At 40.8% G+C, this 432,291-nt stretch overlaps 1 protein-coding gene, 2 long non-coding RNA genes and 2 pseudogenes across 8 annotated transcripts; 2 read left to right on the forward strand and 3 right to left on the reverse strand.

The window, feature by feature from the left end:
- The first annotated feature begins 59,271 nt into the window (after positions 1-59,271).
- LOC122490456 lies at positions 59,272-59,639 on the forward strand (annotated as a pseudogene).
- A 42,780-nt stretch (positions 59,640-102,419) lies between these two features.
- On the reverse strand, positions 102,420-103,948 carry LOC122489469. Of its 2 annotated transcripts, none has more exons than XR_006298920.1 (2): positions 103,834-103,948; positions 102,420-103,311 (listed from the first exon to the last, which is right to left on the reverse strand). It is a non-coding gene; the product is annotated as an uncharacterized LOC122489469 (long non-coding RNA). The 2 variants fall into 2 exon arrangements; XR_006298919.1 differs by lacking the exon at positions 103,834-103,948 and adding an exon at positions 103,724-103,803.
- On the forward strand, positions 103,799-431,505 carry ZFAND3 (zinc finger AN1-type containing 3). 5 transcript variants are annotated; one of them, XM_043591297.1, is made up of 7 exons: positions 103,799-103,908; positions 104,428-104,710; positions 211,262-211,302; positions 351,585-351,767; positions 373,308-373,373; positions 401,052-401,219; positions 429,138-431,505. In XM_043591297.1, the coding sequence occupies exons 2-7, from the start codon at positions 104,640-104,642 to the stop codon at positions 429,290-429,292; spliced, it is 684 nt and encodes a 227-aa protein (XP_043447232.1). In that variant the 5' UTR covers positions 103,799-103,908; positions 104,428-104,639; the 3' UTR covers positions 429,293-431,505. The 5 variants fall into 5 exon arrangements, with proteins under 5 accessions (XP_043447232.1, XP_043447230.1, XP_043447233.1 ...); XM_043591295.1 differs by lacking the exon at positions 103,799-103,908 and adding an exon at positions 212,963-212,986 and having other exon boundaries at positions 104,157-104,710; XM_043591298.1 differs by lacking the exons at positions 103,799-103,908; positions 373,308-373,373 and adding an exon at positions 212,963-212,986 and having other exon boundaries at positions 104,157-104,710.
- On the reverse strand, positions 221,224-221,571 carry LOC122489468 (annotated as a pseudogene).
- LOC122489470 lies at positions 230,966-232,528 on the reverse strand. Its single transcript, XR_006298921.1, has 2 exons — positions 231,607-232,528; positions 230,966-231,540 (listed from the first exon to the last, which is right to left on the reverse strand). It is a non-coding gene; the product is annotated as an uncharacterized LOC122489470 (long non-coding RNA).
- Positions 431,506-432,291: the final 786 nt, after the last annotated feature.

A 432,291-nucleotide genomic window follows, 5' to 3' on the forward strand; every position in this document is an offset into this window, starting at 1 on the left:
TGACCGGGCAGCAGTGGGAGGTATTGGGAGAAATGCCAGGCCGCCACTGGGGGTGTGCCATCAGTTGGCACCTCCTCAGTTCCCTTTCGGTCCATCCTCGGAAGTCCGAAAACATCTGAAGGATCTTATTTTTCAGCCCCCCTCCAACTGATTGTTCCTTCTTCATCTCCCCCCCCCCCCACCCCCTTCTCTCTCCTTCGTTTCCTGTGGATCCAAGGCTGAATAAGAGGATCCAGTTTAGTGCTGAGCACCTGGCAGATGCCAGCTGAAGATTTGCTAAATGAATGGATGAGTGATACCCATCATAAGGCCAGAGACCACAGACTTAGGATACCCTCCGTACAGCCATCCTTTCTACGCTCCACCCCAAACCGATACCCCAAAGAGAAAAATCCATTTCCTGCTCCACGGGAAGTCTGAAAAGGAAGTGGCATCGATGGAGGGTGTGATGATGAATATCTTATTGTCATCTCCTTCCCATTGTTCAAAAATCCCTAGAAACCCTCACCGCCTCCAGGAAGCTCTCAGGGTGATTCCCCGCTCTCCTTGGCTTCGCCCATTCTGAATTAAATGACCTCGTATCCATGTCATAGGAGACTGCCTTCCTATTTTCCAATTAGCTGGTCCAACCCCAGACAGCAGTTGATTGCTCCTCTTTGGCCTTGGGATGTATTACTGAGGGGCAGGGAACCCCACTGACTCAGCTGACATGCATTTGAGTTTGCCCTCCCTGAACACACACTGGCCTGAAGGAGAGAGAAGACTCATGGTCAGGGAGAGACCAGGAGGAGGGGTGGGGGGTGGGGGAGCCAGGCTGGGATTGAACATTTGCTGCAGCTAATTCACTTGTGAATACTCTGCAGCTAATTGTATGCAGTGTAAATACCTTGACATCCTGTTTGCGTGTGCCTGTAGATTCGGCCGTCTCCTCCCCCAAGTGTGCCTGGTCTGCTGTCTCTGACACGGCCCTCTGTCTGGCAACCCCGGAGAAGGGAAAAAGTACTAGACTTGAGAACCATCAGCCCGACGTTCCAGTCCTAACCTCTCTAGGCCTCAGTTTCCCCAGCTGTAAAGTGAGTAGGATCCCTATCTCACAGAGTGGTTGAGAAACAGGAGTGAATAAGAGCTGATACCATGGACCGGGAACTATTCTAAGCCCTACATGTCGGTAACTATTTAATCTTCATAACAACTATGTGAGATGGGGCTGTTATTCTCATAGAATAACATAGAACGATTTAGGGACTCACACAGCTAAGTGGCCAAACCGGGCTTTGACCTAGGTAGCTGGGCTCCACGACACTGCTCTTTCCCACTGCTCTATACTGAAAAGGGCTTAGGTGCCTAGTAAATGTTTTCACAAGAAATGTTTCCTATTCTCCTCACACACGGAGAACAATTCACTGGGCCCCAAATGGGCTGTTGAGGGGTGGGGATATGAGCTCTAGACCACTGGACCTGAGCCTGACTGAGGCTGGGCTGCCTGGAGGCTCCGTGGGTAGCACCTGATGTCAACTCCTAAGTTCCATCCAAGATACTCTAGGAAAACCCTATTCTTCTGCCCCGGAGAAATCCCAGTCCTTGGACTCCAAGAGATTTCAGGAACTAGCTGCTGATTGAGGGGGGGTGTGACAGGCCAGGGAACCAGGAACCCCAGACTTTGGCCAAGCAGGGCAGCTGAGGGTTTTTATTGTGAGAGCTCCTTCCTAGAAAGCTCCCCCATCTCTTCCTGCCTTAGGCAAGTTAGAGCCTGGGAGAAGAGAGAAGGAGGAGGAGAAGGAGGAGAGAGAGAGAGAAAGAGAGAGGGAGAGGAAGTCTTTGTGGAAATGGTGTTGTCGCCTTTGCGAGGGAGATTGTCTCTGAAAATCATACAGTGGCAGGTATCGATTCAATCTCAGGGCAAGACACTTTCTGGTCAGGTGGGGTGAAGGCTGACTGGGAGGGGTAAAGAATGAGCAGAGTTATGACCTCGCAGGAAGACCAGTTTATTAATTCAGGCTCTAACAAATAGCCAATTAGTGGTTCCAGCTGCTAATTCGTAAGCAGTTAACTCCCGTTCTAAAACGTGCTTCTCAAGACTAGTGACAATGCAGTCCTGCAATGACACCCTTGGAGAGGAGGAGACTTCGACACCCAGCTTCTGTAGCCCCTCCCCTCCCTCCTCATTGGCAGATCCTCTGCTCTGGGAGCCTGTCTGCTCACCATTCATTCACTTAACCAGTATCTCCGTCTCTGTGCCAGGCACTGCTCCAGGCACTGCAGATTCAATGTGAATGAACAGACCAGAGCCTGCCCTCAGGGAGGTTATTTTCTGGTGAAGAGACAGGCAAAAGACTATATAAATAAGGAAACGAAATCGTATTTAGATAGTAAGGAAATACTACAGCTAGGAAGAGGAGGAGGCAGTGGGAGGGCCAGAATGTGAGGGAGGGTATCTGGACAAGATTCCGCTGACACTGGAGTCATGATCTTGAAGAAGACGGGGGGGTCAACCTGTGCCAATATCTGGGGGAAGAGCATTGCAGGTGTAAAGGCCCCGCAGTGGTGAAAGAGGATTTGGCTGCAGTTGAATAGGTGACCGGAGAGTAGTAGGAGCTGACATCAGAGAGGTTAAGGGGACAGGTCTTTTGGGCCTTAGGGCCGTTGCAGGAGGTTGGGTGTTATTCCCAGGAGATGGGAGCTCTGGCAGGGTTTTGATCGGAAGAGGGAGAGGATCTGACTTGAATTTAGCAGGCTCACTCTGGCTCTGTGTAAGGGACTGGCTAAAGGGGGCACCACAGTATCCCTCGCAGCTGGCATAGTGCCAGGCACTTAGTGGGTGCTCAATAAATGCTTGTCATATGAATTGGCACATAAAACCTGATGGGGCTGGATTGTGAGACGGGGAAACATGATCACTTTTGAAAGTCCAATTTATATGGGTCCTCTTGTAAATTATTTTACAACCACCAAGGGTACCCTCACATTTGACCTTTCCAAGGAATTCCACACCCACTACCCTATTTGGTCCTTAAAACGTGCCTGTGAGGTAAGACATGTGGCCTCCATTTCACAGATGTGAAGACTGAGCCAAAGAGACATTCGCTGACCGGCTTGACAATTAATTATTGAAAATCCCAGTCCTGGAATGGTGGGGGTGGGGACACAAAAGAGATAGGAGTCCCTTCCCCTGTCTGGCCACCTTTCCACAAGCGTGTCATGCCTCACCGTGCGGCTTTCCATCTCTGGGCTCCAAATTCACATTTTCACAACAAGCAGATGTGCCCCGCCTCCCCTGAGATTGCTCCCAGCCCAAACTCCAAATGCTTGTGAGCTGTGTCAGCGGCCTGTTATCTGGATGCCAGTGCTTCTCAGGTGAGGGTCACCTAAGCTGTCCCAAGCTCCCTTTGTCCACACTAATATTGGAACAGGGGAGTTTTGTTTAATTTTTTTGAGCTGATGTTCCAATGGATCAAAAGTAGTTTGGTTTTAACACCGGCTTGGAAAACACATGGTCTTCCCACTCTGAGTGCGTGTAAGGAGCACTGATTTACCCGGTTCTACTTCCCCACTGGGTTGGTCTGGAAAGGGGGTGAACAGGCTGAAAAAGTTGGGTTCTCTTGACTGTTTATTAATTCAACAGATATTTCTTGAGCCAGGTGTTGTGCCTTCATCATATTGGGTATTCTGCTGGAGATATCAACAAATAAAGACGCAGCCTTGCCCTCAGAGAGCTCCAGTCTGAGGGGGGAGACACAGCCCTGCCTTCAGGGAGCCCCAGTCTGAGAGGGAGACACAACCCTGCCTTCAGAGACCCCAGTCTGAAGACAGACACAGTCCTGTCTCAGGGAGTCCCAGTCTGAGGGGGAGACACAGTCTGAGGGGAGAGACACAGCCCTGCCCTCAGGGAGTCCCAGTCTGAGGGAGGAGACACAGCCCTGCCTCAGGGAGCCCCAGTCTGAGAGAGGAGACTGCTACTATGGAGTTACAGATCCTGCTATAAAAACGGAGTCAGGGGGCACCTGGGTGGCTCAGACGGTTGAGCATCCGATTTCGGCTCAGGTCACGATCTTGTGGTTTGTGAGTTCGAGCCCCGCATCGGGCTCTGTGCTGACAGTTCAGAGCCTGGAACCTGCTTCAGATTCTGTTTCCCTTTCTCTCTGCCCCTCCCCCACTCGCATTCTGTCTCTCTCTCAAAAATAAATAAACATTAAAAAAAATTTCTTTAATGGAGTCAGGATATAGATCTAGGAGCAGATATGTTGTAACAGTGATAAAAGTAACCGCTAAGGAGATAGGGAACAAGGAAGACATCTTGCTGGTTACACTGACTTCTTGGCTCTTACTGCAAGATTGTTCCCTGCTTTAAGCCTGGTTGCCTGCAGCCTTCCAAGTTTCAACCAAGCCCAGGGGAAGCAGCCTGGTGTTTTATTTGGGTATTTTCTCCTAATGCAAATGTCTCTCTGGGCTCCTGGGAACCAGGCCTGTTTGGAGGCAAGACTGTGAGGCTGGCATGTAGCAGTCAGCCCCCGTAGGGAAGAAAACCCACTCTCTCTAGGGGCCAGGCCCCAGCCCAGCAACAAACGCCATCCCCGCCTCAGTCCACTAGCCTCCCTAGGGACACATCTGGCCGAGGGGATTGCAGAACACCTGGAGATCAACTCCCCCAAGGTTCCACCTGGTCTCATGGATGTCACCTCCGACCCCAGGCTCAAGGTGGCATCTGTGTCATGTCATGTGCTCTGTTTCTACCTGTGCCTTGAGCTCGAGGGCAGGGTGGATGCCCCACTCCTATTAGGTAGCCCAGTGCAGGGCTGAGCACCCAGTAGCCACTTGATGTCCGCTGATTAAAATGAGCTGATCTGGATTACACTAACTCAAACAAAAACAGGCTCTGGTCAAGACCTGAATTACCAGGATAAGGGAAGCCCAAACTATCCAGACGATATGTGGATTAGGGACAAATATAAATAATAAATATATAAGAGGAACTATTTGTGTTATGTACAGGCTGAGGGGAAGCAGATTCTTAGGGAAGTAGGCAAGCGAGGGGCAGAAGGTTTTGGGAAATCCTGCGTAAACAAGGGGCAGGGGAAGTGACTTTCCACTTCTGCCTCATTCTGGGATGCTTTCTAGGAGGGGTGTGGGGTGGGGGTCTGGTGGGCTTCCTGAAGACCCCGGGCTCTGCCAGGCCGAAGGGGGCTCTGTCCTCTGGCAGCTGCTCCCAGGGCCCCAGCAGCCCCAAAGGAAAGCATCGAGTTTCGCTGAGCTGGTCTTTCTCACCTCCTCCAGGGCAGCTCTTCGAAGGAAGCCGGATCAAATGTTCTCAAGCTTGAAAAGTCAGGCTAGGGTGTGTGGGGAAAGGAGGAAAGGGCAGGACAGGGAGGGAAGCTGAAATCAGGGGAGGGAACAGGGCCAGGGCTGGGCCCAGGTACCAGGCAGGTGTTTCTTCTTGCTTCCTTTCTGGTTAACCTCCCCCAGCAAATTCTCGTTCCTTTTGTCATCACCTCTTTTTGACCCACGTAAAGGGGTGAGAGGCAGGAAATCTGGAGTGGAATAATCATAGACACATACACACACACCCACGCACGCACAGGGACAGGACCGCCGCGTGCCATAAACTCCAGGGGGCGCCATTTACACAGAATACAACACGAATGGCGCCCACCTCCCACCCCAGTGTGCAAAGTGGTGGCCCCGCTTCAGCTCCCTCTGCTCGGAGCCAACCCCAGGACGAGCTGGTGTCAACCCATCCTGTGCCTCATTTCCCCCGCCCTTTCACTTCCAACCCACCCTCCGCCCCCTCCCCTCCGGGTCACGCCAGGCCTAATCGCCCCACCCCCGCAGGACGCAGTCAGGGAAAAAGGGGTCCCGACTGCCCCGCAGGCTCGCAGGCTCGCCGTTCCGTACACACTGGGAGCCCCGGAGACTTGCTGCCTTTTTGATGAATTCGGCTCATTATCTGGCTCTCCCTGCTCTCCTCAGGAATCGTCCAAGTCCACTAGCCCGGGCCTTCAGGAGCCACATCTGGCCCCCGTCGTGGGAGTGGGTACCCAAGGGACCCTCCCGCTCAGCCCTGTGAGGCCAGTGTATCCCCACGTCTCTCCATTTCCATTTCGGTCGGCTAACCCAGGACTTACAGCCATCAAAGGAGGCAGGGGGCTTTATCATCTTCGTTTTAGAGATGGGGGAACTGAGGAACAGAGAGGTTCAGTCACTCTCCCAACGTTACACAGCTAATAAGTGGCAAAACCGATTATCAAACCAGATAATCTGGCTCCAGAGGCTATAGGATCCACACTCTTCACCGTCACTTGGTGCTGCCTCTGACATAAAAGAGGGCCTAAGGCCAACACCCTACAGCTGCGCTGGCTGACACATAGCCACTAGCTAATTTAGTCACAGTAGCCACTTTTCAAGTGCTTAATAGTTGCACAGGACCAGTGGCCACCCTATTGGACAATAGGGAGAGAGACTGTTTCTACCATTATAGGGGTTTAATTGACAGCGGTATTCAGGAGTCCTTAATTTTAACCCCAGCTCTACTGCTTACTAGCTGAGCAACTGTGAGCAAGTCACTTAACTTCTCTGGGTCTATTTCCTTGTGGGTAAAAGGGTGGCAAAAACTTCACGGAGCTATTAGGGGGATTAAGTGAGAAAATGCATCCAAAGTGCTCAGTACAGTGCCTGGCACAAAATAAATTGTTCTAAAAATTCTTAGTTTCCTTATTAGGAATCTTAGTCCAGCCCTGCATGTAACTAAGTAGATGGCTAAGACCACAGAAACTAAGGAACTGGCTCAAAGCCACACAGCACATTAAATGGCCAAAGCCAGGAGCTCCTAATTCTTTTACGAGGCCTAATGATACCACTACGGTTGATAAAGAACTTTCACGTCTGACCCTCCCCAAATTGCTGGGAGGCAGTTAAATGGGGTTTCATCAACCCTTCCATTTTACAGATTAAGAAAGTAAGGCACAGAGAAGGTGAAGTGATTTCTTCAGGGTCATGATGCTGGTTAATAACAGGGTAGGGACTTGTGAGTACCATTCAGTGTCCTTTCTCCTGGTCCATTCTCCATTGTCTATGCAAATTAACAGGTGTGTGTTTGTGTGGGAGTATTTGTGTATGTGTGTTCTTCATTTGTTCACTGTGCAGAGTTCAGGGACCTGTTGTCCATGATAGATAGAATATAAATTATATAAATAATATTAATATGGTCTCAATTATGTAAAAAGCTGTATACAGAAGAAAGATGAGCAGGATAGATAATGCCATTTTAATGATTATCGTGGGTGGTGGGATTATGGGTGATTTGCATTTCTGTCTTCCTATGTTTCTATTTTTCCCCAATTTCCTACAAGCAGTATGTATTATTTTTATAATCAGAAATAAACAAACGTGATTTTCAAATACATTTTTTTTTATTAAATTCCTCCAGTGTTTCCCCTGTGGCCTCCTTGGCCCTCCAAACACCCAGGAGGCCTGCCCTGAGGTTTGGCTTTGCCTGGCCAGGCCTGTCAGCAGACAGGAGGCCTGTGTGTGCCCTTCATCCAAAAGCCCTCAGGTCCCTTTGCACTGGAGTGGGTTTGAATTTACTCAGCAACATCCACATGCAATAAATGTCATACTGTTTTATTTTTTCAAGTCAAATAAATTCTGATCCCAAGTCTCCAATTGCCAGAGTTCTGAGAAATCAGCCTTAGTTATGTTTGGGGGGGGGGGGGGTAGTCTCAGGTCATAGAAGAATCTGGGACCCAGGAAAAGAGGCCTGAGGCCTTGTCATTGCCGTGGTAATTGACTCCTGTCACCTTGGCTCCTGAACCCCCAGCCACACCTCAGTTGGGCTCAGCTGCCCCGGACAGGCTCTGGGGTCTCTGTGGCATCCCTCTCAATGACCACGAGTAGGCCGTGGACACCGTCCAGGCCTCTGTGCTTAGTATCCAGCCTTCACAAATATCCCCATCTGGCACCTCTGGCCAGAGGGACACAAGGCCCCAGACAAAGGCCCCAAATCTCTGTCCTCCCCCTGGCTGGGGAAGCCCGTCTCCCTTCTCTCTCCTAGTCAAACCACCTTTCCTCATCCCTCTCCAGTCCTCTCTCTCTCTCTTCACCCCCTCTCAGGAGACCTCCACCTCCCAAACCTAAAGGGGGGAAGAGGGTGGTCCCCTGCTGCTTTGACAACAAAACCCAAAGCTCTTTGAGGCAAAAAAAAAAAAAAAAAAAAAAAAGCCCAGAAAGAAGACACTGCCCTTGGTTCTTTTCTTGGGATGGAGGAGGGGGAGATGTCTGTCATTATTCCAAGTGATGTGGGAAAAACACCCAGTAACATCTCAGTATAGATCCTGGTTATACAACTCATGCCTTGAGTGATGGCTTCTCAGACCTCTCCTCATGAGGTCAGACAGAGGCAGTCGAGCATTTCCTTGCCAGGGATGTGGAATGGAGTCACGAAAATTCCACCTCCCCCTTCCTAGGACCCAGGCTGGGGAAGGGAGTGCCTAAGGGGAAGCCCAGGAATTGGAGTCAGAGCGTCTAAAGTGTTAGACCCAAAATAGGTGCTCAGTAAATTATTCTCTTGTGCATGAATCTAATCTCGGCACAGTCCTTCAGGCCTCTGAGCCTCACCATCTTTATCTGTACAATGGGCCTCCATTCATTCAACAACTATGTCATGATTACCAAACACTGTTCAGGCACAGAGGATGGACCAGGGAACATGACAAAGTCCCTCCAAGACCAACGATAAAACTGTTGTATCATGTTGGGTCTAGTAGGTGCTGTGGGTGCTCATCCCACATCGTCTCACGCTAACTGCAGTGCCCTCTGGCTGACTTCTAACGGCCAGCACCCAATGAGGGGGTGCCGTCGCTCAAGGTCTACTTTGCCTACCCACATAACAGCTAGAAGGGCCAGGGACTCCCAGAGCTGGTGCATCAATACCCCGGTTCCCTCACCCCTCAGGCAGGATGTCTCCAAGGTGTGTGTCCCACATTAGCTCCCAGAGTACCTAGCAGGATTGGGCTCCAGTTCCCACAGTAACTGGATTCAAAAATGCCCCTTATTGGCTTCCTTCCCTTCCCTGTATCACTTCCCCATTCTCCCATGGATGTTTCCTGGAGTCACCAATAACTACTTGTCCTCAACTACCTGTCTTGGGTCTGCTCTGGGGAAATCCAACCCAAGACATCAGATTAGACTTGGTGCTGTGAAAACAAAATTAAAAGGGGATAAGGAGGTGGGGAACAAGGGATGGCATCATTTTAGACAGGGTAGTTGGGGAAGGTCCCTCTAAGAAGGGGATGTGCAGTTCAGTCAAGGACCGGAGCGAAGGGAGGGAGGGAGGGAGACCAGTAGATATCTGGCCGCAAGAGTGAAGGGTGTTCCAGGCAGAGGGAACAGTAAGTGCGAAGGCCCTGAGTTGGAAACACCTGAGCGGCAGCATAGTGATAACACCTGCCCAAGCAGCTTGAGGAGAAGGATTCCTTGAGATAGTCTATGTGAACTGGAAAGCCCTGGACACATATGAGCTATTAGGGCTTTTTAAATCCCCTCTCTAGCACTCGCAAGGTCTCTTCGGGGAATGGCTCTGCTTCCAGCCCTGCTTGAGCTGCTGTGCTCTGCACCTCCCCCCCACTCTGTGCTCACCCAGCCTCTCTGGCCTGGAGCAGGGTTTGGTTTTTCCAATAACTCATTAGTACAGCTTTTGTCATGATTGAAGAAACAAAAGACCCAACAAGAAAACTGAATTCAGCGGCATTACAGTTTATTTATGAGAGAATGCAAAGCAGTCTCAGCTGCAGGGGAAGCCTGGGGGAGGCAGGAAGACCCTCTGGGCGGGGACCGAGATCCCTTGGATCTGCCTGGTGCTGGCCACCAGGCAGGTGCCCCTGCCTGAGACACAGACACACCCTCTTCTCTACTCCTACCTCCCCCTGCCAAAGCCAGCCATGAGTCACCACCGCGGTAGCCACCTGATTTAATTTCACCCACTCAACTGGTCCTTCAGCCATTCATTTATCTCTGTATTCACTGATTTGTCCATTCATTCAAACATGTATTGACGGCCTACTATGTGCCGGGCACTAGCTGATGTCAACATTCATGGAGCATGGACATGAATCAGCAATTGTATACTGAAACCAGCTCATACGAGCTCATAGAGCTGATGGTATACAGCTCTTCCCCAAACACACCTGCAGTGGTGTTACGTTGGTGGCTTTAATGTGGTGGTAGTATTTATACCATGGAAATTGGCAAGTAGACCAAATCAGGGCTTCCCCCCCTCCCAAGATACCTGGTTGTTAAACATTAGCTTTGCCAATATACCACTGTATCAAGCCTTGGTGTCTCGGGCCACACCAAGTACTTATGGTCTGGACCCCAAGTACTTATGGTCTAAACCAGAGAAGGACATTGACCACATTTTTAGTGTAACTTTGGCCCACCTGGATTTGTTGTCCTCAGAGCCACACAAAACCACTATACAGTCGTCTTTGCAACCAAGGAGTAGCAAGGAGAGAGAATTTAATCCTATCCAATGACAAATGAGGTGCATTTGAGCTGAGCCTTTAGGGCTGGGTGAGATGTCAGCCTGAACGGAGGGTATTCTGGGTAATGGGAGCAGTTTGAGCAAAGGTCTAGAGGAAGACCCAGGCAGAGTATGTTCATTCCACCCAGATAAAAATGCCACGGGGTGTCCGGGTGGCTCAGTCGGTTAGGCATCCGACTTAAGGTCAGGTCATGATCTCGCAGTTTGTGAGTTCGAGCCCGGCATCAGGCTCTGTGCTGACGGCTCAGAGCCTGAAGCCTGCTTTGGTTTCTGTGTCTCCCTCTCTCTCTGCCCCTCCCCTGCTTGCAGTCTGTCTCTGTCTCTGTCTCTCTCTCTCAAAAATAAATAAACATTAAAAAAACCTTTTTTTTAATGCCACAGCAGGGGGGCTGCTCCCACCTATTACCTTCCTAATTACATAGCAAAAGTGCACTGCTTTCTAGAGCAAAAAAAATTGATATTGTAAGAGCTGGATTGTCAGGGAGAGACTGCTGGTTGAACACTGGGTGCTAATGCTAAGGATGCGTCGCCTCCCTTCCCCTCCTCCTAACCTCCTCCTCCTCACCATTCCTTCTCAAGAAAAGGCCTAACCTACAAGGAAAATGTCTACAGTGTGTGAAAGGGACAGGCAAGAGGCCAGCATCAGCCTACCCTCAACACCACCGACATTGTTACCACCAGTGTAAGCCACGGCGTATAGCCACCGGGCTGGCCTCACCATCACCACTGGCCCCTCATTTTTCCACCTGTGGCTCATCAGCACCGTTTAGCAGCTCACACAGACATGTGCACACATGTTTGGCTTACGGATATCAGGACAGACACCCAGACAAATCCAAATCCAAATCCAATTATCTCTACTGCATGTGAGAGGTGGCTTCTCAAAGATTTCATATTTGCCACCCCTTCGCTCTGGGAGATACTTGAGGCTTCCCTAAGTGTGCACGCCTTGTGTGCAGATGTGTACACACATGTGTGCAGAGGTAAGCATGCATCTAGTACGCAGCACCACTGAATGCCGGACCGTCAGACGTGAGCTGCGCCAGGCAGAAAGGAGGCCACAGTCCATTAGCCTCAATGATTCCTCCTGAACCTGGTGAGCCAGTGGCGGCCCACGTCTGGCCCACATCCTCCCAGGACCCTGCTGGCCTCACCCCACTTGTTTCACAAGGAACCGAGAGCGTCCCACCGGTTGAAGGCAGCCTCCCACTCAACCTCCCCTGGTCTGTCACCAGCCGCCTCCAGGCAGGGGAGAGAGAGCATGACACTGCATTGCATTTTGTGGAACGCTTCTCAGCCCTCAAAATACAGACCTGCGTGCTCTCATTTAATCCCGGGGAGCCCTGCGAGGTGGGGTCAGTGTCTCCAGGCTGCAGATGAGGAAACCGAGGCTCTGCGTGACTCACCCAAAGGGAAGCTAGAACCAGAACCAAGGTGCTCTGATCCAGACATTTATTCCGCAGTTATGTATTAAGTCCTAGAAGCTGTGCTAAGCCCCAGAGATTCAAGCCTGAGCACCAATAGCAATAATAATAATGGCTGATGATAATAAAGACTAAACTTTATGGAGTACATGTACAACATTATCTCGACCTTCACCACAACCCTCTAAGAGGTACTACTTTTTTCTGCACCGTTCAGCAGAGGGTACTCAGCATCTCTCCTGTGCTGACGGAGTTCACTGTGAGCTCAGGGTCTCTCCAGGCCGGTCCAGGATTTCGACTCTTCCAGAACGACCGAGGCAGAGGTTCTTGCGTGGGGCGCAGGAATATACTAGGAACATACTATTTTAAAACACTCCATGGGGTGCCTGGTGACTCAGTCAGTTAACTGTCCGACTTCGGCTCGTGGTTTGTGGGTTCAAGCCCCGCGTCGGGCTCTGTGCTGACAGCTCAGAGCCTGGAGCCTGCTTCAGATTCTGTGTCTCCCTCTCTCTCTGCCCCTTCCCGGCTTGTGCTCTGTCTCTCTTTGTCTCTCAAAAATAAATAAACTTAAAAAAAATTGTTTTAAATGCTCCAGAGGTGAGCAGTGTGTGCATTAAAGCACAGGCACCAGCGGGGCCCTGAGGGCATGCAATGGGCTGAGGGTCTTTGAGGACAGCTTTATCAGTGTTCCTATGGGCCTCAGCAATCAGCCCACGCTTTTGTCTTTCCATGCCCACCGCCCCCCCCCCCCCCCCAGCCGCTGTGAGCTCATCTGCCCCGGGGCTCTGATCAGCATCCACACTCTGACCTGCAGACTGCAAGGTGTGTGTGTATGGGGGGGGGAGGGGGGGGGATGGCCCTTAGAATCAGATGGCTGCTCCTTGCCTATGTGACCTTGGGCAAGCTACCTCACTTCCCTAAGCCCTCTAAATCAAGGCCACTAATAGTAATAATAACAGCAAATTCTTCCAGGGTGCTTACTTGTGAGAGGCACTATTCTCAACACCTTACACATATTAACTCATTTAATCATGTGTATTAATTCATTTAATCTTTACACATCCCTGTAAAGTTGACTCTTGGCACAGAGCCTAGCGTGCTGTAGGCACCTAGTCATTGTTAGCTGTTATTAGGTGCATCGTCAGCCCTGGGCTCCCCGAGGCTCCCTGAGGCTGCCGACCTTTCTGCTTAAAATTTAAAAACCCATTCTTCCTCCTGTGTTCATCTCAATGAATGGTTCACCATTTCCCCCATTAGCCTGGCAGGCACCTGGGACTGAACCTGAGCTCTAACTTTCCCTTTAGAATCCACATCCAAACTCTGCAGATTCTACCCCATCCATGTCTGTCATATCCATCCCCTCTGTCCATTTCCCCTCCCGACCACTGCGGCTTCTTTCGTGTGACTCTGCTCATTTCTCACCTGGATTATGCTAAGGCCTCCTCAAGCTCCCTGCTTCCAGCCCACACACCCCACAAGCCATCTTGCTGCTCTGCCAGAGATTTCCAAATCACAAATCCACTGCAAATCCCTTCGTTGCCCTCTGTAGCCTCCAGGATCAAGTTCAGACTCTTCAGCTTAGCACGAGGCACTCTGAGGAATCTGGACTCTGCCTTCCTCCCCTCTGTTCCCTGCCACACACTGAAATATGGCTACTGCAGTCATGCCAGTTATTCCTCTGGGCCTTTGCACATGCAGTTCCCAGTCTGGAGTGCCCTGCCCGTCCCCCTTTGTCTAACCTGTTCCCCACATCCCTCAAGACTCAGCTCAGGTTATGTCTTTTCCCAGAAGTCTTCCTGGATCTCCACTAGTTGCTTCTCCTTGCTCCCAGAGTAATACCCTCAACACATTGAGATTATCGTGACATTAATCTGTGTGTTCTCCCACCGAACACAGATGTTGCCTGGAGGCAGATGGTTAAGAGTACAGTCAGTGCAGTCAGACCGTTACCTAACCCTGGCCAAGTTGCCTAACCTCTCTGAGTCTGTTTCCTTGTCTCCAATATGAAGCTATAGTACTTACCATATAAAGTAGTTGTAAGTATTGAGATATAGCAGGAAAAGTTCTTAGCACAGTGGCTGGCACAATCCAAGTGCTCAAAAAATGTTAGTTATTTAGTTAGATGCCTGGTGCAAGGCATCCTGGGAAAGTGAGCTCTACTGCCTTCTACTCAGGGGAAAAGTGGGTAAGGAAGTCCCAGATAAAGGAAGAAAGTTTAAAAGATATAGGCAGACAAGAAGAATGGCAGAGGTCCACCATGATCCCTGTTTTGGCTGCCCAACATCAACATATACCTTTCTTCCATTATTTTTTTTTAACTTAAAAAAAATATTTATTTCAAGAGAGAGAGAGATCTCAAGCAGGGGAGGGGCAGAGAGAGAGGGAGAGAATCCCAAGCAGGGTCCACACTGTCAGTGCAGAGCCTGACACAAGGCTCGATCCCATGACCCCTGAGATCATGACCTGAGTCGAAATCAAGAGTTGGTTGCTTAACCAAATGCCATGCCGGCCCTCCCCTTTCTTCCATTCTTAAACTTACCCACCATGAGCAGTCTCCATCATAACCTGCTTCTGCCTAATGGAATGTAATTAATTCCTCACAAATGAAAACTTAACCCTTCTCCCCAAAGGGGGACAACCCAAATTTACATCAGTCATTCAACCCAGATAACTGGGATGTCCATTCTGTGGAGAATAAGCTTAGGAATTCCCTGAGCCTGCACCAAAGGGTTAACAAGGCATAAAGAATTAGCGACAGGATGAACACACCCAAGATTAGGTAAAGAGGGCAAAGGCCCCCAGTATAGGACAAAGATACAAGAATAGAAAAGCCTCAGGATGAAAGCATCAAAAATGAGGTAAACAAGATTAGGTGTTCAGGGCTGAAACGCCCCCCAACTTAGTGCAATAGCAGAAAGCTGCTTTCACATGAAAGAAGGACCAAAATAGGTAAACAGGACTTTAGGCCACAACAGGGCAAAGTTGCCCAGAGTAGAGCTAATTAGCAAAAGAAAGGTGCCTAATTAGCAAAAGAAAGGTGCCTTGTTGACCTTGAAGTGCATGCTCTGTCTTTCTTGTCCCCTAGGCAGTTTAGGTACACAGAGATGGCCCTCATGTCTGCTGTAAACAACCTTCCACCCAGCACCAGAATTTTGTTTTGTATTAACCTAAACCCCTAAGACCACATATCTTCAAAACCCCCTTTTCCCCACACCCATGAGTTAGTGTTCACAGTTTCATTGTCTCTTTGTGTATGCCCATCACTCTTGTAAGCCTTCTGATCCTAACAAAAACAGAGCAAGGACCCTTACTTGGGGCTCTTGTCTCCTCCTGGACATTAGCCTCTCTAGCATGTTAATCCTGCGTCCCACTCTCTCACTGGACAAGAGAGAACTCCAGACCCAGAGTCTACGACACATTCTTTTTCTAATTCCATCATGATCCAATCTTGATATTCTATAACCTATCCAACAAATTGCAAATAGAACCATCAAAAATGTCACTATATAAAAATAATAGGATATCAGGATTGGAGAAAGAAGGAAATTTTGTCAAAATAAAATAGATCAATATATCCATCTCAAAGCAAGGAGTACAATATGGGTGAATACTATAGGTCTCACTTCTGCATTTAATCACAAGACCATAGCTCATATTTGTCATTTTATCCCATCTCCGATTTGCCTTTCACAAGTATGTCAGCTACTCAGAGTTCTTCATTTGTTGGGGGGGGGGGGGCGGTGGGCAATCTTAACCTTCTGTCTGGAGAAGGCTGAGACTTGGATGGTATTGCCTGTTTGGGTTGCTATGGTCTTCCATTAACGTTTACCACTTGACCTAGAAGTACTAGGAAATGCCCCAAACACCTCCCTGTCCCACTGTTTCCCAGTGATAATTAGAGTTGCCCCAACCAGCGCTATAATCCCTTTTGTGCATGAGAAACAAAAGGGCCTGGTAACAACTCAACTTCCAGTTTAGTGGAACCATTTTTTTCTCCTCGTAGAAGCATTTCTACCTTGGATATTCTGACTTCTAAACCAGCAAAGTCTGGAATCATGTGGTTGGAAGCAAAAAACTTGCAAATGGATCTTTAGGTAGAGAAGTAGGAGGGGTCTGGGCTGGAGATGTGAATTTGGGTTTCATCGTTACAACGAAACCAAGATCAGGAATGGGGTGCCCCAGAGAGTGTGAAGATGAAGACAAGAAAGGAGCTAAAAACAGGTCCCTGGGGCACATTGCCTTGCAAGAGGTCAGCAGGGGAAACAGAGCACTGGGGAGCCCACACGGTTGGGTGGTCTTTCTACTGGAGTCCAGCCCTCTCTTTAATGACCTTTCCAACCTCTAGGCCATAACATCCCATCTAGGAGTAGGCATGTCAAGACTTCACTTTTTTTGGATAGAGCTCACATCCCTTCAGCCATGCTATAGACCCAGCGTTACAACACAGTAGTGTCTTACCAGCATTTCTCAGAAATTCTCTTTCTTGAATTCAAAATCTGAAGAAAAGTCAAGAAAACTGAAAAATGGAAAAAAAAGTGTTATAATTCCCCTGCAGGAACTAAGGCTTCATAATCAGCATAGAGATGTTGCTGGTTTGTAAGGATCAACTGATGTCAAGTTGAAAACAAGAGCTGGAAACAGTCCTTCACCATGGAGTTGAAGGTTAATGTCAACATCTCTGGGAACTGGGACAAGAGCTCATAGGTGAGAAGCAATCAGTCTTGCTCATAGCTATTGCCATTATATCAAGATGTGATTGTGGCCCTGTGTGCTACCAATGGTGAGACATTGTTACAAGTAAAATAAATGTTAAGAAGTTTATATGCATGGTATACTTCATATAAATCCTATTATCAGAACTCTAAGAAATAAATTTTGGAAGCAAAATAAGCCCTTAAACTGTCAATTTTGATATGTGAAGTGCTGTTAACCTTGCTAGGATATGAATGTTACCGTCTTTAAGTACTTACCAGGGATGGTCACTGGCATTTGCCTGTGCTTAGCTACTCACTGTGGAAGAAATGTAGAGAAGGAAATAGGAATGTTGTGGAATTCTCAGACATGAAATTAGAAACTGATCTAAAATCTGAATGAGCAAAAGCAATATCAATTTCAATGACAAAAAAAAAAAATCAGGGCAGGCACACAAAGATTTTCATTGTTTAAAAAAAAAAGAGAGAGCATATATGAAGTACCGTGTGCCCTAACACCCAAGCTGAAAATACTTTGAACATTTGCTTGATGGTTCAAATAATGTCAACAAAAACGATTTTTTTTTTTCTGTATCTGGAATATTTGTTGTAAAACAAAGATCAAGACTGTCAGATCAAATAATGTGTTGTGTGTTTTAAAAATATCATTTTAGGCACCTGGGTGGCTCAGTTGGCTAAGCATCTGACTTCGGCTCAGGTCATGATCTCATGGTTCATGAGTTGGAGCCATGTGTCAGGCTCTGTGCTGACAGCTCAGAGGCTGGAGCCTGCTTCGGATTCTGTCTCCCTCTCTTTCTGTCCCTCCCCCGCACTTTCTCTCTTTCTCTCTCTCTCTCAAAAGTAAATAAACATTAAAATGATATAGGTGATATATATTTATCATCATATATATGATGATATATATATAATTTTAATGATATATATATATATATAATTTTAATGAACTTGGGTGGCTCATTCAGTTAAGCATCTGACTTGATCTCTGCTCAGGTCATGATCTCACAGTTCAAGAGTTCAAGCCCCACATCGGGCTCTGCACTGACAGTGTGGAGTCTGCTTGGGATTTTGTTTCTCCTCCTCTCTACCCCACCCCAACTTGTGCTCACTCTCTCTCTCTCTCTCTCTCTCTCTCGCTTTCAAAATAAATACATAAACTTAAAAAAAATAATAAAAATGTTTTAAGAATGAACATTTAAAAAAATGTTTATTTATTTATTTTGAAAGAGACTGAAAGAGAGGACAGGCTAGGGGCAGAGAGAGAGGGAGAGAGAATCCCAAACAGGTTCCTCACTGTCATTGCAGAGCCAGACTCCGAGCTCTGTCTCACAAACTGTGAGATCATGACCTGAGCCGAAACCAAGAGTCAGACACTTAACCAACTGAGCCACCCAGGCGCCCCAAGAATGAAAATTTTTAAATGTTAAATATTTCTGTTATCTTTCAATTTTTAATGATTTTTATTTATCATTAATTTTGTGTTGATATTTACATCTTCATTTAATGTTTTCTCCTATCAAGTGTCAATTTCAGGTAGGGAGCAATTTTACATGTTATTGAGATATAATCTTGTCAAAATATATTGGTTCATAGCAATAATAAGCCATGCATTTAACATTATATCTTTTTTTTTTTTAGAAACAAAAGACCTCTGAAACGTTTAGCACAACCCTATGGCCGAAAAAGGATTCGCTGTTTGTTATTTATTGTCGCTCATTTAAAACGCGTAAGTATCGTGTTCTGGAAAATACAGAATAATTTGTGCTTTTAGGAATTTCCAAGAGTTCTCAGGATTCCAATTAGTAGCTGTCAGAAATCTGGAAACACGGCAGACCTGTGGCATCGCCCCTGGTTGGAATCCTGAGTTTACCCAGCTGCAGGGGTGCTGGGATGGGATGGGGAGGGCACCCTCGTTTTGCCCCCACACTTGTTCCCGGTAGCCTCCTTTATATTATAGGGTTTCAGTGAGTTAGTTCATACCCTCTTTGTCCCTCCCCTTCATGTTTATTCATGTCACTCCCCACCGTACTCCCAGATGTGACAACACTCGTTTAATAAGAATCTGTTTCTTGTGCTCCCCAAAACTCTGAAGCTCCCTAATACCATCTAATAACTATAACATCCCTGCCCTCCTAGAGAGGAGATGCCTCCATGCTGGAGGCAATAGGATCTAAGGCTTAGGCACTTTGCCACCCTCTCTGATCTCAGGGCCTTCATCTTAAATACTTCCCTCAGGCCGGAAAGGGGTAATATTTGCCAAATGCCTGTCCCGAGCATCTGGTACAATGAAATGATAGCTGTGATCAGTGTTACCGTCCCTGGTGAGCTGCTACTTTGGTGGTCCCCAAAGAAGGACACCTCCATGCAACATGGCCTGTGTACTCCCCTCCCACACTGACTCTGCACCGACCCGAGACCTGCCTTAACCAGTAGAATATGGCAGAAGGGATGTTAGCTCAATTCCTGGCTGAAATTCCTTAAGAAGCCCTGCGTGCACCCCTGGTTTGTATTAGCTTGCAAGAGCTGATCGTTAAATTTTGAGGAATTTTATGAGTTGATCGACATCAAGTTGGTAGCTTGAAATTAGTCTTGGTGGAAGTATGTATACCGCAGAAATTGGCAAATACTATAAACCAAGGACCTTCCCTCCCTCCTTCCCTCTCTCCCTTCCTTCCTTTTTCATTGCCCCCCCCCCCTTTTTTTTTTCCTGTAAAGCCAGTTCGTTACCAGCACACCACTGCCCAATAGCTTCCACTTCTGGATCTATTTTTTTGAGTTTATTTATTTGTTTTGAGTGAGAGAGAATGCCTGCAGGGGAGGCACAGAGAGAGGGGAGGGAGAGAGAGAAAAAATCCCAAGCGGGCTCTGTACTGTCAGCGCAGAGCCCGACACGGGGCTTGAACTCACAAACTATGAGATCGTGACCTGAGCCAAAATCAAGAGTTGGATGCTTAACCAGCTGAGCCACCCAGGCGCCCCATACCGTCCACTTTTGAACTCTTGTGAGCTCTGAACCGCACATAAGAAGTTCAGCCACCTTTCAGGAAAGACCACCAGGTTGGAAAAGCCCCATGGGGAGAAGAGACCCCAGGACTACATGGTTGAGAACCAAGGAAGCCAGATAAACGACCCAGTCAAGACATTCCAACTGGCCTCCAGCCTTCCCACCTGTGGATGAAGAGGCCATAGACATTCTAGCCCAAGGAGACATTACAGGGATCAGAGATGAGCTGCCCCTGGCATAACCTGTCTGCATTTCTGACCCACAGAACTGTGACCAAATAAAACGTTTATTGTTTTAAACTATTAAGTTTTGGGCTACTTTAGGATGCGTCGATAGGCAGAACTACCATCGATCCTGAGGCAAAGGGCCAGATGGACCTGTGTCCCCTGCCACTGTCTCATTACCTTCCACATCTCTTTCCACATTACCTGGTTCCAGGAAGCGCCCCAGCTCTCTGCACCCCAACAGGGGTGGCCTCATTTGCCCCTGAGCCACCCTGATCCTCCAGGGATCCCGGAGGATATCCGCCCTCACACCCCTCCCCCATCCCACAGAAGCAGACAAGGAGATAGGGAGTGAAGTGTTCTGCTAGGGAGGGCCCGTGTGGAGCTGAGAGAGGAATAGAATCCCCTCCCTTCCCTGTTGACATTTGAAAAGGACAAAATTAGGAGGAAGGTAAATGTTACTCTTCTTTTCTCCCAGGGACCAGGGAAGAGGGAGGCCAACCCCGGGCTCTCATTGTTTCAAGTTTGGCGAGGGGGCCATGCTGGGCATGAGGTCACTGTAGGATGAGGGGGTCATTGCTGATGGGCTTAGCATCCTGCTACATTCATAACAGCACAGCAATTGAGCACTTGCCATGGACCAGGAATGCTGATAAGAATTTTACATACCTTGTCTCATTTAATCCTTACAGTCCTACGTGAGGTTCCACGGTTACCCCTGTCTTGCCTGTGAGGAAACAGGCTCAGAGAAGCCACGTGGTATGTTAGTCTGCTCAGGCTGCCGTTGACAGAATTCTGCAGACTGGGTGGTTTAGACAATAGACATTTATTGTCTCATAGTTTTGGAGTCTGGAAGCCCAGGATCAAGGCGCCAGCAGGATTGGTTCCTGGTGGGATCTCTTTTACATCAGCCGCCTTCTTCCTGTGTCCTCACCTGACCTCTCCTCTGCGTGCACGTGGAGGGGACCGGGTAGAGAGAGAGAGAGAGAGAAAGAGAAGGAGAGAGATCTGGTGTCTCTTCCTCTTCTTAGAAGGATGTCAGTCCTATCAGATTAGGACCCCACCCTATGGCCTCCTTCAACCTTAATTACCTCCTTATCTCCAAAGAATCCACGGCACCGAACAGGTAAGACTTGTGTTCCCAAACAAGGAAGAGGCCACGTTCAGCAGGCCTGTGTGACCTACACAAGGTGATACTGGCTGAGAGAAGACACGGGGTCAGCTTCAATGAAATCCTGGGTGACACACGGCGGCCCGGGGACCTATTTCTTACCCTCCAGGCTGGTGCTGCTACCCCAGTGCTTCACATCCATAGCGAGCACCATGAAGCTGACCTGGACCAAGGATTTTGACCCGCCACCCTGGCTGGTGAGTGGGAAGGACCGATTCTAAAGCGAGCCGGTGTATTCGTCATCCCTCTGACTGCAGCCTTGGCCTTCACGCTGGCTCTCCACCCCCCTTCTCTGCCACGTGTGGGCAGGCTGGGCATCGCCGGGAGCCAGGTGGCTGCGGCACCGAGAGGCAATTTATGAACTGTGGGTATTTTGTCTGTTTACTTGAAAGCACAAAAATTTGTCACTTGTGTGGGTAATTTGCTGCTAATTACGAGCTTACAATCTGCAGATAGGAAAATCAGGGCCAACGTGCGCTTCTTGAGGAAGAGGAAAATTACCCCAAGTACTGTGTAATTATACACTTAGCGGGCATAGTGCTCCCAACCCTCACCCTTCCTACGAAGGGCTGACGGTGCAGGGTGAGTTTGCACACACGCCCACTGAGGCTCCCTCCTGGGGAGGGGAGGGGCACCCTGCTGCCGAGGCCCTGAGACGCCGGGCGCTTGGCCTCATGCCTTCCCTCTTCTGCTGAACAAAGAACGAAGGTGAGGAAAAGACTGAGCTACCTCCCTCAGGGAGCGTGCAGTCTGACGGAGAAGACACAGTTCCTGGTTGCAGGGGCCCCGCTCTGACGGGGGGTACAGGATGCCTGCCCTCCGGGAACCCCTGATCTGACATGCCCATGCGGTGGGGGAGCCCTGGGTCTGTCAGAAAGGCACAGTTCCTGCCCTCGAGGGCTCCAAGTCTGATGAGGAGGGCGTGCTGTTGTCCGCAGGGAGCTCTCTGATGAGGAAGGCACAGGCCCTTGGGAACCCCGTTTCATGGGGTGAGACACAGCTCCTGCCTTCAAGAAGGAGAAACAGCCGTTGCCTTCAGGAAGCCCTTGTTTCGATGGGACAGACAAGCTCTTGCCTCAGGGAGTCCCTGGTCTGATGGTGGAGACAAGCGCCTACACTCAGAATACAGTTTGATGGGGAGACAGAGCCCCTGATTTATAGTTGTCTCTGAGCTTCTTTCTGTCCACCTCCATGAAAAAGGATCTAGTGACAGTGAAACTCCGGTTAGCACGTGAATCACCCCACTCTGTTCTGGAAGGTGTGACCCAACCCCCAAAGCCTTATACCCGGTACCCTCTCCCCCAAGACCCTCACACCTTTCAGCTTCCATCCAGCTACCCCTGGAGGATGAGATAGGTGGTCCTAGAAAATCCCTCTCCCTTCCTTTCTTCCTGATCCCTTTTATTTGCTGGCCTAAATCATTCATGATTTTCAGTAAAGGCCTCCATGGCCCCTTCCCAACCCCCTCCCCTTCCAGAAAATACTATTTAACAGAAAGGTGACAGTTATGTAATTTAGTCTCGGTCTCCATTATTGATGAATTTGACCATGAAATATTTAGGCTCCTCTGTGTTCTGCCACTCAGGATCTGGCAGTAACAATGTCACATTCCAGTTTATCCTCATGGAAAAGGTGTCAGTCAGGAATGCCCTGCCTCACCCATCTAAGGCTACCTCTGCCTGCTCAGCACCACCCCCAGCTCTCCCCAGTCAGGGCTCCACCCAAGAGCTCTTATAGACAATAGCGGTTATTTTGTCCCCCAGAGATCCAGTCTCACCACCCCACCAGCAAAGTGGCCAGAAACCCTGGAGGAACGTGTGAATTCCAGACAGTATGAGATAGAAGGGAAAGAGGAAGGCAGGGAGGGAGGGACGGAGGGACGGAGGGAGGGAGGGAGGGAGGGAGGGAGGAAAATATCATGTCTTCGGTACTATAAGTGCTGGCACTGTGTTAACTCATTTAATTCTCCCACCAACCCCATAAGGTAGGTATTATTATGAGCCATTTGCATTTGAGGACACGGAGGTTCAGAGAGGTTAAGACACTTTCCTAAGGTCACCCAGCTAGCCTGTGATAGAGCTGAAATGAAACACTGATCAAGCTTGCAAGCCTCTGTTGTCTCTACCCCATCACGGTGCGAACAGGTTCTGCCAGAAGACACAACTTGGCCAACATAACACACACATCCGGTGACTCCCAGTCCAGTGCTCTTTCTGTTCTGGATCATAGTTTTTAGCTGGGAATTCCAGGCGGAGTGGGAAGGGCTCAGGGGAGGAAAGAGAAGACAGGGTACTTGTCCTCAAAGAGGACAAGGATTTCTAGCCTGATGGCGGAGATTAGTGCTGGCCTAAGTGAGGGTAGAGTTGCAACCAGGGAAACTGAGGCCTGAGCATCATCTTCCTGCCCTGGATGCCGGAGGGAAGGACTTTGGGTCTTTTAACACGGCACAACCCTTCAGGCTTCTCTGTAACCCTCTGGGGGTGCTGTGCCCCTAAAAGTCATTGAGAAGATCTCCTTTCTCCTAGCTTTGCAGATCCCCAGTCTGTCTGTCTGTCCCTGGCTACAGATGATTGATAAGCAGCTCTGGTGTGATGTTAAAATATGCATTAGGCTAATTGCATGCTAATTAAACAGACGATGCCATTACAGCTGCTCAGGGGCCTATCTGTGCTCTGGGCCATCCCAGGGCGGGTGGCAGGGCTGGGGGCCTCAAGATACTAAGGACCAGGCTGGCAGGGCGACGGACAAGGTGACCCCCAGAGGGAGCTGAAATGTCGTCAGGCTGAAGAAGACTGGCAAATGGAGTTTACAGGCATTTGAATACAAGGAGGAGCTTTCTAATCATGAGTCACACTAGCTGTTGAATAAGGGTTGAGCTTCCCGTTGGTGGAGTTAAGCAAGCAGATAAAATGAGGATCCCTGCAGCATTTTGTGGAAAAGGTGAGTGAATGATGCGATCGCTTCCATTTCCAAGATTCTGGGTTCCTATGATACAGGACTGGCGGCTCTCGGCTTTCCCGCGACCCCCGCAGCCATCCCCTGCCCACACAGGGAACAGGGAGGAGTCTGGAGATCTGCTTCTCCCCCACCAAACAAGGGCACATATGGTATATGTCCTGTGGGCCCCAGAGCTCTGGGAGACAAACAGGAACCCATGAAGAGGCCCCCGCTTCTGAGCCCCATTCCTGTCCCTGCAGGAGAGAGGTTTCTATCAGGGTCTGGGGACAGGCTCGTTTCATTTCATCGTCTGGCGCCTCGTGTGTAAATATTTCATGTCCCCATTGAATATTTTGGGATGATTATGAATTCTTGATGTGATAAGAACCTTTGTATGTATGAGATGCAGTCAGCCGCCGGGAGGGGAGGCACAGCGGAGGGCAAATCAGATAAATCATCACATACCCTGAGCCCACAGCGAACCAGCCGGCACCCACGCACCTCCTTGCTTGGACGCCACGTAGGTGCCAACCGACACATCATCCAGTTTCCCACTTACATGCCACAGACACGCCAGCCGTGTGCCCGCACACGTCACCACACTCCAACCAGTTACCACGATTCCAGCATCTGTCCACATGCCACCCAGCCGCGGGTCACCCATTCTCCAACCACACACGCCATCCATTGACCCTCTTAGTCACCACTGTTGTCATCACCATCTGCCATCCACCCGGCATGTGATCATTCCCAGAGGACCTCCTTGGCCTGCATCTTCCAGGTCAGAAGAACGGGGATCAGGGGCACCTGGGGGGCTCTGTCGCTTAAGCGTTCGACTCTTGTTTATGGCTCAGGTCGTGATCTCACGGTTCATGAGTTCAAGCCCCGCATCGGGCTCTGGGCTGGCAGTGCGGAGCCTGCTTGGGATTCTCTCTCTCCCTCTCTCTTTCTGTCCCTCCCCTGCTCGCTCTCTCTCTCTCTCTCTCCCTCTCAAAAATAAATAAACATAAAAAAAAAAAAAAAAAAAGGATGGAGATCATGCCCTGGAAGTAACTATAGCACAGTGACTATAGCACTATAGTAATTATAACCACTATCCCAAGGCCACACAGAGCCAAAACTATTCTTAGGCAGTAAGTTCTCATTTGCCGGTGTAACAAAAGCAAATTTTCGTTTGCTAATGAAAACATCTAGTCCATTAAGGGGAAGGGAAAAGAGCAGGAGTGCAGATGAAACCGGGCTACAGAAGCAGAGCGAGTGGGAATCTAGTAGACTTTTCTCTTTACTTTGGGATATGTTTGAAATTCTCCATGATACAGCTTGCGTGTTTTTTTAAGTCCGGTCCACAGCTTGTCAGAGAGGCACTGTCCCATACATTTCAAGCGCCTCCCTGGCTCTCTGCCCCAAGTGGGGCCTCACTCTGCTGTGGGAAGGGGGGAGACATATTTCACTTGCTTCTCTTCTTTTTCCTTGATAGACCCCTCCCCCCCTTTCCCTTTCCCAATCACCAGGCCACTTCTGTCCTCCCCAGGTTTGGGGCACGAAAGGTTTTGCTTGCCTGGTTCTGTCACATACTGTAGTGTGAGGGTCCAGGGGCTCAGCAGGTGCACAAAGCTGCCTCTTCCTCTGGTGGGAACCCATTGCCGGGCTTTCTCACCTGTGGTTGTTCCCTGACATGGGTGTGGCACTCTCCAGCTGTCATTTCATCTGCCCTCCTCTCTGGGCATCTGCTAGACCATCGCTTTGAAAAGAATCCCAGTTGGTGCCCAGATGCTCCATGGGAAATCCTCAGCATCTTTAACCCCTGCAAATGCTGACCCATCTGCCATCATGAGACTCAGCTCACCAATAGCTCGCCCCTCCTAACCTCCGACTTCTCAGCCTCCCCATCTGTCCGATGGCCTGGAGGTGAGGGCCAGCTCTCGGCCACCTCCTTTACAAAGGAGGTCCCGCTGGAGTGGTCTTGCACCCCAATTTGGATATGGGCCAGTTGGCACCTGGTAACTTGGGGCCTCAACTGAGACAGAAATTGTGCCACTTAACTTGGTATTACCCTACGATTCCTGAGCAGAAAGTGATTCATGTCATTGGAGAGAGACAGGACGCGCTTAGGAGATCAAAGACGGAAAATGGGACTTCTTGCTCGCGGGCTGGGAAAACTTGGTGAAGGCAGTTCTTGAAGAGTTGGTAAGTGCTTCCATGTGTGTGGATGAGGGAGGCAGACTAGGGAGGCCCAGCAGGAGGAAGAGCATAGAAAAGGCTCAGAGGTGAGAAATAGAGGAACGCCTGCCTGATTCAGTATGCAGGTCGATGATATGCCATGTTTAGCACCAGCATAGTACAAGGGACGGGGAAAGAGGGGACTCAAGGTGGGAACATAGGTGCTCTGGGTATAACCATGGAGGGCCTTGAATGCCAAGTAAAAAGGTGTGGATTTTACTAAGAAATGCCATTGCTCTACCTAGGGTCATCTTAGGGGGGCTCCCTGAAAGCAAAGCCCGGGACACATATTCAGTGATGTGATTATGGAGATAAAACTCTCAGGAGAAACTGGGGAACAGGGTAGGGCAGGGGAAGGGGTCAAGGAAGGATATGGTCTCTGCCCAGAGTCTGGCTTCAGCCTGATCCCCCAGGAAGCTCTGGAGAATGAATTATACCACAGATTTAGCCCTGCTTTGAGGCAAGGGGGCTGGCCTTTTGTGCCCCTGAATCAGTCAGTCATTTGCTGCGGGCTGCCCTTGGTACAGAGGACATAGCTCCTGGAAAAGATGGCTCCCATTGGCCCAGGGCAATTCTCCAAAGAAGGAACGGTTGTGAGTTATTGTCAGTCAATGCTCCCAACAGCTGGGGGATAAGAGCACATGCCAAATGAAGGGGATTTGCTGGGCCGTCAGCAGGGTGCCTTACAAAGGAGGTTTGTTTGGATTTTTAGCTAGAGAGCAGTGGGTATCATGGGATAGCTGCATGATGGAATATTAATCATCCAATCTTGTGTGAGATGGATCGGAGGCAGGGGTCGCGAGATCCAGATGAGGGCGTAAACTAAGAAGGTGGGGGGAGAGGAGAGGGACAGAGGGGCAGGGCAGACCACAACAGTTGGCAGTGATTTGCCAAGGAATGGGACGAGACGGAGCTCAGACCTGAAGCGTGGGTGGAGGGCGGCTGCCAGAGGCACAGCCTTGACAAGGAAGGTGATGATCTCTGTTTGGGATGTTTGTTGAGTTTTTAGAACCACAGAAACGTTTTCTCCCGCCGTTATGGAGGCTAGAGGTCCAAAATCAAGGTGCGGCAGGGCCATGCTCCCTCCGTAGGCACTAAGGAAGAAACTCCCCTTGCCCCTTCCTAGATTCTGGTGTTGACCAGCAATCCTGGGTGTTCCTTGGCCTGTAGACACATCACTCCAATCTCTGTCTCTTTTGACACATGGCATGCTCCCTGCATCTGCGTCCAAATTTCTCTCTTCATAAAAACAACATCCCGTCACTGGATTCCGAGCCTATCTCGATCTAATATCGATTGCATCTGCCAAAGGCATGATTTCCAAATAAGATCATATTCACAGGTACCCTCATAAATCTTTTTAGGGGACGCAATTCAACCCATGATGACCATCCAGGAGGAAATGCTTATTGAGCATTTGAGAATGTGAGCTTGGCTCTTGAGAAAACATCTTCAGATTAAACAGCTCCGCGGGTGATGCCAGGCTGGGGCCAAGAGGGAGGGAGGGTCTTAGGCACTGTTCTCTTAATCCCCTGCACGGGGCTCCACAGGATGTTCGGAAGGAGGGAGTGAAGGGGAAGGAGGAGAGACTCTGACCAAGCAGATCTGGCTAAAGATATTCTTAGATGAGAAAACTGGCAGGGGGAGCTGAGGAGAGCTCGAACAGTCTCCCCTGGGGCCCATGGGGTGGCTGTTCAGAGCGAGCATGAGGAGCATAGCACTCCTGAGTTGGGGGGGATCTCAAACGGCTCCCCCAGCCAAAGCCTGGAAATACCCACCATTTGTTACACTTTGTGCCTAGAACATCATCCCCGCAGACTGAGACTGCCGAGTGGGAGCACCACTTGGCAGACGCTGCTCTAGGCGCTGGGGGTACAGTAGGAAAAACAAGCAGGTAACATTCCTGCCTTCATGGGGCTGACATTCTAGTAGGACTGCATATTAAACTTGTGTTTTAATGAAAACTCACTGCTCAGTTCACTTTCTAGAGCAACAAAGAATCCAGACCAGAGTCCTTAGAGAGGAGGACCCAGATCAAGTCAGCTTTGGTCTGAGTGTGATGTGGGAGGCAGCTATGCTTCAGAAAAGACCCGAGCTGGGAGTCAGAGGCTGGCTAGTAATAGAGGAGGAGTCTTGGTCAAGTCACTTTCCCTCTCTAGGCTTCAGTCTCCTCGTTGGAAAGCAACAGGACTGGACTAGATAATATGTCAAGTGCATTCCAGTTCTGACATTCTCCAGGTCTATGAGTCACTTGACAACTTCTGGTCCAGTTCACTCCTCCTCGTCCTGCTCCAATCTTCCTGGGTCTTTGAATCCATCTCCCAAGCTCTATTCCCCTCCCTGGGATCACTGCAGATGCCTCCAGAGTTAGATGATCCTCTCTCCCAGACACCAAGTTCTCTCCACCCTTTAAGAAGTGTAGACTGTTTGGGGCCTCTTGTCCCTCTGGAGAAAGCTCCTGGGCACGGGCAGTACCTCCAGGAAGAAGGCAACTCCCCCAGATCCTGCCAGCGAGGCCGGTGACCTGCCTCTAGCCCCTGCTTCCCTAGATAAATGAGTGGAATCTGGCCCCACCTTCTTGCTTACCCCTTCCCCCATCTACAAACTGCCCCTCTGGAACTTCTTCAAAGTCTGGCTTAGTCATGTGTCGAAGGATCCTAAAGATAGGAAGAATCCAAGAGGTCATCTTGTCCGAGACCTTGTTTTACAGTGAGAAGGCCAGAACTCAGAGTGGTTAAGTGACCTGACAGAAGTCACTCAGCCACTTGGCAACAGGCTTGTCTCCAAAGGTCTATAGTGGGCCTGGTCTCAGTTCTGGATTTGGGAGGAGGGGCCTCCCCGGCGTCCAGGAGAACAGAAGGTGTCCATTTCAGGCCAGTCCTGGACATGCTGACCCTTCTCGGAATGATACCTGCTTGTTCCCACGCCAGGGTAAGGGCCTGGGTGAAGGGACCCTCCTCCCAGCCCAGTCTCTATCCCAGACACAGTTAATTCATTCCACCTCTCTTGAGCAGTTCCTGGGCCCCTTCTGAGGTCTATTGTTTTACTCTTCCCCCACTCTTCTCTCTGACAGGGGCTGACCCCTACAGGTTGTGTTTGTCAGGCTCTACACCACCTGGCGTCTTGCTGGGTTTGGCCAATGGTGAGAGCTTGGAAGGCAATTAGAAGGGAGAGCCCCGCCCCCCACCCCCCACCTCGGTTGGTGTCTTTAGCAGTGTTGTGTCTCCTTCATGGCTCCAGTTCCTGCCTGACAGGCCTGCTGTGGGTAATACCCTCCTTCCTACGTGTCTACAGCCTGAGGGTAGGAGCAGTTTCCAGCTCTCACCAATCTCCGAGTCACCTCACCAGCCCTTGTCCATCTTCTCTGGTCCTCCACCACTTGTATAACCAATCCCCTGTGTTGAGTTCCTCCTCTTTGAAACATCTAGAGTGGTTTCTGCGGTCCTGTTTGGACTCTAACTGATAGCCCTCTAGAGCCACTGTGCTAGGGGAGAAGAACGGGGCCTTTTCACTCAAAGCTCTATTTCCTCTTTGGGCTCCCCCCTCCCACCATGCTTCACCCATTCAGGCAGTCAGTCGCTTTTCAGTTCATGAACTATTTGTTGAGTCCCTTCCACATACAGGTTTATGGTTCGTGCCAGTCAAGGAGCCCTGGGGCATCTCAGTCAATTCACAGGGGAGCTGTGGGACATTTTACATTTTCTTCTTCTTCTTCTTCTTCTTCTTCTTCTTCTTCTTCTTCTTTAATGTTTATTTATTTATTTTGAGAGAGAGCATGTACCTCTGAGCAGAGGAGGGGCAGAGAGAGAGGCAGAGAGACAGAATCGCAAGCAGGCTCCACACCATCAGCGCAGAGCTGGGTGCAGGGCTCGATCTCACGAACTATGAGGTCATGACCTGAGCCGAAATCAAGAGTCAGACGCTTAACCAACTGAACCACCCAGGTGCCCCATTTGACATTTTCAAAGATAACACAGCAACACCTGTTGTACATCATGCAAGCTACTAGCTTGAGCTGGTTCACATTCACATCAACTATTAGTTTGCCTTACATTCCTTTCAATGATGTCACGAAGATAGATTTTCACTCCATGAGTGAAAATCAATGTAGAAAAGGAAACCAGGATGAGGGTGGTGTGGTGGTGTCGACTCTGATTCCAAGGTTGGAGAAGTTGTGCAGTGTCCGACAGGTACACACGTCCTACGAGCAAATAATTGCAGTTAAGAATAGAATAATATAATTTTTCTTTTAATCTGTGTGCATTATTTTTTGCAAATGGCTACTAAGTTGTTAGGACATAAATACTTAAGCTGTTTGGTGTAGCTATCGAATTAACAGAAGTGTTAGTATTTTTGATCTAGAGACACCATGAAAAAAAATTAAGACATTAAGGATACTGTGAACCAAGAAACTTTGAGAACCTCTACATCAGAAGACAGGGATAGCCACAGTGTACAAGGTCCCTGCCCCCAAGGATCTCATGGTTTAGAGGTAGAGGCAGACAAATGTATTAGTTTTGGATTTTTGTTTTTATTTTAGAGAGAGAGAGAGAGAGAGAGTGCAAGTAGAGGAGAGGGACAGAGGGAGAAAAAAAGAGAGGGAGAGAGAGAGAGATTCCCAAGCAGGCTCCATGCTCAGTGCAGAATCCAACATGGGGCTCGTGACCTGAGATCAACCCTGGGATCATGACCTGAGCCAAAATCAAGAGTCGGACACTCAACCAAGGAAACCATCCAGGAACCCCAAGGCAGATGTATTAGTAAAGGCAGTCATCTATTGTGATGTAACAAATTACCACAAACTTAGAAGCTTAAAACAATACACATTTGTTATCTCACAGTTTCTGTGGGCCCAGAGTCCAGGCGTGGCTTGTCTGGGTCCTCTACTCACAGACCCACGAGGCTACATCCAGGCATCAGTTGGGCCGTATTCTCAGCAGAGGCTTAACTGGAGAGAGATCTGCTTCCAAGCTCCATCAACCAAATTAATTTCAACATAGAGGTGGGACTCCAGGTAACTTGCTTCTCTGAATCCAGGAGAAAAGTCTCTGACTTCAAGGAGGTCCCCCGTCCTTTTTATAGGAGCTTTAACATGATTAAGTAAAGTTAACTTAGAATAAATTTTTTATTAACCCCAAATCAATTGATTTGGCACTGTGAAATCCTATAACCCTTGACATAGTCTATTGATGAGAAACAAATCATATGTGACTCAGATATGTGACTCAGTGAGAGGCTATCTTGGGGTGTGTCTGCCATGCAGGAATTAAAGACTTACAATGGTGATGGTTGTTACAAAAGAAAAGGTGCCAGGTGCTGTGGGATGTAGAGCCCAGTCTGAGTAAGGTACGGACAGCCTCATGAGGCAGTGATGCTTGAGCTGAGACTTGAAGATCAAACAGGAATAAGATAGGCCATATGAGCATAGGAAGAATACTCCAGGAAGATAAAATGACATGTGCAAAGGCCCTGGGGCCAGAGAAAGCTGCGTGAGTTAAAGGAACTTAAAGACTAGTATGATTGGCACATAGAGAGATGGGAGAAGACTTGGAGCAGGGACATTAATGCTTCCCTACCCCAGTTCCTACTTTCTACACAGCCACCAAGCAGCCAATTGTTGCTGAAGTTAATATAAGCACCCATAAAACCACAGCCACCAAAAATCCTGGACAGCGGTTACCTCTGCAAGGGCTATTACTAGGGAGGAGCACAAGGGTGCCTTTAGAGGTGCTAGAAATGTTCTATCTCTTGCTCTGAGTGGTGGTTACATGAGTGTGTACACTTGTCAAAAGTCATTGATTTGGACTTAAGATTAGGGCACTTGAAGGTATATAAATTACACCCCAGTAAAGTGCCATTATGTGAAAGCAAACAAACACAGCCACAGGGTAGGTCCACAAGCAGGCTGTGATCCTGACGACAACCAGGCACCTCTGAAACCATGCTGTTGCTCCCCAGGGAGGCAGGACCTGAGGTGCTCGAGGGCTCAGTCTGGTCAACACGCGCTCCCCAAGTGCCCGCTCTGCTGCACTCGTGACTGGCCATGAGGAGGCTCGAGGTTGTAGGAGGCACTTCCCCTGCCTCTAGGGGTTCACGGTCTGGGAGGGGAGACCAACTCCACTGACTGCAATAGACAGTGGAGAGAATTTCTGAGAAGTACTGTAGCAAGGGCCCAGGAAGAAGTGGTTAATTCCATGTGGGGCTCTGAGAAAGCACTTGAAGGAGAGGCATTTAAATGGGTCTCTGTCAGATGGTATCAGAGACTTCTAATAGTTCCCCCAATAGCCTCTTTCCTTTTCTTCTACAGTATGTTACAAGATCAGAGGTTTCGCCAGGTACATGATTCAAAATAAATTTCCCAGCCTCCCTTGCAGCTGGCTAAGAGGATATAAATGGAAAAGCAGCGTAAGTACCTCTGGGAGCCTTCCTTTAACACAGTCACACACACCCTTCATAGAGGCCACTTTTAGGCAACAGGCTTGAGCAATGGAAACCTGGGTAAGACAAAAGGACCCGCAGCGACCACTGACCACTACGTTGAACGCAAACAGGCTCAGGAAGCGACCCACCTCGAAAACCATAGGCCCTAACTGAGCAATGGGCTACTTACAACCAGGCACAGTTACCAAGAAAGGGAAAATTGCGTATGTCCCCATACCCCCTCAATCTGCCATATAGCTGTGGCCCCTCAAAGCAGTCTCTCCTTCTCTGTCCTGCCGGCTGCTCCTTTGGGGTGTATTCGATAAACTTCTCTTTTCTTCTACACCGGGTGAATTCTTCCACCACCCGCACCGCTGCCCCCCACCTGATCAGGTCCCCCCGTACCCTTTGCCCTCTTTGCTACATGGAACACAGAGGTGAAGGCTGGAGCTCTAGCTGTCCTCTTGGATCGTGAGGTTGCCATCCTAGGGATGGCAAACCAGTACACTAGAATGAATCTCGGTCCCTGAGGACTTGATGAAGCAACACTCCATGTGGACTTCTGCGTAAAAGAGAAAGAACATCTAACTTCAGGCATTATTATTTGAAGTCTCTCTTATTTGCAGCTGGACCTGATGCTGAGTAGTAAAATGAGTAGGAACGGGAGAGGTAGAAATCGGAGACGGGGCTGGGAAGGGTGAGGGACAAATGTATGCAAGTGCCTGGTTTGCTCTGTGGACGTTGCCACACCCAGGGTGATGCTTGGGTTTAGGATGAGGGAAGCGAGCACAGGGAGGTGCAGTGGAAGGAACTGGTTAGAACTCATCACAGGGAGCTCACACGTGCCTCCCTGAGTGGTCTGGACTTTATACCCTGATTATGGCTTGAAGGGTGGAGGAGAGACAGAACACAGTGAGAGGCAGAGTCCCTATGAGAGGACCAGGAGGGTGGCGGTGGGGGAGTGGGGGATGGCGAGGAGAAGGGAGGAGGAAGACAGATCCAGGATGGAAGCCCCTGGACCCACATGGTTATGGGGTGGGGGGGGGGGGGCTGGGTGTGACTCCCGAGCTTCTGGATAAAGGCACTGAAAGGGCGGTGGTGCCCGTTGAGGGTTTAGGGATTGCAGAAGGGTAATCTAATTTGCAGAAGAAGATTATGACAAATTGATAAAGACAAATTGAATTTGAAGTCGCAGCAGGAGAGCCTAGTGGAAGTGTCCAGTACACAAGGGGAACGCCGGCCAGCGTCCTTGGAGAAAGATCAGGATAAGGGATGGGGATGTGTTTGGGAGTCTGCTTGGTGGCAATACAGGAGCTGAAAACAAGAGAATCAAAGAGCTCACACCAGGCGGGGACAGGTGGTGCCAGAATGGAACTCTGCCGGGGAGGGAGTCTCAGAGGGGCTGCCTGCACGTAAAGGGAGGGCAGAGGGAGGAGTGAGCGAAGGAGGAGGAGGAGGAGGGCCCGCCAGAGATGTAGGAGGAGAAGTGACTAAGTCCCGTGTCAGCAAAATGGAGGGAGTGAGAGTTGCAAGAAGGAAGGAGATGGATACAAAGTGTCACTGTCAGTCAAAGGGAGGAGGCCAACCCTGCTCCCAGAAAGGGGTGGGGAGAGGGTGACAAGGAGGACAAGGGGAGGGGGCTGCAGCCTCACCTTCAGAAATACAGACACCCCCTCCTATGCCCGATCCCTCAAGCTTGTTTATCGGTGCTCTCTGCAAACTGACCAATGGCAGCTGCCAAGCATGGAAAACAGCTTGATTCTTTAAAAATACAGTGCATTTTAGGGGTATCCGGGTGGCTCGGCTGGTTGGGCATCCGACTCTTGATTTCGGCTCAGGTCATGCTTTCAGGGTTCATGGGGTTGGGTTCGTGTGGGACTTGCTTGGGATTCTCCCTCTCTCTCCCTCTCTCTCTGCCCCTCCCCTGCTCGAATGCATGCGTGTGCGCGTGCTCTCTCTCTCTCTCTCTCTCTCAAAATAAATAAATAAACTTAAAACAAAGTCCATTTTAAAAATCCTTTGTAGGGGCGCCTGGGTGGCGCAGTCGGTTAAGCGTCCGACTTCAGCCAGGTCACGATCTCGCGGTCCGTGAGTTCGAGCCCCGCGTCAGGCTCTGGGCTGATGGCTCAGAGCCTGGAGCCTGTTTCCGATTCTGTCTCCCTCTCTCTCTGCCCCTCCCCCGCTCATGCTCTGTCTCTCTCTGTCCCAAAAATAAATAAACGTTGAAAAAAAAATTTTTTTTAAATCCTTTGTGGAGCCAGGGGTGCCTGGGAGGCTCAGCTGGTTGGGCGTCCGACCTCGGATCAGGTCATGATCTCATGGTTTGTGAGTTCGAGTCCCGCGTTGGTCTCTGTGCTGACAGCTCCGAGCCTGGAGCCTGCTTCTGCTTCTGTGTCTCCTTCTCTCTCTGCCCCTAACCTAAACGCATTCTGTCTCTCTCTCAAAAATAAATAAACATTAAAAAAAATTTTTTTTAATCTTTTGTGGAGCTATTTTTTTTTAATGCAGCTAGTCATACAGTCCCACGTGTCTGACAGAGAAATGTTTCTGTAGTCACCTCTGCTTATTTCTTACCCTGACAAAAGCTTCTCGGTGACAGGTGTCCCCTTGACAACGTGTGCGCAGGACAACGCATTTGCAAGTCAGGAGCGTGAGTCCAAGGTGTGCTCGGACGTCCCCAGCAGGCCGGGCCTGGGAACTGACCTGGACGATCACACCACACCATGTGACAGTTGTGCATCTTGTAGATCATCGTTTAACTCAGTGTGTCCCAACCAGGTTGTGGGCTCCTAATGGCCAGGGACAGCGGCTTCCACCACCGCTTTCCCATATCCCTCGTTACCCAGCAGCGCACTTGGGACCAACAACACAGCACCCCCAGCCCCCCAGCATATAGAGGTACTCTAGGGACTGCCCCGTTTTCTCCTGACTTGATGCCACGATGCCCCCTTCTGAGAGAATTGGAACGAGTCCTCCAGGGCCTCTGACTACCCACCTGCCCCTCTCCTTCAGTTCTTCAGGCTACTAGAGGAGACCTGGGGAGAGAGTCATGCATTTGATGAGCCAAAAAGAACGCCCAGGGGCCATAGCTCAGCTGTAAGGCCACAGCGGCCCCTGTGATCACGAACGCGGTTGCCATTCTCAGCTCCGTAGGTGACTCACGCACACAGGAAACGTTGACAACAATCACGCCAGCCTCTCCTGCCCCAAACCCCAAGACCTGACTCAACAACCCCAGCACCAGCACCTGGAGATTCTCACACCCCAGCCCTGTCTGTTGCTTCTCCTCTAGACCTTACAGATGTAGATGAGATTTTAACACTCCCTGGCTTCTACATAATAATAACCAATATCTATGGCGTGCATATGTGTCCTAAGACCTACGCATGCACGATCTCATTACATCCTTCAACAACCCGGTGAGGATCATGTTCTTACCTGCATCTCATTTTACAGGTGAAATGATAGAACTGGCACTGGTGTTAAAATATTCAAACAGGGACAAGAATGGAGGGTGGAAGAGATGGAACAAGATTAGGAAAGTGTTAATAAATTGCAGAAACTGGGCGTTGAGTACCTAGTTGTTCGCTATTACAATTCTCTCTGTGTTTGCTTGAAATTTTCCATAATTAAAAGTAAATTTATAAAAATGAAGAAGCAGAACTGGCACATAGTTATGTGCTCCTTAAGTGTTTATTATTATCTCATAAGGATTAAATGACATAATGTACGTAAAGAAGGTAGTATGATTCCTGTACTCTGTAAGAGGTTGGGTGGTTGTCTTTCACTCCTGCTATTATTATTATCATTGCTGTTGTTGTTGTTGTTGTTGTTACTGCCACCTAGGCCAGGCCCCTCCTTCTGGGCCATCGCCCTGCCCTGTCCCTTTACCAACAGCCTCCGACTCCTGGACAAGCCTCATGCCTGGTCTCCACCTGCCAGCTCCCTCCCGGAAGGCGCCGCAGTACCCCGCCACCCGCCCTTCAAATGACCGCCTGGCTGCAAGGTGTGAGCGAGTTAAGTGCGCCTTGCCTCCCCGTGTCTCCGGGAGCCCCGTGTAGCAGGCGTGGCAGTGGCAGGAACAGCATCTCTCCTCCATCCATTGGGCAAACATTTTTGGAGCCAGACGCCGTGGGGACCTTGGCGCTCGCCAGCTCCGGAAGCTCCGTGCTGCCCTGGGGTGCAGCTGAGCCCGGGGCTAACCGGAAGCAGCCTGGAGGACCTTGACCGCTCACAGGTCAGTCCGGTGAGACCGAGGGAGACCCCGGAGGCCGAGGGTGTGCCTGCCCCGCCCCCGACCAGAGGGGAGGCCCCTGCACAGGGAGTGGGGTGGGGGCTCCCCTGTGGGCCCCTCCCAATATCCCAGACGCCCACGGCCCAGGGCGGGCTCCTCAGGCTCTAATTTTAACCCCAAGGAAGGTGCCAATCGCTCATTTTCAAAGCTGTTTCAAAGTGACTCTGATAAGCAAATTGCTGGCAGCCCTGGCGGGTGATTATTTCTGCATTAATCAGGAGGAAATTATGCCAGTTACTGATTAACTAATTACAGCAATCAGATCGGCTGGGAGAACAGGGCAGGAGGAGGAGGCCAAGGTAAACACAACCTGGGAAAGGTGAAGGAGGCAATTTGGGGTGGGGGCAGAGGGCAGAGACAGGAGGTCTCTTCCTGCCGCCTCTTCTTGCCCAAACCCCCCACTCCAGCTGAGGGCCGCTGAGGCCAGAGCTGGGTGCCCAGCCTGGTGGTGGGAGGCAGGGTCCATCCTCTGGAATCAGTACCTGCTGTGACAGGAGAAGTCATTCCGTGTCTGCTGGAGGACACAGGTTCTGGCCTTCAGGAGGCCCCTTTCTGGTGATGGAGGCTGAGATTTCTGCACCTACCCCGCTCCCACCTGGCTGAGGGAAAGTCAGGACTTGGCCATTAAACACACAGCCTCAGAACAGGAAAACAAGTGACAAAAGAGGATGAGGTGTGGGAGCCAGGGCTTCAGACCCCAGAACCCAGAAATCACCTGGTCTGCCTGGTAAAAGGTCATCTGCCTCTGCCTACTGGCTCACCTCCCCCACCCAGAAAGGAGAATGAATCCCAGATTTCCCTCCCAGCAATCAGCCACAGAACTCACCATCCACTTTTGGAGGCTCATGGTAGATCCTTCCAGAATCCTCTGTGCTCATTCCCTGACCTTCCCCCTCCCAAATGCTTCTGCTCATGTTTGTTTGTGCATGTGTGACCAAAGTTAGAGCCTGGTTCAACAGTTTTCTGACTTCCACTTGGCTCAGTACAGAGGGTATCATTGGATGAGGTGGTGGTTGTGGATATTAACAGAAGCCAGAGGACGAGGAGGGGCAGACATTTTCTTCTCTGCATGGCCTCTAACTATGGGGCCATAGTTAGACATATGGGGTAGAAGGTTTGATGATTTCTGACCACACAGGACTCTAGGGAGGAGCTGTGGGGTCCCCAGGGAGGCCACTACTAGCCTCTGAGTGTGTGTGTGTGTGTGTGTGTGTATAGTCCAGTTAAGGTCATCTACAGGCTGAATTCACAGGGCTCCCAGGCTTAGGCTAGAAGAATCTTGCTCCTCTGCATGGGAAGCCTGTTTTTGTTCTCTTCCCACAGTTTAGGATGATTTCTCTTCCTGGGGTGGCAGACCCAGGGAATGGGTGCCAAAGGATGGGAGGGAGGGAGGGCTGCCCAGCCAGAAGCTGTACAGGCAGGCTGCCAGGGTGGGTATTGACCGACAATGGGGGTGATGGGGTAAGGGTCTCTTCCCCCATTTGGCACCTGTTCTTTTCAGGGTCCTGGAAAACTACATCTGCCAATGTCCCATCTCAACTCCAGAAGGGTGACTCAGGGTCCCGCAGACAGAGAAAGTCCCTTCTTATTAATGAGGAGGGAGGGGCGCCTGGGTGGCTTGGTCGGTTAAGCGTCCGACTTCAGGTCAGGTCATGATCTCACGGTCCGTGAGTTCAAGCCCTGAGTCGGGCTCTGTGCTGACGGCTCAGAGCCTGGAGCCTGCTTCAGATTCTGTGTCTCCCTCTCTCTCTGCCCCTCCCCTGTTCATGCTCTGTCTCTCTCTGTCTCAAAAATAAATAAACGTTAAAAAAAATTTTTTTTTAAATGAGGAGGGAACCAGAACCAGCTGCAAAGACTCTGCCCAGACTGGTGAGCCAGGTGTGGAAAAGCCATAGGAGAACACACTGGGAAGAAAGTATGATCACTTAAGGGACATCAAGCTTCTGCCCCCTTGTTCCTCCAGCTTCCACATCAGGGCTGGTGAGAGGATAGGCTGGGGTGGACTTGACCTGTCCTGGACCTGGCCACAGGGCTGGGCAAAGGATGTGGGCGGTATGATTCCACCTGAGTGGAGGAGGGCTATAGAGAGGAAGGAAGAGACAAAGATCCTAGCCCCAGCCATCTGATAGTCCATAATTACTGCCATTTATTGAGTGTCTACTGTATACTGACCTATATCATGAGCTCTGATTTTCAGATGGGGAAACACTGGACAGTTAAGTAACTTACCCAGGTATTATTACATGAACTCAGGCCTGCCTGGCTCCTTGTCTATAACCACTCTGCAGTACTGCCACCCACTCCTGTAAAACGGAGAATGATGGTATTGACCTCACGGGTTGACATGAAGATGAAATGAGGTGATGCTTGCAGGGAATCTCTGGCACATTCGTTGAGCACCTCCTATGAAACAAGTACCATTGTAAGTAAGTGCCAGAAGATATGAGCAAATGAGTGACAGTCCCTACCCCTGCCCTTGAGGGGCTCCTGGTCTAATGGGGAAAGTGGATGCAGAGGGGATGAATCACCAGAGGGCACAGTGTGTGCTCACAAGGAGACTGAAGGCAGCAGAGGTGCAAGGAGAGGGGCGACCACCCAGAGCACGATTTCCTTGAGTGGCATCTGTAAAGATGAGACAAAGAGCAGAAAAGTCATTGTAGGAAGAGGAACCAGAATATGCAGAGTCACAGAGGGAGGCAGTTCACAGGGAAAAGGGGGTGGTTCACAGAAAAAAAAAGTGTGGCCATAACAAGGTGCACAGAAGAGGTTGCAAAGTGTGGCCTAGGCAGATTTGAGAGGGCTCTGAATGCCATGCTAAGAGATTGAGTTTATTCTAAAAGAAACAAAGCAATCAGAGAGGGTTTTTTTTAAACTTTTTTTTTTAAAGTTTATTTATTTTGAGAGAGAGAGAGAGAGAGAGAGAGCAAGTGAGAATGAGAAGTGGAAGGGGCAGAGAGAGAGGGAGAGAATCCCAAGCAGGCTGACAGCTGACAGCGTGGAGCCTTACGTGGGACTTGAACTCACAAACTGTGAGATCTTGACCTGAACCAAAACAAGAGTCAGATGCTCACCTGACTGAGCCACCCAATCAGAGAGGTTTTTAAGAAATATGTTATTGGGGGGGCGCCTGGGTGGCTCAGTTGGTTAAGCGTCCGACTTCAGCTCAGGTCACAATCTCACGGTCTGTGAGTTCGAGCCCCGCGTTGGGCTCTGGACTGATGACTCAGAGCCTGGAGCCTGCTTCCGATTCTGTGTCTCTCTCTCTCTGCCCCTCCCCTGTTCATGCTCTGTCTCTCTCGGTCTCAAAAATAAATAAACGTTAAAAAAAAATTAAAAAAAGAAAAAAGAAATATGTTATTGGGATTCTTTGTTACAAAAGCAATAAAGTAATGCATTTTTAATAATAACTCAAATAGGTCAAGCATTAAGTGTAGGATATTTTAAAAACCCTAATATTTGACTACTTTCCATGCCCCAAACCTCTTCCCTAAAGTGATCAATATCAAGTTTCCTTCTCCTGGGCAAAGGCAATCCCCTATATGTATACTCTTCTTCCTAAAAGACTTTTAGGTGGGCAGGTGGCCACTGGGAATGAAGACTACATTTCCCAGCCTTCCTTGCAGCTGTGTGTGGTAATGAGAATAGGTTCTGGTGAATGGGATGTAACCAAAATTAATATATGAGACTTTGAGGAAGTGAACTTTTTTTTTTTTCAAAGTTTATTTATTTATTTATTTTTTGGGACAGAGAGAGACAGAGCATGAATGGGGGAGGGGCAGAGAGAGAGGGAGACACAGAATCGGAAACAGGCTCCAGGCTCTGAGCCATCAGCCCAGAGCCCAACGCGGGGCTTGAACTCACGGACCGTGAGATTGTGACCTGGCTGAAGTTGGACGCTTAACTGACTGCGCCACCCTAGGCGCCCTGAGGAAGTGAACTTTTAAGTGAAGAAGGCATGCTACTCTTGGTGCCTTCCTCCTTTCAGTTGGTTAGGATGTTGAAATGATGGCTGAAGCTAAAGCAGCCATATTGGGCGATAAGATGAAGAAATGGAAATGGAGGCCACTCATGGTGGCTAGAAGAAACTTGGAGGACTTCAAGGAATAGAACTACCACACCAGTCCTAAACCACTTACCTCTAAAACTTTTTTTTTTAATTATTTTTTAAATGTTTATTTATTTTTGAGACAGAGAGAGATAGAGCATGGACGGGGTGGGTCAGAGAGAGAGGGAGACACAGAATCCAAAACAGGCTCCAGGCTCTGAGCTGTCAGCACAGAGCCCGACACGGGGCTCGAACCCATGAACTGCGAGATCGTGACCTGAGCTGAAGTCGGATGCTTAGCCGACTGAGCCACCCAGGCGCCCCACCTACAAAACTCTTAAGTGAGAGAGAAGTAAACTTTATCCTGTTGTTTTGGGGCACCTGGGTGGCTCAGTCGGTTTTGGCACAGGTCATGATCTCATGGTTTATGAGATTGAGCCCCATGTTGGGCTCCATGCTGATAGCACAGAGCCTGCTTGGGATTCTCTCTCTCTCCCTCTCTCTCTGTCCCTCCCCCACTTGTGCTCACTCTCTCTCTCAAAACAAATAAATAAACTTTAAAAAAAACTTTTGGGGCTGCCGGCTGGCTTGGTTGGTTGAGTGTCTGACTCTTGACTTTGGCTCAGGTCATGATCTCACAGTTCATGGGTTCAAACCCCATTGGGCTCTGCACTGACAGCATGGAGCTTGCTTAGGGTTCTCTTTTTCTTCTTTCTGCCCCTCCCCTGCTCACACTCTGCCTCTCTTTCTCTAGAAAGAAAGAGAAAGAAGAAAGAAAGAAAGAAAGAAGAAAGAAAGCTTTAAAAAACCCCCAAAACTAGGGGTTCCTGGTGGCTCAGTTGGTTAAGCATCCAGCTTCTGGTTTCTTCTCAGGTCATGATCTCACGGTTTGTGGGATTGAGCCATGGGTCTGGCTCTGCAGTGACAATGCAGAGCCTGCCTGGGATTCTCTGTCTCCCTGTCTCTCTGCTCCACAGCCATTCATGCTGTCTCTGTTTCTCTCAAAATAAATAAATAAACTTTAAAAAAACCTATTGCTATGTGGTCTTTTTTTCTATTTTTCACAACTGAACCTGATCCTTATCTGAACCCTCCAAATGCTTTTACTTACCTAACCCCCAAAATACAAACGTATGCAAGTTTTTAAAAATGAAATTCAAACACACACTTTATTCTGCAACTTGATTTTTTCCTGTGTGAATTTCCAAGTCAACCTTTAGGTCTGTCTCTCTCTCTCTCTCTCTCTCTCTCTCTCTCTTTTTTTAAGAGAGACAGCATGAGCAGGGGAGGAGCAGAGGGAGAATGGGGGAAGAGAGAGAATCTTAAGCAGGCTCCATGCCCAGTGCAGAGCCCAACAAGGTGCTTGATCCCACAACCCTGGGATCATGACCTGAGTTGAAATCAAGAGTCGGATGTTCAACCTACTGAGCCAGCAGCTGCCCCTCCTCCTTTTTGATAGTTGCATGATATTCCCAAATTGGACCATGATTTAGTCAACCATTCTCCTATTAATGGACATTCATTTTTGTAGTTTTTTTTTTTTCTATCACCAGCACTGTGACAGTAGATATCATGTATGAGATTCTTGTGGGCATTGTTTTTTCTGTTGGATAAATTCTGCAACAACAGGCTTGGGTCAAAGGGAATGTTCACCAAGGCCAGACCTGCTCCTGAGTCCTGAGCCCTGAAGGCAGAACAGGAGGCTTTATTTGGGTGACTTCACAATCTAGGAAGGATCTCTTCTTTTCCTCCTCCTCCTCCTCCTCCAGTTTCTCTTTCTCCTCTCCCCCAGAGGTTCTCCTTTGATCAAGTAGGTGTACCCCACAGGCAGAGAGAAGACTTGACCACATCCGGGGTATGGCCACTTAAACACACTGATAGGGACAAGCTCCTGGAAGCAGGTCACTGCTCCAGAGCAAATCTTGAGAGTGAAAAGGCCCTCGTCCTCTGAAGAGGGAGCAAAGAAGCCTTGAGACGTAGGAAAAAGGAGTTCAGAAAGGGATACGCAGGGGTCCACAGACAAAACCCTATGCAAAACCCCAGAAGACCAATGCTCAAGATTCCCAGCTTCTTCCATCATAACTTGCTGTGCAATCTCGGGCCTCTGTGTCCTCAGCTATAAGTGGGGATAACATTTACTATCTCTTTTGCCCAGGTTGGGCCTGGGACAGGTCTTCCTAACCCAGGGCTCTGTCTCCCATGCCACCCCCAGTGTACCCCCTTCCACCTTGTTCCCCTACTATCCCCTCTGGCACATGGCCCAGAAGAAGTTGAGTGATGCTCCCTGCCTCAGTTTCCCTCCAATTCAGTCTGAGACGGTTGTCCTTGTTCTCTGGGCAGGTAGCAGGGATACAGCTCCGGAAAAATAGCTGTGAGTTCAGTGGAAGGAGCCCCCGGTAGAGCTCTGGCGCACTGTCAGGGGGCGATTTAGGACGATTGCTTTCCGCCGGGCACATTGTTTCACTGCAGCAAATATTTCCTCAGCGTTGCTACAAGACGTCCATTTGGCAAACCACAGCGGGCCTGCAGGCCCCGCTCTCGGCCAGTAAAGAGGCGGGCGGGCACTGCTGATGACTGGAGTAAATCTGAGCTCACAATTAAAATCTCTTTAGAGATTGCAGCCAAGTGACTGATGGATAGGGCCCCAGCTTCCATCCGTCCCCCTCCAGGCTCCTCCGCCAAGACAGATATCGACAGGGCATCATAAATAGCCTCAAATATCCAGAGCCTTGGAGGCTGGCAGGAGGCACGGTGGAGAAATTCAAGGAAAGGGCTGACGTGGGCCCTGTTCTGCAGGGTCCACATTGGGAGGTCTGTGCAAATCATCTTGGATGAGGAGGGAAGGTGTTTCTATATCCCCTTCTATAAATGAGGAAGCTGAGGCCCAGGCCACACGATGCCAGAATCTCTGGACTTGAAATATGGATCCGTGCAGAACTACGTGTGGGCTCCTAGGGTCACCACACCCTTTGTGTGTTCACACTTACCACCTGACTAGCATTCCCTTCCCCTCCCCCAACACCTATTGTATCAGATGATGTTGGTGCCCCACTGCACTACCCTGTCCTCATCGCCTCGGTGAACACCAGCCTGACCCCCAACTCCCAGAACCCACATCCTTTGCGTGACGGCTCTCTCTGACCACCAGCGCCCACTTCGTCAGGAGTGTGGAGGAGTCAATACTTTCCAGGGAGGCCCACACCAATGACTGGTGGGAGTCGACAGGAGTATAAATACTCCAGCTCCTTCACCGCTCAGTTGAGACAACTCGGAGATGTGCTCTGCACAGTCTCCCAGAGCCTCTGGAAGGAGGGCGCCCCCGTTGCCCACAGTGGTAACCTGCTCCTTGGTGTCCCCTGTATCGACTCCCCTGCTAGTGCAGCCTGGGATCCTCCCGAATTAACTACCTCTACTCCTTCTCTGGTCTTCGGGTCTGCTTCTGGGAGAGCCCAAATCAAGACATCGACTCATCTTTGAATTCGTAGCCCAGCTTGCTGCCCACGCAGGAAGCCTTTCCCACTCCCTACCTGTGCCACCTCCAATGCTATCACACACTGACACGGCACCGCTAACATTTTCTGGCACGTGCCGGTGCCCAAACAAGTTTCCCCAGCTAGCTAGGAGCCCCTTGTGGGCAGGAACAGGGCTTGGTAAGTCTCTGCGTGGCACCTGAGTCCTGCGCAGTGCTTGGCACACAGACGGGGCTCAATAGCTGTTTAATGAGTAATTAACTGAATGAAAGAGCCAGTGGGTGAATTAAGTGTTCTTGTCAGTTAAGGAAATAGGGATGAGGAACGTTTTCTTCCTGTGAAAAAAGAAATAGGCAAGAAAGAGTCCTATGAACCAAGAACAACTTAACTTAGTTCTGTTTTGTTTTAAGCAAGGACTATAAAGCATTTTATCGATCTGCCTTTTAAATTAAGAACAGGAAACGTACAGCCATTCAATAAATAAAACATAATAAAAACACTTCGGTTCCAAAGTATGGCTAATTAAGGGAGACAAACAGAGAGAACAAAGGGGGAACGGAGAAGGGGAAATGAAAGACAGGCCAGAGAGGCCAGGACCGGGTCAGAGACAGCGAGACAGAGGCAGTGAGGCAGAACAAGACTGCCATGGTGGTGAGTCACAGAGACATAGTAAGAAACCTGAAGCCGGACGTCACTCCACAGCTGGGGCCACTCCACAGGCCGGGCTGCCGGAGAGAAGCAGGGGTAGAGGAAAGGCCTCTGCGTAAAGCAGAGCCATGAGTATAGGTCTGCTGCAAAAAGATGCCCAGGTCAGATCTCGAAGGACAGTCCTCTTTCATCCGAGCCCTTGAAAGGAGAATTCTTAGGGCCGGTCAACACCAACAGGGATATGAGATTCTTTGTGGTTACAGATGAGGCCAAGCTGGCACTCAAAAAGCGAGTCATGGTGGCTGGACACCTACATTAGTTATTCTAATAACTAAGGCAGATTAAGCACTTTCTGCCTTCCAGGCTACATGGGCTAAGTGCTTTATGTGCATAAGTGTATTTAAACATTATAACAATGTATTGTTATATATATTGCCCTTCCCACACTGCAATATATAACATTATAAACATCTCTTATGGGAGAGATACTATTATTATCCCCATTTCACAGATAAGAAAACTGAGGCTCAGAGATGTTAAGCAACTTGTCCAACACATCATATGGAGAGGAAGTGGTAAAACAGCCAGAATCTAACCCCATGTCATCTGATTCCAGAACCTGTGCCTGAACACCTCCCTGCTGCCACTTTGGAAGGGGAAGGAGGGCAGCAGTTGGAGAAAGCACGTGGAGAGATCTCTTACATACTATAGCCTCTGAGACATCCAGCCCTTACCCCCCACCCCCACTTCTTTCTCTGCTTTCTTCATGCCCATTTGTCTTTTTTTCTAACCTGTAATAAGTGTAAGTTGCCCAGTGGCCATTGAGGGTCTAAAAAGCAAAGTACATGGGGGCACCTGGGTGGCTCAGTCAGTTGAGCGTCCGACTTTGCTCAGGTCATGATCTCACAGTCCGTGAGTTCGAGCCCCGCATCAGGCTCTGTGCTGACAGCTCAGAGCCTGGAGTCTGCTTTGGATTCTGTGTCTCCCTCTCTCTGCTCCTCCCCCGCTCATGCTCCGTCTGTCTGTCTGTCTGTCTCTCTCTCCTTCAAAACTAAATAAAAACATTAAAAAGCGAAGTACGATGGGGGAGGGGAGGTTTACATTTTGGCCTAAGGCTGGACACTGCCAGTTTGAGGTTGATGAGGAATGTGGGCTGGGAATCTAGAAAAAGGAGGGCAGTGTCTTCTATGGGTGCCGTCATTCTGTGTCATTTCGTGTCTGTCCATCTGTGTGACCAGGATACTTATACCTGCCTGGCCCAAAGTCATTGAGAACCCCCCAGAGCCTTGAACTTGCCTGTTATGAGCTTGTGCTCTCCCCCAGCACCACTCACCCCCATTCAATTTTTCTCAACCCTTCAGATCCTGCTCTGGGTCCTTTGGGGCCTACAAGCTGGGGTATCCCCTTTTCCTCTCCTTCTCCATCTTCTGTCCAGCCCAGAATTAGTTGGTCTCGTGCCTAGGAGACCAGAGTTCAGGGCAGAAGGCCAAGAGCTCAAGATACTGCTGTTCTCTTAGAAAAGAAGTCCAGGGAGGGAAAGACCTCCTATACTCAATGACCCCCATGGACCTCATGTATTCCAATCTAAAAAGAATACTTCTGAGTTGTGGAGGGGAATAAAAGAAGTCATGAAGTTTGAAAAGATTTTGTGGTTAAGTGTCTTAATCCCCGACCCCAAACTAACATCAGCCAAAAGTGCAAAACCCCTTACCAGTGCCTGCTTTGGCCCACCCCACACCAAGTGAACTCCGACCTCAGCCTTCACCCAACCGTGGTCCCACCGTTCATTCCTGGTCCAGACCAAGCCAAGCCTCTGTAACCCCCGGGAACCTCACTGACTTCCCCAGTGAATTTTAATTACGTGACAAAAGTAATACCAATATTTATAAGGAAACAAACACAGATACCATAAATAAATACATTACTGACTCATTGAATTAATTAGTGTTTAATTACTTGAAATTACCGTCAGTTACTACCAATTACTTGAACCACAAATGCATTCTTTCTTCATTACAGATGGCAATTCCCAGGGTGAAATCCAGGGATCTCAGGCCCCATTGGATCTCACCTAGCCCTTCCCACGCTGCTCCCCTCTTTTACTCACTCATTCACTTCTTCATCACATATGTATTAACCTTTTATGATTTACTGGGCTCTGTTCTAGGTATTGGGGATACATTAGTGGATGAAAGCAGACAAAATCTCTGTCCTCGTGGAGTTTACAATCCAGTGGGTAAACATAAACAAAAATTGTATGGTGTTTTAGAAGGTGATAAGTGGGATACAGAAGAATAAGCGGGAAGAAGGACAGAGTTCTGGGAGTGATATGTAAGTAGTGCAGTCGTGAGTGATGATCTAACCATCATCCCTTTGCGTCTCCAGACCCACTCTCCACCCTTCTCTACCCTTCACCCAGTGCTGTGCCCCTGGAGGCTGACCCACGTGGACTGCATCACCCAGACCCCCTGCTGTCTGGTGTCTGTTAAGTGTGGCCAATCGGAAGCCCCACAGGAGATCAGAGGGAAGGCGGAAAACCTGTGGGCTGGCTGCCTCCCTCCCTCCAACCTAACTGCCATACCAACCGCAGTATCCCATCATCTCGCCTTGGGATGGTCATAGCTCTTCACTGTGAATAGCCTAGGGCTCCTGCACTATCCGTGTGGTTTCCCACCCCCCTGCCCACGTCTCTGTAAAGCCTCTTCAGAGGATCTGAATTTGAGCGTGCCATCTGTTTTCTGCAGGGACCTGACAGATAGAGATGGCTTCATTGACAAGGTGACATTTGAGCAGAGGTCTGAAGGAGATGAAGGAACAAGCCATGTGCATATCTGGAAGGAAGTTTCCTGGGCACAGGAGACATTTGCAAATGCAAATGCCAGAGACGGGACTGTGCTTGGCATCTTTGTGGCTGGAGCAGAGCAAGTGAGGGGAGAATAATAGAGACAGAGTCAGAGAGAAGGCAGGAGGCCAGGTCAGGTCAGATAGGCACTTAAGACTTTGGCTTTTACTCTGGGTGAAATGGGGACCCACTGCAGCATTCTGAATGGGGAAATGACTTGGTCAACTACATGTTTAGAAGGGCTGCTTTGGTGGCTGTGTTGAGAATAGACTACAGCTGAAGGGGATACCACTTAGGGGACTATTACAGTCAGCCAGGCAAGAGACCATGGTGCCTTGGACCAGGGTTGGGAGTGGGGGAGGCGGTGAGAAACCGCCACGTTCTAGACATATTTTGAGTAGAGCCAACAAGATTTGCTAATGAATTGGACTGAGTTTCTGGCCCAGGCAACTGGTCCGGGCATCCCTTACAAGGATGGAGAAAACATTGGGAGAAGCAGGTTTTGGGGGGCAGATCCAGAGCTCAAGTTGGGACATGTTAAGGAAGGGTGCAGCCGAGATTGTGGGAGCATGGTGTCCCAGGTGCTGGGAAGCAGCTTGCCACCCCCACCCCAAACATAGGCAGCTCCTCTCTCAGTCCCCTAGCGGGCCAAAGACATCCTCCTGTGCCCTTTCTGTTGCCTCCTCCCCCTTCCCTGTTACAGGCTCTCCTTTCCTTCTTACTGAAATTCCAAAGGAATCTGGACTTCCCTTTCTCCCTGGCCCAGCCCCTCCTGCTGTCCATTCAACAGCAGAGTGCCCAGGGACGGTCACATTCTGGAGCACAGACAGAGAAGGAATGAGGAAGCCCAGGAGAAGATTTCTGCCTGGTGCAGTGGAGGAGGAGGAGGGAGGTTGTTTTCCTCTTCCCGCACCTTAGGAAGCTTGTGCCAAAAAATAAATGTGGATTGAGAGTAACCCCAATCTCGGTTGGGTCAGAGCAATCAAAATGTAATTGGGTTTGTGAATAACTAATGTTTACACTGATGTTGTCCTAATAGGACGATGAGACCTGGAGATGTGACTGCTGCCTCTGCTTAGGGAGAAACTTGGGTTTTCACAGAAACTGGGTCAGGCAGCAGGATGGAGAGAGGGAAGCCACTGTCCTGGGCTAGGTGTCCAGGATGGGAGGTCCAGGAGATGCTCTGGACAGACACAAGGAGCCTGCCATTTTGGGAATTGGCCCTTTCTTTCTTTCTTTCTTTCTTTCTTTCTTTCCTTCCTTCCTTCCTTCTTTCCTTCCTTCCTTCCTAGTTTATTTATTATTGGGGGGGGGGCGGTGGGCAGAGAGAGGGAGAGAGAATCCCAAGCAGGCTCCATGGTGTCAGCGCAGAGCCCAACACAGGTCTCAATCTCATGAACCACAAGATCATGACCTGAGCTGAGATCAAGAGTTGGATGCCCAACCGACTGAGCCACCCAGGTGCCCCGGGAAGTGGCAGTTTCTAAGAAAACAGTTTCATCCTGTAATAATGATGCTTATGATAGTTATTTAATGTGCCATGTATTGATCACCTACAGTGGTCCAGACACTTTGTTATCCCTACGGTATCCCTACAATTATTCCCTACAGTGAGGTGAATTTTACTATCCTCTCTTTACAGGTAAGGCTATTGAGGCACAGGAAAGCATCTTACTGTGTCTGGGCCTCTCATCTGTTGACCTTGAACAGACGAGTTCAAGGTCAAGTCTGTCTAGAGCTAAGCTTTTTTCATGACCCCATTCTATCTCCAGATAACCAGGAAAGCCAGACAAGAAGGACTACTTCTTCCAGGAGCCATGAAGGTCAGGAGCAGAGGTAGAAACAGCCATAAAACTCTGATTACCTTGTTTCTCTGAGCCAAGCTAGGGTGGGTAATGAAGCCAGGCTGATAATTATCTTCCTGTTGGTGATAATGGCAGTGATCCTGGTGATAGTGACATCATCTCCATCTGTGGCAGCTCAAGGTGGTGTCACCGGAGATGATGTCAGTCTTACTGGTGGTGGCAGTGCCTGGGGTGGTGGGAGGGACGATACCATGAGTGGGGGTTGGGGTGCTTAGTGGTCTGGTTAGTGCCAGCTTAGCTGTGGCAGCTAATGATGTTCATCACTGTGGTCCTGGAGACGCTGCTGGAGACCTTCTGGGAAGCTGAACTCAGGTTGGCTTTGGTGCCCCACCCCCCACCAGGAGAGCCCCTCAAGCCCCTACCCCCCTCAGTGAAGGGGACAGGGCTCAGGGCCTCCTGTAGAACTGGCTTTATTGCATTCCCTGTTCTGGACAGTGTAAGCAATGTCCCTGCCTCTCCAGAGGGACAAATGTGATAAATAACCAGGGAAGACAAGTGGGAGGAGGCAGCCCAGCCACCAGAAGTCATAAGTCTCTGTCCAGTCGTGTGGCAGGCTCATTACAGAAAGCTCTGACGCTCTCCCTGCTGCCTGGCCTGGGGCTCAGGAGAGCACCCACTGCAGACTCCCAGTCCCGATGGCTCTGCAGCACAGTGCACCTGAACTTCACAGAGCCTCATTCTCCTCTCCCTGCACACCAGGCCTGGCAGGCCCAACCTGCCCCGTGGCTGCATCCAGAGGCTCAGGCCTGTCTTCCCCCAACCCAAAAATCCAGGGAAGCATTTGACGAGGGTTTTCCAAATATCTTTGGAAATAGGACAGACAAATATGAGCTGGATGGCAGTACAGTTAGATGCACTAGATTAACGACATACCCACAGAAGCCTGGGTTCAAATCCCAGCACTGGTACTTACAGGGCACATGACTTTGGCAATTCTCTTACCCTCTCCTCACCTATAAAATGGAAATGATAACGCACACCTTGCTTCTTTAGGATGACTATGTGAGAGGACATACGTAAACTCCTGATTATAACAGGAGTGCTTTCTATGAGCCTGGTACCGGTCTTTACATAAATTATCTCATTTAGTTCACACGTTGACGCTGTGTGGTTAGGTACTAGCCTATCCCTCTTTTATCGATAAGGAAACTGGAGCATAAAGATGCTAATTAACTTGCTTAATGACACATTGCTAAGTGAGTGATGGAACTGGCATTTGAACTTGAGTAATTTGACATCAGAGCCTCTTTACCACCAGACTGCCAGATTAGTATACAGCAGGCACTCAACAATGCATATTTATTGAGCAGCTGCTATATTAAGGCAGACTCATGGAGTCCTCCCAACTCCAAGACATACATGATGTTTGCATGGAATATTACATTTGATAAACTGCTTTCTCACTTAACCTCAGAAAACCCTGTGAAATAGGTATTGTCTGTACTTCCTTGAGGAGAGAATAGATCCCCCAAAAGATTAAGTGGCTTAGCTGAGAGAACACCTTCAGAAGTGGTGGGGCCAGTGCCCATGTTCAGGGTTTCTGACAAGGACCCTCAAAGTCCCCCACGAAGGCTTTGGGGCTGCCCCTTCTGCCCTCTTCCCTTCCACATGTGGCTTCCAGACTCTCTCATCTTCCACACAACCTCGCTTCACCACTTTCCAAGAGCAACATAGCAACCTGATTACGGAACACTGACAACTGGAGCTACCAGCCCCTCGGTGGTGTGGCTGTGACGTCACCCCCCTCAGTGGTGCGGCTGTGACGTCACCCCCTCAGTGGTGTGGCTCTGACATCACCTAAAGGGATAGTCGTTCCCTTCCGGTTGTCTCTGAGCATCAGATACACTCATCTGCAAAAGAATAATTGGCTGGAGTTAAGAGCAGAGTCGGTGCACATCCAGAATATAAAAAAGAAACTACAAGGATGCCTGGGTGACTCAGTCAGTTGAGCAGCTGACCTTTGGTTTCGGCTCAGGTCAAGATCCCAGGGTCATGGAATTAAGCCCCGCTGAGTGTGGAGCCTGCTTGAGATTCTCTCCCTCTCTCCCTCTGCCCCTCTCCCCAGCTTGTTTGCACTCTCTCTCAAAATTAAAAAATTAAAAAGAAACTACTACAAATCAATAAGAAAAAGGCAGACAGCCCAATAGAAAAATGAGCAAAATATTTATACAGACATTTCACAAAGGAGGCCATACAAGTGGCCAATAAGCACAAGAAAAGGTGTTCCACATCGTTAGGCATCAGGGAAATGCAAATTCAATGAGATACCACCACATCCCACCCACAGACGGGATAAAATAAAAAAGATCGACAAACCAAATGTTGGTGAGAATGTTCATATGTTTCTGGTGGGAGTATGAAATCATACAACGACTTTCCCAAACTGTTTGGCAAAAATCTATAAAATGTATACATCATGACCCAGAGATTCCGCTCCTAGGGATAGACTCAAACTACAAGTACATCTGTGCACTAGATGATAAATAACAGAATGTTCATAGCAGCGCTACTCATAACTGCCTCAACTGGAGGCAACTCCAATCATCAGCAGTAGAAAGGATAAATAAATCGTGCTGTATTTGTGTAATGGAATATTACGTATCCATGAGAATGAGCACACACAACTATATACAATACGGGTGAGCCTCACAGACAGTGTGGGGCAAAAGAAACCAGATACAAAAGCATACATCCTCTATGATTCATTTACACGAAATTCAAACTGGGAGGAGCTAATCTATGGTGTGAGAAGTCACAAGGGGGTTACTCTTGGCAGGTAGCAGTGACCAGAAGGAGAACTTAGGGGGCTTGAGGCGGGGTGGGGGCAGGGTTGTTCCATTTCTTTAACCGAGAGCTGTACATTTATGATTTAGCATTGTTTCTGAATGCATGCTTCAGTAAAAAGTTTTTTGTTGTTGTTGTTTTTCTTTCTTTCTTTTTTCTTTTTTACAGTGTGGTGTCTGTGGCTGGAGAACAGAATTCACTCTTCTTTTTTTGACAGGGTTGCCAGACTGATGGCAAGAAAACTGTGTCAGACATAGTGCGTCTGGACTTCACTGAGGAATGTGACAAGGCATCTTATGTCCTTGTGAACAAGATGGACAAATGTGGCTGGGTGACCGTGTAATTAAGTGGATTGAACCACTGTCCCCAAAGGGTGCTGATTAAGGAATAAATGTCCACCTGGAGGGAAACTCCTAATGCCTCTGGGCTCTGTCCTTGTCCTGGGAAGTCAAACACTGTTATCCCAGACTGCAATGAAGACATAACAGACAGGCTTATCACATTCACAGACGACACGAAGCCGGGAGGGAGAGAGGGGACAGGGCATGACAGAAGCAAGATCCAAAATGATTTTGGCAGAATGGCCAAGTGAAGCAAATCTAATAAGATGAAATTGAGTCAAAAAAAAAAAAAAAGATGAAATTGAGTCAAGGATCTGCAGAAGGCCCTGTGACTGGGGCTAAAAGCTAACTTTTTAAGTTGAGGGTGTAAACACCCCTAGAACAGGGGCCCTCCACTGGATCCCGAGGCCCACCCCAGAGCCCGGCACAGACAAAGCACTCAGAAATAGTTGCTAAATTAATCCTGCACTGGAGGATGGAACCGTGCCTGGCCCCCAGGCCTTGTAGGGGAAACAGTGTACGTGCAGACCTAGGTGTCCTACCCTGGCAGGTGATATGAACAGCCTGTCAGTCAGTTCTGGATCCTTTTAAAGAGATGTAGAAAGGGGCGCCTGGGTGGCTCAGTCGGTTAAGCAGTCAACTTTGGCTCAGGTCATGATCTCGCGGTCCGTGGGTTCGAGCCTCGCGTCGGGCTCTGTGCTGACAGTTCAGAGCCTGGAGCCTGTTTCAGATTCTGTGTCTCCCTCTCTCTGACCCTCCCCTGTTCATGCTCTGTCTCTCCCTGTCTCAAAAATAAATAAAACATTAAAAAAAAAAAAGAGATGTAGACAAACTGATACCAGCTCGGATAAGAACCTAGGACCTGTCTTTGAGGAACCATAGAAGACACTGGCCATATTTAACCAGCAAAATAGAAGCCTGGGAAGAGGGGGAAGAGGGGAGAATGGTCAGGGTCCTCAAAAACCTGCCAGGCTGCCCTGCCCTCTGGGAAATCATAACCCATGGACACAGATGGATTCACCATGGAGCTGATATGGCTGCTGCTTCAGGGCCCCTCACTTAAATAGGCCCCTTCCAAGATTCTCAGAGGGGAGTTGACAAAACGTTCACATGATCATATAGCTTTGTAAAATCTGCAAACATAGATATTTTAATCCTAACCTGTTAAGATCCCCTTCTCTTTCCACTTTGACTTCCCCTCCTCACATTTTCCTCCGTGTTATGTGGTATCCTAGTGGCTGTGGGCATTTATGGGATCCAGCTCAGGGGAAACTAGGTTAAGTTTGGGTTGGGTGCAGTGGGCATGTTTATTTGATTCTCAGTCACTTACTTCCACGTCATAGCTGTGCTATTGCTAGCTGTCCTGGTGCAGGGGTGACATTCAGGAGTATTCCTTCCATCCATTCAGCAATGTAACATAAAGGGGCGGAGTCAGAAGGCCAGAGTCCATACGTGTCCATACTGACACCTATCTAATAGGTGTATGCCTGACATTGGAAGTATGTGGCTAACGGAGAAGAAAACAAGTGTGAATATACGGAGTCAAAAACAAAACAGGAAGCAAAATGAAACCCTATAGGGCAGTCCTGTGCAAGATGTCATTCATTCTCTACAGCCCTAAGGTTTGGAATAGAAACCAAAGGGCAGGGGATGGGCTTCATTCAACGAGAGAGTTTCCATCATTATTTAGCATTACTGCTTTGGTCTTGAGTGTGGATGGAGTGAGTGCCTTGAAACCAGAAGGTGTTTAGGCGTGGGCTGGAAACCACCTAGCAAGGATGTTGTAGGAGAGAGTTCAAGCACGAGATGGGAAGGCTTGCCTTCTCTGACCTCAAGCGTCCAAAGTTCTAGCCAGTTCATTCAGGAGGCCAATCGCCGGTCAGCACCTTCAAAGGGCAAGCATTGATCCCACAGTGCCTTTTCAATCCGTGGAACATCTCAAAGCCAAATTTTGAGAGATTAATTTTTTAATCTTCCTTTTGTGATAAGGCAAACGTAATATAAAATTTGCCATCTTAACCTTTTTTAAGTGTGTAGTTTAGTAGTGTTAACTATATTCACATTTATTGTGCAAATGACCTCCAGAACCTCATCTTGCAAAACTGAAACTCAGTGCCCATTAACCATCAACTCCCCCCTCTCCCTGCCAATCACCATTTGCTCTCGGTTGCTAGGAGTTTGACCACTCCTGATACCTCACATAAGTGAAGTCATATAGTATTTTGGGTTTTTTGTGTCTGTTGAGGGCTTTTACTTTTGCATTATTTAAAATGAGGTACAGAGGCGCCTGGATAGCTCAGTCGGTTAAGCACCTGACTCTTGATTTCAGCTCAGGTCATGATCTGAGCCCCGTGGGTTCAAGCCCCGTGGTGGGCACTGCCCTGACAGTATGGAGCCTGCTTGGGATTTTGTCTCTCTCTCTCTGCCCCTCCCTTCCTCACTCTTTCTCAAAATAAATGAACTTTAAATAAGATAAAATGAGGTATGGTTTACAAACAATAAGCTGCATAAATCTTAAATGTAAGGCTCAGGGACTTTTTACCTAGGCATACGTGGATGTCCCAAATCAAGATAAGGCCCTTCAGAGCCACAGAAGACCCCCGAGTACTCTATCCCACCATATCCCCCACCCAAGGCAACCCGTATTCTGACTTCTGCCGAAGTTGTTTACAGCAGAATACACGCCAAGCTCGAAACTGAAAAGTCCAAGTTCTCATTCTCTTATTAACAAGTTATTCTAAACCCTGGTTTTCTCAGCTGTGAAACAGGGATGCTACTATCTACAACACAGGGTGTTATAGAAAGGTATCAAATAAAATAGCTTATGACAGTGAGCCCAGAAAAGACTCAGTACATGCTGGTTGACTATGAACGTTCCTCCCTTATAGTGGTGCCATGGCAGGATGAGGCAGGAAGGGTAATGTTCCTTGGGTGTAATGAGGGGGTGGGGAAATCCTCTGTTATGGAAGACTCTGAAGACAAAGGTCTATGGGGGGGATGGGGGGGAATGAGGGGGAGTAGCACCACTGCCAAGAGACTCTGGTCAAACCTGCTGAGCTGCCAGCCACAGATCTGGGCCCACAAACCCACAAACAGACCCACGTGTGCCCTGCTGGTCTGGCCACACTGGACTCCATAATGGGATGGTGACTGCACTGTTCACTGTGTACCCTGCAGGTCAGTGTTCTCCAAAGTAAGCAGTCACCAGAATTACTAGGAGGCTGATGAAAACAGAGCTCACTGGGCCCATCCCCAGCGTTTCCGATTTACGGTCTCTAGAATCAGGCTTGACAATGTTCGTTTCCCATGATGCTGATACTGTTGGTCCAGTGGTAAGAACGCTGGTGTGGTAGAACCTGCTGATTCCTTGCCCAGGTCCCCTACACCAAAGCAGGCATATCATCTCTCAACTGCTGAGGACGTTGGCTGCAAAGGGCCCCCAGCTGCCCCTTCGCTGGAGTATCACCCACTGCAAATGAGAAGCACCTTGTCCTCGAGGTCACCCACCCACTATAGTCCACAGCTAGTGACTGACTGATGAGGAGGTAAAAAGGGCTGGCCCTCCTCTCAAAGGGGGGGACAACTTTGTGGTGTGGTTTATGCTCCAAAGCCTCCTGAAGATCAGGCTAGGGTTAGGTGTTAGCAGAGACCACATCCATGCTCAACTCCTGCTATAGACTAAATATTTGTGTTTCCCTCCCCGTTCCCCACCCCCACCCCCCACGCCCCCGCATAATTCTTATGTTGAAGCCCTAATCCCCAGTGTGATGGTACTTGGAAGTGGAATTTTGGGGAGGTAATTAGGTTTAGATTAGTTCATGGGGTTGGGACTTTCATTACAGGATTGGTGCCTTTACAAGAAGAGGAAGAGAGACCTTTCTCTCTCTCTTTCTCTCCACGAACATGCACAGAAGAAAGGCCATGTCAATACACAGTGAGAAGGCAGACGTCTGCAAGCCAAGAAGATGGGTCTAATCAGAAACCAAATCTGTCAGCACCTTGATCTTGGACTTCTCAGCCTCCAAAAGTGTGAGAAATAAATGTCTGCTGTTTAAGTCACCCAATCTTGTGGTATTCTGTAATATATTCTGTGCTCTGTTATACCAGCTCAAGCTAAGACAGTTCCCTCCTCCACAAGGAGTTCCTGAAAAGCAAGCATCCCTTAATGAACCATGTATGTCTGAATCCCTGGCTCAGGCTCTGCTTTCAGACCCAAGACACAGAGCGGGTATTTAACAGTGTTTGTTGAATGAGTGAACAAACATGAGACACACAGGGCTTGGGAAGATGACCACCCCCCCCCTCCCAGCCCCTCTCAGACTTCAGGAGCCAAGGTCCATGTGGCCGCCATTGGTAGGACCCCCCCCCCCAGCCCGTAACCCAGCTGGAGTTGCTGCAGTCTCTATCTGCGAGATGCTGCCGATGACTGCCTTGGGCTTCTGGATGGATTAATTAATTACTGCCAGCACCAGCAAGAGAAAGCAGCCAGCCTGACAGCTCAGGGCTGCTGGCAGGGCCTGTAGGGCCCCTCCCAGCCCCTCTTGGCAGGTGAGGTCTTCATTTCCCAATACTTGGCAGAGTCAGGTCAGGGAATGGGTAGGAATGAATGGGGTGGGGACATAGTCAGGAGACAGAGGACGCAAGGGAAACAAAGGCCTGGAGCATCGCATTTCTTAGGCACCATCCTCCCTCCCATCCAGGGTCTCCTGTGGAGAATTAACCCCATTGTCCAAATAGTGAAACTGAGGCCTAGAGAGGCACACCGATTTGCCTGGGGTCACAGGTTTGGGGGGAGGTTTCCAGGCCCTCTGCCTTCCAGTGTGGCTTTGGCCAGCTTTGGAGTGTGGTTGGTAAAGGAGGTGGCAACGGGGACAGGATTTCTGGTAACTTCTCTTCCTTTTCTCCTCCCTGCTGTAAACCTTCCCTATCAGCAGGGGCCTTCCTAGCCTGAGACAGATTAGGAAAAGGAGAGACTCAAGCCGAAAGAAATGTGCTGTGTCTACCCCAGGGAGGGGCCAGGGATAATGAGGCACTTCGTGCCCAGCTCTGCACCTCTACCCCCTATCCCGTCATCCCCTTCCCTGTGGCCAGGACTGAGCTGAGAGTCGTGGGGCTGATAGGAATGACAGCTGCCTCCGTGATTAACCCCTATAACCACACACAGAGGAGAGGTGGATGGGGAGTGGGGGCAGGAAGAAGCGAACTGGGGGGCATCACTCTTTGGTTAAATGGGAGGGCCTGGGAGGACCCTCACAGCCAGCTCTGGGTGTGAGATTTCCAGGGCGGGGCTCCCCACTTCTGGGGCAGTGGGCTCTCCCCTTCTGGGGTTTTCTTTGTTGCCACAGCTCTGCCGTGGTGGCAAGCCTGGCATTGGTGTTTATCAGGCAGCCTCTGTGCTGCCCCCTCCTTGAAGGGGAAATGAGAATGCACCTGTCTGTGCCTCAGTTTTCCCATCTCTAAAGTGGGAATAGCAAGCATTCCTACCTCAGCGACGGATGGGAAGACCTAATGTGCTGACACACGCAGAGCAATTAGGACAGTGCTCGGCATGCAGGAAGTACTGTAAGCATAGCTGTTACCAAATTTCATCAAATCTAAGCTGTCATGGTTTGGATGCACCATGACTTCATGTACCTCTAAGAAAAATAAAACACTGCTGAAAATAACCAAAATTCACTGCTTGAAAGACATATCCTGATTTCAGAAATGCTAAAATTGTGGGGGAAAATGTGTTTCTTAGAAAGATGAAGTACAGCATTATTCTCCTTCATATTGCTTCCTAACTGAAGCACTTAGCCCCCCGCCAGCTGCACGGCAGGTGCTAAATAAACATTTGTTGAGTGAATGAGTGACAGGCCAGCAGCACCAAGTACGAGGGAGGTGAGGGGCGCCCAGAGCCTCTTGGAAAGCCCCACTCCCCATCTTCTTCCCCACTGGCTCCCAACCACCCCCCCCCCCACCGTGGAGACTGCCTGGCCCAAGGTCTTTTCAGTCTCTGCCTGTCCCACTTTGTCCAACTCCAGTGACCAAACCCCTCAGCCTGGCATGGCTCCCAACAGGTTCATTGGGTAGACTGGCTGATGGTCCCTCACCCAACACCCACCCACCCATGGGTACCATATGTGCTCTAGTGCCCTGGACCAAATAAAGCACACCTTCTCTGTGGGACCCTCAAGAGGGACCATTCACAGGAAGGTGCAATTAGATGGACTTCCTGGCTCCTGAGAAATGCTCAGACTACAGAGAAATGCTGGAAAGGGGGGCGGGAAGGGGGGAATGAAAGAAGGGGAACAGCGTGCATGTAACTCTCTGCCCATTTTCTCTTTTAAAAAAGTTTTAAGAGTGGGCTTTCTTCCTTTCTGCCGTAGGGTCGAGTAGCTGGTGTCGAGATGGGCAAATTCATGAAACCCGGGAAGGTGGTGCTGGTCCTGGCCGGACGCTACTCGGGACGCTAGGTGGCCATCGGGAAGAACATCGATGATGGCACCTCAGACTGTCCCTACAGCCATGCTCTGGTGGCTGGAATTGACCTCTATCCCCGCAAAGTGACAGCTGCCATGGGCAAGAAGAAAATCGCCAAGAGGTCAAAGATCAAGTCTTTTGTGAAAGTTTATAACTACAATCACTTCATGCCCACAAGGTACTCTGGGGATATCCCCTTGGACAAAACTGTTGTCAACAAGGATGTCTTCAGAGACCCTGCTCTTAAAAAAATTTTTTTTCAATGTTTGTTTATTTATTTTTGGGACAGAGAGAGACAGAGCATGAACGGGGGAGGGGCAGAGAGAGGGAGACACAGAATCGGAAACAGGCTCCAGGCTCTGAGCCATCAGCCCAGAGCCCGACGCGGGGCTCGAACTCACGGACCACGAGATCGTGACCTGGCTGAAGTGGAACGCTTAACCGACTGCACCACCCAGGCGCCTCCGGAGACCCTGCTCTTAAATGCAGGGTCTGATGAGAGGCCAAGGTCAAGTTCGAGGAGAGGTACAAGACCAGCAAGAACAAATGGTTCTTCCAGAAGCTGCGGTTTTAAATCTGTTTTGTTTCAGTCATTAAAAATACCCCCCCAAAAAAAAACCCGACAACAACAACAAAAAAATTTTTTTTAAAGATGTTTATTTATTTTTGAGAGAGAGACAGAGCAAGCACCAGGGAGGGGCAGAGAGAGGGGGAGACACAGACTCCAAAGCAGGTTCCAGGCTCTGAGCTGGCAGCACAGAACCCAAAGTGGGGCTCAAACTCACAAACCGCGAGATCATGACCTGAGCCGAAGTCGGACGCTTAACCGACTGAGCCATCCAGGTGCCCCTCTCTCCCCCTTTTCTCCTCTGCAACTCTCTAAAAGGAGATTCAAATCCCAGCTGGCATTAGCAGCATGACCTTGGCCACGCTACTTCTCAGAGGCTCATTTTTTTCCTATCTGTGAAATGGGGATAACAATAGTTCCTTCCTACACTTGGTGAGAGGGCTAAATAAAACAACACATAGAGTGTCAGAGTGTCTGGCTGGCTCCTTCCTTTCCTCCGCCCTTCCCCCTACCCCTCCACTCTCTCACCTGCTCCTTTCTCTCTCCTCCTACCCCTTTCTAGCCCTGCCCTAAGACCTACTCAATGCCAAGACTGATTAGTTTTCCTTCAACCCCTGAGACGCACTTTAAATCCTGCAGGGAGGGAGGTGGGGCTCAGGACTGTGGAAGCCTGAGGCTGGGGGCAGCTGTAGCGGGGAGGGGCGGTCCTCACACTGGGAATTTGCACTCTGGTTATTCCCACAAAGATTTAATTTGTGTCTTAATGGGCCACAGCCTCCTCCGTAAAAGCCCTAAAGTGCCTTTTCTTTTTAAAAAAAATGAAAGTTGCTGATTGTGTCTGGTGCTTCCTGGGGCATGGCGAGGGAGAGGCAGGAGACAGGGGAGAGGGGAAAAGGGGAAGAGGAGGTGGCAGGGCTTCGGGCTGTCAGATTCTGCTTTCCCCCTTTTCCCTCTTGGCTCCAGGCTCCCCTTGTCCAGAACCGGTATCATGGTCCTGGTGGGTGGTGACGGTGGCTGCCCCTGGCTGATCTGGAGAGAGCAGTTAATGAATGGCCTGAAATACTGAACGCTGTTTCCCCGGATTCCGTTCTCCTGGAAAGACAGAGATTGTTGAGGTACAGCCATTCAACTCAATCCAAACAACAACCCCCACTGATCAGAACTCCTACACTGTGTGAAGGTATGGCTGGGACCCTGGGGGCTTTAGGGGAGGAGGAGAGGGATGGGAGAAAGAGGAGATGTTAAACACTTCACCACTGCTTGGTCAGCCCTTATTGGAGAACTAGTTCCCTCTCCCTCTCCCCTCCCCACCCCCCAACAACACCTGCTCAGTATCTCCCTCCAAAACTCACCACAGAGCCCTGAGCTCAGACCTTGGCCTCAACCACCATCGCATCTCTAGTCCTCCCAGAATCGCTCTTACTGCTTTTTGTGTCTTCCTAGCCGACACCCTCCAGCATTGACTTGGGGACTGTTGAGGAACCCAGGGTATGGTGTTTGGGTCTCCCAGCTGAGAAGCACCAGTTTGTAGGATTCCCAAACCATTGACTCTTAAAATCAAGATCTCTCCTTCCAACAAACAACATTCCGGGCTAAGGTGGCCCAGGTGGTTAATTCCAATGGGGAAAGCAGATGTATCTGAGTAATCAATTCAATGCCAATCAAGATAACTTCTTACAGATAGATGTGAAAAATAGCAAAGTTCTCAGTTTTCCTTCTGTTGAGGCTTTTTATGTCTTATCTCACCATGCCAACCTCACTCCACTGGGCATAGATGATTGTGCCTATTAGCCAAATGGGGAAACTGAGGCAGGGGGCTAGAAAAACAGGAACCAGTAGGTTATACACACCAGGAATTAGATATTCAACCAAGCCAAGGTGAGCCATCCTTAAGTTCCTCCTCTCCTACCCCGATCTTCTACCTATAATTTTTTCTATGTCTCCAGCTCAGTTTTAGGATCTTTAAAGTGGGGAGAATTAGAAGTTGTCTTGCCAAATACCCATCCCCCTCCTTCACTGTGGTTCTCTGGAGGCACTTGAACCGGTGATAACAAATGTAGATGCCTACAGGGGCAAGCCAGGTGGGAAACACAAATGTGCAAATCAGACCAGATATAGAACTGCAGGGAGTGGAGAGGTCTGTGGCAAAGTAGAGAGTGTGTGGCCTTCCTTATAGCAGTCAAACCCCAATAATTAAAATGAAGAATATGAATCTTCTGGTTAAACAATGTAAATGAATATGCACATTTATCTTTTTAAAGGCAAAAAACAAAATCACAAAAAGAGAATAAAGAGGGGTGCCTGGGTGGTTCAGCTGATTGGCCATTTGACTTCGGCTCAGGCCATGACCTCACAGTTCGTGAGTTTGAGCCCCTTATAAGGGCTCTCTGCTGTCATGGTGGAGCCCACTTCTGATCCTCTGTCTCCCTCTCTCTCTGTCCCTCCCCTGCTCAGGCATACTCTCTCTCTCTTTCAAACATAAATAAACATTAAAAAAAAATAAAAATAAAAAGTCTCTGGTGGGGAGCACCTGGGTGGCTCAGTCGGTGAAGCGTCTGACTTGATGTCAGCTCAGGTCATGATTTCATGGTTGTGGGATGGAGCCTGGATTTGGGCTCCATGCTGAGCGTGGAGCCTGCTTGGGAATCTCTCTCTCTCTCTCTCTCTCTCTCTCTCTCTCTCTCTCTCTCAATAAAAATCTTTAGTAAGAGCAGTTAGACCCTCTGGCCTCCTCTCAGACCTCAGTCAGTTACCCTGTCCCCACCCCAGCAGAAGCCTGGATGTTTATTCCCAGGAGGGGTTGAACCAAAGGACCTCCAGTCTCACGAATAACAGGCCAGCTGGAAGTAAGGTGCTATACAAGTTTCCTAGGGCTGTCATAACACACAATCAAAAATTATTTTCATGGCTGAAAATAATAGAAATGTATTCTTTCACAGATCTAGAGGTCTGAATTATGTCAAGGTGTGAGCAGAGCTGTGCTCCCTGCAAAAGCTCAAGGGAAGAATCCTTCCTTGCCCCTTCTAACTTCCAGTGGCTCTGGGGGTTCCTTAGCTTGTGACCACATAACTCCAAACTCCTCACATGGAAGTCTTCTCTTCTCTGTGTGTCTGTTCTCTGTATGTCACTTATAGGACACCTGTCATTGGATGTAGAGCCCACCTTGACACTCCAGGATGACCTCATCTCAAGATCCTTAGCTTAATTACATCTACAGAGATCCTCTTTCCAAATATGTTCTCATTGGCAGGTTCGAGGAATTGCAACTTGGGCACCTTTTAGGGAGCCAAACAACTCACTGCAGGTATTTTACTGGAAGAGATGATAAGTGACAGTCTGTTCTCCGAACAGCGGGACGCCAGCTCTCTTTCCCTACTCAGTTCTAAGCATGCTGGCAGTCAGGTTTATACTCCCTGGAGGAGATTGGAGAACCTCTCCCTGGAGAAACTGACTGTCTTAAGAGAAAAGTCTATATGTGCTGACATTGGGCATCTGCCAATGAAGCAGCTAAGTCCCCACCTGATCACCTACCCATGAGGCCCACTGGGTGGGAAGGACAGCCTTCCCATAGAGCGGTCAGATGATTTCCTAGTAACCCGCTTTTAAGTATGAACAGATAGCAGGGATCATCACATGTGTGCAGAGTCTTCAGTTTGAAAGATGAAGACCAAACAGAAAGGCAGAAAAGAAAGGAAATCTGACAAAATGGAAACCATGCAGGAAGCTGATGAGAACTTACAAAATAAAAAGCAATATAAAACTTATTTCCAGAGAGATGAGAATATGTTGTATCCATGTAATAAGAATAAAATACTATAAAAGGAATCATTCTGAAAAAAAGTGTTCTTAAAAATGAAAAATAATTTAAAAGGATAGCTACTTGGGGTACCTGGTGTCTCGGTCGGTTGAGCATCTGACCTCAGCTTAGGTCATGATCTTGTGGCTAGTGGGTTCAAGCCTCACATTGGACTCTGTGCTGACAGTTCAGAGCCTGGAGCTTGCTCCAGGTTCTGTGTCTCTGTCTCTCTCTGTCCCCCCCCCCCCCCCCCCCCCGTGCTTGCACTGTCTCTCTCTCAAAAATAAATAAATAAACATTAAAAAAAATTGGGTCAGTCACCAACATTTAAAAAAAAAGTAAAAATAAAAATAAAAGGACAGCTACTTAATTTCAATATAAAATTATAGAAATAGGGCCACCTGGGTGGCTGTTAGTTAAGCGTCCAACTTCAGCTCAGGTCACGATCTCACAGTCTGTGAGTTCAAGCCCTTCATCAGGCTCTGTGCTAACAGCTCAGAGCCTGGAGCCTGCTTCCGATTCTGTGTCTCCCTCTCTCTCTCTCTGCCCTTCTCCTGCTCATGTTCTGTCTCTCTCTGTCTCAAAAAGAAATAAATAAAAATATTTAAATTTTTTTTAAAAAGTGTGGAAATAAATTTATGGACATCTCCCACAAAGTACAATAAAAAGACAAAAAATGGGAAAATGGAAGAGAAAAAATAAGAAAATTCAAAGATCAGTTGAGAAGATCCAACATATGTCTTGTAGGAGTAACAGAAAAGGAAGAAGAAGAAAAAAAAAACAACAAACAGAGAATGTAGAGGGAAGAAATAAGCAAAGAAGTAATATAAGAAAATTTCTTTCCCAATACTAAGAGACATGCTTGAGATCATCCAGAACAATGGACAGGAAAGGACCTCTATAAAGCCACATCATTATAAAATTTCAAAACACTAGTGATAAAAAAAGAAATCCTACAAACTTCTAGAGATCAAAAAAACAAAAGTCACCTGGAAAGGGAAAGGAATCATAATGGACTCAGATTTTTCAACCACAGCAGAAGCTAGAAAATAATGAATCAATGCATTTTAAATGCTAAGGGACATGGCTTCCTGTCTAGAATTGCATACCCAGCAATACTATCAACAAAGGGAGGGTAGAATAAAGACATTTCAGACATTCAAGATCTTAATATGTGTATCTGTATACCCCCTCCAGGAGCCTGGAGACTCCTGACCCTGTTTTTATTTAAAATGTTAATATTTGGCTCATTATTATATTAGGTTCCTATTGCTGCTGTATCAAATCACTGCAAACTTGGTGGCTCAAGACAATACAAATTTATTATTTTACATTTCCTTTGGACAGAGTCTGACATCAATCTCACTGAGCAAAAACCCAGGTGTCAGCAGGACTTTAGTTACTTCTGAAGCCTCAGGGGGAAAATCTATATTCTTGCTTTTTCCAGCTTTTACAGGCTACCTATATTCTGTGGCTCGTAGCCCCATCCCGTCTTCAAAGCCAGTGGGATCTTCATCATATCACAATGCATCACATCATATCACTCTGACTCTGCTCCTGTGATTACATTTTCTTCAGGCTCTTCTGCCTTTTTCTTCCACTTTTAAGGACGCTTGTGATGACAATGGTCGCACCTGGACAACCCAGGCTCATCTCACTGACTTAAGGCCAGCTGATTAACAATAGTAATTCCCCCACAACCCTAATTCCCCTTTCCCATATAACTCAACACATTCACGCATCCTGGATAAGGACACAGACCTTGGTGGGTGGAGCAGGAGTGGAGGGGGGCAGCATTTTTCTTCCTATGACAATCATGGATTTTGTTTTGCATTAGATTTTTTTAGATATTGCATGAAAATATTTCTCTTTACTACTGGGGTTTTTTTACATTTTTAAATTTTTTTTATTTAAAAAAATTTTTTTTTCAACGTTTATTTATTTTGGGGACAGAGAGAGACAGAGTATGAACGGGGGAGGGGCAGAGAGAGAGGGAGACACAGAATCGGAAACAGGCTCCAGGCTCTGAGCCATCAGCCCAGAGCCTGACGCGGGGCTCGAACTCCCGGACCGCGAGATCGTGACCTGGCTGAAGTCGGACGCTTAACCGACTGCGCCACCCAGGCGCCCCTTTACATTTTTTTAAATGTTTATTTAGTTTTGAGAGAGAGACGGAGAGACAGAGCACAAACAGGGGAAGGGCAGAGAGAGACGGAGACACAGAATCCGAACCATCAGCAGAGCCTGACTCGGGGCTCGAACCCAAGAACCATGAGATCATGACCTAAGCCAAAGTCAGACGCTTACCTGATTGAGCCACCCAGGTGCCAACTGCTGAGGTTTTTTTTGGTGCCCCGTAAATTTGATGCTGAGCTGAGTGAGCATCCTAATCCAGGCTCTATCTATTTGTTCTTCTTTTCCACCCCTTCCAGCCTCAGGCCCAGCCCAGCGAAGCATCCTGGGCCTCAGGATTCCCAGAATCCAGACAAGTTCTGCAGGCTCCTTCTCAGCTATACATTCCTCTGCTCCAGTTTGAGAGATGGGGGCTCACGTTGCCGAGTCAGAGAAGGGAAAGGTTGCTCATTCCTCCTCAGCCCCAGGGAGGAGCCGGGCAGCCACTTCTACGCACCTGATCCCCCCTGGGGGCTGCAGAGCTAGCCAGCCTTATAGCCTGGTAGTAAGCAGGGAGGGTGGAGGCTGGAGGTGGGGGGAAGCGGATAGAAGAGATGAAAGAGGGTCCGGGCACTGCCTGAAGGTCAGGGAAGCCAGCGGTGTCTGGGCCACCGCAGTGGGGGTTGCTGGAAAGCTGATGCTGCTCACACCCTGGAGAGGCCTCTGGGAGGTGGGGGTCTGATCTTCAGCCATTCTAGCAATGTCACAAAGGACACTGCTGAGTGGGGGGTTGGATTGGGAGGGAAGGAAACGACTGGGAAATGGGGGTCTCCATCCCAGAGGTTGGGGGGGGAAGGGGAGAGGCCAGCAGGAAGATGGTGTGTCACAGAGTGCTCAGAATGCGAAGCACTCAAGACCTTAGCTTTGCATAGCTGCATAAAGTCCCCAGGGCCCGTAAAAAACATTCTCATCTGGTTATTGCCACCACCTGAGAGAGGCAGGCAGGACAATTCCCATTTTGCAGATGAGAGAACTCCATGCAGGAAGCCCCAGCTGTCCTCAAGGCTCAGAGGCCCAGACCTTCCAGGTGCTTCCTCTTCCCCTCCTGGCCTCCATTTCTAGGATAGGAAGGGAGAGTGATGAAAGAAACTGGGAGCAGATAAGGTCAGATGAGGAACAAACACCGTCACCGCCACCCCCACAACATGTCTGGCTCCCAGAGTTCCCATGCAGGACAACACCAACCTCAGCTCACCCTCCTTGGAGTCTACACCAGAGGGAGCAGGTGTAGGAGCTGCTGGGGGATGCTGCTGGCCTCCACTCACAACTGCCTGCTTTTTGCTATCCACATCCACCACAACAGAGGGTCAGACCCTGGGGCCCGGTCTCATGGGATGAAAGTGGGGCCAGTAGCCTCTCCCTGCCCTGCTTCAGGGCCTCTCACCTTCCCAAAGAAGGAGGATCCCCCCCTACACAGCCCTGCCAGGACTGTAGACCCTCCCTTGCTGGCAGGGCACATTGAGGAGGGAACATTGAGAAGGTGGCCTCTCTGAAGATATCCTGCCTGCTGCCCCTCCCCCACACATACTTCATCTTATGATACCTAGGCACCGCCAGGCATACTGCCCAGACTTGGCAAATATTGACTAATTCTCTTCTCTCCCCATGCCATGGCAAAGACTCCAGGAAGAATTTTCCCCCTCAAATGGGTGTCAGGGTGCAGGCAGGGGTGTTCAGAAAGGTGTGCAACCTTCCTGGGTCCTACCAGCATGGAAAGGCCTGTCTGCACATCCAGCATGGCTTGGTGGGAGGCAGGGAGATGAAAAAGGTGCCCTCTCGCCCCACCCCCACCACCATGCTGCCCTCAGAGGCAGGTGTGACTGGCAGCTGTGGGCTTTCTCGATGAAGTGAGATGACGGAGCAGGTCCTATTCCCTCTCCAACCACCCCCCCCCCCCACCCCGGGCTGGCTGGGCTCTCTGTACCCAGAAGATAAGAACCAGGTGCAAATTAGGTGGCTGAGTCACAAGGGCATTGAAGTTGGTAAATTTTCCACCAAGAGCACTGAGGAAAGGTCACTAGAATAATAGGTGGAGAGGCAGGCAGGAGATGGGGATATCCAGAGACCAGGCACAGGAAAGAGACAGGGACTGAGAGGCTGGAGAGGAAAGGGCAGGGTAAAGCAAGGTGGGGGGGGGGCGGGAATTCCCCAAGGGGAGAGGGGGAGATGGGAATTGGAGCCTGGCCTGGCCTCCTCAGGACTAAGGACTGCCCTGGGCTCTGGAGAGGGTGAGGCATTTTGCAACTTGAACAGGGGTTTCTCTGAGCCTCTGGCTGCCTGAAGTTCTCACTTCCCAGGGCAGGTGGCCTGGAAGGGTGCTAGAAGGGCTGGCCAGCTGAGGGGTCAGAAGTCCTGGTCTGGGCCTACAGAGGCCACATTGCCTGACCCTCCCCTGGGCCTAATCAGAGGCTTAGAGCACAGAGCTGTCAACTTATTACTCAAACGACCCGAGCTGTTGACCCACAGCTAACCACTAATGGTTTGCATATTTTGCATATCATTTGCATTCCCCTAGGGGTCTGTCAAAACCTCTGTGATCACTCCCTAGAGGCCCCGGCCCCTATTTTGCAGGTCTCCATCCCCCATTCCTCTGTCCCCCTGATGTCCCCCAGGCCCAGGCCCATTTCCCTACTCTGCTGCCTCATCTGAGACCAGATAGGGCAGGTCATGGGTGAGGGCATCTCTAAACGTGAAGAGCACAGCAGGGGCAGCAGGTCCAGCTGGGAGCAGCTGGGGGCACCTTGAAAGGGGGTGACCGAGACCTGTCTGGTGATTAATCCTCCGGCTAATGGAGGCTTCACTGCCACCAGGGCTTTTAAGGAAACTCAGGGAAGCCCTTTAGCACCATCAGAGCTGTCTCTGAGGTCCTCAGTGGGCTCATTAGCGGCCCACAGCCTCCCAATCAGTAGCCCCTCCTCCTAATGGCTGCAGGAGGGAAAGAAAGCCTTGTGGGGCCTCTAAGGTCCAAGGCCCTGAGCAGAGCCGTGGCGACCTCCACTACCCCCCCCCCCCCCAATACACACACATACGCTGGCTTACCCAAGTCTCTGGAATGGAGCACAGCTACCCCTACCTCTTTTCCAAAGCACACAACGCAGTGTGTGTATTCATCCAGACCTGTCCTAGACAAGAAAAGCAGGGTCCAGAGAGGCCATCAGAAGCCACTCAGGCCACGGAGAAAGCCACACTGGAGTCAGGTATCCAGCACGGTCCCCACTGCACACCCAGCCTAATGTCTCCTTGGCTTCCTCCCCCAGCATTAGAGAAGGCAGCCCCTTTTTAAAGGGCTTTAGAGGGCAGGCGGGCCATTGACCTGGTTAGGACCTATCCCAGGCCAGAGGCCAAATGTGACAATCCCTGGGAGTTTGCTATCAGCCCAGGATGTTGGATTCTCCCATATTTGAGGCAAGAGCAAATGAGGCGACCCAGTTCACTTTCAGAAGTGGCTGTAAAGCTCCTCATTGCTTGTTGCATGACAGTTTACAGCAAGGGAGGCCTCTCTAGGGGGAAAATCATGTGCAGAGAGTGGCAGTCATAATTCCCTGGTAAAGGTTACCCAGAAGGAAGGCTTGAGCACAGGAGAGTCTTCATTTTCTTTTCTTTTTTTTTTTTTTTCCAACGTTTATTTATTTTTGGGACAGAGAGAGACAGAGCATGAACGGGGGAGGGGCAGAGAGAGAGGGAGACACAGATTCGGAAACAGGCTCCAGGCTCTGAGCCATCAGCCCAGAGCCTGACGCGGGGCTCAAACTCACGGACCGCGAGATCGTGACCTGGCTGAAGTCGGACGCTTAACCGACTGCGCCACCCAGGCGCCCCAAGAGAGAGTCTTCATTTTCTATTTATTCCACGAATAGGAGCTTCCACCCTGAGTCAGATCCTCTGCTGAGTACAAGAAGGTACAGAAGTAAAAGAGACTTCTCTTTACTCTCAGGCCAAATGAATGAATGATTTGCAGCAAATCCTTTCAATTATTCGGTGACTCAGTTTCCCCAGTTGTAAAATGAAAATCATTCCTGATGATGCTCTAGGAAGAATGAAAAGCCACAGACAACTGAGTCTCAGGGAGCAGTTATGGATGATGGCAGAAATGACAGTAAAATCTATAGCACAGCACTGGCCACACGAGTGCTCAGTAAGCAGTCACCAGTGTTGTTAGGATTATTTTGTTGTGGGTGATGGTTGCTATTGAGATAGCTTTCTGACCTCAGAATTCCGGCTAGAAATTATATACTGCAACCTCCTTTCCCAGCTCCCAACAAATTATAGATAGAGGAAATTGGCACTTATTAAGCACCTACTGTGTACCAGATGCTGTGTTGGTCGCTTTGCATGTGTTACCTCATGATCACCTCGTGATCACCTAACAGGACAGTCAACAGTTGACATCTTTCCTCTCTCTCATTTTAGAGATAAGGAAATTGGGGCTCAGAGAAGTTAGGTACCTTGCTAAAAGTTTCTGCACCCACCATTCAATGTATGGGTAAAGTGGTGGCAGCGGGGTTGGGGTGGGGGTTCCCCATACCACCAAGCAGTTCTCCACAACACCAGTTGGGTATTCTACAATTCAGCTCAATTCTGACACTATTTACCTGGAGGCAGCATCAGACCCCACAGGTTAAAGGCTCATTCCCACAAGACCTCCCTACCTCCTAACCCCCCACTTCAGATACCAATCACAAGCCAAGATAGTTACTTGTGTTTTTGGCCAGTTGGCTATAGACTAAAGGTTCCCACAGCCCCCTCCTTTGGGTTTGATTGATTTGCTAGAGTGGCTCACAGAACTCAGGAAACCTGTTTAAATCTCTTGATTACTGGTTTACTACAAGAATATTAAAGAATATGAATTCACAGGCAAATGTAGAGATGCAGAGGAACAAAGGAACTTCTGTCCTTGTGGAGCTTGGGGCCAGGCATGGTGCATGTGGAAGTTCTACGAATCCCTCCTTTTTGGGGTTTTTATGGAGGCTCCATTATATAGGCATGATTGCTTAAATCATTGGCCATTGATGATTGATTCAACTTCCAGCCCTTCTCCCCACCTGGGAAATCAGGGGCCGGGACTGAAAGTTCCGACTTTCTATTCAAGGTTGGCTCCCCTGGCAACCAGCCCCCATCCTTAGAAGATTTCCAAACGTTACTGCATTAACACAAACTCAGGTGTGGTGGAAAGAGGCTTGTTACGAATAACAAGACACTCATGTCACATTTATGGCTCTGAAGCCATTTCGGGAACTGAGGACAAGAGACTAAATATTATGACAATGCTCCCGTTGCTCTCACTACTCAGGAAAGTCCAAGCATTGGCCAAGCATTTTGGGAGCTGTGAGCTAGAAACCATGACAAAGACCAAACATTTCTTACAAATCATAGTATCGCACTTGCCCAAGGTTACACCGCTCTCTTTTTTTTTTTTTTAAACAAATAGACTTTAATGTTTATTTGTTTTTTAGAGGGTGGGAGGGGTAGAGAGAGAGGGAGACACAGAATCCAAAGCAGGCTCCAGGCTCTGACTGTCATCACAGAGCCCAATGCAGGGCTTGAACTCACAAACCATGAGATCATGACCTGAGCCAAAGTCAGAGGCTTAACCACTGAGCCACCCGGGCACACAGATTACACTGCTCTTAATGTGCAGACCATAACAGGTACAAGAATGTTCTGGAGCTTTAGTCACAATGGCCAAAAACTAAAACAACCCAGATAGCTATCAAGAGAATGTTTGAATGAACTGTGGTATCAGCGTACAAGGGAGTACTCTATAGCAATGAAAAATAGTGAGTTATTGCTACAAACAGCAACATGGATGAATCTCACAGACAAAATGTTGAACAAAAGAAGCCAGATACAAAAGTGTATTACTGCATGGTTGTATGTATATGGAGTTCACTAACAAGCAAGCTTAATCTGTGGTGATAGAGATCAGAATAATAGTTACCTTGAGGTGGTAGGGGGTGGGATGGACATAGACCAGGACTATGTCATGAAGGGGGTCTTTCGGGTGCTAGAAACGTTTGCTATCTAGATCTAAGTGATTGATGGTTACAAGGGTATTTGTGTGTGTGTGTGTGTGTGTATGTATTCTCTTTATGTATATATATAGACTCTTCAAGCTATACTCTTAAGATTTTCCTCCACAAAAAAGAAAATGAATAAATAAGGAAATAAATGTGTAATATATTTCATTTAAATTTATTTATTTATTTATTTATTTATTTATTTATTTATTTATTTTGAGAGAGAGAGAGAGAGAGAGAGAGAGAGCAGGAGAGGGACAGAGAGAGAGAGGGAGAGAAAATCCCAAGAAGGCTCCATACCCAGTGTGGAGCCCCAGGCAGGGCTTGAACTCACAGCCTGTGAGATCAGGACCTGAGCTGAAACCAAGAGTCAGAGCACTTAACCAACCAAGCCACCCAGGCGCCCTAGTCATATATATCATTTAAAGAGTCAGGGCCAAGATTGGATAGGCAAGAAAACTCTGGCTTTGCATCCTGGAAGAAGGTAGGGATGGAGACACAGACCCTGACCCACTCTCCCTTACTTTGGAGGGAGAGGTCCTGAGTGTCCGCAGGAGGGAGGGATGTTTGCATTCAGTTCCCCTCCTCTCCCCCCGCCCCCCACCAGGGCCGGGGTGGGGGGGAGAAGGTATTTGCCTGGCCAGTTCTCTCTCTATCCCAGGAAGGATAGGGGAAGTGAGAGGGAGAATGGAAGGGGAAGGAGGTAGGAAGAAAAGGGAAGAGATTTGGGGGCACACAAGGGGTAGATAGGGGTGCATTTTCTTAAAGCCTCCAGTGTTTATGACTTGGGTGGGATAAGCTCAGTGAGACCTTCTTAGTGTCTCAGGGAGGAGGCATGTTGCTGGCAGGGGCCTAGGAGGCTGGGGAAGATGGAGACATTTCTGTGCATTTTGATGGGTCATGAAGAGCATTCGCCCTGAGTACCAGATGATATGCCAGTGCATGTCCCAGATGGGGAGAACAGGGAGGCTGGCTCACTGGCAGAAATCCTGGAGGCGCAGGCTTCTGCTGGCTTGTGTGCCCTGACCCAGCAGTCCCCACAGAAGCAGGGAGCAGAGTGAGCGCCCACACCCCAGCCTCCAGGCTGGCCCTCAAGCCTGGAGCCCACCCCAGCCTGCCTTGCCTCTGGCTTCTTTCTATCCAACCACCAACTGTCTTTTCTTCAGCTTCTTTGTTTCTGATCCCCCCCTCCCTACACCTCTCTTCCAGTTTCCCTGTCCCTGTTTCTCCATCTCCCACCTCTCTTTGCAGCACCCCTCTGCCCCACCCCCATTCCCCAGGCATGTGGCTCCTCTCTAGCCCAATATAAATAATAGAAATTAATTTGTCAGCCAGCACACGCAGTCCAGCCGGCGCAGCAGCGAGCTGAGAAGGAAAGCTGGTTGAAATAATTATTCTTGACTTAAGAAATCGTTCTTTTTATTCCTGAAGGCTAATGGAGTGAAAGCAGCGCCTGGCTGGGCTGTGCTAACGGTGGACAGCATGGGCCCAGCCAAAGAGAGCAGCCTCTCTGGCCCCTGCTGTAATGAGCCGAGCCCACACATACCCCAGCCTGCTCGGCTTCTTGGTAGGCAAAGCTTTTGAGAGGCATTCTCTAAGTTAACCAAGTCACTCTCACGGTTTGGGGACAGGATTTGTCATTAGGAGCACTCCCTCTAGCCCATGATTCTCTCCTGGGCTCAGATGCCCCTCAGAGGGAACACTCCCCCAGCTCAAGGGGGGGAGGCAGGTGTGAAGAGGAAGCCACTGCCCAAAGGGGAAAGAACTCAGCATTCACCAAGATTCTCCAATGCACTCGGCACTCTGCTAGACACATGACTCATGAGCACACATTGACTGCTCACAACCACCCTAGGAATGAGGTCTGATGATTATTGCCATTTGCCCCAAAAACTGAGAGCATAAGCAACTTGTCCAGTATCAAAGGGAAGAATCACCAGTGCCCAAGGGGAGATATGCAAATTGTCTCACCCCGGGTGCTAGCGAGGGTGGAGGGAGAGTGATGGGTGGGGGGATTTGAGGAGTGCATCCATCAGTGCTGGCAGGAAACACAGAGCATACTCAAAGGTTTAATTGAAGGCATAAATGAAGGAACTACTTATAGAGGTGTGGGCAGCTTTAAAGAAATGAATAAGAAATGATGAAGCACCCAGGGCTCCTGGAGGGAAGGGAGGGGGAGCGGGAGGGAGCAGGGGAGGGGCCTAGCAAGAGCTGTAGCTAAGGGAGCTGGCAGACTGGCATTCCCGCCACCACCACCACCACCCCCGCCCCCGCCCCCACCCCAGAAGCTGCAGCCCACAGCTTGGTGGAGGAATGCAGCCTCAGCCCCAAACTGCAGGCTGGCAAAGATGGAGGGGCACTAAATACCCTGGCCTTTCTCTCCTGCAGCTCTCAGATCTACTGCTAGTGCCTCTGGCCTGCCAAGCCCACCTGAAGCCAGAGAGCAGAAACCAAAAGATGCAGAGGTAGAGGTCAGCTTTCTGGGGCACAGAGCAAAGTGCAGGAAGGGCCGAAAGTGGATCTGGAGGGAAGTGAACAACCAGTCTGGGATGGGAAGTTCTCCAGGGGGGCTTTCTGGATCCAATAGAGAAGGGGGAGTCTAGAGGGGAGAGGAAGAGAGCAACCCTAGAGGTGAGGAGGTACCAAGTTTGGGCATCCTTGGGCTTACACATCAGTTGGGGAACCAAAAAGACCCGCACAGAACTGGGACCCCAAGAAATGGCTGAATAACCAACTAGGAGAATGGGAATCTGCCTGCAAATGTGGAGGAGGGAGAGGGAGCAGGAGGGGCTAGTTGAGTGATTACCAGGCTCCAAGTACTGACACGCTTGAAAAGGGGTGAGGGACGGCAGAGTTGGGTGACAGAAGGGGCACCCAGTCTGCATCACAGCATCCATGGAGGAAAAGGTGTGGGTAGGAAAGGTACGGGGGTGTCGTCTAATCCACTGCCCCTCCCTGCATTTTGAGGTGAGGGAATGTGGCCAGAAAAGGCTGTGACTGCCCCCAGGTCCGCATGGTGATGGGCTGGGAGTGGGCTGCTGATGTGGAGCCAGTGAACATTAGACCTCAGGCCTGGTGGATGGAGTACCCAGCTGGCCTCCCTGCTGCTCATGTGGTCCCTCATCCTCTCCATCTTCCCTCCACACAGCAGCTACCAGGATCTTTCAAAACACAGGCCCGATTGTGTCAGTCACGCCTGAATCCCTTCCATGCTCCCCACTGCACGGGTCAAGTCCAAAGCCCTTTGCTCCTCCGTGGCTGAGAGCCCGCTGGGACCTCTCTTACCATACCAGTGTCCTTCCTACCCCACCCCCACATTGAATCATCAAGTGCCCAGAATGTCTTTCCCCGTACACACATTGTCCCCTCAGCTTAAAGTTGTCTTCCCTCCCGGGGCCCCCTCAGGTGGCTCAGTCGGTTAAGCATCCAACTTCGGCCAGGTAACAATCTCACTATTCGTGAGTTTGAGCCCCGCGTCAGGCTCTGTGGTGACAGCTCGGAGCCTAGAGCCTGCTTCAGATTCTGTGTCTCCCTCTCTCTCTGCCCCTCCCCCACTCGTGCTCTCTCTCTCTCTCTCTCTCTCTCTCTCTCTCTCTCTCTCTCTCAAAAAATGAATAAATGTTAAAAAAACTAAAAAAAAATTTTTTTTAAATTGTCTTCCATCCCTACTCATATTCCATCTGGCTAATGCCCACTTGGCCTCACTATAGACATTGCTCCTCTCTGTAGCCTTTTCTGCCATTCCCCTGGCTTTCTAATTTTATTTTATTTTATTTTATTTTATTTTATTTTATTTTATTTTATTTTATTTTATTTTATTTTATTTTTAGAGAGGAGAGAGAGAGCACATGTGATTGGGGAGGGAGGGGCAGAGGGAGAGAGAGAGAGAGAGAGAGAGAGAATCTCAAGCAGTCTCTGCACTCAGCACAGAGTCTGATGTGGGACTCGATCCCATGACCCTGGGATCATGACCTGAGCCGAAATCAAAAGTGAGATGCTCAGGGTTCCTGGGTGGCTTGGTCAGTTAAGCGTCAGACTTCAGCTCAGGTCATGATCTTGTGGTTCATGAGTTTGAGCCCCGCATCAGGCTCTGTGCTGACAGCTCAGAACCTGGAGCCTGCTTGGTACTTGCCTATGTTCTTATCTTCAACTCACCTTGATTATAAAACCCATGAGCGCAGGGACTTTTTGATTGGCTTGTTCACTGTTATGAGTCACTGCCTAGCGTGGTACACAGCACCTAGTAGGTGCTTTGGATATATGTTATAATCCATACAAGGGATACAATGCTGCTGCTTAACAATGAGGACTATGTGATAGGGATTCATGTGGAACCACCCCCAGGATACCCTGTAAAAAGTTCAGAGCAGTGTATGTTTGTGCAAAGTAGGAAACAGAATATATGTGCATCTATGGGTCTGCACGCATCTTCGGAAGGAGACTCAAGAAAGGATGAAGTGGGTTGTCTCTGAGAAGAACTTAGGAGTGGGACGTGTTTGTGGAGAACCTAGTCATTAAAAATAAAATTGAAACTAAATGGGAAATATCTGATAATTAAGTGGATGGCCTGGAAGCCCTGGACTGTGGAATGTGTGGGTTTGGTTGGAGAACCTTACCACTGCCACCCACACCTCCTGGATGTCTGGGCCCTGGGCCCACCACCAGTCACCTACCGGGGCTACCCCGGTTGTGCCCAGCGCCATCTCAGACCCAGAGAGACTGATGCAGAGCAGCAAGCAGGTGGGTCTCCCCTAAGTGAGGAGGGTCTAGGAGAGATTTCTCAGGAGCTCAAAGGGAGGGCAAGGATGTGGGGTTTGGAATGAATGTCTCTTTGCTTTCTGACCTCCTTTGGCCTCTCCATTTCCACTGAAGACAGAAGAAAAGGGTGGAGAATAAACTCTAACAGGAAGGTGGAAGTTAGATGGCAGAGAGAACTTTCTAGATGGAAAGGCTGAGCTGTTTCTACTTCCAAGCTGGCTGGAGGGCAGGCTTTGTGTCTATTCACCCTTTTTCCCACACAACAGAGGAACTATAGGCGTTGCTTCCCGTGAACGCGATCAGCTAGCACACCCCACCCCACCCCATCCTGCCACCCACGGCCCAACACCACTGTGTTCAGCCCCACCCTCTGGGCCCTCTTCTCGGCACAAGACTGCCTCCCATCCTGGTCTCTCCAGCCCTGCCTTCCACTCTCAGCCCTCCCAACCGGCCAACAAACGCAGGGAAATTCTCTGAAAGCCAGAACCATAGCGTGAACTGAACCGAAAGGGTTCAGAACCACCAAGGGTAGCAGGCAGAGGCCTAGGAGGTGGGCAGCTGGGAAGGAGGTGGCATGGAGATAGAAAAGCGGGAAAACTTCCAGCTCTCTTCTCCCTTGGGGTGAGGTGGAAGGAAGGTCAGAGCTGTTAAAGTACCCCCCACACCAGCCCAGTCACCACTTAACAGCCTCCGTCTCATACACAGTTTCCCGTGCTGAAGCGATGCAGCTTCTGCCCAGCCCACCCCTCTCTGAGACGCCTCCTGGAGCAAGTCCCTCCAGACTCCAGATTCCAGCATCTGACTCCAGTACCCTACTCTGGCCATCAGGCACCCTCACTGGGACAGAAGAGGCTGGGCTTCAGGCACACTCCCCAGTAACTCAACAGGAGACCTTCCCCACGCTGCTCAATTCTCAGGGCTTCTTTCCTCAGCAGTAAAATCCAACAAACCCTGAAGGTTTGAACAAGGTAAAACACCTCCAAGGGTTTCGAACACTGTCTCTCCTTTAAAAAAATTCTTTTTAACATTTATTCATTTTTGAGAGACAGAGAGCATGAGGGGGGGAGGGGCAGAGAGAGAGGGAAGCAGAGAATCTGAAGCAGGTTCCAGGCTCTGAGCGGTCAGCACAGAGCTGGATGTGGGGTTTGGACTCATGAACTGCAAGATCATGACCTGAGCTGAAGCTGGATGCTTAACTGACTGAGCCACCCAGAGGCCCCTAAAATTATTAATTTTTAAAGTTTATTTATTTATTTTGAGAGAGAGAGTGCATGTGCCCATGTGCCTGTGAAAGAGTGGGGGAGGGGCAGAGAGAGAGAGAGAGAGAGAGAGAGAGAGAGAGAATCCCAAGCAGAATCCCTACACAGGGCTTAATCTCACAAACTGTGAGATCATGACCTGAGCAGAAATCAAGAATCAGATGCATACTGACTGAGCCACCCAGCCACCCTTAAAATCATTTTTATTAAATTGAGATACAGCATATATGCCATGAAGAACATGAACCTCAAGCATACAGTTCCATGAATCTTTACATATGGATACACTCGTGTAACCACCACCTAGATCGAAATATACATTTCCTCGTTTCCAGCACCTCAAGAGGTATACACCCCTTCCCAGCCAGCACCCCTCCGAAGATAGCTGCTACTGTGATTTCTATTGGTGTAAGTTAATTTTTTAAGCAAAGTTTTTCTCTCTCTTTTTTTAAAATTTTTAACGCATATTTATTTATTTTGAGAGAGATAGAGAGAGCGTGCAAGCCGGGGAGAGGCAGAAAGAAGGAGAGACAGAATCCCAAGCAGGCTCTGCGCCATTAACGCAGAGCCCCATACGGGGCTGGAACCCACAAAGTGCGAGATCAGGACCTGAGCCGAGATCGAGAGTCAACCGCTTAACTGACTGAGCGACCCAGTTAATTTTGCCCCTTACTGAACTTTACATAATTGAATCATACAGTGTGTGATGTTTGTGCACCTGGCTTCTTTCACTCAACATTATATCTGAGATTCATCCATGTTGTTGCATGTGATTATAGGAATTCTTTTTCATTACTGAGTAGTATCTCCCTCCATAAATGTAAAAATATATAAAACATAAATAACCACTATTTATTCAACTTCACACTGGTGGATATTTATGTTGTTTTCAGGTGTTGGCTATTATGAATGGAGCTGCTCTGAACACCCTAGTGCTTCTCTTCTGATGAATCCATTAACATTATTTTGAGACACATACTTGACTTTTAAAATAAGCAACAATATACCACTTTGCACTTCCTCCCACTGAGCTGGGCTGTGCTGGGATGAGATTAGCAGAGCTCTGCACTGTGGATGAATCTGTGGGAGAAGAAGGCGGCCTCGGGACCCCCTGGACAGACCCCATAAGCCTTCCCAATATAGCCTTGAATCTCGTGTTGTCTCCGGCACGGCTGAGCCCCTGGCCAATGTCTGTACCCATTACCTAGGGGCAAGAAAAGCAAAAAAAACCTGTTTGGGTATCTCTAGCATGGGTTTTATGGCACAGATACTGTTTCACAGACGAGAAAGCAAAGATCTGGAGAGGCCGAGTGACCTGGGTTCAAATGTTGGCATGGCCAACAGCTAACTGTGTGGTCTTGGACAAGTGTATTTAAGTTCTCTGAGCCTCCATTTTCTCACGTAGAAAAATAGGAATAATAATATTTACCTCATAGGGTTGTCAGGAGAATTAAATAACAGATGTAAATCACCTAGCATAGTACTTGGCATTTATAATAATGGTTTTTTTTTCTTGTTTACTTTCTGCTCAAGGTCACACAGCTTGTAAGCAGGAAAAAAAAAATCAGAATCAGAGCTCTTAAAGGGAAGGGAGAAGAATGGAACGGAACATTTTTGAATGCCAGACTGGGGGCCTTTGCCATGCTTTTTGTCTGTAATTTCAGTATCCAGCATAATACCTAGCATACTGTTGGCACTCAATAAATGTTTATTGAATGACTGAGTGGAGGAGTAACCAAACAGACCCAGGCATTCACATGAAAATTGCTTTTCAGCCTTGTTTTAGAATGGCTACCAACTGGGATTTATTGGGATGGAGAAACCGTCTGGGTGGGACCACAGGGTTGATGGGTGTCCCTGGCAGGCTCTCAACTCAGCCAGAAAGGGTCCGGTGGCCCAGCAGATAATAAGGTTGGGTTAGAGAGTACATGTCAGGAAGCAGGGAGAAGGGGGCTGTAGAGAAGAGAAAGAGGCATTTGGAGCAGGGGAACCACAGGGGACACATTAAATATGGGGACCCTGGGGGCTCAGCATACAGCTGGCTGGGTCAAGAGGTCAGCCAGGGCACCCAGGAGATAAAGCTGCCAGCTCTGTCCCTCTGTAAGCCCAGAGGCCAGGCAAGCAAGTTTGCAAAGATGTGCAGCAAGGCAGGGAAGCCGTTCAGGGATTCCTGCCCCACCTCAAGGAGGTGGGGTTTGTTCTCTTGCTCATTCATCCTTTGGGATGACTCACGGCTGAGTTGTCACCAGCGGAGAGGGTTCCGGAGCGGAGGGCTGCTGCCTCGCCCATCTGTGCACCGGCAGTCCTAGCAGCCTTGCAACACGAGTGTTCCCAGGCTGGCCACAGGGGGGCGAGGGGGAGCCAGGCCTGGCCTTCAGGCCATGAGAGATTCCAGTGTTTCCATGAGCACTGGACTGGGAGTCAGGGGCCTGGGTGCTAGTCCTTCCTGGGCCTCCTACATACCGGCCACCCTGGGCAAGGGACTTTCTCCCTCTGTGCCTCAGCTAACTTCAAAATGGACACGATGCTACCTCTCCTGCCTAAATCCAGGATGTCTTGTTTGTTCTTTGGGTTGATGCCTCAGGTTGTGTAAATCAGGGAAGTTTTCCTCGTTGATATATGTAATTAATCATACTTCCAGTCTTGTTCCCCAGAAAGACTCAGGGAAACTGCTTTCCTTGAGGTTATGTCTCACAAAGCCACCGGGGTGCAAACAGGGAATGAGAGAACACGATAGTGCCACATAGACTGTGCTAAATACTTTGCTTTCCGCCTCTCTGTGAATTCTCACAACTACCATTTGGGCTAGACTTGAGGATGAGGGGCATCTTCTCTGATTCTTTACTTTTGTGGTGAGATATGACTCATGTGCGATAAAGTACCCTAACCTTAATTGTGCATACAGTTTGAGGAATCTTTACCTAAATGCACTCCTGTGTCACCACCCAGATCAAGATACAGAACATTTTTCTAGTGCCCCGGACAGCTCCCTCATGCTTCATTCCAGTCAATATCCACCATGGGTAATCTTTATTCTGACCTTAAAATACTAAGTTTGCCCATTATGTAGATGATGATACTGAGGCTCAACGATAGGAAGTGACTTGTCCTAGCTCTTTCATGGCTAGAAACAGCACTATTGATGCTTTTGGAGGGAGAGGGCGTTGGGAGAGTCTGAACAAGTTTGCAAGTGCTGGAGTCCAACGGCACATTCAGTGACTGTCCAGCCGGCTCCTACCCTCGACATGGCGGGGAACACCTTTGCTTCCACTGGTGAAGCACCTTTGCTTCCACTGGCTGAGGCTGCAGTCTCCCTCCACCCCTCCTGCTCATCCCCGCTGGCACCAGAGTGCCTCACCTTGACTGGAGGGTCCCCCTGGGAGAACAGAACAAAGTCCAATCCCAGAGGGCTTAAGCCAGTAAGCCTTTACTCGAGAAGTGATTGAGACTTCAAACTAGAGGTGAAATCCAGCAATTTCCTATTAGTAGCTGGTAATCTCTCTCCATGGCCCAGCACTAGGTCACCTTGGGGTGCTTGAGACTGTCGTGAGGAAATCTTGCCTCTCCCATGTCCTCCCTGTTGCCCCGTCTGGGATTAGGCTGTAAGACTCTGGCCCTTGGGGCTGTCACCCAGGAAGTGACCCCAGTCCTTCCTAGAGCCTTCCTTCCCGTCAACCTCCTTCTCTGAGAAGATGCTCCAGTTAGTAGCATCACAGGTATTTGCCAGCCCCTTACGGGGAGGTTGTCATCCTGTGGGAATGACCCAGAACTTGTGTTTTAATGCATATATTTGTGTCATTCTTGATCCAGAACTCTCCTCATCACCAACCCCTAACATGCTTCACTGCCTCATTAAAATTTTGTAAACATCTTGCCCTGTGCTCCTGATTGTAAAAAACAGCATGATCTACCAAAAGGAACACTGGTTTCCATATTTCACAGAGATGAGCTTGAGTTTTAGCTCTAGCAATTTCTCTACTGTGTGACATTGGGTAGGTCTTTTCTGCTGCAAGGACTGCTGGTGTGGCCTTTCTTCTTCTATAGTAATAGAACCTTCAAATTTAGCTCAGCACCTTCAAATTTTAGCTCAGCACATGGCCACCCAGAAGTCATTTCCTAGCCTCTTTTGTACCTGGGTGGCCACGTGACTAAGTTCTGGATATAAGCAGAAATGTCACGCGGCAGGGGTACCCAGGTGGCTCAGTCAGCTGAACGTCTGGACTTTGGCTCAGGTCATGATCTCATGGTTCGTGAGTTTGAGCCCCGTGTTGGGCTCTGTGCTGACAGCTCAGAGCCAGGAGCCTGCTTTGGATTCTGTGTCTCCCTCTCTCTCTACCCCTCCCCTGCTCGCACTGTCTCTCTCTCTCAAAAATAAGTAAACATGAAAAATAAATAAATAAATAAACAGATAAACAAACAAACAAATAAATAAATAGAAACATCATGTGGCAGCCTGGGGAATCTTCCTTCAAAATCAAGCATCTTTTGCCCTCTTCTTTATTCTCCGCTCATCCATCTTCTACCTGGAACAAAGATGTGATGGCTGGAGCTCTAGCCACCGTCTTGGTCCATGATAACAAGGGCTATGTTCTAGGAAGGCTGGAGCAATAAGCCCTGAGGATTTGATACAGTAGAGCTGCCTACCAGCCTGGACAGCTCACCTCTGCACTTTCACATAAGCAAGAAACAAACCATCCTGGGGTCTTTGTGACTTGTAGCAGAACCTATTCCTAACTCATATACCTTCGGAGCCTCAGTTTCCTGATCTATAAAATGGAGACAACAATGTCTGCCATGAAGGCTGCTCTGAGAAAAATCAAGGAGAGCAACATGTACAAAGAACCTAGCACACATAGTAGATACTAATAAAATCTGCCTGCGTACCCCACCCCAACGTCTACATTCGGGTCAGCACTGGGCCTCCCCATCACTTGGCGCTGGAGATTTAGAACCAGAAGATGCGGTCACTACCCTCAGGGACCCCCAGTCCGTGGGAAGTCAGATGGGTAAGCAGACGCAGTTGCCAGCGATGGGTTGGTGGAATTACCGTCAAAGCACGGAGGTGGAGTGCCAGACACAGGAGGAGGAAGACGCAGGCTGGCTGGAAGGGCTAGGACCAGGGGAGGCTTTGTGGAGGACGAGATGCTGGAGCTGAATCTCAAAAGTGGAGGAGGAGTTAGCCAAAAGGGAAGACATCCTGGTAGAGGACACCAAATGTGTAAAGGCATGGAGGCGTGGCCGCATGGGCTGTATTTATGGAACTTCAGGAAGCCATTAGGCCTGGAGCCCAAGTGGGAGGAAGCAGCTGCAAGAGACGAAGGCCTGGCCTGCTGTCAGCTGTCTCATTTTTAGCCACAGGGGCCGAAGTACCTGCTTGACCTTGATTAACGACAGGTGACCGAAGGGGGAAGTTGTGTGTGTACCGGAGTAGGAGCGTATCTACAAATACACACGTGCACAGAGAATGAGATTATACACATATATAAGACTGTGTTTGCAGTACTGGTTGCAAGCAACAAAAACTAATCTAAGAAAGAAAGGGGAAATTTATTATTAGAAAAACAGAGGAAGGGAGCCTGGGAGGCTCAGTCGGTTGAGTGTCTGACTCTTGATTTGGGCTCAGGTCATGATGTCAGGGTCATGGGATCGAGCCCCGCATCAGACTCACCGTGGAAAATGGCACCTGCTTGGGATTTTCTGTCTCCCTCTCTCTCTCTCTGCCCCTCTCCTGCAATCACAGCTGGGCCCCAACATGCAAGCTGTGTCCCAAATGAATTTAGATTACCGGAGCATCCTCAAGTCAGGTCGGACTCAGACTCCTTGGAACTCTCTTTCTCTCTCCCAATTTCAAATGCCTAGGCAGAGCCCTCAACTGTTGAAGCTCAGTGCAGGTGCCATCCCTGATCCAGTCCCAGGGGCCATAGCAAACTAACTTGGCCTTGGGAGACCAGGGCCTTCCTGTGAAAGGAAGGAGGGGCAGTTTGAGGAATGATGGAAGATTGGGTAACTAGCTCCACAGGAGTGTGGGAGAGAAGAAGGAGGAATCTAAGAGTCCAAGATGAGATCAAGATGTCTGCATTCTCAATTCAGAATCTTATAACTAATAATAATGGTGTGATAATATCAAGAATAACCAAATAATAATGGTAATAATATGAACCATGCCATACCGAGGACTTACTCTATTGCTAGGTGCTAGTCTAAGCATTTTAAGTGTATTAACTCATTAATTCTTCCAAACAGCCCCAGGGTAGATATTATCATTACACCCACTTTACAGATGAGGACACTGAGGCTCATCAGAGTGCTTTATTCACTTAGTCAAGTTTACACATCCAGAGGCCAGGAGTTGAATTCAGGCAGTATGGTGCCAGATTATGCTCTTTTTTTTTTTTTTTTAATGTTTATTTCTTTATTTTGAGAGAGAAAAGCAGAGAGAGAGGGAGAGAGAATCAGGCTTCACGCTGTCAGCACAGAGCCTCATGCGAGGCTTGAATCCACGAACCGTAAGATTATGACCTGAGCAGAAATCGAGAGCCAGACCCTTAACCGACTGAGCCACCCAGGCACCCCTCCAGATTATGCTTTTGTAATCATGGCCCTTTACCTCCTCACCCCCCACAACGCTATGGAGATTCTACTCTGTGTCCCAAGACGTGTGTTTGAGCGTTGGCCCCCAACCCACATGTTTATGCACACACACCCACACACAGCATGACTTGGGTGCGTACCATTCTCTATTTGGCTCCCAGCCCAGGTTCCATTACAGAAGAGTGCCTGGGATAAAATGCTTGGCCTGGCTGCTTAGAGTCTATATCAGTTCTCACATCAGGGCCAATTGTCCCTAGGCCAAATTGTCCCAAATCTTTATGCCTTCTCTTCTCTGCTATCAAACCTGTTCCCATGGAAGTATTTGAAACTCATTTTCACAAACATGCAAATGACTAAAAAGAACTTAAAATACTACCCTGTACTTAGTAGCCCTTAAAACCCAATGCCATGCTCTTTCTCTAATATCATCCATGGCTCCCCATTTATTTCAGAACAAAACGCAAACTCAGACTGTCATTCAAGCCCCTCCGGCACTGAATCTAAACCATCTGTTCAGCCTTATCTCATGCTTCATACAACCAAGGTGGTATAAAACAGGCAGTCACCACTGTAAACACTTTAGGTATATTAACTCATTTGATCTTTACAATAACACTATAAGGTAGCTATATGATTATTGTTCCCATTTTATGGATGAGTAAACTCAGGCACAGGGATGTAATAAACAGCTCCTCGGGCAGCTCTGGATCAACTAAGGTCTCTTTTAGAGCCCCATTTTGATTCTCCTCCCCTCCCAACTACCCTCTGCCTTTGTTCCTCAGTCAACTTTTGTATCTGGACTTCTCCTTCTGCCTCCTGTTCTTGTCCTATCTTTCGGTTTCTGTCTGCCTCCCCACCCCTATCTGTTTAGCACACACCCGTGTACACACACATTTGTCATTCCAATTGCTCGTCATCTATCAAAGTCAAAAAGGGGAACTTGGCACTGTGACCAAGTGCTGTGCCATCAGTGAAGTGCTAATGCCTCATTCTGGAGGCAGCTGTTGGAGAGGAGGCTGGGGGACATGGACACCTGGGGTTGGGGGAGACAGAGTGGAGGGTAGTGTCCTTGTGGACAGGATCTCCCTTATCCTCTTTGTTCTGAATGGGCTTTGGAGTGAAAGAGTCATGGATTTAACCTCAGCTCCCCAGGAAGGATCTGGAAAGTGATCTGGATTCCTTGCAGTCCACTTCTAATTTCCAACCACCTCTAGAACTTGATAGTGAGACACAGGGTCCATGAAATTCCCATGTTTGCCAGGCAGGCCCTGCCCCTGGCCCCTGAAGATGAGGCTCCATCCAGAGATGGGAGCCAGGGAGGCTGTAGCCAGAGGGAGCAGGCAGTCAGAGGTCCAGTGAAGCCACGAGTCCATTCCAAAGAGGGACTCTGTAGAGGAACTGGAGGAGCCAGGGCAACCCCAGTCCTTCCCACCCCACTGGAAGCCCACCCCTCTGCACCTGTCCTCAAGAGGGTAGTGCACACTGTCTCCAGTATGGAGTGATCAAGGAAGCTCTTCTGTACGCCTGGAAGGAGCAGAGGCGGAACCTCAAGGTCACTGCCATGCTGATAGACCAATGCAAGGATGTGTGAAGTGCTCACCCTTCCGTCTTGTCAGTAGCTTCTTTATCATCTGCATTAGGGTCTCTTCGCATGGCAGAATTAGCTGCCATCCAATCAGCACAAAGGCTTAGCACAAATACATTTGAGTCCAGATCAGCACATTTTGATAAGTCAGTGAGCCTAGCAGCCATGAGTCAAATAAACATCCTATGAACATAAAGCTGGTTGATGGACATTCTCCAGATTATGAACGGACTTTTTGGACTATGGAAATCAGAAATTCTGCCAGGAACAGACTTTGGCAAGAGATAGAAATATAGCAAACACATTTACACAAATCAGATTATGATGAAATCCAAGGATGGGAGGTGGGATTTTAATTCTTTTTATGGTAATGAATCCAGCAGGGAGGTAGGGAGCCTCCCAGGCTCTCGGGCTTCTGGGCTCAGTCTTTGTCCTGTGATTATAAGTCATTTTCTTTGACTTCTTTTCTACGTAAGCTGGACCGGTCTGGCGAGACCTTCCTCTGGACCACATGAAAGCTTTAAGAGATTTATAAATAGAGTTAAAATCCCGGATTGTTCCCCCATAGTTTGGTTCTGTAAAATGAAATAGCTGAAGTGAGGGATGGAATGCACACTGAAGTGAGGATTTGCCCCCATCCCCTCACTTCTCCCAGGGCAAATTCATTGCTATTGCCTTTGGTATCAGAACCTCTGAATGCTGTAGGATAATGCTTCTCTCCCTTTCCAGCTTTCTCCTGACTCAGACCCCACTGGGCAGCACCCTGGGAAAGACTCCTGCCAGACCCCAACCTACACCACCTACTATAGTAGTAAGGTACTAGGAAGCTTTTGGGGGAATTCTGATAGCCCAGTCTGTAAAAAGTGCTGGGGCCTACTTCTGTTGGAAAATTGCCTCCTACTTGGAATTTCCTTCTCTTGGGAATCTCTTCTTGGCAGGACATTTGTCCCTCCATGGAGAATGCCAATCCATTGAGAACCTCTTCACTTGGGGGCATTTTTATCAATGGAGAAATCCTAAAGGAAAACCTTTGGGTTCTGGTTGGGCTGGGTAAACTGGGGGACTGGGGTGATGGAGGGTAGAGTGAGGCTTCTGGATGGAAGAGGTCAGGGTCCTGGTTTTTAGTGCAAAGTTTGGATGGTCATTCATTATTTATGTTACAACAACGTTAGTATGGGTTTTGTTGTTGTTGTTTTTGTTGCTGTTTTAATTTTTTTTAATGTTTATCTATTTTTGAGAGGGAGAGAGAGAGAGAGTGCAAGTGGGGAAGGGGCAAAGAGAGAGGGGGACACAGCATCTGAAGCAGGCTCCAGGTTCTGAGCTGTCAGCACAGAGCCTGATGTGGGGCTTGAACTCACAAACTACAAGATCGTGACCTGAGCCGAAGCCAGGCACTTAACTGACTGAGCCACCTACACGCCCTATGGTTTTAAGAAACTGTATTGAGAGCAGGGTAGATGAGACTGGCAAGGAGTGAAAGACACATGTGCACCACATAGTCCACCCCTCCCTCAGACTTCCCCCTTTCTCTGGTCCCCCACTCCCCTCCTCTAGGGCAGAGCTTCCCAACTACAGGTGATTGTCCACAACAGGAGCATTTGACAACGTCTGGTGACATTTCTGGTTAACACAACCAGGGGAGTAGATGCTACTGGCATCTGGTGGTAGACACTAGAGATGCTGTTCAACATCCTACAATGCACGGGACAGTCTCCCACAACAAATAATTATCCAGCCCAGAATGTCCATAGTGCTGAGATTGAGAAACCCTGATCTGGGTCAATGAAGCCCTTTCTGTGGAGGGGTGAGTGGTCGCAGTGATCATGCCCTGGTGCGGGAACCATGTGTGGCTCTAGGCTTGGTGGGCAAAGAAGAAGCCATTCTGCCCTGTTCTGCAGCTCCCAAAATTCGAGAGTGATGGGGGCAGTGGAAATGGGGCCACCGGTGGACAGTAATTATGTGGTCCAGGTTGGCTTGGTCTGAGGTGGAAGAAGGAAAAGTGGAGGTGCCATGATGCCCACCCCCCACCTCCCAGCATGGATGAATCTGGATAGTGCAGCCTGTCCCTCCAGAGCAGGGGATGGGGGTGTGTGTGTGGAGGGGTACAACGCTGGCCATGCTGCTGTTGTCTGGGCTTCTCTCTCCACAGCTGATCTCAGGGGCAGCATTACTGCAGCCCATTATAGCCCTAACCAGAGACAAACACAGTAGGATTAATTTAATTTTATTTACATTTCAGAGTCATTTAGAGGGAATAAATTGAACCAAAGTTGATTGAAAGTGTCCTACAGGATAGGCCTTGAGCTTCCTCAGGCTGCTAGGCCTTGATGAATGATGGCAGCAGCCTTTGCCAGGAGCACCAGTCTCCCTGGAAGGCTGGGCAGGAGGCGGGGAAGCCATGAGGGGCAGCCCACTCCCAGAAGCCGGAGGGGCCCAGCCCCTTCTCACTTCACTGCCCTCCACTTCTTAAACAATTTGTCTTTTCTCCTCTCCAGTCTTCCTCACTGGCCTAGGATGCCTTCCTTCTGTACACCCGCCCTTTCGTTCGATCGAACTACAACATGCATTAATTGATTCCTGACACTTTCTAAGTTCTGAGGATACAGAAATGGACCAGCCACCTTCATGGACGTTAGAGTCTGGGCTCAATGTCCAGTTTCCCTGCTTAAGCATTTTTTGATCAGGGCAAGTTATTTAACTTCTCTGGGTCTCAGTTTCTTCATCTTTAAAATGAGACCACAGGAGGAAAAACAAAAGTGCTATTTTAAAAAGCTGAGACATTCTTCTGGTTCTTTCATTTGGGAAGATACCTTGATGAGTCCTGGTAAGTGATTTTGGTGGGAAAGAGGAGGTGCCGTGGGCCTAGCCTGGGTGGGGAGCCCTGAGGCTAATGGGACTGAATTGCTTTGTATAACAAAGTAGGGGAGGTTAGGTAAGAGGCCCAGAAAGAGGGAAGGAGAGAAAGACCAGAGAGGTCTGGAGCTGATAGTGCACACTGGTCAAATGCAGGTCACTTTTATTAAAAACACATTCCTCTTCCTGCCTTATCAACTTTAGGTTGGAGCTGAATGCTGCTGCCCTTCTTTTATGGGGCCTGTAGTCTGGAGTTCATCATAGAACCACTTGACCATGAATGCTAGTTACTTCCCTGTCCCAGGGAGGATTTGGGGTTTGTTGTCTTTACTGGAGGCGGGCAATCACCTGGTGGAGGGGGGACCTGGGAGGGATCTTCCAAGAGCCAGAGATTGGCCCATGTAATTCTGGAGTTTGTGATGCCTAACAAGGAGCTTTAGGTTGTTTTCTGCCCTGTGCTGCAATTACTCCCAAATGACTCCAAATCTTCAGTAAAAATCAACACCGTCATGATATGTTACTGGCACTCCGAGAGGGATGAAGAAAGAGGGGTGGTGTCCAATGTAGGGTGGAGTGTTGAAATAGGAAGACAGTAGCCAAGGAGCCCAGGGCACACATTAAGAGCCATGTGAGAATAGAAAATGGTGGGTGACTCCCACTGAGTGCCTGGTCTGCGCTAAGAGCAGGTGATATTCCTCTATGGTGACAGAAGTCAGAATGGTGGTCACTTTTGTGGGGGGACTGGCTAGGAGGGGCCTTCTGGGGTGCCAGAGATGTTCACTATCTTGATCTGAGTGGTGGGTATGCAGGTGTGTGTGCGTGTGTGTAAATTAAATTGTACACTTAGGGTTTGCATGCTTTATTTGGGATGTACGTTATACCTCAATAAAAACAAACAGAAGTTAAGGAACAACAGCAGTAACTTGATAAAGTTAGAGAGCTGCAGAACCCTTGCCACAATCTCTGTACCCATTTTGCCCTTATTCTCACTCAGCCCCTGGCCGCCATGATGGCCGCCACAAATCTACTTTCTGCCTTTATGGGTCTGCCTTTTCTGGACATGTCACATTAATGGAGTCATATCATGCATGGACTTTTGGATCTTTCACTGAGCACCATGATTTTGAGGTTCATTCCTGTTTTTGAGGTTCATTCCTGTTGCAGCATGTAAATGTGCCTCTCTCCTCTTATTGCCGAATAGAATCCAATGTGTGGATTCAGTATGCCACTCATTAGTTGATGAATATTTGGGATGTTCCCACTTTTGGGCTATTATGAATAATGTTGCTATGAACGTTTGTCTGCAAGTCTTTCTGTAGGCATACATATGTTTTAGTTTCTCTTGGTGGGTACATACCTAGAAGTGGAATTGTGGGGTTGTACGGTTAACTTACGGTCCACCTATTAAGAAACTGCCAAACTACTTTTCAGAGTGTCTGTGCCATTTTACATCCCTTCCAGCAATACACATGGGTCTAGATTTCCCACCTCCTCACCAAGACTTGTTATTGTCTTTCTGGTTGTAATCCTACTGGATGTGAAGTGGTTTTGATTTGCATTTCCCTAACGACTACCAGTGGTCGGCATCTTTCCATGTGCTTATGAGCTACTCAGGTATCTTTGGTGAAATGTGTATTTCAAGTCTTTTGTCCATTTTTAAACTGGATTATTTGTCTTTCTGTTATTGAGTTTCCAGAATTATTTCTAAATTTGGGATACCAATCCTTTGTCAGATGTGTGATTTGTAAATATTGTTTCCCAGTCTGTGACTTTTCATTTTTTTGATGGTACCCTCCGAAGCACACATTTTGATGGACTTCCCTTGAATGGAACTGAAGTAAGCTGCTATTGTGGTTAAGCCACTGCCATTTGGATTTTAGGTCATAATCAGAAAAATAATGGAATGCAAGGCTCTCTCCCTTCTCCAGGCAGAAGGTCCAGTGGGCCATGCAGTGAGAATAGCATGCTGCAGGAGCATGAAAGTGAAAATATGGAATTCTTGGTGGAATGAAGCTTCTTGGGGTAGATGGCAGTCAAGTTAGGAGACAGTCAGGCAGTTCTTCCTTCGGTATCTCATCTGTCAACTGTGTCTTAAGCAGGCGGATGCTCTCTCAGTCTGGCCAAACTTGGTCCCTTCACCAGTTTTTAGAACAAATTCTATCAGTCCCTGTACGTTGTGGAAAAAATTTCAGGGGTAGACTCCACATGTTTTCCTAGAGGAAGAACTCCCACCCACAGTGCACAGTTCCACGAGCTTTCTGTTGCTGGCTGTTTTCCCCAAAAGTTGCTCTCTGGCTCAGCTGCCAACCCAGAAACCTCTCCCTGCTGCTCTAAGCCTGGCTCCTTTTTTAGGGGTCCCTTTCTGGGATCTGTCTCACTAGGACCTTCATCACAGAGCCGACAGTCAGTCCCAGGTGCCTCCACTAACTTTACTCCTTCCTGCCCATTATGTCCAGGTCCCACTGCATGGTTAATAAACCACTTTGTTCTGGCCACAGCTACCCAGAATGAGTGTGAGGCATCTTCTACCTGCCAACCCCTCTGATATTTGAGGGAGATCTCAGATTCCAGAGTATCTTTACTTCTACCTTCCAAATATACCTTTACTGAATGCCAGTCATGTAGCATGCTCTGTGCCAAGTGCTCTGACTCTATCATGCCATTTAATCCTTATAGTAGCCTCTGTTAGCAATGAGCCATTGCACAGGGGAGGTAGCCAAGACTCTGAGAAGATAAATAGCTTTCTCTAGGTCCCACAGGTGGTGGAGGAGGAAGCCGGGTCAACCCAGGTCTGTTGGGCTTCAAAGGTCACAATATTCTCTTGGCCTCTACACATTGACCAAGAAGAAGAAGCTTCTCTCTTGTCGTGGTCTTTAGACTCAGTACCATTGTGAATTCCCCTAGGCCCTATCACTCCTTTTAGCCAGCCCCCATGGAGCATTTATTTTAAAAAATTTTCTTTATTTATTTTGAGAGAGTAAACGAGAGAAAGCAGGGGATGAACACAGAGAGAGAAAGAGATAGAGGAAGAGAGAGAGAGAGAGAGAGAGTCCCAAGCATGCTCTGCACTCTTAGTACAGAGCCCAATGTGGGGCTTGAACTCATAAACTGTGAGATCATGACCTGAGCTGAAACCAAGAGTCAGATGCTTAACTGACTGAGCCACCCAGGCACCCTGCCTCCCTGGAGCATTTAGCTTGAAGTACACTAACCTCAATCCCCCACCCCACTCCATAGCTTGGAAGCTTCCTGAATCTGAGATTGTGTCACCACAATTGTGTCCTGATTAGAACAGGGGTGCCCCCCTCAAAAGGCAGGCTCAGTGATGCTTCCTTTCTCTGAATACCTCACTACACCCTGAAAAATTTTTTTGAACTTCTTTTTGAGGTGAAACATTCATATGGAAAAGTGCTCAAATCATACATTCACAGTTAATAAATCCACACAAACTGAATGCATCCATGTGGCCAGCACAGAAATCAAGAAATAAAATATTACTAGCCCCCCAGGAGTTTCTTCAGGGCCCCCCTTCCAGCCACTCCTTATGCCTTGCAATGGTAACCATTCTTCTCTCAACAGCATTGATTAGTTATGTCTGTTTCTGGACCTGACAGAAATGGATTTATGTAGTAGGTGTTTTGTGTCTGACTTCTTTTGTTCAACATGAGTTTTACGTGAATCATTCCTATTGTCATACGTAGCAGTAGTTTGTTCATTCTTATTCTGAGATTTGGGAGGAGATGGAAATTAAATATATGCACTTTGGGGCACCTGGGTGGCTCAGTTGGTTGAGCGTCTGACTTTGGCTCAGGTCATTGTCTCACAGTTTGTGGGTTCAAGCCCCTCATCAGGCTCTGTGCTGACAGCACAGGGCCTGGAGCCTGCTTCAGATTCTGTGTCTCCCTCTCTCTCTGCCCCCCTCCCCCACTCATGCTGTTTGTCTCTCTCTCTCTCTCTCTCTCAAAAATAAACATTAAAATTCTTTTTTAAATACCATGTACTTTGAAATCACAGACATGGTCTCAAATCCTGGCTCTAAAAAGAAGTCCTTGGGCAGCTCATTTAGCCGTGAGAACTTTGGTTTCTTCATCTGCAGGATGAGGAAGATAAAATTTCTCTTGCATGGCAGCTATAAAGTTTCTGCTAACTACAATAACCAATGGGTGTAGAGCACCCACCACAGTTACTGGCATATGGAGAGTACTCAAAAATGGTAGCATTATTAATCAATGACTTGTTTGCTAAATGATCTCTGAGAAATAGAACCACAATGGTTTTGCACTCCAAGTATCCACATCACACCTGTGCACACACATGTGTGCGCATACACACACAGAAGTTCACACCTGCGTATGCCCACCTGTACCTGTGTGTACACGCATACGCTCCTAACAGCGTGAGTAGTATGCAGATTTTTCCTTCTAGCAGCTCTTTCAAGAAAGACACACCAGATGGGATTGGGTCTGCTCCATGACTGAGCAGCCTCCACATCAGAAACTCATAATCATTGAATCCATCATGTGGTACAGCCCTGGCGAGGGCACGGCTCCTCATCCTGCCCGATGGGCCATGGAGGAATGCATCCTCCTCCGGAGCAGAGAACAGACATAGGCGGGCAGTTGCCAGGCAGTGGAGCCAAGATAACAGATGGCATCTGCACAGCCTCCTCCTAGCCCCACTCCCTGGCTGCTGGGGAAGGAGCCCAGGCGGCAAGGATCCTGTGGATACCTCCCTCTCTTCACCAGGCTATCCTGCACTCTGCTTCTTAATGGGCTTTGGAGTAACACAGCCCAGGCTGCAATCCTGCCCCGGCTCACCACCTATTAGCTGTGTAACTTCAGGAGGGATGAGTAGCCTCTCTGAGTGCCCTTAACAGAACCCTAACCTTCTAATCTCAATTTTAACCTTGTCTCTCCTCCCTAGCTCCTACTAATCAGAAGGCATTCAGCCTTCCTTAATTAATCACGCTAGGAAGAAATCCCTGCATGATTTTATACCAAATATGCACGCACCCCAAACTGTTCCCAGGTATAGCAGACTCTGTGGGTGTCTCATTCATAGTCCCTGGGGCCTTAACACTTCAGAGTGATCCCACTAATTTCGAGCGGCCTGTCCCTGCACCTCTCTGCCTGAGGGCTTTCTCTGAAACCAGGGAAGGCTGCTCTGCCAGAAAAAGATGGGCTGAAGTGCCGAGAGCAGCCATCAACCGCGAACAGAAGCAGATGTATAAATACTCAGTTCCCTCATCCCTCAGCTGGGGTAACTTCAAGGTGTGACTCTGCACGGCACTCACAGGACTAGTCACTGAGCTCTGGTCACCCCCAGGGACAGATGGCTTGATGACACACCCTTTATTGGCCACCTTGCCATCCCTACAAGTATTCTTTCCACCTCCTGATCTCTAAGGGTCAGCTTCTGGTGGAGGATCTAGACGAAGACACCAGCCTTAGCCTTTCAGCCCTATCCTGGACAGCTAAACCTCTTGCCCAGTCACAAACATGTCCCTGAGCCACCAATTCTGCTTCCTCTGACTCCCTAGCCCAATTCTTCCAACTCTGGCTCCCTCCCTAATTTCATCCTAAACATGAATTCTAACCCTTTTTTTCTAACTATTTCCCCCCTTCCTCATGTAGCCTTAGTTCTTCTCATTGGGTCAGTTCTCGAAGCCCAGCCTGGCCACATGTGGTATCATTCACTCCTAGAAATTACCTCTGCAGACCTGAGCAAGTGACTTGATGAGAAATTCAGGCCAGTCCCTGGGGGCTGACAGAACTATAGGGCCACAGCTTCTGGTGGCCTTTCTACTTATACATAGAATATCAGGAAGGCTGAGATATATGTCGTGGGTGATTCACCCCAGGGAGCTCAGGCCTGGCCCAGGGTCTGAGCTGACCTATAGAGGCCTTGGCCATTTGCCTCATAGCTGAGCCTGCCTGAGATGAGGCAGAGTTGGGTAGGCTGAGAGGATGGGGTTCTCTCCCTGCTTGCCCCCCATCTCCTGCAATTTCCTGTGTTTTCCCCTATGCTTCTCTCATCTTCTTTTTTTAACCTTTAAGTAGCAACCTAGAGGCTTTAACAAAAAAGTGCCATGTTGGCAATTCAAACATTAGCGAGAGGTAATTCACATAGTCCCCCTGCATTTTAGACTCTTCAGAGTCAAAAGCCTAGATACAGCTAAGAGATAAAGAAACAATTTGTGGTACATATGACAAAAGGCTAATATTATTAAAAAAATTTTTTTAAATATTTACTTATTTTGAGAGAGAGAGAGAGAGAGAGAGAGAGCAAGCAGAGGAGGGGCAGAGAGAGAAAGGGAGACAGAAAATCCCAAGCAGGCTGTGTGCTGTCAGCATAGAGCCTGACATGGGGCTCAATCTCATGAACTGAGAGATCATGACCTGAGTGAAATCAAGGGTCAGATGCTTAATGAACTGAGCCACCCAGGTGCCCTCAATATATATATATATAAATTACATATATTATATATATATATTATATATATAATATATATATATATATATATTATATATATACACACACATACACTCTGGACCTCATTAATAACCAAAAAATGCAAATTAAAACATCCATTAGGTGCTATTTTTTACCTTTTACTCTGGCAATGATTAAAAAGAGTAATGGTATCCCAAGGCTACTGAGGTGTGGGGAAAACAGCCTTCTCATTCACTGGTGAAGGGATTGTAAATTCGTACAACCTTTCTGGAGGAAAGTTTGGCCATACATAACAAATGGTATTGCAATTCTTTTTCATTTTCTTTTTTTTTTTAATGTTTATTAATTTTGAGAGAGAGATAAGAGTGCATGTCTGAGCGGGAGAGGAGTAGAGAGAGAGAGAGAGAGAGAGAGAGAGAGAGATCCCAAGCAGGCTCTGTGCTGTTAGCACGAAGCCCGATGAGGGACTTCATCCCACAAACAGTGAGATCATGACGTGAGCTGAGGTCAAGAGTCAGATGCTTAATCAACTGAGCCACCCAGGTGCCCCTGATTCTTTTTCTAAAAAAATGTATCCAAGACACTAAAAGGACAAACAAGCAAATGTTCACTGTAAGATTTTTTATAAATGTGGAAATCTGGACATTACTGTCCTTTAAGACATTCATGAAAACTTTTTAATTGTCTGCCTCCACTAGAGGATAAGTACCACTAGAGTAGGGAACCTTATCTGTCTCACTCACCACTGTATCCTTAATGCCTAAAACAGTGCCTAACACATAGTAGGTGCTCCAAAAGTATCTGCTGAATGAATAAATGAATGAATGATAGGATAAATTAATCAAAAGGAGATACATTAAATGGTTTATCCATACAACAGAGTGGTCAGTAGCCATTAAAAATAAATGAACAATAATAGTGAATGTTTATTGAGCTTATACTGTCAGCTACATACTATGCTATGATTTTCTTCATGGATTATATAATTTAACACTCACAATAAACTTATCACATAGGTAAATACTATCATGCATAGTCAGGACTTTTCTTCTCATTGAAGCATACTGAAACCTAACCCAAATTAGCTTAGGAAGAAAAAAAAAGGAATTTATTGGTCCATGTAACTGCAAAGTCCAGATAGCACTCCCTGACTAAAGCTAGTTATCCGTACATCTCTGAGGAGGCCTGGGAGCAGGAGAAGTAGGGCCACCAAAAAGAAAATGGGCAGATGATAAGCACAGACCACTACAGATGCCTCCTGTAACAGATGAGGAAACTGAAGCACAGATAGGCTCTGTAACTTCCCTAAAGTCTCAGAGCTGGAAGGTGGTAAAAGCCAGATTCAAATATAGTCATTTTGACTCTGGAGCCCATGATTTATAGTGTGATGGGTTAATATTATGTGCCAACTTGATTAGGCCATGGAGTACCCAGCTATCTGGTTAAACATTCGGAGTGTGTCTGGGAGGGGGTTTTCTGGATGAAATTAACATTTGAATCAGTGGACTGATTAAAGCAGATTTTCCTCCCCAGTGTAGGCCGGCCCCATCCAACTTGTTAAAGGAGTGAGTAGATCAAAAGGCTGAGCAAGAATTTGCTTTCTGCCTAATGGACTTTAGCTGAACATCAGTCTTCTCCTGTCTTCAGACTCACGCTGGAACTTCTAACCATTGGCTCCTGGTTCTCAGGAGACCAAACGGCAGTTCTTGGGACTTCTCAGCCTCCATAATTGCATGAGCCAATTCCTTATAATAAAACTCATATATATTATAAACACATAGAAATAAACCTCATATACGTGGTTATGCAGGTGACCCTTGAACAACGTGGGGGGGATGGTTAGGAACACTGACCGCCTCCCCACTGAGTCAAAAATTTTGACTCCCCCAAAACTTAACTACTTGTAGCATACTATTGACTTACCAGTAACATAAACAATTGGTTAAAATATATTTTGTATGTTATATGTATTATATACTGTATTCTTACAATAAAGTAAGCTAGAGAAAAGAAAATGCTGTTAAGAAAATCATAAGAAAGAGAGAATTCATTTATAGTTATTTTTAAAAATCCTCATGTAAGTGGACCTGCATAGTTCAAACCTGTGTTGTTCAGGGTCCACTGTATTCTCTCTCTCTCTCTCCTTCTGTCTCTCTCTCTCTCTCTCTCTCTATATATATATAATATATATATACACACACATACATATATATGTATATGTATACATGTATATGGTTTCATATATATCTTAACCATCCGGAGAACCCTAATAATTAGCAAGAAGACAATACTGCCAAGCTACATGCATGAATATGGAAGATGTCCAGGACGTTTTTCTTATTTATTTATGTATTTATGTATGTATGTATGTATGTATGTATGTATGTATTTTTAATGTTTATTTTTGAGAGAAAGACAGAGAGAGAGAGAGAGACAGAGAGCAAGTGGGGAAGGGGCAGAGAGGGGGAGACACAGAATGAACCAGGCTCCAGGCTCTGAGCTGTCAACACAGAGCCCGATGTGGGGCTCAAAGTCATGAACTGGGAGATCATGACCTGAGCCAAAGTTGGACGTTTACCGACTGAGCCACCCAGGTACCCCGTTCACGACATATTTCTAAGTTAAAAATAATCGGCTAGAGTATACTGTGTTACATGACCCCGTTTATATAACAATATATAAATGAAAAGCCTGGAGGGCTACATAACAAACTGTCAACAAAGGGTCTCTCTAGGAAGTGATATTAGGGAGGGCTTTTGCGTTCTTATTATTTGAAAAATTTTCCTCACAAAGGTCAACTATTTCAGGGAAAAACAGTATTTCCATTCTTGAAAAGAAATTTAAAAGTCAGTAAAATCAAATTTCACACCAAGATGGGTGTGAGCAGCAGGGAAATCAGCAATTGCTTCATGAACATGGGAACATGAGACGTGAAATGGCAGCGTTTTCTCCTCCCCTCCCCTCCCCTCTCTTCTCCATTGCACTCTTCATTTTATTTAATTTATTTTTAGTTTCCTGAGAAGGGCTGAAGATGGTATGCTTGGTTGCTCTTCTTTTCCCCTGGCTCTGAGAGTTTATCCTTGCCAAGTGGACCGTAAGTGACTAAAAGAATCAACTGCATATCAGAAAACTCCGGGGCCAGAAGAAACCTTAGAGAGGGTCTAGTTCAGTGACTTTTAAAAAAAAAGTTGTTTTTTTTTCCCCTTTTGGAGAACCAAATCCTAGTGTGGGAGGAACGCAGAAACCAGAATTCTTACTTAGAATGTGTTTTGAAAGACATTCATCTAATCTAACCCTATCATTTTGCAGAAAGGTCTCAGATCTTCTTCTCTTGGCCAGCTATGTCACACATTCCTCAGTCTACACAGGTAACTCGGATTGCATCTTTTCTGGACTTTCAGAGGGCTGGGCAGTCTGAATTAGGCAAACAGGACATGTTGTGACTGGGCATGGTTGCTGCCTCCCGTGCAGGTGAGAAATGCCCCATTTTCTCTTTCTTAGCAGCCCAAGGCCCTTTTCTTTTTTTAGGATTATTAAAACTGGCTCCCATTCTGCCTGGGGGGCCAGAGTGTTATAGGATTCTCTGTTCCCAGGAGTGGGTCAGGGTCAAGGGACATAAGAGAGAGGAACTGAGGAAAATAACTCAGTGGCAAGGCAAGGAGCCTTTGTTAAGCTCACAGAATTAAGGTTGGGATTAGGTCTGAAATCTAGGATTAATTTTTCCAGATCATGTTAGGATTAGGATTAAGACGGAGGCTAGAGTGTAGAATGGACATTGGGGCTAATACCAAGGTAGAATGAATTCTAATGATGGAAGGGTTGGACCTGGGAGTTAGAGTTGTGGGGTAAGAATTAGAATCTGAGTTAGAGGACCATCTGTTTTCTCTCAGGTCTCCACGAGTGTCTCCTTTTTGGCTGTCTCTTGCAGGGTTAAGGTCTTTGGACTCAGTATTACTAAGAAAGCAGCCCTTGTGAGCCCATGCCCTTGAGTCATACCTGGCTCTTTCCCATACAACCTCAGTTGCTACTTCAAGAGCTCTGGCTGCTGAAGCATTAATATTATCCTTTACTAGACCCTACTGAGCACGTAGATGGCTCCTTTTAGGCCAATGGTGATTGCAAACTACTCCCAAGAGTCACATCACAGGCTCATCTGGAACGTAATCTACACTAGAAAATAGTCAAGACAATTATGACAAAAGCACTTCTGACAATTACCCCCACACTTTGGTCCCCTAATTTGATGATGCCCTGAAATTTTATGTTCTCTCTGAGCATTCAGCCAACTAAGTGGGCATGTTATAGGAACTGGTTCAAGGGCTTTTCCGATAGAAACCTTGGGAACGAAGGGTGAAAAGTTAGCCAGCTAGGAACATAAGAGGGAGCAAATGAATACTGGGTCTCATTTTGTGTGATGAAAAAGCTTGCAGTGAGTTTCAGTGTCTTATAGGGAAGGTATGTGGTACACATTTCCCCAGGATAGTCTGAATAGGGTGCCAATTCACATATGGGTTTCATATTATTTTTTGTTGTTGTTGGTCAACAAATATTTATTAATGTCTACCAAATGTGTCCCGGGCATTGTATAAATAATGGTGAACAAGACAGACACGATCTTTGGAGAGAAAACATGAATAAATATTTAATTATAAACTGTGATAGGTTCTACAAAGGAAAAGGGTGCCACAGAAGATAAAAATAGGGTAATATAATTTTAAGTGGGGATAGGGGGTGGTCAATGAAAGCTTCTTTGAGGGAATGCCATTTAATTTTAGGCCTGAAACAGTTTTTTTTTAATAATTTTTTTTTATTTTTTGGTATTTATTTTTATTTTTACTTAAAAATTAAAAACATTAAAAAAATTTTTTTTAACGTTTATTTATTTTTGAGACAGAGAGAGACGGAGCATGAACAGGGGAGGGGCAGAAAGAGAGGGAGACACAGAACCTGAAGCAGGCTCCAGGCTCCGAGCCATCAGCCCAGAGCCCGACGCAGGGCTTGAACTCACAGACGAGATCATGACCTAGTTGAAGTCGGATGCTTAACCGACTGAGCCACCCAGGTTCCCCTAAAAACATTTTTTTAACGTTTATCTATTTTGAGAGAGAGAGAGAGAGAGAGAATGCGAAAGAGCAGGAGAGGGGCAGAGAGAGAGGAGAGAGGATTCAAGCACGCTCCACACTGCCAGTGTACAGCTGGATGCTGGGCTTGAACCCACAAACTTTGAGATTGTGACCTAGGCCAAAATCAGACGTTCAACCGATTGAGCCACCCAGGCGCCCCTAAATTTTTTTTTAAGCAAATGTGGGGCTTGAACTCATGACTCTGAGATTAATGAGTTGCATGCTCTACCAACTAAGCCAGCCAGGTGCCCCAGGCCTGAAATAGTTTAAATAGGAGTCAGTTTCTTGAACATGTCCACTCTTCTTTATGCTTTTTGATTTCAGGCTGTAATTTACTCCTTTTTTGGTCTGTGTTAGATACATTTTGGAATCTTTGCCAAGAACATAACTGACCTTTGAGAACCACAGGCTACAAGGATGAACCTCGGACAGTCATGTTTGCGTTACAAAACAAAAAGCCTTGACTGGCTCAAAGTTATCCTATCAAGAATAGACAACCTGACGTAAGTTTGACCAGTGAGGTTCTTTCCCTTGAGAACTGGGATTCATAGATAATTAATTAATTTCTGTTGGTTCTTGAGGTGAGGCTAGGCGAGCTCGGATAGTCATGTTCCACTGTATTCCCAGAGAAGCAGTGGAAGCAGGTCTGCAGAGAAGAATGAAGCAGTTCTATAGAGTGAAAGAGATGGAAGAATGTGTGACCAGAGAGAAAAAGAGATGAGAAACTAGCTACGTGGCTTCTGTTAGTATTTTAGATCCCTCTTCCAGTCCTTCATGAAATCTATTTGCTCTTTGTGCTCTTGGGTTCTTTAAGATTATTTCCTTCAGGGGCGCCTGGGTGGCGCAGTCGGTTAAGCGTCCGACTTCAGCCAGGTCACGATCTCGCGGTCCGTGAGTTCGAGCCCCGCGTCGGGCTCTGGGCTGATGGCTCAGAGCCTGGAGCCTGTTTCCGATTCTGTGTCTCCCTCTCTCTCTGCCTCTCCCCCGTTCATGCTCTGTCTCTCTCTGTCCCCCCCCCCCCCCAAAAAATAAATAAATAAACGTTGAAAGAAAAAAAAGATTATTTCCTTCAATAAATTATTATTAATTCATTAATTTTTTAAAAAGTTTATTTTATTTTGAGAGAAAGAGAGCATGAGCAAGGGAGGGACAGAGAGAGAGGATCCAGAGTGGGTTCGAACCCACAAACCATGAGATCATGACCTGAGCTAAAATCAAGATTTGGAAGCTCAACCACTGAGCCACCCAGGTGCCCCTATTAATCAATTAATTAATTTTTGCATGAAGTTTCAGTGGGTTTCTGTTCCTTGCAGATACAAGAGGCTTGACTAAGAGTGGCTTCTTATCAAATAAGCTCTTCCATTCAGTAAACATGGATTGAGTTGGCTTCAATCCCATGGTGATTTGTGGATGCTACAAGTATACAGATAATGTACAAACAGAATGGCATTTATAGAAATAAAATAATATTTGCTAATAAAATTAATCTAGGTGATACCTTCTGAGCATCTTGTATCCCCACTGCGTTGAGTACTTAGCAGCTATTTCTATCAGCCAAACCTTTTGGAGTTAGGTTTTGTGGTAGGAGACAAATATGTATATTTCTTGGTCCTATAATGGAGATTATGTGGGCAGAGGAAGGAGGGACTAATTCTGCCTTGTGAGCAAAGGCAAGGCATTGAAGAGATAACATATGCCTGAATGGGCAGGAGTAGTGTCCTGGGCAAGAGAGAGGAAGAGCAGTGGGGCAGAGGGTAACAGGAGGGATAAGGCCTTAGAAAATTTTGTGCACATCTTGGTAGTCAGTCAATGCTTGTTAAAATGAATAACTGGCAAGCAGACAGGTAGGCAAGCAGTTTGTAAGATGACAATCACAGTTTATATTAAATTTTCCTTTTGGTTTTAGGTTTTCTTTTTCCATATACAAAAGACCATCAAAATGCCAATAGAGAGAGAGTCCCACTTAATCTTGGTCTGTTAAACTCAAAAGCTATAAGTCTTTTAAGAATGTGGCAATTTTATGTTAGTTTAAGTGAAGATTTAAGGGCAATGTGAGTCCAATGAAAGCACCTAGCTGTATGGCTGTATGGCTTCATCCACTCAATGGACTTTTGACATAACTACTTATTGAAGGCTTGTGCAAATGCACAAAGTCGAAACTAAATATTACGAAAATCAGCACTCACTTTTGGAAGTGCATTGGCTGTAAAGAACTTGATTTTTGCAATCATTTGTCTTTATCATCCACAGCATCTTTTAGAAGATGCTAAGCTAAATGTGATCCTTGCTCTTTAGAGGCCAAAAGAAGCGACATAAATGTCAACAAGTCCACAGAGCATGCACAGACATAATGGTAGATATAGAAATAATAACATTTGACAATAAAATTAATCTAGGTAATATCCTCTGACGGTCTCGTATTCTTGCCGAATCGGGGGTACACAGCTGCCTTTTCTAAGAGCCAGGAAGCCTTCCGGAAGTAGCAGTGACCTTCGAAGTTCGCCAACAAGGGTCTCAGCTGTGGGGGTCACCTCTCCAGTAGATATGGTGGAAGTTTCCTCCGCGTTGACATTTGCCATCTGCAATCGCCTTCTGCTCACGATTGGCTGGAACGCAGAATGAGTTCAAGATGAAAGACAAGAAGCGCTAAAGGCTTATTTTTTGGTGGCTCGAACTTCTTTGCTTACGTTAATTTTCACCACTGATTCGGCCATAGGTCCCCTCCCCAAACCAAACATGTCCACTCTAGAAAAAAAAGAGGCTCTTTTAGTCTGGGTATCGGGAGTGAACTTGTGTCTCTGAGGCTGGGGGCACCGAAAGGGGAGGAGGAGCTAGGAACTTCACAGAGACACTACCCTCCCGCACCCCGCCCTTCCTGGGGCGGAGGAGGGGAGGGACATTTCCCTTAAGTTCATTACTGCCAAGAAGAGACCAGTTCTCCGGGTGGAACTGGAAGAGTGGGTCGGGTGTGGGGGGACTGGGAAGACAGATTTCTAGGGGATTGGCAGTTAGTGGAGAAATGGCCCCTGGCTTCGCCCATAGCCGGGAGCAGCAGCCGGTTGGTAGACCTCCCAGCAGCTAAAGACCCCCGCAACCCCGGGAAGAGAGAGACCCACTTCCGGATTTGGAAGCACTCCCTTCTGGCCCCTCCCAGTACCCGGTTACGGGGTCTCCGGGCGCATGCGTAGCACTCGTCCGCCGCTCTGGGACTGGCCCGACTTACCCTAAACAACTAATCTACTCCTCCCCCTCCCGCTCGGGGCGTACCATTCGCGTTTGGGGGGGAGGTAACGTGCCCCAGGGTACTCAGAAACCTGCTCCCCTTCTTCAGACAGGGAGAAGGTAAGTTTGCCTCAGATTTTAAAAGTTACAAGAATATGAAAACCTCAGAGGCCCGTCGCCGGGTGATAGCCCGACGCTCTCGGCTTTGCCTACAGCCCCGTACTCTTCCTTTGAGGGGCTGAACAAAGTGGCACGCCCGGATCCCAGCTGATCAGCTGCTGGGCTTTGGCGGCGGCTCCCCCGGGCGAGACCATTGTGACTCCTTAGGAGGGGTGTGTGAGGAGGGGAGGGGGCGGAGCGGCCATTGTCCGGTCAGCGCAGCCTTCGGGGGAGGGGAGCGTGACGGAGCGAGCGAGGCCCGGGGCTTCACAGCCGCCGCTGCTACGCCAGAGCCGGCGGGGGCCTCAGGTCCTTCCCAGCGCCGCCGCGCGGGACATCGCTCTGGCTGCGAGCGGCGGTGGGAGCTGCCGAGGGCGCCGGGTCTTCCCTCCTCCCCCGCGGTCCTCGGTTCACCCGCACGCCCCTCCTCCTCAGCTACCCTCCCTCTCCGCGCCTCCCCCGGCCCCCCCATCTCTGCAGGCCGAGTGGTGCGGCCCGCCTCCAGCTGACCGGCCTGGAATCCCGGCTCGGAGCCTCGGACTCGCGCCCGCCCGCGCGCCCGCTCCCTCCCCCTCCCCCCGCCCCGAGCCCCCCGACGCCGCCGCCGTAGTCGCCGCCGCCTCCTTCAAGCGGGGCCCAGGCCCAGCCGCCACCACCGCTGCCGCCGCCGAGCTCCGCCGCCGCCGAGCACCATGGGAGACGCCGGGAGCGAGCGCAGCAAAGCGCCCAGCCTGCCGCCTCGCTGTCCCTGCGGCTTCTGGGGGTAAGTGCCCGGCCGGGTGGGGGTGGGGGCGGGGGCTGGGGGCGCTGGCGCGGGGGCTGCCCGGGCAGGCCTCGGGGCCGGGGGTGGCCGGAACCCTGGGGGCTGGGCCCTAGCCGGGCCTAACAGGGAGGGGGCAGGGGCCGAGTCTCGGGGAGGGGCGCTGGGTGGGGAGCTGGAGGTGGGCAGAGAAGGCCCTGGCCCGGGTGCACTGCCACCCTCTGGGACTCTCCTGCCAGAGGTTTGGGCCAACAGGGGCCGCCCCGGCCACTGGTGAGGGGGGGCAGGGCAGCGGAGAGGGATGAGGGGGCGGTGTTGGCACCTCCGGGTGAAGCTGGGGTGCCCCTTCCCTTGGCATGTGGAGGCCAGCCCTCCCTCCCTGCCTTGGTATGAGTTGGTGCCCAGGCACCAGGAGGGTATTTCCTCTGACTTTTTCACCTCCCCCTCCCTCCTTGTCCCCCAGAGACTTGCATCATCACTTCCTAAATTATATCCCAGTGCCCTATTTGCTTTTAGGAAGCTGTTCACACGTCACCCATCTTTAAAAATCGAGCCCAGAGCCGAGTCTAGGGTAAAGTTATAAGAATATGGAGGTCTCCCCTTTATTTAAAACACATTTCGGGAGTTCTGTAAAATTTTCTTGTCCAAAAAATAAAAAACAAAAACCCAAAACACCCAACTCAAGTCAACCTGGCTTGGGAACCTGAGAGCCAGTTTGCTCAATTGGCTCAAATTCATCTCTCTCCATTTTTTTTTTTTTTTAATGATAAAAATATTTATATTGGCCAGCCTGCGTTATTACTTGACCATCCTGTTAGGGTGAAAAACTGTGAGGTGGGAAATTAACTTTTTCACCTACAGTTACATTTTAAATTCTCCTTGTTAACACTTGGAGTTTTATGGATTACCATCCCTCTTACCTAACAGGTGCCTCCATCCTACCTTATGACTCTAATTGTAGGGGAATTGGGAGACTTTGAAGGACTTTTGTGATTGATCCCTTTTTCCTCTATTTTCCAAAGACGTAGTATATTTCATAGTGTATAGAGGCAGTAACGAAATGATTATTTCTGGTGAGAACATTTTGGAAAGATGTATTTAAGTATTTTATTTTTGCTATCCCCCAGATGTTAGGAATGGTTGAAGTACAGATTAAGTCTGGGATTTTTGGGAGTGAAGAGAAAGAAAGTGGATCTTAATGTAGATTTCTGTGGAATTTGTCAAATTGAAAGGTCGTGACAGAAATAGGTTCTCATTTTGTCCTCTTTTCTGCCTTTTCTTAAAAAAAATACCTGGTGGAAAGATGTTAGTCAAAAATAAGTTATGGTATTAGCAAAAGTTTTGAAGATGTGAAAATATTTTAGGTTTTATAGTCTTCCTAATAATTGGGTTGTCTGCTAAGTGCTTTCCTGGACAATCTCATTCCCACAGAATCTTAGGAGGTGCAACCATTATCCCACTATAGATGAGGAAATTGAGGCTTTGAGAGGTGGATAACTTGCCCCTTGTATGCAGTGAGTGTAGGGTGGAGCTGGTGAGCTCGTCAGAGTGCTTAGTACCATCACGTTTATGACATCAATCTGCTGCCCTGGAAAAATCTGGTGTCACAAGCCTCTGATTGTAACTCATAAGAAGACATGTGGCTCAAAGAAAGTAGCTGCCAATGGCAACTAATGCCCAGGATGTATCAGAGAGAGGCTTGTTTCCTGGCAACAAGTTTGTCCTTGGGACCATTATCTTGAGCAGAACCCTTATCGAAAGACTTATGTCAAGACATAGAAACTAAGGAAATGGAATAGCCTTTTACTTTTAGGCTGCAGAGTTCTGAATAATGCCAAGAAAGTTTGATAGTTGCAGGGAGGATTAGTGAAACTGGTATCATACTTGACCTATAAGCAGTCCGTCCTGCTTTTTTGATACTTTCAATCTGGCCCTTTTTAATGAACTGCAGTTTGCCTGATAGGAGTTGTGAGCACAAAACTAATATTTTTATGTTGAAAAGTGTTCTCTTTAATGTGTAATGTTTTAACCTTTTCTAAAGGAGTTTGTAGGTACCTGTGTAGTTTGCATTCTATACCAAAGTGTAATGATATTGCTGCAGAGTTTTATCATGACTGACTCCGAACCGAACATGTATTTCTTACTGTATGGGCCACATTCATACTATGTTCATTAAGTAACCTTGAATATATTCAACGAATAATTGAGTGTCTCTGGTATAATGGTGGTGGACAAGGGGGCACTGGCCCCGTCTTCTGGGAGCAGAAGTAAAGTGTCAGAATAAAGTATGTTAGGATTGGTACAGGGTGTAATGGCAGGGGCGCTTACCTAGTTGAGGTGGAGGTAGAGGAAGGTAGCCTGGAGTAAGTGACACCAGCCTGGGCCTGCAGGAAGGGTAGGGGAGAATGGAATTAGAAGAGTTTCTTTCAGGTGGAGAGGATAGCATGGGTGAAGTCCTGGATGTGAGAGAAAGCACCCCACATTTGAGGAACTTAAAAGTTCATTGGAGTTGACTGGTAGGTTGTGAAGGGCAATTTGCTAGAGATGAGGGTGAGATGGTGAGAGCAGTTGGTGATGTAGGGCTCTGTAGGTAATGCCTAGGTCTTTGGACTTTTATCTTGAGTTCACTCAGGAACTATTGAAGAACTTTGAACACGTAGTGGCGTGATTTTCTTTAACGTGAAAGATTGGATGATGTTGAGAGGGGTCTGGGTGTGTTGTGTATATGAATGTGGTGTTTTTATGTTCGTGGGGTATTACTAGAGGTACAGAAGTCTTATCAGGAGGAGTAACCCAGACCAGGGATGATTGGGGCCTGCACCTGTGTGGTAGCTAGACAGAATGGAGAAAAGTAGAAAGCTGTGAGAGCCATGCAGTAGGTATCTTGTGCCTTTTTCTTTCATGAAAATGAAGGTGAGTGTGTTACCTGAAAACTTCAGTCAGCATTGCATTCTGTGGAAGCCATAGGTCTGTAAAGTCAGCTAGCCACAGCCCTTTGCAGAGGAGCCTCTTAGCAGAATATTCTGGCACCAGTAGACTAAAGGCAGTTCCTTTAAGATTGCTCTTTAGTTACTTAGGCTGCCAGACTTGCTGCCTGGCATTGTCCAGTCAGGACACCAGTCAGTGGGGCTTGCTTAAACAAGAGAGCTGTGAGGTCTTTTTTGTGGGAATGCAACAGTTAGAAAGTAGAATGACAAGAGGAGCACACAATGCAAACGTGTGAGTATTTGGAATAAGGAAAGTTTCTACTTCTCTCCCTCTTGGTTTATGTTGTTTAATTGTGGGCATGGAATTAAGTTACTGTTCTACGGAGAGACCATCTCTCCACTGGGAAACTTTGCTACCTTGGAAATTGTTGAAGATTTACCTCTTTACAAAAGTTGAAAATTGTGTGGTGTGTACAATGTTTTTAGAGTTAATGATCATAAACCGTTTTTTTTCCCTGAGGTATGAACTTAAAACTTTTAGTGAAATGTGAGTATTTTCTTGGCTAATTTTTAGGCATTCCGTAGCCCTGCGAAAAACATACTAGTTTGTAATAAACCTGAAATGAAATAGTATTTTAATATAATAAAAATATTATTTTAGAAATAGTATTTTAGAAATATATACATATACAAAAGCACTTTTAAATGATATGGGTATAAGTGTTACTAGTTGAAGTTGCATTTTAAGTTGTTTAGACGTTTAAAATGTACCGAAACGCGTAGATTCTTTACAGGCATTTTCAAACGGTGTTGAAAGAACAGACTTAGAAATATTCTAGGGGCGCCTGGGTGGCGCAGTCGGGTAAGCGTCCGACTTCAGCCAGGTCACGATATCTGGGTCCGTGAGTTCGAGCCCCGCGTCAGGCTCTCGGCTGATGGCTCAGAGCCTGGAGCCTGTTTCCGATTCTGTGTCTCCCTCTCTCTCTGCCCCTCCCCCGTTCATGCTCTGTCTCTCTGTCCCAAAAATAAATAAACGTTGAAAAAAAAAAAAGAAATATTCTAAAAAAGAGAGGAAGAAGAGGGGTGCCTGGGTGGCTCTGTAGTGCCCAACTCTTGGTTTCATCTCAGGTCATGATCTTGCAGTTTGTGGGATTGAGCCCTGAGTCAGGCTTTCTGCTGACAGTGAGGAGCCTGCTTGGGATTCTCCCTCTCTCTCTCCCTCTGCCCCCACCCTGCTGACTCTCTCTCCCTCAAAATAAATAAAATAAACTTTAAAAAAAGAGAGAGGGAGAAGACTTAAGACACTAATGTACTGATTATATTATAGGATAAGAAAAAAAGATAATTAGGTAAGAAAAAATGGACTTTTCAAATTTTACTTACTAAGTATAAAAATCAAGTACTGATATTTTGCTTTTACAATTGGAGACAATCTGTTGTAATATTATGGAAACTTTGGGAACTATTATTTCTTTCATAAATTAGTTTAAAGTATAGTTGACAAACGTTCAGTCTTGTTCTTTGGGAATAATGGAACATTTAAATGTGGGTTTTAGGGGCACCTGGGGGGCTCAGTCGGTTGAGCATCCGACTTCAGCTCAGGTCATGATCTCGTGGTCTGTGAGTTCAAGCCCCGCGTCGGGCTCTGCTGACAGCTCAGAGCCTGGAGTCTGCTTCGGATTCTGTGTCTCTGTCTCTCTCTGCCCCTCCCCCACTCATGCTCTGTCTCTCTGTCTCTCTCTCTCTCTCTCTGTCCAAAATAAATAAACATTAAAAAAAATTAAAAAAAAATGTGAGTTTTATTTGGTAAACTATTCATTGTTTTTGATAAAAAATAAGCTCTTCTTAACGAACCATGTCATAAAATAAATGTTACATGGATGAATTTTCTTTAGGGAAATAGATTTTATTAGGATTTTATTTTTGTGATCTGTTGAAGCATTTTATTTCACCAACTAGATCTGCTAGATAATAATGTATTTTAAATAAAGATGGGGTTAGGCAGAGATGAAGAGTAATCTCACAAACTATATTCCATTTCTGAAGAGGTTACTAGCAGAAAGTTGATAGAACATAAAAGATGATTTGTTCTATTCCATTTCACTTTTGGGAATAACAAGGTGTGACTAGTTAGTTGAATAAAATCTGTCTCTTTCTCTCCCCCCCCCCCCCCACCCCCCCGCCCTGATCCCAGGCTGGGGAATTGATGTAGAACCCTGTTTCTGTCACTTTGTGAGTCATCTGGCTAGGGTGCCTGGTTCTGAACAGTGTGTGGCCCTTGGTTCTTCAGTCTCAGTCTCCCAATTTAGAACATGTTGCCACGCTTCAACCAGCTTAACCTGGGCTTTCAAGTTCATGTGAACACAGCATGAATTACTAGTTAATCAGTAGAATGATTATTTCAGTGATGTCACTAATTATCCCTCGATTATAAAATTCCCTTAAACGTTACCTTAAAAACAAAACAGCTCATTTGTGCAGTTTTACTTTGTGTCTTTCAGTATTATGTGCACCTGAAGATGCAGTGTGATGTAATGAAGTATTCACTGTGCATTTGTCTACTTGCCCCATTTTCCTGATTATATTTGGGTATTCAGAAAACATGAAATTGTCCCTTTGATTTGACGGAACACAGGGAGTTTATTTATTTTTTTGTTAAGGAAAACATGGTCTTTGTTTACTTTGGTTTGAAGCAATAGCTTTTTAAAGTTAGATTCAGTTAACATATAGGACATACTGCTCTTTTGATATCATCCTCTTCTCCCATTCACCCTCCTCCTCCTAAAAAGGAGAATCCAGTAGTTTAAGTTCTACTGAAAAGTTTTGACTAAAATTCTTCTTAATCCTTCATAGTATTAAAGTTAACATTAATTTTCACAGACTAACCTTTTCCTAGGTAGAAAAATCAGAAGGCTAAGGATCTTTTGAAATGAATAAAATCTTTTTTTTTTTTTTTTTTTAATTTTTGTTAATTTATTTTGGGGAAGGGAGAGGCAGAGAGAGAGAGAATCCCAAGCAGACTCTGCGCTATCGGCATAGAGTCTCACAAACTGTGAGATCATGACCTGTGCTGAAATCAAGAGTTGATGCTCAACCGACGGAGCCACCCAGGTGCCCCTGAATAAAGTCCTTAAAAAAAAAACACCCAAGCATATTTAGTATTTACTGAGAGCAGAGTACTAAGACAGTGAGAACTAATAGGATTTGGATTTTTTTTAAAATCTTGTTTTTTTTTAATGTTTATTTTTGAGGGAGAGAGAAACAGAGCATGAGCAGGGGAGGGGCAGACAGAGGGGGAGACACAGAATCTGAAGCAGTCTCTAGGCTCTGAGCTGTCGGCACAGAGCCCTGATGTGGGGCTCGAACTCATGAACCATGAGATCATGACCTGAGCTGAAGTCCAAGTCCTAACCAACTGAGCCACCTGGGCACCCCCTATGATTTAGATTTTTATTAGATCCTAAAAAGGTTGTGTGCAAACTGAAGGGAAGTTTTGGAATCCTACAGTAATCATAGATAAAGATTGACGTTAAAAATTCCTTTTTTTTTTTTTTTTTTTTTTAAGAAAGGTAAAGGTATCTCAACAATGCCACATGTAGGAAGTGACTGGTCACATTCCAACACTTGTATAATTTTAATGAGGCACTTGAAAAATCTTCCAGATTCAGGCTTGTTGGGTAGTGTCAGGCTTGTGGGACTTGTGTGAATGGTTGGTGAAAGAGGGACTTCAGTCCAACTGGGTGGATGACACTAATGTCACTCAGTTCTGCTAGGGGCTTTGAGAAACAGGCTGATCTTGTTCTGGGCTGGGTCTCCACATAACAAGATTATGCTGCTGAATGAAATATTTTAGATATAAAGAAGAAATTTTCTGTATGTGTTAAATGCAGAAGAGAGGTTAAACAGCTTCATTTGAAGTTTTAAAAACCAGAATCTGAGAACAACTTCTAGAATTGTGCTGTGCAATACAGTAGCTACTAGTTACATATAGCAATTTAAATTCATACTAATTAAAATTAAATAAAATTTCGGTTCTTCAGTTGCAGTAGCTACTTTTTAAGTAGCATTTAACTAGCTCAGTAGCTAGTGGCTACCCTGTTGGGGAACACATATATAGAACACTTCAAACTCCCAGAAAGTTCTTTTGGACAGTGCTCATCTAGAACATTGACCTGACAGCCAGCCAGGATTTTCAAGCCTATTTGTTTTTCCTCCTCAGTTTTGTTGAGCTATAATTGACATTCAAGCTTATTTTGTGAGTTCTCCAGACCCCTGTTTTCTTGTCTTCTGAAAATGAGGGACTTGTCTAATTTAGCTCTAAGTTGCTTTCCAGCTCTAACATTTTATTTTCATTGGGGGAAGCAATGCTATTGTTAATTCAGATTACCGGGAAGTGCTCCTTTGCTCAGTTTTGGGAATTAAAATGTCAGTACAAGTTAGTCCATAATGTGAACATTTTTTTTTTCATGTTAGCTTTTGAGTCAATCATCTTTGCTCTTTTCTTAGCACTATTAAACTGGGAACCTCAGAGACCCATACAGGGAAGTGTTGGGCTAATAGAGAATCAATTTTTTTTTCTTTTTAGTGAGAGACTTTTTGAAGGTATTCACCTTGGACTCTGACTTTTGTGGAGGAATATTTATTTTTACAAATGTAAATCTCATATGGCAGTTTTTGAAATGTGATTGGGAATAAGTGCATTGGATTTTCTGGTAAATTCAAGTTCCCACGTATAGAAAAACTTGGAATGTATCGGAATATCCAGCAGCATTGGGCAAAACCAGGCTAAGTGAATGGTACAAGATGAACGAAAATGCCTTGTCATCCTTGAGGCCACGGGACAGAATTGCAAGCAGTGCCGGACATCTGAAGTTGTGGCTGCAGTTGTTAACCAGAGGAAGGAAGAATACAGTAGGAAGAAGGTGCAGTACTGGCTACTAATTACATCAATTCCTTCAACTGTACCAGATGTCCTGTATCATAGGCAGGTGTGATTAAGGCAGAAGAATGTCCTGGGAGAGGTCATTAATGGAGTTTGCTATCACCCTGGCTGTGGGTGATTGGTGGGTGAGGGGGATAGGAGCAGACCACGCCATAGCATTTTGTGTTTCTAATTTGTGGACAGGCTCTAGTTAGCTGCATTGCCGCCTCATTAATGACCTGGCAAAGAGTGAGGTTGGTGATGCACTTGGGACCTTTGGGGGGAGTGCCTTTCCTCATTTCTTTCTGTTCAAGTGGAATGGTGTGGAGTAACAATTGTTGATGTCTTACCTATTTCTTGGACTCTTACACATTGGTAAGTTGAAGTGCCTTTATATAAAATAATCACTCTCAGCCACACTTCTTGGAAGGAGAAGTATTCTGACCATTCAAAAGTATCACAAATATTCTTTCTGCAGTCAGGTTCTTATGCCAGGCATTTGATTTTCTCTCGCATGCTTATGTTGGTAGAATTTCTGAACATAGTGTGAAGTTTCTGTAGCTTATAGTACCTAGCTGGAAGAGTGGGGGCAGGAATTTGGAGAACACAGTGGGGGTGGAGGGCTTTGCTGAGCATATTTGTGCTTTCAAAGTCTGCCTATTTCATTTAGGTCATTGTTTTTTCAATTTTCAGCCATTTCTACGGTGCCGTATATGAATAGATGTGCTGGCAAGTTATAGCCTGAAAGAATTTTTTTTAATGTAATGAGTGAGATACAAAGTGGGTTGAATAATACAGTCATTCTTAAACTGGCCAGAAGTATATTAACTGGCAAAAAATAATAAAAAACAAGCTGGAGGTGGGAGAAGGTGTGGTATATTTCATTTTTAAAAAATTAATGTTTTTTTATTTATTTTTGAGAAAGAAAGATGGAGAGCAAGCAGGGGACAGGGAGGGAGGGAGACAGCATCCCAAGCAGGCTCTGCACTGTCAGTGCAGAGCCCAACGTGGGGCTTGAACCCACAAACGAAGAGATTATGACCCCGAGCAGAAGTCAGATGCTTAACTGACTGAGCCACCCAGGAGCCCCAGGTGTGGTATATTTCAGCGTGAACTGTTTCTAGTTTTGTTATTTCTAGGTTTCTGTCCTTGGGGAGGCATGGATGGTATTTGTTTTCTTCTTTAGATGCCACTGAAATCCAGAAAACCAGGTTTTTCAAGTCTTTGTGTGTTTGCATATGAAACTTTGCACGTGTATATAAAATCCTCATAGTTTATAACTTTACATAGGTTTATGTAGTTTGTCTTTTTTTTTTTAATTTTTTTTTTCAACGTTTATTTATTTTTGGGACAGAGAGAGACAGAGCATGAACGGGGGAGGGGCAGAGAGAGAGGGAGACACAGAATCAGAAACAGGCTCCAGGCTCTGAGCCATCAGCCCAGAGTCTGACGCGGGGCTTGAACTCCCGGACCGCGAGATCGTGACCTGGCTGAAGTCGGACGCTTAACCGACTGCGCCACCCAGGCGCCCCTGTAGTTTGTCTTTTGAAATAATACAAAGCTGTGCTACTCACCTTTAAAAATAAAGGAATGTTCTTGATGTTGATCCACAGAAATGTTTGGTTAGGGGAACTTTTGTTGATTGGGGGGATGTGTTCATGTAATCTTTGAGGCCTATATTCCTTGTTTCTGTGGGTAAGTCACTATTAATTGTCTCTCCCTGTCTCCATGTCACCCCTCTTCTCCACCCCCCACTGCCAGTGAGAGGTACTCAAACCATGTATTTTTTTTTTTTTTTTTATTGGTAAGGCTAATATTTTTCTTCAGTGCATATTGGGTGGGATCTAATCAAGAAACTGTTGCTGTGATTTAAATGATAAAAATACGGTCTCGAATGAAAGTATGGAGATTGGATGGTATATATGTGAGTCTCTTTAGGCGTTTATGATCTCAGTGTCAGTATGGATTAGTTTAGAAAATGATAACCATGTACAGTCTGCTCAGTGGAAGTATATGTCCCTACAGACTGCATTCTCTCACCCTTGGTTTTCAACTATTTAGCGATTTGGTATTCTGATCTTAGTGGAAAGCCCCCTGGGTTTACCTGAATAGTTTTCATTACTTACATGGTATGTTGTTTCGGTTGGAGCTAGGGACTAGGAAGAATGGACTGTGTTTGTTTTGTTTTTAAAAGTCACTGGATAGATATGTATCACAATAGATTTGGGGCTGAGTTGGAGCAGGAAGGACACAGAAGGTGGTTAAGAGGAAGACTGCAATGTGAGGGGGATGATGATGGGGGAATGTGAATGGAAGTGGAGTGGTGGTCATTAGGAATGAAGATGTTCTGTGGTCACTATTTTCTACTCAAAATATGAGAGGTGGTCGCATCTGTAAAGGCTAGAGAAACTAATGTGAACAGGTGGTGGGTAGGATTAAAGAAAATATTCTGTCTTCCCTTGAAGTGCAGGGTGTGAGTCCCCTGGGGTCTTGCAGGGAAGCGTTAAAGATCAGAGGGTAAGAGCTGTGGTGCAAATTCCGGGCTAAAGTTTAGTGGAAACAGCAGCAGCTTTTGGCAAATTGGTGTTCCGTCTGTTAGAACCTCATGGGCTCTTCCTTTTTTTAAGCTTAAAGACACCTTTTCAGCCTGTTAAAGGATAGCGCTTCATGGTATTTCTTTGCAGTAGGCCATGGAGATTCCATCTACCTTCTCCATTCCTTTACTGGTATTGTCACAACCAACTCCATCTCTTGAGACTGATTGTTCTTTTCCCTTCTCAATCCCCAAGCCTGATGGAGAGTTCAGCAAAGTCTCACCCATCTTTACTTGCTGTTCTTGGAAAAACAACTCTCATTGAGCCTTTCTCTTTAAAAAGATTTTGCAGCTAGTACTTATGGGGGAGGTTACATTAAATGTTAAAGAATTTACTAGTAGTGCTGCCTGGGGAATAAGACCTTTCTCATTTGCTGAATGGCTAATGAAATGGACTCTCTTATCCAATCCAGGCTCTTCCAAGGGCATGCTGATCTATTATCTCCAGAAAACCAACTGAGTTCAGCAGGCATGGGCTTTGGAATTAGAATCCTGAGTTTAAAACCTGATTTTGAAACTTTCTGCTTGACTTTGGGTAGTTTACCTCTCTGCCTTTTTAACTTAAAAAAAAAAACCAAAACAAACAAACAGACTACCTTAGAGTTGCTTTGAGGTTTAGTGAGCTCTAATGCCTGTCAAGCCCTTGGCACAGTGCCTGACTGTGGTAATTACATTTATTAAAGGCTAACTTCCCAGCCTTGAATGAAGGAACATTGGTGGTAGATTAGTAGAGGCAGAACTATCTTACTTAACTGAGCATTAATGGCAGGCTGCAGATCAGTGTTACCTAGTTAGTTGATGAGGTTTCTGACCAGCCTTTGGCCAGTTTGGCTATTTTCCAAGGCCAATCTCTTGTTCAGCAAGCATTTGTTGAGTGCTCTTATTGTGGGTCTAGAGGCATGATATACTCTGCTCTGGCTTCTACCCTAAAAAAGCTCATAGTCTAGAAGGGGACGCAGACCGATAAACTGACCAAATACCATGAGGAAAGTGCTTTGGGGGATCATCACAAAGTGATGTGAGCATTGACAGGGCATCCTGTTGAGACTGGGAGTGGAGGATGGCCAGGAGGGCTTCTCTGAGGAGATGGTGCTTAAGCTGGGTATAAAATGCTGGAGGAACAGCTTGTGCAAAGGCAGAGAAAAGTGAGAAAGCATGCAGAATTGAGAGAATTGTAGATACAGCTCGGTATTTTAGCTGCAGTATATGTGAAGCTGAGGAGATAAGCAGGAGCCAGTTATGAACATTCTTGATTGTCATGCAGTTGAGTTTAGATTTTATCCTGGAAGCAGTTGGGACCATTTAAGGATTTTAAGGGTGATGACATGGTATTTATGTTTCAGAAAATAACTGGCAGCAGTGTGGAGAATTGGAGGGCATAAGCATTGAAGCAGAGAGTCCAGTTAAAGCATTGAAACCTTTTTGGGCCATGGATCCTTTTTTATAATTGGATGGAGACCATGGATCTCTTCTCAGAATAATACATAAAATAAAACACCTGTGATTATGAAGGAACCCAATTAGATCTAAATGCACTTCTATCCACAGACTGTGGGGTCTGTGGACCCAAGATAAAGCAACTGAGTGAATGCTGTAGTAGGAGAGCTAAGAATGAATCTAGGCTGAAATCTGAGTATTTTAGTCCATTCAGGGGATTATAACAAAATACCACAGACTGGGTGGCTGATAAACAATAAAAATTTATTTTTCATAGTTCTGGAGGCTGGAAGACCAAGATGGCAGATTCTAAGTCTGGGGAGAGTAAGCTTCCTCATTGATGATGCTGTCTTCTCACTATACTCTTCAGGTAGCAGAAGGGATAAGGGATCTTTTCAACCTTTTTTATAAGGGCACTAATCCCATTCATAAGTGTAGCGCCCTCATAAGTCATAGCTCATTTCTCTCTAGCACTAAATGATTTTCCATTATTTGGATGTGCCACAGTTTATTTATTCACCTACTAAAGGACATCTTGATTGCTTCCAAGTTTTGGCCGTTATGAATAAAGCAGCCCTAAACATTCATGTGCAAGCTTTTTTGTGGACATAGTTGTCAGCTTGGTACATACCAAGGAATGTGATGGCTGGATTATGATAAGAGTGTGTTTAGTTTTATAAGAAACTGCCAAACTATTTTCCAAAGTGATTGTATCATTTTGCATTCCCAGCAAGAGCAGTGAATGAGTGTTTCTGTTGCTCCACATGCTTATCAGCATTTGGTGTTGTCAGTGTTTTGCATTTTGGCTTTTTGTTTTGTTTTGTTTTGTTTTTTTTGAGAGTGAGAGAAGAGAAAGTGAGTGTGTCCAGTGGGGAGCCCGATGTGGGGTATGATCTCACCACTGAGATCATGACCTGAGCCAAAACCAAGAGTCGAATGCTTAACTGATTGAGCCACCTAGGTGCCCCAAATTTTGGCCATTCTAATAGATGTGTAGTGGTATCTTATTTTAATTTGCAATTCCCTTGTAATAAGTGATGTTGAATATTGAGGTGTTTATTTGCCATCTGTACATCTTCTTTGGTGAGGTATCTGTTCAGGTCTTGGTGAGATATCTGTTTAGGTCTTCTGCCTGTTTTTTCATTGGGTTTGTTTTCTCATTGTGTTTTAAGAGTTCTTTGTGCATATTGGATGCAGTCCTCTGATTATCCTCTTTTGGAAAATTTTTCTCCCGGTTGTATTCTCATTTTCTTAAGTTTGGTGATTTTTATGTATAGCTTGATGATTGTTTTCATATGTATACAAGTATATAACCACCACCTACTCAAATTGACAAATAGTACGTTTCCAATATCCCAGCAGGAGTCTCCTTGTTCCCTACCTCAGGTGATTCCCCCAACCTTATCTGACCTTTGTCACTATAGGTTAGTTTTGCCTGTTTTTGAATTTTATGTAATGGGAATATATAGTATTTCTCTTTTATGTATGACTTTTTCCTTCTCGGCGTTATGACTATGAGATTCATCTACATTTGTGTAGAGAGGTAATGATTTTTCATTGGTTTGTGGTATTCCATTATATGATAGCATAATTTACCCATTCCACTTTTTGGAGCTTTTTGGTTTGGGGGTATTATTTTTAAAAAAAAAAAATTTTTTTTTCAACGTTTATTTATTTTTGGGACAGAGAGAGACAGAGCATGAACAGGGGAGGGGCAGAGAGAGAGGGAGACACAGAATCGGAAACAGGCTCCAGGCTCTGAGCCATCAGCCCAGAGCCTGATGCGGGGCTCGAACTCACGGACCGTGAGATCGTGACCTGGCTGAAGTCAGACGCTAACCGACTACGCCACCCAGGCGCCCCATGGGGGTATTATTAATAATGTGGCTGTGAACGTTTTTGCATGTGCCTTTTGGTGGACATAAGTACTCATTTCTCTTTGGGTATATACCCAGCAGAAGAATTTTTGGATTATAAAGTGTATGTATATGTGTTTAGATTTAGTAGATATCGCTAGTTTTCTAAAGTATTTTTATCAATTTACACTCCCACCACCAGTATATAAGAGTTATGGTTATTCCACATGTTCCTTAGTACTTGATACTGACTGTGTCTTTCATTTTAGTTGTGTGTAGGGTTATTACATTATGGTTTTTAATTTGCATTTCCTTGATGACTAATGAAATTGAGCAACTTTCTTTGTTGGCGATTTGGCTAAACGTCAGTGAGAGGCATTTATTCAAACCTTTTGCTTATTTTTCTCTTGGGTTGTCTGGTTCTTTAAATTCATTTTTAGGAATTCTTTATTCTGGATACAAGTCCTTTTTCAGATAGCACGTACATTTTCTTATATAGTTTTGCAGTATCTTTGAATTTCTTTTTTTAAATTACAAAAGGAACGCATTCATATAATAGAAAATTCAAATAACAGAAATGGTATACAGTATATATTCATTTGTATATGGGTATACTCCCTTCTACACCATACCCAGAGTTCCACTTTTTAGTGAGAATCATAGCTAAGTTTCTTGAGTATCCTTCCAGAAGTTTCCTGTGTATATATCACATTATTCTTTTTTCTAACACAAGTAGTAGCACATTACACCTTATTTTGTAACTTGCTTTTTTTTTTTTTAACTGTATTTTAGAATTCTTTTCAAGTTAGCATATACATTTCTACCTTCTTTTAAATGGCAGCACAGTATCCCAATAGGTGCATAAGCTAAAATTTAACCAGATTTTCTAGTCAATACTTGATGGTGGTTGTCATTATTATTACTATGCTACAAAAAATGGTATAGGGTATGTTGAATTGTAGGGCTTATGGACCATCTAAATGTGAAGTAACTTAGGTGTCTGAAGTTTGGGAGGGAAGGTGAACCATGGCTGCACCATTTAGGGTGACATGGGTACATAGGTCATAGCTGAAGCCAGGTAGGGTCACCTAGAAAGTGTTGTTAGACCAGTGGTTCCCTCTGGAGTAGAGATGGGGTTGTCAGAATCACTTTAGTAACCTTTCTAGAACACATTACTGCTGCTTCCCCCAGCTCCAATTTAGTGTGTCCAAGGTGGGATCTGGGCAATTCTTGCCTTTTTTCTTCCGTCCTTTGGTTACTGCTCCTGTGTGTAACTTTCATTTAAGATCCAGTTGTATAGGGTGAGAAGATAGTTGAGGATGGAACCTTGGTAAATACAAGTAGAATAAGAGGAGTTTGAGATGGAGATGGATGGAGAGATCGAAATCAGGTGAGTGTGGGGTTACCAAAACCAAAGGGATAGTTCAGTGCAGAAGTGGCATTCGGGTCATGCTGCAAAGAGTGGCCAAGTAAGATGATGATTGAGACTTCTCTGCTGCTTCAAAGTGCTAAGGATTTAAATAATACTTTTTTAGACATGTGCATCTCAGCAGTGTTCTGGCTGAGCGTGGTACCAAGATACCTTTTGTGAAAAATCGCCATAATTACATCCCACATGTACCAGAAATTAACAACTTCTGTTAATGATCCAAGAATCTGATAATCAGGAATTAAGAAACTTTTCTGGGATCTGTTTACAATTTTCGTTTCTGTTGATTACAGTAACAGATTACTTAAGATTTTATGTTAGATTTAAAAACAAAACTTGAACTACCAATTTAGGTTTGAAGAAATACTTATAACCTCTAAGTTCTGGTGGGAAAGGTTGCACTCACCTCATCTGTCTTGATATTTTACTTAGTTTTATAGATTTAATCTTCTTGTGTAAGCTTCTGTTTTTCTATGAAGAAGTCTCTTTTATTTAGTCCAGACTTTCATCCTTGTAAATATTCAGATATCTTTTCTAAAGTGTTCCAGTTGAATGTGATGTCTTTTTGAAGTACCTGTGTGTCACTGAAAAAACACTTTATTCTTCCTCCTTTCCTCTTCCACTCTTTTCTTCAAGCGGGTATAGGTTAGGGTGAGGTAGAATGAAACCAGTCATAAGGGAAGTGATGAAATCTATTTCTTAAAAATTAAGCTAAATATATATTTAGGAAAAATCAGCTGAGGTATGAAGTAAAATTGAGGGGGCAGGTAAATTTCCTGGCTATACTGATTTATACCATTTCATTCATGATTATGGGTTGTATGTGTCAGTATTGACATAAGAAGGACATATTAGTCCATGCATAGTGTGATTGAGAGGTAAGGTCAGATTGATACTATGAAAATATTATTTTGCTGCCTGTTATTTTCTGCAAAGTCTTTAGTTTATTTAGCTATATGACTACTGTATTAATGACTTTAAGGAATTTTAAGCTTTTGAACATTTAAACTGTGATCAAAGGCAGTTGGATCATTTGAATTTATAGATGAACTCTTATTAAGGTACAGTTGTGTACACCATTGTGTTAATGGTAAATATTTTAATAAGTATACTGGCAGCTTACCATTGATTCATTTTAGACTATCCCAGGTCAGGAGGGTGAGGTTGATGCTGTTTTGACTCCTTGGTGTTTTACAACATGGAGACACATAGGAAGGCCCAGGGCTGCAATATGGGCAGTGGCAGAATCAGCAAATGAGGACAACTTGCTGTGTTTTAACCCAGAAAGATTAGAAAGTTGGTGCTTGGGCTCCTGGCTCAGAATTAGATGCATCTTTGAAGTGCTACTTCTGCTATTTGTTTTAGCTGAAACCTTGGGATTGAAAATTTTTGGACATGGTCTTATGTATTATTGAGTGGAAAAAGTAAGTTTCAATTGCTTTGTTCCTCATCAATTTTTTTTTAATTGAGACACAGTTCACACACTGTAAAATTCATTATTTTAAAGTGTACAATTTAGTGAAATTTAGTATACTCAAAAGTTGTGCAACCATCACTGCTATCTATAGTCTGTTAACATTTTGCTTTATTTGCTTTCTATCCCTCTATCCGTCTATTAATCCATTTGATTTTTTTATTTTCCAAGTAAAGTGTAGACCTTGGTACTTTACCTTCAAACACTATGACATGCATATTATTAACTAGAGTTTAACATTTCCTTTTTATTTTGAAGTACAATATACATTGAAAAACATAAATCTTGAGTATATTAACATGAGTTTTGAGAAATGCATATACCTGTGTAACCCAAATCTCTATCAGGATATATACATATTTTAGCTGGATTATACCATATTACATGTTGCTCAGACTTCAGAAAGCTTCCTCATGTCCCTCTCCAGTCAGTCTGTCCTCCCAACCCCCCTTTCTGTTTCCTTCCTCAGGCAGTCACTGTTTTAATTTTTTTTAATGTTTTTATTTATTTTTGAAAGAGAGAGAGACAGAGCATGAGCGGGGGAGGAGCAGAGAGGGAGGGAGACATAGAATTTGAAGCAGGCTCCAGGCTCTAAGCTGTCAGCACAGAGCCCGATGTGGGGCTCGAACTCACGAACTGTGAGATCATGACCTGAGCTGAAGTCGGACGCTGAACCGACTGAGCCACCCAGGTGCCCCATTAATTTTTTTTTAATCCTCCACTGTGGATTAGCTTTGCCTGTTTTTCAAGTCATGTAAATAGAATCATATGGTATGTACTCTTTCTGCTAAAGGGTCTTTGACTCAGTGTAGTGTTTTTGGTATAGGTCACTGTTGTATGTAGCAGTAGTTTGTTCCTTTTTATTATTGCATAACTTTAAATAGCATTCCACTATGTGACTGTACCACCATTTTGTCTATTCTGTTTATAGAATTTGCTTTTTAAATAATAACAATACAAAAATCAATTACCAGCAAGCATGACATCAGGAAATAGACTAGAATAGATTGTAGTTTTCTTAAGAAAAACCCTTTATATTCCAGCTTTGCTTTTTCTAGTTCCCTTGATTTGATTTTAGGTATCGTTTTGGAGATGCCCTAGCCTCATGAGCACCCCAGTTCCAAACCATCTCATCCATTATGAATTGATTTCTACTAGGGGATGATTTTAAAAATCTTAATGCATTTAGGTCACTGTGCCCTATTAAGGTGATTAATTATTATTGTTTTTGAAGATGAAGTGTGCCTGTCTTGTGATCCAGTTTTGTAAAATCGTACCCTTCTCCCTGAAACCAAAGACAGTACTAAGAACTAATATGAGAGTTTATGTGGCCTAATATGTGGCCTGCTGTATTCCTGTTTAGAGACCAGTGTTAGCTTAATGACTTGATGTTTGAGCCTGTTTTTTTGCAATTAATCAACATTTTCCAATTTAAAAATCTCTATTCCTCACAATCATCGGTAAATCAGATAACTGTCTCATGTTCCCTTAAAATTTCCAGACCTCTGATAATTTTTCTGTCATCAGTGTTTCTTCCATCTCTCCTCTCCCTGAAAGTGATTGGAACATACAATAAAAGTTAAAAGATGTCTAACTAATGTTTAATATAATAAGATTATTTCTTTTTTTTAATGCTTTTATTTTTGAGAGAGAGAGAGAGACAGAGCATGAGTGGGGGAGGGGCAGAGAGCGAGGGAGACACAATCCAAAGCAGGCTCTAGGCCCTGAGCTCGACATGGTCTCGAACCCACGAACTGTGAGGTCATGACCTGAGCTAAAGTTGGACGCTTAACTGACTGAGCCATCCAGGCGCCCCAGTAAGATTATTTCTTAACTTTGCATGTATTATATTGCTTTAAAAATAATTCTCTCTTCTTCGTCTCCTGCCCTTCAAGTTGCTGTCTATTATTAATAGGCACATGACACAAGGGTGATCCTTTGGTCATTTTCACTAATCTGTTTTATGTGTTATTTCTAAATTTACTAACCTGTACTTAATATTTTTCTATATTTACCTAGTTTTATATCAGTTCATTTTGTATCTCTATTTGTTTATCTCTATTTTCTTATGAGGGATGTAAGCGAAATTGGAGTATTAGGGTTTAGTAAAGAGAAAAACCTGAATCTGAGATTATAGGACTCTAATAAATGATGTTTTGTAATAAACTTTGATAGTTAAACTTGCTGAACACTCGTGTTTCTGTCCTTTTAGGAAATCTGATAAGCTGAGGGTTGGGAAGGGCTCCCTGGAAGCACTTATAGATAACAGTGAGTTCTCAACATTTAATGATACATGGCAGAAAAGCCTAACCAAAACCCTGTGATAATTTCAAAACCTTGTAGCTTTCCTTGTGGTGATTTCCTTTCCACTTTGGTACTTTACTTGATGTTAATTACCAGAAGCAGAGCAAAGTATTCTGAATTTTATCTTTTCCTTACCTGTCTCCTGATGGAATTTCTTAGGAGGAAGGAATTGGTTTAAAGAGAAGAGGTTAGAGATACGGATAGTTTATGAAAACTTAAAGATACTCAAGGGAGGAATTATTTTCTTTTCTGCTCTGCATCTTTGTGATTTGATTTGCTTCCACACTCTTTCATATAAATCCGATCATCTTGCCAGTTTTCTTGGGGTTGGGAGTGTGGCAGAGGCCCTGAGAACAAAAACCCTGGGAAACGGTTTGCAAGATGCCTTGACAGAATTGCTGGAGGTGTGGAGGGAAGTTCTAAAATTGTTTTTATCTTACCTAGTACTCTTCAAAGCTTGAAAGAAGGAAGACAAAGCAGTTTCACAGTCCTCCACCGCTTTTTTGGGCACTGTGCTAACTGGGAGTGCCCCATTTTGCAGCATGTGGCTAGAGGGATAAGAAAGAGATACAAGGTGGAGGGAACATAGGCTGAACTCGTTTTCTTCTCCTTCCCCTCCTCTTCCTCCTCCTCCTCCTCCTCCTCCTCCTTTTTTAGAGAGAGTGAATGAGAGAGAGCGTGTGCCCCATGAGCCTATGGGGAGGGGGTGTGGGGGGTGAACAGAGAGTTTTTTTTTTATGCAGCTCCATGTTTATTGCAGCATTATTTACAATAGCAAGATATGGAAACAACCCAAGTGTCCATCAGCAGATGAATGGATAAAGAAAATGCAAAACACACACACACACACACACACACAGAGGAATATTATTCAGTCATAAAAAAGAATGACATTTTGCCATTTCTGATAATATGGGTAGATTTTGATGACATTATGCTAAGTGAAATAGTGACTTCACTTATATGTGGAATCCGAAAAAAAGAAGAAGAAAAGAAAGAATAAAAAAATCAAGTCCATAGATATAGAGTATAGCAGATTGGTGGTGAGTGTGGGGTAGGCAAAAGAGGTAAAGGGAGCCAAAAGATAACAAACTTTTGGTTATAAAATAAATATCATGAGAATGTAATATACAGCATGGCAAGTATAGTTCGTAATACCATCTTGCCTATCTGAAAGTTGCTAAGAAAGTAGATCTTAAAATTTCTTACCAAAAAAAAAAAAAAATTCTTACCACAAGAAAAAAATCAAAGTATGTATGATGATGGGTGTTAACTATACTTATTGGGGCAATCATTTCACACTATATGCAAATATTGAATAATTATGTTTAATAACATAATGTGACAAATATAATGTATGTCAACTATGCATCAATTAAAATATTTAGTTTATAATATCAGCTGGAAATTTTATTTAATTCTTTACAAGGATTTAATGACATGCATGAACCATCTTTCTTTCACATATGCCCACATACATGTGCATGAGACACTAAGATAACAAAATTAAAACCCAGCAAATTATAATTTATAGACAAAAATGCATTTATTGAAATTATAGAAGAAAATGTGCCCAATATGTAAAACTTGAAGAATTGAGTAATTAAAAAATAAAAGGAAGTCTAGTGGTAAAAATAACAAATTGGTAACAATATCTTGTAATAAAAATGATAAATGTTACATGTTGATATTAGAAATATTTCACATTCAACATTAATTGAATCTTCAAAAATTAGTTTTCAAAGAACTGTGCACAATTGGAGATTTAAGGCTTTGTGACTGAGAAAACTTTTATCAGAAGAACTCATGTTTAGAAAAAAGAAAGAAATTTTAGGATATAACAGATAATGTGAGAGGAAAGACATGTAAATAACACTAATCCAAAATTCAGGTAAATATTCCCAGTGCGGTTTCTCTGGAGGATTTTGGAAGTATGGAAACCATCTTTTTTCCCCTCATGATTATTGAGGAATGCTACTGGCCTGTGTTGATTAGGTGATAGGGTCACTACTGTAGAGCACAAAACCATTTTGCTCAATAACTCCTGTTTTTAGTTTTTGGTTATTATTTTTAATGTGGACTGTAGTTTTGTACACAGTTTCAGGTTCTGAGAGAATTTACCATGATACCTAATTTTTAATCTTCTTATTATATGGTAATAAACTTCATGAAACATGAACTTTTTGGCGAAAATTAAAGTATGAATAACTCACTAAGGATGCTATACTTAAGTTTAGGATGACGATATACAATCATGTGAAAACTTCTCTAAGATTACTTATGTTAATCATCGTGTATTAATTTTACATTTATAGTACAGTATTTATTGGCCTTTAGTTCTGTCTAGAAGTCTTTTTTTTTTAATATGAAATTTATTGTCAAATTGGTTTCCATAACAACACCCCGTGCTCATCCCAACAGGTGCCCTTTTCGAGAGAGAGAGAGAGAGAGAGGGAGAGAGAACCTTGGGAGAGAGTGTGGAGAGCGACTCCACACTTGATGCAGAGCTCATCTCAGGGCTCCTCGTGGGGCTTGATCTCACGACCCTGAGATCATAACCTGAGCCAAAATCAAGAGTTGGACGCTTAACGGACTGAGTCACCCAGGTGCCCCTAAACTCATTGTTAAAAATAGGTGCCCATTTAGGGGCTGACACCATCCTTTATTCTCTGAAAGCATAATTAAGAGTGGCATTTGCTATCATTCTTACTTTCTTTAAAACAATTTTTTTTAAGTTTATTTATTTTGAGAGAGAGAGAGAACGCACACTGTGAGTGGGGGAGGGGCAGAGATGGAGGGGGAGAGAGGATCTGATGTGGGCTCTGCGCTGATAGCAGAGAGCCCGATGCAGGGCCTCAGCTTCTGAAATGTGAGATCGTGACCTGAGCCAAAGTCAGACACTTGACTGAGTCTGAGTTAAATGCTTTTAACATTTTTCTTTTTTAATCTTTATTTATTTTTGCGAGAGAGTGGAGGGGATGGGGAGGAGCAGAGAGAGAGGGAGACCGAGGATCTGAAGCAGTCTCTGCGCTGACAGCAGCTAGCCCAGTGGGGGGCTTGAACTCATGAACTGTGAGATCATGAACTGAGCTGTGGTTACACGCTTATCCACCCAGGCGCCCCTGCTATCATTCTTAATGTACCAAAAAGACATTTAAAAGTTGTTAGGGATATAGTGGTTTGCTTTTTTTCAGAGGAAATAACTTAAAACATTTTTTGAAGTATTACATGCTTATTTAAAGTGATTCAGAATTGTATAAAGCATAAAGTTGTTTCTTTCCCTCCTTCACAAATACTACTTTCCAGAGGTGACTGCTATTTGGTATGTAACCGTCCAGACCAAAGAGTTTTCTTTAGTCTAAAGAATATATGCATCACTTTGGTATACTCAAGGAGTTTTATTTTTATAACCTTTCCTGATAGAACCTGACTGACTTTATTTTTTGGCAGTTTGCATCTCTTAGGAGGAATTAGGATACTGTGGTCTTCTTTTTTATGCCCTGAGCTAGTCGACAGCATATTCTATTCCCCCAAATTGTAACTCCCGAGTTTTTATTTCCTTTTACGTTTTGGCTGTTGGTGTGTTTAAAGTCGTGAAAGCTTGAACTGTGTCTGGTGGCTGTGCTAATTACCTGTTGCTTCTTAACAAATCACTCCAAATCTCAGAGTCTTAAAAAACAACTTAGTATCACTTCTCACAGTTAGTTGACAGGCTCAGCTGGAAACTGGCATAGCTTATTCTGCCATATTCTACTGGTCAAAGCTGTTAGAGAACCTGCCCAGATTCAGGGGGAGGGAAATTGGACTCCATCTGTCAAAGAGTGGAGTAGCAGTTTGGGGCCATCTTTAATCTTTCACTGGTGCATTGGCAGTGTTGGGAGGGGTAGGTAACTGAATTACAGAATACCCTTCTTATTCATTATTACTATTTTTTTTTTTAAAGAAATTTTCTTCTGGGTTAAAATTTACCATGCCCAGGCAGAGTTCCAAGGTAAACATATTTTGTTATTGTTATTGGCAAAGGGGTAAACAGGAATAAAATTTGGGTATGGAAGAGGTTTTTAATGATGTAGACAAGAAAATAAACTCTAGAAGAATGACAGAATTCCTAGTCTCCTTCCTCCCAAGGAAGCATAAATAGCTTATTCTTACAAGAACTTGTGACGTTGCTTTTTCTTACAGTGAATTGTGATAATTTGCAGAATTTAAGAAATTGGTTTTGAAGCAGGTTGATGAATTACATGTGTCATCAAAAAAAGCAGAGTATGTCAGTCTCCACTCCCTAAGAGCTTGCTAGGCCAGACTTGTCCCTTCCTCTTAACGCAGTCCCCTCTGAACATATTCTTTAGATAATGTCAGTTAAGTGCTTTGGGAAATGATGAAATGGGTTGAAACTAGCATGGTTCATAATTTTCCTAATTCTTTTGCTTAAAATGGGCCCCTGCTTGTCTTTTAAGGTGTGTACCTTTCAGAGGTTTAAAGACTAATGGTTGAGGTTTTTCTTTTCCTGATTAGATTTTAAAAGTGAAACTCCTCTTTTGGGAATTTGTTTTAGAACTTGAACTGCCCTGCATTCTGGGGTGTGTGGAGTGTTCTCTCACCTTTTGCTGTTCCCTAATTGTTTGTCTCCCATCATATACCCAGACCCTTATTATAAATACCTGTGAATTTTTTTCTGATTCCACAGTACATTCATGTTGGTTGTCAGTTGCTTCTCCTAAAGCACTGACTTATTGTGTACATGTTTGAGATCATTGTTAGCTGTTTGAGTGCCAAGCCCATCTCTGTCATGTTTTTTTTTGTTTGTTTTTGAGAAAGAGAGCACACGTGTGCCAGAGCCTGGGGGGCGGGGGGGGGGGCGGTTCAGAAAGAGAGGGAGAGACACAGAATCTGAAGCAGGCTCCAGGCTCTGAGCTGACAACACAGAGCCCTGATGACGGGGCTGAAACTTGTGAACCTCGAGATCATGACCTGAACTGGAGTCAGGCGCTTAACCAACTGACCCACTCAGGCACCCCCATCTCAGTCATCTTTATTTCCTCCACAGTGCCTCACTTTATGCTTTGCTTAAATTATTTATTTTTTATAGTGTATTTATTTATTTTGAGAGAGAGAGGGCATGTGCACGGGTGGAGAAGGGGTGGGGGGAGAGAATCCCAAGCAGGCTCTGCACTATCAGCCCAACACAGGGCTTAAACTCACAAACCTGTGAGATCATGACCTGAGCCAAACCCACTGAGCCACCCAGGCGCCCCTAGGCTTTGCTTAAATTAAATGTGTTGAGTGGAATATACTCGTGGGTGCACAGTATTCCACTAAAACCAAGGCTTAGCGGAAACTAGTGTTATTCAAAAGTGGAAAATTATATTATGAAGAAGGCATATGAAATACTAATAATGGCAACTGATATTTCTGTAGTACTGTATAGTATACAAACTCTTTCACTTAAGTTTAATTGTACACTTCTGACTACTATTGGAGGGTTGCAGGTATTTCCTCTCCTTAACAGATGAGTAAGAGAGTCTGGAACTTGCTCAAGCTCACTCACCTAGAAAGAGGTAGAGCTGGAACTCAGATCTAGTATATAATGGTCTGAGGCAATTCTGTAATTTATATTTTTGATTTTTATTCAAGGTAGATTCTGTTTTAAGAAGAAACAATGTCTGAATATATACATTGAAAGATGGTAATTGAATTCTTGACTTTACTATAAGAATTTCTTTACTGTTTCTAGTGATACATTAACCAGAGATTTAATTTGAAACATCTTGATTTATATCATCCATTGGCAATATATTGGATATAGAAGTTCCTTTTTATAATTTTTAATATTTTGAAACTTAAAAAAATAGCTTGTGTATTTTCTTGTGCAAGTTAACAAATGTTAATAAAATCTCACCAGTTAGCTTCACACTACATAGTATTCTGTTAGAGTACTGTAGACACACAGAAAATGATTTGAGTGACTATTTTCTCAATTTTCTGTAGTACAATACATAATTAGTACCATTAGTACCATTCTGGATGAATAAGAGAGAGGTCAATCTATTATATGCAAAAGATGCCTTAGGGAATTGCTCTGTAAACTGCTCAGAACCAAATCTATCCAAAGAACTTATGACCCCCCCTTTTTTTTTTTATGAAATAAGAACAGTTTTATGTTTTTAAATTGTTGAAAAAAACATTTCTGTGAAAATTCTATGAAATTCAAATTTCAGTGTCCTCAAATAGTTTCATTGCAACACTAGCTACTCTCATTCATTTACTTAACTGTTGACAGCGGCTTTTGAGCTCCAGTGGCAGAATTGGGTAGTTGTGACAGAGACCACATGGTCTGAAAAGCCTGAAATATTGACAGAAAAGGTTTGCCAACTTCTGCCTTAGGGCACTAGTGCTTAATTCTCTCCTGTGGAACCTTGATTGAGAAAGGCTAAGACTTCTGGAAAGACACCTGTTAGACCGCTGCAGCGTTCTTTGTATTTAAGGGGACTGTGTGTATCACAACAGTTTTGAGAATTTGATCCTTTTTTTTTTTTTTTTTGCTCTGGAATTGATATTCTTTGTCACTTGGCTTTGACAGTTGAAACCTGAATTGGGCACCCAGGTTTTATTTTGTTCTAACGTGCTGAGTTTGACTAATCCATTGTATTTGACACTTTGAAAAGCACTTTTTTTAATGGCTTACATTGAGATTTGCTTCTGAGAAGCTACTAATTGGCAGTTCCAAACTGGACAGATTGAGGCCAGGTAAAGCCTGTAGGTGCCTGTCAGGCAGCAGCGAAGTTAAGAATCACTTGCTGTCAACACTAGGGAATTTTATTATCATTTTCATTTTTGAATAGATGAAGAATCATTAGATTCCTGGAGCTGCAGCTCTGAATAAGGAGACTGTATAGTCTGCCTCTGTGGAATATTCCCTTTGTCTCTGTAGCCTCATCATAAATTACTCTCTGCTAACCTCTTTCTGGCTTCAGTTAAAGATCCTTTCTCTGGTAAGTTTTTAATTAGGAAATGCAGAAATAGAACTGCTTGGGTTGTCATAACTTAAACTAGCCATGGAACTTTTAAACTGGAGAGGGAGCTGTGTAGCTTAGAACGTAACAGTTTATCAATGAAGACTTGAGAAAACGGGAGGGATGTGTTTTCTTCCTTAATGCTGTAGTTTTGTATGAAGCTGAAAGATAAGAAGGAGAAAGCTGTTGGCTTCTTCCTTTAAATTTATATTTTGTATACCTTTGATATAGTTTTGACAAGTGAGGTTCTTCAACATCATGTTTTCCTGTAGAAGTAGATCTTGGGGCATGTGGGTGGCTCAGTCTGTTAAGTGTCCACCTCTTGATCTCTGCTCAGGTCTTGATCTCAGGGTTGTGAGTTCAAGCCCCGTGTTGGGCTCCACTCTGGGTGCATGAAGCCTACCTAAAAAAAAAGTAGGGGCACCTGGGTGGCTTCTGACTTGGGCTCAGGTCTTGATCTCACATTTCATGAGTTTGAGCCCACGTCGAGCTCTGTGCTGATAGCTCAGAGCCTGGAGCCTGCTTGGGATTCTGTGTCTCCCTCTCTTTATTCCCCCCCCCCCCATAAATATACATAAAAAAATAGATCTTAAAAAAAAATCAAAGTTTAACAGAAGTCTTAAGGCATATCGACCAGTAGTGTTGTAATTATTTGCGTAATTAAAATTAACTGCCTTGCAAATTGAGATGAATTGGCTCAGATTTCACATTCCTGCTGCCCTTCAGCAGTAGCAGCAGATGGCCAGAAAGTTGCAGTGAAGATAGAGGATAGAGGAGATGGGGAAAAGGGGTGGTAAGTACAGATCTACCACATCCGAGAGCCAGAACTCACTCTCTCTCTTTTAAAGAGTTTTATTTAAAATTAAAAAAAATAAAAGAGTTTTATTTAAATAGTCTCTACACCCTATGTTGGGATTGAACTCATGACCCCAAGACCAAGAGTCTCAGGTTCTTTCACTCTTCTAACTGAGCCAACCAGGCGCCCCAGCAGAGCTCTCCTTTTAGAGTTGCTTTGTACTATTTCTTTTTCTTCCTTTTTTTTTTTTTTCTTTTTTTTTTTTTTGGTCTTTCTCACCAACCCCTTGTCTGGAGGAGGCGGGTGGTAAGTAATTTATAAAAACCTATTTCCCCCAGATGATTTGTCTCATTTAATGGTTTGTGCTTATGTCATTACTATTTTGATTTTATTTAAAATTTACTCTTTTTGATGAAACAGTTGTAATAATAGTAGGAGAATGTTCTGAAGGATAGCTTATGGACTTATAATTTGATTTCAGTGCCTTGTGGGAGGCATTATGATAGTCCTGAGTAAGCAAATGAGTGAGACTTTGTGAGTTTGGTTGTTCTCTCCCCTCCTTTCCCATAGTCTTATCTAGGTTTCTCTTTCTCTGCCATATCCCTTCCTCTCTGCTGCCTTCTGCTGCCCTTTGCTGCTGCCATTTTTGCCTGCTGAAGGCACCTGTAAAATGGCTATGTTGTATCTATTCAACAAGTTGAGCAGGGGATCATTGGGACATTGCATTCACCCTGGAGATGGCCCCAGTTAGGTTTTACTACTTGAATAGGGGCTTTTTCTAGCCCTTGAGTGGCCTGTCTAAAATGGAAGATAGACAAGAAAAAAGCATAGATGACTGAGACATACAATCAGTGATAGTTGTACATAAGTGTTAACATAAGCAAGATGGTTTTCTTTCAGCTGAAACTCTTTGGAGCCAGTCAGAAGAGGCTTTTTTGAAAGAGGTGAGGTTTTCAATCTGAGAAAGGATAGACTGAGATTAATAAAGGGATTTAAAAAACTGGGACTAGGAGAGCCTGGGTGGCACAGTCAGTTAAGCATCTGACTTCTGCTCAGGTCATGATCTTTGTGAGTTTGAACCCCGCATTGGGCTCTGTGTGCAGTTCAGACCCTGGAGTCTGCTTTGGATTCTGTATCTTCCTTTCTCTCTGTGCTCCCCTGCTCATGCTCTCTTTCTCTCAAAAAGCAAAAACAAGCAAACAAAAAATTAAAAATTTTTTTTAAAAACCGGGACTAGGAATGGGAGTGGCAGTCAATCAATCAACAAATATTCTACTGTTTACTTTGTGCCTGGCATGGTTCTAGGCACTGGGGGTACAAGAACAAGTCCCTGCCCTCATGTAGCCTACGTGAGGGTGACACTTAATGCAGCAGAGGGCATAGGTGGGGGTATAGTGGGAAATAGTCTAAGAAGTGGAATAATGCCCGCCTTAAAAAAAAGGCCATGGTGAGTAGTTTTAAATATGATTTATGAGACCACTGAAGGGGTGCAGTATTGTTATTACATTATTTGAGAAGGAGAATCTTTCTATGAGATACAGGGAATTGGAATTAAGGGATTTGACAATAGAGGCAACACCCCTCCACCCCCGCAAAAAAAGTTTTCATTTGTTTTATTCTTTTGCCTTTTAGGTAGTAAATTTCTTATGTCAATGTTTGGTATCAAGGGACAGGGATCATGGTAGAATTTCTAAGCTCTCTGAATTTAGTCTGCTCTTATTTTTCAAGGTTTTGTCTGCTATAACAGAGTTGAAAGGCATAAATTATTTCCATGGTATGATGGAATCTTAAGGTACAAATTACATGCAAATCGGGCAAATCATTAGGTATGTAGACTTTTAACACTCTTCATTGAGGCAGAGGTCAACGTCTTTATTAACTTCTTAGGCCCTAGAGAAAGCATGATGATTTTCTGCTTTGGCCTCAGAGCCTTGTACAAGGTCAAATCACAGTTTCTTAAACCTGCAATTTCCTTGACCCTGTTGTTAAATTCTCATTTTTGCCCCTTGAAAATCTTTCATTTTTTCTTTTTTGAACAGGGTATGTTTCTTAGCTCTTCCTTCTCCAAACAATGTCCCAGCTCTCTAAGGTCCCATGGACTACCTCAAAATGACTCAGGCTGTCTTCTGTGTTCTCTGCCCACACTTCACATTCTCATTTCCTAATTAAGATTACTTTGGTTATAAGAAATAGTTTCATTACAGCTAGTTTAGTAAGAGGGAGTTTTATTTTATTTATTGAGTCAGGCACTCTGTGTCAGGTGCTATTCTAGGTATTCAAGAATACAGGGAAATCTCAAGTTAATCCAAGAACAAAATCCAAAAACCTGTTTTTAGGGGGACTCTGAGGACCTTAATAATAGCCAAGTTTTTCTCTTGTAGTGGTTCTCCAACTTTAGACTACATCACAATTACCTGGAAGGCTTTTTGAAACACAGATTGCTGGGCCCCATTTCTAGAATGGGAACAAATAATTTGTGTTTCTTTCTTTTTTTAAATTAATTTTTATTAATTTTTATTTGTTTTTAACTTACATCCAAGTTAGTTAGCATATAGTGCAATAATGATTTCAGGAGTACAATCCAGCAATTCATCCCCTACATATAACGCCCAGTGCTCATCCCAACAAGTGTCTTCCTAAATGCCCCCCTTGCCCATTTAGCCCATTCCCCCACCCACAACCCCTCCAACAACTCTCAGTTTGTTCTCTTTGTTTAAGAGTCTCTTATGTTTTGTTCCCATCCCTGTTTGTATATTATTTTTACTTCCCTTCCCTTATGTTCATCTGTTTGGTATCTTAAATTCCCCATATGAGTGAAGTCATGATATTTGTCTTTCTCTAATTTAGCTTAGCATAGCATAATATACTCTAGTTCCATCCATGTTGCTACAAATGGCAAGATTTCATTCTTTTTGATTGCTGAGTAACATTCCATTGTGTGTGTGTGTGTGTGTGTGTGTGTGTGTGTGTGTACACACATCACATCTTTATGCATTCATCAATAACTTGCATTTCTAACAGGTTCCCCAGTGATGTGGTGCTGATGCTGCTTCTGAGACCACACCTTTGTAAATCCCTTGTAGGGATTGTAGGGCCTCACAAGGGAATCTAATTGATACCCTTGTGACAACATGTGGATATTTTCTAACTCCCCTATTCCCCCAGGGATGTCTGATGTCCATCTTTTATTTAAAGGGCAAGTTTTCTACAGGGCAGTTACTTCTGAAGATTATGAAGGTAGATAGAGGCCATGAAACATGCTCAGTAAAACATGTAACCAAGTGTGACACGTTGTGTGTTGTAGTCATCTACTTTTCGATATTTTGGGTTCTCTTCCTTTTTTCCTACTCATCCTTTCTTATTCTTTGTGAAACTCCTCTAATTTTCTTTACAAAGTCTGAGTCTGCTCTGGGAGAGGGGAGGTATTGTGTTCTTTCTACAACCCTTTTCTTTCTTGAGGTTTAACACAATACACATTCACTTCAGTGATTCTCCCCTTAACCCAGACTAGTCAGACCTTCACAGCCAGGAGGGATTTTTTTTTTTTTTTTTTGGTGGGGGGGAGGAGGAGGAGTAGGGTGAATTTTTTATTTTAACTTTGGGGGAAATGTTGGAAACTGTGAGACCATTGAAGTAGTACAGTTTGGAAATGGGACTGGGGTGGTAAGAAATAGACAAGACTGCAGTAGAAAAAAATACGTAAAGATGAAAAATGTGTTTTATTTAAATGTTTATTTACTTAGAGAAGAGTGTACCCCAGCTGGGGAGGGGCAGAGAGAGAGAGAGAGAGAGAAAGAGAGAGAAAATGCCAAGCAGGCTCCTTGCTGTCAGTGCAGAGCCTGATGTAGGGCTCGAACTCAAGACTGAGATCATGACCTGAACTGAAATCAAGAGTCAGACACTTAACTGACTGAGCCACCTAGGGTGCCCCAAGATGAAAAATGTTTTAATGGAAAAGAAACTTTCAGAATTAATGTTCTTAGTGTGATTTTCCTGCAGTAGATGTTGTGTAGAATGTCAGGGCAGAGGTGAAACACATAGTGGTGAAATTAAAAAAAAAAAAGATAGTAGAACAGAAATGGCTGGGAAGAAGCCATTGGTGGCTTTAATGTGAATCATTCAGGGTGATGATTAGAAAGATTTGTGGTAAGGAAATAGAGCTACCCGGTACCCAGTGAAGATTGTACTTAGTAGTAGTTTTGGCAGGAATTAAAAAAAGAAAAGAAAAGAAGTATTTATTCCTTACACTAGACTGGTTTTTTCCAAAGTACCTTTACTTTCTCAATCTTTGCAAACAAATTGGATACATATTCTTTCTCACCATTTTTACTGAGGGTGAAACTTAGTAGACATCTGACTTGTTTAAGTAAAGCCTACGTTACTGACGTCATGGGTCTAGACCTTTAAACCCAAATGTAGCTCAATCTCTTTTTCCTTGGAAATGAGGTTCTATTACTGTTTGCCCAGTCTTATTTTATATCTACCCAGCCAGAAGCCTGTGCCTTCTTTGACTCTTTATACCACTCTGTTTCCCACCCTTCATTCACCAAATTGGTATTCTAGCTGTTTCTTGTATTTTATCTCTCCCTTTTTGCCATCACTGCCACTGTAGTTCAGGCAGCCTCTGCCTTTTGCTCGGCGTTACCTCTAAATGGAGCTTCCTGCTGGAGTCTACCTTTTCTTTCCTCCATTCTATTCATTTGTGATCTTTGGAAAACAGACCTGTTCCTGTCATTTACCCACCCAGAAGAGCCTGAGGAATGCCTACTCTTCTGATATAAAATTCACACTCCTTAGTCTGGCTCCAAACTATACTATTTCATCTGATCTTCCACTTTTTTTCCACATGCACTCTCCTTGAGCCACATAAAGCTAATTGTTACCTACTTACGGTATTCTCTGAAGATCTCCAAGTGTTAGAGTACCATTATGAGTGGATTTCCTAATGACTCTGAATCTTAAAATAGAGTTTAAATTGTCTTTGATGTTCTAGCTTAGGAGGGCAAGGCATTAGTTAAAAGTAAAAATATCTGTCTGAGTTAAAACTGTGGGAGAGGGGTACCTGGGTGGCTTAGTCGGTTAAGCATCTAACTCTTGATTTTGGCTTAGGTTATGAACTCATGGTCATGGTGGATGGAGCCCCATGTTGGATTTGCTGGGCTTGGAGCCTGCTTAAAGATTCTCTCCCTCTTTGCTTTTCCACCACTTGGACTTGTGTACTCTCTCTCTCTCAAAAAACAAAAAACACCCCCCCCCCCCCGCCCAAAGGAAAAAACCAAAAACAACTCGTGGGTGGGGAGAAACTTGGTATCTGTAAGGACAGATTTTAAGCTGTTAGGAAAAACTGGCTTTTTAGAACACCCAGGTGCTCAGGGATCTAACCAGCTAGTTTTAGTGTAGTTGGATATTACTTGCTGTGTTCCTTTGGTAACTGAATACATTTTTTGTTTTGTTTGGATTTTTTTGGTTAATGATTGATTCTGTAAAGCATTACAGAAACAATAGAAAGCTGTTACAACATGTATAGTATACATTGCAGGTAAAATGTCCAGTTTAGGTATTAAAATTAATTTTGTGATGACCTCTAAAGAATCATTAGAAGCCATTCTAAACGTAATTTAGGAAGATCACAAAGCCTAATGTAGCACTTGGCTTGGCTTGGCATGGCTTATATTCTAGCTCTGGCAGCACCAAAACTAGTCTGTCTGACCTTAGCAAGTTATGTGACTCCCTTAGGACTCAGTTTCCTTATCTCATAAAGGACTTGGACTAGGTGAGTGGGTATGGGAAGGTTGAAAATTTGTCCCCTGGAGAATATGTGATGGTGTCTGGAGATAATTTTAGTTGTCACTACTTGGTAGAAAGAGGTGCTAATGGTATCAAGTGGGTAGAGGCCAAGGGTACTGCTAAACATCCTACCATACACAGGACATTGTTCACAGCAAAGAATTACCTGGCAGTGACTTTTTTTTTTTTTTTTTTTTTGGGTCCATTCAAATCTAAATTGTACCTGTTCACTTGAAGACTTTTTTTCTCTGCTTGGTCCTGTATACCTCCCAATTAAAACCATGCTTCTTCCTCTTTTATCCCATTGTGGTGTCTTTATCACCTCTTGTACATACCTTTTTTTCTCCAGTCTCCCTGCCTTCTACTTTTCTCTCTTCCTGGAATAACTTCTGCCTCCTCCTCATGTAATTAGAATGTCTCTTAGGACCTCATTTTTGTGTTCCTTTAGCATTTGGTGTTAATGTAAACTAATGATAGTTCTTTAGTTTCACAAATTCTTAGGTTTATTTCCTTAACTTTTAAGTTTCTCAAAGGATGTCTACTCTGTGCTTCTAAGTTGCTTCTCTGTAAATGTCTGAGAGGGTTTTGTTGTTTTTTGAAACCTGGTGGGCTTAGAAAGAAGAGTTGTGAGAAGTTGATTGTGACAGGTGCCCTTCTAGGTCAGTAATATCTATTTTGACATGGTCTGTATAGTTCTCTTTATTTATATGTGACTTAGATTCACTTTTATTTATATGACCAGAAATACTCCAGGTTAGAATTAAGGTGTTCAATTGATGAGTTGGTTCATTTGTTGACTCTGTAATACTTAAATGTGATCAGTTACAGTGGTGGGATGGATGGGAAAAGAGGACTTTGTAAAATTGTATCATGGGAGACCAGGCTTGGATAGGGTTCCATAATTGACGGGCACAAGACAACAGGAGAGCCCCAGGGCACAAATTAGAGAGCATTCAAAAGATACCAAGATAAGCTGCCTGTTTTAAAATTTTGCCAAGGGCCATTACTGAGCTTCAAAAAAGGAGCTCAGCTTTTCAGACTTCTAATTCTTGCTATTGTGTGTGGCTTGACCCTGGATTTTAGAACCTAGGTCAATAACTCTTACTAGTAGAATTCAGTAATAGTTTGGCTAAATAATCTTCTTTGGTTAATGTAGGAAGTTTAACCATACTTACAACATTAAGGGAAAATGAGGCCTGAGTTCCAAACAAGTTAATTAAAAACAGATTGTACTCTAAAGGGGAACTGCTGGTATTTAAAATTTACTTATATAATATGATTTAGTAAGTTTGTTTCCAAGCCTTAGCTCATGAGCAATGTAATAGCTATAAGAAGTAGGAAGAAAACACTGAAACCTCTAAGAATCTAAACTGTTTTATTAGGCACTTGAAAAAAATAAGTGTATTGCATAAGAATTCCTGACTGCCAAAATAAATTATTGAGAGGAAAAACTAATCTTACAACATCTATTGCATTTTCTGATTACAAAAGTAATATATGTTCAGGACAGAAAACTCAAACACACAAAATAAGGCCTTTGCCCTATTTTTTTTTAGTGGGCTAACCCACCATAAGTCTACCAGGCAGAGAGAAAACAACAGATAAAACATTTTCTTGAATATTCCATCTTTAGGAAGGCATGAATTCAGTTAAGCATATTATTGATTTAATATCAAAATGTAGTGGAGGACATATAGGACATGATTATAAAATCTCAGGTCCCTCTACTTTTTGGAGGTTCTTGAAGGTAGTAATAGAGGTCCCTAGATTATGATAATCGATTTTAAAAAACATTAATGGTGATTAAAACATTTATTGAACATTTTCTGTTTGCCAGGCACAGTTCAAATGGTATTGCATGCCATGTCTCCTTTTAGCCTTAACAGCTCTATGAGATAGGTTTTAGTAGCATCTATATTTTATGAATGAGGAAACAGACTCAGATTTAAGTTCTTTGCCCAAGATCAGACAGTCAGGATTGTACCAGGTGTGTTTGATTCCAGAATATTCTCAATTATATTAATGAGACTACATGGGGTAAACCGTCAAGTTTTTTAAAAATTTTATTTTATTTTTATTCTTCCAGTGTGTGAGGACTAGGTTGGCCTTAAACTATTACTTAATTATGGTTGTTTATGCTGATGAGCTTTGGCATTTATTTCTATTTTAGTCTAAAAAAGCTAAAGGCAATAAAATTTGTTGTAAGTGCAATTCAGAAGGCAAAATATTCTAAGTCTGAAGTTCACAAAGTATAATTGTTCTGTGGTGAGACATTTGGAATCTTGCTGGCTTATGATATGGATGCTTATTCATATCTCTTCTCTTTTCCAATCTCTGGGTGACCCACTCTGATAACAACCATCTGAAGTCCTGCTTTTTGGAAGATTGCACTGAGGGAGTTACTTTAGATTCTGTGACCATTGAAATTTGTGTTCATAATTTAATTTGATTGTTGATTTTCTTTTTTGGTCATACTGATTTTTTGATAGTGACTTGAATCTAATGAAAGAGGAATGGAATTTAGTTTTGACGTTAGGGGATTTTTTTTTTTTTTTTTAAATAGGGGTACCTTCAAGGGTTAAAGTTTGAAGAGAGGAGAGAGCAAGTACACTATTTGATTTTGTTAGTCAAGTGAAAAGCAACACCTTTTCTTTCATTTTTGGGTGGCTGCAATGACTTAGTGAATGTAAAATCTGGGTTGCATTTTGAAATGAGACAGTATATGTGAAACTTTATGTAATGTGAATATACACAGTTAATGTATTTTCTAATTATTGTTGCCTTACTCTTTGAGAAATAACTAAGAAGATTTTTCTTTCTGGATAGAAACTTTGTAAAAATAATGACATTGTTCATATACAGGCATAATACTGCATTATAGTCTTCTGAATTCCTGACATTGCACACAGGCTGATCCATAACCTGCTATCATTTCCTCTCTTCCTCTTTTAGATCTGGTCTTTTCCCACGTAAACCTTGGTCTGGTTCTTTTCTTTTCTTTTCTTTTCTTTTCTTTTCTTTTCTTTTCTTTTCTTTTCTTTTCCTTTCTCTTTTCTTTTCTTTTCTTTTCTTTTCTTTTCCTTTCTCTTTTCTTTTCTTTTCTTTTCTTTTCTTTTCTTTTCTTTTCTTTTCTTTTCTTTTCTTTTCTTTTCTTTTCTTTTCTTTCAGCTCCCTTGCATGGTTCCATGTAGAAGCATTCTTTTGGATCCATGTTACTCTTCTTTCTGTGTACCTGATATTCCATTTCTGGCTGTGCCAGATACCTGCTTCTTTCAATATTCAACATATTTAGTTTTTTTCTCTGCTTCAGGTCATACTCAAAACTCCACCTGTTCAGTGAAGCAAACACTACTTTTTACCTTCCCTTATCTGTTTGTTCTTTTTGTCAGGGACATCCTTCACTCCCGCATGCATACTGTTTGTAGATAGGTTGTCTGTTTTGAATTCCTTAGGGCACAATCTGATTTTGTTCTTTTGATAGTCGTGCACTATGTTCACTGCCTAATACTTTGTGCTTTGTCAATAATGAAATACACATATTTGTAATTTGTTTATATGCAACAATTTTGTGAGGATATATTTAATATATTAACATGGTAAATACTGTATCTAAAATACAGTCCATGGCTATAACTGTCCTTTTTACTTGTTTCTGTAACTGTATTAGAAAATCCAGAATAGTGAAATAATAAAAATATCCCATTTTCAAAAGTCCTTCAGAATAGTATGTTTAGGATGAATATTGTGTTTATTAAGGAAATTGTTCATTTGGTAAGGGTAAAATACTGCTGGGTTTTGTGGAAACGTGTAAAAGAATAGTCATGGTACAGTCTTTAGTTGTTTTTTTTTAAATTTTTTTAAAACATTTATTTATTTTTGAGACAGAGAGAGACAGAGCATGAACGGGAGAGGGTCAGAGAGAGAGGGAGACACAGAATCCGAAACAGGCTCCAGGCTCTGAGCTGTCAGCACAGAGCCTGACGCGGGCCTCGAACTCACAGACTGCGAGATCATGACCTGAGCCGAAGTCGGACATTTAACCGACTGAGCCACTCAGACGCCCCAAGACTTTAGTTTTTACATTGGGGAGACAAATACTGTTTATAAAAGACTCTGAAGAACACCATACTGTAGATACAGTATAAATGAATATACCGGTTAAATCATGGGGGAATAAAGGTCTTTATAAAACAAAAATTGTAACCCAGCAAATTTAAAATAATGTTTAGCATGAGGTTAATTTCTGTGTTACTATAGGTTGGACTGAATCTCAAAAGTTAACTGAAATGTGTGATTTAGAGAACAAACTAAATATATTGAGGGGTCATGGAATAATTTAATGTCACTTGGATCAGTTGGAGAAGTCTTCGTGAAGGAGGTGAGTTGTCAGGCAGCTCAGGATTATTATGGTTGATTGTGATGAGAGAGAATTTTATGTAATGGGAAGGGTCTCTCCTCAACTTTACCTGCCCTTGCTGCCAGAGGAGTATAGTGTTTATGTGAAGGCACGGCTGTCCAGTGACCAGGTCCATGTGTGGGATGTGTGAATGTGTTGCTATGTCTAGAGAAGTACATCAATTGTGTTAGATAGACTTTTTTTTAGGTTTGTGCAGAGGAGATCTCCCTTCAGGCATGGGGCTTAATTGAGAGGAGTGTGCCGTAGTATAGGGTATTATTTTTGCTTGTTAGTTGCACATTCACTCAGGACCCTAGTATTTCCCAGGCTAGAGAATATGGAGTAATTCTCATGGAGAGTTTAGAATAACTTGGGGGTACCGCCTGAACTCTAGTGACCTGCCTTCTCTGTGCCCTAGTGTATATGGAGGGTCTGTTTGGATAGATATGTCACCATCCCATGTGCAGTTAACCCTGGGCCGGGTTTGACCCTACGTGTCCATTCAGTTCACAGCAGCTTTAGGCTGGAACACCAATTCCTGATTTAATCTGACACAACTAAAATAGTAGGGTCATCTTCTCTGATAGACACAGGCAACTTTATGCCGGAAAGACCTCTTGGGGCACTTTTCCTGGGGAGGATGATGGTAAGTTGTAGTGAGGGCTTTCAGGACTTCTGATAGAAATGTCAAGATGTAGGGGGAAGAGTTAAACTTGAAGTGCACAAAGGTTTGAATAATATTTGAAACAAAACAAACCAGCATTTGAATAGATTGTGGAGTGTTAAGACTTTGAAACCTGTCCTTCTGGAGGTTTTAGGTTCATGGAAGAAGAGGGTAGTTTTTTCTTAAAATTTAATTTGCACATATATAACAAAAGCCTACATTTCCCACCTAGATGACTGAAAAGCGGGGTCATTGATTGTAAAACACATCCTATTATATATTTATATTTGTCCATTTGAACTTTAATGTCACATATTGCTCTCCAGCTTTTCTAGCACTGTGTATTTAATATTTGCTGGGTATGAATGAAACCTATTTGTTAAACCAGTTAAAGAAAAAGTATAAAAGGTGAAGCTGTCGTTTTAGAATTGTCTTTTGTGTAGTGCTTTCAAGACCAATGTGTTTGCTCCTTGAAGAGCTATTAATGCATAATTGGCTCTTTTGTGTTCACAGTGTTTGACTACAAATACAATTTTTGAGTGTGCCAGTGTTGGCACTGTCGTTTCTTTGGACTGGAAGAGCAAAAAGAACAGATATGCTTGCTACCAGGGCCAACGTCGGGCATGTTTCATTGACTTGTAGTCATGTATCTATCTGTGATCATGATGATGATGTACCCTTCCCCCCCCCCCGCCCCCCCCCCGGCCCTGACCAAGTCCCTGGCATCCACTCTGTTTCTGTGAGTTTGCTTGTTTTACAGTTTATTTATTTTGAGAAAGCATGAGTGGGGGAGGGACGGGGGGGGGGGGGAGATAAACCCTGGCAGGCCCCACACTGTCAGTGTGGAGCTCGACACGGGGCTCAAACCCACGAACTGCCAGATCATGACCTGAGCCGAAATCAAGAGCTGGACCCTTAAGCAACTGAGCCATCCAGGCACCCCTGTTTGTTTCTTTTAAAGTTTTAAGATTCTACAAAAAGTGGTAACATGCAGTATTTGCCTTTGTTTGGCTTACTTCATTTAGTGTAATGTCCCTGGGGGTTCCATCCATGTTGTCACAAATGACAGAATTTCTTTCTTTCTCAAGGCTGAATAGTAATCCACATCATCTTGTGTATATATTCCACATCTTCTTTATCCATTTGTCCGTTGATGGACATTAAGGTTGTTTCTGTATTTTGGCTCTTGTGAATAATGCTATGTGAACATGGGAGAGCAGGTATCTTTTTGATAATCCTGTTTTCATTTTGTTTGGATGTATATTTAGAAATGGGATTGCTGGATCATAAGGTAGTTCTATTTTTAATTTTTTGAGGAGCCTCCATACTATTTTCTGTAGTGGCTGTACCAATTTATATTCCTATCAGTAGTGCAGAAAGGTTCACCTTTTTCCACATTGTGGCCAGCACTTGTTACATCTTGTCTTTTTGATGATAGCCATTCTAACAGATATGAGGTAATATCTCATTGTGGTTTTGATTTGCAGTTGCAATTTTGTTTTGTAAATATTTCCATTTGTAGGTTGTGTTTCATTTTGTTGATGGTTTTCTTACCTGTGCAGAAGCTTTCTGGTTTGATGTAGTCCCACTTGTTCATTTCCTTCTTCTAAGGTGTCCAGTTTGTTAGAATGTAATTGTTTATATACCTATTGAAAAAAGAGTTTTTGTGCCTTTGTGACCAGGTGAGCCATATTTCCAGTACATGTGTTCTAGTCCTTGTTTTAGGAAGACAATTTGTGATGCAAAGAGCTTTGACTTTGGAGCCAGAAAGCCCAAGTTGACATCTTCTTCCTATCGCTTGTTATCTTGAAGAGCTTTGTTATCTTGAATGAGACAATCTCTTTGCATCTCAGTTCCCTTAACTTTAAAATGGGCATGTTACTAGGGTGCCTGGGTGGCTCAGTTGGTTGAGTGTCTTACTCTTGATTTCAGCTCAGGTCATGATCTTGCGGTTCGTGGGTTTGAGCCCTTGTTAGGATCTGCGGCTGACAGTGGGAAGTCTACTTGGGATTCTCTCCCTCCCTCTCCCTCTGCCCCTCCCTCGTGCACACTCTGTCTCTCAAAATAAATAAACTTAAAAAATACGGGCATGTTACCTGCTTTTCAGAAGGGTTCTTGTAAGGATCAAATATGGTAATGTATATAGAAGTACTTTTGTTTTGTTTTTTAAGTTTGAGAGTGAGGGAGAAGGAGGGGTGGGCAGAGAGAGAGGGAGAGAGACTTCCAAGCAGGTTCCGTGCTGTCAACGCACAGGCCGACTTGGAGCCTTGAACTCACAAACTGAGAGATCGTGACCTGAGCGGATATCAAGAGTCAGATGCTTAACTGACTCAGTCACCCAGGTGCCTCTATAGAAGTACTTTTTAAGCAGAGCAGAGAAAATTTCAGTATTACATTTAGGTTCTATCCATCAGTTTCTCTTATTAAAAACAGACAATCATGACTAACTTTCGCTTAGAGTAATTTTATCTGAGTATTCTGCCTTAGGCAATTAGGATTTCCTATTGTTCCACAAGTTATACCCCCTCCTCCATACCATTTGTAGCCCTGCTTGTCTGTAGTTGTCAACAGAGAATACTCTTCCTAAATTGTATCTCAGAATTTCCAGGGTCTTAACTATTTTCTGGGAAATCTTACAGTCACAGACTAAAAATGAGGTTTGCTTTCTGGGGAGGGGCGTAATAGCAGCCTGGAGACCAGCAAATGAGGCTTTGGGAAGAACAATGGATGAAGACTGCATTGATGAATGGGTGCTGGGCTTAGGAGACTGGACTTGTACTTTAGTTTGGGTAACCTTTTAGAAAGTAGCAGCTTTTCTCCATTGTCATTTGGATTTCTCTTTATGTCTGTAAAAAGGATGTATGTTCAAATTTAATTTTTGGAATGTACCTATATCACAAAAGAACTTGAGGTAAGAAGTGACAGTTTATGGAGTATTTATATGATTTAGAAATAATATTATAAAATATAATTTATAAACACATGGGCTCCATTAAATTTTTATGGTTAATGTTCAGGAGTTTAACTTGAAAAAAAATTCAGAATTTCAGAAATTTGTTAGCCTTACATATTTTGTGATTCTGGTGTACGTGAGCTTGTGCTCCCCCTGCTGGCTGTCTCTTTAGAAATACAATGGATTAGAGAAAAGAATCCTAATTTTGAGCCAAGAATGTCTATCAAATTTTATATTCTCTGTAGAAGTGGTTAATGTTATAGGAGGTGTCAATTTGAGTAAGGAATTGATTGCATTATGCCTTTTCTTGTTTGTAACTTCTGTGAAGTGGTATTTAATGCAAAGAGGATATTTATTTAGTGGGTTTTTTTTGTGTTTTTTTTTTGTTGTTTTTGTTTTAAAAGTAAACTAGATTTCAGTTATAGCATGTGTCATGCATTTACTCTTCTGGATTCTCAAGAGCCTTCTCATGAGCTACCTTTTACACACAGTTTTTATCCAAACAGAACAGCTTGTAATTTCTGTGCCTCCATTTGGTCATTCACTCATACGACATTTATTTACTGAATGTTGTTTTAGTTTCTGTAAAGCACTGATAGGTGTTGAAGTAGACATGGAAGGATGAGATGATACTCCGTGAAGGTTTTGAGCTTCTCCTCTGCTTGAGATCTGTACTATATGCCAGTGAAATATTAGGTAAATTCAGAGTAATGTCTTGTTAAATAGCACGATGAATGTTACAGATGGTAAACAATTGGATATTAAAGCTGAAAAAGGCCATTGTGGTGTTGTAGATAAGGCAGGAGGCATTAAGAGTGACTTGAAAAAGACTGAAGAATGGAAGTGGTTTGGATAGGCAGAAGGGGAGAAGTGAAGGACAGGCATTCTAGGCAGAGGGGACATCATGACAAAATGCGTAAGTAGGGTATTAGTGTCATTTATTTAGGGTACAGTGAAAAACACTGTGTTAGGAGCTTCACATACTTACTTGATTTAATCTTCATGTTAATCTTCTGGTGTGGTGTGGCTCTGTACATTTCAAAGATGAAGTAAGTAAGATTTATAGGGGTTAAATAGGATTTTATGTTGTATATAAAGGGTACAGATGAAGTCTTTGCTTCTCTGGCTGTAACTAAAGATCCCTTATTGAGAGGGCCATGGGGCATAGGTATTATACTGTATTGTTTTTCAGCTTCTAACTTTATTTTAGAAATATTTTTTCCTAGGCATTAGGTATAGGTAACTGGAGCTTTATTCTAATATTTACTGTTTTAGGCCTTGCTGAAAGGTAGTAGGGATAGAAAACATGTATGTGTTCTGTTTCTGTACACCCCCTTTCCCCACCAGTGCTACCGGTGGAAATAGGATAATTGGCCCACAGCACTTTATCTTGTTGAGTCTGGATCTGGCCCCAGAATAATTTTTTAAAAAATGCACTTGAGGGAATGGCATAAGAAAATTTCGTGTGATTTTAATTTATTTCTTAAGTTATACTTTGAATCTTTGATTTCTATTGATGATCTATTTTTGTGTTGTTATTGAAAGTTTTAGCTTTCACAGAATTTTTCCATGAAGTTTAACCAAAATTATTTCTCAGACATATTTTCAAGTGGCTAAGCAGTCACAGCTTTGATTATAACAACTGCCTAGCCAAGGCTAGGACAGCTAGTAGGTTGGTAACATACACTAAACTCACTGAGGGCAGGAGACTCCCTGGATTACTGAGGATTGAGGTAGAGAGTCTTAAACTTTCCCAATTGATTAAGGATAAATGCTTACCAGGTTAATGCAGCGGATGAAGCATACTTTGATCAATTTTAAGATTAGTGACAACTTAAAAGTTCCACTTTTGAATTTAAATAAAAAATTAAATTTAGGCTTTGAGACCTAAATTGGATCTTCATCATGATTTCTTTTTGCATTTACATATATAGGCATTTGCCTTTTATGTTTTTAACAGACAACATTTTCCATAATTGCACAATTTTCTGGGCATCCAAAATAAGCAAAGTGATGATTTCTTTTTTTTTTTTTTTTAATTTTTTTTTTCAACGTTTATTTATTTTTGGGACAGAGAGAGACAGAGCATGAACGGGGGAGGGGCAGAGAGAGAGGGAGACACAGAATCGGAAACAGGCTCCAGGCTCTGAGCCATCAGCCCAGAGCCTGACGCGGGGCTCGAACTCACGGACTGTGAGATCGTGACCTGGCTGAAGTTGGACGCTTAACCGACTGCGCCACCCAGGCGCCCCAGTGATGATTTCTTAAATACGAGAAATGTTGAGTAGTTATCATAATTCTACATGGGAAGGATTATAGGTTTTCCTGCAAGATTCTTCCCTGTGGGACATAATGAGGAATGATTAGGAGATGAGACGTAGTAGATTGTCCAAGTGTATTGTATCTCTTTTGAACAGCTCTTTTAAAAATTTAATTGAGATATAATTGACATATAATATACTCATTTTAGGTGTACAGCATAGTGATTTGATATATGTATACATTGTGAAATGAATACCACAGTATATTTACTGTCTGTCACCATACATAGTTACAAATTTTTTTTCTTATGATGAGAACTTTTAAGATCTACTTTCTTAGCAGTTTTTCTTAAAAAAATTTTTTTTTAAACATTTATTTATTGTTGAGAGACAGAAAGAGACAGAATGTGAGCAGGAAAGGGGAAGAAAGAGAGGGAGACACAGAATCTGAAGCAGGCTCCAGGCTCTGAGCTGTCAGCACAGAGCCCGATGCGGGGCTCGAACCCATGAACCGTGAGATCATGACCTGAGCTGAATTGGACGCTTAACCAACTGAGCCACCCAGGCTTAGCAGCTTTTCAAGTACACAATACACTATTGTTAACTCTAGTCACCATGCGGTACATTACATCCCCACGACGTACTGATCTTAAACTGGAGGTTTGTACCTTTTGTCCCCTGTCATCCGTTTTGCCCATCCTCTCTGTCCCCCACCTGTGGCAACCTCCAGCCTATTTTCTGTATTTATGAGTTGGGTTTTTTCCCTCCTTCTTTAGATTCTACATGTGAGATTATATACAGTGTTTGTCTTTTTCTGTGTGGCTCATTTCACGTAGTATACTGCCCTCAAGGTCCATCTGTGTTGTTTCCAATAGCAGGATTTCCCTCTTGTCATGGCTGAATGATAATAAATGTGTATATATAACACATTTTCTGTATCCATTCATCTGCTGATAGGCACTTAGGTTGTTTCCATGTCTTGGCTATTGTAAGTAATGCTGCAGAGAACTTGGGGGTGCTGATTTCTTTTCAAGATAGTGATTTTGTTTCCTTCAGATGAATACTCAGAAGTGGAATTGCTGATCATATGGTAGTTTTATTTTTAATGTTCTGAGGAATCTCCATACTGTTTTCCATAGTGGCTGCATCAGTTTACATTTCCACCAACAGTGCAGAACAGTTGAATAGCCTTTTTTGTATGAAGACCAATTCAAGAAAATTATACACACACACACACACACACACACACACACACACACACAATAAGGCTTGTTAACATGCACATATTTATCATTTTTTTCTCTGTTGTCATTATGCTTTTTAAGCTCAGATAAAGCAGTATCTCTAATTGCAATTATGCATTTTCTTGGCCTTGTTTTAACTGATGAAGTTTATTTTTTGTTGAAAATTTAGAAATGTATATTTCACATGCATTGTAGTATTTGTAATGCTAGATCTTTGAACAAATTTTATGTGAAATGTGACTATGGGTTGGGAATGTGGTTTGAGCAGTTTGAGTGGAGGAAATAATTTGGCCTCAGAGTTCAGCTGCAGACTGGGGACACAAAGGACAATTTTTTAGAGCATCATAGTGCTGAGGAAGCAGGAGGGAAAGGTGTTGCTCTTGGGAACGGAGAGCTGGATTGAGTAGGAGTGGGTCACACAGAATGTGGTCCATAAGCAGCCTTGGGGGTAGAATAGTGGGTGAAAAAGTTTCTTTCCTCAAATTCTGAAACTGGGAGTGGGGCTTTTACCTTTCAGTATACCTGAATCTCTGCCCAATTTATTTAATTTTTGGTCTGTGTGCCTCAGTGCTACATCTTTTGTGGCAACTTCTGTCTTTTTAAGGTGGCAACTCCTGACTTTAACTTTGAGATAGCAGCAGCTCTGCCAGCCCCAGGCTGATGGTGAGAAGGTTGCTTGGAATTATTCAGCTAGAGGCAAGATTTAAAAAAAAAAAGAAAAGAAAAGAAAAAAGTGTGTCATAAAGTGATTGGTTGAGATTATCATTCTTTGAACATTTTAAATTTCTTCCTGTAATTAGACTTGAAGGTGATATTGTGAAGTTAGGAATTTTGGTCTGTAGTTTGCTTAACATTGTACATGGTGTGGTACTTGAGGCAATTCTAAATTATTTTGATAACTCCCTGTTTTGCCTAGTGATTAATAAGAAAAGAATTAAGTTTAAAAAGGGCTTCTTATTTTTAAAGACATCATCTAACCATTTTTGAGTTTTTGGAATTAAAGAGAAGTTTGAAGTTGTACTATTGGCTTATCCATAAAGTAGTCATGAGAAAGCTATTTATCTGAGATACTGGTGCACTCTTCCTTGGTGTAGTGTATTATCCAGTGACCTTTGAGTTTTCTGTGTCACTTGAAGAAAAGAGGTCCTTATTTTTACTTCAGTTACTGTAAATGTCAGTGAGAGATACCTCTGTGGTCACTGACTTGCAGCAGCAGTAAGGTCAGATAAAAAATTCACCAAACCCTTTAGGAACTTGTGTAGAAAGGGCACTGTGTTATCATGGAACATATGGGTTCCTGCATAAGAGCCTGGGATGTTCACACCGAAGACAACTGTATTTATGGAGAAGGCTTATTTTATCTTACTTGTCTAATGTTTTGTTCTGGATAAGTGATGACTCAAAGTCAAATGTTCACTTTTAGAGAACACAAAAACACAAAAGAGAATGCATAGAAGTGACTGGTCTCTAGGCAGCTGGTTGGCAAAACTACTTTAAAGAAACATCTTTCCCTTTTTTTTTTTGGTAGTTCTGTTAATAGATTATTTCAAGAGAGTTGGATTTCCCTGTGTGCTTTGAAGTGAAGTGCATATTGTGCAGTAAAGAAGCAAATCCAACCTCATTGTGGAACTTGCTGGTTGCAGATGTATCACACATGGAAAGATGTTAAGACAGCATTCATATTTGCCTGCATGAAAAATTCATATGAATCAGAAACTCAGAAGTGGCCTCGGCACTTTGGTTTCTCTCTTAAGGAGCTGTGGTCCTAAGCTTCCAGCTGATAAGGCGCAGATTGGAGATACAAATTTAAATGTGGCTTTGAATTATCTGTTTATCTTTTGCATTTTAGACCTATGAAGGAAAAGACTACAGACAGATTGTGGAAGGGGGATTTGGGGTTCTTTTTTTGTTTAAAAAATTTTTTTTTAATGTTTATTTTTGAGACAGAGAAAGAGCATGAGCAGGGGAGGGGCAGAGAGAGAGAGGGAGACACAGAATCCAAAGCAGGCTCCAGACTCTGAACTGTCAGCACAGAGCCCGATGTAGGGCTCAAACTCACAAACTGGGAGATCATGACCTGAGCCAAAGTCAGATGCTTAACCGACTGAGCCAGCTGCCCAGGCAGGCACCCTGATTTGAGGTTCTTTTTTTTTTTTTTTTTTTTTTTTAAATTTTTTTTTTAACATTTATCATTGAGAGATGGAAAGACACAGAGCATGAGCAGGGGAGGGGTAGAGAGGGAGGGAGACACAGAATCTGAAGCAGGCTGCAGGCTCTGAGCTGTCAGTGCAGGGCTCGAACCCACGAACCACGAGATCATGACCTGAGCTGAAGTCAGATGCTTAACTGACTAAGCCACCCAGGTGCCCCTGAGGTTCTTTTTAATGTGGGTTTTAGAATTATTTATTCCAGGTTAGTGTTACTTGTCCTATTTTATTTTATCAACTAATGAGCTATAATCGTTTGAGTATCTTACGATTTGCTATAATTCTCTAAACCAGTGGCATTGCTAGAAACTTTAAGAATTGCCACACCAGGGACCAGCACCTAGTCTTTGACAAGAATACCAAAGTATGCTTTGTGGGAGAGATGAATTGTTTATTGTGAAATGAGCCTGATGATGAGAGACTGCATACTCTAGTGGAGAAGTACTTCAGGTTAAAGCCTGGATTCTAGTACTGGCTCTCTTACTTAGGCATATGATTTAATATTTCTGACCCAGAGTTACTCTTCTACCAGTTGGAACAAAACAATAATAGCTCCTCCCTCCCTCCCTCCCTCTCAACATGTTTATTGTGAGGACCAGTGAGAGATAAATAAGCACTTATAAATGCTGAATAGTGTTACTGAGATAAGTGCTACTTGGATGTTAAAAAAGATGTTACTTGTAGACTTTTCTTATATGACTTTGAAGAAAATGAGGAAATTTATTTTAGTTTTTAATTTTTTTACATTTATTTATTTTGAGAGAGAGAGAGAACATGTGCATGTGAGGGACAGAGAGAGGGAGAGAGAAGGAATCCCAAGCAGACTCTGCATTGTTAGCACAGAGCCTGATGTGGGGCTGGATCCCACCAACCTGTGACATGGGGTTGGATCCCACGAACCCGTGAGATCATGACCTGAGCCAAAATCAAGAGTCGGATGCTTAACTGACTGAACCACCCAGGTGCTCCTTTTAATTCATAATTTGCTAAGAGTTTTTTCCTTCACAGATTTTATTGACTTTTGACAAATGATTTTTCTGCATCTGTTGAAAGATCATATGATTTTTCTTTCACTGTTAATGTGGTAAAAAGATCTGGCCCCTGAACTGTAGGAGTGGTAGTTGAATAGAAAGAAAAAGAAATACTGGTAAAATCTAATCGAGGGTTACAAAAGATGCAGTGGGAATGTAGAGAGAGGAGTAATGAAATCAACTTGACAAAGTCCAGAAGGCTTTCAGAGGAACTCAGCTCAGGTGGGGTTTTGAAATTTGTGAGTGGAAGGAAGGAGGGGAGTGTCTTATCTTACAGGGTGTGGCCATTGTAGTGGGAGTATGGACTGCGTATTGGAGGTTGGTAGCAGAGGTGTGGGTGCTGTGCAGAGGCAGTTATGAAAGGATCCTTTCTGTGCTATGTTAAGGTTTCTGTCTTTTTTTTCTTCAAGTTTTTATTTAAATTCTAGTTAGTTAACATATGGTAAAAAGGTTTCTGTCTTGTATGTAGGTATGGGGGAGCCACCTAAGAGAAATGGACGTTATTAGATTTATTTAATAAAGAGATTTCTTCTGCAGTGATGCATTGTGGATGATGAGTTATTTAATGTTAAAACAACCTTGTATTACTGGGATAAACCTTGTTTGGTCGTGACATCATAATTTTTATATGTTGCTGGCTTCCATTTGTATATTAAGGATTTTTGTTCACATGCTCATAAAGAATGTTAGTCTGTAGTTTTCTTTATCAGGTTTTGCTTGCTTCAAAGTGAGTTGGTAACTATTTTTTCTTTTTTCTGGAAGAGTTTGTGTTCACCTGGCATTAGTTGTTCTTTAAATGTTTGAGGGAATTAGCCAGTGAAACTATCTTGCCTGGTAGTTTTCTTTGTGAGAATTCATTTGATTAGGATTTCATTATTATTTTTAGTAGAGTTAGGGTCATTAGGATATTTTAGTCTGTGTTATATCAGTTTTTTACAGTTGTATTTCTCACCGAATTTGTCCCTATCATCTAAGTTGTTGAATTTATTGGCATAAAGTTGTTCATTGTATTCATTTATTATTCATGTAACACAGTGTAGGGTCTGTAGTGATATTACCTGTTTCCAATATTGGTAATAGGTGTTTATCAATTTTGTTAATCTTTAGAGAAAACCTCTTTCTTTCATTTTCTCTACTGTCTATTTTTTTTTTAATATTTATTTTGAGAGAGAGGGCACGCACGAGCAACAGAGAGGGAGAAAGGGAGTACCAACAGGCTCCATGCTGTCAGTGCAGAGTCTGATGTGGGGTTTGATCTCACAAACCGTGAGATCATGACCTGAGAGGAAATCGAGAGTCAGATGCTTAACCTACTGAGCCACCCAGGTGCCCCTGTCTGTTTTCTATTACACTGATTTTTGCTTCTGTTTTAATTAATTTACTGTTTGTTTATTTATTGTCTGTATGGTGTCCTTGTCTAATTTTCTGTTATGTTGATTTTTGCTATTTTAATTTACTGTCTATTTATTTATTGTATTGTATTGTCTATTTATCTCTGTGCCAGATGTAGGGCTTGAACTCAGAACCCCAGGATCAAGAGTTTCATGCTTTACCTGATTGAGCCAGCCAGGCACCCCTGCTCCTATTTTTATTTCCTTTCTAATCTGGGTTTTCTTTGCTTTTTTTGTTGTTGTTGTTTTATTTTGCTTCTTGGGGCAGACTCTTCGGACATTAGATAACTTTCTTTTCAAATATTGTCATTTAAAAACATACATTTTTCTTTCAGTACTTCTTTAGCTGTATTCCACAAATTTGTGTATGTTGTATTGTTTGATTAAGTTCAAAACATTCGCTAATTTCATTTGTGATTTTTTTTTCTTTGATCTATAGGTTATTTAGAAGTAAGTGTGTTGGTCTTGATGAAAAGAATGTTTTCTACAGTTGTTGAATAGTGTTCTTTTTTTTAATGTTTATATTTGAGAGAGAGAGAGACAGAGAGACAGATGGTATGTGAGCAGGGGAGGGGCAGAGAGAGACAAGAGACAGGATCTGAAGCAGGTTTCAGGCTCTGAGCTGTCAGCACAGAGCCTGACATCGGGCTTGAACTCACAAACTGTGAGATTGTAACCTGAGCTGAAGTCAGACACTCAACCTGCTGAGCCACCCAGGGGCCCTGAGTGTAGTGTTCTGTAAGTGTCAATTAGTTGAAGGTGATTGGTAGAGTGTTTTTGGACCTTCTGTATTGTTACTGATTTTGTAAATCTAGTTTTATTAATTGCTGAGAGGAGAGTATTAACATCTCTAACTATGTGGACTTGTCTTTCTGTCATTAACACTCTGGAAATTTTTGGTTCATGTATTTTGCAGCCTTAACATTAGGCTTATATACATTTATTATTGTTATTTTTCCTGATATATTGACCCTTTTATCATTATGGAATAGCCCTCTTTCTCTCTAATGAAGTCTACTTCCTCTGTTATGAATATAGGCCCCCTAGCCTTTTTATGCTTCTTACTTCCTGCTAGGTATGTCCTTTTGCATTATTTTATTTTCAACCTTTCAGATTCTTTATATTTAAAGTATGTCTCTTATAGACAGTATACTTTCAGTTTTTATTTTTAAAAATTCATTCTCACATTGTCTGCCTTTTAATTGGAGTGCTTAAATTAGTTCACTAACATTTAATGTAATTATTGATATGTTGGATTTAGGTCTACTATTTTAGTATTTGTTTTGTTTGTCCCATCTCTTTTTTGTTTGTTTCTTCACATTTTCCTGTTTTTTTGGGGCGGGGGGTAATTGAACATTTTGGCATTTTTGTTGTATGTCTTTTCATTTTCTTTTAACAATTTTTTGGAGATAAAACTCACATACCATATAATTCACTCATTTAAAGTGTACAGTGCAGTTTTTTTTTTTAAATATATTCAGTGGGTTAGTATGGCCATCACAAAAATCTAATTTTAGAACACTTTTGTCACCTTTTTAGAACATTTGTCACTCCTAAAAGAAATTAGGTACCTGTTTGTGGTCATTCCCCATTTCTTCCAATCCCCCTGCCTGTGCTGTAAGTAACCACTGATCTGATTTCTACCTATAGATTTGCCTATTGTGGACATTTCATATAAATGGAATCATAAAATATATGGTCTTTTACACCTGGCTGCTTTCACTGGACAGAATGGTTTTAAGGATTATCCATGTTGTGACATATGTTAGTACTCACTGCTTTTTGTTGTAGAATAATATTCCATTGTGTGGTTACGCTATGTTTTATCATGTATCAGGTTTTTTTTTTTTTTTGGTTATTATAATTAATGCTGCTGTGAATATTTGTATACAAGTATTTGTGTGGATGTGTGTTTTCATTTCATGTGCAAATATACCTAGTAGTGGAATTGCTGGGTCGTATGGCAACTCTGTGCTTAACTTTTAGAGGAACTGCCAAACTGTTTTCCAAAGTGGCTGCATAATTTTTCACTTCAACCAGCAATGTATGAAGATTCCGGATTCTCCACATCCTTACCATCCCTTGTCTTTGTAATTATAGCCATCCTAGTAGGTATATAATGGTATCTCACTGTGGTTTTGATTTGCATTAATGACTATATGTTGAACATCTTTTCATATGCTTATTTGCCATTTGTGTGTGTGTGTGTGTGTGTGTGTGTGTGTGTGTGTGTATGTGTATTTTTAGGAATGTCTATTCAAATTCTTTATCCATTTTTAAATTGGATTATTTTGTTACTGAGTTGTAAGAGTTTTAATATATTCTAGATACAAGTCACTTAGCAGATACATGATTTCTGGTATTTTTTTCTCATTCCGTGGTTTGTCTATTAGCTGTATTGATAGCATGTAGCATAAAGGTTTTAAATTTTAATGTAGTCTAATTTTTTTGTCGCTTCTGCTTTTTGATGCCATATGTAAAGAAATCATTGCTTGATCCAAGGTCATAAGGATTTCTACTTCTGTTTTCTAAGAGTTATATTGCCTTTTATATAGGTAGGTCTAGGATTAATTTTGTGAGTTTTTTTTGGGTGGGTGTGAAGTTTCAACTTTATTTTTTGTGTGTGGATATACAGTTATCCCAGTGCCATTTATTGAAAAGACAAATCTTGAATTGTCTTGATTAATTGAACATAAATGAGCAGGTTAATTTTGGATTCTCAGTTCTGTTCCATTGATCCATATATCTATCTGCTATGACCATACTGTCTTAATCATTGTAGCTTTATAGTATATTTTGAAATCAGGAGATGTGAGTCATAATATTTTTTTTCAAGATTGTTTTTGTTGTCTGTCCGAGGTCCCTTGAATCTTGAAATGAGTTTTAGGATCAGCTTATCAATTTCTTCAGAAAGACTGTCAGATTTTGATAAGAATTGCATTGAATCTGTAAATTAGTTTGGAGAGTTTTGCCTTCTTAGCAATATTATCTTCCAGTGTCATTTATTTAGTTCTTTAGTTTCTTTCTGTGATGTTTTATAGTTTCACTGTACAAGTCTTAGCACTTTCTTTTATTAAATTTATACCCAAATGTTTTATTCATCTTGATGTTCATAATTTCATTTTCTATTTATTACTAGTATGTAGAAAAACAGTTGACCCCCTGAGCCAAATGGGATTGAACTGCGTGGGTCTACTGAAACGTAGATTTTTTTCAATAAATACAGTATAGTACTATAAATGTATTTTCTCCTTTTTCTTAACATTTTCTTTAGATTATTGATTTTTTTTTTTTAATTGTTTTGAGAGAGACAGAATGAGCATGAGTGGGAGAGGGGCAGAGAAGGCAGAATCCCAAGCAGGCTCCATGTGGTCAGCTCAGAGTCTGATACAGAACTTGAACCCATGAAACTGTATCATCATGACCACCCAGGTGCTTCATATTTTCTTTAGATTATTGTAAGAATACAGTATAGAACATATCCAAAATATATGTTGAATGAGTTTTTGTTATCACTAAGGCTTTTAGTCAACAGGAGGCAATTAGTAGTTTTAAGTTGTTGGGGAATCCAAAGTCATACGTGGATTTTTCATTGCGTGGGGTGGGGGTAATCCTAACACCCACGTTGTTGCAGGGTCAGCTATACATTTATTGTATGTCGATTTTGTCGTGCAACCTTGCTGAATTTATTAGTTTTAATAGTATTTTAGTAAGTGTTAGGATTTACTGTATGCAAGATCATATCATCAGCAAATACAGATTGCTTTACATCTTTTCCAGTCTGGATACTTTTTATTTCTTATCTGATTGCCTTGTTTAGACCCTTTAGTACAAATTGAAATGAGAGTGGACATCTTTGTTTTGATCCTGTTTATTTTTTAAAGTTTGTATGTTTTGAAAGAGTGAGTGGGGGAGGGGCAGAGAGCGAGATAGAGAGAGAATCCATCTCACAAACCACAAGATCATGACCTGAGCCAAAATGAAGAGTCAGACACTTAACTGGCTGAGCTGCCCTGGTGCCCCTTGATCCTGTTTTAGTTACCTGTTGCTACTGCAACAAATTGTCACAAATTTGGTGACTTCAACACAGATTTATTCTCCTACAGTTTTGGAGGTCAGAGTCTGAAATGCATGTTATGGGGCTAAAATCAGGGTATTGGCCAGATTGGCTCCTTCTGGAGTGTCTAGGGAAGAATCTGTTTCCTGCCTTTTCCAGCTTCCGGAGACTGTCTACATTCCTTGACTTGTGGCCCTTTCTAATGTTGGCAAAGCGCACCACACTCTATTTCGGTTTCTGTCCTTATTTTGCCTTCTCTGTGTTTGAGCTCTCTTGCCTGCCATTGATAAGGACTCTTGACGATTATATTTGGCTGACCAAGATAGTCTGCTCATCTCAAGATCCTTGATCATATCTGCAGATTTCATTTTAACATGTTCGCAGATTCTGGGGATTAGGAATCGGATATTTTGGGGTAATCTTGCTTTATCCTACCATAGTTCCTGATCTGAGGGAGAAAGTATTTAGTACTTTAACATTAAGTGTGATGTTAGCTGTGGGTTTTTTACAGATGCCCTTTATCAGAGTGGGGAAATTCCTTTCTACATTTACTTTTGTTGAGTTTTTATCATGAAAGAGTGTTGGATTTTGTTAGAAATTTTCCCTTTGTCTATTAAGATGATCATATGGCTTTTGTCCTTTAGTCTATTAATATGGTGTATTTACATGAGTTTATTTTGAGGTGATAAATGTTGCTGTCCTGGGATAAATCCCACCTTGTCACAGTGTATGATGCTTTTTTGGTGGATTTGGTTTGCCAGTATTTATTGAAGATTTTTGTATTTTTTGTCATAAGGATACTGTGCTGCAGTTTTCTTTTGTTGTGATGTCTTTACATAGTTTTGGTCTCAGGGTAACACTGGCCACATAGCATGAGTTGGGATATGTTCCCTTCTCTTCCTTTTTTTTTTTTTTTTTTTTTTTTTTTTTTGGTGTGTGTGTGGGGGGGGGAAGTTTGTGAAGAATTGGTATTATTTTTTAAATGTTTGGTAGAATTCACCAGTGAAGCCACTTGAGCCTGGATTTTCTCTGTGTGAAAGAATTTGATCTTTTTACTTGTATATGTATTTTAGATTTTTTTCTTTCTTCTGGTGTTGGTTTGGGTAATTTGTGTCTTTTTTTTTTTAATGTTTTATTTATTTTTGAGACAGAGAGAGACAGAGCATAAGCAGGGGAGGGGCAGAGAGAGAGGGAGACACAGAACCCAAAGCAGGTTCCAGGCTCTAAGCTGTTAGCACATAGCCTGATGCGGGGCTCAAACTCGCAAACCGCTAGATCATGACCTGAGCCGAAGTTGGACACTTAACTGACTGAGCCACCCAGGCGCCCCTGGGTAATTTGTGTCTTTATATGAGTTGGTCCATTTGATCTAGATTACCTAATTTGTTGGGCATAGTCATTCTTTTTTTAAAAATGTTTATTTATTTTTGAGAGAGACAGCACAAGTGGGGGGAGGGGCAGAGAGAGCTAGAGACACAGAATCCGAAGAAGGCTCCAGGCTCCAAGCTGTCAGCACAGACCCCAACTCAGGGCTCTAACTCCTGAACTGTGAGGTCATGACCTGAGCCGAAGTCAGATGCTTAACCCGCTGAGCCACCCAGGAGCCCCTGATCTTTCACCTTTTTTAATGTAGTCATTTACAGTTACCTGTTTTCCTTTGAGAATTGATCCAGCTGTATCTCAGAACTTATGATAGGTTTTCATTTTCATTCATCTCAATGTATTTTTAATTTTGTGTGTGTGTGTGTGTGTGAATTCTCTGACTTATTGGTTATTAGGAATGTGCTATTAAGTTTTTTAAAAAGTCATACATATTTAAAGAATTTAAGAGAAAAAACAGTGTTTTCTATTTACCCACATAATTAACACTTTCTGTTTTTCGTTTAAATCAGAATTTCCATCTTACACCATTTCTCTTCTGCTTAAGTAAGCTTCCTTTAGCATTTCTTATAGTGTAGGTTTGCTGATGATGGGTCGCTTAGCTTTTATTTTTCTGAAAAAAAGTTGCTTTATTTTTTTAATTTTAGAGTGTTTTTGAGCAGGGGAGAGGGGTAGAGGGAGGGAGAGAGAGAATCCATGCTGAGTGTGGAGCCTCATGTGGGGCTTGGTCCCACTACCCTGGGATCATGACCTGAGCTGAAATCAAGAGTCAGACGCTCAACTATTTCAGGCACCCCTGAAAATACTTTTATTTTGTCTTCATTCTTGGAGGATATTTTTGCTGAAGGTAGAATTCTGGGTTGTCAAGAGGTTTTTTCTTTTAGCACTTAAAAAATGTCCTTCTGCTGTCTTTTGACCTCCATTATTTTTTTTGAGAAGTCACTGATCACTTATATTATTGTTTTCTTATATGTGATATGTCACTTTTTTCTGGTTCTTTTAGTAATTTTCTCTTTATTTTTGGTTGTTGGCAGTTTGACTGGGATGTGCTTAGGTGTTTTCTTTGTATTTGTCCTGCTTGTGGTTCACTGAGCTCCCAGAATCTGCAGATTTCCAACTTCTACTACATTTGGGAAATTTTCAGCCATTATTTCTTCAAAGTTTTTTTCTGTTCCATTTTTTTCTCACTTCTGATTATAGGACTCCAATTATTCTTACACAGTTGTTTAGACTTTTGATAGTGTACCGCATGTCACATATTACTCTTCAGTTTTCTAATTGTTTTTTCCTCTCGTTTGGATTGGATAATAGCCACTGATCTTCAAGTGTATTGACTCTGTTAGCAAGCCTTCTTGCTCAACTATAAACCTCAAAAGTTAAAACCAGAAATAGGCAAGACTGTGTAACTCACTCTTGTGAGTAAACCCACTGTGTTTATTTCTTATTGCACTTTTTTGAGGCATTGATGAGAAGTTTTGCAGTGACCCAGAACATTCCAGCCCCCAGACCAGAAAAGCCCTGGTAGCAATAGAATGCCCAGACCAAACACACCCTATGCTTCCCTATCCATGATACACATAGTGATCCCACTCATGTTCATGTACCTTGCATGTACCCACCCTCCTCCCCCCTCCCCCCTCCGTCCCCCTCCGCCCAGAACCTCTTCGGTAAAACTCTGGGTGTCCTTCTTGTGGGCAGAAAGGTTGGTTGTTAGGGCCTGAGCCTGTCACATCTCCTGGCTGCCAGCATCAAAATAAATTTCTCCCTTTCTCTTTTCTAAACCCTCCTCTCTTGAGTTATAGACTTCTCTTGGGATGAGTTTATTCGGGTTTGTTTCACGACATTGTTGGCAGATGGAGCCAGGAACTACGCTTTTGGTTTGTTCAGCTCTGTCAGGATTCCCCAGGATCGAACACTAGGCTGAGGAAGTGCACCAGAACTTACCTGTTTGTTTCCTGAGTTGGCAGCTGTGATAGATCGTTTTACAACACTTCGGCCATTGTTAGTCTGCGTTCAGTAGGTGTTTTTATTTTGGGTATTGTATTTTTCTTAAAAATTTTTTTAAACGTTTATTTTTGAGAGAGAGAGAGAGAGAGAGAGAGAGACAGAGCATGAGTGGGGGAGGGGCAGAGAGAGAGGGAGACAAAGAATCTGAAGCAGGTTCCAGGCTCTGAGCTGTCAGCACAGCTTCACCGACTGAGCTACCTAGGCGCCCCTAGATATATTGTATTTTTCAATCTAGAATTTCCATTTGGTTCTTTTTTATAGTTTCTGTTTCTCTGATGATATTTCCTATTTATTACGAGCATATTTTCCTCAATCCTTGAGTATGGTTATAAGTAACAGCTTTTAAAATTCTAGTCTGGGAGTGTCTGGGTGGTTTGCTTGGGCATCTATCTTTTGATTTCAGCTCAGGTCATAATCCTAGGGTCTTGAGATCAGGCCCTGTGTCAGGCTCCTTGCTGATGTGGAAACTGCTTAAGATTGTCTTTCCCTCTGCCCCTCTGTGCTTGCTCTCTGTCAAAAAAAAAAAAAAAAAATCTTTTCTGTAAATACTGAGGAACTATATTCAGGTTGGAGGAGACTAGCAACACATGACAACTAAGTGCAGTGTGGGATCTTGGATTGGAAGTTGGGCCAGAAAAAGGATATTAGTGAATTGATTGACAGAGTTTACATAAGGTTTGTAAAGTAGTTGATAGTATTTTATCATTAATTAATTTCCTGGTTTCTATAGCTCTATGGGGGTTATCTAAAATGTTAACATTAGAGAAACCTTAGTGAAGGTTAAAAGCCCTCCTCTACTAGTAACAACATCAAGATTATCTTGGTGTTGGTTTCTTTTGGTTGTCTTTTCTGTGGGCCACCTTTTCCTGTTTGAATGTTTAGTAATTTGGAGTTGAATCTTGGACATTATGAACCATTCGTTATAGAGATTTTGGATCTTTTGTGTACCTCCAAAGAATATTGACTCATTTGTTTTACTTTATTTAATTGTTTCAGTAAGGATAGGCTCAAGTTCCAGATCATTTTCCCCTGTGGTCAGCAGTTTAAATCTGTATTCAGTTTTTAGTCTTATCTCGGATCCTTGTCTCTTTCACTTATGCCTATTTCAGGGATCAGCTACAGATTTGGGGCAAAGTTTATAAGTAGACTTTGGACCTATCCCATTGTGGCTGATTTTTCTTTGGTTTTATCCCTCAATTCCCTCCTGGTGGAGTCATTCAGAACTCTGTTCTCTGGTTCTTCATGCCAGTGTAAGAGTATGGTTTCTGTCCAAATTCTATTACCTAATAATGCTTAACTGGGCCTGCCTTCAGGCAGAAAGCCATTAAAAAAGAAAAAAAAAAATTCCCCAGTGCTATTCCTTTTCCCAGGAACTCCTCTATAGTGTCTTTTCTGCTTTTGATTGCTTTTCATTGTCTTCCGGTAGTTACTTTTTAATTTTGTCCAGAGTTTATGGTTTATATCTTTGTGACAGTTGGTCCAATAAGAACACATTATGTTCCACCTCCAGTAATCTTAGGAAGCAGCTCTTGGGTGTGGAACTTAATATTTTGTTTAACCATTTTATTGAAGTATGATATATCACAGACACACACACACACAGTGCACCAATTGTAACTCTACAGCTCAGTATCCTATTACAAATTGAACATGACTTAGAGAAATAGAACATTACCAGCACCTCAGAAGCCCCTTTTGTATCCCTACCCAATCACTGCGCCTACCTGCTTCTCCAAAGTCGTCAGTCTCCTATCTTCTGTGCCATAGATTAATTTTGCCTGTTATTGAACTTTGTATAACTGATAATTCATGTATTTTGCTTTTTGTCTGGTGTCTGTTTTTATGTTTGTGAGATTATTCCATGTCAGGTGTGGGAGTAGTTTATTCTCATTGTTGAAAAGCATTTCATTTTATGAATTTACTATAATTCATTTGTCCCTTCTATTGTAAATGGGTATTTGGATTATTTCCATTTTGGGCCTATTACAGAAGTGCCGCTTGAACATTCTTCTGTAAGTCTTTTGGTGTACACGTGTGTTCACTTCTATTGGGTATATATTGAGTAATTGAATTACTGGGTCATGGGTGTGACCCTTTTGTTCAGCTGCAGTAGGTATTGGCCAAACAATTGACCAAAGTGGTACCTAATTGTTTTTTTAATGAACAAGTATTAGGTTTTAGGAAATTGAAATCAAAGAGTTATTACAAACACAATTCATCATTCTTACCATGTGCTAGCCCCTTAGTGTTTGATTGACAAATTGGTAGTTTGATAATACAAGGTAAACACAGCCTTAATTCATATATAACATGTGTTTGCTTGTTTGCTCAGGCTTACTGAATTTAGTGGAATCATTTATGTGGTTATAATTCTTGGATCTGTCATTGACACTCATATGAGGTATTTTATCTAGTTTTATCAGTACATAAGTTTTGCTAACATTAGTAGGCCATCAGGTTCATGGTCCAGGAGTATATCAGTTGTTGTCCTTAAAGTTGTTTGTTATAACTTATTTATGTTCTGTGTGGATGGAATTGTATAACTTTTATATTTTATAGCTTAATGAGGCATTTATATTTGGTACTTACTTGATGTATACAGTAATCTTGGAAAAATTAGATATGGTAAAGCTAAAAGCAGGATATAGAAGAGCAGCTGAAAGAATGTGGTAACAGAAAATGTTAAGAGATTGACCTTGGGGTCCATCTTCACCTTGTGGTGATGCTTTGTGATAAAATAGTTATTCTAAGATTAGGAAACTTTTCTGTAAAGGACTAGATAGTAAATATTTTTAGGGACTTGTGTTGCAGCTACTTGGTTTTGCCATTGCAGCACAAAAGCAATCACAGACAATACATATATGAATAGTTATTATTATTTTTTTTTTAATTTTTTTTCCAACATTTATTTATTTTTGGGACAGAGAGAGACAGAGCATGAACGGGGGAGGGGCAGAGAGAGAGGCAGACACAGAATCGGAAACAGGCTCCAGGCTCTGAGCCATCAGCCCAGAGCCTGACGCAGGGCTCGAACTCACGGATCGCCAGATCGTGACTTGGCTGAAGTTGGACGCTTAACCGACTGCGCCACCCAGGCGCCCCTGAATAGTTATTATTACATACTATTTATCAACACTGAAATGTGAATTCATATAATTTTTCACATGCTACAAAATAATATTTTTTGATTTTTTTTTTCAATCACTTGCAAGGTAAAAACCACTTGTATTGTTCTGCTGGGGCTGCTATAAGCAAGTACCACAAACTGAGCGGCTTAAATAACAAACTTACTGCATCAGGGTTCTGGAGGCTAGAAGTCAGAAATCAAGTTGTTGGTAGTGTTGGTTCTTTCTTTCTTAGTAAGGGAGTGATCTGTTGCAGCCTTTCTTCTAGGCTTGTAAGTGGCCATCTTTGTGTCTCTGCATTGTCTTCCCTCTGTATGTGTCTGTCTTTGAGTACAATTTTCCTAGTCATACTGGATTAGTGCTCACTGTCACCATCTCATTTTAATTTGATTACCTCTGTAAAGATCCTGTATGTCCAAATTAGGTCACATTCTGAGATATTGGGGGTTAGAACTTCAAAATACTTTTTTGTTTGGGGGTGGGAGGCACAGTTCAATATATAATACTCATTTTTTTTTAATAAAGTTTATTTGTTTTGAGAGGGGATGCATGTGCGCGCGTGTACACACACACACACACACACACACACACACACACACGAGTGGGGGAGGGAGAGAATCCCTGCTTGAGATTCTTCCTAAGCAGTCTCCTTGTTGTCAGCACAGAGCCTAACTCAGGGCTCCATCTCACGAACTGTGAGACCATGACCTGAACCAAAATAGATGCTTAACTGACTGAGCCACCCAGATGTGCCCATAACATCATTATTAGCTTTTGATCATTAAAAATCAGGTGGGATGGCCTGGACTTGGCCAGCTTGGTGCACTTTGTAGCACTTGACTTACGGATTAGGGCAGAGATGATAACTGTAGGATTTACCAGCTCCCAAATGATGCTAGGTGCATCTTTAGGTGAGATGGCTAATCTTGTGGACTCTTGAGATTCACTAGAGGAACAGTCATCAGTTTCACTTTTGAATATGAAGGACAAGAGTTTATATTGATTTACCAGAGATATTTAGATTTCAGTCTCAAATAACCATTACTCTGTTTATAATTTAGAAAGAATAGATCCCCCCCTCCCCCGCCACCAAGCCTAATTGGAGATGTTCCTGGGAGGTGGGTTAGAATTATAATGTTATAATGTAGTAAAAACTGGCTTAGATTAGTGATTTGAAGTAGTTGCTCAGTGTTCAGTAGAATTGCTTTTAAGGCTTTCATAAACATTTATTAAGAATTTTATGGAATGTTACTTGGTGATCAAAAAGAATGAAATTTTGCCATTTGCAACAACATGGGTGGAACTAAGAATAAGAATGTATTATGCTTAGGAAAATAAATTGGTCAAAGAAAGACAAATATATGATTTCATTTATACATGGAATTTAAGAAACAAAACAGACGAACATAGGGGAAGGGAAGGAAAAATAATATAAAAAGAGAGGGAGGCAAGCCATGAGAGACTTCTAAATACAGAGAATAAAGTGAGGGTTGCTGGATGGGCTAAGTGGTTGATGGGCATTAAGGAGGACGCTTGTTTGGGTTGAGCACTGGGTGTTATATGTAAGTGATTAATCACTGAATTCTACTCCTGAAACCATCTACTCCTAAGCTTAGATTTAAAAAGAAAAATATAGGAAAAAGAGGTTACCAATAAACAAGCTATCAAAAAACCCCCCACAAAACAACAAGAAACCCAAAACAAACAAAAAATTATTTTAGGGTGCCTGGCTACTTCAGTCAGAGGAGCACGCAACTCTTGATATCAGGGTTTTGAGTTCGAGCCCCCACTTAGAGATTATTTAAAAAATAAAATGTTAAAAAATTTTTTTATTTTTAAAAGTAAACTCAATTTTAATATGAGTTACCACTAATGCTTTAGTTGTTGCTATTATAGTAATTTTTGTGCAGATCTCCAAAAAAAATTTTTTTTGCTCTCTGTTTAAAGAGCATCATTGTTAGCAGTGTATATGTGTGTGTGAATCAGGATTTTCTTGATTGCCATCTATGTATCAGTTCTTCTTAGTATAATATTTACTTTGCGTATAGGATTCTTTTTCATTTCTTTTAAATGTTTATTTTTGAGAGAAAGAGAGAGCATGCATACGTGCAAGGGAGAAGGGCAGAGAGGGAGACACAGAATCCGAAGCAGGCTCCAGGCTCTCAGCTGTCAGCACAGAGTGGGACTCAGGGTTTGAACTCACAAACTGTGAGATCGTGACCTGAGCCGAAGTCAGACATACAACCGACTGAGCCACCCAGGCACCCCTGCATGTAGGATTTTTATCTATAATCCTTGATTTCAGTGTATTTTAATCAAATTAACCTTGTATTTTTGGTAACTGGCTTTATAATAAGTGAAAGCTTTACACTTGAACTTTGAAAATTTATTTACTGTAGAACACTTACTTTCAATTTTATATTCATGCTCTTTATAAGATTTCATTTGAAAGGAAGTTTTTTACTACTTGACAATTTGGGAAACTGCTCATTTAGCATATATAACCTAATGGAAAAGGTGAGGCAGGAGATTAAGGAAATTGATTATTTTAATTTGGGTTAATATACTGATGAGGAAGGCACAGCAGAAATGAAATCATTTCAAGTTACTAGTTATCCAAGTTTTGTTTTTTATTTCCCTAGCAACATTTAGAACCCTATGGGTACTTTGTTTCTACCTTCAACTTCAGTAGATATGCCATGCTTTATTATTTCTTGGTATAAGCTAAGTAGAGTTACTACTAGCTCCTGAACGGGTGAAAGAACTTCTTGTGTATTAGTGGTAAGAGAAGGTATCACTGTCAGCATTACAGCAAAACAAGCAAGCATAGAAAGGATTTAAAATAGATACTTCTTGACAATGCTAATAGTGTATAGAAGAAAATACAGAAGAGGAAGGATCCTGTCCCTCTTGTATATTAAAGGCTATATTTTTGGAATATGTTCTTTGTGCAGCAGTTCTTACATTTGTTCATGTAGTTGAAATGATCTGTGGTTCTTTTGAGGAGGCAATGAGATAGTTTTAATTCTGGTCAGTCATACCAACACTTAAAGGTCTGTAAAGAACAGTAGTCAGTTATGGTATGTGTCTTATTAATGTAGAAGCAGAGGGCATTTTGGAGTGTGGTAGAAAGAGCAATGAGTCTCTTTTATGAGTCTCTTATCTCATATCACATATTGATATGAGGATATTGTGTAGAGCTGTGTCTCTTTTGGCTTTGAACGGGATGGCCATTGCATCCTCTTTTTGTCTTGTGTCTGAGATTAAAATACACACACATATAAATTGGCTTATTAAAATTAGTTATTTTTTAAATTTTAGATCATGAGTGAGGCGGTAGAGAGAGAGAGGAGAGAGAAAGAGAATGAGAGAATATACCAAGCAGGCTCCATGCTCACTGCAGAGCCCAGCACAGGGCTCAATCCCATTACCTTGGGATCATGACCTGAGGTGAAATCAAGAGTTGGATGCTGAACCAACTGAGCCACCCAGGTGCCCCAAATTAGTTATTTTAGATGTTTAGTTATTTTTTATTTTTTTACATTTTATTTATTTTCAAGAGAGAGTGTGAGCATGGTAGGGGCAGAAGAGGGATGGAGACAGAATTTGAAGCAAGCTCTGGTGGGGCTCAAACCCATGAACTGTGAGATGGGACCTGAGCTAAAGTTGGAGGCTTAACTGACTGAGCCACCCAGGCGCCCCAAGTTAGTTATTTTAGATGTATAGCTGTTTTTTATACATATTTATTAAATTGCTTTGAAAGTATTCCTGCTCTATTGTGGAAACTCTGGGAATGTATTAATTAATTCTATGCCTGCAGCAATCATTTCCTTGAGTGACACATGGATCCTGGGTTTTAATGTTTGTATATTTATGCAAGCAAGCACTTTATGCATGTGAAAGAAGAGCTGTAGAGTTTTGTATGAGTGTTAAATAATCTATTTTAAAGACTTTTTTTTTTTTTTAGTTTATTTACTTATTTTTAGCAACCTCTGCACCCAACTAGGGGCTTGAACTCATGACCGTAAAATCAGGAGTCCATGTTCTTTCGACTCAGCTGCCAGGTGCCCCTTAAAGATATTCTGGATAATGTATCATCATTTCTTCGATGGGCATAAAGAAGGTGGTGATTTTCATTGTTTATCCTGAGGATGGATGATCATACCACTTTTCATTTGGAAACATTTCTTCTTTTGGTACTTTGAGGGGAAAATTTCTTAGTGTAGCATTCTCTTTTATTATTCCGTAGATATTTCATATGAATCTCAGATTACATGGAAATGCATTATTTCCTTGGTTCCTGGCTGTATAGATTTTTTTTGAAACTGAATAAAGAGAAAGGAAGCAACTTCAAGCTGTTAGGTTTGGGAATTAGTTTACTTTCTGAAAAGAATTTGTACTGATCTGGTTGGTCAGGTTTCTCAGTGATGAGGAAGAGACACATGATAACAAGAATGGAGTGAGAGTGAGAGTGAAACAAAAGGAAATTTGCTTCATTCACTGCCTAGGTAGTACTCAATCCCCAATTCCCCTGATGTGGTTCTTAAATAGCTAGGAAGGTGTCTCCCTTTTTGCTTTAGGACCAGCTAACTTCTCCAGATAACAGCTTGACCCTTTCAACTGATCCTACAGACAGGGTTTGATTGGATTGATTTAGCGTTGTTGTGCCTGGAGCAGGATCCTTGTTGGTCATAGTTGGGGTTACGAACTTCAGAGGGAAACCCATCATGCCCAACCCATGTGTAGTTGACTACCAGCCCAAGTAAACTTACTGTTCTTCATTCAAACCCCTGTGACCTGTGTAATTGCTGGCTTGCGTGTTTCTAACAAGGTACACCTTAGAGGAATTAAAATGGTGAGTGGGATAGGATGGCAGAGAACATGTTGGGACTACTTTGCTCAAAATTACTTTGTGTGTGGTAGGATGCTTCATAGATCTTTGGTTGAGCAGAAACAGGCTTCTGCTCTATCTCTAATATTCATTCCAAATGCAGAAGAGGTTTTTTGGGAGGAGGTGCAGGTGGTGGGATTGATTTTAGAAAGTGGGAGTACTGAATGGAACCACCTTTATTATCTTTGATTTTGTAGATTTGCATACTGGGGTGATTATTTCCTGTGGCCATTAAAAGGAGTTTTTTTTCTTTGTGTAACTAACAAATATATAGGTATGTCCATGTCCCAGAACCCAACTAAATGAGTTAACTGCATAATCAAGGGTACCTAAGTGTGTGGATCTGAAGCTTTGTTTTGCCTGTTATTAGTGAATAGTTTAAGAGTATTCAAATAACTGAATGCAATGGATAAATGAACATGCTTTTTATCTTAATATGGATGATAGGAAATTCATTATTGGTAGAACAGATCTTGTTATATATAGATCCCTTAAGAATGTGAATCTGGGTATGAAAAGGTAACTAGCACATATAACCACATATTCAAAAGAATTAAATATTGTATTATTTTTAGGATAGCTGAAAGTTGTCGGTTGGGAACTTTTTGAGGGATTGTGTAATAGGCTGTATGCATGGGCGCAGACCATTTAGTGCTAGCTGCCTGGCTGTACTTTAAGGATTAAAAGCAAAATCTTTGCATGTGATGTTTTGTATATTTGGCTTAAAAAAATCTACAAGCTTTTAGAGGTTGTGAGATATGGGTCATTTTTGTTCAGATAAGAGTTAGGTCAATAAAGCATTTACTAACATGAAATGTTTTTCTTTTCGCCTTTCTTGGTATTAAAAGAAAGGTGAATGGACGAAATAGCCATTAAAGGATTTAATTTTAAAAAATGAAGCAACAAAAACCATACAGCTTTGGCTGTCCATGTTACTTTAAGCTTCATATTTCAAAACTATATTCACAGCTTTAGAAATAAACTCTACAGTAGCTGAATGGTATTAACCAGTGCTTTTTTTCTTTGCTTTATCCTATTGTGTCAGCAGGGATGCTGCAGCAATTCTTTTTGATCTAAAAACTACTCTGTTGTGGAACTGAAAAAGAAAAATGTTCTAATCTCCTGCTAAAATTTTACCTGACAGTGAGGTCAGTCAGACAATGGAATAACTTGCTAAGGGAGTTCAGTGAGAATCTTTTCACTAGAGATGTTCCAGAGTTGACTTGAATGAAGTACTTGGAATTGAAGATCAAGCTGGCAAAATCCTCCAGGATGAGATAGCCCTTCTGAACTAAAAATTTTTTAAAGGAATTAAAAAGTCTATATTACAAGTTTTGAGAAAATATTACCTAAAATCGTTGAATCAGAATTTAGTTTTTCAGCTATGTTTTATTCTTTATAAACATCTTCCATGAAGGGTATATTTAATATGGAAAGTGGTTTTTTTTTTTAAAAAAAAAGGTATCTAGTTTGGGGTGCCTGGGTGGCTCATTCAGTTAAGTGTCTAACTTTGGCTCTAGGTCACGATCTCAGAGTTAGTGAGTTCGAGCCCCGCGTAGGGCTCTGTGCGGACAGCTCGGAGTCTGGAGCCTGCTTCAGATTCTGTCCGTCTCTCTCTGCCCCTCCCCACTCGTGCTCTATCTGTCTCTGTCTCTCTCAAAAATAGATAAAACATTAAAAAAATATTAAAACAAGGTATATAGTTCTTGATCATAAATTACTGTCCCATTATATGTGATTGGAGAAGTTTATTGTTAAATACCCCACTGTTGTATGCCAGTACATCACAGAAGATAGTCTATAAGGGAAGGCTTGGGATTATGCTGACCTTTAAATTAAAGAGCTGTTGGGTGGCTGGACAGACTGTCATTATTAATGTCCTATAAAGTGATGGTAGAGACTAGATTTGATTCCCTGTTCTTTCTGCTTAGGCCAGCAAGAGATAGGATTGCTGGTGCAGAGAGGCTTTTAGCTCTGGGGTAAGGCTAAATCTTTAATCCCTCCACAGGTTCCCCTTTCAATAATTAGAAAAGAAAACAGTTGGGCTGCTGGGGCTTTGGTGTTTTCTGATCTCCTTAGCTAAAAGGTACCTGCTGTACAGGGTTTTGAATAGCAATAGACCACTAAGTGGTAGAAACAAGAATTTTAAGTCTTTGGGAACCTTCATAGAGATTTTTGTTCCTAGCTGCTTAGGGTTCCAATGGAAAGATTTGGTATTGGGAGAGGGATGGGGGTTGAGGCAGAAGTGGAGTTGAAGACTGTTTATATTTAGAATTTTAACAAATGTAGTTAAAAAAATATATTCCCCTGGATGCTAGTATATGGCTAAAAAGTATAAGAGGTTCAAAAAGATTCCCATATAATCATATGAGGACTACAGGTCACTGGGGTACAGAGCTTAGCAGGTGGTTTGTGTGAGGACAGTTTTGTTCTTTTTACTACCTAATAGCCAATTTAATTTCACTCGTGTTGCAGCAGAATGTTCCCAATGTTGAATTTTCCAGTTTCTCTAAAACATGATTAGTGCAGAGATAGCTGTGACATTAGGGTGATTTTCAATGACAGGGCACTTGTGTGGTTAGGTCCCTGGATATGGGGCTGGTGGAAGGGGATTTTACTTTAGGGCCAGTGTTAACAAAAATATTACTCTTTGTGTCTGTCATTAAAGTAATACAACCCCTTCTGAAATACAAAGGAGCAACAGTGGCCTTGGGTTAACTATGCTGAATTAAGTAAAAATTTTTAAAGTTGTTTAGATTAGATTAGCAGTGGTTTCTTGTTTCCTCTCTTACCAGTATAGAGTAGCCAGTAAACACTTAACCTTAGTCTTTTCTGGTTTTGTTTGTTGGTGGTGGTGGTTGGGTGGGCAGTGATAAACCAGAATGTTGATATAAGCCTCTTATTCTCTTCCTTCTCCCTTTGTCCAAGGATGGGATACTTAAGGGTAGGGCTCCCAGGCCTTGGGTTCCTCTGGTGCTTGAATGAAGCATTGCATTCGAAGGTGTGTTTTCCGGTGCTAGTGGTCAGTCTCTGCTGCTCTACTTGTCTACTGGAGGAGAAAAGCAGACATGAGTGTAACTCCTGCATAATCCAGAGACTCCGAACCTCACTGGTCTGTGCACCAACCCCATCTCCTTTTGTTTAGTATGGAGAGTTTACATCTTTATTCTCCTTTTTGACATTAGAGATGAGGGCCAGGACTAGATCAGCCCAGTTCTTAGGCTGGACTTTACATAAAGATGAAGAATAAAGCGGGGTACCTGGCTGGCTCAGTTGGTGGTGTATGCAACTCTTGATTTCGGGGTTGTGAGTTTGAGCCCCACGTTGGATGTAGAGATTACTTAAAAATAATAAAACCTTAAAAAAATATTGTCACTTAAAAAAAGATGAGGAATGAACAGGGGCTAGTTGGCCAGTTCTTTTGGGATTTCTTCTCAGAAATCCCCTGTGTATCTTTATATTTGATCACTGTGGGACTCTGGGAAAAATTTTGTACCCCCATAAACATTTACTCCTGCTTATTAGGATATTCCAGTGGTTGTTTACTGTTTCGCTAGCACTATCCAGTCCATGTTTTTATTTAAAACTTCTTACAGTCCTAGTTAATAAATCAATAATTTGAGTCACAAATAGTATAAGTAGTGGACAAAGCATGTATGCGCGGTGAGTGCATCTTAGGATAATTTTATCCCTTGGTACCAGCAGGTTTTTTTGTCACTGTGAAGAGCATTAACATTGCATTTTTTCTGTTCTTAATTTGTCTGTCCCTCCCCACCTTTCCTGTGTGTGTGTGTGTGTCTGTCTGTCTGTCTGCCTGCCTGCCTGTCTGTCTGTCTGTCTGTCTCTCTCTCTCTCTCTGTCTCTTTTTTGGCTATTGACAGTATGGAAAATAGATTACAAATGAGTTTAGTTTGCCAAATGTTCTTAAATAGCTAAGCCTTTAGAAATCTATCCTATATCCCTTTTGTTGTCTACTTTCTCTATCCCCACCCACCCAAGTAGTTCATGATGTTCTGGAGGTTTTCCAGGCCTAGGAACCTTGAGCTAGAGGTTCTAAAGGTTACAGTCATCATCTAGAAGATTTGGATGACCAAGAACTCCAGGTCCTTAAGAACTTGTACAGGTAGAAAAAGCTCTGGTGTATGTGTAGCTCTTGTAATGGAGGTTAATTTTGAATCTGATCACATAAACGTGGGAGGTTGTTTGGTATAGTTTTGATATTGTTTGGGATCAATCAGGGCTTTATAAGTGGTTGAAAATGAAGTGTATCTTTTTTTAATTTTTTTTTAAAATGTTTTATTCTTAGAGAGAGAGAGAGACAGACAGACAGAGCATGAACGAGGTAGGGGCAGAGAGAGAGCAGGACACAGAATCCGAAGCAGGCTCCAGGCTCTGAGCTGTCAGCACAGAGCCTGACGCAGGGCTCAAACTCATAAGCAGTGACATCATGACCTGAGCCAAAGTCGGATGCTTAACTGACTGAGCCACCCAGGCACTCCTAATGAAGTGTGTCTTGATTCACAAAAATATTGCACACGTTAAGGTTGCATATCCTTTGAGAGATTGCTAGAATAAAATTCCAGTGTGGCCTTAGGCTGTAGAACAAGATACCTGTGAAAAAAGTCTCTCATCGGTACCGTTTGTCTGCTACTCTAAATATTAATGGGGAAGGCAAGATTTTCAATAGGCAAATTAAATAGTAGTCATTCAAGTATGCAGTGATGTCACTCAGCACTTTGCTGAGAGTTGTGAATGAAGAAACAAATTATCAGTGGGCTCCTCAAACTGCTGTTGCATGGAGAATATTTATTATGGCTCTTTCACTTCAGTTCTTGCCAGATAGTAGTAGTTCCCAAATCCATGCATGAATTTTTGGGAAGGAATTTTGACTACATCTTTGTTTTCCTTCCACCTTCAAATTCCACTTCTGGGATACAAGTAAATCCTTGTTTTTACAAGCCTTCTAAAACAGACATCCACATGATTGTTTTTCAGAACTCTTGCTTTCAGCTTCTTTAATTATTCCAGCAGTCCCATCATTACTCAGGATGTCTTGGCATCTCTTTCTTGGGTCTGTCTTCAGGTACTGAAGAACATTGTTCTAACCGCTTTTTATGGTGGCCCATCATTTCTTGGAGCTTTGATATGTCTTTAGGGGGTGGAGTATGATAACAAATGTTTTTAGAGACAAGATTGGAAAGAGAGTTGCTGACTATTAAGTTGAATACTTAAGGTCTCTATTGTAACAATGAGAGGAGCCAGAGGTATATCCAGGGACTTTGCAGCCACAGGTCTTGTCTGACCTTGGTTTCCTTATTTCTAAAGCTGAGATATTCACACTGTAGGATTGGTATGAAGAATAAGTGAAGAGTCTCCATGCTTGGTTTGTAATTGACTTTGTAATTGACCATATGTTAATTCCTTCTTTTGGTTTATAAATGTAGATCTGAAGACAGTTTTGAAGAAGTCTGACATTGTTTTTGAGTAATGGCTCCAGTGTTGAGAACAACTTCCTTGAGATTACTTTTTTTTGAAATTTTTTTAATGTTTATTTGAGAGAGAGAAAGATAGAGAGTGAGCACGGGTGGGGGAGGAGCAGAAAAAGAGGGAGACACAGAATCTGAAACAGGCTCCAGGCTCTGAGCTGTCAGCACAGAGCTTGACGCGGGGCTCAAACTGACGAACTGTGGGATAATGACCTGAGCTGAAGTCGGATGCTTAACCGACTGAGCCACCCAGGTGCCCCACTTTTTTTTTTTTTAATGTTTATTTATTTATTTTGAAAGAGAGACAAGAGAGTGTGAATGGAGGGATAGAGAGAGACACACAGAATTTGAAGCAGGCTCCAGGCTCTGAACTGTCCAGAGCCCAACGTGGGGCTAGAACCCATGAACCATGAGATCATGACCTGAGCTGAATGAAGTCAGATGCTTAACTGACTGAGCCACCCGGTGCCCCGAGATTACTTCTTTAAAAGGGCATATGGTTTATTTGTTTAAGAAAAAAAAAAAAGAAAGAAAGAAAAAGGGGGGAAATGTATAATTTTGAGCAGAACAGCTGAGCAAATGTTTTCAGTTTTCAAAACAAAATTTTTTTCGGAAGACTGTATTTTAGAGCAGTTCTAGGTTCAGCACATTTTCAGTCAGTAAAGCCATTGCCTTAAAATAACTTAAGATGGCTTAGTATATATGCATATGAATATCCATGTGTGTGGTACAAGTAAGATTCTATGTTATGGATGTTATAATCAAGAAACCCTTGTACATCATGCTTCTGTTCCTTAAACTGGTAACTTATTCAGTCAAAGAAATTAGAAAGCATAAGGAGTGTTTTAATGAAGTAGGAAGTGTGGTGATTTGGTGAAACAAGCCCCTTTTCTTTTAAATGTCATTCTAGAGCCCTGATGGCTCAGTCGGTTGAGCATCTGACTTTGGCTCAGGTCATGATTTCACAGTTAGTGGGTGGTTCGTGGGTTCGAGCCCCTCATTGGGCTTTGCTTGGACAGCGTGGAGCCTGCTTCGGATTCTCGGTCTCCCTCTGTCTCTGCCCGTCTCCTGCCTGTGTGTGTTCTCTCTCTCTCAAAAATAAACATAAAAAAAATTTTAATGTCATTCTAGATATAAATCTTGTTCTTGGATTTGGAAGCATGAAATTGCAGAGTAATGGAAGTAATTCTTTTGTAAAAGTACATCAGAGGTGCGCTTCTTAGTTTAAAAGTAATATGTTTAGTGTTTTTGGCATGTGTAAGAATTTTATATTAAATATGTAATCATCATAACTTTTTTCTTTAAAATAAAAATCATTAGTACTTTGTACCAACTAAAGCATTTGCTCTATATCAAGATTGTTAAAAGAAATATGTACCTTTTAAACATGTTAAATAACCCTAACGTATATTACGAAAAAGACATAATCAAATTGGGACTTCTGGTGTTGGGAATAAACTTGTGATAAAAAGAAAAAAAACTCACCGTCAGTTGTATTTCCTGATAAAGAATCTTATCTGTGGCATATTTCAAGTCCAAGGCAATTTGAATATAAAATTGCTCTTTAGTTTCTATTTATTTATTTAAAAACATTTCTTTTAACATTCATTTATTTTTGTGAGACTGAGACAGAGCTCAAACAGAGGAGGGGCAGAGAAAGAGGGAGACACAGAATCTGAAGCAGGCATCAGGTTCTGCACTATCAACACAGAGCCCAACCTGAGGCTTGAGCCTGTGAACCAAGAGACTATGTGTGACCTGAACCAAGGTTGGACCCTTAACCGACTGAGCCACCTAAGTGCCCCAGTGTTGTTTCTATTTAGATAGGAGAACTTTATTTGGTGTAAGATGCAGGTTCCATAAGTATACCATAGACGCATTTTTTTTCTTTGGTCAAAAAAATAGGGTTGTCTTGTTTAGTAGTTGAGCACTTATTCAATTAGAGTTAATCTCATTAGGCAGTTAAGATGTTTGTTAACTATAACTGTAATTTCTGGACAAGCTCTTTTAACTACTGATTATAGAATGTGAATTATTCTTTGAGTAGGCATGCATAATGATTCAATCATCTGTGCTTTTATTCTTTTAGAGTTTATTTTTTTCATGTCATTGGATTGTATATACATTGAATTTTCTTACATGTCTTCCTTTTTCCCTTTTCCATAGTGCTCTGGGATCCTTAGAAATGAATGATTGCATGAGAGACAAGAATGCTAGTCTCCAATGATACTCATTTCTGTTTTTGTTTAAGTTTACCTGGTATGTTATGTGCAGAATGGTTACTCTTAAATAAATGTGTCAGTCTATAAGAGGACTTGGGTAGACTACTTTCTTTTGGATGTTGCTGAGTTCATGGATGTTTTTGGCTGCAAGTAACTTAATACCCAATTAAAAGTGGCTTAAACAAATGTTTTCCCACTACGTGGTGAAGGACCAGTTTTTTTGTTTGTTAGTTTCAATTCATTGCTGAATTTTATTTTTAAAATGCAATACAAATGTGGGAATATAAAATTACTATAAAGTTTTTGAATGCCTGCTCTCATGCATTTATTGTGGTTGTGGACTGGTAACACACACTTTGCAGACTAGCAGCGGCCTGAGGGCCACCCTTTGAGTAGCGTGGGCTTAAACTGCACAGACAGTTATTATTTCATTTAACAAGAAGTCTGGAATCTGTGATGCCAGGGTGGGTTTAGCAGGTCTACACTTCCCTTCCCATTATGGTTATAAAATGGCAGCAGCAGCTCCAAGTATCCCCCTTCATATGAGGACATCTGAAGCAGGGAGGAAAGAGGAGAAAATAATAATTGGAAAACTTCAGAACCTTTCCGTAATGTATAGGACAACTAGATAGAAGGTAAACAAGGAAATAGAAGACTTGAACAATACTATAAGCCAATTAATAAACCTGATAGACATCTATAGAATATTTCACCAAATGACAGAATATACATTATTATTAAGTGCACATGGGTTTCTCCAGGATAGAACTTATTGCTAGTGGTAAAACAAACCCCAGTTAATTTATTTTTTATGTTTTTAGAGAGAGAGCATGAGTAAGGGAGAGGGGCAGAGAGAGAGAGAGAGAGAGAGAGAGAGAGAATCCCAAGTAGGCTCCATGCTCAGTGTGGAGCCTGATGCAGGGCTTGATCCCATGACCCTAGGATCATGACCTGAGCCAAAATCAAGAGCTGGATCCTCCACCGACTGAGCCACCCAGGCACCCCAAGCCTCAGTAAATTTAAAAGGATAGAAATAATACAGATTGCATTTCCTGATCATATGGAATGATATTAGAGGTAAATGCCAGCAAGAAATTTGAGAAATTCATCAGTATGTGGAAATTAAACAACACACTCCTAAATAATGAGTGGGTCAAAGAGGAAATCAAAAGGGAAATCAGAAAATACTTTGAGATGAATGAAAAGATACAACATATCAAAATGTGTGGGATGCTACTGAGGTAGTGCTTATAGGGAAATTTATAGCTGTACTATAAATTTATAGCTTAGCCTGTACTAAGAACAAAGTACTTAGTACTTAGTACTAGAGTACTCAGTACTCTAGCCTTCCCACATAAGACAGTGGAAAGAGGAGCAGACTAAACCTACAGCAAACAGAAAGAAGGAAACAGTAAAGATTAGAGCAGAAATTAATGAAATAGGCAATAGAAAACAATAGAGGAAATCAAAGAAATCAAAATCTGGTTCTTTGAAAACATCGACAAAATTGATAAACATTTATTTAAAGAGGAATTAAAGAAAAATTAAATAATACCAATTCTTAACAGATTTTCAAAGAAAAAAACAGGAAGGTGGACTTCCCAGCTGTTTTTTGTATGAGGCCAGTATTACCCAGATACCAAAACCAGTGATATCACAAGAAAACCAAATAGCAGTATTCCTTTTGAATGTGGATATAAAGATCAACTATATACTAGTAACATTATCAAAAGAATTATAGGAGTGCTTGGTGGCTCAGACATTAAGTGATTCTTGGTTTCAACTCAGGTAATGATCTTGGAAGTTCATGAGTTTGAGCCCCATGTCAGACAGCTCTGTCCTGACAGTGTGGAGCCTGCTTGGGATTCACTTTCTCTGCCCCTCCCTTGCTCATGCTCTCTCGTTCAAAATAAATAAATCTAAAAACAAAAAAAGAATTCTATAACATGACCAAGTAGGATTATGTCAAGAGTAATACTGTTGCCAATTATGAAATTAAGTAATGTAATATATCAATAGAATAAAAAAACAAATCACGTGATCATCTCAAGAGCGTCAGAAAAAGCATTTGATAAAATCTAATACCCTTTGATGATAAAAACACTCAACAAACTAGTAGAGGGGAACTATCTCAACCTGATAAAAGGCAGCCAGGTATAACTTTTTGTTGCTATTTTAGTGTTTACTTTTATCTTTGTCTTATGGCAGTGTCCCTTAAAGTGTGATATTATAAACTTCATGTGTGGTATAAGGACTTTCAGTTCATCTCTTGAACTTATGTTATTGTTACCATGTGCTTTTACTTCTTCATATGTTATAAAATTTATACTATGTTTGCTATTTATGCTTTAGAAATATTTTTTAAAATGTATGAATAATTAGAAGTTTATTCACATAGTCATTGTTTCCATGTTTTTCATTCCTTTGCATAGGTCCATTATTTCCATTTGATGCTGTTTTCTAACTCCTGGAAATACTTTAACATTTTTTTTTTTTTAATTTTAATTTTGTGCAGGTCTGCTGGTACGGAATTCCTTCAGTTTTTGTATGTCTGAAGAGGTCTATTTTTCCTTCCGTTTGGAAGTATATTTTTGCTGAGTATTGAATGCTAGATTAACAGTTTTTCCTTTTAGTGCTCTAGAGATACTGCTTCAGTGCCTTCTGGCTTGCATCATTTCTAGCGAGAAATCTGTCATTTTTATCTTTCTTCTGTGTCTTTTTTTCCCCTGGTTATTTTAAGATTTTTGTCATCACTAGTTTTAAGCATTTTTATTATTATATACCTTGGTGTTGTTTTCTTTATATTTTTTGAGTTTGGTTCGTTGAGCTTTTTTAGATCAACAAGTTTATAGTTTTAATAAAATTTTAAAATGTTCTGCTACTTCAAATAAATTTTGTTTCCCTCTTATCCATTCATAGACTCCAGTTACACATATATTAAGCCTTTTGAAGTTTTCTTACATATCTTATTCTTTTTCTTTCTTCTTCTCTCTTTGTATTTATTATTGCTATGTCTTCAAGATTATTTATCTTTTTTCTGCAGTGTCTATCTGCTGTAATTTTATCCAGTGTATTTTTCATCTTAAGACCATGTAATTTACATCGCTAAGAGTTCAATTTGGTTCATTTTTATACCTTCCAAGTCCCTACTTAACTTTTTGAACAAAAAGAATACAGTTATAATTGTTTTAATGTTGTCAGCTACTGATTCTGTCATCTGCACCAATTCTGGGTTGGTTTTGATTTGATTATTCTTGTCTCTGGGTCATATTTTCCTGTTCTTTGCATGCTTATTGTACTTTTTGATTATATACCAGACATAATTAATTTTACCTGGCCAGGTGGTAGATATTTTGTATTCTTCTAAGTATTCTTGAACTTTGTTATGAATGCAGTTCAGTTTCTTTGAATGAGTTTATTTCATATCTTTTAAGCTGTTTTTTAGGCTGTACCAGATCAGCATTTAATTTAAAGTTCACTTACTCCACTCTTGATCCAAAACCTTTGTGAGCACTCTACCCACTGCCCTATCAATTATGAGGTTTTCTATTCTGACTGATGGGAATAGACATTATTCCAGGTCCTGTGTGAGTTATAGCTATTATTGTTCCCTCTAATCCTTTCTGGTAGTTCTTTTCTCTTCCTCACATGAACCTCAAATGAAGTACTCAGCTAAATATTCAGAGGATCCTCTGCAGATCTCCAGAGTTTTCTTTGTAACTGTCTTCTTTTTTGTAACTGCGCTGAAAACTCTAGCTGCGTTGGCCCTCTTAGGTTCTCTTGTCCTTGGCTGTGGCCTGAATACAGTTTAAATAAAATGGAGAAACCAGAAGCTCATTTTGTTTGTTTACTATCTTTTAGAGATCAGTGACCTTCATTTTCTGTTGTGACTTTATTTCTCATGACCATTTTCTTGAGAACCTTTGTTTCATGTATTTTGTTTCTTTTTGTTTTTGTTGTTTGAGGTGGGAGGGTAGATTTGGTTCTTGTTACTCTGTCTTGGTGGAAAGTGGAAGTCTTCATCTTTTTTCTTTGTGTGTGTGTGTGTGTGTGTGTGTGTGTGTGTGTATGAAATTATGAGAACATGCCAATATATTTATCCATTTTGTTGAAGGACATTTGGGTTGTTTACTGTGAACATTTGTGTACACATCTTTTAACCTGAGCATGTGTTTCTCTTGAGTGTATAACTAGGAGTGCTAAGACATATGCCAAGATAGAGGTTTCTATATTGTCTATTTTAATAGATGATGGCAAACTATTTTTCAAAATTGTACATGTGGGTTGTGGTGACTTCACATTCTTGTGGTTCTTTTAGATATTAATTATTGTCTTGATGGTCTCACATTATCATATTATGGTTTTAATTTACATTTCACTGATTACTGTGTTATTTTTCGTATATTTAAAACATTCTCTTTGGAAGTACTTATTTAAGACATTTGCCCCTTTTTCTTTTGGTTTTTTTCTCATTGATTTGTAGGAGTTTTTTTTTTTTTTTAAGTTTATTTATTTATTTTGAGAGAGAGAGAACGTGAGTGAGTGGGTGAGCAGGGGAGGGGCAGAGAGGGAGAAGGAGAATCCCAAGCAGGCTCTGCACTATCAGTGAGAGCCTGACATGGGGCTTAAACTCCCAAACCGTGAGATCATGACCTGAGCTGAAATTAAGAGTCAGGTGCTTAACCACCTGAGCCACCCAAGCGCCCCGATTTATAGGAGTTCTTATACAGTCTATATTTTGTTAGTTACGTGTGCTACAGGTAGTTTTTCTTAATTCGTAGTTTGCTTTTTTACTCTGTTGTATTGGTTAATGAAGAGAGATTCTTATGAATGAAAAGGTAATTTTAATGTATTCCAGTGTAGTAATTCTTTATGATTAGTGCTTCATATCTTATCTTTTTCTATGTAGAGCACATCAGGACATTTTTCTTCTGTTAGCATTTTGGAACTCTATGGTTTGTCTTTCACAGTTAGATCTGTAATTCACCTGGAACTAAGTTCATTTTATTCCATCTATGTCTATGTCTATATCTATAGATATATATAGATATATTTAATGAGCCAACACCATTTATTTATTGGAAAAAACCCTCTTTCCCTGACTGATGTCCTTAATAATCAGTTGTCCATGGATGTGGTTGTTATGCATTATATTCTAATATATTAGTTTACTTGTCTATACTTGTTCTAGTGCCAAACTGTTTAGTTACCCTGGTTTCACAGTTTATAGAGAGTTTTGATGTCTGATAGAGTAAATCTTCTAGCTTTGTTTTTATTCAAGATTGATTTTGACCATTTTTGGTCATTTGAATTTTCATATAGATTTTAGAATAAGCTTGCTAATTTTCTTTCAGAAATTGAAATTTTGACTAGGGTTGTGTTGGTAATTTTAGATTTGGGGAGAACTTTTTGTATCTTTCAACCATAAACATGGTATCTTCATTTATTTAGATTTTCTTAAATTTTTATCAACTATATTTTATAGTTCTGTGAATAGAGGTCTTGCAAATAGTTTTTACTTATATAGTCATTTACTCTGTGAATTAGTTTAATTTCTGTCTTTTAAATTCTTGTACCTTTTTACTTGTTTCTCTTTTTATTGTGTGACTGGGCTGCCTTGTAGATAATTGAATAGATGTATAAATGTCATGGTAATGGGTTTACTTATATTGTTGTGAAACAGAAAGCTTTCAGGTTTTCACCATTACTTGATGTTCTCTTTCGGCTTTATCTAAATAATATTTTTTGCAGCACTCTTTTTCTAATTAAGGAAGTTCACTTCTAACTTCTATTCTTTTTCTTTCTTTCTTTTTTTTTTTTTGAAGTTTATTTATTTATTTTGAGAGAGTGAGAGAATAAGAGAGTGCCAGCAGGGAAGGGGTAGAGAAAGAGAGAGAGAGAGAGAGGGAAAGAATGAATGAATGAATGAATGAATGAATGAATGAATATTTCCTAAGCAGGCTCCACACTGTCAGCACAGAGTGTGATGTGGGGCTCAAAATCATGAGCTGTGAGATCATGACCTGAGCCAAAATCAAGAGTCAGACTGCTCAACCGACTGAACCACTCGGGCAATCCTTTTTTTTTTTTTTTTTAATTTTTTAAAGTATTTATTAAAATTTTTTTTAATGTTTGTTTAATTTTGAGAGAGAGCGAGCCAGGGAGGGGCAGAGAGAGAGGGAGACACAACTGAAAGTGGGCTCCAGGCTCCGTGCTGTCAGCACAGAGCCTGATGCAGGGCTCGGCTCGAAGTCATGAACTGTGAGATCATTACCTGAGAAGTCCAACACTTAACCGACTGAGCCACCCAGGGGCCCCTGTTTTATCTATTTTTGAGAGACAGAGAGAGAGGGAGACACAGAATCTGAAGCAGGCTCCAGGCTCTGAGCTGTCAGCACAGAGCCTGATGTGGGGCTTGAACCCATGAACCATGAGATCATGACCTGAGCCGAAGTTGGACACTTAACCGACTGAGCCACCCAGACGCCCTGATTGATGCTGAGTGTTAAACCAACCTGGTTCCCAGAAGAAACCTACTTTATTATGCTATAGTGTTCTTTTATTACTTATTTTGGTTTACTAAATTTTGCTTACATTTATTGCATCTGTGTTCATGATGCTGGTCTGTAATTTTTATTTCTATTTTATTTGTTTGTTTGTTTGTTTGTTTGTTTGCCTATAATGTACTTGTTGAGTTTCAGCATTAAGGTTATGCTGGCCTCATAAAAGGAATAGACAAATGTTCTTCTCTTTTCCATTCTCTGCTGTGTTTTTATTACTGACTTATTCTTTAACTCTACATAGATTGCCAGCAAAGCCATTTGAGTTTGAAGTTTTCGTTATTGGAAGAATTTAAGTTATGGATTTATTTTCTTTATTAGTTACAGGATTTGTTTAGATTTTCTAGTTATTCTTCTCAGTTTTGAGAAGTTTTTTTCCCCTAGAAATTTATCTACCATTTTACAATACTTCTGTTTGTAATATATCCTCTTTTAAAATTACCCATATAGTATGGTGTATGATGTTAAATTTAGAATTCAGTGAATTTTCAATTTTGTATTTATATCTATATCTCTATATGTCATTGAAATCACCATCTAGATCCAAATAACAGAGCCCCTGTAGTCTCTTCCTGGCCTGGTCGTGGGCAAAGCTGCCTTCATACATAGCCAGGATTTTAATTTCTGTCAACACAGATTGAGTTTTATCTATTTCATATGTCATCTAAGTAGAATCATAGGTTCTTTTTGTGTCTAGCTTTTCCTCAGAATTTTGTCTGAAAGGTCCATCTTTGTGGTTGCTTGTGGTAGTACTCATTCCATTCTGTGACAGTAGCACGGTTTATTCTCCTGTGGGTGGATATTTGGGTTATTTTTGATCTCTGTTATAAATTATGCTGCTATGAACATTGCTTCACATGTCTCTTAGTAGAAATCCAGTCTCAATTCTCTTGGGTATAGACACAGGTGGGAATTGGGGAGTCCTAGGTTATGTATGCTTAGCTCTTTACATGACGGCCATACCAGTTTACCAGCAACAGAGCGTTAGAATTCTAGCATTCTACACCTTTGCCAATTTTGCCAACATCTGGATATTTTCAGTCTTTTTTTTAAATGTTTATTTATCTTGACAGAGTGTGTGCACGCATGAGCAGGGAAGGGGCAGAGAGCGAGAGAGAATCACAGGCAGGTTCCCTGCCCAGAGCAGGGCCGACTGGGGCTCAATCCATGATTGTGAGGTCATGACCTGAGCTGAAATCAAGTCAGATGTTTAATTGACTGAGCCACCCAGGCGGCCCAAAGTCTTTTTAATTTTAGCCTTTCTGTTGGTATTATATTGTGATTTTAATTTGCATTCTATAATATCTAATAATATTGAGCAGTTTTCCATTAACTTATTGACTGCAGATACCCACATTTTTAAAGAACCTGTTGAAGTGTTTTGTGCAGTTTAAATTTGGATGTCCATTGTCTTGTTGACTTATAGGAATTCTTTATATATTTTTGACTTGCATGCACACACAGATGTGTGTGTGTGTGTGTGTGTGTGTGTGTGTGTGTGTGTGTACTGCAACTCTTCTTTCAGTTTGTGGTTTACTTTTCATTCTCTTAGCATTTTGATGAACAGAAGTTCTTAATTTTAATGAATTACAGTTTATTACTGTTTTATGTGGTTAGTGTTCTTTGTGTTTAAGAAATCTTTGCCTACTCCAAAGTTATAAACATACTCCGTGTTTTGGGGTGCCTGGCTGGCTCAGTCGGAAGAGCATGTGACTCTTGATCTTGGGGTTGAGAGTCTGAACCCCACATTGGGTGTAGAAATTACTAAAATAAACTTAAAAAAAGTGTTTATAAAAAATTATGTTTTGTTTTTCTCACTTTATTAAAATTTTACAGTTGAGTCTACTTCACATGTTTGGACATGATATGAAATAAAGGTCAAAGCTCATTTTTAACACTATTGAAAACCTAATTTTCTCCCAGTGAGTTGTTCTGGTATCTTTTTGTCTTAAATCAGGTGACAAAATATGTGGGTCAGTTTCTGGAGTTTTCTGCTCTATCTCTGTCTTGATAGAACACACTGTCTTTATTGCTGTAGCTTTTGGATAAGTCTTGATATTTGGTAGCGTAGGTCCTCCAGCTTTGTTAACATTGTCTTAGCTATTCTGCATTCTTTGCAATTTCATATAAATTTTAGAATCAGTTTCAGTTAAAAAGAATCTGCTGGGGTTTTGACTGATATTCTTTTGAATCTGTAGATCAATTTGGGGAGAACTGTCACTTTATTTTTTTGAGCTTTCCAACCATGAGCATAGTGTATACCTCTTTATGCTAAATTTTCTTTAATTTCTCTGAGTAATGTTTACATTTTTAGTGAAGCAGCTCTGTACGTCTTTTAGATTTATTTTTTGGTATTTGATGGTATTTGATATTTTTTATTGTTGCTACGGTAAATTTTCCTGATTTAAAGTTTATTATTTATTTGATTGTTGCTTCAGATGTAGAAATAAAATTTTGGAGGTTGACCTTATAATCAGAAATCTTGCCAAATTCATTTACTAATGTTAATATTTATAGCTTCTTTTGCATTTTTTAAAGTTTATTTACTTATTTTTGCATGCGTGCATGAGAGAGTATGCCTGCAAGCAGGTGAAGGGCAGAGAGGGAGGGGGACAGAGGATCCAAAGTGGGTTCCGTGCTGAGAGCAGAGAGCCTGATATGGGGCTTCAGCTCTACTACCTTGAGATCATGACCTGACCCAAAGTTGGACACTTAAATGACTGAGCCACTCTTTTGCATGTTATTAATGTATCCAGTCTTGTGTATAAATAATGGCATTTAATTTTTTATTTCTAATCTTTAGGATTCTTATTTTGCTTTTCTTGCTTAATTTCACCAGCTAGGATTTCCAGTATAATGCTGAATAGATATGAATAGTATACATCCTTGCCTTTTTCTTGACATCAGAGAAAAATGTACAATACTTCACTATTAAGTGTGATGTTAGCTTTCTGTTGTTGTTTTGATGAAGGTTAGAATGATATGTCATTGTGTTGCTATTTATTTTTGTGTTGTGATTTTTCTGAGGTGGCATGAATACTTGTCATGATCCAAAAGTATTTATTGTTCATCTCTCCAGTTTAGATGTATATTTGAATTTAAATTCTATAAGGTAATAGTTGAAATAAGAGATAAGTGATTTCCAATTTTAGCCCTTATGCCAGAGATGTCCATTATCTTTGCATATTTTAAGTAATATTTCTTTTCAGTTTTATTCTGTAATTTCCCCCTCTATTTTGAAGAAAATAATCTTCATATGGTAAAAATTCAAACAGTTGCAAGTGGTTTACAGTAAAAAGTAAATCTTTTTACCCCACTCAAATTCATGGTTTCTTTGCCCTGCAGCAGTCTCTTACCAGGTTTTTTTTTTTGGTGGGGGTTAGCCTTCCATATTATATTGAGCTTAATGGTTATGTTAATTAGTTAATTTTTACATTTTAATTAAACATTTTTTTTTACAGTAATCTCCACACCCAGTATGGGCTCAAACTCACAACCCGAGATCAAGAGTCGCATGTTCTGACTGAGCCAGCCAAGCTCCCGAATTTTAATTTTTTTAACTGAAGTACAATGTTACATTAGTTTTAGGTGTACAACATAGTGATTTGGTAGTTCTGTTCTATAGGTTATGTTCTAAACACCACAAGTATAGCTGCCATCTTTTACCAAACCATATATTCTCTTGCTGTGATATATTCATTCCTGTGATATATTCATTCCATAAATGGTTGGGTATTTAAATAATACACATTTGGTTTTGTGCTATATATCTTCTTGTGATATCTTCTAGATTGTTCCATTTTAGCTTATATAGAAATGTATCATTGTTTTGGATAGCTTCATATTGTACTCGATGGATACAGCATACTTAGTCTTTTCTGATGGATGTTCATGTTTTTGACAAGCTTACCTATTATTTAGTTAATTAACTATTTGAAACAATGCTGTAGAAAGCCTTGTAATACATGTCCTTCTGCATATGTGTGAAGATTTCTTCCCAAACTTATTCTTAATGTTTTTATTTATAATGTATTTCTACTTTATTCTGAAAAAATTTCATAGCAAACTACCTTTTCAGCACTCCTGAGATTGCACATTACAATTTTACTTTCTTAGACTGCAGAAGACATCTCATTTTCGAGAAAATCTCAAGGGAAAGTGATATTACAAGTGGTGTTTAAGTAGACTTCCTTTTATGTAGAAAGTCAGTGTAAAATTTATAATCTCAAATAATGGGCAATATGGAGTGTTTGCAATTTTAGATACTCTTAAGCTGATTTAGCTTCCTAAGCAGAGTGCACTATTTCTGTAGTTTGTTTTTTTTTTTTTTTTTCCTTTTTGGAAAAGCATCAGTATTTTGCAAAGAATAGATAACTTGCTTGTTACTAGTATTTGTAATGATGAGGTTATTAACTCATTCAACAGATACTTGTCAGGATTCCATTATGTTCCACCCATTGTTGTATACTCTGGGAATATAGCTTTTATTCTTGTTGTGGGTTAGGATTGGGAGAGGAGTAAAGTAATTAAGTGTATAATAGTAAATAATAATGTTAGAAAAATGAAGCACGCAGGCAGGCTAGGGAGTGCTGAGGTTTGGAGGATGGGATAGTATTTTAAAATGGGATGTGCCTCAGGGAAGAATCTACAACAACCTGGTAATAGTGGCTACTTCTACCGTAGGGAGGATCTGGGTGTCTGGCAGACATGGGTGGGAATGCGACACACTTTCACTAGTACTCTTTATTTAGTGTCTTTTGAATTTTCTATCATGTGCTACATTTATAAGAATACATTTTAATGAAAGAGTCTACTGTGTTAGAGATGAGGGAGCAGGGAGCTACCCTACTTTCCACAGGACATCCCTGGCCCTTTTTCTGTTGTCAGGTCAGGACCTTCTTACTCAAAACTGATAGTAAGTGGTTCCTTTAAATATATTATTCTCCTAACAGCATTATTAAGGAAAAGTACTTTCTGAGAAAGAAGGGAGTTTTGAGTGGTCAGTGGACAGGAGATGAGCAGTTGTTATCAAATCTGGTAAAACTCATTGCTGTTATTTTTTTATTTATTGAGGTATAATTGACATACAGTATTAATTTCAGGTATACAACATACTGATTTGACTTTCATATATGTTGTGATATGGTCACCACAATAAGTCTAGATACCATCTGTCACCTTACAAAGTCAATACAGTATTATTTTCTATATTCCCCATGTTATATCACATCCTCATGACTTCTTTTGTAACTGGAGGTTTGTGCTTCTTAATTCTCTTCACCCATTTCATCACCCACCTACCTCTTTTGTGGCAGCTACCCACCCGTCTGTTCTCTAAATCTCTGAGTCTGGGTTTTGTTTTGTGTTGATTGTTCTTGGTTTTTAGATTTCAGAAATAAGTGAAATCATGCAGTGTTTGTCTTTCTCCGACTTATTTCACTTAACATAATACCCTGAAGGTCCATCCATGTTGTCACAAACAATAAGATTTCCTTCCTTCCTTCAAATAGTATTCCATTGTATATATACACCGCATCTTCTTTCTCCATTCATCCATCAGTGGACATTTAGGTTACTTCTCTGTCTTGACTATTGTAAATTATGCTGCAGTGAACATAGAGGTGCATTTGTCTTTTTAGATTAGTGTCTTCATTTTGTTTGGATAGATACCCAGTAGTGGAATTGCTGGATTTTCTGGTAGCTCTATTTTTTATGTTTTGAGGAACCTCCATACTGTTTTCCATTTTGGCTACACCAGTTTACAGTCCTTCCATCAGTGTATAAGTGTTCTCTTTCCTCCATATCCTCACCAACACTTGGTATCTTTTGTGTTTTTGATGATATCCATTCTAACAGGTGTGAGGTAATATCTCATTGTGGTTTTGATTTGTATTTCCCTGATGATTAGTGATATTGAGCATCTTTTCATGTGCCTGTTGGCCATCTGTATGTCTGCTTTGGAAAAATGTCTATTCAGATTCTCTGCTCATTTTTTAATTGGATTGTTTTGGTTTCATTGTTATTGAACTGTATGAGTTCTTTATATATTTTGGATTTTAACCAATAATCAAATATATGATTTGGAAATATTTCCCCCCAGTTAGTAAGTTGCCTTTTCATTTTGTTGATGGTTTCCTTCATTGTGTAAAGCTTTTTAGTTTGATGTAGTCCCATTTGTTTATTTTTGCTTTTGTTTCCCTTACCTTTGGAATCAGATAAAAAAAAAATTGCTGATACTGATGTTATGTAGCTTATGGTCATCTTTTAAATTTCCGACAAGGCAAGAATAAACAATGGGGAAAGGACAATCTTTTCAATAAATGGTGTTGGGAAAATTGGACAGCCACATGTAAAAGAATGAAACAAGACTACTTGTCTTACACTATATAAAAAATTAACTCAAAATGGATTAAAGACTTTTGAATGTAAGACCTGAAACCATAAAACTCCTGGAAGAAAACATAGGTGATAAGCTCCTTTGCTATTATTTAAAATTATTATTAGTAAGGTTATGTTTGTCTTTCTAACATGGAAATGAAACCATCGATAACTAATTGCCATTGGATTTCAGTTAAGCCTTTTATAGAGGTGTCCATCCTTTGAATAAAAGCAGTGAGGCTGAGTCAAAGGTGTGATAGCCAACACCATATACTGGGTTGCTGCCTCTTCATGCAGGCTTCCTTGAGGTTTCCCTTTAAAAAACCAAAAGGAGGGAATGCCTGAATGACTAAGTCTTAGGCTCAGGTCATGATCTCGGGGTTCCTGAGTTAGAGCCCTGCATCAGGCTTTGTGCTGACAGCTCAGAACCTGGAGCCTGCTTTGGTTTCTATGTTTCCCTCTCTCTCTGCCCCTCCTCCACTTGTACTCTGTCTCTCTCACTCTCTCAAAAATAAATAAATAAACATTAAAAAATATACATTTAAGAAGCCAGAAAGATTCACAAGTCCTTGGGTTAACTACTGGAGGCCCCTTTTAGTTGAGACCACTAACAAAATTGCAAAAGATAAAAGTAACTTAATTCTTTATCTAGATGTCAGATTCTATATGTCGATCTAATTAATTTGTAACACTGATGCTATTTGAGGGTTAATCTTGAGTATTCTGTTTTATCCTTAGTAAATAATTTTTTGGGGGCTTTAGCTTTTATACTTGTAAATTTAGCCAGTATGATTAATGTCTGCCAAAGGTAGAGGTGAGATTAATTTGCAATCTGAATATAAAATGTTTTAAAAAGAATATAACATCAAGAAAAATCATAAAGCAAAGTTTTGCCTATATTTTTTGTTTCTTGGACCCTTCTGGTCCTGGTCTGATGCATTCATGTCTATACTTCTATTAGCTGTAATCACGAATTGGATCCTGTTTACTTACCATTTTACGAACATTATTCTGTGTTGTTATTGGGTGTGGAAGTGGTTTCATAGATGGTTTTAAAAATTAATACTTTGAGATAATAGTTGTCTTCAGAGTAAAATTTAGTTGGAAAATTGGCAAAATATATTAAGCTATATCAGTAGTAATTTAGGATGAATCTTTAGACTTCTCTAAAAAGTATTCATTTTTATTAATTTTTTTTTTTTAACGTTTATTTATTTTTGAGACAGAGAGAGACAAGCATGAACGGGGGGAGGGTCAGAGAGAGAGGGAGACACAGAATCAGAAGCAGGCTCCAGGCTCTGAGCTGTCAGCACAGAGCCCGACGCGGGGCTCAAACTCACGGAGCGCGAGATCATGACCTGAGCCGAAGTCGGACGCTTAACCGACTGAGCCACCCAGGCGCCCCAAAAGTATTCATTTTTAAAAGGTTGTTTTGGGGGCGCCTGGGTGGCGCAGTCGGTTGAGCGTCCGACTTCAGCCAGGTCACGATCTCGCGGTCCGTGAGTTCGAGCCCCGCGTCAGGCTCTGGGCTGATGGCTCAGAGCCTGGAGCCTGTTTCCGATTCTGTGTCTCCCTCTCTCTCTGCCCCTCCCCCGTTCATGCTCTGTCTCTCTCTGTCCCAAAAATAAATTAAAAAAAACGTTGAAAAAAAAATTAAAAAAAAAAAAAAGGTTGTTTTGATCACTGATTGCCAGAATTTTAGAGATTCGTTATTTGTGAGTGATAAGAATTTTTAAGCTTAGAAAACCATTCTTATAACTACTTTATTTATTGGGTAGAGTTGTGTCAATTATAATTAGCTGTATAATTGAAAACCATTGTAATTTAAAGCATAAATATTTAAGCTTTCAAGTTAGATTCAGTAACAAGAAACCAAAGTACTGAAATAGTTGATTTCTTGTTTGTTTGAAACATGAAATATTCTGGTAAGCTTTTAGACTAATAGAACGGTTTCCAGAGGTTGAATAAAATTGTTTATCGCTAATGTGCCAGTCTTATAGGTTACCACAGCTGTTTTCTGTGTACTTTGTCACTCAGGGGCTGATCATCGTTGCTGAATTTTCTAAATTACCTTCAAAGCTTCTCTGTCTACTTTGTAACTTTTCTTGCTGCCTAGCTTTTACTTACAACACTTACTCCCTGTGACTAGTTGGGCTAGAGGGAATGGAGAGTATGAAAGATTCCCATTAGGTCAGTAGTAGCTATGGTTCTTGGAAGGATAAAAGGAGGCTTAACAGTAGAGGAGAATTTTAAAGTCACCCATTGATTTTGCTATGAATGGTGGTATACTCTAATAGCATGAATAATTTAATATAAGTAGGTAGAATTGATGAAAAAGTTTTTAAACTTGTAATTTGTTCATCAAAAATATGCTTGCTTTTTAAAAATTGTTTTCGTAAATAAGTTGGAATCTGTGTCCTCTGTACCTTCAAGTTGCTAGCTGCTATTACCAAACAATAGTCCCTTTGTGAGGTGTGAGGTTTTTGTTCTGTGGATATTCCCAAAGGGCTTTATGAGGAAATTCTCAAATAAAGGGATAGATTAACTTTAAAAAAACAAACTACTTGGCCTACTTGGAAGGGAATAAACAACTACAGGCTACAGTTTTTGCTTTTCTGGAATGCCAAATTTCAGCTCAGAGCAAATTCTTCAGCAGAGCAATAAACCTTTGAAAATTGCTTTATAATGGAAATGCTGACAGACCATTAACTATAGTGGTGCAAATGCACTGCTTTGACATACATAAGGTTTTCCCAAGTTGCTAAATACAATATACCATATTGGGCAGTGTACATCCTGTGGAAGCTTATGGGGGTGTATACGGTTTGTCGTGTTATGCCACCCAATTATTAATGGAGAAGCTCAAACATAGCGCCTTTGACATGCAGGAAAACTATCATTTTAGAAGGAAAGAGTGGTTTAGGCTCTGCTGATGCTGATAGCTCATTTTATGTTTGCCACACTGGAAAAGGCCCAGGGTAAATTTAACATGATGCATTTAATCACCATTCCAATTACAGTGCCACTGAAGCAGATCAATGTTTTCTTACTACCAATTCATTGGAACTTCTAGGTCATAAAGTATCATTATTAGGCATATTGGAAAGTCTCAGCCCATTGGAAATGGGGATTCTGGGATTTTTCCAATTGCTCTGAAATAGTAACGGAGGCTGCTTGGATGTACATTTTTCCCATGTAAAATGAAAATTGGAACTTAAAGGGATTGATACGACAAAGTGAGAATCCTATAATGCCCTAGGGAAGGCTGAAGCAGAATTCACATCTAAAAGTAAAATAAGGAAAATGATGAAAAAGGGTCGGTACTTCCACAGCAGCCTGCTTAATGACTGATATCCCTGCTAATACTAAGTGTTGTGAGAATATGTCTTGTTCCTGCCTATATTCACAGCATCTAGCACAGTGCCTGGCACATGAAGTGGGTGTCAGTATTAATTGAATGTATTTGTGCTTGTCCATTTGAAAACGTTTTGAGGCTGGATTGTCAGGCACCATGCTAAATGTTGCACAGGGTTAACTAATAAAATGTGTGTGTGTGTGTGTGTGTGTGTGTGTGTGTGTGTGTGTGTGTGTGTACACATACACATACGTGTACATGCGTAGTAATACATGTATATATATATACACACACACATACACACATACACAACTAGAATTTATAAAAGATTTCTAAAGGCATTGGTACAATTTGATATGTTGAATTTCATGAATTATAATGCAAAGATTCAAATGCATTTTGAGTAGAATCATGTCCTCTGAAATGTAAGTGTATAGTAAAAAGATCTGATATCATTTCTAGATTATTATAAATCTGATAATCCTGTATTCTAAAATCAGTGCTAATTGGAGCAGGCTTATCTGTTCTGTTTGACTAAAAAATATTTTTTTCCCCACTTTGACTATGGCATTTCCTACACTTGTCAGTTCACCTGAACGTTTAAGAAAACATAAGAAATCTTGGGCATTAGCCAAAGTTTTAATTCACTGAGTCTAGGGTGGAGACTGGGAATCTATTTAAAAAAAATTTTTTTTAGTGTTTATTTATTTTTGAGAGAGAGAGCGCGAGTGGAGAAGGGGCCGAGAGAGAGGGAGACACAGAATCCGAAGCAGGTCCAGGCTCTGAGCTGTCAGCACAGAGCCCGATGCGAGGCTTGAACTCATGAACTGTGAGATCATGACCTAGCTGAAGTTGGATGCTTAGTCGACTGAACCATCCAGGAGCCCCAGGGAATCTATATTTTAGAAAAAATTTCCTTTCCTTGGGTGCATATGTACAGCCACTCCCCTGCCCCACTTCGTGCTTACACTGAAATGAGTGGTGACAATTATCTTGGACCTTTTGCTTTCTCTGGAAATGATAACCAGCACAGTAATTATGTCTTGGCAGGAAAGAAATGCTAGCATATATCATACTGAAGGTCTTTTAGAACTGGTTTTGACTTTCTGTCCATATATTTCACCAGAAATCTGTCAGAAAAGTCTGAAGAAAGATGATTTTTTTTTCCTGTGGCATATCACAATCTTAAAAATGGTTAGGTTTGAATCCTAGCTCTTTTAATAGTTGTTGCCTCATTCTCTGAGCCTTGGTTTTTTATACATAAAATGGAGATAACAATACCTACCTACCTTACAGGTTTTTAAGGATTAAAATGCATAAAAAAAATGCCTACCATGTATCTTACATATAATAAGTGCTCAATAAATGTTAGATTTTAAGGCATACCTATTATATGATCTATGGTATATGTAAAAGCCAAAAGAAGTAGAAAAATTATAATACATTCAAGTTAAATATCCTGTATGTATACCCACAGGCAGTTTTTTTTAATTATAATAAAATATAGTAAAATACATAGAACATAAAATCCACCATTTTAGCCCTTTTGAAGTGTACAATTGAATGCATTTAGTACATTCACATTTTGTGCAGTCATCACCACTATCTAGTTTCAGAACGTGGTCATCACCCCAAAAGGAAACCTGTATCCATTAATTAGCCATAAAAAGGAATGAAGAACTGATACATGCTGGACCACAGAGGAACCTTAAAACATACAAAGTGAAAGAAACCAGATAACAAAGGGTCACAAGTTGTATGATTCCACTCACACGAAGCATACAAAATAGGTAAATCCACCAAGCCTGAAGATTAGTGGTTGCCATAACCCACTGTATGGATATATACCATGATTTGTTTGTTCATTCATTAGTTGATGAACATTTGAGCCCTTTCCACTCTTTGGCAATTGTGAAGTGCTGCGGCAAACATGCACGTAACAAGTTTTTGTTTGAACACTTGTTTTCAATTCTTTTTGATTCATACCATAATTCTATATTTAACTTACTGAGGGAACTGCCAAACTGTCTCCATGGTGGCTGCATCATCTTACATCCCACCAGCAGTATATAAGGGTTCTAATTTCTCCACATCCTGGCCAATACTTTTTTATTATAGCCATCCTATTAGGTGTGAAGTAGATCTTATTATGTCTTTTCAAGTCCTTTGCCCATTTTTAAGTTGGATTTTGTCTTTTTGTTGTTGAAGAATCTTTTGGTTATAAAATTATGTGTCATTTTTCGGGGGGCTTATTTGGGAATATAAAATCTATCTGGGAATATAACAGTAAAGGATTGGATTTTTTCTTTTTTTTTTATTTTCGAGAGAGAGTACATGTGGGTTTGTGAGTAGGGGAAGGGCAGAGGGAGAGGGAGAATCTTAAGCAGGCTCCTTGCCCAGCACAGAGCCCAGTGCGGGGCTCTGTCTCACAACTGTGAAATCCTAACTGAGCCCAGTCAAGAGTTGGATGCTTAACTGGCTGAGCGACCCAGGTGCCCCATTGAGTTCTTTACTTTTGAAATAACATTTGATTGAATACTTCCATCTGTTTTTTGTAGACATATAACACCCTTTAATTATATAGTTTAGCCTGATGTCTTAACTCCCTGCCTCTAGTCTATACTAGCTAATAACCAAATTTATTCCTTTCCAAATTATTGTTGTTTTATGTTGATTTTTTTCAGTTTAGAGAATGTTCCTTTCTCAACTTTTTTGTTAACAATTTTATTGAGATATAATTTACATACCATAAAATCAACTCATTGTAACTGTACAGTTCGATGATTTTTAGTAAATTTGTAGTGTTGTACCACCATTACCAAATGCAGTTTTAGAACATTTGTAGCAGCTTGAGAAGTTTCCTTAGCACTGTTGGTAGTAAATTTCTGTGCCCACCTCAGGCAACCACTGATCTGCATTCTGTTTCTAAAGTTATGTCTTGATATTTTTCACATAAATGTAATCATAGTATGTAGAAAGAAGACTGCCTTCTTTCAGTTAATGTTTTCAAGGTTTATTGTTGTAGTATGTATACATAGTGTTCCTTTTATTGCTAAATCTGTGGGTTATGTTACATTTTATTTATCCATTCATCAGTTGATGGGCATTTGAGTTGTTTCTAGTTTTTGGCTGTTACGAATAATGAATGTTCAAGTCTGTGTGTGGACATCCTCCCTCAGCTTTTTTACTCTGTAAAATTTCAACTCTGCAGAAAGTAGAAATAACAAAAATAGTGTGTGTGTGTGTGTGTGTGTGTGTGTGTAATAAATGTCTGTATATAATGAACGCCTATACATGCGTCACCTAGGTTTACTGATTGTTAACATTTGCTACCCATGCCTCCTTACCTCTTTTTATGAATACACCTTTTGCAGAATTGTTTGCTGATTATAACAACAGTTTACCTATTAAGTATTTCAGCACGAATCTCTTAAGAACAAAGACACACATTCTCATACATAATCACAAAATCATAATCAGACTTAAAAAATTAGCAATAGGGGTGTCTGGGTGGCTCAGTTGGTTGAGCATCCAACTTCGGCTCAGGTCATGATCTCACAGTTGGTGGGTTCAAGCCCTGCGTCGGGCTCTGGGCTGACAGCTCAGAGCCTGGAGCCTGCTTCAGATTCTGTGCTTTCTCTCTCTCTCTCTCTCTCTCTCTCTCTCTCTCTGCCCCTCCCCTGCTTGTGCTGTCTCTCAAAAATAAACAAACATTAAAAAAAATAGCAATAATTTCATAATATCAACTATTTTATATACATATTTAAAATTTCCCCAGTTGTCCCAAATGTGTCTTCTAGAGGGGTTTTTTTGACCCCCCCCCCTTCTTCTAATCCAGGATCCAAAAATTAGACACTTCTGGTTTGCATTTGGTTGTTATTTCTCTTAATCTCTTTTGATCTGGAATAGTTCCTCTGCCTCTTTTGTTTTTCATGTCGCTGAGGTTTAGAAAAATACAGGCCAGTTATCCCAAATTTTAGATTTGTCTCATTGCTTTCTTGTGATTTAATTTAAACATATTTGGCAAGCGTACCTAATAGGTGAAGTTGTGTACTTTTTTATACACCAATGATTAAATGAAAATAAGTAATGTGTGGAATCATAAAAATAGCTTAAATAATTTAAAACATAAATGTATATTGAATCAGGATGAATGTAATGTCTCTGCTTGTGTAGCTAAATGGGATCACTTGGTTAAGGTATTGACTGCCAGATTGCAAAGGTATGATTTTTTTTTTTTTTTTTTTTTTGTATTTAGCAGGTAATTTGTAGGATGAAACTTCCAGACCATATGCTGTCTTGTTTTTCAATAACCTTTCACCTAATGGTTTTAGTAACATTGCTTGAAGTAATTACCACACTGAGGGGGGTGCCTAGAATGCTTTTGAAAAATAACTTCATTAGTTGTGTAGTTGAAAAGGCATTTTGCATTATCTTCCTTTGGTTTCTGTGCTTGGATGAACATATTCCAGATGTCTCCTTGACTTGTTATATTGTACTCACAGTTTCAGAGAGAAATTTATTATAGTAGCATGTAAGGTGTGGAGATGGATTTTATGTTTCAGAAGTTGATTTTGGTATTTGATTGCAGTTTAGCATTCACCTGAATAAGACCGTAGAGAAATTAGTGGAATCTAGTAAGAAGGAACACTTTCTGTATAGTAAGTAAACATATATCAACTAATTCACCAACCCCCACTCCCAGATTTGTTTCTGAATGTTAAATATTTTGTATATAGCTTACTTTTTCTCTGCATTTTTTCCCTTTTTTTTATGATTTTGGTAGAGTTGGTAGTTTTGTCCTCTGTGCATTCTGAAATTGCTTGTATTATGATGCTGATTCATCATGGGTAGAATCTCAGAATGTTACATTTAAACCAGTAATACTTTTCTTTCTTTTCACTGGAAAAGAGAATATGATATTTCAATAATACCTGTCATTACTGTGAAACCATTTACTCTGTCATTGTGGTTTGTGACTGACTTGCTCCACAATTTGGGATTGTATACCAGAAGTCTTTTATTCTAACAAGACTGATCAGTAAGTGAAAAAAATGTTAAAGTATCGAATGCTAAAAAATAACTTGATGCTTTAGGTTAATTTAAAAAAACATGTATATAATTTATATTTTTTGCAGTAGGCTTAAGACCTTTTCTTTGCATATGAGTCAATAATGATTCAGGAGCCATCCATATGGGCTATTTAAGTCACACAAATAATACGTCATTTGTGATAGTTTAACATGTTAGTAATATGGCCTCTGGGAACTGGGCTTTCTGAGCTGGAACCCTCAACTGCCTCTTACTAAAACATGAACTTAGGCAAGTTACTTACAACATCTCAGTTTTCCCATGTGCAAAATGCTGATTATAGCGAAGTTAGTAATTGTAAACTACATGCTAGCTTAAAATGGTTAACTCCTTTAATTTTGCTGGTAGCTGGCAGATAAGTGCTTAAGGGCTTGTTAATTAAAGTCCAGATTTGGTCTCATTGAGTGAAACTCTATAAAGTTATCTGTGAAGCAACTGAGAGCACTCTAGGTTTTTATATTTGTTTCTCATCGTTAAAGTTGTCTAAGATGTCCATGCCTAATGTGACAGCATTCTTTTTTTAAAATAGCAACATGACTTTTATCTATTCAAAGTATTCAACATAGATTTTATAGAAATAATGTTTTCTTTTTGTACTTACTGGTTTAGGTAGTTGTGTGATCACAGCAGCAAGTAAAATAGGTGTAATTATAAGATATAGACAGACTTGGGAACAAAAGACAACTAGTTCTTCATAAACCTTCAGCTAACTAATATGAGTGGAAATAAGCCTCTGTATTGGAAAAAAGCTTTGCTGGCTGGGAGAGCATTTGCCAAGCTGTGGGCATGTCCGTTTTATGGAGGGTCTCAAGTGTTAGTTAATATAGCCAGTTGAGGGAAGTCTTGCAAAGGAAACTACTGCTATCTTCTTTGTAGAAGATGCTGCTGCTGCAGACTCACCATCTTAAGGTGCCTAGAGCAGGTTATTTGTTATGAGTCCCGTTTTCTGCCAGATTATAGCCTTTCATCTTATTTTTTGTAATGGTTAAGGTAGCTTATGTTTGTGAAGAGTGAGTGGCAAGCTCTGTGGCCTGGAAGGTAGATCCATGATTATTAAGCTCTTCTTCAAACAGTTAGCCACAGCTTAGCACCAGTCCTCAGCATTGGGGAGGGGGGCTGTATACTCCAAGATGAATTCTGTCACATGAGTCCTGAGCTTTTTAATATTTCCACCAGAGTCTTAGATTGTGGCACACAGGTTATGCTTATTAAGTTTGTGAATGACTTCAAGTTTGAGTGGGATCGATGGTTCGATAGGCAACTGGATTAAAATTCTAAATATCTGAGATTTAGAAAAGTTGGCAAATAAAAATAGTATGCTATTCAGGATCACAGCAAGATAATTTCCTTAAGGAAAGTAAACAGCTGTGGAAATTCCATATAGGAGTAGGATTGGGTTGGTACCAATGATAGTACGAAGAATTCTAAGGTGATAAGTAAACCAGTTAGATAAGAGTCAGTGATGCCTTTGCATTTAAAACCATTGATAACAGGTGCCTGGGTGGCTCAGTTGGTTAAGCGTCCCAACTTCGGCTCAGGTCGTGATATTGTGGTTTGTGAGTTTCAGCCCTGTGTTGGGCTCTGTGCTGACAGCTCAGAGCCTAGAGCCTGCTTCAGATTCTGTGTCTCTCTCTTTCTCTCTGCCATCCCCTGCTTGTACTCTGTTTCTTTCTCTCTCAAAAATAAACATTAAAAAAATTTAAAACCATTGATAACAAGTCATATAATTGGAATGGTGCTTAAAGAAATCACAGGGCCATTCCTTTACCATATTCTGTATTAGACCATTACAGTGTATGCATTCAGTGCACTTGGAAAAATGTTCCAGAGTGAGAAAACTAAATAGTTAGGAAATAGTCCCCATCAGAAGGTTTTAGTAGGTAGTTAGCCTAGAAATAATGGAGGGTTCAGTAGTTCTCTTGTTAGGTTATATTATGATTATATTATTGTTTGACCATTGACTCCTAGAATGTCATAGTCACCGGTCTAAGTAACCCACTTTATTTTAATGGGTAAGAAAACCCAAAACTGAGGTTACACCAAGCCAGGCCCTTTCTTCCCAGGCTGCTGCTTTTACCAATACCCATGTAGCAGCCTGTGTTTTTACACTGACGACAAGATTATAAAGGCGTTTACAACAGTAGGAAGGTTATAGTAAGACATTAGAAATTCATGATTTTAAGGCAGTAGTGAAGTACACAGAAAGAAGAAATGGAATCTCTGGTGATTATAGAACAGGGATACTCTAAGTCTTGAGACAGAGACATAAAAGTACTGTTGAGTTTCCTTCTGCCTCTGTTTTTCTGCTGCGGTTGATTACATTGGAGAATTTTCTTTTGCAGTCTTTACTCAATTTTGTATATTAAAGTGAATGACTAAAATAGTCAGGAAATGGAAATTGTGAACTTTTTTCTCTTTCAATGAGCTTGGGACTGGGAATAAGGAGAGCAGTTTCTCTTCTATCACCTTTCAACCATATCTCATCACACAAGGTAGGTGTGATCCTGACCTTTCCACCTACCCCTTAAATAGATCTTAGATTGACACAGCACATAAAGCGTTTAGAATTTAAACAAATGGAAGGTGGTATTGAAGTATAAAAGATGTTTGTTTTTTAATGTTGGTAACATTACCTACACATTTAAGTTTTTCTTGTGTTTCTATATTGCTAGATACTGCTTTCTCTTCCTCCATATCTAGTAGATATCATGTTGGTGCTTGCACCTCACCTAAGTGATGTGCACTGAAATGTTGCATCTTGTAGATGTCTTTTTACTTGGGTGTTTTCCAGCTGCTGGAAATACCTGTGCTTTTCTTCCTTAGCCCTACATCTATCCTTGCTAAGCTTTGGTTAACCTTATAGTTGAACCCTTGTAACTCTGTCATCTCCCAGGTTTATGTCTCGTTTTCTGATAAAGAAAGATCTAATGTTTTAGGTTTACTTTTCATCTGTCATGAAAATTATCCTTCATTTGATCTGATTTTCCATAAATAAATAAATGGATAAGTGAATGCCTCTCCTTGCAAGTCTAAATTACCTTAGTAAAAAGAGTAGATAAATGTATGCGTCACCAGGATGAAACAAAGATTTGCCACTTGAATAAGATCTGTACATATATAATTCTTCAGTAGTTTTTATGTAATGATAGTTGCAAAGATGAAGGAAAATGCAAAGCCCTTATTTTGCCTTGGAAGAAGTGGTTCTTTAGTTTAATTATTAACCCATTGCAGAAGTTTCATTGCCATTTAATTATGTTGCTCACTGTTCAGGGCAAAACACTCTGACCTCCATAAATGTAGTGTCCCTTTCCCCTACCTGTTGGGAGCAGCAGCATGGCTAGCCAGGAGAAAAATAAGGCAGGGAATACCTCAGTGTGTCTCTGGTTTTTTTTTTTTTTCTCAGTTTCTCAGATTTTTGCTCCTATACCAAATGGTTGGGGGAAAAAAACCTCACTGTTTTCATGGCAACATGAAGAACGTCTTTTGTAATGTAACAGTAGTAGTGCCCAATGAGGTGTTGAAATAAAAAAAATTTTTTATAGCTATAATATTTTATTGAGCTATAATTTATATGTAGTAAAATACAAAATCTTAAATGTATGATGTAATGAATTTTGATCAGTGTGTACTATGTATATGTGTAATCGTCACCCAGGTAAAGAATATTTTTATCACTCCAGAAAGTACCTTCCATTACTATAGCATTCTAAGAAACTTTTTTGCAAACTGGATGGGAATAGTTTGAGAAATTTAATAATCAGTGTGTATATTGGGGCACCTGGTTGGCTCAGTCGGTTTAGTGTTCGACTTTGGCTCAGGTCATAATCTTGCGGTTTGTGACTTTGAGCCCTGCACTGGGCTCTCTGCTGTTAGTGCAGAGCCTGCTTTAGATCCTCTCTTCCCTTCTCTCTCTGCCCCTCTCCTGCTTGTGCTCTCTCAAAAATAAAAAATACTTCATTAAAAAGTTGTATATAAAATTTTTTTAGGTAGCTGGACAGCAGTTAACTTAGTCTTTTTTTTCTCTACTTTTACAAAAGTGAATTCTGCTGAACGTTAGTTTTATTCTAACTTAGAGTTTGAATTTCCTGAAATACCATATATTTGCAGATGAAGAGACCCAGATATAAGGCAGTCTTACATTTTCTCAATAAGAGAAAGAAGTGTTTTGGTCAACTTGAATATAGAAACCTTTAAGGGTATAGGTGAAGTAATTAAATGTCTAGTTAAAGTGCTAATTGCACATATACGTATTAAAACTCTAATTTAACTTTTTATTTTGAGATAATTGTAGATTTATATGCAGTTGTAAAGAAAATAACATAAAGAGATTTATATCCTCTATTTTATCACTATGATGACTTCACATGCTTATTTAAGATCACAGGTTATATAAAATTGTATGCATTTGTGTATGTTCCCAATGTAAATTTTAAATGTTTTACTTATTTAAATTTTGTTTTTGAGAGAGAGCAAGTAGGGGAGGGGGAGAGAGCTGAACAGAGGACTTGAAGTGGGCTCTGTGCTGACAGTACAGAGCCTGCTTGGGACCCCCTCTCTCTTTCTCACTCACTCCCACTCTCTCGGCACCTCCTCTGCTTGCTTGCTTTTTCTCAAAATAAACGAACATTAAAAAAAAAACAACTAGGTTTTCCACACTCTCTTTATGAAACCAATCTATTTGAACTTTCTGCATCTTCACAGATATCAGTGTCTTCAGTGTTTACTAAAACCACATTTAAAGTTATTGAGCACAGTTTTTCAGTTATTCACTTCCTTATAAGTTATTTGAGGTAGAACACTGTAAAAATTTGTAAATGTTTGCTCTTACTGGAAATTTTATCTGAAGCCACAAGAATCCATTCATATAACACTAGGAGAATTGCCATCATTTTAATGTTATTTGTAATCTTCCTAACATTCCAAGGCTTTTATTGTGTTGCTTTTTAAGTCATCTTCAAAAACCTTTTTCAGTGGGATCGACTACTTGTAATTATGAGATCATACTCCAGAAAATAGTATGAAGTCTGTATTTAAAACTGCATTTTACTCCCCTTAAAACTTGAGGACTTTACTGCTTCACCCTTTTCACAGACTCTGACTGGATAAATGCCCCTGGGCATTTAATTCTATTGATACGGTCTTCCTCTTTTGAAACCTCCCCATGCCCTTTCCCTGGGTTTTTCACTTTTAGGTTTTTTGGAAGCTCTTCTTTCTCCCCCGTTGGCATTTAGTATAAGATTACTGGTACCAGCCTCAGAAGTAAAGACTTAATTGTAAAACAGGTGTGTGTGTGTGTGTGTGTGTGTGTGTGTGTGTGTGTGTGTGTGTGTGTGTTTATGGATAATTTTAGGGGAAGAAATCCTTTCCTTATATTTGGGCATATATGGTAAGACAGCTGCAGCCACTGTATACCATTTTGTGTTAGAGTTGATAGTGTCATTAGTTTCTCTTATGTGGAAAAATTATTTGGCATTTTTATTTCATCGTTTTTCTTCCTTTCCTGTGAGAGCTGTTACATGTTTTAATTTTTGTCTTCTTTTTACTAGTTTATTGATGGACGTGGCTCATCTTGTTTTGTTAGCTAGTGCTGGACTAAGCTCTCAGTAATGTATACAGGGTCACAGATGATCAGGTGACTTGTTTTACATTTATATGTCTTTTTAGTGTAGGGACTTAAAACACATAAAACCAGAGGTGTATGCTGTGTCCTTGCTTTCCTTGAATTTGGGTATAAAATGTTAAGATACCATTCATTACAGTACCCCAACTGGAATCTAAGTTGTTAAATTGAAATTATCTTTTAAAGTAGTATGACCCATATTGCTACATTCTAGAAATGATCCTCCTTATTAACCACCCCATCTTTTTCTTTGTAATATTCCCTTAAAAAGAAAACTTTGCAGACATTGTCTGAATGATTTAGAGTGATGTGTAACAGTTGAGACAGGCTGGGTGCACTGTTGAAAGCCTCCTTTGTCATTGCCAGCTAGAATGTCATCTGTTTGAACTGTCCTTTTTCTTGTTTGCCGGGGATGAGCAAAGAGTGATGATTTAGTAGAGCTGTTTCTTGCTTCCTAGCTGTTGTAGGAAGTTAGACTTTCTGGCTGTAAGTGTACGAGTTGGCACACATATTGTTACTGGCCTTTAATCATCTAATCTTACTTCTAGGCAACTGGAAAGATTTTTAGAGTGGAGAAGGCTTTGTGATTTGATTTTTCCTTCTCTTCCTTCACCTCCCTCTCCCTTCCTTATTCCCCAACCTCTCCTCCCTCCTCTCTTTCTTATAGATTATTAAAGAAGATTGAACTAGGAAATGTGACTAATTGGTTTTTACAGATCAGTTCTCTTCTTTAAGAAGGAAACCACATTGGGGTGCCCAGCTGGCTCAGTCAGTCAGAAGAGTGTTTGACTCTTGATCTCAGGGTGGTGAGTTTTAGCCCCAGGTTCAGTGTAGAGATTACTTTAAAAAAAAAAAAAAAAGGAAATCACTTTGTAGTCTAAATTTTTGTAGTTTTATTGATCCATGCCTAACCTAGAGAAATTTAGGGACCTTAAGATTGGAAGGAAGGGCTTTGGTATGTTTCCATGCTGGTACCATTTTTTTCTTTTTGACTCTTTTTAATTTTTTTTTTTTTTGTGCCTCAGTTTCTTCCACATTGTTGGACCAAAAATAGTATTATTGTTGAAGGAACATTGATATGGTGACAGTGTTTTTTATTTTCACATTAAAACAAATTTTTTAAAGTTTATTTATTTTGAGAGAGAGGGAGAAGGAGAGGGAGACGGAGAGAGGGAGAGAGAGAGGGAGGGAGGGAGGGAGGGAGAGACTGTGCAGGTGGGAGGGGCAGAAAGGGAGGGAGAGGGAGAGAGTCCCAACCAGGCTCCATGCTGTCAGTGCAGACCCCGACTCGGGGCTTGAACTCACAAAACTGTGAGATCATGACCTGAACCAAAACCAAGAGTTGGCTGCTTAATCGACTGAGCCACCCAGGCACCCCTCCGCATTTATATTAAAATATTTAGTGGGGGAGGACCTGGCATGTATATGTTTCTGGGGTAGGGAGATACAATAGTGTTATATGGAGATCAAGAAAATACAAAATGTTTCTAGGATTTTCAAAAATTAGTAATGTTGTTCTAATTCCCCATGATGAATTAATTAGAAGTTAATTGATTCTTCCTTAAGAAATTGATATCCTTCAAAATTGGAAAATTTTTTATTTTGGAAGAAAACAGATTAAGATAACCATTTCTCCCATCAAGCAAAGATTTTAAAGTAATAATACTTAATGCTGGTGAAACTGTATTGAAAAAAGTACTTTCAGATCCTTTTGAGGACAGTGTAAATTGGTAGAACTTACCTGGTAAGGAATTTGGCAATACTTACTAAAACCATACTTTTTCATCTAGCAATTCTCCTCAGAATCAATTTTAATGAAAGATTTATGACTAAAGATTTATATCCCCAAATGCTCATTATAGGAATATTTATCACAAAAAATCTGGGCAAAGACTGAACATCCAAAAACTAAGTGAATGACTAAATAAATTATAGGATTAGTATGTATTGGACTATTACAGAGCAACAAACATGGTGTTTTTTTTTTTAATATTTAATATTTATTTTTGAGAGTGAGTGAGAGAGCGTGAGTGGGAGAGGGTTAGAGAGAGAGAGGGAGAGACAGAATCTGAAGCAGGCTCTAGGCTTTGAGCTGTCAGCACAGAGCCCGACATGGGGCTGGAGCCCACGAACTGGGAGATCATGACCAGAGCTGAAGTTGGATGCCCAGCTAACTGAGCCACCCTTCCAGGCGCCCCCAACAAGCATGTTTTTCAAGAATACGTAATGACATGGAAAGTAGTAAATGTAAATACAAAATGAAAATGAAATTTACATATTTTTATAACACTTTTAAAAGTGAAATATGTGATCTATGCAAAAGAGAATATGTAACGTGTATGTGTTATAACACCTAATAAAATGCACGCCTATGAACGTACCATACAATTTTACCAACACTGTTCTTAATTATGTATACCCATAGGATAAGAAGGAGTTATTTCATAATGTTAACAATTCTCATTTTGGGGGATTGGATTATCATTGATCTTTAATTTTCACTTAAATGTTTATGTTCTTTTTCTAAACTCTGTACAAGGGTCATGTATTTTCAAAACTAGAAAATATTAAACATTTATTGAAAGGAGAGAAAAATTTAAGCTGGTTTCTTTCCAACTCCATTTCATTGGAAAGAAACTTCTGAAAGTGTCTGCCACCTGTTATCTCCTGAGTGACAAATCATGGCCAGGTACATAGGGTGGCATTATCTCCCAGTTGTAGGTAATACAGTATGACAGAGCTCCTGAGAAATGACAGGCAGACAGCTACAGGAATTGTGGGTGCCCTTTCTTCTAGATAGTGTTGAATGACCTTTACAAAATACATTTTTTAAATCTACTTAGGGTTTTATGTGTCATGCCTTCAGGAAGGGGGATTCATTTCTTCTTTTAACAAATATTGGGTACCTATTAAGTACTAGGCAGGAGTGACCAAGAGGGTCATTTGTTAAAAGAAAACAGGAAGAGGGACTGATTTAAATTGGTGGTCAGGTGAAGCCTGAGGAGGTTTGAACCAGGACCTGGGTGACAAGAAAGAGCTAGTCTTAACTGTGATTTGAGGGTAGAAGAAACAGCATGGGCAAGAGCTCTACAGCACATTCTAGGAACAGGAAAAAAGGCCAGTGTGGTTGGAATGTGGTAAGTGAGGGTTGCAAAATGGTGAGAAATAAAGAGGGGAGGTAGGCAGAGCAAGACCATGAGGGAACTAAATGGTTTTGGTAAGACGTTTGAATTTTATATTAAATGCAGTAGGAAATTGTTGGATGGCATTAAGCAAGAAATAGCATGATCTAATTTGCTTTTAAAAGATTACTCATTGCAAAATCATTTTAAGAAATCAAGAGTGGGAATGGAGAGACCACTAAAAAGTCATTTACAATGACCCAGGTATGAGGTAATGGTTGCCAGAGTGGAAGCATTGACAAAGGAGAGGGTAGATAAATTTGAGGTCTGTTTGGAAATAGACCCAGTGGATCTTGCTGAGTACTGTGTATGAGAGACTACAGGAAAGACGGAAATCAAAGTTGGTTTCTAGAATTTTGACTTGAGCAACTGGAAAGAAGGTGTTGTTATTCATAAAAGTGGATAAAATGCATCAGGCAAGTTTGGGAGTATTGAAAGTTCTAGTTTGAAATGTTGACTCTGAGCTGCATTTTGAGATATCAAATAGGCATTTTATTTTATTTATTTATTTATTTATTTATTTATTTATTTATTTTCTTTTCTTTTCTTTTTTTTTTTTTTTCAACGTTTATTTTTGGGACAGAGAGAGACAGAGCATGAACGGGGGAGGGACAGAGGCAGAGGGAGACACAGAATCGGAAACAGGCTCCAGGCTCTGAGCCATCAGCCCAGAACCCGACGCGGGGCTCGAACTCACAGACCGCGAGATCGTGACCTGGCTGAAGTCGGACGCTTAACCGACTGCGCCACCCAGGCGCCCCAATAGGCATTTTAATACATGAGTTTGGAGCAAGGTGAAGAGGTTTGGGATGAGTGTGAACATTTATTTGTGAGTCTATTGTTTAGATACGATATTTAAAGCCATGGGAGAAGTGGAGGTAACAGGGACTGAGTCCTGGGACCTCCAGGTAAAGGTCTTGACATTGGAGGAGGAGCCAGAAAAGGTGGCTAAAAGAGAGCAGTTAGGTGAGGAAAACTAGATGGGGGGGGGGGGGGGGGTAAATTTGATCTAGGATCCAAGCAACAAGAAGGCAAAAGTAAAGAGAGTTTCAAGAGGGATGGATCTGGATGAATGCTGTTGAGTGGGAGGCATTGAGATGATCAGAGACCTAACTGTGTATTTGTTTTGTGGGACTGCCATAACAAATTAACACAAATTGGATGACTTAAAACAACAGAGACTTAGGGGAACCTGGGTGGCTCTCTCAGTTAAGCATCTGAGACTCGATTTTGGTTCAGGTCATCATGATCTTGAGGTTGTGAGTTTGAGCCTGGTGTTGGGCTTCTTGCTACTGATGGCACTGAGCCTGCTTGAGATTCTCTCTCTCCTCTCTCTTTGCTCTTCCCCCACTCTATCTGTCTGTCAAACAATAAATAAACTTAAAAAACAACAATAGAGATTTATTCTCTTAAAGTTCTGGAAGCCGGAAGTCCAAAATCTGGCAGAGCTGCCTTCTCTCTGTGGGGCCCTAGGGAAGAATCCATTCCTTCCCTTTTCCAGCTTCTGTTAGCTGTCCCAGTATTCCTGGGTTTGTGGCCACGTTCCTACAGCTCTACCTCATCTTCATATCATTTTCTCCTCTGTGTGTCTCTCCAGACTCCTTTACCCTTTCTCAGAAATGCTTGTTATATCATTTAGGGCCCACCTGAATAATACAGGGTAAACTCAAAATCTTTAAGTTGTCTGCAAAGACCTTTTTTCCAGATAAAATAAATTCCAGGGATTAGGATTTGTTATCTTTGGACGGCCATTATTCAAGCCACTAATCCTTGGTTTTAGAAACATGGTAGCCTTTGGAGATCTCAATAAGAGCTGTTTCTTTGGAGCAGTGGGACATAAGAGAATCCTGTTTACCATTCATGTTTGCTATCACATAGAGAACTCTGTTGTCTGTCCCAAGACTGCAAGTTGATCACACTGCTTTTCCATGGGCAGTCGGTAGTCGTATGCCTATGGTTAGCTTCAAGTTTCACATGTCGAACATGAGAAAGGAGAAAAGTTCTCAGAAGCCTCTGCCAGTTCTTTCAAGTTCTGTTTTGCTGACCTGTGTGATCCAAGTTGGCATTACCAGTGGCCATTATTTCTATAGCCAAATGTTGGCTTATTTTAGATTTCAGGCATCTCCGTTTTGATTAATAATATCAGTGGCTGTATTATGTCTTTCACAACCTCATTGATAAGCATGTTGCTGGAAAATTCCTATTCAGAAAGTGGGATGAATGTCATTTAAGTAAAATTTAGGTATGGTGGTATTTTAAATAAATTCTCTGAAAAGAATAGGGGATGCAGAGAAAAATGCTATTTTGCCATTTTTTTCCTTAACCAGTTTTGTGAAACACAAATGGTAACACTGCACACTTGGTGCCGAGCTGCCCTCAGTGGTTCTTTGCAGGCGTTCCATGATACCTGCTGGATGTGGGGGGCGGTAGAAGTGATAAACAAATTACCTCTCGCTTTCAGTGCTGCTGCATGGACAAAGATAGTGACCATATCTGGAAGAGCCCTGCTTTCCTGGGGGGAATTTCTGGTAACAAAGATATTCTTTCATCCTCAGTTCTCTTTCAGTTGGAACTGAAATAACTGTCAGTCAAGGTTGCTTCCCTGCACATACATGTGTATGTATATTTGGAGGGGAAGTCAGGGATTGAGCTTTATCCTGTTGGAAGGTTCTGCTTTCTCAAGGAGCTGACTCGATTACCATACATTCAGTCTTTACTCATGGGACCGTTTTCCCAAACGACCAGAGTGCTGACTTGGGAATTATTTGTACTCTTCTGCTTCTGTATTGGGGGCAGAGGCCTTAATTTGGGTGAAAAGAACACAGGCTTTGGAGTTAGGCAGACCAGGGTCATCCACTTGTTCTGTAACCTTTGGCAAGTTATATACCCTCTGGAAGGCTCCCTTTCCTTGTTTGGTAAAGTGGGTTGAAGGCATCTGGTATGCTTACCACATGTAGGTAATATAATAAATGTTAGATTCCACTCTTAATAACATCTTTTCATCTCTTTGTCCATTTTTATTCATTTAGTGATAGTTAAGATTTCCTTACTGCCTTTGATGTCTTTATATTAAGCAGAATTCTAAAGAAAGATCCTCCAGTTGACGTAGCATCTCTTTTGGGAAATAGAAGCAATGACTCCCCCACCCCACCCCAATTTTGTCACCCTGTGACAGTTGCTTACCCTTAGGTCTTAGGTTCCAGTATAGAAGGAAACCTTCATAGCCATCAGGGAATACTTCCTGAGGGAGGCTTTCATTAATTATGAACTTTACTAGGAAGGGCAGAAGAAAGTTGGCTTATTCTGTGTAGGAGCAGCTCTGGGCAAAGACTAAGATTTTGGGAGGGGTGTTGCTGGGGAATGAGGCTGTAAATAGGTCAGTTTATATCCAACAGAGAGTATTGTAGGAGGTTTTTGGAAGATGGCTGTAGGAATGAGTGCACTTGGGAGAGAATCAGGAAGGGAAACAGCGATGAGAAGAACTTCATAGACAAGTTATCGATTGCCCGCCCTGTTGTGCCTGGGATGCTGTGTGGTACCAGGTGCTGTGTTATGCTGTGAACAAAGGATGGCCTTTGGCATTGGCTCAGGCCCAAGGTCATTTATTTTCTCTGCCGTTTCCTAATTCTGTGACCTTGGGCAAATGCTAGCTGGTCAAATGGAGATGAGACTGTCCTTGATTTCCTAAGATCCCTCAATTTAATAACACCATGGAGGAGGTGGTAGGAATATTTCATTAATTTAGTCATCATCTGTAGCCAATCATATGATGTTTCCTGATTCTAGACATTTTAATGTGATTTTTTTAAAGTGCATTTTTAGAAGCAAGCAATATGGTAATACCTATCTCACAGATACTGGGTTTATTAATAAGATAATGTGTTTAGTGTCCATCAGAGTTAGTGTTCAGTGAGTTGTAGCCATTATTAACAGATGAAAGGACATGAAAAATAATTTGATTGGTAACATCTGAAGAAAGAATTTTAAACTACAGGGTCATAATGTGACCAGGATCTGAAATAGGACTAGAATGAAAGGAAAGAAGAGAACATAAAAATTTAAGTAATGTTATGGAGATAAATAAGTATATATCTGGGGAGACAGTTTTACTCCTTTAGAGACAAAAGTTTCGTTGTCTGTAGTGATAATTTTGTGGTATATGTTCCAGTGTGAACAGACGGAAAGTGGTAATCTTGTGGGACAAATTGACTCCTGTGTCGTCATCTGGGCATGTTAGAGTAATTCTGAACTTGCTGCTACTTAATTTCTGAGTTTTGCTAATCACAAAAAACAAATCATTGGTTAACTCACTGATAATAAAGTATCATATTTTGTTTTTGTTGTTTTGTTTGTTTTGTCTCCTTGTGGGAGAGGGTGGTTGGTTAGTTTATTAGTTTATTAGTTCAGTTGCCTGGCCAGGGGATTCTTGCTTACATTTCAAACATCTTTATGTTTTCATTAGAGTAATACTGAATTTTTAGCTCTTCTTTCTTTTCTTTCTTTTTTTTTGCCCCAGGTCCAGCAAGACTATGAACCTCTGTTCCAAATGCTTTGCTGGTAAGTGCAGAAAAAAGGTTTTTAATTTATTTTTATTTTTATTTTTTGATTGTTTTTAAGATGATCTAAATTATTTGGCCTCCTTTTGTGTTTATGCATGGGGTTTTGTTTTCTTTGCTGGTGTGTGAAAGCAGATTCTCCTTACCAAGATGCTTCATATATTTGTTAGGATTATTAAAATAGCCTTCCCTGAGTGAAATGAAATCATCTGTGTACTTGCACCAAGCTTTCCATAGTTTACAGTTGTTGATGTATATTGGAACTGTAAAATCTTTTGTTGTTGTAGGGTAATACATGTTCATCTCTGATCTTGACTTGAAATTCTACTTTTGCCAGTGAGCATATAAGAGAAAGGATATTTTCATGTTGGAGTCAGGAAGAAAATCATGCCGAATTAGCCCTTTCTAATCCCGTCCCTTATTGAAATCACTTTGGGTAAATCACTTAATCTCTTTAGACCTTAGAGTTGTCATTTTTAACATGAAGGGCTTGGGACTTGATGTTTGCCAAGGTCCTTTTCCAGCCCCCAAATGCTATTTGGTTGACTCCTTAAATTATGACTCCTTCATGAACTTAAACCTTCATTTTTTTAAAGAATTTCATATCTGATGATCTTAATAAAATACCTGAGTCTTTACTAACTGAGAGATGTTTAACTTTCCTTTTCTACTCATTCTGTCGTAGATAAAGCTGGACGCTAGTTAAAGTGCTAAGGACAGACTTTGAACAGTAATATATAGCAATAGGGAAGAGTTCAGTTTGAACACAACTTTTATTCATGCAGAAGTGACTGGCATTTTAAATGGAGAATGAGGGAATAAGGAGGGGTTGCTCACTTGGCTTAGTAGTCCAGGAAGTGAAAAATCACAAAGGGTTTGTCGGTGTAAATGATGACTAGGTTGGTTGTATCTATTAGCAGACTGTCTGGAAGTTAGGATCCTGCCCTCCTACTGAGATTGAGAGACTGAGGCCCTATGCTTTCTAATGTTTACATTTTAAAGAAATGTTTTTCATATCTTTGACAGGGATTCCTGAGATGTAGGAGATGTATACGCATCTCAAAGGGACAGAGGAAGAATTTACAGTTGTAAAAAAACTCTTTTCAGTAAATGGTCTAAGATAGGATGTTCAGAGGCCTGTAGTCAGGTGTTACAGCTAATAAAACCTTAAATTCTTTAGGCAGCCTTGAGCTTTCTTAGGCAGGCACTTTAAGAGGGACTGGGGTCATCCTAGGGATGGGTCTTGATTAGAAACTGTGTTAGTGTTTGTTTAAATATTTTAATGTTTGGGGAGGGGGTGGAGTCTGTAGTTTTTATAAGCTGAGATTGAGTTCTAGTTGAGCAGAGGGCTCAGATGAGCCTGCTAGAGATTGGCCAAGGAGAGAATTTTTGTCAGTTTTCACCTTCTATTCATTATGCTATTTAGGCTTTAGTCGTTTACATTTATGCCTAAGCTAGGGGATTGGTGGGAGGGAGTTGCAGGTCCCAGGGTTGGGGAAGGTACTTTATATCTGTTAAAAGTTTGGAATTTGTCAAATACTTTAGGTCTTTAAAAGAAAAAAAAAATATTGGTAAGTGTGGTTTTTATCCAACTTTTAATAGTATCTCTGCCATTAAATGAATGTATTCTGCTCTTTTTACTTACATGTCTACAATTACAAATATGAAGAACTACTTCCTCATTGGTGAGAGTTTAAATTTTCAACGTTTATTTATTTTTGGGACAGAGAGAGACAGAGCATGAACGGGGGAGGGGCAGAGAGAGAGGGAGACACAGAATCAGAAACAGGCTCCAGGCTCTGAGCCATCAGCCCAGAGCCTGATGCGGGGCTCGAACTCACGGACCGCGAGATCGTGACCTGGCTGAAGTCGGACGCTTAACCGACTGCGCCACCCAGGCGCCCCGAGAGTTTAAATTTTATGGTAAAGATGAAAGTAGCAATGAGACAGAATGTATATTAGATTGATGACTGTCTCCATATATTGCTAGCTTCCCCTTACAATTCAGTAAAGAGTGGCTTTGGGAGAAAGGGCTCATGTCAAATCAAGAACTGTCTCTTGTCCCTAACTAAATATACAATTTTAGAAATTATCACCTATGGTCTTTGCATTTCTTTGTACTTGTTACAGTTTTATTTTTTATGGTTATAATTGTTTATTGTCTCTCTGGTGATTTGTGTACATTTACTCTTAATACAGCTTTGTCATTTTTGCTTTTAAAAATATTAAGGGTATTTTCAAGTGCGTAAAGAAAATAATCTTTTTCCTTCTTTATCCCCATATTCTTAATGTCTTCAATGTCATTTGACATCATTTGAAAGGAATGATTAGTAACACACTGCTTGCGGAAGTAGCATTTGGTGTTCTTTTTGAAGTACAGGAAAAAAGTCACTGAACTTTACAATATATTTGTGGATTTCATTCCTGAATGAAAGTAGAGTGTAGAGGCATGAGATGTATAGAACAACAAGAAGATTATTTTGGTCAAAGCCACTGTGATTTTCAATACTCTTTTAAAGTATACCATGAAGTATACAATGTACTTTTAAAAGATGGAAAAATTACTTTAAAAACAGCTGTTGTGTCCCATTAGGGACACATTTATTTTGCTTTTCAAAATAAATCTATGTGGTGGAAAAGTGAGTGAGTTTGTTGGAACTTGTTTACGTAAAATTGAAGTGAGTAAAAACATGTTTAAAATCTTGTTGAAATAGATTACCAAGTTAGGAACTGTGGGTGCCGGTTTAAATCTCACTTTGATGACTGTTTGCTTCCATTGAAATATTCTGCCAAATGGTGAGCACTTGCCCTAGTAACTACTGCTTCAGATCCCCCCCCCCTTTTTTTTTATAAAAGACTCCTGGGCTGTTTGAGGGAAAGAACATGAGTGTATGCAAAGTCAGAGTTACTAAAAAAAACCATTGAATTGTTAATTTTGCAGGTAAATTATATGCAAATAATAGTGTTTCTCCATATTGTTAGAATAAGAAATGTATATCCAAGCTGGCTGGATTTGCTGTTCTTAACAAGCTTGCAGCTTAACCAAAATTCGTCTCTTTGAAATGGGAAGATACGGTTTTTATTTTTATTTTTTGACATCTAGATTCCGGGTTTGGCATGGCTGAAATCATTTTAGGCTATTTGGAGTCACCCCCAGCCTCCAAAATGTGCAGTATGCTACTTTGTTAGCCTTAAGGTGCCTTTGACCTGAAGACCCTTATCATCCCAAGATTTTCTTGTGCCAGAATCACTATGGTATTTAAAGGAAATATTCTGGGAAGGCACTAAGAAATGATTGACTGTAGTGTTATGATTTGAGGTACAGTGGATTGGAAACACTCTCCTGGGTTCTCTTTACCTGAGGTTATTATTTATAGTCTTAAAAAAAAAAAAAAACAGGAGGGGCGCCTGGGTGGCGCAGTCGGTTAAGCATCCGACTTCAGCCAGGTCATGATCTCGCGGTCCGTGAGTTCGAGCCCCGCGTCAGGCTCTGGGCTGATGGCTCGGAGCCTGGAGCCTGTTTCCGATTCTGTGTCTCCCTCTGCCTCTGCCCCTCCCCCGTTCATGCTCTGTCTCTCTCTGTCCTAAAAATAAATAAACGTTGAAAAAAAAAATTAAAAAAAAAAAAAACAGGAGAAGTTAATTTTATCATAGTATATTTTTTCCATTCCCATAAGTATTTGTTGTTTTCCTACTTTATTGTCAATCCCCCTTTTATGTGTTATTTTTTTTTCTTCAAATCACAATTTTGAATATCTGTTTGAAAATGTGAATATATCTCTCTTTTAAGACTAAGACTGTTCTGTGAGCAGAAACCAGAGACATCTGCAGTTTGGATAAGGAATTCTCCCACCTTTGAGTTGATATATTATCCTTCCAGTTGTGTGTTAGTTATTTTTGTATTATCTCTAAAAAAAGATTTATTTAACAGATTTTCAGTTTATTTGAAGTTATGGAAAGAATGTCTAAAACTATTGAAAAGGGTGATATTTAAGCACCCTTGAACTTAAGTTATCAATTGATCTTGCCACACAGATCTTTCTAATTTATATAACTATTGAGCATGTTTTTTGGTCTAATTTTGGCTTTTCTATCCCCTTGATAATATTCTAAAATATTCTTTCATACTGTCCTTTTAGTAAACATTTTTATATTGTTGTTTGGCTTTACCAAAAAAATCGGTAAATGTAATTTCTATGACAGCCACAAAATTTCATGATATGGTATTTGTAGTTACGTTATGGTGAATAAACACTTACTGGTTGAAACAATACTTTCTAATGCACTTTTTCTTTTTCTTTTTCTTTTTTTTAATTTTTTTTTTTTAACGTTTATTTTTGAGACAGAGAGAGACAGAACGTGAACGGGGGAGGGTCAGAGAGAGAGAGGGAGACACAGAATTGGAAACAGGCTCCAGGCTCTGAGCTGTCAGCACAGAGCCCGACGCGGGGCTTGAACTCACGAACCGCAAGATCATGACCTGAGCCGAAGTCGGACGCTTAACCGACTGAGCCCCCCAGGCGCCCCACTAATGCACTTTTTCAAAACTGGTGTTGTGATTCATTTGTGGTTAGAGAAATCAATTCAATGGGTCATGACTGCATTTAAAAAATTGCCTAGAGGGGTGCCTGGGTGGCTCAGTCGGTTGGGCAGCCGACTTCAGCTCGGGTCATGATCTCACGGTCCGTGAGTTTCAGCCCAGTGTCGGGCTCTGTGCTGACAGCTCAGAGCCTGGAGCCTGCTTCGGATTCTGTGTCTCCCTCTCTCTGACCCTCCCCCGTTTATGCTCTGTCTCTCTCTGTCTCAAAAATAAACATTAAAAAAAATTGACTAGAATAGGAAATAATCAGTGCATCACAAATATTAAGGGCAAGTATTGTTTTGTCAAACCTTTGTTTGAGTTACATATGTAAATGAAAATAGTGCGTAATAGGTTGTGATGTAAATATATATTACCAGGGTTATGATTTAAAGACCACTGTGGTTTAAAAATCACTGAATTGCAGAAATTCACTAGAAAGTCATTGAATTATTTGAGATCCCATTTTCTTTGGAAAATAGTACATATTTCTTTTCTGTCTTTAGGCAAAACATTAACCAGTTGATTTTTTTTGTGACCTTTGTCTACTCTGAGCTCTTGAATAGTTTGAATTACATGATTTTCTGTATGTAAGCATGAACTAACCTGATTGCTCCTAGGTTAAAATATATATGAAAAGTCAAGCATAGCACCTAAAGGGTGCCTCTTACAAAGGTAAAAATGACCTTTGGTTATGGTATCATTTATTTTCTGTTTGAGTACAAACCCAGTTTATGAATTTGTGAGTTGGATACTAACTGGCCTTTGATATTTTGGGACATTTGGTACCTCATTCACAAAGACCTCTTGTATTACCATATTAGCAATGCTTTTCACAGAATGTTTTTGCTAAATAAAAGTATGGGTGAGAAAAGAAGCAGGATGGCCACAAGTGGGGAAGGCAGAGTTTTTTTACATTTTTCTATTAAAAAAATTTAAAAAAAATTTTTTTAATGTTTATTTCTGAGAGAGAGACAGAACATGAGTGGGGCAGGGGCAGAGAGAGAGAGAGAGAGAGAGAGAGGGAGACACAGCATCAGAAGCAGGCTCCAGGCTCTGAGCTGTCAGCACAGAGCCCGACGCGGGGCTCTAAGTCACAAACCATGAGATCATGACCTGAGCCAAAGTCGGTGGCTCAACTGACTGAGCCACCCAGGAGGCCCCCCCCCCCCAATTTTTTTTTTTAACATTTATACATTTTTTGAGAGACAGAGAGTGACAGTGTGAGCAGGGGAAGGACAGAGAGAGAGGGAGACACAGAATCCAAAGCAGGCTCCAGGCTCTGAGCTGTCAGCACAGAGCCTAAACGTCGGGCTCGACTCAAGCTGTAAGATCATGACCTGAGCTGAAGTCGGATGCTTAACCAACTGAGTCACCCAGGCGCCCTCAAAAAGTAATACTTTTAATAAAAAGCAGAAACAAACTCAAATACAGAGAACAAACTGGTGATTGTCAGAGGGGAGAGGGTAGGGATATAGGCAAAATGAATAAAGGGGAGTGGGAGGTACAGGCTTCCAGGTATGTAATGAGTAAGTCACAAGGATGAAAAGTACAGCATAGGGAATGTAGTCAGTGATATTACCATAGCATTGTATGGTGACAGTTTGTAGCTACATTTATGATGAGTATAGGTATAACTTGTCTAATCACTGAGGCTTATACCTGAAACTAATGTAACATTGTGTGTCAACTATAATAAGAAAGTAAAAAGAATACTTTGTAAAAAGTTTATTTTGAGAGAGAGTGCATGCGTGCAAGTGGGGGAGGGGGGGGAAGAGACAGAGAATCCCATGGAGGCTCCACACAGTCAGTGCAGAGCCCGATGTGGGGCTCCATCTCATGAACTGTGAGGTCATGACCCAAGCAGAAACCAAGAGTTGGACCTTAACTGACTGAGCCACCCAAAAGAATAGTTTTAATGCATTACTATGTCAATTTACAGAAAGGGACAAGAATAGAAGAACTAACGCATAAGGGATGTCTTGTCAGTTGAAGATGAATTAAAATTATAGATAAAACATTTCTTAAATTGTAAGTAATGGTGAAGTTAAGTTTTTGAAAATTCATTTCGGTGTGACTTTTCACATACGTGTATTTCTTAGTGGGAAGATAGTTAAGCTAAGTTTATTTTTGTTTCATGGTTACTTGTGTACTGTGCCTCGATACTGATAAAGAATATTGCAATGAATAAAATAATACCTGTCATATAAGAAGCATAGTTTATTTATTTATTTTTTAATGTTTTATTTATTTTTGAGACAGAGAGAGACGGAGCATGAACAGGGGAGGGGCAGAGAGAGAGGGAGACACAGAATCCGAAGCAGGCTCCAGGCTCTGAGCTGTCAGCACAGAGCCCGACGCGGGGCTCGAACTCACGAACCGTGAGATCATGACCTGAGCCAAAGTCGGATGCTCAACCGACTGAGCCACCCAGGTGCCCCTAAGAAGCATAGTTTAATATGACTCTGGAGCTAGGTGCGTACTTTATTTTGTGGGAGTCAGTTTTCAGGTACCTATTCAAATGAGTAATCTTAGACGCCAGTTTATGATACTTAACTTTGGAGAAAATATTGTTATAATTAATATATTTTTGTTACAGGTTTTGTCGGCTGGGAGAAAACTGTTCTGTACAGTACTTTCATTTTCACTTTTATTATTTCTTGATTTTGTCATATAGTTACTGTTTTAAATTCAAAATGGACTTTGGGGAGGCTTTAAGTGATTGAAATAGCCTAAGTATTCAAGCAGGATTTCATTTTCCTCATTGTTGCTTACTTTGTATCCAATTTGGAAATTATCAGGCTTGTTCGTTGCTGTCAAATTTTCTACCTAAATCAAAAATTATTATTGAATAATAAAGTTACCTAATTTATACTCTTAACATGCCATTAGTTTGGGATTTTTGTTTTCCCTTTCAAAAATAACAGGGACATTAATTAAATGCCGATTGAGAAGACTACAAAGCAGTATATGTAGTGTTCTGTTTTTAATTAGACTACATTTAATTTATTTTTACTGAAGTATAGTTGACACCGATGTTACATTAGTTTCAGGTGTGCAACACAGTGATTCAGCAAGTCTGTATGTTAAGCTCTGCTCACCACAAGTGTAGCTACCATTTGTCACCATGCGACACTATTACTGTATCACTGACTGTATTTCCTATGTTGTACTTTTCACCTTCATAACTTATTCTGTACCTGGAAGCCTATACCTCCCACTTTCCTTCACTCATTTTGTCCATACCCCTGCTTTTCCTTCTGGCAACCACCAGTTTGTTGTCTGTATATATGGCTCTGTTTCTGCTTTTTTGTTCATTTGTTTCGCTCTTTAGATTCCACATATAAGTGAAATCATAGTGTTTTGTCTTTTACTGATGATTTTTTTTGAAGAAAACACACAAAATTATGTATATATTTATATAATAACATGACATGTTTATGTTTATGGCTGGGACAGTTGAGGAAACTATACATGGATGTTTTGCGTTTTCCCCTTCCCACACAGACTTTATACTAAGGAAGACAGCATGAGGAAACGGAGCAAGAAACACAAAAAATTATATACAAGTGACAGTCAAGGAGTCTGGGGCCCAGGGAATCCAGGGATCCTGCTCTCTATTCCTTCTTCACCAGCTTTCTCCTATCCAATCTGATAGCTTGAAAAGTGAATGGCCAGTCAGGAAGAAGCATACACACCCGCTATCACCCCACACATGTATCAACAGGTTCATGGTCATTCTCATCGGGCCCAATGTTTGATATATCTGATTTTGTGAGGTGAGAGGACGAGAGAGGATTACAAATCTTACCCTCTTGAATGGTTAGTTCTCACTCCTGCCATCCTAATTAGCAGTAGGATTCAGGCCAGACTAGTGATACATAGAATGAAGGTGCTGGCCACCTGCACCCCTCTTTTCCACTTGCTCATGAATTCACATTGCTGCTTCTCCTCATCCCATAGGAGTCAAGGAGTCAAGTTACTGAGCTCTAGGAAGGCAGAGATTTCTCAATGTCCCCTTTCTCTCTCCTGGACCACCTGACCCCCCTCCCCTTCTTCCAAGGTGAATCATCTCCTAGGGACCTGCTGCTCCAGCCCTGCCATAATACCAAAGCCCAGAGGCTTGCTCAATGTGTCCCGTTTCTTCTGATCTCCTTAACAATACACCTGGCATCTGATTACATCGGAAATGTGGGACTCCACCACACGTGTGTGACTAAGCATGTGTCCTCAGGCCCACAGGTTGGCTGCCAGAGCAACTTTTTAGCAGTAAAGGCCAGGAAACTGGGCGAGGGCAAGATGCTTCTAGAAGCTGGCTTCTTAGAACTTTTTCCTTGATGCTGAAAACCATGATATTTATGAGGCCCTCTTGCTCCAATATATAGCCCCCAAGTCTCAACTTTTTCTCTCCCCATTTAGTCTTCAGATGGTTCCCATCTGTAGGCTCACCCACAGGCTTTCCTCACTTAGTTTTACCATGAATGGCATGGTTTGTTTTTTTTCAGCTGGCAGTTATACAATTTTGAAATTAGAATCAGTCTTATCTATATTCAACTCTTTTACAAATGAGGAAATAGAAACCCATAGAGGTTAAATGACTTTACCAAGGTTACACATCAGTTTTGCGAAGATGCAGTGCAGCTGGAACCCAGATATCTTGACTCTACACCTAGTGCTCTTTCCACTGTCCCATGATATTTTCAAAAGCACATGCTAGAAGAGAAAGAAAGTGCCCGTTTCATGTAAATGATGCAGGGAAAACTGTAAGAGACACTCAGTAAGGGAGGTTAGGTGGGCATTGTAGTTTTAGGCAAGCAAATGAGTTTTTCTTTTTGAGGATTCTCTAAACCTGCCATAATGGGAATATGAAGCAATAGCAGCCTAAGAGGAAAAAAAACAAAAACAAAACATGTAGAAGCAGAGAAAACAGATATTATTCAGTCTGCCTTTCCCAGCATTGTCAGGTTGGCCTCCAGATGTAAACCTACCATATTATTCTCAAGGCTTAGCCTAACCAGTTTTGGGATATTCTCTTCCAAAAGGAGAAATCACATCTTCCCAGGTTCTCATACAGAGAAAAAAGAGCATTTACAGCATTATGCAATCCTAGTCTCTCATTTCTGGCCCTTGCTTGGGCTCAGTGAGGGTGTGAAAATCTCAATTTAACCAAAGAAATGAACTCAGAGCCCCCTTTCAACCCACATCATCTTCTCAGCAGCTCCTATGGGAATTAGGGTCATTTCTGGCTCGCAAGTTGAGATCTAACCAGGCACTCATTCCACTCCAGCCTATGATATATTAAAAGTTCAGTGGGTGAGGAAGAAGAGAGAAGGGGAGCTGAGGTTACCCTACAAGCTTGCTGGTGATGAGTGAGGACTTTCTCTGGGGCAAATCCTGTGGGGTGGGAATGTGATTACCAGTCACCAGGTTCTTGTCTGGTCCTGCACTTGGCAACTGCTTATTCTTCCTCTTGTCTTTGGCCATGTTGTGGTCTCTTGAGTCAGAGTACTTTTGCCCTTTCTGGAGTCTCTCCATGAAGTTGGAGCCATCTGGCTTTTGTCTTATGGGATATTTGGCCTTTAGCTTTGCCTCCTTTCCTCTCTCAGGGAGAATACCTCCTTTCTCCTGTGTGTCCTGCTTCTCGTCACCAGTCTCTTGTGCAGGGTTCTCCTCTTCTTATTTCTGGGACATGGTGGGACCAGGACTGGCGTATAGAGGGTTTGGGAAGTCAACCAGAGAAAGGAAGGGGGAGGGAAAATGGGGACATCCTGTGCTACTTCTTTGGCTCCTTTCACTAGGGTTGCTCAGTCAGAATGGTGGCCCTTGCCACTGTCTTACTTATTTCATTTAGCAACTTACCTTCTAGATCTACCCATGTTTCACAGATGGCAAGATCTTATTCCTTTTTTTTTTTAATGTTGATTTATTTTTGAGAGAGAAAGAGAGTATGAGTGGGGGAGGGGAAGAGAGAGAAGGAGACACAGAATCTGAAGCAGGCTCCAGGCTCTGAGCTGTCAGCACAGAGCCGGATGCGGGGCTCGAACCCATGAACAGTGAGATCATGACCTGAGCCGAGGTTGGATGCTTAACTGACTGAGCCACCCAGGTGCTCCAAGATCTTGTTTTTTTTGTTTTGTTTTGTTTTGTTTGTTTGTTTGTTTGTTTGTTTGTTTTTTATGGCTGAGTAATATTCCATTGTGTGTTTGTACCATATCTTCCTTATCCATTCATCTATTGCCAGACATTTAGGATGCTACTACATCTTGGGTATTGTAAATAATGCTGCAATAAAGATAGGGCTGCGTATATCTTTTTGAATTAGTATTTTAGTTTTCTTTAGGTAAATACCCATAACTACACATAATTTTTATGGTTGCATGGGATAAAGCTGGAAGAAGGTACACGAAAAGTTTAATTTTGGTAGTCTCAGAGTAGGCGTATTGGGGGAATTTTAATTTTAATTTTGTTTGTACGTTCAGACTTTTATTAATTGTAAATAACATACAGATTTTTAAAAAGTGAAGCGCGTTTCTACTTATGTCTGACACATTCTGGAAGTGGTTAATTTCTTTCTGAGATGAGAGGAACATAAATTGGCTGTAGTTGCAGCAAAGAGAATCTAAAGGTTGGCATTTGAATTGATACAGCAGTGCTAGGTATAGGGTGGAAGGGTAGATAAGCCAAAATGCAAACATTTCTCTTCAAAGTGACTTGTTTTCCATGGTTATTTCCAGAACAGGGCAATAAATTGCTGTTTCATGGCAAGTAAATTAAAACATTTCCTTATGAACCTGCAATTCTTACTTTTTGGAGTTGCACTCTAATCTCCTCTCTGCTTCCATTCTGTTTTAGAAGTTCAAAGTATAAGTGGCTTGATACCAGTCACTTTTGGAAGGGAAGAAGAATTGTAGGTTACAGCTGAATTTTGAGGATCTGCAGTAAGAGGAACAGAGTAAATCTGAAAATTTTAAGCACTTCTTGTTATGCATGTTTTCTTTTAGAAATTATGGGAACTACCCATCGCTAAAATGGTATAAAACAAACTACCCTCTCCAGTGAGTCATTTTATAGCATGGTGGGGCTGGGGCAAGATACTAGAATTTGTATGCTTGTCATATCTTGATTTTTCAAATCACCTTTCCCAGAAGAAATGCAGCTGCTGCTCTTAAAATGAAGCATTTGAATAGGGTGGTTCTGTCTTTGTAATTGACTTACTGTTGAATGCTCTGATTTCTTAAAAACTGAGTTTTTATTTATTTATTTTTTTTTTTAATTTTTTTTTTTAACGTTTATTTATTTTTGAGACAGAGAGAGACAGAGCATGAACAGGGGAGGGGCAGAGAGAGAGGGAGACACAGAATCGGAATCAGGCTCCAGGCTCTGAGCCGTCAGCCCAGAGCCCGACGTGGGGCTCGAACTCGCGGACCGCGAGATCATGACCTGAGCCGAAGTCGGAGGCTTAATCGACTGAGCCACCCAGGCGCCCCTTAAAAACTGAGTTTTTAAAGAAAGATTTCTCAAGTATAACAAACACATAGGTCATGCACTAGTTAAAAAGAGACAATTTAGCTCACTGAATTTTCCCAACCAGTAGGTGTCCATTGGTGAGTATCTGGTGTGAGTGTCTGAAGTTAGAAAATAATATAATAAACATCCATAACCCAAACCAGAACTAACAAATACTGACATTTTTTTGTCCTTTTTGTTTGTTTTATATTGTATTTTAAACTTAGTTTTTCTTCTACCTCAGTCATCCTTTTTTCATCACACAGAGAATCACTATTGTTATTTTTGTATTTATACTTTTTATTATGAGTGGGTATTTATATAAACAATATATGATTCTGTTTTAAAAATGTGTAAATGGCTAGTGGTATGTTGCACTGGTCATTCTACAACTTATATTTTTTAATAATGATTTTAAAAACCAATCATGTTGATACATGTTGCTCTAGTTCATTTTAACTGTTATAATATTATTATAATCAGTATCCTGATTTACATGAAATAGAGTTTAAAGTGTTTATGACAGTGAAACTAATGATACCCCTTTGTACTCTTCAAAGTGTCCCAGTTGGTTGATAAATTATAGGTCGCCTTCATTATACCATGCCCCAATTGATCTAGTCCCCTGTTAATGGACATATTCTTTTCAGTTACTCTCTTTATATCACAGTTGCAACCTTATGTTTTCTCTATTTTTAAAAACTTGTTTGAATGTGTTGACTATTTCTGTGTTAGAAACCATATTCTCTGTGGTATAGCTTCCTTGGTCTCAAATGAAAGCAAGACACAGGGCAGCAGGTCCTTACACTGATTAGCAAAGCTGAACTCTGGAAGCACTCTCTGACCTCTTGGTGGATAGCCGTTTGCTGTCTCACTAGTGAGCATTCTTTTCTTTTTACTTTTTTATTAAAAAATTGTTTTTAATGTTTATTTATTTTTGTGAGAGACAGAGAGAGAGAGAGAGAGAGAGAGCATGAGCAGGGGAGGGGCAGAGAGAGAGGGAGACACAGAATCCGAAGCAGGCTCCAGGCTCTGAGCTGTCAGCACAGAGCCTGACGCGGGGCTCGAACCCACGAACTGTGAAATCATGACCTGAGTCGAAGTCGGGCTCTCAACCAACTGAGCCACACAGGTGCCCTTCACTAGTGAGCATTCTTAAATTGTGTGATTAATTATTATGCTAGTCATGATAAGTGAAGCAGTGTGTTGAAGATATGTTGTCATGGAAATTATGTCAAAAATAATTGTTGCATTTGTAATGAAAAAATTCTCAGTGCTATAAGTAGCAGAAAGGTAGCTTTTAGGCCTAATGTACAAAAATCATCATGGTGTGTCAGTAGTTTAGGAAAAATAAAAGAAAGTTAATGGTCATTGGGGTTTTAAGATAGTTTGGCTCTGTCGTTTGGCTTTCTTTCTGTTTTTAAAAAATTTTTTTAAACATTTATTCATTTTTTGAGAGAGAGACAGAGACAGACAGACAGAGTGTGAGTTGGGGAGGGGCAGAGAGAGTGAGGGAAGGGAGCATAGATCTGAAGCCGGCTCCAGGCTCTGAGCTGTCAGCACAGAGCCCGATGTGGGGCTCCAACTCATGGACCGTGAGATTATGACCTGACCCGAAGCCGACTGAGCCACCCAGGCGCCCTCGTTTGGCTTTATTTCTGTCCACATGTTGGTCTACAGCTGTATTCTTCATAATGGTGCATCGTATTATCCATTGAGGCATAAAGAAATGTTAGAATTTCTACTTCTATACTTTTATCATCCCATATATATGTTGTTGATTTTTATAATGTGCATATTTTTATTGGTGTTAGTTTCCTAGGGCAGCCATAGCAAATCACTATAAACTGGGTGGCTTAAAACAACAGTTCTAGAGGCCAGAAGTCTGAAATCAAGGTGTTGTCAGCCATCAGACTTGGTTCCTTCTGGAGGCTCAGAGAGGAAATGCATTCCATGCCTCTCCTTGCTTCTGGTGCCTGCCAGCAATTCTTGGCATTCCTTGGCAGCTTATATACACAGTACTCCAGTGTCTGCCTTCATCTTCACATGGCCTTCTCTCGTGTGTCTCCGTTGTTTGGATTTAGTGTCCCCGCTTATGTAGGATGATTTTATTTTGAAATTCTTAATTACATTTGCAAAGGTCTTTTTAACAAATAAGATTATAGGTTTGGGAATGTGTGTGTGTGTGTACACACACACACACACACACACACACACACACACATACATACATGATTTAGTGCCCCCACTATAAAATACATAAAAGTGTGTGTGTGTGTGTGCGTGTGCGTGTGTGTGTATACACACACAAGACTTTTTTTGGTGAGGGATGTGAGAAGGGGTCACATCATTCAGTTCACTGCAGGAATATATAATTGTGTGTATACACACACACACACACACACACACACACACACGTAGAAGGTGGGTGCTCAAATTTTATACTGATGGTATACCCCTATCAAAGAAGCTTGGAGATCCCTAGTTCTGAGATCGCTTGGGTTAGATGTGGTTGGTATCTTCGTGTAATAAGGCAACAACCATTGATGACATAAAAAGCTGTATAGAAGTTAACTGCTAACATTTCCTGTGTTTCATGTTCTCAGTAGTCTGTGCAGACTAAATGATCAGGTAGGTTTATGGGCTTCCTTTTAGGCCTGACAGGGATATGGATAGCTGTCAGATAGACTCAGGAAAGTACCATGAAACTCTATTTGTGCTTCAGTGATCTTGACTCCTCTGTGCTACAGATACTTAGAGTAATTCTTGATCTCACTGTTTCTTTGGCCTTGAATGACAGGGTTATGATGAGGTTGCTTTTTGATGCTTCCTGGCTAAAGCCCACAAGCATTTAATCCTTAGTCCACAGTAGGGATGGTGGGTACAGTGATTAGGCATTACTTGCAAGCCATTAATGTGTAACTAAAATATGATTTTTAATAATACAGAATTCTCTATCATTTAAAAGCCCCACTGCTCAGTTGGTCCTTAGTGTGTGATGTAGAACTCACTGTATGTTAACAGGTGTTTTGTTTTGTTTTGTTTTGTTTTAGTTTATTTATTTTGAGAGAGAGTGGAAGAGAGAATCCCAGGCAGGCTCTTGTGCTAACAGCTAACATCCCCAGATGCAGGATTCAAACTCATGAACTGTGAGATCATGACCTGAGCTGAAACCAAGAGTTGGACACTTAACTGACTGAGCCCCCCAGGCACCCCTATATGTTAACAGTCTTAATTATTACAAAAGGTCTGTTTTAAATTTCTTTAAAAATTTTTTAAAATATTTATTTTTGAAAGAGAGAGAGAAAGAGAGTGAGCGGGAGAGGGGCAGAGAGAGGAGACACAGAATCTGAAGCAGGCTCCAGGCTCTGAGCTGTCAGCCCAGAGTCCGACGTGGGGGTCAAACTCGTGAATCATGAGATCATGACCTGAGCCAAAGTTGGATGCATAACCAGCTGAGCCAACCAGGTGCCCCTGTTTTAGATTTTTAAATTACTTTTAGACTAAATACTGGATGTAGAGAAGAAAAAGATACCTTAACCCAAGGCTTCTGGTTTGGAGAAAAATAACAAGAGTACATATTAAAAGGGAATGCTTAAAAAAAAAGATACATAAAATAAAAGCATAAGAATTACTGTTGGTGAAATAAGAGGGAGAAAGGGCACAGGCAATTATAAAATCCTGAGATGAAGTAATTGCAGCAATAACTAAGATTTCTGTAGCCTTTTTATATTATAAAGCCATTTTGCACAATATTATCTGATTTGATCCTCAAAACTTTGGTGATTTTATCTCCATATTACAGATAAGGAAACTGTAGCTTAAATGGATTAAATAATGTTCCCAAGATTAACTAAATTTTAATATTTATTTTTGGAGAGAGAGACCAATTATGAGTGGGGGAGGGGCAGAGAGTGAGGGAGACACAGAATCTGAAGCAGGCTCCAGGCTCTGAGCTGTCAGCACAGAGCCTGACATGGGGCTTGAACTCACGAACTGTGAGATCATGACTTGAGCCTAAGTCGGATGCTTGACTGAGCCACCCAGGTGCTTTAAATTTTAAAGCAAGGAACTGAGATTTGATTACAGGTATTTAGACACTTAATTATAAGCTTCACCCACTGTTAAATTTTGTTAGGAGTGAAGGTAGTAGGTTTACATGGGATTGTACTGTAAAGACCCTGTGAAGATATAGCAGTAGCATTGTTTTGCATTTGTGTGTAAGTTAAGGGTATATACACTTTTCCTGTTCTCTTCTAGTTCAGTTGCAGTTTGTCTTTAAATCTCTAGGGAAGATCAGAGAAATAGTGCCGGAAGCTTCACTGAGTATCTAATTTGGGAAAAGGTGTGCATGTGTGGCGAGAAGGGGGGTGAGTTGTCTACTGCATTTTCTGTTTTGGTGGCGGGATCTTCATTTTGTAACATCTTTCTTTTTCTTGTTCTTATAACTTTTAGCTCATTAACCTTGCTCTCTAAGCTGCATAGTGAAGCACCATTTCTAATTTAGTCTCCTGTGTTTAGCTTCTCAGAAGATTTTTTAAAAAATGTTTGGAGGTGTGATTTAATTGCAGGGCTGTTTGCACGTTGTCAGTGTGAAAGCAAAGATGAGTTTCATATTTAGTGCATCCTGCAGGTTTCATTTGTTAAAACCTTCTTGGTATTCCCATTGTCTCAAACGTGTGCATAATAGTGAAAAGAAAAAAGTCTTGTTTTGTTGTATCCATATTTAGCAATTTGGTTGAGTTATGGAAAAGCCTGTCCTCTGCCTATGTATTTGCTCATTTGGAAACCTTGTATAGTTTATAGAGACACTAGTGATTTGTTCCTCGGCCTCCCTGTGGGTTTTGTTCCATATTACAATCTAATTCCACCTCCCTGTCCCATATTCCGGTGCCGTTAATTTGTACATTTCGATGCAGTTTGTTTCATCGTGTGTTTTTGTAATCCAAACTGAATGTAACGAGCTATGTGCTTTAGGGACCTGGCTTTGCCTTGCCAATTAGAACAAAGTGGTTACTGAGAAAGAGTGTGTTTTAAATAAAACATGGCACCTCTGAGTAGGACTGACACTCATTTGGGAGTAAAAGAGATGGTTTTAACTCTTTGACTAAAAAGAAGAGTCATTACTAAAGATCAGCACTTTTTGGGGGAAAGAAGGGTAAAGATTTACCTCCACAAAATACGGTTTTATAAATTTCCTCATAGATTAAATAAATTTAAAACATTGTCATTTGATACTTTTTTTCTTAATGTTTGAGACATGCATTAGCAAAACTCTCTAAATTCCTGAGTAATTATCTAGTGCCTGCTGCAGTTTCTGAAGTTTGAACTGTTCATGTTGAGGAAGGTGAGGGCATATAAAACCATAGGTATGTTATTAGCCTCTTTATTTTTCTAATATGTGAAGCCAAATTTTCAATATAGTAGATACTTGAAAGATACTTGAAAATGATGAGAGAAGTATAAGATTTTGCCACAGTGTGTGGATATTATTTTATTTTCATATGATAATAGAATTTTGAGCCATCAGTGACTTAAAACTATTTAGAATTTTAGTAGCACTTTCATCAGACATTTCAAATTTAAATTGAACTCAGGAACCCTGAGCTCATGACCTGGGCCCAAGTCAGACACTTAACCTCCTGAGCCACACCCAGGCGCTTCTACTTTTATCAAACATTTAAAGGACAGATGTCTTTGCATAGATCTTCATAGGCAGACAGTTTACTTATTCACAGCATAGGGAGACACCACATGTGAGTTGGTTCCAGTATTGTATTTGTATCTATACTACAGTTGATAGAGTTCCGGTTTTAGTTGAAATGCCAAATAAACTCTAGAACTCAACAATGATACAAGTAAAGCATGATGTTGCTTGTGTTTTCTTGATTTCCATAGGACTTACTATGAAGTAGACAGTAGGATTTTGTCAAAAGCTTTGAAATAAAGACAGCAAGAAGAAAGTTGTATAAAGACTTGGTAATGACTTTAGAAACATTATAACATTTATTAACCTATATAAGCAAGAGAGAACAAGAGGAGTACATTTCTGTGAAACAATTAAAAAGTATGTAGGTGTGCCCTGTTGAAAAAAGCTGTTTCTGGAAAAATGAGCTGTGTACCAGAGGAAGCTAGCTAGTTTATTTGGACTAAATTAAATGAAACCTATGCATTTCTATCACTGTCCTATGAAAGTCTTGCAAACTATATTGATGGTTTGAGGAGACAGTCATAATATTATTAAATGTCCCATACCTCAGTTTGGAAGATTAACACCCATATGGATAATATTTTAAGTTCAAACAGTTTTCTGAGTAAAGATAATTAAGGCTTAAATCTGCTGCTATCTTCTCCTTAACATTCTAATCTATGGCTGAACAAGCCAAGAAGAACTTTGAAAATATTCAACATCTTCAGAAATCACTGAATTTGCCAGTTTTGCACAGAGTGACAATGGTGTTTTCTTTGACTCATATGGTTTAAGATCTAGCAGCTGTTAATTTCCATACTTGAATCAAAAATTAATGTCAAGGGGCGCCTAGGTGGCTCAGTCGGTTGAGCGCCCGACTTCAGCTCAGGTCACGATCTCGCGGTCCGCGAGTTCGAGCCCTGCATCGGGCTCTGGGCTGATGGCTCAGAGCCTGGAGCTTGCTTCCGATTCTGTGTCTCCCTCTCTCTCTGCCCCTCCCCCGTTCATGCTGTGTCTCTCTCTGTCTCAAAAATAAATAAACGTTAAAAAAAAAAATTAATGTCAAAAAGCCTCTTTGAAAAAGTTTTTAAGCACAGGTCCTAACCTTCTAATGGTAGTCAAAAGCTAAATTAGATTGTTCATTTCTTCTATGTGCATTCAGTTACTCAGTGTACATTGTGTTTTGTAACATTGTTTTTAGGAAGTCTAGAAGTGTTGAATGCCATTAATTGTGGTATTAGGAGATGGTAATCATAGGATATTTGGAAGGAATCTTAGAGCTTTTCTAACACTGATGCTTATTCCAAATGTCTGCTGAATTAGTGAGTTTCAAGTTAAGTGATGTGGTAGGGGTAAACTGGCTTGTTTTTTTTTTTCATCTTTCATGTCTGTCTTTCATAATTCCCTTTCTCTTCCAATGTAACTATGCTATGTTAGTAATCTTGAAGTTGGGACTAGAAAGCAATCTATAACAAAGTGGCAATAACACTTATTTATGGGTACTCCTAAGACATCCTATGTGTTTTTCTGTTTACTATCTGTTCATTCATTTGCTGATTAAGTTTTGCAGTTTCTTAAGTTTATTCATTGTTCTGTAGAGTTGGTATACAGTTGACAACCTTATATAATTTATTTCAAAGTTTATTTATTTTGATGGGGGGAAAGGGACTGAGAGAGGGAGAGAGAAGATCCCAAAGAGGCTCTGCCTGACTTGGGCCTCTGTTTCACAAACTGTGAGATCATGCATGACATGAGTCGAAATCAGGAGTTGGACACTGAACCGACTGAGCCACTCAGCTGCCTCTTTTCTAAAGATACATTGATTACAACTTTTTTTTCCTAAAATTTTTCTCAAATAAGAGGCTTGCATTATATGTGAGGTTTTATTCCCATATAGCAATTATGGAATTAGTAAAATGTCTTAAAATGTTTTCTACATCGTTAGTGCCTTAAAGAAATCCCCCTGAATGTGACCAAAAGTTTTTTTTATTATAATCCCCCACCATTTTTCAACCCAAGATAAAAAGTTTCATGTCCCACGATATATGCTGTTTGGGAATGGATTTTTTTTATGGTGTCCTTCTATCGAGTAGTCTGGTTGTATAACATACCACAAACAGACAAAATTCTCTCAAAAAGTTTAAAAGGCCCTGAAGGAGGAGGGGCTTAAAAAAGAGGAGAGAAAAAACTTTGTATGCTTCCCTCAGACTATAATTTGTCTTTATTGAAGGGAAGGTCAAAAGCAATAAATTCATTTTTCTTTGGGTATGAGTGAAGTCTTGTGTTTTATCTCCAGTGGGTGGCACACAGAGATGGTGCCACTTGTACCTTATGTAGCAATTTAAAAACTTAGATACTTAATATTTTGGCTATCGAGAGGTTTCATAAAACTATATAGCATATAGAAAAATAGCAAGTGAATCAGATAATTTTGGACAATGGGACATTTTGCATTGGAACATCATCTTCTGCCTATGAAGAAATCTATGTTTTGCTACAACATAGATTGCAACCATAAGAGACTATAAGACTCTTATAGTCTTATGTTAGAAGTGGTAATCACTTGGGGCGCCTGGGTGGCTCAGTCAGTTGGGCGTCTGACTTCAGCTCAGGTCATGATCTCATGGTCCATGGGTTCGAGCCCTGTGTCAGGCTCTGTGCTGACAGCTTTGGATTCTGTGTCTCCCTCTCTCTCTCTGCCCCTCCCCTGCTCAAGCTCTGTCTCTGTCTCTCTCAAAAATAAATAAACATTAAAAAAAAAATTTAGAAGTGGTAATCACTTAACTCTTGGGCATACCAAGTGGAATAGTCTTCATAAAGGAAAAATGAATGTCTTGCCTAAAACACTTTTTTATATAGTTTTTTATATAGTTGTTATAGAAAATACCTGACTTTGTTTTAAGTGGACATTTTTTCTTTTTTAGTGTTAATATTCCAAACCTATGAAAAGCACAGCTCTTGCTTAAATGCTTGTCAGGCATCTGGATACTTGAGGCACTACTGGTAATCAGTCCTTATTATTTATTAAAATTTTCTGGGTGACTCTAGTTGCATCATAAAATTCACAAAACCAGCCTCACCCTAATATCAGAGTGATGTTTTTGATATCTCAAAGAGCTGGTGTAATTTGTCTCTTTAGTGTCTCCATTGAAAGACTTTTTGGGACCTCTTTTTGAGTTTTAGATGGAAATAAATGCAGGTATTCAGGGCAGAGATTTAAAGAGAATGGAGGGGAATGTAAAGGTACACAATAAGCTTGTTTTTTAAAACTGGAGCCAGGAGAACCTTTTCAAAGTATATTGTAAAGGTCAAGTTTCATGTATTTCCTCTTTGAGCTCTGTGTGACTGAATGGAGGCTATTTCGCTTCTGATTTATAAGATATTTACCATGACTCAGTATTTTGTGAACACCCAACATTGTTAGTGCTTTTGTCTTTTGTGTGACCCCACCCTTAAAATAGAAAGCAGAGACCCAGTCTGCATTCACAGAGGCCCTTCCTTATAGACCTTTGCTGCACAATACAAAAGAGCACTAACCTTAGAGGAAAAGGAATTGTTTGGATTTTTCAAAAACAAAAGTAGGTTTTTTTCCCCCTTCCTTTGTGTACGTTATAAAGTACCAAGATATCCTTTTTCAGTAGTTTAAAATTGTGACATATTCTTTTTATTCTTTTGTGCCTTGATCATGGTTAAGGGAGATGGAAACAACTTTTCTTAACTGGTATCTCTTAAATTCACTGGCGCTTTAATTTCTTACAGCATTATCAAGGAATTGTTTTTCACTGCTTTGGAGACGAATTTTAAAAAGTTTTGCTACAACATAGATTGCAACCATAATTGCTAAGAGAAATAAGCCAGCATCAAAAGGACAATAAACTATGGTGCCATTTATTTAGAGTACCCAGAGTGGTCAAATTCATAAAGACAAAAAAGTAGAATGGTGGTTGCCAGGCGCTGGAGGGAAGGGAGAATGGGGGAAGTTCTGGAGATGGATGGTGGGGATAGTTGCACAAGGGTGTGAATGTACATAATGCTACTGAAGTGTTACTTAAAAATGGTTGAAATGGTAAATTTAATGTTATGTGTATTTTACCATAGTTAAAAGTAGTGATTAAGAGTTACAGGTCTTAAAGAAATATTTAATCTTGGAGTTTGACTACAATTTTGTCCTCCACATTTGCCAAGAATCCACCTCTGTTCAGATTTCTTTTAAAAATCTGTTATTAATGGGAGGTTAAGTGAGAATATTCCTTCTTGTTCTGTGCAGCCAATAAATTAGTCCTCTTCATTAGAGGAGAATAAAAACTAAAAATATGTATGGAAGTAATAAATTAAAATGAAAAATCAACAGTTTTTTTCCTCTGCTTATTATTTGTTTAAATGATGCCATGACAAGTATTGTGTATGTAATTATCAAAGAAAAGTTGTAGTGGCTTTGACTTTGAGCAAGTGGTGTAACCTGGAGTATCAGTTAACTCATTTGTCTAATGGGAGTCATTATACCTCCTTCCTCACTAGGAATCAAATGAGATAATGTAGATGAAATGTCTTTTAAAAGTATTTCCTGGGGTGGTTGGGTGGCTCAGTTGGTAAAGTGTCCGACTTTGGCTCAGGTCATGATCTTACAGTTTGTGAGTTCGAGCCCTATGTCAGGCTCTGTGCTGACAGCTCAGAGCCTGCTTCAGATTCTGTGTCCCCCTCTCTGCTTCTTCCCTGCTCATGCTCTGTCTCTCTCTCTCAAAAATAAATAAACATTAAAATTTTTTTTTAAGTATTTCTTTGTCAAAGTACTGTACTACATGCATATTGTTGAAATAGTTAAATTACTACAGGTAGCAAAATGCTCCTCCTTTTTTCCCTCCTCCCTCCAGTTTTTCCCAGAAGCAACTACTTTAAATTCTTTCTGCTGTTTCTTCTAAATTCATACTCTTCATATTTATGCTCCTACTTGATTTGTCACTTTTACACATTTTTTACTTTTTGTTACGATGTATAAAATGTTTGTATTCTTTTTTTTTTTTAATTTTTTTTCAACGTTTATTTATTTATTTTTTTTTTTTTTTTAATTTTTTTTTTCAACGTTTATTTATTTTTGGGACAGAGAGAGACACAGCATGAACGGGGGAGGGGCAGAGAGAGAGGGAGACACAGAATCGGAAACAGGCTCCAGGCTCTGAGCCATCAGCCCAGAGCCCGACGCGGGGCTCGAACTCACAGACCGCGAGATCATGACCTGGCTGAAGTCGGACGCTTAACCGACTGCGCCACCCAGGCGCCCCTCAACGTTTATTTTTGGGACAGAGAGAGACAGAGCATGAACAGGGGAGGGACAGAGAGAGAGGGAGACACAGAATCGGAAACAGGCTCCAGGCTCTGAGCTATCAGCCCAGAGCCTGACGCGGGGCTCGAACTCATGGACCGCGAGATCGTGACCTGGCTGAAGTCGGACGCTCAACCGACTGCGCCACCCAGGCGCCCCTAAAATGTTTGTATTCTTATACTATCCTGTACTATCCTTCCTGCAAATATATTTGTAGTGCAATTTTTGGTTAAATAATTATTGAGTATTTATGTTATGGGTATATAAATATTATGATCTTTGGGGCCTTTTAGTGTATAATGGTGTTTCATATTTCCTTTATTTTTTCCTTCTTTGGGTATTTTCCAGAGATATTTATATTATTCCTATTTTAATTTTATTGTATCGGGAAAATATATTTTGTATGATTTCAGTCCTTTTATACTTAATGAGACTTGTTTTGTGGCTCCAAATATTATCTGTCTTGGTAAATGTTTTGTTTGCACCTAAAAAGAATGCACATCTGCTGGGTTTTTTTTTTATTCTTAATTTTTAAAATTTATTTTTAATTTTTAAATTTACTTCTAAGATTTTTAAATTTCATTTAAAAATTTTTTATTTTAATTTTTTAAAATTTATTTTGAGAGAGAGAGAGAGAGGCAGGTGGGAAAGTGCAGAGCGAGAGAATCCCAAGCAGACTCTGCACTGTCCCCGCAGACCCCAGTGCAGGGCTAGAACTTAGGAACTGTGAGATCAGGACCTCAGCTGAAACCAAGAGTCAGATGCTTAACTGACTTTGTCACCTAGGCGCCCTCAATTTGCTGATGTTGTGTGGTGTGTTCTCTAAATGTCAGGTCAAGTTGATTGATATTGTTGTTCAAGTCTGTGTCTTTGCTGATATTTGGCCTACTTGTTCTATCAGTTACTGAGAGAGGGTTATTGAAATATCTGACTATAAATGTGGATTTTTCTGTTGTTTTTCTTATAGTTCTATCATGGGTTGCTTTGTGGGTTTTGAAGCTATGTGAAATGCATAGATGTGTAGGATTTTTTCGTATTTATGAATTGATCGCTTTATCATTTTGAAATGAGTATATTCTAGATGTAGTTATTCTGAAGTCTACTTTGTGATTAATTTAGCTACTTTCTGTAGCTTAGTGTAAGCATGATACATCTTTTTCCATTCTTTACTTTTATTCTATCTGTCTTTATATTTAAATGCATTTCTTGTAGGAAGTATATAGTTGGGGATGTCTCTCTTTCAATCTGTTTAGACAATCTCTATCTTTTAATTTGGGGTGTTTAGACCATTTACATTTAGTGTAATTATTAGTATGTTAGGTTTAAATCTATCATATTTAATGTGAATTAAATATTATTTTGATATATGTTTCCTATTTATGCCATTTATTATTTTTTCCTGCTTTCTTTTGGATTAATTGAACATTTTTAATGATACTATTGTATGTTTTTTGTTGATTTACTTTTGTTTTAGTGCTTACTTTAGTGTGTGTCATACACATTTTTAACTTCTCATAATCTGTGTTCGTGTTTATGTACTAGATTACTTCACATGCAGTATAAAAACCTTGTAATAGTGTGCTTTTCTTCCTTCCCTACCTTTGTGCTGCTGTCATACATTTTACTTTTGCATGTTTTGTAAAATTTTTACTGCATTATTACTATTTTTATTTCAATAGTTGTATTTTAAACAGAATTAAGAAAAATCTTATGTTTATCAGTGTAATAACTTACTGCTACTTTTGACATTCTTTTATATAGATCCATATTTCCATATGGTATCACTTTCATTCTGTCCAAAGGATGTACTTTAATATTACTGGCGATGAATTCTTCTGTTTTTGTAACTTTGAAAAAGTCTTTATTAAAAATTTTTTTTGAATGTTTATTTACTTTTGAGAGAGAACGTGCGAGCAGGTGACGGGCAGAGAGAGAGGGAGACACAGAATCTGAAGCAGGCTCCAGGATCCGAGCTGTCAGCACAGCACAGAACCTGATGTGGGGCTCAAACCCACAAACCATAAGATCATGACCTGAGTCAAAGTCAGATGCCCAACCGACTGAGCCACCCAGGCACCCTGAAAAAGTCTTTAGTTTTTGTTTTAAAGATATTTTCATTGAGTGTAGAATTCTAGGTTGCCTTTTTTCTTTTAAAGACAGTGGTCTTGTTACATTGTTTGTGATGAAAAATCTGTGGGTCTCAGTTCCTCCATAATAACAGTTGACCCTTGAGCAACACAGATTTGAACTGCATGGGTCCACTTATATGCCAGTTTTTTATTTAAAAAAATTTTTTTTTTTACATTTATTTATTTTTGAGACAGAGACAGAGCATGAACAGGGGAGGGTCAGAGAGAGAGGGAGACACAGAATCTGAAACAGGCTCCAGGCTCTGAGCAGTCAGCACAGAGCCCAACGCGGGGCTCGAACTCACGGACCGCGAGATCGTGACCTGAGCTGAAGTCGGACGCTTAACCAACTGAGCCACCCAGGCGCCCCTATGCCAGTTTTTTATAGTGCAGAACTGTAAATGTATTTTCTCTTACTTATGAGTTCTTAATAGCATTTTCTTTTCTCTAGTTTAAGTCATTGTACGAATATAGTATATAGTATATACATATATATATAGTATAACATACAAAGTATGTGTTAATAGACTGTATGCTATTGTTAAGTCTTCTGGTCAACAGTAAGCTATTAGTAAGGTTTTTGAGGAGGCAGAAGTTATGCATGGATATTTGACTGTGTGTGGGGGGGTTGGTGTTTTGAACCCCCCTGTTGTTCAAGGGTCAACTGTGTAGCTTATAAGTGAGAGCTTGAACTCTGGGGTCAGATAGCCTCTGGGTTTATTTCTCATCTCTGCCACTTAACTCTGGGGGAAGTTACTGGTTAGACCTGTGCAGCAAATACGGTAAAGCCCCAGATCTGGATGGTAATGTGGGAATAGAGATCAAGGAGTAAATTCTAAATTATGTCGGGATAAAAGAATGTGGGAATCCTTGTTGAGATTCATATGTAGAAAAAGAGGAAAAGATAAATATGTATGTAAATGCACTGAACAGAATAGGAAAATCTTGTGTTTTGCGTGTTTGTATTTGGGGGAGGGGAGTGTCAATGACTTTGATTTTGGACTAAATTTGAGGTAATGAAGGGACTGCATATTTTCTATAAGCAGTTCAGAAATTGGAAATGTGTGAAAGGTCTAAAGTCTGTTTTGAGAAGCTGCCATATTAAGATGAGGTTCTCGTATACAGCTACTGTTCACTAAATATTTGAAAGACAGAATAATAGAGTTGAAGGTTATTGTGCTCAGCTTATAGGTCTCAAACTTGAACATGCACCTGGAAGGGCCTTTAAGACACATATTGCAGGGCCCCACCCTCCAGAGTTTCTGGTTTAGTGGGCATGGTGTGGGGCTGGAGTGGTTTGCATGTCTGACTGATTACCGTGTCATGCTGCTACTGCTGCTGGTTTGGAGATCACACTTTGACAACCACTAACTTAGTGGAGTGAACAAAGGGATGCTTTGATTCTTAGTGGAGGAAGATGAAAGGAAATAAATCACAGAGGTCATAGCAGTAAGTGACCACCAGACACTGGATGACACTTGTGATACAGATTATAGAAAGGATTAAGTGGTATCAAGTGAGGTAGAGAGAGAAAAATGAGTAATGACTGTCAAATTGAATGACAGTGTATATGTGACTTTAGCAATGTTTATTCTTTTGTAGTCACATACTTCTGAAAATTTGATGAGAACTGTGGATTCAGTTCTCAGGAGAAGGTACATGTCTTCATAGTTTGGCACACATTTTTTAGCAGGTTCATAAATTTCATTGAGACCACCCACATCCTAGTGAAGAATTTGGATTTAGAGTGGTCTCATTAAGAGTGGTAGATGTGGAAGTGAGATTATAAAATAGAAAAAGTGAGAAGGTAGGAGGAAGTGATTACGGATATGGACAGTTGGTTCTTCATGATTACGAGTATTGTTGGGAGTGGACTGATGATTGTGGAATTTCCCATCATAGAGGTCCTTAAAATAAACCTGTGATAGTCTGCACAACTTTCTGAATTTTAGGGGTACTATGAAACAAAATGTATTCATTTCAAGAAAATGAAATGGCCCATGGCTTTCATGACTTCCTTTCCTGGCCACTTGTTCTTTTGCTGCCTTTCTATTCCAGAGAGGTCAGAACAGTTTACTGTGTTTGGGTGATTCAGTCCTAACAGTCTTTCAGTGACATATTAAGCAAGTTTCCCCTCTATTAGGAAAAACACAAGTTGTCTGTTATCCTGGAAGATTATGAATTATTTTCCTTTCAGTTGACAATTCTAGTAGAAATATTTCATTGCATCTTATATCCTTGATCAAATGCTCGGGATTTAACATCAAAAGTTTTTTCATTGAGTTCTAACTCTCCTTTTATTTGTTGTGTGACCTTGGGCAAATGACATCAATTTTTCTGAGTCTCCATTTGCTCTTTTGCTTGATGAGCGTGGTGATAACCTGTCCTGCAGGGAATTTTAAGGATCAAATAAATCTGCAAGGTACTTAGTAAACTATAAACCTTTATACATGTAACTTTTTAATTAGACACAGTAGTAATAAAACATTGATAAAAATGCTAATGTCTAGATTTGGTTTTTATTCAAGCAGAATATTTGTAGTATCTTGAAACTAGAGGGTGGTGTGGAAGAATTGTTGCATAGATTTAAAATAAACACATAAGGAACTGAAAACTCCTGGGGCACCTGGATGGCTCAGCAGGTTAAGTGTTCTACTCTTGATTTCTGCTCAAGTCATCATCTCACCATTTCTTTTTCTTTTTCTTTTTCTTTTTAACGTTTATTTATTTTTGAGACAGAGAGAGACAGAGCATGAACAGGGGAGGGGCAGAGAGAGGGGGAGATACAGAATCCGAAACAGGCTCCAGGCTCCGAGCTGTCAGCACAGAGCCTGATGTGGGGCTCGAACTCAGAGACCGTGAGATCATGACCTGAGCCGAAGTCGGACGCTTAACCGACCAAGCCACCCAGGTGCCCCATAATCTCACCATTTCTGAGTGCAGAGCCTGCTTGGGATTCTCTCCCCCTCTCTCTGCTTCTCTCTCTTTCTCTCTCTCTCTCTCTCTCTCTCTCAAAATGAATAAACATTAAAAAAAACATAACTCGTAAGACATTGAAGACACATAACTGAAAAGATATCCTATTTTCATTAATTGAAAGAATCTTGTTCAAATGTTCCTACTACCCAAAACGGGCTACAGATTGAGTGCAATCCCTGTCAAAGTTCCAGTGGCATTTTTCACATTAAAAAAAATCTAAAATTTGTGTGGAATCACAGAAGACCCCCAAATAGCCAAAGCAGTCTTGAGAAAGAACAAAGCTGGAGACATCACAATTCCTGATTTCAAACTACGTTACAAAACTGTAATAATCAAAACAGTATCGTAACAGCATACAAACAGCCACAGTAGACTAAAGGAAAGGAATAGTGTGTTCAGAAATAAACTCATGCACATACAGTCAACTAATCTTTGCAAGTGTGCCAAGAATATACAATAAGAAAAGGATAGTCTCTTCAGTAAATGGTTTTGGTAAAATTGGAGAGCCACATGCAAATTTCACACCATACACAAAAATTAACTCAAAATAGATTATAGAGTTAACTATAAGACCTGAAACTTTACAACTCCTAGAAGAAAACATAGGGAACAAGCTCCTAGACATGGGTCTTGGCAGTGGTTTTTTTGGATATGACACCAAGAGCACAGGCAACAAAAGCAAAAATAAACAAGTGTGACTATGTTAAACTAAAATGTTCTGCATAACAAAAGAAACCATCAGTAAAAGGGCAGTCTATGAAATGGGAAAAAAAATATTTGCAAACCATATCTCTGATAAGGTGGTAATATCCAAAGTGTGTAAGGAACTCCTATAACCCAGTAGCAGAAAGAACCAAACTAAAAACAGGCAAACGTTTTTCCAAAGAAAACATACAAATGGCCAACAGGTATTTGAAAAGGTACTCAGTATCACTAATCATCAGGTCAGTGCTAATCAAAATCACAATGAGATATCACCTCCTACCTGTCAGATTGGCTGTTATCAAAAAGACAGAATAAAATGAGTGTTAGTGAAGATGTGGAGGAAAAGGAACCCTTGTACAGTGTTGGTGGGAATGTGAATTTTACAGTTAAATAATGGGAGATACTCAGGAGGTTCCTTAAAAGATTTAAAAAAGAACTACATATGGTCCAGCTTTTTCACTACTGGGTATGTATCCAAAGGACATAAATCAGTGCCTGAGATAACCTGCATTCCCATGTTCATTGTAGTAGTATTCACAATAGCTAAGATAAGGAAATATGTAAGGGTCTGTCAATGGGTGAACAGATAAAGAAAATATCTACCCTCCCCCATAGGAATTTTACTCAGTCAAAAAAAAAAAAAGAAGGAAACCTGTCATTTGTCAAAATATAGATGAATCTGAAGGACATTATGCTAACTGAAATAAGCCAGACAGAGACATGCGAATACTATGTGATCTCACTTACATACAGAATATAAAAAAGTCAAACTCACAGAAGGTGGTTGAGGAGTGAAGGAATTAGGAGATATTGGTCAAAGGGTACAAGCTTTCAGTTAGGAATAAATTCTGGGGATCTACTGTACAGTATGGTGTCTACAGTTAATACTGTATTTATATTTGAATTTGTTGAGAGAATAGATCTTAAATGTTCTTACCACATACAAAAAGTGGTAACTATGTGAGGTGGTGTGTTAATTAGCTTCATTGTGGCAGTCATTTCACAATGTGTACATACATCAAACCATCATCTTGTAACGCCTTAATATGCACATTTTTTACTTATCAATTAGACCGTAATAAAGTTGGGAGAAAAAAACCCAAATATAATGAAAAAAGAGTTGACAGTTAGTTTCTCCATAAGTAATGTGGTAGAATTCTACCTTCTAGTTGTCAAAGAAATGTGATGTATTCTAGGAAACTTGTATTTGCTTTCATATGTTAGCTGCATTTCAGACCTAGACTGAAATTATGAGGAAAGGCAGCACACTGGTAAATATTCCTAGTGGAATAATTTATTCATACGCCTTTGGAGAAAACTCAGATATGCTGTGTATGTGACATATAGGGTGTTTACAGTCTATAATTTGCTTCTCTATATTTAGTCCAAAAATCTTGTATATAATTCAAATAGGAAGATTGGACCAGATCACTGTGATAGAAAGCAGAATTAAATTTTGATTTTTTTTTTTTCTGGGGAGAAGAATTTATATCAATGTGGACAGAAAATTAGCCATAAAATATTTTGATACTTGTCTTTATTCTTTATGTCTATTTAGATATATAAATTTTTAGTATAAAAATAAGGTTAAAAATTGCTTTAGATGTACTCTAAGCCATTTTATATGGAAAGGAGGTTATTTTTATAATGCTATACCACTGTCATCACTAGTTAATCTTGGAAGCCAAGTGTTTGATCCAAGATACTGAGCACTTGATTTGATTTTTATTTAGGAAGAAACTGAACTGACATGGTTCTAACAATAAAATTTTGGATAAATGTACATCAGCTCCAGGGCGCCTGGGTGGTGTAGTTGGTTAAGCGTCTGGCTCTTGATTTTGGTTCAGATCATGATCTCACCATTCATGAGGGTAAACTTGGGGTAAAATTTCTCTCCTAAGTTTGCTTCAGGTCTTTGCCAAGCTTTAAGATGGTTAGCCCTTATTAATTTTATCTGCCAAGTGGAGTCTTAGCATAACTTACAAAAAGGGCTAAAGGAGCCCAAATCCTGCCACAGGTTTCAGCACCAGTCATCTTCAGGTTCAGTACCCGTTTGTAATACTGAATGTATCGCTTGATGAAGAGCTCAAGAGCTAAGTCTATGGTGAGTAGAAATGGGATAGGGAGTGCTGAGGTGTGGTGTGTTTTTGGCAGTCCATTTCATTGGAATTCTCTCTCTCTTTTTTAAAACTAAACTGTTTGAAGTCCAGATTGTTTATTTTATTTTATTAAAAAAACTCTTTTTAACGTTCATTTTTTGAGAGACAGAGCATAAGTGGGGGAGGGGCAGAGAGAGAGGGAGTCACAGATTCCGAAGCAGGCTCCAGGCTCTGAAATGTCAGCACAAAGCCTGACATAGGGCTCGAACTCATGGACTGTGAGATCATGACCTGAGCCAACGTTGGACGCCCAACCAACTGAGCCACCCAGGCGTCCCTTCATTGGAATTCTCTTAAATGCAGGTCTTTGCTTTTGTGTTGCAGTTATAACCAAAATAATGCCACATACAACCTAACACAGTACAGTGATCCATAAATCAAGCTTCAGTCTAGCTTTGTGACATTAATGTGTAGCAACAGAAAAGGTTTCAATGTTATTAGTGTAGTTTCTCCACAGTAGTGATGGTTTCCTGCAAACACTTAGCTTGACTTCATCAAGGTAGAAAAGTTAGCATGGAATCCTATAGATGGCTTCAAATCTGTGAATTCTGTCCTGCTTCTGTTACATGCACAAGGTTAAAAACCGATTTTTACTTAAAAATAGTTATAAGCAGTTAACACAACCATGTGTGTTATGGTGGTATTTTATCTGTGGTATTTCACCATGTCAGTTTGAAAAATACAGATGCACATTATCGATAGAAATGGTAATGATTTTGCAGAACTTGTCATATATAAGTAGTCGGCTTTGTAAGAATTTGATGTGAATGCTGTTAGACCTTACTTAAAAGACGCTGTCTTTGTGGTTCTTGCTTTATATAAATCAGTGTTTTCTGGAGCTAGGCTTCTTGGTTTTATCTGTACTTTGAAAATCTTTACATTAAATTGGGATAAATTTTACCTTCCAGACCTAGAATTAAATTGACCAAGTAGAGGTAAGTTCTTCAGGCTTCTGATTTAAACTTGAACTGTTTCCTTCTAAAGAGAACACTTAAAGCCGGGGTGTCTGAAACTTGAAAAGAAGTGTTATAAGTAAATAAATTACATTTATCCATAAGATACTTTTCTTGAGTATCTGCTATGTTTATTGCTTTACATTAAGCACTGTAGGGAGAAGTGTATATGTAGTCCCTACTCTCAAAGTCTAGTTGGCGAGATAATCATTAACATCAAAAATTTGAAATTTGTGGGAGATGTGTTCCGAAACCTTCAAGATACCAGTGTAGTGTATCTTTTCCTTTGATTTCTTAGCTATAGTATGTGGGTGATAATACCCTGCCTTCCCCAGTTGTGAGAATTATTTGAGACCCTGGGTTAAATAAAAACTGTAAAACCACACTGAGCTGATCTGCTTGGGTTTACTGATGAGCCAAGTAGCTCATGCCTGCACAGCTGTCCTACAGCACAATTCGAATTCATACTTACCAAATAATTGATAACATGTAGCGAACCTTGAAACCCCCCAGGTGTTATACCCTTGTGGGTCAGATGTTTAGTGTGACAGACATTTCAGATCTCTGTTGCCAGCACGCATACATACACACAGCCTTCCACTCCCAACAGAAGTGATGGGAAGGGCCATCAGGACATTTGCTTGAGCATGGCAGCTTCGTCCCTTTTGTGGAACTGCTCGCTCACTCTCCATGAGTTATATCCTTTTTGCGTGTACCACACTGCTGATACTCAAACAATCAGCCCAGAACCTTGTAGCTACCTTCTGATGTGTGTACCTTCCCATTATTGAGAAGTTTAGAAAAGGCTGCCATATTCACTTATTTGTTTTGCATTTTAGCCACAGAAACTACTCTTACTAAAGTTTTTACTGATTTCCATGTTAAATGATGATCTGTCCCGAGAGCCCCCTTACCTCCTCTTTTTAAAAATTAAGGTCATGGGTGCTTTCTAGTTCTTAGGTTCCCCCCGCCCCCCTTTTCACCAGCAATAATAACAAGCTTCTCCTGTGAAGGTTTCTGGTCTGTGGAATGTGGAAGCCTTCTCCAGTCTGTCTGCTGTCTGTCTGTCTGTCTGTCTGTCTATCTCTCTATCTATCTATCTATCTATCTATCTATCTATCTATCTATCTATTTCTGCATCCCTCTGAGCCTAGAACTTAACATTGTTCTATTGATCTAGGTGTCAAATGTTTCTAATCCAGGCTTTCTCTATTGGGTATAGTACTCTTTCATACTGCAACAGGATTAATCCAGTAATATACAGTACATAAGGTGGACATATATACATGCATATTTTCTCTGCTTTCCAGTACTATTTTGGGGTCTCAATTATGATGTCTGATATCTTACTAATGCTACTTTTGTTGAAGAATTGTCTACTGGTTTTGGTTTTGACCAGTGTTTCATATATTAGACTTTTTTCTACATCTGGGGCTCCTGGGTGTCTCAGTTGGTTAAGCGTTTGACCTTGGCTTAGGTCATGATCTCACAGTTTGTGGGTTCGAGCCCCGCATCAGGCTCTGCATTGACAGCTCAGAGCCTGGAGCCTGCTTCAGATTCAGTCTCCCTCTCTCTCTGTCCCTCCCCTGTGTGTGTCCCCACCCCCCTACCCCACATAAACATTTTTATAAAATTTTAAAATCTTCTTTGTACATCTTATTTTTTTCTGTTGTAATTCTGTTTTACCTTCTGTTCCATTCCTCTTTTTTTTTTTTAACAACTTTTTTTAAATCTTCCTCCTCAAGTCTTGCAAAATGAAAACAATCCCTTATGTCTAAATCTTTCTTCAGACCTTATAGACGATTACCATCTTTTCAAAGATTAGGTAATATAGAAGAAATAATGGACTTTATATTTCCTCACCCCTAGCTACTGTAAGCGGATTCACCCAGGTTCTGTGTCATTTAACCACCATTGACTAGAAGGGGTGCCTGATTCATGAGGTAGCCAGTCTTTAACCTCTGACCTGTGTGGCTCATCAGAGGAATGTGAACCATTGAGAAATGCAAAGGGAAATTTTAAACTGGTGATGGTCAGGGAACTTGCATTGGGTCATCTTTGGTCATGCACAGGTTGAAGCAGAGGAAGCTCTGGCAGAGAGAAGAAAGTAGAGCATGTATAAAATCAGTGACTGAACAGCCCCTGAGAGAGGTGGCCAGCCAGCCTTTGTTTCTGACAATGGCCCACATCCATTATTGAAACCCTGTTACATATATGTGTTCTTGTGACCACCCACTGTATTTACTTGGGGCAGGTAAAGTGGGTTACGTTCTCTCTTACATGTAATGGCGTCTAGGCCAAAATACCCATGTTTGTCGAATGCCACCTGGTCCATCACGCATTCAAGAATTCTTACTCCTATCATTTCTGAGTATGTTGACCGTTTTCTTTTCCTACTTTGTATTTTTTTCAATACTCTATGGCTTAGTAGTTAAGGACTTAAGTTCAGAAGTGAAATATATTATTTACTCTGGTACTAAAGCAAGTTGTACCAAGTTGTACTCAGCACTTTAGTTTTCTCATCTGGAAAATTAGGGTAGAGATTGGACTTGGCTTGCTGTGAGCATTTAATAAAGTATTGTGTGTAAAGCAAACAGTACCTGACACGTAGTAAGTGCTTAATAAATGTTAGTTTACTGTATTCAAACTTAGGATATGAAAATCTCAGTTACTGCTTTCTAAACTGTCTGTGGTAAAAGAGAAGTTCTTTTTCCCTCAACCTGTCACAATCCAGGTTTTTGTAAAATATAATAAGATTGAATTACTAGATTAAAAAATCAACAATAAAGACGTAAAATATAAGTCCAATTTTTTAAAAGTTTGAGAGAGAGAATATGTGAGCAGGGTGGGGGTTGGGTGGGCAGAGAGAAAGAGAGGGGGAGAGAGAGAGAATCCCAAGCAGGCTCTGCACTGTCGGCACAGAGCCCTGTGTAGGGCTTGAAGCCACGAAGCCACGAGATCCTGACCTGAGCTGAAACCAAGAGTTGGATGCTTAACTGACTGAGCCACCCAGGTGTCCCATAAGTCCTGCTTTTAATTATATTTAGTAGACAAAACTATTCCATCAAGTTACTACAACATTTTTAAAATTCTTACCCTTAACATTTCTACTGATCTCATTACAGGCCATTAATACTTTGCAGAGTATCACTGGTCCATGGGCTGTACTTTGAGTAGCACTGTTTTAGTGTGTATGGACAATCTCCTAGAAGGCAGAACATGTCTGCGCTAACGTGTAGATGGGAACAAAACAGAATAACATTTAGTAGCTAGCAGTTCAAACCCATTTCTTGACCTGGACAATGTATGAGGGATGTCTGAAGCCTCTGGAATGTCCTTGTCTGATTGTTACTCTGCCCCTTCCCAGGTCTTGAAGTTGTTGCTCTTTGCCTTTCAGCTCTGCAGTTCTCTAATTTCTCTTCACTTTGGAGGTAAGAGAACTCTACTCTCAGAAGGCCAGATAAGCATGTGTTGTCTTAGACAAATCAGCTCTGCTAAGGAGGTGAGAGTAGGATGCTGAGTACCAGTACCTTGTGGGCTGAGGTGAATTAGTCACTGGCAGTGTGGTCTCCTAAAGTACAACCTCAAACCAGACTGTGTGTTTGTGGACAACGGGGAACCATAGACAGAGGAGCTTGGCGTTTGTGTTTTCCCTCTATGCAAAAGCAGTGACAGAGCAAGTATCTGTGATACAGAATTGCAAGCAGCAGGTTTTGCAAATAGTAATTGTGGTTGACAACCAAATGTCTGCAAAATGCTAGATGCAGATTCTCTTCCAAGTATCTTAGGGGGAATCCAGCATTATCAGATTTTGTCTTCAGAGAAAGTATAATTGTCAGTGAGCACGTGCTTAGTGCCAGGCATTGTGCTAAAGGTGTTTTATAAACATATCTCACTTAATTCCCACCACAGATTAGAGATTGATCCCCCTATTTTATTTATTTAAAGTTTATTTTTTGAGAAAGAGACAGCATAATTGGGGGAGGGGCAGAGAGAGAGGGAGAGAGGGAATCCCAAGCAGGCTCTGTGCTGTCAACACAGAGCCTGATGTGGGGCTCAAACCCATGAAGCGAGATCATGACCTAAGCTGAAACCAAGAGTCAGACACTTAACCGACTGAGCTACTCAGGCACCCCAGTCCCCACTTTTATTTTATTTTATTTTTATTTATTTATTTTTTCAATATATGAAGTTTGTTGTCAAATTGGTTTCCATACCAATTTGGGTGCTCATCCCAAAAGGTGCCCTCCTCAATACCCATCACCCACCCTCCCCTCCCTCCCACCCCCCATCAACCCTCAGTTTGTTCTCAGTTTTTTCAACGTTTATTTATTTTTGGGACAGAGAGACAGAGCATGAACGGGGGAGGGGCAGAGAGAGAGAGGGAGACACAGAATCGGAAACAGGCTCCAGGCTCTGAGCCATCAGCCCAGAGCCCGACGCGGGGCTCGAACTCACGGACCGCGAGATCGTGACCTGGCTGAAGTCGGACGCTTAACCGACTGTGCCACCCAGGCGCCCCAGTTCTCAGTTTTTAAGTCTCTTATGCTTTGGCTCTCTCCCACTCTAACCTCTTTTTTTTTTTTTTTTTCCCTTCCCCTCCCCCATGGGTTTCTGTTAAGCTTCTCAGGATCCACATAAGAGTGAAAACATATGGTATCTGTCTTTCTCTGGGTATGGCTTATTTCACTTAGCATCACACTCTCCAGTTCCATCCATGTTGCTACAAAGGGGCGTATTTCATTCTTTCTCATTGCCACGTAGTACTCCATTGTGTATATAAACCACAATTTCTTTATCCATTCATTGGTTGATGGACATTTAGGCTCTTTCCATAATTTGGCTATTGTTGAGAGTGCTGCTATAAACATTGGGGTACAAGTGTCCCTATGCATCAGTACTCCTGTATCCCTTGGGTAAATTCCTAGCAGTGCTATTGCTGGGTCTTAGGGTAGGTCTATTTTTAATTTTCTGAGGAACCTCCACACTGCTTTCCAGAGTGGCTGCACCAATTTGCATTCCCACCAACAGTGCAAGAGGGTTCCCGTTTCTCCACATCCTCGCCAGCATCTATAGTCTCCTGATTTGTTCATTTTGGCCACTCTGACTGGCGTGAGGTGATATCTGAGTGTGGTTTTGATTTGTATTTCCCTAATGAGGAGCGACGTTGAGCATCTTTTCATGTGCCTGTTGGCCATCCGGATGTCTTCTTTAGAGAAGTGTCTATTCATGTTTTCTTCATCCATGTTTTCTTCATCCATTTCTTCACCCAGTCCCCACTTTTAAATGAGCAAACGAGGTTTACAGAGATCAAGCAGCTTCTCTAAAGCTGTTTAGTTTGGAAGTGGCTGAACCTGATTTTGAAACTAGATTTGCCAGACTCCTAAATAAGTTTTCTTTGTTTTTTTGCCTCATGAGAAAGTTACAGATAATGTTGTTCCACCCCACCCCCCCGCCCCCAGAACCATTTGAATGTCAGTTGCCTACCTGAGGCTCTATCACTTCCAAATATTTTAGTGTTTGTTTTCTGAAAACAAGAACATTTTGATACATTGCTATTATCTAATCCTCAGACTGCATTCAGATTTTCCAGTTATCCCAATGATGTCTCATATAGCATCTATCCCCATAATTCTCTGTATTTCCTTCTAAAACAGTTCCTCACTCTTTTCTTTTGTGAACTTGGCACTATTGGAGATTATAAGGCATTTATTTAGTGTGATGTCTCTTGTTTTGGTTTTATCTGTTATTTCTTCTTGATTGGGGTTATCTTACATTTGGAGAAGTATCACATAAGTGATGTTCTCATTGTACCATGTCACATGTCCTACAATTTCAGTTTGACCCATTACTAATGATGACCACTTTGACGACTTTAATTGAGGTGTTGTCTTTTGGGCTTCATTACTGTAAAGTTACTTACTCTTGTCACTTTTGTAATTAATGTTTTGTAGGAAAGTAATATATAACTATGTAAATATTCCATCTTCATGACACTGTTTACTTATTCATTAAATTCGTATCTGTATGGACTCATATTTCCTGTTTTATTCAGTCTGTTATAGTCTGTTACTACTGTTAGGTATTTTGATGGCCAGATTGTTCCAGATTTGGCCAGTGAGAGCCTCTTCAGGTTGATTTCTGTGTCTTTTTTGACACATCCCTTGACAAAATACTCTTGAGATTTTTCTTGCTTTCTGGCACAAGATGTTCCAGGCTTATTTTGTACCTTCTTGCTCCAATCCTGGAATCAATCAGTCATTTCTCCAAGGAACTTTGGTTCTTTTTAGTGGAAAATAGTATTCAGAAGACAAGATATGGGTCTTTAGTATATTTACTGCTGTTAGAATGTTGTTGCTCCTAGATTTTCGTAGTGGATACTTACACATTTACCTCTGTATTTATTTATATCTTTAAATATGTTGAAAGTGAAGAATTAATATTAAATTCAATTCCAGTCTTAATACCACAGGACTCATTCTCATTTTCTTATTTTCTAAACCCCTTCTCTTATTGTGAGAAATGTGGCTTTCATTGTCCTTAATATATTTGCTAAGTGATCAATCCTTCTATATATTACCAGTCTCCCATCTCTGTTATCACTGCCTCCCCTCTTGAATGGATGCCCCACTTTTTCTTTTTGGGCTCTGACTCCCATTCCAGTCAGTTCCCCACTTTCTCTCTCCCAATGTAGGATACTGTTCTCCTTCAGCTTGGGCTCCCAAGTGAATTTTTTTAATGACTGTATTACACTATCTCATCCTCTTATTTGGTGTTTTTGCCACTATATACAAATTGCAGCGTTAAGAGTTCTCTGAAATGATTGTCCTGCTAGCAGGAGAGCACCAACTAAAATATCTAAGTGGGAGGAATTGAATGTTAGAACTGAGAAATAACATTTCCTGTGATCAGCCTGGGTTAGTAATTTGTATTCTGCAGATTATCAGAGAACTAGAATTGTTCCTTTGACAAGAAACTGGGGCTTAATGGGCTGTCTCTGGAATTCTCATTAGAGATTGAAAAGAAAAACAAATTTTACTGTTATACAGAGGATGTGGAATGAGGTAGGTTCCTGGGTCAGCAAGAGGGTTTAGAATGGATGGAAAAAAAGAATCTTCTCTGAAGGGACTAATTGGGCTAGGCCTAACCATTGGCAGGATGTTATGTATTCACCGAGCCAAACAGGATGGAGACTTGGGTTGGGGCAAACTAGATGCAGACTCCTCCTTGGAAGGGTAAAGGCAGACTGTCTGACACAGGATTAGTAGGAGGCATGAAGCTGGGCGTTAATGTGGGTGTGGGGTGACGATTATATTTGGTCTATGCTGTTCTGTGGGAACAATAAGCAGGAAGGACAGCTAGCAGTTACTGAGAGGGAGGTTTTAAATCTCTTAACAGTGAGAACTGGGATGGTGAATGAGCCACGTGGCACACTGTGCTAGAGTAGGCTCATTCCCACTGCTATGTACTTTCTTATATTTTCTCATCAGAAAAAATGGATAAGAAAATTTATTCCAGCCCTGTTCTTGAAATAACACCAGAGGATATCTAGTGACTTAGGGATATTGTGAAATCCTACCCCTAAAATTCTTAAAGATGTATTTCAGTGCAGTTAAAGAAAACTGTATGGTATTTGGAATTTTGTTTTAAGCAAGAGAAAGGTATATTAGTGAATCAAATATGCAATAATGTCCAGAGTAATAAATAACTTAGAATAACTCAACATATGGGGGTAAATTGGTCTAGTAGTTACTGAAATTTGCTCTGATTAATCCATAATTTTTTTCTGTCTGTTCCCTCTCTGAATTCAGTAATTTAGGAGTTAGTCCCTGAATATCTGAGGAAAACTGTTTGATGGGAACCTTGCTAGTAAATTCTTGCTCAGTGTGTATCTTTAGGAAACCATCAAATCCCCTTGTGGTTATTGAATTGATTTAGTATCATTAAAATGAGAGAAGTTAACAGGATTTAGTAGAATGTAAGGTCATTTCCAGAAGGAAAAAAACACATAGATCAGAAATTTAAAATGTGTCAGATTTTCCATGCTAAGAAAATGTTAGCGGTTATGGATCTGGGGTAAAATGTATGTGGCAGTTCCTTGTATCATTCTTAGAGTATTTGGAAGTTTGCAATTATGTAAAAAATTAAAAGTCACAAAAAATTTTGCTGCCAAGGTTCCAGCCAGTTTCTTACGGTGTAGTGAGAGGCCAGAGGAGCCCGTGCCGGTGACTTAGTATTGAAAGAATTTGTTTCTGTGGCAAGTATTATGTAGTACCCCAGCATTGACGACAAGTGATGAAGGCGTTTCGGGTCTGAGGGCCCAGAGGGAGTCCCACAGGATCAGCCAAGAGGGCCCTTGGCTTTGCACAGGATGGAAATCAAACACAGATACAGACAGAGCATCTAGGAGACTCAGAAAGAAAATGGAGGATGAGTCTCATCTTTGCTTGGGATCTGGGGTTTTTATTGAGTATGGTAGTCTGGTGTTCTTGTCCTCTTAGGCATCCATGATTTGGTCAAAATGACGAATATCAGGTGTCCTTCATAAGCCACTTATGCCCTGGAGCTAGGGGTCTGGACATGAGGTTGTCTTGAGTCAGTGGTCTTAAAAAACACTGAAGATGACCTTACCTGGACACTCCTTGAATGTTATCTGTTGTGCTGGAAGACTCCAAAGAAATTATTAACTCCTTGACCTTTACAAGTTGGATGTACATTAAGGCCTGTGTAAGGTGGGGGTGCAGATCCTAGCAAGAATAGAAGCAGAAAAAGGACCAAAGGAAAAAACAACTTTCTCTTTTGTGGGGTTCCTTCAGTTTTCCTGTCTCACAGGACCCAGAAGGTCTACGATCTTGACTCAAATATCAGAATAGTTGGAATGGAAATGCCCACTAATTAAAAAAAGATTAAATATGCCTTGGTCTAAGGACTCTCATTCATTCCTCGTCAGTCTTTCTGTGATGATCTGCACTGAAAATTTGGATTGGTGATGTGGTTCATGATTCTGATAAACGTGTTTTGTTCCCAGATATCTGAGTGATGACATCCAGCCTGCATCAGGAATATCTTTTAGCTTTTATTTGAGTATAATTTTTAGTCTCTACTCCTCTCACTCTCAAATACTTTACATAGCACAGAACACTTTTGCAATCTTTGTTAGTTGAACCCATAATGTAGGCCTTAGGTTGTTATTTGACTTTTTCTAAGCCATCCTGTGGCCCAGCCCTTAGTACTGTAATTAATAAACGGCCCCCTGTTGTATACACTCAAGCACATTTTGTAAATGACAGAGATGCTGTTCTGTGTCTGTGTGAGGGGAATTAGTTCTGGGTTGGCCAAGGGTCTCACTAATTCAATTGAAATTAAATTTTTGCTTTTGATACTTGTTGATTTGACTGCCTTCTGAGTAACATGATAAACACATTCTAAATTTGATGCTGGTGGCTGGGTGAAGTTTTTGGACACACTTCCTCATGTTGCCAAGCTCTTCTAAAATGGCTAAATCTACTTTCGATTCATTCTAGTCAGCAGCCTTGTGCTTATTTCTAAGATTTACTTAAGGTTTCATCCTGAATGAACAGCATTTGCTTTCATATTTCCATTATTTTCCCTCCAACTTAATAGCAGAAATGAGGGTTTCCTATTGAATTTGTATTAATTTTCTCTAGCTAATATTTCTTGTCTTTATTAAATAGTGGCTTTCCCAAATGAATTCTGGGTACATGAGGGAGAGGGAGGTAGAAAAAAAATGGAAGACCAGAGTCATCTGCATTGAGTTATTCTCCTGTTTCTTTCCCTTAAACAACCTCTCTTCTATTTTTTAACCTGTTAGCAATCTACGAGGCTTGACACCTCACTCAATGCAGCACCTTTTTTTAAAAAAATAGTACAGAAGAGGGGCGCCTGGGTGGCGCAGTCGGTTAAGCGTCCGACTTCAGCCAGGTCACGATCTCGCGGTCCGTGAGTTCGAGCCCCGCGTCAGGCTCTGGGCTGATGGCTCGGAGCCTGGAGCCTGTTTCCGATTCTGTGACTCCCTCTCTCTCTGCCCCTCCCCTGTTCATGCTCTGCCTCTCTCTGTCCCCCCCCGCCCCCAAAAAAATAGTACAGAAGACTCACATAAAGCTGGGTTCAACACATTAGCCTCACTCTTAGAACATCAGTTCTTCAAACCAGTCTTTTGCCAGCCAGAGTCTTATACTTGCCTCAGCAAGGCTTCAGAAATAATCGATGATTCTTCTGCTAATGAAAATTTATATCCCTAGATGTCTGATGTGTATTAAATATGTTGTTAGAATAACAGATGTGCTTGCCTAGCATTTTTTGGACTCTTGCAGGTATATGGAATTGGGAGCATGCTCATTTTGAAGATCCATAAAGAGTTAGGACTTAGTATGATTTGAAACATCAAAGAATAATGGTTAGCATCACAACAGCTGTTATTTTATTTGAATGGGATTGTATTATTAGTGGATGGGTAGTTGGGACCAGGTGGTGTCCTTTGTGCCCTCTCTTCCCTTTGTAAAGCTTTTGGCCGTATTAGATTCTCTATGACATTTGGGGCAAGATTTTATTTTGGCAGACGGGACTTAAGTTAAAGAGGTAGGTGAACAGTGGGTAATATTCATCTCCAGGAACCTGTGATAGAGTAGTTTTGTTAGCAGTCAGCTGAAAGACAGGTGTGGTGAAGTCAATAATGTAATGGCTTCACTGAAGATTCCACTTAAATGAAAATAGACCTGAATTATTCATGCAGTTTGCCAACTTAATATCCATTGATAAAGTGATAGTTTATTTTGAAAAAACTTTTGCACTTTCTGAGTTTTGTTGGCACTTCGCTCCCCTGAGTTCATCTGTCAAAGTCATTAGATCTTCTGTCATTGTATTCATGGCTTTTAATTGTTTGACTACTTTTTCTCAGTTCCTGAGTTGCTGATTTGGTAAAACTATCATGATGTTCTTCCCTGTCAGCCTTCAGATGTTCCAAAGGGGCAGAACAACTTTGAGTACTATAGATTATTGATGGCACTTAGCAAGTAGTTAAATGCACCCAAGGTAAAGGAACTATATGATTAAAAAACTTGTGCTGCATTTTAGGTGGATGGTTTCTAAAATTAATTTCATTCCATGGGTGGCTTTCTGGACTTTAAAAAGCATGGATTCACAAAACTGTATTTTTTTTTAAATGAAAATGCCATTTTTGTAAAGATGAACCTCATTTATTAGTAAAGGACTGAAATAGCTTATGAAAGAGAGCCATCATCTTTAAACTTGGTCAATCTGGAGTAGCATGATTCAATAAAAACTTACGTGATGGTGGAAATGTTCTATATCTGTGCTATCCAGTATGATAGCCACTTGTAGTTATTGAGCACTTGAAATGTGGCTAGTGTGACTAAGGAACTGCATTTTCCATTTTATTAAATTTAAATAGCCATATGTGACAGCACAGTTCTTTGCTGCTATACCTTGTATTAGCATAGCTCTGGAGCATTATATAGGGTGCCTAAGCTAGAGGTTCTGAAAGAAAGTGATCCCACTGGGATTTTCTTGAAGCTGAAGACCTGAATACTGCCTGCAGTCACTCTTCTGGATTTTTCTGTGAAATAAATTAGGGACTGTTTTCCACTATTCCCAGTTTCTACATTGGGGAAGTTCTGAAATGTTCTTTCTCATCCACTAAATACTAAGTATTTACTATAATCTTAGATGAGCAGTGCAGGAGTCAGTATATTTTATATAGGTGAGATTAGTTTTCTGTCTCAAACCGTTGTTGTGACCTGAGAGTTTATTACCTAGTATCGGTAGGAAAACAATCAACTTTCACTTTACTAAAACTGGTAGATTCACAAGTGGAAATAATCAGATCTTGCCTTTTCATAACAAATAATTCTTCTTTTGTCTACTTCTCATACTTTCACTTCTACCTTCATTACTTATTTTCTTTGAAAAGTTTTCCACCTGCAAGTATTCTTTGCTTTAGAAATTCTTGCATGTAGGTAAATTTGGGATTAATTGTTCAGATTACTAAAGTATTCTTGCTTTTCAAAGGTGGTCGTTATAGGTTCATCTAACTAGCACCTCTCAAGTTTATCATTTGACCATAACTTATTTCGGTCATCAATTGAAGGTCAGTTGAGAGTGAAACTTTAATCAGTGGGAAAATAGATTTCAGTGTATAAAAAATAACTAATTTTTGATAATGCATTAGATGAAGTTGGGCATTCTTGCCTCAAGAACCTGGCCAGTTAGCCATGAACTGGTGAGCTACCTCCTCACATTTCCATCTATTTCATTATAAGCTGCCTCAGTTTCCTTGCTTGTACTATAGCAGCAAGAAATCTATTTTTGTGAAGATTAATAGAATGAAATAATGATTTCTCTGCGTGTTGTATGTAAGTGATGAGTCATTAAGTTCTACACCTGAAACTAATATTACACTGTATGTTAACTAAGTGGAATTTAAATCAAAACTTGAAGAAAAAAGAAATAATGATTTCTCTCAAGTTCATCTTCTGATTCAGAAAAGCACTGGGAAGAGAAGGCTAATTTGGCCTTTTAGTAGAGTCTCACCCAAAGCAGCCTTACTCTAAGCATACCTCACATTAATCCACTGCTGACAAATAGGCTCTAGGAAGATCAGTTTGCTGGAAGGACTCACTAAAAACATTTCGTTAAGTATAAATGCACTCTTGCTTGTAATGCAGAAACTAGAGGGAAATTTTTGAAGGACATGTATTCTAGTTTGAGAAGTGCATTTACTGGTAGTATTTGAAATGCTGAAATGAAAAAAAGGAGAAAGTGTTAGTGGTGACAGGATAGTGACCTGGATTAGCTTGTTTCTTATATTTGAAATATGTTTATTGTACATTTAAAAAACTTGATTGAGGGGCGCCTGGGTGGCGCAGTCGGTTAAGCGTCCGACTTCAGCCAGGTCACGATCTCGCAGTCCGTGAGTTCGAGCCCCACGTCAGGCTCTGGGCTGATGGCTCGGAGCCTGGAGCCTGTTTCCGATTCTGTGACTCCCTCTCTCTCTGCCCCTCCCCCGTTCATGCTCTGTCTCTCTCTGTCCCAAAAATAAATAAACGTTGAAAAAAAAAAACTTGATTGAGGTATGTTTGACATATGTATATACCTGTGAAAACATCAGCACAACTGAGATAGTGAACATACTTGTCATCCACAAGTAAGTTTTCTCTCACACCTTAAGACTCCCATCCCCACCTCATCTCAGGCAACCGCTGATCTGCTTTCTGTCACAATAGATTAGTTTGCATAAATGGAATCGTAGGATGTATACTTTTTTGGCAGGGGGCTCTTCACTTAACCATAACCAAAAGGCCAAGAAACAGTTTGTGGGAGGATCTTTTGGGGAGTGGATCTGGCTTCTTTCAGCATAATTGTTTTGAGATTTATCCGTATTGTTGCCTGTGTCAACAGTTCATTCCTTTCAGATCGCTAAATAGTATTCTGTTGTGTGGATATATTGTAAGTTATCCATTTATCTGTTGATGGACATTTCGGTTGTTTTTAGGTTCAAAAAAAATTTTTTTTTTATGTTTATTTTTGTGTGAGAGAGACACACAGAGTGCAAACGGGAGGGGCGCACACACACACACACACACACACACACACACACACACACAATCTTGAGGCAGGCTCCAGACTCTGAGCTGTCGGCACAGAGCCCGATGCAGGCTCAAACTCATGAACTGCAAGATTATAACCTGAGCTGAAGTTGGGTGCTTAACCCACTGAGCCACCCAGGTGCCCCTAGGTTTTGACTATTACAGATAAAGCAAGGCTTTGACGTGGAAGACTTTATATGGACATATATTCCTTATATTCCTTTTCTTTTGGGCATTACTAGGAGTGGGATGGATAGATCATATATGGGTAGGTGTACGTTTAATTTGTTAAGAAACTGCCAGAGTTTCCCAGTGGGGTTATACCATTTAATACTCTCAGCAGCAGCATATGGGGGTAGTAGTTCTTTTATATCCTCCCCACCACTTGATATGGTTACTCTTTAGTTTTTAACCATTCTAATAGGTGTATTTTGGTATCTCATTGTGGTTATAATTTGCATTGCTCTCATGACATTGAGTATCTTTTCATGTGTTTATTTGCTACCCATGTATCTTTGGTGAACTGTCGAAATTTTTTGCACATTTTTAAATAGGATTGTTAATTTTATTATTACTGTGTTTTGAGAATTCTTTATGTATTCTGGATAAAAGTCCTTTTTATATATGCTTTTAAAGATTTTCTCCTGCTGTGTGGCTTATATTTTCATTCTTTTAAAGTGACTTTTGAAGAGCAGAAGTTTTAAATTTCAGTGAAGTTCAAGTTTATTCATTTGTTCTGTTTTAGATTATTCTCTAAAATTTCTTTGTGTATTCGAGAAGTTTTATAGTTTTAAAGGTTTTATATTTAGATCTATGATGTATTTTGTAGTAATATTTACAGTATGAGGTATGGATCCAAGCTTTTCCCCCCACCCTACCACCCCCACTTCCAATAGTTGGAAAAGTTTTCCTTTTACTATTTCATTGCCTTTAGGCCTTTGTCAAAAATCAGTTGTTTTATTAATATGTGTAAGTTTTTTTTTGTTTCCTGGACTCATATTTGGTTGTGTTAATCTGTTTCTCTATCTTATGCCAGTACCACTCTTGGGAAAGAATTGACACTTTAACAGTCTTGTCTCTTTATCTATGATCAAGCTCTCTCTCTCCATTCATTTAAGACTTTAATTTCTCTCAGTAATATCTTGTATTTCTTCCTATATAGGTCTTTCATACCTCTTGTCAGAGTTATTCTTTTTGTCTTTTTAATATTTCATTTATTTTCGAGACAGACAGTGCAAGCAGGGGGATGAGAGAGAGAGAGAGAGAGAGAGAGAGAGAGAGAGAGAGAATCCAAAACAGGCTCCAGGCTCTGAGCTGTACTTAGAGCCAGACACGGGGCTTGAACTCACAAACCATGAGATTATGATCTGAGCTGGAGCCAGATGCCCAACTGACTGAGCCACCCGGTCACCCCCCCCCCCCCCGATTTATTATTTTTGGTGTTATAAGTAGTATTTAAAGTTTTTCCTATTTCTGATTGTACATTGACTTTATATCCTGTCATGTTTATAAATTATTTAAATATTAGTTCTAGTAGCTTTATTATTGATTCCATTGGGTTTTCTACATAGACTCAACAGGTTTTCTATGAATAAAGGGAGTTTACTTCTTTCTCTCTAATCTGGATGCCTTTCATTTCTTTTTCTTGTCTGATTGCACTGGCTGGACCTTCCACTACAGTGTTGAAGTGGTGACCAAATACCTGATCTAAGCAGAAAAGTGTTCAGTCTTTCACTATTAAGTATGTGTGGAGTTAGCTCTAGGTTTTTTTTTTATAGATGGTCTTGACTAGGTTGAGCAAGTTCCCTTTTGTTTCTAGTTTGCTGAGAGTTTTTATCAAGAATGTTGGATTTTGTAAAATGCTTTTTGTTTGCTTATTGAGATGATCATATGGTTTTCTCTTTTAGCTTAATGTGGGGTTAATCTAGTGAATTAATTACACTGATTTTCAAACCTTGTCCTGCATTTTTGAGATAAGCCCTGCTTCATGATGTGGTGTCCTTTTAGTGGATAATGTGGATTCATTTTGGTAAAATATTATTTAGAATTTTTACATCTGTATTCATTATGGATATTAGTCTATAGTTTTTCTATCTTGTAATGCCCTTGTCTGGTTTTATTATCAGAGGAAATTCTGACCTCAGACACTGAGTTGGAGTATCCCTTTCAATTCAGTTGTCTGTAACAGTTTGTTTAGAATTGGTATTATTTCTGACTTAAATGTTTGGTATTCACAAATGAAGCCACCTATGCCTGGAATTTTCTCTGTGGGAGGATTTTTAACTACAAATACAGTTACATATTTTTAAAGTTTATTTATTTTGAGAGAGTGCACACACAAGTGAGTGGGAAGGGGGGGAGAGAGAGAGAGAGAGAGAGAGAGAGAGAGAGAGAGAATCCCAAGCAGGCTCCATGCTGTCAGCACAGTGCCCCAGTGTGTCTCAAACCCAGGAGATGTGAGATCATGACCTGAGCCAAAGTCAAGAGTTGGATGCTTAACTGGCTGAGCCACCCAGGCACCTCTACTTTTATCTTTATTACTTCCTTTCTTCTGAATATTAATTTTAATTTGTTCTTCATTTCTAGTTTTTTAAGATAGAAGCCTAATTTATTAAGATCTTTTTCTAATAAATATTTCAGTGCTATAATTTTCCATCTAATTATTGCTTTAGCAGCAATACAGATTCTGCTATGTTGTTTTAATGTTCTTATCTGCTAATTTTGACATCTGTGTTAGTTCTGGTAGTTGATGGCTTAGTCCTTTCAGGCTGCTATAACAAAATGCCACAGACTGAGTGCCTTATAAATGAGAGATTTATTTCTTTACGGTTCTGGAGGTTGGCTCAGGGTGGCAGTTTGGCCGAATGACGGCTCTCTTCTGGATCATAGATATCTCATTGTACCCTCACATGAAGGAAGGGCCTACTTAGCTCTGTGATACCTCTTTTATAAGAACACTATTCCCATTCATGAGAACCCCACTCTCATGAGCTCATTGCCCCCCCAAAGGCCTTTCCTACTAATATCATCACCTTTTAGGGGTTAGGATTTCAACATGTGAATGACCATAGCAGTTGTGAATGATTGGTTTTTCTTCTTATGGGTGTTTTCCTACTCCTTTGTGTACCTGGTAATCTTTGGATACCAGATATTGTGAGCTTTACCTTGTTGGATGCTGCATATTTTTGTCTACCTACGAATCTTCTTGAGCTTTGTCCCAGGATGCATTTAACTTCTTTGGAAACAGTATGATCTTTTGGAGTTGTGCTTTTAGGATTTTATTAATATGGGTCTGAAGTGGTGCTTAATCTAGGGTTAATTGTTCTCCACTTGCAAGGCAAGATCTTCTTGAGCACTTTACCCTTGCCCTAAATTATGAGTTTTCTTCGTCTGACCTTTGGCACCATTCCCAGCCTTGTGTGCATGACAGGTACTATTCCTCCTAATCCTTTTGGATTCTTTCCCTGGCCTTGGATAGTTTATTTATTTAGAGCAAGAGAGTGTGTGCATGTGCATGCTAGCAGGGGAGGTGCAGAACAAGGGAGAGAGAATCCCAAGCAGGCTCCACACACAGAGCAGAGCCCAATGCAGGGCTCCATGCCAAACTGTGAGATCATGACCTGACTGGAAACCAGGAGCCAGACACTCAACCCCCTGAACCACCCAGGCACCCTGGATAGTTTTTTTTTTTTTTAAATATACACGTACTGATCTGTACACTGTTAATCTGTCCTATGAAATCTAGCCGCATTGGTCTCAGCCAATTTGCAGCTAATTTCCTCAGCTCAGGGCATTTGGGCAGGACCACCTATACAGTTTGCAGGGCCCAGTGTAAAATGAAAACGTGCCGATTATTCAAAAAACTTTTTGAATTTCTTTTTTTTTCTTTAAATTTATTTTTGAGAGAGAGAGACAGAGTGTGAGTGGGGAAGGGCAGAGAGAGAGGGAGACACAATCTGAAGCAGGCTCCGTGCTCCGAGCTGACAGCATAGAGCCTGACGCAGGGCTCAAACTCACAAACCGTGAGATCATGACCTGAGCTGAAGTCAATGCTTAACCGACTGAGCCACTAAGGTGCCCCAAAACTTTTTGAATTTCAAGGTGGCAACAGCAGAGCATTAAACTATGCACAGGTCCTTTCTGAGCTACAACTGCACAGGTTGCAAAGCCCCTGAAACTAATGCTGCTGCGGGGTTTCATCTCCTTTTCCCTTCCACGTTCTGTGGCCTGGAGACCTCTTCCAAGGCTATAAGCTGAGGCATTCTTAGGGCTTGTCTCCTTTGTTTCCTATCTCTTAGGAATTATTGTTGCCCTTATTTTGTCAGATGGTGAATTTTGAATTTTGAAAACTTTTATCTCATGTCTCTTTCTTTCTCTTTCTTTCTTTCCTTCCTTCCTTCCTTCCTTCCTTTCTTCTGTGCATCCATCCGCCACTGTTTCAGGCAAGAGGATAAATTCATTTCCTGTTAGTCTGTCTTGGTTCTGGGAACAGAAGTTATTCTTGGTGTAAAGATCTGATAGCTGCTTTTTGTTAATTCATTTAAGGACCTGGTAGCTTCTTTTGTGTTATACTAGTTTCCCCCTATTTGATCTGTGGGGTTGGCATCTTGTTTAGGTAGCTGTTTTGGGTAAAATCTGTCTTGTGTCACTTGCTGATCTGTTTTCCACTCATAATTCCTGGGCTATAGGGTCTTGAAGTAGAAGCAGACTTCATGTTAACCATCAACTCATTTTCTGAATTGTACCACTTCAGGCAAATGTTATCTTCCTGCTAGCTTCTGCCCTGGGACGCCTGGGTGGCTTAGTTGATTAAGTGTCAGACTTCAGCTCAGGTCATGATCTCCTGGTTTGTGGGTTCAAGCCCCGCATCGGGCTCTGTGCTGACAGCTCAGAGCCTGGAGCCTGCTTTGGATTCTGTGTCTCCCTCTCTCTCTGCTTCTCCCCCACTCATGCTCTTCTCTCTCTCTGTCTGTCTCTCAAAAATAAAACATTAAAAAAAATAAAAAAAAATAACTCTGCCCTTATTTTTCTCTGTATTGCATTTAAATGTAAGTTGCAGATGGGTGAGGACAATTCTCTTTTCTCCCATCTCCTTCAAAATGCATCCCCTTGCAGTGCAATTTGATTGGCATTTGTGCAGGAAGGTATTAGCAACCTTTCAGATATGCCCTGCCCTATTAGCAAGAATATACAGTGATACAAAAATGAATTTGTCAAGAGTTTTATGGCTTCATGATCTATCGTACAATATTAATCCTGCTGCAGTGTTATTAAGTCATTTTTCATCTCCCCTCAAATTAATGTTGACGTTCTATTACTGGATTTGTTCTTGTCCCCAGATTAAAACATAAAGGAAAAAAATCTTCCCTGCTACAATATTAAAATTAATTGTAGGGTAAGCAGTATCTTGCTTGGTGAAGTAGAATCCTTCTGGAAAAATTATAACATGAATTTATTTCTCTGCTTTCTACTTGTTCTTGTACACAAAAAAGCACAATTGGAATATACTTTTAAGAGTACAGAGAACAGAGCAAGGGAAGAGGGTAAATTTAAAATGTATAAGGTTTTCCAAAAAGAGAAAGGAGAAAATCAGGAGCTTGAGCCTGGGGGGACCCACACCTAGAGAGTGCTTCTAGCCTAAAGGCTGATAGTATTAGATGGGTAGGTAGAAGAATTAGGGCTGACTTAGGATCCTATTATGTTCATAGGAATAACATGTTTCTTCTATTTTCAGAAATTTAGGGGTACTTAAAGATCATATGATAAGGTCATCACTTACAAAGGGTAGTGCCAAAATCAGGACTCAGGAATAAGAAGAGAGCTGTTACTATTACTTAAGAATTAAGACTAAATGATGGTCCTCTGTGAATGTGTTTTTTCTTTTTAAATCATTTTCATTCATTTGAGAGCAGATGTGAGTCTCATGTCTGTGACTTCTGTAATGAAATCACAGGGTATTTTGTTGACTTCTGGTCATAGTTAGGTAATCTGGTATGTTAATTGTTAAAGTAGAAGGAATCCTACAGTAATTATTGAAACTGGGGGTAAATTTACTTTAAAATGTTTATTTATATTTTTGAATGAAAGAAGTAAGTTGAAATACAGTATTTTAGTCTTATAAATCTGCATTTACATACAAAATATAACATTTATGTATGGTATAAATTATAGCATGTATTTAAATATAAACACATATAACATGAATAATAACTTTTTTCTTTTTAGAAAGGCAACATGAGTTGTATAATAAAAAATATAGCCAATTATACATTTTTGTATTTGTAAATGATGTGTAAATGGTGTAGCAACCTTTAAAAGGCTGAGTATAGGGGGTAGGGAAAGGAAGTTTGATATTCAGTCTCTGGTAGGTTGGAAAAATAATCACTATTTGTCATTTGAGTACAGTGGATATTCATATTTTTATATTTTAAGTCATTATGAAAAATATACAAAAATAAAGGATAGTGAAAAAGGCTTTTATGAATTTTAATTAGATTTAAATGTAGCACACTTTTTTTATCATGTAAATTTAGCCATGTAAACATCATAAAAGATGAAAGAATACAGTTACATGTACTTTTTAGCAGAATGGGGTGATCTGTGTTCTTGTTGCAAAAGATCATGTGACAGAGTTCTTCCTAGTAAATGACTAGATGAGAATACCATAATTTATTTTTTACTTTTTAGAGAGAGAATGAGAACATGAGCAGGGGAGAGAGGTAGAGGGAGAGAAAGAATTGAAAAAAAAATTTTTTTTAATGTTTATTTTTGAGAGAGGGAGGGAGCAGGGGAGGGGCAGAGAGAGATACAGAATCTGAAGCAGGCATCAGGCTCTGAGCTGTCAGCACAGAGCCCAACATGTGGCTTGAACCCACAAACCATGAGATCATGACCTGAGTGGACACTTAGCTGACTGAGCCACCCAGGTGCCCCAAGAATATTCTATTTTCTTTTTAACATTAGAAATACATTCTTAACAGTCTAGAGTGCTTCTGTCTTTTTGCAATCATCTGATTTGTCTAATAATTTTGAACCATCTTTCTCTGTTAATTTTCTTTGCCATCTTTGGCAGAAAATGAAAAATTCTGATTTCTCAGCTACATTTATTGGAAGGTAAAGCAGATTACAAAGATGGTATCTTCAAGTCTTTAATGTCATCTTCTTTTTTTTTAATTAATTAATTTATTTTGAGAGAGAGAGAGAGAGAGCATGCAGAAGCAGGGGAAAGGCAGAGAGAGAGAGGGAGAGAGAGAGAACCCCAAGCAGGCTCTGCACTGTCAGTATGGAGCCTGATGCTGGGGGCTTAGGAACTCACGAATGGGGATATGATATCATGACTTGAGCTGAAATCAAGAGTCGGGTGCTCTACCAACTGAGCCACCCAGGTGCCCTTTTATTCCTTCTTGAAAGACGATGCAAATACTTTGTACAATGCAATGAGAAAATGGAAGGGTATGATTGTTTCACTGTTGCATCATCCTTCAATGTAGACAATTCCCTTTTCCCTTTTTCTTATTATTGTAGCCTTTTTAAAAGCATAGTTGGATATAATTGATAAATAATGGCAAGTAATGATAAAGTAACTCCCAGGATGACGAAACTGCAAAAATGTTTCAAGATATAGAGAAAATAAGATCATTAAACTTATGTTATGTGTTAGATTTATAAAACGGATCCAGTAGACCAATATGGTAATTGCAAGGTGGAGCATGAAGTTTCTTACATTGAGTCTGTGAATAGAGGTCAATAAAGATGAATCTTAAATTAGAACTATTGAAAAATAAGTTGGAAACTAAATTGGGTCTGATGAACTGAGGGTTAAAAGCTTTTAAGGTAAAGTGGTCTAGGTTTTCCCATTGTATATATGAGAAGTTGAAGTGCATTATTAGTGGTACAACCATCCATTGCTTGGAATGGAGGATGAGATGTGCTCAATGCAGTCTTAGTTTCCACATTCCCCCGGTTGGTGTCTGAGAGCACACTAAAGATTTGAATGCCAGTCAGCTTATGGTCTCTTCTTTAGTTGATGGTAGGATGTAGAGATTGCACTTTTTGGCAACCTTTAAATTGTGTTTGATTACATAATTTGAACAAAGCAGTGTCATCCCGGATACAATGCTGATGGTGAGTTTGCAGAAACTTTGACTTAAAGAATGATTTTAGGACATCCTAGCGTTCATTTGTGCAGCATGAGTCCAGTGTGTGAGAGTGAGCTAATCTTGCAGAGGGTAAGGCAGGGTTCAGTAAACCTGTCTAACACAGTGAGCTAGTTGTAGTTGTTGTCAGTGCATCTCCCTTTTGAGTATATAAAAACCTGGATTTGGTCTGTTGGTTTTCAGAGAGGATATGTATTCTGTGTTCTTGGAGCTGCTGCAGCAGTTACACTCTTCTTTTAACATACTTTAGTGTGAAAACTGAAAAAAATTTAAAAGAGTTTCATTTGTAATTATTCAATTATGTAAGATTTTTAGTACTTTGATTTTATTTCCCTCAGTTTCCTCTAGCTTAGTAAATAAAGACCTGTAAGCTAAGCAATGACTGTTGAGCACCAGGTATGTTTGAGGCACTGGAGGAATGTGATATTCAAGGGAATCCTTTGGTGAAAGAAAATTTTAAAAATTTCTTTGTAATGACACTAACTCAGTCTAAGAAATACTTATTTCTTAGGAACTTCAGTGACGCCAGGAAGAGGGAAGTCATAGTTGGAAGATACATAAATATGAATATAATAGTCTTGGCCTGAAAAAACCTTAGACTTTATTTGAAATCCTTATACTAACATTTTAGTTTTCAAAGTTAAAAAAAAAATCGTCAGTAAAGTTTAGGTCGGTGTTACCATTTAAGTCATTGGTAATACCAACAGAGCAAGGCATAAGCAATTACAGAACAGGAAAGGGGAACAGAGAAAGGAGTATTAAGATGTAGAAGAGGTAAACGTTTAGGACAAGAGAGGCAGATATCTGTGAAATTGTGAAGCTATGTGAGATTTGCTTTTTATTCTTCTACTCTCTTTTAACATCTGAATTGTCTTGTAATATAAGGTCTGTCCAACCCAAAAGTCTTTATTGAGTACTAAAGGCATTGTGCTAAAGGCATTATGCTCATATCCCTAGATGGAAATTGATTAACCTACTTTTCCAGGGGCATGTGTGTTTTAATAGGAAACACAAAGTAGACATTGTCTATAAATGTGTTTATTTTGGCCATCAGTGTTTTATTTATTTTTTATTTTTTAAAGTTGTTTTAATGTTTATTTATTATTGAGAGACAGAGAGACAGAACATGAGCATGGGAGGGGCAGGGACAGGAGGAGATGCAGAATCTGAAGCAGGCTCCGGGCTCTGAGCTGTCAGCACAGAGCCTGACACGGCGCTTGAACTCAAAAACAGCGAGATCATGACCTAAGCTGAAGCCGGACGCTTAACCGACTGAGCCACCGAGGCGCCCAGGCCTTCAGTGTTTTAAAACTAGGGGAGCTTTTTACATAAATTATGAATGTTTGGCTTCTCTTAACAAACTGTTTTTCTTACCTCTTTTAATTTTGGTGTGTTTCCAGCCTTCAGGTGTTGAGTAGATGTTGCCCCTTTAGACTGACAGGCATTCCTGAGTTTGTTACAGACTTAAAACTTCATGTTGTTCTGAACCCAGCTTACTTTACTCACTTCTCTTACCTGCCCAGTTCCCATAAACATTTCAGTTTGTAACCTTTGCCCTTGAACTCTGATCAGATTCATCAACTAGGAGGGGACTTAACAGATTTGAGGCTGGTGGCAATCGTTGAATAACATTCTACGATAGGCACCAAAAATTGTACTTAGTAAGTTGCTTACTAGTGTCATCTGCACATAAGAAATGCCTTACTTTGGGAAATGAAGAAATAACCACTAGTTTCTTTAAATAACATAGTCTCCTTAGATAACATATAGTGGCTAGCCCCTTGTTGCGGGTTTTTAATCCTTAGTTTAGTATATAAAAATAAATGTTAGTAAAACTCCCTGAGTCTTCTGTCCAGCTTTACATTGACCCAGCTTCTTTTTTTTAAGCATTTTTGGCAAATCACTTACTTTTATCATTTAAAATTATCATAATTTAAGAAAGGGTATATAGCAAGAGATGAATCTTTGAAGAAAGCAGGAATGTTATATTCAACCATCCATACATACCCTGAAAGAAGGATATTTCCACTCGTTATTTATTCCTTTATTATATGGTGAAAGGCAAACTTACTTCATACCATGTTATTAAGAAGCCTAAGTCATAACTGTGACTGTGAAAAAAGTTTTCAGAATGTTTGCTAAATGTTCTAAGCATGGAGGGGAATACAAAGGTGACTAACATATGATCTTATTCAGATAGCCTATGGCTTACCAATTTTAAAACTTACTCCTGAATGTAGGCCAGTGATTTATCTTGGAGATCAGTGACCTTGGAAAAATCTCTAAAATATTTAGATTGGAGTAGGGTTTTACTTCGGATCAGATTATGGCACCCGTTGACAAAGTTTGAAATTTAACCTCAGTTCTAGGAGATAATGTAAATACTCAGAACAAATGTGGGGGAGTCAAAGTGAGGTAGGCCCCATATCTCCAAGCATGAGAGAAATTCATTTCTGTGATATGCGGAGTCAGAGGTTACAGATGATGATGTTCAGAGAGATTGTTTCCTAGGTTTTGAAAAAATGGTTTAGAGTTTTGAATTTGTTCTAAAAGTCCTCCCAGTAACAATAGCTAGCCTTTAATTGGTAACACTGTTGTCATAACTTTACAATCAATAGGAAATTAATAGAAAAAATAGAATTCGCTTGTATAGAGATTTAGAATATCCTGGAATACCTTATTCTGAGAAAAATGAGGATACCTGTATTTGTGTGTGGTATTGGGACTACAAACCTAAACCTATAAAACCTGAAGAAATCATAAGCATTCTCAATGCAGTAATTGTCTGCTTTCAAATGGTAGTTCGGTCACCTGCCTCAGACTTAGAAGAATCTAACTCTTAACCCCCGTGTAAACACTACTGTCCTGATGCAGAACTTCTGAAACCATTTGCTTGTACTTTGTTGAATCAGGGTTAAGAGGAGTGGAGAGAGAAGCAAGAGCCAGATAGGTTTAGGTGACTTTCTGACTCTTCTCACTGGAAACTGGTATGGATCTGGTGACCCTAGGTCATGATTTCCTTGGTCTCAACTGCACTATCTTTATTAAAATTTTTTTTAAGTGTTTATTTATTTTTGAGAGAGAGACAGGGAGAGTGCTAGCAGGAAAGGGGCAGAAAGAGAGAGAGAGAGGGAGACACAGAACTTGAAGCAGGCAGCACAGAGCCCGTTGCGTGTGAGATCATGACTTGAGCCAAATTCAGACGCCTAACAGACTAAGCCACCAAGGTGCCCCTCAACTTCTCTTTCTTTAAAAGGAAGTATTATTACTGTTGGACATGCCTTCAAAATGAAACTTCCTCTTTAAAATAATATCTTTTAATACATTTAGTATTTTCTGGGAGAAAATTCTGAGTTTCTCAGGAAAGTCTTGGAACTGTTCTAGTTACTTGCAGGACGTTTTGAAAACTACTGATAAAGTTGTTGGAGTTGAGACACAATAAATACTGTGTAAGTTAGATTTTTTTGGTAAAATTTTTAATGCTACGTTAGAAGTAAAATGCTAATTTTGCCAATAAGTTGAAAAAAAAAAGCAAAGTTTCCATAGTAACGTTATCTGTGCCCTCACAGCGGCCTTATTACCCCATTTGACTGTGTGATTCATGCTCTTTTCCTGATAACTGTAGAAGCACATAGGATTCTTTCTGTATCACTGGGTATGAACTTCAATGCTGCTTTCCTGGTAAGCTGTGTAAATATGTGGTCTCAATATGTATCTCCAGTTTGACCTTTATACTTTCTGTTCCTGCCAAACTTTGTCCTTGCAGTGGTGTCTTGCTGCATCTGCTGCCAACTCTTTTCCATTCCCCCACTCACTGCCAGAAATGTCACTGCTCTGAAATTTGTTTATTTTGTCATCTTGTCTCCATTCCTGACATTCTTCATTGTTTGCCCCCATATAATTCAAGATGTTAATGTTACCTCAATACAGTTTCTAACCGGAAGCTTACGGAGTTTTTTTTGTTTTGTTTTGCAAAATTAAAATAGGCTATTTCCTAAATGTTTTTTCTTAGCTTGATGTCTCCATTGAAGCCAGCCATCATTTCTAAGATAAATTTTTGACATTGATTTGTTTTCATATTGCTTCTAACAACTCTTGTTCCTCTTGTTCACTTAAGGATGTGGCCTTGGGGCGCCTGTGTGCCTCAATCTGTTAGGCGTCTGACTCTTGATTTCGACTCTCATCATGATCCCAGGACTGTGGGATTGAGCCCTGTGTTGGGTTCTGCACGTAGCACGGAGTCAGCTTTAAGGTTGTCTCCATCTGCCCCTCCCCTGCTTGTGTGCATGCTCTCTCTCTCTCAAAAAATGAAAAATTAAATTAAAATTAAAAAAGAATGTTGTCTCGGGGCACCTGGGTGGCGCAGTTGGTTAAGCGTCCGTCTTCAGCCAGGTCACGATCTCTCAGTCTGTGAGTTCTAGCCCCGCGTCAGGCTCTGGGCTGATGGCTCAGAGCCTGGAGCCTGTTTCTGATTCTGTGTCTCCCTCTCTCGCTGCCCCTCCCCTGTTCATGCTCTGTCTCTCTCTGTCCCAAAAATAAATAAACGTTGAAAAAAAAAAATTAAAAAAAAAAAAAAAGAATGTGGTCTCAATGTAGATTGTTAGCTCTTCCTCCCTCCCCTCCCTTTCTCCAGCATTTTCTGAGTATACTCTGTGTCAGGGACTCTTAGGCTCCAGAAATAGAGTAATGAGAAGCTTTTAAAGTGTCTAGTTTTTATTAACTTCACAAATATTTAACTGAACACCTAATGTATATTAGGCACTATTCTGGCACTGGAATATACCAGAAAATGACAGTGGCAAAGTCTCTACTTCTAAAAAACCTTATATTGTTGTGAGAAGAGAAATAAATATGTAGTGTGTCAGATGATAATGAGTGCTATGGAAAATAAAAAGAATAATTAAGGACAGAGGGGATGCTAGGAGAAGGAATATGTGAATGTGTAGATTTCTTATTTTATGTAAGGGAGTTAATTAGGTAAAGACCAAGCTATGTGGTTTTCTGGGGGTAGAGTGTCCAGGCAACAGTGACAGCAAATATAAAGGCCCTGAGGCTGGAGAGTGTTTAAGATATGTTCTAGGAGCTGCAGCAAAATGCCACTGTTGGCTGGTGCAGCCTGAAAGACTAAGAGACTGGTAAAAAGATGGAGTCAGAAGTAACAAGAGACTTGAGTTAGTAAGGACCTTGCAGGCTTTAGTAAGAACTTGAGCTTTCACTCTGGATGAGACGGGAAGCCAGCGTAGAGCAGGGTTTGATGAAATCCAAGGAGTGATGTGATCAGACATAATTTTAAAAGGGTTCCTTGGGCTGATACATGGGGCAAAGGAGGATGCAGAACGTCCATTTAGGAGATTATTACAGTAATTCGAATTTGAGATCAGATGGTGTGGTCCAGGACTATGGAGTTGGGAAGAACTGTTACAGTGTTGGATATACTTTGAAGGTATCTCTAAGAGAATTTTTTGAAAGTCAAAGATGACTCAAGATATTTGGTCTAAGCAACTGGAAGAATAGAAGTATCTTTTACTGAGATGAAATGGGCTGCCAGAGAAGCAGTTTTGATGGGAAAATAAGTTGCGTTTTGGGCATGTTTAAGTTTGAGATGCTGTTAGACTGGATAAGGGCACCTAAATTGTTTTGATAATCATGTTTCTTTGGAGTTAGCTAAAATGTATAGTTTAAAAAAATGAAAAAAATAGCGATATATTTAGACATAACTGTGAGTTTAACTCGTGTTTGCTTACAATTCTTTCTTGTATTTCACATCTTCCTACTGCTGAGGATCACTGTTTTGTTGGAGAACATGCTCTGGTATTGTTATCAGAAATAACTATGTGGGACATTTGACAGTCATGTTGGAAAACGTTAGTGTTTTGCTCTTTTGGTGTCAGTGCTGTGTGACTGCATAGAAAGGCCTAAATTCAGAGTGATTTACCTCAGAAACTTTGTCTAACAGGAGTTCCATAAAGGGAAAGCAGGAAAAAAAAATGGGAGGGGGGTTAAAATAATGAAAGAAAGTTTGCAGTGCTAAAGACTGAAATCTGAAATCTTCAAAATCAGTGGACCCACACCAAATTATAACAAGATTTTAACCTGATAAAATTTCTTAACACATAAAAAAAAAAATGCTTCTAAAAGAAATTTCACACCAGATTCTCTGCTTAAGGAGAATCCAGTTGCCAGACTTTGTTAACGCCTTTGGATGCTGTGAATCAATGAAGGGATGCCTTCAAAGCAATATATAAGATACCAGGATTGGAGAGTAAAATTTTAGATACAGTGACTAGAGAATGTCACTGTAAAAATCTGAAGGATGTGAGGGAGTTAGCCATGTCGATATCTAGAAGATGAGCATCCCAGACAGAGGGAACACAAGTGCAGAGATCCAAAGGCAGAAGTTTTCTTGATTAAGAACAGCAAGAGAGCCAGTATGACTAGAGCAGAGAGAGCAAAGGGTGAATAATAGGAGATGATGTCAAGGGGTAAGGGGCTCAGATCAGGTAAGGGCTTGGGTATCATGGTAAAGACTTTAGCTTTTACTGAACGAGATGAAAATCCATTGAAGGGTTTTGAGCAGAGTGATGATATAATTTGATGTGCTGTTAGCAGCTAGAGCTGTTCTTTTGTGTTAAGAAATGACTGGGGGACAAGAGCAAGGGCAGTTAGGAGGTTACAGTAATAATCCAAGGGAGAGTTCATATATCTTAGATCAGAGTGATGACAGTAAGGGTGATGAAAAATAGTTGAATTTGTAATCTTTTTTGAAGGTGGAGTTGGCAGAATTGCTGGCAGATCAGAAGTGGGAGAAAGGGGGAAAGAAGGAGAAAGAAGAGACAGCGATCAAATCAAGTGTGATATAAAGATTTTTGACTTGAGCAGTTCCTGAATGGAATCACCAAAAACTGATTATCAAAAGACATGGGTGTGGGAGCTAGAATATTAGAAACTTACCTTTAGACACATTTTTTAAACCCATTGATCTTTGCCAGTCTGAAAAGTGAAAAAAAAATCATTTTAATTTGTATTTCTCTTACTGTGAGTGAAATTGATCATTTGCATTTCCTTTATTGTGACCCATTTATTTTAATTAGTTAATTTGGAGAGACCTTTTCCTCTTGGGTGGTTCTTTTTCTTTTGATTTGTAGTGATTCTTTTTATAAATGAAAGAATTAGCTCTTTGTGATATTTGTTGCAAAAGTCAGCCTGCCCCAGTTGTCCTTGTTTTTATTTTTAAAGCTTGTTGTGTTTTTGTGCAATTCAAGACTTTTTTTTAATATTATTGAATTAATCAGTTTTTTATAGTGTCAGGGTTTGGTTCATACTTAGATCTTTATCCTAACATTATTTTAAAAGTATGTATTTTTTGCCAGTATTTTTGTGATTTTATTTGCATTTTAATCTTTATCAGGATCGTAAATGAAATGCTGCACTAGATGATGGGTTTGTTGAAGGGATGCTCTGTAAAGTCGGGATGCAACTGCAGGACCTCAGTGCTTACCGGATAGAGCATGTTTCTTGAAGAGCTTCAACAAAGGATATAGCAACAGGGACTGGGCTTTCCTCAGACTTCTCAAGTTCTGCTCCTTTGAGAGGATTTGACTGGCTGCTACCTGATAACACAGGGAAATGGTTCTCAGAATTTTTGGCTGAATCAGTTCAGCAGCATCTGGAGGATTTGTTAAAATATAGACTGCTAACTAAACCCCACCTCCAGAGTTTGGGTCTCTGGGTGTGCTGTACAGTTGGAGAATTTTCATTTCTAACAAGTTTTCAGGTAATGATGATAGTCCTCAGACAATACTTCGAGAACTACTGGCCTAGAGGTTCTGGGGCTTAAGCTCTGGAATCAGTTTTGAGTTCAAATCCCTGTTCTGGTATTTATTAGCTTTGTGATTTGGGGCGGGTTTTTTGCTTTCTTTTTTTTGTTTTTTGTCTCCCCTTGCACCCTCTCAAGCCACATTTTCCTTTCCCTGAACGAAGGTATATATTTCTTAAAGCTTTTGTGAGGAATAAAAGAAATACTATATTCAAAATAGCCTGTACTTGGGCGCCTGGCTGGCTCAGTCTGTAGAACATGTGACTCTTGATCTCAGGGTCTCAGGGTTGGGACTTTTAAGTCCCATACTGGTGCGGAGCGTACTTAACAACATCAACAACAACAACAAAATAGTATGTACTTGAAACATGGTAAATGCCCATACTAAATAATAAGTTGCTGCTTCTTTTAATTTTTTTTTTCAACGTTTATTTATTTTTGGGACAGAGAGAGACAGAGCATGAACGGGGGAGGGCCAGAGAGAGAGGGAGACACAGAATCGGAAACAGGCTCCAGGCTCTGAACCATCAGCCCAGAGCCCGATGCAGGGCTCGAACTCACGGACCCCGCGAGATCGTGACCTGGCTGAAGTCGGACGCTCAACCGACTGCGCCACCCAGGCGCCCCAGCTGCTGCTTTTAACAAACTCCATTTGTTCATTGTGTCAGTGCTCTTTAAAAAGGCTATATGAACAGAACAGCATGTAATTTAAAAATTTCTGGTAGCTGTATTAAGAAAGTAAGCAAAATAAAATTAGAAAGGTGAAATTAACTTTAACCATTTTAACCCAAATATATGAAATATTTAATATATAATAAAGTTATTAATAAGGTATTCACATTCTTAATAAGTTTTTGAAATTTGGCATGTATTTTATACATACAGCACATCTTAATTCAGACTAATCACATTTCAAGTGAGCAATAACCATGTGTGGCCAGTGACAACCGTTTTAGACCATGCCCGTCTAACCACTCCTCTTCACCCTACCCGTCTTGGCCACTTCCATTGTGCCTTGCTTCAGGTACTGATTCTTGGTCTAATTACTTATACACATGTAAGTGAAAGTTTTTTCCTTATGCAGAATGAATGACCATGGGCATGGCAGGCATCCTTGAGCTGCATATAGGCTTTTCTGTCTCTCAAGAGGTCAGTCAGGGACAAGGAGCTGGTTGGTATTCCTGGGAGTCTCTTTCCACCAAGGATATTGTGCCACATTAGAACCCCATGTCGTCAAAAGGTTTCTTGTCAGTTCTACAGGCTTGAAGATTTCTCACTGGAAAAGTAGCTCTGGAAACCTCCAGAGGTTGTAAGGAATAGCTGATTCTTAAAAACCCATATTGTTGGTTTCTAGAACTTAGCCTCTTAACTTATGGGCAAGGCATTTTCCCTTCTATGTGTCTGTGAGTTTTTTCCTAGTGAAGGAGGATCCCCTTAGGACTTGTGATTAGTTTTTGATAGAGCAAATCTACTTGTTGAAAGCACCACTATATCAATTTTTGTTGACAAGGGTATACTGTATATGTATCTGATTACTGCAGTGTCACAGTCTTAATTAGGGGGAATTTTTTTCACATGCCCCTCTTTTGCTGGGTGGTAGCATATCTTAAGGGCACATGGTGCACTTTCTTTGCCTTCTGTAAGTACTCGTTTAACAAGTATTTGCTTTCCCACTATGTGTGTGGCATAGTTTTTTTATTCTTTACAGATCTTCTTTTGGAGTTTCTTATTGTTCAAAGACTGTTCACTCTTTTTACTTTTACATATTGGAAGCAACGTAATGAAATCCTACTAGGAAAAATGCTTTGTGTTTATTAAACTTTTTATATTGGTTCAGCGTTCTTTTCACACTTAGCCCATTTGAAGATAAACGAATGAAATGTTAAGATTTTCTTGCCCGTGGTGATAAATCATGTTTGATAAAGCCTTTAAATTTAGAAATGGGTGATACGATTTGCATTTTTTGAAAATATTTTACTACTCCTGCTGACTGGCTTTCCTTAAATTGATTGGGGCTTTTCTTTTAACGTATGTAATAAGGTTTGGGAACTATGTTGTTTCCTAGACAAGACTTTTAAATCCATTCACCCTTGAAGGGCTCTCTTCTGAATGTTTTTTGAGGCAGATTTTACTGTGCCTGGAAAAAAAGAATTTTATATCTGTGCTGCCTATTATGCGTCAGCATTTAATTTATCATCTTTTGCTGCTGAGAGAAAAGTAATGATGAATTTGAGTGTTGTTTGGAGATACAGGCAAAGCACAGTACTGCAAGAAGATGAAAACATTGATGCCCTCCCTCACACCCATTCTTCCGTGTTCCCAACTTTATAGTTTAAAAATGTTCAAACCTACAGAAAAGTTAAAAGACTACAACGAGTATCATTATGTCCTTCAGTTAGACTGACCAATTTATACTTTTTAACATTTGCCTTCCCTCTCTTCTCCTTCTCCTGCTATTTCTTTGCTGCCTTGCTGTGTGCAGGCTTCAGACATCCTGCTGCTCCCCCTCCCCCACCCCCAGATCCTTCAGCACGCAGTTCCTAAGAATAAGAATATTCTTTTTTGTTTGTTTGTTTGTTTGTTTGTTTATTTTGAGAGAGAGGAGAGAATGTGAGCAGGGGAGAGGCAGAGGAGGGAGAGAGAGAGAATCCCAAGCAGGCTCCATGCTGTCAGCACAGAGCCTGATGTGAAGTTCAAACCTGGAAACCGTAAGATGTGAAATCATGATCTGAGCCAAAATCAAGAGTGAGATGTTCAACCAACTGAGCCCCCCAGGCATTCCAAGAACAAGAATACTTTTAAATTACCACAATACTATTATTGTTCCTAAGAAAAAGTCAACAATTCTAATTCTATAACATTCAATATACAGACCCTATTTACATTTTCCTAATTGTCCCCAAAATGTTTTTTACAGCAATTAAAAAAAAATTTGTCTTTAATCCAGGATCCAGTCAAGGTTTAAGCATTTGATTATGCCTTTTTTAATTTTATTTTAATATGCAGTGGTTTCTGTATCATTTTTGGTTTGTTTCTTTGTTTTTCCTGACTTTTTTTTTTTTTTTAAGAGCTAAAGCCTTGGTCAAGTCCAAGTTTATATAGTGTCCAACATTCCACATTTGTCTGATTGGTCTCCTTATGACTAAATTCAGCCTAAACACTTTTTTGCAAGAGTGCTTTATAGATGACATGTGCTCCTTATTGCATCACATCAGATGCTCCCAGGAATTGGGTCGTGCTGCTCTTGGTACTAGTAGCTAAGTTTGATCACTTGTTCAAGTTGGTGACACCTGGATCACTTCATTGTGTATATATATGTTTTTCAGTCCATAGTTACTAAGTGATCTATAGAATTCAGGAAGTATCTTTTTAATCTAGAAAAAAACCTAGATATTTATTAGCCCTAAGACATACTTTTTTTTTTGTTTCCTTTATGTAACTCTAAGCATAATGAAACCATAGAAATATAGCCTTTGCTGACTTCTGTTAACCTTTTCTTTTTTATTTTTAGAGAGCACATGTGAGTGGGGGAGAGGGAGGGAGGGAGGGAGGGAGGGAGGAACAGATGTGGGGGAGAGAGAGGGAGGGAGGGACAGAAGGGGAGAGAGAGGGAGGGAGGGAGGGAGGGAGGATGAATCTTAAGTGTGGAGCTCAGTGCATGGCTCAGTCCCATGATCCTGGGATTGTGACCTGAGCCAAAATCAAGAGTCAGACACTTTGGGTGCCTGGGTGGCTCAGTTGGTTGAGCGTCTGACTTCGGCTCAGGTCATGATCTCATGGTTCTTGGGTTCAAGCTCTGCATCAGGTTCTGTGCTGACAGCTCAGAGCCCGGAGCCTGTTTCAGATTCTGTGTCTCCCTCTCTCTCTGACTCTGCCTTGCTTGTACTCTGTCTCTGTCTCAAAAATAAATAAACATTTAAAAAAATTAAAAAAAAAAAGACAACCAACTGAGCCACCCAGGCGCCCCTCTCTTAACCTTTTAAAAATGATTTTTTATTTTTAAGGAGACTATTTCTTTATACAAATTATTGGTGATGTTACTTGTAACAATAAAGTGTTGGTGCTGATTTATCCGTTTTCTTTCAAAGCTCAGGAATTTTAACTTAAAAAAATGTTTTATGAACTATTTAATAATCCGTTTTCAAACCTAGCCAAATCAAAATTGCCATGCAGTAATGGTTGGCTTGGTTTAACCATATTTTACATTATAGAACACAATATAGTAGTGTTTTGTTTACTTAACATGTAATTCTGAACTCTTTTGGGGGCTGATTGTGGTATTCTCATTTTTTGCAAGGATACGGAAATCCTCCTTTAAAGAATGAATGTGACCAGTAAAGATAAGTCATAGAACTACCACTTAAACAGGGTGTGTCAAAGAATCAGAGAGAATTTGAATCCAACTTTTTGCATTTGTACATATATTTAGTAGAATTGTGTGTTTGTAGTTCAGAGGACAAGTTTATGGGGTGTGTGTGTGTGTGTGTGTGTGTGTGTGTGTGTTGGCTTCTGTAAGAAAAAATGGTAATTATATAACAATTATAATGTTACGATTCTGGAGATGGATCAAAGAAGTTAAAGTCAGTGGGAGAAAAATCCTAAAGTGTCTTTGGAGAACAGGCAGCCTATTTCTTATAGTGGATCAACGAAATGAGAAAACACTTGTTCTTTCTTTGGCTTCATCTTTCTTATACTGTCTTCTACTCAGAATCAGGTAGGTTAGGTAGATCACCTGGCGTCTGTCTCTGAGTGAGTGGGAGTATTTATGAGTAGGCTAAAGCAGTTCTTAAGTGTCCACTTCTTTGGTAGAGAGACTGCTTGTTCCATGCTCAGACATTACTTTTCCCACAGAAATTGCCTGCCATCACCTCCCTAGCAGTAGAATGACTAATTATGAGCTGGAGTCTTAACATTTTTCACTGTTTTGACATTGTGTGCTTGGCACGGTGTAGGGTACTTCTTTAGTTCTTCAGGGTGTCTATATTTATCATATATAATGTAGATGCCTTTATAATATTAAATATGTGATTTGTATCTCTTACCTTCCGATTCCATCAGTAAAGCATAGCTGCTTAGTTACAAATCAGACAGGATTAAACAGTTTGTTATACCTTGTGGCTCAGTAAAGTAAGTTGAAACAAAGAAGATTTACCAAGAGGGCAGAATTTTTGCAGATGCTTTTCTGTGCCTTGTTAGCATTCATCTTTATTGACCAGACTTCAGGCAGGTTTCCCAAGTACACCGGCATGCAGTAGTGGCCAGCCATTAAGTTTCCTATCTCAGAGAGGAGGGGGGTGATCCTAATGATAGTGTTCTAGTCTGTAGCTGATCACTGGTTCTATATTTGCTGTTGGCAGTGGCATAGCAGTTTAAACATTCTTTTGAATGTGGCAGTAAATGAACGAGAGAGTCAAAGGCAAGGGTAGGAACAGAAAGGTAAGGTAATACTGGAGACCCCTCATGGATATTAGTTCTGGGGATGCAGTGTGCCGTGTCAAGGACAAAAAGGCAGCTCTTGACTCCTGGCAGATCTGATGAACCAGAATTTCTTCCTCCTTTTTACCCCTAAAAGGATATTTAGTAATATTTAGTAAGTAAATATCACATATTTACTTAGAAATTTATTTTTCTCAGGTTTCTTAAGGTGAGGGAAACTTTTGTCTTAGGCATCAGTCTCATTGACAATTGTAAGAGTGAGCGTTTTACAACTTTCTGTCTTTGGCTGTTAAATTCTCATCCTGAGTTGTCTTTAACTACCAGTGAGTGCTAGATTGCGACGTTCTGTTAGTTTAATGAAAAAAGTTCTTGAATAAAATAGGAATTCCCTTTTGGAAAGTTACATTAGGAATGTGCAGTGATTAACTGTTCCTTAGCCAGATCGTTGCATAATTTTAATTCTGCAATGGTGGGAAAAAAATGGTTAAAGAGTTCAGTTGGCAAGTATTTATTGATTGTTGACTATACGCGTTACTGTATCTGGTGCTGGGGAAATACAAAGATGAGTAAAGCAGAGCCTCTTTCTTGAATCAAAATTTATTTGTTAAAAAGCCTTGTAATGAGTACAAAAAGTAAAACAAGTAAAATGAGTGTAAATAATGTGTTTGAAATATCAAAAATCAATTGGTAATTTTTTAGATGATACTATCAAATAAATTATTCCAAGTAAAAATTTTTTTTTAAATAATAGGGCTCTTACAGAAAAAAATTCAAAAGATTTTCAGAAGTTGTAGTCTCACCAACACCAAATAATCAACACAAATATGTGCTACTTTAAGATTATGTTAATAGTCTTCACAGTATTTCTCTTCAACACTATTATCTGATCAACACATATATGAATGGAATAATAACCATACACTTGTTATCATACACTTGTTACACTATTTCTTTTTTTTTCCCACAAAATGTTAAGAATCAGTTTTATAAAGGGATTCTTAGAGATTAGTAAATGTCCCACGGTTGCAGAGATAATGGCTGACAGAGCTTGGATTCAAACCAGGCTGTCACATATCTGAGTGGCTTTTCTTTCTTGGTCTCAGTTAATCCCCTCACCTCCTATGCCTTTCCCTCCACCCCTTTTCAGTGTGATTTGGAAGAACCTGCAAAACGCAGTATAAGTGGAGAAATACAATAACTTTTATTTTCTTTAAACTTCTATTGTAAAAGAAAAATTTAAAGGAAAAATGTGGCTAATTTCATTACCTAAATCCTTTTCTATATATTTCCTTTCAGTCTCTCCATTATATACATACATTTGCAATGTGTAAACATATTTATGATCTTATATCTTACTACTACTTTGTCATTCTGTTGGACATTTCACATACTTCTAATTTTTTAAAATTATTTTGTATTATATATTATGCATTGATCTAATTTATTCATATTTGCTCATCCATTTTTCTACTTTGGTATTGTTCTGGTTTTCAGGTTTTTACATAAGGTAGCAATGAACACTTTTCTGCATAGAATATTTTTATTCTTTTGAATTATTTTTATAGGATAAATTCCCAGAAGTGGGTCGGATATACTCTTGAACCTCATATGTTAGTTTGTGCCTAGTAATACGTTTATGATGTTAATTAGAGAGGAACAGATTTGCAGAACAAAATGTGTTTTATTCCTTATAGTCATTTTGCATTGTCTAGTCATTTTGCATATGAACAGCAGAGGTTGAGTTACTTATACTATTTTCTTATTTCTACTGGGAAATGTAAGAAATGCAGAGATACAGACAATATTAAATTAGAAGTGCTAAAGCATTTCAGTTTTATCATTCTTGGCATGGTCTTTTTGTTTTTACATTCTCAGGAATATCACTGGCATATGATTCCAAGCTCTGTAAGGAAAATAGGGATGAAGAGAAGAATGGTGTTGCATTGATAGAAGAAGGTTCAGGAATGCCTATATACAATGACAGTGAATTTATGTCAGACCTTCAAGACAGCTAGGAATTTAGCCAGCTCAGGTGCATAGTGGCAGAAGAGAAGAGGCTCAAATAAAAATATGCAGGCAGTTCATACCCCTAGAGAGCCCCAAGCTAGCTCCTACTTGAAGTTAAGACAGCTAGTGCAGGGAGAGGTAGCTGCTGGGTGCTCTGTGAAGCACTTGTGGTGTTTTGTGCTCTAGGTGAAATGCTTTGCTTCCCTCATTAAGGGCCAAGACTATGGTTTCATCCTTTGAATTTTAGTACAGTGCATAGTAGGCCCTTAGTGAATGTATACTCAGTTGAGTTCATTTCATGGATGAGCTTTGTAAAGAGTGGCTAGCAGATATGAAGTGAAAATTTTATTAGATTACTTGAGGCTGTTTGGACAGATCCACCAAGTTGGTAGGAATAGATTTTGATGGCTTTGGTGGATGGTTAACAGAATTGGAAGGTTGCTCAGGAAGAAGAGTTGATGGTTAACTGCTCTGTTGAAACTTCTTTTGTTGTTGTAGTTGTTTTACTTTAATTTTTTCTTTTCACCTTTGACCCCTATTCTTCCTAAGCCCTACCCTCTGTCTCTGGCAGCCGCCAGTCTGTTCTCTGTAACTGTGAGCATGCTTTTTGTTGTTGTTTTGTTTTGTTTTATTTTTGTTTTTAGATTGCACATATAAGAGAGATCATATGCTATTTGTCGTCTCTGTCTGACTTATTTTGCTTATTAGCAAAATGCCCTCAGGGTCCATCCATGTTATCACAAATGACAAAATTTCATTCCTTTTTTATGGCTGAATAATATTCACACCACAGTTTTTCTTTTCTGTTTTGATTTTTTGAAATTTAAATCCAAGTTAGTTAACATACAGTTTTTTTTTTTTCCCTCAACGTTTTTTATTTATTTTTGGGACAGAGAGAGACAGAGCATGAACAGGGGAGTGGCAGAGAGAGAGGGAGACACAGAATCGGAAACAGGCTCCAGGCTCCGAGCCATCAGCCCAGAGCCTGACGCGGGGCTCGAACTCACGGACCGCGAGATCGTGACCTGGCTGAAGTCGGACGCTTAACCGACTGCGCCACCCAGGCGCCCCCATACAGTTTAATAATAATTTCAGGAGTAGAATTTAGTGATTTATCACTTACATATAACACCAGTGCTCATCCAAACAGTTGTCCTCCTTCATGCCCAACACCTGGCCAGCAACCGTCAGTTTGTTCTCTGTATTTAAGAGTCTCTTATAGTTTGCCTCCCTCTCTGTTTTTATCTTATTTTCCCTTCCCTTCCTCTATATTCATCTGTTTTGTTTCATAAATTCCACATATGAGTGGAATCATATGGTATTTGTCTTCCTCTAACTGGCTTATTTTGCTTAGCATAACACACTCTAGTTCCATCCACATTGTTTCAAATGGCAAGATTTCATTGTTTTTGATCACTGAGTAATATTCCTGTGTGTGTGTACATACGTACATACACATACCATTTCTTTATCCATTTGTCAGTCAATGGACATTTGGGCTCTTTCCATTCTTTGGCTATTGTCAATAGTGCTGCTTATAAACATTGGGGTGCAGGTGCCCCTTCAAATCAGCATTTTTGTTTCCTTTGGGTAAATACCTAGTAGTGCAATTGCTGGGTCATAGGGTAGTTCTATTTTTAATTTTTTGAGGAACCACCATGCTGTTTTCAGAGTGGCTGCACCAGTTTGCATTCTCACCAGCAGTGCAAAAGGGTTCGTTCCCCTTTCTCCACATCCTTTCCAACATCTTTTGCTTCCTGAGTTCTTAATTTTAACCATTCTGACAAGTGTGCAGTGGTATCACAGTTTCTTTATCCATTCATCCATTGATACACACTCAGGTGTCTGTATCTTGGCTATTACAAATAATGCTGCAGAGAACATGAGGGTATATATAAGCTTTTCAGGTTAATTATTTTGTTTTCTTCAGATGAATACCCAGATGTGGAATTGCTGGTTTATCTGGTAGTTTAATGTTTTGAGGAACCTTCATACTGCTTTCCATAGTGGCTGCACCAATTTACATTCCCACCAAGAGTGCACAAAGCTTCCCTTTTTCCCCCCCACATACTTGCCAAAACTTGTTTTCTTAACTTTTTGATGATAGCCATTTTAACAAATATGAGATGATCTCTCATTGTGATTTTGATTTATATTTTCTATTGACTAATGATGTTGAGCATCTTTTCATGTTCCTGTTGGCCATCTGTATGCCTTCTTTGAAAAAATGTCTATTCAGATCTTCTGCCCATTTTATAAAATATCAGTTGTGTTTTTGCTATTGAGTTATGTGAGTTCTTTATATATTTTGGATATTAGGCCCTGATCAGGTAGATATATGATTTGCAGTTATTTTCTCCAATTTAGTAGGTTGCCTTTTCATTTTGTTGATGGTTTCCTTTGCTGTGCAGAAGCTTTTTAGTATGATGTTGTCCCACTTGTTTACTTTTATTGCTTTCACTTTTTGTTGTTGTTGCTTTCACTTTTGGTGTCAGATTCAAAAATAATGGCCAAGACCTGTGTCAAGGAGCTTACTGCCTGTGTTTTCTTTTAATAGTTTTATGGCTTTACATCTTATGCTCAAATCTTTAATCCATTTTGAGTTAATTTTTGTGCGTGGTGTAAGATAGTGGTCAAGATTCATTCTTTTGCATATGGCTGCCCAGTTTTCCCAACACCATTTGTTAAAGAGACTGTCCTGTCCCTCTTGTATATTTTTGCTTCTTTTGTAGTAAATTAATTGAGCATATATGCACAGGGTTATTTCTGGGCTCTCTGTTTTGTTCTTTTGAGCGATGTGTCTAATTTTCATGCCAATACTATACTGTTTTGATTACTATAGCTTTTCAATGTAGTTTGAAGTCAGGGAGTGTGATACCTCCAGCTTCGTTCTTAGGATTGCTTTGGTTATTCAGGGTTTTTGTGGTTCCATGCACATTTTAGAATTACTTGTTTTATTTCTTTGAAAAATGCCATTAGAATTTAGATTGCTTTCAGTAGTAAAGACATTTTAACAATATTGATGCCTCCAATCCATGTGCAGAATATCTTTCCATTTATTTGCATCTTCTTGAACCACTTTCATTAATATCTTGTAGTTATCACCTACAAGGAGGTTAAAATTGGTTAAATTTATTCCTAGGTATTGTATTCTTCTTGATTCATTGTAAATGGTATTGTTTTCTTTATTTCTCTTTGTGATAGTTTGTTATTATGAAAATGCAACAGGATTTTTGTTCATTGATTTTATATCCTGCAACTTTACTGAATTCATTTATTCTAACAGTTTTTTGGGCTTTTTATATATAATGTCATGTCATCTACAAATAGTGACAGTTTTATTTCTTTCCAATTTGGATGATTTTGTTTCTTTTTCTTGCCTAATTGCCCTGGCCAGGACTTCAGTACTATCTTGAACAACAGTGATAAATATGGACATACTTGTCTTGCCCCTGATCTTAGAGGAAAGGCTTTCACCTTTTTTTTTTTTTTAATGTTTTATTTATTTTTGAGAAAGAGCATGAGCACGGGAGGGGCACAGAGAGAGGGAGACAGAGGATCCAAAGTGGGCTCTGTGCTGTCAGCAGAGAGCCCGATGTGGGGTGTGAACCCATGAACTGTGAGATTATGACCTGAGCCAAAGTTGGATGCTCAACTGACTGAGCCACCCGGGTGCCCCAGGCTTTCTCAGCTTTTTACCACTGAGTATAATAGCTGTGGCTTATCAGTGTATAAATGGCCTTTCTTGTGTTGAGGTATGTTCCCTCTATACTCACTTTGTTGAGAATTTTTATCATCAAGAAACTTAAAACCATAGAAAAACCTGCACATGAATGTTTATAGCAGCTTTATTATAATCTTCAAACACTAGAAATAGCTAAGATGTCTTTCAGTAGGTAAATGAATAAACAAACCATGGTGCATTTATACAATAGAATGTTGTTATGTGATAAGACATCAGCTCCTAAGCCACAAGAAAACATGGGTGAATATTTTTTTCTTAATTTTTTAAAAATGCTTGTTTATTTTGAGAGAGAGAGAGAGAGAGAGCGAGCATGGCGAGTTGGGGAGAGGCAGGGAGAGAGGGAGGTACAGAATCTTTGAAGCAGGCTCCAGGCTCTGAGCTGTCAGCACAGAGCCCGATGCGGGGCTCAAACTCATGAGCTGTGAGATCATGACCTGAGCCAAAGTCGGACACTCAACCAACTAAGCCACCCAGGTGCCCCAAACATGGGTGAATCTTAAATGCCTCTTACTGGGTGAAATAAACTGGTCTGAAAAGGCTACACTCTATATGATGATGTTCTGGAAAATGGAAAACTAAAGTGATGGTACAGAAATCAGCGGTTGCTGGGGTTTGGGAGGAGAGAAGGAGGATTGAATCATGGGAAGTTTTAGAGCAGTGAAATTATTCTGTATGATACTAGAATGATGGGCACATGACCCTGTGCATTTGTCAAAACACACAGAACTTTATAGCTTTATAGAACTTTATAGCTTTGTAGAACTTTATCTTCACAGAGAGGGAACTTTAATATATGCAAATTTAAAAACTAGTTTAGGGGATTCCGAGATCCCAGGGTGGAAGACAGTGTGACAAAACAGACTTTACTGTATTACAGATGTAAGAAACCATCTCATTGAAGAGGTAGGAGGAAAAGGTGCTGACCTTTAGTAACTTTGGAAGTCAGTGGAGTCTGTTAAGACTAAAGGCAAAAGACCTATACATAAATACTATACTCCAGTTGATAAAGTTGTTTCCCACAGGGTACAGGCTAACAATTCTGATAACTACTATACATGTATACTGAAATTGAACAATAAAGTAAATGGATGGTTGCTGATTGAAGTCAGATTTCTTCTTACTGTTGGGAGTTTACAGATAAACAAGGTAGTGGGGGGTTCAGGATGATCTATGTCCTAATGGATTGGATTTGGAGACATCAGTAAGAGCTCATGTGTAGCTTATTTTAGATGGTTACATATGGAAATATTTATAGTTGTGTGTACACACAGATTCATATACACACTTATATTTTCTTGCTTGGTCAACTGAAGTAATGACCTTAGAAGTAATGACATACAGTAGTGACAAGCATACCTGGCACCCAGATCTTGGTGTTTTTTGTTTGTTTGTTTGTTTTTTAATTTTTTTTTTCGTTTATTTATTTTTGGGACAGAGAGAGACAGAGCATGAACGGGGGAGGGGCGGAGAGAGAGGGAGACACAGAATCGGAAACAGGCTCCAGGCTCTGAGCCATCAGCCCAGAGCCCGACGCGGGGCTCGAGCTCACGGACCGCGAGATCGTGACCTGGCTGAAGTCGGACGCTTAACCGACTGCGCCACCCAGGCGCCCCGATCTTGGTTTTTAATATCACTCTCCAGTAAGAGAAACCAGGGCTCTTGGAGAAACAGAGTTCCAGAACTGGGGCAGGAAATATGCAAGATGAGCGTGGAGCATATTGTAATGCTAGAAAGTAAAGGAAGTACTTAAAACACACACACACACACACACACACACACACACACACACACACACAATGATGGAACCACATCAAAGGAACAGAAGAGCTAACTGAAAAGAGCTCCCAGTAGCCAAAGCTGGAGAAATTTGAGCAACGAAATAAATAAAGTAGTAATAGATTATAATCCAAAGTATAAAACTCCATGAGTCCATACTGCTATACTTAGTGATTGATTAAATAAATGTGGCAGAAGAGACAAATTTACTGTGCATAAGAATTCAGAATTATTTATTGGTAGATAGTACTCCCTCAAGGAGGGTGACCCTAAGTCTCCATCCTTAAAGTGTGGTGAGTAGTGATTTCCTTCCAAACAGTACCGTATGGAAAGGGAGAGAGTAACTTTAAAATGGAGAAACTTACAAATACTCCCTCAGCCAGGTGATCAAGATTAACATCAGCAGTGATAATTACCCCTGATATGATGTAATGAGAATGACACTTTACCTCTATGGTCTTTGGCCCCCAAGACTATAATCCTAGTCTAACTATGAGAAAAAAAATCATAAAAACCCAAATTGGTGGACATTCTACAGAATACTTGATATGTACTCTTCCTAATTGTCAGGGTCGTCAAAAACAAGTTTGAGAAACTGTCATTGTTAACAGGACCCTAAGGGACATGACAACTAAATGTAATGTGATTACATGTAATATGGTATCCTGAATGGAATTATAGAACAGAAAAAAAAATTAGTAAAAGCTAAGGAAATGCATGAATGAAGTATGGACTTAAATTAATACTGTATCGATACTGGTTTGTTAATTGTAACAAATATACCAAACTAGCATAAGATGTTAATGATAGGGGAAATTGGGTTCCAGGTGTATAGGAACTTTCTATATCATCTATACCATATTAGCAACTTTTCTATAAACTAGAAATGTTCTGAAAATCTTACAAAAAAGACTTCTGAGTGGCACACAGGTAGAATTGCTTACCCTTATTCCCAAATGGAATTTAACATTTTTTCTTGTAAATAAAAGCAATTAGGGACACCTGGGTGGCTCAGTTGGTTGAGCGTCTGACTTCAGCTCAGGTCATGATCTCAAGGTTTGTGAATTTGAGCCCTGCATGGTGCTCTGTGTTGTCAGTGTGGAGCCTGCTTCGTATCCTCTCTGTCTCTCTCTCTCCCCCCTACCCCAGTTCAAGTGCTCTCTTCCTCTCTGAAACATAAACATTAAAAAAAAATTTTTTTTTGGATAACAAGCCACCCAAAGAGTTCCTGTGATGATCCTAGAGATTCCAATATGAGAATTATCTTCTCATATTTATCACTTGCAAGACCCAAGCAGCTTCTTTTAATTAATTATAAACTCTTGTAATTTAATTCTGAAATTGAGAAATGGAAACTGGTTTTCACATGCCCTCCATACAGGTTTAAGAAAGAGTGCAAAGTCCATAGACCCTGAAGGGTCTTGTGCTTACCTACTACTTTGCTTGATAATTGTTTATTTTTGTGTATTACTAGAAATATTCACAAATGAAGAATTGTAGATACTGAATCTTCCTCTGATGCACTGAATAAAGCTCAAAGTTTGCTCTAATTACACTTAACCTGGTTGAAGAATGCAGAGTAATTTAGAAATGCAACAAATGCATATGTATCCTTTTGCAAGGGAGAATTTTTTTAATCTCCAAAATAAACTCTGAGCCTTAGACTAGAAAGCATTCTGAAGCATCTTTATTCATTCTGCTTAAATAGGTCATGCTTTGTTGACTTGGAGACGATAAAAAAATTTTTTTAATGTTTATTTATTTTTGAGAGAGAGACAGAATGTGAGTGGGTTGGGGCAGAGAGAGAGGGAGGCACAGAATTTGAAGCAGGCTCCAGGCTCTGAGCTGTCAGCACAGAGCCCGATGCGGGGCTCAAACTCACAAGCTGTGAGATCATGACCTGAGCCGAAGTTGGACGCTCAACTGACTGAGCCACCCAGGGCCCCCCGACTTGGAGACAATATTACCAACGTCCAGGTTGAATAATATCCTTAACCTTCTGGAAACAAAGTTCAGCTATTTCGGAAACTGGTTCACTGCTTCACTCTCACAAGTCCATTTCTACTAGTGTCTGATCTTCTGGAAGGTAGAGTACCCCTGGAACTGTAGCTGGGTCTGAGAACTAAAGGGCTTGATGCAAATGCATGTGGTGAGACAGACTGTGTTCTGTTATAAACGATCTCCATCCTGGTGTTCTTTCCTGCCCAATTTATTTTGTGTTTCTGGGATCTTTCCACAGAGCGGAGCAACATAAACTATATTGGAATCTTATCTTTTATTGGGCTTTGGGCCAGAAGTGCAGAGCTCCAGATTTTAGAAAGTATAGCATTACTTTCTATGCCATAAAATTAAAGGCTTGGTATTAGCACTTGCTCTTTTTTTTAGCCATTAATTCATTCCCATGGTCATAGGTAAATATCCTAAAATTGTGCAATGTAATTGGTATAGTGAGATGTCTGATTTATGTAGTTTTGGAAAACCTTTTCAGAGCATGGATAAACATGTATTGGTACATTTCCATAGCTCCCAACAACCTCTGTAGAGAAAAAGGAATAAAAGTAAAGATAACTTTTTTGTCCCAGGGAATAAAAATTATTCCACACAAAAGAATAGTGGCTGTTGGCCTGAGCTCTTCTCACCCCTTTTCTGTGTAAATATTGATATATTGTATGAATGCAGAGGTTAACAGTCATGTGCTGCCTTTATGCTAGATTCTCTGGTTATTGTTTTAGTCTTCTCATTATTTGAAACATAGATGAGAATAGTTCCCAAACTCACTGAAACTTTAGAGCTTAAGATTTTAGATTTGTTTTAAAGTGGCTAAAATTCTACTGAGCTTCTGATATTTCTATAGTTGACATACTAGTGAAAATAAGACTAATTCAGAACAAATTGCTCAATGATTATTAAAAAAAAAAATAGTTTGGTTCTCTCTCTCCCTGTCCCTGTCCCTGTCCCTCTCTCTCTCGCTCCCTCTCTCTCCCTCCCTCTCCCCCCCCCTTCCCCGCTCATGGGTGTTCGTGTGTGCATGTATGCACTCTCTCTTTCTCAAAAATAAATAAATTGTAAAAAGAGTGACATAGTCTGGTTATTTTTGACTGATTAGCTAGATTTTAATGTCCTCGAAGATTAGATGCTGGTGTATCTGACCCAGGGCTTAACAAATTATGTAGTGGGTTTTCAGGAAAAAAATACTTTTTCCTCTTTTATGATCAAGATCTCTGCTGTGTAATTACCAGAAACGGAAAAGTTGAGCTCATTTCTTGTATTACCAGATGGATGGGTGTTATTTATCAGTGAAAATACAATCAGATGTGAACATTTTAAGTAAAGGATGATCCAGAAGTTTTGTCTGATTTAATGAGAGCCTGAATTATAGAATACTCAGAGATGTGATTTTCTTTAAAATAACAAAATATAGTACTACAAGTGTTCATGTGTTATATAAGCCTGTATAATCATAAACTAGGCTTATAAACACTTGCCAGTCTCAGTGTGAAGACATGAGTACAAATATGATACCCTCAAGAAACTTAGAGTCTAGCTTTGAATTATACCACAATATTTTAATTTAATTTATAATTATTAAAATATGTTTATATTGTATTTGCTTATAAATGGGAATTAATGAAATTTGAGTAAATGAACTTCTAGTGTTTAAAAGTCATGCAGAATCTTGAGGTTCCAGTTTATATCTCTTTTCCTTCTGCCTTCATGGCACCCATCAATCATTGTTTATTACTGTTGGTTCCCTGTAACCCAGCCATCATCTTCTGTATTCTGAAAGAAAACACTCTTCTTCTTCTTCTTCTTTTTTTTTTTTTTTGGAGGGAGAGAGAGCATGAGAGCAAGCCAGAGGAGGGGGGGGGGGAGAGAGAGAGAGAGAGAGAGAGAGAGAGAGAGAGAGAGAGAGAGAGAGAGAGAATCCCAAGCAGGTCCTGCACTGTCAGCACAGAGCCTGATGCGGGGCTCAAACCCATGAACTGTGAGATCACACGTGAGCCGAAACCAAGAGTCGGACACTTAACCAACTGAGCTACCCAGGAGACCCTGAATGAAAACACTGTGAATTTGTTTTTTTTTTTTTTAGGGACTCTAATATTGAGTGGCAACTAACTTTTTGTTCCTCTCAACTGTCCTTTTAATTTTGTTGTATTAGACCATAGGCTCACCATTCAGCTTTCCAGGGTTTGGTTTTACAGTGGTCCCTTGGAGGAAGTTTTGAGTACTATATTTTTTAAAATTTGGTAACATTATGTTGGGTGTAGAATATGGGGAGAGGCTATGGCAGTGGCTTCTAATTAATATCCTAGAACTTGAATAATACACAGTTTGGGATTTTGTGATTATATAAAACTTTTGTGTATTATAAGATTGATTTCTGATAGCAGATATTTGGTAGAATCTCAGCAAAGGAGAAATCTAATTTCCAGCACATTAGCTGTTAGCATTATATTGCCTGCCTTGAAGATGTGATCGATGTTCTTTCTCTGTGGGATTCTTTTCCTTTCCTTCCCCTTCCCCTTCATTCTTTTAATTTATGAGGGCATCTGTTGGGGTTGTTTTAGGATGGCAGTATCCAGTGTTCTTACTCTGTGGGATTTCTTTCTCTTTCCATTTGTTCATCATTCCATTCAGCATTTTTTAAGGTTGCTTTAGGACAGCAGAATCCTGATAAGACAACATGCTATTAGAGATGCAAAAATCTTTATCTGTTTTCGTCAGTAGGAGCTGTTGATTCAGATAGAAGTGAGCAATACTAAATGTAACATCTTTTTTATTTGTGATTTTGAGCCTTTATTTTCTAAAGTTTGAATATTTGAATGTGTACATATAAATTCATAACCTTCAAACTTCACTTTTTAGCCCGACACATGATGTTACTGTAGAATAGGAATGGTATGGAAAAATAAGATCCAGAGATAATTCACAGTCTTTGCTTTTAACCTTTAGAGTTAAAACTTTCGTCTCTACCATTAAACGTGTAGCTATACAATGGTTTAACACTATGTAGTAAAAGTATGCCAAATAGGAAAACACAGTGACAGTTCTTTTGGGTGGCTTAGTCAATAATCACTCAGGGCTTACTTGAAGTCTATAAAATACAGGTCTCAAACTAGGAAATAATAATAATAATTATTATTATTATTTTAAATGTTTGTTTATTCTTGAGAGAGAGAGAGAGAGAGAGAGAGAGAGAGAGAGAGAGAGAATGAGCATGAGTTGGGAGGGGCAGAGAGAGAGGGAGACACAGAATCTGAAGCAGACTCCAGGCTCTGAGCTGTCAGCCCAGGGGCTTGAACTCATAAACTGTGAGATCATGACCTGAACCAAAGTTGGAGGCTTAACCGACTGACCCACGTGGGTGCTCCAATAATTTTTTTTTTAATAAATATTTATTCGTTTTTGAGAGACAGCGTGAGCAGGGGAGGGGTAGAGAGAGAGAGGGAGAGGGAGAGAATCTCAAGCAGGCTCCATGCTGCCACCGCAGAGCCTGATGTGGGGTTTGAACTCATGAACCATGAGATCATGACCTTAACTGAAATCAAGAGTTGGACACTCAACTGTCTGAGTCACCCGGTCCCTTCAAAGTAGGAAATTACTATGATCCCTTCTAACTCTGATTGTTGGCAGTTTTCTTGGCATCACAAATTAGTGGATAGTGAAATGTTCAACCTCTCACAAGAAGTGATGGACAGTCTTCACCAAGGTAATCAGCTTTTGAAAAAGCAGTGGCTTTGAAGTTTTTATATGAGCAAGATTGAAAATGAGAGTCTGCTCAGCAGATCTGCAGAGAATCTGTGATAAATTTCTTTAGAGCCACTTCAAACCCCAGGAGCTCCACATAGGATAGTTTTATTTGGGGTTCTGTTATGGACCTATTCTATTCTATATATCTACTCTCAGTGGACAGATCTGTCTAAGCATTTTTTGAAAAAGAGTACTGCAGTCTCAAAGATAGGGTTTAATATCTTTACCAAAATATGGCAGACATTGACAGATGGTTTCTAAGGGTAATTCCTTGCAATCAAACCTTAATTTCTTTATAGTGCCAGTATATAAAATAAGTATAGGTGTGTATTATTACATTGCCAATAAGAAACAACAGTTGACTGCCAAAAATAGACTTTTTATAGCACCCAAGTTTTCTAGATCAAAATCCTGTAGCATAGTAGAACGAGTTATTAAACAAGATTGAGGAGTGCCTGGATGGCTCAGGTCATGATCTCATGGTTTGTGAGTTTGAGCTCTCATTAGGCTCACTGCCCACTTCGGATCTTTTGTCCCACTCTCTCAATGCTCCTCCTCCCCCCCTGCCTCCAAAACAAACATTAAAAAAGAAAAAGAAGATTGACAAGTCTCTATCCTTCTCTCAGTTTGGGGCTCTTGGGCAAGTCATTTAATTGCTCTGAAAGACAGTTTACTTATTTGTAGAATGTTAATAATACTGTCTATTCTGTGTGTCATAGAATTCTTGTGAAAATAAAATAGGTATATTGAAGCATTTTGAAAATAGTATTTAAAGAATTCATGGCCATTATTCTCTTCACAAGCCTATATTATGATTGAGAAGGGGAAGAATCCAATAGTGTGAAAATATTTATGAAATCAGTTTCTACACTCTTTTATTTTAGAATTAATGAAACTGACATCTGTCTCACATAGCTGGTAAGTTGCCAGTTCCCAGGACTGTAACTTATGTCTGCTGAACAATTCAGTTACTCTTTTTCTAAACACCATGTTCTTTTTTTTTTTTCTCCCTTTAGACTCAAAGTTAGTCTTGTACTTCTCATGCTCTTTCTCTTAAAAAAAAAAAAAAAGGAATGGAAAGGATAAAAACTGGTTTTGCATTTTTATATCCTTTTTAGATGAAAGCATTTAAGATTGATTTCTGGAAGGATAATTAGGACTAAGTCACTGAAGTCAAAGGTATATTCTAGATTTTAATAGGGAAGTACCAGTATGTTTAAATCTGATCTTTGGCGCCCTGCTACCTGATGGTGGATGTTCCTTAATACCTGGACATTTTGGGATTCTGTGTAGAATCTAGTAAGAACTGTGTGATATTTTTACTTGATTCTAAGTAAGTCACGATCATGTATATTTTCAGCATACATGGTGGAATTATTTATTGTAAGAAGTAGAAAACACTTGACAGAAGCTAACTTTCTTAAAACACCATTGAAATCAGAGTAATTTTGTTTCCTTTGCCAGTTATGACAAATAGCTTTCCATTTATAGACTGTCATACAAGAATCTGAACACATTAAATCTAATCCCTTCTCTTATAATGATGGATTTTTAAAAAACCTTTTTAATTATTATACAGTTATTACATTCTACATAGTTAATAATGTGTGGCTTGCCAAGAGGAGAATATTACATCTGAAAAATCTTAATTTGATCAGGTTTCTAGAACATTTTTAAAAATAGGATTCAGAATATTACTGTGGTTTTATGGTTCTTTGCTATGTATGAGGTAAAGTGGACTACTTGAGTGTTACCAATCTACATGAAACTGAACGTACAGTTCAGGGAGACATGAATTCATATGTGGACATTTGGCACATATATTAAGCCCATAATTCTGCTCCTTTGAAATCGCTGTAAAAAGTTATTAATTAGGTAATCACAGATCATTGAACCAGAAGAGTTTTCTCAGTGGTGTGCTAAATGAACTCAGATGAAGGCAGAGCCAGCTAGCTTCAGCAACTCTCCCTGCATGGTGTAGCTAGCTCTGAGGCTAACATTGAAGATGTGTAAAATAGGTTACTGTCACTTCAGTTTCCTGTAGTGTCAGCTTCAGTGTGCATCAGATTCCCAGTATGACACACAGTGTACAATTTATATGCTCTTTTGTGGGAGAAAGGGTGGGGGAGAAAGTGAGTTTAATGGTTTTGAGGTAATGTTTAAGAACAGAAGACGTAAGTTGACCAGCTGTTGTGTGTCTTTACATTTAATGTAAAAGAATGTGGGTTGATGAGAAATTTCATGCTAATTTTATTTCACACCAAATAATTGTGTTTTTTTATACAGAACATGTGAAATTTGCCTAATTAAGAAGCTTTCCTTTCTAAATTAAATACAGATTTAATTTTCTTCAGGAACTCTGCTGCTCTGAGAGTGCTTTGTCCTCATTTAGTGTTATTAATGCAAAATAAGTGCTTATACCTAGCTAAAACCTAACCTTCTTTGCTTTGTGAGTAGCAAAGAGTACAAAACTCATCAACATGTTTCTCTTCAGGAGAAAATAAAACTTTTGCATAATACTGACATGTGCTCAGCCTATAGAGTAGAGGATGAGATTGATTGATTTTGATGGATGGTTTTGCCAGCTCTGGATTATTTAGAGAGGATGGGAGGAGCAAAGGGTGTAGATTCCTTGAAACCACAGCTATCAAAGTTCCAAAGACCTTAGGAACTGCCTCATTTAGTGTGTCTGAATATCTTAACAGCTCCATTGGTAAATCCACAATCTAGGGATTGGTGGAGAGGATTAAAAAAAAGCCACAAGTAAAAAAAAAAAAAAAAGCCGCAAGTGGTACTTACTGTTCTTGTGTGCTAGTGCCCATGCCCACCCACCCCGCCCATGTTTGTTGAGAGTCCAGCACCCCCAGGTCCCAGAGAACAGAGGGGTATGGAGAAGTTACTTGAATTTGGTGGTTCTCAGACTTTGGATTGCATTAAATTGTTAAAATAAAAAGAGAGAAGGAAGAGTGAACAACACAAGGTTGCTCACTTTTATTTAATCAGTTGGATATTTCAAATCACCAAAAGAATTACAAATAAGTAAATTATAAGGAACATTAAATGTAACAGTGTAGAATATATTTAGCCTTATGAAATACTGATATTGTTCTTACTCTTTTCATTTCGCTATGAATTGAGAAGACCACCTGGTCTGTGGCCCAGGATTTAGAAGTTATTGATCAAATGATGATAATTAACTTGAACAATAATGTAACAATTTAAAATGAAAAACTAGGGGTGCCTGGGTGGCTTGGTCGGTTGGGCGTCCGACTTCGGCTCAGGTCATGATCTCACGGTCGGTGAGTTCGAGCCCCGCGTCGGGCTCTGTGCTGACAGCTCAGAGCCTGGAGCCTGTTTCAGATTCTGTGTCTCCCTCTCTATCTGCTCCTCCCCAGTTCATGCTCTGTCTCTCTCTGTCTCAAAAATAAATAAAAGTTAAAAAAAAAAATTAAAAAAAAAAATGAAAAACTATAATGTTACTTAGCCTATTGCAGCTCAAAGTTAATTCTTCCCTGATGGTAAGCACTGCTGCAGAATAGTTTTTTTTTTTTTTTTAAGTTTGTTTATTTTGAGAGAGAGAGAGGGAGGGAGGGAGAGAATACCAAGTAGGACAGCTTGGAACCTGATGTGGATGTGATCTCATGATAGCAAGATCACAACCTGAGCCAGTATCAAGAGGTGCTTAACTGACTGAGCCACTCAGTCACCCCATGCAAAATAGTATTTTTAATTAAATTCAGGTTCATCAACTACAGAGGCTTGTAGAAAATTTGAACACAACTGAGAAAGCAATTCAGATCAGTCTCAGTAGGTACTCACAAAGATGTGTGGCATATATATTGCCATATTGAATTAACTCACAATTCTCATGAGATTGTGGAATGGATTCCTTGAGATCTTGAGCAATGATTTCGGGCCTTGTTACTCAAAGTATAATCCAGGAACTAGTTACAGTAGCATTATTTGGAAGCTGCTGAAAATGCAGAATTCAGGCCCTGACCTGCTGGCTCAAAATCTGCATTTTAACAAGAACCCTAGGTGATTCACATGCATAACAGAATTAGATACTGATTTAGGGAACTTTTCTGAAAGCAGGAATTTCAGTTAGGAAATTTTCACATGGCCTTTGCCTTATCTAATTAACAAGTATTCCAAAATGAGGATTGTTAGAGGAAATAGGTTGTTTAAAATAACAACTGAGGCCGCCTAAAAATGTGGTATACAGAGGCCTTGAGACTTACATTAATAGTAATATGATTTATAATTGCTTATCAGTTAGATATAAATTGATGTTTAAAGGAATTGGAAGCTGGTTGTGTGTGTGTGTGTGTGTGCATGCGTGCGCGCGCACGCGTGTGTTTATGGAAATTTCTTATTGTGGTCCATGTAGGTACTGCCCTTTTTAAAAATCTTTTTTTTTTAAGTTTATTCATTTTTGAGAGAGAGTGAGTGGGGGAGGGACAGAGAGAGAGAGAGAGAGAGACAGACAGACAGACAGACACACAAACAGAATACAAAGCAGGCCTCAGGCTTATGGGCTGTCAGCACAGAGCCCGACACAGGGCTCAAACCCACAAACCACAAGATCATGACCTTAGCCCAGTCGGATGCTTAACCAACTGAGCCACCCAGATGCCCCTGGAAGCTGTTTTTAAGTTTAATCTTTTCAGAGTTTTATATTTTAGAAAAGCCTAGGGAAAATTGCAAATAGAGAACAGTTTTTAAGCAGTAAGAAATTTATGTCACAATTTTGGACTAAATAGTAACAAGCAGTGGAATTTTGAAATACAAATGAAAACAAAGTTGGAAACAGCCTTAGAAGTTAACTACTCCACTCACTCCCTCTGCAGCCCAGCTAGTTTCAGGGCTCTATTCACAGTGAACATTTTGAACATGAGGATTCCTCTCTATCTGGACATGTGTGGCAGTGGGGAGATCCTTTCCCCATCCCCCCCCCCCCCCCCCCCCCCCCCCGCCCAGTCTCCCTTATTCCACTCCCATCCCAGATAGTTTGTTAGCTTCAATTTAAGCTTCTGGAAGACTGTACTAAACATTTTGAGGACTTTGTTACTTACACAAAGACTATTGCTTACTCTTAAAGGCTGGTTGAAGAGCATAGGTTTAGACCTGCTAAGTGTGATATGATCTGTAAGAGTTACAGTGGAATTTCTAGTAATAGGTATTTAAAATATAAGCATTCCTTTTATGCTTGTATGTGGGGTTCAGAGTTTTTAATACCCTATAATTAAGAATTCCTTTGAGGATGCTTACCTGCAAGCATCTTGTTCAAAGACTGACTGTCTTACTTCTGCACTAGAATTGGTTCCCTTACTGTCTTGTCAGTAAGTGGTAAGTACCTGAATTGCCTTCTGTGGAGGAACTGAATGATTGAAGGACCTGAGCAGAGGGAGTCTTCATTGTATACCTTCTTGTTCTTTTTGAATTTGAAGCCCTATGAATAGATTATTAGTTAAATAAAATTTAAAGAAAAAAATTTCTACACTTTTTCACTAAGATTGTGTCATTTCTGATGCCAGCCACTTTTGTGTGGAAGGGGAGAAAATACAAGGTTTGGGTGGCATCTCATCAAGGAATAAATGCTTTTGGCCTTACTCCCACTAACAGCCTACACTTTGAGTGGTGGGTTTCTTCTCTTTTTTCCCACAGTGGCAAGTAACTTCCAAAACACTGCTGGATACCAGGTTATGAAAGAGCCAGTGTTTATCTCCCACTCTGCAGTCTTCAGTGTAAATATCCAAAAATAGTTATATTGGAAAAGACAAGGCCACTTTCCAAATCTCTCTCATACATCTGTTAGTCTGCAAGAGGCTGCCAAAACTGCATTCAGAACTCTTATAGGACCCTGCCATAACCTATAATGTGTAGCCACCATCCAGATTTTATTTTGGAAAAGTGTTGATTTTAGTTACTTTTGGCAAATTTTTGGTAATTCCTTGGGGTGTTCCCAAGGAATTCCTGAGCCAGAGTAGGTCTCCTTCCTTCCAGTTGTATTCACACACCAAGAGAGAACCTTCTCTTTGCTTTGATATGGACACATTTTAAGGGATCAGATGTTATGACTGGTAGTTATCACTGCCTTTTAAGTTACAGTGTGTGTAATCAGTCACCAAATAACAATAAGTTATAGTTACATTACTGTCTAGGAAATTTAAAATTTAAATCTTCAGTCTTCCTGATGAAATGAGAATTTTGGTGGGGATGGGAGGGTTGTGGAGAAAAAAATGTTTACTTTATTCCATTTCTATCAGATAACTGGCCATAAGGATACAGGCCGTTTTGGAACCAAAGCCTCAGTACAGGACTTTAACTGGATTTTGAAAGTTCATATATAATAGCATCATTTTGATTAGATTAATTCAGGTTTAGTGGTGTGTCTTTTACTTTCATCTGCAGCTGTTAGTCTTTTCATGCCTTTGTTAGAGCTTCAGTGGGAATGGAGTAATGACAGATTGTGAGAAACTCTAACTTTCTGTTTTGGTTTGTTAATTTAGCTGAACTTTTCTGTAAATACTTTGTATGCAGCATATGAAAGATAGTTGGCACATGCTTAATTGCAAGGTCACATTTGAAGATAGATGTGTTCCCATAGGGCTGTGCCTTACATATCTAATAGTTTGTGATTGTCACAGAACCCTGAAAAGAATATGAGCTTATAATTTATTGCTACATTCTGGTAAAAATCTTCAGCTTGAGAGTGAAGCCTTCCTTTACCAATTGAATTGAGTGTGAATGACAGCACAAGTATATTGGGTGTGCATATGATCATATTTGGTTATTTTGTAGTTCTGTTGGGTACATTAAAAAACCATTTTCTATATGTTTAAGGGATTTTGTACATAGGGGCATGATTACATGATTTTAGGAAATAATGAACACCCTTTGTAGACTTCTAAAATAGGTGATGTGTGCTGTCATATAAAATCAGTTCTAGATTAGAAATCTTTTCTAGTCTTTATTCCATTTTTAGCTGATAACCTTGGGCAAACCACTTTTTCTGTGCATTAATTTCCTCTTCTGTAAAAATAGGAAAGTAGGCAATGTGTTATTTAAGGTCTCTTAATATCCTGTGATTATTCATCTAATTTTATATAGTTCAGGGCAGTTTTATACATGAAGAAGTAAATTGGCTAAGATGATTTAGTATGTGATTGAAAAAAAAAGTAGATAGTCATGAAGTTTGAAAGAGAAGAAAAAAAAACATTAGCATTAGTAATAGTTTGTAGAAAAGCAATAGACTTGTATTAAGAACAACAGATGTTCAGGACCAGCCCTGGCATGCCATTAAGCATCCTTTCAACATCCTGCCTGAGGTTCACTTTCCCGACCCTGAGCCAGTGCTTGCTCTCTCCTTTCTGCTCTTCCATATTCCTCTCCCAGTAGTCACTGAGGCTCCCTCTGACACCCACCTGGCTTTTTCCCCATCATTAGCTCATGCCTACATGCTGCACTAAAATTTTCCTAGTTCCAGTGTTGAGTTCTAAACTAACATGATAAACTATGTTGATTTTTGAAAAAACAGCTTTATTGAGATATAACTCACATTCCATAAAATTTACCCATTTAGAGTTTACAATTCAGTAGTTTTTATACATTCACAGGGTTGTGCAGCCATTACCACAATTCAATTTTGGAATATTTTCATCTTCCTGAAAAGAAATTTTATATCCATAGACTATATTGATTTGATCATACTTAATGTGGATTCTTAGCCACGTATTTTGTACTTAGTTGTGGACCTCTCAAACAGTGACTCCAGTGATGGAGGTTTTAGACACTGTGGTAAAGATGTAGGAAAGAGGTTGTTTTGGTCAGTGCCATGCTGTGTTGCTCTGCCTACTAATTAGGGCAGGCCCTAGATGTGGAATGAATGGTTTACCTCATTTGTGTTTTGTTAAGGGTTAGGACGCAGAATTTTGGGCGAAGTTGGGGTTGTTTCTTGAGGGTTCTGTGGATGGTTTGTAGCAATGACCATGTAAGAACGGTGATAAGGAGGCATGTTCCTATCTTAATGTGGTAAGCAACAGTGACTGAATGCTTCTCCATGTTGTGAAGAGTAAAATAATTACCACCTATACACATGAATGTTTTGCATGTGTAGATCTTTACATGTAGGAACTTTTCTTTAAAGATCTGAAGGAGGGACACCTGGGTGGCTCAGTTGGTTAAGTGTCTGACTTCAGCTCAGGTCATGATCTCAGGGTTGGTGAGTTTTGAGCCCTACATTGGGCTGTGTGCTGACAGCTCAGAGCCTGGAACCTGCTTCAGATTCTGTGTCTCCCTCCCTCCCTGCTCCTCCCCTGTTTGGGTTCTATTTCTCCCTCTCTCTCCCTCTCTCTCCCTCTCTCTCCCTCTCCCTCCCTCCCTCCCTATCCCTCCCTCCCTCCCTCCCTCTCTCTCCCCCCAACATAAACAAACATTACAAAAAAGATCTGAAGGAGAATTATTATTCCCTTATGTGAATGTCTTTGTTTTGACCATCTCTTTTTATTCTTCTGATGAACTCATTAAGTCATGACCTATTATGTGTTAGAATCAGTTTATTTTGTGGGTTTTTAATGAGATTTTATTTTATTTAAAAACATTTTTTTCAACGTTTATTTTTGGGACAGAGAGAGACAGAGCATGAACGGGGGAGGGGCAGAGAGAGAGGGAGTCACAGAATCGGAGACAGGCTCCAGGCTCTGAGCCATCAGCCCAGAGCCTGACGCAGGGCTCGAACTCACGGACCGTGAGATCGTGACCTGGCTGAAGTCGGACGCTTAACCGACTGCGCCACTGAGGCGCCCCTAATGAAATTTTAAACCACGGTTTTTGAGATATAAATTTTAAAGTAATATTCATTAATTTTAAGAGTATAATTTGATGAGTTTTGATGTATGTATACAGTTGTGTAACCATCACCACAATCATGATATATGGAGCATTTCTATCACCCAAACTTTCCTCATACTTCGTTGTAGTCATCATCTTCCATCACCCCTGACAACCACTGACCTGCTTTCTGTAACTGTTATTTTGTCTTTTCGGAAAAATGAATATCAGTGGAAGTGTATAGTATTAATCTTTTGTGTCTGGCTTCTTTCACTTGTCACAGTGCATTTTGGACTCATTTATGTTGTTGCATATTTCAGTAGTTTGTTCCTTGTCATTGCTTTCCATTTATTGAGTTGATGGATATTTAGGTTGCTTCCAGTTTTGGACTATTTTGAATTAAACTTCAGTGAACATTTGAATGTAGGTCTTTGTATCAACACAGGCTTTTATTTTATTTGCATAAATACATGAGAGTGGCATTTCTGGATTGCATGTATGATAAGCTATAGCAAGTGTATGCTTACCTATATAAGGAGCTGCTAAATTGATTTTCAAGGTGGCTGTACCGTTTTGTATTCCCACCAGTAATACATCAGAGTTCTAGTTGCTCCATATCCTTGTCAACACTTAATATTGTCAATCTTTTCTGACTTCAAGCCATTTCACTGGGTGGGTGGTGATACCTCATTATTGTTTTAAATTGCATTTCCTTAAGGTTTGTTTTTAATGGGTGTGAATGTGTACTTTGTTGGTATTTGTGTTAATAGCTCCAAATTGGAAGAAGTTTTGTGGGTTAGTTTCTTTTTTTTTTCTTCAGATTATTACCATTTTGCTTTATAATCTTTATCTTCTCAGAACATAATGTGATTCTTTACAATCAGCAAATGTATTTATATTAATTGATTTTTTGGTTGCTTAGAATTGGCAACCTATATTGGCAACATACTATAAATGATTGTATCATTAAAATAATTCTTTGTGATGGTACTTTATCAATTAGGATTCTGGGGAAATAAAACCTAATGTAAATCTTCAAAATGTTTTTTTTCCTCAGTTAATGTAAGGATACATAGCTGTATTTTATAAGTCATTTTTTTTTGTAAAACTTTAATATGAAAAATTTAAATAGAGAACACTCAAGTATTAACATTTGATAGTTGGAATATATATAGTATGTATAAAAGCACTATATACGGATATAGTACTTTGAGGCCAATTCTGTATAAGTATTTATAATTGAGAATTTTAGCCTAATATGCTTCAGTACGTCAGTGGTGGGGGTTGGGGGAAGTAGGAAATAGAATGCTGGTGTACACTGACCCCGTTGGAGAAATTGCGTCTTGTTCCCAAGAAGTAGATGGATACGTTTGGTAAAATATCTGAGTAGGCAGACTTGGTATCCTGTTAACACTTAATTGCCTGGAAAGAGTCTCTCTTTTCTCTTTGAAACTAATTTTCAGTCTTTATTGTAATGAAGTGTTAGGGTCCAGAAATCTTAACTTGAATGTCAATTAAGAGATCTTAACTTGAATGCCTTTAAGAAAGTATGGGAAGTTGATGGATACATCAGACTTGGCCACCCTCTAGTGGTTGCTATGGCCATATTGCAACTTGAACTGATCCTCTTTTAGTATCCATCAGGAAAGATAATGGCTGAGGGGGTTGTTGTTTCTATAGAATTCTTTTTTTGTGTTACAGAGTAAAAAATCTGGACTAACAGCTTTAGTAAGGAGTTATTTAAAATATCAAAATTGGTTGGGTAGTATGATTGTTGATGACTTTATTTTTATAATTATACTTTTCTGTATTTTCTGAGTTTATTCACTTAAGTTTTTGTTTAAATGAATAAACAAAAAGGGAGACTCAGGCAAGAAAGCTTCTCTTACTGATCACCTCTGTGTGCTGGGTGCTGTTAAATATGGCATCCCTAATCATTAAAATACAGATTTTGGTTTCCTTGATTCCTGTATACAAGGTTTATATACTGTGGCCTGAATTTCACGCAACCCTGTTTGGGGTTTTCATGGAACAACTGATCATTTTCTAACATTTCTGTGGAGCAGAGTTCTTATTGATGCTGTTTCTCAAAATGTTCTTTCACTGTAGTTCAGTCTTGCTTAGTGAAATCCTCTTCATACGTTAATGATTATCTCATGTGGAACTTTCTTTCTGTACCACTCGCCATTCCTGTGAGCCTTCAGAGTAAATATATTCTGTGTTCCTGTTAGTCTTAAAATATTTTAAATCTAGTACTTATTACTTATGCTGTAGTTATTACTTGTGTTGCCTACTTCCTGGCTTTGCATTTTTATACCTTGCGGTCCCAGAAGAGCACAGAGAAAGCACATAATAAGTATTTATATGAAAAACGAAATGTTGAATACTTCTGCCTGCCCCAGTTTGCACTTTGATTGTATTTACTTGTTTATTGTCATCAGTTGCTTTGAACTATAACATATTTTCCTAGAACCAGTATTTCAAATGGTGTGTAGGTACCTAGTCCCTAAAACTGGTTTCAAAACTTTGGGGCATGTTTTAAAACTATAGGGAGTTTTAAAAATCCCATTGCCTAGGTCACATCTAACACCAATTAAATCAGAGTATTTGGGATGGGAGCCAGGTCCAGGCATCTGGTTTTTTGTTTTTTTTTTTGTTTGTTTGTTTTAAAGACTCCCGCATGATACTAATCTAAAGCAGTTTATGTACCACTGCCCTATTTAACCTATAATAATACATAGGTGCTAGAGTTAAAACTCCTGCCATTTTTAGGTGCTAGAGTTAAAACTTTGCTTTTTAATGGGAAAATAATACCTTTTCCAAGCCAGATGCAAAGGTCTTTGATGGCTTAAGACCTATGAATAACAGGTTTAATATCCAGATATTTACTGTTAAAAGAGGTATTCAGTTTATTCTCAAGTGGCTCCAGAAATATTCAGAGAAAAGAACGATAAAGCAGCTTGGACAAAACGTAAACAATTGGTGAATTAATCTTGTAAAGGATATATGGGAGTCCTTATATTAGTCTTGTACTTTTCTGTAAAAGTTTATAAAGCTTTATGAAAACCAAGCTCTATAAAAACCAAGCTCTGTTAATTCAGATCACTAACTGGTAAAATATTGAGAGAGATTTTTGTTTTTCATTTTTAAAAACGCTGGGTTGGACAGAGTACATGTGGCTTCAGTCATCTCTTTTCATTCATGTTGTCATTTGTCTGAAATTCTCTTCTTTCTTGGGGCCCTGTCTCCTAAAGGGAGAGGGCATTTCCTTTTATTTTCTAGGATATGGAGAAGATGGAATCTAGTTAAGCAACAACCCACTTTTCTTTGTCTCATTTTCTTTCTGCTTCATAGGCTAAAATACTATTTCCTTTAAGGTGCCGAAAAGGGGATGCAGGTACAGTTCTGCAAGTTCAGAAAATAATTACGAAGGTTTTCTAAACCCAAAGCAATTTGTTGGTTACTCTGTGTGTCCTTGATTCATTCATTCATTCATCCATCCATTGATCAATTGATTCATTCATTCATACATGAAATTATATGATTTTCTCATAATAGGGTTTGACTGTGTTTTGAATTACATTTTTAGTTGGAAGAGACCTTTGATTGTTTAATTTAACCTGCTTTTTACCAGTAAATGACTAGACTGATAGATGAAAACTTACACTTTATTTAAGATTTCAGATAAATAACAGTATATATTTTCCTTTTCTCTCATTATTTAGAATTCAACATTGACTATTTACTTGTAGGAAAAACTTTTATATCCATTTTATATTACTTCTATGTCCTTGATACTTAATTATTTACTGTGCTATTGGCCTTTCTTTTTAAAAAAATTGTGGCTAGTAATTATGCAAACATGCTCAGTCTCATTATTAATCAGGGAAATACAAATTAAAATGAAAATGAGGTAATTTCACACCCATGATATTAGCAAAAATGTAAATGTCTGGCATTACCAAGTGTTGGTGAGGATGTGTGGGTTCTGCTATTGGTAGGAATATGAATTGAATATCCCTTTCATGAGCAATTTGTCAATATTTAGTAAAGGTACAGTTCCTCTTGGCCTGGCATTTCTGCTTCTAAGTCTGTACCCTGGAAATGCTGTAATGCTTGTGCAAAGGAGACAGGCACAATAAGTGTTTGTATTAGTGGAAAAATGGGAAACAAGAACTGTCCAACATTAGGTGAGTAGGTTGATTGTGGTTTGTTTATACACCAGAACGTTGTGCAGTTCTCCATATGGAAGACCTCAAAAACATGACTGAGTAGAAAAATAAGTTTCTGAATGATGTTTATGTATGGCACACTTACATAAAGTTTGAAAGCATGCAAAAATCATGCTTTTTAATGGATGCTTGTTTGTAGAAATAGTATAAAAGCATGGCTTGAAATGCAAATCTTGAACCAAATTTAGGGTAGTGGTTACCTCTGAGAAAGAGAAAGGAATGAGATTGGGAAAGGAGCGCATAGAGACCTTACACCTGACCTGCAATGTTTCATTTCTTCTTTAAGACTCTGAAACAAATACAGTGAAATATTAAGATTAGACAATACTAGATACTTCATTTTATTTTCTGTAACTTTCTGTATATTTGTATTTTAGATACATTCAGGGCTATAGTGGTAACCATGAATTCAGTCATCAGTAGTATTGTGGAACAGCAGGCCACCTCTTGCATGTAATCCTGAGGTTAAAGGCAGTGGGCCAGAATTTTGGTTTTGGAGTCAAGTGTATCTGGGTTAGAATCCCAGTTTATCCACTTAGCTGTCTGACTTTGGGCTTTAGTATGGCCATCTGTGAAGTGTAGCAGTCAGATTTATCTCCTGGGGATGGGTTGTGAGATTTTAAAAAGAACAGTATGGGACAGGTACTAAATATCTGATAGTTAAAATTAGCCTTTAGCCACCTACATTAAATAAATGTAGTTTTTCAAGGAGCCATTCTTCGGTAGAGTCATGGTGATACAGGGAAAATGTGTTAAATACACAGTATTGCTTGTTTCCAGTATGACTGGTGTAATTACAAGTTTCTAGAGGCACCTGAGTGTCTCAGTAGGTTAAGCGTCCGACTTCATCTCAGGTCATGATCTCACAATTCGTGGGTTCGAGCCCCGTGTGGGCTCCGTGCTGACCGCTTGCTCAGAGCCTGGAGCCTGGTTTGAATTCTGTCTCCCTCTCTCTCTCTGCCCCTCCCCTGCTCACCCTCTGTCTGTCTCCCTCTCTCAAAAAATGAATAAACATTAAAAAAAATTTTTTTTAATTTCTAGAATACAAAATACATGCCCAAACCTAGAAACCACATTAGAGTTATATATCTGTACTGTTCCACCTACAAACTCAATTATGAATGATCATTGAGGTTAACTTTGTTACTGTGCTTTCCTCTTGGGTAACCTTGCTTTTTTAAAAGGAAAAAAGTTCTTTAAAAATAGGTCAGTTACTTGTAATTTTTCAACAGCTGAAATTTCCATCCTTAATTTGTTTAGTGAAAGTTATGAATAAAGAAACCAGGCATGATTATATTAAAAACAGATACAAGTATAATAGATGAAAATTTATTTAATGATTTGAAAAAGATCCTTTTTGTGAAGATACTGCTGGTGATTAAGAAAAAAAACCTTTTAATATAGGATTACTGCTAACATTTTTTTAACAGTCTTTTGAGAACTAGCTTTAGGGATCTTTAGAAACATTGTATTCATAAGCCTAACTCAGACATCTAGCCAGGGGGCCATTCTTTACTGTGTATAGAAGAGAGAAGGGGGTGAACCTGGATTTTTGTTGTTTTAAACTGTCTTGAACTTCCATAACCAGGCATTGCTTGCCTTCTGTTCAGATTCATCAAATTGAGGGGTGGGGATACATTATCTGAGAATATTTCATTCTTAAAGGACCCCCCCAGTGCCAGAATTTTAGGCATTTTAGAGTTGTTGGGTATATGGCAGGTGCCCAAAGCCAAGGGGAATTGGGGAATGGCTTTGTGAGTCCAGCCATATGGTAAAATAGGATCACCTTTCTCACCCAGTCTCACTTCTAGAAACACTTGCCCAAAAGGTAACTCACAGTTCACAGAGAAGCAGGAAGCTTTGTGGTTAGCACCTAAGAAAGAACTGCTGTGTGGAGATGGGGACAGGGACTGCTTGACATTCCGTTAGAAGCCCTGCCTTTGCATTCCGCAATGACTTCAACTGGTATTTGAAGCTAGTTATTAGTGTGCCCAGTGAGCTGTGCATTCCTGAGGTAGCTCAGTGTTTTTGAAATAAAGTCTAAAAGCTTGATCTGCTTAGTTCCACTAAACCACTGTTCATATTTTTTCGGAAGGCACTTTAGCAGAGCCTGTCTTTTCATTTTGTGAATACTAAACTGCAAGTAAATGATGCTCACAAAGCATGTATACAGTTAGAATTTCTGTATTTGATACTTGAAAAACTGAGTGGGGGGAGAAGACATGGTGTTGTTTGTCTCACTGAAGAGAGATACCCCTATATTCATAAAAGGAACCATATATTTCTAGGTGTATGTTTCTGTCTTCTAAGGAACTTCTTTCATCATTTACTTTTCTAGCCAAAGATACGGTGGGCCTGGTTTTTTTTTTTTTTTCCATCTGTGCTGTTTCTTTATGGAAATAGGTGTTAACTGAATATATTTTCTCAAATGACAGAAAGTAACATTCTTGTCAGCTTTCTTGGATTCTTCATTTTGAGTTTTGTTTTCTCCCTTCCCCCAGGTCTCCATACCTTTTTTCTCAAAAGTGTGCTTTTCCTAGTTTCCTGGAAAACTATTTATAATTATTTTTCTTCATCATCCCCCCCCCCCCCGCCACATTCCCACCTTTCATAGAATTTTAAGGTCTGCCCCCTTTTGTGGTTCTTAGTGTAGACTATCATAGGTGAAGAGTCAGTTATCTTAATAGAATATAAATTTACCATGTTTATGTGTGACTTTCAAAATAAGATGGGTTAGGTTAGATAATGCCACTTTTAATTTATCTCCTAAATAATTAAAGCATATTCTGTAAGGTGGTTCTTAGCCTTGTCTTGTCATCTGTAATCTTTATTATACAAGGCATCTACATGGTCCTTTAATATCTCTTCATGAGTAAATAAAGAAAACATTTTATTATGTTTGCATTTTGAAATATAATACTAAAAGCTTCTTGCTAGGGTACCTGGGTGGCTCAGTCGGTTAAGTGTATGACTCTTGGTTTCAGCTCAGGTCATGATCTCACGGTTTCATGGGTTTGAGCCACACATAGGGCTCTGTGCTTGCAGCACGGAAGCTGCTTGGGATTCTCTCTTTCCTTGTCTCTCTGTCCCTCCCTCATTTGCGCAGTCACTGTCTCTCACTAAATAAGCAAAAAAAAATTTTTTTATTGTTACATCTTGCTAAGTGAAATAAGACAGAGAAAGACAAATAGTACATGATACCACTTATTATATGTGGAATCTAAAAAGCCAAACTCAGAGAAACAAAGTAGGGTGGTGATTACTAGAGGCTGGGGTATGGGGGAAATGGGGAGATGCTGGTCAGAGGGGACAAACTTCCAGTTACAAGATTAACAAGTTCTGGAGATCTAATGTACAGCATGATGATCAAATCTGATAATACTGTATTATGTACCTAAATGTTGCTCAGAGAGTACATCTGAAGAATTCTTAACACAAAAAGGAAATTATAATTGTGTGACAAGATGAAGGTGTTAGCTAATGCTATCTATGATGGTAATCATTTTGCAGTACATAAGTGTATCAAAACCAGTAAGTTGAATACCTTAAACTTGCATAGTGTTACATGTCATTTATATCTCAGTAAAGCTGAAAATAAAATATTGCGTATTGTAGCATATCATAAATGGTTATAATTAAGTTGTCTCAATATGCTTTTCTTTTTTTTTACTGTCTTTTCAAAGCATATGTTTTTATTTTTTAAATGTAAACACTGAATCTTGTTTGAAAAGGAAGTATAGATGTGTTCCACAAAATTTTTAAAAGTTACAAGAGGGCACATCACTAAAAGAAAATCTGCTCTAGATCCCCATCCATAGTTTGCCTCCTCTTTATATATACTCATTTTGATTCTCCTATTTCCAGATTCTGCTTGACCTTGTTCTTTCCAGTCATTATGTTCTAGAGGTGTTTTCATTGACTCCTTTTTTACAGTAGCAAAATTTTATGGTATACTATGATTTATTTAATTAGTTTCTTGTTGGTGGATAACCCTTTCCCACCCTCATTTTCACTAAAACAATGTTATTTCCTTGGAGCCGAGTGTCACAGTTTATAATCTGACACATGCTAGGTTTCTTCCTTTCTCTAACCTGAATGTCACAATGCTGGGGAAAAAATTAAAAAGGAAAAATCAGTTGATGATGATAACATTTTCAGGTTATGTCATAAAATACTATGCTTTTGTAACACTTGGATATTAACAAACAAATCTCTGACATACTCTGTTCGGTGAGTCATTTATAATCGGTAGCATTGGCTTTAAGAGAAAGCAACTGCAGGTTTGTATGTTAAAGCAAGAAGCTACAAAGTAGCATGTGGGAAAAAAAATGTTTCTGCTTCTTTCTTAAGAGGAGTTTAGAAAACACATCATCTTATTTTACCCCTTTCCCCATTACACAGTCTGATATTGTTCAGATTGCTGTGGGTCTTCTCACCAAATGGGTTTTGTATCTCTAAGTTAATTTTCTGCCAGAATCACTTCAGGCTGATGACTGTGGTGTTTGTGTATCCATTAAGCACACTGCCAGGATACGTCCACTACTTTCCACCTCTCCCATTAAACAGCTGTCAGCAGGTTTACAGAGCTACTCCCTTGTTTTGCATTAATTGTAGGGAGCCACAGGATGCAATGTAGAAGGGTCCATAAAGGAGATACATAGAGCTGGCTTAGGTATCACATAAGGTAAACATAAATCCTGTCATCAGTTTGGCTCAATTTGTTAATGTTGTATACTTAAATGAATAAAAAAGATAAGCAAGTGAGTTTCAGTTTTTAAATTCTGTTTCTTGGTTAACCTTTCCTTTGCTTCATTCAACAACCTCCACCAGTAAAATTCAACAGTTCTGAACAAGCACATAGTGGAAGAGTCTTGGGTAAGAAGCTCTCATTAAAGTTGTATATAGCACCCTGCTGAGCTTTAGAATTGGTTTTGAAATGAAAATCTGTTAGATTAGAGCAAACAATATCCTAGCTGCAGTGATAAGTAATATGGAGAAGATTAATGATTTGTCTGTGAAAACCAGTGAACGTTAAGTCTCTACTGTGCCCCTTTTTAAAAGGTGGAGGTGAGAAAGATGGAAGGGAAGAAGGGGGGACCATGCTTTTTATGGCTTATATATGCTTATTTTTACATGAATTAGTGGTTCACTAGCTTTTTCTCCCTTGGTAAAACTGAAGAAGCTTTAAATTTCAAGTGTATTCCCAAGGGCTAGAATTTTTCATTGACTGCCGAAAGTAGGGTAGAACCTGGAAAGAGGAGGGCTTAGAAAAACACTTTGGTCCTTATAGAAATTTAAAAGTTCTCACTTCTGTCTTCCTATTGGTGATGGAGTTTTTGTCTTCCTTTTTTCCTTGGATGAGTTGTGGTATTATGATCTCTCCTTTTGGGGCAGATGTCTAAAGGGGAATGGGTGAAAATTTAGTGGTGATAGTGACAGGACACCTTCTCTCTTCACCCATTGCATGCATCATTAAAAGTAAAATTGAGTTATAACGTTAGATTCATTGACTCAGAAGGGCTGCTCGAGACAGTGCCTGTTTCTTCATTCAGCTGCAAGTGCCTCTATTTTCTGAGACCTTCAGTGTAAGGCAGAGTGGCACCAGGATCATTTTGAAGCAATATGTACCCTAGCAGAGAAAGATTGGCTTAGATGAGTATTCAAGAAACTATCAGTACTTAAACACAGATTATAGGTCATAGCAAGCTTATAATGGTGTCAAGTGCCATTTAGTCTTGTGATTTGGTACTCACGTATCTGGTATCAGGATCAAAGTTAGGTGTTCTTTTTTGTTGTTGTTTTTGAATGTGGTATCCTGTAAACGCTTGCTATTCAAAGTATAATCTCTGGACTAGCAGCTTCCTCATCACCTGGATGCTTGTTAGAAATGCAGAATCTCAGGGGCTGCCCCGGACCTACCAAATACTGAATCAGATTCTGCCTTTTAACAAGCTCCCCACGTTATTTGCATATCCATTAACCTTTGAGAAGCTCTGCTATAAAAAGTAGCCTGCATTTCTAAAATGAGCATCTCCTCTGTTTTTCTCTTTGTTCAAAGTAGGCAAGAAGGTTCAAAAAGAAAGAAAGAAATGCCTTTTATTTTATCAGCAGTAAGCCTGATCATGATTTTAGTGTCATTGCAATGCCATGTTGTTTGGTGCTGTTTCTGCATCTTCCTGGAGATGTTATTTATAAATGAAGTTATTTCTACCTAATCTCTGTAACAGGAATAAGTCACTTCTTTGTTTTGCAGTTCTTTTAATAACAACAGCAACCGTTTATTAAGAGTCTGCTGTGGGAGCACCTGGCTGCCTCAGTGGGTTAAGTGACCTCTTGATCTCAGCTCAGCCTTGATCTCAGGGTCATGAGTTCAAGCTTCCCTTTGGTCTCCGTGCTGGGCTTGAAGCCTACCTTTAAAGAAAAAGAAAAAAAAAAAGTTTGCTTTGTTCCAGGCACTATACTAAGTTTATAAAGTTCTCTGATTTAATCCTTAGAACACAGCATCCTCCTCTTCCTTTTTTTTTTTTTTTTTTTTTAAATGAAGACCTAGGCCTAGAGAATTCTAACATGTCTTGGTCAGGTCACACATTTAAGTATTAAGGCTGAGTGTCAGAGCCCTAAGCCCTTTAGCCAACAAAGAAGACAGTACTTTCCTGTCTCTGTGCCATTTGGTCAGAAATTATCTGAGAGCAGATAGGTGAATTGTATAATTTTTATTCAGAATATTTGATTTTATCATTCTTTTGATCTTAAAGGGCACAATACAAGTTGGTTGGAACAAACAGCCTTAGACTAGCACAGTTCTGCCACCAACTCAGTGACTCTTTGTTGTCCTTGTTTTTTTCCTTGTAAACTTGGGGAGCAGGTATATGTGGAAGGGATTAGCTTTAAAGACAAAGAATTTGCATATCCTTTGCAAATAAGTAAAATCACGTTTGCTACTTGAATGTATTATCCTTCTTGGGTTTTTCAATTTGTAATTTGCTAGGGGAAAAAAGTGTTTGGTAAAACCTTTCTAACAAATCCATAAGGCTAGAAGGGGCTTTTTAGAGGTGAGCTAGCCAAACACTCTGAATTGGGGAAGATTTAATTTTTCTGATAGTTTGTATTCAAAAAACCTCTCAAGAGAAGGAGCTATGCATGTGTGTGTAAATTGTTATTTTAAGGTAGACAATCCCCTTTTCATTTAACATTAGTTTGATTGAAGTATTATTGCTAACAAGTAAGACATTTTAATACTAACAGCGTGGAAGTTTTTATATTTTAAAAGAAGAATTGAAAGTTAATTCTTATAAAGAAGAATCCAGAATGTACTGTCTCTAAACTGCCTATAATCTGACTTTTGGCATAGGCAAGGTGGAAGCATTTCATTTTGGCAAGAGGAGAATATCCAAATGCAAGAGCAGTTTCATACACCCACAAGAAGAATGTCATTAGTTGTCTGGAAAAATCAGAAATGATTCAAGGAAAGAATAGCTTTAAAAAAAAGATGTCAAGTAATTTAAGTTTGTTTCTACTTGCTTATTCACTTTGGTCTCTAATACTTTCTGTCAGTGTTTAAAGTACTCCATTATTAGGAAATAATCAGATTAATGATATTGGCCAATCGTAGAAATCACTGTATTCAGTATTCCTTTTATTCAGCCCAGCAATTCTACTACTAAGTATATACACCCCAGAGAATTAAAAACAGGTATTCAAACAAGGACATGTACATTCATAGCAGCACTATTCACAATAGCCAAAAGGTAGAAGCTGCCCACGTAATAAAAAAAAATTTTTTTTTAATGTTTGATTTTAGGGGCACTTGGGTGGCTCATTCAGTTAAGATTCTGACTCTTGATTTTGGCTCAGGTCATGGTCTCACAGTAGTGAGATTGAGCCCTGTGTTGGGTTCTGTGCTGGGCATTGGAGCCTGCTTAAGATTCTCTCTTTGCCTGTCTCCCTGCTCCTCCCCTGTTCATCTGCACCCTCACATGTACTCTCTCTCTCTCTCCAAAAAAAAAAAAAAAAAAAAAAGGTTAATTTTATGTAGGAATTCACCTCAGTAAAGAAATAACATGTACTATTCATGATTTCTTCTTTGGTTCCATGTATCTGGTATTTGTTCACATGTCACAGAATTGAGAGATGCTCTTCTCAGATTTCAAAGTTGAGTTTAGTACATTTTAATACTAGAACCACTACATTCTTTTGCTTTAGAAGTAAGTTTCATTTTCTAACTCAGGGTTGTTAATTGAGTTGCTATAAACATGACATCTTAAGAAAAAAAGAATTCACAAGTCACATACCTTTAAGAGTAGACGTTACTGAAGAGAAGCAGAGGTCTTCCTTTGGTTACATCAATACATTTTTTCATTACTTAGGATGTTTTCGCTTCATAATTAGAAGTGGTAGTTTATTTTCATCCTTTTTTTAGTAGGCAAAATATCCAAGTCAAAGGGAAAGGGAGTCTGGGTGGCCCAGTCAGTTACACATCCAACTCTTGATCTTGGCCCAGGTCATGATCTCATGGTCATGGAATTGAGCCCCACGTTGTGCTGCATGTGAAACCTGCTAAAGGTTATCTCTCTCCCTCTCTCTCTTTTCTACCCACACTTGTGCGCACAGGCTTTCTCTCTCTCTCTCAAAAAAAAAAAAGGAAGAAAGAAGAAGAGGAAGACGGAAAAGGCCATATCATGCACATCAAATGAGAAGAGAACTTCTGTGAATGTTAAAAAAAAATTTTTTTTTGAAACGTTAACTATTGCAGTCAGATTACTAAAAGTATACATGGAAATATCATTGTATCATTCTTGTGAACACATCATTCTTTTTGTCTGTTTTGTTCTTAGGAAATATTTAATTATGCTGAATTCGTGATATTCATGACTGTAAAACGTTAGACTTTAAAGAGGAGTCTGACAAATAACTTGCTTATTCATCTTTTAGCCAGTTGAACCCCTACAGAGAATATTCAGGCATAAAAAGGGATGAAGCCCTGATTCATGCTACAGTGTTAATGAACTTTGAAAACATGCTACATGAAAGTGGTTAGTTACAGTACACCATATATTGTATGATTCCATTTTTCTGAAATGTCTGGAATAGGCAAATTTACAGAAATAGATAGTAGCTTGGTGATTGCATAGGAGGTTGGAGGGAAATGGTGGGGGGTGGTCACTGCTAACAGGCACAGGGGTTCTTTTTGAGGTGATGAAATTGTTCTGAAATTGGTTGTGATGGTTGCACAACCCTGTGAATATATTTTGAACCATTGAATTATATACTTTAATATATTGTATAATATGTGAATTTTACCTCAATAAAGGTACTATAAAAAGAAACATTGTCTTATTATAAATTATTGACAAATCCTTTTCCAGATCCACTTCAAAATGCAGTTCTTCAAGGAAATCTCTTCCCCTAAACATTCATATATCCAATTTATATTGCATCATTTTATACTTTATACATTGTTTTTATAACTTTTCTTTTTGAATCCTACTTCTTCAGTCCCAAATCTTAGAACAGCTTCTTTTGCACATTGATTTAGCACTGTGATCAGGACTTTGTTTATACACAGAAGGCATTAGGAAATGCTTCTTAACAATATAAGGACTCAGAGTATGCTTACTCAGCCATAAAGTTCTGCACCACATTTTGAATTGTGTAAGCATTTATCATTTGTATTATTTTAGGATCTCTTTAGATGAGCTTAAAATGCTTTTAAAATCTGAAAGTGGACATCTTCCCTCTACCATATGTGGTATTAGGCTTTTGTAATTTAATAAAATCACCTGATTTGTGTGTGTGTGTGTGTGTGTGTGTGTGTGTAGTATAAAACGAAACATCACTTCAATGTATACATGCTGTACTTGGGGAGCAAATTTAGTTTGTCTGCCTACACATTAGCTAGTTTTCTTTGAGATGAAATTCCAGGTCCAAGTCTTTTTATTGATTAATGTTTAAAATAAGGAATGGATTTACTAACTGTCTACTTTTGGAACTAAGTAAATCCCTATCCTATTTCATAAATATTTCCCTTAGTCCCTAGTGCAGGAAGAGAGATCTTGAAGAGCCTACAGGGGGGCTCTAGTGATGGGTAATGAACAGTGAGCACAAGCAAAATGGTGTTAGGTGGATACAAACATTTGTTAATTTCTCAGTCTAAGGGATAGTTAAGAGAGTAGATTATAGTGATTTTCTTCTATGTCCTTTTACCTTCTGTTTTTAAAGTATTTCTCCTAAAAATAAATTCAGCAAGCCTTTTAAATGCCTCATTGTTTATAAATGGTCGTTCATTCAGTCCTCATTGAGAAACCCCATGCTGAATTTTCATGGAATCTTTAAGGTTCTTCTCAAAAAAACCCAAGGAGCTTTGAATAGCATTTGGAGATACCTTTTTTCAAGGTTAACTTTTCCTTTTGTAAGTATATTTTAGGCAGCAGCTTGCCCTTCTAAAGGTACCTCTTTTTTTTAATAGAGCATTTTTAATAGAATATATTGTTTAGCTGCCTTAGAATTAAGTCTATAAAATATTAATGAATGTACTAAGGCTTGAAAAACCCAGCAGTGTATGTGTGTAACTTATCTAGCTTTCAGTAGCTCAGACAGAGTAGCAAGGAATCAAAGCAAAATTTTGAAGAAAAACTGTTCTTCACGGTTGGCTGCCTTGGTAGATATAAAATATTAATATTTGTACAAAAGGCTGATGTTCTCAGCAGAGGCTTTGAAACCAATATGGATATTTTAGGAGGGTGGGAAGTGCGATAGGGTGAGTGGGAGACTGACTCAGCAGAATCTCTCCGGGAGCCCAGCCCTCAGCCACAGTCCAAGATAGGACAGCTGATCTCATCCTGAGCTATGCTGGCCAGTAGATCCTTGCTTTTGTTTTCTCTGTAATTCATGCAGGCCTCTTACAGTAACTGAGAAGTCACTGCTTTTCAGGCTTAAAGGTGGTTAAGGAACATTCCCCCAGAATGTTGTTTGCTCTCTCCAAGTTGTAACATCCTTTAGAAGGGCACATTTGCTATCAGAGTGTTTGGAAATTATCTGCAGCTCCTTATTTTGTAGAGGTATGTAAAGCCTCCTTTTAGCCAATACCCAGAAATACCATTAAGCCAAGAAGGAAGCTGACTCTTTCTTTTTCTCTGTTCCATAGTTTTGTGCCTCCTACTAAAATTTAGACTGTGGTATACCATTATAAATTTTGGATAGGGTTTGTAGGACCTAAATGTTTGTGTGGTATATATTATTAAGAGTTTTAGTTAAATATTATACCAACTTTTCTGTACTGTCTTAGAAAAAATTCTCTCTTCTACTTTTTTTTTTTAATTTGAGAGAGAAAGAGCACGTGCATGCTCATGAGTGGGAGGGGCAGGGGGAGACAGAAGTTTATGCTGATTCCATGCTCAGTGTGGAGCCTGACATGGGGCTCGATCTCACAACCCTAAGATCCTGACCTGAGCTGAAATCAAGAGTTAGACGCTCAACCATCTGAGCCACTCAGGTGCCCCTCAACTTTATCTTTAACAAACAAACAAACAAACAAACCCCCATCTCTGGATAGTCTTAAGAAACTGCAATTTGAATGTACAATGGTCTGTATACGATGAGTGTATTTTTTGTTTGTTTGTATTTATTGTCCAGTCAAGACGCCTTTTTTTCCAAGTTAATTTCTTCAGACAACTACAGATCCGCTTGATTAGGTTTAGAAGGTGATGCAAGTAAAGCTTGTCTGACCTAAGGTAGGAAAGAATCCACTTACCGACCTCTCCTCAACAGTATGGCAACAAAATAAAAATAAGGTCAGAGTTAACTTACTAATTAGTAAATTCCAAGTTTTAGCTTTTTACCTTGTCTTGAAGTCATGCTGTGGGATCTTGGCCTGCTTTCTGGTTTATAATGGATAGATTTCATATATTCCATGTGGAATTCTGTTAAACAGCATAACTAGGTAACTTGGCTTTTTCTTTTCTCTATGAAGAAAGGATGGAGCAAAAATAGGCCACTCCAAATCAAGCTTCTGTTGTCTGCTTATAAGGAATTGTTTTAATGACCTCTGATTAGATGTGTTTTCAGTGAGGTTGACCTTGACGCTCATCACAGGCACATCTGTTTCTCTTGACTGTCTTGATGAAGGCTTACTTACTAGCCAGTGGAGGAATTGGGAAGTTAGTAGGACCCAAATCTTCTGTCTTGGGCCTGGCTAGCTATTTGAGTTGCACCTGAATTCCTACCTTGAGAAAATTAGTGTTTATAGAAGCCATTAAAGTTCTGTTAGACCTTTTTACTCATCTTCTTTAAACAGTGCCGTTTTTAAAACTATTTTTTGAGGGGCACCTGGGTGGCTCAGTCGGTTAAGCATCCAACTTCGGCTCAGGTCATGATCTTGCAGTCTGTGAGTTTGAGCCCTGCGTCGGGCTCTGTGCTGACCGCTCAGAGCCTGGAGCCTGTTTCAGATTCTGTGTCTCCCTCTCTCTCTGCCCCTCCCCCATTCATGCTCTGTCTCTCTGTCTCAAAAATAAATAAACGTTAAAAAAAAAATTAAGAAAAGAAACAACTATTTTTTGAAATGTTTCCACCAAAATACATCCACAAATTATTGCAGGTGGTTGGCCCTTTTTCTGACTCCTGACCTAAAGTTGTACAGCCTGACAATCATCCTATAAACTGTACAGATTTCCAGTATCTGGATCTCAGGAAGGATAGGAATTCTGATTTTATCTTTTGGTTTTACTTCTCCTTTAACCAGTTTCTTTGTTACTAAATATCAATGAGTAAAACATTTTAAATATGTGACTGTAATAAAATGTCTTCCTTGTGGTTTCCTACCTTTTTCTTAAAAGTATTCTTTTGGATCTACTACCTCTGAAACAACACAGCACTTATGATTATAATTAGTTTGTAATCTCTCAGGCAATAGTAAAGTCAGGACTCCTATTTAGTATAAATAAAGAATATCTACATATTACTTTAAAAAGAACACTACCTTCCACCTTAAAAAATACAACTTTGTAGGTAAATAGGCAAACAGTGGGCACTTTACAAAAGGGGATATGCAACTGGTCAATAAACATATGAAACATACTTAAAACTTTTTTTAATGTTTATTTTGGATAGAGAACAAGGGGGAAGAGAGTGATAGAGGCTCCAAAGCAGACTCCACACTGACAGCACAGAACCTGATGTGGGGTTGGAACTCACAAACTGTTGAGATCGTGACCTGAGCTGAAGTTGGAAGCTTAACTGACTAAGCCACCCAGGCACCCCATACCTCATTTTTTTTAAAGGTAGAGGAAAATAATAAGGAACTGCTTTTCTAACCTTCCGTGAAAAAAACTGTTCTAAATTTTATATTAAAAAAAGAAATTAATAAAAGACTGAAGAATTTGACAACATAAATATTCATGAATGCTTGAAGAGAAAGTCATACCATAAAAATATTTGAAGAATAAATGTCAAATTAGAAAGAAATATTAGCAACATATATAGCAATGGTTTACTCTTGTTAATCTATAATAAACTTTCTCTAATTAAAATAAGACAAAAGTTCAACAGAAAACCTGGGTACAAATATAAATATGTAACTTTAAAAAACATAACAATTTGCACAATAAGTATAAGAAAAACATTCAATATCACTAGGAAGAGAAATTAGGTAACATTAATCACTACTGAACTGGTAGGTTTGATTTTGTAATGATGTAGTATTTACAAGAATTTGTACTTACATATCATCCTTGAGAGAGTATAACACTAAGTGGTGGTTATCAAAATCATTAAAAATATAGCTGTTTATTGGTAATCCTTTTTAAACAATATATTGTGAAAAAATAGAGATTCTTTTTAAGATTTTGGTATAAGGAAGGACATTCATTATAGCTTCATTTGTAAAAATGGGGGAGGGGGAGGCCAAAATGTATTTTCCATGGGTATAAAATTATGGGTTGGCTATTTTTCAGCACTTTTTATTGCTGTTTTCTCCTGGTTCTCAAGAGTTTCAGATATGAAGGTCTGCTGTAGTTCTTATCTCACCCTTCAGCAGGTCTTTTTTCCTCTACAAGATTTTTATCTTTATTCTAGGTTTTCAGCACCTTGAATAGTAGGGTATCTCCAGGGTGGTGGTGGAGGATTATCCTCATATTTTCTGAGCTTCTTGTACTGGGATTTGGTGTCATTCATTTTGGAAAAATTTTCAGCCATCGTTTTTTTCAAATATTAATTTTGCCTCATTTTCTCACTCTTATTCTTTTAGTATAAGAATTACACATAGTTAAAGCTGTTCATTCAACTGGCCTTGGATACTCTATTCTTTATTTTTCATGCTTTGTTTTCAGTTGTATTCCAATTGGTGTAATTTTTATTTAGCTCTATCATGAAAACATTAATAGAGAGACACCACACCAGTGCTTCTCATAGTAAAATTGATTCTTTGGCAGCACAGAGATTGGGTGACAACTGCAATAAAACTTCTGAAAACTAAAGTATTCAGAGAAAAGGACACATTTAATTAAAAGAAGCAATATGAGGACCAACAGAAATAATGAAATCCAGAAGACAAGGGATGGCATCTTTAGAAAGTCAGTGAGAAAATAATTGTCAAATTATAATTCAAACACAGGGAAAATATCTTTCAAAAATAAAAGTGAGAACACATTTTTTTGAAAACAAAAACTGAGGGAGTTTGTCACCCACATATCTGCATTAAAAGAAACACTTAAAAAGAAAAGGAAAGAAAACCTTCATTCAAGACGGGGAAAAATGCCAGACAAAACTGATTGAGGTAGTGAATAGCAAGGGATGAAATAAAGTTGGCTTAATTTAAATGAATATTGACAATGAAAAGTAACAGTTCCAGTGTCGCCTAGAGTTTAAAATACATGTTGAACAAAAATGGATGACAATAATATAAAGGAAGAAGGGCAATGAATGCCATAAAAACCAGCTAAGGTTCTAGTAGTATCTGAGATAAAAAAGAAATAATATGAATAAGAATATGATAGGTTAAGAATACAGCCAAAAAAGAAGGTGGTCTCCGTTAAGGTTATATAGCCAGGATAGAACCCAGATCTTTCTATATCCAAGTTGGTGCTTTTTCCATGACATAATGTTTTTGTTTCTTCTCCAGTCTTGGTGCTACCACCTGTTTGTTTGATTCCTTGTTTGTGCCTTTTTTTCCTTAAAATGACACATAGTTACTCTGTACTCCAATGGACTTTACTACAGCTTTTATTCACTTCCTTACTAGCTACCTCAGTACTTACTAATTTCACTTTCATCTTCCATAAAGACTGTTCTGCTCTTCAGTGGATCTGTGTTTTATACTTCAAACCTAAATTTATACCTGATGACCCTAGTATGCTTAGCCCTACCTTTTCTTATTTTGCCTTTCTGGAGATGACAGACTCCCCATAGCATGTTCAATCATGTCCTTGGTTCAAGGCCTGGTTGCAAGCCTTTCTCAGTTCTGGCATTTTTCCTTGGTGTGTAGAGGAAGTAAGTGCTCCCGCTTTGGAATCTGATAGACCTGATGACTACTTGTATCCTAGTTCTGCCTCTTTCTAGCTGTGTGACTGAGCAGATTTCCCAGTCTCCACAAGCCTTAGTTTCTCTGAGTGTAAATGAAGATAAATTATAACTACCTCAAAAAATTTTTGGTTGATTCAGTTAACAGTTAATTGCCCAATAGTTTCTGCCTAGATATTTTAGTACATTTTAATATATCTCCTTTTTCACATGTATGTATTTTTTACATAACTGGACTTTTACTTAGTTTTGTATAGTGCATTTTTGTTATGACACACATGTTTCCATGTTAATATGATAATGGTAATGATTCTATTATAGCGGGTATTATACTCAACATATTATTATGATACAATAATATATAATACAAAAAGAAAATAATATTTGGAAATGTTCTTAATTGGGATCTAATAATCCAGGCTATATGAACATGCTATAATCATTTTTTCATTGAGTATATTAACTAATTGAAAGTTTCACCAATAGAAGTTAACTTTGCCAAAGTCTTTGGGACAGTTAATGTCATATGGGCTATGCTCAGTGGTGATGGAGATATGATATAAAGGGCTGTAAGTGGCAGAGCAAGTTATAGGGAGCCTGGACCTCAAAAGAGAACAAAACTGTAAGCACCCATTTCCTTTAAAATGTACTGAGAAACTACTGGTGAAGACAGAAGTCTAGATTGTTTTCAAAAGGTGTTTGATAAACCCTGCATCTCTTTTAAAAGGTAGAATTAATGGCAACTGAAAGAAGGTGCTTATCTAGTAACTCTGGAGGAGAATGGTGACCAGGAGTGCATGGACTTTGTTCTGCTCAAGTGTGCATGCAAAGTGGGAGCCGTATGATATCTTACCTAGAGTCTAGCAAACTTCTTTGCTTGTAATCAGCATTTGATTGATTTGAAAGGTGTGTTCTGAATTGATTTATTGTTTATTCACATTTAGGAACTAGAAAATAAAGATCAGACCTGGTTTTGTCACTGAATTTACCATCTGCAGGCTCATGTTGCTACTCTGTGTAAGACCCAAGCTTTGGTTGTTTGCTAAAAATGTGAATACTTTGTTGGCAAAACCATGTATCTTTTTGTTATAAAACTAATGAATTTATTGAAAAGACCTGGAAGCCTGCTAGCTGAAAACTTTAAACACCTTAGCCAAAATGACTGCAAGTAAACCCTTATTCAGGAGCTAGATTCCTGAGATCTAAATTTGAAATAACTTACTTAGATCTAATATGAGAAGATAGGAGTGGACTTAAGCTTGGCTTTAGTTCACTTTTTATAGAAACTCTAAACTTCATTAATACAGTCTCACTGATGAGAAAAGGGACAGAATTCAGGGATAGGTTAGAAAATATCAATCCAGCTTTGCCAGTCTTTATAGTGTGCGTGTGTCTCTGTGTATGTGTGTTTAAGGTGGAAATTTTGCATTTTTGGTGTGTCAAGTTGAAATGTTTTTCTAGCTGGAGTTGATGTCATTACGCCAGCTGCTTGTTTGATCTAGTTAATGGAACTTGTATTTATTACAGTGTTCCCCTCCTTACCTCATTGTGAGACCAAGCTTGTCATTTGTAGGAGGCCCACGGGAATGGTATGCAGGCTGCTTTAACCAGGTAATTAGAACAGCATGTGGGTGACAGCCAGTAGTTTAAAGCAGTAATTCAGCTCTGTCTGGAAGGATTATTTACCCTTCCATTTACTCACATTTCTGTTTGTACTGAGTTTTACATGCCAATGCACAGTTTTCTATGGTAATGTGCTATACTCATTACATAATTAGCAACTGTGCCTTGAGTTGAAAGTTCTTTCATCTTGTATTTTAGTGATAGTCAAGGAGGAGGTAAATTTTCATGTTCTCCCTAGAAGCCTTTCCGGGATAGCTTAGTCAGTCAATCACAGGACATCTGTATAACAGTTCTCATGACATTCATCTAATGATACTTGGCAAAACAATTAAAATTAATAGCTTTAGATATTTAAGCAAGCAGAGTTAAAGCTTTTGTTTAAATATACTACTTCTAGATATTATTTCAAAGTAAATTTTACTTCACAAATGACTTAAAACTTTAGGAATTAAAACCTATAACTTAATGAAAGAATGTTTTCTAGACTGTGCATTGGTTTTCTAACCTTCCATCCCCTTTGGGGTCTGAAAAAGCATTATAATGTTGGCCTTTTGACTGAAACAGTGGTTTCCTCAGCTTTTTAAAATAGATTTGAATTTACTAACTATGTTTTACAGTCAATTTCAGCGTTTGTGTAAACTCAGATATGCCATACTTCATGCTGCAGTGTGTTTTTTTTGTGTGTATATGAAATAAACTAGTCTCTGCCCTTTCTCTTTTTGTGAAGTTTTACCTTTCCCACCTCTACCCCAGCCCATGTGAGAAATGGGGATAAGAAAATAATCCAGAATAAAAAAGGGGAAAGTCCATTGATATTGGTTTAACAGACTCTTGCTAAATCTACTTTGATAAAAGGCCATCCAATACATTATAATGAGATGTGCCACCCTTCTCTAGTTATTTTGTTAGAAAAAGTTGTATTTTTCATTTCTCCTTCAAGAAGCCAGCAGAGGGAGCACATCCTGTGTCTGCTGAGTTATCTTGGAAAATATGCAGTGTCTTTTTAAAGATTCTAGGTGAATGTAATTATAAATAAAGAACTTTCATTCAGGGTTCAAAATTCATGTTAGATAACGCTAGAAGAAAAAAAATGAAGCAATTTCTCTCCTAACAGCTGATACTGGGTTCCCCGCCCTCCCCCCCCCCCCCCCAGAGATTTCAGGTATATGGAAAACTATCAGTTCTAAAGAATGGTTCTTAGAATGATGTTAGTAAGCACTTCAAAAAGTCTACCTACACATTTTTTATAAAGGAGAATTAGGGGTGCCTGGGTTGCTCAGTTGGTTAAGCATCCGACTTTGGCTCAGGTCATGATCTCGTGGTTCATGAGTTCAAGCCCTGCATCGGGCTGTCTGCTGTCAGCACAGAGCCTGCTTCAAATCTTCTGTCCCTGCCTCTCTCTGCCCCTCCTCCACTCTCTGTCTCCATCTCTCTCGTCAATGCGCGCTCGCTTTCTCTCTCAAAAATAAACATTAAAAAAAATTAAATAGAACAACCAATGAGAAATGTCATGTTTACTGATATTTATTGTGTAGTTAAAACATGTAATTTGATAAATACAATTGTTCTAGTACTACTCCCTAAAAAGAATCTTTAAAGAATATGCCATAATGAACTGTGTTGGACTTGTGCGTTTAATATTCAAACTGTATTGAGTGTAAGGACCAAATTAACAAGGCCGGTTATAATTTAGAATCTTGGATTCCTCGAGGAAGATAATTGCAGTAGTAAAACTTCATATTTATTTCTAGACTGACTGAAAATCAAATCTTATACATTAAGCATGGCAGTGACTGATAGGTTTATTTCTCTTCACCAGTGTTATCAAACCAGTTTCTCACATCAAGGAATTTTACCTCTCTGGGAACCGTATTAATGCTTTAAGGATAAAATCATTTCACCATATTATGCTTTCTGGATGTGTGTCCTGTTTATCCCTTATTAACTATATGATTTAGAAAAATTATTTAATCTCTGTAAGCCTCAGCTTCCTCATCTCTCTGAGCCCCTACTTACTCAAAACGGGAAGTCATAGCCATAGTATCTGACCCTCTGTAGTCAATTGCTTGTGAACAGGTGGTGGCTTTGAGTTGTTAATCCTTGTATTGTGTAAGCATTACTTCCTCTGATGTTATTATTACTACATGCACCTCTGCTTAAACTTAAATCAAGCAAGAATTTGTATCTTGAGAATTTTTTTTTTAATGAAACTTTTTTTTAAGAGAAGTTTTAGGACCACAGGAAAATTGAATGGAAGGTACAGGGATTTCCCATATATCCTCTGCCCCCCTGCACATGGACAACCTCCCCATTATCAACATGCACCAACACAGTGGTATATTTGTTATAGTGGCTGAACCTATATTGATACATCATCATCATCACCTAAAGCCTGTAGGGTTTACTCTTAATACTATATATGGTATGGATTTGGACAAATGTATGATAATACAGGTCCACTGTTAGAGTATAGTAGTTTTGCTGCCCTAAAAATCCTCTGTGCTCTGCCTATGCATTCCTCCCTCTCTATAAAACCCCTGGCAACCACTGATCTTTTTTATAGTCACTCCAGTTTGGTGTTTTACAAAATGTCATAATTGGAATCATACAGTATGTAGCCTTTTCAATTTTTTTTTTTTTTTTTTTTTTTTTTACTTAATAATATGCATTTCAGTTTCCTCCATGTCTTTCCATGGCTTGGTAACTCTTTTTTTTTTTCTTTTTTTTTTTAAACACTGAATGATATTCCATTGTCTAGATATACCACAGTTTATCCATCCACCTGCTGAAGGACATTTTTGTTGCTTCCATGTTTTGGCAATTATGAATAAAGCTGCTATAAAGTACATCTCTGTACAGGTTTTTATGTGGACATAAGTTTTTAACTTCTTTGTGTAAATACCAGTTGGATGCATGATGGCTGGATCGTATGGTCAGAGTATGTTTAATTTTGTAAGAAACCACCAAAATGTCTTCCGAAGTGGCTGTACCATTTTGGATTCCCACCAGCAATGAATGAACATTTCCTGTTGCTCTACATCTTCACCAGCATTTAGTGTTTTCAGAATGTGGCCATTTTAATAGGAGTGTAATGGTATCTTGTTTTAATTTGCATTTCCCTGATGACATGTGATGTGGAACATTTTTTCATATGCTTACTTGTCATCTGTGTATCTTATTTTGTGAGATGTCTTTTAAAGCCTTGGTCTGTCTTTTAATGGGATTGTGTTCTTACTGATGAGTTTTAAGAGTTTTTTTGTATATTTTCGATAACAGTTCTTTATGAGAGAAGTCTTTTGGAAGTACTTCCTCCCAGTCTGCAGTTTGTCTTTTAATTCTCTTGACAGTGTCTTTTGCAAAGTAGAGATTTTTAATTTCAATAATGTCCAATTTATCAGTCTTTCATGGATTGTGCTTTTGCTGTTACATCTAAAAAGTCATTGATGAATCTAAGGTCATCTGAATTTTCTGTCTTGAGAATCTTGAATGAGAAAGAAAAAAGAGTGATGTCTGTGGGGTCAAGGATCAAGAGAGTTGTTTTTTTTTTTTAAAGCATCTATCATGGGAATCCATTTTAGCATGTTTATATGCTGATGATAAGGAACCAACAAATAGTGGGAGTTGCCAGTAGGAAGGAGCCTCATTGGCCCAAAGTGGCCCTAGTTTACCCAGTTGCATAAATCTTTTTAGCAGAATTTGGCCGTCTAGATTAGGAGCAGATTATGGAACTGATCTGGGGTTGGAGGCTTGTTTGTAGGGCCTGTGGAACAGAAGACAAGGTTTCAAGGGAGTTAAGGATTGGTGACAATAGTCCAAATAATGGACCATAAGCAATTTGGGTTGGGTCGAATAAGGATTAAGTCTGACAAGAGGCTGATTACTTAAGAGTTAGGAAGAATAATAGGAATAAAGGAAAGGAATACAGATTGTGGAAGGAAAGGAGATGGTGGTTAGAGTATGTGATGGTGAGTTTCAAATTTTCTGAAATGGACTATTTGGGGTCATGAGGGTCAGGTTATTGCCTTGGGAATGGTTAGCTGAAGTAGAATGGAGATAAATATCATTAGAAATGAGGTGGAGGCCCTTGGTGACTTCTGTGTTGGGGAGTTTGTCTGCAGGATAAGGATGATCACGGTTTCTATTTGTTGGGTTTACAGTATACAAGGTACTGTTCTGTGTGCCTCACAGGTATTAGCAGAAAGTCAGATTGGACCCTAAATAAAACTTCTCTAGGTCTAGAATTAGGCTGAATATAGAATAGGAAATAGTCCATTTTCTCAGGAATTTCAGACTGTTCATCTTGTGTTTTAAAAAAACGATTAAGCGGGGCGCCTGGGTGGCGCAGTCGGTTAAGCGTCCGACTTCAGCCAGGTCACGATCTCACGGTCCGTGAGTTCGAGCCCCGCGTCGGGCTCTGGGCTGATGGCTCAGAGCCTGGAGCCTGTTTCCGATTCTGTGTCTCCCTCTCTCTCTGCCCCTCCCTCGTTAATGCTCTGTCTCTCTCTGTCCCAAAAATAAATAAACGTTGAAAAAAAAAAAAACAAAAAACGATTAAGAACTATTAAGTGGAAATCAGGTTGTGTACAGACAAGAAGCATACAAGTCCCTCTGCCGACTTTGAGAACATACAGGAGGTACCCCTACCCTTTTTGGGTGGTATATCCTTTCCTTCCTTTGTTTGATTTCTGTACAGCTAGGAGAATGAGCACCATTTCCAAATTGTGTAAGTCCTCTCGGATTTTAGCTCACAAACAAATGAACCATAAAAGTCTGTAAGAGAGACTCTGCCCAAGAATTTTTAAATTTTATGTGATATTTCATATTGGTTTCTGGAGTAATTTTCCTATCCACTGTAGGAACTGCTGATTATTGGCAACTTTAAAAATCATTTTACTTTTCTTTTAAAAAAAGAAAAGAATAGAACATTCCTTTCTTGCTTCAGAAATTAGTGCTTTAGCCACTTGCTCTTGCAGTGTATCATTTTTTTATTATGCTCCTTTTCAGAGGAAGTTGAGTGCTTAACTTCAGATGCACATGTATCTCCTATGAGGCTGATGATCCAGAGTGAATACTAACAATTAGAATTTAAATTTGTTTTGGGGTGCCTTGGTGGTTCAGTTGGTTAAGTGTCTGACTCTTGGTTTTGGCTCAGGTCATGATCTCATGGTTCCGTGAATTTGAGCCTTGCATTGGGCTCTGTGCTGGCAGTGCGGAGCCTGTTTGGGATTCTCTCTCTCCCTCTTTCTCTGCCCCTCCCCTGCTCATGCTGTCTCTCTCAAAAATAAATAAACTTATAAAAAAAATTTAAATTTGTTTAATTATTAAATATCATTTTTTGCTTAGGTACAGCCAAGTATAAATTGTAATGGACATTTCATAGCTAATGTAAACCAGAACCAATCTAAGTAAATATTTTCCATATGTGATCAGAAGGACTACATGCTTTGCAGGTCTTCTTTTGTCGTTTTTAAGATAATCAAGTTTTTAATTTCCTGTTAAATGCATAGAGTTGTTGATGAGTTGCCTTACATCTGATTCATGCTATTAAATAGTCAGAATTGAGTGGAAATTAAATTTTTACACCTCCTGAGCCTGGTGTAACGTTGATTTCACATTGACCTTTGGAGTTCATAAATATAGGTCAGCTTTTCTTTCTTGGTAGTTTTTTGACACTTTGATGCATGGGGTTATGGAAATTTTGTACATGCATTAAAGTTATTCTTCTTCCTTGGTGAAGTACAACTGAGTTGAAGTATGTAACTCAAGAGTAGTAAGAAAGTGCTTTGGAGAAGGCATCTTCACATGTGACATCCTAAACCTTCCATTATGTTTGTTTATCTTGCGGTCTCTCATTTTCAAAATAGATAATATAGCCAGGGCATTTTCTCCTGAACTTCTTTTTAACAAAGGGTTCTTTCCTTCTGCTGTTCTAATTTTGCTTATTCAGGCTGTGCCTCGTGGTTTCTAAGCAACCAAGGTGATACATGGCTGGGCATATATGTCCAGCATTTAAGGGATGGTGTATTTTACCTTTGAAACTCTTAAAAATAACCCTCAAAAAGGGGGAAAGAGTATTCAATAATATTTATATTTAGGTACAGACAAAACAATAAACTTACATTGCTTAATTAGTATGTGAGAATTCCTCATTAACGTAATTCTTATTGTAATGGTTTCTGCATTTTGTTTTTGTGTAATATAAACTGTTGTATAAACAGTGTTGGGTCATTCAAGAACAGCACAGACACACACCACTTATCTAGGAAAGGTAAAGATTTATCATCTCATTTCCATATTTTAATTTCCTAGAAATAGTTCAGGGTGGGAATTTCTGGAATGGCTCTATGAGAAGGTTGGTAGACCCTCTCCCTAGTGAAATAGTCATCTAGCAAAAAAAAATTTTTTTTGAATTAAATTTCTGGAAAGTGTCCTAAGTGTGCACGGTAAATAGAGAAACACTTACCACAGTCAACTAAATTTTGGTAAGAACAGCAAGAGCCTATGGCATTCGAGCCACAACCTGTTCCAAACTCTCTTAGCTCCATGTTATAGAACATCTGCCCCAGGTAGATATGTCCAGTGCAGGTACAGAGAGCTCTTTCTTCCTCCAACTGCAATTCTAGGGATACAGTTTCACTGCATGAGGGACAGACAGCTAGCCTCTCTTAAGTGCTTCCAGCCTCATATTGCATAAGCACTGTTTTGGGCAGGGGTGGCTAAGACGACTGGGGCTTCCTTCTCCAACCCAGCTTCCTTCCACTCATGGGGTAAGGATTCTGCCCTAGACGTAACAAGACAAAGGTACTGGATCTCTGTTTGCCCTTGCCCACCTTGCTCATAGGGCACAGTTTCTATACCAAGAAGGGCAAGCCAAAATGAACCAGGGTGTCACTGTGGGAGAAGTTAACTTCTCTCCTCAATCTCAGCACCTGTGAAATGGTAGAGGGTCTGCATTGGAGGGGAGAGAGTGGACACTGACTTTATTTGGCACAAATCGTAGAAAAGTTCATACCTGAGGCCATGATTGGAAACAGTGGCATAATTAAGTGGGTAGAGGTAGCTCTGTGATGCTAGTAGTAATAAACAAAAAGGTAAACCAGCCAGAAATAGAAAAGAACCAAGGAAAAAGCCAAAAGATCCCTCCTAGGATCACAGCCACTTCTTGAGGTCTGGAAGGCTGTGCACATCCACTATGTTGCACCCACTTAGGAGCAGTTTGAGCAGGATGTGGGGTGGACCTGAAAGCATTCCCCAGGTCACACACAGATCCATTAGTGAAATGTGGAGTCTTCCTGGCTCAAGGGGCTTAAGCACAATGTGTGAGAAAACACTAACTGAACAATAATTCAATCTGATCTAGAGGGGATGCCTAGAAAGCCAGGCTTAAAAATGAAATCAGTATTCTACATTCCTCCCTGATGGTATTTAAGGCTGGGCATGCTCAAGCTGCACCCTGTTAGTAGTGAGAGAGAGAACCCCCAAGTTGCTAGTCCCTGGCAGAATGCAGGACAATATCATACATTCCTTGAAAAGTGAAAGCAGTCTCCAAGCCACACACATATTGAAGAGTAAAGGATGGAAAACTAACTGGCTCAGGAAGTTGAAGCAAGCACAAACTTTGATCAATATGTGACCCCCTAGGTGCCTAGGTTAAAAGATAAAAACAAGGGAAAGTCTGAGCAGGGTCATCCGAGAATATACACTGCAGGTAAATGAACTTCACAGATGTAGTCCAACCAAGTCACTAAACAAATAACCACCCAACCAAAGAGGGAGAGTAAGTAATCAGAGTTGGTATATAACATGTAATCTAAAATGGCCAGTTAAAAGAAAATTTTTTCAATTAAAAAGTCAAGTTTTTGAAAAAAGTTACAAAACATGCAGAGAAAATGGAAGTGTTACCTTATGCAGGAAAAAAAAGCAGGCAATAGAAACTGCCTTTCAAGGGGTCCAGATGTTGGACATAGACAAAGACTTCAAATTACAATATGTTTTTAAATTGTATAATTATAAATATGTTTAAAGGAAGGTGTGATTACAGTGATTCATCAAAGAGAATATCAATAGATAGACATAAGAAAAATGTACCAAATAGAAATAGAGAAGCTAAGTAGGTAAGCAAACTTTAACACTTTAACATGTAATAGTAAATTTATGAATATATTTTAAAAGGTAAACTATCTGGTGGGATTTGCAAAAACTGTAAAATCGAGTTCATTTTAATTTTTTTATGTTTTTTTTGTTTTTGAGAGAGACAGAGTGCAAGCAGGGGAGGGGCAGAGAGGGAGGGAGACACAGAATCGGAAGCAGGCTCCAGGCTCTGAGCTGTCAGTACAGAGCCTGATGTGGGGCTCGAACCCACAAGCCGTGAGATCTTGACCTGAGCTGAAGTCAGACGCTTAACTGACTGAGCTACCCAGGTGCCCCGACTTCATTTTCTATATAACATATACTTTTCTCACTTGGACAGATGATAGTTTCCATTTAATTCTGTTTGCTTTATAACATACCAAATTGCTTCAGGATTTGTATAAAACAATGTAGCTTTTGCCTAAGGAGTAGGATCTCAATTCTAGTCATGTGATATCCTGCTAACCCAACATATTTTTTTTCTTTGAGCTACTCAGTCTTTTAGGGAAGAGAGAATAGGTATTCTGTGGCCATTTCTAGCTTAGAATCTCTTAAAGGGTTGTAGAATGTAATAGGTAAGCACACACAACATGTAAAATATCAGGAAATGAATAGAAAATCTTTTTAGTTTTATCTGAATGATAGCCAAGCCTTGGGTACCTCTCCTATTGTGGTCTTCCTGATGTGTGGCACAAGCTAGCCCTCTGGGGTTCAGCAGAATAGAATTTCTGCCATGGATAGTTGAGTGAACTTCGCCTCTCACCATGTCAGTAAACACTGTATAGTGCCATATTCTCATCCCAGATTTTTCAAATCGTGAAGTGTAACATTTCAATCAGAATGAGCATTGTTGGAGTACTCTAGCTAGGCATACCCATAATGCAGGAATTCATTATAAATAAGAGTTGAAAATCTTTTTTTCCCTGTGTCCTGGTTTCTTAAATAGTCAGACATTTTCATCCTTAAATAAATATAATAACTTTAATTTTCCTTTAAGCTGACCCAGTATTCACTTCTCTCTGGGAAGAATTTAGATTATGTGATAGTTCAAATTTACTGTTCCCAAAGAAGTGTGATAATGCTTGTTTAACGAGCATTAATAATAAAAAATTTTCTACCAGCCAGGTTGCCCTGCAATTAGGTGATGATGATTATGTAATTAATGGAAAGGCATCAGCTGGGGGGTACATGCATTAAAGTAGATAAAAGAAACAGCCTGTCCGTACCCAGAGCAGGGGGCGCAGTAGCACATCTATTGCGGAGGGGCCATACAAGGGCCCAGTCACTGCCAGTGCTCCTTAATTCAGATGAGGACTCTTGGGGTCCTTTAAGCTCACCTTTGTCATTCTCCTGAGGGTTAGGTGTATAGGTTGTGCTCTCTTGTTCCCTCTCATCTCTCCTGGAGACTAGCCAAGGGTCTGCCTATTGACCAAGTATAAATAATTGATAACAAACCCAGAGTATTCCTGACTGTGTACTGCAATATAGGGTGAATCAAAGATTAACTTTCCAGACTGCACGTCCTTAATCTTTTTTTTTTGGGGGGGGGGAGGGAGTGACTTTTCTTTCACACGATCTTAATAATAAGGGGATTGTGTGGAAGGATATGAGCTAATTAATACAAGTGCCAAAGAACAGAGGAGGTAGAGAGTTAAAAGCAGAGTGAAGGGCTGCACTCTGCTCCTTCATAGTTGTCTGCACATGGAGCAGGGGGCTTTCCAGGGCTCTGTGGAGCCTAGACAAGCAGGACTTCAAAGATTAATCAACTGATCCAACCAGATGTCTCTGGTTGTAGGCATCTCATCCTGTCTTTTTCTCTGCCATTGCTGTATTAAGGACCCTAAGAGTAGAAGTGACTCTGCTTCAAAGCTTTATTACCCTCTAGCCTGTTGATGGCACTTTGCTCTCTCCTGTATGGCAGAGGTAGAAGTGGTACATGTAGTGTAGCCCTTTGCTTGCAATCAAAACAGGAGGTTCTGCTTAGCATGTTGGTCCATTAGCTCTTTATGAAAGGGCTCATGACTTTTTATTTCATACAGATATTTTTAAATGTGTGAACTTTAAATGAATCTTACCAACTAAAACTCAAGCAAATGTACCATTTTAATTGGATTTGGGAAGGATGTGCAAGAGAAATTATTTATAAAATGGAGTATTTTAAAATGGTAAGGTTCATCCTAGGCCTCTGGGAAGCATTCTGAGGCAGGGTCTTCAAAGATGTTCATATAGGAAAAGTTAGCTGAAAGTCATTTCCCCACATCTGTACGTTAGTTTTTTTAAGAGAGAAAATAAAGTGTTTCTGGCATAATTTAGAAGATTCAGAATTGTCACCTGAACATTTTCAGTGTCAGTAGACCTTCCTAGTCATTTGCCTTTGCCAAATAATAGTAGTCTCAGATTTTACATGTCATTCTAGATGCAAAGGTTTGAAAGCAAGGCACACCAAAAAGGAGCTGAATCTGTTACTGTATAATCGGCTTTTAGGACATCACTGCCTCTCGAAGCTGTTGGATTATACCCTGAAACGTGCTTGGCTTGAAGCTCAAGTTAACTGATACCTGGCTGTTTTTGAGGTCAAAGTAAAACCACAGACACTAAAGTGAACAAATTTAGTGTTTTTGTTTTTAATATAAAATTACATTTTGTTAGTAAAATTTAAAAGGTGTGGGGTCTTGTTTCTACAAGTTAGTGCCTTATCCCCCTTAAAATTTCCTTTTTTACCAAATGACAATCAGTCTTAACAAGACTAAAGATTATTTGGGAAGAATGAGAGGATCATAGGATATAAAGAATCTCAAGAGTTTTGCCTGACTTATGTCAATGCTTCTTAGCAACTTGAAGGTTAAATTTGTCCATAATCAGCTTTCAGACATATATGGAAAAGCCTAACTGGCCACTCTTTCCTCTTTAACCTGTTCCATACACATTTTCATTCTATGTTTATTAAGGATTTGTAGAATTTTCCCAGGGACTTTTCTCAGAAGTGGGAAGGAGGAGAGTATATTCCTAAGCTGGAGTAGTATTTACAAGTTAAAATGAAAATATTAGATGCATGTGTGTCAAAATGGATGTATGCCAAACTAACATTGAGGAAAAGCTAGTAATAGTATGAGACATGCAGTATAGTGTCATTTATGTAAATTTTTAAAACTTGCCTGGGTAATACAAGTAAAATACATGATTTACAAGGAGACATTCCAAATCCATGGTAATGGTTGAAACAGAAGAGCACTAGGGTGGGGAACCACAACTCTATCAGTACTTTTTAAAAAAGTCACAAACACACACATATTGCAAATACAATAGATACCAAAATTAGTTACTTCTAAGTGGTGAGAATGCAGGTATCTATCGTTTTCTATGTCTTGTTTTATTAAAAACTTTTTTTTTCAATGTTTATTTTTGAGAGAGAGAGAGACAGACAGACAGACAGACAGTGTGCAAGCAGAGGAGGGGCAGAGAGAGAGGGAGACACAGAATCTGAAGCAGGCTCCAGGCTCTGAGCTGTTAGCACAGAGTCTGATGCTTTACTGACCCAGCCACCCTGGCACCCCCTTCTATGTTTGTTTTGAATAGATTTTAAAATACATACTTATTGTCTAAAAAAAGGCAGTTGTGACATAATGATAGAAAATAATATTACCCTTCTTAATTCTACTACCCGGATATTACTGCTCCTAAACTTATAATGCATCTCTATTAGACTTTTTGGGGAGAGAAATGGAGAAAAGCACTAAAAAAGAATTATAAGTTTTAATTGTCATATACAGATGGTATATTAAACATAGTATTTTGTAAACTTAGATTTTTCACTCTTTTCCCCACTCTTTCCATAAGGTACAGATCTGCCTCATCTCCTCTTAAAGGACATTTTGATGGTTAACACTGTTGAACAAAAGATTGTAGTGACTATTTTATACATAGCTTTTTAAAAATTCACTTTATTTAGAATTGTTAAATTGTGGGCCATTCATATATCCTAAAACTTCATCTTAACCATTTTTAAGTTTACAGTTCAGTAATGTTAAGAACATTTGTACTGTTGTGCAGCCAATCTCCAAAACTCTTCATCTTGCGCAACTGAAACTTGATACCTGTACAGCTGCCCACTTCTTCCCCATCCCAGTCCCTGGCAGCCACCATCTTACTATCTGTCACTGAATCTGACTACTCCAGGTACCTCACATAAGTGGAATCATACAGTATTTGTCTTTTTGTGACTGGCTTATAACAATGCTGTTAGAGGTCATCCACGTTGTAGCATGAGACAGAATTCCCTTTCTTTTTACTTTTTAAGGCTGAATAATACTCTGCCATGTGTATATACCTGATTTTGTTTATCCATCTACTCATCAGTGAACACTTGGGCTGCTTCCCAAGTACACACCTTTTAAAAACTTGTAATTTTGGTACAATTTTATATTTACTTTATGGAGATCCAGCATTCTTTTCCATTCTGCCTCATTTGTTTTATCATTCTGTATATGTATGTATGGGGGCACACATGTGCACATCTTTTTCTGAACCATTTGAACATAAATTGGAGATGTGCCTTTTTATCCTTAAATATTTCAGTGTATATTTCCTTAGAAATAGGGATATATTCTCTTATATAACCACCACAGTGAAGTTATCAAATCAGGAAATCTAATATTGATACTGTTTTATTATCTAATCCATAGTCTATAATCACATTTCATCAGTTTCAGTAATCCCCTTTATAGCAAATTTTTCCCCTGGATCATAGTCTAATTCATTGCATTTACTTGTCATGTCTCTTTAGTTTCCTTTAGTCTAGAATTGTCCCTTAGCCTGTTTTGTTTGTTTTTCCTGACCTTGACATTAGTGAGGAATGCCCATCATTATTTTGTAGAATGTCCCTCAGTTATATTTTTCTGATGTTTTTTCATGATTAGGTCAAATTATGCATTTTTGAGAGATATTTCACACAAATGATTGTTGTATTCTAATTGCATCCTATCGAGAGGCATGTGATTAAAGTGGTGTCCCCAGATCTCTCTACTATAAAATTACTGTTTCCTTTCTAATTAATAAGGAATTTGTGGGTAGGTGCTTTGAGACTACTATATAAATATCCTATTCCTCATCAAAATTTCACCCAGTAGTGTTAGCACCCACTGATGATTTTTAGCAACCACATTATTTCTTCTGTATTTATTAGTTTTCTTTCTGCTGTAACAAAGAGCTTTCTCCTCTCTTTCATTTTAATTACATCAGTATGAACCAATGAATTTCTATTTTATTCAATAAGTTATACTTCATTACTATCCTCTTTTTTTTTTTTTAAAGGTTCAAATTGTCCTAATTTGGCCACTCTGAATACCTTCAACTTGATTTCTGTGTTCTTTTGTTACATCACCATTATTTTCTTAATATGTACACTACTTTTGCACTTGTTTTCCTTAAAACCGTTTTCTTAAAGTAGAATTGCTGAATTGAAAAGTGCACATTTCAAATAACGTATGGCCTGAGTAAATCATACTTGTGGCTGGCCCGTTTGAGGTTGGGAAAAGTACACTTAAACATTAACCTGCTGCTTTTAAGAAGCATAAGGAGTACTTGAAAAAAAAAAAGTGTAAGGAGTTTTTGTCATTACTGGTTTTCAACTAAAAGAAACATGTGCAAGAAAGGGAGACAAAGAAGGGTTTATCTTTCATTGCCAGAGTTTTAGAGTATATTCTAGAGAGTAGATGATTGGCAATATATAACTTACATTAAGTGATAAAATCTACTTGGAAAAGTTACAGCTTAACATCCATGGCGGGGGGGGGGGGGGAGGGGGGGTGCATTTGCCCAGAACAAGTTGATTTCTTCTCTGTGCCTTACTTTCCTCATATATAAAATGAAAATGTATTGGATCATTGGTTTTGTAACTTTTTAAACCACATCATGCGGTAAGAAGTACATTTTATGTTGTGATCCAGTATACATGTATGTGTGCCTAATAATGCATGTTTGTAACAAAGTCAAAAGTTTTATGAAAGAAAATTTAGCCTTACTAAATCTGCAGTACACTCCATTTCTATTCTGTTTCTTTAAAATGCTGGTGGTACCTTTGAAATTGTTTTTAGATTGAAAACCTTGTAGTAGATTATTTCTAAAAGCTCTTCAGCTCCAAAATCACATGAGTATATTTTGTGATTTAAAGTGACAAGGAGAAAAATATAGATTTTGGGAGACAAAGTCTGTCATGAGAATAGTCACAAAGAGCAGTTTCTCTTGTATAGATAGTTGTAGCCACTTCAACAAAAAACAATTCCATAAAAATCTAGTTCAAAGTCTTTACTATGTCTCTCCAATTATAATCACTGCTAGTATAAGCCAGTTTTGCTTCCCCTTCCCCCATTAAATTGACCCTCTCTACCTTTTTCTTTTTTCTTTTTCCCTTTTGCATCCATAGCAATATACTACCATTAACAATGTGAGTGTGGGGTGCCAGGCCCCATGCAGTCAAAATTCTATGTGTAACTTTTGACTCCTGAAAAATTTAACTCCTAATAGCCTGCTGTTGACTGGAATTTGTTATATGTATTACATAGTATATTCTTATGATAAAGGAAGCTAAAAAAAAAAGAAAATGTTACTGAAATCATAAGGATGAGAAAATATGTTGACTATACTGTATCGAAAAAAATCTGTATAAGGGGACCTGTGCATCTGAAACCCATGTTGTTCAAGAGCCACCTGTAATTGCTACCTAGGTTGCATTAAATTCTGTCTGTGACTTAAGTGGTTAATGGAAAAGCTTGATGGGGAAAAAAACCTTATTGCTGGATTTGAATTTGGTTGAAAGTAAGACCAGCTCTCTTAGGTTTTTAAAAGATGTATGGAGAAACACTGTTGTCTATGCAAATAAGCTTGTAACTATATTTTCCCTATCGGACCTGTATAAAATGGAAACATGAATAAAATGGAAACAAAAGCTCATCCTTTAGCCATCTTGCAGAAGAATTTGAGCTCCTGAGCTCTAGAGCCACAGTTTACTCTTGAGTAGGCATGCCAGCATCTCTAATGCCTCAGCAAGAACTTGGCTGTAGAGAATGTAATTTTCCTTGTCACTCTCAGTTTTAGTTTTTAGGAAAAAAGATGAATGGAATTTAACATCCATCAAATTGATAAGCACAGTATTAAAAGAGAAATTGGGAATGTGCTGCCATCCTCCTCGACATGCTAGCTTGTTCCCTTAAGTTTGCACTACAGTGTTACTCACACAGAGAGCCAAGTGAGATGGTAAATCACTTTCATGAAATGGGAGCTTTGGGGCCGGTTGTGTTGGGAAGATGTTTTTGCTCTTGATAAAGTACATTTGAAAATGCAAAAGTAATTGCTCTCTCTTTTCAGAGCATATCTTTTTAGGTTTGTATGATTTGTGCTGAGACCATTGAAGTGTAAACTGCAAGGGAAATTGTACTGCTTTGGCAGTGTTGTACCTAGCCTCCTATGCATCTTCTGCTCATTTTTGTTTGTCCATTACTTTTCAACTTCTCACAGTTTTAGACCTGTTACTTAGACTTGGCATGTCTTGCCTTGAAACCTGTTCAGTTCTATTTGGTTGATATTTCCCACTGCATGCATTCTTTGCCCTAAAGGGTAAAGTGAAAAAAAAATCCATAACTATGGTCTACTCATAACAGAAATGCTAACATAGTTCATGTAGAATTTTATTCCTAATTTAATATACTCACAAATTTTCTAGTAATTTTCCTCCCTTTTGGTTTTATTAGTAACCTTCACTCAAGTATAGATATAGACATATGTATTATTTATAAATGCTGATCTTTATGAAATACCCACATAAAAATGAGATTGTGGCATTTAGTTTTTGATGTGTCACTACTTCTTTCCAAAAAATGGTAGTCTAGTAAAAAATAACATATAGAGTACAATAGACTTTTTCTTTTTAAATGAAGGAATCAGGAAAAAGGGAAAATTCAGATTGATTAGTAGGATAAAGACAAGAGAAATTTGTACACAAATTCACACCCATAAACATCCGTATAACTGTTAAAGACAGAGTACAGATTGAAACCTGAGCTTCCTAGGAGCCAGAGCAGAAATGGAAATGCAAGTAGTTCACAGATCACCATCCTATGAGCTCTAAAGCAGACAGTGAGAACAGTAGGGAGCAGTGTTCTCAATAACGGTTCTTCAGAATATACTGTTTTACACAATTCTTTCTCATAACATCCCTTGTAAGAAGCCAAAGGGATTTTCTCTGAAAGATGAGTACCAGCACTGACAGTCCAAATACATCTCCTTTTCCTTTTTCTCACTGGTGAGAATTAATGGTAAATACCATCTCACACTAATGCAAGATCTAAGCCCAGTTAGTTGCTTAAATTAGAAAAAGTTCTAAAAAATTCGATTTATAAGGCCTCTTGTTGGGGTACCTATAGAGTAAGGGACAATTAGAGTTGTATCTGCGTAGAACATTATCACTTAATTTGTTTAGTAGTAATACAACCTTAAAAGGAGGAACTTGTCTATAAATGCCATTAAGCATTTAAAAGATAATTTTAGAATAACTTGCTCCTCTTCCTCATCCCATTCAAAACACATTCACCCATACTTACAAGTGAAATAACAAAAAAAACCCAACTATTCCCAAATGAAAAATATATATATTTTTTTAATTTTTTTTCAATGTTTATTTATTTTTGGGACAGAGAGAGACTGAGCATGAACGGGGGAGGGGCAGAGAGAGAGGGAGACACAGAATTGGAAACAGGCTCCAGGCTCTGAGCCATCAGCCCAGAGCCTGACGCGGGGCTCGAACTCACGGCCCGCGAGATCGTGACCTGGCTGAAGTCGGACACTTAACTGACTGCGCCACCCAGGCGCCCGAAAAATATATTTTTAAATGAGTTAGTTATGCCAAATTTCATCTGTATTAAGTGAATTTTAGACAAAATCAGACTGGATTATTTAATTAGCATAAGGCAGTTGGTTCCTAAGAAGGACTTTCTAATAATTTGTTTTTTCTTTTCTTTTCTTTTTTTTTTATTTTATTTTTTTAACGTTTATTCATTTTTGAGAGACAGAGAGAGACAGAACAGGAGTCAGGGAGGGGCAGAGAGAGAGGGAGACACAAAATCCGAAGCAGGCTCTAGGCTCTGAGCTGTCAGCACAGAGCTTGATGTAGGGCTCGAACTCATGAACTGTGAGATCATGACCTAAGCCGAAGTTGGACGCTTAACCAACTAAGCCACCCAGGCACCCCTGATTTGTTTTTTCTATTTGATAGGCAGCTTTAAATGTTTCAGTTCATTGACTTAGTAGTCTTTGTCTATTTGAAAATCAGAATGTAAGGCTGAGTTGGCAATTATTAAAAAATATAATAAACATAGCATGACCTTGTTAACTTAAAACACACAAAATTTGAATTAGGATCACACTATCTTGTATTTCATGAAGGGTTTCAAGTTGCCTGGAAATAGCAGGTTTTTGTTTTTGTTTTTGTTTTTTTTTCAGATGAATCTTTATTAAACCAGTATCAGCCTGATAACAGTTTTACTGTGATTCAGATTTTCATAAGACAGTACTAGAATTTAATACTTTCTGGGAGAAAATTTGGATTATTTCCCTGGCTCATGCTGCCCAGTAACCAGAAGCATGGAAAATCATAGTTAGGATTATTGATCTGCTATTATAAAATCACTAGTAATAATTGTATGCTTGAGACTTGACTTCTTTCAAACCCAATCTGACTTCTTTTAGGCCATTTTGGTCTGTGATACTTTTCATAATATACTGTGTATGCTCCATTTGCTGAGGGGAAAAATGGGCCTGTATGCATACACAGTATTGCATTTAATTTCCCAGATTTAACCCAGAATTAAATGCAAAATTTTCTGGGCACACGTATTATAAACTCTGGATTATACATGTTTCCATATATTTACTGCTCCTTTGATGGGAGGATAATACTTCTCTGTTCTCATCATCAGATTTGGCCATGTGATATCTTTTAACAAATAAAACGTGAATGAAAAAGTCATATGCCACTAGTGAACAGAAAATTAGGGTATAGTTGCAGCTTTCCCTTTTCCCTCTACCACAAGAGCAGTAGTGTTCCGGTTAGAGCCACTCTTTCATTCTGGATTCCTGGAATGAAGACACATGTGAACAAAACCAACAAACTATTTTTGTTGTAAAGCCTCTAGATTTTAGGGTTGTTTGTTATTACAGCCTAAATTATCCTAAGATGACTCACCATATAAGAACCCCAGACTGAGTCTCTATTCTAGACCTAGATGAATGTTTTGACATTCATTTGTTATTCATTTAAAATTTTATTGAACACGTCTGTTTCATGAAGGATACCTACATTATTGCCCATCCTCAGAGAAGTCCTATAGAGTAGGTTTTTAACATTGTTTGCAAGTGAAGAAACAAGTATGGACTTTTTTATGGATGCTGCTTCTAAGAAGCTTAGTGAGGATCAAACATAGGTCTGTCTCATTCTCTTGTATCTCTACTATCCTATTTATCCAGTTGCACAGTTTCCTACCTATCTGTTGCACATATATTGGATAAATCATTTTTTACCAATATATGGAATTAATAATTCAATATTATCGAACAGCAAGACTTAAAAAAAAATATTTTAACGTTTATCTTTTTTGAGAGAGAACGCAAACAGGGGAGGGGCAGAGAGAGGGGGATAGAGGATCCAAAACATGGTCTGAGCTGTGAGCACAGAGCATGATGTGGGGCTCAAATTCATCATGACCTGAGCCAAAATCAAGAGTCAGGTGTTTAACTGACTGGGCCACCCAGGGGCCCCCACATGCCTTTAGGAGAGGTTTACACTTGCCAGTTAACCACAGTAACCACTACTCCCTATCCTTTAGGCCAGCTGTCTTTATACATTTCTAACTACCTGATCCTTGAAAACTTTTGAATTTATAACCCCAAGATTGGCTTACATTATTAATGAAACCGAGTTAAGTATATTTCCATTTTTTATTGGCATCAGAGAAAATATTTTTCATTGCCAGTCTTGCAATAGCAAAGTTTTAGAAAATTGTGTGCAAGAAGCCAGAATGGAATAATAAAAATCCTAGAGACCTACTATGTACCCGGCATTGTTCTAAGACTTTAACATGTAGTAGCTAACATAATCCACACAGTAACCTTACGAAGTAGATGAAATTATCATTCTCATTTTATAGAAGAAAACTGAAGCCAGAGAAGTTAAATAACTTGCCCAAGGTCACACAGCAGTGAAGAGGCTGAGCCAGGATTTGAACTGTAGGATTCCACACTCCTAAACACCATACTATGACGGGGTAGATAACTGCATGAGCTTTTCTCATGAGTGGAGAAATCTCTTACCTCTTTTGATGGTGGCTTTTATGTAAAGGATAAGATTTTCCTTATATTCTACAGCTTTTTCATAACCAGCCATAGTATTCTTCAGAAAGATCTCTTGTTCTTTCTCCTAGTAGACAGATGCCTCCTGGAGATTGTGAATCATGCAAACATACATTATTTTGATACTTTGTGTTCACTGGATAAAAATTAGTCTTTTTCTGAGCATCCTGTGATACATTTTAATAGGTGTAATGAGAAAGTGTTTAGTAAACCCATCACTTTATCCTTTAAAATTTTTTCTTTTAGTAGTTTAAAACAGTGTGTAGTCTGTTACTTTTTGGGAAAGAGATTGCCATTCTTAAAATATACCATAGTGCATTGTTTGAAAAATAATTATTTGTGCTGAACATTCTGTGGATTTTATCCTTAGGAAATGTGTGTCTCAGAAGTTACCACCACCACCCCAAGTTGAAAGTCCTGAAGCAGATGAAGTGATCAGCTTGGCAATAGGGTTAAATGTAGGAGATTGGTCGTATGTGACCTGATACAAGATGGTGATGCTGAGAACTGAGTGGAAATGGAATACTAGGGGGTGGGAATAGCTCACTAAAGGTAAGAGGTGCCCTCCTGGATGGAAGGAAGCCAAGACAACAGGACCAAGTTGTAGGGGTATCAATGGCAGGAGCATGAACGCTGCTCCCCTGCCACTTTGCAAAAAGGGACATGCTAGTGGGAGGTATTTTTTTTTCTTTTATTACTTTTACATGGTGAAATGAAGGGATAGTATTATGAAGACTGTAGGTACAGTTATAAAAACAATCATAAATCTTTGAAAAAGGAGGTAACCTGACTTTTTTGTAATTTATTCCCAAATACTTTTCTAATTCTTTGTTCCATTATCGCGTCTTTATGGGCATTTGAAACCTTAAGTCTGAACTGGAAAAAAAAAAAATCTAGGCTCCAACATCTCCAGCAGTTATGTTCATTTTACACCCATGCCATTGTAGTGATTTGTGAATGATAGTAGGGACTAATGGCCTGAGGAGAGGTCTTTAACTGGTATGAAGGATCAGCTACAAACAGGTAAGTCAGAGGTTTTGTTTTTAAGTTGTAATTGGCCTTTGTTTTGTCAGCTTTTCTTAATATTTCCACAATTTTCCTAGCCCTACCAATACTTCTGATGGTTGAGCTATATGTGTAGGATATGTGTGTGTGTGTATGCACACACACATACACATGAACACATATATGTATACACACACACACACACACACACACAAACATCAGCAAATGCTCATCTTGTTGGACCTAGGCTAATGTCACAATATTTAGAAAACTTCTCCCTGTGTTGTCGATTTTTAAAAAACTGACACATTTTGTGGTTAGACTGAAATGAAATAAATAGGTCTCTGGTGCATGTTATTGTAGTACTAATGGATCTTTAGATATTTTCTGTAATGTTAACATGTTAATTTATGCCCTGTAAATGAGTAGGAGACACTGTTACTGAAAAAACTGTAGAGTCTGCACAATAAATGCTGTATAAGAAATAAGCCTTCCTCCAAATAACTTTTTTGCTGGTTCACACTTCTGAGCAGTAGGCTCTATAGGTGTGAAGAATCTAGGGACTGTATAATTTGTGATAAACCAGATTATAAAGGAAGCTTAATTACTGATAAGAGTTTCGCTTGTAAGCTTTGTCAACTTCATATATTCTCTTGTTGACTATTTTTGCAAGAAGCATTTGAAGACATACTTTGGGGAGCAGTGTAATATTATTTCTGTTCTCAAAGGCTTACAACCCTGTGGTCTAGACCTAAGCAAATAGGACTTGAGAGACGTTTCGAGTCCTATCAGAACTAGTTACCTGTGGTGAGTAGAAAAGAAGAAAACTTTTTATGTGCAGGGATAACTTGTAAAATGTAAACATCTGCTTACTGACAGTGGTGTTTAATATTTTTACTGTATATAGAAACATTCACTTCCTATAACTATTTTGTAGCAATTTGAAGTCCGTTAAGGTCTGAGACAACTAATAAATTTTTTTTTTTAACGTTTATTTATTTTTGGGACAGAGAGAGACAGAGCATGAACGGGGGAGGGGCAGAGAGAGAGGGAGACACAGAATTGGAAACAGGCTCCAGGCTCTGAGCCATCAGCCCAGAGCCTGATGCGGGGCTCGAACTCACGGACCGCGAGATCATGACCTGGCTGAAGTCAGCCGCTTAACCGACTGAGCCACCCAGGCGCCCCATAAATTTTTTAAGCTTAGTATGTTGAGCAGATCAAATAAGTTATATTCAGCAAATGTATATTGTATATTATGTGGCAGATATAATAGTGTTTTGCTAGGGGCTAGGGTATACAGTAAATAAGACCTTCATTTATTTTTCATCCAACAAGTATATATTAAGTGTTTCTGTGGATATAATCTTAAGGGCTTCCCTGAGGACATCATGCTTACGTTAAAGTTCAAAGATGAGTAGGAGTTACCAAAGCAAATGGCAAGATAAAGAAAAATAGTCACCTGCTGTGATCAAAGTACTCCAGATTGAGAAAAAGCATGGAAGGTTTGAAAAACAGAAAGGACCCTTGAGTGACTGAAGTAGGAGGAGGGAGAGGAGAAGCAGTGGCTTAAGAGGAGACTGAAGAGATAGCCAGAAGCCAGTTCTTAAACAGACTTGTTAACTTCTAAACCGTGTTTATGATTTTGGATCTAGTTATAAAGGCAAGGTGCGGCCATTCAAGGGTTTAGGGAGGAAAATGAACTTACGGGAATTTGGTTTTTACACCACCATGCTGGTTGTTTTGTGGTGAATGTATTAGAGCGGGCCAAGAGCTAGTAGGATGCAAAGGAATCAGATAGAATACCATTGAAGGAATCTGACAGATGATGACGACTTAGGTTAGTGTGGTAATGGAGAAATGGCTGGGTTCAAGAGATACTGGAGTTGTAAATAACTAGATTCAGAGATTTTTTGAGATGTACAATTAAGGGTAGGAGAATATGAAGTCTGAGATGATTCCCTCGCTTCTGGCTTCAGCCTCCAGGAGAATGTTGGTGCCATCCCCTGAGATGGGAGAAGGGCAGAAGACAACGGTCTATAGTTTCTGAGATATACCTCAAAGATTCATGGGCACAGATGGGGACACAGGACAGGAGTCATTTACCATTAGTAGGATGTATGTGGTACGTGGGAGATTGTAATGTATATATTTTAAACTTACCTGAAAATGTCAATTAGTATCAAAGCAGTATCAGACAGTGTCTATTCTGAGATCAGTGAAGACAGTCTCAGTTTTAAAGAGAAGGAATCATTATGAGAATGTAGGTGAGAATATGGTAGGGTAAAGTTTTTTGTTTTTTAAGAAGCTAAGAGAGATTACTAATGAAAGAAAGTTTAAATGAACCTAGCCATATTGAGTAGATCACTGTTTTCCCCATAAGATAAGATCCAAAGTTTTAAGTTTTTAAGGTGTTAATAGTAATCTGTCCTTGGTTCTTGCTAATTTTTGTTCCAACGAGTTTGTTTTTTGCGAGGCTTTTAAACCCAGGTTAACATCCAACTAGGAGAATTTTTTTTTTTAGGATTTTAATCAGAAGGCTAAAACTGGTTTATGAATTGGCTAATGGGTTTGTAGCTTTTAAAAATAAGGCATCTAAAGTTTATGATTGGGGTCGGGGTAGGAACATACAGCTTTAAAAACCTCAGAAATTACTTATGAATGGAGGCTCTAGCCTATTTAGGACATAAATTGGGGGAAGGGATGAAGAGAAGGAAAAAGAACCCTGTTCTTGTAAAGGAGGCCTTTATATAATGTCTTCCATGAACTAAACTTTTAAGATTATTGAATTTTTATTTGCAACGTTTCCACTTTAATTGGCTATTTGAAACATGAAGCATTGTTATGGTGTGAAATGCTACAATAAAGCTTCCAGTGGGAAAATGGAATTGTAACCTGTAATCTGTAGATCTATAATCTACAGTCAGGTGGAGTTTGGAGACTGGGAATGGATGTGGGAACTGGAAAAGTAACCCCTGCAGTCTGCAAGCTGTTGCATTTTGGCAAGCTGGGCAGTGGTTGCTTCACTGATGTTGGCTGTAGCGAGAAGAGTATGGACATTAGAATCACATAAACCTGGGTCTCAAAACCCTAGCTCCAGCACTTGTTAGGAACAGGCAGATTGCCCACCCTCGCCATGCCCCACTGTCCTCTGCTAAAGCGTAAGGATGGCATCTAGTGCCCAGGTTATTTTGAGGATTAAATGAGAAAATGAACAGAAGGCCTCTGACAGAGTGCCTTGCTCATAGTAGGCACTTAAATCGTAGTTCCTCTTTCACCACCAATTTGATTTTCTTTATACCCAGCTTTAGTATCTATAATAATGATACAGAAGCCTTATTAGTGGCCATATAAACTTAGTGAGTTGGAACAAATGCAGTGGAATCTCTCATTTCTACTAATTAATTATGAAAATAGAAATTAATGGGTACTGAGTACATCATCTTTCAGAAATGCTAATCCAGGTGATTTTAGGAGTGCCCTTGAAGGCACACAAAGTAGTTTGTGAGAGGTTTGAAATGACAACGGATAAATAATTTTAAATGTAATCCAGCAATGGGTTTTTCTACAGGAAAACATTTGGCCACTTATCATTCAGTTAGCATTTATTGAGCAGTGTTTTTATCCTGGGGCCATATATTGTGGGATACTGAACAGAAGATTCTTAACGTACCATAGTAGGTCTTGTGCCGTGGGAAATCACAGGGTATTGTGCCAAGAGAATTTGATATTTTGTACCAAATGTTTTAAAAATGCACTTTCTCTCCTACCCAGTTGTTCTGCTTGTAGCAATATAACCTGAGGAAGTTCAATGGAATCTTACTTATAATAGTGAAAAATTGGTAACGGCACGGAGATACAACAATAGTGAATTGGTTTAATTGCATACCCATGAGTGATCACACATGTCTGTATGTGACAAAAAATATTCATGATATATTGCTAAGAGCAAAAAGTAGGTTAAGAAGAGGGTTTAAAAAAAGGAATTTATTATCAAAGAAAGTAAGTTTAGTGAAATCTTTTCTGAATCACTGTTGTGTATTCTCTGCCTTAAAGGAATTGTTCAAAAAGTTGTCCTAATCTGGAAGTGGGATGGGAGTTAAAGGAGCTAAGCAGCTTACCAAATCTGTATAGTACATTGGATATACAAACCAAAGGTAAGTTTTGAGTAATAATCAGATAAAGTATAGTCCCAGCGAGGCTGCTCAGGTGAATGGGCTTGTCAGCAGAGCAGGGCGAGGTGTTGTTACAATGTTCTCAGTCTTTTGAGGTACACTTTCTAATAAGATTGACTTGTGAAAGAAAGCATTGCAAAAGCAATGGGAAAAAATATGTCCAGTGAGTATATGGGCAAGTAGTCTCAGGGACTATATTGGCCATTTTGGCTCAGCTGGTACCAGTAGGTCATTTTCTCTTGTGGAAACATCCCATTTCTAGATATTTCAGATTCTAAGAGTTACCTTCATTGAGAAATTATTTTTCCTTTTAGTTGATAATAAGTTAAGCTGCCAGGATCTTGGCTTCTTTTCACTTTTGCACAGCAATCCTATTAATCCAAAGGTTTTTACCTGAGTTTTACAAAACTATTTTGGAAAACTTTATTTACATTCACCAAGCTTACACCTTTGGATATACAATTAAGTCTACCAATTTACAATAATAGGTAATTATTCTTTTTTTTTTTTTTTCCTCATAGAAGTTGATAAGCTCGGAGTTTTCTGGTTTTCCCATTTATATGAGAACTGTACAACAAATGGAACAAGGCTTTACTGTGGCTGGATCAAATGAAGTGACTATTTCTTCACCTTTTCCATACTGCTTTTCAGAGTAGAGTGATGAAAGGCAGTCTCTCTGCCTGCTTTGTTCACTTTTTTACATGTGGTGCAGATCTGCTCCCCTTCGACCTTGGAATAGACTTCTGGGATTTTTTTTTTCCCTTTCTGTGTTTGTTTGTTTGTCGGTTGTCAGAAGTTGGATACCAAAAGATTCAGAAAGAAAGGAACAAGAGAGTAGGAACTAAGATGCAAATGTCAGGGCTAAAAGGAAAAGAGAATTCATGATCTTTCTATAAACTGGGAAAATACCTTTTATTTTAATGGCTAGCATTTGTTGAGTACCCATGTGCTAGTTACTTTATGCACATTATCTTATTTAATCCACACTATTGTGAGAGGAAGAAATAATTCCCTCCTTTTGTTTTACAGATAAGGCCCCAAAAGATTAAACAGTTTTCTTTTAGCCATGTGTCCATTAAATAGCAAAGTTAGGATTTGAATCCAGGTCCAGCTTTAAAGCTCTTTGTAGTATATAAGCTGCTCATATTGGCCCGAGAGTTAGAAAACTCTTAGGATTTAGCTCTGTGAGTTTCTGGTGACTTGAATTAGCTTTCTTGGCCCTTGCTTTCTTCTTTATCTGTAAGATGAGAGGATTGGGCTGGATCTTTAAAGTTAATTCTGACTGTAAAATTATTTTATTCCTGGGCTCTTTTTTGAATCCGAGCAGAGAATGTGTAGAGATTCTGCTAGCTCTCTTGTGTGTAGCCAGTTTGGTTTGTAATGATGATTTTTTTTTCACCTGATCATCCTGTGGAGGTGCAGAAAAGTCATCATGAGAGAATGGGTTAAAAGAAGGCACATTGTGTCAACTGAAGATTCACAAAAGAAAACTTAAAAGTACTTGAGCATGGAAAGCCTGGGCTGGAGATTTGTGTGGGTGGGACCTGGTTATTGTCTGTGAACACCAATTTCATTTACCCTTAAGTGTTATTGTGCTTGAGTGAGTGAGTTTGTGTGTCTGTCTCCAGACATTGGGGATTGTGCTAGATGGTATAATGATGACTTAGTTCTTTTAGGGCCTTGTAACATTTCCAATTAAATGGTAGAGATGGTTATAGGAGGGACACGATGATTATTGACATAAGAGAGCTAATGAGATGACATGACATAAAGAAGCATCATTGTTACATTATTATAGTATTTTTATTCCATTTTTATGGTACCTTTTTCTCTAAAGGTGCTGTACAAATAACATTGAGGTAATAAGCCATTTTAAAATGCCAAAACACTGAAGAATGAGGAAGTAGCTAGGAGAAATAAATATACAGAAAAGAAGCAATAGAGGCTTTAGATCACTAATCAGCACAAAGATTAGTGATTCTTTGGCTAAATCCCTTGCACTCAACATGGGTTCTGTGAATCATTAGGGACTTGACATGGAGGTCTTTTTTTTTGAGCCAAACTAGTGCTCATCATTTTACATCCTGTGGTTGTGATTAAAGACCATGGATGTGTTTTAGTGTCAGATGGACCTGTATATAATTCCTGGTCTTGCTACTTAGTAACTTTAACTTGGAACAAATAACCTAAACTTTCTCAGCCTCAGTTTCTTTATCAGTGAAGTGGTATATGACTATATAATTATACTTCCCTTGTTAGGGTTGTCATGAGAATTGATGTACATGAGTTATACGCATAAAACATTTAGTTCATTGCCTGGCACATGGTATGCAAACATAAGTAATAGCTCAGTACATGTTAAAACAGTGATTCTGATGAGGTGATAAGAGCATAATAGTAGTTTCTCTGTGGTTTAAAAGGTAAAGCAATGTAGAGTTGTCGGGATCTTCTTTTCCTTCTCTGAATTGATAAAGTATAATATGTAGTTTATAGACTAACATTAGATTTTTAAATGAAAAATACAGAGACTGTACCTAATAGTCTTAAGTTACATACCCAACACCAACTTGGAGAAATGAAAAATTACAGATAGAATTGGAGATCTCTGTTCTTCTTTGCCCTCCCTTTCCCCCCACCCCAGACATAACCATTATTCTGAATTTGGTGTATCATCCCCACACATGTCATTATATTATAATTATGTATCAATAAACAATATATGGTATTTTTACATATTATAAATTTTTATATAAATATGATATATATCCCTCCATAGCTTTTCTCACTCAACATTGTTTTTGTTGCATTTGTAGTATTATCCATTAATTTTAACTGCCTTCTAGCATTCCCTTATGCATAAATTTTATTTTAATCTGTTCTGTCAGTGTACACTATTCCTATTATTTTTGCATACCTCTCACCTTCACATCCCCCTCCCTCAACCTAAGAAGTAACCACTAACCTGAATTGTATTAAGTATTTTTTAATGGTTTAAACATACATATTTCTAGGGGCGCCGGGGTGGCTCAGGTGGTTGAGCTTCTGACTTCAGCTCAGGTCATGATCTCATAGTACGTGGGTTTGAGCCCCACATCATGTTCTATGCTGGCAGCTAAGAGCCTGGAGCCTGCTTCATATTCTGTGTCTCTCTCTCTGTCTCTCTCTCTGCCCCTCCCCCGCTTGAGCTCTCTCACTCTCTCACTCTCTCTCAAAAATAAATAAACATTAAAAAAATTTTTGAACATACAAATTCTAAATAATATATTGAGTTTTGACTCTTTTTAAGGTTTACATAAGCACAATCTTACTGTGTTATTTAGTGACTTGTTTTTTTCTTTTCAGTGCTATGATTTTGAGATTCATTCCTGCTTGATGTGTGTAGCAGTCATTTTCACAGTATACATTATTCCTTTATATGAATTTAGTATGGTTTATGGACCTTCAGATTGTTTCTGACATTTTAGTATTGCAAACAATATATAATTAACATTCTTATACATGTGTGTTAGACATAGATCTAGGTGTGAAATGACTGAGGTATAATGTTATGTACATGTTTATCTTTACTGGATGTTGATGAGTAGTAATTTCTTTATCATTTATTTATAAGTATTTTCTAATTTCTGATTTGACCCATGAGTTTACTTTAAATTTTTAATAAAACATTAAAAAATTTTCAAATACAGAATTTTTTATCAGAATCTAATTTACTTGCTCAGTGATTAGCTAATAATGCTTTTATCTTACTAATTCTTTGCATCTGTTAAGACTTCTGCTTTATAGGTTAATGTGCGATCAGCATTTAGCCAGGTATAGCCGCTTTTATAAATATTCCTCATATGGTTGAAAATAATTTATTATCTTATTATTGAGTATATGAGTCTATGCTTATTAATCCTCTTTAATTTTACTAATTATTTTGGCTTAGACAGATATATTAAAATCTTCCCATTATGATAGTAAATTTGTCAGGTTCCCATAAATAGAATCATTTTTGCTTTATATATTTTGAGGCTTTGTTATTAGGAACATACAAGTTTAGAATTGTTTTATCTTCCTGGTAAATTCTTTGCTTTTAAACTTTTTTTTTTTTTTTTTTTTACTATTCTATAATCCTCTTTTTTTCTCTAGTTTTTGTTTTGTTTTTTTGCCTTAGTCTACATTTTCTGTTAGTACTGTGGCTATAACTGGCTTTTTAATCATGTATCTTTGCTGGTATTATTATAATGTACTTTAAAATTTTCTTTATACTCATGTTCATGTTTCTAGTGTGTCTCATAAACTACATAAAACAGGATTTTGTTTATTCAATCTGAATATTTTCTTAGTTTAGTCAGTTTACAGTTATTACCATTACTAATATATTTGTACTTATCTCTACAATCTTATTATGTGTTTTCTGTTTACCCTGGTTTTTTTTCTATGCTTATTTTTTCCTTTTTACCTGTCCTGTCTTGATTTGAATAACTTTTTTTAAATCTCTTTATCTATGTATCTATCTATATACCTGTCTATCTATTTATTATTTTAGAGAGCAAGCTTGAGCTGAGGAGAGGGGCAGAGGGTGAGAGGGAGAGAATTTTAAGCAGGCCCTAGGCTCAGCACAGAGCTGACACGGGGCTCAATCCCACAACACTGGGATTTTGACCTGAGTTGAAATCAAGAGTTGGACGTTCAACCTACTGAGCCACCCAGGTGCCCCTGAGTAACTTTTCTTTATTTATTTTTCCCTTCTACTGATTACTCCTAAAATTTTAATTTGTATTTGGCTTTGTAAACTCTTACATTAAAATTGGTATGTCTACCATTTTTCTGAACAATACATAGACCTTGGAAAGCTTTAACTCCAGTTATCCTCTGTCAGTGAAGGGTTTATATGGTATATGTTTTTGATCCGTTTTTTTACTTCCGTTTTTTTTTATCACCAAGTGTATTATTGCTGCTGTGTCATTTAATTTTTATTTTTGTACTAACTTTTATTGTCTTCTAATTCCCAAGGAGATTGTGAACTCCTTAATTAAGCTGGTTATATCACTCTTTTTCTTCAGATTTTCAAAAGAAACAACCAGACGATGATTCTGCTCCAAGTACCAGTAACAGCCAATCAGATTTGTTTTCTGAAGAGACCACCAGTGACAACAACAATACCTCGATAACCACGCCAACTCTTAGTCCCAGCCAGCAGCCGCTTCCGACAGAACTGAATGTAACTTCACCAAGTAAAGAGGAGTGTAAGTGCCCAGATCCTGTGAAGTGGTAGAGAAAGCAGCCCAAGAATCATATCATGAGCTTCTTGGTAATGCCTTGTCTAGAAAACAAGGTAGCAGCTTTTCTAATTCAAGATAAAGTTTTGACATGTAGGCCCAACTCAACAAGTTAAGAGAATATGTCTTAGCTGTTCTATAGAGCTTAAGGTCTTTTTTAAAAGATAGTCTTCTATGTTAACTGTCAAGTACGAAGTTTCGAACCAGTCTAGGGTAGTGGTTCTCAATCCTGGCTGCAAAACAGAACCCACTAGAGATTTAAAAAAAAAAAAAAAAAGACAAAAACAATTTTAGTCTTCAGCCCCATTCCCTGAGTCTAATTTTATTGACCTAGAGGGAGGCCCAGGGATCTGTTTTTTTTTGTGTGTGTGTGTTTTTGGTTTTTTTTTTTTGTTTTTTTTTGTTTTGTTTTGTTTTGTTTTTTTGCTTTGTTTTGTTTTTAACTTTGCAGAGGATCCTAATGTGTGCTAATTGATAAGAACCACTGGTCTAGAGAACTTCTAATTTAGGAACCTTGGATCGAAAACTTAACCTATGTCACTAACTAGGCCTTGAATGTTTCTAGGCAATTAACTGAGATAGTAACTTCATAGAACATAGGATATTTGAAGAGAGTAGGAAGTGGTTTCTGTTCTTCTATAAGTCCTCAATGGTAGAATACTATTGTTATATATGTGATATGGAAGTCCATTGTCCACTTAAATTTTTAAATGCTTTAACCATCTTCTTTAGGACACAACCTATAACCATATGTGTTGAAAATTTTAGGCACATTTTGACATAGCAGTTTTTGCCTTTTAAAAGCTTTAATAACAGGTTGAAGTTTGCTGTTTCAGAGTTAATGAGCATATAGAAATCCTTGGAATATGGTAGGTTAGAGTGTTCTGTCTAACTTTGGAAAGATAAGCAGAGAACAAATGATCATAAGCCAGTGTACTAGGTAAAATTGAGAATATAATAGTAAGGAAGACCATTGTCTGTGTCTTCAGAGAATTTACTTATTAGAGGAAATTAAATATATTTGTTATAATATATCAGTGGTTCTCAACCAGGAGTAATTTTGCCACCCACCCCCTGCCACCACTGCAGCTGAACATCCTACACTGCACAGGACAGCTCTCCACAGCAAGGAGTTATCCAGCCTGACATGTCAGTAATGCCAGTGTTGATAAACGATGATACTTGGTTTTATGTGCCCATTTTAATGATTCTTATGTATTAAAGACCGTGACTCTTGAAGAAGGGTTTTGGTTTACTGGAGAAAGTGGTCTTGAAATAGACACAGATGGTGAAAAGACATTCTAGACAGAGTAGAATGAGCTGTGCAGAAAAGCTACATAGGGTTTTATACTGGCAAGTGACCCCTAGGACAAGGTTGGAAAGGTAGATGATGGTCAAGTCATAAATGCCCAGCTAAGCTATTTGGGTGTTAGATGATAGTCATGTTTTTGAGCAAAGAAAGTGATATTATTACAGTTCTTTTGGAGAAGTAACCCTGAAAATGGGAAGGGTTATACTAGAATAGTATTGCAGAGAAAGAATTTTTTAAATATTGTAACTTATTGAATAGAGGCCCAGGGGAAGGTGTAGAAATCATTTAAGAGGAGGGAAGAAGAAAACATTAAAATAGTAGTAGTAATGTTAAGGCAATGAGTTTTATTTTGTTATTAAAAATCTATTTGTGTCATGTACTTATTGAGAAACACTGATAAAAGGTATGACCCCTTGTCTCAGAAAAATACACACTATCCAATTTTGAATAAAAATTTTTTAAGCTCATTGTAGCCTTTAGGTGAAGAATTCCTTGTCTAAGGGAAAGATTGGAGCTGGCCAGGATCTTACCTGATTGGATTCATACATACCAGGATTAGACCACAAAAAACAGCTTGAGCAGCCAAGCTGTGTGCAAGAGGAAGATAATAATAGCTATCATTTATTGAGCACTTTATGTGCAAGATAGTGTTCTGTATGTTTTGCATATTTTCCCTCTTATTCTTCATGATAATCCAGTACAGTAGATACTATCATTATCCCTATCCTGCAGATAAGGAAATAGGTACAAAGAGGTCAGGTAATTTGCCTGTGGTCACAAACAACTAGATACTAGAACCAGGATTCAAATTTAGACATTTGGCTTCAGAATCCATGCTTTTGATTAGTTAATTCACAATGGGGAACATAATTACCACAGAGAATAGAAATTTTCGTGTTGGCAAGATCAGCACTTTGTCTCTCTATAATTAAGGTATGTGGAAACTCAAATTATAACCAAAAGTTACTTTGTTAATTCATCATGAAAAATCCTGTAACAGAGATTGGAAATAAAAATTTATACATACGACTAAAACATTTTCTCTGGAGGCAGACCTTTCTGGAAAGCCAACCAAACAAGGATTTAATATAGCAAATGGCAAAGTATGGCCTCAATAAGTGGAATTAAAATGAAGTGAATTTTTAATTGAGTCCAGCAGATTGTGAGGTACACTCTAACTACATACAGGGAAGGTGTTGCATTCAATGCAAGATTACATCTTTATACCCTTTTCTCCTTTCTCTGCCTGGGCTTACACCCACCCTGAGCTCTGGAGCCCCTAGGACACAACACTTCCTGTGTTTCCATAACTTGCAATTCTGGTCCATTGTACACTGCCATGTTTTTTCTTTTGATAAATAAATACCTTCCATCTGAGTAAAGATGTCTAGTTCTACTAGCTTCAGATCCATTCTCTCTGATGACATTACTGTTTTGAACCATTTTGTGTTTGAGTTAAACTCTCTGAAACAAATCTCATTTCCTAACTCTTATGAGGCTCATTGTTGTAGTTCTCAGGTTTTTACAGATATGAGGAGTTGAGGTTTGCTAATCTGAGATATGATGATGACTTTCATGTTCAAGTGGGCAGTTTGAGTTGGAGCTCAGGAGAAGGGGAAGTCAGAGTGAGCTTCAAACACTTGGGAGATGATAGTTGAAGCCTTAATGATTAAATGAGATTGGCAAAGATGAGAGCAATTAAAAGCAGTGAGAATAGAACCTTGAGAGTGAAATCAAGACAGAGTAGGAAACTGAAGAAGTCAGAGAAGAGGAGAATGATAATTGGTAAGGTCACAGAAGCCAAGGAACAAATTTCAACTTATGATGTGGTCTTTCATAATAATAGTGAAAATATGGCTTAGTCAGTTAAGCGTCAGACTCTTGATTTGGGCTCAGGTCATGGTCTACAGTTCGTGGAATTGAGCCCCACATGGGGCTCATGGTCTATAGTTCGTGGGATTGAGCCCCACATGTAGCCTACTTGAGATGGTTTCTCTCTCTCCCTCTCTCTGCCCCGCCCCTCTGTTTGCACATGTGCACTCTCTCTAAATAAACTTAAAAAATAATGAAAATGTAAGGTCACATTTATGAAGTGTCTGCTATATTCTAAGCACTCTTCTAAGCTCTTTACATGTAGTAATATTTTTCACAGGATCTTGTGAGGTAGGTGCTTTTATTATTCTTCTATTTACAGACGAGGAAGGTAAAGAATAGAGAGGTTCAGTAACTTCAGTCCAAAGTTACAGAGCTTCTGCTTCTCAATATAGTTTATGTTCCAGCCCACTAATTTGTCTCCAAAGCAAGTGTTTGCAAGCATCCACAATAGCTTATTGCCTCATCATTGTTAAAATGCTGTAGAGAGTGTCAGCTGACCAGAGACACTTGGATTTGATGGTCTTGAGACTGATTACCTAAGTATAAGCTATTTAATAATCTTTTTCAGTGGCTTGTATATTCATTTAGCAATCTTTGCTGAGAACCTACTATATGTGAGGTACTAGGTTAAGTGCTGGCTACAGAAATGAGTAAGGTTAGGTCTCTATCCCCCAAGGAGGTCACCTTTTCAAATATATATGCTTCTCCCTGAGATTCTGGCTTATTCTCCCAAATGGGTTCAGAAGAATTTGGGGTGTAAGGGAGGCAGCAGCATGAACAGTGGTCCTAAGCAGGTTATTTGTAAAAGCTTTCTTAGGTGGGTGTTGCTACCTCAATGAGATTGAAAACTATGTGTGCCTGGTTTGTGGATGGGGGATATAGGGATGAAGAAACTAAGGAAGTTTGTTAAAGTGTTAGGGTAGATGCATTGTAAGTCAGCATGAGATAATTATGGTGGTTGCCAAGTAGCAGTGAAGACCCAGGTGAGAGTAGACAGCCTGGTCGATAGGCACTTTAGAGATTTCTGCAGCTATGCTGTACTGTAGAAGCAGGGTGGAGGAAGCAGAGGAAGGGGATTACTTCTGTTGATCTTTTAGCAACCTCAAGGGACCAGAATTTCATCTGTTGGCCCTTCGTAGCTTCTCTTATATAGAGGTAAAGAGATGTGGGGTGTGGGAGTTGCTGGGAAATGGGTTTGTGTTGCAGATCCGAGTACTACATACTTTGTTAACTATACAGTAATTGTGGGTCTACTGTTACTATGTAGAACTGGAAGTGTAGTGCATTCTTCAGGACTTGTGGAAAGTTTTTATTTGTCTGTAATAATCAAGAGAATGGGTATTATTTCTATCTGCTTTTTTACTTCCCACTGTGAAATGAATATAGGACAAGAAATGAAATATATGTGGTGAGAGTCTGGGTGCATTAGTGCTGTTCTAAAAAGACTGCAGATAGGGTAAGAACTACTGACAAGCATGTAAAGCAAAGAAGCAGGGCAGATTTTTATCCAGAAGAATTTCTTAAAACCTGACTGAATGTCAAATAACACAGATATCCAAAAGCTCCAGACAAAGTTTGTGTTTTTTGTCTGAACACTCACATACCTCTTCCTCTCCCTTTGTTGTGTGACTACAGAACAGTCTGTGGAACTTTTAACCCATTAGAAACTTGTTTAAAAAAGCAGTGTAAACAAAACTCAAAGAGTGACCAAAGGACTTGTCACAGTATTTAAATGCTATAACAGTGGTAACAGCTAGCTCTGGACTCCTCAAATACCAGGCACTATTCCAAATACTTTATCTGCAGTAACCTACTTTATCTTCATAATTACCCTGTATGGTAGAGATTGTTACCATATCTGTTTCACAGGTGTGGAGGTCGAGGCACAGGATGATGGTTCAGTATCTTACCCAAGATCACAGTAGCCTGATTCTGGCATCACACCATAACTTCCTGCCTCTGTGGTGATTTATGGTATAAAGGACATTGCGTGCAAATGTAAACTACAGAGGAAGGAATGTTGCATAAACATTTAACAAGAACAAAATAACCTTTCTTCTGCTTTTGCTACTTATTCGCTGTTTTCCCAATTTCCAGGGTTTTCATAGAGGAGATGAAGTGTGATTTGTACTTCTGTTTCTTGACCCAACTTTTTTTTTTTTTAATGTTTATTTTGAGAGAGAATGGGAGCAAGAGAGAGGGGGAAGGGTAGAGAGAGAGAGAGAGAGAGAGAGAGAGAGAGAGAGGAAGAGAGAATCCCAAGCAGGTTCTACACTGTCAGCACAGAGCCGTAGGCAGGACCTAATCTCACAAACTGTGAGATCATGACCTGAGCCAAGATCAGGAGTTGGATGTTCAACCAGCTGAGCCACCCAGGTGCCCCTTGACCCAGCTTTTAAAGGGAGAAAGGATAATGTCAGGTTGTAGATAGAAAACACCGGAACCAGTTGTTTTATTTTTAAATGAGGGGCATATTGACTGGTCACCTTAAGTCAGGGTCTTATCAGATAGGGCTTAAAAGATGAAAAAATGTCCTTTTCTTTCTCTGTCTTATAAATCAGCTTTCTTGTTATCCTGAGCATGTCACAGGTAGACATGTTTAGGAAACTTCTGATGTGCGTACCTACCTAGGTTTTGGGTTTTGTTTTTTTTTTCCCAGGCCCACTACATACTGGATAGAAATAGAGGTGCTGGAGGAGATTTGGCTGGTCTGTTTCTTTCAAGGCAGGAGAGGAAGAGAACTGATACTCAAACAGTTGAAATCCATACCTAGGAAAGAGTGATGGCAAGAAATGGGCTTGTTTTCAAATATTCTGACATTCTTTTTTTTTTTTTAATTTTTTTTTTTTAACGTTTATTATTTTTGAGACAGAGAGAGACAGAGCATGAACAGGGGAGGGTCACAGAGAGAGGGAGACACAGAATCTGAAACAGGCTCCAGGCTCTGAGCCGTCAGCACAGAGCCCGACGCGGGGCTCGAACCCACGGACCATGAGATCATGACCTTAGCCGAAGTCGGACGCTTAACCGACTGAGCCACCCAGGCGCCCCACAAATATTCTGACATTCTAATCCAGCAGTTAGAGAGTGCCCACCTCATACAGAATACTTTTCCTAAGCTCTGTAGAGGCACATACTAAGAAATAAACAGCAGCCACCACATATATAAAACTATTGTTTATAAGAGGAATTGGCAAAATATGGCCCATGGGCCACATCTAGACTATCACATGTTTCTGTGTGGCCTGTAATGATTTTAGATGATTGAAAAAAGTCAAAAGAACAATATTTTGTGACATGTAAAATTTATATGAAATTTAAATTTCAGTGTTGATAAAGTTTTATTGGAATATGACATGCTCATTCATTTATGTATTATGTCTATGACTACTTCTGCACTACAATGGCAGAATTGGGTAGTTGCTACAAAGACCCAGTGATTCTTTACAGAAAAAGTTTGCTAACCCCTGTTTAGCAGAGCACTTTAACAAATATTATTTTCCTGGGATCTTTCTGACCGTGTGCAACGTAGGCAGGGCAGCTATTCTTCCTATTATTCTACAGCTGAGAAAAAGGTTTGCATGCTAATTTGCCTTGAGTCACATGACAGGACTAGCACTCAGCTCTGGGCCTTTTTCATCTATAATACTCCAGATTTTTCATATTCTTCTCTACTGCATCCACCCAAGAGATGCTTTTGTTATAGCCAAAAGAAAATATACAGAAAAAGTGAGAACCATACTAACTGGAATGTTAATGAAGATTGTTAATGATTAAAGCTTCATTTCCAAGTGCTGGCTGGATTTTCTTTTAATTATGACAGTGATTCCCAAAATAGAAATTTGAGAACATTCTTTATCTGTGGTTAAATTAATGTCCCCTGAAAAATGAATATCACAGCCACCAAGTAGCTAGACTGTTTGTTTTTACCAATTAAATTTCTAATAATCTTTCAGCGAAACTAGTTTTCCCTTTTTTGGACTATGCCTACTTCAGAAAACCAGATCGATATTGGGCAAAACAGGCTGGCTTATTCTAGTAGAACATTTAGAAAATATTACCTATTAAAAAAATACTTTATGACTTCCTGCTGGGCTGGTTTTAAGTGAAATACGGTGGGGAGATTTATTCACAGTTCTTTCTGTATGTGTCTTTCTCTTCCCTTTTCTCTAATGAAGCTCGAAGCATCAGGCCGTTTATCAGAGATAATTATACAACAGATGGAGCTTTTCTGATATATAATAGTCTCAAAGTGGAAGATTCTTTCCCATAATGAAGAATGCCCAAACTTTAAATGTCTCTTTTGATTTTAATTTAAAGGTATTTTTTTTTCAGTCCATTTATTTATCCTGGAGCTGATTCTCTAAAGCATTCTGCTTTTATTATGGCTATGTACTAAAAAGATTGATACTTTGCAGTACAGTATGATAATGTACAGTTATATGATGTATCAAATTGAATGGCTGTAATTTACCAGGAATCAATGTATGGAATCATTAAATTAATCCCTGTCAAAAAGCAGAAGGACTTGAGCAGTTTAGCAGTGTTTTCTTACTGAAATTATTTCTATTCCGTAATGTTATCTGGGTTGAAACTTGTTGAGGCACTTTATAGGATCATGTGACCTTCAACAAGTAGTCAAAATAAAGACCAAATTAAAGCAAAACAATGATTTTTAAATTACTCATTTGATGGCTTTTTTTTTCTTAAAAGATTTGTAAATCCTATTTTTTAAGTACACAAGTAAAGCAATAACATACACAATACACAATAAACATACAGGTTTATATAGAATAGAAGGTGAAAATACTTTTTTTATATCTCCACCCCCAAGCCCCGCTAAATTCCCATTTTTTCCAGAGATAACCATTGTTTATTCATTTTGGGTTATACATTCTTTTTCAAGTTATATGTATTTTGGCATACATAAAGATTTTCTTCATTTTTTTTTTTCAACGTTTATTTATTTTTGGGACAGAGAGAGACAGAGCATGAACGGGGGAGGGGCAGAGAGAGAGGGAGACACAGAATGGGAAACAGGCTCCAGGCACTGAGCCATCAGCCCAGAGCCTGACGCGGGGCTCGAACTCATGGACCGCGAGATCGTGACCTGGCTGAAGTCGGACGCTTAACCGACTGCGCCACCCAGGCGCCCCAAGATTTTCTTCATTTTTAAAAACTTTTTTTTTAAGAGAGAGAACATGCAGTTAGGGGAGAGGAGCAGATGGAGGGAGAAAGGGGAAGGGAAGGAGGGAGGGAGGGGGCAGAGAGAGAAGGAGAGAGAGAGAGAGAGAGAGAGAGAGAGAGAGAGAGAGAATATCTTAAACAGGCTCTATGCTCAGCACAGAGCCCAACGTTCAAACCCAGGACCCTGAGATCATGACCTGAGCCAAAATCAAGAGTTGGACGCTCAACCTACTGAGCCACCCAGGTTCCCCAATTTTCTTCATTTTTATTCAAATGAGTGCATATTCCATTTATTGTTTATAACTTGTTCTTCCATTTAACAATATATTTTAGAGATCTTGTCAGATCAATACATAAAGATCTGCCTACTTCTTTTTAAGCTGTTGCATAGTATTTCATATTTTTATTATCTTCTCTTTTTTTGAGACTTTCTAACATTTCTCTATAAGCCATGTGAAGTAGACATTTTTGTACATGACTAATGGTGCATGTGTCATTTTTCCATGATGAATACATGAAGGAGGAACCAAGGAATCAGAATATGTATATATATATTTTAACTTTTGATATACATGGCCCAAATTAATTTCCAAAATGACATTATCAAATATACCCCTAAGAATGGTATTTGAGAGTGTTTCCCGTACTTTTACCATTGTTAGGTGTTCTGGGGGGAGGAGACAGTAGGCAAAAGAATAGCTCATTTTAATTTGAATTCCCCTGACATCTCCTGATACTGAGATTGAGCACTGCTGCACATTTGTTAACTGTTCATGCCTCCAGTGATTTGCCTATCTCTATTCTTTGCTTATTTATTTTTTTTATTAACTCTTTTCCTTACTGATTTGTAGGAACTCATAAGTCTTTGTTATGTATCTTGCAAATGTTTTCTTCTAGTATGTCACTTGGCTTTTAATTTTGATTTGGGTGTCTGAAATTTTAGTTGAAAATTTACAGGTTTTTTAAAGTTAAGTCTGTTGGTCTTTTGTCTTCTAGGGTTGTGTCTTTCTTAGAAGGCTTTCTTTGCTACAGGGTTATAAAAATATTTTTTAATGTATTTTAATACTTTTATAATTTATCTTTTTCTATATTTAGCTCTTGAATCCATCTGGAATTCATTTTGTATATGATAGGAGTATAAGGATTTACCTTTATAATTTTTCTGAATGGAGAACCAGTGATCTCAAAACCATTTATTAAATAGGCCTGGTTTGTAATTCCATTAATATTATATAAACACAGATCTGTTTTTAGGCTCTTTTATTTTATTCCAGTTGTCTACTTGTATATTCCTAAAACTGGAATATATCTTTGTGGTATGTAATGATGTCTGGTAGAGCTAGTCCCCTTTAGTTTATTTTTTTTTTCTAAATTATATTAGCTATTCTTTTGTATTTTCTTGATGAGTTTATAGTCAGCTTGTCAAGCTGTATTAACAATTACAGTGTGATTCTGATTAGGATTATATGGAATACGTAGATTTATTTGGAAATAATTGACATTTTAATACACTATTGGGCCTTCTCATAGGAATATTGTTTGTCTTCATTTATTCAAATCTTATATATTTTTGAGTAAACGCCTATCATTTCTTCTTGTAAATCTTAAACATTTATTACAAGATTTTCTCCCTTCCAGCTTTATATATTTTTCTTTTTCTCATTTCTAACTCTAATAGGACTACTTCTAGTAGCATTTCACGGTTTAGTATTTGTGGTGGGGTTTTTGTTTTTGTTTTTGTAGCTATTATTTATCAGTTGAAGGAAATTCTTTTATTTATAGCTTGCTCACTTTTTATTTTTAAGTCAGAGAGGAGTGTTGAATTTTATAAAATACCTTTGGTGGGGGCATCTTTGGAGATGATCAAATGGATTTCTCTTTTAATATGTAATCTCTTAATTTAATGGATTTCCAGCATTAAACTATCTTTGCATTCCCTGAATTAAACTCTACTAGTTCTTTCAGTATACTGCTGGGTTCAAAATGCTAATTTTATTTTAAATTTTACACCTTTTTAACAAGTGAGTTAATTTTATGTATATGTGTATTTATATTATTGTGGGCATGCTATTCCTGTCTAGTTCTGGCATCAGTTACATTAATCTCATAGAAAGCTGTTCATCTTTTCCTGTGCTCTAAGCAGGTTTTTGTATTATGTTCTCACATTATGTAACGTGTCTATTCTTTGAAAGCTGGAAAAACTTATTCATAAAGCTGATTGGCCTGATATCTGATATTGGACTTTACATATTTTCTACCTTATTTAAAGTCAATTTTGATATTAAAAACATCCATTTCATCTATTCTTCTAAATTTCTTGGAATGCATAACTTTCATTTATTAACTTTACTTTTTAATATTTTTTAAATGTTTGTTTAATTTTGAGGCTGGGGAGGGGAAGAGAGAGGGGAGGGGGATAGAGGATCCGAAGCGGGCTCTGTGCTGACAGCAGTGAGCCCAAAGCAAGGCTTGAACTCATGAACCTTGAGATCATGACCTGAGCCAAAGTCAGATACTTAACTGACTGAGCCACCCAGGCACCACTCATTTATTAGCTTTAGAGTATATATTATACCAAGTACACAAACTAAGTCTTATTCTTAATTTCACTGATGTTGGTTATATTACCTAATTTCTTTGTTTATGATCTTCTAGTTAATGGAGAGATGTTAAAGGTCTGGAAAGTTGTCACTGCCACCATTGTGTTTTTACAGCATTATAGCCATATCTTCTACTCTTATCCTAGTCCTTAAGTTTGTCACAAGAACCTCCCATTGATATCATGTTACACAAGAAAGGAAATTCTTTAGTTGGCTTATCATCATCTGGTCATTTAGATTCTTAATTCTGTATCAGGCATCCTCCACTGTAATCTGGACGCTCATTGATTGTATCTGACCAGGCTACCCATTTCAGCAGTGATGTTCAGCTCTGAACCATGCTAGACCCTTGGTGTCCTCAGCAGATGCCCTGGCACTTGTCTTAACCGTTTTTATTTGTGCTCGTGGAAGCCGTCTCAAAACCATTTTATCAACACTAATTGCTTCCTCCAAGGAATTCCTCCACTTCCTACCTGTAACATCTAATTGCATATTGTTTTGGTTATCTTTTTGACAAAATAATGTCATCTCCTTGTACCAACTTAGAGGGTAAGTCCAGAATTAGTGAAGACTTTATTATATGTTGCTTTGCTTTTCCCCAGAGCACCCAGCATAGTGCTTGGCAAGGCAGTACTTAGTAAATGTTTACTAATTTAAATACTTAGAAAAGTTTTCTAATTCTTAACTTTTGGAAAACTCATGTGTTTTGGCACATTAAAGAGAAGTGTGTTATTGCCTGAACCTGATTTGAAACAGCTATTTAATGTTCTTTTATTATTTTCTGTGACTGTGCCGTTCAGTAACCCCAAGATGAAGCACCTCGAAAAGGCAGTTTCCCTACCAAATTTTGAAATTTGGTTGCCTTGTTGTAGTGACAGTTAATTTCTTTTATCCACCAGAGATTTGGAATAATGGAAGACTGTCTTTTTTTTTTTTTAAACTATGCAAATAGCCACTTGCTTGTGAAGTAACAGTTTTTGCTTATAAGTATTTCTTTTATCACTTCAATTTCCCCCTTTAGGATTCCCCTTTGCCATACAGAAAACTAGCAGGTTTTAAATACTCATTTTTCAGGCTCCCTTAAGAAGTCTACAAATCTGAAAGGTTTATTTCCCATAAAGATTTCCTCAGGCACCTATGAGATTATACAGTTACTGATATTCAGACTAGGTTTTGAAGCAACATTATCACTGCCCCCCTCTTTGCAAATGCAGATTTTTGTTTTATGTTCTTATTAAGTGAAGTATTCTGTACTTTGCTGTGAAAGTAAAGGTCACAGTGAACAATTACATTTCACACAGCTTTAGCCCTTTGCAATTGTCATATTTTTATTTTGCGTTGATACAAGTAATGGGTGACAGTGTCAATTTGAAACTAAATCTAAGTTTTATTATGACAGAAGCGTTTGGCTGAAAAAATCGTATTTTAATAGGGCTATCTATTTGGATGTGTTAAAAGTGGTTATTTTAACTTTATATTTTAATTGTGTTTGTGAACTTCTCTCTTAAAATTCAAAGCTGCCAGTGCCAAAAAGTGACTACATATATACTTTATGTTTTATATTCACGTGGTCTGTAATTTCATAAACCATTTCACTTTTTGATCTGTCAAAAGGACAATTTTTTGGTTTAATAGAAACAGGATGCCATCTTTGTGAGGAAGTTTTTAAATTTCAAAATATCAGTATAAACACTTCTCTACATAATTCAAATTGTGGCTCTGTTTTTGCAAAGAGAGGTCCCATTGGTAAGACCTGCTAGCGTTTGCTTCTGTAGAACAAGGAGGTTGGACGCAGGTACCTTACAACCAATGTCACTGTGAACACATTGACAGCAGTGTGCAGCTACCTATAGGAGAGGTTCACCAAAGGCCAAGGAAGAAGGCACCTGCATTCAGAATTCTTTTTAAATGTCCACAGGGCGTATCTGTGGCCTAAATAATGTCTTTTTCCATTTTATCTAAAGTGTCTTACAAAGAACATGCACAAGTAACTTCTTTCTGAGGAGGGCATTGCAGCCTTTCAGTTGCTGACGTAGGCCAAGATTTAGGAGAGCATCTTTGGTAGCTGAACTATGATGTCAAAAATAAAAGCTCTTATAATTGCTGAGTGGTTTCTCCATTAATGTTATGAGATTCATGCTCATGTTGATGGTAAAATGCAAATACAGAAATCTGTGTTGGGCGTTAGTTATGCCTGTAAAGAGTTAGAACTGAAGCCTAAATTGAAGAAGTGACAGCTCCTGATTTCATATCCATATTAAATAAGTTTTATCACAGAGAAAGAAGTATGTAAAAATAGAACTTTTAGCTAGGTAATATTTGGACCTCTCAAAAAAGGGTTCTAGTTTTTGGTGTGTGTGTGTTTCCATGTTTGTTTATTTTTGAGACAGAGAGTGCAAGCTGGGGAGGGTCAGAGAGAGAGAGGGAGACACAGAGTCTGAACTGGGCTCCAGACTCTGAGCTGTCAGCACAGTTGACAGCCAGGCTTGGACTCCCAGACCGCAAGATCATGACCTGAGCTGAAGTCAGATGCTTAACCGACTGAGCCACCCAGGTGCCCCAAAAGGGTTCTAGTTTTGATCCCTAAGACGGTGGTATCTTAGAATTTCAATGTTAATTGCTATTGGACTTTATCACATTTGGATATGATGTTGGATGTTTGTCAGTTTCCTAATGTATTGGAAGCTCTGTTCTGATCATAAGGGGTTCTGAGAGATCACATCTGAAAAACTGAAATCAAACATTTAATTGCTCAGAATTTTTTGAATTCCTTGAAACACGTTTTTACTCTTAGTATATAAGTAGCAGAAACAAAATGTCCTGGTTGAAATTATGACCATAGAGTTTATTCTGCTACCCCCTTGCCTTTCTGTATTTGCTTAAATATTGAACATTTTGTTGAGAATGAGCTCATTCTCATTCAGTAGTAACAGTAGTAACTGTTATTACTACTAGTGCATCCAGTTGGTCTCTGCAAGACCAGAATAAACCAACTGACATGTGAGGAAAGTATGGAGAAATTGGAAATTATATTAACCTTTAGATTCATTTTTTTGTTCTATACCAGTCCTCCTCAAAGTGTGGCCCAAGGACCTATAAAGTCCCCAAGATCGACTCAGGGCACCATAAGGGCCTTCCTTTCCCACTGTGTATCTGTGTGAAGAGTGGTTTTTCGTGATATCCTTCAATTAAAATTGAATGTAGATATGAAAATTCAGATGTCTTCCTTTAAGACAACTCTTCATAATTTTCTCAAAATGTGTAATTGCTTTTCCTAAAACGGTATGTTTTTATGTTGACACGTAATTATTTTGTGAATTTTAAGTGAAGCTGTGTTTTTAAATTTTTTCGGTTTTGATTTCAGATCAGGTACATATCAGTAGATATGCCCCATATAACCAGAAGCTCTTTAGTGTCCTTAATAATTTTTAAGTGTAAAAAGTTCCCAAGACTAAAATAACTGTTGTGCTATATCAACATGTAAATATAGTGAAAATCAACTATTTTTAAAATTGTTCCATTTCCCTTCTGAATAGTTATGTATGTTCAGTAACTGCTTTTGGCCTGGGTCATTTTCATTTAGCAGTGGAAAATACATTTTTGAAAACCTAACGTGCTAGATTACTAAAATGAGTCAGACTTTACCCTTGCCCTTGAGGCTCATTCCATTTAAGGCCATTGCTGGGTCATGAGAGTATTTCTTCCAAAACACATTCCCTGGCCCCAGCAGGGATGTCCACTTTAACTCCTGTAAGAGTCCATCAGTACTAGGTGAATGAAAGCATACTGATTTCATTTTGCTTGTAGTGCTGTTCTCTGGGGAAGGTGGTATGGGAGGATTTTTAATTTTATTTCTATTGGACAAATAGGCTAATAAGCATACTCACACACAAACATACACTAACATTTGCAGAGCTGCCCAGCATGATACTTATTTAGGGGAGCAGGGGTAGAATGGTAATGAAATTTTGTTGAGAAGCCCTTTATAAGCAGAATAGATATCTACCAATTGCAACTTGTGACCCACTTTGAAAATCCCCTTCTCATGAATCCCTAATTTAGATCTCAGTGGTGCGAGAGATCATGCAGTAAGTTAGGATTACAACTTCTGACTGAGAGATTAACACTTAGATTCTGTAACAAGCTTTGTAAATGGTTTAATTTGAAAGTTTCATTTGGAGAAATGGGAGGGCTATTATCTGTGCTGAAGATTTTCTGTATACTTAGATTTCCGTTCATTATATCTTTATGTATCCTTGTTTTTAATCGATGGTGCTTTTCAAACTCAATTATGTAGATAGATTAGGTGTGTTCTTTCTGATTAAAACAATTCAAGATTTGCAGGTTTAGGGTGAGGTTGACTTTTTTCTGAAGGGGAGATGACTTATTTTCTTATGCATTCTGATCTGTCCTTAATATTCATTTCTTGCTGGTCATTTCTTACCATTTACTGTTTTAAGTGTCTGTGTGTGTATTGAAGGCTTTTTAGAGAAGGAATATCTTATTGCAAAAGAAATCTAGATTCTTTGAATATTTTTAAAAGATAGTTTTACATTCTTAATATAGCCACATCAGGAGACAATGTAGAGTTTATTTCACTATCTCTGTTGCATAGGCTTTTTGCTTTTTGCTTTTTTTTTTCTTTGAGTTGTCTCATCAAAAAATTCTTGATAAGATACTATAAATCTCTTGAGAGTGAGGAGAATTGTAGCTCTTGAATCTGTTGTCAGAGATCACCTTTTGAACACTGAGCCTAGGAAAGTGAGATGCTGCAAGGTAAACAATGTGCAGATTATGATAGAGTGGAATTGACAAGCTGGTTAAAAAAGGATGATGCATTTCTAATTAGCCCATAGTGCCTTTAGTTGGAAATTAATTAGATACTGTTATGTAAATGTCATGTTAATTAAGCAAGAATATTGAAGTGTTATAAATTTGCAAAAGGAATGGCTATTTTTGTGTATTAATGTTTTGCAGTTACCATGAAGAGCTGATAGTAGAATATTTGTTTCATTATTGGGCTTCTGGCAATTTTTAGCTGACTGACTCCTTGACAGTCCATTTTTCCTAATTGATGTGCTTTAACACATGGTATACCTGCAGCCAATGAGGGCTAGTGGATCCAGAAGCCAAAAATAACCAGTCATCACAGCTGTTTTAACAAAACCTTTCTGGGTAGATTGTTCATCTCTATTTTCGGGGTTAAGGAGAAATACTATTTTTCTGTATTTATTCAGCCTTAGATTTAGAGTGCCTAAGATGATTGCAATCCTAAACACAGCTGCCTCTAAGCCTCTGTTCTCTGCTTCCTCCTTGAGTCACAGACTTCAACCAGTCTGAGATTGACTACTACATAGGTAGCTCAGAGGTTTTTTTGACATACTCAGTAACTCTATAGGAATCTGACAGAAAATTTAAGAGTTCTACTTCAGTTTGAAATTTGAATGTTGATAATTAATGGGATACCTTCATTCAGTCCTTCTGGTTTTGCAAGTTACAGTGAAGTTAGTATGCAGATTTGACCCTTCAACTGTACAGGACTGAAGTTAGTACTGCTTCTCTAAGAAAATCCACTACCTTATTAGAAACAGTATAAAGATCTCTTGTTGGGAATATAGCCGAAGAATTTTATTTCATTCCTGTCATGTGAAATTGCAAATGCAATCCATAGTGCTACGTTATGTAGGACACCTTTAACACAAGAATAGAAACATCCCCTAGAAGACAAAATAGTGTGTTCAGACTTGTGGCCACAAACCACAAGCTACCACAAACATTATTTACTTGAAGTTCCAGACTCTAAATTATTGAAACTTAGTAAAAAGTCCTCTGGATGTAATATCAAATGCAAAATTATAGTCTGTTATTAAATATCAGCAGATAGTGAAGAGATTTGAAAAAACAGATATTTAATATGTCTTAGCAAAAGAAAGCAAAAAAGTACTCTCAGTGACTGTCTAAAAGTTAGTTTAGGTTGGTTAATCTTGATATCATCTGGTTCAGAATTCGCAGAGAGCCTGTTATTAAACAAGGAACTTTAACTATGGTGTTTGTTTTTTTTCATATTCAAAAAACCCAAAACTTATTTTTCTGAACTCAATTGCCACTACTGTAGACTAGACAATAATGGTGTGAATCATGCTGTGCTTTGAAATACATTTCATTTCCTAACCATGATCCCACTCAACACATAACACACATGCACATACACACACGTTATATTCACTTATAGAACCCAGTCGTGAAGAGGCTTCCTCACCTTGCTTTTCAGTTATTAGCTCTGTCTACCCTGCTGCTTGGAAAGGAGAGGAGGTAGGGCCAAAAATAAGAGCAGGATTTACAATGACTTGACCATATGCTGCCTTTCCCTCAGGCATTAGAAAGCCCAGTAAAGAAAAGCCAACTCCATTATTTGATGAACAGGTGCCCTGACTTTGACCCTCACCATCAGCTCTCAAAATTGTTTTGTTTGCTATAACCACATGGCACCCATGTTATATTTTTATTGTTGTGGACCAAAACTTGAAAAGATTCCCCTTGAGTGGTCCTTAATTTTCTGTATTCATTTTAACAGAGTTGATTTGGAATTACATGTGGTCCCTGACCTAACATGGTTCAGCTTGGGATGATTTTTAGACTTTACGATAGTGCAAAAGCCATAGGAATTCAATAGAAACCATACTCGAATTTTGAATTTTGATCTTTTCCTCAGCTAATAATACATGCTACAGTACCCTTTCGTGATGCTGGGCAGCTGCAATGAGCACAGCCCCCAGCCTCACCATCACAGGGGTCCACAACCAATACACTTAGACCCATTTTGTACCCATACAACCATTCTGGTTTTCACCTTCAGTATGCTATTCAATAAATTAGACAGGGTATTTAATATTTTAGTATAAAATAGGCTCTGTGTTAGATGATTTTGCCCAGCTGTAGGTTAATGCAGGTGTTCTGAGCACATTTAAGAAACAAGCTAGGCTAACTAGAATATTCAGTAGGTTAGGTGTATTAAATGCATTTCCAACTTAGGATTTTCAATTTATGATGGGTTTTTGGGACGTAACCCCATCGTAAGTTGAGGAAGATCTGTAATTGTGTAAAGGTAGATAATATCTCCTGTGACTCTTCCTTTTATGTGAGAGTAAAGGAATTTTGTATGACAGCACAATTAGTGTAGAATATATGTGTGGTGCTCATATGCATCTGTTTTGGATTTTAAAGAGTTTCATAGGTTATAGTCTGCCAGACCAAACTTAATTCCAAGCTTTCTGTTTATAATATTGTCCAATTATCAAAGCTGGGATATATTATCACTGCCAGTTACTCATGCTGTCAATTTGTTTTGGCTCAACTATGGTTCTATTTGTAGTTTACTATAATGTAGTGAATACATTGGATTGGGTTGTTAGTTTAACAAGCTCTCTGGAGAACACTTTCATGATGATGCATGGTGAGATATGCTAGGTAGCCTTAAAGTTATTTGCGTATTTGCCAAAGCCTACAGAAATTCATTCATTAGGAATCTTAAAAAGGATCAGCTCTCAATCTACAGATTGAGGTAAAGATTACATTTGTAAACATGGGAGTGTTAAGTCATGAGTCCCAGCTAAATTTCTTTAGGGGTCTTGATGTGACCAATTTCTCCCTTCTCTCATAATTTTACTGGATGAATTATGTTGTATCCTTTTAAAAAAGTATTCCATTAGTTAGGTTGTTATTGACTCTTGTGCTCTGTGCAGCTTGCGATGCTGTGGGTACTCTGTGATCTTGGCCAGATATTGAGCTGGGAGTTAAAGAAAATGTTATCAGAGATTAGAACTGACTGGGTTGTTAATATTTACATTGTGTTCAGCTGGTTTTAAAATGTGCACTAAAATTGCTTCCTGTGCCCACCCGAACCTTTTGCATCAAAATTTCCAGAGTCTGGGTCTGGGAATCTGTATCTTGAAAATGCTCCTTTGAACTTTCTGGATTCTGAAAATGTTCTAGTATATTTATCTGATAGTTGTTATGCAAATATATGTGTGTGTGTGTGTGTGTGTGTGTGTGTGTGTGTGTGTGTATGTTAAAACCCTTCACTGTGTCTATTTAAGATTTACGTGCTTCATTCTAGTATTTTCTTTATCTAATACCTCAATTTAAAAAAAGCTTTTAAAAAATGCACTCTCCCGATTTCATCAAGCAGCTTGCAGTGGTCACTTGATAAACACTATTAATTGCCCACTGTTGACATTGTCATGACCCAAGAGTAGATGACAAAGTAGGTCTTGGCTCTTGGGAGCATAAAATCTGGTGGAAGAGAAAGTGATGATACATAATATAAAGCTTTATAGTTTATGAAGTCTTTTTGTACAGATGATCTCATCAACACTGTGGCTTATGGGCAATTTATGACGTCCATGTTTTTTATTAAACTTACCCAGGATTACTGAGCAAGTAGGGAGTAGCTGCAGGACTTTAAATGGAGTCTTCTGTAACAGCCTATCATTTCCCAGAAATCAAAATGCTTCGATTAACAACAACAACAACAAAAAACAAAACTAAAATAAAAAACCTCACGTGGAGGAAAAAGCTAACTTATTTATGGAACTATAGAAGCCAGTGTCAAGAGGGTTCTTATGGATGTGGGATCTGTATCCGTTTTCCGGCAGCCCGTTTTCTCTTCATGTTGCCTATTTGTCATGTCACAGTTGCCCATTTGGACTCTGGAATTTTAGCATGTTGAGCTTTCTCTAGTTTGTGATGTTTGTAGAAAAAATTTTAATTGAAATGTCTTGCTTTTTTGGCCTAATTTTCAGTCCTTCATTTTCAAATTCTTGAGATGTATTTCCAGGTGATGCTGGCCAGTGATAGATAACATTCTTCCTGATTACATTTAGCATTTATTATTTGTTCCATAATGTTTGGTACTTGATCATTTCCCATTCAGCTCTTTTTTGCTGTCATGTATTGTTTTTTCTTTACACAAATTTTGTCTTCCTAACAAAAGTATAAACTCCTTGAGCATGAGACTAACCCATGTGGTGACAAATAGTAGGACTTACTAAGACCTGTTTGACATTAACAATACACCTGCTTGGTTTTTCCTCCCTTCTGTTTCCCCTCTGTGTCGTCTTACACCCGCTAAGGTTTGCTGCTCTTATGGCGTTGGGGTAGGAAAGGGTGGAACTAATGATGAACTTCTTACGTGGGATCTCCAGGTCCCTAAACCTATGGATGTTGGTGGCATGAACTCTAGGATAGGGCTTAGAGCTCTTTCACCTTTCCTTCCTTTTCAGTGGGTAACTTCAGTGATAGGAAGTCTTGTCATTATTGGCTTACAGCTGTGCCAAGAAACCATGTATCCCTTTGCTAGTCATCATCACCTGAGGAACCTTTTCAGAATAGTGTAACATTTGCCTGTTTTACTCCTTTATGATCACCACCACTGCCCTTCCTAGGGTATGTCAAGAACCACTAGTATTCATGTTTATACAGTAACTTCCTTTTTCAGAAGGTAGGGTGTGGTCTCCAATATGGGAGTGTTGGGGTATATATATCAATATCAACTTAAGAATTTGTTGATGGTCCTGATTGTGCAGAATGAAATTACTGCTTTTCAAGCCTTCACCCAGTATATAAACTGACTATATCTCTTGCATACTCTTGAATTATGTCTATCTACTAGATCTCTGGGCTCACAAGATTCCATAAAAGCCCCTCTTTCTATCATAGTCTTATAATTGAACTAGATATTCTTCCTTGTTCAGTAATGCTCTCTTTATATATTGAAATGATCCTTATTTCTTCTGTAAAGCAGTGTTTTGTTCCTTTGGGTGTTCTCCCTCTTTAAGTAAGGCTATGGGCAATTTATTGCCCATTTATTAAATACAATAAATTTAAAGGTAAGGTGACTGCCGAGATCAACTTAAGAGGGAGTGCTCCTGCTTATTGCTTTGTGGAAAAACTCATCTTCCCAAACTTTTGGGTAATTTTCTCTCACCTGCATCAGAATTCTAGTTAAAATTATATCCTTAACTTCTGAACATTATGGAACTCAATAATTTTTTATGAAAAGCATGTTGTAGGGGCGCCTGGGTGGCGCAGTTGGTTAAGCGTCCGACTTCAGCCAGGTCACGATCTCGCGGTCCGTGAGTTCGAGCCCCGCGTCAGGCTCTGGGCTGATGGCTCGGAGCCTGGAGCCTGTTTCCGATTCCATGTCTCCCTCTCTCTCTGCCCCTCCCCCGTTCATGCTCTGTCTCTCTCTGTCCCAAAAATAAATAAACGTTGAAAAAAAAAATTTAAAAAAAAAAAAAAAAGAAAAGCATGTTGTAATTTAGAAAGACTGTGGACCTGTAGTCTAAATTGCTGAGCTAAAATTAGGTCCTTAGAAATTAGCCTTCCGCTACCACCACCATCTTTCCTACTGCCCCTCTTCAAGCATATTTGCAGGTTGATCCCTGCCTTTTTAGGTTTCTCTTTATCCAGGATAGCAACTTTGGGCATGTAGAAGATATGTCCTGACTGATGTGCCTGCCTTTCTGTTTCTAGGTGGGCCATGCACAGACACAGCTCATGTCTCGTTAATCACACCAACCAAAAGATCCTGTGGTACAGGTACGTACATCATTTTTATCTGGATTCATTCTTATCTGGATTCTTCACAGAAATTAGTTACTGGTTTGAACATGGTGTCTTTGCCAGGGCATTCTCTAATTTCTTACATCAGTTGTGAAGGTGATGTATTTATTATGTGCTAAGTTCTGGGAGTGGCAGTGGAGTGAACAGGGGGTCACAGTGGTGCTCTTAGAGGTCAGAATGAGTTAATGCTGGCAGCTAGAACCAAGAAGGGTAGACATGAAAATTTACCTACTTCCTAATATCTGAAGAATACTATTAAGACATGAAACCTACAGAAAATACAAGTAATTGCCTAGTTTCTGGCATGTGTCTAATTTGTCTGTCTTGGACCTACTGAAAAAAAAACAACACAACATTGTTTAGATAATGGAGGTGGAAGGTGAAAGAAGTTGTGGTACAGATAATCAGTGTTTTAACTTGATAATTGTAGTATCCTAATAGTTTTAGAAAAATTTTTTCCATTTGTCTTAAAGCCAGAGGTATGCTGAAGTCATTCTTTTTAGATGCATTGAATCCCAAAAACATCTTTGTGCATCTGTGACATTTTTATTAGACATGAAGTCATGAATCTTACAACTTTCTAAAGAGCAGTCGTAATGTCCATTGCTCCCTTAGTCTGTAGCTTCATTTACTTTAAACAATATTTGCCTTTTCTAATAATGCTGCCTACTATTTAAAATAACTTAAAGATTGTATTTTGAGGAGTCAAAGTAATTATATTGTTTCTCTAAAGGTCACAAAGTCTTTTTCCCCAGTAGAAATAGCACAAACTATTTCTGTGTACAAAGTTAAACTGAAACCTCAGTCCCTTTAAATGCTCGTAGTTTTGATGTTAAACCTGAAATAGGCCTGTCCTTGCACAGTTTTAGAGTAAGATCCAGGCATTGAACTCTGAGGAACTTAAATTTACTCTCCTATACTAGTATTGAGGAAAGGTGTGAGATAGTCCTGGCATGCTCTCATCCTTTCTGTGCCCAGCACCCAAGCTCCCCTCAGTAGTTCGTGGTTAAGATAGAAGTGAGCTGTGTCATGGGGTAAGACAGGCCATCCCGACCAGCCAGTAAGAAGTCAGAGAGCCAGCTTCCTACCCACTTCAGCCAGAAGCTTGGAAACACTCAGAGCCCTTTCATCTCAGCACTTCACATGCACACTACACTTTAGTCTTTCTTCTTTCCTTTCAGTCTTTGATCTCAGGGCAGACTTTACCATTGGCACTACTAACATGTTGAGGTAGTCAGGGAATGGGCCTCAAGTACCTTGAGTCATCCTCAGAGACTTAGGAAGGAGGCTCCTGCTCAGCTTAGACACTGAAACTAGCAGGAACTCTTCCTGAATATCATGTACTTGTGTGCTTCATTTTCTAGGCATATCTGTTGCCTCTGTTCTGCTTCATATATCCAAACATAGTAACAGTGTTTATTGCATGCTTACTACATTACCAGGTACCATTCAATATGCTTTACATACATACTCATTTCATCTTCAGAACAGTTCTGCAAATTAATTACTCCTCCTTTATAGATGACATAAATGGGCACTCAGAAAGTTAAGTATATTCCTGGGGTGGTAATATTACTAGTAAGAGTCAGGACTTGAACATGGATCTTTTTTTTTTATTAAGTTTTAAAATTTAATTCCAGTATAGTTGACATACAGTATTATTTTAGTTTCAGATTTACAATATAGTGACTCAACAAATGTGTACATCACTCAGTGCCCACCATGCTAGGTGTACTCTTTAATTCCCACCACCTGTTTTCGCTCATTGCCCCACCCACCTCCCCCTGTTTATTGCCACTTTGTTGAACACAGATCTTTGAGATGCTAAAGCCATTGTTGTTTTCTGCAATATAACGTCACTGGGTATTGCATTTTATTGTAATTACTTATACTCCCAGCCAGACTGTGGAAAAGCATATCATTGATGAATTATGGAGATAGAGAAACACAAGATTTTGAAACATAGCATTTTGTGAAGTAGTTTGAAAATGCAAGTTCTACAGGGTGCCTGGGTGAGTCAATTAAGTGTCTGAATCTTGATCTCAACTCGGGTCTTGATCTCAGGGTCATGAGATCAGGGTGTGAAGGCTACTTAAAAATATAATAATAAAAGTGTGAGTTCTAGAAGCAAATCAGGTGTCAGATCCTAGCCTGACCATTTACAAAATGTGATTCTGAGTAAATAAGTTAACCTCTCAAAATTTGTTCTTCATCTGTAAAATGGATAATGAATCTGTCTCGTAGGTTTGATGTGAGAAATACTATGCATAAAGCTCACATAATAGGTCTTCAATAAGGGTAGGTGCTGTCACTAAAGATTATATGTATATGATTGCCAACTGTATACACATGGTATTGATATTACATTAATAGGTAGTTTAGGCAGAAAGGAGTAGATTATAATTTACCAGAATGTATTGCCATATCTACTTTCATTAATTGATTTTATGTTGATCACATTCTGTTCACATTATGTTGTTGTATGTCAATACTATGTTAGGAACTGAGGAGGGTAATATTTTTAGGTCTCCACAAATGAAATGATAAGGGAGGCATTGAGCTCTCAGTCATACATTTCCAGGCCTCATTTTGGGGGAACACATACCTCTTAACTAAAAAGAGATTGAGAATTTCTGGCTTGGAAGGACATTAATGCAACATGCAAGTCGTCTCCAAAAAGTCTGAAAGAAAGTTGAGATTTCTTAGCTTGGACATTAAAGGCCATCAGGTTCAGCCTGCTGCACTTCTTTTCAAGAAACCTATGTGTGCCCCCTCAGGCTCCTTGAGCTAGGTGGATGACTTCAGCCTTACACAATGGCTTGACTCTAGAGGGCAGAACTTCCTGATTTTCAGAGGTAAATTAAATGATTTGCTTTGGGAATCCCAGGTTGACTGTCTTTGTTTCCATCTTGCTGTTCTGAAATCAGCAGGTTGCTCATCATGGGGATTCTGGGCATTTTTCCTATGAATCACCACCAATTACTTATTGTTATGTTGCTGCAGTGTCTTGTATTCTTTATGTCTAAGTTCTTCAAGAATAGGACTCATGCCTCTAACACATGCCCTGTAGTGCTTCTGCCACAGTGGATACCGTAATAGTAGCTCTCCTAACGGTCTCTCAGAACACAGGCTTCAGGCATAGATGATGAGTAAAAGATTATCTTACAGCCACATGTTATTTCTTAGGAGCTGTAGAGTGAGACCTTCTGACTATACCAACTCTTCCCAGCTAATCTATCCATACAGATTTGGTCCTAAAGCATCCTCTAGCGTAATAATGACGTGAAATTAGAAAAAGAATACGTAACTTAGTCTACAATAAAGCGGTTCTTTAAGTTGGTGGTCCCTGAAGAAGGGCATACAATATAAAAGGCTGTGAAGTATAGGGAGAAAACAGTAAAAGCTCTTTATGTCAGGCTTTTAAAATTTCTATTTTGCAGATTGATTTCATAATATATATTATTGATTATATTATATTGATTTCATTATATATTAGTCCATGCACATACTTTAAAGCAAGCAAATACACATAGAAATATATTTTTTATTTATTTTTTTAATGTTTATTTATTTTTGAGAGAGAGAGAGAGAGAGACAGAGCATGAGTGGGAAGGGACAGAGAGAGGAGGAGACAGAATCTGAAGCAGGCTCCAGGCTCTGAGCTGTCAGCACAGAGCCCAATGTGGGTCTCAAACTCAGGAACCACAAGATCATGACCTGAGCCAAAGTCGGATGCTTAACCAGACTGAGCCACCCAGGTGCCCTGAGAAATATGTGTGTGTGTGTGTGTGTGTGTGTGTGTGTGTGTGTGTGTACATACACATAGCTATATACATACATACATATATATAGGTACATAGCTAAATGTCTTAGATAGGTGTTTACACTCAAAAAAGGTTAGTGACCACTTCAGTAAACATGTCATTTCTTTTTAGTACTTTGAAAATTAGATCTGAAGATTAGCATCAGACATGTTATTATATGATTTTAATACGTGGAATGGTTGATTATGTCTCTGTTTACATTTCAGGTGACTACTTCTTGATCAGTGGGTATTGTAATTTAGAGAGGTGGACAGTAGTGTAGAGTGGTTGGTCTGCAACCATCAAAATGAGAGGGGGAACTCTTTTAGAAATTGCTTTGTGAGGATTGTGAGTCTCAGAAGCAGATTACAAAAAGGGACAGTAGTGGCAAATGAAAGATCAGTTTGTATTTGTGAGCTTGCTGAGAAATGGCTTTTTGTTAGATGCTGGCTTTTAGCCACATAGAACTATTAACATTTAGACTCTTTGTAATCTTTGGATGGAAAACACACACACACACACACACACACAGAGTGATCATTGTGGTTTTCAAGCAGAGAAAAATGAAGTGAAGGTGCGTGTGGCTTTGTGATATCAACAGTCAGCAAAGAGTTGAGAAATGCTGCCAAGTCCCAGGTTGCTTTTGGTTAGAATGTGAGAGTTAAAGCATTTCATACTTTCAGATTACTAGAGAGAACTTACTTTCTTCCAAGAGCTCAGAATGGTTTGCACATGTTCCCTTGTTAATTCTCACAACATTCTTGCCAAGAATGAGTATATTATGAAAGAAATAGTTCATTTTCCTTGGTAACAGACTACCGGAAGATTCCCTTTTGTCCTTCATCTTTTCTATCAAGTTCTACCTTAAGCCAAAATGTTGTAATCTAAGCTGTGGTCTAGATAGTTTTATTTGGAAGGTATTTGGATATTTAGGTGAATATTTTATGTGGTCATATTTTTATGGTTAAAGTGCCTTGTGGGACAGGAGGGAAGTTTGTTGCCTTTTTGTAAGATTTCTTCTTTAAAAACCTGTAGCTTTTTCGGGGTGCCTGGGTGGCGCAGTCGGTTAAGTGTCCGACTTCAGCCAGGTCACGATCTCGCGGTCTGGGAGTTCGAGCCCTGTGTCAGGCTCTGGGCTGATGCCTCAGAGCCTGGAGCCTGTTTCTGATTCTGTGTCTCCCTCTCTCTGCCCCTCCCCCGTTCATGCTCTGTCTCTCTCTGTCCCAAAAATAAAAAAACGTTGAAAAAAAAATTAAAAAGAAAAAATAATAAAGACCTGTAGCTTTTTCTTTTTTTTACAGAGAGTTACAGCAAAAGAAATATGTTGTTTTGTGTTTCATTTATTGGAGATTGCTATTGATGAACTTTAAATTTTAAGCTGTAATTGACAGAACCATGTCTTGCCTGGAATTTTTGTGGAGAAATGGTCTGTCTCCACGAGGACCCTTGAACCGTAACTAACTCAAGGACCCTGATCCTTCCAGGTGAGGCAGTAACCAACTCTTCACTCTATGCTAGGTTGAATATATCAAGGGGTAGACTTTTTAGTGTATGAAAAAAGGAAATTGCTCCTTACCTAATTCACCACTCTTATGTGCCTTGATTTTGTTTTTTCATTTTATAGCTTCTTTATTTTGAAAGTTAAAATAGGGAAAAAGTCATAGGCAACTTTCAAACTTAATGGTACTGCCAACAGCCTTTTGGTTTACCGTATCTATATTCAATATATTCTATATTCAGTTTTACTCTTCTTCTAGCAAGTATGTTGAGTAAATAATATTCTCTCTGATAGACTTGAAAAATGATGGTTTTTAAATGCTGTGTGTATGTTAAAAATGTGATTATAATTAGTAGAGTAGCAAGTAAAATAACCATTTGTGGGGCCATAAGGGAGTTACAGTATTGCCTGAGATGAAAGCAGATGGGACTAGAAACTGTCCCATTAAACATCAAGGCAAGTTTTTGCAGAAAGTATCATCAATTCCACTCTATTACAAGAAGCATGTTATTTCTGTTTAACTGTATAGCCCTTGCATGCTTTCTTTTCTTTTAAAACTTATTTTTCTTTTTTCTTTCCTTTTCCTTTCCCACCACCCCCCCCTCGAAAACCCATGTTTATCCTTTTGGGTTACCTGTTTTCAGTGTGATGAATAGTGACATGAACTAGATACCCTTGTATTGTTCATTGTTTCCCTGTTCTCCCCCAGAACGTTTTCTTGACTCACTTCTCTCAATCTGCTTGTGATATTATTGTCTGTTCTTACAAAGACAAGAGAATTAAAAAAAAAAAAAAAAAAAAAAAAAGACAAGAGGAGAAACCCCCTTTCACCTGGGAGTTAAGAGAAGATTGATGTGCCGAACACTTTCCACATCAGTGTTCAGAAGCCAGTTAAAGGGAAATGTTTCATTGTTGTTAGGTTTATATAAGATATTTTAAATTGATTCAGAAGCTAAAGGGTGGTAGTGTTAAATCAGAGGTGGCTCTGTAAATCTGAGAAATACCTACAGTTGTATGTTTTACCTCCTGGTGGAGTCAGTATTCATGGAAACATTTCAACCAGCTGTATTGGTCAGTATTACATACTGTCTGTGGCGCTTCTGGAAAGGATGCTGTGGAGCTTTAAAGAGAGGTGGCTTTGGGCATGAGTTCAAGTGTAATTCAGTTCTCTTTTTCATTCTTTTTCTCCTGGGTCCTTCAGGTATAGCTTTTCCCTCAGGTCTGCAGTATCAGCATTTGAGACAGAAAATTAGAAATTTGACCTACTTGTGTAATATGCAAGTTCCCATCAGGAGACTATTAGGGAAGATATAAACCTTTCATTTTTTATTAGCATTTAATGTAACCATTGAAGAAAGATCAAAACAGTAAATCTGTCATGGCAAAGAAAAAAAGGATTAAAAAAATGTTTTACCTTGTGCACTCATCATCTTGGGTCCTAAAAGAGTTCATTTGATTCCTGGGGTAGGGGACAAGATGAATACTGCATATTTGGTAGGATTGCAAACATTTCTCTAAAAGGTGTGTCTTCCTGTGTTTTATTGTAGAAAACAAGCCACAGGTTATCTTAGTATGTTTTAGTGGCTGTTTACTGATACTCCATGTTTTTTGACAAGTACATGGAAAACTGGGTAGGGAAATAACCTGCTAAATGCTTTTTCTTGTGTTGGTTTTTATTTTCTGTAAAGACTTTCATCTGCCTGAATTGTTGCTTATATTAAGAAACAGAATGAGGGGCGCCTGGGTGGCGCAGTCGGTTAAGCGTCCGACTTCAGCCAGGTCACGATCTCGCGGTCGGTGAGTTCGAGCCCCGCGTCAGGCTCTGGGCTGATGGCTCAGAGCCTGGAGCCTGTTTCCGATTCTGTGTCTCCCTCTCTCTCTGCCCCTCCCCCGTTCATGCTCTGTCTCTCTCTGTCCCAAAAATAAATAAAAAACATTGAAAAAAAAATTTAAAAAAAAGAAACAGAATGAGGTAGCAAGACACTGTATAAATAGATGATTGGATAGTCAATATGTGAATAATAGGTGATTTTAAAAGCACCTCACACAATGTATAGATTTCAGAAAAGTTTAGGGAGAGGAAAATTACAGGTTACCTGTACTTGTAAATCAGAGTTTGGACCCATTGCCACTAATCACTGTGGTTGCATTATAGGCCAGCTAGACACATAATAATGTCTAAGTTTGCTGGACTTGAAGCCAAAGGTTTGTTTCAGAGTACTTGTTTGAATTTTGCTCATAAGAAGTGGTAGCTTCTCCTCTGAACAAAAGCTGATAAAAGTGAATATCAAGCCAGGGTGCCAGTCTTGTCAAGAGGCAGTTTTGCATTTAATGGATAAAAATACACTCCAGTATTAAAAGGAAAAGGAAGTGTGATGAGGCTTGCTGCTATTTTGGATGTGTGTGTATGAGAAGCATTGGCTTTGGTGTTGAGCTACTAGTTACTAGTGGTCCACATGCTTTGTGTAAATTCAGTTTGCTTATTTATTTGAATGCAGTTATAGCTGTTCTGTGTGTGTGTGTGTGTGTGTGTGTGTGTGTGTGTGTTTGCATTTATGGTCATTTATTTTATCATAGCTTGCACTCTTACCAAGGAGAAAAGCCTTGAACTTCCATTAATTAGCTGTTCTATTGCTCCACTGGGGCAAAATGCCTGAGCCAACACTATTTAAAAAGGATATCAAGGGAATTTAATACCCCTCTCCTCCTTTGAAACTTTTGGATTTTGGTGGGGGGCAGCGGGGATGTATCTGGGGATGCCTTTCAGGTGCTGCTCCATAGCACATGTGTGCCTTTTAGAGGACACCACGTTAGAAACATAGCTTTCCTGGAGCAGTCTTACCAGAGGAGCGTGATAGAACAGCCACAAAGCTGCATTATAAATCATCCAAGCCTCGCGATGATACTGCCCATTAAGGAGACTCTTTTTTTTGCCCCGCTCAGTTCCTGGCTGTACTAATAGAACAGCGCATCAAGCAAGGCTGTAAATAAAAGTTATTACCTAATAGGTGGGTACCGAAGTGGAACGGACGGAGCTGAGGCATGGAGGCCTTATTACTGCTCATCAGCAATTATAAACAGGATAAAGTGTCTGGGACTTGCGCTGATGCAGCGAGGGCTAATAGAGGCTGGGAATGACACTAGCCATGATAGGGTGATGTATGCTGATGGGTTTTTACTGCCTCATCGTGCTGCTTGCTTCCAAGACAAGTTGTGTTATCCGTTTTCCTTCTTGCTCATCTATCTGAAGAGACAGTCCCATTGCCTGTTCTGTCATCAGGTGGGCTGGCATGTATTCCTCACACCTGTGTCTGCTTCTAAGGCACCCCCCCCTTATGAATCTTAAGAAATATTTCATAATCATGGCCGATTAAAGCTATAATCTTATTGTATTGCCTGCTGTCATGGTTATAGATCACACCTTCAGAAGTGGTTGCTTATGTGTAATATAGGACCAGCTGAGAGATACTGTAGTCACTCAGCCAGTCCAGTACATTATTAAAAGACCACTATGACAGCCCAGTAGTAAATTCTGTAGGAACATGCAAAAGAAGTGATAGGCATGCATCTTGCCCCTGGCAGCTTATGCTATAAAGAGACCAGAATGGTCTGGACTATAAATAAGTCCAGAAACAAACACAACTAATTCCATTTTTAGAGAGCAAGAAATATAACTAATGTTTATTTTCTAAAGTGAGCACAGGGGGGATTAATTATGTTAATTATTACAAACAAATATAATACTAATGTATTTTTTAAAAGGATTATCTTCCTGATGAAATGCTTAAAATTTAGTTCCTTAGAGCCAGTAGGAATGATAAGGGGACACTGGAAGGTGGAGGCAAAGTCTAGCAATAGGACTTTGCTTTCCAGTGAATGGAAGACAGCAAGTATGACTTGGCAATGCTTTTGAGTAGCAGATAAGCACCTAATACTTGGGAAAATTGAGATACACCTCTATTCTGTTCAGCTCTGATCACTCAACTTCACTAAATCACAGTAATTAGACCTTTGGGATAGGAGAAATGTGTAGCATAGCTACAGAGGAATGCTTTGAAAAGGGCTTACCAGTTTGATCCAGGAGTTTATGGGCATTCTGGTAGTTCAGTTGCCATTTGTGCCTTTAAATGAATACACCTCTTTATGTATTACCTTGAAAACTAACTTATCAGGAGACTTCCTGCTGTTGGAAAAATTGTGGTTTTTCTGTGGAGCTCTTTGATGCCTTAAGTTATGCATAGGTTTGGCTCATTTTTAAGAATGTGGATATATGATAATATTACAAACCTGATAAACTAAATTAATGTTACAGTCTATAAAGTGTCTTGCCACTGGGCTAATGTGGATAGGTTTTTCCTTTTGTGTATAAAATAATAATTTGACTTACCAATTCCTCCTTATCCCATTTTTTCAAGGTGTTTTGTGGGTAGTGGTCAGTGGATAGAGGAAGAGAGATAAATTTGAGAAAAATGTTTTAAAATAATAATAGGAGGGGCGCCTGGGTGGCGCAGTCGGTTGAGCGTCTGACTTCAGCCAGGTCACGATCTCGCGGTCCGGGAGTTCAAGCCCCGCGTCAGGCTCTGGGCTGATGGCTCAGAGCCTGGAGCCAGTTTCCGATTCTGTGTCTCCCTCTCTCTCTGCCCCTCCCCCGTTCATGCTCTGTCTCTCTCTGTCCCAAAAATAAATTAACGTTGAAAAAAAAATTTTTTTTTTTAAATAATAATAAGATTTAATGGCTGACTAGAGTTGGCTCAAGAAAGAATGCAGAGTTGAAAAATTGGGGATCTGAGGGAAGAAAGATAATGGTTGATGTCAGGGAAAGAGTGAGAGGAAAAACTGGTTGAAACTATTTTCAGTTTCTGATGAGCTAAATTTTAGGTTATTGTGGATAGTCCTATAGAAAATTATAAATACAGGCCTAGTTTGGAAATCATTGATCTAGAAGCAATGATTAAGAGTGTGAAAGTGGGTAAGAGAGTGACTTATAGAAGAATGAGGGGCTGCTAAGGACTGTACTTGGGGGGCTGGGAAAGAGAAGAAGAAACCAGTGAGTTAAGGAAGCTAAAGAAAGGAACAAACCAGGGGCGCCTGGGTGGCGCAGTCGGTTAAGCGTCCGACTTCAGCCAGGTCACGATCTCGCGGTCTGGGAGTTCGAGCCCCGCGTCGGGCTCTGGGCTGATGGCTCAGAGCCTGGAGCCAGTTTCCGATTCTGTGTCTCCCTCTCTCTCTGCCCCTCCCCCGTTCATGCTCTGTCTCTCTCTGTCCCAAAAAATAAATAAATGTTGAAAAAAAAAATTAAAAAAAAAAAAAAAAAAAAGAAAGGAACAAACCAAACACAGGATCTTGAAAGATGTAAGAGAATAGGGGCCAGGAGATATGAGGACTCAGGAAATTGTTGCCTGTGGCTATCAGAATATCATTGGGAAACGTAAAAGAAGTTAGTGTGTCATGGTGGGAAACCAAAGCCTGATGAGCACTCATTAAAGAGGTTCTTGATAACAAGAAAATAGGGGCAGCAGACAGAAGGCGTTCAGTTAAGGAGTTAGGTGAGACATTAAAAACCTGTAAGTAGTGGTGGTTGGAGAAGGAATGGAGTTAGGCATTTCTTAACATGGAGGTGGTTAAGATAGGGAAATATTTTGCCCTTGTTAAGCTACAAAGGAAGGGATAATCCAACAATCACACTACCCAGTATTTACCCAGAGAATACAAGAAGGCTAACTCAAAGGGATACATATACCCTTATGTTTATTGCAACATTATTTACAATAGCCAAATTATGGAAGCAGCCCAGGTGTCCATCGATTGATGAGTGGATAAAGAAGATGTGGTATATGTATATAATGGAATATTACTCAGGCATAAAAAAGGGTGAAATCTTGCCATTTGCAACAAACAACATGGATCGGGCTAGAGAGTATAATGCAAAACAGAACACATCAGAGAAAGTCACATATCATATGATTTCACTCCTATGCAGAGTTTAAGAAACAAAATGAACAACCAAAGGAAAAAAAAATTACATAGAGAAAGAGAAGGGAGAGAGAGAGACAAAGACAAATAAAAAACAGACTCTTAACTATAGAGAGCAAACTGATGGTTACCAAAGGGGATGTGGGTGGGAAGATGGGGGAAACAGGTGATGGGGATTAAGGAAGGCACTTGTGATGAGCAGGTGATGTTCTGGAACTGTTTGAATTACTGTATTGTACACTTGACACTAATGTAAGACTGTATGTTCATGAAGTGGAATTAAAATTAAAACTTTTAAAAAAAGATACAAAGGAAAGGTACACAGGAAGGAAAAAGAATAGAAAATATTACAGGAGAAATAGAAGAGATACACAAAGAAGATTTTTTAGACGCAAAAACTCAGAAGCATTAGTTGCCTCTAGTAGCGTGAGGCATGAGGAAAGAGGTATAGATATAGATAAATAGGTTTTCTTTTTTTAATGTATAGACAGCTTGGGTACATCTCGTCCCCTACATTTACTGAGAACCACAACTTTCTGTTTGAAGCTAGAACCTTTTTTCTTCCACTGGTGACTAAATCAGAAATCACAGTCCTGACTTTGCAGGTAACTTTTATTTTAAGAGGGCTAAACACTTTTTCTTCTGACCCTCCCCAGACCCACCTGAAATAAAGGCACAAAAATAATGGTAATGAAGACTGAACCCACTATAATAAATATAATTGTGTGTGTTTAACATAATCAACAAAAGATTTTAAACAAATTTCTAGCCATTGTAATGGGAATGGGTGGAGGCTGAAACTTTGTGATTGCAGGGGTGACAGCCACTGGTGTGCAAAGAAAGTCTTAAGCAGGGTGAGAAGCAGGGCAGAAAACGGGGGATCCACTGGAGGTGTATTTGTAGGATGTGGTGGTTGACGAGGTGGGCTCTAGAGGCAGACTATGTGGGTTCCCGTTCCAGTTTCCCAACCACAGGAAGAACTGTTGGACCTCTCTGTGAGCCTCCATTTTCTCCTTTGTAAAAATGACAGATTGAACTGTAGAGTTGTTATGAGGGAAATGAGATAATGCATTTAAAGCACCTGACATAGTGCCTGATAAATGCTTAGTAGGTAGTAGAGATAAGATCAGAAGGTACCTGATGATGAAAGGAGATGGAGGAGAAACTTGAAGGAGGAAAGTAAGAAAGAACTCCCAACTCCAGTAGTCCGGTTAGAAAAAGACATGGAATCGGAAACTGGTAATGAGGACCCAAAGCCAAGCAGATGGAGAGTAGCGGTCAGTGAAGTCAAGAGAAGAGGGGAGAGCCATTAGCAGCCCCTATTTGAATGGGTGAGGGCTGTGAATGACAGGAAGCCCAGAAAACTCTTTCTTAAGAAAACTGGACATCAGAATTGGGAAAATCAAACTTCTTTTTTGTTCTGTTTTATTTCTGGGCCTAGTTTTAAAAGTAAAATTTTAATATTGTGTGTATTGGTAGAAAGTAATCCTTACAGCGATTTCACAAGCTTGACTGCAAGGAAAAAAAAAAAAGAAAGAAAGACATTTCTACATCCTGAACTCTTCTCTAAGCTTTTATATTATAATTGAGAACTCCTTTTCTTTCTGGAGCAAATCTCAATTTAGGAGCCACAGAAGGTTGATAGTTTTCTTGTGGTTAAAATCTTGATGAAAAAGGCTGGCTGTTACATTTAGACCAACAACATGAGAGAACTTTAGCCAATAAATTCACTTCTTTATGATTAAAAATCAGACAGTTTAACCTTGGAAACATTTTTGTCACGGGGGACTTCATATTGTGATTAGTTATCTGAACAACCAAGTGCCTCTGTGGGCTCAAGTTAACCAGCCTCCCACTACATATGTATAATTATTTTTAGTGCATACACACACACTGCTATAAAAGCTTATTTGGCCTTATGCTCCCCACCGTTCTGAATTCTCTGTTTCATTACCAGTATCCACCTACAGAGTTTCAGAAAACCATTCCCAAGTAGCAGAACCACAACTCTGAATTTTAAATAAACCACATCTCTATTAGCTCAGTGGACAGGGGAATTAGTTGCATGCTATGCATTGCCCACATCCATCCACCCCATCAAAACTTATTAAAAATGTATATACATATATAACCAAGAAAATGGGGCGTTTAACTCAGACTGTGTTAATTTCTGTGTTACTTTAGCAAGGGATAAAGAAAGACAATACAACAGACAGTCTTTTAAGATTTTTACCTTGAATATGGGCCAGTATTTACTTGAAAAAATATATTGAGCACTGCTTTTTTTTTTTTTTTGACAGAATGTTGAACAACTCTTTCCCAAAGATGTTGTTACATTACAGCTTGAGTTATATGTCCAAATATGCAGGATGACTTTTAAAAGAAAGTTGGGCTGGGAAGGGAATATGTGTAGTACTGATATGAATGGGAGGTGTTAGCTGTAGCAAAGTCTGTTTTTCAACTTGGCATTAACTGATAGTTCCTGTAAGTGACAAGGATTCAGATCTACTTTTTCTTTGGCCTCCTGTTGATAAGTCCGTTTCTAGAAGATTAAAATCACATCTTAAGTCTTGGTCATCATCCTTCCTGGAATAGCAGTTGCAGTAATTGATGCAATTAAAAATGGGTCCTTACTGGGATTGGAGGAAGTATAGATTAAGGAAGTGATATGTAAAAGTCTGTGACTGATCATTAAAGTGTACTTAACAGATAAGTGTTGACTTCACTACAAACCTGGAGAAGCATAAGCGTTGACATTGCTGTTGATTACCTGCTACAGCCATCTTGCCATGCACTTTCCTATCAGACCTAAGCAGTGTCAACATCTGGGAAAGAATTTGGCAGACACTCTAGCCAGTATGCAAGTATGGCTACCCTGGAATATAGGTGTTTTGGGTTTTTTTTTTACACAATTTCAGATTTACAGAAAAGTTACAAGAAAGTCAAATTCTCACTTTATTGTGCCCCCACCTCCCCGTTCCCCAGATTTAACATTTTACCATATGGGCTTTTTCTACCCTCCCCCCTACTGACCTCGTGTGTGTGTGTGTGTGTGTGTGTGTGTGTGTGTTCGTTCGTTCCATATCCCTAATCATTTGAGTAAGGTGCCTTTATTATGCTAAAATCTTCAGTGTGTAATTCTTAAAATCAAGGTATACATAGCCACAGTACAGTTTGCAAAATTGTGAAGTAAACATTGATGTAATATATAATTGATTTTCTAGCATGGACATTATGATCAATAATCTTTCAGTGAAGAGTGGCTGATGAACAAAGTCAATTGAATTGAGGTTAAAATGTTAGGCACTTGATCCTCTCATGTTTCAAATATGGGATAAAGACAATTTTCATAATAATTTTATGCAGACTTCTTTACCTCTAATTTTCCAGCAACTTGTTTTACAAATGAGATTTTCTTTTTTCTTCATAAGCCACTTTCTTAAGGCAGCTTTTGTCATCCCTCTACATACTTGGTAGGACGTGCATCAGCCCTGATACAACCCCGAGTAATGAATACCTAATGGTACTCGTTCAGGAAAATAAATAGACAAAGCTTTCCTGGGCAAGCTTTGTCATCGTATGTTGTGTTCTAACTTTAGGTTCAATTAGCCTCACATCAGAAAGAGTAACAGTGAGGCACAGAAGTATTTATTCATAAACTTAAGGATTTACCCTGGGAGCAGTGAGTCAAAAGACTAGATCTTGGGTGGAAGAAACTAAACGATAGGTAAGAGAGGAGCTGAATTAGGCTGATGCTGAATTAGAAACAAAAATGGTTTAAAAACAAATCAGCTATTTAATTTTAGCATCTACTTACACATTCAAGCTGATTTTTTTAAATAACATAATATAAATGTTCAAATATTTTTTTTCCCTTACATTAAACCTGGACCACAGCCCACAAAATGACTGTCTCTCATTGCAAGATCATCATCATTAAGGACTTATTCCCTGTTACAGAGATATTCTTTGTTGTTGTTGTTGTTGTTGTTGTTGTTGTTGTTGTTGAGCACCAGTGGAGTACTAAATATGTCACTTCTGCCCCTGCCCCTAGAGACTTGCATTATTAGCCAGATGGGCAAAACAGTTGGAAAATTAAGAACACTTTGGGGAGGGTAGTTAAGCTTCAGAGGAGTGAGATGATGGGCATAGGAATGTTTGACTTTTTGTATGTTTGGTTTTTTTAAAGAAAAAGTAAAAAAAATTGAATTAGTGTCTTTTTCTTTCCCCTTTTCCCCGCCCTACCCCCATACTCAGTGTTTTTCCAAAAAGAACAGCTATTTTCAGTCTTCTGAAAAAAGACTCATGACTTAAGCAAGTCATCCGTACTTTGGAGACCGAATATGGGGGGGTCCGTTATTACATTATTACTTGAAGACTCCTGACCTGTCCCTTCCCACTAGGCCTCTTCATATATGATCAACAGTGGAAAGATGCCTGTAGTCACATTACTGTCCAGTTTTGCTCTGAACAGTTGTCTACAGTTAACCCTTGAAAAACACAGGGGTTGGGGCACTGTCCCCGCGTCTCCCTGCACAGTTGGCAATCCACATATAACTTTTTAATCCCCCAAAACTTGACTAATAGCCTGCTATTGACCAGGAGAAGCTGTGCCAATAATATAAACAGTCTATTGATAATATATTTTGTATATGTATTAAATACTATATTCTTACAATAAAGCTAGAGAAAAGAAAATGTTATTAAGAAAATCATAAGGAAAAAGTACATTTACATTACTGTACTGTATCCAAAAAAATCTGCATATTAGTAGACCCACTTTAAAGTAGTTTAACTTGTGTTAAGGGTCAACTGTAGTTTTTTAAGGTATAATTTGAAAACTTATAGGCTTCATATAACTGCAGAATAAGTAGAAGACTTAATCTGTATTTTTAGGCAGTTTAACTTCTAAATGAGTGTTCTAGGAAACTGGATGAAAACAGTATGCCTGCCTTACACATAGTTGTAGGATGGTAAATCTGGATATAGAGATAATTCATGGATTCTCTCAAATTTCCTTTCTTTGGATAAATGAAAATAAACTGTGGCTGATCTTAGTTTTCTAGAAATATTGGAAAAGATAGTAGAACAGAAGTTCAAGACCAGTCTTAGCACTTTGAGAGTCTTAAAACCCTCATGGTAACGGACCTAGATTTGTGGTCAAGAAACAGAAGTTAGGGGACTTGGGCATGTGACCTTTTGAGAGGTCTATCTTTCTCATGGGTTTCTTAATCTTGCTTCTCTCTCTGTCTAACCTTAATAGTGTTAACCTTATTCTGTACTCTGTTGATGCTATAAATGTAATATTTTTAAAAAATCAATGCTTTGTAATGTTGAACTCTAAAATTCCCAAGCACGTTATAAGAAGGAAAGATTATATACTGCGGGTAATTTGTCAGTTAAAATAAGTAACTGAAAAATCTGTGGGGAAAAGTAATACGGTTTAGATGGGCAGGCAGGACAGGTGTTGCTGATGGAGAAGCTAAAACAAGGAAGTGGTACCAGGCCAGTATCAGCTACAAAGGAAGACTGCTGTGTTGCTGGTGTGACAGGCTAGGCTCCACTGACCAAGTGGCACCTCTGTAGACTGTAGCTCCTGGGGATACCCTTTAAGTAAATAGTGCAGTAGGAATGGCATTTAACAAACAAGGATGGTGGCTGCGGTTTTTGCGGTGAACCCAGGAGTGGTTTATGGGCTACCCACCCTCATCAGTGCCTTTTTAAAGAGACCTGGTGTATGACCTGTAGGAAGGAGTCAAGGTGGTGGAGAAGAGGAAGCTTTGACTTCTGGGGCTCATAAAAAGGCAAAAAAGCACGTTTTACTTTTTCTGACCGTTAAAAGAAATAAAATTTCAAATGAAAATAACTGACTTTTGCTGTTAGGGGCACAGTATTTTTTTTATATCATCCTATAATAATCTGTAAAGAAACTTTTGTGGACAGATTCCTGAAAATAACAGAGAAAATTAAAAATGAAGCTCATTTTGTGTAAACTAAATGCTGTAAGTCTAGTCCACAGAAATTCGGAAAGTTTGCAGGAATGGGAAGAAAATGGTAGGAGTTAAGTCTTTTTTTTTTTTAAAGTTCGCTTATTTATTTTGAGAATGTGTGCAGCATGTGTGGGGGGAGGGGGGGGCAGAGAGGGAGTGAAAGAGAAAATCCCAAGCAGGCTTCATACTGTCAGCATGGAGTCCAAGGTGGAACTCTGCCCACAAATTGCGAGATCATGACCTGAGCCAAAATCAGGAATCAGGTGCTTAACTGACTGAGCCTCCCAGGTGCCCCAGGAGTAAGTCTTTTAAATCATATTCTAAGAGCAGAAGACAAGTAGGGTTATTCAGCGGAGATGTATTTTAGAGAAATTGTACCATTTTATTTGGGTAAGAAGATTCTAAGTGGAACCGAAAGGGTCTCTTGTTTTCCTTCCCATACTTTGCTTAGGATCTGCTTCCCCCTCACCCCTAGACAGCTGGGTCTTTGTATACATAGGAGGTGGTAAAAACTAGTCTTTGCAGTTAGGTATTTTCATGGAAGAGCAGAAGCAGAGTGTTGAAGTGTAATAACCATTGGAGACAGGATAGCTAAGTGGTTAAGAGCAAGGACTCTAGGACACACACACCCTGGGTTCAAATTCTAACTCTTCTTACCAGCTTTGTGTGATCCTTGGCAATTCACTTAACCCATGCCTCAGTTTCCTCGTCTTAAAATATGGGTAATAATAGCACTCTCCATATAGCCTTGTTACAAAAGCTAAAAGAGCTAATATATGTGCAGTAATTAGTCTTCCCATGGCTTCCTTTTCCCACTGGTTCCCTTCCCACTGTTTCAATTACCCACAGTCGGCTGCAGTCCAGAAGCAGATGATTCTACTTCTGACATATCAGAAAGTCAGTAGTAGCCTAAGTCTGCATCATAATGTCTACATTATTCATCTCCCTTCATCTCCTCATGTAGGTATTTTCCCTGTCACGTTATCTCAAGAAGACAAGGGGTGAGTGCAGTATAATTTTGAGAGAAGGGGCCACATTCACATAACTTACCTTACAGTATATTATTATAGTTGTTCTGTTATTGTTGTTAATCTCTTAATGGTGCCTGATTTATCAATTAAACTTTATCATAAGTATGTTTGTATAGAAAAAACATATATAGAGTTTGGTACTATCTGGTTTCAGGCATCCACGGGTATTCTTGGAACATATCCCCTACAGATAAGAGGGAACTACTGTAAAATAGTACAAAAATAAGTGCTTTGTGTTAGTACTTATTATTGCAGTTATTACTGAAGCTTAACTTAAGGAATCTCTTTTATCATATTCACCTACTGTGGTAGTGGCCTTAGAAATGAGCTTGGACAAAATGTTACTATATGATTCTGTTTGTCCATGTAAATGACATTCTTGAGATGACAAGACTATAGAAATGGAGGGCATATTAATGTTTGCCAAGGGTTGGCAGGGATCAAGAGGGGAACGAGGGAGAAGGGTCTGTCTTATAAAAGGGCAACATGAGGGGTCCTTGTGGTGATGGATGTAGTTTGACTATATCCATATGCTATACAGCTTGACTGTATCATTATCAGTGTCCTACTTGTGCTATCATACTGGAGTTTAGTAAGATGTTACCATTGGAGAAAACTGGGTGAAGAGTACATGAGATTTTTCTGCCTTATTTCTTCTAACTACATGTGAACCTATAATTATCTCAAACTAAAATGATTAATGATAAACAGAAAATGGGCTTGGAAGATTCCTGATAAAAGTTGGCAGTTAAAGCCATGCATGTGTCTGAGCCAGACAGAGGCCAATATTGAGGTTAATAAACATGATGGAAGGAAAAATTTGAACCATTTGGGGCCAAGGAGAGGGGAAAGGTAACAACAGCTTTATTTCCCTAAAACCACTCACTGGTATTCTCCAGTTACCTGTGCTCCTGAGACTGTGAAAGGGTCTATTAGTTGATAGCAAGTTTGGTAAAGAGAAGAAGGTAGATGAACAAGCTGTAAGCTATATGCAGATGGTATTGTGAAAAGCAGGCTCCCCAGAAAAGAATGTGGAGATGACAAAAACGAGCAAAAAAATCATCTGTCTGCATATATTTAATATAGTTCTTAAGTTCAAGAGGTACCTTTACTGACCTTTCTGTCTTCTGCTTCTTGATCACCCACCCAAAAGAATTTACCATGTCCACATTTTGTGTTCATAGCATTCTGTTCATATACTAATATGTCACTGTGCTATAGGTTTATTTGTATATATGTCTGTCTTTCTGGATTGTGGCCTCCTTGAGGGAAGAGATCACTACCATATGCAGATCTGATTTGCCAGTTCAAAGCCCAGTGCCTGGCACATAGTAGGCACTTGAGAAATAATAATATATGGTCTGTTTGTCATGGCCTTGAACAGAGTGGTCATTAATAGACAGACTTAAATAAAGTAGAGCAAATAAACAGAATGTCACTGTACTTTATGAGATTGTGATTATTTTTGCAAATGAACATCCCTGGGCTTTTGGTGTATATTTTTTAATCTGGTGAAATTTTTCCTTAGGTTTAAAATAACGAAGAACTTTAGAGAGTTGAGTGGTTTAGCAATGAAGAGATGTCTTATAGCAATAATTAACAACAGTGTAGTCCGTCATGAGAGGGAGGGCAATCAGGAAAAAGGCCAGGAGGCTATTGGCAAGGAAATAATTGGAGGAATGACTTGTGGCCTGTGGGACCAGCTTTAGTCACAGGGAATGCCATCAGACTATAAGAAATCATGGGCAAAAAAAAAAAAAAAAAAGAAATCATGGGCTTAAACACTTGGAGCTAGCTCATCTCCTGATGTTTGCCTGAGTATCCGTCCCTTGTCCAGGCATAGATGAACTATATTCTGATGTCCAGTATGTGGCAAGGGTGCAGTAGAACCCGTTAGAGGAAGAACATGCCTCCCCCCACTGCAGCGTGCAGTAGGAACTGGGCTGGTTGACTACCCAGTACTTGCTCTTTACCTGCCCTTGCTTGTGCCGGCCCTGCAGCCATGTGGATTTGTCAGGGACTTGCTGCAAGTTTTAATTTCTGGCCCTGAATATGTAACAGAGGAGATGTACAATTAAAAATCCCCTTCCTTATAAGTTAAGTTATGCCATTAAAAGGTAGATAAGTAGGTAAGGAATCTAGAGTATGGTATGTTCCACAGGAAAACTAACCAGGACTGTTCAAAAGTTTAGGTCATTTGATGGCAGGAATGAACAAATGAAGGAAAACCAACACTTTGAAGGGCATGCTGTCCTAGATTAAAAGAGACTTAGACATAAGATCCAAATGTAACACATGAAACTTGATTGGACATGCCTTTGAGAACAATGAAGATAATTTGGATATGGACTGAATATGAGATGACACTGGGGAATTATTCTTAATGCTCTTAGGTGTGATATTTTGGTCATGGCAGGAAATGCCCTTATTATTTTAGATGTGTGTGTATGAAGTATTTTGATATGTGCAAATTATTTTCAGATGGTTTTGGGAGGGGGAAAGCGTAAATATGGAGAGGAGAGATAAAACAGTGTGACAGATTATTAACAATTGTTGAATCTGAATGGAATGTGCACAGGTGTTGTACTCTTTGAATTTTTCTACGTGTTTGAAATTTTTCAAAATGAAAAGTTGCGTGAGAGCTGAATGTTTTCCTCCTGAAGTTGGAAACAATGCAAGCATGTCCTCTTTCAACACTCCTATTCAGCATTACTCTAGAAGGCCTAGCCAGCACAGTAGGCAAGAAAAAGAAATAAAAAGGCATGCAGAATAGAAAAGTTGAGGGAAAACTCCTTCCTTTGGAACTATTGGGCTCTGGTACCATGATTTTATTTGATTGTTTTATTTCATGGAGAGCTGCTCTCCCCACAGCCCATTAGCTTCTCCTACTTGATCCATTAACAAATTTACAGTCATTTTTTTCTGGTGTCAAGGTGTGCCATGAAAATCAGCATCCACCTTCCTGTCCAGCAGGAGTCAGAGGGGAAGACTGGCTTTGGGGAAGTGAGAAATCTGAGCCCAGTCTTTAAAACATGCCTTTGGGACTTGTGGGTGCTCCTCTCCCACTTGGGTACAAATTATCATGACTTACAACTTCCATGTGTTCAGCTGCTCTTAAAGCTGTCTTCTAACCAAAAAAAGTCCCTATGGAAGCAGTTTTCGCAGTGCTATCATGATGACCAAAATGAGGCAGCTAGATGATATAATTACCCCCAAGAAGATTTCTGATGTTTTGTATCTTGTGAGCATTTTGAGGACAGAGACCCCAAATATTCAAGTGCACTCCCAGGATAGTCCGCTTTACCGATCAGCTGCCTCAGGTCTCCCGATCTTGTGTTCTCAACAGGGAGGGAAGAGTCAGAGGTCTGCTTTCAGTCTTGAGGTTGTGATGGAGAAGGAGACCACCCTCAGGTATCTCTAATAGCAAAGGAGAGAGCCAGAAAAAATAACTAGGGGCAGGGGGCGGGGGTAGGAGTGGAACTGGATGAAGAATAGAGAAATTGATGCTTAAGAATGGTACTCCCTGGCAATTTGAGAACAACTGACCTTTAAAATGGTTATGATATAAAACATAGCATCTTAAGTATATTTCAAGTTACATTCATCTCCATGTCATATATATAAAAGCATTTCCACAAAATTTTAATAATCCATTCCCACCGAAGACTTGAATTTCTTTCTCTGTCCATGTAATAGCTTTGTAACAGGTGTATATTCCCAAATTGTTCTGAGGCCATTAGGACAGTAAGAAGGGAGGGGGAAATCCCAGTTGGACACCATAGGGAAAAATGTTTAATAGGTCCTAAGGAAGTTTTCTCTCCTGAACTCCTTCAGGAGAGGATGAATTTAATCCCTGCATGCACTGAAAGCAAAGCATGAGGAGAAACAGAGAAAGTACCTGTAAAACAGATTTTTAAGGTCCCTTTTATCAGTTTTTCCAGTGAGAATGGTATTTTTCATGGACAGAGGTTTTAGCAGCTTAAGCTCCTTTTAAATGGTCGAAGGAGAGACAGCAGTGATGTGTGAGATTCATTAATTATTGCTCTTACTGATGTTTGCACAGGCTGTTGGGATCATAAATGTCAATCTGTCAAGAGACTGTGATAGGTTCTAAAAAAACTGATTGAGTGCCTCAAAAGCTGTCATACAGCCTGAGATTAAACAGATTCATCTTTCTTTCTTACAAGTGAGGGAAGGTGTGGGTGAAGCGAATGAGGAAGGCTTCCTTCTCTTTGTTGCCACTTTGCTTCTCCCACTCTCCTGTTCTAAATTGTAGTGTTGGCTTGTACAGAGGGCTAAGAGCCTGCCTGAGATGTCAGAAGGCCACAGTCATGGTTAGCAGCCCCGGGTGTGTGCATGCTGCCAGCTGCACAGTGACGGGAGATTAAGAGAGATTGGGATTCAACTCTGACAGGCCTGACACAATTTATTTGGAAATTTTCAGGAGAGAACATGAGTAATAAAGACAAGAACAGTGACAGTAAGGAACAAATGTGAATTTCTGTCAGAGACAAAACAGAATTTAAAAGAAGTAACTCTGTTTGTTGTCTCAAGCTTTCCAGTTAAACTGTGTTCCTAAATTGAAAGTCTTACCACTGCTTTCTGCAATTGGCTAAGAAATAGTACAATTAGAAGAATTTCTCTTTTCAGAAGGTTGTGTGTTTTTAAAATCTCTGTACTTGTTTCTCTGTCACAAATTAAGCAGTAGTTACCATCAAACCTAAGGAGCTGATAGGTAAAATACTTTGTCTTAAGGTTTTCCTTTTTCATGTAATCACATTACGATTCTTGATCAACCTTTCCTGCAGCTTAGAAAATCTGATGTGATATCTTTCTCATTCTGTTAAACATAGGCAGAGGAAGAGGGGATCTGGTGAGTACCAAGAACTGTGAACCCAGCATGGGAGTGTGGCAGCTCTTGCGTGGGTACATGCAGATTGGATTATGTTCTCGAGAAAAAGCATACTGGAAAAAATGTGCTTTGTTGGCCCTTTATATGAAGGACCTTAATTAGAAGTCACTCTTAACTCCTGGGGTGGAAACAGTTTCTAGCTTGCCACTACAGCTCCTCCTGCTGCTAATGAGCATGCTCCTTGCAAGGACGTGTTTCTTCTGACAGTTAAAGCTGCATGTAAGAGTTATTTCTGTTCACCTTTCTCTCCGCCTTTAACCCTTACTGCCCAAGTTCAGATTGTGCAAGTAGAGTGTTGGGTGTTTTCCGTCATTGTCGAGGAAGTTAAAGATGTCTCAAAGTAACAGGAATGAAATTTTCGAGCAAAAAGTAAATAATCAGAGTTTAATTTATTCAAATATGGACAGTAGATGGGGGTTCCTTTAGTGTTGACCACATTTGGATCTTTTCTGTTAGTCCTTTTTTAATTGACATAAAATTTATAATTGAATAGTTGAATTATTTAGTTCATTATTAAGCAATTAGAATCCTGCCCTGGACATCTGTTTCTCTTATTTACGCAACTCACCCCATGGCACAAAGTTTCATTAAGTAATTAGCAGAGGAGATGTAAATTTCTTATGCAGACATGATGATGATCTTGTAGACTGCTATTTATTTCATTAGCTACTAATTAAAACACTAAGTTGACTTGTGAAAAAATGTCAAAGAATGGTTTGCTTTGCCAAGAAGTTATATATAACACTGTCACCTTCCTGGATGACAGCATGTGGAGGGTGGTAAACAGTTTAAGAAGGTTTTTCTCCCTCCTTCTTTCTGGCAGGGATCATTAGAGGGCACAGGGATTCCTTTCCATCTAATAGACCATTAGAGTGAAGACTAAGTGGGCATATTCCAGAACATAAAAGTCATGGATTTCTTAGTGTCTCAGAACAGTTCCTTGATCCTAAAACACACACACACACACACACACACACACACACACACACACACACACACACATATATTCTGGTAAACTTTTCATCTGTGTTGGTTTAGAATCATTGAGGACTGCTTCTCGTGGTTCAGACTTTATATACATGGATGCCTTTTGTCTTAGACTTGCACAGATGCCCAGACATTGACTCTTAGAGGACTGACTAGGGCTGAGTGGTGCTCTTTTAGGATGGCCAAGGCAGTGCAGCCAGAAGTGGTCGGCAGCATCAGAAAAGCCGGTTGGGACCTATAATTTCTGCAACATCCCATGCCTCCTGCTTACCCGAACAAATAACCAAGTGGTCTTTATATAAAATGTGGAATGGGGAAAGGAAAGTTTCAGCATGAGATCATGCAAACTTACTCCTTAGTTTTGCTATTGAATGCTTGCTGGTCAGACAAGATAGGGAATCAGAGGAAAAGACAGGCCTCCAACTTTTGAGAGTCCCATCAGGTGGGTTGTTTGGTAATGGCCAACTGATGATTATATAAATGTGAATTCCATTTCCCATTCTTGAGAATCATATGTTAAAAAAGTATTACCTATCACTCCCTTGCTTATCTGCGCATACTTAGCCGTGGACAGCATTGCCATGCTAAAAGAAAAAATGTCTGCTCCTTGTAGCAAAGGTTTGCTTTAGAAATGGAGACGTATGTAGATAGCATGTTTGACAGTTTGGGACAGTGTCATGTGGAAAACACTTTTGAATGTGAACTCTGCATTTCTAGACACAGGCTTGGTTCTGTCAGATAGCAGTGTGAATGAAAGAGGGTTAGGGTCTAAGCAGTCCTCTTTTACATTAGAGATGTGCTGGCATCATGTCAGAGCCCTCTGGATTTTAACAATATTAATAATGCAAAGGCATCAATAGCCTCCATTTCTTGTATGGGCTCCTTTCTCTCTCTTTCCCCACCTCATGCCCCAGCGTTGGGAGATAAGTTCTCATAAGGATGCTTCATATTTAGGACCTTGTCTCAGAACAAGCACCGTTTTTTTTTTTTGTTATGACTCTTACTCTAGAATTTTCTCTTCTTGTTACAAAAAAAAAAAGTATCTCTAAATAGGGTTATTAATACAAATTGTGCCATTGCTGGTTTGTGAAAAAGGACCCCCAGGAGAGCACTGCGGCTCATAGGAGGTGAATTCCTTTTGGCTGGCTGCTTTGTAATGATTTGCATTTAGATTGTTGCTTGTTGCTGTTGTAGGGGAAGGGGCTCTGTCTGTGGCTGCCTCAGTCATCACACCAATTGGGTTTGGACAGCTTCGCTCAGCAGAGCTGGGAAATAGGCTGAACTTGCTTTCAATTGTTTTCATCAAAGACCTTGTTTAGTTGGTTTGTATTGGGGGAAAATGTTATGTAGGACTGGAAGAACTAAATGAGATGAAAAATGAAGTTTACAATTGCTAAGAATGGTGCGTGCCTTCCATAAGTCAGTGCACAGTGTGGTGGGCTGAGGAGGGTGGGGCAGTGAGCGCTCTCCCGTGAAGTGCAGCGTCTTCACACAGAGGGAGGCTGGGGAAAAAGGTACAGACAGCCTCCACTGAAATACATCCAGCAGTCTGCTGCTTCTCACTAGGGCCACTTTAAATAGAAAATCCAACTGCCTAGGACAAGATTCATTCATTTAAGAAATATGTATTGAGTTGTAGGCATGGAAGGCAGATTATGAACAATGCAGGTGAAACCTCCTGCCTTCCAGGAATTTACATCCTCCTAGAGGATTATACTAAAAGGCATAGTGCTATGGAGGAGTAAAAGGCAGGAGTTGGGAGGAGAGGAAGTGCTTGGGAAGGGGGATAAGAGTGGTTTAGATAGGGTGAACAGGGAAGAAGACATCATTGAAAATGTGACTTAAAAGACTTAAAAGAGGTGAGATCCCATGTAGATCTGGGAGAAGAGTGTTTTAGGAGAAGGTGTAAAGGCCCTGAGGTAGGAGACAATAAGGAGGCTACTGTGGATGGAGTAAAGGGAGAGAGCAGCAGATGAGGTGATAGAGCAGAGAGGACGGCAAATCATGCAGGTGCTTGTGAGGGCGGTCGTAAGTGTTTGAACTTTTACTCTGGGAAGGGGAGCTTTAGAAAGGTTTTGAAGAAGGAAGCGACATGATTCTAACTTGATTTTTTTTTTTTTAATTTTTTTTTTTTTCAAAGTTTATTTTATTTTTTGGGACAGAGAGAGACAGAGCATGAATGGGGGAGGGGCAGAGAGAGAGGGAGACACAGAATCGGAAACAGGCTCCAGGCTCCGAGCCATCAGCCCAGAGCCTGACGCGGGGCTCGAACTCACGGACCGCGAGATCGTGACCTGGCTGAAGTCGGACGCTTAACCGACTGCGCCACCCAGGCGCCCCTAACTTGATTTTTAAAAGGATCACTTGGCTGTGGAGAACAGACTGTAGGAGCTTAGGGGTGGGCAGGAGGCCAGTTAAAAAGCTATTATACTAAGCTGGATGTGAGATGGTAATAGCTTGGACCAGTGTGGTGTTGGTGGAGGGGTGAGAAGTGGTGGGATCTGGATGTGTTTTGAAGAAAATCGTTTAGGAGACTGTGTTCCAGAGATGGTTTAGCACAAACCCCTTTAGAACCTTGGCAAGAGGTGCATCTTCAGTTTGCAGTGGAGCAAGTCCAAGAATACAGAGTTCCCAAGTGCTCCCCTTTCTTTTGAAGGCAAGAGTTATTCGCAGCCTGCCTATGACAAGAACTTTATTTCATTTTAGTTACTTTATTAAGGTTCCACAAAACACAAGTTGTCATACAGCATACCTCCCTCCACCTGCCAATTTGGCACCAACGTTGAGGGTTGTGGTGCAAAGTGCTGCTTCGGTAGCCTCCACAGTGGAGGCTGTGGGATAGCCTGCTTGTGAATAAACAAGGATACTCCTTCACTCTGAATACAGTTGAAATAATTTTCAGCATCAGAACCTGATTCTTGTGTGTTTTGTTACATTTAGGACTAGAAACAGGAGTGTTTTTACTAGAAAAGATTATGGATCACCCATCAAACAGTGGCATTGGGTATAGAATTGTGCTATATATGGTGATATAAAGAAGTATTAGATATAGTCTCTTCTCTAATGAATTACAATCTACTTGAGGCCAAATATCTAAGAAGCAGTAAATAACCAGTACAAGCAGTAAGGCCCAGAGATGGGGTACAGAGAAAGAGAGGATCCCAGTTTGGATGGTTTCCTCAGAGAAACAGCTGTTTTTAAAAACAACAGCATCAGATTGATTTTTGTTAAGTAACCCTGCTCTCCTCTCCTAGCTCAGGCCTCGCTTATTAGAAGTCTGCCCCGAAGGTACATTCTTGTCACAATCTGTGCAGTATAAACCAGGCCAGGCAGAACTGGCTCTTGCTCACACAGGTCCAGTTCCTGGAAAAGGGCAGCAGAAGGCCTGGCAGTACATTAATTAGCTGTGCTTGCCGGGCCAGGCACTAACCCTGACCCCTAAATGTGTTGTTTTGGTCAGATTCACAGTCTGAGAATGAGGCTTCGCCAGTGAAACGGGCACGACTACTGGAGAACACCGAACGACCTGAGGAAAACAGCCGGTCTAAACAGAAGAGTCGACGTCGGTGCTTCCAGTGTCAGACCAAACTGGAGCTGGTGCAGCAGGAATTGGGATCATGCCGCTGTGGTAAGCATCTCCCCCAGTGGCATGATGGAGACTGGTCCTTGACACCCTGGCATAGCTTTGGAAATTATTCCTAAGAGGCTGAAGCCCTTTGTTCTTCTCCTGAGTACTTCCCTGCAAGCTACTGGTTTGGAGATTCATAAAGCAGGAGCAGAGAAGTCTTACTTCTTTTTTTTTTTTTTAATTTTTTTTTTTAACGTTTATTTATTTTTGAGACAGAGAAAGACAAAGCATGAAAGGGGGAGGGTCAGAGAGAGGGAGACACAGAATCTGAAACAGGCTCCAGGCTCTGAGCTGTCAGCACAGAGCCCGACGCGGGGCTCGAACTCACGGACCGCGAGATCATGACCTGAGCCGAAGTTGGCCGCCCAACTGACTGAGCCACCCAGGCACCCCGAGAAGTCTTACTTCTAAACGCCCTTTATTTCCTCTCACACGTAAAAACAAGGCACAAACATTCCCACTCTTAAATTTATCTCGTTAGAGTTGCATTGTCACTGCTTACTGATTCCAACTTCTCCCCACTACATATTACTCTAGTTCCTATTCATTGATGACTTACTTAGAAATTAACCAAACCAGTGACATTCTGAGATATGTACCATAAAATTCAGTTATTCATTTTGAATGAACATCTTACTACGTATAATAAATGGAAACTCTTTCCCCCCATACCCCTTTTAAATTAAAGTTTGGTTGGAACATTTTCTTTGAATCATAATTCATTGTCAGTTAACCCCTTGAAGTAGCTTTAAAGTAACATTTTCTTCTGTATTATCCAGTGTTATACTAGCTCTTAGAATTGCTGTACAGGGATGTATTTTTAAAACCTTCATGACTACCCACAACGGAACACAACTTAGACCAATTCTTTCTCTCCCTTTGACCACGTACGTGATGTCACAGAGAAGCAGAATTGTGTAGCTGCATTATTTAGGCTGACTTACAGATTTCCTGTTCCTGTTTTTATTTCCTGATTTAAAGCTTTGTTTTATAAAATTGTTCTATGGGACAAGAGCTGTCATCAGGCAGACTTGGAGACCTGGCTCTTGCCTCTGAGTATCTTGTATTCTTTGCCCTAAGGAGTGAGCTTTAGAAGCCTCCCTTCTCCTCTGCGATAGCCATAGATACCCTACAAGTACTGATGCTGGCAGGCAGGACTAGATGGTTCTCTCAGCAGTTAGAAAATTACAGTTACTCATAGTCCTTCATCTTCTGAAGAGGCAGCCATTGCTTCCCTGTGCCTCAGTTATTTACCCTGTTGGAAATCAAAAGGAAAGGAGGGGTACCAGCTTCTCATGGAAACAAAGTCAGAACTCCTGTTGTTATCAAGACCAGGAATCTGTTTGTTGCACGCTCTGGTGCGCTCTGGTGTGTGGTACTCAATGAGATTGGAAGTGTATGCTCAACTGCAGAAACAGACACCAGCATGGGAAGTCCAGGTGTCACTGGATGAGTTTTTATTTTTTTAGCTTGGCATTTACTTTCCTATTAAACACTTGTGTGAAAGTGTAAAGAAGAGAGATAGGAGAAAAGGTGAGAGGAGAGGCTGTCAGCAGAGTTTTCAGACTTCAGTTGTGTTCATGTAGAACTCCAGAAGAGCCCAGAACCTTATTCTTAGACTGCATATTCAGCAACCCTGCCACGTGATTTTAAATCCATAGTGAAACAGGGAAGGAATACTGTGGTTAGCCAGAGCGGACTCTGGTGCATGGTGGCTAACCACCTTCGCCTGTATTGAAGGGTTTGTCCAGTCTTTGGTGGTCTGCAGATTCTTAGCTTTGGTCTTCACATGAACTTTTGTGGGGGCAGGGGTTCAGTACTTCAGTCTGTTATCAGTGTTGTGAAGCCCACCTGACCGTTTTGCCTATTGCTTTTATAACACATGCTCTTGGTTATTCCTAAATTAGAATCATGAGATTTTCCTGTACCTTATGTTCTTGTTTCCTTCTTGAAAGCAACTGAATCCTGGGTATTACACAGGATTTGCCCTAGTGGATCAAGCAATTGATCCATAAAGTATGCTGTCTTGCCTCTGGCAATGGCTGATACCTCCTGTCCTTGTCAGGCAAGCGGTGAGAATTCACAGTTTAGCACTGAGAGATCCAGAAGTATTGTAACCAGGTCTCCCAGATTTCCTAAGGTCTTAAGCACTCAGCTGAAAAAAATCTAGAAATACATGTTAGATGATTTTACATGCTCCTGAGTGAAGCCAACTTGAGTGTCTTGGTAAATTCTGAGTGCCTGCTGGGTTTACCACAGATATGCATTCTTTTTAAATGATCTAACACATAGTCCCTTGGCTTATGCCCAATTCTGAGGGTCTACTTACAGAGAGATTTTATCTTAATGCTGGGAAAGAAAGCCCTGAGCTTTGTGCACTCCCTCCAGTTGTAGCCTTCCTAGAGAGAGTGGGGAGTTCAGTTTGGCCCACTGAGAGTGTTACACTTACGTGCCCAGAAAAATGACTGAGTCTACTGCCACATTTTAAAAGATAAAGGACAGCAATAGAGCAGTGGGAACATACACCTCTGGGATTGTCTTTGACAAATAGCTCTTGTGTTCTTCCTGCCTGTCTGCTCGGATCTCTCTAGGAAAGGGTGAGTTGTGTAGTTATTTCCTTGAGGATGTATGGGGTGTTGAAGAGACATTGAACTGCCCTGAAAGGTTGGGGGTGGGGGGGAGCATAGTAATTTCCTGCTAGAAGTGAAGACTCAGGAAGGTAGTTTGAACTCAAACAGAACACTTCTCCGCTGCAGAAAATCTTTTTCTTAATATATATATTCACAATCTTTTTTTCCATTCCCCTTCCACTCTGTACAGGTTATTAACTGCTGACAAGAAATTCACATCTCATAAATAATGCTTAAGAGCCATTGCTATATAAATTGAATGTGTTATGAATTGTGATGGGCCTTTTTGTAGCATTCGATGCCTAGAGCAGGAAGAACAGAGGATGTCATTTTCATTAATTTCTAATGAGGTGCCAATTAAAGACAGAGAAGACGCTCCAAAGGGAAGAGTGGCCAAGCTCCCCTGAATCCTCCGCCCCGGGGCTGTCATCCAAACACTGCCAGCAAGGCTTCTCTAAAAATTCCATTAAATTACAGTCTCATCGAGAGCACACACAGACACATTCAGCTTCCCTTTGATCTTCAAAAGAGCAATTTGTAAGGCGAGTTCTGAGCCTTCTCACATAGGGAACAGCTAGAGGTGATAGGAATTGTTAATTGCCAAGATACTCCATGGGCTTTCAATAAGGAGGTGAATTTTGAAGATGAATTCTTCTCTGCCTTGCTGTGACTAGATAACCTTTAAATCAACAATACCAAAGTAACACCCTTTTCCTGTGAAATCTCTCAGGATGCCAATTAGAAAAGGCATGTGGTGAAGCTGGGATGACGTCCTGCATCCTAGAGCATCTTCAACAGTTTAGCTTCTCAAGATAGAAAACAATTGCATAAAAATGGATTTATTTGTTTCATTTTCTACTCAGTAGGCAAATTGATCAGCTCATTCTCATTACAGGAGTCTTGTCTCTCCAAAGGCCAGCTAGAAGATGTTCTGAAATTTGACCATCCTCATCAGATCTGGGCCACATCACAGCCATGTGAATGCTGTGTTCTCTAAGCAGATCTTGCATGATGCACACAGCGTGGCTTAGTTATTGTTGTGCCTTGCTTCCCAGAACCACAGAATTAATTTTTAAATACCAGTCTAAGAGCTTGCATAAGTTATCACCTGTTTTCAGTTGACAGTGACTTAAACTGTAAGCCGATATGCTCCCTTTTGGGATAACAGTGCTTTTACTAACAACCTGAATAATCTGACTTCCATTATTGCTTTCAAAATAAATTTTATATTCACTTTAGAAACTCCATAGTAATGCTTTAGCCCTTTAGTTTATCATCTCCCAAGTGCCTCAGTGGTCATTTTCTGCATCATCATTCACTGTAAAACTAAATTCTTCAAGCATTTATCGAGATACGACAATGCACGAAGCATTTTGCTAGCTTTTGTGGGGAATGTAGGATCTAGAAATATAGAATGTAGGAGCTCTTAGTCTAGGTCCGTGGTTCCAAACTTGAGTGGACATCAGACTCGCATGGAAGGTGTGACAAACACAGATTGCTGACCACCCCCCACCTCCCAGAGGTCTGATTCAGTGGCCTGTGAATGTGTAACGAGGTCCTGGGTCATGTTGCTGCTGGTCTGAGGAACCACTGCTCTAGGCAGTTCTCAGTCCTGGGAAGCTTTTAAAAATAGAATGTCTGGGCCTCACTCTAAATAATTAAATCAGAAAAGGACACCAGCTATTGTTTTAGCTTTTTATTTGGAAGTTTAAAGTGTTTTTCTGGGCCATTTGAGAGTAAGCTGCAAACATGGCCTTTTGTCTTTATAAACGTCAATGAATGTTTTCCAAGAATAGGGATATTATTTTATATCCATAGCAGTTATCAATTTTAGTAAATTGATACTGATTCAGTGCTTTTATTAAATCTGCCACCCATATTCTGGTTTTCTCAGTTGATCCAAAAATGTCTCCTGTAAAAGCACTTTTTCCCCCTCCAGTCCAGGATCAAGTATTGCATTTAGTTGTCATGTCTCTTTAGACCCTTTTAACTTGAAACTTTTTTATGGCCTTTCTTTGTTTTTAATGATATTGATATTTTTGAAGACTATAGCCCTCCCCCCCTTTTAATAGAACTCTCTTTGTTTCTATTTGGTGTTTGGTGTTTCTTCATGATTAGATTCAGATTACTTATTCCCAGCCTAGTCTCAGACTCCTATTAAGTGATGTGTCTTTCTCAGGATTTTATATTAGGCACAGATGTCCATCATCCCCCTCACTGTAGATATTAATTTTAATTCACTCAAAGTGTTGCCCAGTTTCTCCACTCTATAGTTACTATCTTTGACCACGCAAGTAGTAAGCAGTCTGTGGGAAGACACTTTGTGACCATGTCAGTATCCTGCTCATCATCAAAAGTGTCTCTTAGATTTAGCATCCATTGATGATTCTTGCCTGAACTGGTCTTTTAAATTTTTTTTTTTAATTTTTTTTTTTTAACGTTTATTTATTTTTGAGACAGAGAGAGACAGAGCATGAACGGGGGAGGGGCAGAGAGAGAGGGAGACACAGAATCGGAAACAGGCTCCAGGCTCTGAGCCATCAGCCCAGAGCCCAACGCGGGGCTCGAACTCACGGACCGCGAGATTGTGACCTGAGCTGAAGTCGGATGCTTAACCGACTGCGCCACCCAGGCGCCCCGGTCTTTTTAATTTTTTAATGTCTGTTTATTTTTGAGAGAGAGAGAGAGAGAGAGCGAGCACGTGAGTGGAGGAGGACAGAGGGGGAGGGAGACACAGAATCTGAAGTAGGCTTCAGGCTCTGAGCTGTCTGCATAGAGCCTGACGTGGGGCTCAAATTCACAAACCATGAGATCATGACCTGAGCCAAAGTCGGATGCTTAACTAACTGAGCCACCCAAGTGCCCCTGAACCAGTCTTTACTATGATCGTTGCAAAATGATGATTTTCTAACTCTAGCCCTCCTTCTTCATTTCTCCTTTGACACTCAGCGTTCTTATGTAAGTGAAAACCCTTCTTCCCCATTTATTTATCTGTTGTTATTACAGGCTCATGAGCTCTTCTATTTTATCAGTGGTTCATAATTCATTACTATACTTAATTATTTTGGTGCTCAAACTGTGCCAAAAACGTTTCCTTACTTTCTGGCAGTTATAAGATGTGTTCTGGATGTGTCTTGTACTTGACCTTTGCCAACTCCTGGAATCAGCCATTTTTCTAGGTATCCCCAAGGTGGTTTTAATATGCATTCAAAATAGGGATTTGCTGGGCCTAGGAGGAAGGCATGAAATAGCTGACATCCAGGGCAGCCTACCATAAGAGTTTTAACTGAGGCATAAGCCATATATGTAGGAACATGGGGAGAGAGAGATTAATTCCAACTACAGTACTTGTATAGGTTGTGACAATTGGGGCTTCAAAGGCAGAGTGGGATTTAGATGTGGGGTAAGAGGGACTACCTGGTCAAAGATGGTGACCTCTATACAGCTGATGGAGCCTTGGGGTTGAGTGAGAAGAGACTACTAGAAAGGGAGGGTAAGGATTCCAGGCTCCAGGCTGTACGGTTTGGATGTTGGTTTGCAGTGAGAAGCTGCCCGTGGTTTTGAATATAGTCAACACGCTTTTTTGTGTGTGTTTATTTTTTTATTTTTATGTTTATTTTTAAGAGCGAGAGAGACAGAGCATAAGCAAGAGAGGGGCACCAAGAGAGGGAGACACAGAATCCAAAGCAGTCTCCAGGCTCTGAGCTGTCAGCACAGAGCCCGACGCAGGGCTCGAGCTCGTGAACTGGGAGATCATGATCTGAGCTAAAGTTGGACGCTTAACCGACTGAGCCACCCAGGTGCCCCTTGACTCCCTCCCCTGCTCCAGTTAAGCACACAAGAAGGCCCGGGAGATTGTTGAATCTTTTTAAGTGGAATGATCTGGGAAGAATGTGAACTAATTCACTAAGTGAAAAGGAATGTGCCTCTGTCACAGCCATCTCTGCACTACAGGGGACTACAGAGTGAATGAATGGTGATATCTTATGGTCCAGAGTTGGGCAAGGAGCTGTGGTGATAATGAGGTGTGTTGGTGACATGAAATGACTAGGCTGGTCCATTTCACCAGGATCAGAAATCATCACAAATAAGTCCTTGTATCTGCGCCTTTATTTAACTCTCATCCACATGTGATTTGAACCTGTCAGGAACACGTGGCATTCTGTCCTTTGTCTCTAAAAGAAAGCAAGGCAATGCATGTTTTTATAAAGGCTTTATTCCCTTACAGAGTTCTAGCCTGGATCCGTTAGAAAACTCTGCTATCCAGGGAAACACCAGAGATCTTTTATCTTGACCAAATTGATTTGGTTGGTTTAGTGTTATCATTACTGCTATTGAGTGGTGAGTTTATGCTCTGCCATGTATTATAGGAGAGAGTGTGTGGTTACCAAGACCTCAGCCCTTTTCATGTTTTCATGCTGAGTCTGGCAATGAAAGGCTAACGTTTCTCCATTACTTATAAGACAGCAGCTGGGTATATGTTACCTATGGTAACATAGGTGTCCTGTCCATCCTTCCAAAACAAAAACACCCTTTGATGGGAGTTACTGTAAATGTGAGAACTAAGAGTAATTGGATATCTTGAGGCAGATTCTGAGAAAATGTTCTCCCTTTGCTACTCTCTTTCGCTCTCACTGTACTTTTACCTGAACAAGAGTATGCTGTGTTCCCCATTTAATCTTTAATGTATAAGAATTCTAGTCTAAAACCAAACAGATTAGTCCCTCTGCTGCTCCTCTATAAATTGCACATTGAGATGTTAGAGCAAAACAAATCAAACCTTTTACTGAATACTAACTCCGTATTTAGCCCATTAGTTCAGCACTGTGTCGGAGATCCAACCTACCATGTGCCCTTTGACAAGGGTGTAGAAAGAAATCAGAAACGTGAAGAGCTCCCCTCCCCAGCAAAGGAGCATCAAAGACTGAGCTTTCAAAAGACAAAATGTACAGAACACATCTGCTGAAGCCTTTGTCACATTCCCACCCTACTGAGAGGTGAACCAGGAGACCCTTGTCCCATGAAGTGAAATATTTTCTGTCTGGACAACAAATTTGCCACTACTTCTGTAGTCCAATCTGAGCAGCAATAACAGCACAGTAATTTTATCAATAATTTTATCAAAGCTATTTGGCTAGGTTACCCTGCTTAGAAATACTTCCTTATGGGAGGGGGAAAAAATGGATCGTTGCAAAAGAAAATGAATTATTGATGTCTTTTGTTTTGGTTCCAGGAGTAAATAGTTTCAGTTAATTCTTTGTCCAGCAGAGTGTGCATGGGTTTGTTTGTTCTTTTTTTAACAGATTTTTTTAGATGGAATTTATATACCATAATATTCACCTATTTTACAGGTCAGTGAGTTTTGGTAAATTTAAGTGGTACAGCTTTCACCAAATTCAAATTTTAAAATGTTTTTAGTCACCTGTAAAATTTCCCTTGTGCCCCTTTTCAGTCAATCCCTACTCTCCCCTACTCCAGCCCCAGGCAGCCACTGATTGATCTGCTTTTCTGTTGTTATAATTTTGCCTTTTCGATAATTTTAATATCAGTGGATTCATACAGTATATATATGTAGTCTTGTATTTCTACATGGCATGGTGTTTATGAGATTGATCCATATTGTCATGTATTGGTAGTTCATTCCTCTATAATGTTGGGTAGTATTTCGTTGTATGGATCTTAACACATTTACCGGTTGACATACATTTCGGTTGTTACCAGTTTGAGGATGTTTTGAATGAAGCTGCTATAAATATTCATGTGTAAGTTTTTATGTGGATATATGTTTAATTCTTCTTAGGTAGATACAGAGGTGGAATTGCCAGGTTGAATGACTCTGACGTTTAGCACTTTAAGAAAATTCCATTAGTAATGCATTATGGTTCCAATTTACCCATAATTTGTCAACATTTAATATTGTCTTTGATTTAACTTTAGCTATTCTAGTGGGTATGTGGTGCCAGCTTGGTGTGTTATATTAATTTCCCATCATACATTTCCCTGATAACTAGTGATATTAAGCATCTTTTTCATAAGCTTTTTGGTTACTTATTTATCAGTTCTTCTGTGAAGAGTCCATACCTCAAGTATCTTTACCATTTAAAAAAGATGTACAGCATTGCCATCTTAACAATATCCCAACCCACGAATATGGTATGTAACTCTTCTCAAGTTTCTCAGCAATATTTTGTATTTTTCAGTACCTTTTAAAGAACTTATTCCCATTTTAATTTTTTGATGCTGTTGTGAGCAGAATTTTTAAAATGTATTTTCAGATTGTTCTTTGCTGTCACTTCACAACACAATTTTTGCATATTATTTTTTATTCTGCAGCTCTAATTCACTTATTAGTTCTAGATTTCTTAGGATTTTCTACATCCATGATCATGTCATTGTGTATAAAGGCAGTTTTACTCCTTTTCAAACTTTATGCCAGTTTTCTTCTTGCATTGTTGCACTGGCCATGACCTCTACCATAATGTTGAATGGAAGTGTTGAGACTGGATCTCTTTGCCTTTTTCCCTGATCTTAGGTAAAATTCTGTGTTTTACAACTAAGTATGATTTAGCTGTAGATTTTTTAAGTTTAATTTTTTTTAGTAATCTCTACACCCAGTGTGGGGCTCAAACTCAGAACCCTGAGATCAGTGCATGCTTTTCCAACTGAGCCAGCCAGGCACCCCATCTGCTGTAGATTTTTTATAGCTGTTCCCCACCTCTGCCCTTCTCTGACATTTGTAATATTTGTAGCTGTTGAATACATTCTAGGAAAACAGGCAATATTCAAATACATCCCCCCAAACAGATGATATAGCCCATGGTGAACTACCATGTGGCCTAAAAAAGATGAGCAAGGGGCGCCTGGGTGGCTCAGTCGGTTAAGCGTCTGACTTCAGCTCAGGTCACGATCTCACAGTTTGTGAGTTCGAGCCCCGCATCGGGCTCTGTGCTGACAGCTGGGAGCCTGGAGCCTGCTTGGATTCTGTGTCTCCCTCTCTCTCTCTCTCTCACCCTCCCCCCGTTCATGCTCTGTCTCTGTCTCAAAAATAAATAAAAATTAAAAAAAAAAAAAGAGCAAAACTGTGTTTTAAAAGTTTTATCATCCAGAGGCACCTGGGTGGCTCAATCAGTTAAGCGTCCAACTCTTGATTTCAGCTCAGGTCATGATCTCAAGGTTCATGGGATCAAGCCCTGCATTGGGCTTTGTGCTCTCATTGCTTGGAATTCTCTCTCTCCCTCTCTTTCTGCCCCTCCTCTGCTCATAACCACTCTCAAAATAAACATTAAAAAAAAATAATAAGAGTTTACCATCCCATGAATTCATTTCTGTTTACAGTTGAAGCATATTCCCTTTGTTCACAGTTCTGTGTAATGTGTCTCCATCTATAGGGGGGAAAACCTGTGCCCTGAGAATATTCCTCTTTTCCTCACACCAATATCATAACAAGACACCAAAATGCTATTCTGTCTGGGTTATTCTCACTTGAGGTAATAAAAGCAAACCACACTGAGAGAAGCTTGGAAATGCTTTGCTTGAATTCAGTGCTTTTACCACAAGACACAATCACAAAAATTTGTGGGTAGATAGATAATAAAGGAGCCTTAGCAGCCATGCCAACCCCACTTTTTTCTATAAATGAGGAAACAGATCAGAAAGGTTTCCACTAGCCTCAGATCACACCTGTGTGCTAAAATATTGGTACTTCATGCAGCCTTTGTTGTAAAGCTCAGGGACTAAAAAGTTCCTGCCCAGGGTGACTGCTCACAGCAGTGCCTGCTCCCATCACATAGGTCTTGCCGCCCCCTCCCCCCCCCCCCCCCCCCCCCCCCCGCCCAACTATAACTCTTCATCACACATCCTTGATGTTGGCTTGTTGTTACCACCAAATCCTGCTGGTCTCTTCTGAAGTACCCAAAAAGATTTCTTGGTCTTTCTTTCAAGTTAATACACCTGACTATTTTCACTTCCTCTTAGTTTGGCCTCCAAAACCTAGCTCAGAACTCAGGACTCTTCTATGAACCCTTTGCAGCAAAATGTCACCAGATTAGACCATTAGCAGTAAAGATAAATAAAGTAGTATTTAGACAAAATAATAGGATTTTTTATTAAATTTTTTTTCTTGCAGATTAACAACAATTTGTTCACAGAGTTTTGCTAAATGTTCTTTCCAAAGCCTTTAATGTATATAGTTAAACTAATTTGTGTTTAATACGTTGTATACATTGTATAGTACGTTGTAGTACTATACACATAATGTACTATATACATAATGTAGTACATTGTAATAGCAAATATATGCTATTAGATATTACCAGTCTTCTCAAAGAGATTCTTACTGCGATTCCCTCATGAGCACTGCTGCTTGAAAAATGTGGGCCTATCCCCAGATAGAAGGGGATGCTTCTTTAGAAAGTAAAAGTGCAGTTGCTCAGGTAATTCTCTTATACCCCAATGTTTGATAAACTGTCGGCACACTTAATATCTCATTGTTTTCATGGGAAATGCAAAGGTAATTTAAGACCAAATAGAATTACTGGACATGTCAAATAAGGTGATCCACATCATAGAAGTTTTATATCAGATCTAGTCAACTCCATTCTCTTTTACTTAGAAATTTACATCTTCTGAGTATTTAACACATGCCTTCCTCTACTGATCTTCTCTTCCCTCCTAGATTCTGAAATCCTCAAGGGTCAGGATCTTGTATTATTCTGTAGCTTCCCACTGCCCTTATTAGAGTATGTGGCCTATGGTGGTACCCAGACAGTGTTGACTAATAATGTGCAAGACAAATCGGAGGTCACAGAAATGTGGTGTTCTGGTGAACCTGCTGATTATCCTTAGGAGAAAGCCCTTTTGTAGTAGTAGTAGTCGAAGACATGCCCAAGCAAGTGAATGGGAGGATGTCTGGGCTGGTCTCCATGTTAATTCTGGAAGCCAGGGTACATGTGCAACCTGCGGGTTTCCCGGTGGAATATTTGGCTGGAGGAATAAGGTGTAGATAGGGAACCTTACCATTATTTGTTGTTACATACTTTTATCTGCCTTGAATTTTTATTGGTAGGGGGTAGAAATCAGCCAAGACATACATACATCAGATAGGGTAGAATTGCTTGCTTGGTGTAATTAAAAATATTTGATAAGCTTATGGTTTAATTAAATATTCGACTTTGGGAATGAGTGTGTTTGCATTAGTGAAACCTGTGATTCATCTTGCACATGAATAAAATGAGCTCTTTGGAGGTCACAGACCTGCTGTATACAACCACATCAGTCTCTCATTCCTGCCTAACCTGTCACACTCTGGCATAGATTTCAAGTACTTAAGCGACTTAGAAGTCACCCATCTGGTGCCTGGCCAGCCCCTCAAACTGACCTTGAAACCACAGCAGCAGCAGTGCCCTTGCAGGTAATCCAGCCACCGTGTACATCTTCAGCCTGGAGGGAATGTGGCAGGTCTTATTGCCAGGCAGCTTAGACCACCTAGGTGCCTCCTCCATTGAATAAAAACAGCCTTTTTCTATAATGTGCCCTTATTTCTCCTCACTCTGTCCTCCAGAGTGACCTGTCACAAATCATCTTCCTCCTCTGCAAGCCTGTTCCTCAGATACTGGAACACAGGGGCTTTGGCTTTCCGGCACCCCAGTCCTCCAGTAGCAATTCCATTCACAAGGACTGAAGAACTTGTGTGGGGATGTTATGGCCTAGGATGGGATATAGGCATGATAGAGTGGGCTCAGTGTTTGTCTCCACAGAATTCCTCATCAGAAGCCCTTACAAAATCTGGATGTCTTTTTAAACAAAAACCCTTCTTTACCTGCTGATCTCCTTCTGAAACTGCTAAAAAGTCTTCTCTTTTATGGAGTCCATGGCTGACCTCTGTTGTTATACTTCTCAGAACATACATTAGCTTTCCTTCCTCCTAGACCATAAGCACTGGAGGGCAGGGACCATATGGTGTTCTTCGGCAGCTTCTACTGTAGTAGAAGTGCACTGATACCTAGTGACCATTCGAGTGAATGAGTGAACTCTACCATTGCAGTTGTGATCCTCTGGGTAAAGGAGAAAGTAACAGCTTTATTGAATACCTACTATACAGTGGATGCCTACTCCTATGTTCCATCACTTGACCCTAATGAAAGCATTGCTGTGAAATGGTACTACGTATTTACAGAAGAGAACACTCAAGCTTTGAAGTTGAGTAACTCAAATACTAAGGGAGTGGCTGGCATTGGAGCCCAGATCTGTTGAGCTCCCACCAGTGTTCATGTCCCCCTACTGGCCCATGGGTGTCCTAAACAGTGAGAGATAACCTGCAGCATGAGTTACATTTAGTTTCAGCCATATAGATCTTAGCCCATTTGTTAAGCACTGCCCCAATTCAGAGATGCTTTTTATTGAACAATGAATGGTAAAAATGTATGCAGCCTACTATGTGAGAACCACTTGAGACGGTGGTAATAAGTCATCCCAATATACTGTTTCCAGTTTGCTCCATGTGCCACTTGTCACTCCATCTAGATAAGATGCTTCTGGAGGACAAGGTCCATAGTGTTGCCACCTTTTTGTTTCTCACTGTGCCTGGGTAATGTGAGACACAGTGGCACTTAATTCTTATTGATGTGAACGTTCCATTTTTTCCTGAGTGCTAATTCATGTCCTCATTGTCCTTGAAAACTTACCCACTCCAGGATACCTTATGCAGTTGACCTCTCCTCAGTGCCCCCGATTTATTGCATATAGCTGGGTTGTATTGATTTTATTTGCAGTTGATTTCTTGCTTTGCTTCTTGTGTCCTTCAGCTGTTTTCCTCTCTGCACATCTCCAGCTGTCTTGAAAGGCAGGAAAACTAGTGACTTTTTTCTTTTCCTTTTCCTCCACCCAGCCCCTAGAATAGTGCTCTGTAAACATTGCACAGATGACCAATAAATACTTTTGACTCCTTGAGCCTGATAGCTTCTTTTCCTTGCTGGACTGACAGCCCAACACTGGAGCCTGAATCCTTTATTTATTAGATGAGATTTCTATAGCACCTTTCCTCTGAAGAGATCAATATCAATAAAGTTTGTTTCTGCTTCTGGAAAGTGCTTTTACCTAAGCAGACCAAGGCTCTGATAAGATCACATGATAGTCCTTACTCCTCAACTATTGGGCCCTAGAGATGTAGACTCCAAAAAAAGCCTCACCACTTCAGGTTTGGCTGTCTTGCGGCCAGCAATGAGCCTGAATAAGACTGTGACAAATCAGCAACACAGGTTCCGCAGCATCGGTTGATATTATAGGTAGTGTTATATATAAAAAGAGAACTTGCATTTGGGGGGCACAGCCATCTTTTAGAAGACAGATATGGGGAAGGTCACCTTAGCACTCAATATGTATTGTCTGCCCCCTGACCAGAGCCCCATCACAGTGTTTGTGGATTATAGTTTCTCAGATAGTGGTTGGCGTCATTAGAACCATTCAGTCTCTGAAACTCAGTGCCACTAGGGAGAGCGTCCCTGGGACAGGACCCAGAGACTCCAAACATACACATGCTGGGTAGGTGGGAGATACGTGCTGAGAGATGGCACTGTCTAGCTGCTGAGAAGAAATGCTGATTTGGGGTAGTCAAGGCCCACTGTGAAATATGGCACAGAATTCAGAGGCCAAAGACCAAAAAGGATGAGTCAGCCCTATAATTCACTGGAGAAGTGCCTAAGATAATTGGGTCAGCTGGCTTCTCTACGAAATTGCTCACCTTTCCACATATCCTTGTTTGTACAAACATTATTCCCATCCCTATTCAGGCTTAGGCAGAATTGAGCAGGAGATGAAGTCATCTGCCATGTACTTTCCAGACAGATGACAGCTGCACAGGTAGAAGCTACATAGTGTGGATACTCCCACTGTCCACCAGAGTCGGTCTGCCCTTGAGCCTACTGTCCAGAAAACCCCCTCTGTGGTCAGAGCAGGTGTCAAGGCAACCATAGCTACTGAGGCACCTTGAGAAACAGAAAGCGGGAGTGGGGGGATTTGGGGGGAGGTGTTAGAAAAAGGAGGAAAACAAAGTAGAAAAGGACTAGAAATGTAAGGAAATGGGAAGAGGGCAGAAATGGAGATGTGGTGGGGTGGGGAAGTCCACTGGCATTTACTCAAGGGATTGTGTGAGCTTGGGAGGGTGCCCCAGCTTACCTCTTGCTGAGATTTGAAGGATGTTCCCTTTCCCTGTTGTCGCCTGTGGAGTTGACAGGTAGAGCCACCTGTACTGTCTGCTTTATTCTCAGTGTGCAGCACAGAGGCATATTTGGAAGGAGGGGATGACAAGAAGTGCTCCTCTTTTCTCTGGGTACCTCCCTGTACATGATCACGGGGCCTCACCGACTGTTGTACGTGCTGAAATGTGCAATGTCATGTTGGATGACTGGGAGACAGATGGCACTGGCCTATGGGAAACTGCCCAGTGGCTCTCTCCTGCAGCAGACAGCCAAGACTGCTTCATTTTTCCTGATGAATTCTCCAGAACAGTACTTTCTGGCTGCAGAGGGACTAGGGGGAAGTATACCATGCAGGTGTTGGATGCTCTCCTATGGCCAGAATTTTCTAAGTATCAATCAAGATGTTGCTTGGATGCAGATGGGTTGTTCTTAGGCTGTAAGGTGGGAGGTGGCAGGCAGTGGATACTCTGTTGAAGACGTTTCCTGTGGGTAATGGAGGCTTAGACTTCTGGCAGCCCACTTGTGCCTTGAGGAGCTGAGCAGGCTTCTTCCTCTCTAGATTATGCTGTATAGCAGCAGGCCTCTCCACACACTCACATGCTCTTCTTGAACCCAGGTGGCTCCTGGGAGATGGAAACTATGAGTCAGCACATGATGGAGTTTGTGCATTCTTGTGATTAATACATAGTATGACATGTGCTCCCTAGAGCGGTGCACTGCAGTGTAACAGATTCACCTGGGAAGGGGAAGGCTTCCAGATTTACAAATTAAAGGGCCAGGGTGGTGTTCATACTCTTGTATCAATTAAATTGCTCTTCCTTTGAACTTAACTACCCCAGGATTAATTTTCCATGGAATCTGGAATAAATGACCAAAATACTGGGGGGTAGAGTACGAAATGAATGTCAGTGGGAACTTGGGTGATTATGCTTCAATTCTTCATTATCTGTACTCAGCTCATTTGTGATTATGAGTTACAGCAAAGTTTTAATTCCAGGAGAGCATCTAATGCCATCTTGGACATTTCTGGGTTGCCTCTCAGAGTGAGCTCAGTGAATATAGGTTCATATTAATAATGGCAATAGAAAAGCATAATTAGGAAAGTAAACCGGATACTGCAAAACAATGGAATATATCCAAAGCCAGACAGTAATAGTTTTTAGATTGCACTCACTGTGCTCCTGTTTACCCAGGTAATTGGAAGTAGACTGTGTGGTGGTGTTCCTTTCCAGGGGTGGCAGGGAGGGGCACAGTTACCAGCATTAAACATTTCTTTTATTGCCAAAAGTAATTTTCTTCTATTTTTAATGAGTCAGATGTTGACTCAAATTATTTATTTATTCAGTCTACTTGAGTTCCAGAGGAACAGCAGGGAAAACAGCAACAAAGTCCCTGACCGCATGGTGCTTTTATTCTTTGGGAGGGAGATGCAGTAAACAAGGGAAAAGATATAAATGAGATATTTTGTGGTAGGAGTAAGTGCTGTGGTGTAATAGGATGACGGAGAAAGAGAAGGGCTCTGCCCTGGGTGGGGGTGGGGTGGGGGTGCTGCAGGTAGTGGTGGGGAGGCTAGCATCTGGAAGGAGGTGAAAGCTGAGCTGAGACATAAAAACTGGGAGAGCCAGCCATTCAGAGAGCTTGGGCAGGGGAAGTGTCCTCGATGGAGAGAACAGTGAGGTGACCCTGAGGGAGGAACAACCTAGCATATCAGGACCAGAAAGGTGGCCCGTGTGGTTGGAGCACAGTGCGTGAGGAGAGGCGGGCAGGACCAGATGGGGGATAGTTAGACCTTTGCAAGGTCTACTAGAATTTTACTCTAAGTAAAAGTAGTGGGAAGGCATTGAAGGGCTTTAGGCAAAGGAGTGGTGTGATCTGATTTACATTTTATGTTACATTTCTATCCCTCTGGGACATGAACACAAATGCTTGTGTATGCATACACTATCAAGAATACATAAGAACTGGTCGTAGTGGTTGCTTTGCCTCTGGGGAGGGCAACTGAGAGAATGGGAAGGGAGACTTAGTTTTTGTTGAATATTATTTCCTGCAAATTGAATTTCTGTTGTATTCATGTATTACCTATTCAAACAGGAATTAATTAACAAATATTAAAAAGTACATCTCAAGTCACTTGCCCTGAAAGAAGGAAAGAAAAAGAAAGAAATCCCTCTAACTGCTCTGAGAGAGAAGGCTGGGGGTGGGAAGGCAGCAAAGGCAGAAGAGTGCAACTGCATTGTGGGCTCCAGGTAGCCATGTTGGAGGCTTGGCCTCACTGCATCTCAGCCTTTGCTGGCCTTTGTTCTGTTCCATCAGCATGCCGCACTCATTCTTGGCACGGGAGTTTTGCATGAGATGATGGCGAGAAGCACTTGGGCAGATTTAGAACATCAGTTAGAGGTATATCCAACAAGACTAATAATAAAGTTGGCGCGAGGAATAAGGGAATAGGAAACCAAGAAGGAGGCCCGGGTTTGGCTTGAGCAACTGTGTGGATATGGTATCACTCCCTGAGGGAGGGAGGATTAGGAGATGAGCTAATACAGGACTTTTGTTTTGAACATGTTACAGTTGAGGTTCCTGTTAACCAGTCTGTTCTGGTGTGTTTGTCAAGTAGTAAGTTAGATATAGGAGTTTAGAGTTTAGGGGAATAATTTGTGGATGGAAATAAAAGTTCCAGAGGCATCAGTATTTAGACTGTACTTGAAGCTTTGGGTCTGGATGAGATTACCTACAGGAGGGAATGTACAAAAATACAAGAGGACTATATTCTGTAGTGGTTTCAGAAGGGAAGCCAATAAAGGGTCCCAAGGAGCTATAGCCAGTGAGGTGGGAGGAAGATGAGGAACATCACAGAACACCATAGAAGCCAAGGGAGAGAAATACTACAAGAAAGGAACAGGAGACAGATGCTGCTGAGAAGTGAGGGTGAGCAGGTTGGATTTGGCCACTTGAGCTCTTGACTGGCCTTTATCTGTCCCCTGAGGTTCGGAGCACACAGTCTCTGTAACTAACCTCCCGTTCATTAACTCAGTTGAAATATTTTGAGTGAACCACACACTGTTCTAGGCATTAAATTACAAAAGCGTGGTTCCTGCTTTCAGGAAATCAGGAAAACAAGTTAAATGAAAACATTACACAATGACTGTATAATTATAATTGTGACCAGTGTTTCAAGGAAAAGTCCAGGATGCCATGAGAGTGTATAATGGGGCTCTAGATTAGTCTGAGAGTCTAGGGAGGTCTTCCTGAGGATAAGCCATTCAAAGTGAGGCCTGAGGAAGCAAGCATTTGGTTAGGTGAGTGTGTCAAGGACATAGAGTACAGGAGGGTGGGGGGGTGAATGGCATGAGGAGAGACAAAAAGGCAGTGGGGTATGAGAGTGAGCTAAGATGGTGAAATTGATTGTCATTCTTGGGAAACCCCTAAAGGGTTTAAATAAGAGTGTGATTATCACAGATCAGGGTGTGTGGGATCACAAGGTTGTTAGAGTGGCCCTAGCAGGAGACACTGGTGGCTTTGGGTGCTGGTGGTAAAGGTGGAAGGAGGAGAATGAATTTGATTTTGGGGACTAGGATCCACAGGACTTGGTAGTTGAATGTGAAGAATGAGGAATATATCAGTGATGACCCAGGTTTGTGTCATGAGCCACTGGCTGCAAGGTGAGCCTGTTCTGCTAGAGTGGGGGACACTGAAGAAGTATGTTTGTGAGGGAATAGCAAGTGTTCCATTTTGGGCACCTTGAATCTAAGATATCCAACTTAGCCCGTAGATAATTGGATACAGAGGCATAGAGCTCCAAAGAGAGAGGTAGGTCTGGGACAGAGAAAGACATTTCAAAGTTGTTGGCCTATGTGGTTAGAGTTTTAAACATTGGGGCAAGTGTGGGTGAGACAAAAAAAAAAAAAAAAGAGTCCAGCGCTGAGGAATTCTCATACTTAAAGGACAGTAGGGAGAGAGAATAAAAACAAGGAAAGCAGTATGTGCCCGTGGGAGTAGTCAACTGTTCCAGACACTATCGAGGAGAACTGAAAAGAGCCCATTGGGTTTAGCAATGAGCAAGCTCCATTCATGGCATTTATATACCTGGACTGTATAACCTTATCTGTGCCCCCCTCCCCACCCACTCTCCGAGTGAAAGGGAATTGGGCTGTGAGGTCAACTCCCCCCACCCAGGCAGAGAAGAAGTCTCTAGGATCCTGGAGTGGGTGGTCCATTCATTGGGGGTTTTAACTGTCTATATCCATGGTTTGGTTTCAAGTCTGAATTCATGTGTACGGCTAAAGCATTCTTCTGCCACTGAGTAAGCCTCTCTCCCTGCAGATGAGGGGTGTTTAAATAAAGTAACTTTAAAAATGGAGAATCAAGAAGCCAGCTTCTCTGCCCTCCCCTCCCCTCTACACACACTTAGAATAGTGGACCTCACATGTTGTGGGATTTGTGACTTTAAGGCTTAAATTTTGTGAAGATCAAGAAGAGCGTGCTTGTACTCTGGAGGCCCTCAGAATGACCTTTCTGAGTTAATGTGAAAACGAGGCATGTAGAGAGACTTTTCATTCTTAAAAGAAGCACAAAGCAAATGCACGTGACATTGGCACCGTTTGGATAAAAGCATAATTGTTTTCAGAATGTCTACAGCCCATTCCTTTCTCTTGTTCCTGCTTTCACCGCAGCTCCCAGCTCGACCATCTCAGGGAAATAGACACGGGCTCTTCAGCACACGGTCAGTACGTGACCAAACTTGGAAACACACTTGCTCTGCCTCTGCTTGTGAGAGAGGCTTGCAGAATTCACAACCATACCTGTGGAGAAGCCCCCACAGGAGCAGAGAAGCTGCTCTCTGCTGTCCTTGGAAAGTTTGTGTCCCTTTCATGGTGTCCCTAACCAGTGAGTGCTTTCTAGGCTGCCCTGTGTAGTCTTCATATATTTAAATCAAGTTGCTCTAAAATTTGCATATCTTCAACAGAAATCTTTACTGAGCTTGTCACTTACTGTGCATCTGTAGTCTGTACAAAGAGGTTTGTGAAGAGGGGCAGAGGAGACCACGTGTTCAGAGGAAGATTTCACGTTCATTCTCCTTTGTCAGTAGCAGTTTCTCAGAAGGAAACCAGAGTCTAGACTGAGAGGTAAACGGGAGGAGGAAGAAGGGGAAGGGGGCTCCCAGCCTTGAAGTCGAGTTTGTTAGTTATATCCTGTAAGGTGAGGGGGTGACAAAAGCTGGAGGAGCCATCCAGCAGCAGCCTTCCTCCAGCCGGGGGCTTCGTGTGCACTAGCTGCTTTAATGTCCGTAACCCCGTTTATGGGCGGTACAAGTGAGGCTCTGAAAGGTTGAATGACTTACCTGTAACACACAACTGTCAGAGCATTGCAGCTGGAACTTGAATCCAGTACTTTGGCTCCAAAGCACAAGTTTCTCACTGGGTTTTGCAGAAAGAGAACTTGAGGTTGCGCTGTTTATGGGATTTGCCATAGGTACCTCCCAGTTCCGATCTGTCATCTTCGTACTCTGTCCTATGACCTCACCATATGGATTGAAAGGCCGACAGAGAAAAATGGAGAAAGTATTCCTTTCCTTTCCAAGTGTTGTTCTGGAGAGAGACACATGGCATTTACAGTCGGAGGCCCCCTGACATTCTGTGACTTGGGTGAACTGGCTCTTGCCAGTGTAGCCTCAGGGATGGCTAAACAGGCCACAGTTCTCTGGAGAGCCTGGCAGCTAAGTTGCTCCACTGGGCCCAGGCTGTACCCTCAGTGGCTCTTGGGTGGGGTGGGTGGGGCCCTTTTTCTTGCCTACAGTGCAGCTTTGGAGCTAGTTTTCTAGGAGGGTTCTCCATTTGAGAACGTAGTCCTTTAAAGGACAAGGAAATGCTGAAAGAGAAATCTCCAGCCTGTTGGGAGGAGGATAAGGTCACCCAAGAAATGGAAGTTTCCTGCCAGGACCTCACTATTATCTGGAGACCCTGAGAGGCCTGTGGTGGGGGGAAGGAATGGAGCAGAGGCTGGGACTGCAGGCACCTGCTAGGGTTTTTCTGGATCATTAAAACTGCCTCAGGTACCAAGAGGCTAATACTGCCTGCCTTTGCTACTGAAATGGAATGATGTTTGAAAATGCAAGTCATTATTCCTGTGGCAAAAACTGCCTTGAGCCATTTTCTCTTAGTTTTTAAATATATGTTCATCTGTAGATAAAACAGCCCAGCAGAATGTGAGCCTGCAGCCAACCCCCTTCTTCCTTGTGCGCTGAGGTGTTACCGGGCATGCTTGGAGGGTTCTCACAAGTCAGAATTGATGGCACAGTATCCTTTGTGATGCAGGTGCCCTGCCCTACCTCCCACCCACGGTGGCAAAAATAGGACTAGGCTTTTCCTGGGTGGAGGCAAGAGTGAAGGGGGCAGGACTTGTTCTGTGAATGTCAGGTAAAGCAAGGTTGCCTGAGTTGGGTGATAGGAGACATTACTGGGACAAGGCAGACATTCCCCCCAGAGGAGAGGAAAGAGGTCAGTAGAGTTTTTGCAAGAAGGGAGCTATCTAGAGAACAATAAAGGATACCAGGAGTGGTGAATTTTGTATACTTTTAAAATGACGTGTGCAAGTTGCTTCAGGAGCTTTGTTATTACACTGGACCACAACACCTTTTTCTCCCTCTGCTGCTGTCTCCTCTCCCAGAGCCACTTGCTGAGTGCACACAGCCACCTTAGGAGCTCAGGGCACCAGGTTCCCATATCTTTGCCTGCTGTCACACTGCTTTTTTGTTCTAACATTTAGCTTGTATCTAACTGGTATTATAATTGATTTGGGGGAAAACAGATGATTGCTTCTGTTTTAGAATTGTCTTGGTATATTTTAGTGGTTTTTATTAAATTGTTGAGTAGAATGGGCTCTTACAAACTGAAGGCTCTCCTTCCCTTTGAAAAACAGACCGATGCCCACCTTGATCTACTGTGGCTTTGGTTCCAGCACCCTGGGCAGCTGACCCCTGCCCATCCACCCATTCTCTCCCCCGGCCCAGCTAAGCACTGTGTTGGCCACTCATGAGCCACTTTCCAGTTCTGTTTCTTGGAGCACGATGCTTTCCCCTCCACCATGCAGAGCCAGAGATGGAGGAGAATGCAAAGCAGACACACTCCGTTCCTGAATCACTTGTAGCTGCTTTGCCCATACCCTGGGTATGATGAAATAAAATGTGTTAAGATCCTTTAATATGTTTCTGTGCTACAAATTCTGCCTTGGGCATTGGGTCAGTGAATGTGGTGTAATCCGGGATTGCTGCTGGTGGGAGTATAAATGGCTAATGCTTTCCAACAAGCTTTCCTGTAGCCACCTGCTGTTCCCAGCATGTACTTACAAATGAGCTATGAGGTCACTGTGCTGTCCTGAGCTTTAAGAAACTTTTACCTTGCTGGAAAAAAAATGTGATCCTTTTTTCTAACAAGCTTGCCTGGTCATTTCAGACACATGGCTCAGGCACATTTGTCATTATTCTTTAAAAAGATAGGAAGTGGTGCCTATTGATGAGTTGAAATTTGGAGTGTCTGTTGCCGAGGTTTCTCAGGAAGCTTCGGGAGGCGTCGGGTAGGCTGTGTTTGCTGGAGCCCATGCTCACGTGTAGGAACAGTCTCTGATTGTCCTCCTAACTGCATGTACACTGCAGCCAGCACAGGTAGGGGGCTGGAGGGCAGACGTGACTGCACAGACAGCATGCACACGTGCACTGCCACCTCAGGCTGCTCACCGGTGGATCATTTTTACAGGGCCTCGGTCCCCAAGGCTTGTCAGTATTTTTAGTTTCTGCTTGAACCTTTGCTTTGACAATTTGAAATTCAAATGAGCAAGAAAGTGTAAAATATTTCTTACAAGTGAGGTAGAAACACCTAAATAGCTGGAGCTGAGGCCTGCCCTGGTCTGTGACTTTACTAAAACCACCGCGGTGGGTGAGCCTTCAAGTTGGGGGGGGGGGTGGGTGGAGGGGGTCAGATCCTGTGAGAAAACAAATGTTTAATTAATTAAAGTCTAAAACTATCCAGAGCTGCCCAACTTTGCCAACTTTAAATGGGGCTTTTTACTCTAAGATAAAGCCGATAAGCAGCATTTCTGTCTGACAGAGATTGAATAAAAATGTCAAGGGCTGAGACTTGGAATGTGGATTTTGGCATCACTTTCTTTGCCTCCCTTAGGAAATTCCATGGATAAAGTTCCAGCCCCTGCTTAATTCTTAGGGTTTGGAGGGAAGTGCTGGCTGTGGGGGGGAGGAGCCCAGGGCCTCAGCCAGAGGGTAAGGGCTACCCTGCCTGCTGCCTACAGAGTGTAAGGTTGGCTCCCTCCTTCTGCCCCCCAGCTCCTCCTCCTCCCATCTCCCTGCCCCCAGTACCTTAGCCATTTCCCATGGCTTGTGGGTGAGGGAGCAGTGGAGGGATGGAACTGGTAGGTGAAGCAGTTATCTGGTTCTAGTGCCCTCAGGGCCTTGCCTACCAGCACTACTGAGAGGTAAAGGACACAGACCCTTTCTTCTCAGGTCTTTGGTGAGGCTTCTTCCCAGTGTTCCTCTTGGGCAGTGATAGTTGTGGATTTTTGTAAACAAGTTAGTGAAACAGAAAACAGTGTTAAAACTTTCATAGCACTTAGAGAAAGGTGTTGGGTGTCATCTGTGTTTGATGATGGCATTTGTACAAATTATTCTCTATCCTGTGTGTTTAGTCTCAAAATACACACACACACACACACACACACACACACACACACACACACACGCACCCGTGTAAGCAGATGTGAAGTTTAACTGTGGATGAAGGCATCAGAATGAATTGTATGGCTTCCAGACATTAACTTTAAAAGCTAAAGAGTCAGAAGTTTGGTTCCCACCAAATGAGCATTTTTAGAAACATGCACTTTTCAGACCTTTTCGAGTCTTAGAAGAATGAGCCTTAGTTCCATTTTGTGCTGGGAATGTATTTTCAGGGCCATTGGGTGTTGACCATCTTTAGGTTGATATGGCATATGGTCATGGGTGCCACAGGCCCCAGGCCCACATCAGGAGGGCTGAGTCCAGAGGAGTGGTTTCCATTAAAATACCTGTCCTACAAGAATGCCCCCAGGCTTCTCTGTTGAGGGCCAGTGACTTGAATGCTGTCTTCTGTATTTCTCATGCCATGTGAGGGAAAAACCCTTTCTTGTATCTCTGAGTGATAGAGTTAGGGAAGCTTCTGGTATCCCCCCCACCTCTTGCTGTCCATAGCCACAGGCTTGGGCAGGGCACTGGGATGAGCCTGAGTAGGTCAGCCCTGTGACCATCTACACAGTCATCCTCTTCCCTCCTGATGCTGCCTGCTTAAAGAAGGTTTTTTCAAACTGAGGATGTAGCTGCTGGAGACCTTCCAGCTCAGCTCACTGGGAGGGGGCTGACTGGTATCACCTGCTGTGGGGGCCTCCTCTTCCTCTTCCTGCGTGAGGGATGGGCAGCCAGAAGCCAGGGAGGGGCAGGGGGTGGGGCATGGAACAAAGTGCACACAGAGTTGCTGCTTCACCCTCCCTTTTTAATCAAGGGCTCATCCCAAATTGTTCTTCAGTGCCAGCTAGTGAAGAAACACCCACACAAATTCTTGAGTGTTTCGTGCAGATGTACTGAAAACAACCCCAGCAGCCTATAGGAGCTCTGCAGCTTCCTCCTACGCCAGTATTTCATGGAAAACCAGGAATCCGGGCCTCTCGGGAGCAGGGCAGCCAGTTATGTGACACCAGAGGGGCAAGGGCTGAGGTTAAACCACATTTAGCAGGCATGTCATATTTTCAAAAACTTTGGCTTTGGGTGTTTTCATTCTCTTTTGGGAATCAGTGTCCTTTTAATCATATTCTCCTACCCTGATCCATCCTCATCCTGCCAGAGTACCATGTGGTATGTAGCTCTTATAGGCAAACGTATATTGAATTTTTTTTTAAAGTACATGATGCTGAACTATGGGGGCCATGACGAGAGTGTAGGTATGGATTGATTGTATGTATGCAAATTAATGAGTGAATTCAGTTTTGATATATAACTTTTTTAAATTAGGGGAGAAAAGAATTGTGTAATCCTCTGGTGATGATACCAAACCCATATTGCAGCTCAGCTGATCAATTCATTGTCCTCTGTGCTTTCATCCCTTCGGACACTGCCTTGGTTGACCCTCTCTGGAAGGCCCTAATTGGTTTCTAATGAACACTGTGGAGGATGTAGACAGAGGCTGTAAATCCCCTTGCGCTTTTAAACTGTATTCATCACTGAAATTAAGAACAATCATCTTCCCTAGCAGCCTGAACTCATTTCTCCATACCCAGCTCTGTTTAAAGAATTCAATCAGAGAATAATTGAAAGTTCATGACACTTGCAATAGTTTCTGGAAACAGATCTGTGGGTACCAAGAAAAGAGGATAGAGATTCGTCTACCCACGGGTCATTCCCGCCCCCCACCACCCCCATCTGTATCCAGAGCAACCCATTCCCGAATACTGACACCAAAATGCATTTAGCCGATTGGCTGCTGTCAGTGGATCATACCTGCTCAGCATTTGGGACAAGTTCCAGCATGTAACTTCCTTTTGGTGAGTGACCCTGACAGGAGAGGGGATTGACTTAATTTATTCCAGCTACTAACCTCAGTACAGCAAGTTGGGAAGCTAGCCTTCTAGAATTTGCCCAGACACTCTTCCCCAGTGAATTACAATGCCATATATTCTAATTGTTACCCGTGCTACATCCAAGTGTAGCTGCTGTGTAGTGGTTTTTACCTTACAGAAATCAAAGCCAAGTGTCAAGTTGTGTCTGACAGAGGTACACAGAACTCGGAGGGAGAAATGAGGTGTTTCTGGCTGGATGGAGAATCCTCGGGTGTGTAGAGAGAGCATCAGGCAGCTGTTGTGGTTGTCACGCCCTGTTTCCTTTTCCACACGGAGCCTGGGGCTCTCAGATCCCTGAGGGGGGCTGCTCTGTAGCCAGGGGAAGGCAAGCTAAGCAAAGTTGTGCGGGATGTGTAGTGAGGACAAGGCTGGAGCCTCTCCTTTCTGCCCCACTCTGCCTTTGACTAATGAGGTGTTAGGCTGAGCCAGGGCTCAGTTAATTTCAGAGGTAATCCATTTCCTGCTACTTTGATTCAGCCGGCACCATTCATCAGAAGCAGAGAAGAGCCCCTGGGACCTTCTCCTACATCATCTCCGTATCTTGAAAACAAGGAGGGAAGGGGGCATTGGGGGTTCTCCCACCCTTTTTATAGATGCCGAAGTTCCAGAAGTATGTCAGGACTTGGTGGCAGAAAATGCCTACCAGCATGTCATGGTGCCATGCTGCCAGCGCCCCATCAGAGCCCCTCTCCCCACAGGTAGGCTTGCCCCAAAGGACAGCTGTGCTGGTTAGATGGAGGATGTATATTGAGGCCATCCACACTTAGGCTGGGAAGTCCTTTAGGACAAAGACAACACTATCCAATATCTTCGAGTAATGAACTTATCAGTAAATATAACACATGAGCTCATTAATCTTAACTTTGCTTTTGGACCAAGTGGGAACTCGGCTTCTCAGGAGACAAAAATTTCATCTCTGTTCTTTTCCTTAAAGCCCAGTCCCAATTTAGAGTCAAACATATTGCCCTGCTCTCCCTGGGAAGCAGTTAATAATGTGTTTTCTCTCACAGCGGATGGTCCAGTCAGCCTGGTCACTCAGGCTCTTGGGCCCTGTGCACGTGCTCTATGCACAGCATGGGCTTTAGGGCATCAGAGCAGGGCTGTGAGGGTCAGTTGAGGAGTGTTCTCTAGATGAAGTTAACCTTACAGGTTAGGCTGTTGAAACTGTCGCCTGTCCTGGCCACTCAGTCTTTGCTTCAACCAATGTTATTCTTCTGTGAAAAGAAAAGAAATGGAGGCTGTGGAGATGGATGAAGGGAGTGACTGGCCGTTCGCTCTGAGCAGTGAGATCTGGGCGCAAAAGAAATCTCTGGGAAGAGGTGGTGGTTGCGAGGAGAGCCTTGGCCTGGTGGGGCTGTTGTGGGATGCCTGCCCGCGCACACAGGGAGAGGAGGTTTAGGGAAGATTCGCCTACAGGTCGGTCCTGTGGACCTGGTCTAGGCCTGTGGCCACATACGACTGATGGGATGAGTGAGGGCGATGGGCCAGCCAGCACTGGCAGGTGGCTTCCCAGCCTGGATCTTTCCCTCCCCCTCCCTGACAGAGAGGGCCAGACAGACCTTGGGGACATCAGCAGTTCTAGAAATGGAGCAGAATGGGGAGGGAACAGGCCACATCCTTGGCAGCTCTGTGTTACCTTTGTCCTCTGAGCCTCCTGCTGACTGCCTGAGGGCCACCTCTTATTTCCTACCAGAGGGCCTTCACCTGCACCATCTCCTTGCTCTGTTGGCCTCTCCTCAGTCCTTTGTTCTGCCAGGCTCATCAGTGTTTCCCTTGATTTCTCTGCTCCAGGAAGAGGGAGCAGTCCTGTAGCCTCCTACCTACCAGGTGGAGTTAGAAGCCTCAGGCTCCTTTGAGATGGATGGCGATTAGAGCTCAACATTTCTGTTCTTTCCCCTATTTATATGTAATACCTTTTCTGGCACTCGAAATAATCCCCTTTTCTTTGAGAGTCTCCGCTCACTTGTGGGCTGTGGTTTGATCACACCCACTGTCCCCCCTAAGCCCTCACTGTACAGGATGTAATTTAAGCCATAATCATTTCTGCTCCATCTCTGCCTCTTAGAAATGGTGGGTGTCCTGTGGCTGTTACAGTTTGCCCAAGCTGGGAAGGTGCTGAGCTGGCAGCTTTCTCCCCTCCCCCCTGTTTGGTGGGGAGGGAGGGGCTCAGACCCCCCCACCCCCACCGGGAAGGGGGCGGCGTGTCTCACTGCAGCAGCTGAGAAGTCTCTGGCCTTCTGAGGTCCTGGAGGAGGAGCTGTGGTAAAGGCCCCTTCCTCCCAGGCGGCTGCTGTGTAAACTCTCTCCGGTGGCAGGAGTGCCTGCTGTGCGCCACTGTCTGCTCGCTGAGATGCCCCTCCATCCTCCAGGCCAGAACGAAAGCTGGGGTTTGGACATTTGGAGGCCCACCTAACAGTCTGTTTTCTTTGCTTCTCCTACTGTTGCAGGTTATGTGTTCTGTATGTTACATCGCCTCCCCGAGCAGCATGACTGTACGTTTGACCACATGGGCCGCGGCCGAGAGGAAGCCATCATGAAAATGGTGAAACTGGACCGGAAAGTGGGGCGCTCCTGCCAGCGCATTGGGGAGGGGTGCTCCTGAAGGCCAGGCATGGCCGCCACATGACGCTGTTCTTAGTTCACTAATGTTAGCCTTATTTAGGACAAAGTCAGCCAGACACCTTGTACTGGGCACGCGTCAGACTACAGCCAGTCCGTTTCCTTTCTTTAGCCAGCCATCCTGGTACTGTAGTTTAGGGGTTGATGGTGGTTGAAATTGATTTCTGGCTGGTTACTAAGGTGCCTGCTAGCCATTGTATAAAATTAAAACGTGAAGAATATTTTTTTTTGAGCATGGCTAGTGGATTTAAAACAACACATACCTGTCACTGCTGGAGTCAAACTTATAAAAAGCCTTAAGCGGAAAGTGTTCCAGACGGAGACTCTGAGTTAATAGAGGAGTAGAAGCTGGTGTTACAGTTCCCATGACGCACATGGCTTTGCCAGAAACTCTGGTTAATGTTCGGCCTTTCACCTCTTCACTTATCCTTAGTCCCAGTAGCCAGGATACCTGATGGCCACGCGTGCCTTGGCCACAGGAGGCTGTTGAGATTGGCCACGTGGCTGGGCTGGGTGGTGGCTTTGCTCTCCCACAGAGCTGGAAATGGGGGTGGGGGGCAGGTTCTTAGGAAAATTTTTTTACCTGACTTGCTATGAAAAAACTCTCTCATCACAGGAGAAGAGAAACAATAACCTCACTTTGAAAATTAGTTCCATTCAAGACTAGTCCATGTACAAGACCCATCTTTTCTACACAGGACCCACGGTCGTGAGAAGCAGCCAGGGCGCACCCTGACCCCACTGGCTCTGGTTTGCCATTTGCCAAGTGCAGGGATCTGGCAATTGATCAAATAAGGCTAATTACAGCACAGCAGCTGCGGCTGGGATCTACAAACTGGCCTCTGCAGCTATATTTCTATATTGGGATTTTTTAAAAAGACATTTCATGGCCAACGGGAATCAGTAGGAGGGCTGGGGAGCGTCTGGGAAGCTGCTGTCCGCAGACTCTGCCCCTTCCAGTGGCACCCACTCAGCCCTCTGTGGGCCGAGAGGATGGTGCCATGGCCTCGCCCCTTGTGTCTGTGCAGCTCTGTAGTCCAGGGACAACCTCTACCACATAGGTTTAGGACGGGCAGGCAGCATACGCCAGAGGAGCTGTGGGTTGATCTGTCTAGAACAGTGGTTCTTGGCCCGGCCCGGCTCTGAGAGACCTTTGCTCTGGCAGTGGGGTGGGAGGGCACATTTATCAGCCTGTCCCTCTTCATGCGGGCAGAAAGGAGTCAGTAGCCACGATAGCTCAGGCCAGGTGGGGAGGGTGGCTCTGGGCCTGTTTGCCCGTGTTAGGGAATCATCACCGGTCGGGTGGGGGCGGGGAGGGTGGACAGGATTAAGATTCCTGTCTTAAGCCTGAACAGGGTTGAGTGGCCCAGAGACCCCATCTGGTCCAGGCTGGTGAGAGTCGGAGGCTCCTGCAGAGGCGGCTTGGATCTGCTCACACACAGGCTACTGGAATAGTTAACCCAGCAAACTTTCCCTTTTATACCACAACAAGCAGCTCAACTCTGTCTGCAGTTCACAGCTACACACCTGCAACTACAAGTGGTTTTGATCCGGAATACTGAAATAGGAAATCATGCTCTTCCCAGCCTCTTCCTTCCATCCCACCCCCACCAGAGTGGAATCCGCTGCAAAATCTCCAGCCTTATTCTTGCTTCAGGACCCAGACTGGTGTCTTGCTCTAAGGCAGCCCAGGGCAGAGGGGCCAGGTCTGCCCGCGTTTACCACTGTTGTCAAGCCACGGCCCTCTGGCCAGTACATGGCCATCCTCAGTGAGGCGGCCGCCTAGGCCCCCCCGCCAAGCTCTGATCCCGAAGAGGCCACCCACGCGCCCTTCCGGCCCTCCTCAGGCCCCACCGCTGCTGCTTCGAGGCAGGGATGGGAGGTAGGCTCTCTGGGGAGCCTGGTGGCACACAGGGCTCGAAGCCCATGTTCACTTCCTGATGGTAGAGCTGGGGGTGGGGGGAGGGCTTGTTCCCCTGCAGTATCTGTTCTGTGAAGTTTGTTAAATGTAAGGAAAGCTTAAATTCTTGTATCTTTAAAAGAGAAGATCTTATTTAACCCTTTTGTGTTTTAGATTTACTTACACACATAGCCTAGAGCTCAGTTTTAGTTTTAACATTGTGAAAATATTAAAAGAATCTTGTAACTTTATTCTTTTTTCTCCTGCTGAAAAAAAATTAAACCAATCGTATGAAAGTTTGGATTTCTCTGTTTCGCCAGTTCTCCGAAGTGCTACCTGTATAACCAGAAAAACGGTACAGTGTCTCCCTGGCCGGAGCTAGGAAGAGATGAGGGAGGAGGTGGCTCTTGTGTGCAGCGTCCCCTCCATTCTCTCCGCGGGGGGAGCGGGGGGGGGGGGGGGGGGTCACACACGTCCAGGCTAAACAGTTGCTCTCCTTGTTTCTGTTGGCGGGTTGTGCCTTGGGAGGCCCCCGGGCTGACCCTGGATGAAGGTGTGCCTGCTGGACCAAGTCTTTGCTGGCAGCAAGGAGGTCACCCATGTAGGGGAGATAGGAAGAAATAAACACCAGCCCTGAGGGAGTCCCTCAGTTGTGCCTGCCTTAGGGGTGCCTGGGTCCTGGGGGGCGGGGAGGGGCAGCATCTCAGAGACCCGGATCCAACTCTGGTGTGGAGGAGGCATTCGATACGTCTTCAGGTGTTTGAAAATGTGGCAGAAGAGTAGCATCCCTCCTTCCCACCTTTAGGGCAGAATATTTGACCACACAGTTGCCATGCAGATGATGAGAAATCCTAAAAGGAAATTAGAGGTGTATGGTGGAGGGGAACAGGCAGATGTGTGCAAAGAGCACAGGAGTGTGGTGGCCTTGGAACCCGCTAAATGCACCTCTGTCCCTGGTTAGCACCTCCTGTTGATCTGGGAGGTTTTGTTTCTGCCAGCAGGAGCCCACAGCCAAAAGAGATGGCTCTGGAAAGAAGCCACAGCAAGGAACAGGAGCAGGAAGCCCACCCCCACCCCGCAGG

Source organism: Prionailurus bengalensis, chromosome B2 (assembly GCF_016509475.1).
Source record: "Prionailurus bengalensis isolate Pbe53 chromosome B2, Fcat_Pben_1.1_paternal_pri, whole genome shotgun sequence".
NCBI lineage: Eukaryota > Metazoa > Chordata > Mammalia > Carnivora > Felidae > Prionailurus > Prionailurus bengalensis.

Coding starts and splice junctions, on each gene's coding strand:
- ZFAND3 (XM_043591295.1), top strand. CDS start 104,640: ATGGGAGACGCCGGGAGCGAGCGCAGCAAAGCGCCCAGCCTGCCGCCT. Junction 373,374..401,051: donor CAAAAGATCCTGTGGTACAG/GTACGTACATCA, acceptor TGTTTTGGTCAG/ATTCACAGTCTGAGAATGAG. Junction 401,220..429,137: donor ATTGGGATCATGCCGCTGTG/GTAAGCATCTCC, acceptor CTACTGTTGCAG/GTTATGTGTTCTGTATGTTA.